Genomic DNA, 576,716 nt, shown 5'->3' with positions numbered 1-576,716 from the left:
AATGGGAAGAACTCAGGCAAGGCAGTAAGGAAAACTATCATTGAAGCCAACACGGAGTGGGCAGACCACCTATTAATATCTACAAGATGCTCCCAGAAGAACTGATTTTCCATTGTCATGATATCATAGCACCAGGCAGAAGGGACAGTGTGGAGACAGAACCAGTTGTTAGCTAACTCAGGGAGAAGAGGAAGAAAACTACTTTTCTCCTCTTTCTAGTGTTGGATAGAATGCATGTCCTTGATAGAGGGTCAAAAGAGTTACCAAGACCACAAATACAGGAAGCAGACGTGGGTGAGATGCAATCACACTCTGAACATGAAGATGACAAGACAGTAAGTCTATTCTTGTCCATTATCATCTAGAAGGTGACTCTATGAGAGGAAAATATCCCTGATAAGTGTCTATGTTAGTTGCCTAATGGGGAATCTCATGACCACCTGAAATAAAAGGAACTGGGAGCAAAAAATAGCAAAGGCTACCTCATAATTCCTCCCTTTCCAACCTTCTTATAAGACTGGCTTTGGCCACAGAAACTAGGCCAGCATTCTAGTTCCCACCCTTGAACACAGAAAACCCAGGTGTTCAGTGAGGACCTACTGGGTGCACAAGTAATCAGACCACGAAGTGTGGCAGGAAGATAGGTGAAAGGGGCCTGGGATCAGAAGGAATGTCAGGAAGTAGAGACTGCGACCACCTGACCAGGGGAAGATGACTGTCATGGGGGTTGGGGAGGAGGCCCTTGAGCAGACTAAAGTTCAGTTCTAAATGGCAAGGGAATGTCGTTTGAAGGCTCAATAACTACAACAATCTCCATCTGCTGGATGTGTGAGTGAAGCAGGCCAAGGGTTCTAACACCTCTAACAACGTGTTTGATGCTGGCAGTCAACAGAATGCTTGGCAGGGACTGGTTAGTGGGTAATCACTTCTTGCCTGAGTTAGCGTATCTCTTGGCTCTCTTGGTCATTCCAACATTCCAAACCTTGGTCTGTTTGGGTTTTGCTTTTTTAAAGGGGTCATATTAGCTACACCGCCAAGGATAAAACCTTCACACTTACTAGGCGGACACATGGAAAAAAAGAAGATGCTTACTCTTCTTCCTGGTAAGGTCTGTAGGAACCCAGCATGTAGGCAAGAGAATTTAGGCGCAGCTTCTTGAAAGGGGTCCTGGTCCCCTAAATGGGTTCAAAGAAAAATATTTTGCTCCCCTTCTTCTTTTAGGAATGATATGTAGGAGAAAGGACTATGTCCATTTTCTAAAGAAACATACTTGAAAAGTGTCTGCTGAGACCATAAAGGTAAACCCTGTGAGGTTCCTGGGGACACTGGGAAAACAGGAGGGAAAAGGGAGGCTGCAGGTGCCTCCAGCACAGGCATGATTCAAAGCACAAAGGTTCTGCCCTGGAACAGGCAGGTGGGGTTCCAGCCACAGAGAGGTGCACAATTAAAGCACCAAATGAAGTCAAAAGAATTTTCCAAGGATGAGAACAGGAGACAGGTCACATCTGGCAGAATTCCAGGGCACAACTCCCAGCAGGAATCGACCGCAGAATCTTCTCATGGATATGGCAGAAGCCCCCAAGGCTGAAAAATGCACTCCAGGCTGCAAGAATGTCTACAACAGGCATCCATCTTATTCTCTGTATTGAAGAGAGGAAATGTGGTCCCAAGTCTTGTATTTATCTTGTAGTTCAGTGAACTTGGGGACTTGACGGGCAAGAGATTACAAGGAGCCTTGTCCCATCCATGTTCCCCAAACCCTGCAGATGCTCAGTGAAGCTAATTAACTTGCTTCTTCAGGTTATCTACAAGATAAGAGCCTCTCCTCTCTCCTGCCTCCAGAAGCTGGTTCCAGAGATTTCTTCATTTCTTTCCCGGATGACCTTCATTTGTTCCTCAGCAGCATTTACAAGAGGAGTCTGTGTCTAGGCTGGAGGCAGACTCTTTCATGCATAGACCTGCATGTTGCTGCGTGGTGGCTCAGACATGTGTGTCCCAGGTCCCCGCTGACCTCCTCCAGCACCCCCAGGAGTGGGGCTGGTGGTCACATCTGACCAGTCAGAAGCAGAGTGGGGTGATGAACTTGACCACTGGTCAGGAGACTCTGGGGACGGTGTCAGGTAGGGGTGCTCACCCTGGAGGTGACCACTGTGACTGGGCGTTCTCTCAGCAGCGGTGGAGGAGGCATAGCTATGCTGTGATGGGGGTGTGGGATACTTGCCCACGGACGCTGGGAAGGCGTGATAGGCTGGGAGAATGGTCTGAGCAACCTGCCCATCCTGCTGGGGCATCATGGCAGTGGGAAAAGCCATACTGGGCAAGCGAGCCATTTCTGGAATCTGATACATGGTGGGCAGGGTGCCTGCAACAGCTGGAGGGCAGTTGGACGGAGGCTGGGCAGCCCCAGTTGGTTGGGCAATGCTGCCTTTGGGGATTAGCTGGAAAGTCACAATGGGGGGCAAGGGCTCTCGTGGGGTGGTTAAATGCTTCCCTTCCGCGGCCTGCTCTGGGGAGCTATGCCAGGGTGGGTGCCCTCAGCTGGAGCCAGGACCATACCGAACATCTCGTTGTACTGGCTCTCATTCATCTCCACGCGGTTCATCCAGTCGGCCGGGACAGTGACTGAATGCAGCCTACCCAAGCTCCCTGCGGTGCTGCTGCCCGGGGGCACAATGTGGCGGTGAGACAGCAGCTGGCTCACTGAGGGAAGCACAGTGTTGGCCCCATGAGCCAAGGGCTGCATCTCATGAAGGTTAGAGAAAGACAGTGCATGCTGTGCATGGACTGGGGCAGTGGGGGCGGCAGTGGCCAGCATGGGGTTGGGGGAGGCCTGTAAGATTCCGGGGGATGTGATCATTGGAGAGGAGGTGGTGTCAGAAACATATGTGTGCGGAGATTCTAGGGAATCGACGGGGGACAGAGTCACTGAGCTCTCAGACAGCTGGCCCTTGTCACTCAGAGACTTCTTCCTCCTGTTCCCCTTGGCATCCTTGGCCTCCTTGGCAAGGTTAGGGAGGCTAGTGGGCACGGTACTCTTGGTGTTAGGCCGTCTAGACTTCTTGCCCATTGGGGTATGCTTCAAACTGAGAAAAGGTCTGTTGGGCCCACAGATGACGGGTGAGAGCGCAGAAGTCAGCACTGTGCCGGGAGGGCTGGGGGTCACGTTGTACTCGTCCAGCAGGCGCACGATGTCATGGTGCATGCGGTCCCGGGCCACGTCCCGGGGAAGGCGATCCATGTGGTCTGTGATGTCCCGATTGGCAAAATGGTCTAACAGGATCTTGGCTGCTTCATAGCTCCCCTCCCGGGCAGCAAGAAACAGGGGTGTCTCCTCCTACAGAAAAAAAGAAAGAAAGAAAAAGCCCATGCAGAGTGCGTTTTAATAACACTCCTGAGAATACAGCCATGTTTCTCAATCTTTTTGTTATCACTCCTTTAGACATTTTTTCCTAACTGCCTTCCCACATGAAATTTTAATACCACAGATAAGAAGTGTGCACCTACCTATGTACTGAATGGCTATCTGTAATTTATACATAAAGAAAAATTATTTTACTTCTCCCCAAGAGCCAGCTTTGCCCTACTGAGGGCTACGTCTTCTTAGTGGGGAAAGTGTGAAATAAAGCATGTGCCTGAGCCATAAATTCACCTGCAAGAGCACTGAGCTTATCAAAATTGGGCTCTAAAAGGAGTATCAGAAATAAAGGTATGAAGGGAAGAACCTCAAGCATGTAGAGAACTGAGAAAAATAAAGGAAAGTGAAAGACAAAACATCTGAGACAAAGAACAAAATAATGGAAAAGAGGAAATGAACAAGAGAAGGTAAGGTGAGCAAGAGAGGGAAGCATGACACAGAAGTCAGAGGAAGCAGGAAAACATCATGGAGCCCAAGAACGGGGCAGGGGTGGAGGACGTGGAGCATCAGGAAAACAAATAAGAACAAACAAGTGAAAAGAAAGGAAGTGTGTGTGTGAATAGAACAAAGACCAGGAGAAAGGGAAACGTCAAAGAAGAGAAAGGCAGAAAAGGTTACCAAAGTTATCAAAGAAGAGCCTGGTGCAGACTGAGCAGGCTAAGGGTCAACCCTGACATCTCACTGGATAAGCCCAGTGCAAGCACTCAGGCACTCTGGACCCATTTCTGGCCAAATCTGCTTCCATCTTTGTCTATCCTTATCACCGAGCAGCTACAGGAGAAAAGGAATGGCCTCACACATAACCCGAGGCACTGCTGTACCTGCCCCCCAGCTCAGAGCCCAGATTGTACCTTGTTGTCCTGCATGTCTCGGTTGGCCCCATTTTTCAACAGCAAAAGGGTTGCCTCCACATTATTCACAGCAGCTGCCCAGTGAAGGGCAGATTTTCCTGCAGGAAAAAACATTTTTATAAGCAGACAGAGTAAGAGGTCATGTCCTACCTCTCCCATCGGGAAGTGTTATGACTTGTACAAGGAAACCTTGAACTTCTCAGACAACAGCTGGAAGCCAGTTTTCTCTGGGGGCCCACAGGAAAAACCAAAGATTATCTTCATTTTCCCCTATTCTAGAAACACTTTGGTACAGGCTGCCTAGCTTTCAGAAGACCTCTAAGTAAAAGGATCATCTGTCTATGGTACCACATCCTTCGTGTGGCAAAATCTAGCCTGTCACATGCTGAAGACAATAACCTGCTTATTTATTACATGCCAGGATATATAGTTAGAATATCTCACCACCCTACCCCTTCCATGAAGTCAGCTCTCATATCCTCATAACAAGAGTGGTATACCCAGGAACCTATGCAGGAAAACTCGCATAGACCTGGTCTTAGATCCAAGAACTCTCACTAAAAATCCATTCCCAACTTCATCTATGGACTTCGCACTGTCTCAGATCTCTGAACTCAATATTGCAAAAGGAAGAAGGAATGAATGAACGAATCTTCAGTGGATTCGGATCTGAGACAGCTCTTTAAGGACCTTGCAATAATTCTTTCCTCAGAGGCCTGCTTTGCAGGTAGGAGTCTGAATCCCTGCTTCTCATCCCTACCATGGTCATCCACTGCATTCACATCTGCTTGGCAGTTGATCAGTTCTGCCACCATTCCCTCCACTGCCAGGCGGGCAGCCAGGATCAGGGGTGTAGTGCCATCATTCATCCTTGCATCTAGATCAGTTACTCGGTTGCGGATCAGTATCTAGAATATGAGAAAGTACAGAAAAGAGAGTCAGCTTCATACAAAAAAATAATGAAGCTAAGACAAGACAGACATAAGAGCATCAGAGTTGAGGCTATACTGTAAGTTCCTGGAGGGCAGGGAATGTTTTGCTATCTTCGTGTCCAGGTTCTCCTAGGGTCAGTCAACTAATATCTGTTGAATGAATGAATAAAGGAATAGGATGAATGAATATACAAACAAACAGGTACCCAAGCTCTACAATGGCTTTGTAAATTAATGTACTTCTGCTTTCTAAAGAAAAAAGAGGGAATGTGGAAAAATACCACAACCTCAATTGTGGTGTACCAGTTAAGATGATATAGAATACTTTCAATTTCCTCTTAAGGCTAAAATAATAGGGCATCAGGTGTGCACTGTGAACTCATGTCAGGAAAACCACCAATGAGCAGCTGGAAGTCCATACAGTCAGATAAATCTAGAGGGAGAGGCTGACAGATACTAGTCGGAGGCAGGTGTCATGCACCTGATCTTTTCATTTGGGAGGTGTTTTGCCTCCTCAAAAACAAAACAAACACACAAAAAACAAAGCACTGATGAACAATCAGAAGACTGGTGTTATCTGCTTTACTATGAGCTGGCTGTATATGGTCAGCTCTGTCTGCCTGCTTCCCTTTCCTGCTTCCTATCCAGCAAGCATGACTTTATCATCTGCCTTATCCTCTCAAAGAATCACTGAACAAATGTAATGGGTTATTACATGTCTTAATGAAGGGAAAATATTCTAGATTCATTAGGTATCAACTCTTTACATGATCTTTACCTGGAAGACACCTTGGGCATCAGCAGCCACTGCAGCATGGAGAGGGCAGCGGCCCATGTTGTCCTGGGCATTGGCATCTGCACCTGCATCCAGGAGACGCTTGGCAGCATCTGCCCTTGAGTACCGGGCTGCGAGATGCAGGGCCATCTCACCCGTCCGGTCTGTCTGTGCTTGGAGGCTGGCACCCTGGTAGACTAGGTCCGTGATGATGTTGGCGGAAGAGTCCTCTGCATCTTCATCTTCATCACTCATGTCTGAGCTGCCTCCTCGGAGAGAAGCCAGCATCAGTGGGGTGCACCCATCTGGAGGAAAGGGAAATTCCAAATAGTATTTAAGGAGGGGAAGGACATTCATGTTCACTTAACCCTATTGCTGGAAGAGCTCAATTTGAAGAAAATTATTCTTTTCGGAAAAAACCCTGTGCTTCTTGTGATAAGTGGCAATTGATTTTTCCTTGATAGTATCCTTTCTGTAAAGAGGAGCTAGTCTCTAAGTTAAACAAGCTTTTCTGTTCAAGTTTCTAAGTGCTATGCTTTTTTTAAATTGGACAACATTTTAAAATATCCAGTATTAATAAACTATATACACTAAGGTACGAATTAAACAAATTCTCTATTCCTCTGCTTTGGGATATTATTTTTTTACCCCACTAAAATCTATCCCAAATAATCAGCCTTTTTGTTGCTGAACATGCATTATGTGATGGCTTCCCTGGTGGTTCAATGGTAAAGAATCTGCCTGCAATGCAGGAGAGGTGGGTTTGATCCCTCGGTCAGGAAGATCCCCTGGAGGAGGGCATGGCAACTTACTCCAGTATTCTTGCCTGGAGAATTCCATGGACAGAGGAGCCTGGCAGCCTACAGACCATGGGGTCGCAAAGAGGCAGACACGACTGAAGCAACTTAGCATGTATGCATGCAGAAGGTGAAACAAAATGAAATCCTGCCTCTTTTCTCATACAAATTCATAATTTCTGCAAGCCTGTTTTCCTTAGACATTCATTTCCTCAAGCTGATTTCCAGTCTGATTTCCTCGATCATTGAGTGGGGCAAACACAGGGGTAAGGTAGAACCAGGGGGTGGGCATAGCGCAGTGCAGAGAGAAGGCTTGCAGGCACTAACCTGGACCGCGGACGTTCACATCCAGCACGTCCACCTCCTGCTCTGCCTGTGGAGGGGTGAGAGCCAGCGATGGTGTCCTACGGATGTCTGCAGCTTCCAGGTGCTGCTGTGTCCACGGACGCCGATCGATGGGGTCATCTTCTTCTGAGAGCAAAGCCTCATCTTCAGCCTGAAAGAAGAGGACAACTCTCCTGATCACTCTGGCACGCCCCCAGGATCTCTCCCAATTCTCTGACTGACTAACTTCTAGCTACCCTTCAAGTAGAGAGCAGACTTTAATTCCTCTTATTGGTCCTAAAGAACACACGCTGCTCACTCTCCTTAACTAAGCATTGTGTTAGGTACTTACACAGCATTGCATGGCAGTTCCCAATGCTACCTGAAAGGCTCCTCAGGACAGGGAGCAAGCCTTGTTCAAGGTTGCCTCCCTGTCCCCTGTATCCACCCCAGTGCCCAGCACAGAGCCAGCATTCAGCAAGTATTTGCTGAATAATTATTATACTTTTAAAAGCAGCTGACCTTTATGGAATATTCAGTATGTGATAGAAAACAGGTAAGGCAATTCACCCGTATTGAAGGAATCATTATTATTTTCCCTATCTTACAAAGTAGGGATAAGTAAATATAAAGAGGTTAAATAATGTGCCAGAGTTTGGGACTTGAATCCAGTCCTGACTGTAGTAATTTTCTTAACCATCATGCCTGTTTTCCTCAAGCATTTATTCAGAATATCCATGGGATACATGCATACCCCAGCCACGTACGTCTATGGGTGAATGGTCTCCTTTTTCATGTCAGACTCAGCCCAATGTACCTCTTACTGCTATATGGCTTTTGTTTCCAGGGATCAAGATTTAAAGCCTCCAAACTCAGTGATCACTGGCTTTCCTCCACTAACTCACTCCACCTTCCCTTGAAGTATCCAGAGAGAACAAGGGAGAGATCTGGCCATGAAAGAAACTGGTGTTTACACACAATAGTCCTTATTCAAATACCATCAACCTGACATTTGAGGAAGGAAGCATGTTTGTTTTATTATTTTTAAAGAGTTCTTTCTGAAAAACTTACATAGTAACCCAAGGCCATCAATGACCTAAATATTCCTGATTTTTGAAACAACCTAGGATAGCCAAGGCCTGGGCAACATGTACAGACTACCACCCTTCTCTCCCATTCATGATACTCTAGATACCGAAGGACAAAAATGTGAAATATGAGCAGACAACGGCTAATAACGGTGCTTCTACCACGGCCAGCTTACCTTGGCTTTCTTAGGCTGCGGCCCTTCATCATCGACCCAGTGTTCACTTGTTCCAGAACCAATTAGGTTCGCCTCTGAGACTTGCACTGAAAGATTTCTGACGTGACAGAATCATGAAGGTATAAAATAAGAGCAGGGTTATATCATAAAAGAACATAGAAATTTTCATAATTTTTCTGCCATCACACACTCTCATGGCTACAGTCAGACTTTCAGGGGCCTTGACCTGGGGGAAAAATGGGCAATATTACATCCCATTGTCTGAGTAAATATCAGTTCCTTTCCCACTAAGCAAGAGCTTAAGACAAAGGCGTGTCTCATCACAGAAGCTGAGCATCCCTGTGATAAAATGTACAGAACTGAAGCATCCAGACTCTTATTTTATAGCCACAAGCAGGCATTCAGTATCACGGTCAAGTATAGTAGCACGGCATGGCCAGAGCTCTGAATTTAAAATCATGATTCAACAAGATCTGATTTTCCACTTATCCGTACTTGTTATTACTGTGAATAGTAGCTTATTGACAAACTCTTACTTGAGTCCCACAGCATCCTGGCCCACTGGCTCACGACGTTTGTGGTTGCTGGAGTCACGGCGAAGGGTGAAACCTTCAGGCAGCCAGAGGGAGCCATGCTTGCGCTTTCGTTTTGCCATGATAACCCCCAGCAGGATAATAAACAAGATAATGACAACGGCAACAGCAAGCAGATAGAGAAGCTGAGTGCGTTTTGGGGTCAGAGATTCACCTGAAAGTGCAGAGAGATAGAGAAAGTGATGAATAAAACATCCACCTCTCAATATTCCCACTAAACTCCTTCAGAGAACAACTTTGAGCTCACTAGCCCTGAGGAACAGAGCGCTGCACGCTGGAAGCTGTGCCCCGTTCTCTCTGCCTGCAAGTGACACTCCTCAGCACACTTTCCCCTTAATTTTAGAGCTACTCACTGACGACAGACACAAGTGGGTACGACAGGGTCCCCTGGATGGCGTGAGAAGCCAGAAGAGCTGCGGCTGCGTCTGTGTTCTTAAAGCACTGGTCTGAGTCTTGAATACACTGGCGGTTGTCAATCTCCAGAAATACCTGAGAGCTGAGGGGAGCCAAGGAGAAATGGCAAGAAAATGTCAACCCAGGAATCTGAGGTAGACCCGCTTCCTCACCCTCAGCCTCGGGCTCTCTACCTCTGGGATGCTGTCTCCAGGAAGATCCCGGAAATTAAGATCTGGTTTACATCCTAAACACTAATTCTCACTTAGGGTGGGCTACAGTCCATGAGGTCACAAAGAGTCGGACACGACTGAGTGACTAACCCTTTCATGTCCTTGGTTTGGCTGCATCTAAGTCTTCTGACTTTTAGGCAACATAAGACAAATTGAGAAAATGGGGTGAAGTTGCCTTTGGTGGGCTGCTTCTACCCCTTCCCCCTTCCGGTGTACTCAACGGTACATACAGCTACTCTAAAAACACACCCCTGCCTTTTGCTTTTTGTTCCTTACTCTCCTTTCTCTCTGCATCTGTACTCGAGCTAGCTAGCCAGCTGAACCTTGTGCGATACCAAAAAATCCTGAGTGTGGATGACATGATATATGCAGAACATCACCCTTGTCAAAGAGACAGAAATGAAGCGCCTTGAAAAGAAGCCCAGGATTAATACAAAGAGGAGTCATCACTAGAAGGATTTACGCCAACTCTGGCAAATGGTTAGAGATTCTAGCACATGAGGAGCCCGTTCTGACACCCTGCCACTTGACTTGCTTCAGCCCACTTTTCAGGATTCCAAGATCAAGGCAAACCTTTAGCACTAACCGTAAAGACTGGGATTACAGGCTTGGGTTACTCGGTTGACTGTTTTGTTTTCTGACCTTTCATCTTTATAGGTCCAGTTGCAGTTATGATATTTGTGTATCAAAGTGCTCAGCCTGATAAAATTAAGCTTTGAGAAGTCCAGAAACTAAACACCTACCCAGCCACTTCCTGTTCTTCATCTCCAGGAAGGGACCTGCGTGTCAGTCTCTGCTTCTTCATGGCAGCTGACTTCCCACCATAATAGGGGTAGACCATGAGTTCCCCCTGGGCATCCCGTTTGATGCGGAGGTTGGTGTGGAGCAGGGTGCCCAGTGCCCGCAAGAATCTGCGGGCATCCTGGAGCAGCTGTTCAGGTGGCATCAGCACCACGATGACCAGGGTGCCCTCTGCCAGGTTTTCTGGCCGGTCAGCAGCACAGTCCAGCCCATCCCAGCCACACTCCTCACTGTTGCAACCCTGGTCACAATGGTTGTCTTCGTAGTGGTCTGCACAGTATTTGTCATATCTAGGCAGAGGGAGGCAGAGAATATGGTAAGATCACAGTGGAACTCTATTTGTTTTCCACTTGGAACTAATGTGGATTTTCCTACCCATCTTCTACGACTCAGATTAGATCCTGAATGTCCTCTGAAGCCTTCTTGGACTCTCTGTGCCTGACTTCTTAGAGTATATACAGTCTACACACCTTAGCATCTCAGTGAGTGCTCTCTGAATGAGAAACGAAACTACTCACTAAACTCATGGGCCCCTAGGCAGCTTGTCATCATGTTAAATCAGATTTGTAAACAAATCTGAAACAAAAATCTACCTGGTTCATGTTTCCTTTATTTTTATATCCATTGCCTCTGGGTTTCCAGCAGTAAAACAAGACTCTAGAGAGTGCTTCCAGAAACTGGAAAGTAACCCCATACCAACAAGAGATGCTGTACAGTTGACCTTTGGCCCACTTGATATGGCCCATTTCTTCTCTAATCAAGACTGAATCTTCACTGTGGAAGGTAGGTGGCAAGAAGGGTGTCCCACACAGGATACCAGATCTAATTTGTACAGCATCTTTCAAACATTGGGAAATGGAAATTGACTCCCAAAGCCTGTTGATGCAAAAATCGTTGGATTTCCACTCTCCCCTTCTCCCTCCTCACTCCCATCCCTTGATGGTTACACCACCCAGTCCAACTTGCCACTCTAGCTCAGTGAGGAGATCAGGAGTCAGGAGGAGCTATACCTGCTCTGGCAAGTTCTTGAACCTCCCAAGTCTCCCTTCCCTGATCTGTTAAAGGCCATTAACAACACCTATGCCTCACAAGGTTGTTGAGAATTAATCAGGGTTGAACCAAATGGGATGACTAAATGGAAAGCTATTATGTAACCCACAAAGCCCCCTATAATTGCAGCAGTGAAGACCAGGAGGGTTAGGCTGACTAATCTAGCAGATGCTTCCCGATGAATCTGGAGGGGAAACCCAGTCTTAGGGAAAGACACGGGATGAACAGAGATGGGTACAGACCTTTGCAACCATGCTGCAGGCAGATTATGTGAGAGGCTGCCTGACAGTGGGTAACACTTCCAAAAGTCACTTCCCCTGGGAACCTGTGGCAGCAGCAGGCGAGGAAGCAGAGACAGGCAGAGAGTGGCTGTGCAGTGAGCGTTTCTGCCCCTCGGTCAGCAAGGGAGAGCACAGGGTAGTGTGTGATGGGGCAGGATGGCACCAGGAAGAAGAGGGCAACTGGTGCCAGTCCAGAAGGCAGAGGCGGCTTGGGCCGAAGCACTGGAGCGGTTAGCAGCAAAAGAACAAGAGACCGAGGTGTGTTAGTGACAGCACTGCCCCTCAGTTCTGGGGACCCTGGGCGCTTACTTGCATGTCTTGCTACTCTTCTGGCATTCAAAGTTGTCAAACAGGCACTCGGCCGTGTTGCACAGCTCGTCGCACTGGTTGTTGATGTACTCCCAGCAGGGCAGCGGGGAGGAGCAATTGGCCCAGGGGTCCTCCATGGTGAGGGAACAGTCCCCCCCATCCCACTGGCAGGCATGGCTGTTGCACACATCATCACAGATGCCGTCCCGAGCTTTGTCAGCACAATACTGGCTCAGGCAGGTGGCAGGAGGGGTGCTGGTGGGGGCGGTGTAGAGTTCACAGTGGCTGCCCCGGAACGGCGGGGCACACTGGCACGAGTAGTAAGGAGGCTGGCGCTGAGGGTAGCAGCTCCCCCCGTGCTGGCAGGGGCTACTGGCGCAGCCCGAGTCGCAGTCCTGGGGGTTGGGGCAGAAGCAGCGGGGGCCCGAGGCCGTGTGCACACACTGCTCCCCTCTCCTGCACTTCACCTGTCCGCAGCTGCTCTGGCACCGTGCCCCAGAGAAGCCCTGTGGGAATCAGTGAACAAATGAGGATGGCAGGTGACTCGTGAGGGCAGGGCCCATTCTCCCTCGGGCCCCCTCACCGCCACACCTCTAGGGAGGTAAAGACTAGACTCTTGGCTAAGATGCCTCCAGGTAGCTTCCTGGACCGAGTTCTAGGAAGAGACTTCTTCAAGTCAACTTTTTTACTCTAAGAGCTTGCTTCTAGAAATGAAGTCCAGAGTTCACATTAGGATAAGGTGACCCCAAACCTATTAGCACCTTTCCAAATCATCAGTAGATCACTCATACAGTGACTTTACAGGGGAAAAAACTCACTTCAGAGGATTAGATGTCTAAAAGACTTTCCTATGTCATCTCGTTCTTGAACGTCTCCCTCAGTCCAGGCCAAGGTTACTGGACAGGTTTCCTTTTGATATCCCTCTGCTCATCTGTTAGGAAGCTTTTAGCCTCTGGCAGGAGCAAAAGTGTTTGCACAGCAAATGGCTAACGTTAAGACTTCCTTCTAGTTGAAGAAGCAGTCTGTTCCCAAATAACTGCTGTCGAGGGATGTGAGCAGAGTAGCATTTCCAAAAACTCTGTCCCAGTCTGGGCAGCAAGACTACCCTCCAGGACAAGACCCAGAAGCCAAATACACTAGCCCTGTTCCCAAGGGAATATCCACTGCCCTTAGTGCCTCTGAGGATTGACAGTCACAGACCAGGGAGCTCACTGTTTCTGGGAGTATTTTAATAGTTCTAAATGGAAAACGGAAGCACTTTCTCCTAAAGAGGCTAACATTAAGAAACGCCCCCACCAAGAAAGCTCCCCACAGAGCTCGGAAATGCCAGGTTTCCTCTCGGCCCTGTCTCAGGCTATATGGAATTCAGTAGGCACTGTGGCACTCACCGGGGGACAACGACAGATGAAACCATCGGGCATGTTGCTGGCCACAGCACAAGTGCCTCCGTTCAGGCAAGGCATCTGGGGACACACGTCGACGAACGTTTCACAGTGACGACCTCAGAGTAGAAAATGAAAGGGGGTTTTAAAAGTGAAAGCAGTAACTCACGTTATTGAACAGGATACTACTGGGATGTGAGCTAGTCAAAGGATTAGAGAGGGAGCAAGAGGTGTGAGAATTGAGTTCTAAGCCTAAGGGGACATGAGAGGATGAGGAAGGCACATGCTAGATCCCAACATCCTTGGCCCATCACTCACTCAGGACAGTTCCCTCATCTGTCTTGTCTACAGTAATAAGTGCAGATGGCACACGACTGAACCGACTCACAAAACAAGATGTGTACAAAAAATGACTAACCCCTCAAAAAAAAAAGAAAAAGAAAATGACACCTAAGCTTTTTTTGAAGGCACTTTAGCTTTCATAAGTCAAAAACATTTAGCAAAAATCCACTGCATTTTGTTAACACTGTCTACTTGATAAGACAGGCTACACCAGGCCAATACATCTAAAACAGTGATTAACATATACACGCTACTATAGATAAAACCGATAACTACTAAGAACCTACTGTATGGCACAAGGAACTTAACTCATAGTCTGCGATGACCTACATGGGGAAATAATCTAAAATAGAGTGGATTGATAAATGTGTATAACTGACTCACTTTGCTGTACAGCAGAAAGTAACACAACATTGTAAACCAACTATACTGTAATAAAAATTAAAAGGAAAAACTTTTGGGACAGGGGGACACATGTACACCCGTGGCTAATTCATGTTAATGAATGGCAAAAACCACCACAATATTGTAAAGTAATTAGCCTCCAATTAAAATAAATTAATTTTTAAAAATGTTGATTTGCAGTTTATATTAATTTTAATCAGTGACATCTGTTTTCAATAATGTCCAGCCTTTCTGTAACCTTATTGGCATTGTTTTAAAACACAGCTTATGTTAGGGTTACCTGCACAGCTGTGTTAGTAGAAACTAACACAACATTACAAAGCAATTATATTCCAATAAAAATTTAAAACAATCATACAAAAAAACCCTCAGCTTAATATTCCCACCATAACTATGATTGAGAGTCAAAGGATTTTTTAATTCACAGGTGTGGAAAATGTAGGAACACCACTTCTGGCTACGGGACCCCAATTCAAGGTGGCCTCCACTCCTTTCGCCTATTTCCCTCTTTCTTCGTAGGGCTCCTCAGCATTTCCAGATAAAGAAGCCTCAGAGGTAATGAAAGGAACAGGAGGCAGTTGTCTGCTAGTTCTCAAGCAGATCATGACCAGCATGAGACGACAGATTGTTCATACTCTTTCTGTCCAGGGTTGCCTCAAACGTGTGATGTTCATATTGGATTGTTTCTCTTTTGATGCTGTACCTAGGTGTTTTCCATATTTCAAAATCCACCTCCCCCCCTTTTTTAAAATAAAATTCCAAAGTTCTTAAAGGTAATATATCTTTAAAATTGGAAGGGGGGGATGTCTGGATATAATAAGCCCAGAATGTAGCAGAGTTCAACTTTCCAGATTGCTAGTAAGTAGACTAATGCAGACTCTCATCTGACTTCCAAAGAATACTTCTACAGCAAAAAATGTGAACTGACCCCAGGAGTGCAAGACAGATTTCCGGGTAACTGATGGTACTGCCAAATTTAGATATAAACAGCTATTTTAGCCCCCCAAAGTCACCAAGTTGCCCTTCTCCAGTAATAATTAGTAACTGTCTATGATAAAACCCCTATTCTGAGGCAGGACTCACTCATCTTTGTAATCTGTGATGAACACAGCCAAGTCTTAGCGTGCAGGCCCTGCTTGTGACCTCTGAAGTTTTCCTGTTCATACCCTCATCAGTTGATTTTTGGTTAAACAGCCCAATTTGGATCTATTCCCTTTAAGTGTCCAAGAAGACCCTAAACTTCTTTGGATCCCAGAAGGTAGAAAGGTCACTATGGCAGCGACAACCCAATCACTCAAGTCGCTACATGCCACAGGAGGCAGGGTGACAAAACCAGAGTTAGATGTAAGGTTCCTGAACGTAAGATGTTATTTTGCTCAGATGAAATGAGTTCCAGAGATGGATGGTGGTGATGGTAGCATAACAATGTGAATATCCTCAATACCATTGAACTGTATACTTAAAAAAGGTAAAGATGGTAAACTTTATCTGTATTTTACCTCAATTTAAAACGTTACTTTGCTCAACTACTCCCAACATTCTATTTCTTTTTTTTCATATTTCTGCTACAATATGATGTAATTAATATATAACAAAAGAGATAGCATCTCTCTCAGGAAACACAAACATCTGTGGAGCGCAGGCCTAGGAAAAAGTTGGGCTCTTGAATTAAGCTGGTCTAGATTTTCACCCTTGCAGCTCTGAGGGCAGCCTGGATTGCATACAGCTCACCAACGACTACCTGTGGCCCTCCCTGGTGGCTCAGATGGTAAAGTCTGCCTGCAATGCAAGAGACCCGGGTTTGATCCCTGGGTCAGGAAGATCCCCCGGAGAAGGAAATGGCAACCCACTCCAGTATTCTTGCCTGGAGAATCCCATAGACAGAGGAGCCAGGCGGGCTATAGTCCATGGGCCAGAAGAGCGTCCCTTGGGGCTGGGATGTGTCATGCAGGGCCTAGTTTCCTCAGTGGAACCCCCACCCCACCTCGAGGCAGAGTGGCTGGAGCAGCTGGAAAGGTGCTCAGCTCACCAGTGAAGGTGCTGCGGCAGACGCACAGGTAGTCGTTGGTGAGCTGTATGCAGTCCAGGCTGCCCTCAGAGCTGCAGGGGTTGGACAGGCACTCGTTGATGTCCCCCTCACAGCGTTCTCCAGCAAAGCCTGGCAAGCAGCGACAACTGTAGCCCCCAATCCTGTCTACACACTGGCCACCATTAAGGCAGTGGGGACCCCTGGCACAGTCGTCAATGTTCTCTTCACAAAGCAGGCCTGGAGGAGAGAGAGGAGGGAGAGAAAATTATGACAGTTCTTGGAACACTGCCTTCCAGGAAGGGAAAACCAGCCCTGGTGGCATTTCCACAATTAGTCAGGCTGGAACCATTCCGGTCAGGCAGGGCCTAACACACGCTTGACCCAGGATTGTGCCCATTCTCTTGGACACCAGTAAGCAAAGGATGTACTCAGGGCTTCTCATGTTCTCCCCACACAACCCAGTGATGAAGCAATCCCTTAGGGCATAGCTAGTATTATTTTTCCACTTGAAAGGTAAGGAAATTGGAACTCAAGAGAGATTTGGTAACTTTTCATTAATTTATTCATTTTGATTTAAAATATAAAAACAGTTAAAAAGAATATAACCATAAATAAATAGACTACAAGTAATCACTGGTAAGAATTGGAAGTAAATTTTGAATCACACAAATGACTTTTTCTGTAAAATAATGTAAGTGCACAAATATCTTTTATCAAAAAAATAGAAGGGAAATATCCTATTGAGAGCTCAAAGGTTATGCCATTTAAAACAGAACTCATTTAATGTGCTATATATGTAAAAGAGCCATCAAGTATGAACATCTGTACATATTTTTGAGGAAGAAATAAAAGAAATCAATGACTATTCTATAAGTGATTTCATGATTAATTCAAAAAATTACAGAAGAAAGAAAAACAGTACTGTATTCTTACCACTTGTAATAGCAAGACTATTTGAAAGAAAAGAAAAATGTTTAAAAAAAAAAGGCCTCAGTTTCAATAGCAATAGCAAAAGATAAAATATCTAAGAATAATCTTAAGAAATGTACTACACCTACATGAAGAATTTAAAGTAGACCTAAAAGACACAAAAGGAAACTTGAATAAACAGAAAGACACAATGGGTTGGTTAGGAAGACTCCTCATTCTAAAGACGTCAGTCTTCTTTATACAAATTCGTAAATTTAATGTGACCTCAATAAAAATATTAACAGGATTTTTAACGGATAATATTACCTCTAGAAGTAATTAAAATTAACCTCTACTTCTCTTTCAAGTACTGAGCAGAAAAAACTCTCCTTTAATGGAACAAATCTTCAAGTATTTAAAGGCTTTCTCCTTAGTTTTGTCTTCCCTGTTAATCTCACTGCTCAATAACGAGCCTACTACTGGGGCACTTTTCCATTCTAATTTAGCCAACTCTGAACTCAAGAAGGAAACCCAAAATTCACTGACCCAAAGCTTTAAGACAGTATAAATATTTCTCTAACATTCTATTCTCTTTGATGAGAATCAATTTTCCACCATTGTGGATGGCTTTTTCTTTTGACGTGCTGCTCAGAACAGGCACCATAGAACTACATCTCTTCTAAAAAATAATACTCCAAGCTCTTTCCAGGAGACTGTTTGCAGGCAGGGGAATGCCCCTGGTGGAATGATGGCTCCACCATCCACCATCTAGGGTTGTATCTCATTAGGTCTTATTGTAATTCTTAGTTCATTCTTGGACCATCAACCTTTTCCCCTTGGGCTTACAAAAATAGGCAAATGTTTTCATTTCATTCATTTTCCCACTTTATGGAGGCAAGACTTGGAAGTTTAGAAAAATACGTGAGCTGGTAAATACAAATAATTTATTCAAGAGGCTACTGGTTGTTTTCCCTTGAAGCACCAAGAGATCTTGCTAGCCAGATTAATTTTGCTGCAACATTATGTCATTTGCACATTCTGTGTTTCATGGGTTTCAACAACAACCAGACAGAATTGAGAACAGGCGTCAGAACACCAGAGCTTGGCAAGAGAGCAATGAAATGGCTTGAATCTCTAAGATTCAGAATACTGCTGAATCTTGTTTTAAAAATCCCTTCACGAGACTAAAAATGCATTTACAACTTAGAGAATGCCCTGGATGGAAGACAGGTAAGGCTGATTTCATACCCCGAGTGCCTGGTGGGCAGGAGCACTTGAAGTGGTTCACAAGGTCGATACAGGTGCCCCCATTCTGGCATGGCTGGTTCTGGCACTCATCCACTTCATACTCGCAGTTGACACCCTGATATCCAGGGACACACTGCCAAGAGCAAAGCAAAAAGAACAAGAAATGTTGGACTATTGTTGGACGCATATCATAGGAGCAAATGAAATAGGGTAAGTTACTGTGACCCTTTTATGCCAAACCCCACCCGGCTCTTGTACGCTCTTCTGGTATCATCACACTCCCTACTCACTGTCTCATGCAGGGTCAACTCACAGCTCACTGGCATTTATCACTTCTAGCCAAAAAAGCCACTTGAAAAGGAAGGCAAGGACTGAATATTCTGAGGGATATCTCAAATGATGTCTGTGCAAAAGCCATCCGTCCCTTCTGTGTGCAGGTTTTCCCATCTTTAAAACATTCATTCCTTTGTACGTGATGGGGATCTGGTGGCTCACAGAAATGGTACATGGGGATGGTAGTAAAGGTAACGCATGTATTTACTGACCCCCATGTTCAGGAAACTACACATTTATGTGTGAGAAACTGGCTGACGCAGGGGTGGGGCACCAAGAGGCGGGCAAGCTAGCTGTGCTAGATGTCGGCGTTCTAGGACTTTCAGGGCTGATTAAGGAAGAAAACACTGACCAGGAAGTGGCTCTATTTGGGCAATGCTTTGAGTCCCTCACAGCAAAATTACTGTAATTGATTGCTGTATGCTTCCCGGTATAGCTATCGAATTTTATAAGTACGAAATGCCACCTTCTGGTTTAAAACTATGCAACATCTCCTTTCTTTTTTTTAATGCCATTTTTGGTGAACCTATAAAGCAACAGCAGCAGTTACAAAATGTTGTCTGAGTACTTTTGAGAGCTCAAAACAAAGATCTGTGTATAGGCTGAACAAAAAGATGTTCAATTAATAGTAAAAACTGCATATGAATAACTTTAACATCTTTCATTGGACTTTTCATGCAAACCTTAATAGAGATGTGACTCAGAGAGAGATAAAAAAGGATAAGAAGAGGAGGGCAGATGAACTCAGAGGGAAGAGGGTAACAGAGGGGGCCCACATGTTGGGTGATAAGACTCAGCAGCCAGGCCAGAGTCTCTGGGTCACAGAGCTCTGAAGGGCAGCACTGGCTTGGTATCTCCACGTCCTGGGCTCATCTGACCTATGGCTAGCAGTGCAGGTGCAGTTTTGCAGAACATATAAAGCAGGTGGGCCCTAAGTGAATAAATTCTACTTCTTAGGGCTATGTTTAAAACAATGGTACCGGTGGCTTTCGAACTAAAAATAAGAAACAGGGACCAATACACTGAAGCCATCTTTGGCTCATGTATGAGAAGAAGAGTTTTTCTCGCTGTTGCTTGGTAGCCTAAACTGGTATCAAATTCATGTCTCTGGTATTTTGTCAACATCTTGATCTATTCATTATCAGCCCAGACATTAAGAAGACAATGATGTTGTTGCTATTGTTGTTCAGTTGCTAAGTCGTGTCTGACTCTGTGACCCCGTGGACTGCAGCATGCAGAAGACAATGATATGTCCCTTAAAAGATACATACACCCTCAAATATATATGTGTAACAGTATGATGCTACACAGAACAGGCTGGGAAACATTTTTTTGAGAGAATTATTAGTCGATTGACCAATGACTGTTTACAAAGATGACATGGGTCAAAGGGCCACTCCTCAAAGTGGCTTCTCCTATCTCAACTGCTTATTCAGGGAAGTACCAGGGGCCACTGGGCTGGGTAGGCTGGGAAATGCACCCTGGCAGAGTATGTTAGCTCTGGATTCTGGAAGCAATCCTGTGGAAGTAAGACAGTTCCAGACTTCTGTGAAAATAGATTACCAGAGCTCTTGTAACTTAATGCACAGGGGACTGAAAGAAACAGTGACTAGAAAACAATGTAATCATGACTGGTAAGAAGAAAAGAAATCTATAAACTGTGAAAACCAGACACATGCAGCTAAACTCAATATGCCCATGTTTGTAAGAGGCGGGCCATCTTCTGGAAGGTCTCTGACTTTGCCTGCTCCGCTCACTCACCTCACATCTGTATCCACCAATGAAGTCCCGGCAGGTGGCGCCGTGCTGGCAGGGATTGGACGAGCACTCATCAAGCTGGTCCTCACAGTAGCTCCCGGTGTAGCCCAGGGGGCACTGGCAGTGATGCGAGTTGCCCGCACTGATACAGACGCCTGAGTGCTGGCACAAGCGGTCAACGGGCACCCCTGGGAAACCCAGTGGACGAAGGAACATCACGGAACAGCACACAACACGTCAGGGTCAGGTGAACTAATCTAAGTTGGTTGACACATCATATTTTATTCTTGTCTAGTTCACAACCCTCAGGATCTGTTTTATGTTAAAAATAAATAAGTGCTGCATGTATGTGGAATTTATAAAGATGGTACTGATGAGCCTATCTGCAGGGCAGCAGTGGAGATGCAGACATAGAGAACAGGCTTATGGACCCAGAGCCAGGGGCACTGGGGAAGGAGAGGGTGGGACAAATGGAGAGAGAGCGTGGAAACACAAACACTACTATGTGTAAACCAGGTAGCCAGTGGGAATTTGCTGTATGACTCGGGAACTCAAAACGGGGCTTTGTGGCAACCTAGAATTGTGGGATGAGGTGGGACGTGGCAGAGAGGTTCAAGAGGGAGGGGGCATATGTATACTTATGGCTGACTCATGTTGCTGTGTGGCAGAAACCAATACAGTACTGTAAAGCAATTATCCTTCAATTAAAAATGAATACGTTAAAAAAATAAGCAAGTGCTGAAAGTGGAACATGCCTTCCTTCCACGTCAAGTACATTCCTTTTTGGAATCTCTAACTTGCTCTCCTGCCCTTCGCCTTCCATTTCAGACCCTTTCTCCAGAGTCTTGCCCATTCATTCCCGTCTGCCCTTCCCTCTCCTCCCACAATAACAACTCTTGCCCTACAGTGCTGCTCGTTAGTCAGCACTTCATGGACTGACCCTTGAGTCTTGGGGGGCAGAGCTCACCTCTGTGGGAGGCCGCCACCTCACAGGAGACACTGGGAACATCGCAGTAAGCACCAGCCCATCCAGACGGACACAGGCACCGCGACTCTGCTTTATCCTGAATGCAAGTACCTTTGTTTTTACATGGAGACCGACTACAGAGGTTCACCAGGGTCTGAAACAGAGGCAGACACATATATCAGCATTCAGACACCAGGAATGAAAAAAAGTTACACTGCACTTGAAGAACTCAAAGGAAAGCACACTAATTAATAAAAAAAAAAGGAGCCCTCACCCAAGCCTTAAACTTAGATTCACTGTCCCCAGATAAGCTAATCATTTTATACAGTCTAATTCTTTTAGCTCTGCTCTTCAAAAATTCTTACCAGATAAGTTTAAGAATTTGAGGCATTTAATTGGTTAAGTTATTCCCTACATCACGCTTATGTCTAGAAACATGGCTACCCGGTAGGGCTAGAAAGAGAGTTAAAGCTGTCAGATAGGTCCACAGCTTCTGTGTGCTACTCCTGAGTGAGAAATCACATGGGCTTGATCAAATCTGTCTGTGGTGAATATAAGTTCAGGATTTAAAGGCTTAAAGCCTGTTAATAAACCTAAAACTGTCCAAAAGCTTACTTTTTTACTGTTAGTAAAAAATAAAAACTTTTTTATTGAAGTACAGTTGATTTATAATGCTGTGCTAATCTCTATTGCACAGCAAAGTTACTCAGTTCTACACATACAGACACTCTTTTTTTAATAATCTTTTCTATTATGGCTTATCACAGGATGCTGACTACAGTCGCCCGTGCTACACAGTAGGACCCTGCTGCTCACCCACCCCTGCATGTTGACAGCACCACTAGCAGCACTATTCACAACAGCCGAGACACAGAGACAACCTAAATGCCCACAGACAGATGAATAAAGAAAATGCGGCACACACATAAAATGGACTCCTACTAGAATGAAACCAGGCCATCTGCAGCAACATGGGTTGAACCCGAAATTATCATAGTAAGTCAAGTCAAGTCAGAGAGGGAAAAACCATGCTATCACATGTGTGGAACCCAAAATACGGCACAAATGAACCTATCCACAAAACAAAGAACTTATTTTGATGGGAGAAACTCAGGCGTCTGAAAAGCAAGAGGCAAAGGGTGCAAGTGGACTAGCACCTTCTCCAAAACTCACATGTGGTGGCCTGGCTCCTGGGGAGAGGAAGGCTGTACTCACAACACTGACCATTTGTGAAAGAGGGGGAAGGGCAGAGGGCCACCACGCTGTGAGAACAGCAGAAGCCCCATGAAGAATAGCCTCCTGATCCAGAGAATCAGCAGTAAGCTGTTTAATATGCAGAGGTGCTTATCTGCATGTCCAATACAGCCAAAGCTTCACTGAAGTGTACTCTGAAAGGCTAGTTACATTTGGGCATTTATTTCTAAATTCTTTGGACTGCTGGTATGATATTCTATCATTCCATCATTGTTTGAGAGGTAAAACTGCATAAAATTAAACACAATGCTGTTTGGGGTGCAACCTTAGAAAAGTTACTTTGACCCTCTCAGGCTCAATTTATTCTTTCATGAAAGGCTAGACTAGCAGGCTCTGAGGGGTCCTTCTATCCTAAGAGTCTATGAAAATGAATATTAAATATTTGAATTTGAAAGACATGTGAATAGTTTGGTTTTGAGACTGCATAATTATCATTATCCCCTTAGATGTTGTATCTGAATTTTAAAAACTTTATTTTGATTGTTCTTTATTTCCCTTTCTGTATTTCCTAAATGATATCAATGTGCTTATTTCCCATATGCACTTTCTGCAGCTCTAGGTTAGCCTGCTGTAACAATTTAATGTGTGTTAACCCATATAATCTTGCCAGTATCACCATTTTGGAATCTACCAGGTTAAGAAGTTGGTAGTTCTTAGAAGTTATCTAAGAACTTAGATTAACTTAGTTATCTTAGAAGTATAATTAAGAAGCTGTCCAGATTTATTTTGGATACATTCCTAAGACCCCGAATTTTCTCTTTTAGGTGGGGCTTATTTTGCCTAGGAAAGGAACAGATGTAACATTCAACAATTCTGCGGGAGCTGAATGAATGGGATGAAATCTAATTACCTGACAGTTTTTTCCAGTGTAGCCCAATGGGCAGATACAGCGGTAGGTACCCAGGCCATCAACACATACTCCTTCATTCAGGCATGGATGAGAGTTGCATTCATTGATCTCATGGAGGCAGAAGGAACCAGTGAAGCCCACAGGGCACAAGCAAGAGAAGGAGTTAATCCCATCGATACACGTGCCACCATTGAAACAGGAGCTGAGGAGCACACAGAAAGAACAACATCAGCTAGATAATCTGGATCCTCTGACCTGCTGTTTTAAAAGTGAGGTTCCTCACATCTAAGATATTACAGAAGGAAATACTCCTGAGCACCCCAAACTCCTATATCCAGTAAACTTTACTTTTTTCCAAACTAAAATGGGCACCAATCAGCATGAGTCTCAGCTTCCTTTCCACAATCAAAAAGATCTGAGGAATATTTAAAAGTCTGAGCTTATTAGAGACTCCAAGAGAAAGTGAAGGCTTCCAGGTTTTATCCAGCCCTTCTGTAGCTCTCCATGTATTACATTTCATTTTATCTCTAAGTCAATTTAATTTATAAGGAACGTATCAAATAAATAGCTCTTGATTCTATATTTCTTTATGGAAGAGAAACAGAACAAATTTGTTGATAATAAAAAAAGAATCAAACCTCCCAGAAATTACTTAAAGAGGGATGACAAATCTGTAAAGAAACAGAATTTTTTTGTCAACTGAAATTAACAAGAGACCAAAAGGAGATGATATAGAATTATAGCTCTTTCTGTTTCCTATGTAAGAAATAAATGATGATTCATCTCACTTTAAAAAAGCAGAGACATTACTTTGCCAACAAAGGTCTGTCTAGTTAAGGCTATGGTTTTTCCAGCGGTCATGTATGGATGTGAGAGTTGGACTATAAAGAAAGCTGAGCACTGAAGAATTGGTGCTTTTGAACTGTCATGTTGGAGAAGACTCTTGAGAGTCCCTTGAACTGCAAGGAGATCCAACCAGTCTATCCTTGGAGATCAGTCCTGGGTGCTCACTGGTAGGACTGTCGTTGAAGCTGAAACTCCAATACTTTGGCCACCTGATGTGAAGAGATGACTCATTTGAAAAGACCCTGATGCTGGGAAAGATTGAGGGCAGGAGGAGAAGGGGACGACAGAGGATGAGATGGTTGGATGGCATCACTGACTCAATGGACATGGGTTTGGGTGGACTCTGGGTGTTGGTGATGGACAGGGAGGCCTGACGTGCTGCAGTTCATGGGGTCGCAAAGAGTCGGACACGACTGAGCGACTGAACTGAACATCTCACTGTTTTTCAACCTCTGCCTTAAACTTGTAACTAGGTGTCCACAAGGAATTAGAAACTATAAAATATGAGATGATTGTGTGGTGGGATCCTAGGCGATGCCTCATGCGGCCCCTCAATCCCAGTATAGTACTCTGTAGGTTCCTCCCCTCTCTCCCTTTTCCCATAAGACACTGTTGCCTGAGGACATGGGCTGCTCACCTCTCAGTGCACTCGTCAATGTTGTTCTCACAGTGGACTCCATCAAATCCCGCCGGGCACTTGCAGGTGTAACTGTTGACATAGTCAGAGCAGGTCCCTCCGTTCTTACAGGGCTCACTCAGACACTCATTCATGTCTGTCTGACATTTATCCCCAGTGAAGCCCGGAAGGCACAGGCAGGAGAAAGTATTCACTCCATCTACACAGGAACCTCCATTCTGGCAAGGATCTAAGCCATTGTACACAAGAATTAGAACTCTGAACAGCAGCATCCATTTAACCTTAGACTCATAAAGGTGAGTACCCTGAACTGAGCCACACTAACAACAGTAACAATTCTGACTTTTCTTTACATCTATTTTTCCCTGACTCCTCCAATTACATAAATTAATATAGTAACACTTGTCTGAGATTCTTAGTAAGAATCTGTTTAATAGCTGGAAAGAACTTTACATGTATCACTGTCTTGCAAAATTAATACTCATAAAACTAGGGATGGGATAGATATTAATTAGTCCCCTTGTGCTGATCAACCTTTTCTTTTCCCTCCCTCTCTTCCTTTCTTCCTTTTCTTGTTTTTGTTTGTTGTTTTTTTAGATTTACATACAACTAGGAAATGAGCATTTTAAAATTTTAAACATCATGTAGTTTGATCTTAGAGAACACTTTACAGTCATAGCAGTTAGTCAAGAAATTTTGAGCTATTATCATAGCACAGTCCTCTGCAACACAGAAGGCACTCGAATCGGAACAAGAAAGGTAAGATGTGGCTCCTGGTCTTAAGGAACTTGAAATATAATTACAAGACAGGTCATAAACATAAAGAGAAAACTAAACACCAGGTGGATAATGCAGCCCTTATTTTATAAGAGAGATATTTATACCTTAGTCATCTATTAGACTAATTTCATTCTAAGGTTCATTGGAGTCTCTACTGGAACAACTCTAGAAGTCATATTATCCCTTCTTATACATAACACTACACAGCTACTGTAATTTCCACAGTACCTTTCAAGCAACTCACAGTAATTCACTGAATAATTTAAAACTAGTTGCAAATATTGTTAGTCCTACTTCAAATAGGAAAAAATGTTTAAATAGTAGAAATTTTATATACTAATTCATGTGGGAAAGGAATCCAAATAGTTTGATCCCACTTCCTTAAATTTCTCCATCAGTTGTACCTTGGATATGTTTTTTTTCACCATTAGTCATATAATGTTGAAATTATTTGTCTATCTGTCTTTATTTCTTAAGAGACTATGAGTTTCATAAATGTAAGGTTTTATTTACATTGGCACTGTCAGCCCCTAGTATAGTGCCATCCATATGATAATCTGAAATGATACATGCTGTGAATAAGATGCCATTACTCTGGATGCACTATGATAAGCTTGTTTGAAGTTTAATGATTTAATCACCACACAAGTAACTGAATACAAGTGGCCCCCCATATTCATGTGTTCCACAATCATGGATTCAACCAACCAAGGACAGAAAAAAAATTTTTTTTTAATCCCAGAAAGTTCCAAAAGCTAAACTTGAATTTGCCATGTACCAGCAAATATTTACATAGCACTTACACTGCATTAGGTATTACAAGTAATTAAGAAATGATTTAAAGTATACAAGAGGATGTGCATAGGTTATATGCAAATACTACACTGTTTTATATAAGGGACTTGAGCATCTGCAGATTTTAGTATCCACAGGGGGTCCTAGAACCAATACCCTCAGATACTGAGAGATGACTGTACTGATAAGTGCATCACATTCGTATGTTGAAACTACTGAAGTTGGGTAAGGAACCACTAGAAAGAAGTAGGCAGAACAATCCCTAAAGTTTACACAAGGCTGAGCACAGTTCACATTCATATCAGTCAGAATGAAAAGATTCCCTTAAGATGTACAATGCCAAGTAGAGCTCTCAGAGAAAAATAAAATTGTAAAAAAATTCACACAAATCTACAGTGACAGAGGTAGATCCCTAGTTGCCTGAGACAGGAAAGTAGAAAGGAGGGTTAAGTTACAGGAGACGAAATACATTCAGGGGGATGAATGTGATCAGTATCTTAAATACTGGTTTGAGTTGTCATATGTCAAAACTTACTGGACTGGTTCATTTAAATACTGGCAGTGTGTTGTATACTTAATTATACTTCAAGAGATCTGCTTTTTATTAGAAGCTTTCATAGCATTGTCCCCACTTTGACAATGTACAAAAATCAGTAAGGCAATGCTTAAAAGTGACTCCCGTGTATTAACTCCTAAAGCCACTAGCTTCAAAATGAAGATTTTTAAAATACGAAGACTAAAGACAGGTGATACACTATTGGATGGCCAGCCTCACCACCGAGAGGCAAGTGCCCCACCAAGTCCTCCTCTGCTCCCTTGGCTCTGCTCTCCCCCAGGGGCTCAGGAGCAGGCTGGCGCACTCACTGGCAAGGCAGTCATCAATGTCCTCCTCACAGTCCATGCCACTGAAGCCTGGAGGACATTCACACATGTAGCTGCCCTGGGTGTTATGGCAGAGACCGTGGTTCATGCAGGGCTTGGAGACACACTCATCAATGTCGATGGTACACCGCTGACCTGGAAACAAAGGGGCAATGAACGGTCCAGTCTTTGGAAATCGATTCCCACACAGAAATTTATGTGGGGGCTGAGTTTTAGCTGGGGTGGGTGGGGCTACTGCAAATATATTCTGTTTGGTCTCCTGCTTTGGAAAGTCCCTTCAGGTTTCTGTGCCCCCAACAAGCTGCCGCCCAGATGCTAAAATTCTACATAGAACATCATAGTTTCAGACTCTGGTTGGAGTCTTCTAGCCACCAGGGGGCGGCAAAGACACGTAAAATGGAAAGTCTTTCTAAAACATTCCAGTTAGCAGCTTCAGCTTTTACACAAGGCCTGTGTTCTTGATAAAAAAGGGCAAGCCTCAAAAGATAGATCCTCCATGTCATCAAATAACCAGATCACTCTGTTAAATGCTCTTAGTTTCTACATTCTGACTCTGTTACCTTGCCAGCCAGGAGCACACAGGCAGGAGTAACTCTCAAAATTTGGTGCCTCTTTGCAAACACCAGCATTCTCACAAGGGTTTGGGGAACAGGGAGCCAATACGGTCTGACAGTTCTTGCCTGTAAATCAAATGACAGAGTTTATTATAGAGAAGAAGTCCAAGGAACTGAGATTTCCCCAAATTCTATACCAAAGGATGCTTTCCAAATTCAGATCTAATGTAATGAATAAGTTTTGTGATCTGAGAGACCTACGGACCTTTGTGTCTTGGATCTGATGGGATAACTCACAGTGTGATCTCAGGCAAGTTACATTCTCTGAGCTTCCACATAAACAAGATGGGAATTAGGATGGTATGTAACTCATAGACGCTTTTTGTGGATTAAATGAAAAAATGTTTACAAAGTTCTTATTAGCATAGGGCTCAGCACATGGAGTAAGTACTCAACAACTGCTGGGCTGCTGTCATCTTCACATTATTATCACAAGTGGTTATGTGGATTTAGAAACTGACATCAATCAGGTGTGAGAGTTTTTGCATCTTCGTAGCTAAGATTCAGCTACTCAGAAGCTTAGCGACATAGATCCACCTTGCAGAGTTAACAACACAGCCTCCTATTCTTAAACCTCTGCAGGCCTGTTCTAGAAGGCAATGGGGTTGATCAGAAGGCCATCAGAGGTGGAAACCAGTGAAGTTATACCAATTGTCTAGTAACATCTCTCTTTATTTCAACATCAAAACATGACATTAATAGTTGCCCACCAACATTTCCTACCTTAGTATACTGAATATAAGATTCCAGAAAAAAATTAAAAGAATATTTTTATTAAAAGGAGATGGGTTTTTTCCAAGATGGTGGAGGAGTAGGAGGACATGGAGTTTCTCTCTCCCCACAAATGTATCAAGAATACATCTACACGTGAAGCAGTTCCCACACAGCACCTGCTGAACACTAGCAGAGGACCTTGGACACCTAAAAGGACAAGAAAGATCCCCACATCATGGGTAGGTTGAAAAAAAGAAGGCAAGGAAGCAGGATGATACCTGCACCCCTCGTGGGGAGTTGAAGGTATGGAGAGGTCCCTGCAAAATAAAAATCTAAAAGAACAACTAAATAAAGAGGATACAGTCAATCCACCTGAAAAACAATCCAGAATAATGATAGTAAAATGACCCAAGATCTCAGAAAAAGAATGGAGGCACAGATCAAGAAGATACAAAAAATGTTCAACAAAGACCTGGGAGAACTAATGAACACACAAATAGAGACAAATACAAGAACTGAGATGAAAAATACACTAGAAGGAATCACCAGCAGAATAGCTGAGGCAGAAGAAGGGATAAGTGACCTGGGAGACAGGATGGTGGAAATCTCTGTGGTGAAACAGAAGAAAGAAAAAAGAATGAAAAGAAATGAGGACAGGGACTTTCCTGGCAGCCCAGTGGTTAAGACTCCACACTTCTACTGCAGGGGGCAAAGATTCAATCTCTGCTTGGGAAACTAAGATCCCGCATGCTGCAGGGTGTGGACCAAAAAAGTCAATATGAAATACATAAATAAGTAATGTTTTGTTTTTTTTTTTAAAAGAAATGAAGACAGTCTCAGAGACCTCTGGGAAAACATTAAATGCACCAATATTTAAATTATGGGGTCTAAAAAGAAGAAAAAGAACCTGAGAAAATATTTGAAGAGATTATAGTTGAAATCTTCCCTAAAATGAGAAAGAAAGTGGTCACCCAAGTTCAGGAAGCACAGATAGTACCATAGAGGATAAACCCAGGGAGAAACATGTCAAGACACACATTAATCAAACTAACAAAAATTAAATACAAAGAAAAAGTATTTAAAGCAACAAGGGAAAAACAACAAATAACATATAAGGGAATCCCCATCCCCAAAAGCTGATTTTTGAGCAAAAATTCTGCAGGCCAGAAGGGAGTGGCATGATATATTTAAAGTGACAAAAGGGGAAAACCTACAATCAAGAATACCCAGCAAGGTTCTCATTCCAATTTGACAGAGACTCAAAAACTTTACAGACAAGCAAAAACTAAGAGAATTCAGCACCACCAAACCAGCTTTACAACAAATACTAAGGGAAATTAATTCTCTAGGCAGGAAACACAAGAGAAGAGAACAAAAGAGGAAAAGAAAAAAAAAGGGACCTAAAAAAACACCCCTCAAATTTAAAAAAATGGCAATAGGAATATACATATCAATACATATGTAAATGGATTAAATGCTTCAACCAAAAGCCACAGACTGGCTGAATGGCAGCAAAAACAAGACCCACATATATGCTGTCTACAAGAGACCCACTTCAGACCTAAGGACACACACACAGAATAAAAGTAATGGGATGAGAAAAGATAATACACGCAAATGGAAATCAAAAGAAAGCTAGGGTAGCAATCTTATATCAGACAAAACAGACTGTAAATAAAGACTGTTACCAAAGACAAGGGAGGACACTACATAATGATCAAGGGATCAATCCAAGACAATATAACAATTGCAAATATATAGGCACCCAACACAGGAGCACTTCAGTATACAAAGCAAATGCTAACAGCCACAAAAGCTGAAATCGACAGCAACACAATAATGGTGGGGACCTTTAACACCCATTATACCAATGGACAGATTATCCAGATAGAAAATTAATACGTAAATATAAGCCTTAAGTGGCACATTGGACCAGACAGACTTAATTGTTATTTATAAGACATTCCATCCAAAAGCAGCAGAACACACTTTCTTCTCAAGTGCACAGGAAACATTCTCCAGGATAGATAGCAACTTCGATCACAAATCAAACCTCAGTATATTTAAGAAAACAGAAATCATATCCAGCATCTTTTCCAAACACAACACAAAGCAACTAGAGAAAGAAGAATAGATAAACTTCCAAGTAAGTAGAAGGAAAGAAATCATAAAGATCAGACAAAAAAACAAATGAAATAGAGACAAAGAAAACAGCAAAAATCAATGAAACTAAAAGTTGGCTCTCTGCGAAGATAAACAAAATTGATAAACCTTTAGTCAGAGTCATCAAGAAAAAAGAGGACTCAAATCAATAAAACAGAAATGAAAAAAAAGAAGCTACAATGAACACCATAGAAATGCAAAGGATCATAAAAGACTACTATAAGAAACTATACACCAATAAAATGAACCACCTAAAACAAAGGCATAAATTCATAAAAAGGTACAAACTTCCAAGAATAAACCAAGGAGAAATATAAACAGACCAATCACAAGAACTGAAATTGAAACTGTGATTAAAAATCTTTCAACAAACAAAACTCCAGGACCAGATGGGCTTTATCCCAGGGATGCAAGGATTTTTCAATATCTGCATATCAATGTGATACTCCACATCAGCAAATTGAAGAAGAAAAGCCATAAGATTATCTCAATAGCTGCAGAAAAAGCTTCTGACAACAAAATTCAACATTCCTTTATGACAAAAACTCTCCAGGAAGTGGGCATAATGGGAATCCACCTCAACATAATAAAAGCCATATACACCAAACTCCTGGCAAAAATCATTCTCAATGGTGAAAAACTGAAAGCATCTCCTCTAAAATCAGGAATAAGACAAGGATGTCCTCTCGCCACTTTTATTCAACATAGTTTTGGAAGTTCTAGCCACAGCAATCAGAGAAGAAATAAAAGGAACCAAAACTGAAAAAAAAGAAGTAAAACTGTCACTGTTTGCAGGTAACATGATATGATACATAAAGAAACCCTAAAGACACTATCAGAAAACTACTATAGCTCATCAATGAATCTGGTAAAGTTACAGGATACAAAATTAATACACAGAAATATGTATTTCTAGACACTAACAAGAAAGCTCAGAAACATTATCAAGGAAACAATCCCATCTACCGTTATATTAGAAAGAATAAAGTACCTAGGAATAAACCTATCTAAGGAGGCAAAACACTTGTATGCAGAAAACTATAAATATTGATGAAAGAAATCAAAGGTGACACAAACAGATGGAGAGATATACCATGTTTTTCAATTGGGAAATTACTATTTTACCCAAGGCAATCTAACAAATTCAATGCAATCCCTATCAAATTACCCATGGCATTTTTCACAGAATTAGAACAAAAAAATTTACAATTTGCATGGAAACACAAAACACCACAAATAGCCAAAGAAATCTTGAGAATGAAAAATGGAGCTGGAGGAATCAGGTTCCCTGACTTCAGACTATACTACAAAACTACAGTTATCAAAACAGTATGGTACTGGCACAAAACCAGAAATATAGATCAATGGAACAGGACAGAAAGCCCAGAAATAAACCCACACACTACTGTCACCAAATCTATGACAAAGGAGGCAAGAATATACAATGGAGAAAAGATAGTCTTGTCAATACGTGGTGCTGAGAAAAAACTGGACAGCTGATTGATGCTTTTGAACTGTGGTGTTGGAGAAGACTCTTGAGAGTCCCTTGGACTGAAAGGAGATCCAAGCAGTCCATTTTGAAGGAGATCAGCCCTGGGATTTCTTTGGAAGGAATGATGCTGAAACTCCAGTACTTTGGCCACCTCATGCGAAGAGTTGACTCATTGGAAAAGACTCTGATGCTGGGAGGGATTGGGGGCAGGAGGAGAAGGGGATGACAGAGGATGAGATGGCTGGATGGCATCACTGACTCGATGAACATGAGTCTGTGTGAACTCTGGGAGTTGGTGATGGACAGGGAGGCCTGGCGTGCTGCGATTCATGGGGTTGCAAAGAGTTGGACACGACTGAGCGACTGAACTGAACTGATATGTAAACAAATGAAATTAGAACACTCTCAGCATTATACATAAAAATAAACTCAACATGGATTAAAGATCTAAGTGTAAGGCCGGATACTATAAAACTCTCAGAGAAAAATATAGGAAAAACACTCTCTGACATAAATCACAGCAAGATTTTTTTGATCCACCTCCTAAAGTAAGACTTCCCTGATAGCTCAGTTGGTAAAGAATCCGCCTGCAATGCAGGAGACCCTGGTTCAATTCCTGGATTAGGAAGATCCGCTGGAGAAGGAATAGGCTACCCACTCCAGTATTCTTGGGTTTCCCTTGTGGCTCAGCTGGTAAAGAATCCACCTGCAATGTGGGAGATCTGGGTTCCATCCCTGGGTTGGGAAGATCCCCTGAAGAAGGGAAAGGCTACCCACTCCAGTATTCTGGCCTGGAGAATTCCATGGACTGTATAGTCCATGGGGTGGCAAAAAATCAGACACGACCGAGTGACTTTCACTTTCACTTTCCCAGAGTAATGAAACTGAAAGCAGAAACAAACAAATGGGACCTAATTAAACCTAAAAGCTTTTGCACAGCAAAGGAAACCAGAAAACAAAATGAAAAGACAACCCTCAGAATGGGAAAAAATATTTGCAAATGAAGCAACTGACAAGGGCAAATTTCCAAAATATACAAACAGCTTATGCATCTCAATCAAAAAAAAAAAAACAAACTACTGCAATCAAAAAATGGGCAGAGGATCTGAAGAGACATTTCTCTAAAGACATACAGATGGCTAAAAAAGCACATGGAAAGATGCTCAACATCACTAATTATTAGAGAAATACAAATCAAAACTATAATGAGGCATCACTTCACACCTGTCAGAAAGGCTATCATCAAAAAATCTACAAACAATAAATGCTGGAGAGGGTATAGAGAAATGGAACACTCCAACACTGTTGGTGAGAATGTAAGATGGTAAAGCCACTATTGAGAACAATAAGGAAGTTCCTTAAAAAAGTAAAAACAGAGCTACCTTATGATCCAGCAATTTCACTCGTGGGCATATAACCATAGAAAATCATAATTCTAAAAGACACATGTACCCCAGTGTTTATCACATCAGTATTTGTAACAGCCAAGACATTGAAGCAGTTTAAATGCCCATCAACAGAGGAATGGATAAAAAAGATGTGGTATATATATGCAGTGGAATATTATTCAGCCTTAAAGATGAACGAAATAATGCCATTTGCAGCAACATAGATGGACCTAGAGATTGTCATACAGAGTGAAATAAGTCAGACAAAGACAAATACCACGATATCACTTACAGCTGGCATCTAAAAAAAGCATACAAATGAACTTGGTTACAAAACAGAAACAGAGTTCCAGATGTAGAAACCAACCCCATGGTTACCAAGGGGAGGGGAGGGATGAAGTAGAGACTGGGATTGATATATACACACTACTGTATATAAAACAGATAACCAATAAGGACCTATTATATAGCACAGGGAATTCTATTCAATAATCTGTAATGATCTATATGGAAAAAGAATCTAAAAAAAGAGTTCAAAAACAAAGAGTTCACTTTGCTGTACACCTCAAACTAACACATTGTCAATCAACTATATTTCAATAAAAACTTTTTTAAAAAGGGAGATTACGTTGTTTTGGAAGTCAAATTACAACTCACAATTGTCAGAATGGCTATCATCAAAAAAGTATACAAGTAAAGTATGCTGGTAAAGATGTGAAGAAAAGGAAACTCTTGATGCTATTGGTTGGAATGTAAACTAGTGCGGCCGTCATAGTGAACAGTATGGATGTTACTCAAGCTAAAAACAGAACTACAATATCATCCAGCAATTGCACTCCTTGGTATACATCTGAAGAAAATGAAAACACTAATTCAAAAAGATATGTGCATCTCAATGTTCAAATCAGCATTAGGTTATTTATAATAGCCAAGCTATGGAAGCAACCTAAGTATCCATCAACAAATGAAGGGATAAAGATGTGATTTGTGACTCTCTCTCTCTCTCTCTCTCTCTCACACACACATACACAAGAATATTACTCAGAAATAAAAAAGAATGAAATTCTGCCATCTGCATCATGGATGGATTTAGAGGGTATTATGATTAGTGAAACAAGTCAGACAGAAAAGACAAATACTGTATGTTATTACTTATCTGTGGAGTCTAAACAACAAGACAAATGAATATAATAAAATAGAAACAGCCTCACAGGTATAGAGAACAAACCGTGGTTACTAGTGGGAGAAGGAAGGGGGAGGGCCAAGGTAGAGGTGGGGGATTAAGAGAGAGAAACTACTAGGCATAAAATAAATAATCCACATGGATACAGAACAGGGAGTACAGCTATTATTTCATAGTAACTCTAAATGGAGTATAATCTTTAAATATTTGAATCACTATAGCATACACCTGAAACTAATACAACGTTGCAACAAAATAAATAAGGTCAAGTTACAACTAACTCAATTTAAAATTTTATCTTAAAACTTTGCATTCAAAAAGAAAAAAATATTACCACAACTTTTCATTGATGTCCCTAACCAGTTTTTCTTTTCTTAAAAGGTTCTTTTTGATGTGGACCATTTTTTGTGCTGCTTCAGTTGTGTCCAACTCTTTGCAACTCCATGGACTGTAGCCCAGCAGGCTCCTCTGTTCATGGGATTCTCCAGGAAAGAATACTGGAATGGGTTGCCTTTCCCTTCTTCAGGGGATCTTCTCCATGCAGGGATCAAACCTGTGTTTCTTATGTCTCCTGCACTGATAGACGAGTTCTTGACCACTGGCCCCACCTGGGAAGTCCCAGGACCATTTTTAGAATTAATTTATTTTCGGCTGCACTGGGTCTTTGTGGCTGCACATGGGCCTTGTGGCAAGTAGGGGCTACTCTCTAGTTGCAGTGGGTAGTAGGCTTGTCACTGCAGGGCTTCTCCTGTTGGGGGCACGGGCTCTAGGCGTATGGGCTTTAGACGTTGCAGAATATGGGCTTAGTTGCCTTGAGGCATGTGAGATTTTCCTGGACCAAGGATCGAACTCGTGTCCCCTGCATTGGCAAATGGATTCTTAACTGCTGGACCACCAGGGACATCCAATGTGGACCATTTTTAAAGTCTTTTTGAATTTGTTACAAAATTGCTTTTGTTTTATGTTTTGGCTTTTTGGCCATGAGGTAGTGGGATCTTAGCTCCCAACCAGGGATCAAGCCTATTTCCACTGCACTGGAATATGAAGTTTTAACCACTGAATCACCAGGGAAGTTCCCCTAACAAGTTCTTAATGTGTCTGGTCAGAACAGTGGTTTACAAGGAAAGGCAACATTGCTTAGCTCCCTTCATGCTGACCTAATTCAATGGCACTCAGAACCCATAGCAACACTCAGCACTGAAATTTTAATCTGTAATATCTAAAATAAAATCCCAGAGGTCACATATAGTAAATTCTTTTAATAAGATCCTAATATGTAGAAAAACCAACAGCCAGAATATAGTCAGATATTCTTACAGTATTGAATAGCAAGAAGGCAAATATTTTCCCAATGAGCTATGTACCTTAGTCACATTCAGATAAGCCTATAATGTGTCAAAGCATAATGACACCTGCTTATATCTCCCTACTACCATCAATTCTCAGTCTTTATGGTTGTAGATGATATGATCTGCTCAGTTTCAACAAACGTGATTGCTATTGCTATGGAATGATGTTATTTAGACTGTCTGGGGATAGCTATGGATCTCCAATAACTTTGATTTTTTCAATCAGGATGGCTAAATGCAGTTTGTCTGCATGAATGTTTCTTCTAAAGAGGTGACAAAGATAGCAATGTAGTATCAAGTCTTTCAGGTAAAACAGTCATGCATCTGGCCACTCTAAACAGCCTAGAGTCACTAGCAACAGCTATTATCAACAGGCAAGACTCCAGGGGAGTAAGAACTCAGCCATGCTCCTGCCTGCATGCAAGGCACTGGAGAAACATGCAAAGCCATTAAATGAATGACATGAGGCAAGTGAGCCACACAAATACAACCAGTCACAAGACGGCAGTAATGAGGCAGGAGAATACAAAGAAATGTCCAAGCACACTCCTGTAACACCACCTGAAACAAAGTCACCTGATACGAAATGAAGTCACATCCATGTCTTCTGTGTGTGATCGCCATCCAAGGGCAGTGCCTCTCTGCAGAGGACGCAGTGGCAATCAATGCGAGGAGAGGAATGACAGTTAAGAGGACAAGCTTTGGATTCAAATACTTAGGGACAAATCCTAGATTTACTACTTACCTCTGTGACCTTCAGCAAGTAACCTCTCTTTGCCTCAGTTTCCTCCTGTATAAAATGGTGATAGGAATAGGAACCTCTACTCTATAGAATTACCGTGAGCACTAGAGCAAATACACCAAAATATATAAAGTGTCTGGCATATAGTAAATGACCGATAAGTGGTAGCTGTTGTGTTGGCAAAACTAAGACCAAGAGCACAGGCCATATAGTCCATTCAGATAATGACTAAACCATCGGCTATGTATCAATTCAAGACATGTATAATTAAACAATTTTTTTCAAACTCTAAAAAATAAAGGCAAACAAGTATCCCCACCACAGTGTTTTCTCAGAGTGGACGACCTAGACAGTGAGGGCAGGAAAGGTGATCAGGGAGCGATTCCTCAGGGCAGCATCACTGCCCCCACAGACCCCATCTCTGAGACTCCGAGGTTGGGAATGACAAGACAAGACCGAGCATCCCTTCTGGCCGCTGGACCCCAGGACTCACCTGTGTATGGCAGCACACAGTGGCAAGTATAACCGCTTACGTCATCAAGGCAGGTTCCTTGGTTCAGACATGGATTTGAAGCACATTCATCAATATTCACCTGGCAGTTATAGCCTGCACACAAAAAGGGGGGGAAATCAAAGACAGTGAAACTTTCTGTTAGCCTCCTCAATATCTCAATTACTAAGCAATGCTCTCAGCAGTAAATATTAAACACCTCAGAAACTGCATTAATTTCTTCAGGCCACCGAAATACCTGCTCATTCATTTCAGTGTAAAGTCCCTGACATACAGTCAGTCAGTAAAACTGCTTAATCAAAAAATGAATGGAAGAACAACATATTCTAATAGCTTGAAAGTTTAATGAATGTCCAAATACAAGTAATTTCTTTATAATGGACCAAGAAGTTCACTAGGGTAAAAAAAAAAGCTACTGCTATATCTAAATGGAGGCTTCTATACAAAGTATCTGGTCAGGGCTTAAAAATAGGCTAGAAATTATCGAGGGATAAAATATTTGAACAGTTAATCAAAGCTTCTTGATTTATGCCCACTTTTTCAAATGCACAGTATCTACCATCAATGTGGTGATGCTTTCTGAAGTCACAAAGCTCTTCTCCCTGATCCAAGACACAAAATCTACTCCCACTATGAAAAAAGAGAAAAGTAAGGAAGCATTCATGGGGATAGGATATTACCAAATGCCACCACCTTTATACCTGCAATAGGGCCTGACACAGAGTCTTAAAACTGAGAAACTATAGCCATGTACAAAAAGAAAATAATGGTCTAAGAGTATAGAGGTCTGAGTTCAAACTGTACTCTGTTAATCACTAGACATATGATTGTGAACTATTTTGATATTTATTTTGTCAATCAGCAAGTCTCAAAGAGACACAGGAATAAAAGTGCTTTTAAATCTCTAAGTTTCTTTACAGATGTTATATATCTGAATGTCAAAAAGTTAATGACTAAAATACGATCTTAGAAAAATGTCAAGTTATCAAATAAAGTGACACCGAAACATACTGACCTATCACAGTAGCCTGGCACAACTTTGAGTTGTGAAACAAATGACCATATGGGTCAAGGAGTACAAATATGCATGATTTACTCACAGGTTTCTCTCTCGAGGGTTAAAGAAAAAAGTGACAGGAGAAATGTAACAGAGACAACTCAAAAAGTGCTTGTACACAATACTCACTACTATGCATTTTTCCAGAAGGCCATAGGTGACTAAGTATCATCTAAGAACATCTCAATGTTTAAGAGAATTTGCTGTAAAGGTTTTAAATACATGGATTCTCCCATGATATTATTGCTACAATTATAGTAAAACAAGATTTTCATTCTTCTACCAATATCTCTTTTGAATTATTACAGAATCAAGCCTACCCTGGAGCTTACAATTAGAATACTCAATTAGAATGTCCAAAGTTGTATGAGTGGAGCTCTAGTTGCTTACCTTAAATGGTACTGTTTCAATAGCTCACCTCTTTGCTAGTCTGAAAACAGAATCCATGTTTAAATTTATTTATGTTTTTATTCTCCAACTGCCCTATAACTAATAAGTGCTCAAATTAAGGTTGCTATATGAATGAGTAGGAAAAGGGGAAAGAAAGAATTGAGTCAAGCTGTATGTACCAACAAAAAGGCATAAAAAGGACATAAAAATATGCACTTCTGCATCACCTTTAAAGCCCTTCTTGCAAGTGCACCTGTATCCATTCACCAGATTGTCACAAGTTCCCCCGTTCTGGCATGGATTAGAAAGACATTCATTTTTGTCCACTTCACAGTTGATGCCAACCCAGCCTGCATCACAGAGGCACTTGTATCTGAAAGAAGACAGAAATAAGTTACAGTTGTGATATGAATGTACAATTAAGTCACAGTTGAAATACAAAATTCTGAAGAAATGAAGGATCAAGGAGCTCCTGGGTGGGCTAATCTCATTTATGTTCCTCTTCAAACCTACACTTGGGTTACCTTGTGAATCATGTGGGCCCATCTGGAGTATTTAGTAAACACAGCTTCCTGGCCTACAAAAATGCTGGAAAAATTAAGTAAGTACAATGGGCTTACATATGTAAAGAGTGGTTGGTACAACAAATTGGGACAATCTGAAAGACGCACTGACATTGATAAATCTGAAGTTTCTCTTCTGCTAAATAAACATAAAGAAACCTTAGATCACTTGTTTCTGGTGTAAAACAGATACTCAGAAAGCAGGGTAGTATCAGAGACTCTAAGTGACCCCAAAGAGCTCCTGGGATGTCTGACTTCTGAGACATGGTTTGTTCTGACCTGAAACCCTGCTCCCAGAAAGCACCAAGTGTACTGAGCAAGAAATGGAACAAAAATGAAGGTATCTGAAATGTATGCATATTGTTCACAATTTGAACACCATTAGCACTTAGCATGTGATATCAGGAGATAACAGCCTCCCTGTCTGGTGATTCTTTTTTAAAGAAAGTAAATGGGTTGGGATGCTTTGAAGTCTGCTATACTCTGAAACAGGAATACTGAGTTAATTCATCTTAGAAATCACTTGATTTCCCATTTACCTCTAAATGTACTCTTCATTTTTCACCTGTTGTAAGCATGGCAAATGCTAAATCTTGGCCAAAGTCCCATCCTCTGGCAAGCATAGCAAGAGCACAGGACTATCTCATGGAACCAAACGTCACACTCTGTGATTCTAGAAAATTACCTGCCAACACATTACACAACTCTCAGGGGCTTGCCAACTGTGAACACTTCATCAGGGCCAAGACTCTAGCTAGCTGAGACCAGCTCTACTTTAGTGGTACCCACTGGTATCATTATGAAACAGAGTTGGGTTTTCTTTAAGCAGGAGGTTAAGAATATCAATAACCTCAGATATGCAGATGAAACCACCCTTATGGGAGAAAGTGAAGAGGAACTAAAAAGCCTCTTGATAAAAGTAAAAGAGGAGAGTGAAAAAGTTGGCTTAAAGCTCAACATTCAGAAAACGAAGATCATGGCATCTGGTCCCATCACCTCATGGGAAATAGATGGGGAAACAGTGGAAACAGTGTCAGACTTTTTTTTGGGGCTCCAAAATCACTGCAGATGGTGACTGCAGCCATGAAATTAAAAGACGCTTACTCCTTGGAAGGAAAGTTATGACCAACCTAGATAGCATATTGAAAAGCAGAGACATTACTTTGCCAACAAAGGTCCGTCTTGTCAAGGCTATGGTTTTTCCAGTGGTCATGTGCGGATGTGAAAGTTGCTGAGTGCTGAAGAATTGATGCTTTTGAACTGTGGTGTTGGAGAAGACTCTTGAGAGTCCCTTGGACTGCAAGGAGATCCAACCAGTCCATTCTAAAGGAGATCAGCCCTGGGATTTCTTTGGAGGGAATGATGCTAAAGCTGAAACTCCAGTACTTTGGCCACCTCATGTGAAGAGTTGACTCATTGGAAAAGACCCTGATTCTGGGAGGGATTGGGGGTGGGAGGAGAAGGGGATGACAGAGGATGAGATGGCTGGATGGCATCACTGACTCGATGGACATGAGTCTGAGTGAACTCTGGGAGTTGGTGATGGACAGGGAGGCCTGGCGTGCTGCGATTCATGAGGTCGCAAAGAGTCGGACACGACTGAGCAACTGAACTGAACTGAAGTCAAACAGAATACCCCCTTAGAACACAATCTTGCAGTTAGTACTAAAAGCACAACAGCTAAAGACTCAGAAAATAACCCTGGACTCCTCGCATGTGCTAACTACCCACATGAGGAATGAAACATTCCTCCTTACTTTCCACCTACTCAGTCATGGGAGGCAGGGTAGAAGTGGTGACTTGGAAGACTATGATGTGGATCACCAACCTCTTCAGCCTAGTCTCAGTTCAAGTACTGACTAACTGCTACAGGGTATGGCCAGTACTAAAACTCAACTGGCTTGACACGGGTCAATAAGAAACGATAAATACACAACAGCTACTCACCCAGTGAGGCCCCCAGTACAGTTTCCATGGACACAGGGATTGCTCAGGCACTCGTTCACCTGTGAGTAGCAGCTGGGATGGTGGGGGCCCTCAGGGCAGATACAGCGGAAACCGTTCACATCATTGATGCACGTTGCACCCTTGCGACAGGGATTGGAGGCACACTCATCAATGTCAATGTTACATCTCTGCCCTGTAGAGAAGGGGGACAGTTTCTGTCAAATCCAAAATGCTTACGGAATAGACCCAGGACCATGAGATCTATTGTGCAGATACCTTTACCTGCCAAGGCTATAAAATGCTGTGGGCACCAAATGTCAAGACTTAAGGAAGAAGACATCTAATAGCACTTAGTGCCATGCAAGAAGGAGCAGAGAGCACTGTACTTTGATAATTTAACAAAGTTAACAAAACACTGGAACGGTGTTGTAGTGTTTCGACATGTGTTTCTTTACTCCAGTTTAGAAATGGGGAAACTTTACATCAAATATTCAAAAAGAGAACATCAAATGCTATCAAAGTTGGCTGCTCCTCTTGCTGCTGTTCGCAGAACTCTCAAGCTTTCCTTATCACTGTTGTCAGCTGGTTTACTGCACTCATTCTTGTAAGATTTAGTCAATCTTTTACATTTCTATATATGGTAAATTTCAATTAACAGGAATGTTCAGTGATTACCATTGAATCCCTATTAATGATTAAGTTGCTTAAAAAGAAAAGCCATTTGTTTTCACTTTTAGAATTGTATTAATCTATTTTCTGGCTCAGGAAGAAGAGAAAACTATAATTTCATTGTTCTCTGATCATTGAGAAAAGCATTCAGGGTCTCTCAATATAGACCAGTGGTTCTCAAATTTGAGTGTGCAAGGATTGCTAAAAGTACTTGTTTTAAAAGAAGATCCTTACAGCTCCAAAGTTACATTTTAAATAATGTAGGTGTTTCAGATACTACATTTTGAGAAATTATGAGGTAGACAATTATTATTTCACAAGTTATAATGTAAATGTTCATAATATATGAAACTGAAATGAATATGTTCTTCCTCTAAAACATACCCAAGATTGCACTTTGAAAAGATGTCTGCTATAAAGTGGAATAAAGTATGCCAGTTACCTATGAGTTTTGCTTTGTTAAGTTTTGAATAAATGAGATTTAACTATATATTCCAAAATGATATAAAATTTTAAAATAACCCATAATTCTGTAAATGAGTGGTGACAAGTAACTGCTATGAAGGAATTACAAATTTCAAAGAATACAATTTTCTGATTCATATAAAACCAGGCATTTTTATTTAAGAAAGAGTAACCCTGCAATTAGAATAGGAAATTCCAAATGAAATAGATACACACCCTTTTAAAGTATGGGTATTAACATTTTTTCACTCTCTACTGCTCTCTAAACCATTATTGGTAGTTCGTGTGGTAAAAAACCCATAATCTGATAGTAGTTGCTATTTTCCCTTTAAGTATTTTATTAATAACCAATTCTACAATACTACTTTCTTAGCTTCAACTTCTGATTTTTTTTTTAGATGTTTGCCACTGGCACCAAGATAAGAGCCACAAGTCTTCCACTACAGCGCTATCCTCTGTCTGAAATCCAGTGGAGAATGAGATGAAAAAGCTTTTTCAATTCTGTCTTTTCTTGGGAAAAATCTTCTCAGAAGTCATACTTCTCACATTTTCTTTATTTGCTTTTAAAGCTCTCAGCAGAATCAATCTTCAAGTCATCTTTAGCTGAGAGGGTTAAGTGCCTCTTTGTGTAGTCCACCTGGTGAACTGCAGCTGCTTCACTAGCAAATTCTCATCCTTTAAGTAGCATCGGAAATCCCAGTATTTCATGAACTCCCAGCACAAGGCTATGTACCTTACTGGGCTCAGTAACTACTGAATGAGGAGAAGGCAATGGCACCCCACTCCAGTACTCTTGCCTGGAAAATCCCATGGACGGAGGAACCTGGTGGGCTGCAGTCCATGGGGTCACTAAGAGTCGGACATGACTGAGCAACTTCACTTTCACTTTTCACTTTTATGCATTGGAAAAGGAGATGGCAACCCACTCCAGTGTTCTTGTCTGGAGAATCCCAGGGACAGAGGAGCCTGGTGGGCTGCCGTCTACGGGGTCGCACGGAGTCGGACATGACTGAAGTGACTTAGCAGCTTAGCAGCAACTACTGAATGAGAAATTAGCCAATGTTTCTTATTGTGTAGATAGATGCCTGACAAATTAGTATTTAATGAATGAAAGCATGGTATAGTCCAGACTCAAGAGTCTAGTGTTGGATGTCAGAGGTTCCATATGTGAGTGCTGGTCATTCATTCAGCAATATTTTCTAAGTGCTCCCTGAGTGCTACACAGTTTTAGAAAATGCTGGCTTAAAAGACAATTAAGGAGGCGCCTGCCTTCTGGGAACTCAGTCCTAATAGTGAGACTCACTAGCTAAGACCATAGATACATTAAGCTCTTTCAGTTGCCTTATTTATTAAATGAGGATAATAAAAATTCCCTAAGTTTTTTTGTTAATTTTAAATTAAGACATGATTGACATGTAACATTGTGTAAGTTTAAGGTATATGATGTGTTGGTTTGATATATTTTATATATTGCAATATGATTATGTCCACAGAGTTAGTTAACACTTCTATCATGTCCCATAACCATCATTTCTTTTTGTGGTAAAAACAATTAAGATCTACTCTCTTAGCAATTTGAAAGTTTATAATGCAGTATTGCTGACTATAATCACTATGCTATGCATTCAATCAGAACTTATTTATCTAGTAGTTGCAAATTTGTACCCTTAAACAATATCTCCCCAATCCCCTACCCTCCTAGCCTAGACCCTGATAGACACCATTCTACTCTCTGCTTTCATGAGTTTGGCTTTTTAATATTCTGCATTAAGTGATACCATACAGTATTTGTCTTTCACTGTCTGATTTATCTCACTTAATGTCCTCAAGTTCCATTCACGGTGTCACAAATGTCAGGATTTCCCTCTCTCTCATGGATGAATAATATTCCATTGTATACATAAAAGGTATCTCCTTTACTCATTCATCCATTTGATGGACACTCTGGTTGTTTTGATATCTTGACTATTGTGAATAATGCTGCTATGAACATGGGTGTGTGCAAATACAAATACCTCTTTGAAATATTGATTTCAATTCCTTTAGATACACAAGTGTAGAATTCCCAGACCTTAGGGTAGTTCAATTTTTAATTTTTTGACAACTGCCATATTGTTTTCCCATAATAACTGTAACATTTTACATTCAGATCAACAGTGCATGAGAGTTCCCCTTTTCCCATACCCTCACAAACACTTGTTATCTCTTATCTTTTTAATAACAACCAATCTTTCAGGTGTGACGTGATATTTCACTGTGGTTTTGATTTCCATTTTCCCAATGATCAGTGATGCTGAGCATCTTTTCCTGTACCTGTTGTCTTCTTTGGAAGACATCTGTATGTCTTCTTTGGAAAAAGAATGTCCTTTGCCCATTTTCCCCCTGATTCTAAACATTTGTTTTCCTTCATCACTTATACTTTTTTGAATGTGTATACCTTGCTTTTACCTACTTCCCTAGTCTTTAGTCATTTTCTGATGTATGCAGTCTGGGTTCCTGATCATACCTTAAATCCTTTTAAAGCCATGACCTCATTGTCTACCACTTTTCCCATAACCCAGTGCTCCTCTGTGCTTAGCAGTATGCCTTCACTAATGGCTGGAGAACCAAAAACAACTGCGTGTTCAACATTTACAAATTTATAATTTATAAATATTTATTCACTTTACTCCTGATTAGAAAATCCTGTAAGAGACTGAAAGAAAGACGAGATTGTAAACCTCAAATCCATTTTTTTAAATTGAATTTGGTGATTTTATACAGCTGCATAATGATACTGTGATGAGGATTAGCTATATTGGTAGCTACTCATCACCATTATAGCCTTTCAAATGCTATTTGAAAGTCACTAGGGTTTGGTAGATTGTAAAGCTTTTAAAACTTTACCTGTTTCAGTCAATACTGGATTTCAAAATATAAATAATGATTTACAGCCTAAAAAATATAATCAGAATGTGGTTAAATCATGTAGCTCTGAGAATTAGAGTGAACATTACCAGTATTTTATATCTGGAAATTATTGGGAATTTTCCAGTAATATTTTCTAAAATTGGGTTTCCCTACTCCTAATGTGTTTTCATTTTTAAAGTGTTAGTCACTCAGTCATGTCCGACTCTTTGTGACCCCATGGACTGTAGCCTGCCAGGCTCCTCTGTCCATGGAATTCTCAAGGCAAGAATACTGGAGTGGGTTGTATAATTGACATATAACATTATTAGTTTCAGGTGTACAACATAATGATGTGATATTTGTATATATTGAAAAATGATCACTACAATAAGTCTAATTAACATCTGTCACTATACTGAATTTTTTTCTTGTTATTTGTCCAATTTTTAATTGAATTATTTGCTTCTTTACTATTGAGTTGTATGATTCTTTATATATTTTGGATATTAACTTTTTGTTAGACACATAGTTTGCATATATTTTTATCCATCTCTGTAGGTTAGCTTTTCAACATATTGTTTTTTGCCCCCCAGAAGTTCATTTTAGTTTTTGTTACTTGTGCTTTTGGTTTCATTTACAACCTATCTACTTTTATGGATCATTCTAAGAAGTTAGCAAAATAATGAACATGAATGTGAAACTGAAAAAGTAGTTTATACAACTGAAAAATGGTCTACTGAAGTGCCACATGATTTCTTACTTCCTATTCAATCAGTAAGTATAAAGTGGTCTGCGGAGAACAGAGAATTTTGTCTGAAAAAAAAATTCCCTTAAATCTGTTCAAGCTGTTATTAAAATTGTAATAAAAAGTTAACAGTATTAAAATAAAGGCAAGACTAAAACACCTTATATTTATGGGTCATGAGTATATAACGCAGTTGCCTCTGATATTTTCAGCAACTGACTTGAAAAAACAAATAGAAAAAATAGACGTAGAAAACAGTTCCAAGAACAGGGTACCACCCAGTAACCAAAACATTCCATTCCTTGGTTATGCAGTTTCATGCTACACCTTAAGTTTATTTTAGAATATTTTTAGCCTATGTCCTCCCTCCATGACCTTCCTGATTTGCTAAATGTTGAAAAGAGAGAGCATATGATTCACTGACATTTCCAAAAAGTTTAAGTCGAGTCTAAGGCTTACATATCTAAAAAGAAACCACAGCAGGCACCTACTTACGCTGTCCAGTCAAGTGGCAGTGAGTATGAACTCTGTAATAGAAACCCCCGGGGTGGAATGCTGGCCCTAGTGCACTGGTACTGTTACTTAAGCTCTCTGAATTCAGGGTTTCTCATCAATACTGTAGAAATAATAATAGTAGTGACAATTAATGAGATTAGGCACTTGATTTAATGCCTACCTCAAAACAGGGCCTGAATAAATGGAAGCTATTCTCTTCTTACTACCTATGTAAACAAGTACATATGCCATTCTGTCTAAAAGAAATTCAGTTGGCTGTCACTGAATGTTGGAGAGACACATTTCAGGATACAGAAGTACATCTGGCTCCACACCAGCAGTGCTGGGTACTAGACACAAGAACTCTCATCATCCTGGTCTTCTGAGTGATATTTCACTGAAAAGAGATCATGGTGACCACGTAGGCCACAAACGTTCCTGTCTCATGTCCACAATCACACCAAGCAGTGCAAAGGATTGTGAAATACAGAGAGAGGTAAGTTCCCAGCAAGAAAGAGGCATCTCTTGGCTTTTTGACATCATAGTTTAAAAAGCTCTGTGGGAAGTTTCTCGCATTGGTTGCAAAGGACCACATGTTATTTATGAAATGGTAACATCATTATGTAAGTGCCTTATTGTGTGTGGCATTGTCTAGAAGGAATGGGATTGGCACATGACACGCCCTCTGATGGTGCCTTTGACAAACAGATGTATCAGAAAGAGGCTCCATATTTCCTCAGTAGCTCCTAGTACTTTTTGATCAGGAAGGTAAAAGGTAAAGGTAATCTTATTAGCAAGAAAAAAGATAAGAGAAAAGACGCATGTGAGTTTGTGTGTGTGCACACATGCTGCGTATATAAATGTTCTAGCTGGGGGGTTTAATTAAGAATTTAAGAAGAATTATAACCAATTTTATTTTAGTCACTTACTTTCTCCCTCCTGGAGAGAAAATAAAACCCACTATGCTAGCCAAAAATAGGTTGCTTTGCTAAGTTTTGACTTTACTTAAGTACTTATAAGAGGAAGGACTCAGAAAAAATCATATAAGGTGTTCATAGAATTTTACCTTGGCCATGCCTTTATAGAAGGCATTCACTACTAAGTATAGAAAAATTTGAAAGCTATATAACTTAAGCACAGTGATGGAAACTCATGGTCTGAAAAGAAACTCTTTTTTAAGTAGCTATAAACACATGGCTTAAAAACCCTAACTAATGAGAAGTTTCATGTTACAGTTCAAGGAAGGCCTGTAAGTAGAAAACTGGGCCAGAGAAGCACAGAAACAACCTTCTAACCTTCCAAGAGACAAATAAGTCAGATATATTTGAAAGTAACTAACCTTTAGATGCCCTTTTCCCAAAGTGAGGGGGCTGAAGAAGGAAGGTCCTTCAACAGTATTAAAATAAAGGCAAGACTAAAACACCTTATATTTATGGGTCATGAGTATATAACACAGTTGCCTCTGATATTTTCAGCAACTGACTTGAAAAAACAAATAGAAAAAAGGTCCCAACAAAAAGGAGCATTACCTGTGAATCCTGGTGAGCAGACACAGTTGTAACGATTAACGCCATCCATACAGACTCCATGGACACACGGGTTACTTGCACAGTCATCAAAATTGATTTCACAATTAACACCTGCAAAGATGAAAGCAAAGAGAAACCGTGCAATATTAGCACAGGAATACCAATGATCTTTGTTTGTGATGCTGGGTGTTAGGAAATCTAATGAGTATCTAGCCAACCTTGAATACAGGAAAGTAGCATTTCTGAAAGTTCAGTCCTCCAGACCTTGTCAAAGGTATCATGAGGTCAAATGATTGTATTAATCACACTAAGCCACTATTTGTCTTTTTTATTGTGTTGGCATTAGCACTATGTTACAAAAGCAATGGATGCAATTAAAATAAATTCACTGATTAAAAAAAAAAAGTCCACCAGACCCTGTGACAGAGTCTTCAGAACCTGGCAACAGTTCTTCATGATGTATGCTCCATCAAGGCAGAGATTTTTATCTCTTTTGCCTCAAGTATCCAGAGCAGCTTGTAGCATATGTTGCCTCATTTTAAGTACAAATTAGGGATCCAAAGTTATTATACAGCTGCAATGACAATTAGTTGAACTGATCCCTTTTACACACTGAACAATTCTCAGTGACAGGCAGCAAGGAGCCTGTCATCACTTCTGCTTTAATTCTGAGGCTGACAGTTTTCTATGACCTTGAATATAAGGTGCTTCCTAACTTCAGAAACATTGAAGATTAAAAAAAAAAAAAAGTGTAGCTCAGCAGTGAAGACATCTGCAAGGCAGCTGACAGCCAGCAGGAGGCACAGTAAGAGCTGTACTTTGATCTGTTTAACCCCAGCGGTGGGACACATGGGCAAATGGTGAGATGAGAATCGTAAATGAAGGACCCACTGAAGGGGCGGTGAGCAAGCCAACGATTTGGAGTGGCATGAAAGGTCAACGGGAAGGGTATGGGATGGATTAATGTGAGAAGAACACTGGGCAGGCCATGACACAGAGTTGGTTTAAAGAAGCGGTGGTGCCCAAGGCCAAGGACATGCCAGTAGGAACGAAAGCAAAAGGATGAATGTGAGAGGTCATAAGAGTTATAGTCTTTATCACTTGGAAACTGAGTCAATGAAGAGAATAAGGGAGAAGTCATGGAAATTCAGAGTTACCACACCTGGATGTCTAGGAAAATATAATGCTCTTGACAGATGTTGTGAATGAGGAAGAGGAGTTGGTTTTGGAAGACCAAAGTCCTGGTTTTGGATCTTTGAATTTAAAACATTAACTGCTTATGTAGGTCTTATTAATTGATCTCCATGGACATGATTGCTTTAGAATATCAGACTGTACCCAACCAAATTATTACCCAGTTCCCATATTTCCATTTTGATGATAAAGCTATGGCTTTAGATTACAATAAATATCTTACTGAAAAAATGAAGAGCAATGGAGGTATGCCTGCTGGCATCTTAGCAGGAATCCAGAAAGTGCCAAACTGTACTGTACTAGTGTTTTTATTCTTCACCTCCATGTACTCAGTTAAAACAATACAAAAAAGATAGTTTCACTTAAGAATGACTTTGATGAAGCTGCCGAAATTATTAACTTTATGATTTGATTATACCTTGACCCTTGAGTATACCTCTATTGTTTTGCGTGATGAAACAGAAAATACACATAAAGCTATTCTGTGGCATGCCAACTTACAGAGCAGTCTCCAGGAAAAGCAGTTGTGTGACTGAGTACTGAACTGAAACTGAAACTTTTTTCACAGAATCCCATTTTAATTGAAAGAGCAACTGACAGATGAACCAGGACTATTCAGACCTAAGCACTTAGCAAACAGTTAAGTGAAAGAAACAAGCCTGCCATTTCAAGGAAAACAACTATGACAATACTGTGCTCCAGAGGTAAAATTTAAGCTTTCATTAGAATTTTGGGACTTGTATCTACCACTATAAGCTTGATACTGACTGTCACTATTAAGGGCTAAAGTTCAGGACAAATCTTACAGAGTCATAGCTTTCTCCTGGGGTATGCTGCCTTCCTCCTGTATTCCCCAGATGAATGGCAGAGTTTCACTAGGAAAGTTACAGGTAACTAAATAGTAGAGATACACCAATCCCTACTGTTACCACTACTCTGTAAAAATACTATTATATTACTTAACATGAATTTAGTGATGAATTTGGATATCATAAAAGAATATCTTGGCAGTTTAAAAAGTCTAAAAATGAAGCCTCATAATTAGGATATAAACTAACAAATGAAATTTCCACAACAAAACGCCTAATATTTATTCACTCAAACTTTATGTGAATATTTATTCATAATTACTATATTGAAAATGTATCAAGTCATTATTGTGAACAAAATACTCTGCTTCCTACTTGATATAACTTTGTTTTCTCACTTCAGTGCCAAACCAATTTGTGTTACACCCATTTTATCACGCACTTGTACAATTACATCAGCACAGCTAGGATGTGAACCCAGCTCTCTGGATTCTATACACTTCACTGCACCACACCGGTCACTGTGATTAATGTAGCTATGCTGCCTTGCTAGCCACAGATGAGGCAAAGGTTTCGATATTCCTTAATTACAAATGGATACCTTTAGGAGATGTGTCTAGCCCTTGATTGACAATCCCAATTAATCCACAACAGACCAAGGCAGGCCCCAGGAAGCCATGCAGTTTAATGGGACTCTGCCCTAAACCCATGTTGCATTCTAGCAGGAACAGACACTCAGCTCGAGCTGGGCCAATGAAATTATCTCACTGGAACACTGGAACATGAACTGGGTGACCTATGGTCTGCATGTGGCCCTACTTCCCACTAATCCCCCCAAAGCCTCATTATTCAATTCTCACTTGGAATCTGTAAGATGCTTCTGTGTGCTTTCACAGAATTCCTTCTGCTTGTCTGTTTTGTATTTGTTGTTTGCCGATGATTCTTTGCAGTTTCTATAACTTGAAACTTCCCCCAAACTTACTTAAGATCACAGGTGAAAAAAGGCATTAGTAGTGATTCTGGGTAGTGTACTGCGCTTTAAGTACTTAGTGAGTGAGAAACCACAATTATAACCTGCAGATTGTAAAGTGTCCCTTCTATCCATATACTCATCCAAACCCCAAGCTACCAACTCAGACTATATTATGAGTGGGTTGTCGATTCTTAGATTGCAACTCAAGAGTCTATACATAATGGTTAATTGAGTGAATCCTTTTGCCCAGGCTCCCTGTACATGCCAAGTCCTTCTGCAAACATTACAGACCAATATCTCTTTATGTGGTCTGCATCTCTTTGTGTGAATTCTCCGAACAGTCACAGGAATGAAACTGGCAGTTTTCTGAGAGAACCTGTGCCTTCCTTCTCTATGCTGCCTGCACACCGCTGATATTTACTGCCTGCCTTTCTCACTGACAGCTACTTCCACCTTGACGTCTCTGTACTCCCCAGGGAACACACCTGATCCATCCTGGAATAATAATATAATCCCAAAGAAAACAAAATGCTTGCCAGCCCACCACTCACCCAGGTTTCCAGTACATTTTTTATAATGGGAACGATAGCAAAGCCTAAAACAGCCCCACCATTCTAAAGGCATCCATTCAATTGCTTGTAAATCTCTCAAATTTCTTTTCGTACTGCAATTTCTCATGTCTGGGGACCAGCCCGGAAGCAAATTGCTTTTGGAAGGTTTCACAAAGATCTATTCAGCTCTTTTAGAGAGTTATCTAAACGTGGGGAGGGGGAAGGCATTTTCAACTGGGAAGGCATGGGATGTTTTTCGTATGCTTGAGCAACTCAAAAAGGACTTTGTTTTCAAACTTGGCATGTACGAGTTCCTGGATGAAGACCAGGGCCTTTGACAAGTTTGAAGAAATGGATTTGGAAATAACAAAATAAAATGAGGGCAGCTAACCGCCTCCCCCACCTTTGCCCCCTACACAGGCCATTTTCCTTAAATGGAGAATGAGTTCTCAATAAATCACTCCGTGTATTGGCAGGTTCCCTTCTAACAAAGGCACACACGAGTTAATCTTCCACTAATACATTTTCCTTTGATCTGAGACACAGAACTTCTCTGTCCATTAACCACAGTTGTGACCATAATTATTCCTCAAATAAGTAAAACAGAATCCACTGAAATCTGTGAAATGCTGCTGCCTGAGAAAACAGCTCAACATTTCCCCAGGAAGGAGTAGCATGCCCTCACGACTAACAAGCCGTCATTCAACTGGAGGCAGGAAACAGCCATGAACTGGATGGGAGACGACAGCTCTGTATTCTAATTGACAATAACCCAGACATGTTGCAGCGTCTCTCCTCTCCCTCTGAGTCCCCCAAATGCCCAAAGCCCAGCAGAGAAAAAAACAGCAGAAGAAAGATGACCCGTTAAAGATAGTGTGTTAGTTGCTCAGTCATGTCCGACTCTTGTGACTCCATGGACTATAGCCTGCCAGGCTGCTCTGTCCATGGAATTCTCCAGGCAAGAATACTGGAATGGGTTGCCATTTCCTTCTCCATTAAAAATACTGGACTCCAAAAGGGAGGAAAAACTACTGGAAGAATGGGAGGGATGGAGAGGGAAGGACCAACTTCATTAACCTGAGTGAGGTGGAAGTTAAAAAAAGACAATCCAATCCAGCCACAAAAGTAAGAAGGGTTTCAATTTTCAATAATAATTTCAATTTTTTGAAGTGGTATGCCTCCTTTTGATGAAAAACACATACACAGAATCATCACCTTTGCGAAGCTATTGTCTCTGACTTCCCTACTGGCTAGAGCTATCTGCCCCTGAGATGTTTCTGGCTGTGCTTCTCAGAATCAAGACTATATTTTTGGTACCAAAGCATGTGCTGAGAAAGTCTGAGAGATCCGTGTAAACTGTTTTAGAGAAACAATGAAAACTCCAAAGGCAGTGAAGAGTGGGCTTACCTGACGTGCCTGGCTGGCAGTTGCACTGGTAACCATTCACCAGGTCGATGCAGCGACCCTCATTCAGGCAAGGGCTGCTGTAGCATTCGTCTATCTGGTCACTGCAGATGGCGCCCATGTAGCCCGGATTGCAAATGCAGGTGTAGGAATCAATGCCATCCTGACACTGGCCGTGGTGGCAAGGATCAGGGTCACAGTTGTCAATGTTCTCCTCACACAACACACCAGTGAATCCTTAGAAGGAATTGTACCCAAGAGACTTAAAACCCAAGGCGCACATTCCACACCTGAGCATACATGCAGCTCCAGCATCCTCTTAATCCTACACATCCCATATCTTAAACAATTCATACTCTGGGCCATAAGCAATTGGAACTGACTATCTGCACTATGTATAAGGCAAGCCTAGAGAGTTTTGTTTACAATGAAGTTGTTCAAGTCAGATCTGTATAATTCAAATAGCTTTTCCTAAACGATCAATAATTTCACTGCAGAGACCTTTTAACTGCATCTTAATTGCATATTGGACTTCAGTGGGGAATAGCTCTTTATAATTTTCCTTAATATATTTATCTCTATATGCCTCTTCTCCCAAACCAGTCTGCATATATAGGTACTAAATTAATGACTTCACATACCTCATCTTTCCAATTCTGACCTGAGAGGACAGAGAACTTTTCCTTATTTCTCCCAACCTCCCAAGAATCTATGCAAATATAGTAAGTTTTTAACCAATACTTGTTAAATAAATGCCCAAGTTAAGACAGTTAAAAGGGGCAAATAAGAGTTCCTTTATCCAACCTTATATCTTTTTAAGAGACTTTGGAAGGACTCTCCTCCCTTTTAAACATGAGTTCAAAGTTTAAAGTCTCTCCAGTGAAGGTTATACTCCATAAGCATAATCTAGCCAGAAGAAGACCAAACCTGAAACTTTTCCAACAGAGACCAGAGTTTGTGAAAAGAAAAGGAAGCTGAGTGGATCATCTGACAGGGTCTACTCTGAGAAGGCCTAATAAGTGGTAATATTCTAATACTATCGAAATAGTAATTCTCTGTTTATTTTTATGACTTAGTTTGCTTTTCTGTGATCACAAAAAAAGTCATGCACATGATGCTTAAAATCTTTTAAGAATCCATTTTTTAAAATAAGAAAAAATGTCCTGAATTATATTTATAACTTCTCTTAAACAGTCAGATAAAAAAGAAACTGGGAAATTATCTTTTCTAATAATTTCTAGTCCTTCTCTACACAATAATGGTCTGTGCAGAAGCAAATGTGTAACAAGAACTGTCTGGCTTATTCAAATCCACTCCCAAATTAGAAATGTCGCCACAGATCAGAAATGCAGAATATTTGTAAACACTCTTTTTGATTCTAGTAGCAGGAGTCAGGAAAGAGGACCCAAACTTTCCCAAATAGAGCTGTCTCCCCTGTGCAGATACACATTTGACTCTCAAAGCATCAATCATATTTATGCAGAAAATCTCTGCACTTGCCCACCACTGCATTTCTGAGCCTTTGCTCGATCCCTTGCCTCAAAAAACAGAGACAGGCCTCTTGCTGAGAAGCCCCAATGACAAATAGTTTTCAGCTGGAATTCTTCCCTTTTCCAGAGGAATAAGGCAAGCCAGCTGGAAATTCACCATTGCCAAAATCTGCCCTAGAAAGACGGAGACACCAAATGGAAATGTCCAGGCCAGGCCATCATTGTGGTGAAGGAAGCAGGCGTTGTAGAAGGAAACAGTGAGAGGAGCAAGAAAGAGGCTGGAAGAAGCCCCTTCTAAACACAGAGCAGCCCATTAGTAGACTGGCCTGGCAGGGCAACGAGAAGAGGACAGTCTCCTATTTAGTGCAGATGGACCTACCAGGGGAATAAGAAGTGCAAAATGCTTACCTGTGGCACACTGGCACTCATAGCCATTCGGGTGATCTATACACTTTGCCCCATTCAGACACGGAGTACTAGAACAGTCGTCAATATCGATCTGGCAAACTGGTCCCGTGAATCCTTCAAAGGGCACATGATGACACAAGTCAAAGGATTATCTTATGTTTTCCTTACTATCAGAATGATGCCCAAGAAGAACTGGGCTGTTACTGGCAGGGTTTATATCCCTGGATCAGCACACGGAGAATTATTCTCCTGAACAGGTACCTGGGATAACGGGTGAGGCTCAGGGCATCAGAGGCACCAGGGTGTCTCTCTCACCTCTTTTTCTTCCCAGTATAGATTTCACTTCAACTTAAAATAGGAACTGAATGCATACAGGCAGAACCCCCTAAGAAGTGAATGTAGCTGCACAGGAACTGGGACCTTCTCTCTGAAGAAACAACAAGAGAGGCTATAGCCTAAGGCAGAAAATTCAGCATGTCTTCCACAGTGGCTGAGGGGGGCAAAAGGAGAGACACAGCATTCTTTGGAAAGAACTGACTTGTGCTATTAATGTACCCATGGGTGAAATGTCTAAAAATAATCATCTCAGAGAAAGGTTTCAAGAATATGACTCACAGGAAAAAATAAAATCCTGAATAATCTAAAACTAAGGGCTTCCGTGAGGTATGAACTTTCTGAAATGTACACACAGACGGCGAGGTCATGGGCCATTCAGAACAGACTTGGACTTCTGGCCACAGAGGATTTGGAAGATATACTAGCTGAAGCAAATCCCCCACTTCTGTACACACACACTCCTATCCCAAAGCGCTCACTTTAATGACTTCCTCATGTAGAGCCCACACACATTCTCTCCCTCCTCTCTTCCCTGCGGTCAGTCGGCTTTGTGCTTTCAAAGAAAACAGGGGCAGGTGGTGGGCACTTACCAGGCGGACACAGACACTGGAAGCGATTGACTTTATCCACACACTGTCCATTGTTCACACAAGGGTTGCTCTGACATTCATTTATCTCCAACTCACAATGCACACCTTTGAAACCTGAACAAAATGGACCACACAAGTGGCTTAGAAAAAGACAAAGGCATATTCTAGCCAAGAAAGCACAAATTCATAAAGATGACTACATCCTCTATGAGTATGAACTTTTCTGCAGAGGGAAAGAGGACTATGCCGTGATTGAAAACAGTCACTGTGAGCATCAGTCAGACACGGGCATATTCTGGGATATCCATGTCACTGTGGAGACGGAGAAGAGGTTACCTCCAAAGACCTTGGTAAGACCTAGCACGCCAACAAAGACTGAACTACATTCTCTGATCAGTCCAGGCACTGCTTTCGGGACAGTGCCAGGCCCACAGGGTCCCCAGTCCTAAGGGCCAACTGAATGAATCAGAGATGCTGTTGTACTCGGGGTGTAAGTCAAAGTTAGGAGGGCCTGCCAAGGCTAGAGCGGTTAGCACCCGTAATCAGGCCAAGCAGCCCCTGACAGCTGTCATTTTAAGCTAAAGTTCAGCTGTGCTCTCTAAGGATTCAAGCAGAGGTCTCTGCAGAAGAGTTCCAAGATATAACACAGCATGTGTATCTCACCATGAGATAAACAGCAAGTTCCTATACAATTATGGTAATATTATTTTCTATAAATGGAATGGTATGCTATTTGTAATATATCAGGGGATAAGGAAAGCTTGCTATTTAAAGAATTTTTATGATAAATACTTTATTAAATCAAAGTATACTTGCATTTTAAAAATCTTCTGAATTTTTCTCTCACAAGTATCTGGATTTTGACACGATGGGATTGTTTTCCATAGTTCTAAGAATTTTAACATGAGCCTTAGTCCTTAAGGGTCCCCTTGCATGTGTGCATGCTAAGTCGCTTCAGTTGTGTTCAACTCTTTGCGACCCAATGGATTATAACCCATCAGGCTTCTCTGTCCATGGGATTCTCCAGGCAAGAATACTGGAGTGGGTTGCCATGCCTGCCTCCAGGGAATCTTTCCAACCCAGGGATCAAACCAATGTCTCCAGCAGATCCTGTACTGCAGGCAGATTCTTTACCACTGAGCCACCAGGGAAGCCCTAAGGGTCCGTGGCTAGGGATTAAATTCCAACAGAGCTTACAGAAATGCCATGCTGTACTCAGTGCTCTGCCTAAGAGAAGCGCAGTGCAAGGTCTCTGGTCTAGACCCCACACACCGACGGCCCATGTACCTGGCATGCACAGACACGTGAAGCCTCCAATCTTATCCAAACAGGTGGCATCATTCTTGCAGGGGTCTGAGTGGCACTCATTGATGTCCATCTCACAACGAGGTCCTGCATAGCCCTTCAGACACTCACAGTGGAAGGCACCATCTGTGTTCACACATTTTCCTGCATGCTCACAAGGATTGCTGTTGGCTGGAAGACACAAGCACCCATAACCAGGATCAAAGCACTCGATGGAGCTTCCACAAATGTGGACTACAGAAGTGGGTCAGATTAGTAGCATTAGGGCCAGTCCTTTAATAATCTGATTCTCAATTTCTTACATCATTCTAATCAATCAATCAATCAGAAATCAATCAATCAGAAAGTAAATAAATAATTAAATGAAGAAAGAAGAAAGGAAATAGGGAAAGAAAGACAAATGAGGGCAATCTCAACTCTCGTGTGTCTCTGCTGTTCTTATGTCCAAACAGTCACTAAGGTAGGGATCCATGTTAAGAGTCAAGCACAAACCTTCTATATATTTGAATTCCCAGGATAGACTATGTGGTTACACTGAAAGGTCAGTTGTAAACAGGGCATGTAACAGGTCTGAGGTTTGGATGAAATATGCACACAGAGTGAAATGTGCTTCAGGTGAAATGTCGGCTGAGCTCGACTGACAGGAATAGGAAAGGTTCTGTGTACTCACCCATGGCACACTCATCCACATCTTCTGTACAGTCACTCCCTTTGTAGCCTTGTGGGCAGGTGCAAATATACTGTCCATTCAGAGGGTTGGTATCACACAGCGCCCCCTTGTGGCAGGGGTTGCTGATGCACGCGTCATCCAGATGACATAAGAGACCTGTCACAGGGGTGGGGAAAGGAGAAGAAAGAGAAAATGTCCCTTACCTGGGGAATGAGTTTCTCTTTCATAGAGGATTGAACACCTTAGGACTGGCACATCAGAATCCAATGTGAAGATTTAGAGGCAATTTCCCCTTTGCGGGATCCTGCCTTAGGGACATGCTACAGCTAACTGCAAAGCAAGAAGCTTCTGTAGACACCTCTCTCTATACTCTGAATCTGAGCCTTCAGCTGGACCCTTCCTCAAGGGTAGATAATGTGAGGGATTTGCGAGATGGTTAGATGCTGGAGTCAGGAAAAGGGAGATATCCTCCCCACTGGGCTGTCATGTCTAGCACATAAAAACGGAGGCTGCCCAGTTCAATCTGAATTCCAGATAAACAATGAATAATTATTTATTCTATGTCCCAAATATTACATACATCCTATATTTTAACTGGCAACCCACTTTCCCAAGATCATGCTACCTGATGATCGTGGGGCCACCTGCATTTCATTAGCCTCAGAAGAAAAAAAAAAAAAACCAGCTGAACATCATCAGCCTATACTTGGGCAGCTTTTTAATAGTGTCAACATTCCTGGCTCAAGTGCCCTCAGGACTCTGAAGACATGACTAGGCCCCATGTTCTGCATAGTTCACATGGGAACTGGATTTTCCAGTCTGCAATTAGCTTAAGAAGAGGTGACTAAGGCTTCTTCTACAAAGCTGGAGGTGGGGCTTTTGAAAAGGCATAGATACAGGAACATTTCAAAACTGCTGGGCACAAAGTTCTATCGCTAAGCAATCTCCTTCTGTAACATTCCTCCTCTCACTGCTCTATTCCTAGACCCAGAACTGTTAAACTCAGAGGCTAGAGCAATGTTAACTTGCAGTTGGTGAAAACCTTCCCCTACAGGGCAATATTGAGAGCTGGAATACATTTCATTGTTTCCTTCTTGCTAATCTTTTCTGAGTAAATGGATTATTTCTTCTTAAAATTAAGTGCCTACCTCCATTTGTGAGTAATTTTGTCTTAATTTCTGAGAAATTTACCTTAATTTCTGAGCTGTCTTTTAGCTTAAAATCTTAAGGAGGTAATAGATGTTTCCAAGGCAAGAGTTACTTTCATTCTGGGGGGATGAAACACTGAGGCACATGGAGTTGAGAGCTAAAAGTCCTAAGGAAGAAGACTGACTTCACAGCACTTTGGCTACCAATTACATTTCCAGAAGCACAGCTTTGGGTGCCACGTTCCAAAAGATGAAACTTAAAAGGACATACCCCAAAAGGGATGAAAGAGACGGAGGCAGAAGTCCTGAATGCTCACCAGCCCTTTCACCCTTTCCAGCTCTGTTCTTCTGCCAGCCTTACCTGCCTTTCCTTCTGGGCACATACAAGAGAAGGAGGCCACACGATCGATGCAGGTAGAGCCCGGGGTGCAGGAGGCGAAGGCACAGTCATCGATATTCTCACTGCAGTCGTCCCCACTCCAGCCATTCACACATACACAGCCATAGCCCCCATTGCGGTTGGTACAGGTGCCCCCGTTCTGACAGGCATTGGGTTGCAGCAGGCACTCATCCACATCCTCTGTGCAGAACTGTCCTTTGGGGGGAAAAGTGTCTTTGTTTAGGGCTCTGAGTCTCAGAGGATTAGTACCATACCAACCCCCACACGTTCTTCACCCTCATGTGACCTGCATGAACTTATGGCAAAATTAACTCACAGAAACCCAGTTCTCACATGACTTTTAAGGCCACCTAGAGACATCCAAATTCTAGGCAAATAATTTAGGGAAGGCAAGTTCTATCCCTAGAAACTCTGACAGCATGAAGTCTAGCCAGCCTACCAGAGAGAAAATTGAGTCTTGTAAGAGCCTTAAATCAGATTTGGTTAAATCCCCGGGACAATGAATGTGAGAAGAGCAAGGAGAGAAGGGTCTAAGAGATGAGTAAGGACAAGAAGCAACCTTAAAAATCAAAATGTTAAGGCTACCATTATGTATCTTGACTATATCAATGTCAATATTCTGATTATGATATTAGATAGTAGTCTTGCAAGGTGATGATGTTACCATTGGGGAAGACTTGGTTAAAGGTAAACAGTATTTCTCTGTTAATACTTATAGCTTTCTGCAAAACTACAATTATCTCAAAATAGAAGGTTTAATTAAAAAATACATGCAAGAGCAAGAAAGGGCAGAGAGAAAAATCAAGCAGTTAAGGACAATAAAAGCCTTGGTAAAATATAAATGAGAAACACAAAGCCAAGATGAAAAGACTGGAGCCAAAGACGGAGCAGTGGAATAAGATGTAGAAAGTTTACCTCACTCAACAGAAGATGGAAAAGGATCAGTCTGTTCTGCCTGAGGAAGCAAACTAAAGGATGATAAACATGAGACCACCAATGGATATACCACAGGCCACCGCAGCAGCAAAGGGCAGGGGCTGTGGCAAACACTCTCAGGCCCCATGACAGGGAACAGGAGTTATTTATAAGCTACTTAAAAGCAAGGGATTTGTAACTGACCAGCAGTCAAGTGCCAGGTTACCTGAGTTGTAAAACAAGTTGATGAATCTTTCTTATAATAAGTTGTCTTTTAATAGGTTTAAGAAGCTACCAAAGGGAATGAATATTCAGATCATATGAATTATCTAAAACAGAACATGACAAAACCCTCATGATATCCTTAATTCTTTCTTTGCAAAAAACTCACTGAATAATTCAAAGAGGCACTCTGATGCAGAAGCCTCTTAACGACAAAGCACAGGGCATTCATACTCAGAAAACGCCAGGGCTATACCTAGTCCCCAGATAAGAAGTCAGCTGGCTCAAGGACTTTCAGAGTCTGCAAAGTGCCCAACTGTGCAGCCAGCATTGCCAGCAGGGGCTTCTGTGTCTGAGCCAACCTAACTGACCACCTATTCTTTACTCCTATTTAACCAATGCGTCCATTTTTACAGAACCAACGTCATTCTATTGCACTTTGATTGTACATCCATCTCCCATCACTGGGCTGCAAGCAAACTCGGTTCAGGAGCATTTTTTGTATTCCCAGCTAAGATCCCACTGCCTAAGATGGCAGTGTGTGGGCAACTCCGGAACTGTGTGCTCAGGGCCCCTCCCTCCGTGCTGCTCTTCTCACTCCACTTTATCCATATAAGACCTGAAGGAGCCACCACGTATTTACATGATCACACCTTCCTGATCCAGGATGGGCATATGATACAAGCTATGTCACTGTGTCTCTCTTCCAAACTTTTGGACTAGGGACCCTTTGCCACATGGACTAAAAGAAAAACGTGACCAGTCTACATATGGTGTGATACTAGTGAATCGGAAGTGCACAGAAAAGAAAAACAGAATCTGGGGACATTCAAGTTACTAGCTCCAGCTGTTCCCAAAGACTGGCTGTTTCTAAGCCTATTTACGAGCACGGCCAGTCTGAGAGATGTCCCTTCCAGCAGGTTTTCCTAATTTGAGATGGGGATCTGTCTGTTGCATCTGACGGCATTAACTAGTACAGAGGGAGGGAGGAAGTGAAGGAGCAATCATTTCCCCCAGGGTAGATGATGTCAGTATAGAAAGCTTTTCTCCCTTACTTTTCTGGCAGAAATGCTACCTCAGAGTAATGGCAGATGTGTTGTTAAGATGCAGGTGGGATATAGAAATGAAAACATAACCAAGAAGCAGGTGAAGAGTTTCTGCAACCTGGGAATTCCTCAGAGTCTTGTCTCTTACACTAATGCTAACTCAAAATGCCTATGCTACCATCAAACTTAACTGACTTGCTGCTTGTGAGAAATTTGGAAGTTGTTTTTCTTATTGGTTCCACGATAATTCTGAGTACAAGACACTGTGTATTTTTTAAATCTCATATATATTTCATATAATTATGTAACACCCAGCCACTTAAATATTATAGTGAGACAGACTAGGTTAACGAAATAATGTTTGGAATAAAAATTTTGTACTCTTGGGAAAGGATATCAAGAGTCACTGATGGCTTACTGTGAACCACGTATTGGGCTTGAGGTGTTGCGATCACTGTCTCATTGAGGAAACGTGTCCAGAGAGGTGACATAACTCACCTATCACGAGGCAGGGGGTACAGGAGGACTGGGATTTGAACTAGAGCTGCTGACTCTAAAATCCTTGACAAAGACTTAAGGTGTGAATCTCACCATATCAAAACAACCTCTCTGCATCTCAGTCTTCCCAAGCACACAGAGGCATTGGGAAGGAGACAGGATGGGGGAGGGGAGGATTAAAATCATGACTCATATGATCGGATTACTGGAAAAACTTATGACTTCAAATTACTATCCAAAAGTCAAATGTATTTTTTGAGTACAGTTGACTATTTTTCCAATGAGATTGATCTTTGAAGGTCAAATAGCTAAGGCATTTTGGGTTTGGTGTCAGATACTGTTAGAGAAATCAAATCTGGAGAGTCAAAAGAATCCTGGCTTATACATAATCTTTCATAGAATGGATCATTTTCCTCTAAGGTTCAGGCATATTTCTCCAGAACAAAACAAAACCCCTCCCAGGCATATTTATGCCAGAATTTTTTCCTCATTCCAATTCCAGCAACCAGTTATTACATTTGGAATGTTAGAACAGTGACCAGGGTGCCACATAATTGCTTGTTCCAAAATTCCCAATGGAAGGTCTACTAACATACTGCACTTCTTTCATGCCACCTCCCTCTTGACAAAGGAGGAAACCAATGCAGAGCCTAAAAATAAGAAACATGAGGCTCAGAAAGGTTAAGTAACCATCAACCCTACCACCCCTGCCCAGAGTCGTAAACTGGTAAGTCAGAGGCACTGTCATTCAAACCCAGATCAGTTTGACTCTAAAACTACTGTTCTTTCCACTATAGCAGAGTTAATTATCCAACTCTGGGTCTGATCAATAAGACCTACAGACTAAGTCCCTGATTCTCGGGCCTTAAAGACACCTAAAAGGGATGGAAGCATGAGTCAAGGAAAGAAGACCGTTGGTAGAAACTGACAAAGACAAAAAGTCACTAAATACTGAAACAGTAAAGTTTCTTGGTGATATTCTAGAGAGGATGGGTGCATTCAGCTTTTCCACTACTCCATGGCAAAAAAGCATCAGCCTGGGCTGGAGGAAGAAGGTTCACTCAGGTTTGTGGGGTTAGATCTTGAACATATCAAAGGGACTGGAGTATATTCTTGAGTTGGGTTTAAAACAAGAAAAGGCTGGAGATCATTTGAGGCTCTGAATTCTTATCTGAATTTTGAACTTGATATGACAAAGGAGAATTATTGCAGGCTCACCGGTGAGGGAAGGCATGATCAAATCTGCATATGAACATTAGTCTGCCAGTAGAATATAGCATGAACTAAAAGCAAATGACTTTGTGTTCGTTGGGAGAAAAGGAGAAAGCACTAAGTTAGGAGCTAGCTACCTAGCATATAAAAGCCCCTGGTGAAAAGACAGAGCTACGTTCTTTCCATGCCCTACCTAGCTACTACACCTTCAATCCAAACAAGTCTCAGCATGTACCATCATCTGTGCCAGCACACAAACCTTGCTGGTGAACTCCCAAAATATGTTGCACAAGGCTCGGTTGGGCAAGTTTGTGAGGGCATCAATTATCCCTCTTACTAACTTCACCTGCCAGTTATTGCAAGTTACTGGTATCTAACATTGGGATTAGGCAGTGGGCTATTAGGTTTTAACCATCTCCTATTAGAAAGGGAATAACTTGTTTCTAGAAACTACTTTCTCTACTGCCATATAAACCTGGACTAACTTGGTATGAAGGCTGACACCTTAAACACTTGGCCTGCTAAGTCACTCAGTCATATCCAACTCTTTGCGACTTCATGGACTGTAGCCCACCAGACTCCTCTGTCCATGGGATTTTTCCAGGCAAGGAATACTGGGGTGGGTTGCTGTTTCCTCCTCCAGGGGATATTCCTGACCCAGATCGAACCTGTGTCCCTTAAACCCACATCTCTTATGTCTCCTGAATTGGTAGGTGGGTTCTTTACTGTTAGCGCCACTAGTATATACTGATAATTCTCTGGGTGATAGCTTTTGCCTCCTAAATGTATCTCAAGTCTCTATCTTTCCTTCATATATTTTATTCTAGCCACATGGCTTACTGTTGGTTCCTTAAACAAGTTCTTTCCTACCTCAGAGCCTCTGCATAGCCTGTCCTCTCCACCTTAAATATTCTTCTTCCTCTTACTTATATGGCCGATTAACATCTCACACCTTGACTTTCAGCCTTCCCTCATAGCTCAGTTGATAAATCATCTGCCTGCAATGCAGGAGACCTGGGTTCGATTCTTGGGTTGGGAATATCCCTTGGAGAAGGAAATGGCAACCCACTCCAGTATCCTTGCCTGGAGAATCCCATGGACAGAGAAGCCTAGCGGGCTACAGTCCATGCGGTTGCAAGAGTCAGACACGACTTCGTGCCTAAACCACCACCACCACCTTGACCTTCTTCATAACTTAGGTAGATCTTCAAGCTCACATTTCCTCTTTTTTATCCTTCACTGCATCTACTCCATTCAGTCCATCTTGTCATTTATCAAATGGTGTAATTTTATATTCATTTACATTTTACAGTCTCTGTTAGACTAAAAGTTCCATGAGAGCATGAATTCTGTTGGTCATTCACCTCAGTTTATATATCAGCCACTGTACCAGACACTTGGCGTCAGTGATGAAACAGACCTTAGATTCAATCTAACGTGCTCATTTTACAAACAAAACTAGGACCAGAGAGGTATAGTGACTTATCCATGTTTACACAGCTAGTTAGAAAAAGAATTAGAAATAGACAAACTTGGGCTTCCCTGATGGCTCAGTGGTAAAGAATCCACCTGCCAATGTAGGAGACACAGGTTCAACCTCTGATCCGGGAGGATCCCACGTGCCGTACAGCAACTAAGCCTGTGCACTGCAACTACTGAACACGTGCTCTAGAGATTGGAAACCGCAACTACTGAGTCCACCGGCCACAACTACTGAAGCCCATGTGCCCTAGAATCTGTGCTCTGGAACAACAGAAGCCATGACAATGAGAAGCCCGCACACGCAACTAGAGCAAAGCCAGCGCGGCAACAAAGACCAAGCACAGTCAAAAATAAATAAATAAATAACTTTTTTAAAAAAGAAAGAAACTTAAAAGTGGAAATCAAGTGCCGAAAAGGAACACTGGGGTGTGTGATCACATTTTAAGTTAGCCTTCAAAACTATCATGAGGGAAGAACAGGATTGAGAAATGCACAGGAAGAGTATAACATCTAAGCAGTACTTCAACTACAGTCAATACTACTAACCCACCATTAGAAAAACAAGCATGCTATTTTGTATATAGGAGTGTGTGTATGTTAATCCCAACCTTCTAATTTATATCTCCCCATCCCCCTTTGGAGAAGGCAATGGCACCCCACTCCAGTACTCTTGTCTGGAAAATCCCATGGGTGGAGGAGCCTGGTAGGCTGCAGTCCATGAGGTCCCAAAGAGTCGGACACGACTGAGTGACTTCACTTTCACTTTTCACTTTCATGCACTGGAGAAGGAAATGGCAACCAACTCCAGTGTTCTTGCCTGGAGAATCCCAGGGATGGGGGAGCCTGGTGGGCTGCCATCTATGGGGTCGCATAGAGTCGGACACAACTGAAGTGACTTAGCAACATCCCCCTTTCCCCTTTGGTAACCATAAGTCTGTTTTCTATGTCTGTTCTACAAATAAGTTCATTCACACTTTTTTAGATTCTACATATAATTGATATATATGATATTTGTCTTTCTCTGGCCACCTGACGTGAAAAGCCAACTTAACCGGAAAAGACCCTGATGCTGGGAAAGATTGAGGGGAGGAGGAGAAGGGGCCAACAGAGGATGAGATAGTTGGATGGCATCACCAACTCAATGGACATGAATTTGAGCAAGCTCCGGGAGACGGTGAGGGATAAGGAAGCCTGGCATGCTGCAGTCCATGGGGTCGTAAAGAGTCAGACACGACTGAGCGACTGAACAACAACTGTCTGACTGACTATGATAATCTCTAGGTCCACCTGTGTTGCTGCAAATGGCATTATTTCTTTCTTTCTTATGGCTGAGTAATAGCCCATTGTAAACATGTGCCACATCTTCTTTATCCATTCCTCTGCTGATGGACATTTAAGCTGTTTCCATGTCTTAGGTACAGTAAATAGTACTGCAATGAGCACTGGGGTGCATGTATCTCTTCAAATTATGGTTTTCTCTGAATATGTGGCCAGGAGTGGGACTGCTGGATCATATGGTAGCTCTAGTTTCAGTTCTTTAAGGAACTCCATACTCTTCTCCACAGCCGCTGTACCAATTTACATTCCTACCAACAGTATAAGAAAGAAGTGAGGTCGCTCAGTCGTGTCTGTTTGCGACCCCATGGACTGTAGCCTACAATGCTCCTCTGTCCATAGGATTTTCCAGGCAAGAGTACTGGAGTGGGTTGCCATTTCCTTCTCCAGAGGATCTTCCCAACCCAGGGATTGAACCTGGGTCTCCTGCATTGTAGGCAGATGCTTTACCATCTGAACCACCAGGAGGAGGTTCCTTTTCCTCCATACCCTCCCAGCATTTATTATTTGTGGACTTTTTATGATGGCTATTCTGACTGGTGTGAAGTGGTACCTCACTATAGTTCTGACTTGCATTTCTCTATAATTAGTGATGTCAAGGACCTACTGTATGGCACAAAGAACTGCACTCAATATTTTGTAATAACCTATACAGGAAGAGAATCTGAAGAAGAATATATACATGTGTGTCTGTGTATGTGTGTGTATATATATGTATATATATACACACACATATATAACTGAATTGCTGTGCTCTACACCTGAAACCAAAATGATATTGTAGGTCAACTACACTTCAATTACAAATAAGACACAAATCAACCTACCTACAAAACAGAAACAGACTCGCAGATACAGAGAACAGACTCGTGATTGGCAAAGGGAAGGCGGGTGGGGGAGGGAGTCTGAGGTTAACAGATGCAAACTATTATACACAGGATGGATAAAAAACAAGGTTCTACTATAATACAGGGCATTGAATATAATATATTGAATTATCCTATGATAAACCATAATGAGAAAGAATTTAGAAAAGAATGTATACATATGTACAACTGTAACACTTTGCTGTACAGCAGAAATTGACACAAAATTGTAAATGTACTATACTTCAATCAAAAAATAAATTTATTTTATAAAAGGAAAACAAGAAAAAAGAGTACACTATATTGATTTTGTAGGAGTGGGGTCACTTTCATAATGATCTTTTCTTACTGCCGCCATCTATGGTTTTAAAAGCAAAGGATGAATGAGTAAGACTATGAGCAGCACGTGTGGCAGAAAATAGAGTGAACCCAACAGGACTGTACTGAAGTGGAAACTGACCTGAGCCTCACTAGCATCAAGTTCTGGCCATGTGAACTGAGGACCACCAGACAAGACACCATTTTATGAGCTGCAACACGTGAGGATACAAACAGCTCACTATGGTTTTCTCAAGACACCACAAACAAAACATCAATCTGACTTGAGTTACAAGTGACTGGGAAACAAGAGGAGGAAGGGCGGAAAGGAAAGAAAAGAAATGATCACTGAGCCTTAGCACTTCTAGAAGAAGCCCTGGCCCTTCCTAGTCATCTCTCAAGTGTGAAGTGTGTGGGAAAAACTTTTACCACATCAGTGGCCCTGTTAAGGGTCAGTTCTCATTTGCAACAGTCACCATATGAACAACATGTAAAAAATGAGCTTGGTTGACCCTTGCCCTGACCCTCTACCTCCTCTTCTTCGGTTAAATCAAGAGAGTCTGGTCTCCAATATATCCTCCCAGCCAGCAGTCGCCCAGGCTCCTGAGGTGTGGAGTTTCATCTCTTCCTATCATAGCAGGGCATTCTTTTAACCTCTGTCCTACAAACCTTCTCCTCTACACACAGCAGATTTTCCATTCCTCTCCTGAAGTGAAAGGGCAGAGGACAAGCTTGGCTGTTCTTCAACGTCCCAGGGCTAAAGATGGGTGAAACATTTTGTACAAACACTGGAGTCTACAGGGTCTGCCTGATGAGAGACTGTGTGCGTGCACTAATGTACAAGCTCACAGATGTGCCTAAGAGGCTGGGGTGACAAGCGTCTAACAAGATCCTGTAGGTATAGTAGGCATAGGAGATACACATGCACATAAATGCAAGAGTCTCAGTGAATGTTCCTGCTAACCCTAGACACCATCATCTTTGGCAGACTCCTCAAAAGCCTGGTTTCCCTGCATCGTGATCAATACGGTATCTAAAGAATCACCAGCTTGACCTCACCATGGATCATGGATTGTGCCATTTGCCTGTTCAAACCCTCTGAGGCAAGCCATTACTCTTAGGATAAAATTCTAAATCTTTTCTACATTTTCTGCCTATCACTCCAGTCTTTCCCCTTGAAATATGACTAGTGTTGGATACTCTGGCTTTTTATTTTCATCATTTCTAAACATGATAACAATCTTTTCCCACTATGGGTCTTTGTCCAGGACCCTGCACCTGGAGCATTTTAGGCTCAATGATGCCCTAATAATTCATACCCACTGTCCACAGCTGAAAGACAGTACATGCTGACTCCAAACTCAGATAGTTCTGCCTGTTAATATGTTCTCCAAATAACCTCTACTTTTCCCACCAGATATTCATTACAGTTCAAAATCTTACAGATAATTACATGCTTTATGCCTGTGTTCCTCACTAAACATATGCTAGACACATGCTCCAAGTTCCATGGAGAAATGGGTGGTACCATTTACTTCAGCAGTGAACCCTTAGCCCTTAGCATAGTGCCTTGCTAATAGTATTTCTTGAGAAGTAATCAAAATATTTGTTTAAACGAATTTTATTTGCTCTTTTCCCCCTCACTCAGATCATTCTAAACTCAATAGTCATCTTTCGACGCCTATTCCTAGAACAGGTGTCTCTATTCTACTTATACTGTCAAAGTTTTCATCATCCCCTTATCTACATCCCCCCATCAATATACATGTCTCTCATTCCACTCTCTTCCTTAGCTGCTAAACTCGTTTATATCACACTAAATTTATCTGACCTTTTGACCTTAATCCTTCAACTATATCTCGAGGTGACTCTACATTGTTGGAGTACCTTACTTCTTCAATTGAAACCTAAGTTTTCCCTAAAGACTACATCCCAGTAGGCAAGCAACCCTCCTCTTCCAGTTGCCTCCATCTGCATGAAGGTAAACAAGCAAAGAGCCACTCTTTTATTTCCTAGTGGTGCTACTGGCTTCAAATAGTAAAAATAGACTTATTCAGCTATTTCTAGGTACTAGACACTGTGATGAGTGCTTACAATGATAGTCAAATGTAATCCTCTCATACAAAATTAGTCCATATTTACAGACGGCACAAACCTGGTCCATGATGAAGAAAGATACTAACGTATCTCAGGGAAGAAGAGACCCTGCCAGGACCCGGTGATAGCCCTGAATTTGGAGACATGATGTTGGGCCAGAACAATGAGAAAATTTAATGCTCCATTCATTCATTCAACAAATATGTATAAATTATGTGCCAGGCCTGACCTATACAAACTGGTAAACAAGCAGTTGTGGATTCTACCCAGAATATACAGACAAAAGAGGGTTTTACAACCAATCAAATAATTATAATAGAGGGTGAGAAGTGCAGTAATACACACATGTTGCCTTAGGACCACAGAGCAAGAGAACACAGAAGACCTATGTCCTGCAGTTCAAGTGGGGGATGATTAAGCCAAGATTACGGCCTAATGGCAGCCTGCATCAAGGCAGTATTTTTGTGTGTGTGTTGAAAATTCATATTCCTACAGATTCCACCTTCAAACCACCTAAAGTTGCATTTACAAGAATTTATCATCCAAATATTAACAGTAATAGCAGCATATGTATTGATATTCTAAGATCACAATGTCCTCCTGCTTCAACTGTTTCTGAAGTTCTTTTTTTATCCATTGGTTCAATGCTATGTCTTCCAAACCCGGATAACTCCCGAGTGCCAGGGACTGCACAAATCTATAAAATGACAGAGATAAATACAAGAGTGACCTCAGGAATCTCTGGAATGGACCCAAAAGTATGCCATGTGATACCACCTTAAAGTCAGAATAAGTACATTACAGCTGAATAAATTGTAAATTACTGTTGAAAGAGAGAGAGAGACAAAGACTCTACATGTTAACCAGTTTGTGTAGGAATGTAGGAGGATGGTGTGGGGGTACTTCAGGCAGAAGGAAGTGTATGTGTACAAGTTTGAATAGAAGGTAAAATATGGCTCACCTGAGGCAATGAAAAAACCCACTGTGGTTTAATTATAAAGCACGTATCAGTGGAGATAAGGTTGGACAGGTAGTTATGTGCAGAGCCTTGGAACTGTATCCAAAGACAAGGGGGACCCACTGAATCATTTCAAGCAAAGAAATAACATGATCCAATTTGTGTCAGAAAGCCCACCTTGCTCCTGTGGGAAGAATGGACTGAACTCCATCCCACCATTCCAGGTCAATAGCAATTTAAATCACTGAGGAGTCCCAGGGCTCCTGTGGTCTCTATAGCATCAAAAAAGTCTGTGGTGCTTTTGGAGCAAATTCCAGATGCAATAGCACCAAAGAGTAACCAGGCTTAGCCACTGTATGGAGAACTGACGCCTGGCACAGAAGCTTCTCTACCCAGAGAAAAAAATGGTACTAGGCTTCTGTATTCCTGCTAGGAGGAAAAATACACACTCTGGCTTTCTCCCACCTCTTTGGGCTGCTGGGCTGTTAACAATTTATACAGAAAGAGCCCCTCACCTCCCTGGAAGTAGAAACTAACTATACCAGGGATTCCAAAGAGAATCGAACTACTCTATTTATGGCAAGGCATTACTAATGAGCAGAATGAGTAAGCCAAACAAACAACCACCTGGTGTTCATTAGAACATGTGCAATATAAAAGATGTAGATACACCACGTGAAATGCAGATGAAAAGCACACAAGTGAAAAATACACACTTCCTGAAATGAGTACATTATAGAAAGGATTGGTTCTATATTCTCAAAAATTTTATACACATGCAGTGTATGTGTACAGTTTCTACAATCTTTCAAAAGAAATTAAGATACTCTGATAAAATGGGGCAGGCTGAGAGAAAGGCAGAAATAGAGAGGACCTAGACAGAATGAGTAAATATTATCAGAAAATAAGAATGCAGTTCAAATACAAATCAGAATTGGCAACTGAAAACAACAGAACTGACAAAGAAGAAAAACAAATCAGTTCTGCCAAAAAAAAAAAGCTTAAGAAGCTCTTATGAAATGCAAAGGAAAAAAGATTAAAATACCGAGAGAAAAGATTTTAGCTCTGGGGAAGAATGAAGACCTACTGTAAAGGTATTCCTAAAGACACAAAAACAAATGAAAAACAATCTTTTCTGAGATGAGACTGAACCTAAGTTTGCAGAGCCAAAGAACTCAAAAAAAGACTAGGAAAAAAATGACAGGAAACATGCCTATACCAATATTGGTTAAAGTGTGGCGGATTCATTTTGATATTTGGCAAAACTAATACAATTATGTAAAGTTTAAAAATAAAATAAAATTAGAAAAAAAAAGAAAATGCAAAAACAAAAAAAAAAAAAAAATAAAATAAAGGAGGAGGAGAGAGAGAGAGGGAGACAGAGAATAAAAGACATTGGACTTCTCTATAATACTCACTACAAGAAGCAAAGGAATAATGTCTAGGAACTTCATAAGAATATAATTTGTGACCCAAGAGTTCAATATCTATACATGATGCCATTTGTGTATGAAGGCAACTAAGTTAAAAAATATTTTTCAAATATTCATGAGCTCTGTAAGAAGGCTGTGATATAAGTGCACTACTAGTTAACACAGAACAAATTACACATATAACTAAGTCTAAAGTCTTATAAATTGAATTTTAAAACAGTATGAATACAGTTATGTTAAAGAACATGAGTAAGACTTTAAGTTTGAGTAATAATAATACTATAAGTTTTAAAATCCCAGATCCTATAACAAAATCTGGAGAGTTAAGAGATTAAAAGAAGTAAAAGTATGCTCATTCCTTACCTTACAAAAGAGGATATAGTTTCATTTTGGATAGAGAAAAGCAGAAAAATAGATTCAAATCCAAATTATTCTAAACATGTATACCTTTTAAAATCTAAAAAGCACTAAACATTATATGGGCTTCCCAGGTAGCTCAGTGGGTAAAGAATCCATCTGCAATGCAAGGGACGCAGAACATGCATTGTGAGTTCAATCCCTGGGTTGGGAAGATCCCCTGGAAGAGGGCATGGCATCCTATTCCAGTATTCTTCCTGGAGAACCCACGGACAGAGAAGCCTGGTAGGCTACAGTCCATAGGGTCACAAGACTGAAGCAACTGAGTAAACATGATATATAATTTAAATCATTTCACCTCTACTGTCTTCATGGACTAATTTGTACTTCCTTGAATTACTTAAACACATGGTTTATCTTCTCATTTTTTGCTCTCCCATCTCCCATGAAATCAACATCTGGGTTGAGGACCAATAAGGTCACCAAAGCCAAGAGTTCTCACTTTCCTCAACTCTACAGACCTACATCTATTCATTATCACAAACAGACTCATGCTCTGGATTTCATTAGAAGATACTCATTGTTCCAACTCCAAGATCCCAAATCGGTACTCCCACTCTCTGACTATAACTTTCAATCACCCTTCTTTCCCATTCCCAACAATCAGTTCACCTAATCTTTCCCACTAAAACTTGAAAGAGTAAAATGAAAAGTGAAAGTGTTAGTTCCTCGGTCATGTCTGACTCTTTGTGACCCCATGGACTGTAGCCCACCAGGCTCCTCTGTCAGTGGGATTCTCCAGGCAGGAATACTGGAGTGGGTAGCCATCCCCTTCTCCAGGGGCTTTTCCTGACCCAGGGATTGAACCCAGGGTCTCCTGCATTGCAAGTGGATTCTTTACTGTCTGAGTCACTAGGAAAGCCCTGGAAAGAGTAAAGCACTCCTAAATAACCCACTTCATTAACCAACCCCTGGCTAGCTGCCTTAATTCTTAGTCTAGCCAAGGTTCTAGGCTTGGTCACATGAATGAAGTTTCTGTCCCCTGAAGCTACTGCCCAGTACTCCTCTCTCTCTTTCTCCCTCCCCCTCCCCTTTTTTACCTCTACAAAACCTTGAATAAATGATCTATTCTACTTCTCCCTTTACTCCTCCCTCAACACCCATGTTTCTAACCTCTTGCAATCTGGCTTTCTTCTCTCCTTTACAGAGAAACTCCATTTTAGAAGACTTCTAAAGACTTCAAAAATTCTGACTAACTCTCTGCAATTAACATTAATATTTGAGTCCCCTGGTTGCCATTCTTTCAATTATCAACATTTGTTAAAATTGGTCTTGGAAATGCCAAAATAAGTAAGACAGGTTCCTAATTCTCTAGAGGCTAAGAGTGTATTATGTGGGGTAAGTATATAAACAAGTAAGATCAGTATAATATTGCAGGTGCTGTAACAGAGGCACATAGAGTTGAGTCAAAGGCACAGTCTTTTTTATTTTATTTTATTTTTAAACTTTACATAATTGTATTAGTTTTGAGTCAAAGGCACAGTCTTAAAATGCACTCCTGACTCAGTGATGCTGTAATGGCAGAGCTTCTTCTGAACTCTCAGTCCTCCCTTCTCTCACCTTCCTTCTTTAGATCCTTTTCCTCACTTCTGAAGTGTAGAATTAAGATCCAAACAGGTCCAAACCCTCTGGCCTTCTCAGCCCACACACCTTCCTTACAGACTTCCCAGGCAACCAAAAATTAGACTCAAAATCTGAATCTCTAACCCCTACCTCTATTTTGATTGCCTAGGTCTTACTGCTGAACATTTTCACTTGGAAAACTCACTTCAAACTCATCATCATCCTAAGAAAATGTAGCCTATTTCCTTATCTCTGTCAAAAGTCTCCATATTCTCCCATTACTCACATTTAAAAATAGATATTAGCTCTTCTCAATCTTCCCCCTAACCCAACCAAGTACTTAGATGGTCCACAAATCCTATCCATGCTTCTTTCAAACTCATGATCACTCCTACTTATTAACTTCTATTGTGGCTATGTGTAGACTTTCTTATTTTTTCCTAGTGAATGTGACCATTTATCAAAGAGAGGAATTGATTTATTTCTTCTTTGTGTCTCTTATGGCATCTGGCATAGTGTATTGGATATAACTGTTAGTTATTCAACAAATATCTGTTATTGAAGCTACCTTACAACCAAGGGCTTGAAAAGTCATGAAGTAAAAACTGGATTTTTTCTGGGATCGAGCAAAAGTCAGACAATGAGTCATGGACATGAAGACAGAAAAGATCCCTCAGTCTCACCCCTTGCATTTTGTGTCGGCTCATAGTAACGACTCAGCCCTGTTCCCACTAACATGACTATTAATCAGCCCTGAGACCTCTGGGATGAAAGTGCTTCAGGTTAGCACTCTTGGCAGTCTGCCCAACTGATAGCACACTGAAATTGGGAGGAGAAGCAGATTCCAAAAACCAGGCTTAATTTCAAGTCCTCACAATCAAGTTGACAGCAGATAAATTGTAATGGGAGATGCATTTTTCCATTCCTCCATGCAGAATATAAATGAAAAAAATGTCTGCAGTCCCCAATATACTTAGTTTCCACTCTCAACCAAAAAGCTCCATTTCTATAGTATTAAAAACACAGAAAACTAGTTTGGAGAAAAGCCTTATTCTGGAGAACAGCTTTGGAGCACTGATTTTTAAATAAAAATATACCATGAAAAGACTCCATTCCCAGACACCATCTCTGGCAGTATGTATACTTTCTGATTCATGCCAAAAAATTTTTCCTGAAGTTGGAGCAACTGACAGCAAAGGGAATCTTAACTAACACTTTGGGCTCATCAAGCCAAGGAGAGCCGAGAGAAAATGTGGTCGGTTTTATTTGACTCGTGTCCACCTAACTTCCATTGTTCACTTCTGCTTAGTGTCCCAAAGCACGATTCCAAGCCCAAGTTGAAATTACATTTCTGGGTTAATAACAAGCACAGGAAAATAAATCACGTCTGCCCTAGGAGTGAACCCAAAACCAAAAGCTGCCAGAGAGGAATTCGTGAGTTGAGTTTAGAGTCAACTTTAATTCTGAAGGAAATGAACCTTTAAAGGAAAATTCAAATAACAACCTATGTAGACAAAACATTAGTCTACACTGCTTCGATTAATTTGGGGGCCTTTTATAACTTTTTTTTTCTTAAATGGATATCTGCCAGAGCAGAATTGCTCTCGTAAGATGGCTTGGAGCCAAATACAGTAACAGTATAGATATTTGTGCTCAGGTTTCATCAAATTCTTAGGTAAACTTCTACTTCCTAAAGAAACATCTAACTACTGACTTACCTCTGTAACAAGATTCCTATTTTAAAAAGTAAACCATTTGCCCAACATCAATTTCTTTCTTCCACCTGGACTTTAGTTTGTCTGGAACAGTAGTAACCTTTGTAGGTAGAAATTAGTACTATTCTAGACAACATGTCAGGTAAAAGGGCTCTGGACAGAGCTTGGACTGTCCACACCTGACTTGGAAACCAACATACTTTCCCCATAGTGCAGCCAATATAAGGGCCCCTTGAGGATAGTTTCATGTCCATCCCTCTGCCACTCAGGATCAAAGAGGATGCTTCTACATAGAACCTCTCTGCATCAAAGGAATGCTGTTAAATAGAACTATCACAAGAGATACAGATGTCATTTAAAATTTTCTGGTAGAACTTAAAGGAAAACAAGGTAAAATTAATTTAAATATTATATCTTATCTAACTCAATGTATTTGAAACATTATCATTTTAGCATCTAGTCAATATTTAAAACATTATTAGCGAGACATTTTACCTTTTTTTTCATACTGAGTCTTCAAAATCAAGTGTTTTACATTTGAGGTACTTCTCAGTCTGGACCAGTCATATTTCAGACACTCAACGGCAAGATGTGGCTAGTGGCTACCATATCAAACAGCATGGACCTGAAATGTCTTATGTGATAACTGTCTGCTAAATAAATGAAAAGCTCGAAAAGCTTTTAACTGCACCATTTATTTTCCCAATACCTCAATAAGAAACTAAGAGATAGCGGTTCTGTGAACAGTAAATAAAAGCTTCTGAAGAAAGGCAACATGACTCATTTATTCCAAATCAAACCATGAGTAGACTTGGAAAAAATTTCTGGTCATCTTGAAGTCTAGAACTTGCTACAAAAGATCAAAGCCTTCTTTGTAGGTGAACTTATGAAAATAACATGGTACCTATCAGGCTCTTCTCATTAAAAATGTGGCCAATTCCCAAATCTCCATTTACTTCAAACTGATACCTAGGTTTTTTTAACTACACAATTCCATCCTTTTTTTTTTTTTTTTCCAGATAGCTGGCAACTAAATTTCCTCTCTTAGCTGGCTCCAACCCTTCCTTCTCAATTTTGTCAAAAGCCAAACAAACAGTTCATACCTCAACTCTGCAGCTGAAAATTGTAAAAGGAATTCTGAACAAAGTTGCAATAAGCCTTTGAAATATAATGAAAAAACCACCAGATTGAATATAAAACATTTACTTAATATTAACTTCTAATCTCTAAGTAACCAGGAACACACACACACAGAAAGAACAAATCAGAATATCCTACGTAGAATAATAAAACTATAAATTAAATGTTTAATCCATTAAAAAAGACTCAAGCCCTTAGTAAAAATATTTTTAAAGATAACTCATAGAGTCAGTCAATCTGTAGTTTAAAAAAAAAAGACCATAGATTTGAGCACAGACTTGGAGTTCAACAAGCCTAGATTCAAACCCTAATCCAACCACTATGACCCATGAGTAAACTGTTTAACCCTTCTGAATATCTATTACCATCTGTAAAAAGAATAGCTAAAACTCTACCCTTCATACAGTTATTGCAAAGATTACACAAAATAAAATATTGTAATCAGCACATTATTTAGGTGCTAATAAGCATCAGTTAACTCTCAGCCCCCAGCCACATTAATTTCTTTAATTTTGACAAAGCAGAAAATACTTATGTGAGTTTATTTATAGCTCTAATACCAATATAAATAGGAACCCTACAATCCCAAATTTTTCTACTCTTAGAATGATGTTGGGGCTGGGATAATGAGGAGCTCAGCTATATGCTACTGACAGCAAAGATTTGTAAAGAGCTCTAGTATCTGCTGTCATCAACAGTTCAATGACCCCATTCCATTACCTCAAGCCTAGAATAATGCCAATATTAATGCAGTGAGCATTATCACAGAGAAATGTAGGGGGTAGTAAGGGAGCCCAGAAGGTAACACTTAGCTTAGTCTAGAGATAGGGCATGGGGGGCTTCCTGAAGAAGTTAACCATTTGATCTGCTCCTGGCAGCCAAAACTGGTGAGGACTATAGGGAAAGGAGTGGAGAAGGGAATCTAGAGACAAGAAATGGTGTGGGGCTTCCCTGGCGGCTCACTGGTAAAGAATCTGTTTGCCAATGCAGGAGACACAGTTCGATCCCTGGTCCAGGAAGATCCCACATGCCACAGAGCAACTAAGCCCTGGTGCCACAACTATTGAGCCAGTGCTCCAGAGCCTGGCATTGCAACTACTGCACCCACACACCCTAGAGTCTGTGCTCCGTAACAAGAGAAACCACTGCAGTGAAAAGCCCGTGCACTGTAACTAAAGAGTATATCCCGCTCGTCACAACTAGAGAAAAGCCCATGCAGCAACAAAGACCCAGCACAGGCAAAAGTGAATAAATAAATAAGTATTAAAAAGGAAATGGTACGAATGAAGACATAGGATGTGGTACAAACAAAAAAACAAGGTTGTCACTGGCAATCAAAATTGACATCAGTGAAAAGAGGAAGGAAACTGGTAGGAAACCAAAGACTAAGGGTACCTTATATGACAGCAGGTCAGAAGAAATAAATACTGACACACCAAACATATTTATCATTTCTGCCATCCCTTCTAGAAAAACAATACAAAAATACATGAAACAAGAAATATCTCTTAAGGACTTTCATATGGACAAAAGGTATCTATTAAACAACCTGGGGGAAGAAATTTTGGCAAACTATAATTTCACTAGGAAACCTTTCCCCAAGATTGAGCTTTCCTCATTAATATCAAAGCAGGAACTCAAAGGGTATTTGTGGTATAAAAGAAAAATCAACAATGAAATCACAATTATCATTTAATCTTCATTGGCATCAGGAGCCTTGGTACCACACAGAGCAACTCTCTCCCACAGGGCAAGGGAGAGACTTAGAATGAGGTCAAGTTCCTAACATGTATCTCATCCTGCCTAATACTTCTGGGAGGATCATTAAAAAGAGAAAAATTAAATATTTCCAGTTACTATTTGTCACATAATTAACTTTACAGTAATCTTTTCTATTTATTTTTAATTAATTTTTATTGGAGTATAGCATATTAGTTTCTGCCCTACAGCAAAGTGAATCAGATATATATATATATATATACCCCTCTCTTTTGGATTTCCCTCCCATTAGGTCATCACAGAGTAATCTTTTTAAGTTGAAAAAAAATGGCCTATGGAAAAAAAAAAAAAAAACACAGAAATGGCAAAATCTGAAGAGAAGAGATAATATGACAGCAAGACCAGAGCGTTGGGAGTGAAGTCCTAGGATCAAGATACCAAGAAGAAATTCTAGGGGAAGTCCAACTTTAGGGAAACCCAGTGGGAAAGTATTTTTTTAAATAGACAGTTTGGGGATTAAAAGCAGAAAAGCCCTTCCAGGAAATCATGTTACTGGAGTTCTAAATCCTTTTAGTCTTTTTCTATTCATAGGCTACAGCTCTAAAGAGTACTCTAAATAATTAGCTGCTGCAGATGAGGGAAGGCAATTTGGAGATGCTGAAGAATATCAGGTAGTAACAACAGCAATACAAGATCTGGACTTCTTTGCTGGGCACAATCCTTTGCTGGTACTATAACTTCTTCCTAATAACATTAGCTTGTTCTTGGGTTTCCATATTAAATCAAACAACTTCTCTCCAAAAGGCCCAGTTCTTAATTGCTTAATCAGTTCTTGTCTCTAGTTTCAGTTAGATAAATACATACAAACAGAAATTGGAACTAAATGTCTATACAGACTCAATTTCAAAAATAAGAAGAGAAGACAACATTATAAACTTCCAGATGGTTGTCAATTTAAGCAAATCTACTCTTCTAATGTCGAAGGCAGAAGAGTCTATGTGCAAAAAAGGATACAAAAAAAGGAAAATATAGAAATGTAGACAAGTGTCATAAAAATAATGTCTTCAAGAGGATGTGCCCAACCCTCTGCATAAGTATGTCATAAGAATAAGATGAGATAGATTTCTGTGTACAGACAATAAGCTCTGAACTCTCCCAGTCTGTACAACTTATTTTCAGGGTTTTTTTAGCTTGATAACAGAAGAGCAGAAGAAAGAGTATTCTAATATCTTTTCATATAATTTAGAATATTCATTGATACTACATTGAAACGTGACAAGTTGTAGTTTCTTTTCCTTTTCCAGCCTTATTGAGCTATATTTAACATATAACATATATGTAAGTTTAAGTAGTATATACATGATGATTTGATAGACATATTTATATGAAATGATTACCAAAATAAGATCAGTTAACACATCTATTATCTCACACAGTTAACCCTGTTTGTTTGTATATGGTAAGAATATTTATATTTTTGCATTTAATGATGTTCTTTTTCTCTCAGATATTTAATGAGCATCTACTATGTTCCAGGCAATGTGTTGCTTTGCCAGATAATAACTTCAGAGTCTTTCAGTAACGCTCCTTCTCCTATTTTCTACAGTAAGGTCCCCAACCTCCGAGATCTAATGTCTGAAAATGTCAGGTGGAGCTGATGTAATAATAATAGAAATAAAGTGCACAATAAATGCAATACGCTTGAATCATCCCCAAACCATCCTTCTCCCACTTCTGGTTCATGGGAAAAACTTCACCAGAGATCTTCCAGTCTCTGGTGCTGGAAAGGTTAGGGACAGCTGTCCTACAGCACTTAGCATGGTACTGAGTTCAGAACATCTGCCCAATAAATGTCCATGAGAATATTTCTTTAAGTGAACATAGGGGGACGTATGCAGTTAGCACTAGACCCAGTGACATAGCACAGACACTCTTGTACAAGGGGCCCACTTCAATAACAACCTGCCTCTGCTTACTGACCCATGCCCCATTCCAAAAGGTTTGTCACACCATACATACCTGTCCACTGAGGGGGACAGCGGCAGTTGTAGGTATTGACCCCATCCACACAAACCCCTCCATTCTGACACTTGTGGTTAGGACAGTCATCTATATTCCGCTCACAGGTGACTCCTTCAAAACCTAGTAAGAGAAGATTAAAGGAAATGATAAATTCTCATAGAGATGATGTGATCTGTTCTTCTCCACAGGATATGGTCATCAGAACAGACTGACTTCATTATTACAGTTCAACAGACAGCAGATGGTCAACCCAAGACTCACCATATAAAAATCCCCCATCTTCTGTCTTTTCTTGCCTCATGCATAGACAGTTAAAACGAATCACTGTGCCAAAGACATGCCTTCATAGTTACCTCACAAGTATTTCAAAGTGTTTTCATGAAATAAAATCCCAGTGAAGACAAATGTCTACTCGGGACAGCTGGTTCTAAAAAAAAGGGCATTAGATTTTCCCCAGCTCCATGCTAGATTAATGGGAAGAACAAATAAAAGATCACCTAATTAAATTTAAATTTCTTTTTGTTTTTTTCTTGGGAAAATCATGGGGGAGAATAGGGAGACATAAAAAAAATACTGAACTGAAAGTCTGAAGATAAGGGTCAAGTTCTAACCTCACTGCTTATAAGCCATTTAATACTTGGTAATTATAAGCTCTAAAGTAGCTTCCTCATCTGTAAAATAAGTCTGGCTGCACCTGCCCAGCCTGTCTTTCAAGGTTGTTATAAGTGCCACATCGTAAGTATAACACAATATAAATATAAAAAGCTATCTGAATATGGAGTGGCATTATTACTAACTAAACTTGACAATTCTTCAAATTGTTCATCCTCCTTTCCACACTTATAGCACTGCTTCCTTCCTCTTGATTTTTCCCTTTTATTAAAAATGAAAATACCACATCAAACTTTACCCTAATTGCCCATAGCATGTTCCCCTATATAATTTATGAGTGAGTGAAGTCATTTAGTCGTGTCTGATTCTTTGTGACCCCATTGACTGTAGCCTCTCTGTCCACGGGATTTTCCAGGCAAGAATACTGGAGTGGGTTGCCATATCCTTCTCCAAGAGATCTTCCCGACTGAGGGATTGAACCTGGGTCTCCCGCATCATAGGCAGATGCTTTACCATCTGAGCCACCAGGGAAGTCCTATATAATTTATACATTGGGCTTTTTTTTTTTTATTTATTTATTTTTTTTTTACTTTACAATATTGTATTGGTTTTGTCATATATCAACATGCATCCGACACGGGTGTACATGTGTTCTCTTTCCTTCCTACCAAATCTCTTAACTATTAAAATGGAAGACTATCAGCTTTAAGACAAGAGAGGAAGTTTACAGAACATTCCCTTATTTGAAATACATATAACTAAGTATTTGGCCTCTTCAGAATGTCCCTTAAGTTTCTCTCTTTTACTACTCAAAACACATATTGGGTCTTATATTGGCACTGGTATAGTTAAATAAAAGAACGAGTTCCTGCTTTCAGGACACTGCAGTCTGGTGAGTGGGCAGACATCAATCACGCCTTGCTTTCTTCATTCCTTTGCACAAGCTACTGTGGCGTTCTACATCTGCTCTGTTACACTGGAACACAGCTGGTTTCTCTGAATACAGTCGCAGTCATGTGCATGAGTATGAACCAAGTAACCAAAAAAATTACCCAGAGACCAAAGGAAATCACTTTGTAGAAGATGGAGATAATTGAACGCTTGACTGAAGAGAATTCTATTTCTCCAGTATTTGGTAAGAAGTCCATGCAAGCAGATGAGTCATTAAGTAAGCTTGAGAAAGACTATGAAAACATTTATAGACTCAGATTTTTAAAAAATTAATCATATTACTCAAATATCTTCTGGGCTTCCCAGGTGCTGTTAGTGGTAAAGTATCCGCCTGCCAGTGCAGGAGACATAAGAGACGAGGGTTTGATCCCTGGGTTGGAAAGATCACCTGGAGAAGGAAATGGCAACCCACTCCAGTGTTCCCGCCCAGAAAGTCCCATGGACAGAGAAGCCTCGCAGGTTACAGTCAACAGGGTCACAAAGAGTCGGACATGAATGAAGTGACTTAGCATGCACTCATATATCTGTTTAATCATATGACAATCTTACAAATGGATGGAGTCAATAAATGCTGAACTGCTTAAGCCCACCCAATATTATGATAAAGTGAGAGCAAATCTATAGATCCACAAAGTACAGTCCCTGAACAACAACTGCAGTCTCTGTTTCTAGTCTAGTGCTCTTAAACGGAAACATTCTTTGGAAAAGTTAGATACTTTCAGAATGTGGGAGAGAAATAAAGGGTCCTGGCCCACCACTGTTAGAAACCCCTGTGGTTTGGTGGTGTCCTAGAACTGATACTGGCCATTCCAACTTGATCTCCCTGGTGACCAAGACTAAATATGGTTGGATAAGGTGTCAAAGAGGTGATGAAGCCTTTGTAGCCAAACTATTTGAATTTATATTAGCCAGTGTTACAATGAACAGAATTCACCAACCACAGACAAATTAAGAAAGCTGAAACATTTCAACATAACATATAAGAAATAAGATGTTTTCTTTTCATCACTATTTTTGAGATAGTTCTTACCTGTCACTATGTAGTTATTTAGGCAGAAAGGCAAATAGGTGAAAGAGTTAACTCATGGTTGAAGCATGGCCTCTGGGTTAAACTGCCTAGATTCAATTCTCACACTTTCCATGCAGTAGAAGAGTGAACATGGGCAAGATATTATATATGCTTAATACTTAAACTTTCTTTCCTCTCTTGACTAATTAACAGGACCTACCTGAAAGGTTGTTTTAATGATTAAATGAGTTAGACAGAAAAAAAAAAAAAAATTTAACAAACTGTGCTGGAACAACTGAATATCTAGATGCAAAAGAATAAAGTTGGATTCCTTCCTCATCCCATAAACAAAAATGAACTCAAAAATGTATGAGTTAAAATGATAAGATTCTTAGGATAAAACATAGGAGGAAATCTTTGAGACCTGGGCTAGATAGAGATGTCTTACACATGACCAAAAGCAAGTCACAAAAGAAAAAACTGACAGTTTGGAATTAATCAAAATTAAAACCACCTGGGTTTCAAAGAAACCCAATCAAGAAAGTAAAAAGACAGTTCACAGAAAGGGAGAAAATATTTGCAAATCATATATCTAGGAGATACAAAGAACTCTTACAACAATATTAAAATACAATATCCATAATAATACAAATAATCCAGTTATAAAATGGGTGAAGGCGCTAAATAGACATTTCTCCAAGGAAGATACACAAAAGGCCAGTAAGCACATGAAATGATGCTCAGCATCAGCCATCAGGAAAATGCAAATCATGACCACAATAAGCTATCACTTCACACCCACTAGAATGGCTATAATTTAAAAGACAGATAGCAACAAGTGCTGGTGAGGTAATGGAGAAATTGGAAATCCTTATACACTGCTGGTTGGAAGGTATTAATAAAATAATGCAGCCACTATGGGCTATAGTCTGGCAGTCCCGAAAAGATTAAATAGGGTTACCATACCACCCAGCAATTCCTCTCATAAGTAAAACCAAAAGAAATGGAAAATATATGCCCATTCAAAGACTTGTACAAGAATGTTCAGAGCAACATTATTCTTAATTGTCAAAAAAAAAAAGCAGAAGCAGCCCAAATGTCTATTTCGTGATGAATAGATAAATACAAAGTGGTAAATCCATATAATGGAATATAATGCATACACAAGAAGCATACTATGTGTTCCCATTTATATGAAATGTCCAGAATAGACAGCTCTATAGAGAGAGTAGATGAGTAATTGCCTAGTGCTGGGAGGGAGTTGGGGCGGGGGGCAGGGGAGGGGAGTGGGGAGGTTAGGGAGTGACTGCTAATGGGAACAAAGTTTCTTTTGAAGTCATATAAAAATGAGCTAAAATTTTTTGTGGTAATGGTTACATATATCTGTAAATATACTCAAAACCACTGAACAGTGTGCTTTAAAAGAAAATTATATGGTATGTAAATTGTATCTCAATAAAACTGTTATATTTGAAGGAAAAGCACTTAAAACAATGCCTGATGGCACTGTGTTTATTATATGTTAGTGGGATCAAAGCATCTCTTAGAGATTATCTACTCTAATCCTTTTATGTTACAGATGAAGAAGGGGCACACGGCTGACTTACTGTACATGGCTAGGAGGCAGGAGCCAGTCCTAAACCAGAAACTTTACCTAGATTTGGTCAGTATGGTCTCTGGGACCCCAAAGTTCTCTTCCAAAAATCTGAAAAACTGACGTTGGGTCAAAAGTTCCCATATCTGAGAAAACTCTAGCCAAATTAGTTCTCCTCGAAAATTAAGACAGGATTTATGCTTTAAAAATAGAGATACAGGGCTCTTTTTGGAAATAACCAGCAAATTCTTATAAAAAGTCTACGCAAAGTAGGGGTAAGGGGGTGCAGAGGATGGATGTGGCTTCAATGAATAAGTTACAGTGCAATCACTTCTTTAAAATGTTTTAAGGTTTTAAGGGAAAGGGAAGCAGACAAGTCTCCAGACCTGTGGGTGGGATGGGTGTAGCCGACTTATGGAAAGGCTCACATGACTGTACTAAAAGGAGTTTGCTGCTCGAAGCCAACTCACATCCTTAAAAGGCCAAAAAGAAAGAAATTAAACTCAGAAGGAACATTTTTAAGACTGTGCTGTAATAAAACCATGGGCCACGTAACTGATAAACGATGACAGGGAGGGTGGGGAGCAGAAAAGTGTCTTTTGAACTTGTCATCCCACACAGATACCAGCATCTCTCAAGAGAGCTTCCATATCTTTTCATTTTTATTCCCTAGGAGGTGTGATGGTGGAAAGACTTGGTGCAGAGGCTCAAAGAGGAGAGCAGAAAGGGGAAGCTGAGATGACACAACTGGGATCCTCCCAGGCCAGGCTGAAGGTCCTCAGGAAGAGCTTCCGTGCACAGGGATAAGAGAGTGAAGAAAACCCAGGGATACCTGGAACTGGACAAAGGCACCAAAGGTAAACAGCTACAGGCTACCTTCTCTCCCTGCCCTCTGGAAAGAAGCCTGTTAAAAGAGCAAATTGGTCCCAATTCCATCCCACTGGTTTCCTTGGCACACTTCATCCATCCTCTGAATGGGCCCCAGTGAGCTCACTGACCCCATGGGTGGCCCATGAATTTTAGCCCCACCACCCACCCAGGCTGCTGTTCCTACCCATCTCCCTCTGTATCTCCCAAATGAGCTCTACTTTCCTAACTTTACCTCCTAAGAAGTCAGAGAAATGAGTAAAGGGATTCAAAAGAAATAACTTCCAAACTTTTTTTAAATTGCAGAATATAGGAATGCTCTTCTGTATCACATCCAATTCATTCATTTGTCAAATATTCACTGAGTCTCAATTTGTGCCAGGCAAGAGGTTGGATACTGGGGGCGGGGGGCGGGGGGCAGGTAATTAAGATGAGAGTGTCTACCGGAAAGGAAGAACAGGTAGTTTAATAAGTGTTGTGCTAGAGGTACATAGGTTGCGAAAGATCTTGAGAGAGTCTCTAGTCCCCCCGGGGGTGGGGAATACAGAAGGCATTTCAGTGAAATAGATGCCTTTGGCACATCACAAGGAATAAATTCTAAACAAAAAGGCAGGGTGGGAGGGGGAAGTAAGTGATAGAAGGCTGAAGAGATAGCAGGGGCAAAACTGTCAAGCATGGGAGGACAGGAAAAACATGAAGGAACATCAAGAAAAACTGGACTCAGGGCCCAAACTAAAGGGGCTAAAAGAATGCGCCCTGCAAAATGGTATGATAATTTCTGCATCTGCTCCAGAGAAATCTGCCAGAATATGATTAGTATAATACCCCAGAGAACGTCACATGCCTTGTGCATATGAGAATGCAAGGGGGAATTATTTCTAAGAGTTTTTAAGCTCAGCAACTGCAGAGCAGACACAAAAGCCACAGAATGTGGCTAAGCTTTATTTTAATGATATAGGGATATTACATATAATCAAGCCTGTAAAGTACAGGGGTGATTTACAAAGGATAAACCTTCTTTGTTTGGAGAGAACAGATTGGGCAGCTTTTTATGAAGTTTAAAAATCATAAAGGAATAAGGAGGTACAGGAGAGAAAGAAAAAGGGAAAGTCCATCAGGGATTGTCCAGTCCAACTGTGAACTCGCAGGCAAAGCCAGGAGATGCAAACAGCACACTGCTACTTCTTAATATATCCACAGGCATACAACCAGCTTAACTTATAAACCCCAAAACATTGGGAGTCAGTGATTCAAGAATGTATCTTCTATTTTGTTCTTTAGCTAAAATTATTCTAGCTGAGTACTCCTCCTTACAGTTTCTGCTAAAATCTTTACCTAACAGTAGTTTATGAAAGATCTGGGTTATTAACAGTTGCTGAATCAAGGAGAAGATGAAATACAGTTCCTTGATTTCATTCTATCAACTCCCTCTTGAATATATTCCTTTTTTCTTCCCTCTATTGAGAAACATTTCTTTCTTTATTACTCAGGATGAGTCATATTTACAGTTTTAATTCCCCCCATCAATCTTAATACTAAAATCATCTCAGTAACTATAGTGCCCTTTGCAGGAAAAGAACTATGTTATAACCATTCAAATATAATCACTAACTTATGTAGGGTTCACTGAGTTTTAGAGTTGAAAAGAACTCCAATTCTTTTTACTCAGTACTAGTGTAAACCAGTACAGAAGGAGAAGCTAGACTAAGTCTAGCAGGTATGTTACCAGGAAGAAAATAAGAAAACCAAAATTGTGCTCTCAGTACTACCATCCTATACTAACCTTGGCCTGTAAAGTCAGAAGGTGTGTGCCTAGTATATACCTGTCACGGTTTCCAGGTGCTTGGGATACATCACCAAACAAAAACAGAGATCCTAGCTTTTACTCTGGAGAGGAGAAGAGGCAGAAAAATTTGGAAAGACAGACAATAAACAATAGACATAATGAGCTAAATTATATAGTGAAAATTATACAGTAAGATGATGACAAGCGTTACCAAAAAAGAAAAGAAAAGGTAGACCAAGGCCAGAGATGAAGGCGGAAGGGAAAGGTTACAATCTGAAATAGGGCGATCAGGGCAAGCTTCAGTTAAAACTGACAAGATTTGAAATGTGGTGGGAAGCAGCCATCTGAGAACTGCAGAACCTGGACAAAAGTGACTTTACCTGTCACTGGCTTGGTTTCCCCATCTTTAGAATGGAAATAATGATTCTCTTCAAATAAGGGTGCTGTTTACATTGAGATAGTGATTGCTATTTTAAGTAACATTTTAGTCTCTTGACTAGTGTTGGGGGCAATGCAGGAGGGACGGGAGAACAGTATTGCATTATAAAAAGGACTCTGTAAAAGAAAATCATCTCCAGGCATTATTTCTCTATGTGGAAATAAAGTTAATACTTTGCAAACTCCACCTGGGACATAAAAACAATGAGCATAAAATCTTACACATTGTATAAATATATATTTATTCACAGTGTTATTGCATCATCTATTGTTTTTAATTCTTTTTTAATTTCCTTCTATATATTGTCCAAGCTGACATCATCTGTTTCAGATCATGAGACCCTGAAAGGCAACAACTAGCCTACTTTACTATTTTTAGATATCTGCATGATGCCATACACAGCCTGTAGGCATGTGCTCAGTCACTCAGTCATATCCGACTCTTTGCAACCCCACAGACTATAGCCCACTAGGCTCCCCTGTCCATGGAATTTTCTAGGCAAGAATGCTGGAGCAGGTTGCCATTTCCTACTCTAGGGGATCAAACCTGCATCTCTTGTGTCTTCTTCATCGGCAGGCAAATTCTATACTACTGGGCTACCTGGGAAGCCCATACACAGGCTGGTGTATAACAAATACTATCGATCATAATTAAAAGTATCTCCTTTTTATTTTAACATGAACCTACTTTTTTTAACCCACACATCCCTAAACATTTAACAAAAAGTCTTAGACATTTCAAAGCACCTTCAGGGGCAGACAAGAAGTTAACATTTGGAAATAACCTGCCTGGATTTCAGGACTCGGCCTAACCACATGTCATCTGTACAACTTTGGGTAAATTGCTTCACATCTCAAAACTTGAGTTGTTTCACCTGGGAAAACTTGAACAATAATACCTGTCTCCAAGGATTTTGTGTAATAGAGCTAATGGCTGCAGAAGTACCTGGCACAGTGCCTGACTTATAAAAGGCATTAAATAAATGTTAGTTTGCTCTTTGCCAAATCTTCTGCCCCCAGCCTTGCACCCTGATCCCAATCCCAAACACACACACATACACACACTTCATCAGTATATTAAAGAAAAAAAAAAAAAAAAGCCTTGCTTTAAACTATAAGTGGAGTGTAAGAGACAGCCAAGACGTCCTTACTCCATCCCACCAGCCCTGGCAGCCTCTAGCTGTGGAATCCCTGGTTATTTCCTTTCTCAAGGAGGAGATACTATTCTGGTTTGACAGATCCTTTCCTGGACACACTCTCAGAATTCCCTAAGGTTCTTATCGTGGCTGATGGATAACAATGCAGAGGCTATGGGAGTGAATAATCACTCGCTCCCAGCTAAAAACTTCCTTTATTGACTTCTCTAACTTCCCGTTAGTACTTTGCTGCCAAATCAACCTCCTGTCCTAGGCAACTATTAAAACTAATTTTCTTGAAACTAAAAGACATGTTTAGTGGTCAGCAATAAATTGCACTAACCTCAATTACTAGCCACTTAGGCTATTAGAATGCCAGACTATTAGAATATTCACAAAATTAAATTGTTTACATTTCTGTTTCCTTCTTTTAACCCTTAAAATGCAAACAAAAGCAGGAATGAAGAAAGACACCTTTTAGTTATTCCTTCTAAAAGATAATGTGGATGACAGTAATATTAGGTAAATAAATACTTAGTGTATAAAATGACAGCAGTATCTATTCTTCACCGAAAGAGAAACTGAAAGCAAGGCAATTAAGCAGCTTGTTTTCACGGCTTCTGGTTAAGTGGTATCTCTTCCTATTATGTGGCAGTGTCTTGTATTGCGTATTCCAAGTACATAGGATGGTGCCTAGAACATAGTGGGCAGCCAAAAAATTTTAACTGAATGAAATGAATAAATTGCCATTTGCTTTTATCCTGAAGACCAACGTATGACCTTTAATCCCCAAAAGAGAAAACACACGATCCCATTACATGTGACCCATATCCACAACACCAGAATCTAAGATTCCTACTTCAAAAGAGTAGCTGGAACAGCTTTTTGAGGCAATTCTGCTTACTCAGCACGTTATTCCCTCCCTACGGTTTTTCCTTCTTTTGTTTTTGCACTAAGGATATTTGTATAAAAACAGAATCTTTGTTGCTTAGTAATTCATCTGTTCCAGCCACTTGTGCTCTGTTCTCAGTCAAAATTCTCAGTTTTCGGCCTCCTCATCAGTTTTATAGGGAGTTTAGTGAACTGGCCAGCCTCGCTCCTTTTTCCATCCTACAGAACAACGGGCCCCAAGTTCCCACACATTACTCCTCTTTTGCTTCTATCTTGGGTTATGTGTCGTTGTGCCAAACATCATCTATCAGCAGTCATCAAAAACTGCTCACTCGTTAACAGAGCACCACCACCACGCCAGCTGCAAAAGTCTCCAGCTTCAAGTCTGGGTAGGGTTACCCCAAAGTTAGAGAGGGTTCTAAAGACCAGAATTTCAAAGAAAATTATAAAAGAGTAGGGGGGTGCAATCAAGTAACTAGTAAAATAATCCATTATTCCATCAGAGGTAAAAGCATATAAGAAAGTTGATTATCTAGTATTACTATCAATTCAGTTTGAAGCATTTTATTAATCACACATTAAATTTTTCAATGTCTAATTCTCCTTATGTTCCTTTCCATTCTATAGACTTATCAATCTTTTCCCAGAGCTCTGTTTCTCTTATTTCTCACTGTTCCTCCAAAAAGGACAATAAACAATTTCCAAGTCACTCATCATCATAAACTCTGACATGTTAAATTACCCCCTGCTCAGTTTATGGACCACACTGGGCCCATAAAACTCCTCTCTCACCAGCAAACCACCCCACACAACATTCTCACTTCCCCTTTTCCCTGCTGGGAAGGATACTTCCTCAAGGAACACTGAACCACACCCCATCCCCTTCCTTCCTGCTGGATGTGCATCCCCCAAGCCAGGACACTAGGGGGACTCCTTACCTGGAAGGCAACTGCACTCAAAGGTAAAGTCACCGGTCTGCCGGCAGGTACCTCCGTTGACACAGGGGGAGGGTGCGCAGGGCACATAGGGACTGTCGCAGTGCTGGCCTGTGAAGCCCTGGGGGCACTGGCACTGATAGGAGCCCGGGAGGTTGAGGCAGGTGCCACCGTGCTGGCACTGTCCTGGAATGTCACACTCATTGACATCAGTCTCACATTTCTGCCCTGTGAAGCCTGCAAGGCATGTGCAGGAGAACTGGTTGGCCATAGTGGTACAGGTACTTCCGTTTGCACAGGGGTGGGACAGGCAGGCATCAGTCCACTGGCACAGTTTACCTACAGGAAAGATAACAGAAGTAAGAAATTGACCACAGAAATGGGTGTCAGCCCATCCCACCCCACATCTCCCACCCAACAGGTGACGTAAGGAAGCCATTGCGTGGAGAATCCCTAAGTTCTCTGAACTGTACAGGAAGCCCGTATCAGAGCCTCCCCAAGTTCATCTGACAGGAGCACTCTCCAGGGCCCTTAGCTGAGACACAAAGACTCAGTGGAGCACAGGAGTGACTGTAGGTAAATCGCAGGAAGCCTACAAGAATCCCTGCAGCACAGAAGGGTCTGGATCCACCTAGTGTCTCACACCTCTTTGTTTCTGCCTAAGATACTCCTCTGTTTGGAAGGCTGTCTTCCATGTTGTTCACCCAGTGGGCTGCACTGTCTTGATAATTCTACTCATAAGTCACCACTGCCATAAAGTCATCCTTAATGCTCCACCCAGGTACCCAAGCCCCCAACCCCTCTCTTTCCCTCACATACACACCTGTACACATGCAAACACATACCCCAAGTTTGCTGTTTTCTTTTATTATGTCACCTGTCACACTAGCAGGGCTCCGATCCCTAGAGTAGGCTCCCAAATCATGTCTTTTGAATGAAAATAAAATGTACTGATATTTTCCACAATACACTGTGACTAAACAGACCTCTTAGATGATAAAAACAAGTCAATATGACTTCTGCTTCCCTTAAACACAACACACATGCACACGTATTCCGGGAAACATCTTGTTAATTGTGGTCTTGACAAAAATAGTGCTGGATGTGTTTGAAGAAGATGAAGAATCTCTGGCTTCTTAAACATGAAAAAAACTAGAAGCTGTCATAAGAATAAAGATCTAGAAAGGCAATTCTTGTGGACTCTCTCAGGTAGGAAAGCGCTAGAAAGAATCAGGAAGACAGTGTTCAATCTCAAGGAATCAAAACAGATTCTCTGAGGTAGAGAGAGAGAGAGGGAAAAAAACTACTTCTATGCTACTAGTAAATTCAGTATTCACGTGGCTTTCTATTTTCATGAGTTCGAGTTTTTTCAAAACTGAAGATCTGAGAATCTCCTGAATGTGTTAATACTCCAATTGGTTGTCTAGGTAAACATTAAAATCTTTGACCCCACCTCCACATAGAAAAGCAAGTAAGAGCCATGACAGATTCTCTAAAAGGGAGAGAGAGGTGACACATGAGTACACAAAAGTACTCTCTGTCTACCAGGAATATCAAATCAAAGGGAAAAGGGGAAAAAAAAATCTAGGTACAGCATGTATACCTCAGGGAAGACAGAGTGAAGGCACCTTCATTTTTCTCCCTATTTTCCTTCATTCTACTGAGAGTACTTACCTACAGTGGAGAACAGATAAAAATGGTTACTTCTGCCAACAGTGTATTTCAGAGTATTTGCCTACAACTGAAACAAGAAGGTTGCTGACCTTGGTTTCCCATATACGTTTTGTACAAGCACTAACCTTCTGCCTCTGTTTTTTTCATCTATGAGTGAGGTGAGCTCATAAGGTCTGATGAGGTAGGGTAGTGAGCTATCCCAAAACTAAAAGGGTGAGCTTGACCTGTGGTGGTTCCTAAAGTGGTAGATGAAAGTGGCAGATGTATAAAGATGATTAGCACCCTGAGGACTACCAAGAAGAGATCTTTTTAATAGCAAGGAATCCACTTTAATTTAAGGGTTATTTCAGAGTAACGTTTTCATTATGAAGAAGGTATCACTGCCGTTTACACTAGTCGGGATTAAAATGTTTTAAGTGGATATGCCCTCCCTTGCCTTGTGGAGCAAAACAACTTGAAACTGACAATCAGGAAAAATTATTCTCTCAACCACCAAATCTCTTCAGTGACTCACAGTATCAATGCTGTCACAGTCATGATGGAGATATAACTGTAACACCTTTTAATCAAAAACCAATAGAACAAGCATTCCAAACTGAATGAATCAGTCTAGTTTTCTAAGTGTGTTTTTCATTTTCTAATTAGATTTACAGAATTGTTGATATACTGGAGGACAAAACAGTGAATAGTTCTCCTTTTCAGAACTAAGTTAATAAACACTTATGGTTCATTTTGAATAAAGCTCAGACCCACCTTTGAAGAGCTCATAATACAGTCAGATGAGAAACATGTCAAAATTGATTACAACAAACTATGACACATAAAATAATAGAACACAGAGACTAACTGTGTAAAGGAATCATGAGAGGGTCACTGAGAGGTTACAATAACATTAGGCAATTTCCAAATGTAGAAAAGGGCATTCCAGCAAAGGAGTATGCAATAGCATGGAGGCACAGGAAGTGTGACATTTTCAGGAAATGATGAGGACGCTGGCGTCACTAAAGCGAGATGCTTGTGGGGAAGTGAGGCTATAAAAAGACGCAAGGCCTAGACTGTGAAGGGCTGTGAAAGCCAAGTAAAAGAGTCTGCAGTTTACTCTGCAGATGACGAAAAGTCACTAGGCATGGTAAGCAGGTGAGTTTGTGAGAAGATTTGCATGTATAACTAAAGATGTGGCGATGTGACAGGTAAACAAGACGGGGAGAAAGTAAAGGTAAGGAAACCAATTAGGAAACGACTGCAGGAGTCCAAGTGAGAAAGGACATGAACGTCAACTACAGAGCAGAAGAGGAAACGGAGGGGAGTAGACAGGTGGGAAGAAACTCAGACTAAAATGCATGCCTGAGTCCAGGTGGGCTACAGACAAATGAGATGGAGTTTCTAGCTTGGGGTATTTGGAGGGCACACTGGTGTCACTATCTATATCAACATGTTGAGTTTCAGGTGCCTGTTGAATTTCCAAGGATAATATGCAATAGATAGTTAGCCTGAATGTCAGTGTCAGTGTGAAGCAAAAAGGATGATCGTGAGAGTCATCAGCAGGGGATGAAGATGATGACAGCTGAAGAAACTGGAGAGAGTGAGACTCCCTGGGGAAAGCTGTCATATGGCTCAAAAGAAGGCTCAAAACAGAGTTCCAAAGAACAAAAATTAAATGCATGAGGACAGGGACAAGGCAATAGAGAAGCAAAAGAAACAATCGGTTTAGAAAACCAGAAAAGCCAGTGCCCTGAATGTCTGGAGAGAGAAGTTTTTAAGGAATAAGTTATCAATAACACTAACAACTTTTCTTCCAGTGACAGGGAATTAATCATAATCCCCAGTCCTGATACATACACTTCAGGCAGTCAACCACTGTGGAGTATCTGACCCTTTTGCTTTCTCTTTCTCCCCTTTCAAAAGGAAGTTAAGGATAGTTGACTGGAACATTCCAGTTCTTTCCATAATGATAAACATGTACGACAGAGGGGGACCCTAAAGAACCAGATGATAGTATCTAAAAGACACCATATAGAAGTACCTGCTGAGAATAGGAAAGTGTGGGCCTGAGTCCCACTTGTTACCTGTAAAACCGACTTGGCAGGTACACTCGTAGGTGTCCCGGCTAAGCACGTGGCAGGTGCCCCCATTCAGGCAGGGGTGAGACACAAAGCAGGGGTGAGTAGTCGAGTGCTGGCAGTCCTCGCCCGTGAAGCCCGGGGCACAGCGGCACGTGGCTTTCCCCAACATAGCCTGGGCCACACACGTCCCACCATTCTGGCAACGGTTCTTCTCACAGGGGTCTCGATGCTGACAATATTCTCCCAAGAAGCCCTCTGGACACCTATATGGAAAAGAGAGGAGTCCATGAAAACATTTGACTTCTTATAAGTCCACAAACTTATAAGATAATGCAATTCATTCAAGAAAATACTAGACTGTGAACTGAGAAACGAAGGCACAACCTATAAGACTGTCTCACTTTAGGCGAAGTGTTTAGAGTACTTAACCACATACTCTCATGTCTTTTTGACCATGATCCTTATTCAGAGGCAAAATACAACCACAGCCTTTTTCGTGTAGGCGCAGGCTGGTAGGCTGTAACAGCACTGTTTTGTGCAGCATCGTGGAGACTTGTCTTCAAATTCAGTAACTTTCTCCTTTTGACTAAGTCAACTGATAGAATTAAGACACATATGATGATGCATGGACTGATCCTCTGACCCTCTCAAATTTAAAATCTATAAAATATCAGGTGGCTTCAGTTAAGCACTGAGGAACAATAAGTCTTTCTTATTCCCACTGAAACATCAGTTGGCCCATATCTAGATTTCTGGATCATGTTCAAGGGGTTGAGACTGTGACAAAGGAAAAGGAGGTATAGGAATGGGGAAGAATTCAAGAGACTTTTCAGAAACTTAAATCTGCAAAGATATTAGTAGCAAGCAGCTTTCCTAACCAAAAAAGCACAGCATAACATTAAAATAACATTAAAAATATGTAAGGTACCATACAAACACCCAAGTGAAGGGAAAACAAGTCAAGAACAACAGTCTACAACATTTCCCACATATTATGTTGAGAAATCTTTTTATATGCCACCACTGATTCGTAAGATGCACAACCATTCCAAAATGTGTGTAATATTTATAAAAATTTTCTCCAAACACCATTAAAAAAGCATAGAAAGTCGCTATTTTCATAATGAAGAGGTTGTTTAGACAGGATCTCTAGGAAGCGTTTAAAAGGAACAAAAAGTCTTTGATTTTAACTATAAATTTTGCCATTTGGCTGTCGCCCCAGATACTTGGTTCAATCTATTTCTCCATTTGACTTTTTGGAGGATAGAAAACTAACTACAAGGCTGTTCCACCATTACCTTGAAGATAATACATTTAAACAAACTAAATTCTCCCCCTCAAAACCAGCTCCTATTGCATCCTCCGAAGCTCAGTCACTGTGTCTTGACTCTCCCAGCCACTCAGACTTTAAGCCCTGGGGTTCTGTTTCATTCCTTCTTGTCTTTGCCAACCTGTCCACGATGTTTAGTAGCCACTGGTTGACCACATAAGGTCTTTAGAGGTCACAGTTTTGAGGAAAGAAGGAGGACCAGATATTTGGGGACTAAGACACAATGGAAGAGGAAACAGAACTAGTAAGTGGCTTCAGTGGCAGTGATGGAGCTAGTCCCAGCCTTCTCAATCTTTTCTCAAAGCTCTGTATAGTAAGCACAGCAGAACCAGGAGCAGCTAGAGCTCTGAGCATCCTTGTGAACAGGTAAAGCTAGAGAATGAGAGGCAGTGAGGAAAGGGCACAGCACTGAAACCAAAGACTGGCTGAAGTTTCCAATGAGGAGTGTCTACCTCATATCATCAGAAGGCCTATCTGGAGTCCTGGTGTTATGACCTTGAATAAATTACTTAACTTCACTATCAGCTCTTTCACATTTTAAATAGTTAATAAAGCTACCTCCATCATGAGGCTCTTGTAAGAATTGAACAAAGTATGTGAAAAACTTTATAAATATTTTTTAAAGTTTTGCAAATGAAAAACATTTTTTTCTCTCTTTGCACTTACTGAGGAAAATATAATGCTTTATTCAAATCACAGCTTGATTTTATAATAGAATAGGTTATTTTCTAATTATTTTTTAAGTAAAGCACCAAAAATTGCCAATGTAGTATAGCTAAAATTAACCATATTATTAAAAGCATTTGCAACTTGTTTGAGAAATCTGTTATAGATGGTGTTAAAACTGCAACACAATTCTCATTCACAGTAACAGTCCTCTGGGCATTACGCTTGGCTGACAACTTCTGATTCTCCCATATGGGAATTATTTGCCTTATAAATAATGACAAACTTTTAAGCCTGGGTGGGCTTTGCCCAGGCTTTGCTACCATCATCACCACCTCTCCAACACTATCATGTGGCATCTGCTCAGAGAACACAAATTCACTTAAACATTAGCTTCATAAACATAATGAAAGTGTAAGGTTCCCAGGAAAACAAAACTGAAGCAGTATGGAAGATTCTAAAGTAAAGTGAAGTCACTCAGTCATGTCCGACTCTTTGCGACTCCATGGACTGTAGCCTGCCAGGCTCCTCCGTTCATGGGATTTTCCAGGCAAGAATACTGGAGTGGGTTGCCATTTCCTCCTCCAGGGGATCTTCCTGACCCAGGAATCGAACCTGGGTCTCCCACACTGCAGGTAGTCTTTTTACCATCTGAGCCACCAGACAAGATTCTGGAGCCAAACAAAAGTATTCCCAAATTATCTATTACTAAAGTTTAATCTACATTGTTTTTTCCTACCACTAAAGGAAAAATGTTTCAACTAAGATATGTTTAAGAAACCAGTAAAAATAGAGGTGACAACTACAGCTTGCGAGTCTGCTTTGATCCATTGCTTGTTCTTTTTTATGGCCTGAGAGCTATAAATGACTTTTACATTTTTTAATAGTTGGGGGAAAAATCAAAAGAAAATAATATTTTATGACATTTGAAAAGTATGCGAAATTCAGATTTCAGTGTCCAGACATGAACTCTTATTGGAACACAATCCTACTCATTCATACAGGGATTGTCTATGGCTACTTTTGCATTATAATAACAGGGTGGAGTAGTTGTGATGAAATCATATGGCTCCAAAAAGTATTTATATCTGATGCTTAACAGAAAAAGTTTGCCAACTTCTGAATAACAGAATATATGAAGCTTAATTCCACATATTGGAGAAGGAAATGGCAACCCACTCCAGTATTCTTGCCTGGAGAATCCCATGGACAGAGGAGCCTGGTGGGCTGCCATCTGTGGGGTCGCACAGAGTCAGACACAACTGTAGCGACTTAGCAGCAGCAGAATTCTATATATAGCATCTAAAATGCTTATTAATAATGATGATGATGAAGAAGAACATTTTCATATCAGTTTCCACAAAGAATATTACACTCGTTCATTCATGCAACAGTTACTAAGTGCCTATTAAGTATCATGCATTGTTCTAGAGCTAGGAAAATTCTTGAACTCACAGAGTTTAAATTCTAGTAAGAGAAGACAAAAAGCAAAATTAATAAATGAAATCTATAATTTGCTACGTGGAGTTAAGTGCTATGAAAAACAATAAAACAAGAAAGAAGCATAGGAAGGGAATGAATTGGGGATAACAGAGGTAGATAAATAAGGTATTTCAGTTAGAAATAGGGAAAGCAGAGAGAGTCTCACTGAAAGGCACATTTGAGTCAAGAGCTAAATGAGGGAAGAGATAGCTATGGAGGTATCTAGGGAAAGCATGTTAAAGGCAGAGAGAACAGCAAATGCAAAGGCCCTTAAAGAGGGAACAGTCCTAGTATGGTTGAGGAATAGCCAGAAGACCTCTGTGGTTCCACCAAAGGGAGTAAGAAAAAGTAGCAGAAAAGAGATTACAGTTACAAGTAGGCGGCAGATCATGGGGAGACTTTAGGCCACTGCAAAGAAGAGTCAGGGTCTTACTCTAAATGAGATAATACTAAGATAGGATGTACAAATAACTTATTCTCCTGAAATCCAACTTATTTTTATGGGAAACTAGACTCACTGCTGATATAATAATAAAGACTTTCTTATTTAAAATGTTCTAGATAGCTAGACATCAGCCTATTCCTTTACCTTAAAACATGTACAAGTCTCTTTTAATCTACATTTTTCACTAAGCCTCATTTCCCTTTCCAAATACTTCCTTCACAAACAAACTTCTATAACTATAGCCTAATTTCACAGCTATTTTCCCTTTCTTTTCCATCTTATTTGTTCCTTTGCAGTAAAACTTGCATTGTTCTTATTGGCCAGAAAACATGTCCCAAGAGCAATGACTTTTCCCTTGTCAAGTTCAGTGGTCTCAACTGAGATTTCTTCATAAGGAAATTCTTAGAGGAGGCATTGCTGGCTATACCTCCACCACTCTAATTGGTTTACATTTGGCTTCTATGACTCCCTCTGTACTTCAAAGCTGTGCAAATTCTTATTTTAGATTCTGGAATCCTCTTCTTCTTCCTCCCCATAAATTTATGGCCACTTGAAGTTTAAGTCTGGGTTGGACTGCTCCTTCCTCCCTTATGCATTTGTTATTTTGGTGGTTGTTCATTTAGTTTAAAGCAACTACCTTCGTGTACCCAGTGCCAGTTCCATATGGTCAGTTTACTAAAAGTCATCTACTTACCTTAACATATCCTGCCAATACCTGAAACTATACATTTCAAAAGTACAGTCATATTTTCATGAAATTTTAATTTCTCCATTTTTCTAAGGCTTCCATTCACCATCTCAAAAGTTACTTTTGGTTAATCCTTTTACATTATACATAACTTATGACTACGTTCTGAAGTCTTGTTAAACTGAATTCCTACAGTACTTATCATAAATACTGTCTCCTTTCTGATAAAAATTCTGATCAATTAAAAAGCCTCAGGTCAAACACGTTGTTGCTAGCTTTTCCCCTCACTTCCATCTATCACTGTATAATAATAAGAGAACCATGGGATTCAAGACATCCTAATGGAGTTTCTACCCAAAGAGATAATTCTTTCTAAAATATCCCTGAAAGATGATCACAGCCTCTATGTGAATAAAAGCAATTAAGTATGATGTCTAAGAAATAGAATTTAATAAATACTTGAAGTTATTTTCTTTCTACTTTAAAAGTGCAGACACTAGAATTAGATCACCTGGATTTCAATCCCATTTACTCTGAGAGTGATCCTGAGCAAGTTATTAAACCTCCTTGTTGTAAAATAAAGTTAATAACAGTGCCTACCTTTCAGGGTTTAAAATAATTGTAAAGCACTTAGAACAGTTATCTAGTGCATAGTAAATGCCATGCATTTGTTAAGTTAGATAAAATACTGGCTCACTACTTCAACAATAGAACTGCCTTCAGTGTGAGTAGATATTGTCTGGCAGCCTTTCTTTCTGATGTCTTCAAATTCTGCCTTCCTTCCTAGCTATGTATATACCAAGAAGGATAAAATGTAAATCAGTGCAAAAATTTGTAAAGAATGTTCATAGTAGCATTATTTATAATAACAAAAAGTGGAAACAACCCAAACATCCACAGCTGATAAATGGGTAAATAAAATGTGGTATATCCATACAATGAAATATTATTTGCCATAAAAAGGAATGAAAATTTGATACATGCTGTGATATGTATCAAACCCTGAAAATATGCTAAGTGAAAGAAGCTAGACACAAAAGGCCACATATTGTATAATTTCATTTTTGTGAAAGATCAGAATAGGCAAATCTATAGAGATAGAAAGCAGATTAGTGTTACCAGGAGCTGGGAAGAGGGGAACTGGAGAGGGACTGCTGAAGAATAGGGACAGTCTCTGGAAGGTAATGAAAATGTTTTGAAATTATATAATGCTGATAGTTACACTTAACTGTGGATATACTAAAAACCACTGAACTGTATATTTCAAAAGGGTCAATTTAATAGTATATGAATTAGTGTTGGTGGGAATGTAAATTGGTGCAACCATTATGGAAAACAGTATGGAGGTTCCTTAAAAAACTAACAGAGCGATATGATGAGCAATATGATCCCACAATCCTACTCCTTGTCATATATCCAGACAAAACTGTAATTCGAAAAGATATATGTACCTCTGTGCTCATAGCAGCACTATTACAATAGCAAGACATCGAAGCAACCTAAATGTCCACCAACAGATGAATGGATAAAGAAGATGTGGTATATATACAAACATGATGGAATGTTACACATAAAAGAGAATGAAATAATGCCATTTGCAGCAACATAAATGGACCTAGAGATTGTCATACTGACTGAAGTTTGAGAAAGACAAATACCATATGATATCACTTATATGTGGAATTTATTATGTGATACAAATGAACTTATTTACAAAACAGAAACAGACTCACAGACGTAGAAAACAAATGAAAAGGGAAAGAGAGTTGGGAAAGGATAAATTAAGAGTATAGAGTTCACAGATACAAACTACTATATATAAAAATAGGTAAATAATAGGTCCTACTGTGTAGCACAAGGAACTGTATTCAATATCCTATAACAAACTACAAGGTAATATATATATATATTAATATATATATATAACTGAATCACTTTGCTGTACACCAGAAACTAACACAACATTGTAAATCAACTATATACTTCAATAAAAATTTTTAATTAAAAAAAATTTTAGTATGTGAGTTATATCTTATTTAAAAAAATAATTCTGCCTCCCTATAATTTCCATTTGCTGGCTATGCCTGTCCTCTAGAACAAAAAGGAACCAGCTTCTCTTACATGTGGCCCTTCAAGAATTTACAGGTAATTATTTGTTTTCTCTTTGTTTTCTTTTTCCAGCATTCAATGCTTTGGGCTATTCCAGACTTCTTCACCATTTTAGTGGCTCTCCTACGCTTCAGATAACAATAATAATAAGAGTGACCAACATTTCTGAAGAACTTACTATGTATTATATATTTGCTAAGCATTTTGTTTTTATTACTCCCTCTAACAGTTATGCTATATCATTATGTTCATTCTGTATGTGAGGACCTTAAAGTTTAGAAAGATGAAGATTTCAGAGCTAGTAGGTATTAGAGGCAGACCTCAAATCCAGGTATGATTTCAGAGCCCACATACTTCCACACTGAGCTATCTGCCTACCCCCAACTAGATGATTCTAGTTCATCAAAAACCTCTTTAAAAGGTAGGACCCAAAATGGGGGGGGGGGGAGGAAACACATAATACATATGTTCTTACCACTATAGCATAGAATTGGACACTATTGCTTCTACTATTGCTGCTTAAAGCTGTGTTCACTTTTATAAAAGTTACAAAATCCAGATTCAGTTAAAAAGTCCGCACTTTTTTTCCCACATGAACTACTTTTATGCCATATCAGCCCATCCTGTATTAGTACACCATGTTTTTTGAAGGCAATTATTGGTCCTGTAATTTCTTTCTTTTCAATTCAACATGCTGAATCTTTACCCCAAGTTTTCTTTATTTAGATAACTTTACACTTTATTCATATAATCACAGAATTTCAACACTGCACCAAATCTCAGAAGTCAATTGGTCTGAACCTCTGTTGTACTGATAAGGACACCAAACTGACCTGCCGCAAGTTTGTCTGTAAATCCAGAAATTTCCCCTAGTTTTGGATCACCTACAACTGTACTTCTATCTTTACCTAGTCTTTATCAAAATATAAAGCATCACTTAACTGAAAGTATTCTACGAAGTCTTACCCCAAGATTGGCTCCTATTTAGTCAGTTCTGTTATCTCAATTACACCAGCATCCTGTCTACACCTCTTCATTAAATTCAGAGAGAAAATTGCTCCCTGAAAGTAAGCACACTACTTAAAGAATGATCCTTCTCAAGTATAATTTCGATCATGTCACTCACTTTTCTGCTCAGAAGCTAGTTTCAGCGCACAGCCCTTCTTACGACCTATTTGTCTGCCCTACTCCTATCATCCAATCTACTCCTTGGTGACCCATAACTTAAGCACTCCAGATTATTTCCACACTCAGGTCTACTGCTCCTTATATAAAAATCTTCTATCTAATCTCCAGTGAGAGGTACCACATTTTACCATCTGATATGTCTCTATTTTCCTTTCTTCTATCCTTGTTTCAAAGACCTGTTCAAAACCTATATCCTTTACTAAGCTTTCTCCAAACCATCCCACCCATCTCTGATCTAACAGCAGTTGTACTCCATGTTATATACTACATTATTTCTACCAATATGGCTCTTCTTCATTAAGCCATAACGAGGTCTTCCCTGTGTCTCTCTCAAACTGATATTTTTGTGGGGAAGAGCAAGTCTTCAGACCCTGGAGCGGTTGGCTTGAACACCATAACCACCTATGTTGCAAAATCCCCTCTCAACCTCATGTGGGGCTCTGCCTGGTAGAACACAAGGCAAGGCAATCAAAAAAATCATCCTGGGGTACAAGGTCATCCCTCACATCCCAGGGATGAATTATGGACACAGGAAGAAATTATGGACATAGGAAGAAAGGGGAGAGATGGGTAAGTGAGATAGCCAGAAATAAAGGACCCCATCTCCTAATACAGGAGACCTTTCAACTTTGCAAATCCATGTTCAACTGTAATAGGAGTACACCATATGCCCTGTTAGTCTCAGTGGGAACTGGGACTCTCTGCTAAAAACAAGAGATTAAATAGCTCTCTTCTTGAGATGGCTCAAGTTGACTTTATCATCCAAGTTCCCTTACAAATCTATAGTTCTATTAAGTTACCACAGTACCATTTTTGGAAGACAGCCTACATCTTAAACTAAAGGTATATGTAAAAAATCTTCTAAAAATATAACAACAACAACAACAACAAAAAAACTCTAAAAACTGCATTTGGTTCCTGAAACTATATGAATGCCCTCCTCTGGAGAAAATTTATAACTTATTTAAGTAGTTTTCTCAGTGACTTCCTCCTAGTCTCTTCCCTTCTCTGGCTTTGGATCTCTGAAAGAACGCAGTTCACAGGGGATGCTTTGAGTACAGGGCAAGTTTTGCGGGAGGGGGCTTTTTCCCTGTAAAACAATTTCATAAACGAATCTGAACACTTTATCAGCTCCATACGGTCACGTATTTTTCTGAAAAAGTCTGCCATTTCTGACACGAAGAGGTCCACTCTTTCATTGTTACTATTCAAACAGACACATGGGGAATGAAGTGAAGGGGAGGAATGAAGGGCGAAAAAGAGAGGGAAAAACAAGGGATTCCTCCTAACGGAACTAGAAAACATTCCAACTGAATGGATGCCCATAAGTCCCCTCTCAATAAAACAGATGAAAACCAGACCCCAACTCTCACACGTCACCAGCAGCCTGGATTCGTTTACATGTAGCCACTTTACAGATTTCAACAAAGCTGGGATTTGAATAGCAATTCCAATCTATCTAGCAATGGCTGTGATTCAGGATCAGTCTCCTTAGTAATACAGGATAGAAAAAATTGTTCTTTCAAGTTTCCTAAGTGAATGGCCACTCGTCTAGAGAAAAGCTTAAAATACTGTAGTAGCTTGTGTCAGCTCCAAGATGACCAAAGTTTGAGCAGGAAATAAGCCCCTTTTTCAAATAAAAGCCAATGTTCTCTCTCCTTGTTTTCTCCACCGACTGTTCTGTATCAGCAGGGTGAGGCCAAGTGGCACCCAGGGCTTCTCTGCAGCTCTGCCTTCAGCTTTTTTTTAGTGAGGATTTGGTCATTAAAAAAATAAAACAACAAAGCAAAACACTACCACATAGGAGAAGAAGAAAAAGAGAGGCGTGCTTTACAAAACAGCTATTTCAAAATCATGATTTTTTAAAAACTACACAGAATGTGGAACGGAGGGGGGAAAAATGTCTCATGTGGGTTGCGTCGGCCCTGCAGCTGCTCCTCATTAAAGCTCCTCTTTACTCCCTCTGGGCTGGTTTCCAGCAGAAAATTCTTTAAACAGAACTCTGCTTTCAACCCACTTTCTTCTTGCTCTAGGCCTCTCGGCCCCCCAATCCGCAGTGGCAGCCTGCCCTAGCTGAGCTAGAGAGGGGGGAGCTGTTGTTAAGGTAAATGAGGTAAGGGCAGAGGGGAAAAAAATTACAAAACCCAGAAACCAAATTAAGCATTGGTCAGTAACAAAGGTCTGCAGTCTGAAAAGGTCCCAAATCAGTCTGTTCTTTCCTGTGACCATAACGCCAGCTTAGTTTCCTGCTCCCTCCCCGCCCCCCAGGCCCCTGTTAAAGTAGATAAAAATGATTGCTAACAGCCAAAGCTAACTGTAACCAGTTAAAGTTCCTATATAATGCTTAATTCCCAAGGCTCTGGCTTACAAACTCCTAGATGCCCAAGAGTCTCCAGAATCAAGTCCAAACTCTCGGATTGGAATTCAAGAGGCCCAACCTACTAGTCCAACCTCACTGTCACCCTCCTCTCAGTACCTCCAGTTGAACATCTCATCAGGCTGTCAACTTATTGATTCTGCAACTCTGTGTAAAGGTAACCACTGGGTTATGCTAATTACTGACTTTAAAAAAAAAGGGTACAGGAAGACGTCCTGCTAACTTCCTGGTAAAGAGGGAAAAAGGGAAGAGTTCTGTGATGTTGACTTCTTCTTGTCATTCCCACTCCCCTTCTCACCTCCCTTCCCCCCAAAAAGAAAGAGAAAATTTAAAAAAAAAAAAAAGGAAATACTATAGCTTACTCAGCAAGAAAGAAAAACAAAAAGAACTAAAAAAAAGTATTCGTGTACAGAGTTAGGGCCCAGTTCTGGGCTGTCTGTGGTAAAACACACTTTCTAGGGCTTTGCTGGTTTGATGTAAAGGAAACAAAGACCAATATACAATCAATTTCTCCCTCCTCTCTTTCATTTTCTTTCTCTCTCTCTCTCTCTCTCTCACACACACACACACTTTTTTTTTTTTTTTTACCACAACTAATAAAGACTACAAAATACTGTAGGACAGCCCATTTTTCTACTATGTAAATTCAGCTTCCTGAGCAGAACATTTCTGCTTTTCTTGTAGTATTTCAGAAAATGTTAATCTTGGTTCCCACATTAGGCTGAATGCTTCCAAATTAAAAGTTTCCCACAGGAAAAGAATTTCACAGGGAATTGTGAGGCTGGGAATTATCTTCTGAAGCTCCACCTCACTTGGTTTCCATGCATTTCGGTTTTTCAACACTACCCCCCATATGAATAAAGCAATAAACACACACTGATTTTAATAAATTCAAACCAGAAAGAAGCTGCCGTGGTATACACTTCAAAACTGTTAATAATTCATAGCACTGTTCATCTTCATCAGAAACTATGAAATCAGTAACCATTGCAATGGGAAACCATGCTTTATTTACACAAGAATTTGCAAACACCCTTATCTTCCAGTTTATAGTCTGGGCTCATTTATCAGAGCTCAAAAGCTGAACTGAGTGCCTAGCCTCTTCAATCATCACTTGAAAGAGTGGACAAGGGCACACAAACAGCATTGGAAGACTTCTGTTGCTGCCATAACAGAAGGTGGTCTTTCCTGTCTTCTAGCATACAATCCGTACCTTTACCAGATTTCACTGAGTGGACCCTGAGAAAGCATCTACTTGTGATTAAAATATGGCAAACGTATTCTAAATACATGAGTTTACAAAAAGCACCCTTCAGAGTAATAGGCAAAAACAAATGAGTTAAACCAGTTGTCCCCAAACATTGTAGAGTTACTGCAAGGAGTTTGCAAATACTTATAAATCACTTTCTAGACTATTAAATAATGTCCTCTCCATATGAAATGGACTGTAAATGCTGTTACTGTTATTAAAATGTGGAGACATTATAAAGGGTTATTGAATTCTCAGTAGATATTGACATCATGCATTGTATACAAACAAGAGACTGAGAACTGGCTTCATCTTAAGACCATCATCCCTTCATTCCTTACACCCTTGCTAGGCTCAGTTTCTTTAGTTCCTAGAACACGTTCTAATGCACCTCCAGAACTTTGTACGTGCTGTTCATTCAGTCCAAACACTTTTCCCCGCCCTCTTCTCATAGTCAAGACCTAAAATTTCTTTAAGCTTCAGCTCAAATTTTATTTCCTTTGAGAAATAGGCTTGATGCCCCCTGCTGTATATTCTCATAATCCTAACATATATCATTCATTATCTTATATTATGATTATTTGTTTCTTCCCCAAGAGACTGAGAATTATTATCACTATGCTCATGGTGCCTAATACAGGAACTGGCGTACAGAAGGCATTCAACTATTCAGTGCTCATATTCTTAACCAAAGCCAAAAGGCAAAATGCAAGGGTCCATAAAATCCTTACACCTTCAAAAAAAAAAAAAAATCCTTACACCTTCAAAAGACTTTAATTATACTCAAAGTTTGGGAACCACTAGGTTGAGCTATTTACCCAAAGGACTAATAGTACTAATTAAGATTCCTGATACATACAGGACTTTTTAACCTTCACTTACCTCTAAAACATTCAAAGTGAGTCAGTCAAACCTATATGGAGTAGACTTTGTAAATCATACTTTCTCCCCAAATAAGAACACTCTCCTCTCTCTCTCTCTCTCTCACACAGTCTGCATTTTCTCTTGTAGTTTTATTAATCTTTAATAAAACACTGACTACATGAACCACCAAGATCCTGAGTGATAGAACACCCTACAAAGTGGCCTCAGTAGCATAAACTGTTAGATTATTCAGACACTAAGCAGTAAAAATTAAACAAAATTTCAGAGAAAAAACTGAGTGTGTTTGCTTTCTGTTTTCTAACATGAGGAAATGACCACCTGTAAAATTCTGAAGTCCAAAAAATATCTGAAGGCAGAAAGTTCCAAAAGCTTATGGTTTGGCCTAAAAGGATTCCTAGTTGAAAAATAACTGTACTCAAATCATATCAAACCAAACGTGAATGCAAGAGTAGGCAGGAGAAAAACCTGCATTTTTCTGAACTTTGAGAGATAAGGTTGAAGAGAAATAAAAAATATTTCTTTGTAGATTCTGAATACATCATTCTCCCCAAAAATGTAATAATCACATGTATAGGTATGCAAGACCATTCAATGAATAATATAATATATTGAAATATATATAATATATAGAAAAATATAATTTCAAAATGCCCTGAAACACTATAAAATCCCATTTAAATGGCCTTACTTAGACTAGAACCACAGGTAATAAAAATAATGGACAGTGTGAAGAAATAAATAACAGTGCCTTGAATCCTTCAAGACCAAAACCACTAGTTCCCATAAAAGACAGGGCTGTGACCCAAAGCATAAAAATAATGGTTCTTGGGGGTAAAAACAAACCTTAGACATTATAATGGTCTTCCAAAGGGCTACGATAGATAAACTGATATACAATATATCTATGGTATTAAAATTGCATGGGGTTGGGGTAGAGAGATTAGGGGAAAAAACTCTAAAAATGCTCCTTTGGGGCAAGAGGGTGATAAAGATAAAAAGGTTGAGAAACACTGAGATAGCATATCCAAATAAAGTAATTTTTAGCTTAGTATCTGGCACACATAACACTCATAAATGTTAGTTGAATTAAACAGGAAAGTTTCCTACAAATGCTGCCTATATTTGTATATATTCAAACTCACATGACTTATAAAAAATTGTTCCTCAGCTTTGGAATCATAAGGGGATCAGTCCTGGGTGTTCTTTGGAAGGACTGATTCTAAAGCTGAAACTCCAATACTTTGGCCACCTCATGCGAAGAGCTGACTCATTGGAAAAGACTCTGATGCTGGGAGGGATTGGGGGCAGGAGGAGAAGGGGAAGACAGAGGATGAGATGGCTGGATGGCATCACTGATTCGATGAACATGAGTTTGAGTGAACTCCGGGAGTTAGTGATGGACAAGGAGGCCTGGTATACTGCAATTCATGGAGTCACAAAGAGTCGGACACGACTGAGCGACTGAACTGAACTGAAGTGATGCTTGATCTGCTATATGAAATCAAAATTTACGCTTCCATAGGGACAAAGTGGAAATCTTGCAAAGCTAAACAGTGGTCTAATGAGATTTATATACCATACATCCAGATACCATAAAGATGATTTCTTTTAAAAATACAATGCTATCATTATTTTATGTACTCTTGCATTCTTTTATCAAAAACAGCAAAACCTTCAATCCCTCACTACATGGCTGATGCTGGTAGTACATGTGAAAGTCTTAGCCTAGTGGTGTCTATACTTGGAAACATGCTCTATCAACAACTACACAGCTGGGACTGGATTTGGTTTATCTGTTTTCCTCTAGATTGTAAGCTTTTGAGAACAAAGGTAATTATTAAAATAATCATGATCACAATAATCACCCCCAAAAGTTTTCCACACAAAAGATAACTTTCATGAAGTTAATGACATCTCACAACACTTATTACTTTTATGACAATAAGAGAACAGTTACTGTCAAAGAAAAAATGTAATTTTTTATTTATTTTTAAAAAACATTCTTTATTTAACAGGATCTTGGCTTTGGTGCAGACCTCCAATACAGATCATCTCAACTAGAAAAGTTGCATCAACTAAAAACTGATATAGGAAGATTCGGATATAATTCTTTGTTCTAATTTCAGCAACAGCTGCTTTAAGAATTCCTTTTGTATATTAAATAAAAAAAAAGCTTAGCACAAAGAATGGTTCTTCCATATCTCATGCCATCCAAGGACATGAAGCATTTCAAATGGCTACTCTAAGATAAAGGTCAGCAAATACTGCCCTGGGCAAAATCTACAGGCCATCTGTTTTTGTACCTCCAGCCCAGGGGCTAAAACTGGCTTTTACATGTTTTAATGGTTATGTTTTAAAGAGATATATAGGTATGTACATCATATCCTTAATTTGCTTCTTGGCCAGCAAAGCTCAAAACCTTTACCATCCGGCACTTTAAGAAAAAAGTTCACTGATGTCTGCTTTAAGGCCAGGACAGCATTAAAGTGTACATAGGAGAGTCCCAGTCCATCCTAAAGGAAATCAGTCCTGAATATTCATTGGAAGAACTCATGCTAAAGCTCCAATACATTGGCTACCTGATGAGAAGAACTGACTCCTTGGAAAAGACCCTGATGCTGGGAAAGATTGAAGGCAGGAGGAGAAGGGGACAACAGAGGATGAGATGGTTGGATGGCATCACCAACTCGATGGACATGAGTTTGAGCAAGCTTTGGGAGTTGGTGATGGACAGGGAAGCCTGGCGTGCTGCAGTCTATGGGGTCGCAGAGTCAGACACGACTAAGGGACTGAACTGAACTGAGGCTAAAAACACCTTCAAAAGATGTGCTCGCAATTTAGGTTAACTTTTTTTTGTTTATTAGAACTCAGCCACTTTAGGAGCACTTGTTAAGAACCATGTTTAGTTTCAGAAAGACAAAATCATCAGAGAATCATCACTGTCAATTGTTATACCTCTGCATAGTTAGAACCAATAATAATAAAAAGGACAGACATTAAGGAAAAGAATTAGAGTGTATAAACTTAATGTGGTGACTCAAGACAAAAACTACTACTTCCCTTAAAAGATGGGATCAGGCCCAAAGGGTCAAAAAAAATTTTTTTAAGCTAAAGATATTACAATGATCTGTGACCTTCCAAACCAAAGAAACTGAATATCAAACAAGAATCCTGAAAGTACGCATTCAAGTTCACACAAAGTGAAGATAAATGCATCCTGAGAGGCACTTCACTTACTAAATGGAAGCAAGGCAAAGTCACAGCTGACGTGGCTACATTCTCCTGCATCATTCTGCTTTAAAAACCCATGTCTACTGGTAGGTGAGACATACTCAGGACATACTTGAAGACAGGTAGGTAGGTAGAGAGAGAGAGATGTAATGAGTCTGTTTCTTATCTGAATGAGAATAAAAATGTAGCTAGTCTATTATTTTACAAAAACTCTCACCAGAGACTTGAGCATGTTCTAAGAGCTTTTGACTGAGTGGCTCCCCACAGACCTTTCCTCTAGATCAAGCCCTGGTTCTTGCACTAGGTGTGAATCTTGAAAAAGCCACTTTACTTCTCTGAGCCTCAGTCTCCTCATGTATTAAAACAAGATGCTAGGCCAAATTACCTCTAATAATACCTTTAAAATTGTATGATTCCATTTAGGTATGTTCTACAGCCCCCGTGGATATTAATATCCTTTAGGAGGATTAAAGACCTACTTTAGGAGGAACTGAAAAGAATTTCCACATTGTTTTGTTTCGTGGAATATTAAAAAATAAAACGTATAGCTAGAGTTAAAATTCTTGGTCTTTCAAACTGCCTCTTAAAGCCCTAAGTTGTTTGTTTTTAATTCTGCTTTTCTCTCTTCCCCTTCTCTGTTTTCACCCTGAACAGCAGTCCCTTGAGAGTTGGTACCAAGAATGGAAAGAAATAGGGCTGAATCTTTAGGTCACCTAATGGGGGCTGAGAAGCAACTTTTAGTCCCACTCTACATTCCAATCAGTTATGTAATACAGGACAAGTCACTTAGCCACGTTAAGCCTTGGGTTCCTCATCTTATAAAACAAAATGAGAGGGAAAGGTGCTTGACAAAATCCCTTCCACCCCCTGAGCTTGATGACTCTACAATTTTGGTTTTTTAATTTCTTCAGCAATACTGCCTGAGAATGCAATGATGTTTGCTGATGGTAATGCTTGGGGTCAGTGGTTGTGTATGTCTTGACCATCAACCCACTCTAAGCAGGGACTCCCTGGGGCAAGAACTGTGCATGTCTCTTCTTTTACATTCTTCATGCTACCTAACTCTCATCCTTCTAAGCACACAGACAATTCAATACACACTTGTATAAAGGAACTGTTGCACAACCCACACTTTCAGCTAACCCCTTGCAGGAAGCATAAGGAAGCAAAGAATAAGCAAAAGAGAAAGAGCGATATATTTAAACAAGATATGGAGAATAAAGAGGAACCGTGAGCCTAAAAGGGAAAGAAAGGCCTCTTCCCCAAGTCATATGGCCAACATGAACGCCTGTTTTCCTCAGCACGGAATAGTGGTAGACACTGCAGTCTCTCCCTTTATGGACTCTGATCCACTGACAAATCACACAAGACTAAAAATGACGTGTGTGTCTGGGAAGAGATGCACCAAATTTAAGCTTTCAGGGAATCAACCACTTAATTAAATTCATGTAGGACCTTTTTCCAGACATAATTTTTATACATCATCTCAACACAGCTTAAGTACCTATCTTACTCATTTCCCCACCTCATAATGCTCTCATTAATTTTTATAAAATTTAAGAAAGAATAGGTGATGTCCCATAATTAGAGAGTATGCTTCTCTAAAAACTAATTATAAACTCTGATTGTCAGTGTCAGCCTTTGCCTAGGAGGAAATGAGTCAACTTTTCATTAGTAATCAAGTTCTGTCCATTTTTTTAAGAGTGACCCAGAAATTCAAGGCCATGAGTTTTAACAATATGAGACAGAGAATGAGACACCACAAATATTACTTACAAATGCAGCTAAGAGGAAAATTAAAGTCAGAAAGGTTCCTGAGGTACTTTTCAGGCTGAGTGTGATTTCAGAAGAGGCAAGTTGCCCAGCAAAATAATTCCTTAAGGAGATGTCTTTGGCTTACACAATAACCACCAGCATTTCAACATTTTAAAGGGACAGGGGGTTAAATGGCCAAGTCACTGCCATGGTCTAGGCAAAGGAATCATAACCACTATTAAATGTTTTCCACACAGAATAGGCATCCCTGGTTTATTCTATATAATTGAGGGTTTGGATGTGTACTATATAATCAGAGGAAACAAGCAGAAAAGGACATGAGCTAATTTGGGGTAACCAGAGATGTGTCTAACAGATGCTTGCTTACTCTGGATCCCTGAAATGAACTGGATCAAGACAATGATATGCTGGACAGAAAAGATCTGAGGTTGGGATGCCTCAGATCAAGAATGCACTATGCCTTATATGAAGACTGATCCTGCTCCTGACATTTCTGTTTTTCCATCACTCCTCCTAACCCTTTTTTTTTTTCTTGTCTCAGAGATTTTGAATTCTGAGTTTCCCTGTAAACAATGTCCACAAGCCTACCTGGCCACTCTGTTCTGGAAGCAGCACAAGACTGAACAGTCAAGGCCAAAAGGCGGAGGGAAGGAGAGATGATTGCTCCCAGCTGCCCCCTCTTCTTTGTCCTTGGCCTCCCCCCTCATCCCTTAATCCAGACAGCCTATCTCAGGCATTCAAGCCAACATGTGCTAAAGGAATGAGTTTTCAAATCAGTTAGCTGTCATTGTGAAACAGATTAAAAATCCACAAGCTAGTTGAGCAAAACCTCACACAAACTGAAGTACAGACAGAGAACACCCACGATGTAAAAAAAAAAAAAAAAGTTTTAAAACTATGTCATTAAGGAAAAAACTGACAATATTGGTAATGATTATTTCAGTTATAGCCTTTTCTAGTCGCCTCAGTCTCACTACTTCCATCCCTCTGCCTATCCATTTCCTAAGACACAGTCAATATTCTCAGATTTATTCTCAGATTATAAGTGAACCACAAGATATTCTCTGATTTTAGTCTTCCATCCCATAGCAGTTGTTCTCTTGTCTCAATCTCCACAGTTCATATACATACATATATTATATGTATGTATGTCTGTGTGTATATATATGTGTATACATATGTATGTGTATGCCTCATCTCCCCAGTAAGATGCCAAGACATCAGAGAACTGCCACCATGTCTTATGCAAGAGAAACACAACACTTATTAGCAGACACTCCTGAGGAGGTCTAGATACTTCTGAATAAGAAAGTCAGACAGCACAGGCCTCCTCAGCCTTTATGTTTGATCACAATACCTTGCACAGTGCTTAATCACAGTAGCCAGTTCAATAAACACCAGTTTGATGAAAATTAAACTTTCCTTTGAAGAGGGATATGGACTGAGTGCACCCCTTCAAAATTCTTATATTGAAACCCTCATCCCCAATGTGATGCTATTTGGAGCTGGGGACTTTGGGAAATAACTCAGCAGATGAAGTCAAGAGGGCGGGGTCCTCATGAGGGGATTAGTGCCACCATGTGAGGATATAGTGAGAAGCTGGCTGGCTACAAAGCAGGAAGAAAGTCCTCAGAGGGAACTGAGGAAGCCAGCACCTTGATCGTGGACTTCCCAGCCTCCAGAACTATGAGAAATAAATGTCTGTTGGTTAGGCCACCTGGTCTCTGGTAGTCTGTTATATAGCAGCCTGAGTTGACTAAGACAAACAGTGATGATCCTAAAGTGTCTTAGAGTCTGACTTTCAGTGTTGAGGATACAGGGCTATACATATAGTACCTGTTGGAAAGTAGCCTGAATCCACATAGACTCTGTGCCCTAAATGCTACTATTCTACTTTCTCATTAATACCTACTTTCTCCTCAAACTTATGTAAAGAAGAAAAAATGGATATAACATTCCAGTTGGATATGTATCCTCAGTAATGCCACCTGTTATTTAAATAACGCCTTTATTAGTCTTTGCTTTCACTTTCTTTCCATAAAGGCCTTTTCATTTGGATCCAAGTAGAAGACCATTTAGGAGAAGAACACTTTAAACAGAAGGTAACTGCATTAATAAGAAAACTGAAGGCATCACTATGAGAGTCAGTTATACATATTCAGACACAGAGGATGAAGTGCTAGTGAAGATTACCGATGATGAGTGAATAAGGTATAGAAAACTTCAGGACGCCCCAGAGAAACTATAAATGACACTGAGATGTAAAACAAAACACAACTAAAAAACTAGGAAAACAAAACACATAATACACACACACACACACACACACACACACACACACACACTCAACACAATGAGGGGATGGGGGTGGAGGAAACACTAAACTCCACTCCTAGCTACAAAATTCCTAGCTCAGGATGCTGAGAAGAAGGCTTAATGAAAAGCTTCATCACGCCCACACATTTAAGCTAGCTTAACAGAGAAAAAAGTACTTGGAAATTTTTAGATAATTACATTTTTATCACATTCTGACTTCCTCAAACCCTTTGTATTCAATCTTGCTAGCCTTGATAAAGACAGATAGCCAAAATTTTAAATGAAGGATTTAATTAAGTTACTCCAGATCATGAAAGAGAAATATTTCTCATTCTGCTTAGTCAAAACAAAAGGGGGATAAAGGAATTACCACATGAAATTAATGGTGCTGACATGCCACAATGGAACAATGAGAAAGAAACTTTACTTAGGATTACGGTTAACCTGTGTTATGGGGACTGTGTTGAAAGAAGCCTAGCTAAACTCCTAACTATTTGTGCCAGGTTTGCAGGCCAAGATTAGTTGGTTTAACTTACTGGCAATGACCCAAGACAGGCAAAAGGATACAAGCAGAGCCTAAGAACCACCTTTTCCTACTTCTCCACCTAACATTGAAGTTTGTAAAGTTTCTAACCTAAAGGATAAAGATCAGTTGAACAGAACATAGGAATTCTGCTGTTTTATATTGATAAGAAGCTATTAATCAATTTTTCATACTTCATGAAAAATTCCTCAGGGACACAACATATTTGTTAAAGGACTTTTTCACGGACAAACATTAATAAGAACAGCTTAGAAATGGTTCTGTTGAAAGGTCCAGACCCCAAGTCCTAAACAAAGAAAGCCACACAGGACACACATCTATATGTCTATAACTCACACTGCAAGTATAAGGCTGTGCGTTTAACAGCTTGTGATTCCTGTGATGGCAGCATCATTTATCAGAAGTGGTAGAATTTAACTTGTCTCAATTTCACAGCTGCATAAAATCTGTCTGGACTTGCTCATCTTCCATTAGGAAAAAAGGGAGAAGTTTCAAGGTTTTAATTTTTTCTACTAAAAAGCATGTTAGCACACAATATCCTCTACCCCCACCTTCACTGCTATCTTCTTATATTTCATCTGCATTAACTGCACTGAGCTCCTATGGTCAAGGCCACTTCTCAGAAATGCAGCATTAGCCAAGCCTGGCCCATGTATTCAGCTGGCAAAAAAACTTTGTATGGGTTTTTCCGTAAGATGGTACAGAAAAACCCTAACAAAATTTTGGCCAACCCAATATTATGAGCTACCCAGGCCTACCTATGTCTCTACTTTAAAGGAAACTATATAGAATTTTAATCATAATCCTGATCCGAAAAGCTACCTTTCATGCACTTTCAAATGTTCCACACTGCCTTTTCAGAAGATCCTGTTTAAACTACCACTTTAAAATAGGTAATTTTGTCCCATTTTACTGATAAGCAAACTGAGACTCAGAGAAACAGTACATTTTCAAACAGCACACCTCAGGTCAGATACTTAAAGAGTTATGTGATATTGGGCAAAATATTTAACCTGAGTTTTCATATACTCACTGGTAAAACAGGGATATTAAAATTATCTACCTTACATGAGGAGGCTTCCCAGGTGACTCAGTGGTAAAGAATCCACCTGCCAATGCAGGACACACAGGAGACACAGATTGGATCCCTGGGCCTGGAAGATTCCCTGGAAGATGAAATGGCAACCCACTCCAGTATTCTTGCCTGGAGAATTCCATGGACAGAGAAGACTGGGGGTCACAGAGTCAGACACAACTGACCGACTGAGCATGCTCAACCTTACCTGAGGACTAGAAAAATACACGTAAACAGCTTAATTGAGCACAGAGGCTAGTAAGTAATAATTGCTCAATAAATGTTAGCTAGTATAATACTCTAACTTGCCAAAGATCTAGTTACTGACAGTATTTGGGGCTCAACTTCACGTCTATCTGACATGAAAACTTGTCCTTTCCATGTCACCAAACAGGGCTCTTTCAAATGTGTTACTTTACTCACCAGTGCCAAACTAACCATACAGGAGCCTAGAGCCAAAAAAAAAAAAGAAATCAACAGTTCTGATTTCATCTTTTTTTTTAATGTACATATTTTAATCATAATTTTTGCATTAATTTTGAACTATTGCCTTCAAATATTATTTATCAAGATTGAAGGAACCTTGCTGGCAAAACCAGTTTCAGCAGGAAAAGAGAAAGCGATTTAATAGTCGATATTTTTCCCAGTGCCTTTCTTTGATCTGATACTGCCCCTGAACAGCACTGAGTGCACCAGCAAGGTGAGTGAAAGTGGAAAATGTTGAGTCAGGCATGACTTTTGAAAGTGCCTTTCTAGGGCAGTGCCACCACAACACACTGGTGATGCATCCTGTAAGTCAGGCTCGGGAATATTTTGAGTATCTCTGTTCCCGGTTATTCAGTCATGTCCGACTCTGCAACACCATGGACTGTAGCCCACCAGGTTCCTCTATCCGTGGGATTATCCTGGCAAGAATACTGCAGTGGGTTGCTATTTCCTTCTCTCAAGAGGATGAAGAAGGCAATGGCTCTGGTTTTCTTGGACAGCTTTTGGAGGCCTGGACCATGAACACTACTTCCTAATCCTGGCAAGGAAAACTGTTAGTTGTTTAAGTTTAATGTTTCTTAGCATTAATAGATAAATTTTAGGTGAAATGTGACAGTTATGTTTTATAACATTTTTTATTTATAATAATCTACTTTAAAATGTTTCTACTTAGATACTTTGGCAAAAAGTAGAGATTCTCAAAAGGAATCAACCATTCACAGAAGCTATATAACTCATGGTGACTTTCTATTGTTTCACAAATACTGTGCTAGTTACCTCTTAAGCAGTATGTAGAAAAGTTTGAAAAACTCTTAAAATTTTATTTTATACTGTTAAAAATAATGGTAGAGTTGTTGTTCAGTGGCTAAGTTGTGTCTGACATTTTGCAACCCCATGGAGTCCAGCAAGCCAGGGTCCCCTGTCCTTCACTATCTCCCAGAGTTTACTCAGATTCATGTCAATTGAGTCAGTAATGCTATGTAACCATCTCATCCTCCGCTGCCCCCTTCAATCTTTCCCAGCATCAGGGTCTTTTCCAGTGAGTAAGTACTGAAGTGGCCAAAGTATTGAAGCTTTAGCTTCAGCATCAGTCCTTCCAATGAAGTAATGGCAGAGTAACTTAGATCAACTCTCTCATTTATAATTATTATAAACTTCAGACAAAATGTTAAAAGGTACCAGAGAGCAATCAAAGCAGGCAGAAACTAGAAGGGATATGAGCCTCAAAGGAAAAAACAAACTACATATATGAAACCTACACGTATATACCTTTTTCCCTGAAGGTATTCCCTAGTTCATGAAGCACAAGTGAATGGAAGTCCGATAAGAGCTAAGGAGTCAAAGGTATCTGGAACTGTCAAAATTCCTCTGAAAACTGAGGAAGAGAAATTCTGGACCAGACAGAACCAGTTTTGTAACCAGACATGTTAAAAAACATGTCATGTAACTCCACAAAATGATATGAGGAACACAACAGAAAGCAAGAGCCGGAAGGCTGAAAAGCTGAGCACGGTTTCAGGGAGTCAGAGGTTTGAATTCAAGTGCTACCAAATTAGAGGGGCTTGAGATATACCCCAGTATGTGGTAAACACCTCATGCTTTCCAATGAATTCACTGAAGTGTCATACCTTGGGAATAAGGACTGTATCCAGACTCCAAGTCTTGACTAAGACACACCATCAGACTAAGAGCAAAACAGACCCACCATACCAGAACCTAAATACAAGCCTCCATAGCATCAAGCTGATCTTCCAGTAACATTCTCTAGAAGATAAATTTTAAAACACATCACTTGCAATGTCCAAAAATCAATAAAAACTACCATAAACATGAAGTAAAGGGAAATTGAAAGAGCTATTGATGGAAACACACCCAAAGACAACCCATATGTTAAAAACTGGCGGACAAGGACTTTAAATAACTATACTGTGTCCTTAAAAATACACATTTTGTGAATTTTGCAAATTGTAACCTCACCCACCCCCAACACTCTAGTGAACTTGAGTTGCCCATGAGTTTTAATCAAAGTGGGATTTGGAATGGTTTATATTTCAAAGCCTGAGAAAACAACTTGAAAGTGATTAATGACAGCCAAACTTAATTATATATTTACACCTCCCAGTAGGACAGGGAGAGAATGAAATGTCTTACTTCTGTGTAGTGAGAGGGCTTTATTAAGAGCTGACAACAACTATTTAGGAGCAATAATTGAGTTTTATGCAAGATTACACAGGTTCTTCTTGTCTAGCTCCCAATCTAATCACAGACTGATAGAATACTTAACAGTTAGAAAAAAACAGTTGAGCTGTATACAAAACTAACCTTTAAAAGTACTTGTCCTCATCTGTCAGTGTGATCTTATCAAGGATTTCTATAATTTCCATAAACAACCATTATAATTTAGCTAAGTCAATAACATTATGCTCTTTAAAGAGATAGTCAGTTGCCTTCTACTTTAAAACATTTTCCATTAACTCCCACCCACCCACTCACCCCAGTAAAAGAAATTTGGCCTCAGCTCTCTTTCCTTAATCCACTAAGCAATCTCATGAATAAAAAGACAGTCATTAAGTCCTGAATATCTGATGATGTGATTTTTGTAAATCTTCTAAGTGTTCTAATATTCATATACCATTTTGTGAAAATAATATTTACTGAGCAAGCTGGAGTAACTTCTTTCCCTAGGGAAAAAAAATAAAGGTGGTAAAGATATACTGAAAGGCCTGCTAAGTAAATGTTATTTTTACTTAAATTTTGCTTGCATTCTGTGGATGTTGGCAGGCGTGCCACTGTAGGATGAGTGACCTGGCATCCCTGATACTGTTCTTGCATTCCTGTGTCCACTTATGTTGATTCTTCTACTCCTGAAGATGCTAATATTACTTTCACTGAAGTAGAGAAACAATCACTTTTTACAAGCTTTGTTATCCACACTGGTCTCCCCAGAAGATGGCCTTGCCCAGTTTTCCCCTTATTCTGCTTTTCACTAGAAGGTTGTTTCCCTCACAACAGGATTGGAAGTCATTTAAGGGATGTCTAGGACTATATCTAGGACTATATCCATAAGCAATCCACTCCATCAATAATTAACAAGTATTCAGCAACAGAATTCTGGCAGCTCCATTTTTGTCCATCACAAAGTGAGTCCCCTGTTTCCTAGCAATGCTTCTTCCGAAAACTGGGGGCAACTTTGTCTCTCTCACCTTGGTTGGAGAGCCTGAGACTCAGATCTATTTTCTCTCCCAAAATGACCCTTAGTGTCCATTCCTGGTATGTGCTCAGAGTTTAGTCTCCTCTAGAATCTTCTCTCCCCATGTCAGACCACAAATATGTAGGCTAACACTTGGAACGTATTTTAAATTCTCCCTACATAAGTCACCAAGTTGAATTATCTCTAAATAGAACTAAATTGCCTCTCTGTATGGTACCGACATCCTGAACGCTACATGAAGCAAACAAAATTCTCAGAGGAAAAGTCCAGTCTCTACTTATTTAAGACAAATAGATTTAAAAACATGTGAGATGTTAACTACCACAAGATAGCTAAATAATAGAATGAAGCAAGTAACTAAGATACCAGATGCCAAAAACAGACTAAACAAGATTTCAGTGGCCAATTCTAACGTATTAAGTTCCTTTCCTTATTATTTCCAGTTGTGTTTCCATTCTTAGAGGAGACTACATCACATGTTTTTGGTTGGATTTTTTTCCCAGCTAGAAAAACTAAGTGAACAGCCTATAATCAGCTACATAAAAAATTTCACTTCCAATGTTATCTTTATTCCAATCCAAATAACCTATTGTTAAGCTTCACTGTCAGCACAGCTTAAAATATTTTCACTTTGGTGAAGAAAATTTTTTCTGACTTGGAAAAATTCTTGTTCATAACATTAAAGAACTTAAATCCCGGTGTCAGAATAGACTTCATTTTAACAAATGTAATTATTACAGTTAAGTTATTCAGCTAAATATCCAGAAAAGAAACAAAACTATGTTGGATAAAATCACTTAAAATGCTTATCAAGCACATACTTCTACCAAAGTAAAGAACAAATACACCCCCAAAAAAGTATTAAAGAAGATCAATGTCATATTACCAAATCTTATTTTCTATTAAAGAAATAGAATGGATACATGTTCCTATCAAAAATTTTCAATTGAGGTAGAAGCGGGGGAAATTATCCATAGGAAATCTAGAGAAGCAATTTAAAAGATTACCTCACAGGCTTCCTCAAACAAAAAGTATGGCTACACTTCATAATCAAACAGGAAGAAAAGAAACACTCTTGAGAACTAGCCTATACTCCCTAGTCCTATTCCTCATCCCAATTCATCTCTAGTGTGGCTAGTGTGTGCATGCTCAGCTATGTCTGACTCTTTGCAACCCCAAGAACTGTAGCCCGCCAGGCTACTCTGTCCATGGAATCTTCCAGGCAAGAAATACTGCAGTGGGCTGCCATTTCCTAACTCTAACCCTTATTCTTTTAAATCCATATAATGACCTTCACCCACAGCCCCTGCTCCCTACTCCATCCCTACAGGCATGTGTGTATTTTCTTCTCTCACAGACTCTCCTTCAGAATTGGATATTTTACATTAGGAAAAAAAAAGTGTTACATGGCTATAATATTTACCTATGGTAGGCAGAATTAAAGTTAACGTGCATTTGGTCTAACTTAAAAACAAGATCAGAGCTAACACATTGAGAATCGATTCTAATCTGAAAACTGAAATTTTTTAACTGAAAGATTTCTTAACGATTAAACTGAAAAATGTTAAAGAATATACTCTCTGGGCTTCCCTGATGGTTCAGTGGGTAAAGAATCTGCCTGCAATGCAAGAGACACAGGAGACGTGGGTTTGGATCCTTGGGTCAGGAAGATCCCCTGGAGGAGGAAAAGGCAACCCACTCCAGTACTCTTGCCTGGAAAATCCCATGGACAGAGGGGCTTGGTGGGCTACAGTCCAAAGGGTCACAAAGAGTCAGACATGACTAAGCGACTAAGCACACATACACACACACAAGCTACTCACTGAAAGCCTTTATCATGATGAAAAAGATAAGGGTAAGACAGTAAGTTCTTATTAACCATTTATCTGACATCCAAATCCTCATCTTCCAAAAAACTACATCAGGAAAGTTAGTGAACCAGTAACATTTCACAGAAGTATTAAGTATAGGATAGTAGAGCCAAATTTTACCCAATTTCCTACTGAGGAAAAATAAGATATATGAAAATGAAAAAAAAAAAGAGAGAGAGAGAAACTTACTTGCAGTATCCTGTACCGTTGTGGTAGGTAACACATATTCCTTCATTTACACAAGGCTCATAGCCATCCCGACATTGCAATGCTAAAAATAAAAACAAATGCACATTAGAAATAAGTCACTAATCATAACCCTTAGACATTAAAGAAACATCCAATTCAGGGCATCTTTTTATCTTTTGGCTTCTGGTGTCATAGAAGTACAAAAGCTCATCCCAAGAGTCTCTTCCCATAGTAACTGCTCTGTGGTCCTGAATGGCATTCCTAATTCTCTGTACTTCTATCTCTCTGGCTGCTACATCCCTTTCCCAACGATACTAAGAGAATTAAAGTTATGCTATCCAATCCATGATATACTACAAGCATCTTGGGATTTGGATACTTCAGATAAACAATGTAAGGATTCATCGATGAAAATTCAGGAAGATCGTAGATACTAGGTCACCATGATATCGATGAATTACTTAAGGCTTCACGTGAAATTTCAAAACAGGCCATTTCAAGAAGTAACCAGAAACATCAATAATATTCATTCAATAAACTATATTTGAGAGCCTAAGGTGCAATGCCAGAGACCTGAGTTCAATTCCTGGGTCAGGAAGATTCCCTGGAGAAGGAAATAGCAATCCACTCCAGGATTCTTGCCTGGAAAATCCCATGGACAGAGGAGCCTGGCAGGCTACAGTCCATGGGGTCGCAAGAGTCGGACACGACTTAGCGACTAAACCACCACCACCAATATGTAGCAGATGCTGTATTAGGATCCAGAAGAAAAGGCAGAAATAGAAAACATAGAGAAATAAATAAAACATAATCTCTAACTAACTTCAAGGGGCTCACACAAAGATGGGAAGCAGACCATGAATAGAGCTTGTAGAGGAGGGAGGATATCAAAGTAAAGAAAATGAAGTTAATTATATATATATATATATCAATAAGATAATAATTCTCAAATTCTTGAATCCTCATTCCCGTAGTAAAAAGGCACTTCGCCATCCTAATTCCCTCCCAAAAGAGACTGCTCAGAAATAAACAGCAATAGTAGAAACTTCAACTGAGTTCAGCTGAAAGAGGAGGAAGTCTACCCAAAGGCTGCCATTTGTTTGCTGGATAGTTACAATATCTTGATCATTTAGCTTTTAGAGTTAGAATTTTCATCACCAAAATGCTTATCAAGAATCCTAGTAACAGAAAGGCAAGACAGAAAGAAACCTTGTCAAACAATAAAAACCAAAATGGAAATCCATGAAACATTTTCTGGAAGATTATGAAGATATTCATCTCCTAGGATGGTTCATGTAAAAATACCTGAAAGCAAAATCGAGAAGGCCCTGGTTTTGAGTTTCCTCTGTGCATATCACTCTATGAATAGAGTGTACAAATCACTCTATGAATAAATTACAACATCAGAGGCTCTAGGTCTGCCCTTCTGGGGGATACTAGCTTCTTCTCACAGCAGGGCCCATGCACAAGCTAGATATCAGAACAACTCCTCTACTAACAATTACTGCATGAGAACCCTTTGCTTGCCCACTACTGTTATCAACATCAAACTGATGAAAGTTTATAAAAATCTCATCTGTTAAGATAATAATATTTTTTAAAACAAGTAACAATAGTTAACACACAACAATACTGTTTAAAGCACTTACACAGACTAATTAAATCTTCCCCACAACTCTATGAAGTAGTTAATTTCATTAAACTCATTTCCACAGAAAGCATAAGTGACCTACCTATTGTCACAACCGTGAGTTAAAGAGCCAGGATTTGAACCTAGGGAGTCTGGATCTCATGAGAGAGTCCGTCCTCTGAACACAGTAATACGCTGCTCCCCACTATGACATTTTTCTTCTCAAGTTGGGCAGAATAGGTATTATTATACCCACATATTGGAAAGTGAAGGCCAAGGAGATTAAGAGACCACCTCATGGGGCATTCCACCCTAGCACTAGCTATGACACTGCAGGGCTTTACTGAATCCAGCCCCATCTCCGTGACAGCTGTTGGGATCACACAAGCAGTCACTAGGTTGTAGTCCGAACAGGCGTATGCAGGAACAGGGTCATCTTGTTGTCCATATCCCACTTCCCTGTAGGGCTCAAATGCTCCCTCTTCCCACACTGATAAGCCCAATGCAACAACTATAATTAAAACAGTTAATGTCAGGTTATTTCCTCCATACCAAAGTTCTCAAACTGATTTTTTTATTCTCTTTAGACACTTTTATTAGTTTCAATGAGAACTTCCTGACTTTTTTTTCTATTTGCTTTTTTTTAAAAAAAAAAAAAAAAGGCAACCTCACAGTAGGAAAGGAATGTCCTGTAGGCACAGAGCAAGCCACAGCTCTGTCCTCCCCCTGCAGGAATCCTGGTGCAGTAGAGGGAGTAAGAAGTCCTGAAACCCTGTCCTGACCACAAATGAACTGCACCCCTGCAAGAAAAGCAGAATCTCATGGGGGATCAATTTCCCAACCTGTAAACCAAATGGGGGTGAACGAAATACTCCTGGAGGGCCCCCTGTGATCCAACAGTGACAGCTCCCTCATTAACAGAACATGAATGCCATGCTTGGTGCCTAGAGAGATTTATCCAAAGGATATAAGAAGCCAGCCACCTGTGACTCAGAAAGCCATGGATGCAAAGAAAGAAGAAAAAAAAAATCAGTCTGTTCCTATTAAGTGTCCTGGCAAATCATTACACTGACAGGTTCAGAGAAATATAAACAACCTAAAGTCAATATGTGGCAATCAATATAGAAAATAACTTTATAGCCTAGTCTCAGTGAACCAATCAAATTCAGTGACCAAAAAGGAGGTGGGCTTACAAGGCTAATAATTAATGCTATGTGACTGATCTGCAGGATCATGCTACCTTGAACTTTTAACATTTACTAAACCACAGTTCTCAAACTTTAGTGTGTATCAGAATCATCTGAAGGGCTTGCTAAAACACAAACTGCCGAACTCCATTCCCACAGTTTGTGAGGGAATCAGTCTAAAGCGGGTCTGGGAATTTGCGTTCCTAACAAATTCCCAGGTGATGCTAATTCTGCTAATTTGAGGAAACACATTTGGAGACAACAGCTGTATTAAAGCATGATAGTCCACTTTAAGGAATTGCCTAAGAATGTATAATACATTGGAAGTCTTGGATGATATATAGTGCCTGAATGAATGAACAACCAATAAAAAAAAGTAAAATTTGGACACTACTTTGTTCAGGGGCTATTTCTAAAAGAATACTGTAATTATTTGTCATAAAAACAGAAGGTAAAACTTTGATAACTCAAAAGCATGATGGTGAGATTGGGAAAGACCTCATTTCAAAATTCTATTTACTTTCTCCCATGTAAAACAATTAAACTTCATAAAATTTAAGTAGCTTTATATCTGTAGAGTAGAAAGTGAAATGTTCAATCATACTAACCAAAGAAATCACGCTTAAAGTGTTCTTTTAAGAGATTCAGAGAAACTAGTCACTCACAAAAGGAGTAACTTTTTCCAGAATTTTCATCTTAAGCTACAGTTCAGTTCAGTCGCTCAGTCGTATCCGACTCTTTGCGACCCCATGAATCACAGCACACCAGACCTCCTTGTCCATCACCAACTCCCGGAGATCACCCAAACCCATGTCCATCGAGTCGGTGATGCCATCCAGCCGTCTCATCCTCTGTCGTCCCTTTCTCCTCCTGCCCCCAATCCCTCCCAGAATCAGGGTCTTTTCCAACGAGTCAACTCTTCACATGAGGTGGCCAAAGTATTGGAGTTTCAACTTTAGCATCAGTCCTCCCAATGAACACCCAGAACTGATCTCCTTCAGAATGGACTGGTTGGATCTCCTTGCAGTCCAAGGGACTCTCAAGAGTCTTCTCCAACACCACAGTTCAAAAGCATCAATTCTTCAGCGCTCAGCTTTCTTCACAGTCCAACTCTCACATCCATACATGACCCCTGGAAAAACCATAGCCTTGACTAGATGGACCTTTGTTGGCAAAGTAACATCTCTGCTTTTCAATATGCTATCTAGGTTGGTCATAACTTTCTTTCCAAGGAGTAAGCGTCTTTTAATTTCATGGCTGCAGTCACCGTCTGCAGTGATTTTGGAGCCCAAAAAAATAAAGTCTGACACTGTTTCCACTGTTTCCCCATCTATTTCCCATGAAGTGATGGGACCGGATGCCATGATCTTCGTTTTCTGAATGTTGAGCTTTAAGCCAACTTTTTCACTCTCCACTTTCACCTTCATCAAGAGGCTTTTGACTTCCTCTTCACTTTCTGCCATAAGGGTGGTGTCATCTGCATATTTGAGGTTATTGATATTTCTCCTGGCAATCTTGATTCCAGCTTGTGCTTCATCCAGCCCAGTGTTTCTCATGATGTACTCTGCATATAAGTTAAATAAGCAGGGTGACAATATACAGCCTTGATGTACTCCTTTTCCTATTTGGAACCAGTCTGTGTTCCATGTCCAGTTCTAACTGTTGCTTCCTGACCTGCATACAAATTTCTCAAGAGGCAGATTAGGTGGTCTGGTATTCCCATCTCTTTCAGAATTTTCCACAGTTTATTGTGATCCACACAGTCAAAGACTTTGGCACAGACAATAAAGCAGAAATAGATGTTTTTCTGGAACTCTCTTGCTTTTTCCATGATCCAGCACATGTTGGCAATTTGATCTCTGGTTCCTCTGCCTTTTCTAAAACCAGCTTGAACATCTGGAAGTTCACAGTTCACATATTGCTGAAGCCTGGCTTGGAGAATTTTGAGCATTACTTTACTAGCGTGTGAGATGAGTGCAGTTGTGAGGTAGTTTGAGCATTCTTTGGCATTGCCTTTCTTTGGGATTGGAATGAAAACTGACCTTTTCCAGTCCTGTGGCCACTGCTGAGTTTTCCAAATTTGCTGGCATATTGAGTGCAGCACTTTCACAGCATCATCTTTCAGGATTTGGAATAGCTCAACTGGAATTCTATCACCTCCACTAGCTTTGTTCGTAGTGATGCTTTCTAAGGCCCACTTGACTTCACATTCCAGGATGTCTGGCTCTAGGTCAGTGATCACACCATCGTGATTATCTGGGTCGTGAAGATCTTTTTTGTACAGTTCTTCTGTGTATTCTTGCCATCTCTTCTTAATATCTTCTGCTTCTCTTAGGTCCATACCATTTCTGTCCTTTATCAAGCCCATCTTTGCATGAAATGTTCCTTTGGTATCTCTGATTTTCTTGAAGAGATCTCTAGTCTTTCCCATTCTATTGTAGGTCTTCATAGAACCGTTCAACTTCAGCTTCTTCAGTGTTACTGGTTGGGGCTGCTTGATAAATATCAGTCTCATATACTGTGTATCTGTATTTGCATGCCCCTGCCGAAATGGCAACCCACTCCAGTGTTCTTGCCTGGAGAGTCCCAGGGGCGGGGGAGCCTGGTGGGCTGCCGTCTATGGGGTCGCATCGAGTCGGACATGACTGAAGTGACTTAGCAGCAGCAGCCCCACAAAAGGGCAAAAACAAAAAGAAGCAGTAGATTCCAATTTCATCACTGCATCACTTGGCAATGTGACACAACATCTAGATGCTGAATTTCACACATTTTCTTTCTTTTTTTTTTTAATTTTGTGGCTCTTGGGCTTTTCTCTAGTTGCAATGCAAGGGCTTAGTCGCCCTGCTGCATGTGGGATCTTAGTACGCTGACCAGGGATCGAACTGACATCCCCCACATTGGAAGGTGGATTCTCAACCAGTGAACCACCAGGGAAGTCCCCACATCTTCTGTGTATTTGGGGACTGCTGCTGCTGCTGCTGCTAAGTGGCTTCAGTCGTGTCTGACTCTGTGCAACCCCATAGACTGCAGCCCACCAGACTCCCCCGTCCCTGGGATTCTCCAGGCAAGAACACTGGAGTGGGTTGCCATTGCCTTCTCCAGTGCGTGAAAGTGAAAGGTGAAAGTGAAGTCGCTCAGTCGTATCAGACTCTTAGCAACCCCATGGACTGCAGCCTACCAGGCTCCTCCCCCCATTTGGGGACTAGTTTTCCAATATTCAGAAACACACAGAGGGAATTTCCTGGAGGTCCAGTGGTTAGGACTCTGCACTTTCACCACCCAGGGCATGGGTTCAATCCCTGGTCAGGGAACTAAGATCCCGAAAGCCACAAAAGCAAAAAGAAAAGGAAAGAAAGGAAGGAAGGAAGGAAGAATGAAGAAACAAACATACTTACAGTGTATCTAATGTGAGATACAGGCCGTGGTGTCAGAAAAATCATGTTTTATTAGTCCCTGTCCACGTGAACCTTATTTCTACTAGGCAAAGACATAATAAATGAATAAATAAAGTTAACTCACAGTAGTAAGTGATAGATTCTACTGGAAGTAGAACCCAGTTCTGGAATACAACATAACCAGGAAGGCCAGAGGTATAGGGACCTACTTTAGATACGGTGACTAGGCAAGGCCTCTCTCAGGTGGTAAGAACAAGTATCATGATGATATGGGGGGAAAGTGATCCCAAAAAGAGGAAACCAAGTATAAAAGCCCAAAGATGGAATGAGACTGGTATTCCATGTTTGCATGGCCAGAAATTATTAAACAAAGGGGAGACTAATAGGAGATAGCAAGGAAGATAGGCAGGGGTTAGACTACAGCTTCTACTTTAGGGGTAAGCACAGACTACTGGGCTGCCCTAAGCAAGGAAAATAATACAGCCAGATCTGTGTTTGAAAAACTCAGGACCATTCAATGCTCCAGAGTAATGAAGGTTTTTTTTTTCCCCCCTTTCTGATATAAGCTTATGCAAGGTACTCCTTTTTAGACTAGGCTGAAGCTACCCATTTTCTCAGCTCCCCCCAGATGGTAAGGATTTTATTTTAATCACCTCTAACCTCCCAGAAGTATCACTTGCAACGTGTCCTTCCACCACTTGCCCATCTACATATAGTGGCTTTCAGTTCTTATTCAATTCTCAGAAGTTATTCTCAGCTTGGCTTCAGAAGAACCAGCTGAAAGGTTGGTGCAGTTCCTTGGGTGGATACAGTGCCAAGCCTGGCACTTTTTCTTCCAGGGACAAGTCACTTCTTCATTCTTCCAGTCTAAGCCTTCACCTGTGCCTTCAAGATCACAGCCCACAGTGGGTCCAACGTTACCAGGAACCGCTTTGAATGCAGACTTTAGCTCAAATAGATTACCACAAACTCAGTTCCTTGCCTCCACTAGTATTTCAGCTTCCTCTGATTGCTACTTCCCCTTTAGTATCTAAATTCTGCTCCTTCCTCCCAGCCCAGCTCGCCTCCTGCCTGGCCCAGAAAGCTTCCCCTGGACAGTTCTGTCCTCTCAGGCCAACCCCTACTCTTGTAACACTAATAACTCACGAATAAATGCTAAAAAGTTTAGCATTTAATTCTGTACTATCTTCTAACTCTCTCAGCTTTCACACTTCTAAGTTCCTAGAGGATAGAAACTACTTCTCTTCTGTATAATTGAGGCAATCCAGTTCAGTGATTGAAGCAAAAATGCTGCAATCAGGATCTCAGCTGGAATTCTAGCTCCCCATTTACTATCTCTTATCCTCTTTGTGTTTTCATTTCTTACCAGAGCCCTGATAAGAATTAACTGAATTAATACATTTAAAGAGCCTAGAACAATGTCTTATACATAGTAAGAACTCAAAAAAGGATTGCTCACATAGTAGGAGTCCTGCAATGCAGGGAGACCCAAGTTTGATTCCTGGGTAGGGAAGATCCCCTGGAGAAGGGATAGGTTACCCACTCCAGTATTGTTGGGCTTTCCTTGTGGCTCAGCTGGTAAAGAATCTGCCTGCAATGTGGGAGACCTGGGTTCAATACCTAGGTTGGGAAGATCCCCTGGAGAAGGGAAAGGCTACCCGCTCCAGTATTCTAGCCTGGAGAATTCCATGGATTGTATAGTCCGTGGGGTGGCAAGGAGCGACTTTCACTTCACTTACTTTCACATAGTAGGTACTTAAATTCTTTATAAATTGATTTCATGATAAATGGTGGCTTTAAAGGAACTTCTTGTATCAATCAGACCCCACTTTAAACAAACTGAGAAATAAGAGTCCTAAGAAATTTAGGTCATACTATAAATAAATGGAATAAATTCTTCCCAGCTGTCACCAACAAAGGTCTAATAAAAGAGATACTAAACTACTATCTAAAAAAAAAAAATCTCATTGCTTTGAAAAAAAAAAAAGTATAGCACTGCAAGCATAAGGAGAAGTGATTCATGAAAGGTAAATTACCACTATATAGGAGCAAAAATGTCATTCAGTTTTAATATGGTGCTTTTAATATTTGTTAAACAACTACTCTTGAGCACGGCCCATTACTAATCATTGCAAGAAAGTCAAATGGAGAAAAAAAAACAATTCCTATCCTCACGGCCCATACAGTCTAGGGAAGTTAGGAGTAGGGACAGACAGAATATGACCTGCCCAAATGACTCTAAGATAAATAGGAATGAAATAAAAATTGCTTTTATTGTATACCTTTGGCAGGCCTTCTCTCAATATCAATTTCAGAATCATTCCAGAAAGAACCTTTAGGAAATACAACACAAACCTTTGTTGTTTAAGTATAACTCAGTCCAGACAAGGTTCTAGTATTTATTCATGTTTATCAGCCTCACTTGTATATAAATACAGCAAACAACAGAATAAACTGTCATTGATTTTAACCAGTTCCAGTGACTCAGGAATTTACCCATTTAGGGATAGACCTCAGGTATCCAACTTACTGGAATCGTCCTTAAAAATTTCTCTAGGCACTTACTTAAGTTTTTCCAAGGCTTTTCAGTATCATGTCAGGTACATCTAAAAGCCTCCCTTTGTTTTCGGAATCTCTAACATGAGTAATTAAGTCTGCACCCCAGCCAGTGTAATCTGAGCAGCCTTCAAATGTGTTTCATTTGTTGCATTAACATGTAATCGCTTTAAATTGGCATTACTTGCTGCTTTGTAGCCTCTTCAAATAAGCCTCTGTCTGTTGTCTGTCTCACATGATTTTTTTTTCTCCATATCCTGCTCCCTCTGTCTGCAGGATGGTATCTATTTGTGCTTTTATATCCACAGATGACTCAAAAGATATTTTAGTGCCTTGAATGGCTGGGGTTCCTAAAATATGTGAAGAGGAGGTATAGAGAGCCCTTTTAATTTTCTTTTCAACATTTATGCAAATTTCAAGTGGCAGCATTTGAGAAAGACGAAGTCTGAGCTTACGCCCTAGGACCTTGGCTGTGGCTGGCTGCTATTGCTTCAGGCACATGTTGTCTGGAAGAGGCTCAGTAAAATGAACAAAGCAAAGTTTTCTAAAATGACTGCTTGCATTATTACCAAAAATAGGAGAATTGAAGGCAGACAGGGAGACATCAGGGATTTGCAGTAAGTCTCACAGCACCCTGCAATTTTAAACAACAAAGCTTTCACTAAATTTTTCATTCCATTTTTTTGGGATCAAGCCAAAAAAAAAAAAAAATCAAAACAAACAGAAGAAGTGCAGAAGCTTCAAATCCCAAGTAGTACATTTAAATAAAAACAAAGTGGAGAAACATCTGTCTTCCTCTTTGAAATCTGCCTTGATAAAAAGGCACGTAAATGCAACAAGAGAGATACTAATTTTATTTCCCTGATAGCATTTTGAGGATTTCTATGCCCCTTACAAGTATTATCTAATGGGACATTTGTTTTCTACTTAAGAGATACTGATACCAGATCCACAGAAATTGACTTAAGATATAAGATTCATAGCAAAATATTTCCACTTTTTAAAAACTGGTATGCCTTGATCCTAAAGGAAATCAACCCTGAATATTCACTAGAAGGACAGATGCTGAAGCTGAAGCTCCAATACTCTGCAAAAGTACTGACTTAGCGATGCAACAGACACCTGATGCAAAGAACTGACTTACTGGGAAAGACCCAGACGTTGGGAAAGACTGAAGGCAGGAAAAGAAGGGGACGACAGAGGATGAAATGGTTGGATGGCATCACCCACTCGATGGACATGAGTTTGAGCCAGCTCTGGGAATTGATGATGGACAGGGAAGCCTGGCATGCTACAGTCCATGGGGTTGCCAAGAGTTGGACACAACTGAGCGACTGAACTGAACTGATGCTTTGATTTGACTTCCTAGGTGGCACAGTGGTAAAGAATCTGCCTGCCAATGCAGGAGACACAAGAGACTACTGGTTCAATTCCTGGGTCAGGAAGATCCCTTGGAGTAGGAAATGGCAACCTGCTCTAGTATTCTTGCCTGGAAAATTCCATGGATAGAGGAGCCCAGTGGTCCATGGGGTCACAAAGAGTGAGACACAACTGAGCACATGCATATACTCACATGTCTTGATTTAAGAAAATATAACCAACAAAAAATTGAATTTATAAATAAGGGTATTTTTAAAATTATTTATAGCATTTTTGTTTTATAAAGATATTCATCCCAGTGAGTTGATGAATCTTGAATAATCTTTGACTTTAAAAATTCCAGTTTTGTTCTATTTTATAATATTGGATTTATTGCAAAAACAAATTCATTAACACTTGCTGTGCTATACTGACATATGCTACACACTATGTTTTTTCCATTTTCTTCTGTTTTGCTATATTTTTTAAGACTGCAGAAAAATTAATTTATGAGTTAAATTTTAATTTCTTAGTTTGCAGGTGAAAATAGACTTACTCTTCCAAATGAAATGCAAGATATGAAAAGTACACATATACTTTTAATTCAGATGTAGCCAATTTGTTAATAATCATCTTTATACACATGCATAGTCTTCCACCTGGAAAACACTTCTCATCCCTTTCTTCCTTCTCCATCCTGCTAACTCATACTTATATTTCAAATCACAAATAAACCATTACCTTCCTTAAGAAGCCCTCAGAGACCCTGCATTCTGATTTACATGTCCATCCAGTCTAATTTATATGTCCCTCCTCTGTACTCCCCTAAACATCTTAGGCAGTTGCATTATAAGTATAGGCTCACCAATCTCTCCCCAACTCTGGGCAAATTCCCTAAAAGGCAGTGACCATGATTGGCTCGTCTTTGTATAACCAGAACCTAGAACAGTGCCTGGACCATAGGAGGTATACGCAACACTCGTAAGATACTCAATGAACTAACTAACTCAGACAAAACCTATTTAAAAACTCAATCATCAGTTTACATGTCTTAAACATTCTAAAGCTCCAACTTTAATAAGTATAGAGATACCGTGCTTACTAATTCTGACTTCATATTATATAAGGAGTAGAAAAGTAAAAGAAGGAGGAAAAAATGGTGCAATTTTCTGACCTTTAACAGGGATGAAAAATTGAGAGAGATCTTCACAAATCTAAAACATCTTTGGAAGTTCCTCTCTTAAAATCTGCATGAATGAAGATACACCCTCACCCATGAATCTTAAGCCATGTGTATTACGGTAAGAATTGATTTAAATTGTTTGAATGGAAGCCAAATAATTTACATCTAAATGGCAAATGAAGAAAAACATAGTTATAAAAAATTCCAAGTGAATGTTAAGCTAAGATAGCATGTACCATTTTCCAGTACCATTTTCCCCATGAGTAGATTCACTGATTTGCACGTGTACTAAGTCCCTTCAGTCATGTGTGACTCTTTGCAACCCTATGGACCATAGTCCACCAGGCTCCTCTGTCCATGGGGGATTTTTCAGGCAAGAAAACTAGAGTGAGTTGCCATGCCCTTCTCCAGGGGATCTTCCCAACTCAGGGATTGAAGCACTGTCCCCTACACTTCCTGCATTGGCAGGTAGGTTCTTTACCACTAACGCCATCTGGGAAGCCCGGATTCACTGATAAACATCCACAAAACAATAAGCACCAATATGGTCCAAAGTAGCTCCAATGTATTTCTTCACTATTCAGTTGCTTAGTCGTGTCCAACTCTTTGCGACCCCGTGAACTATAGCCCACCAGGCTCCTCTGTCCATGGAATTTTCCAGGCAAGAATACTGGAGCAGGTTGCCATTTCCTCCTCCAGAAGATCTTCCCAACCCAGGTATTGAAACCACATCTCTTGTGTCTGGCGCTGGCAGATGGATTCTTTCCCACTAGCACCACCTGGTATCTTTTTGTAAAATGTCACTGACCAAAATAGTTACAAGGTTTTCATGTCCAAAAGGATCAAGATCTTGGTGTAATAAAACCCAACAGAGGGTAAGAAGTTATATCATATTTGGAATAAAATTATTCTCTACACAAAGGACTAAATATTTTTGCATTCCTTAGTGGTAAAAAAGGCCAGTTGAGGTATTACTCCATTGCCTTATATCTTCTATCATCTTTCCTGTCCTATGGTCTCTATCTGTTCTGTTATCAGAGACAAATTCTGCCTGTCACCAATTTCCTGTACTTTCAGTAAACACTCCCATTTTAAAGTTTTTAAAAGACTATTTTGTTAAGCACAGTTCATTTTTCAAAAAGTCCTTAATTTTAAATACATGCTTTTAACTACCCTTGCAGGAAAAGAATTTTATAAATACATATAATGTTCTTGCTACCCACCCAAAAGAAACAAAGCATCCTTTTAGCTTAAATTGTTCAGAATGCTTTTTAAACAGAGTAGACAATTCCTACTGTTTGTTAATTTAGAGATATATCCTAAAAAGAAAGAAATGAGGGACAAAATTATGTCAAAAATGAAAATTAAAAAACCTAAACTGTATGTGTTATTATATAGAATTATGGAAACTTCCCCAAACCAAACAGGGAAAACCCAGGGAACAGCTTCAGATTTCCCCATGACAGGAAGGATTTTTAAAAATCATTGTTTGGCAGCAATAAATGTTACTCCCAAGAATCAAGTCACTGGAACACCATAATCAGTGTATTATGCTAATGCATAATAGGAGGCTGAATCTTATAGAAAGTCCCATGAAACGTTCTTAGGGTTTGCAGAGGCTACATTCCTAACATTTGGGTTATTTCTCTATTATTATCTGGCTCACAGAGGCCCTATATCTACAGCCAAAACTAAATCCTATTCACCTGTGGACAATATTCAACTCAAAATTCCTTCACACATCACTGGGAATTGTCTAAACTCAAGAGTTCAGAAGGTCCGGAACCATAGGTTCATACCCAGAATATTCCAGATAAGCCCACAAACCAGTACCACAAGGAAAATATCTAAGTCTGGAGATGATAAGTGCATATCATTCCTGTTTCCAGAGAACATGCCTGGGGCAACAATCTTGGAACAGGGACAGGTAACAGAGGGAAAATATAAAATCTTTATTAAATGTCAAGGGGAAATGAAAACATGAAACACAGCCCCAAATTTCTACTTTTATTTAGTTTTATTTTCAGTCTCTCCCTTCTTTTGTTTCTTCAAACACAAATCTGTGTCAACTCACAGAAACAAAACTTTGGCCTCACAATCAACAGAAAAGAATAATAGTAACGCATTGATGGACGTGAGTCTAGGTGAACTCTGGGAGTTGGTGATGGACAGGGAGGCCTGGCATGCTGCAATTCACGGGGTCGCAAAGAGTCGGACACAACTGAGCGACTGAACTGAACTGAACTGAATGTTTAAAAATATTTGATGAAGAGCTGCTAATTTCAAAGTTCAATTAATTTTTCTGAAAATTCCTAGTCCTTCAACTCCAAAAAACTTTCATGTACTCATACTTTCTTTACTGTGCATATAAGCAAGAATTTATCTCTAAGATTACTTAGATTTTGTGGAGTCACACCAGGCATCTTAATAAGAACAGCCCAGCATACTAACAGTCACAATTTGGCCTGCAAGTGCTTGTGTCCGTTCTTGCTCATCTAATTGTTTCTGCAAGAGCCAGAAAGACAGCAAACACAAAATTTCATACTCAGGCTTATCTTGTTGTACTGTATTTTCCTTTATGGCACTTTACTGCAATTTTACAAACTGAAAGTATACAGCAACCCTGCATGGAACCAATCTGTCAGTGCCATTTTTCCAAAGGCTACTCCTCACTTCACATCTCTGCGCACCCTGAGATACACATTCTCACAACATTTCAAATTTGTTACTATCATTGTATTTGTTATGCTGATCTGTGATCAGGGATCTGATGTTACTATTTTAATTGTCTTGGAGTGCCATGTATTGTCCCCATATAAGACAGTGAACTTAATAAACATGTGTGGTCTGACCAATTCACTAACCAGCCATTCTCTTATCTTTCTCCCTCTCTTTGGGTTTCTATATTCCCTGACACATAACAAAAGTGACATTAGGTCAGTTAGTTAATAACTCTACAATGACCTTTAAGAGTTCAAGTGAAAGGAAGAGTCACACATCTAGCTGAGATAGGCTGAAAGCTGGGCCTCCTGCACCAAATGCTTAGCCAAACTGAATGCAAAAGAAAAGTTCCTGAAGGACATTAAAAGTGCTTCTCCAGTGAATAAACGAGGAATAAGAAAGTAAAACTGCCTTATTGCTGATATAGAGAAAGTTTCAGTGGTCTGGACAAGAAGAACAAACCAGTCACAATACTCCCTTAAGTCAAAGCTTAATTCAGAACAAGGCCCTAACTCTCTTCATTTCTATGAAGCCTGAGAGAAGTGATGAAGCTGCAGAAACAAAGTCTGAAGCTAGCAGAGGTTGGTTCATGAGGTTTAAGGAAAGAAGTCATCTCCTTAACATAAAAACAGAGTGCTACATAGAAGCTGCAGCAAGTTATCCAGAAAATCTAGCTAAGATAATTAATAAAAGTGCTTTTCAAAGTAGATGAAACATCCCTATATAGAAGATGCCCTCTACGACTTCCACAGTTAGAGAGAAGTCAATATCTGACTTCAGAGCTTCAAAAAACAGATTCTTCTGTTAGAGGCTAAAGTAGCTGCTAACTTTAAGTTGAATCCAATGCTTATTTACCAGTCAAAAAATCCTAGGGCCATTAAGAAATATGCTAAATCTACTCTGCCTATGCCCCATAAATGGACCAAAGCCTAGATAAGAGTACACCTCTTTACAACATGGCTTACTGAATATTCTAAGCTCACCACTGAGACCTACTACTCAGATGAAGAGTCCTTTCAAAATATCACTGCTCATTGACAATTCATCTGAAGTTACCCTAGGGCTCTGATGGACATATACTATGAGATTAATGTTGTTTTCATGGCACTAACACAACATCCTTTCTGCAGCTCATGGATCAATATGTAATTTTGATTTTCAAGTCTTATTATTTAAGAAATACATTTTGTAAGGCTACAGCTGCCTTAGATGGAGATTTCTCTGATGGATCTAGGCAAGGAAATTGAAAACCACCTAGGAAGGATTCACCATTTTTAAATATTATTGAGAACATTTATGATTCGTGGGAAGAGGTCAAAATATCAACATTTAGGAGTTTGGAATAAACTGATTCAAACCCTCTTAGATGACTTTGGGAGGTTCAAAACTTCAATGGAAGCCCTGCCCTCCAGCAAGCCAGTGCCAGCCCCAGAGCCCCCAGGTCGCATGGTCAATTGCATGGGAACCCTAACCTGCCCTCAAGCTGGCCTACATCTACTGCATGAGACATGACCTTGCAGTCAGCCAGGCCAGGGACCAGCCTCACTAATCAGCCTGCACACAAGTTATCCCTGATACAACAGTAGGGTGGACATGGCCTACACAGGTGATATCCCAGGATATATAGCTGCGGTGACCAGAGGGGAGCATGCTGTTGGGCCCAATGGCACATCTCTTAAGGCTACTTTTCTAAGATCAGGAAACATAACTGACCTACCTAACATAGAGAAATAAACATGGAGAATTGGGCAAAATGAGGAGATAGGGGTTATGTTCCAAATGATGGAACAAGACAAAAATCTTATAAGAAAAATTAAACAAAGTGGAGATAAGCAATCTACCCAATAAAGAGCTCAAGGTAATGACCATAAAGATGCTCAACAAGCTCAGGAGAAGAATGGATGAACACAATGAGAATTTCACCAAAAAAGTTACATAATATAAAGAAGAACCAAGCAGAGTTGAATACAACTGAAATAAAAAATACAATAGAAGGAATCAACACTGGATTAGATGATTCAAAGGAACAGATAAGCAATCTGGAAGACAGAGTAGTGGAAATCACTGACGCTAAACAGAAAAAAAGAAAAAACAACTTCTAAAAATGCAGTTTAAGAGACCTCTGAGACAACATCAAGGATATTGATATTCGCATTACAGGCATCCCAGAAGAAAGAGAGAGAAGAGCACAGAACTTATCTGAAGATTGATAGCGGAAAACTTCCCTAAACTGAGGGTGGAAACAGACATCCAAGTATAGGAAGCAGAGAGTCCCCAAACAAAATGAACCCAAAGCGTTCACACCAAGACACATCATAATTAAAATGACAAAAAAAAAAAAAGGCAGAATCTTAAAAGCAGGAAGAAAAAAGCAACTAATTAAGTACAAGGAAACTCCCATAATACGATCAGCTGACTTTTCATCAGAAACTTTGCAGGCCAGAAGGGAGTGGCACAGTATATTCAAAGTGATGAAAGGGGAAAACCTACAACAAAGAACACTCTACCCAAAAAAATTATCATTCAGATTTGAAGGAGAGATAAAAAGTTTTACTTGTAAGCAAAAGCTGAAAGAGTTCAGCACCACTAAACAGGCTTTCTGGAGAAGGAAATGACAACCCACTCCAGTATCCTTGCCTGGAGAATTTCATGGACAGAGGAGCCTGGTGGGCTACAGTCCATGGAGTAGCAAAGAGTCAGACACAACTGAGCAACACACACAAACAGGCTTCACAGTATAAGGTTAAATGGACATCTCCAAGCAGAAAAGGCCACAACTAAAAATATAAAAATTATGTAAGAAAAAATCTCACTGGTAAAGATAAAAATACAGTAACGGTAGTAGATCAACCACTTATAAAGCTAGTATAAAGGTTAAAAGACAAAAGAGGTGAAATATATAGATATCTGTTGTTGTATATGAGCCTCAGAGTAACCACAAATCAAAAATCTGTAATAGATGTACAACAAAAGAGAAAGGAGTCCAAATACAATACCAAAGATAGCGGTCAAATTTTAAGGGAAAAGAACAAAAAAAAGAGAAAAACAACCAGAAAACAATTAACAAATGGCAATAAAAACATATTTATCAATAATTACTTTAAATGTAAATAGACTAAACACTCTAATAAAAAGACACAGAGTAGCTGAAAGGATGGAAGATCAAGACCCATATATATGCTGACTACAAGAGATTCAGATTCAGATCTAAAGACACACAGAGACTGAAAGTGAGACAGTGGAAAAAGATATTCCACACAAATGTAAATGAAAAGAAAGTTGGGGTAGCAATACTTACATGAGATAAAACAGACTTTAAAGACTGTAACAAGAGACAAATTAGAACACTGCATAAAGATAAAGGGAGCAATCTAAGAAGAAGGTATGACAACTGTAAACATGTGTGCATTTAGCAAAGGAGGACCTAAATACTTATGTAGGTATTAGGTCCTTATGTATTAGGTCTTTGAAAGTAAAAGTCACTCAGCCGTGTCCAACTCTGTGACCCCATGGTCTATACACTCCATGGGATTCTCTAGGCCAGAATACTAGAGTGGGTGGCCTTTCCCTTCTCCAGGGAATCTTCCCAACCCAGGGATGGAACCCAGGTCTCTGGCATTGCAGGCAGATTCTTTACCAGCTGAGCCACATTAGGTCCTTATGTATTCAGCAAATATTAACAAACAAAGTGAGAAAAAGACAGTAATACAATAATTGGGGACTTTTAACATTCCACTTACATCAATGCACAGATCACTAGACAGAAATCAGTAATTAAATGCTGGCCTTAAATGACACATTCAAAAACAGCAGAATATAATTCATTCCAAGTGCCCACAGAACATTCTCTAAGAAAGATCACATGCTAGGCCATAAAACAAGTCTCAATAAATTTAAGAAAACTGAAATCATATCAAGCATCTTTTGTAACCATGAGACTAGAAATCGATTACAAAAAAAAACAAAGAGAGTAAGAAAGCATGCAAACACATGGTGTCTAAACAACATGCTGCTGCTGCTAAGTCACTTCAGTCGTGTCCGACTCTGTGCGACCCCATAGAGGGCACCCCACCAGGCTCCCCCGTCCCTGGGATTCTCCAGGCAAGAATACCAGGGTGGGTTGCCATTTCCTTCTCCAGTGCATGAAAGTGAAAAGTGAAAGTGAAGTCGCTCAGTCGTGCCTGACTCTTAGCGACCCCATGGACTGCAGCCCACCAGGCTCCTCCATCTATAGGATTTTCCAGGCAAGAGTATTGGAGTGGGGTGCCATTGCCTAAACAATAAATTGGTTACTGAAAAAAAATCAAAGAGAAAAATAAAAAAATACTGAGAGACAAATGAAAATGGAAACACAATGAGCAAAATCTATGAGATGCAGCAAAAGCAGTTCAAAAAGGGAAGTTTACAGTAATACAACTCTACCTCAGAAAACAAGAAAAATTTCAAATAAATAATCTAACCTTATACTGAAAGGAACTAGAAAAAGAAGTACAAAGTCCACAGTTAGTGGAGGGAAAGAAACAATAAAGATCAGAGTAGAAATAAATGAAATAGAGACTAAAAAACAATAGAAAAGATCAATGACACTAGGAGCTGGTTCTTTGAAAAAATAAAATGGATAAATCTTTAGTCAGACTCATCAAGAAAAATACTGGAATCACTAAAATCAAAAATGAAAAAGAAGTTACAATAAACACCACAGAAACACAAAGAACCATAACATATTTACAAGTAATTATGTCAACAAAATGGACAACCTAGAAAAAATAAATTCCTAAAACTGTACAATTTCCCAAAAATTGAATCAGGAAATACAAAATATAGCCAGACTGATTACCAGAATTTAAACTAAATCAGTAATTTAAAACTTCTCAACAAACAAAATTGAAGAATAGAAATCATATTATCATCTTGATAGGTGTAGAAAAAGTTTTAGACAAAATTCAACATCCATTTATGATAAAAGAAACTCTCAATAAATGAAGACAGAAGGAACCTACCTCAACATACTAAAGGCCGTATATGACAAGCCCTCAGCTTAATGGTGAAAAGGTGAAAGCATTTGCTCCAAGAGTAGGAACAAGACAAAGATGCCCACTCTTGCCATTTTTATTCAATATAAATAGTAATGGATGTTCTAGCTACAGCAATCAGATAAGACAAATGAATAAATAAAAGGAATTAAAATAAGAAAAGAAATAAAACTATCAGTGTTTGCAGATACTGTTACATTATACTATATGTCTATATACTATACTATATATCATTGTTACATTATACTATATGTAGAAAATCCAAAGATGCTACCAAAAACAAAAACTATTAGAATAAATTCAGTAAAGTTGCAGGATGCAAAATACAGAAAACTGTTGTAATTCTATACACTAATAATAATCGGAAAGAGAAATTAAGAAAACCATCTCATTTACAACTATATCAAAAAGAATAAAATACCTAGGAATAATGCTAAAAGATAAAAGACTTGTATGGGGAAAACTGTAAGACATTAATGAAAGGAGCTAAAGATGATATAAACAAATGAAGAGATATACCATGCTCATGGATTAGAAGCAATACTGTTTAAATGTCCTAACTGTAGAAAGAAATCTACAGACTCAAGAAAATCCCTATCAAAATATCAATGGTGTTTTTCACAGAACCAGAATGAATAATCCTAAAAATTTTGTATGGAACCACAAAAGACCCTCAATAGCCAAATAATCTTGAGAAAGAGCACAGATGGGAGATATCATGTTCCCAAACTGAAACTGTATTACAAACTGTAGCAATCAAAACAGTATGATATGGCACAAAAACAGATACACTGATCAATGGAACAAAACAGAAAGCCCAGAAGTAAACCCACGTTTATATAGTCAATTAAAAGGAGATAAGAATATACAATAGGGGAAAGACAGTCTCTTCAATAACTGGTGTTGGGAAAATGAAACAACTACCTGCAAAATAATCAAACTGGACTACTTTCTCACACAATACACAAAAATAAATTCAAACTGAATGAAAGACTTAAATGTAAGACCTGAAACCATAAAATTCCTACAAGAAAACATAGAAAACATAGTTAGTATGGTCTCTGACACTGATCTCAGCAACATTTTTTTGGATTTGTTTATTCAGGCAAGGGAAACAAAACAAAAATAAATGAATAAGACTATATCAAACTAAAAAGCTTTTGCACAGCAAAGGAAACTATCAGCAAAACAAAAAGGTGACAATCTACTGAATGGGAGAAGATATTTGCAAATGATATATCTGATAAGGAGTGAATATCCAAAACGTACAAAGAACTCATATAAATCAACATCAAAAACAAACAAAAAAGAAAACTCTATCAAAATTGAGCTGAGACTCTGAATAGGTATTTTTCTGGAGAAAGACATATAAATTGCCAACAGACACATGAAAAGATGCCAAACAAGACTAATCATTGGAGAAATACAAATCAAAACCACAATGAGATAGCTCCTTACACCTGTGAGAATGACTATCATCAAAAAGACAACAAATAACAAGTGTTAGTGAGCATGTGTAGAAAAGGGAACCCTGATAAACTGCTGGTGGAATATAAATTGGTACAGCCACTATGGAAAATAATATGGTGGCTCCTCAAAAAACTAAAAATAGAATTGCCATATGATCCTATAATTTCACTTCTAGGTATTCACCCAAAGAAAACAAAAACACTAATTTGAAAAGTTACATGCACACTAATGTTCATAGCAACATTTACAATAGCCAGGATAAGGAAGCAATGTAAGTGTCCATCAACAGATGAACAGATAAAGAAGAGGTGGTATATATAAACATATAACAGAAAATGAAAGTGAAAGTCGCTCAGTCGTGTCCAACTCTTTGGGACCCCACAGACTATACAGTCCATGGAATTCTCCAGGCCAGAATACTGGAGTGGGTAGCCTTTCCCTTCTCCGGGGGATCATACCAACCCAGAGATTGAACCCAGGTCTCCCACGTTGCAGGTGGATTCTTTACCAGCTGAGCCAGGAGGGAAGCCCAAGAATATTGGAGTGGGTAGCCTACCCCTTCTCCAGCAGATCTTCCCAATCCAGGAATCAAACTGGGGTCTCCTGCATTGCAGGCGGATTCTTTACCAACTGAGCTATCAGGGAAGCCCAGAATAACAACAGAATAATACTCAGAATAATAATAACAACAGAATAATACTCAGCCATAAAAAAACTTGCCATTTGCAAACAACATAGATGAGTCTGCAGAGTAGTATGCTAAGTGAAATGTTAGAGAAAAATACTGTAAGATCTCACTTTGTATATGGAATCTAAAACACAAAACAAAATGAAAACAGACTCACAGATACAGAGAACGGATGGTTGCCAGAGGAGAGAGTGTGATGAGGTAAAAGCAAAATAAGTGAAGGGGAATAAGAGGTATAAACACCCAGTTATAAAATAAATAAGGCACAGGAATGTAATATAAGGACTATGGTAAATAACACTGCAAAAACTTTGTATGGGACATATGGTTACTAGAGTTATCATGGTGACCATTCTACAATGTATGCAGATGTCAAATCTCTATGTATTATACCTGAAACTAATAAAATATTGTATATTAACTATATTTCAATCTTACAAAAAGACCTCAGTGGACAAAATAACTACATATGTGGTAGATATAACAAGAGAACTTTGATTAGAAGTAGAGCCTGAAGATGTGGTTATATTGATCAATTTCATGATAAAAACTTAACTTAATCATACCATAATTATGATATGCTTCTTACGGATGAACAAAGAAAGCCGTTTCCTGAGATGGAATCTACTCCTAGTGAAGATACTGTGAAGACTGTTGAAATGACAACGTAGGATTTAGAATATTTTATTGAACTTAATTGATAAAGCAACAGCAGACTCTGAGAAGACTGATTTCAATTTTGAAAAAAGTTCTACTGTGGGTCAAACGCTATCAAACAGCATTGAGTGATACAGAGAGATCGTTCACAAAAAGAAAAGTCAATCAACCAAAATTCACTATCTTATTTTAAGAAATTGCTACAGCCATCCCAATCTTCAGCAATCACCACCCTGATCAGTCAGCAGCCACCAACATTGAGACAAGACTCTTCACCAGCAAAAAGATTACAATTTGATGAAGTTCTCAGATGGTGGTCAGCATTTTTAGCAACAAAGTATTTTTTTAATTGTTTCATATTTTTTTATATAATGCTATTACATACATAGTAGACTACAGAATAGTAATAAATGTAACTTTTATATGCCCTGGGAATCCAAAAAATTCATGTAACTTGCTTTATTGGGATGGTCTGGTACTGTACTCACAATATCTCCAAGGTATATCTGTATATCCATAAGTGACCATATCAAAATTTGTTTGTGTCTTCAAACAAGGGAAGGAAATCTAGGTTTCTCTATCTGCAGCAACATCTGATTTGGCAAAGTTACACTGCCTTTAACAAAGGTTTTCTTGGTTCTAAAGAGGCTGAAAGACTCCCCTTGTCCCAGTTTAAGTCCAGAGTTCTCAGAAAAAGCAAAAGCAATGATCTAAACTCCAATGTATTAAATTAAAATTTGAGGGGTAAATCCAGTAAGGGGTGTTGACTTTCTGGAGTTCAGTGCTTCCCCTACTCTCATAAATGAGTCATGAATTCCTAGAAGAATTTTTTTTTAAGCAGATGCCCTGGCCTACCACTCATTTCATCTGCTTTGCTGCACTCCTCCTGCCTGGCAGCCCAAGGGAGTTTCAGCAAAGGAGAGACACTCTGGACTGGGCAACACCTGCACCTTGTCTGCTCCACCTGGCTTCAGCCCAGCTACGATGCCAGGCACAGGGGAAATCTTTGCCAGCCACACTGTTGAAGGAGCAGGCCAGTCGCTTTCTATCTCCCTCGAAGAGAACATAAACAAGTCCTTAATTTCCCACAAAAGAAGACAAAACTAAAATCTGCAAAACGATAGCTTGTTCTGGCTTTCTAAGGTCACAATGACCTGACAGGGGAGATATTTTAATCTCTTTGTTTATCACTCTTAAAATGCTCTCCTCAATAAAAATTCATCCCACTTTGGGAACATGGGAGTGACACTCAGGTTGAACAAGAGAGATTTACAAAGGGAGTTGTACCAGTTATACCACTCCAGGCCTAGTGGAAATGTCCTTCTCACCATCACCTCACCACATTAATAGGATTAAGTCTTTCGGAAAACCAGCATTAAAGCAAGTAACCCTCAATTCAAGCACAGGCACAAAAGATTTAGTGAATGTAGTTATTAGTGTATTAGTGTTTGCTGGTGATTAAATAACATCTCTCCTCCTCCCCACCAAAGCACACATTACCTCATCAAAAACATTAAAACCAAGGCATTGTAATCACTTTGGCAGTAAGCCTAGATATAAGTTATCACACAAAGTCTCAAATATTCTAAGTTTTATACTAAAAACATCAAATGAGTCAAGTATCCTCTCCCCCAACGTAATCTGGCTTTAGAATTGTTAAGTAGAACAAGTTTATAAATTTAAGCACATGAGCTTCCACCTCCCTCCACTGAAAATAACCCCAAATCATCAACCTTCCAAAGATGTAATACCTTACCCCTCAAAGGATAACTCTAAAGAAGTGAATTTCAGAAACTGGCCAGTTGTATCCTCAATAAGTTAGCTGGTCAGTGTCCTCCCCAGTAAAATGAGACTAACAAGCAACTGTTGTGCTACAGTCCACAAGATCACAAAGAGCCGGACAGGACTCAACATCAACAGCAAGCACTTACAAATGGAGCCGGTACTGACTTGCAGCACTGGCTGCCCTAGAGGCTCAGACTGTAAAGAATCTGCCTGCAATTCAGTAGATTCAGGTTTGATCCCTGGGTCAGGAAGATGCCCTGGAGAAGGAAAAGGCAACCCACTCCAGTATTCTTGCCTGGAGAATTCCATGGACAGAGGAGCCTGGCAAGCTATAGTCCATAGGGTCAGAAAGAGTCAGACACAATTGAGGAACTAACACCTTCACACCTTCACCCAGGATTAACATCCCAGCACAGGAATGTTCATCTTATTTCCACCTATGTCCTCCCACCCAAACCTACAAGCACTCTAAGGCCAATGTGAACACTGGCCAAACAAAAAGTCAGCTCCCACCCTCAATTTCTCAGCCCTGAGAAGGCTGAATATACCCAGATCAACTGGCCAAAGATAATATATTAATAAAAGAACCTTCCTACTTTACAAAACATTTTCAAAAAGATGACCTCATTTGATCCCCAAAACAATCTTGTAAGTATGCAAATCATTATTAGCACCATTTTACAGAAGAGGAACGGAGAAGGCAATGGCAACCCACTCCAGTACTCTTGCCTGGAAAATCCCATGGACGGAGGAGCCTGGAAGGCTGCAGTCCATGGGGTCGCTAAGAGTCAGGAACGACTGAGTGACTTTACTTTCACTTTCCACTTTCATGCATTGGAGAAGGAAATGGCAACCCACTCCAGTATTCTTGCCTGGAGAATCCCAGGGACAGAGGAGCCTAGTCGGCTGCTATCTATGGTGTCGCACAGAGTCGGACACGACTGAAGTGACTTAGCAGCAGCAGCAACACAGAAGAGGAAATTGCAACTCAAAGAAACAAGGGACTTATTCAAAGTCATTCAAAGTCATTCAAGACAAGATGGCCAAACCAAGACTGAAATACAATTCTTCTACCTCCTAGTTCAGCATCCTTTCACTCAGTACACCTGTTGCAATGCAGTTAGAAGAACTTGATACCCACAAAAACTTGCAAGCCCCTATCATGCACATGTGTGACTGTAACATTTTCATGTAGATAAGCAACCACATACCAGCTACACATACAAAAAACACTCCTGCCAAAGATCAGCTAATGACCACCGGCTTGTCAAAAACAAAGGTAAGACTGAGTTCCCAGGATAAGAGGGGCCACCAATGCTGCCTTTCAGAACCATTCTTCACGCACATGCCCTAACAAGGACTGACATCTATTCATTAGTATCACTCCTACCTCCACAACTGAAGAACCCCACTTTTGAAAACTTGCCAACTCTTAGGATTCGATATGCTACTATGTACTATTTCTTAGGAAAAAGACAAAAACAAATAAGAGAACAGGTGAAATTGTATAGAGTTCTTCCTTTGTCAAACTGTAACCAGATCCCGCTTCTTAATAACCGTGTAGCATCACAGAAGCAAAGGGAAATTATGGGACCAGATCATAAGAATGATCACACCTTATCTTGATGAGTTTTACTCGTACAAATGATGGCCCAATTAAAAGTAGGCAACCTATCATCATTTGATGAAGCTACCCATAATTCAATTGATCAGAAATAAATTTCTTCAAAGAACACATGCACAGTGAATAAAAACTGAACCACTAAACAGGAAAAGTGTGGCCTGCTACTCAGAGAAGATGGGTAATAACTAATGTGGTAAACCAAGAATCCATAAGAGAGAGAATATTTCCCTCATCTGGTCTGCTTCTCTCTAAAGATATCCAGAGAGGGAAAAAAGACAAAAACTCACCTTCCCAAACCAAGAAACAAACTATTCAGACACATACCCATAGTGATATTGGATCCCACTCAGAAAACTAAGAGAACTGTTTTTCCTTAAGACTGAAAATACAAGACTCTTCTCTTCCAAAGCCAAAAGGATAACTTTCATTACTACAGTTCGATATTTTGTTCCATAAAATAGCACCTTACTTCATATCCATATCACTAAAGAACTGTAGAATATAATGACTTGGTAAAATAGATTACTTTTCTGTTTCTCTTACTATATTTTTTAAAGGATCTCTGACACCATATACCAATACACCCTACCAATCCTGGTCCATAAATTGGTGGAGAAATTAAAGTTTTAAACCAGAATTGGTCTATAATAAATAACATTCTCTGTAAATAAATACTCCATCAAAATTCAGGAAATGACAAAAATCTAAGAAAAGGGATTTTTGAAAAGGATCAGGCAAAAGAGAACTAAACAGCTATAATTGAGAGAGGAAATGGGCAAATTTTTTTTTTTTCATCTAAGCCCTATTTCTGAAACACCAGCTCTTTGCTCAGCTGGAGGAAAACCACAGGACTTGGAATAACTCACTTAATATACTATCCCTCCTTATGTTAAAATGACACTGTTGACTCACCCTCAGTAGGACATGTGCTTGGTTTAACTCGTTTTTCCAGTAACAGTAGTGAACTGAGCTGCTCTAATTTTGAAATGATTTGCATCCTCACAACTGAAATAATATTAGGAAATACCTGCATGTACATAATGTATTCCCCTGAGCTTGTCTGGCTCTGCTGTGTAGCCAGTGACTTTTATCCCTCTCTCTAATTTGCTCTCCAGCATCTCTCCACGAATGACGACCAGTGTTACTTTTTTATTTTACTACAAAAATGGAATTTCTTATTATCAACATTAATTCTCACTGCATTTATTCAAAGTATCTTTGTCTTTGATAATCTTCACAGTCCTGAGCTTCCAAACTCTGAAATGAAATGAATTAATTTATTTTCTTTACTTCTAATTACAAATCTTGCTCAACTGTGGGTAATATTTCAGAAGGCCTAAAACAAATCAACAACCCTTTCATGCAACCAGTAGTGTTCAACAGCATTCCACAGGAAAGTGTGGTATATTCTCCATCCTACTAGTCTGTCATTTCTAACTGGCTTAGGCTGAAAGTATTGTTTAAAACAACCAGCAAACCTTTACGGAGCCTTACTATGAACTGTGTGTGTGTGCTCAGTTGTTTTGGACTCTCTGCAGCCCCACGGACTGGAGCCTGCCAGGCTCCTTTGCCCATTGAATTTTCCAGGCAAGAATACTGGAGTGGAATGCCATTGCCTACTCTAGGGGATCTTCTCGACCCAGGGATCAAACCCACATCTGCTGCGTCTCAAGCGTTGGCCAGTGGATTCTTTACCACTAGCACCCCTGAAGAAGTCTCTAATATGGACTATGAAGCAGGTTAACAGCAATAGCAGTGAGGAGGGAAGGCTTAATTAATGACCTCAAAGAAGGGCTTTGCACCAACACAGACCATAAAAAGGAAAATTCTGCATTCTCCTTAGATCAAAAACAGCAATCTTTCTTAAGGAGAAATTCAACCTAATTCACATATATCCTCCATCCTTATCTCTTCTACTCTGAAAAGACAGCTTTTTAATTCAAAACTTCAAAAACTGTTTTGCAGAGAGACATTCAAATTACCAGGAGTGAAAAATAATCTATCTAATGAAAGAACCGATAGTTTTGACATTGAACTGTTCAGTTTTCAGTCTGGACCAGTGGTCTACAAAATCAGATCTATATATCCCAGAGGTAGAAGAGGTACAAGACCAGCCACTGAGGTACCAGAAGAACTTTTAGAATGTGTACATATTCACAATATAAAGCCATATAACTGAACTCTAAGATTAACATATGCACATATGGTTTAATAGTTGTACAGGCACATAATTTATAAATATTTACTTACATGGAGGAGAGGGTCCTTACTCCAAAAAAAAAAAAAGTTTTTCTTGGGGCATACATTTTTTTTTTAAGTTTGGAGGTTCCTCTGCCCCAGCATTTCACAAACTAGGACACACATAGCCCTGGGGAGAATCACAGCATTTGGGGAAAAATGCAAAGAAACTAAATAAGCCTGGTACATGTTCCTGCTGTCTTTATTTCATTCACACTAGGGTAAGGAGAGTCACTCTTTTCTGTAATCAGGTGCTTCAGAAGACAAATCCAGTAAACATATCTTAGGACGAAAGGGGCCACAGAATGAAGACCTAGGTTCCATGCCTGGCTCTCTACTATCTAAGTTGCCACTCACTTCACTCTTCCAGGCCTTTCAGGCTCCTTCTAGTTCTAATTTTATAATTCATGATTGAAGGTTTTCACCTCATCCTTACTTGCTTCTACATGTCATTCTTCTAACTGGAATGTATTAGCCTCCCCTTCCTACGAGGGTTGGCCTTGACTTTGCATTCCTTCAGCCTCCATGGATTGTTTGCTGGAAGAGTTTGTAAGCATTCTCAAGTGGTTTCCAAGTGTTCCCCAGTACTCCCGGAGAGACTGTAGTAAGCTCCTTCATGCACAGTGTTGGGACAGCATTCTGCATGGGGGACCAATGTCTACCATCACCTGTTCATGCTGAAAATCCACAGCCCTGCCCCTGATGCAAATCAGTGATGCACTAATTTAAGGGGAAAAGTAACAGGAACCTAAATTATCCACCTATTAAAGGTAGGTGATCTGAAGACAAGAAGATAAAGCTGAGATCACACTCAGGTAAGCTCAGCTATGAGAAGAATAGCTCTGAACTCAGCAGGAACAAAATGAGGAACTGGAGCCAGCATAGAGAAGTGTTAACTCATGCTGGTAGGATGCCCCTTCTCACTCAAAACAGCCAAGTTCATGACCCAGCCATGGCCACCCTGTCAAAATAATTACTACTGAAATGAGTTAATATATGAAACATGCTTACAGCCTGGCATTGTTAGTTAATATTATTATCCTCATTTCATTGAGTATATCAGAACTAACAGGAGAAATGGAAAGCTTTATGTGTAGACTTTAGGGGCTCCATGGCAGAATTTTCACCTACCCAGAGCAGGCTGAGATTCAACTTCCCTTTTCAGATTTTGTCAACATCTCGAAAGGTTCCATGGCACATTTCCTATCACGTGGAAAGATAAGCCCCAATTCCCAGGTAACACAGAGCACTTTTAAGGAGGCAGCACGGTGTGAGGGATACAGCAGTAGACAAGGAGCTGAAATGGGCTACCCAGGTGGCTCAGCGGTAAAGAATCTACCTACCAGTGTAGGAGACATGGGTTTGATCCCTGGGTCAGGAAGATACTGTAGGAGTGGAAACCCACTCCAGTATTCTTGCCTGGAAAAGTCCATAAACAGAAAAGCATGATGGGCTACAGTCCATGGGGTCACAAAAGAGTCGGACAAGACTGAACACACACGCACACAGGGACTGAAAAGTCAGACATCTTGTCTTTGTACTGCCACTCATGTTCGTGCTCTTGGAAAATTACTTTTCTAAGGCCTAAATTTTCTACTCTGTTTTTAAAAAATTATTAAATGACATAGAATTCCATAGCCAAGAAGGCAGAAGCATACAAACATTTTTACTGTGAACTACTATAACAAATATATTCTTGAGTCAGAACTCAATACTCACATATGTATATACCCAGCCAAAACAAGAATTTCAGGAAACAATGCTTATCCTACCTTGGGATTTTCTACTCAATTTTTTCCCCAAAAAGTGCAGTTTGAGACCTAACAAACTGATTTCATGACCCACTAGTGGTCACAATCTGTAATTTTAAAAGCCTGGTAGTAAAGAGTATGGATGGCCTCGCAGTCAAACAGACCTAACCCCGCCATTAACTAGCTGCATCATCTTGGGTAAGTTACCAATCTTTTTAAAGTTCTTCATCTTTTAGATCTAGATGGAAAAACCAGGATTGTTCTAAAGATTAAATGGGATAATGAATGAAAAGCACTTAGCTACACAGTATCTGACAAGAACAAATACTCAAAAGTGATGGTGATAATTAATATCAATGTCCTTATTGCTAAATTTGAAAATTCCAAAAGACAGTAAAATAAGCAGAAGGAAACTAGGAGGAGAAACAGGCCCTGCAAGCATTGATAACCAGAAAAACTACTATCAGGTTAATCCCTGCTTACACGCATAAAAGTTTCACAAGCGGAGGCATTTTTGTGTGCTTTCTCCACAGTATCCTCTAACAACTGAAACATTCACGCTTGCTGAATGAATTAATACACCTGGAAGCTCACCTCCACACACTGGAGGAATTACATGAAGATCCCAACTAACTTTGCATAGCTCTCCAAACTCAGACACCTGACGATGCTCTAAGCCAATGGTGGTTCTTAAAGTGTTGTTCCCAAAACAGCAGCAGTATCACCTGGAAACTTGTCAAAAATGTAAATTATCAATTCCCCACGCCAGACCTACACAACCAGAAACTCTGGAGGTGGTCCCAGCAATCTGTGCCCTCCAAAACTTGATGCCCATTCAAGCTGGACAACTACTATTTCAAACAGGGATGACTTGGAACTTACAGCAATCCCATGGAGCTGTATGTACAACCAAAAGGACTCCCGCAAAGTTCACCTGTCCTAGGAACTAGTTACTCAGGTAGTTTAACCAAGACTCTTTAGAGCCAGTTATAACCTCCATGAAGTTCTCAAGAATTGCTTCTCCTCTTCTGCTTCTCTTAGCTCACCAACAGGAGTCTAAACTCAACAAAGAAGCAAAGGCTTCATTCTTAGAAGCAAAGCAAAACCTATTTCTTAATGGTCTCTTACTAAGCACATTCCCCGGGCTCACACTGTCCCATATCAGGACTTCTGTAGCAGAGCTCAGAGTGCTTCCTGAAAATGTGTGCGTGTGTGCTCAGTGGTTCAGTCACGTTTCACTCTTTGTAGCCTGGCAGGCTCCTCTGTCCGTGGGATTCTCCAGGCAAGGATACTGGAGTGGGCTGCCATTTCCTACTGCAAGGGATCTTCTCAACCTAGGGATCGAACCCGCTTCTCCTCCATCAGCTCTGAAATGATAAGCTTGGTCTCACAGCCAGCACGCACACAGAGACCGCGGCACGGAAGGCACACGGCGCTGCTCCACCACACTCACCTTGTGTTGGACCACTTACCAAATTAATGAGAACCCACTAAGCATCCATTTTGTGCACAGATATACATGCTCCGAAAAGAAGTCAATCAAACACTAGAACACCAAAATCAAATCTGTCATCTGTGAATAAGTCAAAGAATACATTTGTGTCACTAGACTGAGTCCACTCCTTCAAAAAGACATGGAAAAGCTCATTAATTTCTATAAAACTTTAATTTCCCAAAAGGCACCTTCAATCAGAAGCTGTGCAGTGCCATAAAACTCTTAGTAACAAAAACATTTAGAGAAAACAGTGATTTTTATCAAAAAGCAGAAAAATATTAACTACTTTCTTTCCGCTCTGGAAAGAAATGCTAACATACCCTCCAAAGGTAAAAGGGTATCTTTTAAAAAAAGAAAGATCCCATATTTCTGTCAATAAAATAATGACCCTGTTACACACCAAAGAATAGACAGAAGACCGGATTTTGGTTCTCCAACTAACCCTGGTACCTACAGTATGACCTTGGACTTGGTCTCACAAGGTCTCTGCCTCAGTCTCCACAAATGAACACATGGCCTTATAAAAGATACAGTGCACATTAAAATGCTTTGCAGTCTATTAGACATTATCTTCTCAACATGCCACTTCACCCCTATGAACGGATTCCTTCCCTCTGACTCACAGAGCCCAAAATGATTTATTTTACAAAGTGCTCATAAGCAGTTTGACAACAGGTGTAACAAAGGTGTAAACTAGAAAAGATAGTGAACACTTTCCTACACATAAAGCAGCATGAACCCACTGACATGAACTGTATCACAAGGAAACGGGTTAGAAAAATGACCCACAGTACACTGTCCTTCCTGGTTCTAGCAAAAATTTGAACTGGAAAGACACAGTATCTAAACAGGAAAATTAATGCCATACAAGAAATAAAGTGAATTATTTCAAAGCCTCACAAAATGGTGGTCTGAGGACAAAGGGTCAGGGAAGACTATGTTTTTGTCAGGTCTGACATGCCCTCAGCTATGAGTACACTGTCCTTTCATGTGGCCCCAAAGACATAGTTGAGCCATTATTGTTGCTGATAATGATGAGCAGATGCTGATGAGATGACTGCACATCAACAGTTCTCAGACTCAGGTCTTGTGTAATTGGGTGTGTCCCTCTATGTCACTGTGCAGATGGTTATTAAACTCATTACAACTTCCCTAAACTTTTCACTAGAACTGAATAGCAGTCTGGATAATTATTCTCTGGTGCCAATTGAGACTAGGCACTATTTTAAAACAGTTTTTTAAAACACAGTTTCAAGGTTTATCTCTCTTCCTCCCAACACACACACACACACTTAAACTTGGGATGTCTGTTTGAGGAAAAAATCCAAGTTATCAAACTTTACCAAAACCATAAATATTTCTTTACTACAGTGAATATAACAAGCTTATTCATTTCAATCTGACATACATTAAAAAATTTAATCAATTCCCAATATCCTACCAACAAATGATATGCATTTTGAATAATCTATGTGCCTCAGGAACTAAAACAGTGCTACCATCAACACTGTCCTGAGGATGATGGAGCATGGGGAATCCCAGCTCTCATGATACACAGCTGCCAGATTCTTCCAGTGAAAGAGATCCATCCTAGTGAAAGAGGTGCATCCCCCATGTGGCTGGATGACAGTGGCTTTTATTGAGGAAGCTCTCAGCTGACTACAGGGCACGGCCAAATGTCCAACCGGACTGCTGGAGGAGACAAAATGGTCCATTTGGCAGTCTGTTGACACTGACATGTCAGAACTTCAACTATCAGGCCACCCTTGGCAGTAAACTCTCCTGCACTGTACACCTGAAAGAGCAATTGTTGAGATGGTTCCCTTGACTGCAAAGTACAACTTGTGAAATGCATTTTTGTGGAAAACCCAGCATACTTTCATATCCAAATATATGTAAACAAGTCACAGACTCATATGTTTTTAGCCTCAGAATTAGTAAGCTAAACTGAAGTGCAATATGTGTTTCATCATTTTGCTTTCTTTCCCCATGACCATTTGGCAGAGTTAAAATTTTAGCTATCATGCATTTTCTTCCCTAAAATGTATCAGTTACAGTTCCCACAGAAGCTGGCTATGCATTTCCTTGTGGGTGTATGCATAAAACTACCATAACAAAACATTTTCTATTTCCTCATTTTGATCAAAAGGAAAAAAGAAATGCTAAAACACACTTACATAAGTGACACTGCAAGACAGACACGCCCATCTGTACACAATTTACATTCTGTTTAAGGTTATGATGATTAAGGAGAGAAATGCCAAGAGCGATAAAATAAAATTACACAAAGGAGTAGCCCATGCTGTAGGAACATCAAGGAAAAGGGCACGGCAACCCACTCCAGTATTCATGCCTGGAGAATCCCATGGACAGAGGAGCCTGGCAGGCTACAGTGACCCTGGCGGGTCACAAAGAGTCGGGACACGATTAAAGCGGCTTAGCATGCAAGGAATAACAAAGACGCTCCAGGCCATTCAAAGAGAACTAAACTAAGGTTTGAGACATTAAAAACAGCTGAGGAAAAAGTACTAAGAAACAGACACCAGAACACATAAAATGCATGTAAAGGAACACAACAATATGTACTCACTGGCAGAATATATTGAAGTTGTGATGGGTTGAGGTGAGTTAGCCATACTCTCCAGCCTGTTTCACTTTGGATCAACATCCTTTCCGGGCAACAGAGACAAATGGTTACTGCAGGCACAGAACAGCTTTAAGAAAAGCTAAATCCACCTGGGGAAAGAATCCTCAACCTCTGCTTCACCGCTGTCAAGCTCTAACTGACACAACTAATCAAACAGAAGTGAAGAGGATCCTTTCAAATCACGGGGGACAGAACTCAGAGTTAGTGACATTACAGAGCAAGCGATGTGATGTAATGAAACAAAAACTGCCCTAGAAATTAGACGTGGGTTCGAATCATGGCTCTGCCATATACTCACCGTGTGATTGAGAGGCGTTCCCTTAAGCTATGAGACTTAATTGTTCTCATCTGTAAAAATCAACAGCCCTTCCTCCTTAGTTGATTTCATTGGTGGCTCAAATAAGATCATGTTTACAAAAGCGATGATAAGCCAGGAAGCACTATTTAATGTAAAATATTACTGTATGTAAATCCAAAATCCTGTGAAACATAAAAGCTTTACCATCTGGCCCCCAAATGATAAACAATTACATGATTAAATTAGATTGCATACACCTATATAATGAGCCCAGCCTAAATGGGGATGGGACATTATTATGTGTGTTCAGCTGGTGTAGCCAATTTCAACAATTTTTAAAAATATTTCCTCACTGCTCTCCTAGTGTCTCAACAATGCTCAGGAATTACAAGCTGAAGCGATAATCTCCTAAACCTCCCCTAGCCTTCTCTGGCACAGAAATCTGACATAGGCCACTTCACATGCCTGATTAGATAAGCTTTCCCAATGCTGAAAGCCAACTGCTTCTAACATTTCAAACCTGATTTCCATGAAGACTCCGGGGTGAAAGATGGAAACAAATAAGCCAACCAAGTAGATCCTCCTGATTCAAAGAGTTCCCTGACTCTGACTTGAAGTATTAAACAATTTTTTTCTATGAACCAATTCCTTCTGAGGTGAAAGGAGCAAGATGCTGTAAACTGGGCAGACACAAGTATTAGAAAGGCTTTTAATTCACACAATTAATCCTGTAAATTTTACATTACTAGATGATAGTGCTTTAGTCTGTTCTTCAGATGGTCCATAATCCTGCCTTGGCAATGAAGCAGTGCAAAGGGAATCATTAAAAGAAATTAAAACAAGAAGACAAGTCTTCCTAGACTATATCTTCCAAATGAGAAACTGAAAAGATGCTAATCAAGTTTAAACTCTAGGGCCACCTGCGCTTGAGCACTGATTTTTGTACCCAGAACCATGCAATTCAGTATGCTGTTTCCAATACATACATACAGTCCTGCAAGTTAGTTATTATTACCGTTCCCGTTACATAAAACTGGGAACTGAGACTTAAGAGAAGCGAAGTGACTCGTATAATACTCTTAGCTGAGACTCAGAGCGAGGCCTAACTGGTGCCAAAACTCAGCAGCTATGCTAAAGTGAACATCAAAATGGAGTTGGAAGGATATCTAAAGTCATAAATAATCAACCTTTACTGTCATTATTCTCTCATTATCCTTCATATCCCAGGGCATTCTCTCCTTTACCTTTCAACAGGCAGCTAAACGCAACTGAATCTGAAGGAGAAAGTCCAGTATGTCTGAAAAGACCCACATGTCTGAGCATGCATGTTTAGTATTGCATTTTAAAACAGAAGACACTATCTGGGATTATCTGTTGATGTCAAACATACTTCTCTCGTCTGTTATTATAGATGACCACCAATTTTCAGTGACAAAGGAGATAACATGGAAAAGATTCACAGAAAAGAAGAAAAGCCAAGGTTATCTCCATGCTTTTTCCGTAATGACATATGTAGAAACACTACACACAGTTAATTTCAACGTTCCCAGGCCAAGACAGGTTAGTCCTGGGCAGTTTTAGTAATTGGTTACGTCCACCTTCATATGCTGAGGCATTCCGATCATTTTATTAATACATGGTCTTTTATATCCCTTTCAGAAAGATACAATAAGAATACAAGTGCCCAGTCAAGAAAAAGCTATCTGCAATTTAAAAGGCTGGCACACATATGGCTCTGAATTGTTATTCTAAGTCTTCCAAAAAAAATTTTTTTTTAAAGCTACACATTCATTCCTTAATCTAAGGAATTAGATTAATTTAGTCTTAATCTACTGAAGAATTTCTTTTAAGATCAAGAAGTAATCAGGAGGGCAATTCGAAACCACTTTCCTTGGTTTACAACAAATATAAATCTATCCTTCCAATTTTCAAAAGATTTAGAAAGAACTGCAACTCCTCAGAATGGAATTTTGACATTTAAATTGTTTCCACATTATGCAATGTCCATTCAGAGGTAGGATGTTAAGAAGAGCAAAACTTAAGTCAATTTAATGCAGAAAATATTACTAAATCCAAAGTTACATTATCTGTAGGGCTACAGGATTCCACCTAAGAGACAATGACATCTCTTACAGTGAGTAAATGTGTGAGCTCTGGAGGCAGACAAAGGGGGTTCCCGATCCTGGTCCACACCACCTACTGGTCTACATCACTAACTAGGCAACCTGGATGACCATGCCTTAATCTTTCTCTAGAAATTATAACACCTACTGTGCAGTCTAAAATCAAACAGGTATAGCACTTTTTCCCCCAAGCATCTGTCACATAATAAACTCTCAGTATATGGAAACTACCATTACTTCTTATAAGCTTCAGGAGGGCAGTTTTTGTTTTGTTCACTCTATTAATGAAGAAGCATGCCCCAGTTTATGGTTTTTCCAGTACTCATGTATGGATGTGAGAGTTGGACTGTGAAGAAAGCTGAGCGCCGAAGAATTGATGCTTTTGAACTGTGGTGTTGGAGAAGACTCTTGAGAGTCCCTTGGACTACAAGGAGTTCCAACCACTCCATCCTAAAGGCGATCAGTCCTGGGTGTTCATTAGAAGGACTGATGTTGAAGCTGAAACTCCAATACTTTGGCCACCTCATGCGAAGAGTGGACTCATTGGAAAAGACTCTGATGCTGGGAGGGATTGGGGGCAGGAGGAGAAGGGGACGACAGAGGATGAGATGGCTAGATGGCATCACCGACTCGATGGACATGAGTTTGGGTGAACTCCGGGAGTTGGTGGTGAACAGGGAGGCCTGGAGTGCTGCGAATCATGGGGTTGCAGAGTCGGACACGACTGAGTGATTGAACTGAACTGATGCCCCAGTCAGCTTTGATGCAAATACTCCAGTTCCTCCAAAGTAACATTCCCATTTATCTACATTAATTACATTCAAATAACTGTTACCCTTAGTATATACCTCCTCTCTTTTAATATAAGTGGCTACAGCTGCCCTTGGGGGGAGAATTAAGTTATTGGAAAATATTTTAAGTGTTTTAAGGGTATTTGAGTTAACATATGCACCACTTAGATTTTCTGTAAACAGTGTGCTGACACAAAATTATAAATATCTCAGGGTACAAAAGAAAACTTTTCATAGTACTTCCACAACTGAAAAACAAAGTTTGAGAAATAATTACAGAGGGAGCAGAAGGAGTGGTAGGTAGAATACAGTTTATTAAATTGGCAAAATAAAATTTGGAGTTTTGTCTTAAAACAAAACAAAACAAAACAAAAAACCTGACAACCATTTGCTCATGGCTGCCAAAACTTAAGAATAAGCAAACTGTCATGGGAAACAAATGTTAAAATATGAAACCCTTTGCTGAGAAAGTAACTCCACCAGTCCTGGCTAATCCGATTCTGAATCACTAACGACTCCAGCCCTGTTGGGTTGTCTTAACCATTACAAAGAAGTCCAAAGAGACAGGCAGGGTCTCACAGGCAAATATTTTCTCTGCTATCACTGACATTTTCAACATAGCCACACTTTTCCCCCACCCCACCCTTCCCACTGCTTCACTGTTCCCTTCTCAGATTTCAAAAACAGAGGGTCAACATACTGATACATCATTTGACTAAGGAGTTTGGAGGCTTTGCTTTCCTCATCTGTAAATCAGGGATGGACTGGATGGGTGGTTCACAGTCTGAGATTCCAAAATCTCCGGGAGCCCATAAAGTTGTGATAACAGACCATGAGGTACTTCTATTATTTCAAAGAGATAGTTCATTTAGTGCTATAAGTCTAATTAAGGCACCGAATGCATGGTGACACCAGATGGCATGGGGTGATGTTTATCATGTCATAGGAAAGGGGGGAACAAGACTGTCCCCCTGACATTCTCCTCAAAGCTATATCTCAGGCAAAAAAAATCATAGTTCCTGTACTAAACTAATCCAACCACAAATGTCTGGTTAATAAATAAGGGGAAATTATTCAGCACCTATCAATACAATTTGGATGGTAGACAAATTCTCCAAGTTGGAAGTATACCCCATTAAAGGAACAGACTCAAATACAATACCCCCAAATATTTACAGGCTCACAGGAAACCAGTGAACAATCTACATGCGGCAAACATGAAGCTCCTATTTCTCACCGAGGATCTGAATCACTCATCCACTTTTGATTAAAAAGAAGTGAAAGCAACAAAAAGCCAGTCTATGCTGCAACACAAAATAACATCACCAACAGCAGCGCTATTTACTGCACTCTCACTACGTGCAGGCACCATACCATGAGTGTAACACGCATTCACTTACTGAACCCTCATAACAACCTAGCAATTACATGCTCCTATTACCTTCACTTTAAAAATAATGAAATCTTGGCACAGAGTGCTTAAGAAACAGGGACACAGCCAGTGAGTTAAGAGCCCGGGGTATCCCCACCCTTTCTCCCCTAAGCTCACAACTCCCTCTCAAAGAGAAGTCTCTCAAACACAAACAAAAACGTCCCCCGGCAGAGCCCTCAGGAGCTGGGCCACTGATCTTGAAAGCAGGCTTCTGAAGAGCTCATAGCTGTGACCCATTCTGGCTTAAAGACCCCCTTAACTGGAACTCCCTTCCTCTCAACCCAAATTCAATCTGCTTGTCCTGATGACAGAAATCAACTGAGAAAAGGCCAGGGCCATTAGTCAACTAAAATCAATCCTTTTATTCAGAACATACCAATGATTTCTAACAGCTGGCTCCTATGTTCAATGAGCTGACAATCTTATCAATATACAAATGATTAAAAACATGTATTTTGAGGGTATACAATGAGTAAGGGTTATGGAGACAAGTAGACTAGATCAATCATTCAATCAGTCCCAACTCTGCCACTTACTAATTCCATTATCCTGAGCACGTTACCGGTCTCAGTTTCTCCTACTCCCCATCTCAAAGGTTGTTGTGAGGCATGATTGTATGAATGGGAATAAAGTGCCATGGTTGACTACAGAGGCCCAAGAGCTAGAGGTCTGAATCCTGGCTCCATCCTTTAACCACCTTATTATTCACCCCAACACCCAAAGCTATGAGTCTATGCTCCTATTTCCTTACCTGTAGTATAGCTAAGTACTGTCTACCCAAAGGACAGCCATGTGAATTAAAGGAGAAAAAAATATATAAAGCCCTAAGAGAATGACACATAGTAAGAATTAAACATTTAAAAAGCAAAAAAGAGCTGAGGTTTTAAAAGTCAAACCACAAGTTTAAGTCCCAGCTCTGTCACTTATTATCTAGGGCTAAACAATGGTATACAAGCCAACTAACCCCTCAGAGGCTCAGTTTCAACCAAGATTTTGTGAGATTAAAGGAGGCAATTGTGTAAAAGTGTTCTGTAAACTCCGCATCGCTATGTAAATGTTAGGGTCGTTTTATGTTTTATGTTAATTGTACTGAGTGGTCCTTTCAAATACTATCTTCATCTTTAAAATGGAAAAACTCAGGCAGAGAAATTTTAAGTCACAGAGAGAAGGCTGATAATTTCAAAAGTAGGAGGGAGAAAAGGATTGGGCCAAAATAAATTCAGATCATGACAAAGCAGAAAAGTAATAAGCCTTCAAGAAGAAAGATGAGAACAAACACCCATTAACCTGTTTTTAAGCAACAACTTCACCTGCTGATTAAGCCTCTCAGTGCAGTCTATGAGTAAGAATTCTCTAATTTCCTCCCAGAAACAGTATTAATAGACTTCAGGGTGAGAAAGAGCTTAACCATCAAACCTCTTTTCCCATGCATAAGTTAATTCTGTGGATGGGGCAGAATATCAAAGCCCGGGGGACACAAACTGGACTCTCATTCTAGCAATTCTCTTAACCTATACCTTAAAAAAAAAAGTTGCAATCCTTCAGAGAGGTTTCCTTCTTTGGTTGGTCAGAAATGTCCTTGTTCTCCAGGTCTCCTCATGCTAAATATGGTAATAGCTGGCAAACAACCAGCCCAGTAAATTCCAATGATACTTAAGAAAGCATTCATATTGCCTGAAATTACTCTGAATCAAACACTTAAGACCCACAGAGCTGCCACATATAGCAGTTCAGCTGGAACTCTTATGTCAAAAGCAGCAGGATGCCTTAAGAACATACAAGTGTGGGGAAATAAAGCAATCTACTCTTCTTTATTGCAACATTCTTCAGCAACAACATGGATCTCCTACCCACTGTGCACACAGCACTGAGCAAGGCCAGTGGGAGGCTGGAGGGAGAAATCTAAGAAACAGGTGGTGTTCGTGGGGTGCCAAAACAACAGGTTGATTCAGTCAGTTCTGTCCCACAACTAATCAATTTGGTGAAGAGAGAAGAGAAAGAATCTTAGTCATCCTGTTGGCTAACCAAATGGATCGGCTAGACCACTGCACAACTATAAATTAGGTCAGAATGCCAGATTTAGTAGTGATATCAGGTCCCCCTTTCAGGGATGGTCCAAGATCCTGGATATCTAAAAAGACAAGACAGAAGCAGGCTACCCTCCACCCACCCAAAAACAGAGCTTGCTTCAGAACAGACTGGTTTTTTTGCTTCCTGCAGTATCTTTTTAAAAGATACTAAATGTGCATTTTCTGGGCACACACAACTGACAGCTTGTTGATTTATAATACAGTCAGATTAGAATTTTAAAGTAATTACAGAAAATACCAATTAACAAATATACAGAAAATTGACCAAGTGCATTAGAAATCAAAGGATTTTTTTAAAGCTATTAAATAATTTTTGACATATCAATACCGGTAGCAATTTGATATTATGTAGTTCAATGTATCCATGTGTGTTTTGACGCATTAAAGATAAAGAGAATACCTTTAATATTTAAAGAAATATTTCAAATCAGTAACCAAAAACAAAATACCTTGATGAATAAAAGACACAATTTACCAAAATAAATAAAAAGAAAAGGTAATAGAAATGGCCACTGATCACATGAAAAACATTCAAGATTACTGTAAGCAGAGATACCAATTAGGATGAGGTAGCATTTACCACTTATCAAATTGTTAAAAGAGTTGTAAAAATAAAACCAGTGTTGATGATGGTTGGAAACATGGACAGTCTCATACTCAACTAATACAGTGTAACTTGGTCAAACTATATGAAAGGAAATTTGGCAATGTGTATCAAAAGCCACACAAAGGTCCATCTTCTTTGATAAAATAATTTGACTTCTTGGAATTTATGTTAAGAAAATACATATTCCTACCATTATTTACATATGAGAATGTTCATCACAACATTATTTATAATCATGAAAGCTGGAAACCAAGACGATCTCAGATTAAATAAAATAGAATCTTCAGATAAAACAGTAGACAGCCTTTAAAACCATGTTCTTAAAAAATATTTATACACAGGAAATATATATATATTCAACATCTTATAATAAACTATAATGGAAAAGAATCTGAGAGTATATGTATTCTTTTTTAATTACTTTGCTGTACACCAAAAGTGTTAGTCGCTCAGTTGTGTCAGATTCTTTGTGACCTCATGGACTGTAGCCCACCAGGCAACTCTGTCCATGGAATTCTTCAGGTAAGAATATGGTGGGTAGCCAATCCCTTCTCAGTGGATCTTCCCGACCCAGGAATCAAACCCCGGTCTCCCGCACTGCAGGCAGCTTCTTTACCAATGAGCCACCAGGGAAGCCCTAACTAATACAATATTGTAAATCAACTATACTTCAATAAAAAGAAAGAAATACGAAGAAAAAAATTATTTACATATATAGGAAAGTGTTCACAATATTTTCAGTGGTACAGAAGTATATTGTAAAACTATAATATGCTAAAATCTTAATTACAGTAAGATTCACAGAAAAACAACTGTATGAAATGTAACAAAATATTAAGTGAGGTTTTGTTTTTGTTTTTTTTTTAAATGAGGTTTTGATTGGAGGTGATGGGATTATTGGAGATTTTAATTTTCTCTTTATGTTTTTCTGCTTATTTCCCAATTTTTAAAAATCACTCTTTGGCACAGTAATTTCTCTTCTGGAAATCTAGCTTAATAGAAATATCCTAAAGAGGGGTATTTCTGTATAAAGATCATTTATACAGAATGGCATTTAAATTCCAGATTTAAAATCTGGCATTTATAAAGTGTCATTTATGCAGGAAAAAAAAAAATGATGGAGACAAATATGTAACCAAAGCAAAGGAGAAATCAAAGAAAGGCAGAACAAGAAATCGCATATACATTATAAAATCTACAATTTTTAAGAGTTGATAAAAAGACCAAATGATGTACACCAGAATATTAACAGTGGCATGACTGTGGATTTTTCTTATACTTTTCAAAGGTCCTTCAGTTTAGTCGCTCAGTCATGTCTGACTCTTTGTGACCCCATGGACTGCAGCACGCCAGGCTTCCCCATCCATCACCAACTCCCAGAGCTTGCTCAAACTCATGTTTATCGAGCTGGTGATGAACTCCTTAACCACCCTTAAATATAATTACTTTAAAAATTGTTGTTTAATTGCTAAGTTGTGTCCGACTCTTTTATGACCCCATGGACTGTATGCAGCCCGCCAGGCTCCTGTGTCCATGGGATTTCCCAGGCAGGAATCCTGGAGTGGGTTGCCATTTCCTTCTCTGGGGGATCTTCCCGACCCAAGGATCTAACCAGTCTCCTGCACTGGCAGGCAGGTTCTTTACCAATAAGCCACCAGGGAAGCCCAAACCTCCCGCCCAAAAAAATTCTTGTAAAGGTGCCAGAGAAAATCAACAAAGCATAAATATGAGTTAATTACATGTAAACATAAGGAATAATTCTATTGCTATGTAAACCTACCTTTAAATGTTACAGTGTTTGTTTTCAGTTACAATCAGATTTTCCTTCGATCTCTTTAAAGTTTATGTCACAGGAACCATGACATATTGTTACTACTTTATATAGTAACATCCCAAATGTGCATGATTTACAGACATGTTTTTTTCTCTAATAATCCTCATAAAGATTAGAAAGTGCTTTAAATGTTCTAACAAAGTAAATGTCCTTCATGTTCCAATTTAAAAAGATCTAGCAAATAAAGGCATATCTCAGCAAAGAAAACAGTAAAAAGTAATAATCAAAATATACACGTCCTTAAACTTCAGTGAGTCTCTACACTTTATAGTCAAAAGCACATGAAAGCAGAGAATTAAACAAAAGTTTCTTTGTAGCATACCACTTTACCGTTTAGAGAAGTTAACAATTTAACACTATCTAGGGTTCTGACTATTCATATTCAGAAACTCAACAAAATGTATTAGTGCTTAAATAGTATCAATTTTTCTCTTATTGGAATGTTGAAGAAGTAAGCCAGCATAGTAACCTCTCCCTGTTAGGTACTAGTTAAAATAGATTATTTAATCTTTGAGGCTTAAAAGCCTCCCAGAATCTCCTCAAAAACAGAGATGAGAGTGAAAAGATGAAAAAGAAGCAAATGCCAATGTTAAAGTGCACCTGTCTCTGAACGAGGTAGTATACTTTAGAATGTAACCACAGCTTCTTGTACACACTTTAGTCAGCAAGCAAAACTGTATTTTAAAGGGATACTATTTGTTAAAAGATACCATATTATTAGGGAGACAATATCTGACTCCAACCAAAATATTATCATCATGATTTCCTTACCTGACAAAATACACCCAGGCTTTCTTCCTGTAAATAAATACAGGAGGTGAGAGCACTACTCTTAACCCAGAAACAGGTTTTCCAGTGCCCATGGATACAACCTGCCTTTGTGAGATGATGAATCCATCTTGGCATGATGTTTGGTTGATACAAAGAACTAGAGTCACTGCCAATATCCTGCAGACGGAACTGACTTGAAGACCAGAAACTGCCCTAGAGGTCTCTGGGGAAGGTCCTTCAGTGCAATGGGAAGAGAGACACAGGCCCCTCACCGCCTGATTGGGAGATCAAGGGCTCCAGAGCTGGACCGTAGTAACTGGCCTACAGTTCAAGACTGGCAAGAGACAGTAAAATGAACCCCTTAAGAGTTCATTCAATCATCCAGTAAAGCCCAAACTCTGAGGAGCCGGTAGGACAGGGTTTTGCCAAGGCAAGCACAAGAGGGTGAGGGAGATGTTAGCATGATTAATCAATGCCACCTGAGGCAGCAACTCAGGGTGTGTCCACACTGCACTGAAGTCACTGCCTGACTGTGACCAGAAGCTCCTTGAGCAACTGCCACTGAGAACCAGATCTTCCAAAGGAGATACTTCCACCTTAACTTGCCCAAGATCAGGCTAGGCATCCAAGTCTCAGAACACAGCCCTCTCTCTTGCCACAAACCCACTAACAGACATAAGAGACACCACAACATGTGCCAAATTTATATTTACACCCCCACCAAACAAAGGGCTCTTTGTCTTTCCCCCAAGTCAAGTTTTGCTACTTCTAAATTCCAACAGAGAAAGAGGAGAACAGCAGACAAGCCCAGCAGGGGTGAGCTGGGGGTCGCTGTTCCCTGGTGCTTCTAGATTTACTCCCCCCAAACCCTACAGCTCTTAGTCACCCCGACTGCAGGAAACTGCTCTCAGCCAGTATAGATAAGTTACTAAGTAACTGTACTTCATGTTTCTAATTGTGTGTGCTCATCTGTCTTGTCTCCATGATGATGTCAGCTCCTTGGGGGCAGGTCTCTATCTTCCATTTGGTCAATGACTCCTACACAGCTAGAAAAGTAGAATACCCTTACTGCCTACCACGGGATGCTAGGGGAAACACACAAGTTAAGGTTGACAACACACCACAGTCCTCCTTAACACACCACTAAGACAGCACAGCTACACAGATAATAAATCGTATAGCTTAGGCCTTAGAGCTAAGAGCTTAGAGCTCCTACTAGAGTATTATATAGAAACTTATATATTCACATATATAAACAAATTAACATAATAATTGCTTTGTTTTGCTCACTCCTAGCTATGGCTTGTATCATTCCTGCTTCTTGGCTTTACTATTCTTTTTAACGTCACAGTGTATTTTCTGCCACACAGCTGGTTCTCCAGGGGAGGAGAAAAGAAAGAACAGACCTACAGCCAACTTCCTACCACTGCCAACGAACACTGCTATTTGTCCCATCTAGAGGCCATGAGCGTATCCTTTCAGATCTGAAGCCACTTCCTTCTTCCTATCACGAACAGCAAGACCAAGTGTCTCTGTTAGAGGCGCACTTCTGAGCCCCTTCTTGCAGACTGCTCAGTTCTGCTCAAGAAGTCCTCCAGAGCCCCTTTATCTTACCTTCCTTATTTTATTTGCTGCAGCAGCGCAGACACCCCAAAAGCAGGACTGCCTGAAAGGAATGACCTTTATATTTTTTTCACTAACATATGTGAGGGAAATCCCTGACACCAGATAAGTGTTCATGGGTTAACAAGAAAGACATCCTCAAAGACACAGCATCATTCACAAGGGCTGAGGACAGAATTCTTTGACAGACACCAAGAAAACTGGAACTTTTATGTATTCTGGCATCTCAGGTAATATCCTGATGGAGAAACAAGGAGGCATCCACCAAAGTCATACATGACACACACATGGCAGTCCTAAGACTTTGGATAGACTGCCAAAAAACCCCACTTTTTTACAACTAAATAATTTTATTAGCCTTTTGAGGATACCAGAGTGGCTTTCTTCTCCCTAGTGAGCTAGGCATTCAATAAGAAGCAGGCACTTTCAAGGGAGAAAAAATTGAACACAGGACCCAAAGTCAAAGCAACCCATCTCTAACACTATCAAAGAATAAATAAACAAAACAAAAAAGCCCTTAGCTTTCCTAGATTCTCTGCAGTGATTCCAAAATTTCCCTAGTATAAAAGTTACCTGGCCGTTTCTTAAATATACAAATTCGCAGACACTATTCCAGACTCACTGAATCGCAATCTCCAGCAGAAGACCCCAGGTGTTCTTATTATAAAACAGGTTGGGGAAACACTGCTTAACCAATGCTTCCCTCCCTTCCCTTCCTACTGCCAACTGGAAAGGGAGGTACAAAACCCATAGGGCTACAACGATTAACTCAAGCAATCGCCCTGATGGGATCATCTTCAAGGTCCTCACGGGGTTTAACTCATTTTATGGAAGGGTGGGTGTCAGTTCAGTAAAAGGTACCTCTGGATCCCTAACACGAAAGGCTCAGGACTCTTTGAGACAAATTCCTGAGAAGATGCCAATGGGTGCAAGTCATAAGGAGGAAGATTACAACTGAATATAAGATCTTTCAAAGAATTACAGCTGTCCAAATCAGAAGAGGTAATCAAGGAGAAAAAAGGTAGGCTACACCTTAACCAGGATGTTCTAAGAGGATTAGAATCACCATGGGACAGATAGAAGGACTAGGTGAATTTTTAAAGTTCCTCCCAACAAATAAGTCAACAAAGAGGAAACTTTCAACTACCCATTAATTAATAAAAAGAGATAGCATAAAAGCGTATAGATGGGGTCCACCTTTAACTGATCTTTTCAAAGCAGAAAGGACTATAAGGACAGACCTCTGACTCACCATCACCTGTCTTCCAGAATGTCCCACAGTTGGGACAGGCAGAGCAGGAGTCACAGGTGCCATGACCAGGAAGGACCTGCTGCCCGGCTGACCACATGCTAGGCACAGGCCAGGGAAGGGATGCGTGTGACATGGTCTCTGCCCTCAAGGAACAAATTTCATTCTGGAGATGGCTCACCCTCTGTGGTTCTCTGAAAAATGTATTTACCACGTGTCACCTTTTGCTTTTTATTGGTGATAGTGATTTTCAATGGAACCCTCTTGGAGCGAAAAAAACAAATATACTAAATGTAAATATCTGCTCGGTCTAGTTCAAGTTTACAATATGCAGCTCACAAGGAAATAAATCTCAAAAAAAAATCATCTAAACAAATTATCCTAAATTTGGGAATAACATATACATACTACTAAAGTAGATAACCAATAAGGACCTACTGTAAAGCATAGGAAAACTTGGATCAATATCCTATAATAACCTAAATGGGAAAGGAATCTGAAAAACAAAAGATATTTGTACGGGTATACCTGAATCACTTTACTGTGTACCTGTAACTAATAGATCCTTTTTTATATAACTTTATTAATTTTCGGCTGTGCTGGGTCTTCACTGCTACACAGACTTTTCTCTAGTTGCAGAGAACAGGGGCTGCTCTCCAGTTGTGATGCACAGGCTTCTCACTGTGATGGCTTCTCCTGTTGTGGAGCACAGGCTCGAGGGCGCCGGCTTCAGTAGTCGTAGCACATGGGCTCAGTAGTCGTGGCTCCCAGGTTCTAGAGCAGAGGCTCAATAGTCGGGGTGCACAGGCTTAGTTGCCTCTGCAGTATGTAGGATCTTCCCGGATCAGGGATCAAACCCGTGTCTCCTGCATTGGCAGGTGAATTCTTTACCACTGAGCCACCAGGGAAGCCTATACATCATTGTTAATCAGCTATACTCCAATATAAAAAAGGGTTTTTTTAATTCTAATTTTAAAACTAATATATTCCAAGAGTCCTCAAAATGTCCAAATTACAATAAGGCGTGGCAACTCTGGACAAAATAACAGAAATTGCTGCCATAGTAATACAGTAATACAGGAAGCAGTACAGGCAACTCAAGTGAGAGGCAGAGGGTGGATGCCAGCATCTGTGAGGTTAAATTCCAAAGTAAAAGTGACCTTTATGAATTGCAGAAGTGATCAGGGAAAAAAAGAGAGAGAAGAAACCACCACACACACACACACAGAAATTCAAAACGGCAAATTTAAATAAAACATCTGGGGAAGGGGAAAATTCGGTTTTCCCCAAATGTAAGGTGAGCAATAACTTTTGCAAGTACTACTTTTTAAAAAAACTGTCTTGAAGTATTGTAGTAGTCCAGAATAAGAAAACTACTAAAAGTAATTGTTCAATGCAACAAATACGTCCTGAGTGCCTATCAGATGCCAAAGCACCGTTCTAGGCACAGGGGCTGTGTGTGCTGTGTGCACTCAGTCTCATCCGACTCTTCGCGACCCCATGGATGGGTGGGGTGTTAGAACAAACACAAATGAAAAGACACAATTCTTCTCCTCAAGAGGCACACTAACAATAAGCACTTGAGGATTTGTGTGTGTGTGCATGAGCTCATTCATACGAAAGATGGAAGAGGTGTGGAGAGTGGACAAGGCACTAGACTGAGGACCACAGGAGAGAGACTCTTGTCTCAACGTGTCCATAATGGGCTCAGTGATTATGAACAAAGTGCCTAAGCAAATGGAGGACCAAAGTAGTGCCCCTCCCACAGGATCACAAGACTAATTAACAGCTGACCTGGAGGAAAAATTTTGGTCTTCTGGCTCCTAGACCAGTGAACCTCCCCAAATACAATGCATATGGCAGACAGATAAAGAAAGAAAAGTAGAGGAGAAGAAAATCCTTTGGCTTCAAGTCATCTTCAGAGAAAGGAAAGATGAAAGAAGGAGAATAAGGAAAGAGTGGGAGTGAAATAAAAGGTTAAGTTGTGGTTCAAGAGATATCAAGAAAGGAAGCACTTAAAAGTGTATGCACAGTATCAGTATAATGTAAAATCTGATTATATTCTCGTTCAAATCATAGCTTAGAATTTTTTGCCCTAAAACCATTAAGGACCAATAGACAAAGTGTCCAAAAATGATACATATGAATGAAACTTGAAGAAAAACAGATAACAGAGAAGAAAGGAAGGGGGCAGTTTATAATAATATCATGTAAATATATATAAGAAGCCCTTCTAAAGAGACAATGTGGACCCACTGTGCTCAGATGAACAAGATGAAACAGTACTTGTTATTTCTTATATAAGATATTATTTACTCTACAGCTTTTATGTCACCAATTTAAAAAATCTTTGGGAGTCAGAAGGGTTAAAAACTGGAATGGCTGATTAAGAACACATTCGTTCTGGAAATTATTAACATTAAAAAGCAAAGACCCCAGGTACACACCTGCTGGAGAATAATGAAATATGACTGGGCTCCAACCAAGTTACTGCACCAGAATCACCTGTAAACCTTGAAAAATACAGAATCTCAAAATACGGAATTTCAGACCTACTGTGCCAGAATCCTTGGATGTTGAGGCCAAGAGGCAGCCCAGATGACGTTGATGCAGCCAGGATGTGGAGCTCTGTTCCATCACAGTGGACCAGGTAAGGAGAGAGACCACTAGGAATGGCATCAGAGAGTGGGAACTAGATCAATGCAAATTTTGTGGGCAAAATAGAATTTCTGTGGGTGTGATATTTTTTAAATGTATTGTAAGGCTGGTCTGAAGCATCCAAGCATATCCCACTGAATTCAAACATTTTCTAAAGGTCCTGAAGTCAGCAACTACAGTTCAGGTGAACCAAAAGCTACTGTTCGAGGCTATAAGCAGCTCACAGAAGAGGCAGCAGAGTGGGAATGGCACAGAGATATCAAGAATGTGGGTAGATAGTTTTAAAAAATCAAAAACATCAGGAAAAAGAGAGACTAAAAAAAAATTCACTCTCATCCTCCCTCCCCAAAAAGAAATAATAATAAAACAGAAAGAATAAGAAGAAACAAGTTCTAGGGTAAATTTTATCTTCATCTGAAAGAATAAACAATTACTCTTTGTGATTTTTTTTAAAAGCAAGAGAAGAATTCAACTGAGAAATCGTGTAGCAGGCACCAAAACCAGGGAGTGACTTCCCATTGCAAAGCAAAAGAAAACAAGGAGCAAGGGGTGGTCTTGGATAGCTGTTTAGACAATCAGACAGATGGGTTGACAGCTCCCTGCTTCAGGAATTCAGTCATGTTTAAATTAACAACTGGCCACTAGCCAAATACAGGAACACTCAAAAGTTTAAAAGGGTGTGTTATAATTGATACCTTGGCAAAACACAATGATAATAAATTGAGAAGATTCAAGAAGCTTTCACTACTAGACTCTGAAAAGTTTCAAGATCTGTACCAAGAAAAGGGCTTTTTAATCTCTTCCATTCCCATGTAGTTTAGCTTCTGAAGAACACCTGTCTAGAAATCAAAATATCTAAATCCTGTCTTTGAGCTAACACTAACACTCAGCTTGTCCATCTGAAAGCTAGCTAGTAAGAGCAGTACCTCATCAGGGCAGAAGTATAGGTCCTAAAATGAGAGAAGCCCTGTGTATCAGTTATCCTATTCCTGACATGTCTTATCATTAAACACTTAATTTAGCAAATCACTTTGGAAACATATTATTCCCTCCAACTCTCTAAATAAGTGATTTCTGGTTCTCTTTCATAGATGAGATGACAGAACATGAAGATAATTTACTAAAACAAGCTAATGGTAGACCAAGGATTATAATGTTCAGACTAGCCCATTGTTTATATTCCTCTATCCTAAATTTACACTTTACTAAAGCTTTCGCTCAAAGAAAAAGGAAAGGCAAAAATACTATCATATGTTTTGGTTCATCATCACACAGCACCTTGGTCCACTTCTGAAATTCTTAGGGACCGGGAGGTGTATGGACTTTGAACTTTCCAAGAAAGGTTTGGTGTTGAACAACCCAGCACTGTGATAAATAACTTTGATGTCTTTTCAACATCTGTGATTGGCATGTCGACTGCCTGTTAACAATGTACAAAGAGCAAATCTTTCTAAAGCCCATCATCTTCATTACTTTCTCTTTGCAAAGAGTCATAGCTCAAGTACTAAGTTTTTTGGTAAAGGTAAAACTTTCTTCAGATTAAGCTAGGAAAAGAAGGGGCCACTTTCAGTTCAACAAACATGCACAAGCCACCATCCCACTGGAAGCAGAGAGTTCACAAAAAAAAAAAAAACACAGTCCTGCCTGCAAAGGACTTTCTGAATACCTTTTGACTGCCACCAGTGTAATATACATTCTCTTAATTAATCCTATTAGTTGAGTAATTTCATTCCCATTTTATTGGTGAGTTCATACAACAGAGCTGGATTTGAACCTAGGATTAAAGCGCAGAGCTCCAAAGCCCAGGTTCTTTCCACGAAACAGTATGGAAAGAAATTTGGATTCTACGATTGTGGGTGGGATGGGTAAGATACGATTGGATTTCCTTTCCACGATCCAACCGTGTTCAGAAAGACTGTTGCAGATATCCAACCAAAAAGAAGCTCTGGAAGGCACCACTTTGAATTAACGTATCCACTCTTCTTCACCCGCCCCTGCCCCACCCCCAACCATGCCAAAAGAACAGCCTTAGCTGCTGCCAGGTTGGAGGAGTTGGTGATCGTCACACCACATTCCTGAGGCTGGACACAGACTCTGAAACTGCGCCCGAGCTCTGCGCCTCGGAAAGAATAACAGCAGTAGAGATTTTTAAATCATGTGGCTCAGCATGCAGCCACACCAGTTTTCCTACTGCTCCTGCTTCCACCTTTCAAAGACTCGAGCCAAACTTTACACATCGGATTCGTGGGGAACCGTGGAACTCAAGAGCGTCAGAACTCGGGCGCGCAGCAAAAGCCTGTCCCCATCCAAACCAAACCCACCCATTCACGCCGTCGGCCTTCCTTCAGCATTGCTGAGTCTGGCTGTGAAGGTGCAAGCCGCTGGGCTGGGACGCCCTGCCCCCGCTCCCTCCACGCCAGAATCTGGCATTCCTGCGCTCAGCCCATCTGCGGTCCGCGGCTGGCGATGGTTGTCCCAGGCAGCCCGCCCCCCGCTCTCCCCCGACCCCAGGAAACACGGAGCCAAATGGGCGAAATTTCCCCAATCCCCGAACTCAAGTGCTCCAAAAAAGGGAGCTGCTGAGGCTTGCTGCCCGGCCTCCCTCCGGCCGAGGAGGCGTGTGTGGGACCCAAAGGCGTGGGGAGCTGCAGGCGGCGAGGGGCGAGGGGGAGGGGGCGCACCCAGGGAGCGGTCCGATGCTGTCCAAACTTTAGGAACTAAGTGGCCTCACTGCACGCCGACGGCCGAGCCCGGCCTTCTCGCCAAGTGGAGGACGGAAGGATGGGAATGGTCGCCCCAGGTGGCCAGCCGGGCCAGAGGGGCGTGAGCCGGGGAGCCGGGGACAGCACCCCTCGGTCGGATACTCACCACGCGCCGGGGCCGCGCGGCACAGCCACAGTGCCAGCAGCGCCCACAGCGGAGCGGGGCGCAGGGCGGGCATCTTCTCGTTCGCCTCCTCCTCCGCCGCCGCCGCCTGGGCAGATCCACATGGGGAGGGGGTCCCGACAGGGGAGCCCCCACTTTTTCCTCCCCTCCTCCTACTTCCGCGGCTCACGGCCTCGCGCGGCGCCCCGAAGCTCAGACTTCAGTGTCTCCACTGCCCGCACCCCAAGTCCGCCGTTCCTGGGCCGCCGCCACAGCCGCCGCCCGAAGTTTGGCTGAAACTTTCTCGGGTGTGCAGCGAAGCAGCCTCGTGTGTCCTTCCGCCTCGGCCGCCTCCTCCCACCTCAAACCCCGCCCCGCTGTCGCCGCGGCCAGGCCCCGCCGCCTTCGGCACCCAGGGGTTTCCCGCAGGAAGAAGCGCCGGCCCGGGCTGCGCGCGGAGGGATCTACTATGAGTCCTCAGACACCCCCCCAGGCTTGCCAACCCGCGTCGAGTCCGGACGCGCCTTAACTCACTCGGCGCTGGAGCGTCTCTCAGGGCCGGGCCTTTGCCAGGGGTTGTGTTAGGACTCTGAACTTGAATCACTAGGGTAGTGAACTTTCCGGGAGAGACAGACATCATCCAGCGAGATGGGTATCGCCCATATACAACCACACATCCACACACTCCCCGGCTAGCTGGAGGAATGGGACAGAGAAGGACCAGTGCTGTCAAAGAAGGCTATGGGAGCCAAGGCGCCAAAGTCCATTTAAAATGAGCAGAGCCATCGAATGGGCTGTATTGCACCCTTCATTCATTCAGTCATTCATTTAGCAAACATTTCTTAAGTACCTTACTTTGTGTAGCAGTGTGCCGCAGTGTGCCTGGTACAATGGGCTGATACTAAAGACACATGATGCACAAGCTAGCTTTGAGGACCGAGACTTTGCTGCTTCTTTCATGGCGGAGCTGGGATGAAAGCAGAATCTTAAAAAGTTAGTAAAATTTGCATAGGACAAGGAGATCAGCTAAGGATATCCCATTGTAAGATGATAATATCTGAAACTTGGAAACAAACTAAATGCCCACCCATGAAGAAATGGATGAATAATGTATGGTATATTTTAAAACTGAAATGTAGTACAATTGAAAAGACTATATTCATAGATAGAGATAAATATGAGATTTATCTAGAGAGATAGAGATAAAGTGATAGTTTTAAAAAGCTAACAAGGAGATACAAAGAAAAACTATATTATTTATGGATGCATACCACACAGTACATAGTAAGAGAATATAACCAAAATAATGCTTACTTTCCTGACAGGAGAGTGGGGGATGTGATCAGGTATGGGTACAAGTGGGCTTGTTATTGTAAGAAAAGAACTGAAATAAACAAAAAGTTTGTGTGAGCATAGCATTCCATTCGAGAGCCATCATGAAAGCAAATAAGAGAATCAGTAGATGAGTCTGGCATTATTAGCAATGACCAGAGTCAAGGAGGGAGAGGAGGTTGGGACCAGATTATGCAGGTCCTTGACTGACAAGCAGGGGATGGAGGGTACGGTTATCTCTCAGGTCATAGAAAACCACTGAAGGTTTTTGAACAGGAGTAAGACTTGAAGGAAAGAAAGGTTGCTTGATAAGCCTGTGCAAAATTGACTGTCAGGAGCAAAAGGTGAATTGGAGTCCAAGGACTAGTCAGGAGCTTGTGAAACAGTCCAGGCATGGTGTGATGAAGGCCTGCAGTAAGGAGGTAAATGCCAGAATGGAAAAGAAGGGAAAAAAAATTGGTGGGGGGAGGCAAACCTCTATTACTAATTGGATGTGGGAGTTTATATCCTGTTGGGAAGGGGAATCTTACCCACAGAGCCTCTCTCTGGCTCCTATAGGGAGCCAAACTTCTAAAAATAGTAAATATAAGGCCCTTACTTGACTGGGCTCCAAATCTTATCCTCCCAGCCCCACTGTGAACTTTACACATTAACAGTATTGAATGACTTGAGATTCCCCCAAACATAACTTCTTGTTTCAATCTCTGTACCTTCTGTCCCCAGATTTGGAATGACTCTTGTAGCCCCCTTCCCTCTTCCTCTTGGTGAACTTCTAATCATTCATCCTTCAGTCCTGAGAAGGATCTACAGACACTGTGATGAATTTGTACCCCGCAGACAGTCCCTCCACTGCACTGCTTCTTTATCTTCCACTGTTATCTATTTTTTCACACAAGATCGTTTGTGTTTCTATCTTCCCAACCAGATCAGAAGTTCTTATGGGCAAGGACCATGGCCTTATTCATTCCCAGTATCTATCACATGCAACCCCATGAACTGTATCCCACCAGGCTCCTCTGCCCATGAAATCCTCTAGGCAAGAATACTGGAGTGAGTAGCCATTCCCTTCTCCAGGAGGTCTTCCCAACCCAGGGATCAAACCCAGGTCTCCTGCACTGCAGGTATATTCTTTACTGTCTGAGCCATCAGGGAAGCCCCACATAAGAACTAGAATGTACAATAAAACAATGCCAAACAAGTGTAATAAAACAAGTATAATCACAGGTCTGTGAAGTTCCAAACTGGATTTTAATAAGCACTTTATAATAGAGAAGTGAGTGCTATTATTGAAAGTAGTCAGCTTGAGATGCTAGAAACTCTTTTCAAAAATAACATAATTAGTCAAAATAGTTTTGGAATTTCCCTTCTACAAATGTGTTCAGAAAGAGTCGATAACATTACTTTTTAGCTGTTGACCTATGGGGTTACCAGCTTGATCATTTGTCTTACTCACTAAATACCATTCTTAATGACTTGGCTGTATACAAATTTTCAAAATCACCTGCAAAGATTAGATTTGTCACTATTAAAATATGCCAGAAGAATGTAAAAAGTAATCACCCCCAAAGAGGAGCTCCAGAAATGACTGTGGCTATGACAACATTATTAAAATAAGTATGTGATTTCTCAAGGTGACTGTTTCAAGAAAAGCAATTATTTTGTTCACATATAAATTTTGTTGGATTTGTTATTGTGTTAAATTTATTGCATAGGACCCCATAAGGACAAAAGTAATACAGAGTAAATATTCTGAATGGAAATAGAAGGCTATGACTGAAGAGGTATTTGAAAGAATGTGTTTTGAAAAAAGCTATGGATATAAATTGCTAAAAATGAAACAAAAAGGGAGCTGAAAAATCAAGGGAAGAAACTGGAATCAGCAAAGACTGGGAGATGAGAGCAAGTAAGTTTAACCCATCAACTGACATTTTGGTGAATATTTACCATGGTCTAAATATTATATGAGGAGTTGAGGGATAAAGAAAGAGAGACAAGTATTAATGACTGACAATATCCAATGTGACAAGTGGAATGTTGTGAGTTCACAGCTGAGGGACTGTGTGTCATGTCCCAGAACAGGGGTGGTCAGGGAAAGATTCCTGGCAGACCGCAATAGCTGGACTAAGAACTGGAGGACCAGAAGATGAATGAGGTAAAGAAGAGACAATTTCTCATGGTTGGAGGTCTAATCTATATCAAGCACAGGGAACAAGCATAGAGGTAGGTGGACAATAGAGATGAGAGATTATTCCCTACAGCAGGTAGATAAGAACTTAGACAGGGGCTCCAGATGTACAGAAAAGACCAGCATTGACTCCTAAGACCAGTAACTGCTTAGGTGAGAGAGGAAGGGTAGACCAAGGAGTCAGCAGTGACCTAAGTGTCTTGAAGTATACTGAGCTATTCCCAGATATAGGAATGACAGGAGAAGGAAAAGGAGGTTTGGTGGAGTAGATAAGTAGGCAAAAGAGCAATGTAGCTGAAGTGAGAAAACTGTTCAGCAGAGTAGCAGCCATGGCTGTTGACTGCTTTAAGGAGAGCTGGGAGGAGCCTGACTGATTACCAGAATGGAACTGCACTGAAATATGCTTTCTGCTATTGGTCTATCCCCAAAGCTAAACCTAAATTCCACTGTGTGCATTTAGATGATCCGTATCAGAAACCAGGGGTCTTGTGGTGGCGTCTCCAAACACCACCATCTTGAGGTACATCTGAGGACATAAGATGCCAGGATCTACCTGGTGATGTCAACCCAAAATGTATTCAGCAGTTTAAATACTCAACTAGATTGGGGAATGGCCTTCCCCCAAGGACAATGCTTCTAGTCAAAGCAAATTCTACTGTATAGGAGGAACTGGCAGGAAAATATTCAGGTGATCCTGTAACTAAACAGAGTTACTGCCATTTCTTAAATTTCTATAATTTGACTGATAGATAGGAAAATGAGATCCCACAAACTTTCATCTAGGGAAAAAACTCAGTCTCCAAGACCAAACTAAAATCTACAGACCATCAGCAGTAGAAAAATGTGAATAAAACCACCACTAGTTTTGGTTTTGCTAAAACTGAAAATATACATATATGTCTTTACTAATTATAACTCACACATAAAATTGCCTCCCAAGATAAATGCAGAATTAGGCACTTGGTTCTCAATTTATTCTCTCAGATCCAATAAGCTGAAAAAAGCCTCAATGGCAGAGATCCTGTGTTATTTGTCTATTTTGCCCCAGTTTGTAGTATAGTAGTTATTACACATAAGTGCTCAACAGTACCTGTCTTAAATAAATGTTTAATGAAAAGTATATGTGTATATATATATATGAATTGGGGAGAGGTACAATGCTGACAGAAAGCTTAGGTGTTTGGACAATCCAATGCTGAATTAGTTAAACACTATACACGTTGAAGAAGAGATTCTGTAGTACGTATCAAGCATAGGTTGATATATCAATCTACTTCATACCTTGATATATCAAGCTACTCTATACATCTCACCATACAACCCAGGAACCCAGGAATGTGTAATGAAATGTTTGTGGAAGCAGGGATTAAAAGGAAGATTTTTTTGGAAAATAATGCCTTGCATTCGTGCAGTGCTTTAGGCTTTCCAAAACACTTTTAAGTGTATTATCTCATTTGATCCTCAAAGCAGTCGTGGGAAATAGCCAAGCCAGTCATTATTATCCATTTTACAGATGAAGAAACTGAGATAGAGCATTTAAGTGTCTTGCCTGAGGTTATAGAAGTAATTGGTGACAGAGCTGAGACAAAAACCCGACTCTTTCTGATTTCTTATTGTCTCATTCCACTATCCCATCTGCAGCCCTGTGAAGCACATCCAAAATAATATTTAGGGTGGGGACCTCTGGGCAGAGGTCTGGACACAGCTTCGTATCACTTCCATTTTGGAACAGAACAAACCGACCTACTTATAACTAGGAAACCTAAGCAAGGGAATGCATTCTTTAAAGGCATTTTTTGAGAGCCTACCCTCTGCAAAACATGTCCTTGACTCCATGGCAGTGCAGACAGGAATCAGCCCCCTGTCCCTGTTCTCCAGAGATCACAGCGCAGTGGGGGAGGCCAACATACAGACAACGTAACGACAGCAGTGATAAAGCGCTATGGGCTATGGGAAAGTAGAGAACACTGGGATGAATTCTGAGGCTGCTTTCAATTCGTCTTGTCTCTATCCAGCACTATGGAAATGACCTGAGGTGGCCTATACAACTGGACTGTAAATGGTATAAACAGAAGAGCCATTTCTTATCCATATTTATAATCCCACAGTAGTCAGTTCTACCTCTTGCATGGAATAAGTGTCCAATAAAGACACATTCTGAGAGGTCCATGAGTTTGGCCAAACAAAGGATAAGTTACAGAAGGCAGGAGTTAATCTCAAGGTTTAAACTAGCTCTGAGAATTAGGAGGCAGTCAGACCTTTCAGCTGCACAAAGATCCAAATGGGTAATATAAGAAATTGTAATGTGAGCTCCTTGACATATTTTTGCCCTTTTAGAAATGTGATTATCTCAATTTAATTGATGTCAAGGAGAGGAAAATTTAAGATTATCCTTTTATAGTTAAATCTTCTACATATGTATGTACTACATACCGTATGAAAATATCACTTATGAAACTTAATTAGCAATCCAAAATTCCCTGCTATCCATGAGATAAGCAGGAAAGTTAGTATGAGAATGCTCACTTTAGAGCATTCCTGACTTAAAATTTTCTTTTAAGTATCAATATTTTATGCTTCAGTGTCAAATGAGTATATACTTTTTATATATAATGATGTAAAAGAGAATTAAACTGTGTGTATCAGCATGTGACCCTAGTTCAAGAACAGCATAAGTCCACAAATGTGCAATTATCAAACCACAATATTATTGGATGAGTTGCAGTGTTTCAGTCACTAAAATGGTTATGCAACTCCGGATATTTGTGAAATGTTAAGGTGTTTGTTCTCATAAACTATGCAGTTGTTTCCACCCAGTATTCTTATTTTCTTCCCTCACAATTAGCCAAGAAATTCTTGAGCAGTGAGGTCCAGGCATACAGAAAGTTTCCACCTTGAAGTCTGGAAAAATGTTTTAAACTATCTGAATGCAGCTCATATCCAAGTCCACTAATGTGGAATTCAAAGTAGTTAATAACTAAGTATGAGGACGGGAGCATGGAGAGTAAGGAAAGTAAGCATAAAAAAAGTTCCTTCTAGAGTAATTCATCAGGAGATAATTAATGGGTGGCAGCAGGTATTTACAATGGAAGTGTACATGGCCTTAACGATGGGGTTTGCTCTGAAAACATTCTAATTAAAAAGAGAAAGAGTAATTTTATAGGAAAGTACAAATCAGTGGTGTGTATGTGTGCTAATGTGTGCAGAGACAGAGGTGGTAATTGCTGGGCTCAGAGTAGGTATCTGTTGCTGAAGATAATGACCTTGTAAATATATACTAATAGAGTTTCCAACAAAGCTGAAAGTACATCATTATTATTTGCCAGTGTGGGGTGGACTGTGAACTTGGAATTCAGTAGGTGGATCTGCTAGATACAAACTTGTTGTTGTTTTTTATTATTCTGATTTCTGTTAAGAACAGTGTAATACGAATACTCTGTTCTCTTGCTCAGACCACAGGCCTAATTGTTTTTCTTTCAAACCACTGACTCTATCCCTTGTATCACACTTACTCAAAGCTTAAGCAAGAAAAGAAGAACAGATGCTAGCGAGACAGAGAATGTTTTCCACATTAGGATCTATATCTGAGTCCAGGAAAGTATACCTCATTGCTGAGAAAAGCTCTGTGGACAGTTTACAACATCCATTGGTTTATTTTGCAAGATATAGTTAGCTCAAAAGAGCCTTCTTTATTTGAACTCCTATGGTCTGGAATATTTGCCTATCTACTGATGACTATAATTTCAGAGTATTTACTCAAGACAATGGTTGGGGGAATAGACATATTGGTAAGTAAGTGAAGGAGTAGATAGGATGAACACAAACTGACTTCTGCAAGCTCCAAGTGCTGGAATTAGTAGGCAGATTTCAAGTTTTGAAAAGGCCAACTTGCAACATGCAAGATTTAATAGAGTTCCTTGGTCGTCCACGACTTGGGGTTTTGAGAAGAAAAGGGAAGTAAGAAGAGTTGAAGAGAAGAAACACAGAACGGAAGAGTGGGAGAGGAAGGTGAAAGAGTGCCCTGGAGTAATATGCACCTGCGTAGAAGTGGGGAAGTAGCACGAACACTAGAAAAAGAAGAACCAGTGTGGAGTTCCTCCTTACACTGCCACCTCTTCCCTCCTAAAGGGCAGGGGTGAAGCCACAGCATCATTCTAGAGGTAAAAGAGACCCTCACTCAGGACACCTCCCAGAAGTCCCTCCCAATAACTCAGAGTGCCCCTACTCTAAATCAGTTTCCTCCATCATAAATATTTATAGATAATAATAACAACAATCATTAGTAATGATAACAGCAGTTCACATTTATGGAGCACTTCCTGAGTGTCCGGCCCTACATCCAGCAATTTACCTGCTTGATTGTTTATAATGCTCCAGCCAGCTTATGAGTAGTCATTATTACTCCTACTTCACAAAGTGGAGTCTGAGAATTTGCCCAGGATCACACCTGCCAAGCAATGGCACAGCCCATGTAGCTGACCACCTCCAGTGGCACACGGTTGACTTCAGCATGGTATATATTCCTGCCCACAAGTCTCTGCCTGAGAGATCCAATCCCATCTATTGTTCAGACCACCAACTTAAGAAGTGAATAAGTTGTCCTCATCTCATTTATTTTAAGCCTGGTCTCCCAAGCTTCTTGTGAGACAGAGCTTAATCGTATACCTCCCTTGTGCTCCCCTATAGCATGATGCCCAATATCTTGCTTGTCAGCCTCAAACCCTAGGGCATCTCAAGGACTTTATTTCCCTGCTTCTGCCTCCCACATAAGAGAAGGTCAGACAATTATGTAGGCTGGTTCCACACGACAACTTTTTATTCTGAAATACTGCCTTCTATGTGTACCTAATAAGAGACAAATCCAGGAGAGAAAGAACCAATTCTATTTATTGCCATATCTTTTTAAAAGTATAAACTATATGAAAGTGAAAGTCACTCAGTCACATCTGACTCCTTGCCACCCCGTGAACTATACAGTCCATGGAATTCTCCAGGCCAGAATACTGGAATAGGTAGCCTTTCCCTTCTCCAGAGGATCTTCCCAACCCAGGGATCGAACCCAGGTCTCACGCATTGCAGGCTGATTCTTTACCAGCTGAGCCACAAGAGAAGCCCAAGAATACTGGAGTGGGTAACCTATCCGTTCTCCAGGGTATCTTCCCAACCCAGGAATTGAACCAGGGTCTCCTGCATTGCAGGCAGATTCTTTATCAACTTAGCTATCAGGGAAGCCCAAAACTATATATATATATCTATCTAAAAATTAAGGGAAAATCACCTGCAATACCACCACTGATAGCATTTTGGTATATTTATTCAGTTGTTCCTTCATATGACATTTCAAATAGTTATAATCAATCCTGCATTCTTGGCTACTTCAGTTCAGTTCAATCCATCAGTCATGTCCAACTCTTTGTGGCTTCATGAATCACAGCACACCAGGCCTCCCTGTCCATCACCAACTCCTGGAGTTCACTCAAACTCATGTCCTTCGAGTTGGTGATGCCATCCAGCCATCTCATTCTCTTTCATCCCCTTCTCCTCCTGCCCCAATCCCTCCCAGAATCAGGGTCTTTTCCAATGAGTCAACTCTTTGCATGAGGTGGCCAAAGTATTGGGAGTTTCAGCTTTAGCATCAGTCCTTCCAAAGAACACCCAGGACTGATCTCCTTTAGGATGGGCTGGTTGGATCTCCTTGCAGTCCAAGGGACTCTCAAGAGTCTTCTCCAACACCACAGTTCAAAAGCATCAATTCTTCGCGCTCAGCTTTCTTCACAGTCCAACTCTCACATCCATACATGACCACTGGAAAAACCATAGCCTTGATGGACCTTTGTTGTCAAAGTAATGTCTCTGCTTTTGAATATGCTATCTAGGTTGGTCATAACTTTCCTTCCAAGGAGTAAGCGTCTTTTAATTTCATGGCTGCAGTCACCATCTGTAGTGATTTTGGAGCCCCAAAAAATAAAGTCTGTCACAGTTTCCACTGTTTCCCCATCTATTTCCCATGAAATGATGGGATCAGATGCCATGATCTTAGTTTTCTGAATGTTGAGCTTTAAGCCAACTTTTTCACTCTCCTCTTTCACTTTCATCAAGAGGCTTTTGAGTTCCTCTTCACTTTCTGCCATAAGGGTGGTGTCATCTGCATATCTGAAGTTATTGATATTTCTCCCAGCAATCTTGATTCCAGCTTGTGCTTCTTCCAGCCCAGCGTTTCTCATGATGTACTCTGCATATAAGTTAAATAAAGCAGGGTGACAATATACAGCCTTGACGTACTCCTTTTCCTATTTGGAACCAGTCTGTTGTTCCATGTCCAGTTCTAACTGTTGCTTCCTGACCTGCATATAGGTTTCTCAAGAGGCAGGTCAGGTGGTCTGGTATTCCCATCTCTTTCAGAATTTTCCACAGTTTATTGTGATCCACACAGTCAAAGGCTTTGGCATAGTCAATAAAGCAGAAATAGATGTTTTTCTGGAACTCTCTTGCTTTTTCCATGATCCAGTGGATGTTGGCAATTTGTTCTCTGGTTCCTGTACCTTTTCTAAAACCAGCTTGAACATCTTGAAGTTCATGGTTCACGTATTGCTGAAGCCTGGCTTGGAGAATTTTGAGCATTACTTTACTAGCGTGTGAGATGAGTGTAATTGTGCTGTAGTTTGAGCATTCTTTGGCATTGCCTTTCTTTGGGATTGGAATGAAAACTGACCTTTTCCAGTCCTGTGGCCACTGCTGAGTTTTCCAAATTTGATGGCATATTGAATGCAACACTTTCACAGCATCATCTTTCAGGATTTGAAATAGCTCAACTGGAATTCCATCACCTCCACTAGCTTTGTTCGTAGTGATGCTTTCTAGGGCCCATTTGACTTCACATTCCAGGATGTCTGGCTCTAGGTGAGTGATCACACCGTTGTGATTATCTGGGTCCTGAAGCTCTTTTTTGTACAGTTCTTCTATGTATTCTTGCCACCTCTTCTTAATATCTTCTGCTTCTGTTAGGTCCATACCATTTCTGTCCTTTATCAAGCCCATCTTTGCATGAAATGTTCCCTTGGTATCTCTAATTTTCTCGGCTACTTCACATACCATAAATCTTTTCCTATGTTGCTACATAGTTGTCATACATCAAGTAACATTGTTATTGTCTGCACAATACTACAGCATTGATGACATATGGAGCTAGAATGCTTTCTATGTTAGTATTGGGACCTGCACCCAGAGTTGTCCATCCTATTGCAGAAACAGCCTCTGCAAACAACCCACCCATACTTCTTCCATTGCCAAACCAGTGGGGTGAATGGGTGGGCCCTTTGACAGCTGAAATGAATCAGCCCCTAAGAATCCCTTACTGCTGCTCTCTAACCTCAGTCCATCTGCCTCTGCACCCCTTACCACACCTCTGTGGTTTTACAAGCCTTTACCACTCTCCTCCAGCCTCTTTCTGTTCCCTGTTTCCTTCCCAGCTAAAGGCCTTACTTCCCATTTCACTAAAGACATCTAGCTCCCCTGTAACTTTTTCTATACTGGCAGGCCATCTGCCAGTATAGAAACATTCCCCAACCTCTCTTCCTTCAACTCTACAACTTATCTCCTATGCTTCTACCTTTGCTTCCTTTTCTTGTATCTCAGAGAAAAGTCATTCCTTCATTCCAATGCTAATCCTTTTACACTGGCCACTGATTTCATCTTCTTCTGCCTTTTCCAAGACCATGTTGCTGTTCATTATCCATCTGCTCTGCTGTCACTCACATCCATCACTCCCTTCCTCCTGGCTTAATCCCTTTAGCCAACAATCTTCCAGCCTTAACTCATGCTTGCACAAGTGTGCAAGGTAAGAAATGGATCTCTTTCCTTTCACCCCCCAATTTCTTCAAGGAGTAGTTTGCCCTTTTCATTCGTTCTTCTTTAACCCACCATAGCTTCCGCTTCCTACATTTACTGAGCATTTACTATGTGAAAACAATGTGGAAATAGAGATGAACAAAGCAGTCCCTACTCCTGAGGGTCTTCCATCTATTGGGGAAGACAGACGGTAAAGCATACAACACAGTGCAATCAGACAAGACAGCTCAGTTATTGGAAGGGTAGCATTCCTAGTAAGGAGTCCTTAAAGAAGAGATGGAGAAAGATTTGTTTAGGCCACTGGTTCTCAAGCTTTAGTGTATTCAGAATCACCCAGAGGGCATATGAAAACAAATTTCTGGACTCCAGTGTTTTGTTTTGGGGGGGGGCAATTTACATATCTAGTAAGTTCCCAGGTGATACTGATGTTGCTGGTCTAAAGACCATACGTTGTGAACAACTGGCTGAGTAACCTGACTTCTGCATGAATTTTTCCAGTGAAATTACTTGTAGATATCACCAGAGACCTATTGTCAAATCCAGAGAACTCCTTTTCAATCTCATTCTCCTTGACCACTTTGCATTCTACACAATTGATTTCTTAATGGGTCTCCTAGTTTCCTATCTCGCCTTCTTGCAGTCCATTCACTGCACTGATGCCCACAGGACTATCCAAAATACAAGTATAATCCAAACTCTACAGGCTGCCACAGAAAACCCTGGCATTCCAGCCATACTTACCTCTTCTGCTGCTGCCCGATATGGTACAGCCCACATTCCAGGTACATCAACCTACCAGCCAGTTCCCAGACGTGCTGTGGCCCACATGCCCCTCACCTCTATGCCTGCACTTTCCTGTGCTTGACATGCCCGTTCTCCCTCCTCTTTTCCAACCAGGCTTCCCCTTGACCTGTGGACTAGCTCCAATGTCGCCTCCTCTGTGAAGCCTTCCTCAGCCTTGTTGCATCTTTCCCTGAGTCCCTCTACAGTTGATTTCTGCACATTACACATGTGTGTGTGTGTGTGTGTGTGTGCAAAGTTGCTTCAGTCATGTCCAACTCTTTGTGACCCCTTGGACTGTAGCCCACCAGACTCTTCTGTCCTTGGGATTCTCCAGGCAAGAATATTGGAGCGGGTTGCCATGCCCTCCTCCAGAGGATCTTTCCAACCCAGGGATTGAACCCTCTTCTCTCACATCTCCTGCATTGGCAGGTAGGTTCTTTACCGCTAGCGCCACCTGGGAAGCCTGTATTACACATACTGCTTATCAATTAGTTGAATGTATGATTACTGTTAATATATTGGGACCTACTTAAGTGCACAGTCTGGGTCTATTTTATTATTTTGTTATTCTCATAGAAGACACTCAGTGTAGGTGTGTGGTGTTGTGTGAATGAATGTTGAGTACATAGTACTTGAATAAATAGTGATCGGGGTAGACACTCACTGCCTACCAGTGGAGCCCGGTAGTAGGCAGGCAAACAGGAGGAGGAGGAGGACATACAGAGAAACTGTGTTAATGGGCAAGAGTTCAAGTGCCACCTCACAGCCACCTGACTCTGTGACTGGGAGGTTGAACCACAGGCTTTTATCTCCCGTGACTCTCTCTTTCTTTGATGACACACTGGTTTGTCAGTTCCATGAACCAGGCAGTTATGCAGCTGCCTCTTTCTTTCAGTCAAATACTCTCCAGGGGACTTATCCAGACTAAGGAACAACATCTGTGGAGACTGAGCAGGAAACAGTTTGGTTGTTTGGCGTGGTGTGATCACACCACGAGCAGTCAGCCATTTGCCTTTCATTCCAGTCCCACTGCTGACGGAATGCTAAAGAGTCTCCGCCTTTGGAGAGCACAGCTCTCCTCCGTGCTTCCCAGTTTCCCTCTCTCTTTCTCTGTCTCTCTCTGTCTCTCCTCCTCCTTACCTCCCTTACTCCTGTAAATTCTGGTTACGAGGTGACCAGATCCTGCAGAAATAAAACAGGCCTGGTTTTCCATGGGACCAGGCTGCATTCTCCTCATTCTCTAATGATGCCATAAGGTTAAGAAACCATTGAGCAGCTAATGAGCTCAGAACACCCATGCTTTTTGTCACCTAGCCTTTCCCCATCTCCACACAGATCTTCCTATGAAAGCAGCCATTTACTTAGTGACTCCTATATGTAGAAGGAGGTGTTTTACATACATGATCTTATTAGATCCTCACAACTTTCCCGCAAGGCAGATGTCGTTATCTCCATTTAACAAATAAAGACACCAAGGCAAAGGAGTTAAAGAACTTCTTATGCAACAAGCTAATATATGGTATGGGTAAGATTGTAATAATTGTTACAATTGTAATAATTACAGTTGCAAGAATTCTAACACCTGTGCGTGTTCCATTACTGTATTCATATTATCTTGGAGAACCAAAAATAACAGAAAGTTACAGAGTTAGCCAGTGTCACATGCTAAGTCACTTCAGTTGTGTCCAACTCTTTGCAGCCCCATGGACTGTAGCCTGCCAGGCTCCTCTGTCCATGGGATCCCCCAGGCAAGAATACTGGAGTGGGTTGCCATTTCCTTCTCCACAGCCAGTGTCACAGTGAGGATTAAATTCAAGGTGTCCTAAATTCTAGATCAGTCTACAAATATCCACTATATTGAAAGGCCTGTTTGGGTATATATGATGTTCCAAGAATTTACAAAACTTAAAAAATATATTTAGGCTACAGTGTAAAAATGATCCAGCATGGGAGAAACTGGTTTTGATTACTCACCAGTGACCCTTGTCTCTCTTCTCCTGTGGCTAATGGCTCCAATCAGTTGGTGCTCCCAAGAAGAGATGATTCCCTATCCCTTAAAGTGATACCTTTATCTGTGGCTCAGACTTGTGCATGCATGCTCAGTCACTCAGGATTTTCTAGGCAAGAATACTGGAGTGGGTTGCCATTTCCTCCTCCAGGGAATCTTCCTGACTCAGGGATCAAGCCCAAGTCTCCTGAAACTCCTGCATTGGCAGGTGGACTCTTTACCACTGTGCCACCTGGGAAACCCATGGCTCAGGCCACCCCCGGCCCAACTCAAAGCAGTGTTTTAAAAATCTTCCCCTCTCCTCTTTTCCATCCTCTGAAGTACAAAATCTGACCAGGAAGAAGAAATAAAACGGTGACTACATGCACAAGTAGTTTGACAAAATATAAATGACTTTTTATTTCTACAACAATGCCAAATGCAGTAAAACAATGATGTTTCTTCTTTTCAAGTCAACTTGACACTTAAAGAGTATGTTTTCCTGAATATTTCCCTGTTCAACTGGTGTTCTTGGCAATGTGAATAAACAGAGCTGATGATAACATCCATCAAAGTTAAGCACACTGAGTGGGTGATAAAGTCAACAAGAAGTTGAAGACAAGATTTACCCCCGATAAGTTGCCAAGAGTTGGCTATGGATTCTCAGTGGACACTGTGGCTCATTCATCTTTACCCTTCAGCCTTCCACCACCACCGTCATCCCAGCTTCAGCACTGAGGACAAAAGCAGGAAAGAAGGAAAACAAGAATGCTCAGGAGTCAAGTACATGGGCTGAATACATAACAGAGATGATCTGACCAGGATAAAAGGCCAAGACTCAGTGGTAAATTCTTAATGAATGCCACGGAGAACAAAGAGGGGCACTTTAAAAGTCAAAACAAACAACCAAATAAAGGTCTAGAAGAGCAAGCAGACACCAGTGACTACTAGGCTTTCTTTAAGAAACGTTCTGTTTTCTTGTCCCAGCCTCCTCAAGCCCAGCCCAGGAGGGTCCAGAGTCTGCCCTTTGTTCAAAGACTTGAAATTGTTTGCCTTGGATTATTCCCACTCCTGTATTTCCCTTGCCTCTCTTTTTCAAAAGTAGGTTAAGGATGTTCAGGTTTCCCTCAAGCATCTTAATGAGTTAGTCATGATTACAATTGCATCTTTTAAATTGCCCAACAGGTTGAAAGACTGCCATGAAAGGAGCTTCTACAAACACAAGCTGGGCTGTGTTTTTCATTTTATTATGTTGCAAAATGTGAATGAGTTACCTCCAAGTGTTTAATTAGCACGAAAGCTACTGAAGCAGAGAGGAGAGAGGTGGGCTACTGTCTCAACAGAAAATGTCGCTATTGTTCTCACAAGGAACATGCCCATTGGGACTAAAATAAAGAGAGGTTTTTTGCTAACAAATGTGAAAGTGTTTCACACAGCTCACCGCACATAATAGTAAATGCTCAAAGTGTGTTTGGCAGACTGAAATCTTCTGCCTAATCTACTTCTCAGTCAAGTAACCACCCATAGCTACCTCCATTTCCTTACTATCCACTCTCCTGTTCTCTAGGCACTTGAATTTAAGCTTTAACACCTTTCACAGTGTTTCTCTACCCTTTTTCTCCTTGTTGCCCTCCTAAGGATCCTTTTTGGATATTTTTAATTGCTCCTCCATAACATCTTAATACGCAGATATATTGTTATATCAGTTTAAGTTCTGTATTTATATCTATGTGCCTGTATGCTCAGTCGCTCAGTTGTGTCCAACTCTTTAGGACTCCATAGACTGTAGCCCACCAGGCTCCACCGTCCATAGAATTTTCCAGGCAAGAATATTGGAGTGGGTTGTCATTTCCTTCCACCTGGGAACCCCAGTATTTATATCTGCACTATACATCTGAGATGGTTGAATGGCATCACGGACTCAATGGACATGAGTTTGAGTAATCTCCAGGAGTTGGCGATGGACAGGGAAGCCTGGCATGTTGCAGTTCATGGGGTAGCAAAGAGTCAGACACAAGTGAAAGACTGAACTGAATTGATACATCAAGAACCTGGAGTAGGGAATGGCAACCCACTCCAATAATCTTGTCTGGAGATTTCCATGGACAGAAGAGCCTGGTGGGCTACAGTTGATGGGGTTGCAAAGAGCTGGACACGACTTAACAACTGACACACACATACACATACTTCAAGAAATTAAATTGCAGGACTTCTGTGGCGATCCAGTTGTTGGGTCTCTATACTTCCACTGCAGAGGGCACAGGATCAATCCCTGGTCAGGTAACTAAGATCCCGCATACTGTGCCGAGCAGCCAAAAAAAAAAAAGAAAATTAAGGCAAAAAAGAGCTGTTTTTCATCCCTAAGAAATATTCATAGTACTGTTGAGATGGTGATTGCAGCCATGAAATTAAAAGATGCTTACTCCTTGGAAGGAAAGTTATGACCAACCTAGATAGCACATTCAAAAGCAGAGACATTACTTTGCCAACAAAGGTTGGTCTAGTCAAGGCTATAGTTTTTCCAGTGGTCATGTATGGATGTGAGAGTTGGACTATAAAGAAAGCTGAGCACCGAAGATTCGATGCTTTTGAACTGTGGTGTTGGAGAAGACTCTTGAGAGTTCCTTGGGCTGCAAGGAGATCCAACCAGCCCATCCTAAAGGAGATCAGTCCTGGGTGTTCATTGGAAGGACTAATGTTGAAGCTGAAACTCCAATACTTTGGCCATCTGATGTGAAGAGTTGACTCATTGGAAAAGACCCCAATGCTGGGAAGGATTGAAGGCAGGAGGAGAAGGGGACAACAGAGGATAAGATGGTTGGATGGCATCACCGGCTCAATGGACATGGTTTGGGTGGACTCCAGGAGTTGGTGATGGACAGGGAGGCCTGGTGTGCTGCGATTCATGGGGTCGCAAAGAGTCAGATACAACTGAGTGCCTGAACCGAACTGTTGAGAATACATGGCCTACCAGGCTAGAGTAGACTGATCTAGGCCATAACAGAAACAGATCATAGAACTATTATGAATGCTGGATGAAATCAATTTGGGGAAAAATCCAAGCAAGTGGCAGGCATAAGATTTTGTCTAAATCAGTTTTGAAATTGGTCAAGATAGACAGCTGGCCATAAAGGTTAGCCAAGCAGGATATATGTTGGAGAAAGTAGCTTTGAGGGAAGACAGAAGAGCAAGGTTCAAGGCAGGCAGAGGCATGGAGAATACTGGTTCATTGGCTCATATGATGCCTCACATAGATAAATTCCAGTATCCAGAAAAGTTCCATGGAAGAGAAATTGCTCCCAGCTCTGAAGCCAGATTGGACATTTGTCTTTCATCTTAAAAAGCCCTGGACTATCAGGCTCATTGTGCCTCACTGATGAAAATCTCTGGTTATTATAGGGAAACACATCAAGCTGACCCCTGCATTCTCTAAGAACCAACTGCTTCCAGTACTTTGAGCCTTCTGTATCAGATGGAAGAACCAAGCCTTTTAACCTGTCTTGGAGCTTTACTGTGGTATTCATGTCCTCAGGCATTCGAACAGGTTGATCAGATACGAAGTCTGGTTTACTATTCCTCGAGTCATTTACCTTCTGGAGAACCTTCTTCTCCTGACCTAAAAACAGAAGTGGACTCAGATCCCTGACTGAGCACTCCAAAACTTGGGCTTCCTAAAGCCATTAGGATCTCTTACAGGTCAAGTACAACAGCCATTCTCATTGATCTTTCAGGTCAGTATCTCTGTGCCATTTGGTACCACTGTTCACACTCTCCTCCTTAATTAAAGGTCAGTCACTCCAACTAAGGTCTTCATCACTCTCTACTTCTGTGATCCTCTGAACACTTGTCTTCACATTCTCCTTCTTTCTCCTTACCCTTCTTAAGGGCATCCTTTACCTTTGGTTCCTTCCCATTGCCCTGGATGCTCATCCCCTCCAAGCTGATCTGTTCGTATGTTCAATTTAATTTGATAAACATCACTGAGCACTGGCTATATGCCCAGGACAGGTAAAAACAGGATATGGTCCTTTCACACTCTTATGGGGAAACAGATATGTATAAAACCAAGAATAACACAATGTGAGATATATAACATACAAAATATCCTAGCATCCCAATGAGGAAGTGATGAATTGTGTCTTAAAGAGACCGTAAAAGACATTCCAGAGGGAAAAGTTTTGATTTGTGCCTTGAAGAATGAATCAAGATTCATAAAATAGAAAAGTTGGAGAGAGAGCATTACAGATAGAGATGAGGATGGAAAAACACACGGCATGATCAAGAAGGGTTAGAAAGCCCATGTGACCATGTGAGGGGGAAGTACAATAGTTGTGAAAGTCAGCAGGGCTTGGGGAGGAGTGATAGGAGATGACGCTGAAGAGTTCGGGACACACTTCAGTCATCATTGAAATTTACATTTGTAGGTGACATAAAAGTGGACGGTCACATTGCCCAGCACATTTTAAAAATTAATGTAGCTCAATTTTACTATATGTCATGCACTGTGTTAGGTGCTGGTGATACAATGATAAATAAGCTGCTCCTCGTAGAAATATACACATGTTTTTTGTTGTTATTTTAGTCATGTCCAACTCTTTTTGACTCAACAGACTGTAGCCTTCCAGGCTCTTCTGTCCATGGGATCTTCTAGGCAAGAAAAGTGGAGTGCGTTGCCATTTCCTTCTCCAGGGGATCTTCTGGACCCAGGGACTGAACCTGTGTCTCCTGCATTTGCAAGCATATTCTTTACCACTGAGCCATCAGGGAAGCCCACACTTGCCTAAAGAATTAATATATGCAATGCAAGGTAATCCATGCAGTGATGGTAGCATGTACATGACACAAAATAGAGAGGGATTGGCTCTGAATGGAAAGATTAGCAGAGAAAAAGTGATATATGAGCTGAGCTTTAAGAGATCAACTGGACAGATCAACTATGGTAGATAGAATGATGGCTCCCAGAAGATATACGTGTCTTAATCCTATGAAGATAAATATCATAGCAATGGGGACTTTGAAGATGTGATTAATTTGGGGAAGATAGAAAAATTATAGATCATCTAGGTGGGCCCATTGTAATCACAAGGATCCTTCTATAAAAGGGAGACAGGAGTGCCAGAGCCAGGGGAGGAGACATGACAATGGAAGCAGAGGTTGGAATGATATGGCCATTAGCCAAAAGAGCATGTTGTTGCTGTGCTCTGCCAGGATCCTCTGTCCATGGGATTCTCCAGGCAAGGATACTGGTGTGGGTTGCCATGCCCTCCTCCAGGGGATCTTCCCAACCCAGGGATTGAATTCCATCTCTTATGCATTGGCAGGTGGGTTCTTTACCACTAGAGCCACCTGGGAAGCCCTGGGCAGTTTCTAGAAGCTGGAAAAGACAAAGAATAGATGATCTCTTATGACCTCCAGAAGGTATGCAGCTCTGCTGACACCTTGGTTTTAGCCCCATAAGATTCACTTCAGACTTCTGATTTGCCAAAACACAAGGTAATAAATTTGTGTCATGCTTAAGTCATTGAGTTTGTGGTAATTTGTCACAGGAGCAAGAGAACACTGATACAGATGGAACAGTAGGCAGGCTGTTGGGGTGGAGAGCCTTCCAGACCAAAAGGGAGAGCATCACCAAAGACAGAGGCATGGTCTAGCATGGCACACCCTGGGGCGGGACTTACGAGGAGCTTAGTGTTGCTGAGCTTCAGGAATTACCAGGTAGGGAGCAGAAGAAAAGGCTGTGTGTGAGGCAAGTGCCAGATGTTAGAAGGCCTTGTAGGGGGCTGTCCTGCCAAGGAGCTTAGGTAGAGTTTAAGCTTAGAAGGAAAATCAGGGGAATTTAATGCTTTTAAGCAAAAAAAAGAAAATACCAGATTTTTAATTTGAAAGGAAGTTTGAATGAGGAAGAGCCTGGGGCAGGGAGGCTATTTAGGAAGCTATTGCAAAAGCCCTGGGGTGCGATGCCCTCAACTACAGCAGGGTAACTAACAGCAGAAGTAAGAGGAAAGAGATATTTAGGACTCAGAGAGTAACAGAATATTGGGAGCAAAAACAAAAGAAAAGCCAAGAATTGGACCTTAGGAGACGGCCATGCTCCCCGCTGAGATGGGAACAACTGGAGGTTACGCCTAATAATTCTTAGGTTGATATTCTCTTTATTGCTGTGTTAAGTCCCATTAACCTATATGTGGACTGTCTTCAAATTCTCCTGCTACCTTTTCCTCAACCTGTTCTCTATGTTGTAGTTAGAACAGCTAATTCCTTATCTTACAGATTCTTATTTAGTCCCTGTGTGTGTGTTGAGTTGCTAGGTCATCTCTGACTCTTTGTGACCCCACGGACTGTAGCCCACCAGGCTCCTCTGTCCATGGGATTCTCCAGGCAAGAATATGCTGGAGTGGGTTGCCATTCCCTTCTCCAGGGGATCTTCCCAACCCAGGGATCAAACCCAGATCTGCATTGCAGGCAGATTCTTTACCATCTGAGCTACCAGGAAAGCCCTTATTTAGTGCCTACCATGTGCTAGATGATGACTCATTGGAAAAGACCCTGATGCTGGGAAAGATTGAGGGCAAGAGGAGAAGGGGGCAACAGAAGATGAAATGGTTGGATGGCATCACCGACTCAAGGAATGTGAGTTTGAGCAAACTCTGGGAGATAGTAAAGGACAGGGAAGCCTGGCATGCTGCAGGGGGTCCATGGGGTCACAAAGAATGGGATGCCAGATACTATTACATAGACCATAGGCATATTGTTATAAACAAAATAACTTAAAAAATAAGCTAACCTACCATATAGCTCAAGGAACTCTACTCAGTGCTCTGTGGTGACCTAAATGGGAAGGAAATCCCCAAAACAGGGGATACATGTATACATATAGCTGACTCTCTTTGCTATACAGCAGAAACTAGCACAGCATTGTAAAGCAACTATAGTCCAATAAAAATTAACTTAAAAAATAAGCTAGCATAAAATTAATCTAGAAGGTTTTATTACAAGGTAATTTTGGACATTTCCATCACAAATTCATATCTTCTACACAGATTTCCAATTTTCCTCGCTTTATAGCCAGATTTTTGGGGGTATGCTCAGGCAGTCTGTCAAGTAGCTTGTCCCAAAGTACTGGAAACCTTAACTTACAAATGGGTTGTGATCTGAATCTATGCTTTTCGAATTAGCTGTGTTTTTTTTAATTAATTAATTTATTTTAATTGGAGGCTAATTACAATATTGTGGTGGTTTTTGCCATACATTGACATGAATCAGCCATGGGTGTACATTTTTGTTTGTTTGTTTTTTAAAAACTTCCAAGCTATTGTGGCTGCTACCTGGTCCTCCTGCATTGGACTAGGGCATAGTTCAGGCCCCACGTGACTCGCTGTGTGAATTCCGCAACCCACAAACTTGTCCATACCCTGCTCAGTGACCCAAGTTAACTGATGACCTGCGTGTATGTCATAGCTTTCTTAATTTGCTCTGAAAGTTTAAAAGTGCTGCCTCTCAGTTTCTGTACCCTCAATTTCAACCCCGCCCGTAGAACACAAGTTGAATTCCCTCACTTAATGAGTCCCTTAGTAAAAGAGTTTTGAGGAATTTGAAACAAATTATATAGTGATTGCATTTTTGCTGGCCCACTGACGCCTATATTGGCCATGCTAGCTTATAGTTTTCCTATAAATAGACCCTAGACTATGTGGAGGCAGGAGAATGAAGATGTATAGGACTATTTGGCAGGTCAGTTTTTTAAATAGTAAATGCTTCTTATTTTCCCCCTTTTTTTCATTTTTTAAAAAGATTTCTTTAGTCAGCTACCTCCTTATCCCAGTCTCAACTCAGGCAAATGAAAATTAATGTTAGAGTCCCTCAATTCTTTATCAAGTTCTTGCCAGAGATAATCCAACCCCCTCAATTTCACTAGCCCTAAATAGATGAAGCTATTTAGCATAAATCATAGCTTAAGCTAACCCGAGGCTTAAGGACTGGATGGGACTAGGAAACAGAAGGAGCCTTTGTCTCTGATTCATTGGCTGAACACTGGACCTGGCTTTTTCTGGACATCCTCCAGCCCCCAATGAGTATGTCTGCAACCTTATATTACAGGGCTTTTTTCCTAGGACTTTTTTTTTTCAATCCTCATCTTTGCCCTTTCTTTGCTTTGACACCATTAACTCTATCTTTTCTGTAAATAAACTTTCTTTTTCAATGGCTTCCATGACTCTACATTGGGTTTGTTCTTACTTCTATATTTTATGCAATTTAGTCATTGTTGTCTCTTCCTCCACTCTCTCCTCCTTTCCCAAGGACCTCATCTTGGACCTTCTTCCCTCACTCTCACATGATGCTCTCATCCTCCCCTATGGACTCAGTTATCATCTCCATGTACTCATGACCTAAGTGCCTTCCTGAGCATGAGATACCTAATTCCAACTGCTTTCTCAGCTTACTCATGTAAGTATCTTACAACCATCACACACTCAGTGTTAGACCTCAGAAACCTCTCCTTCCTGCATTTCATATCAGGACACTGCTATTCACTTAAACATTCAAGATATGTGCTTGGAATCATTCATGATTCCTCCCTTTTCCTCATTCCTCATCTTCAGTCAGTCGCCATCTATCATTCCACCACTGCTGTGTTTTTCCAATAACTCTCTTTTTCTGCATCTCCACTACCTCACTTCAGGCTCTCATCCCTTCTGACCAAGATCAGTCTCAGTTCTCTGGACCCTCAGGTCAGCAATGCCTTCCCAGGGCTCAGCTCCCAGTCTTGTCCATCTCTAGTGCAAGCTGCCGCTCAGTTGCTTCATTGCCCTTTCTTTTGACAGGCAGACCTAATCATTCATACTCTTGAATGCTAACCTTTGCAACTCTTCTTTCTTTAGCTCTTTATAACACAATCAAATGTTTTTCTTTTAATGGATTACCAGGACTTTCGCACACAAGCCTTGACTGACTTTATTTATAGACTCTTCTAGTTAAATGTCAACAAAAACCAAACATTTTTCAAACTTGCCACCATTTCTACCATTTCTCAGACCTCTACATTCTATTCTTGCCACCAGGTATGAGCCAGCCCCTGCCCCTCTACCTAGATGGATTGTCGTTCAGTTGCCTGTCACGTCCGACTCTTTGTGACCCTGTGGACTGCAGCACACCAGGCCTCCCTGTCCCTCACCATCTCCTGAAGTTTGCCAAAGTTCATGTCCATTGCACTGGTGATGCCATCCAGCCATCTCACCCTCTGATGCCTTCTGATGGGTTACTAATCATCTAACACTTGGTGCATGCTGGGGCACTCTCCGAGCACTGGTCCCTGCTCCTTCCATCGTGTTGCCATAGCACTTTGTGGTGGTGATTGTGGTTTAGTCACTAAATTATGTCTGACTCTTGCCAGCCCATGCACCATAACCTGTCAGGCTCCTCTGTCCACAGGATTCTCCAGGCAAGAATACTGGAGTAGGTTGCCATTTTCTTCTCCAGAGGATCTTCCTGACCTAGGAATCGAACCTAGATCATGGCAGGCAGATTCTTTACCGATGGAGCTATGAGGGAAGCCTATAGCACTTTGTAGGGGGCCTCTATGGCAGTTGATTCAATGGAGTCTAATGAGCGAGGTGTTGCGTTATACTCTAAAGATACAAAGAAGATGGCACTGCCATCAAGGAGCCTACCTCTAATTCATAAAGACATGGGTATAAAGAGAAAATACATTTATTTATTTATTTTTAAGAAATCAACATTACAAAGTACTACACGCGCTATAGGAGAAGAATAGGCAGGGCATGGTGAACAATAAACAAAGGAAGGCGTGTCCACCTCTACCTGTGAGACTGGAGACTGGAGGAGAGAAACCTAAGGAAGTGTCTTATAAAAAAGACAACTCTCCTAACAGATGATGAAAGGAGGGGATTCCAGGCATAGTAGAGCATAAACAAAGGCCTGACAGGATGAAGCAGCAGGTCATGTTTTGGGAAGAGCAACTGGTTCTCTATGGCTCCCCCAGGATATCAGCAAAGATACAGTGAGACAAGAGGTCAGAGAACAAAGAGGAAGATTTTCCTTAAAAGCAATGAGGAGCCACTGCAGGGTTTTGTTCACTGTAGAAATATAACTGCAAGTTATATTTTTAGCAAGACCATTCTAACAATAGTGTACAGAATATAACATAAAGCTTTTTGGTAGTGGGATGGTCTGTCAAAAATCTATTTTCCCTATTAGATTTTGAGCTTGTTGATGTCGAGTATATCTCTTTCATTTTCATCTTCCTGATGCCCAACACACTCATTTATCAAGCAATAAGAGATAGGCTACATGATACTGGTGCCAGAGTATGGATCTATTCCTGATGCCCAACACACTCATTCATCAAGCGACAAGACAGAGGCTACATGACACTGGTGCCAGAGTGTGGGTCTCAGAGTCAGGGGAACCGAGCTCTGAGCCAGGCTGTGTCCCATGATGAGACATCAGCAGGTCACTCTCTGCTTTACTTTCTTCATCTATAACATGGTGGTTTATTCAAGATCATCTTTCAGTTCTCTTTTGCTCTAACATTCTGTAATTCTATAAGGGAGGATCCTTTTTTTTTTTTCAAAGCTTGCAGTCAATATTTGGGAATACAAACAACAAATCTGCCTCTGGTTTATAGAGGTGTTAAGAGCTTATTGCACCATGAAGCACAAGTTGACCCAAAGGTTATATAAACCACTCTGAATAGTGAGCCATGATTCTGGTTATGTTGTTCACACAGTAAAAGGATAGGTTCTTTGTGCTGAAGGGGTACAGAGTTGTCTCCTCAAATTCAAAGTCTTTATTGAATTTGTTACAATACTGCACAAATGTTTATTCCTTTTTTAAAGGAAAATACACAGAACTTAGATTATTATTATTAAAAGCCTCTAAGTGATAAGACAAATACATTTGGAAACCATTAGAAGCTTGAGAGACCCAACAGTTTTATCCATCTTAAATTAGTTGTCTATTTATTAGCTCAGCAGGATACACAAAGCTTTATCAGGTTCTTGATGGCCCTTTTATAATTTTAATATACCTTTGACTTGGTAGAATATGCTCTGACATTGCTGCTTCATCAGTGTACTACTAGCCTGATTACCAGAAGTCAAAATTCAGGATCTCTATCACAAAGCCAATTCTATTAACCAAAGTGGGGAAAAAAGACAAGGGCTTTTGTTAGCCTTCACAGTATTTGATTTTTCTTTATAAGACTGTAACCTTCAGGGACTTTCCTTGTCCAGTGGTTAAGACTTTGCCTTCCATTGCAGGAGATGCAGGCTTAATCCTTGGTCAGGGAGCTAAGATCCCACAGGTCTTGTAGCCAAGAAACCAAAACACAAAACAGAAATAGTATTGTAATAAATTCAATAAAGAGTTTACAAATGGTCCACATTAAAAAATAATCTTAAAAAAGAAAGACTATACCTTAAACTCTCTTCAACTCTTTTTTTTTTTTTTTTTTTGGCTGATGATACAATTTTACTATCTTTTACCCAGAGGTTTTTCTTAATTTAAAACAAACTTCCTCAGTTTTCTTCTCTACTGTGGTCTTTCTCCATTGATATTGGGATACAATTATTTAAATTTAATTCATCAGAGATTTTGTTTCTAAATTTTTAAGTTTAATGTCTTATTAGGCTTTTCCTAATAAATGATTCACTCTGTAGTATTGAACTCAAATATAGAAATTATCTAATTTCTTAATGTACTATCTATTCATAAAATAAAATTCTCACTCTGAGCACATTCTCATAATAAGCAATGTGCCTGGGTTTCCTTTTATTGTAAAGCAGCTGATAAATTTGTGCCAGGGCATACTTTTACAGGATGGTTTGTAAACCAGCCACGGTAATTTGAAGATGCTTCAGTTGAGTCATGCCTTCTTTAGAGCAAATCTTTAGACGAGGAAATGAGGCCTGTTTATTAGTGGGTGGACATGAAGAGAAAGACAGTGGTGACACCACCCTTCCCTTATTCTTTCACGGACACTCTTATGTTCCAGGTGGGCGGGCGTAGCCTGTGATGCTAGTGATTCCTTGGGCTTTGACTTAGCTGAGCAAGGGTCCTGTTTTCAGTTGCTTGCCTTGTTCTTAGAGACTAACCCAGCAGAGTGGGTTTGGGGTTCAGAATATATCCAAACAAACAAGGTGCCTGGTGCAGCAGTCCCACCTCCAGAGAGGGGCTCACCCTCTTACAGTGCCCCTTTGGTGGCCTCTCAGCCCTCCTATACGTGGGAAGAAGCGGGACCGTCCCTGACCGGTCCATCTCCCTGACACTGTCATTTAAGCAGGGGCTTATTTTCATTGGCTCATTTACCCCAAACCCATGAAGAGCATCTAATTGTCATTTGTCAAACTACATATGAAATGTATTTGGGGGTATAAGATTAATAATCTTGAGGAACCAAAAAAGTGCCCTGGCCAGGTTACCAAAGTTCTAAAGAAAGTCATAAAATTCACAGCAAGTTTCAAACCAAAGAGCACTGTCTGAAACTTAAACAATTTACAGTGTAACTTTAGCTTCTCTTTTATCTCATGAAGAAAGTCAAAATAATTCTAGAAAAATTCCCAGTATACAGGGTTGTACTTACTGTTCCTTTCCTCATCACCAAAGTGAGATTTTCAAATAGCTTTCTTTTAATATCCTAGGCAAGAAATAATAATGGGAAGGAGAAACATCATGCCAGATGAGTTGCTCCTCCTCATCATAGTCCTAGCAGAAGCTGGAGAAAACAGCATGATAAGGGCTACTAAAATGCTGTGCTCTGTGTCATGCTTAGTCACTCAGTTGTGTCCAACTCTTTGTGACCCCATGGACTGTAGCCCGCTAGGCTCCTCTGTCCATGGGGATTCTCCAGGCAAGAATATTGGAGTGGGTTGCCATACCCTCCTCTGGTGCATCTTCCTGACCCAGGGATCGAATCTGCCTCTCCTGCACTGCAGTTGGATTCTTTATCCCTGAGCACTGGGAAGCCCAAAAAATCAACTATACTTCAATAAAAACAAAAAACATCTGAGATGCTGACCCTCAGCTCATGTAAGAATGGCCTGCTACCATTTTTCCCTCACAAAAGTAATTCTATACTTTTTTTGTTTCTTAAAAGGTTATTATCCAAACAATGATCTCTTGTGGAAAAAAAGACAGCAAAAGATGGTTTAAAAAACTAAGCATGTGGCTTTTAGAAACAAAGTTAATGAATTTTGAAGGGTAGTAGGTAATCATGCAACAAACAGGTGCCAAACATTTAAACATCTAAGAGCTGTCTGGACAAACCATTTACTTGGAGATGTATACTGGGAAAACAAAGTCTGCAGACTAAGGTAGCATACGCTGGCTACCGGTGTGGCTCAGACTGTCTGGGCAGGACTGCGGATTATCACCCACTACCTGTGAGATCTTGGACAAGCTACTTCTCTGTGCCCCTATTCCCTCCTAGGTAAAATAGAAACAATAATGGTACCTACCTCATAGAGTTTGATGGAATTTGAATAAGTTAATACACATTAAATGTGTAGAAAACTGCCTGACATAGAATAGGCACTTAATAAACGTTAAGTTGAAGTATACTGATTGATTCTGCTTTAAAATTCTTTGTAGCAATGGATGGCCTAAATTTTTAAGGGGGTGTAGGACTAAGACTTGGCTTCCCAGGTGGCGCTAGTGGTAAACAAGCAGCCTGCTAAGGCAGGAGATGTAAGGAGATGCAGCTTCTATCTCTGGGTGGGGAAGATCCCTTGGAGAAGTGCATGGCAACCCACTCCAGTATTCTTGCCTGGAGAATCCCATGGACGGAGGAGCTGGGCGGGCTATAGTCCATGGGGTTGCAAAGAGTCAGACACCACTGAAGTGACTTAGCATTCATGCTTACAGGACTGAGACTTAAAATGATACAGACCACAGATCTAGAAACTTTTAAAAGGAGCTCCTAAACATCAGTCTCCTGGAATCTTTGTTGTTTATCTTAAAGCAGGGATTGAAATCTTTTCAGTTAGAACCCATGCCTATAATCATTTTTCCATAATTAAATATGATTTAAAACTGAACTTTCATTTTGGTTCCTCCTCTTGCTTCTTTTACTATTCTTTCCTCTTTTTCTACTGGTATAATTATCTTTTAATTAATATAATTTGAGTTTCAGGTACACAAAAGACACTGGCTACATGCTGTGTAAGAGTCTGTAGCCTGTATAGGAGAGTGATTGAAATACACTATTACATAAGTCTTATGAGTATGTGCTGCTGCTGCTAAGTCACTTCAGTCGTGTCCGACTCTGTGCGACCCCATAGACGGCAGCCTACCAGGCTCCCCCGTCCCTGGGATTCTCCAGGCAAGAACACTGGAGTGGGTTGCCATTTCCTTCTCCAATGCATGAAAGTGAAAAGTGAAAGGGAAGTCGCTCAGTCGTGTCTGACCCTCAGCGACCCCATGGACTGCAGCCTACCAGGCTCCTCCATCCATGGGATTTTCCAGGCAAGAGTACTGGAGTGGGGTGCCACTGCCTTCTCCGTATGAGTATGTACAACACTGTTACTAGGGAACACACATTCCACAATGGCAAATAATTGTTTGAGTATTCATCTCTATTCTATTTAATAAGTCAAGGAACTAGGTTGTTGATTTCACTAGCTCTGTTCCTTCAATTCCCTTCTTGTACCATGGAAAATAGGAGTAAACTTGTAGGCACACTCGCAGGCTGGGTGAAATGGGGTGAACACCCTAACTTGGGAAGTTCATTGCCAGGTTGCCCTTATGAGTCAAGTGGTTACCAAATGTAGAGTCTTAAAGGGTTTGGGTGGGATCATCTCTCCAGATTATCTATGCACTGACCTCTACCCTTACAGTGATTGGAAATCCCTACACTCTACTGTGGCTTCCCCGCTATGACTTCAGTTTGGCCGTATAACAAAGAGGTGATGAATCATGCCCTTTCCCCTATTTGCTGCTGCTCCACTTGTTTTAGACGATTATCAGGCCCAGTAATTTAGGCACATTGCTGCTTTTAAGATTGAAAATTGAAAGTCCCTTCCCTCCACAAGAAAATGCCGTAACTGTATATATAGAAATGACTTACAAGGCACTATAAAGTAGTTAATTTGCTTATCAACCATAAATAAATAATACTAAGTTGAGCATAGAAAATAAACAGAAATTTCCAGGACAATCTAAGAGTTGTATCAGCCAGGCCCTGTCGTCCCCAACCTGACTGCTCTGCTCAAGCCACAGTCTGCCTCTTGCAGATGCAGCCATTGCCCAGTCCTTGTGCCAGTGAGAGCCCGATGTCATTCCAGTTCTTTCTCCAGAAGAGAGGGGAGAAACAAGGAAATAGTTTATTAGGAGCTCGACTCCCAGCACTTAGCCCAGTGCCTGGCACAGAGCCTGGCATATAAAGAGTACTCAGTAAATATTGATTGAGTGAACAAATACATTACCACCCCCAGAGCCAGTATCCAGTGTGATTTGGGATGGATGTTGCCTTCTGACACTTCTTGTATGTATTACTTCCCAGTTTCCCTACCTGCCTCTCACCATGTGTGACTGACCATCCTAGCTGGCCGTTCTGATCCAGTCATCTGCGGTTCTCCTTCCAGAACCCCTGGAAGAATCACAGCATAGTCTGAAATACCAGCTGATGGGTCAGGGATGAGGGGGAAGGTGGAGGTGGCCTGACTTTGTCACCTGGGTCCTATAGTTCTTTTTCCCTAACCGAAGGCCTGTTTCAGGGGTCTTTTACATTGCCCAAGGACTTCTGATTAACAACCCCCTGAAAGTGAAAGTGTTCGTAGTTCAGTTGCGTCCGACTCTTTGTGACCCCATGGACAGTAACCTGCCAGGCTCCTCTGTCCATGGAATTCTCCAGGCAAGGATACTGGAGTGGGAAGCCATTCCCTTCTCCAGGTGATCTTCCTGACCCAGGGATTGAACCCAGGCTCCTGCACTGGAGGCAGATTCTTTATCTTCTGAGTCACCAGGGAACCCCAATAATCCCCGGGTCCTAAAATGTTAGAATCCCCTCTCAGACTTCCCTGGTGGTCCAGTGGTAAAGAATCCAGCTGCCAGTACAAGGGACATGGCTTTTATCCCTGGGCTAAAAGCCCAGAAGATTCCACATGCTGTGGGGCAAATGAACCCTTGAGCCACAACTACTGAAGCCCTCGCACCCTAGAGCCCTCGCTCCACAACAGAAGAAGCCACTGCAATAAGAAGCCCATGCAATGCAATGAAGAGTAGCCCCTGCTCACCACAACTAGAGAAAGCCTGCAAGCAGCAACAAAGGCCCAGTGCAGCTAAGAAATAAATAAGTAATCTTAAAAAAAAAAGAAGAATCCCTTCTCCCCAAGTCTTTGTACTCCTTGACTCGTTCCTTGGACACTATTGCCAGAATCATCTCCATGTAAAGATACAACTTTGACTCCTTCTCCATAAGGTATTTTACTCTCATCTGTTTCCCAATTAAAATCCAAGTATGAAATCCACATTAATATAATTTTATCATGCATGTGTGCTTGCTAAGTTGCTTCAGTTGTATCTGACTCTTTGTGACCTATGGACCGTAGCCCACCAGGCTCCCTCTGTCCATGGGATTCTCCCAGCAAGAATACTAGAGTGGCTTACTATACCCTCGTCCAAGGGATCTTCCCGACCCTGGGATCAAGCCTGCATCTCTTTGTCTCCTAATTTTACTGTAAATATGCTCAAAGCTGCAAAGACTTACATTTACTTGCCTGTTTATTTCTCTTTTTTTCCCTGAAAGGAAATGAAGTTACCTCCCTCTTAGAAGAAATCCCTCTTTTCTCATTTAATTTTTATAGGCTACTTCTAGCAGTGCATTGAATTCTGTGCCCATGTTTCTAATCAGTCTTCACAGCTTCTTTCCTCTCCATCTCTTTTTTCCTGTTCTCATTTCTACCATATCAGTTATGGCTTTTGTTAGCTGTTGCCTCAGCTTTGGCAACACCTTCTACACAGTCTTCTTACTTACTTACTTACTAGACCAGTTTATTCTGACCTTGGCTCTTATCATCTACAAGGCTTGGGGCAAGTTGCTTTTGCTCTAATCCCCTATTTCTTCTGTAAAATAGGCATATTATAGTATGGACTTTATAGGGTTATTATAAATGCAAGCACATATTCTAGGTTCCTCCAGGCTATAAATCCAGATACTAATTAAAAATCTTAATGGTTCTCATCCTTCCCCAGATATGGATGAGCCCAGTGACCACTGAGTGTTCTGTGGCAACCGCTGATCTAGGCTCTGGGTACACAGCAATAGACCCATAGACCTGGATACTACTTTCATGGGCTTACATTCTACAGTAGGAAAAAGACAACTTTTCAAAAAGAGGAAGAAATAAGCAAAATTATGGTACATGAAATCCTGGTAAATGCTGTGGAGAGAAATTTGGGGTGGGTGGTACTAGGGGGTGGGGAGCTTGTTTTTATACAGAGCAGGAAGGTGCTGTTTGTGCAAATACCGTCATTGAAAAATGTGTTGTTGAGTCATTAGTGAGCAACTCTTACCTGTGTTCTTGAATCAGTTATGCCATCATGATTGTTCCAGTTCACTTAGCCTAACACCATGACACAGGCTCTGCTAGCACCAGGGTGAGCTAGAAGCCCACACCCATGCCTCATTCGGAGCCCTGCATTGTTCCCCTAGTCAACGATGCTTTTGAAAAACAGGAAGTAAGAGAGTCCATTTTTCAGCCTTAATGCTCAAGGTAAAGTATTACTGAACTCACTAAAGTCAGCTACTGTTACCTTGCTGTGAATTAAACAAAAACGTTTTCTGCCACTAGAGCTGGCCCCGTGGTGCTGGTTTTGTGGGACATCTAGGGCTGGCTAGCCCCTGTGATGCCTGTCAGCATCCTCTCTCAAAACGAGAAAGGAAAAGCTCTTTTCCTGGATGCTACACCCTTACCCACTGGGTGATAGGCCCCAGGGCATTTCAGAGTTTCATAAAATGGCTCTTTCTATTACACAGAGGCCTCTCTTTGTTTTCTTCTGGAAAGACAGACACACATGAGGAAACTGAGTTGGGCCCTGCTGCATAACAGGCAGACTGGCCATGGCCTTGCAGGACTCAAGGCCAGTCTTAACTATTGCAGACCCCTTCCTCAACAGGCTGTGCTCTCCCTAGGGGCCCCACTGTACCTGCCCACGACTGTCTACCTCTGGGACTATCCCAGACATGTCTATGCACAACCCAAACCCTTCTGAAGCCAGAATTTGAGTTTTCCCCCAGCAAACTCTTAGCCCCTTTGTACACCAATGGATGCCAATTATTTCTCGAGAGGAAAGGATATTGTCTTACTCTATATCACAGATATATCTATCTTAATTCTGGCCTAGCTAGGACTTTATATTACATAGTAAATAGAAATACTGTTAATCAAGTGATTAAAACAATTCTTCTGTTTAGTAGGTGCTCAAAAATGAGTAACTATCATAATTATGTAGGTAGCTGGATTACAGGGAACTATATATTTATTCTTTATAACTTTTATTTTTTCAAAATGTTTTACAAAATTAGGTATTGTTTAATCACAAGCAAACTCTTAAGTTAAAAAAAAAAAGCACAGATCTTGACATGTAGATGATTTCTTCTCCTCCTTTTCATCTCAGAAGAGTAGTCTATTCTTGCTATTTCCACTTCCTCAACTTGCTTTTATCTGGTTTCTACCCCAACCATTCCTCTAAAATTGCTTTCACTGAAGCCACCAACTATTTCTTACTGTCATTCCCTCAGGAATATGTTGGGGGACTGGGAAAGGGAAGCACCCTCAGGCACATGATAACTTGGAGCAGAGGGAATCTGAGTAGAAAGCAGGGGGCAAAGGAATAGGGTGGGGGGCCATTTCATCCAAGTTGAAAGCATGATTCAGAACCAAAGTTGAATCCAAACACTTACCTTGTCCAAGAGTCAAACAGTCTATTCAGAAGCCAACTCACCTAAGTAGAAGAGTCCAAAAAAAGCCAACTCCAAAGAGGTAATAGGTGGCACACCAAGGCAGTCCCAGAAGAAAGAGTGCAAAGAGATTTCAGGCCAAGTGGAATTCCAAACTTAGCAAGTTACCAGCTGCATTTACCTGGTGTTCCTGGGAATGCCTGATGAACAGTTGTAACTTACAAAGTCACTTTTCAGAGATGAGAGATGGGCTCCCAGGAGCACTCCTATACTGGATATGTCAACAAAGTGCCTGCCACACCCAACTTCCTCTTCAAGATGAAACTGCCCCACCCACAGCCCCCCTGCTCTGAGAAGCAGAGTAAGATTGTTCTCTACCCAGGGATGGCTCCTGATTGGACCAGGAACTGGCCCCTGATATTAGGCCTGCCCCTCCAAAAATCAGGGCTTGGATGGAAGAGATGAGTTTGGCCAATCAGCTTCCTTCTGGGATTTAAACTGGGAAATGTGGAGATAAAGGGGCAGGTGCTCTTGGAGACTGGAGTTGAAAGAATGACATATGATGGAGTGATGGCTGTGGAGGGTCACATAAGCCAAATCTATGAGGAAGCAGAACTATATGATAGGAAAGCAGGATTTATGAATAAGCAGCAATCACAAGGTAGAAAAAATACATGAAGGGTAAACAGAATTTATTGGTTGGAATAGGAAAAAAAGAAGCAAACCTGAAGAGTAGCTGGGAGGTAGTGTGCCACTGTTCTGTAGACTCTGTCATCTGGTTCCACTAAAAGCCACTTTCCCACCAGTCAGATTTCCTAGGACTCCTGTGTTCTTCGTTGGACCAACCCCAATTTCCTGAATTCCATGCTATTATTTGTTGAGCATCTACTACTAGGCTTCCCTCCTGGTGGCTCAGATGGTAAAGAACCTGCCTGCAATGCAGGAGACCTGGCTTTGATCCCTGGGTTGGGAATATCCCCTGGAGAAGGGAATGGCAACCCACTCCAATACTCTTGCCTGGAGAAGTCCTTAGACAGAGGAGCCTCGTGGGTTATAGTCCACAGGGTCTCAAAGAGTCAGACATGACTGAGTGACTAACATTTTTATCAGTTAAGCATGGTTCTAGGTGTTTGGGCTCCATCAGTGAATGAAACAGGAAAGTAATTATAACAAATCCCTCATTGCTTTAAGTAGGATCTCTGTTTCAAAGGGCCAAATTAAAACATTCCTTGTGCCCTCACTCTTTCCCATGGTCCAGTTGGTGAAGTCAGTCTTAATGTAATAATTAGTCTACTTCCTCTTGGGAATACCTCTCTTGTTTATTCCCCCTCATCACTGAGGTTGTGGCTGGAGATTTAGGAGTAGGGAAAAGAATAGAAGAAGCTGGGAGACTGGGCATGGAGGAAGTTAGCTGATATATGACAATGACAGCAAGGTGGCTGGATGCCCAGGCTTTAAATTAACATGAAATTTGGCTCTACTACTTACTCATTATGTGATCTTTGGCAAGTCAGTTTTCTCAGCTGTAAATTGGAAGTTAAATAGTATCCTCTTTATCGCATTGTTGTGAGGATTAAGTGAGAAAATATACACAAAGCAATTAGCACAGTACCTGACCCATAGTGAGAATTTAAGAAAGGACAGATCTCATTGCTGGTGGTGTTATTATTACCCTCAATCCTCAGCTTTCACTAGGTAGGTAGAATGAATGTGCTAGGGGAGAATGAGATGGCATCCCATAGTCAACTCTTCATTCTAAAGGCTACTTCCAGACAGAACTGGGTATACTCATTAAGATTCCTTTGAGTTGGTACATACCTTCTCAGATACTCTCTAGCTGCAAGAGTATCGTAATGCAAGGAAGAAGGAGTACAAGAAAAGTGATAAGGATGAAAAATATTGTTGGAGAGAAAAGCAGTTCTGAAAGAGGGAGTCAATAATTTCTGAAAGCAAAATCTGCAGCAATGACGCTAGCCACCGAGCAGTAGAAGAATGCAGGTATTCCGTAAGCACTACTCTTGTCATCCATTTAGGGACAGCAGGCTGGTGGATGTGGACTTGATAGTCCCAAGGGCTCTGGTTAGAAAGCAGTGTTTTAACAGATTGTGCAAATAGAGACTCTCTTTTACCCACCAGGGAGTAAATGGCTGTGTGGAGGGAGGAGCAATGCAGGGATGGAAGCATGCCTTCTTTATAAACCTGTTACTTCCAGGACAGAGTAATGACAGGCCAAGAGGGGCAGACCAGAGATGGAAGGCCCATAGGTGGAGTCCTGGAGGTGTATGAGGATCTGAAGGAGTCATCACTACTTTTTAGGAAGCCCAGGTCATCTTTACTTGAGGTCCAGGTGATCATGGTTGCTGCTGTTCAGCCACTGTCATGTCCGACTCTTTGAAAACCCATGCACTGCAGCACACCAGGCTCCCCTGTCGTTCACCATCTCCTGGAGTTTGCTCAAACTCATATCCATTGAGTCAGTGATACCATCCAACCATCTCATTCTCTGTCACCCTCTTCTCCTCTTGCTGTCAATCTTTGCCAGCATCAGGATCTTTTCCAATGAGTCAGCTCTTCACATCAGGTGGCCAAAGTATTGGAGCTTCAGCTTAAGCATCAGTCCTTCCAATGAAGATTCAGGGTTGATTTCCTTCCGGATTGACTGGCTTGATCTCCTTGCAGTTCAAGGGACTCTCAAGAATCTTCACCAGTACCACAGTTGGAAAGTATCAATTCTTTGGTTCTCAGCCTTCTTTATGGTCCAACTCTCACATCCATACATGACTACTGGAAAAACCATAGCTTTGACTATCCAGACCTTTGTTGGCAAAGTGATTGTGGTAGTGTATCAGAACACATCATGTTGGAGAGGGCCACAGATTTTGTTTTGGTAGAGGAGCAGGTGGGTGGTTGATCTGAGGCTGCATTCAGGTCTTCCCAGCAGGATGTGAACACCCGACTCAGATAGAGGTCTTCCTAGTATTTCATACCTCTCTGAGTTGCACCTAAGAGGCCCTGGATCTGGATTAGGAACACAGGTAGATGTCTGAAAGGTAATTTGGGCTGAATGACTGTGAAATACTCAAGTCAGGCTCTTCCAAGTTTGGATGTCTCTTCTACCCCTTGTATTCAGGCTTACAACATAGACCATTGCCCTGTGGTTCTGTTGCTGAGTGTGCAGCCAATGGAGCACCCAAGGCTCTTAAAATAAGGCAAGCCACTTGGCACAGCATGAGCTAAGCTTCCAGGCTGTTTCAGGCTACTGCAGACTGAGCTCACTATCATGCATTAGACCCCCAAATCCTTGAAGACATCTTCACAGCAAGCCATTCTCCTTGGGGATAATGGAGGACAGAACAGGGCCCTGCTAGATCAGAAGCACCGATGTTAACAGCACCAGTCCAACAGTGTTAGGTTGAACTAAGATGGGTCCAAGCTGGGGGCTGACACACAGGTTAAGAGGATAGAATCTGGAGCTAGAATGCCCACATTCAAATCCCAGCTTTTACCTCTTAGTAATTTTTTAACCTATGTGACTTTAGGGGAATTACCTAGTCTCTCTGCCTCAGTTCCCTCATCTGTAAAACAGGAATAGTAACAGCATATTCCTCATAGGGTTATTATAAACATTAAATGTACTGATACAGTTAAGGTCCTGTATTAATAAATTCAGTGTAGAAGGGTAAGTGCCAGCTAGTGCTATAATGGGACAAAGGTGAAGGGAGTCTTGAGTTGCATGAAAAATTGTCCAGCTCGGCACTCAGGCCAACTTCCTTCTCTTTTTTAGGAGGTCACTACTAGGTCAGTTGCACAGAAAAGGGCAAAATGCTATCAAACCTCATTTGGAATGTCTATGTCAAGTGACCAGGGCCTCTTACTACACAATGATAGATACTTGGCTATAGCAAACTGGAGTTGTCTGGAGGCTGTTTTGGAGGTGCTGATGCTTCAAGTAATCCAGAATTGCTGGATTGCGGATTATATGATGCACAGTTGGGTAGAGTATGTGTGGACGTGTTCAAGGGTTTATTAGGACATTGTCCAGGAAATGCAAAACCATCCCCTGGAAAGTCATGCAGGGTACCGATCACTGGGTGCTGCCACAGATCACGGTCTCTACATGCTGTCTGAAGTGAAGTGTTAGTTGCTCAGTCATGTCTGACTCTGAGACACCATTAACTGTAGCCCACCAGGCTTCTCTGTCCACGGAGTTCTCCAGGCAAGGATACTGGAGTGGGTTGCCAGGTCTAGACACTTCTAAAACCCCATCTTTCACTCTTGATCTTCCAAATACAGATGATGGAAGGCAAACAAGATCATAGGCGTTCAGAAGGTCTAGTTTCATGGGTTTTCAGGCACAGAGCTGCCCCAGGAGCATAAGGGGACCAGATAGGATCAAGACCCCAATAGTTCTAGCACAGACCTAGTTCTCTGCTTCTCTTCTTCACAAAGTGCCCCAGTGCCTTCTTGGGGCAAGTGGAGACCAATGGATCTGAAGGCCTAGGAATTCCTACTGAGTCTCAGGTTATGGGGTTGTGGTGGACACCTTGCTGAATTTGAATTTCAAATAAATGATGAATAATTTCTTAGTATAAGTATATTCTGAATGTCTTATCTGTTGTTTATCTGAAATACAAATTTAACTGGGTGTCCTATATTTTTATTCAATAAATCCAATAACACTCACTGAGGGGTTGTAGTCAGGGAAGGCTGCTGGATACATGCCTACAGCTGAATATAAAGAGCAGAGATACTAGAGGATTCTGGTGCCCTTACCTCAGCTGCTAAGTCGTTTCAGTCGTGTCCGACTCTGTGTGACCTGATAGACGGCGGCCCACCAGGCTTCCCCGTCCCTGGGATTCTCCAGGCAAGAACACTGGAGTGGGTTGCCATTTCCTTCTCCAATGCATGAAAGTGAAAAGGGAAAGTGAAGACGCTCAGTCGTGTCCTACTCTTCATGACCCCATGGACTGCAGCCCACCAGGCTCCTCCGTCCACATGATTTTCCAGGCAAGAGTACTGGAGTGGGGTGCCTTCTCTGCCCTTACCTCAGAGGAGCCCCCTAATACCAGTTCACTCTATACAGGTCCCTGGAAGTGGAGGAGGTCTGGATACTCATCTACACTATGGTTGAAGTTGGCCATTTCATGGACCAGTCATGTCATGGCTGTGAGAAAGTCCCAGTGGTGCCCATACTGGGGCCTTCCTGGCTACAGTTGAACAATTGTTCAGCATCCTGCTTTCTTGGCGGACATGAGAAATCCCATTCACATCAGTGTCCTCTGTCTCCAAGTATAACTCTCGTATCTCCATAAACTATTAGAGCTGGATTTTAAAATCACGGCACCTGGGAGGACTCACCTGAAGACAAACAGCCAACAGGGCATTGTGAGGCTTGGCAAGGTCTGACCTACAACCTGTGATCTCAAAGCTAGCAGCCCTATTGTCAGTAATTAGCCACATCTACAGGGCAGATACGGAGAAGGCAATGGCAAGCACTCTAGTACTCTTGCCTGGAAAATCCCATGGACGGAGGAGCCTGGTGGGCTGCAGTCCATGGGGTCGCGAAGAGTCAGACACGACTGAGCATCTTCACTTTCACTTTTCACTTTCATGCATTGGAGAAGGAAATGGCAACCCACTCCAGTGTTCTTGCCTGGAGAATCCCAGGGACGAGGGAGCCTCATAGGCTGCTGTCTATGGGGTCGCACAGAGTCGGACATGACTGAAGTGATTTAGCAGCAGCAGCAGCAGCAGCAACAGAGCAGATAGGGCTTCTGTGGCTTCAGATGATAAAGAATCTGCCTGCCAATGCAGGAGACGCAGGTTTAATCCCTGGGTCAGGAAGATCACCTGGAGAAGGAAATGGTAACCCACTCTACTGTTCTTGCCTGGAAAATCCTATGGACAGAGGAGCTTGGAGGGCTGCAGTCCATGGGGTCACAAAGAGTCGGACACAATTTAGTGACTAAAGAACAATAACAACAGAGAAGCCACCACAGCCACCACGTGAAACCACATTCCTCATTTCAATTCTGGAAGCCGAGTTGCAGAAAATTAGCAGAAGACACAGCCTTGTGGATTGAGGGACTATGTCCAAACTTATTCGCTCAGGTCAGGAGTTGGGAGCACATAGTAACCACAGTAGGCATGTGGTATAAGGCTGGGTTTCCTAAACTGAGAGAATAGGCCAAAACCTCAGACACATACACACAGGTACAGAGTCCAAGAGCCAGGTCCCCAAGACCCAGAAACACAGCCCTACTCAAATAAGTCAAAAAGTTAAGGCCGTCTCTGGAAGCAGAGCTCAAAGAGAATGAATCAACAATAGGCTGGTGTTTCAAAAAGTCAGCACATGACCAGCCACCTATGGTTCGTGTTTTACTCCTGGGGTTCTCGGTGGGGAATATGGCTGGTTATAGATGCTTCTAGAGAGATATTGTCAGGAACTAGGCCTAATTGTCAACACCCAAGGACCTTTCCCAGCCCTGCTCTTCAAGTATGCTGAAGTCGCTGCCCCTGTTAGACACTCTCTTTTCATTGTCACTCTCTACACACTTGGCTACTCAGACGTACCCTTCTGATTTCCTCCTACTTGTTCCTTCTCTAAGGGATCTTCCCCTGAGCCTTGAATATTCATATTCTTCAGTGTCCTACCCTTGACCCACTGTTCTTATCTTTTCTCTCTTTCTATAGTGCCTGGATGTTCTCATTTGCTGTCGTGGTTCCAACTAAGAGCATAATCGGTTGAAATGTGGGTTATAGAGATAAAGTTCTTGGGTGCTTTCTACAAATTCCTAGCTGTGAGACTACAGCGAAGTTTTGTTTGCTTTTTTAAGCTTCTTTAGATTTCATATCCTTATCCTTATCTACATGGTGAAGACAAGCTACACAGACTAGAGATATGATGAACATTAAGTAAGAAAATGTATGTAAATTACTTCTCACATTGCCTGACACAGTAAATGTTCAATAAGTATCATCATAATAGCTATTACTTATTACTACTTATATGTAATTGAATTTCAAATCTTTGTTTCTAGCTCAGTACTCTTTTGGGAGCACATTCATAGTTAACCTGTCTCCTGCATGTTTCTACATGCATGTTCCAAAGACACCTCATGTTTATTGGGTCAAAAATAAAATTTGCTACTCCCTAAACAAGAGAAGAGTGTGATAGGACCAAAAAAGTGGATTTTCAGGGGACAGCTCCAAGAAGCTATAAGTTCTCTTCTCTATCTAAACAAAGCAGAAACAAACACAAAATAAAACCTGCCCTTTCTTCTTCTAAACCTCCTGTCCTTCTCTGTTCTCTGTCTCAATAGTTGGCACTATCACTTATCACTCCTAGAGTCCTAGAAGCCATTCTTGATTCTTGCCTTTTCCTTGTAATTTGCCACCCACCACAGCTCCTCAACAAATCAGTCATTAGAGTCTGACATTTTGGTCTCTTCGACTCTTTCACTTTATATTCTTCTTCCATTTCTTGCTAAAAATCTCTTGAAAAGGTAGTGATTCAAGGCCAAGTCCCTAACTGTGAGGAAGTTCATGACTTCAGTGGCAAAGACAGAGTCTTGTAGTACATTATGCTATTGTTCAGAATGTTCAGTGCCCCTGCCTCTGGGGCCTATAGGGAAGAATATACATCTCTGCTACCACTGACATCTGGCTTGGCTACTGACTTGCATTGCCCCATGGAATGTTAACATATGGGATATGTGCCAATTCTAAGCAGAAGCTACAAGAATTATCATTTTCTACCATTGCTCTTTCCTCCTGTTATGACATCACCATGTCCCAAATAGGGCCTGTTCCTGCATGAATGATGAATGAAATAATGAATGAAAAAGATGAAACAAGGCAGCAACCAGTACACAATGAACACGCAACATGAACAAGAAATAATTTTTTTCATTGTTAGACTACTGGGATCATTTGTTATTGCATCATAACCTAGCCTAAAGTGATTGATACAACTCCTTTCCAGATTATTTATTGAATATTTGAAGCTAATGCACAATAAGATGGAAATCGAGTCATAGTGATGTGAGGCATAGTGTTCTCCAACAACGCAGGAAAGCTGGATGTGCTGCCGAGTATCACAGGTACTTCACACATGAAGGTTCTTCTTCCGATCAAAGTTCTGTTGGACAAAGCAAATCTTTACTATTTCAAAGATGTTAGTAGTTAATGGGACTTTCCAAAAGAGGCCAGCAAACAAAATCAGACTTTAAAAAATCTGTGTCACAACAAGTGCTGGAGAGGGTGTAGAGAAAACAGAACGCTCTTGCACTGTTGGTGGGAATGTAAATTGATACAGCCACTATGGAAGAGAGTATGGAGAGTCCTTAAAAAACTAGGAATAAAACTGCCTTTTTTTGTTGTTCTTGTTCAGTTGCTCAGTCATGTCCGACTCTGAGACCCCATGGACTGCAGCCAGGCTTCCCTGTCCTTCACCATCTCCTGGAGCTTGCTCAAACTCACGTCCATTGAGTTGGTGATGCCATCCAACCATCTCATCCTCTGTTATCCCCTTCTCCTCCTGCCTTCAATCTTTCCCAGCATTAGGGTCTTTTCTACTGAGTCAGCTCTTCCCATCAGGTGGCCAAAGTATTGGAGTTTCAGCTTCAGCATCAGTCCTTCCAATGAACATTCAGGATTGATTTCCTTTAGAATTGACTGGTTTGATCGCCTTGCAGTCCAGGAGACTCTCAAGAGTCTTCTCCAGTTCAAAAGCATCAATTCTTCAGTGCTCAGCCTTCTTTATGGTCCAACTCTCACATCCATACATGACAACTGGAAAAACCATAGCTATATGGGTCTTTGTTGGCAAAGTAACATCTCTGCTTTTTAAAACACTGTCTAGGTTTGTTATAGCTTTTCTTCCAATGAGCAAGTGTCTTTTAATTTCATGACTGAAGTCATCATCTGCAGTGATTTTGGAGCCCAAGAAAAGAAAGTCTGTGACTGTTTCCATTGTTTCCCCATTTATTTGCCATGAAGTGATGGGATCAGATGCCATGATTTTCATTTTTCGAATGCTGAGTTTTAAGCCAGCTTTTTCACTCTTCTCTTTACATGCATAAGAGGCTCTTTAGTTTCTCTTCATTTTCTGCCATAAACGTGATGTCATCTGCATATCTGAGGTTATTGATATTTCTCCTGGCAATCTTGATTCCAGCTTGTGCTTCATCCAGCCCAGCATTTTGCATGATGTACTTTGCATATAAGTTAAATAAGCAGGGTGACTCCTTTACCAATTTTGAACCAGTCTGTTGATCCATGTCTGACTCTAACTGTTGCTCCTCGATCTGCATACAGGTTTCTCAGGAGGCAGGTAAGGTGGTCTGGTATTCCCATCTCTTGAAGAATTTTCCACAGTTTGTTGTGATCCACACAGTCAAAGGCTTTAGCATAGTCAGTGAAGCAGAAGTAGATGTTTTTCTGGAATTCTCTTGCTTTTTCTATGATCCAATGGATATTGGCAATTTGATCTCTGGTTCCCCTGCCTTTTCTAAATCTAGCTTGAACATCTGGAATTTCTCAGTTCACATGTTATTGAAGCCTAGCTTGGAGAATTTTGAGCATTATTTGCTAGCATGTGAAGTGAGTGCAATCGTGTGGTAGTTTGAACATTCTTTGGCATTGTGCTTCTTTGGGATTGGAATGAAAACTGACTGTTTCCAGCCCTGTGGCCACTGCTGAGTTTTCCAGTTTGCTGGCATATTGAGTACAGAACTTCCATAGGGCCCAGCAACACCACTTCTAGGCATATACCCTGAGGAAACCAAACTTTAAAAAGACACATATACCCCAATATTCATTGTAGCACTATTTATAATAGCTAGGACATGAGCACCAACCCAGATGTCCATTAACAGATAAATGGATAAAGAAGCTGTGGTACATATGTAAAATGGAATACTGCTCAGCCATAAAACAAAACACATTTGAATTAGTTCTAATGAGGTGGATGAACCTAGAGCATATTATACAGAGTGAAGTAAGTCAGAAACAAAAACAAATATCCTATAATAACACATATATATGGAATCTAGAAAGATGGTACTGATAAACCTATTTATAGGGCAGCAATGGAGATGCAGACATAGAGAACAGACTGAGGTACAAGGGCTGGGGAGAGGAAGGAGAGGGTGAGATGAATGGAAAGAGTAGCATGGAATCATATATACTACCATATGTAAAATAGATAGCCAATGGGAATTTCCTGTATGACTCAGGGAACTCAAACCGAGGCTCTGTGACAACCTAGAGGGTAGCATGGGGTGGGAGGTGGAAGGGAGGCTCAAGAGGGAGGGGACAGAGGTATACCTATGGCTGACTAATTTTGCTGTTCGGCAGAAAACAACACAATATTGTAAAGCAATTATCTTTCAATTAAAAATAAATAAATCAAAGTCAGAAAGGAGTTTTTCTTAAAAAAAAAACAACAAACCTGTTTGGTGTATACATAATGGGGAGGGGGACATAAGAGCTGATTGAACTGAGAGCTATTTGGGATTCATACAGCTACATGCTGAAAGGAAGTGGCATGTAGTTTAATGTGAGTTTAACATAAATGTTTTATTTAACGTAAGTTTGTTTATTTAACATAAATGTGAGTTTATTTATGAACTACTTCAACACATTAGAGGAAATGTCAACAATTTGGAGGATGATAACATAATTTGACAGAAAAGCATCTTCCAGTTTTCTAACTCTACCGCAAGCCCCAAATCGACTGATGGTTTCCAGGGCACACATCTTTGCTTGGCAACAATGAAGGAGACAACAACCATAGTAATAACAAATATTGCATACATTGAACTGTGTCAGCATATTTTAAACAGGACATTACTTTGCCCTTCTATGTGACAAATTTGTGCTAATAGTGGTCTTGATACTAAATACTCAATATTAATTTCTAAACCTTAGCATAATAACACTGGGGCCAGATAATTCTTTGATGCAAGGATGCCATGTGTATTGTAGGATGTTTAGCAGCATCCCCGGCCTTAACCATTAGATGCCAGTAGCGACTTCACTTTCACTTTTCACTTTCCTGCATTGGAGAAGGAAATGGCAACCCACTCCAGTGTTCTTGCCTGGAGAATCCCAGGGACGGGGGAGTCTGGTGGGCTGCTGTCTATGGGGTCGCACAGAGTCGGACACGACTGAAGCAACTTAGCAGCAGCAGCAGCAGCACTCCCACAGTTGTGATAAGCAAAAATGTGTCCAGACATTGCCAAATGTCCCTGAAGTGTCTTCCTGCTCTGAAGGAACGACACTGACAGTGAGAAATGAGAAACCATGGCAAATGGAACTGAAGATACTTCTGAGTGGCCCAGCCTTTGGTTTACCTAATTAGTTCAGGTACTTAACTCTTCACTTTGCTTACAAATCAGGCCCTACCCACCCCGGTTCCTCGTAACAGCTACTGGTTACCTATTGTAGGTATTTAACATAATTTGCATAGTGAGTATAATGTGGAGATTAAGGACTTGGCTTTGTTGTCAAACAGCCTGGCTCTGCTATTTGCTGTGTGACCTCGGGTATTTCTCTCCCATTGTTTCCTCATCTGTGAAGTAAAAGAACAGCACATATGAATCAAACTAGGGTTGTTGTAGGGGCTTCCCAGGTGGCATTAGTGATAAAGAATCTACCTGCCAATGCAGGAGACTCAAGAGATGAGGGTTCCATCCCTGTGTTGGGAAGATCCCCTGAGGAGGAAATGTTAACCCACTCGGGTATTCTTGCCTGGGAAATCCCATGGACAGAGGCGTTTGGCAGGCTGTAGTCCATGGGGCTGCAGAGAGTCAGACATGACTGAGTGACTGAGGACTCTTCCACACAGGGTTGTTGTGAGAATTCAATAAATCAGTGCACATGAGGGTTTAGAACTGGGCTGAGGGTATGGAAAATACTCAATAGATGTTTATTGTTATTCTTAACCCTTATCACAGCCCCACAACTTGAGCAACATCACCTCCATTTTAAACACATGGAAGCAAATATTCAGGAAAATCAACTTCAGAATCACACAGCTGCTAAGTTACTTGGCTGACCAGAAGAGGAATCATGACTCAGACTCCAAGCCTGAAGGGTTTTTCATTAAAGCCCAGGCCTGAGTAGAAAACAGGTTAAACCTGGGAGGGAGAAAGAGTTCTCTTTCAGGGATAAAAACTGGAACTTGTCCACTTGGCTTGTTCTGTTTGCATGTAGTAATGGAAAGACCCACCAACTAGGCAGTGCAAAAACAGCTTTCAGCACTGCCTAGCTGTGAGAACTTGGGGCAAATCTATCAAACATCCTGAAGCTGTTTACTCATCTGCAAAATGGACACAAAAACACCTGCTCTGAGATCTTCACGGGTGGTGATCAGAGTGATGTGAGAAAGAGTCTGCAGCAGAGTGCTGTAAAACTGTCAAGTGCTTGACAGCTGTGGGCCGGTGCCTCTAAGGCTTTGTCTTTCCTTGGTCACGTCTGGCAGCTCTGTTAAAGTGAGTTCTGCAGGGAGCCCCCACTGCAGGCACTGGGCCTCAGCTGGAAGCCCTGTGGGTGCCCCACTGGCGGGCAGAGATCGGCCCTTGTCCGCCTGGTTCCAGGGTGGGCAATCTGGGAGGTGACCCCAGTGTGGATGCGGCAGCTGCTGCTTATCTGTAGTCAGTCAGCGACCCGGACAGATGAGGTGTCCGTGGCGACCTTCCTGCCTCAGTGAGTGTGGGAACTCGGGGCTTCCCAGGGCCCAGGGGTGGGAATGTAAACGAAATGGCCCCTGCTGGAGACCAGGCTCGTGTCCTCCCTCCGCTGCCCTAACCCAGGAGGAGGCAGGAGAGCTTGTGGAGTCTCCTCCACGAGGGTGCAGAGGGAAGAAGCTGGGGCTCTGGGGTGCCAGGCTTGCTCTACCTCTTGGCACCATCCTGACACCCCCAGACCCCAGAGGGGGACGCTTCCTGCCAAAAGTCCCACCACCGCCACTGTTTGCTGTCAACAAGGCAGGGTCAGAAATATAGCACCCCAGTGGAAACTCCTTCCCTCCCTCTTCCCCTCTGTGTTCTGTGGTCAGTCATCTGTGGAGAGCAGGCATCCTGATTCTTTCTAGCAAAAGACAACCAACAAGAGGCTGAGAAATGGTTCCTTCTCAGCCCCCTTTCAACTGTCTGTAGAAGCTGTGGCCTAAGATGGGCCGTTCCCTGTGTGTGTTACTCTTGACTTTGCTTCACTTCTCCATGCCTTTCCTGTGTGTTGGAGTCTTCCTTCAATTCCTTCTAGTTGCCTGCTCAACATTTCCTCACGCCTCCAGCAGCACTACCCAGAGCAGATCTGTGGCAAAATGGTAAAACATTTTAAGTTCGTGCTGGCATCTTCTCACTTCTTTCTTAATCTTCTTCCTCACCATCTTTCTATTGGCCAGCAGCTAGTCTGCATTTAACAAATGTGCCAGACACCATAAGAGTGCTGGGGATACGCCAGCCAGAAAGTGGGATAAAGTTGATAATTTCTCATTGCTTCCATTCCAGCTGGTGAGAATATCAGACAAGGATTCTCACAAGGGGCTTCCCCTGTAGCTCAGCAGTAAAGAATCTGCCTGCAATGCAGGAGACACAGGAGGCCTGGGTTCGATCCCTGGGTTGGGAAGATCCCCTGGAGAAGGGAATGGCTACCCACTCCAGTTGCCTGGAGAATCCCATGGACAGAGGAGCCTGGCAGGGTCCATTAGGTTGCAAAGAGTTGGGCACCACTGAAACAGCTTAGCACACAGCACACATACTCGCACATACTCACAGCACACACACTGTGGGGGCCTGTATGAGTAGGTGTGCTGGAAAGCTGCCACAAAGAACTGTTTGTGTTGAGCCTGGAAGCCTAGAGCATGACTCAGGTGAAGGGGCTGGTGAGAAGAAGGAAGCAGGAGGAAAAGAGGACAATATATGTGCAGGCACTGAGGGAAGGCAGCATTTGCCGAGCCAGAACTGAACAGTGCAGCCACTGTGGTACATGGCTGGTCCTCGTCCCCGCCTTGAGCTGTGCTTTATCTCGAAACACTTCTGCCTACTCACACACCATAAAACTGTCCTGCATGCTCTTCCTCTGAGGCTGGGCTTTTTTCCTTCCACGATTGCAGTGTCAACAGATAATTTCCTAAAATGGACTTGGAGTCTGGAGACATTCTTAACTGAATTCCACCACTTAACCAGACAACCTGAACTTAGCATCTCTGAGCTGTGGTTCCTCATCAGTGATATGGGCCAGCATGTGCTACTAGAAATGTTTAATAGAGTTTACTCTGTGCCGGGCCCCAATGCTAAATGGTTTATTGCATTTAATCCTCACAAATTTAATCCTCATGAAGTATGTAGTATTGTCTTTATCCCTTTCTACCTCTCAAAGGGGAGTCTGAATGTGACACTAATCATGGACGTGCTTTGTAACCATTAACCTGTGTCAGTCACTCAGTCATGCCTGGCTCTGCAAACCCATGGACTGTAGCCTGCCAGGTTCCTTTGTCCATGGAATTATCCAGGCAAGAATACTGGAATGGGTTGCCTTTCTCTTCTCCAGGGGATCTTCCTGACCCAGGGATCAAACCCAGGTCTCCTGCATTGCAGGCAGACTTCCTCACTGTCTGAGCCACCAGGGAAGCAATGAAGGGTTAATGCAAAAATGACACAATATTACCATGGTGTTCGCACATGCAATGAATAAATTCATTTGTTAAATGCCACGACAGTTCTGGGCTATACATATTAATAATTAAATGAGGATCAACATCTTTTGTGTCTGCATCCTAAGCAAACCAAACCAAAAGCAGTAGCAGGAACGAAGTGCTGTCATCACCAAAGAGCTAATTGCATGTCGTGCCAAACCACTGAAGGGAGAATTCCACAGATGTGACCCCGAACCTCTGAAGTTCACAGTCTGATGACCACCACTGCCCAGAACAAATCTGTAGACAAGAGAGTGAAAGCTCAGAATTAGTTCATGAAGAGACTGATGTTGTGTCAAACCGACTGCCCACCAAGGGTAGGAGTCTTTCAGGGGGCTGAATGAGCTGGGAGAAATCCATAAGCTTACAGCAGAATTCAAAGTTGGGGCTGAAACCAGAAGAGTCTAAGGTTCGTGGTATTCTCCTTAGTACGCATTCCTCTACTTTCTATCACTTTATCATAGCATTTTTCACTCCAAAGCCCAATTCTGGGAAATTATTTATACATGATATACACAGTCATAATAATGACAGATTCTTAAATTGCCAAGTTCTGAAACCATGGATGGTGCGTGTGCATAACAAACTAATATGCATACACATGAGTTTGCATGCGCATGTGTTGATGAGTGTAGACATTTGTGAACCTGCTTGTGAGTATGTGAGCATGGCTTCCTACACTTAACATTCCCTCACTTGGCAAGACATGGTGCTGGCTCCTCCTGAGAGCAGCCAGTGTGGGAGGAGAACTGACACCAAAAACAAATGAGGTGAAAGAGGATGACTGCGGTTTGATACTCACAGATCCACATGAAAAGCAATGAATGAGAAAGTCAATGAGCTGAAAATGACTTGAGTACAGGCAACTCCTTGGGACTGCAACCCCTTGATTGTAATAAACGTTTGTTTAAACTGCTTTAAACTGCTTTAAAACTCTACCATTCATTTCTCCCCTCAAAATATAGGTAGTCTATCTTGGAGGTTAAGAGTACGTTCTGGGTTCAAGCCTAATCTCTTCTTTTTTTTTTCATGTGGATAGTTTTTAAAGTCCTTTATTGAATTTGTTACAAAGTTGCTTCTGTTTTATGTTTTGGGTTATTTTTTTGGCCATGAGGCATATGGGATCTCAGCTCCCCAGTCAGGGATCAAACCCACACCTCCTGCATTGGATGGCAAAATCTTAACCACTGGACCACCAAGGGAGTTCCCAGGTCCAGTTTCTATCAGATTCTGCCATTTACTCACTGAATGATGTTGGGCAAGTCACAATTCTCCAAGCCTCTTTTTCTTTACCTCTAGTATGGGAAGAATACTGTTTACCTCAGGGAATTCTTGTGAAGATAAAGGGAAATAAAATGTGGTGAGTGTTTCTGGTGGCATTTTATAGGTTACAATACAGATGTGAAGAGAGGTTAACTTCCTCTTCTGGGCACCCCCCCCCACCCCACCCCGCCCCAGCTAGTAGGCAGCAGGGCTGGGAAAACAGTCAGACGTCCCGTCTCTGGCCTAGGGCTCTTTCTACTCAACCACGTGGAGCTCCAGCCGCACGCTGAAATAATTTTCAAGTCACAAGTGATTTTGTATGCATAACCTCTTTAGTTTGCTCTTCTCTGCCAAGTCCACACACTAGCAAACTCAGAATTCTGAAGAAATGGTTCATGTAGGACCTTCTGGAAAACTAGTCTAGGTCCGAGGTGGCCTGAGGAGACCTAAAGAGCTATATGTGAGAGTAGAAAAAAGACACCGTGTCACACCTCCCTCCACTGGGAACATGTGGATTATTTATTTTGTGAATTGATGTCATGCAATCTTTCATCTCATGTTGGCCACGCTCCACCACTTCCCTCCACCATCAGTGGGTATGTGCTCAAGCAACGTAAACTCAGGAAAGTCATGCAAAACCGGGGAAGTAAACCTGCTTTTTACACCTTTCACCCCAATTCAGCCTCCTCCTCTCTCTATTTCACCTCTCAAGCTTTAGAAATCCAGAGATAAATGTGTTTCCAATTATCTTTGTTTCAAGTCCCCTTATGGAAATGATAAAGACAGTTGGACTAGGCATTGGGAAGCCTGGGGCTTTAGTTAACATTGGTTAATCATGGGTCTTCAGGCAAATTAGATAAATTCTTCAGGTTTTGGTTCCTCAGCTGTAAAATATAAAGAAGAAAAGAACATTGACAGAGTGTCTCCTCTTTGCCAAGTGCCTTCAATTATGTTACTTTAGTCCTTTAAAGGGAGAAGGAAATGGCAACCCACTCCAGTATTCTTGCCTAGAAAATCCTGTGGACAGAGGAGCCTGGTGGGTTGCTGTCCATAGGGTCACTCAGAGTCAGACATGACTGAAGTGACTTAGCATGCATGTATGCATTGGAGAAGGAAATGGCAACCCACTCCAGTATTCTTGCCTGGAGAATCCAGGGACAGAGGAGCCTGTTGGGCTGCAGTCTATGGGGTCACACAGAGCCAGACATGACTGAAGTGACTTAGCAGTAGCAGCAACAGCAGTCCTTTAATAAAAAACAAAACCCTGGATAAAAATTCTGATCTGCATTATGCAAATGAGAAGATAAAGGGGCAGAGAAGCTAAGTAAATTGGCCCAGGCCCAGGTGGCAAAGAGACTCTGAGATGAAAATTGAATCTAGGACCATCTAATTGCAAATTTTATGCTTGTGCTGATAATATGATACAATCTGTAATTTGTGTTAGTCCCTCAGTCATGTCCAGCTCTTTGCTCCATGGATGGTAGCTTGCCAGGCTCCTCTGTCCATGGAATTGTCCAGGCAAGAATGCTGGAGTGAGTTGCCATTCTCTTCTCCAGGGGATCTTCCTGACCCATGGACTGAACCCAGGTCTCCTGAATTGCAAGCAGATTCTTTACTATCTCAGCTACCAGAGAAGTCCTCACAATTTGTAATGCTCCTTCCCATTCTAATATGATGCTGTTCTGTGATCACAGTTAATCAATCAATAGTTGTCTGAGTTTGTCACAGTAGGTCATTCCTTCATGCCTTGAGATCTTATCCTGAGTAGGCAGAGGACCTGAGATTTACTACAGCTATTTGGTCAGCTGTGCACTTTAATATTATAAAAAGTAATTTTATTCCTGTCAATGGAAATTTGATACTTACCTTCATCTTAAATGCTTCTACCAACAAGAAAAGCATTTCCTTGGAAGACCTTCCCTTCCTTGTAGCTTAATATTTATATAATAGATTTTACCTTCAATTATTGAAGTGTGTATTAAGAAATTGAAGCTATTTCTTATTTACCTATAATATTTAAAAGATTCTAACACATATAGAATCAGCAAGTAATATGAAGGGTGCTTGATTCCCGAGTATACTGGTGTGGAGCACAGATGCAGAGGTCCCAGCCTCTTGCCACTGCAAGGAGATCTGCCCTTAACTCTCCTTATCTCAAGTGCCTCTGAAGCTGAACTCAAAGAAGAACTTCACATATTTCAGCTGTAACTTCACTGCATGAAGGCTGGGAGAAGAAAGTACACTGGAGTGCACTTCACTCTGCAGGAGGAGAGACACCTGTTTCAACTGCATTTCACTGCATGATGGCTGAGAGAGCAAAGAATAGTGGAGTGCACGTCACTCTACAGGAGGAGAGACAGGTAAATTGTTTCCTATTCCTTTTGTCGTCAGCCAGCTATATCATCAAGCCTAGTTCTTTCACATTTTAGTTATGCTTTTTAAAGCTAAGATGATGTGTATTTGTTGTTGATTCCTAAGGCTAGCCCAGTGCCTGACATACAGTATATACTCAATAACTAGGTGTTTAAAAAATGAACTGGACAAGGCAAGGGAATAGAGAAGACAATTAGGGGGAACAAGGCCATCACTTTCTGAAGTTATTTCTCCACTGATCTCCAGTAGCATATTGGGCACCTACTGACCTGGAGAGCTCCTCTTTCAGTATCCTATCATTTTGCCTTTTCATACTGTTCATGGGGTTCTCAAGCCAAGAATACTGAAGTGGTTTGCCATTCCCTTCTTCAGTGGACCACATTCTGTCAGATCTCTCCACCATGATCCGCCCATCTTGGGTTGCCCCATGGGCATGGCTTAGTTTCATTGAGTTAGACAAGGCTGTGGTCCTAGTGTGATTAGATTGACTAGTTTTCTGTGAGTATGGTTTCAGTGTGTCTGCCCAAGGAGTACGTCAAGGCTGTATATTGTCACCCTGCTTATTTAACTTATATGCAGAGTACATCATGAGAAACGCTGGACTGGAAGAAACACAAGCTGGAATCAAGATTGCTGGGAGAAATATCAATAACTTCAGATATGCAGATGACACCACCCTATATGACACCATCAAAAGGAACTCAAAAGCCTCTTGATGAAAGTGAAAGTGGAGAGTGAAAAATTTAGCTTAAAGCTCAACATTCAGAAAACGAAGATCATGGCATCCAGTCCCATCACTTCATGGGAAATAGATGGGGAAACAGGGGAAACAGTGTCAGACTTTATTTTGGGGGGCTTTAAAATCACTGCAGGTGGTGACTGCAGCCATGAAATTAAAAGACGCTTACTCCTTGGAAGGAAAGTTATATCCAACCTAGATAGCATATTCAAAAGCAGAGACATTACTTTGCCAACAAAGGTCCGTCTAGTCAAGGCTATTATTTTTCCTGTGGTCATGTATGGATGTGAGAGTTGGACTGTGAAGAAGGCTGAGTGCCGAAGAATTGATGCTTTTGAACTGTGGTGTTGGAGAAGACTCTTGAGAGTCCCTTGGACTGCAAGGAGATCCAACCAGTCCATTCTGAAGGAGGTCAGCCCTGGGATTTCTTTGGAAGGAATGATGCAAAAGCTGAAACTCCAGTACTTTGGCCACCTCATGCGAAGAGTTGACTCATTGGAAAAGACTCTGATACTGGGAGGGATTGGGGGCAGGAGGAGAAGGGGACAACAGAGGATGAGATGGCTGGATGGCATCACTGACTCGATGGACATGAGTCTGAGTGAACTCCGGGAGTTGGTGATGGACAGGGAGGCCTGGCGTGCTGCGATTCATGGGGTTGCAAAGAGTCGGACACGACTGAGCGACTGAACTGAAGGCCATCACTGGGGGCTTCCCTGGTAGCTCAGTGGTAAAGAATCTGCCTGCAATGCAGGAGACACAGGTTCAATCCCTGGGTTGGGAAGATCTCCTGGAGAAGGAAATGGCAACCCACTCCAGCATTCTTGCTTAGGGAATTCCATGGACAGAGGAGCCTGGTGGCCTACAGTCCATGGGGTCACAAGGGTTGGACATGACTTAGCAACTAAACCACTACCACCACCACTGCCACAAGGCCATCACTGGATTAGATGTTAACCAGCAATTTAAATCTATCTAAATCATGAGATAGAAGTTCCTTAAGAGCAGTGACTATTTTGCTCATCTTTGTGTTTCCTAGAATTTAATCATAAAATAAGGGCTCAGACATTTCTATGAAATTAAATTGTTTTTAGGGAGTCCTATGACAGTCCAGTAAAGAAACACCCTAGAAGACAATATGGTGGAGGGATGACAAAAGGCGAAGAGATTTGAAGGTGGCAATGATAAGGACAATAACAATGATCACAAAATCAAAACTTGGTTCTGGTGGAAGATTAGGTGCTCCTGAAAAGGAATGATGCTAGTGCTGGTGAGACTGCAACAAACATTATCCAGGGAAGGGTTGTGGTGTCTGTGTCCAGCACTTTCTGCTGCTCAGGGCTGCCAAAGTAGGGTTCATTCACACTGGTACTTTGGGGAAAGTGATCCCTCAATATTCTCCTCCATTATGTCACCCAAATATTGTAACTCTCACTGTTCAGGTTGTTTTTTCTTTTTTCCTGGTCTCCTATGCAGCCACTTCCCAGATATATGATCCAGGATGAGTTCCAATGGCTGCCTTCTGTGACCCAGTACCACATCCCTCTTCCTCTCCAATGACAACTTTTCACCAGAGGGTTGGACAGAGGATTTTATTAAACCCATGAGTCCTTCTCTCCTTGCCCTATCCTTCTAAAGAGAGCCATGCTTAGTGATTCCAAGGTGATTTCCTATTCTACACTGTGACTGACAACTTTTCCTAAAGAGAAGAAAACCATCTTTTTTAATCTTTAGCGGGACACCTCTGGTTAAGAGGGCATCTTGCTATGTAAGATGCCCAGAGAGGGAGAACAGGGGATGGAGTTATGCTTCATAGATTTCTGGTTGTGGAGTCAATATAGGAATTGACCCCAATTCCTACAAAGCTGGCAAGAATAGGAATAAATTTATGGCTTTGGTGAAGGGTGAGTAAGACTGGTTTTAAGTCTGGAGGGAGCAGTATCCCACATAGATGAATAAGACAGGAAAAATTCTTGAATGGAGCAAGAATGTTGGAAACATTTGGATGAGAAAACTGAGAATAAAGAAATGCAGAGAACTTTAAAGTCCACATTGAAGGTTTTGGAAGATAATAATAACTAACATATCTACCCAGCACTCCTCTAAACTCTTCAGGTATACTATTCTATTTAATCTTCGCAGCAAGTCTAGTTGGTAGATACTAGTTTTAGTCTCATTTCATAGAAGGGAAAATAAAGGTATCAACCTATGGAGTAAGTTACCCATGGCTACATACAACTAGATGGTAAAGAAAGCTGGAATTTGAAACTTAAGCAGTACCCAAAACTCACATTTATTCAGTCTACATCTTGGGTTATCCCAGGAGACCTAAAGAACTATGAGTGAGAGGAAAAAAAATATCCTGTCACACCTCAGCGTCTGCCTGCAGTGCGGGAGACCTGGGTTCGATCCCTGGGTCGGGAAGATCCCCTGGAGAAGGAAATGGCAACCCACTCCAGTATTCTTGCCTGGAAAATCCCATGGATGGAGGAGCTTGGTGGGCTACAGTCCACAGCATCACAAAGAGTTGGACACGACTGAGCGACTTCACTTTCACTTTCACACCTCCTGCAGTTGTCAACATGTAGATTATTTACTTTTTGAACTGATGTGACACAGTCCTTAATCCCACATTTTTTATACACATTCTTCCCATACATACTGTAAGTGTGTATACACTGTGGTATTTATATATTCTAATACAATTTGCCAGCAGTCTTCGGGATCACAAGCTGATGCCTCGTTATTACCTCTAGCTTCTGTATGGTTTCCACCAGCTGTTCCTGTGAGGAAATGAGCCAGTCCTTCCATTTCACAGATGGTGAAAGTGGTTTGGAGGAGGTCAATGGCTGGAGCAAGGTCATAGATCAAGTTAGCAGCATTTGGCTTAAATCAGGATCCATAATCTCTGGGTCTCCACCCAGGTCCTCAGAAGGTCTGCCCGTCCCGGGGCCCAAGCCACATTCCAAATTGGGTAATACGGTGCACTCTGCCTGTCTGAAATTCCCCTTGTGGTTTTGCTCACATCTGGTGTTTTTCACTTCTCTTTCTAAACACGTGCTTTGATCCTATTGCTGCTACAGCAGAAAGATGTCCATAGTTCCAAGGAGCATAGTTAATTTAGTGAGGGTGAAAGATACTCCTCTCAACAGGACTTCTAAAAATAAACAGTATCAGCACCTCACATGTCATGCTTGAAGCACTTTCCGGAAACCCCCACATTTAGTCACTTCATAGTGGTTCTATAGCCCCCAACCTCTAATGTGCCTGGACTCCTAGCTTTCAGGCTCTTCTCAATTGCCCAGTAGGTTTGAAATCTTGTGTTTTTCTTCCTCTTGGTCATTCTCAGAGTAGACAAGATGTCTTCCATGAGAGTTCTGTGGTCATATTTCTCCATCGGTTCACACACTCTGAGCTGGGAGCTATGTGTATTTACTTTCAGAGCGCCTTATCTATAACTAGCTTTTCTGTTTTATTTATTTTATCAAACTTTGTTATTCCTTTTGCCTCCTACCTTATCTTCATAAGTCTATTTCTTAATTATAAAAGCATTTTTCCATTACATTAAAAATTTTGGGTAAATAAAGAATAAGAAAAAAATCCACAATCCTCATACCCTAACATAACCACTATTAACTATTTGGTTTTCTTCCAGGCTTATTTTCCTTGTGTGTGTGTGTGTGTCTGTATTTTTTGTTTGTATATTTATTTTTACATTGCCAGATCATAATTAAATGCAATGTTTGTGTTGTCTTTTCACTAATATTATAACTGTTTTCCCATGTTGCTACATAATCTTGCAAATATAAAGTGAAAGAAGATATGTAGGTTTTCACTAGAGGAGCAGACAAAAGCCATCAGTGACCTCCCATAAAGGCATGAATTGTGAACATCATTTGTGGGGAAACAATGTTTCCCTAAACTGCTGGGATTTTGAATCAGAATAGCAAAGACCCAGCTTGAGTACAAAGAAGCAAAAACCCCTCAATTTTTGGAGACCAATGATTAATTTGAATTCATAAATGGCTAAATTGAAGATTGAAGACAACTCACCCTCTGCTCAGATGAGTCAAGTGAAAGAAAGTGAAAGTGTCAGTGGCTCAGTCATGTCAGACTCTTTAGGACCTCATGGACTCTTTGAGAGCTCAGGGACTGTAGCCCACCAGGCTCCTCTGTCCATGGAATTCTCCAGGCAAGAATACTGGAGTGGGTTGCCATGCCCTCCTCCAGGGGATCTTCCCCACTGGAGATTGAACCGTCTGGTCTTCTGCATTGCAGGCAGATTCTTTACCATCTGAGCCACCAGGGAAGCCTTCAGATAATTCAGAGGCAAAGCTAAAGGTTTTAGTAACATCATTCTGAACAGTCTCCAGAAAAGAATGTCTTATCACAGATCTGATAGAAAGGGAACATTTGGAGAACGACCCTCCTTGGGAAAGAACATCTTCCCGTGGGCTGTGGAAAGCTGTAAGTTGCATTGCCCACACCATTCCTGGAGTGTTTTCAGAGAAGAAATGAGGACGCAGAATATTCTTTCTATTGGAGGGAACTGTTTGGTTTCCTGACAATGTTTTCTACTTTATCCTGGTCCCTCTTTCTTTTTCATTGCCCCCTGGGACAGGGATCCCATGGGGATCTGAGACATGTCACCCCGAGTAGACTGTTATCCTCATTTAATCAATCTTACTTCAATCAGCCTTCCACCTTCTCTTGTTTTGTTTTGTTTTAATAGACTGATGTTTTGAAATGTATTTACTTTCGGCTGCACTGGGTCTTCCTTCCTGCATGGGCTTTCTCTGGCTGTGGAGAGCGGGGGCTACTCTCTAGTTGCAGGGCGTGGGCTTCTCACTGTGGTGGCTTCTCTTGCTGCAGAGCATGGACTCTAGGGTGTGCAGGCTCAGTAGTTGTGGTGTATAGGCTTAGTTACCCTGCAGCACATGGAATCTTCCTGGACCAAGGACTGAACCCATGTCCCCTGCGCTGGCAGATGGATTCTTAACCACTGGACCACCAGGGAAGTCCCTTTTCTTGCCTTTCTTTGCTAACCCTCCCAGGCCCAAGGCATCCAGTTAACTCCCCACACCCACCCTTCTCACACTCAGAGACCAGTGCTTAGCAGCATCCATGTGTTCTGCTTAGTAGCCTTGGCAAAGCCTCTTGATAAGAACTGAGCAGTCCCCTAATGATGAACACAAGAACCACAGGCTATCATGCCTGGCTTTACTTCTTTGGAGTTGCTGTCCCTAGTCTAGGGACACCAACGGACCTACTGTGTGTCAGACACTTAATTCTTACAACAATCCTAGAAGATTGATAGGGCTTTTCTCAAATTACAGATGAAGCTATGGAAGCTAGACGATTTGTCTGTGTAATAATACATAGTATTGCAGAGATATACGAGAATTGAGAAAATACCTAAAGGTGCAGGGCAAGTACAAAGCAAAATTACTCATCATCTACCTTCCCAAATAACTGCCATTAGTGCTGGAGAAGACTCCTGAGAGTCCCTTGGACTACAAGGAGATCCAACCAGTCCATTCTAAAGGAGATCAGTCCTGGGTGTTCATTGGAAGGACTGACGTTGAAGCTGAAACTCCAGTACTTTGGCTACCTCATGCAAAGAGTTGACTCATTGGAAAAGGCTCTGATGCTGGGAGGGATTGGGGGCAGGAGGATGAGATGGCTGGATGGCATCACTGACTTGATGGACGTGAGTTTGAGTGAATTCCAGGAGTTGGTGATGGACAGGGAGGCCTGGCGTGCTGCGATTCATGGGGTCACAAAGAGTCGGACACGACTGAGCGACTGAACTGAACTGAACTGAACTTTAGTATATATTTTCTTTTATTTGCATGTGTGCATTTGTGAGAGACAGAGAGAAGGAGAATCCCTAATATATATGAGTTTGCTTTGTTTAACAAAATCGGGATTATACTATCTCTATTAGTTTACTAAGGCTATCACAAATTGAAAGGCTTAAACAACAGAAATGTATTCTCTCGCGGCCCTGGAGGCTAGAAATCTAAGATGAAGGCGTTGGTAGAGTTGGTTCCTGCTGGGATCAGGAGGGAGACTCTGTTCTAGGCCTTTGCCCTGGCGTCTGGTCATTTTCTGCAATCCCTGCTGTTCTTCAGCTTCTGCTGTCAGTCTCCGCCTTCATCTTCACATGGCCTTCTTCCCGAGTCCGTGTTTGTCTCTCCACATTGTGTTGTTTCTATAGTAACAGCGGTTATAGTGGAATAGGGACCCACCCTACCCCAATATGACCTCACTTCAACTCCAATAATTACTTTCATGATGACCATTCTTGCAAATAAGGTCACATTCTGAGGTGCAGGGGTATGACTTCAATATATGCATTGAGGGTTGTATAGTGATTTACCTAAATATCTACCTTTAACTAAAACTCCACCCATAGCAACTACTTATACCATATTTTATCTTACTTTATTATTTTTACTTACCATTATATTAAGAACATTTTCCAGAACAGGTACATTTTTGTCAAGGAAAGGGACTAGAATATGCAGAGGGTACCTGTGGGCAGGGAGAGGGGACCTGAGTGGGACACCTCATGAGGAGGATCCCAAAGCCGTGGGGAGAAGGCAGGAGATGAGAAGAACAGATGGAAAGCAGAGGAGAGCAATCTGAACACTGACCAGCATCATGGTTTGCCTGCCTCTCAGGTTTTCTGAGAGCTTTTCAGAAATATATGTTAGAAAGGGAAAGCTGCCAGGACCGCCCAGTCTCCTCCAAGATCAGTTCCCCACCAGGTACCAGGGTCCAGCTTGGAAGAGATCCTGGGAGGAGGACTCAGAAGGAAGCGAAGACACCACCAAGAAGGTGTAAGTGTGAAGGCAGGTTTGGAAGGTGGGTGTAGGTTTTTCAACTAGGAAGCACTGTAACATGATAGGCTTCCCTGGTGGCTCAGACGGTAAAGAATCTGCCTGCAATGCAGGAGACACGGGTTTAATCCCTGGGTCAGGAAGACCCCCTGGAGAAGTGAATGGCTACCCACATCAGTATTCTTGCCTGGAGAATCCCAAGGACAGAGGAGCCTGGAGGGCTACAGTCCATGGGGTCGCAAGGGGTCAGACACAACTGAGTGCTAAAGCATGATAATTAAGAAGTCCTACATAGAGTCAGATAAATGTATTTTCAAATTCTAGCTCTGACACTTATTTTCCTGTAAGGTCTTGGGTACTATTACTCAGTCTTTCTAAGGTTCAGTTTCCTTGTCTGATAGTAGGGGTTGAATCAGGACTGATGTGACAATAAAAATATGGTGACGTATGTAAAGTACTTCCTATAGTTCACTTCAGTTCAGATCAGTCGCTCAGTCGCGTCCGACTCTTTGCGACCCCATGAATCGCAGCACGCCAGGCCTCCCTGTCCATCACCAACTCCCGGAGTTCACTCAGACTCACGTCCATCGAGTCAGTGATGCCATCCAGCCATCTCATCCTCCGTCATCCCCTTCTCCTCCTGCCCCCAATCCCTCCCAGCGTCAGAGTCTTTTCCAATGAGTCAACTCTTCGCATGAGGTGGCCAAAGTACTGGAGTTTCAGCTTTAGCATCATTCTTTCCAAAGAACACCCAGGACTGATCTCCTTTAGGATGGACTAGTACTTGGCATGAAAAAATTCATTCATTCAACAAATATTTAGTATCTACTGTTCAAGGGACTATGTGGAAATGCTAAATATAAGATGGTAAACAAAACTGACACAGTTCCAGTCCTCATGGAGTTTATACTCTAAGGTGAAAAGTAGACATTAAAGCAAATCAACATATAACATAGGGTTGTGATTATAAACTGCATAAATACTTTGAAGGAAAAAATGATTCTAAGACAGAGAAAATGAGAAAATTGATTTAGTTTTGGAGGGTGGGGTAGGGAGGCAATTCAGGAGGAGTAGTCTGAGGAAGTGATAGTAAGCTGAGACCTAAAAGCTGAGCTGGAAATAGACAGATGGAGGGGTGGGGTGGGTGGGGAAGAGCATCCCAGATAGAGGGAAGAGGCTCTAAGGCAATAAGAGCTGGGTGCTTTAAAGGAACTGAAAGAAACAGCCATGTAACCAGAGTGTAGTGAGCAAGGGTACACATGAGGTGGGACACTGACAAGACCAGATCACGCCAGGGGTCAGTGCATCTCTGGGTTAGCCTGTTCTTCAGAAGATAATGGATGAGAAGATAGCCAAAGAGAGGATAAGAGAGGAGGGAAACCAGGAAGTCTGAGAGTTAAGGGGAGGAGGAAGGGAATCAAGAGAGAGGCTGAGGCAGAGAGACAGAGACAGAGAGCCAGCAGGAGAAGATTTTAAAAGTCAAAGGCTTAGAGAGATAGAAGAGGATGAAGACCAGATAGGACCAAGAGGGTTTAGCAGGTAGGAAGTCTTGAGCCTTCTGAGGCAGCAGGCTCAGCGAGATGGTCAGAGTGAAAGCCAGGTTGCACAGGGTGAAGAAGCAGCATGCGGTGAGGAAATAAAGGAAGTCAGCATGTGTTCTTTTTAGAAGTATTGTGATGAAGGAAAAGAGAAAGTAGGGCTGCTAGCTAAAGTGAGACTTTCTTCCTTCTTAATTTTAGATGGGTAACTTTTGAGCATTTTTCTGGGCTGAGGAGAAGGATCCAATAGAGAGAGACTGAAAACAGGAAAAGAGGATTGAGTCAGCTTTCAAGAGACCCATGGGTGTTTAGCAACTGAAGGCAGCAGACTCTGGTGTCTTAATGGGCCACACACCTAAATAACGTGATTTCAATGATAGAGGTGGTTAATCAAACTCTGTAGAAAGCACTTCCATGTTTTCTTTAAAATTGTAAATCAAAATAGTCATATTTTTAAAATTTTGGATTGTAAGGCAATAGGCATTTAAAGTTTCAAGAAATGTATCTTCAGACACAATTAAGAATTTATTCCACTGACATTTTTAGTGCTATTAATGTCTCCCTTAATGGAATGCTGTTTTTATTTTCTAATTTGGTAGAATTCTTTCTTTGCAACTACCTGGATCATCTCCTTGGGTCAAAACCCTCCTAGGTCAGTCCCAGATTTCAGGTCAGCTGGGCATCAACAGCTCTTTTTAAAATCATTGTCATAATTTCCCAGTTGTTTATAACTTTTTGCCTTTTCATACGGTTCATGGGGTTCTCAAGGCAAGAATACTGAAGTGGTTTTCCATTCCCTTTTCCCTGCCTCAAGGCTTCCCTGATAGCTCAGTTGGTAAAGAATCCACCTGCAATGCAGGTGACCCCTGTTTGATTCCTGGATCGGGAAGATCCACTGGAGAAGGGATAAGGCTACCCACTCCAGTATTCTGGCCTAGAGAATTCCATGATCTGTATAGTCCATGGGGTCACAAAGAGTCAGACACGACTGAGTAGCTTTCACTTTGACTTTTCCATGCCTCAAAAAGAGATGAAAAGGCAATGGCCTTGCTGGGTGGATAGGCTCAAGAAACAAGTTTCACTTTACTTTCCCAGCTTCCTTCTCAGCTGAGAATGATGCCCATTCTTCACCTCAACTCCTCCTTTTTCCATACAGCAGAAGAAAAAAGATGAATTACTGATTTTTATTAATTATGTCAAAATTTAATATGCACATAGTTTAAAGAATCGAATAGTTCTGCATTACTAAATAGCATTTCCCCACTCCATATCCCCCCATTTCTCACCCCACAGAGGAAATAATTTCAAATGCTTTAAATAACACTTTTTTTGTCTCCATATCTCTGAATAGCTACTTCTTAATTTTTTTAATCTAATCACTTTCTACTGTAGGAAATGGGGATTTAGTTTTCACGCCTTCCATAGCATATACATAGTCTTGCCCTGTGGCTCAGTGGTAAAGAAACCACCTGCCCATGCAGGAGATGGGGTTTGATCCTTGAGTCGAAAAGATCCCCTGGAGGATGAAATGGCAACCCAGTCCAGTATTCTTGCCTGGGGAATTCCATGGACAGAGGAGCCTGGCAGGCTACAGTCATGGGGTTGCAAAAGAGTCAGACATGACTTCAGTGACTAAACAACAACATAACACACACACATATATTTCCTGAACTTATATACCTATATCACTATTAGAGTGATACGCATATTTATATTCAGTTCAGTTCAGTTCAGTTGCTCAGTCGTGTCCAACTGTTTGCGACCCCATGAATCGCAGCACACCAGGCCTCCCTGTCCATCACCAACTCCCGGAGTTCACTCAGACTCACATCCGTCGAGTCAGTGATGCCATCCAGCCATCTCATCCTCTGTCATCCCCTTCTCCTCCTGCCCCCAATCCCTCCCAGCATCAGAGTCTTTTCCAATGAGTCAACTCTTCGCATGAGGTGGCCAAAGTACTGGAGTTTCAGCTTTAGCATCATTCCTTCCAAAGAAATCCCAGGGCTGATCTCCTTCAGAATGGACTGGTTGGATCTCCTTGCAGTCCCAGGGACTCTCAAGAGTCTTCTCCAACACCACAGTTCAAAAGCATCAATTCTTCAGCGCTTAGCCTTCTTCACGGTCCAACTCTCACATCCATACATGACCACAGGAAAAACCATAGCCTTGACTAGACGGACCTTTGTTGTCAAAGTAATGTCTCTGCTTTTGAATATGCTATCTAGGTTGGTCATAACTTTCCTTCCAAGGAGTAAGCGTCTTTTAATTTCATGGCTGCAGTCACCATCTGCAGTGATTTTAGAGCCCCAAAAAATAAAGTCAGCCACTGTTTCCACTGTTTCCCCATCTATTTCCCATGAAGTGATGGGACCGGATGCCATGATCTTCGTTTTCTGAATGTTGAGCTTTAAGCCAACTTTTTCACTCTCCACTTTCACTTTCATCAAGAGGCTTTTGAGTTCCTCTTCACTTTCTGCCATAAGGGTGGTGTCATCTGCGTATCTGAGGTTACTGATATTTCTCCCGGCAATCTTGATTCCAGCTTGTACTTCTTCCAGTTCAGCGTTTCTCATGATGTACTCTGCATATAAGTTAAATAAGCAGGGTGACAATATACAGCCTTGACGTACTTCTTTTCCTATTTGGAACCAGTCTGTTGTTCCATGTCCAGTTCTAAGTGTTGCTTCCTGACCTGCATACAAATTTCTTAAGAGGCAGGTCAGGTGGTCTGGTATTCCCATCTCTTTCAGAACTTTCCACAGTTTATTGTGATCCACACAGTCAAAGGCTTTGGCATAGTCAATAAAGCAGAAATAGATGTTTTTCTGGAACTCTCTTGCTTTTTCCATGATCCAGCGGATGTTGGCAATTTGATCTCTGGTTCTTCTGCCTTTTCTAAAACCAGCTTGAACATCTGGAAGTTCATGGTTCACATACTGCTGAAGCCTGGCTTGGAGAATTTTGAGCATTACTTTACTAGTGTGTGAGATGAGTGCAATTGTGCGGTAGTTTGAGCATTCTTTGGCATTGCCTTTCTTCGGGGTTGGAATGAAAACTGACCTTTTCCAGTCCCGTGGCCACTGCTGAGTTTTCCAAATTTGCTGGCATATTGAGTGCAACACTTTCACAGCATCATCTTTCAGGATTTGAAATAGCTCAACTGGAATGCCATCACCTCCACTAGCTTTGTTCGTAGTGATGCTTTCTAAGGCCCACTTGACTTCACATTCCAGTATGTCTGGCTCTAGGTAAGTGATCACACCATTGTGATTATCTGGGTCGTGAAGATCTTTTTTGTACAGTTCTTCTGTGTATTCTTGCCATCTCTTCTTAATATCTTCTGCTTCTGTTAGGTCCATACCATTTCTGTCTTTTATTGAGTCCATCTTTGCATGAAGTATTCCCTTGGTATCTCTATTTTCTTAAAGAGATCTCTAGTCTTTCCCATTCTGTTGTTTTCCTCTATTTCTTTGCATTGATCGCTGAGGAAGGCTTTCTTATCTCTTCTTGCTATTCTTTGGAACTCTGTATTCAGATGCTTATATCTTTCCTTTGCTCCTTTGCTTTTCACTTCTCTTCTTTTCACAGCTATTTGTAAGGCCTTTCCAGACAGCCATTTGGCTTTTTTGCATTTCTTTTCCATGGGGATGGTCTTGATCCCTGTCTCTTGTACAATGTCATGAACCTCAGTCCATAGCTCATCAGGCACTCTATCTATCAGATCTAGGCCCTTAAATCTATTTGTCACTTCCACAGTATAATCATAAGGGATTTGATTTAGGTCATACCTTAATGGACTAGTGTTTTCCCCTACTTTCTTCAATTGAAGTCTGAATTTGGCAATAAGGAGTTCATGATCTGAGCCACAGTCAGCTCTTGGTCTTGTTTTTGCTGACTGTATGGAGCTTCTCCATCTTTGGCTGCAAAGAATATAATCAATCTGATTTCGGTGTTGACCATCTGGTGATGTCCATGTATAGAGTATTCTCTTGTGTTGTTGGAAGAGAGTGTTTGCTATGACCAGTGCATTTTCTTGGCAAAACTCTATTAGTCTTTGCCCTGCTTCATTCCATATTCCAAGGCCAAATTTGCCTGTTACTCCAGGTGTTTCTTGACTTCCTACTTTTGCATTCCAGTCCCCTATAATGAAAAGGACATCTTTTTTTGGGTGTTAGTTCTAAAAGGTCTTGTAGGTCTTCATAGAACCGTTCAACTTCAGCTTCTTCAGCGTTACTGGTTGGGGCATAGACTTGGATTACTGTGATATTGAATGGTTTGCCTTGGAAATGAACAGAGATCATTCTGTCATTTTTGAGATTGTATCCAAGTATTGCATTTTGGACTCTTGTTGACCATGATGGCCACTCCATTTCTTCTGAGGGATTCCTGCCCGCAGTAGTAGATATAATGGTCATCTGAGTTAAATTCACCCATTCCAGTCCATTTTAGTTCGCTGTTTCCTAGAATGTCGACATTCACTCTTGCCATCTCTTGTTTGACCACTTCCAATTTGCCTTGATTCATGGACCTGACATTCCAGGTTCCTATGCAATATTGCTCTTTACAGCATCAGACCTTGCTTCTATCACTAGTCACATCCACAGCTGGGTATTCTTTTTGCTTTGGCTCCATCCCTTCATTCTTTCTGGAGTGATTTCTCCACTGATCTCCAGTAGCATATTGGGCACCTACTGACCTAGGGAGTTCCTCTTTCAGTATCCTATCATTTTGCCTTTTCATACTGTTCATGGGATTCTCAAGGCAAGAATAGTGAAGTGGTTTGCCATTCTCTTCTCCAGTGGACCACATTCTGTCAGACCTCTCCACCATGATCCGCCCATCTTGGGTTGCCCCATGGGCATGGCTTAGTTTCATTGAGTTAGACAAGGCTGTGGTCCTAGTGTGATTAGATTGACTAGTTTTCTGTGAGTATGGTTTCAGTGTGTCTGCCCTCTGATACCCTCTTGCAACACCTACTGTCTTACTTGGGTTTCTCTTACCTTGGGCGTGACGTATCTCTTCACGGCTGCTCCAGCAAAGCACAGCCACTGCTCCTTACCTTGGACGAGGGATATCTCCTCACCACCGCCCTTCCTGACCTTCAACGTGGGATAGCTCCTCTAGGCCCTCCTGCGCCCACGCAGCCACGGATCCTTGGATGTGGGGTTGGTCTTCTCAGCCGCCACCCCTGGCCTTGGGCGTGGGGTGGCTCCTCCATTACTTTTGACCAAATAAATTCTATTCACACCTGTGTTATGTAATAAGTTATGATCATTTTCCTGAAAAACATTTTGCTTCCTCTGGAGTTAATAATTGCCTAGATTTCCTACGTGTGTCACTAATTTAATCCCTACTTTTCTCTAGGTGTTTAAGTCTCCTCACAATGTTTTCAAACAAATTGATATCCAATGAATTTCATCTTAAAGAGAGTTTTTCTGGAGCCTCCTGATCTGCTTCTATCTGGGCTGATCCATCTCTAGACTTGCTGGACATCTGGGATCTCCTGTCACCACATAGTAGAGATTCCCTTCACCTCTCATTTTGGAAGCTCTAGTTCTTGGATTCCATCTCTTCTATTTTGGCTGGCTCCATTGTTTGGCTGGAGCACATCCTCTAGTAGTCTCCTAAGAAAGAGTGCAGAAAAGATTGAACAACTTCCATCAATGTCCTTCCCGTGTTCTCTCGGTACCTACCATATCCATGTATTCTAAATCACCAGCATAATGGCTCTTTTCCTGAGGACTTTTTCTGGCCAGCGAAAGTTTGCCCAGGAAAGAAAGAAAGAAAGTGAAGTCGCTCAGTCATGTCCAACTAACTCTTTGCAACCCCGTGGACTGTAGCCTACCAGGCTCCTCCATGGGGTTTTGCAGGCAAGAATACTGGAGTGGGTTACCATTTCCTTCTTCAGGAGATCTTCCCAACCCAGGGTTTGATCCCAGGTCTCCTGCATTGTAGGCAGACGCTTTACTGTCTTGAGCCACCAAGGAAGTCTCATGGAAGTGTTGGTAAAATAACCCCCTTCTCCGTAGGAGCAGCCCTTAACCAATGACTGGTAAGAATTGACAGATAAATATCCCAGTCTCCTGAGCCCTGAGTTGGGGTAAATTTGAGGTAAAATTTCTACACTGGTCTCCCCGAGTTCCCCAAAAGAATCAAGTTCCAGCTATTCACAGTAACTTGCTGGATATATTGGTTTCCTTGTTTCACTTCCCTACTGCCCTTCAGGTGTTTGCTGGGATCATCTCCCAGTTAAACTACTTTTGCTCTTTATCTTTTATTTCCCATATCTTATCTGTTTGCTTTATTTTTTACTTTCCAAATCTCCTATTGAGCTTTTTTTTTTTATTTCTGCAATCATATTTCAATTTCTCAGATCTGGCTTTTGTTTTCTAAATGTTCCTTTACATGAAATAGCCTTCCATTCTTATTTCATATGTGCACTCTCCCCTCTTATCTCTCTGAGGATATTGATAATTTTGTGTTTTCTTGCTCTCTTAGAGATGCTGCTGTTTCCCAGTGATCTTTAGGGCATTTCTCTCCAGCACGTCAGGCTCCCAGATAACACTTTCCTGTCTCTTGACTCTACACCGGCATTGTACAACCTATGTAAGGGAAGAAGGCAAGGGGTCTCTAGGTAATCATTTTTTTCAGTACATTGTCCTTTCACACACCTGTGTCTGGTCCTCCCTCCGTCTTGCTCTCCCACGGGAGGCAGGAGGCAAGTGTCCCCATCTCCAAGCCCTGCAGGGTAAAGCAATTGGAGATTCATTCTCTATTGACTGAAACTCCAAGACAAAATGTGTGTTAGTCACTCAGTTGTGCCCAACTCTTTGTGACATGATTGATTGTAGCCCAACAGGTTCCTCTGTCCAAGAAATTCTCCAGGCAAGAATACTGGAGTGGGTTGCCATTCCCTTCTCCAGGGGATCTTCCCAACTCAGGGACTGAACCTGGGTCTCTTACATTGTTGTCTGAGCCACCAGGGAAGCCCATTTAGAATAGAAGACAAGAATAGGAGAGCAATTAAGGGAGGAGGTTGGACCCTGCATAGACCACATATTACTTGTTCCTGAAATCAGGAGACCTCCCTGATCCAACATGCACAGAAAAGGTTCCTTGGAGGCCAAAGGGGAGTTATGTCAAGAGATGTTCTACCCATAGGCCTTTGTGGTAGAATCCATCTTGGCTAAGACATGCATGCACACACATGGGAGGATCCTGAGATATACCAAATGTGGACTGTGAACCAGGCAAATCAGAATGATTGACCAAAGGAAACCCAGAAGAAATATCCCATAAAAGTAATTCAAACTAGCTCAAGGTGCAACTCAACAACTCAGGGACTCTCCCTCTAAGTCTGTCCATGTGTCTATCCAAAGATACTATACCCTTTTTCCTCATAATAAATACTTTACTTGCTTCAATACTTTCCATATTTGTGGAATTCTTTTCTGCAAAGCTGAAGGGCCAGGGCCTTGTCACTGACCACTGGTCTAGTGGCTAGGATCTGGTGCTCTCACCGCTGTGACCCAGCCTCAATTTCTGGTTGAGAAGCCAAGCCCTGCTCCAAGCTGTTGCAGGCTGAAGCCACCAGAGATCACCACCAGAAGAAGAAAACCTCTGTTCTTTGGTCATTGTGGGGAAAGGGAAAAAGGGGTCCAGGGACCTCGCTGCTTCTTGAATTGAATTTCAACTCAGCCTACTGTTTAAACCACAACTTTATTCACTGTTCAGTTCAGTTGCTCAGTCGTGTCTGACTCTTTGTGACCCCATGGACTGCAGCATGTCAGGCCTCCCTGTACATCACCAACTCCTGGAGTTTACTTAAACTTATGTCCATTGAGTCGGTGATGCCATCCAATCATCTCATCCTCTGTTGTCCCCTTCTCCTCCTGCCTTTCCCAGCGTCAGAGTCTTTTCAAATGAGTCAGTTCTTCGCATCAGGTGGCCAAAGTATTAGAGTTTCAGCTTCAACATCAGTCCTTCCAATGAATAAAGGACTGATTTCCTTCAGAATGGACTGGTTGGATCTCCTTGCAGTCCAAGGGACTCTCAAGAGTCTTCTCCAACACCACAGTTCAAAAGCATCTGTTCTTCGGCATTCAGCTTTCTTTATAGTCCAACTCCCACATCCATACATGACCAGTGGAAAAACCATAGTCTTGACTAGAAGGACCTTTGTTGGCAAAGTAATGTCTCTGCTTTTTAATATGATTTCTAGGTTGGTCATAACTTTTCTTCCAAGGAGTGAGCGTCTTTTAATTTCATGGCTGCAATCACCATCTGCAGTGACTTTGGAGCCCCCAAAAATAAAGTCAGCCACTGTTTCCCCATCTATTTTCCATGAAGTGATGGGACCAGATGCCATGATCTTAGTTTTCTGAATGTTGATCTTTAAGCCAAATTTTTTACTCTCCTCTTTTACTTTCATCATGAGGCTCTTTAGTTCTTCTTCACTTTCTTCCATAAGGGTGGTGGTATCTGCATATCTGGTTATTGATATTTCTCCCAGCAATCTTGATTCCAGCTTGTGCTTCATCCAGCCCAGCATTCACATGATGTACTCTGCATATAAGTTAAATAAACAGGGTGACAATATACAGCCTTGACGTACTCCCTTTCCTATTTGGAACCAAAGTACTCACAAAAGTACCTGGTGTCAGACTTCCCTGGTGGCACAATAGATAAGAGTCTGTGTGCCAATGCAGGGGACACAGGTTCGATCCCTAGTCAGGGAAGATTCCACATGTTGCAGGGCAACTAAGCCTGTGCACCACAACTACTGAATCTGTCTGTGCTCTAGGGCCCCTGAGACACAACTGCTGAGCCTGTGCACTGCAACTGCTGAAGGCCCTGCGCCTAGAACCTATACTCCTTAACAAGAGAGGACACAGAAATGAGAAGCCCACATACCACAATGAAGAGTAGCCTCCGCTCCTTGCAACTATAGAAAGCCTGCACGAAGCAATGAAGACCCAGTGCAGCCAAAATTTTTTTACAAATTAAAATTAAAACAGTTACCTAGTGCCTCCAGTTCCTGAATACATGGAGGCTTCTGAAATGTAAAGTGAGTTTCTGTAGCTTTCACTTCTGCTGGCTTAGAATTCATCTTTCTCTTGAATCATGTGTGTGTGTGTGTGTGTGTGTGTGTGTGTGTTCAGTTGCTCAGTCAGGTCCAATTCTTTGCAACCCTATGGACTGTAGCCCTCCAGGCTTCTCTGTCCATGGGATTTTCCAGGCAAGAATACTGGAGTGGATTGCTATTTCCTTCTCTAGGGGATCTTCCTGACCTAGAGATCAGACCTGTGTCTCCTACATCTCCTGCATTGGCAGGCAGATTCTTCACCACTGAGCCACCTGGGAAGCATCACTCATTTATCTACGTTCCAGCTATAAGTCATCCAGCTGTTGTCCTTTTCACATTCTCTTTGCATTTCTAGGTTTATCCCTTCACCAAAGTCTTTATTTCCTTACGCATGCAAAAAGAAACTCTGGAAACACACATGAGAAGCTAGTAGGAGTGCTTCCTTGTGAAGGAGGTAGGACCCAGTCCAATGGGAGGTATGGATGAGGGAACGTTTTGCTCTGTGCTTTTTTACATTTTTTAGCTTTAGAACCATGTGAATGTATTCCTTATCAAATGTTAACTTTTGGTTAAGGTCTAGGAGGGAGCAGAACACAATGCATGTACTTAATCTACTGTCTTTAACAAGAAATCCCCGGTTGTTTTTCTAAATAAGCAGCTTCAATGTTGAGACCATAAGCTTTCCAATCAAAAGCGCTTCTAAGCAAAACTATGGACAAATTTGACTCCATGAAAATTAAAAATTTCTAGGAGCTCCTTGGAAGTCCAGTAGTTAGGACTCCAAGCTCTCACTGCTGAGGGCTCAGGTTCAATCCCTGGTTGGAGAACTAAGATCCCACAAGCCGTGTGGAACTTGAGTGTTATACGCATGCTCAGTCATGGCTGATTCTTTGTGACCCTATCGACTGTAGCCCGCCAGTCTGGATTCATGGGATTCTCCAGGCAAGAATACTGGAGCAGGTTGCCATTTCCTCCTCCTGGGAATCTTCATGACCTGGGGGTCAAACCTGTGTCTCTTGCTTCTCCTGAATTGGCAGGCAGATTCTTTACTACTGCACGACCTAGGAAGCCCATGGTGTGCCCCCTACCTAAAAATAAATAAATAAATATTTCTGTGAGAAAAAAAAAATCAAGTAAAGTAAACAAGGTCAGAAAACCAAAAACAATCAGGAAAAAAAAAATTTGTAACAAATATGAAAAAAGGACTAGGTCCCTTAAAATATGGAGTTCTTACAAACTAAAACAGATCAAAATCCAATTTATAAAAACAGGCAAAGGGCATGAAGAGAATACATAGGTAAATAAAATAGTATGTATAAATATGCTTTTTTTCTTTACTTATAAGAAAAATACTCAACCTCACTTATGGTTTAAAGAATAAATGTTAAAACAATGAGAAATCATTTTTCACCTATCAGAATGGTAACACTATAAATATCTAATAATACACATTCATGAGGTAAAAATACAGGGAGACATGGAGTCTAAAGCATTTTAGCAAGATCAAAAATTGATGCAGTCTCCCTGTAGTACAGATCGGTACTATCTGTAAAAATTAAAACGTTACACTCTGATCCAACAAATTCACTGTCAGAAATCTGTCCTACGAATATGCTTGCACTGGGCACTGTCTCTCTTAAAGAGACATATTTAAGAACTACTTACAAGGATACTCCTTACAGCCTTATTTGTAGTCATAAAAACTGTAAGCAACCCAACTGTTCACAGTAGGCTACTGGCTACATTGATAATAGCATATTCATTCTATATACTGTATGGAATTCTAAGCAGCCATTAAAAAGAATGAGGCACTTTTATATTTATGGGATTATCTCCAACATGCATTGTTATGATTAAAAGCAAGATATGTAACAATGTATATGGAATGACCCCATTATACTGGTGGTTTTAAACTTTTTTCCTAGATACATTACATACACACAGAATGTCTCTCAGAAAATGTTCAGGTACCAGCTACCTCAAGAGAGGGGAACTTGGAAAATAAGAGATCAAGAAAGGAAAGGAGAGAAAGGAGACTTGCTTTTTTCTCTTAAAGCATTCTTTTCACTTACTCTTTTTTAACCAAGTGTATTTTTAAAAAGTAGTGATTGCATTATTCATGGATTTTGGTTGCAAGCAAAAGAAACAAACTGATTAATTTAAGCAGAAAAATAATGTATTAAAGGATATTGGGTAGTTCACAAGCCTTCCAGAATGACTGGAGACCCAGGTTTAGAGGTTGCATATCAAGAAATGACTCCCAGAATTATGCTGCAGAACAACCCCATGAAAACGCCAACGCCTCCACACATGGACACTACTGCTGGGACAGTGGATATCCCACATCTGGATGCTGATCCCTGCTGCGAGAATCACCATTACTGAAGCACCTAGACACAGAAAGGTGTTATTGCAACTAATGCTACCCCCTTGCAGAGCAGACTTCAAGTCACTAGTCCCAGGGTTGAAATCTAGTGCAGATCAATGTACCTGTGCTTAGCTGCAAGGAAGGCTGGGAGATAAGTATCTGATATTTTCCAGCTTGTATAAAGGAGGGTAGTCTCTGTAACATATCAGGGCTCATGAAGTGGAGGCTGTCCCCAGTATAGAAAATTTAGACCATGGGATGTAGCAAGGAAAAGAGGGGCAAGGGAGGAAGAGAGAGTTTCCCATCAATTTTCATACAGATTTGGAAGAAAGTAAGAAATTCTTTCCTAAATCCTATCTGTCATACTTTCCTAGCTGGATCTTTGCATGCACTGTAACTCAGAACCATAGATCTTCAGAGTAGAAAGGTCCCTTATGGGTCATTTGGTTTAACAGCCTTGTTTTACCATGGAGAAATGCAAACTCAAGTTAAGTTTGGACAAATTTATGTTGCCCAAGATTACTAAATGAGACTTTTGATGATGTGATTAGGGCCTCTCAGTCTGTGCCTCTATCCTCCAAAGAATCTTTGTGCATGGTCAGTGCTTTAGTAAAGGCTCTATTGAAGTTGTTCTTGTTCAGGCACTCAGTCATGTCTGACTCTATATGACCCCATAGACTGAAGCACTCCAGGCTTCCCTGTCCTTCACCATCTCCCAGAGTTTGATCAGACTCATCTGCATTGAGATGGCGATTCTCATCTTCTGAAGTCCCCTTCTCCTCCTGTCTTCAATCTTTCCTAGCATGAAGGTCTTTTCTAATGAGTTAGCTCTTCACATAAGGGCCAAAGCATTGGAGCTTCAGCATCAGTCCTTACAATGAATATTCAGGATTGATTTCCTTTAGAATTGACTGGTTTGATCTCTTTGCAGTCCAAGTGACTCTCAAGAGTCTTCTCCAATACCACATTTCAAAAGCATCAGTTCTTCAGTGCTCAGCCTTCTTTATGGTCCAACTCTCATATCCATACATGACTATTGGAAAAACCATAGCTTTGACTATGCAGACTTTTGTTGGCAAAGTAATGTCTCTGCTTTTTAATATGTTGTCCAGGTTTGTCATAGCTTTTTTTCTAAGGAACAGTTCAGTTCAGTTGCAGCACGCCAGGCCTCCTTGTCCATCACCAACTCCCAGAGTTCACTCAAACTCATGTCCATCGAGTTGGTGATGCCATCAGCCATCTCATCCTCTGCCGTCCCCTTCTCCGCCTGCCCCTAGTCCCTCCCAGCATCAGGGTCTTTTCCAATGAGTCAACTCCTCGAATGAGGAGGCCAAAGTATTGGAGTTTCAACTTTAGCATCAGTCCTTCCAATGAACACCCAGGACTGATCTCCTTTAGGATGGACTGGTTGGACCTCCTTGCAGTCCCAGGGACTCTCAAGAGTCTCCTCCAACACCACAGTTTAAAAGCACCAATTCTTCGGTGCTCAGCTTTCTTCACAGTCCAACTCTCACATCCATACATGATCACTGGAAAAACCATAGCCTTGACTAGATGGACCTTTGTTGCCAAAGTAATATCTCTGCTTTTTAATATGCTATCTAGGTTGGTCATAACTTTCCTTCCAAGGAGTAAGCATCTTTTAATTTCATGGCTGCAATCACCATCTAAGGAACAAGCGTCTTTTAATTTCATGGCTGCAGTCACCATCTGCAGTGATTTTGGAGCCCAAGAAAATAGCCTGTCACAGTTTCCATTGTTTCCCCATCTATTTACCATGAAATGATGGGACTGGGTGCCATGATCTTTATTTTTTGAATGTTGAGTTTTAAGCCAGTTTTTTCACTCTCCTCTTTTACTTTTATCAAGAGGCTCTTTAGTTACTCTTTACTTTCTGCCATAAGGATGGTGTCATCTGCATATCTGAGGTTATTGATGTTTCTCTTGGCAATCTTGATTCCAGCTTGTACTTCATCCAGCCCAGCATTTCTCATGATGTACTCTGCATATAAGTTAAATAAGCAAGCTGAAAATATACTGCTTTGATGTACTCCTTTCCCAATTTGGAACCAATCTGTTGTTCCATGTTCAGTTCTAACTGTTGCTTCTTGACCTGCATACAGGTTTCTCAGGAGGCAGGTAAGGTGGTCTGGTATTCCCATTTCTTGGAGAATTTCCCACAGTTTGTTGTGATCCACACAGTCAAAGGCTTTGGCATAGTCAATAAAGCAGAAGTAGATGTTTTTCTGGAATTCTCTTGCCTTTTCTATGATCCAGTGGATGTTGGCAATTTGATCTCTGGTTCCTCTGCCTTTTCTAAATCCACCTTCAACATCTGGAAGTTCTTGGTTCATGTACTGTTGAAGCCTAGCTTAGAGGATTTTGAGCATTACTTTGTTAGCATATGAAATGAGTGCAATTATGCAGTAGTTTGAACATTTTTTGCCATTGCCTTTCTTTGGGATTGGAATGAAAACTGACCTTTTCCGGTCCTGTGGCCACTGCTGAGTTTTCCAAATTTGCTGGTATATTGAGTGCAGCACTTTCACAGCGTCATCTTTTAGGATTTGAAATAGCTCAACTGGAATTCCATCACCTCCACTAGCTTTATTCATAGTGATGCTTCCTAAAGCCCACTTTACTTTGCACTCCAGATGTCTGGTTCTAAGCGAGTGATCATGTCATGGTTGTTATCTGGGTCATGAAGACCTTTTTTGTATAGTTCTTCTGTGTATTCTTGCTAATTCTTCTGAATATCTTCTGCTTCTGTTAGGTCCATACCATTTCTCTCCTTTATTGTGCTCATCCTTGCATGAAATGTTCCCTTGGTATCTCTTATTTTCTTGAAGAGATCTCTAGCCTTTCCCATTCTATTGTTTCCTCTATTTCTTTGCATTGATCACTTAGGAAGACATTCTTATCTCTCCTTGTTATTCCTTGGAACTCTCCATTCAGATGGGTTTATCTTTCCTTTTCTCCTTTGCCTTTGGCTTCTCTCTTTTCTCAGCTATTTGTAAGGCCTCCTCAAACAACCATTTTGCCTTTTTGAATTTCTTTCTCTTGGGGATGATTCTGAAAACTGCCTCCTGTTATGAACCTCTATCCATAGTTCTTCAGGCACTCTGTCTATCAGATCTAGTCCCTTAAATTTATTTGTCACTTACACTTTATAATCACAAAGGATTTGATTTAGGTCATACGTGAATAGTCTAGTGGTTTTCCCTACCTTCTTCAATTTAAATCTGAATTTTGCAATAAGGAGTTGATGATGTAAGCCACAGTCAGCTCCCAGTCTTGTTTTTGCTGGCTTTATAGAACTTCTCCACCATTCTTTGCAAAGAATATAATCAATCTGATTTCAGTATTGACCATCTGGTGATGTCCAAGTGTAGAGTCATCTTTTGTATTGCTGAAAGAGGGTGTTTGCTATGACCAGTACATTCTCTTAGCAAAGCTCTGTTAGCCTTTGCCTCACTTCTTTTTGTACTCCAAGACCAAACTTCCTCATTATTCCAGTTATCTCTTGACTTCCTACTTTTGCATTCCGGTCCCCTGTGGTGAAAAGGACATCTTTTTGATGTTAGTTCTCGAAGGTCATGTAGGTCTTCGTAGAACTGTTCGACCTCAGCTCCTTCAGCATTAGTGGTTGGGGCATAGACTTGGCTTGCTGTGACATCACATAGTTTGCCTTGGAAATGACCGGAGAACATTCTGTTGTTTTGAGTTTGCACCCAAGTACTGTGTTTCAGACTCTTTTGTTGACTATGAGGGCTACTCCATTTCTTCTAAGGGATTCTTGCCCACAGTACTGGATATAATGGTCATCTGAATTAAATTCACCCATTCTGGTCCATTTTGGTTCACCGACTTCTAAAATGTCAATGTTTATCAAAAGAATTTAATTCATTTGACTTCCAATTTACCTTGATTCATGGACCTAACACTCCAGGTTCCTGGGCAATATTGTTCTTTACAGCATCGGACTTCACTTTCACCACCAGACATATCCACAGCTGGGTGTTATTTCTGCTTTAGCTCAGCCTCTTCATTACTTTTGGAGCTATTTCTCCACTCTTCTCCGGTAGCATATTGGGCACCTGCTGATCTGGGAAATTCATCTTTCAGTGTCATATCTTTTTGCCTTTTCATACTGTTCATGGGGTTCTCAAGGCAAGAATGAAGCAGCAAGTTCAGATTTGTTTCTAGCAGAGACTCTGCCACTAAATGTGGCCATTTAGTACCACAATTGTTGAAATATTTGTATAGGACTTCTCAGACTTACTTTTTAAATAATTTTATCTTTAAGTATTAAAATAATTTATTAAGGACTTCCCTGGTGGTCCAGTGGCTAAGACTCCACACTCCCAATGCAGGGAGCTCAGGTTCCATCCCTGGTCAGGGAACCAGATCCTACATGCTGCAACTAAGACCTGGCACAGACAAATAAATAAATAAATAAAAATATATATATATATATTTATTTAAATAGCTTTTTAAAAACAAGCTAACAAAATCGAAGAATTTAGAGTAAATGATAAAATTTCTACCCTCATCTTCACTCTCTTACACCCTAGGAATTATCAATATTAAAAGATGGTGCATATCCTTCAGTTCTTTTTCTGTATGTGTGCTTAGTCGCTCAGTCGTGTCTGACTCTTTGTGACCCCATGGACAGTAGCTCACCAGGATCCTCTCCATGGAATTTTCCAGGCAAGAACACTGGAGTGGGTTGCCATTTCCTTCTTTTTTCTGTCAGTTCGGTTCAGTTCAGTTCAGTCGCTCAGTTGTGTCCGACTCTTTGCGACCCCATGAATCGCAGCACACCAGGCCTCCCTGTCCATCACCAACTCCCGGAGTTCACTCAGACTCATGTCCATCGAGTCAGTGATGCCATCCAGCCATCTTATCCTCTGTCGTACCCCTTCTCCTCCTGCCCCCGATCCCTCCCAGCATCAGAGTCTTTTCCAATGAGTCAACTCTTTGCATGAGGTGGCCAAAGTACTGGAGTTTCAGCTTTAGCATCATTCCTTCCAAAGAAATCCCAGGGCTGATCTTCAGAATGGACTGGTTGGATCTCCTTGCAGTCCCAGGGACTCTCAAGAGTCTTCTCCAACACCACAGTTCAAAAGCATCAATTCTTCGGTGCTCAGCTTTCTTCACAGTCCAACTCTCACATCCATACATGACCACTGGAAAAACCATAGCCTGACTAGACGGACCTTTGTTGGCAAAATAATGTCTCTGCTTTTGAATATGCTATCTAGGATGGTCATAACTTCCTCCCAAGGAGTAAGCGTCTTTTAATTTCATGGCTGCAGTCACCATCTGCAGTGATTTTGGAGCCCCCCAAAATAAAGTCTGTCACTGTTTCCCCTATTTCCCCATCTATTTCCCATGAAGTGATGGGACCGGATGCCATGATCTTCATTTTCTGAATGTTGAGTTTTAATATATATATGTATATATTTATATTTATTTATATGCAACCCAAGTCTTTTATAACTTGCTGTCTCACTCTACATGTTTAATGGACATTGCTGAGACTCGAAGTGGTAGCATGTCTGTAGTCACTGGCGGTGTGGTAAGCCCTGCATAGAAGCACAGCATCTAAGTGGGGGATGTCACACACCACAGCAGGCCATGCTTTTGGTTCAGTGGGCCTCAATGGTGCCCCTCAAAGTGCAGTTGTCTCATGTAGAAAACCACCAACTTCATCTATATTCAGGGCTGCTTCAGAGCATGAAGGTACCTCCATAATCGTCTAGTCCAAACTCACCTGTAAGTAAAGAGCTATTTTCCCAGGAGGAGAAGGGGGAGAAGTGGTTAGGGGCCTTACCCAATAGCACCTAGGCAGGGAGAGTGACAGAGCTGAGACTCCTCCAGGATCCCTGCTCTTTGTGTTGTGTTGCATTGTTTCCTGAAGCTTTAGGAAAGAGGATGGTGTTCAGTTTGAAAACATGCAGATGCTCAGACCACACTTGATTTCTCAGACAGCAGAGCTAGTGCTCCATGTCTGTCTTTGTGCCCATGGTTCTTCTATGATGTTTTGCTCTCTCTTGTCAGCTGTGTACCTTGAACTACCATCAACTATCTTCTTTGGGACTTTCAGCCTTGAACTTTTATTTATCAACTTATTTATTACTTTTAATTGAAGTATAGTTGATTTACAATGTTGTGTTAGTTTCTGGTGTATGGCAAAGTGATTCAGAATTACATATATAACTAAATATGTATATATGTATATGCTACCGCTACTGCTAAGTTGCTTCAGTCGTGTCTGACTCTGTGCGACCCCAGAGATGGCAGCCCACCAGGCTCCCCCGTCCCTGGGATTCTCCAGGCAAGAACACTGGAGTGGGTTGCCATTTCCTTCTCCAATGCATGAAAGTGAAAGTGAAGTCGCTCAGTCGTGTCCGACTCCTAGTGACCCCATGGACTGCAGCCTACCAGGCTCCTCCATCCATGGGATTTTCCAGGCAAGAGTACTGGAGTGGGGTGCCATTGCCTTCTCCGATATATGTATATATTGTTCTTCAAATTATTTTCCATTATATTTTATTACAAGATATTAAATACAGAGCTCCATGTGCTATAGAGCAGAACCTTGTGGTTTACTTATTTCTTATATAGTATTTTGTATCTCCTTATCCCAAACTCCTAATTTATTCCCCTCCCCCTTTCCCCTTTGGTAACCGTAGCTTGTTTTTTATGTCCATGAGTATGTTTCTGTTTTGTAAATAAGTTCACTTGTATCATTTTTTTAGATTCCACAAGTGATATATGATATTTGTCTTTTTGTGACTGACAACATCACTTACTGTGATAATCTCTAGGTCAATCTATGTTGCTGCAAATGGTATTATTTAATTCTCTTTTATGGTTGAGTAATGTTCCATTATATATACATACCACATATTCTTTATCCATTCATCTGTTGATGGACATTTAAGTTGCTTCCATGTCTTGGCTATTTAAATAATGCTGTTATGAACATTGGGGTGCACATATCATTTTGAATTAGAGTTTTCATCTTTTCTGGCTATAAACCCAGGAGTGGGATTGCAGGATTATATGGTAGTTCTATTTTTAGTTTTTTAAGGAACATCCATACTGTCTTCCATAGTGGCTACACCAATTCCCACCAACAGTGTAGGCCTGGAAATTCCCATGGACGGAGGACCCTGGAAGGCTGCAGTCCATGGGGTCTCTGAGAGTCAGAAACGACTGAGCAACTTCACTTTCACTTTCATGCATTGGAGAATGAAATGGCAACCCACTCCAGTGTTCTTGCCTCGAGAATCCCAGGGACGGGGGAGCCTGGTGGGCTGCCATCTCTGGGGTCGCACAGAGTCGGACACAACTGAAGCGAGTAAGAAATAAGAAACAGTGTAGGAGGGTTCTTTTTTTACACACCCTCTCCAACATTTATTATTTGTAGACTTTTTAATCTGTAGAGTTTACCAGTTTTGATTTTCATTTCTTTAATAATTAGTGATGTTGACCATCTATATGCCTTCTTTGGAGAAATGTCTATTTAGATCTTCTGCTCATTTTTTGATTGGATCTTTGTTTCTTTGTTGTTGAGTTATGTGAGCTGTTTGTATATTTTGGAATTCAACCCCTTGTCAGTCACATCATTTGCAAATATTTTCTTCCATTCTTTAGACTGTCTTTTTGTTTTGTTTATGGCTTCTTTTGTAAAAGCTTATAAGTTTGATTAGGTTCCACTTGTTTAATTTTGCTTTTATTTCTATTTCAGTCTTGTACTTTTCAATCTTCTCATGACACTTTTACTCTTTACTTCTCAAACACAACTTTATCATTTTTATTTCAAGTCTTGGCAGAATATTGAACAAGACGTGGGATTATATTAGATGGATGACAAAAGGAGGGGTGGGGAAGAAAGACAACCAAGTTCATGCAGGTGCCAAATATTTCTTTGGGGAATGATTTAGTGCTAGATACTGAGGATGAAGGTTTGATACAAATCAGAACTAGGCACATCTCCTGCCCTTGAGAAGCTTATCTCTAGAACCTCTATGTCCAAATTCTTTTCATCATCCCACTCCACCAAAAATATTGAGCATGAACTCCCAATAATTGCATATTTATTGTAAATCATATATGTTCTCCTATACTAATTTTTAAATATTGGTAAAGTCTGATTTTGTTAGTATTTGGATTGAAGAATAAATAGAAGCAAGTGTTCACATATTTCCTTCCCATGTCTCAGCGTGTCATCTTAAGCACCCTCCTTTGGAGCTCACTGTTCCAACAGGAAATGAGATGGATACTCCAAAATACTGTAACATGAGAGTGTTTGAAGAAGGCTCTAATATCAGGGTAAACAAAATATCCTTAGAGCATCAAGGAGGCATTGCCGAAGGAAAGGACAGTTGAGGATAATCAAGGACTTGCGATGTAGCCCCCGAGCTCAGCTCCCCTGGGCTTGAGCCAGGATTAGTGCTAGGTCTCTTTCCCTAGCTGGTGTCTGTGTAAAGACTGATTTAAAAAATAAGCTGCACATGAAAGCTTACCTTACCCCCCGAAGCATCCATTTCCCAGTCCCCTGAGCATGTGAGGGGTTAATAAATACCATGTCATTCCAATAGTCCCAGGACAGACACTTCTGACCTATGGCCTGGAGCCACCTTTGACCATCTACACTCAGCAGTGTGGGGGTGAGTGCCCTGGATGTGTGTCATCAGGAGGCTGAGCTGAACCCAGGCTCTCTTACTAACCAGTTGTAAGACTGCAGCCCTGTAGCCTCTTTGAGCCTTAATTTCCTCAGGTGTGAAAAGGGTACAATACATGCCTTAGGGTATTAACGATTTCTACCATCTGTTGGTTTTCTCATTGCACATAACATGTACCATCCCGTCATGACTATATTACCAAGTAAATGCTACGATCGTCCCCATTTGGCAGGTGTGGAAATTGAGTTGTGGAGAGAGTAGATAATTTGTTTATACGAGTTCACACAGCTAAAACGTGCAGTGCCAGAGTTCTAGGCTTATGGGATTCCTGAGCCTGTAGGGGCGGGTAGGTACTGTGAACTCTGAAGTGCCCCCAAGGTACTATTATACATATAGGGTAAGGTTTAACTCTTGTCCTCAAGTCTACACTCAAAATATGTTTTCCTGCACAGCCCTGAAGGTCAACAAGGTAGGATTCGGTGAGAAAGAAAAAGTGGAGAAAGAGAACTTTAATCAACTTCCCTATTTCAGTGCCTTTTGCAGCAACGGTGGGTGATAATCTGCAATGAGCCCTCGGTCAGGAATGAAGAGACCAGTTCTGCCCCCACTCCCACCCCCACCCCCACCCCCCGTGTTTATTCTCTGCCTTCCGGCACATCATTTAAGCCGAGTTTTCTCATTGGTTAGGGGTTCTGATAAATAAGCTCTACAGGGTGTTCTTGTTCAGTGATCCCCAAACTCCAGTCGAAAAACACTCCGCAAACTGAACTCTCCTTGCTCTCTGCGGAGAGCTCTGGAGAGAGGCCTGAGGACCGGAGGCGCAGCCGGGTCAGCCAGGGCTTACTCAAACAAGGTCATGGGGGCAACAGAGAGGGTGGGTGGGGACTCTAGCCAGAGCTCTGGTGGGCCGGGCCGGTAATTATAAGGAAACATTGCAGAGAAAGTTTCTGTTGTGGTTGTTCCCTCTGTTTACTTTGGGCAGTTCTGTCATTTTTTAACTGACCCTTCCCAGATGAGATCGTCAGTTTTCAGCTGAGTAAAGTCGGAGCCTTGCAACTGGTAGGGTATTTGAATTCTCTGTGGCTCTGTTGTTAGAGGGAGGCCAGGGCAGCTGACCCTCACCCCCCACCCCTCTAACCCTCCCTGCACCCCCCAACCCCCCACCCCCAGCTCAGGGAAGTGAAGCCAGGGCTGCAAACTTGCTGACAGTGGCTGGTGGCCTGCAAACCCAAACATCCTCCTCTCCTCCGCCTTGGTGAAGCAATGCGAAGAAAACAAAGCCACAAGCTTTCCAAAGCAGGAGAAGGCTCCAGTCACTCTCTTCCAGCCTTTCTCTCCTGGCTCCGGCTCACAGCCATGCGGGTACAAGGTTATAGTTACAATTGAAAACTGCTGACATCTACTTTTTGGTTGCTGCTAAAAAAATAAAATAAAACCACATACATACACTTTCCTTCATGGCTTCAAACTTCACATAGTTGATTCAAACCCAAAGGTGAATATTTGTTTTGCTTTGCTTTTCATATTTTCTAAGTTTCTAAGTTTGAACAATCTGAATGCGGCTGTTTAAGAACCAGAGAGAAGGAAAGTTCATCTGCTTAGCAGTTTTCCTAAACTTTCCAGTTTCTTTTGGCTTCTGAAAACCAAAGAATAGAGTCCTTTATGCCTAAGATTAGAAACATCTGGCCATCACATGTGAGTAAGGCTGGGCTGAAGTGGGGCAAAGCCAGGTGGAATGACTTGCCTATTTGAAGTATGAAATTGTAAGTACTGATGGCACTAAAAGTTACTCAATTCAACCTTTTCGTTTTATAGTTAAGGGAACAGGCCCAGAGTGATTAGATTTACTTAATGTCACACATCTAGTACGTGTCAGAGGTGAAAACCAGACCCAGGAGATACCTGGGAGAACCTCCCCACTGCCCCCAGTCTATCCCCCTGTTCACATGCCCATGCGTAGGGAGGACTTGATTATATCAAATTAATAAAATCAAATATTCTCAATCCCTCTATTTGACACACCCAACTATTTCTACTTTTGTATCCTTCCACCCAGTTCTTCTCCACTGGATATTCAGCCTTCCTTAGAAGATGGGCATTTAAGGTTCATAGAGCACCTACTATGTGCCACGTGTTCACTTATATTTTCTCATTGAATTTTCACATCGCCATCAGGGAGTCATTATCATACCTGTTTCACAGAGTGTGAAACTAAGGGATTAGGCCCGCTTGCCCAAAGTCACATAGCTGGGAAGTGGTGGAGGCAGGATTTGAGTCCAGGTCTCTGCAATCCCCTAGCTCCCAGATGGCCCCTCCCGTACCACACTGCCACAGACACTGTGCAGCTCACAGTTTATATCTTTGTATTTTCCCACTTGCAAAATCACAGCCTAGTTTTCATAGTTACTACTTTTATGGATGCATTCATTCATTCAGTAAATATTTATTAAACAGCCACTCCATGCCAGGCAGTCAAGGACTATAGTGAGCAACCTACATAAATCCCTGCTCCCATAGCACACAGATCCTATGGGGAGAATCAGGTAGTAACCCAAGTAAATAAATCAGATAAGGTGATAAGTACAATGGAGATGAATAAAGCATGGAAGGGAAATGAGAAGTACTGGGAGCTGGTGGGTGGGGACAGGAAGCAATTTAAAAATTTTTCCCTATTTTATTAATTTTTTTAACTTTTTATTTTGTATTGGCGTATAGCTGATTAACAGTGTTGTGACAATTTCAGGTGGACAGCTAAGGGACTCAGTCATACATATACATATATCCACTTTTCCCCAAACTCCCCTCCCATCCGGGCTGTCACATAACATTGAGCAGTGTTGCCTGTGCTATAGAGCAGGTCCTGGTTGGTTATCCATTTTAAATATGGCAGTATGTACATGTCAATTCCAAACTATATGATGGTTCAGGGAAAGAATGTCTCATATGCAACATTTGGGCAGAGAGCTGAAGGTGGTGAGGGAACAAGCCAAATGGATATCTGGGAGAAGAGGGAAGAGGGGTTTCAAAGTCACAGAGGTGGGAGAAGGGCTGGTGTGTTCAGGAAGCAGTAAGGAGGTCTATATGGCCAGAGTGGAGTGTGAAAGAAGAAAAGTGGCATCAGATGAGGTCAGAGAACAATGGGGGACACAGGCGGGGTCTGGGACCAGCAGAAGGCTTCAGCTTTATACTACATGAGGGGGAGGTGTGAAAGATTTTACATAGAGGATCAGTCAGTCAGTTCAGTCGTTCAGTCGTGTCTGACTCTTTGAGACCCCATGAATCGCAGGACGCCAGGACTCCCTGTCCATCACCAACTCCTGGAGTTTACTCAAACTCATGTCCATTGAGTTGGTGATGCCATCCAGCCATCTCATCCTCTGTCATCCCCTTCTCCTCCTGCCCCCAATCCCTCTCAGCATCAGGGTCTTTTCCAATGAGTCAACTCTTTGCATGAGGTGGCCAAAGTATTGGAGTTTCAGCCTCAGCATCAGTCCTTCCAAAGAACACCCATTCTCCTTTAGAATGGACTGGTTGGATCTCCTTGCAGTCCAAGGGACTCTCAAGAGTCTTCTCCAACACCACAGTTCAAAAGCGTCAATTCTTCGGCACTCAGCTTTCTTCACAGTCCAACTCTCACATCCATACATGACCACAGGAAAAACCATAGCCTTGACTAGATGGACCTTTGTTGACAAAGTAATGTCTCTGCTTTTGAATATGCTATCTATGTTGGTCATAACTTTCCTTCCAAGGAGTAAGTGTCTTTTAATTTCATGACTGCAATCACCATCTGCAGTGATTTTGGAGCCCCCCAAAATAAAGTCAGCCACTGTTTCCATTGTTTCCCCATCTATTTTCCATGAAGTGATGGGACCAGATGCCATGATCTTAGTTTTCTGAATGTTGAGCTTTAAACCAACTTTTTCACTCTCCTCTTTCACTTTCATCAAGAGACTTTTTACTTCCTCTTCACTTTCTGCCATAAGGGTGGTGTCATCTGCATATCTGAGGTTATTGATATTTCTCCCAACCATCTTGATTCCAGCTTGTGCTTCTTCCAGCCCAGCGTTTCTCATGATGTACTCTGCATATAAGTTAAATAAGCAGCGTGACAATATACAGCCCTGACATACTCCTTTGCCTATTTGGAACCAGTCTATAGTTCCATGTCCAGTTCTAACTGTTGCTTCCTGATCTGCATAGAGGATAGTCATGTTAAAGTTTTCTAAATGGTTCCGATGACTACTGTGTTAAGAGTACACGAGGGGTTGGGTGAAAGCGTAAAAATGAGTTGGGAGGCCCCTGGAATAATTCAGGTGAGAGATTATGTGACTTGAGCCCGGGGTGGTAGAGAATGCGGTGGGATGTGATGCCCTTCAGGTGATATTTTGATCACGGAGCTGGAATGATTATCTACCATCTTTACAATACTATGGTGTCATAAAACAATTATTTTAGAGATTTAGGTTGTCTCAGCTGGTGCTATTATAAATAACATCCTCATTAACATTGCCACTCCCAATTTTTTCATGTTTTATTTCCTCAGGATAAGCTATCAGGAGTTGGGTTCCTGAGTCAAAGAATGTGCTCATCCCACGGCTCTTGTTCTATTTTGTCACGTTCCATAGTGGGCTCTGTTAGCAGCTCCTTGCTGTTGTTGTGTTAGTCACTCAGCCCTGTCCGACCCTTGGCGACACCATGGACTGTAGCCCACCAGGCTCCTCTGTCCATGGGACTCTCCAGGCTAGAATACTCTAGTGGGTAGCCATGCGCTTCTCCAGGGAATCTTCCTGACCCAGGGATTGAACCCAGCTCTCCTGCATTGCGGGTGGATTCTTTACCACCTGAGCGACTGGGGAAGCCCAGCAGGACCTTAAAGGTCTTTCATTTTCAGTGCTCCAGGATTCCTCACCTACCCCAGCATCTCTAGCCCTCTCTCCTTGTATGGTTGTCTTCTTTTTCTCCCTCCCCTCCCTCTCTTTTCAGGGAAGTTATAAAGGGGAAGGGGAACAATAATGGATAAAGGTTAGGCCTGGCCACAGAGAGAGGTAAGAAAAGACAGGGAGGAATTTCTTCTTTTTTTTTCTTGTCTTACATCTCTAAGAAAGGGCCAGCTGCTCCACCTAGTTTGATGAGAATCTTCTTCTGTAAGAATCAACAAACTAACAATACCGCTTATTTGGAGATCTTTTATTCTTCTGGGGAGATCAATGGACTTAACAGTTTCAATTATCTTTTACAATGTCCCCTGGTGCTAGATCAAACTGCCTCCTCTGAACAAACATTCCTCTCACTAGGGTGGGAAGTTCACCAAACTTTTTGGCTCCCGTATTCCCCTCCTCCATCAGTTTGGTCTCCCTTTCAAAGGACCACCCTGCTTTTCACAACTCCAAAGTGAACCTGCTTGGTCCTTCTTATCCAATTTCATCTTAAATATGTAAGAAAATGTTTTAATAATTTATTAAAAATGGGGACTAAATTTTAGGGTCAGTTTGTCAATTTCAACTGATCCTAAAATTCACCAAGGAAACAATAAACAAGATTAAAAGACAACCCTCAGAGTGGGAAAAGATAATTGCAAATGAAGCAACTGACAAATGATTAATCTTCAAAATATATAAGCAACTCATACAACTCAATGTCAGAAAAACAAATAGCCCAATAAAAAATGGGCAGAAGACCTAGACAGACATTTCTCCAAAGAAGACATACAGATGGCCAATAAACATGAAAATATGCTCAATATCGCTTGTTATTAGAGAAATGAAAATCAAAACTACAGTGAGGTATCACCTCACACCAATCAGAATGGCGATCATCAAAAAAAAACTACAAACAATAAATGCTGGAGACAATGTGGAGAAAAGCAAACTCTTTTGCACAGTTGGTGGGAATGTAAACTGATACAACCACTATGGAGAACAGTATGGAGATTCCTTAACAATCTAGGAGTAAAACTACCATATGACCCTGCATCCCACTACAGAGCGTATACCCTGAGAAAACCACAATTCAAAAAGACACATGTATCCCAATGTTTATTGAAGCAATATTTATAATGGTCAGGACATGGAAGAAACCAAGATGTCCATTGATAGATGAAAGGATAAAGAAGTTGTGATACATATATACAATGGAATATTAGCCATAAAAAGGAATGAATTCTGAGTCATTCTAAAGAGGTGGATGAATGTAGAGCCTATTATACAGAGTGAAGTCAGGGAGAGAAAAACAAATATCATATATTAACTCATACATATGGAATCTAGAAAAATGGTACTGATGAACCTGTTTGCAGGGAAAGAATGGAGACATGGACTCCCCAGATAGTGCAGTGGTGAAGAATCTGCTTGCCAGTGCAGGAGGAGTAAGAGATGCCAGTTCAATCCCTGAGTTGGAAAGATCCCCTGGAGTAGGAAATAGCAACCCATTCCAATATTCTTGACTGGAAAATTCCATGGACAGAGGAGCTTGGCAGGCTACAGTCCATGGGGTCGCAAAGAATCAACACAACTGAGCAACTGAGCACACACACAATGGAGACACAGATGTAGAGAAAGAATGTGTGGACACAACGGGGGAAGGAGAGGGTAGGACAAATTGAGAAAGTAGCATTGACATATATACTCTATTGTGTGTACAATAGATAACTAGTGGGAAACTACTAAATAACACAGCCTAACCTGGCGTCTTGTGACAACCTGAAAGGGTGGGATGAATGAGACAGGGGGATGGAGGCTCAAAAGGGAGGGAGGGCAGATATATATATATATCTGTATATGTGTGTATATATATATACACACACACACAATTATGACTCGTTTGCATTGTTGTGTGGCAGAAACCAGCACATTGTAAGGCAATTATCCTCTAATTAAAAAACAAATTAAAAAGTGAATCAACAACAAAAGAATAGCCAGATGATTTTGAAAAACAAAAGTTGGCAGATTCACAGTTCCTGATTTCAGAGCTTACTGAAAAACCACAGTAATCAAGACGGTGTGGGGCTTCGCTGGTAGCAAAGTGGATGATAATCTACCTGCCAATGCAGGGGGCCCAGGTTCAATCCCTGGTCCAGGAAGATCCTACAAGCCATGGAGCAACTAAGCCCATGTGCCATAACTACTGAGCTCACGTGCTGCAACTATTAAAGTCCACATGCCCTAGGACCTGTTCTCTGCAACAAGCGAAGCCACTGCAACGAGAAGCCCACACACCACAACAAAGAGTAGCCCACCACTCACCACAACTAGAGAAAGCCTGAGCACAGCGACAAAGACCCAACACAGACAAAAATAAATAAATAAATTGCAAAAAGATACCCTGTAATCATTTTTAAAACGTGTGGTACTAGAATAAGGACAGACATATTTTCTTCGGCTCCAAAATCACTGTGATGGTGACTGCAGCCATGAAATTAAAAGACGCTTGTTCCTTGGAAGAAAAGCTATGACAAACCTAGACAGTGTGTTAAAAAGCAGAGACATTCTTTTGCTGACATAGGTCCATCTAGTCAAAGCTATGGTTTTTCCAGTAGTCATGTATGGATGTGAGAGTTGGACCATAAAGAAGGCTGAGTGATGAAGAACTGATGCTTTAAAACTGGTGTTGAAGACTCTTGAGAGTCTCTTGGATTGCAAGGAGATCAAACCAGTCAATCCTAGAGGAAATCAATCCTGAATATTCACTGGAAGAACTGATGCTGCAGCTCAAGCTCTAATACTTTGCCACCTGCTGCAAAGAGCTAACTCACTGGTAAAGACCCTGATGCTGGGAAAGATAGGAGGCAGGAGGAGAAGGGGATGACAGAGGACAAGATGGTTGGATGGCATCACCAACTCAATGGACATGAGTTTGATCAAGCTCCAGGAGATGGTGAAGGACATGGTTGCCTGGCATGCTGCAGTCCGTGGGGTTGCAAAGAATCAGACATGAAGGAGTGACTGAACAACAATAACATGTAAGTCAATGAAACAGAATTAGTAATCTATAAAGTGATACAACTGATTTTTGACAAAAAGTCAGGACAATAGGGAAAGAATAGTCCTTTCAACAAATAGTGTTGGGGCAAATGAATGTCCACATGCAAAAGAATTCATTTGGACCTCTACCAAATATCATACATAAAAATTAACTCAAAAGGGATCTTTAGGCTTAAATGTAGGTGCTAAAATTATTAACCTTATAGAAGAAAACATGGGAAGAAATCTTTGTGACCTTGAGTTAGGTGCTGTTCTTAGAGACAACACCAAAAGCACAAGTGATAAAAGAGATTGATAAATTGAACTTGATCAAAATTAAAAACTTCTGTGTTTCACAGGACTCTATGAAGAAAGTGAAAAGGCAGCCCATAGAATGGTAGAAAATATTTGTGAATCATAAATTGGATAAGGGACTTGTATCTAGAACTCTTACAATTCAATAATAAAAAGACCAATAATCCAATTAAAAATAAGTACAATAGATATTTTTCCAAAGAAAATGTTTATACAAATAGCTAATAAGCACATGAAAAGTCATTCAGGAAATGAAAATGAAAATCACAATGAAATACCACTTCTCACTCACTAGACTAGATTTAATGAACAAGGCAGATGTTAACAAATTTTGGTTAGGATATGAAGAAATTGGAACCTCATATACTGCTTATGAGAAAATAAGAAGTGTGGTGCAGCCACTTTGGAAAACAATTTGGCAGTCCCTCTAAATGCTAAAAGTAGAGTTACCTTGTATCTATCCCCCCCCCAAAAAACTACTTATGTCCATACAAAAAGTTGCACATAAATGTTCATAGTAGTTTTATTCATATAATAGCCTCCAAAGGAAAACAACCTAAATGTCCACCAACAGATGAATGGATAAGTGAAAATATTCAGTACCATGGAAAATTGTTTGGCAATAAAAAGAAATGAAGTACAGATACCACATGCTACAATATGGTTGAACCTGAAAAACATCATGTAGGTAAAAGAAGCCAGTCACAAAAGACCACTAATGTATGGATCTCATTTATGTAAAATGTTTAGAAGAGGCAGATCTATAAAAAGAAAGAGTATGTTATTGGTTATCTAGAATTAGGGGGCACAAAAGGGTGAAATGGTGAGGGAAAATATTGAGTGACTATTAACTGGTATAAGATTTCTTTGGGGGATAATGAAAATGTTCTAAAATTAATTAAGGTAACAGACGTAAAACTCTACAAACATACTATAAGCAATTGAATTGTTGTTCAGGTGCTATGTCTTGTCCAACTCCTTGTGACCCCACGGACTTTAGCCCACTAGGCTCCTCTGTTCATGAGATTTCCCAGGCAAGGATACTGGAGTGGATTGCCATTTCCTTTTCCAGGGGATCTTCCCGACCCAAGGATTGAACACGTGTCTCCTGCATTGGCAAGCAGATTCTTTACCACTGAGCCACGAGGGAAGCCCAAACCATTGAATTGTACACCCTAAACATGTGAAGTTTACAGTACATAAATTATATGTGAATACAGCTATTTTTATTCATTATTGGAAATAGACACCAGGTTGTTCTGTTCAGTACCCTCAAAACATTTGTTTGTGTAATACATGAAGGAGCATGCTATGGACTGGCCTGAGGGGTTGGTAGTAATAAATGCTGGAGGTGCAGAGGGGCCAGGGGAAGAGGAATACGGACTAAGGAGTGGAGGAGGGATGATAAGGGATAGGTAAAGAGCTGCACCAAGAAATGAAGGCATAAATCACCTCAATTTAGGAAGCCACATGGGAAGAGGTGGGTGGAAATGTGGGAGTGGAATTTGCAGGATAGTTTTACTGCAAATTGTATAGGAATGGGGGTGAGATGGCTCAAAGAAAGGGGCAAAGCAAATGATAATGAGGATAAAGACTGCTTCGCTGAGTGTATAATCCTGGGTAGAGTTGATGGGAAGTGTTTGCTAAAGGACTCATGATTACTGTGGCCAATTTTGCTTCAAAGCAAAATTATAATGCAATCCTGCAAATAGCCAGAAAAGATAAGAGGTTAACCCTTCCTGCAAAAGCTGTGGATTGACAGCAGGTAACTTCTAGGAAAATGCTCCTTTGTCTAAGCAAAAATTCATATCTAAATATTATTTGTATATTCCCTTGCATTTCAAGAAGGGTAGTTTTAATTTCTAAAAATGTTTTCTCTAAATTAGAGCCTTTTGGAGAGATCTAAAACATATGTTTTTAAAATAAGAATTAAAAGTAATATATGTTAATTAAAATAAGAATACAGTTAAAGGTGAAGAATAGGCTACATTTAGTAGTATTTGGTAGCAAAGTATCGTGTAAGACACATACACGCACGTGCACACACACAGACACCATCCAAGGTTCAAAGGACACCATCAAAGGTCCAAAGCATGGCAAGAAACATATCACACCACTATTAATTAGCCTCTTCCTTGTGTGTCTTGGCCCAGCCTACTCAAGAGCTCATCTCTTCCTCACAGCTCTGTCATACAGGGTATAAGAGACAGAGATGAAACAGCTGTGACCAGGGCTTACTCATCTGTATAGTCACTAGATGATAATAGTTACAATAATTAACATATTTAAAAGGGCTTTGCAGCGCACAAGCTGTTACTGTGGGTTTGATTTTAATTGTAATCTTCATAGAAACTTCTCCTGTTTTCCCCAGATGAAAGAATCAATGTTTAGGAATGAAGTAACTTGCTCAAGATCTCTTACTACACTCTTTGTGTACATCCCTAAACCTCTCTTCATTAAAAAAAAAAAAAAAGAAGAAATCCATTCTTTACTCCACATGCCCTCTAACTAACCTCTCTCTCTTCTTTTCATAAGTAAATTTTTTTTCAGAAATTAGCTCACACTCCTTGTCTCCCCTTCTTTGTAGTCATATTAGAATTTCGTTAAGGAATGGAATGTATTAAGGCAAGTCACCAGCTGAAAGATGGCACCAGGGAGCAAAGTCACTCTGCCCCTGCAGCTTGGATCACAGATAATTATTAAACACAACTTGAGGGTTTAGCAGGAAGCCTTGATTGCTGAAAAAAGTGGGCAGCCCCTGGGCAGGGCACTCAGGCTTGGGAAGCTGGCCCCATTCCTCTGAGCCTCAAGGAGCATTCCATTCTATGGCTATCTTCCCCTCTCCTCCTTTCTGGGAGGAAAGGAAGGAAGGAGGAGGGAGGAGAGTTTCAAAACAAAGTCATCTGACTACAGCCCCGTTCCCTTTTTCCCTTGATTAGGATCCCTTCCAACTCACTGCTTTTGGGGTTACTAAAACAGAGGTCACATTTTTACCACTTGTGGCTCTGGCCTTCTGAGAGAGATGGTCCATCCACTCTAGAATTCTTTCCCTCACCTCCTATCAAGGTGCCCATATTCCTCCATTGAAATTTCATTGATGATCTAGATCTTGGAAGGTTTTCTGGGTTGAAGAGAATAAGCTGAACATGACAAGAAGGGTAAGAATGCTGCCAGAGAAAGAGATGTACCTCCAGGACACATTTCACCTGCTTCCCAGAGCTCCCCATAGTCAGTCCCCGCTGCTTAAGGGACAGCAAAGTGTGATGCAGAGAGGCCCCTGGGTAGCTTAATAGTCTTGGGTACACAGTAAGTTCTTTCTCCCCTCCCTGCTGCACTAACCGTATTTCCTGTTCTGTTATCTGAAGTGTGAGTCTGGCACTCTGTGAAGACACAAGTGCCCACTTCCAGCCAAGCAAAACAGCTTTTCCTGCAGACCAAGATGGCAACCCCTGGTTTCTGTCCTCCGCCTCTCCAGCTGCAAAAGCGGGGCCCATCTCACTTCCCCAGATTCTGAGGTAATAAGGACTGAGTCACTGTGAGACTCTGCAATTTCAAGGAGTTCCCAACCTCACAAATGTTTAAAATCTAGATCTAGTTACTACACGTTTCTCCACACTTTTCATCTCCTTCCCTAGAATTCTGGCTGCTGAAGAATTAGTGTTTCCTTTTTTTTAGAAAACAATAGACATTTATTTTCTTATAGTTTCAGTGGGTTTAGCCAGGGTTTTGGGGGGCTCAGGAGTTTGTTTTTTTATTTTGATGAGTTTTATTCAGATATTGACTGCAATCATTTGAAAGCTTGATTGGGGATGGAGAATTACATTAAAGGTAGCCCAATCACATGGCTAGCAAGTCACATGGTGCTGGCCGCTGGTGGGAGGCCTCCCTTACTCCCGCATGGTCCTCTTGGCAGAGCTTCTTGAATGTCCTCATGGCATGACAGCTAACTTCCCCAGAAAGGTGAGCCCAGAGAACAAGGCAAATGCCACAGTGACTTTTAACGACCTATCCTCAGAAGTTGTATATAGTTGTCTTCATTAACTGGCTACACAATTCAGCTCTGACTCAGTGTGGGGAGACTACCTGGGGGTATAAACAGAGGCAAGGATCACTGAGGGCTTCCCTGGAGGCTGGCTACCACAGGGTTGCTGTTGTGGGATAGTCACTAAGCCATATGTGACTCTTTTGTGACCCCATGGACTGTAGCCTGCCAGGCTCCTCTGTCCATGGGATCTCCCAGGCAAGAGTACTGGAGTGGGCTGCCATTTCCCTCTCCATAGCATTTCCTTTGATAGCAAAGGCAACAAACATAAATAACCAGGGCAGGCATGGGCTAATTCATAAAGTAGGGGGAATACATCTGTGATGCTCTCTCCTCCTTCCCTTCTCTTTCTCCCTCCATCGAAGTCAGGAGAGAATCTGAAAATAGTCATTTATATCTTGACATGAATTTAAAGCTTTCTGATTGCATCTCACAAGGGCCTTATCTTCAGCTATAAAATAAAATAGTACTGGCCAGTACTTAAGCAGCTTTTAAGGCAGGTAGGAAAGATATTTCAGAGAACATGGGAACCTACATCTGGGAATCACTCAAGTAGACAGCTCCTTTGAAACACTCATATACCAGGGCTCTTTCTGTTTACAGAGCTGGACCCTATGGACAGTTTGAGATAAATGGTCCACAGTCATTCATCTGAGGGGCTTTCCCCTACCCCTTACTTCTCTCGTGGCTATTCTGCCATCACCCACTTTCCTAGGCCAGAATTTGGTGACATTCATGTAACCCAGGAAGGCTGGATCACGGGAAGTGGAGAACAGGCTGTGCTGATGATTTATTAAACTCTGTGGCTTCTTACTCCTCCACAAGACTCCTCATCAGAGGGTGCGGCTTGGGTCATGCTGGGCACTCAGCAGCTTTGTGGTGGGTATCGGTTTGTGCTTCCTCTCCCTTGCTTTCGATTCAGTGCTTTCCTGTTGCAGTCTGAGCAGTTCTATTTAACCGCAGCCCCACAGCAGCTACCACTGCATGCAAACTGGATCCAATGAGGGGCAAGTGTAGGGTAACCAGAGGGGAAGGGCTGAGAGGGAAGACAGGAGAGCAGTAGAAGCCCACTGGAAATGAACAAAAAATTCCAAAGACAGAATGTCATGATGAATAATAATCAAGGAAACATCCCAGTAATTTAAAAAATATGTTCCAGTTTATATTCAGCTATGGTAAAAGTCAATCCTGATCTAAGTTAATTAGTTCAAATACATTTTTCATTAGAACATATCCTTGGATGGTATTTTTTCAGAGAAATAAGAAATACATCAGCTGGGATAAGATTAATTTGGGTTTTAATTCAAGAGTTAATTTAGAATTAAGTGTCCAAATTCAATTATGATTGAGGAATCAGAGAAATGACAATTTGGGGGTAGTATTTAGACTAGGTATATTTGAAGTTCTGATACAGCATTCCAGACAAAGGAAAGAGTATTTGTGAAGGTCAAGAAGCAAGAGGAAGCGGTACGTATTTGAAACACTGGAATCCGGTGGGAGTGGAGCACAGACTGATGGCAGGTAGGCAGGTTGCCGATCATGAAGAGCTTATAAGCCACACTAAGGAGTTTGAGCTCTAGCCTAAGGACAGTGGGAAGCAAGTAAATGATTTTAAACAAAGGAGGCGAATTTATCAGAATTACATTTATTAAAAACTTTCTGGTGACTGGTAGAAAATGATCCAAGGGGAGAAAAACTAGAGGCAAGAAACTAGCAAGAACTGTAGAAATCCAGAGGTGATCACTTAGGCCAGATAGGGATAAAGGGAGTGGGTAAATCCAAAGGATTAGATTTTACTGGACTTGGTTATTGATGGAAGGTGGAGGGTGAGCAAAAGAGTAATCAAGGATGTACCCTAGGTTTCTGGCTAGAGCTTCTGGGTGGATATTGTGACATATTTAGATGAGGAACATTAGAGGAGGAATAGTTTGAAGGGAGTGTGCTAATATGGTTTCAGAAATTTCCAGGTGGAGAGATTCTAGAAGGCAGTTGAGTCTGGAGTTAGGAGAAGTAGAGATTTGGAAGTTATTGGCATAGAAATCTCAACAAAAGCCATGAAAGGGGATGTGACTTCTCAGAGAAAGTATAAAAGAAAGAGGCTGACATAGGATGGGTCTTAAGGAACACTAACACTAGAAAAGAGGAACTTGCAAAGGATATTGAAGAGCCACGATTACAGCAGGAAAATAATAACTCTGTGGAGACCAAAGGAAGATGGCGAGTCTGTCAAGGAGGTCAATAGCATCAGAAGCTGTGCAGAGTCAAGTAAGATAAGAGACGGATGTATCCATTGGTTTGGTAATATTGGGGGGTGGGGGGAGATTACTGTGTTTAGTGAAAGCCCTTTCAACTCTTCAGCACTGTGGGAGCCAATGCTGACTAGACTGGGTTGAAAGTGAGGGTGAAGTGAAGAATTAGGAACAATAAGGTAGCTCCTTCATTGAGGCACACATATGCCCTACTTCAAAAGGTCTTCAACATGGCTTCCACTTAGGCAAATCTTGCTCATTCCAAGGATATGGCCAAAGTAAAGGGGAATTATAAACAAACAAAAGTCTGAGAAGTATGTATTTTTTTCCAAGAGACAAATTCAACCAGGGCTGGAAGTCAGGAAGTGAGTGACATATTGTGTGCTCACCAGACAAGAACTTTCAACCAATAAAGAAGGCCCATACACTCCCTGGTGCCAATGTGGGGGTGCTGGTCTACAGTAAGCCAAGAATGTGATGCAATTCTTAAGAACAGCAAGAGGTTTAGCCGGAATGGAAAGAAGACTCTGACTTGGAGGTGGCAAAATGGGGGTAGAGCGAGAAACAGATCATTTTTTTCAAAAGTACAGAGCCAGAAATAAACCAACAAAAGCAGAAGAAAATGAAAAACTGTAACTGAAAGTCTTTCTACCCCATCTGATTGTAGTAGAGCAGACCAAAAAAGCATCAGATTCTGAATCAGCTCTTCTATCATTTATTAGGAAAGGGAAAATACCCTCCCCTCGGGACTCTCTTGTCATCTGAGGCACCTCCCTGCACTTTTCTAAGCAAAGAGCAGCTATTCTGCTTACAGATGAGAAAATTTATCTGTAAAACGGTGGCTGTGGCTATCAACCTCACGTGAAACAAGTATGAGAGTACCATATACGCTATTAAGAACAATTCAAAAACAACAACAAAAAAGATGAGTTTAAACGTTAGCTGCTGAGTCCTTAGAAGGTCTAAAAGCACAAGGATATTTTAAAACAAACTGAAATAATAAAAAAATAAAGATCAGACACAGATGATACAGATAACATTTGCTCCAAATGGCACGAACTCCACGACAGACATTTGGACACCTTCGGAAATCATTCTTTGGACTTAGCCAGACATCTTGAAAGAATCAGGCCTGAACATCTTACTTTTCTATTAAAACTATTTTTATTTAAAAACCAGTGCAGTGTGAGATGTGAAAATCTGGGGTTAAATGGGCTGGGGATGAGGGGATGGGTTCTGGTTACACAGGTCAAATCGTTAAAATGAGATTAAAGAAACAGCCCCAATTATTTTCTTCAGAGATTACGGAGAAGGAAAACATTATTTGAAATGAGTGACTGCTTGTTATGGCATTTATAGTATCGGGATTTCCCTCATCTGTCACCTAAAAGATCATTCATTTTTAAGGGCTGTTGTTCTCTTTACAGTGCAGTTGTTTTCCTCTCAAGGAAATACTGCTTTACTTTGAGGAAGTGGTGAAGACTCCTCAGATTAGAATTTTGCTGCCCTCTTCTGGAAACAGCAAGTCACTGCCTGAGAAGTGGACTGTGCAAACACATCTTAAATACTGCAGTATAGCCCCACTGTGTGTGCATGCATTCTCAGTTGCTCAGTCATGTCCCATTCTTTGGGACCCCACGGACTGTAGCCCACCAGGCTCCTCCGTTTATGGGATTCTCTAGGCAAGAATTCTTCCTCCAGGGGATCTTCCTGATCCAGGGATCGAACCTGCATCTCCTGGGGCTCCTGCAATGGCAGGAGGATTCTTTACCACTGAGCCACCTTAGACTGTAGATCAAACTTCATTGCCTACCTACACTATTTGTGCGGGAATCCCTGAGAGAAGTCTGGCGGGTGCAAACCACTATCGGTTGGGCAAAACTAACCCTTTAGCCAGTTTATTTCTTGCATGGTAAATAACGTCTTACTTTACATGGCATCTGGGTCAAGGTAATTATCACTAGAGTCACTTTGATGACAAATTGGTAAGAACTTAAGTGACATGAAAAGCTCATTTAATATTATGCATTATACATAAAAGCAACCATAGGCTCTGAGGTCAACAGGAAACATTTCCAGACCAAGTCTGCCCTGACTTTTGTGCTTTCACTTCAAGTCTAATTTGATTCCACGTCCCACTCTTCACTCTTTTATCTTTAAATTGTTTCTGCCTAGAACCAATTTCATTTGCTATCTTATCTTTCTTCCTTATCTTCCTGTTGGTCTCTTTCGTTCTGACTTTTTAATGTGCCTCTTTCCTTCCGATCCCCTTATTAGGCCTATACCATTTTACCCCACGTTGTTTTCCACTTCTATTAAAATTATGTGTATAGCCATGACTTGAAAAACAGTCTAGTTCTAGAAAACGTGCGTTAAGTTTTTCATAATTCAATGGCACTCATTCTACAATTATTTGTGAGTCCCTCCAACAGGTCTCTGTACCGAGTGCCAAGGATTCAAAGACATGACTACCAATAGGTCTTCACCTTAGAGGACTCACATGGTATACAGCCAAGGAGACAAGTACACACAAACTGCTATTTTTAATTGGTAGGTTCTATGCTGGAAATACAAGCACGTTGCTATGGGAGGTCTGAAACCACAACTTCTCTCAGGTTGGTAGTAAGGAGGATGTGAGAATGTTAGGCTTTACAAAAGAGGTGTTAGAGCTGGGTCTTTGAGATGAGCAGAACTTTAGTAGTTTGGAAATGAAAAGGAATAAGGTACACACACAAAAAGTTCTGGAGAGAAGGTACCAATGAGCCAAGGTAAAGGGGTAACTTGACTGATTAGAGAAAGCTAGAGAATTAGGTGTGGATGAGACAGAGGTGGTGGGGAGTGGCAGATGGGTCTGAAAGGATATGAGGTCACACTGTGGAAGGCAGACTGGGGTATGCAATCTTTTATTCTATAGGAAATGGGGCATGATTGGCTCTTTATGAACATCTTTGGTATTAATAACTTAGTAATATTGGGATGAAAGAGGGACATGTGGAAGGAGGCTGCTGCAGGAGACCAACTTAAAGAGCTTGAACGAGAACTTGAATCTTAGGCTGAAAAGAAAGGAAGTGATAAATGATGCCTATTTTGGAGGTTAAAAAAACCAAGTTTGAATAGTTGAGAGGTAGTAGGAGAAAACTGAGGAGTCATATGCAATTCCTGACTTGTAGCTGAGGTAAAGGAGTGGCAGGTGATGTCTAAAAGTTAGAAATGCCTTAGGAAGCACAGGATAGGTTTTAACTTTGAAGGCAGTAAGATGTTTTAAGTGCACTAAAGTTTTACGGAATACTCGAAACACAGATATCCAACAAGCAGCAAAATAACTGGATCTAGATCTCAGTGTGAGCACAGACAGGTACATTTGGAGCCATCGGTAACACAAGTGAGAGCTGAAGCCCCAAATACTGAAGACAAACTAGAGGAGCTTGTTCTTGAAGAATTCTTGCAGTGTTTGTAATGCTGTGTAAAGGGATTCCTTAAACCAGGGGCATATCTGCATTGACTGATAAGAGAACACAGTATGTTATGAAATCAAGAAGGTAAGATAAATTAAGATATAAGATATAAAAATAATGAGTAAGTCTAACAGTTCATTTTAAAGCTCTCACTTACAGAAGTAAAGCTGTAGCATAACAGTAACTCCTAAGTAAAAGCAGCATCTAGGGAAATGAAGTAAAATGGAAAGGAATAGAAAATGTAGGGGGGCGGGGGAAGAGAATGAGCAAAAGGACATAAGAAAAAGAGGGAGATTTTAAAAAATCATTTTGCTAAATCTTAAGTAAATCAGATGTAGAAAAATGCTGAGTTAACATTAAAATCAAATGTAAAAGGAGCAAATAAAAAGTGTTACAAACCAAGAATGAGAAAAGGCCAACAAGAACCCAAGAGTAAAAATTACTAAAAAGGAATAAAGGGAAAAATGACAGATAAGGAAATGAAAAAGATAGAAATAATAAAATGAAATTGTATATATATACAAACAAAAACCTTTTCCAAAAAATAAAAATAACCCTACAGGACAAAGTGAGATAGTGCTTAGAACAAACACGTCTACATCATAAGTTAGGAACAAACAGTATATGTAGTGGTTGGAGGCCTATCAGAGCTGGTACTTCAACTTGCTATGTGACCTTGGGCAACCTGGGAAAATGGTTATGAGGGGACTGTAATAAGACATGTAAAATGCCTAATAATGTGCTCAGTTAATGAAGGTTATGGAAGAAAAAAAGAATTAGTCCAGTTTTGATGAGGATATGGAACTCAAATTTCCAACAACTTTTCTAATCTAAAACATGGATTCAATCACAGCATTTGAAATAAACTTTATTAAACAGAGTGATTAAATTGCTCAAGACAGTTGACTGTTGGGTCAACCCTACCTGTAATGATTAAAAGGATGTGGGACTCAATTTGCTCCTTCTACCTCAAACTATGTCACACATGCTACAAACTCTTCTTTGGGGACTTTTTAAAAGTACAAGCTATTTGGTTCAATTAGTTAATGTGCAATTATAGTAGTAACATCTGTACGACCTCTGTCTTTGCCTTTTGCTGAGCTAAAAAGACAACCATGTATGGCTCAGTCACTTCTGCTAAATACACTAACCAAAAGCCTTAATTGTGTGGCCACCACCATTCAGGCTTACCTAGTGGCTCAGATGGCAAAGAATCTTCCTGCAATGCGGGAGACCCAGGTTCAATCCCTGGGTCTGGATGATCCTGAGAAGGGCCCGGCAACCCACTCCAGTATTCTTGCCAGAGAATTCCATGGACAGAGGAGCCTGGTGGGCTACAGTCTATGGGTCATAAAGAGTCAGACGTAATTGACATCCCCTTCTCCAGGGGATGTTCCTGACCCAACAATCGAACTCCCTCACTGCAGGCAGATTCTTTACCATATGAGCCACCAGTGAAACCCAAACCAAGGAATACGATCCCCCAAATCTCATTCTTTTAACTCATGACTTTGCACAAGTCACTGACTCTGTAAGGGAAGTCACACTCTCCTTCTCTTACCATCCTCCTTGCCACAGTAAATTAGGTGTCCTTTCTTAATGTGCCCTCGACAACCCTGAACAGCATTTATCACGTTCTATTTTAGATGTCTGTCTGGTTGCTGGTTGATTCCACCTAATTAGATCTTCGCACTTCCTCCAATAAAGAACACAAGTAGGAGCCATGACAGTCCTGCTCTCTCATTTTCTGCCATCATAATCATTAACTACTTTATCTCTTTGTTTCTCATCCCCTACCCCATATCATTTTTTAATTAACCCTCTGAATTTAGGTAGGAATGTATCTAGAAGAATATGTGCATGTAAATTAACTATAGTAGATAACAAAGCTTCACACTGAAGGGAACATTCTAGAAGTATTTATTTCATTGCTGACCACTTGGTTGCAGCATGCAACTCTCAACAACGAGCTGCCACTCACTCTCCACTCCTACAGAAGTACCAAATGCTATGGTACTACTATTCAGGTTTTCAGCCTTTCAAAGGCTTTTATTACCAACATCATTACTTAGGGACAAGACTTTTAGGGACTTCAAGCACTTATTCTCTATAAAAAGTAACTTCTTATTTCATGCACAAAACTCCAATTGGCAGAGAGAGGTCCAAAGTGGGAAGAAAAAATTTTTATTCTAGTTCTATAAATTATCAGGAATAAAATAAGCATTTCTCCTTGCCTTGTTTTAAAGAAAAAAAAATTTTTTTTCTCTATCAGGAATCAGAACAGTAGGTTTGATGATCCTGAGTTATAAAATTGCTTACTGGTTAAAGTTCTTTCCAAAGATCTTAAGAAGTAAGAAGTTGGTTCATTTTCCTGTACAATTTAAAGAAATATTTGCAGTATGTGTAGGAATTAGAGGTTATATTGTAGACTCTTGTGACAATATTTAAAAGGCCTATTCTCCCTATTTAAAAAATTCTACCTCAGAAAGTAAAAGGAAATTCTCATCATCCCTGAGCAAAAAAGGGAAAATTCAGGTACTTTTATTTGTTAACAGAATGTACTGTAAATGAGTTGCCTATCTCTAGAACATTCCTAGAGAATTACATAACTGAAGCAGATATGAGGTGCTCTCAGATTTTCTTAGATAAGTATGTTTAGTAGTTTGAGTAGTTGTTCTGAAAATTTTCAATTTAATTAACTATGCAACTGATTATCTTCCATTTTGAAGTTTGAGAATATACTGAGAGGATACTTATGGGAGATGAAACTATAGGGCTCAGAGCAATTTAAAAAACCTTAGCAAGCTGTGGCAGGAGGAAGAGTGGGGAAAATCGTAGTGAAGAAGTGAGGAAAGAGGACAAAGCTGTAGTGATGAGCTGGCCTGTCTTCCCTCTAAGTCAGGGGCCTCTGGCTATATGCTATACTCACTCTTATATTAATATAAACCAGATGCAGAAAAATAAAATCAAGAATGTCCCAAACTAATTTTAAGTCTTTTAAGAGTAAATGACAGAAAACATTTTTGCTTCTTAATCAAGGAGTGCTATAATATAATTTCAAGGCATCTTAATATAATTCATTTAACCCTAAAGCAATTGTGCAATAAGCAAATTATCATAAATGAAAAACAAGGTTAACTTTCTACAGGGGCCAATAGACAGGGTATCTTGCAGCACAGCAATTAACCTTCACATACTGGAGTCTTGTTTAAAAGGCCATCAAACAACTCAGATTCCTGAAAATCACAAATGTCACCAACGAAAGGAATGTTGATTAAACAGAGTCAAAAAACTTCCTGAAGGACTGCCTTCTCTGAAGGGTTTCAGACTTGCTAGCATAAGTTGGTTAAGCCAAATCTCACTGACGGCTCCATTAGAGAATGAGAATGCCCCAGTCAGTGCTGTTTGAAAAATGTAAAACACTGGGAGGGGAAAAAAACAAATAAAATAATCTACTGTTCCCTAATGTATATGGCTTAGCACCCAGAGAAAGCCTCTGCCCCGGAAAGACACTTTCTACATAGGGCTAAGCTTCACTAAATGAGGTGTAATCTTTCATTTTCAGGACATGTTTTTTCTTGCAAGGTCTTTAGAGGCAGAAGTTCCACTTGGATTCTAATACACATCTCTGTGCGCTCAGCTTCCTGAAAACATACACCTGCCGGGTTCTAGGTTCTCCCTTGCCAGTGACTGGATTCACTACTTCACAGCCACCAGAAGCGCACATACACTATTAACATGATGAAAAATACAGCTACTGCTGCAAGTTTGGCGTAAGTGGAACGCATGTTCAAGTACTTCGCATCCTGGCGGTATTTCTTGGACAGACTGGACAAATTGTTAGCCTTCGAATCCAATGCTGTCAAAAGGGAAAAAAAGGATAACATTAATTAGTCCCTTAAAGTATTTTATCAACTGTATTAAGAACAAAAATAACCCAAATGAGTAGCACTACTTCAAATCATGAAGTTTAAATTATCTTTTTTTTTTTGAAGTGTAAGGTTGTATACACTGATTAACTCATGATCCCAAAGCACTGTAAAATCTAAAATGCATTTTCAAATAATCAGTTAAACTTATGTTCAAATTCTTGAGGCTGTAGAGTGAGTCCAGGGTCTGGCCTCAGACCCTAGTTCAAATCTCAGCTGTACCAATCATATGATACTGGGCAATTCAGCCTAAGATCCAACTTCTTTGTCTATAAAAATAGGGAATATATAATAATAGTAACCATACCATAGGATATCTGTAAAGTGAGCACAATGCCTACATGATGGTAAACACTTGATAAATGTTAGCTGATAGCAACTATCTTCATAATCTCTTAATGGTTTAAATCATATTCTCTCATATTTTGACAAATGATAATCCAGGTAAGATGAAAAATTCAGGTAAGCAGAAGATTCAATGAACCAGACACTGAGTATTAACCTGTATCTCAACAGTGACTACTACCAAATTTCTAAAACTTTTCACGTGGTAAAGACTATTATTATGAAGATAACACTATCAGAAATTGTATTTTAGCAGACATAGGAAAGCTGTATTACAACGAAAATACAATCACATGTGCTAGAAAACCACCAATATCTACTAAATTAAGCTTTTTAGAATCTTCTGCAAAGTTTTTTTTCCTATACGAACATTTGTAATGTCATTATCTTCTTTTAATTGTTAACTAAGCACTTAGAGAAATAACCAGATACACATAAGCTAAACCTGGCTTAAAATATATGACATATTTTTAATAATAAAAACAAACTCTGAGTTTGGCATAAATTCTAATCAAACTTTTCACTTCTTTAAATTTTTGAGAAACTATTTTGCAATCTGAATCTATTTGGTCTTCCTTGGAGAATGCTTTTGGGCTATTTGGAGTTGCTTAATAGGGGCTGGTTTTGATTGAGAAATGTGGCATTACTTAATAACACAGGCATGTCAGCCATTTCGAAATTAGTAACTTGTCCTGTAAGAAAAGCACCTTGTCATGCAAAAAAACAGTTAAGGGATGAGAAATAGCCATGACAATACTGCAAGGAATTTTTCCAGTCAGTTTGACAGACTGGACAGAGGTTTTTAACTACTACAGTGTTTCTTACTATATTCCTAGCGCCTAGAACGGGATCTGGCATATAGTCAGTGCTCAATAAATAAGTATTTGCTAAATGAATCTAAATCTGCTGAGAAAAACTGGGAAGAGAAATAAATATTAGGTCATATAAAGTAAGCAACAGTTATGAGAATTTCTTTACATATGAACATTGGAAACAGATGGTATCATAAAAACAAAGCTATTGCTTGGAGAAGTCTTATTTAGCGAATATTTATGTTGTGGGCACCATGAGGAGTGCTAGAGGGTACAGTTATGATCAAAACGTACATGATCCCTGTATTTGTGCAATCTACACTGCAGTAGAGTGACACACCTTTGAATAAAAAAATAAAACCTATGCCTTAAAAGAAACAGGTATATTTAGGTAGTAAAAAAGGCACAATTTGATCTTACACAGGAACTATTCTTGGGTCTTAAATGCAAAGCTGACTAGCTCTAAAACAAAAAGAGAAAAAAGTATAAAAGATAGATTCTTATTATGGAGAAGCCTAAAGAGGAAGAAGTCTAGTGAACTCCGGGAGTTGGTGATGGACAGGGAGGCCTGGCGTGCTGCGATTCATGGGGTCGCAAAGAGTCAGACACGACTGAGCGATTGAACTGAACTGAATCTTCCCACTGTCTTCATTTATGCCCTGTTCAGATATGCTTTTTCTTCCTCTTAAAATATCACTCTTCACTCCTTCCTAATCTATCAAAATTCAAGAAATCTTTCCTGTTCACTTATCTATTTCCTTCTACATTCTTTTAGCTCTTATTGTCTATATATCTATGTCCTCAGTCGCTCAGTTGTGTCTCATTCTTTGTGATCCCATGGACTATAGCCTGTCAGGCTCCTGTCCATGGGACTTCCCAGGCAAGAATACTGGAGTGGGTTGCCATTTCCACCTCCATCGGATCTTCCTAACCCAGGGAATGAACTCACGTCTCCTGCATTGGGCAGGCAGATTCTTTACCACTGTGCCACCTGGGCAGCCAGTATAAATCTACATAATGATTTACAACTATCATTCTCTGAAGATGAACAAGGACTCCATGGACCAACAAATTCTGCCAAGTACTAGCAGTATAAAAAGCTAGTAAGCTACTTTTTGTAAGCTATTTTTTAGCTTTGAGTAAGCTACTTTTCTGAGTCTTTGCTTCTTTATCTGTAAAACTGGTTTGATACCATCGACTTCACATGGGATTACTCTAAAGAATAAATAAAATATATGTAAAGTCCCCTTACCATATTGCCTAGCACAATGTAAATGTTCAATTGATGTCTGTTACTCTGTGACAATGTTTCTTATCTTCCCAATCACATGGAGTTTCTTAAGGGTAAAAATGTACTTCATTTTTAATCAGCATATCAACACTACAGCAATTAGCAAAGCACTAGAAGGAAATCCCATACACTTTTGATTAATTGAACAGTTTATAAATTTTGGCTTTAAAAAAGTTTCCTATACTGGTTTACTTTGTCCTGAGTAGAACCTGTGAGTCTGCTACGATGAAAATTTATATATAGACTCACTTATCCAAAAACTGATGTTTAAAGAGTATGAAGCTATACACTGGGACAATTGCTGACTATAAACATGAAGGTTAAAATCATAATAAAGGAAAACCCATTTATTCACTGGAGAAGGGAATGGCTGGAGAAGGGAATGGCAACCCACTCCAGCATTCTTGCCTGGAGAATCCCAAGGACAGAGGAGCCTGGCGGGCTACAGTCCATGGGGTCACAAAGAGTAGGACATGACTGAAGTGATTTCACATGCATGCATTTAATCATGAATATGTAACAAGCCTGAATGTTAAAAATATACATTAAGGCAACTACCTGTGATGATTACTGTGAAAGAAATAAAATAAGTATATAAAATAGATATAAAACAGCGTATATGCTCACATTAAACACTTAGGTAACATCTAAACATTAGTTATATATTTTAGGTAAATTAGTACACACACATACACATACCCCATGTGCTAAAAAACATTACATGCTTTTTTACATTACGTAAAATATGTAAGTGTTTAAGAATTTGAAGGAGTAAGGAGATTAATGTGTCAGGGGCTGTAAGGATCAGGGAAGGCTTCTTTGAAGAGGCAGTTCTTATCTAGAGTTTAAGGAAGGTCCAGGATGATGAAGACACTGAACAGGCTGAGGCAGAATGTTTGTGAACCAGGGAGAATGAAACACTTCTGCGATCTCCTTATCTTCCACAATAGAGAACACAGTGCCTTGCACACTGGCTGCTAAATGGCTTCAGTTGGTTCAACTCTGTGCGACCCTATGGAATGTAGCCCACCAGGCTCCTCTGTCCATGGGATTCTCAAGGAAAGAAAACTGGAGTGGGTTGCCATTTCCTCCTCCAGGGGATCTTTCTGACCCAGGGAACCTGTGTCTCCTGTGGCTTCTGTACCGCAGGCACATTTTTTAATGCTGAGCCACTGGGGAAGCCTGCCTTGAACATTATAAGTATTCAATTAATAGTAACTGGATGAATGAAAAGTAAGTTGAGACCAGACTAGATCTTGTAGTCACAGGTCTTAGAAGTTTTTCTGCAGAGGAACGCCTTGATGAAATGGTATTTTATAACAGTTGATCTGGCAGCAGTAAAGTCTCCTGAAGCAGCTACTTATGAAACCATTGCCATAAACCACTGACAATGTCCTCTCACTCCTCTTTTCATTTTCCTTAACTTATGTGTTTCTATAAATACTAATCAAATTTGGTAAATACCTGGGAAACAGTAATTGTTTCTTACATGGAATGAGACTTTACACTGTTCCAACTCAATAGAAACTAACCACACTAGGAAGAAACATATCATATTGGAAGCTTGTCAAATAATCCACTTTGGAGAAATGAATTCTTAATAGTACTAGGTAGAATCTGACAGCATAAACAGTAACCCCAAATAAGCTATCCTTGCCTGTGGAATAAGAGCCACTTGCTCATAAGACTCGTACTGCTTTTAGATACCTGAGAGCGCTTCTCCCCGCTGTAACACTTCTTCAATATTCGCCACCATGATTCTCTGCACATCTTGCAGTTCAGTGTTGATGGAGCCTAGGTTTCTCCGAGCACGACTGTCAATGTAAAGCTTCTTGGTTTTCTGAATGTAGGTATCTATAATGATGAAGAAAAGTGACTGTTAACAATTTTTTTCATGTCCATCAAAGAAGTAGGTAAGAGTATATTCTGAGTTTAGTCCTGGTTTTGCAACTGTCCATGATTAACCAGACTCTTGAATGAGTATCAAGTGTGACAGGGAATTTCCCGAAATATTACTACAAAACTGCACGCTCATTCATGTTTGCCAATGTCTGCATATCATAAAACTATGAAAAGAATAATTAATAAAGATTATATTTTCAACTTTTAGCTAAAATCTTAAAGATAATGTATTGGCTACCCTTTATTTGCCCCTTTAAACTGCCTCCCACCCTTCTGCACCCTGCCTTCTGCTTTGGGAAGCTAACCTGCATGAATTACATCAGTGGGTTTCATGCTGTCTAGCTTCCAATTAGGTTCAGCCAAAGCGGACACCCCAAGAGCAGGGAATGAGAGTGGACAGTGACAGTGGTTCATTCCTCTCTCTCCTCCCTGAGAAGTCATCTTGGGCTGGTAGTATTTCTCCACCAAAAGTTACTGCTCCTTTGAAATTGCCCTCTTCTATAAATTTTCTCCTTCCCAGTTCCAGAAACTGCTCTTATCCATTCAAGCCTAGGGTTGATAACAATTACCATGCTACTGGTCTCAGGTTACTGTACCTTACAGTTCATCTATAACCCTTTCATATCTCTGTGTACAATCTTTTAAGCTAATTTGAGGGTACCAACTATTTCCTGTGTGACTTTGGTACAGCAGTCTTATTTTTTTCTTGGTTTTACTGAACTTCTATCGCCTACAAAAATAAAAACTGCAAAACCAGACATGATAAAATTAGCACTTGGAGAGTTTAGTTTTGAAACACTGTAATGCTTTGCTATAATACATTTTCTTTAATTCTACAAAGCAAGAGGACTCATTTATCTAGCAAACTTGAAACACTTCAGAAATCCAGAGGTAGTATTCAAAACCAGTTTATTTTTTAACTAAAAATGTCAATGATGTAATCTAATCATACTTGTTCTCCTTTCTTTTACTTACAGGACATTTCCTTTGATATGTCGCCATCCTATATTTTACCAGCTCTGAGCAATGAGTCTTTCTATAATTCTTGTACAAATATGGACACCCATGCTCAATGCTTCTGCCTATAGGAACTGTTGTGCCCCAATACCACGTATCTTTTAGTACTTAAATTAGAGGATCTTGTTCTATTAAAAGAAACAAAACACCACTCTTTCTGATTTCCAAATTCTGATCTCCATAAAATGGGTCTCACTGTGAGTGTATGTGTGTGTGGGGGTGAAGACACTGAATTGGGAAAAAGAAGAACTCAGCAATTACATGTCAATCTGGATCTTCAGGCAGTTTTTTACCCTAATGAAGAATCAAAACAAATTACAAAAAAGAGCAAAGGGCAACAAGCTCTATGGGGAAAATATCGAAAGGCCAGAGAAAATTATTAATACTTATGTGAAGGAAGCCTCATTCACTCAAAAGGAAAAAAGACATGGAATAGGAGAAGAGGCAGAATCCAAAACATTAGATAAGCTTTAAAAAAAAAAAGTCAAATTATATCACTAGCTTCTCTACACTGTCTACTCCCCTGACAGAGAAGTAAGGCACAAAAACTTACCAAACTCAATAAAGGAGTAGGGTCTAGACACAGTTGGCACCTTCTTCCCATGCTGTTCATCAAATTCTGAGTGTAAATCTTCTAGGTAGGCAAAAGCCAGCTTCTTAGGGAAGGCAGCTTCACACAGAACCAAATAACATACTCCTTGTTCAATAATGTAACTGAAGAGACAAAAATGAAAAAAGCAAGGAAAAATTGTTGTAGATTAATAACACTCCCAACAGTCTGAAACAGACTCTCAGTGCCATACAAACTTTGTTTTTGGTTATTCTACCCGGCTTGCAGGATCTTAGTTCCCCGACTAGGGATCAAACCCAGGTCCTTGGCAAGGGAAGGGCAGAGTCCTAACCACTGGACCACCAGGAAATTCCTTATACAAACTTGAAAATATTCAAGCCGAAATCAGAAAGTCAATTACAAACCATAAATCACTAGAATTAGAAAACAAACATCTTCCCATTATTAGAAGCATATTCCAAAAGGAGTATTTAGACATACTTATTCATCACATAATTCTTCAACTAAAATATCTTAATACTTAAGACTTTTTCTTGAAAACTTAGGGGTGTGACTCCATCTGCCCTTTGATCATGTATAGTAAACAAGTAATAATATACACACATTTAAACTTCTTCCATCTGTAAGAACTGTGGAACTAGAAATTTTTGTGAACACTAAAAAGTTAGAAGTTAATGTCACAATGATTACTGGGTACAGAAAATACCAATCTCAGGACTAATAATAGTTCCTAATTTCTAGGGTAGAAGAACTCTGTATTAATTGCAAATTATTCAATAACAGAACTGACTCCTCTTGTGAGAGTGAGCTCCCTGGCAGCCTTCAGTTCAGTTCAGTCGCTCAGTCATGTCTGACTCTTTGCAACCCCATGGACTGCAGCATGCCAGGCTCCCCTGTCCATCACCAACTGCCGAAGCTTGCCCAAACTCATGTCCATCATATCATCCCTGGCAGTCTGGAGGAGGCTATATTACTGCATGTCTGAGATATTTTTGGAAAGAGGCTGGCTACTCAGTGGTTTTCAAATGAGTTTGTAGCCACAGCACTCTTTATTTGAGCCAAAATTATATCCAGAAGACCAATATGTATAGCAAATAAAGTCAGAAGTTTTTTAGTTTAAGTAGGAGTTTAAGGGTCCAAAGCATTACACACATCCCCCATCCCTTTCCCTTCTATGTGGCTTCTAAGGCACCCCAGAACTCCACAGAATGGAGTCCCCTTTCCTGAAAACTTGCTTCCTTTTTTCTGCTCTATAGCACTTCTTGTCCTAGGTATTATAGTACAGTATGCATATGTGTCTCTCTCTGCTATAATAAGAGGACAAGCTAAGAATATTAAAGGCAAGACTTAATACACGGTCTGGCAAAGAATACATCTTTAGCAAACAGCTCTTAGATGCAAATAAGGGAAGAGATAAGATTATAAAGAAGGAGGCAGAAGAAAATCTCTTTTCAATTCCATGAGATCTTTCCTAGGTCATTTGTTCCTAACCCATAGTAAAGATAAAAAATACTATATTATAATTGAGCATCTCTAACATTATTTATGGAGAAGGCAATGGCACCCCACTCCAGTACTCTTGCCTGGCAAATCCCATGGACGGAGGAGCCTGGTAGGCTGCAGTCCATGGGGTGGCTGAGGGTTGGACACCCACTGAGCGACTTCACTTTCACTTTTCACTTTCATGCATTGGAGAAGGAAATGGCAACCCACTCCAATATTCTTGCCTGGAGAATCCCAGGGACAGGGGAGCCTGGTAGGCTGCCGTCTATGGGGTCGCACAGAGTTGGACACGACTGAAGTGACTTAGCAGCAGCAGCAACATTATTTAGAAAGGAAATAATGTGAAAGGAAAGTTATGACCAACCTAGACATCATATTAAAAAGCAGAGACATTACTTTGCCAACAAAGGTCCATCTAGTCAAGACTATGGTTTTTCCAGTAGTTATGTATGGATGTGAGAGATGGACTATAAAGAAAGCTGAGCGCCAAAGAATTAATGCTTTTGAACTGTGGTGTTGGAGAAGACTCTTAAGAGTCTCTTGGACTGCAAGGAGATCCAACCAGTCCATCCTAAAGGAGATCAGTCCTGGGTGTTCACTGGAAGGACTGATGTTGAAGCTGAAACTCCAATACTTTGGCCACCTGATACTAAGAGCTGACTCATTTGAAAAGACCTTGATGCTGGGAAATATTGAAGGCAGGAGGAGAAGGGGATGACAGAGGATGAGATGGTTGGATGGCATCACTGACTCAGTGGCCATGAGTTTGGGTAAACTCTGGGAGTTGGTGATGGACAGGGAGGCCATCAGGACTACAGGCGTGCTGTAGTCCATGGGGTTGCAAAGAGTCGGACACGACTGAGCAACTGAACTGAACTGAACGTTATTTAATGTTGAAATAACTTACAAAACCTAATGTTCACTATTTTCTTAACCAATAGGCCAGAGTCTTGTTTTGGTTTTGATTCTGTATACTTGTTTGCTTATTCTTGATGAGTAGAAGGTTGGTTGGTTGAGTTAAACACAATGGGTTCTTCCTAGGTCTATATTATCTCAGTATCTGAGCTCCGAACATACTAAGGATTATTTAGCTTATCCTTTCTTATTTTCCTCTGATCTTCTTGTCCTCTTTTTTCTTTTTTAATCCTGCCTGTTTTAGCACCTTCAAACTTGACATATAATTAAACACTTAATACCAATTATTTGTAGGTAATTTGAGACCCAATAAAATCCCTTTGATCCCTCTCTCAGCTGTATGCATTGTCTACAACCACTGATTTGTTGTCGTTGTTGTTGTTGTTTAGATGCTGTCATGTCTGACTCTTTGCGACCCCATGGACTGTATCCTGCCAGGCCCCTCTGTCCACGGCATTTCCCAGGCAAGCATATTGGAGTGGGTTGCCATGCCCTTCTCCAACCACTGATTAGATGCTCTTAAATTATCTTTTATAATTTTCTATTCTCTAAATAATAAATAATACCTATTGACTATTCTCTATGTGCCAGACAAAATGTTAAGTGATATACAGGGATTTTCTCATAAACCTATGATTCCCTATTTTATAGAGGTAACCGAGGCCTAGTAAAATATATGTGGGTTGCTCAAAGTTACAGTGTCAGTAAATGTTTAAGCAAGTGTACTAATCTATGTGTGTCTGGCTCTAAGAAGCTCCCAAAGCAAAAGTTATCTATTACTGCATGATACATACAGCATTACTGGACACAAGATAACAGGGTGAATTACTGTACACAAACTGAATACAGCAACCAAGATTTCAGTTTTGCAAAATTAGAGCCAGGAAAGTTGCCTCCACAGAGTGACTCTATTTTCAAAATTACCTTTGCATTTGAAAAAAGTTACCATTCTTCTCAGGTGTAATTACTGTATTTCATACTTAAATGATCACAAAGAAATCAAGATTATACTCACTGAAAAGTCATGGCACCAGCTTCCAAGGTGCATCTGGTAGGGGACTGTTCATTCAACTTTCGAAAGAGCTGCTTAGCCTGACTCTGGTACTGTTGAAGGTCCCGGCCAGACTGAAAGAAGACACCTTCATTTAAGAATGTTCCACAAAAAAAACAGTAGCAATTGGTAAGAAGTATCATGTTTTGAAGACGCTATGTAAATAAGGTCTTTCATTTATAGGTTAATAACATTAATAAGATTTAACAAAATAAAAGTGGCCTACTTTCAGAGAAAAAAGGGAGCCCAAACCCTGAGTTTTTCAACAAAGTCACATTAGTTATTTTCTAAAAAGCAAAAATACAATCCTCAACTGCATTTAAGGTACTTGCTGAATCCATTTCCACTGTGAGGTCAGTGCCCTCCTCCTAACCCACTTCACTTGCATGGTTACTGCCACAGAATCACACATGTTCTGTACTCAGTGGAAAGTCCTGGGAAAGACAGAATGAATGAATCTCATTTTTATGCTGAAATATCATGCAAAATCTTCCATAAAGTGTTACAGTATTTGATGTATAAGCAAAACTACGTGTGTGCACCCATCACTGTAAATTACTATGAACACTGTAACTGCAACTAGGTAAAAACAAGGAAGAGTCAGGATGAAGACTGGAAAGTCAAAATATCCTTTACTAAATAAATCTATTTGGTTTCCAAGTTTGGAATGCAAACGTCTGGATAGCAAGGGATATGTTCATTAAAAAATGAAAATAGTAACATTTGGATGACAGAATTACAGGCAATATTTTCCCAAACAATTTCTAAATGATTTCACAATTTTTTTTTTTTTTTAAAGAGAGGAAAAAGTCTACTGGGGGAAAGAGCAGAGTCATTTCAAAAGGAGAAAATCATATCTCAATAACCTATTAGACAAAAATGGAAAAGAAGTGCATGAAGAGTAAGAAGCAAATATACTTTATTGATCCACATACTGGGGGAAATAAACAATTGCTGCTATGTGATGGGAAGGAATTATTTTATTTTACATTATTTATTCTAAATTGAAAGATATAACACAGTCTCTCCTTGGTAGATGCTTAATAACTAAACGTTTAAATAGAAAAGTATACTGGGTTCTCCCAGGGATTGGACCTAAGGTCTAACTATGAGAGAGTACAAAGTAGAACTTAGTGGATCACAGCGATCCACTGAACTGAGAATAAAACCAAGGAAGCAAAAATAAAATCATGTAACTGGCAGATAAACAAACATATAAGTATAGGATTTTAACCTATATTTAAAATAGTGAACTAGAAATGCGCACTAAGATATCACCTCACTCCTGTTAAAATGACTATTATCAAAAGGACAAGATATAACAAGCATTGGTGAGGGTGTGGAGAAAAGGGAACCCTTGTGCACTGTTGGAAGGAATGCAAATTGGTGCAGCCAAAATGGAAAAAATATGGGGGGTTCCCTCAAAAAAATTAAAAACAGAACTACTGCATGATTCAGCAATTCAACTTCTAGGTATTTATCTAAAGAAAATTAAACACTAAATTAAAAAGATATATGCATCCTAAGCTATGCTCACTGCAGCATTATTTACAATAGCCAAGATATGAAAATAACCTATAATAAGTGTTCAATAGATGAATGGATAAAAAAGATGCAGTATATATACACAACGGAATAGTATTCAGCCATTAAAAAAGAGTGGAATCTTGCTCAAAAAACAAGCTCACAGATAGAGAATGGACTGGTGACTGCCAGAGGGGAGGTGGGTGGGGGAGTAGGCCAAATGAGTAAAGGGAATCAAAAAGCACAAACTTCCAATTATAAAACAGGTCATGGGGATACAGTGTTCAGCATGGTGACTGTAGTTAATAATACAGTATTATGTATTTGAAAGTTGCTAAGACAGTAAAACTTATATGTCTGCATCACAAGAAAAAAAAAGAATAAACATTTTCATAACTATTTTTTCATGATGGAGAGTAACTCTCTCATAGACTTACTGTGGTGATTTCACAGTGTCTACAAATACTGAATCATATTGTACATTTGAAACTAATATAATGGTATATGTCAATCATAACTCAAAATAAAATAAAAAATGGTGAGCTGGAAATTTCAATATAAATAAGGAAGTAAATAAGTATGAAGTGAACCAGGCAGAGACCATTAGAAGTATCAATTTGTAGTTTAACACTGTTTTTATGGCAATGACTTATAAGGCTGTTTGCCTGAGAAATACTCCTACATTACCATATATACTGTTATATATTAATAACACTTTGTAATAATTAACAGTATAATATATAGTGACATTATTGTATTAAACAGTAATGCCAATATATATATTGCTTTTCTCACGACTGGCCAGCCAGTTAGGGAGAGTGAATACCATCACATGCTTTGAACTAATGCCAATATCTTATGTTCCTAAATTTGAGTGGTAGAGTCAATCTGTTTGCTTAAGCAATGTTGTTATGTGGCATTCCAAAGATATCTGACCCCACAACAATAGACACCAGAAAGAAAGAAAGAAAGAAAGTGAAGTCGCTCAGTCATGTCCGACTCTTTGTGACACAATGGACTGTAGCCTACCAGGCTCCTCTGTCCAAGGGATTCTCCAGGCAAGAATACTGGAGTGGGTTGCCATTTCCTTCTCTAGGGGATCTTCCCGACCCAGGGATCGAACCCAGGTCTCCCACATTGCAGGCAGATGCTTTAACCTCTGAGCCACCAGGGAAGATAATAGATACAAGGGATGCAAGTAAAGTTGCTGCTGCTGCTGCTGCTAAGTCGCTTCAGTCGTGTCGGACTCTGTGCGACCCCATAGACAGCACCCCACCAGGCTCCCCCGTCCCTGGGATTCTCCAGGCAAGAACACTGGAGTGGGTTGCCATTTCCTTCTCCAATGCGTGAAAGTGAAAAGTGAAAGTGAAGACGCTCAGTCGTCTCCGACTCTTCTCGACCCCATGGACTGCAGCCTATCAGGCTCCTCCGTCCATGGGATTTTCCAGGCATGAGTACTGGAGTGGGGTGCCATCGCCTTCTCCGAAATAAAGTTGCAGAGGCTACTAAAAATGTATTAGTTGCTCAGTCATGTCCAACTCTTTGTGACCCCATGGACTGTAGCACACCAGGCTCCTCTGTCCATGGGATTCTCCAGGCAAGAATACTGGAGTGGGTTGCCATGCCCTTCTCCAAGGGATCTTACTGACCCAGGGATAAAACCTTGGCTACTAAAGTGCCAAGAAATAATATCAACATAGATCAATGATTTTCAACTCTGGCTTCACACTAGAATCTCCTAGGGATCTTAAAAACACTATTCCTGCTCAGTCTGCACCCCAAAACCAATTAAATCAGTGTTTTGGAGGCAGGACTCAGACATTAGTATCAGTAAAATAAATACAAACATAAAAGTTAAATGTAAGTTTTCTGACAGCTAAAGGCAGGGGAGACCTTTAAAGGAAATAGTTAAATAAATAAATGGCAAATGAAATTCCACCATTGTAACAACGTGGATGGACGGAGAGGGTATTATGCTCAGTGAAATAAGTCAGAGAGAGAAAGACAAATACTGTCTTATCCCTTATATGCGGAATCTAAAAAATAAAACGAATATAACAAATCAGAAACAGACTCACAGATAGAGAATAGACTAGTGGCTACCATTAGGCAGAAGGAAAGGAAGAAGGGCAAGACAGTGGTAGGGGCGATTAAGATGTACAAACTATTATGTATAAAATAAACAAGCTACATGGATATATTGTGCAGCACAGGGAATAATGGTATTTTATAACAAATTGAAGTATAATCTATAAAGATACTGAAGCACTATATTCTAAGTGTGAAACTAACATAATATAAACCAACTACACTTGAATTTAAAAAAATGGCAAAAAACTGTTGGTCAAATGAAGATTGGTACAAATCCTTTGACTTTATAAGAGGCATCGTAAACATTACTGCAATCTGAGAGAAACACAGAGACAATGGCCAAAAGCATGCTACGATTTCAGGAATTTACAACGAACAAACCAACGATGCCAATGTACAGTACTGGGGACATACCTACATAGGAATTATGACACGCCAACCAACATTTTACACTGCTGGTTCAGTTAGCATCACCATTCCTGGGAACACGATGCTGGTACAGTCTTTCTGGTAGTCATTCTGACAATATGTATTGGAAATTATAAAATTTTGCACAGTGTTTTATTAACAATTCTACATCTTTGAAAGTATACATACACATCATATATGTGTTAAGCAAACAACTACAAAAACATAAAAACAAAAAAATATGTTCAATAATAGGGTAGGGGATGGGTGACATAACATATAGTATATATTTATATAATGGAACCATTATATACAGAACCATCAAAATGATGTGTAATATTTAATGATATGAGCAGACATTCATTATACACTGTGAAAAAATTAGGTTATTACCTAATTATTATTAGTTATTACCCATTATTTAATTTTAAACATATACACAAAGATTAAAGTTAGATACCAAGTGGGTATAATTTAAGTAGGGATTACTTAATTTTACCACTACTTTAGTTAAAAAAAACAAAAATCACCATTAACTTCTTGGTCCTTTTGTATTTACTGAATTTTCTACAACAGTCACAAATTAACTTTATGTTGAGAAAATTATTCATTCATCAATGTCTACTTGTTGCCTATCTGCACTTGGGGCCAGGAAGGGAGGGGCCAGGATTTGTGCCCAGGCAGTCTACCCCTGAAGCTCCTACTCCTGTGCGTGCTATACAACCTCTACAATTAAAATTGCTTCTGTGATGGTCAAGCCACATTCCAAGTGATATCTTACTATTTAATATTAAATCTAATTCATGGGAAATGCTCAAGACTACATGGCAACTCTGAACTATTGATAGATCTCACATAACAACATAATCATGGCTTTAGAGATAAACCCTTGGTTTGCTTTTAAGATTACAGTCACAAAGGGCCCACAGTCAGCCAGCCTATCTAAAAATAGTTAATTAGATGTCCTAATTCTGTTTTCTACTTCGTCTAAAACAGACTTGATGAAACTTGTACACAGTATAAAGGAAAGACAGCTGTTAGCAATCCAATAATAAAGTGGATGTGAAAGTATTCACAAATTCTGAAACTTGAGATCATCAGTATATTTAGGATGCGGTTCTGTACATAAAATATAGGAGGTACAGGGTAGTAAACTGCCACACAACCACAATCCGTTTTATTGCTGTTACCTATGACTGCTGGTGGGCTTCCCTGATGGCTCAGATGGTAAAGAATCTGCCTGCAATGCAAGGTTCAATTCCTGGGTCAGGAAGATCCCCTGGAGAAGGTAATGGCAACCAACTCCAACTATTCTTGCCTGGAGAATCCCATGGAGAGAAGAACCTGATGGGCTACAGACCATGGGGTCGCAAACAGTCACACACAACTGAGTGACTTTCACTTTATGACTGTTGTAGTTGTATCAAATGCCATCTTTCGTCTTTACAATAATGTTTAGCTAAGCCCTTATCATTTTTAAATCCCTGTTAAGCTCTACTGATCAAAGGGCAGCAGCACCAAGAACCAACCATCTTTCTCTAACAGCCATAACAGTAAGATGATTAATCAACCCTCAATGACTGAGGGAGTGTGGCAGTTTAACAGTACAACAGACCATCTGCTTCTTGGAGTTCCCTGCTCTGTACTCAGTTACGTCTACACCTTCTTTAAGTCCACAGAGCTGAGACACAATGAGAGAAGACAACAGGGTATATTTTGAGGTAGAACAGAAAGGTAAAGAAATTGCAAACAACTGAAAAGGAGAAATACATCAGAAAGGGAGAAATAGAGTATCACTTAGTGTAGTTTGGAAAAGTTCATCTCTCTACCTTAGGCTTGTATTTCTAGCTAAAGCATAGAGAAAATAGTGCATAAGGTACTCTTATCTTTAAAAAAAAAATGCTCTATTGTATTACTTGAATAACTGTTCATCTACAGTAACAAGACAGTTTGTATAGGGACTAGCATGGAGTAACTACCTAAAATATAGAATCTATTATTAATGTAAATAACTGAAAGAATATATGTATTTGGCCTGGACAATTAAGATACTTAACTATAAAACTATTTGATCAAGATATCCATTTCTTAAAAAGTAATTTCCAGACTCCCAAGAAGTAAATACATTATTAAAATATCTTAGAACAAAGCAGTAAAGTGTAACAGTTAGGTACTAAGGCTCCAGTGTAGAATCAGACAGATTTGGATTAAAAGGAACAAACCAGTGGTTACCAGTGGGGAGAGGGAAGGAAGGAAAGGCACACTAGGGGTAGAGGATTAAGAGGTACAAACTACTTATGTATAAAGTAAATAAGCAGCTACAAGAGTATACTGTACAGCTCAGAGAATATAGCCAATATTTTATAATAACTACTAATGGAGTCTAACCTTTAAAAACTGTGAATCACTATGCTTCACACCTGAAACTTATACACTGTGAATCAACTATGCCTCAATTAAAATTTTCTTTTAAAAACCAAAACAGTGGTTCTCAACCAAGGGTGACTTTGCCTATCCTCCCCAAAGATGACATGCAAAATGTAAGAAATATTTTTGGTTGTCAAACTGGAGGGAGGGTGGTGGTAGTGCTATTGGTATGTAAGGTGCAGAGGCCAAGGATACGGCTAGACATCCAGCAACTCACAGGACAGTTTTCCCGCAACAAACAATTATCCATTCCAAAATGTCAAAAGTGCCAAAGTTAAAAACCCTGATGACAGAAGTATCAAACCACTATGTTATGCATCTGGAACTAACACAGCGGTTGTAGGTTAATAAGGAAGAAAGGAAGGGGAGAAAAGGAGGGAGGGACAAGGGAGGGGAAGGGGAAGGAAGGAATCCCAGTGAAAAATTCCGTTGTACTACTTATGCTGTGTGACTTAAAGAGACTTTTCTTCTCTTAGCCTCAGAGCTTCCCTATCTGTAATTGTAGAAAATAACAGTACCCATCCTAGCAGTTGATATAAGGGCTTCCCTGGTGGCTCAGCAATAAAGAATCCGCCTGTCAATGCAGGGGACATGGATTCGATCCCTGGGTCAGGAAGACTCTCTGGAGGAGGAAATGGCAATCCACTGCAGTACTCTTGCTTGGGAAATCCCATGGACAGAGGAACCTGGCAGGCTACAGTCCATGAGGTCACAAACAATCAGACACGACTTAGCAACGAAACAACAATAGCTGGTATGAAGACTAAATGAAACCATGCATTTAACAGACTTAGCGGAATGGTTGGTATATAGCAGGCACTCTATGGGCTTCCCAGGTGGTGTTAGTGGTAAGGAACCCACCCACCAATGCAGGAGACCTAAGAGACACAGGTTCAATCCCTAGGTCAAAAAGATTTCCCTGGAATAGGGCATAGCACTCCAGTATTCTTGCCTAGAGAATCCCATGGACAGAGGAGAGTGGAGGGCTACAGTCCATAGGGTCACAAAGAGTTGGACATGACTGAAGCTACTTAGCACGCATGCATAGGCACTCTCTCTAAATGTAAGGTGCTCCATTTTAATAGTAAAAAATAAGTCAAAGATATATATTTTTGCAGATGTTAAAAGTTTAGAAAGGACGTTATCATTCAAAGCCAAAACTGCTAAAGGAAATCACTACAGAATTACCATCATAAAAATATTTTTGTGTAAAATATCTTTCCTTTTCAATTAAAGCAACCCATCTTGGTAGACTGATACCTAATTTGGAATTATGAAACACACAGTATAACCAACTAATTTTTTCAATTAAGTGTCAAGGCAAAGAATAAGGGCCTACTGATATTCAGACCTTCAGATCTACTTTATATTCTTTGCCCACACTGGAATTCAAAGCAATAGTTGGAAAACTGACCAGATTTCTGTTCCCTTGTAAAAACTATTTCTTAGTCAAATTTCATATCCTTCAAGGAACATTTCCTCACACCATCTCCTTTGTTTCAAATCATGTTCTGCATTCATTTTAATAATTTCACTCCTTCTGCATAGTCCAAGAAAATGTTTAATGCTGGAGAAGAGAAAAATACTTCACAATTCAAAGTTCAGGGCATGCTATATTTTTCAGATTTTATATTAGCTTAGACTTTTTTTTGTGTAGTGAATAGAAAATATTTCACTCAGCATAACCTACTAAGCAACACAACGACTTCACAATCTGTATCGCTGTTCTCATAAAAGTTAAAGTAAATGTATTTGCAAATCAAACCTAAAAGGGCATATAACCAAATAGAAGCTTTCTCAATTAGGAGACACTAATATTGGCTTGGATGTCATTCCTTTTGGGAAGACTTTCCTGATGTCCAAAAATCAATTTAGATACCTTTTTCATGTTCAATCACAGAAACTTCTTTCTCCTCTACAGCAATTATCTACATTACAGTTATCTGTTAGTGATCTGGCTTCTCCACTAAACTGTAAGCTCCATGAAAGTAGGGACTATGTTCCCTAAGCCCCTGCATGAACACCATGCTTGGCACACCTGAAGTGCTTAATGAGAGTTGGTTTTTTTCATGAATATATGAATGAAAGGTTAAAAAATACGCCAAAATATTTTTTTCTAGAACTCAACTTTTTTTAGGCCTTGAAAGTTTTTTTTAATTACTTGTATAAGAAAGTAAAATAAAGTTGATCACTTTAAACAAATTTAAATAAATTATATAAATTTCATTCTCAGCCTCCTTTCTTCCAGAATTCCCCAACCTTATTTCCAGGAACTGGTCTCACACCAGAAACTTGCCTTGTGATTTTAAGGCACAAAGCCTTTTCCTGTGAAGCTATCTAGGGGTTTTTTCTGGGACTTTTTGTTTGTTTGTTTTAATCAATGCAACATATTTTTGACCACCTATTATACTAAAACTGCTATTGTAAAAGCTATGGGAAATACAAAAATAACCAAGATTTGTCATCTGCCTACTAGGAAATTTAATTTATTGAAAGACAAAGGCAAAAGTACAAGGCATTATAGAAATATAACACAGGGGTCACAATTCCAACAATAAGAATTTAGTAAGGCTTACTGAAGGAGGTGGGAATTGGACATAACTTTGAAAGAAAGTACTGTACTGAACTTCAAACAGGTGCATATATGTGGCAATATTACCACATCTGCTTTCAATAGATGTCAGCAAGCTAGGTCAAGGATCAGGTGCTACAGAAAGGAGTTAAAGAACTAGGAGCTGATTTTCCCCAGGACGTGTCAGCCTTATTAACAGCAAAAAATCAGAAACCCTTAATTTTAGCAGAGTCCATAAGAATTACAGAACACTGGATGATCACAATTAGCCAAACCTACCCCTTCTCCGGAGTGTTTTTCTAATAAGAAATAGGTAAGATAAAAATCTATCCCCGCCTTCAGCAAAGGTTAGTTTTCTCCAGGTAGTTTTCTCCACTGTTAAAAGAGAAAACGCACTTCAGAGGACTCAGAAATGCCTGGGAAGACTCAGGGGTCTCCCGCGTCCTAACAAGGAATCCGGGGCGGACAGCATAGCGCTCTGGCAGGAACTTGGGGTCCTGAGGATCTAGCAGCTCACCTGTTCGTCCTCCTGCATCGAGGCGGCCAACGGGAGCCCGTCCGCCACTCGGGCGATCATCGTGAGCAACACCATCTTTACAGGCTACGGAGACCCAACACTGGCCCAGACGGCCGTAGATGTGTCTTGACTTGCTCCGCCGGGACAACAGTTAAACCTCTACCTCAGTTGCCGGAGACACAGCTGCTCGCGTCTCCGCTTCCCGCTGAGGTGGCCGGAAACAAGCTCTAGAGCTCTCCACTACCGGTCCCCAGAATTGGCTTCCCATCGGGAACCACAACTACAGGCACACTAGTTCCGTGATCTCTCCTTACACCTTCAGAAACTGCTAAGGCCCCGGCCACTTTTCTGAATTTCCAGCTTTGAATAAGCCTTGACCCGTGAGAGGGCGTGGCACACAAACTGAAATAGAATTTTCTAGTTTCTGATAGTTTAAGTTGGGGGAGAGGGCTGGGAAGGAGGGCAGGAGTTAATGGGTACTTAGATGAAGGGTATATGAAAAAACTGACAATCAGATGATATATTTTCATATTTATTTTTTTGTTTTTATATATATTTTATATCCAGTACAAATTATTTTCTGTATTTTTATATTTTTAGGCAGAGTTCTTTGTGTGTGTGTGTGTGTGTGTATTGTATGGGTTTTTTTTTTTTTTTGCTTGTGTATGCTGTATGCCCAGGTCCTTAAACAGATTCTGGTAAAAAATATTAATTGCATATGTGAGTAAGTGATATTACAGGATCTCAGAAATTACCTAGATCAGTCACCCTGCTGAAAGCTGTGATCAGGACAGTCTTGCAAAACTTCCAGTAACTCTTCATTTACTCGGTATTGGAGAAACCTCTAGACAACTCGACCTGAAGAAGTGTTACCATCTCTTTTTTCTTTGGTGCCCCCATCTCTAATATGAGAATATTATCTGCCTCTCAGGATATTTGTGATTATATAGTGAGAAAGTGTAGGTCCCCACTTTGTAGTTAAAGAAAAAACTTCAGAGAGTAATTTTTCCACAGTGACACAGCTAGTAGTAATGGGACTAGGATTTGAGCTGTTGAACTCCAAAACCTATCCTCCTAATCCTGATACGATTCCATCTTAGCATTTAACCATAGGTTAAAGAGCTCACGTTTTGTTACCTTTTCTACAACTCTACAGCTACTAGGAGAAAACTGTTATTTCTTGAGAGGATTTTGGGAGGATTGACTCCACACAAAAGATGGACAGGCATACAGACAAGACAAACTGATGGTGCTATTTAACACAGTGAGAAAGTGAAATGGAAGGCAATCCTTGTGTATATGGGAGCCTAGGTTGACAAAATCATAATATTTTACATTTAAAATAGCTCAAAGATGTAACCTGACCTAACTTCCCTTCCTCCCACTCAACAAGGATGCTGCTTCTACCATGGTGTCAAATGGTCATTGTCATTCAGCCTCCAGTAATAGGAAATTGATAAAACCAATATTTTAATTAAGGGTAAGGCTATGTTGATGAGAGAAGCAAAGAGAGAAGAATGCATAGAGAAGCAAATTTGGAGCAGGAATTCCAGCCTCTTTGTAGTTCCTGGATCTAGGCTCTCCCCAAGGCCCGATGTCTGCTTGAAACCTGACAACACTATTCCCGTGTGCTTAGTTACTCAGTCGTGTTCGACTCTTACGACTCTATAGACTGTAGCCTGCCAGGCTCCTCTGTCCATGGGATTGTCCAGGCAAGAATACCGGCGTGGGTTGCAATTTCCTTCTCCAGGGGATCCTCCCAACCCAGGGATCGAATGCAGGTCTCCTGTATTGCAGTCGCACTCTTTACTGACTGATCTACGCCGGAAGCCCGACAACACTATGAAATGGGTCAAATTCAAGAATCTTGGAATTTGTAAAGGTTGTACTGAGGGGTGGGGGGAGGTAAACAGAAATTTGAATATCAGAACAGCACTTCGTATCCAAATAAACGAAATAAAGCACCTATCTAAATTAAGCTGCTAAAACAGAATGGGGCTTTCCATTAAGGCAGAGTCAGAAGGTTAGAGACTTTACACGTGAGATCAAAGAAAGCAACAGTTCAAGGCTTGTGTCCACTTATTTTTAAACAATTCCTGAGTGCCTAATTGTATGCCAGACACTGAGCTAGGTTATGAAGATGAATAATAACATTCCCAGAAACCTGTGGCCCGTATCAACCCCCAGACCAAACACTGTCTGTAAGTAAACAGCAGCTCCTGTATGAATTACATAATTCCAAAAATGAAAAAAAATTTTTTTTTCCTCAGGAGGAAGTGATGCTCTTGGCAGACAAAAAAAAAGGCGCTATTTCTGGGCTGCTATCAGGCATATGTGGTAGTATGGCTGAACTAGTTGTTTAAAAACTGAAACCTTTTCTTACAGATTAGCAAATAGCAGCTTATCTGAGCTATCGCTCTTCAACCCGCACCTCCTATCAAACTGCGCCAAAACTCTGCTGGTACCACTTCTGCAGTTTATCCAGATTAGCTTCTGATTGGTCAGTTTCCATGCCAGTCGGTTTCAAAAGCTCCGTCTCCCAGGTGGCCATTGGCTACCTCCAGGGACACCCAGAACGAGCCCCGCCTTCCATCGTGGCGCCCGCCCGTCGGCCCCACCTCGAGCCTGGTTCTCTTGGCTGCACTGGTGATTGGGAAGCGGTGATCAGGCTGCGAATATGTTGATGCCCTCAGAGCTGGTGGTTATTTTGAATTATCAGTTCACTGACTAAACTGTCCTACAATGTGAGCTCCAATAAAGCAGAACTTTCATTTTGTTCAACCTTAAGTTCGTTCACAATCTTTACCTATGTTGTCCACACACAGTTAGTTGGTCCAGACATTAAAGTGAAAGTTAGGATTTGGGTGAGGAAGGAGGAAAAATGAACAAGGTGCACACTGTAAGTAATGTGAAAGCCACTATTTAAAATAATTACCACCTTAGATACCCTGCTTCAAATATCCAGCCTAAGCAAACTACTCCCTGCCTTTAGACGCTACCTCATGAAACTTTCTTTATTTTTGTCCGATTTCCCTGCTTTGTTGGGAAAGCTAGGCAGAGACCACCAGACCCATCCCTTGGATTTTGAGATAGTGGGGTTGTGAGGATAATTGGAATAGTTTTGATAGGATCTAAAATATTTTATTGAACTTAAAAGTTTTAACAGATTTCTTTTTTACCCTCATAGCCTCTAAAATCTTTTACAGCAGTAACAGTAGTCATTTGTTATCCCCCAGAGTCTAGTGCCCTGTTCCCCCAGGAACCTAGCAAATGCTCAGTTAATGTTTGATGAATAGATGACTGAATGAATGGCATACTCATGGATTGAGACAATTCTTCATCGGTTGTATACAATATTCCAGGACTTTTCAGATGGCACCAGTGGTAAAGAATCCAACTGTCAATGCAGGAGTCCCCAGAGACATGGGTTCCATCCCTGGGCTGGGAAGATCCCCTGGGGTAGGAAATGGCAACCCACTCCAGTATTCCTGCCTGGACAATTCCATAGACAGAGGAGCTTGGCGGGTACAGTCCATGTGTTTGCAAAGAGTCAGACTGGAATGAGCACGTACAGCGTAATTCACAATTGGCAAAGCCAAAAGCTTAGCCTCTTTGCACCAGTGCTGGATCGAATTTCAGAGACAGAATTTGGGCTTATCCTTCAAAAACTGTGTTTCCCCATTTGGGAGAATTTGGTGCAGTTTTATAGCAATGGTTCAAGGGCAGGGATGCTGATAAAGATCACGGTGTATAAGCAGAGTCTAGACCTGGTAGTCTCTTGATGAGCTTCTCTGGTTCTTTTAATCTAATCTCAGGTGGTCTTCTCTGGAATGAAGAATGCTAACATCTTCTTCCTTTTGTTGGAGGTTTTAGTTCTGTAAAGAGCTCAAAGATTCTGTTACGTGTGTCCCCTGTGGTGGAACCAGGACCCTGGCCCAAGGCTACGCTCTTGTTCCCAGTGTTGTTTGGCTTCCTCCTCTTATACCTCTTCACCTCCTGCTTCTTTACTCTCTTCTATCCATACTTGCGGAGAAGGCAATGGCACCCCACTCCAGTACTCTTGCCTGGAAAATCCCATGGACGGAGGAGCCTGGTAGGCTGAAGTCCATGGGGTCGCTGAGGGTTGGACACCCACTGAGTGACTTCACTTTCACTTTTCACTTTCATGCATTGGAGAAGGAAATGGCAACCCACTCCAGTGTTCTTGCATGGAGAATCCCAGGGACAGGGAGCCTGGTGGGCTTCCGTCTATGGGGTCGCACAGAGTCGGACACGACTGAAGCGACTTAGCAGCAGCAGCATCCATACTTGTGTGTCGGAAATGAGCAAACAACTTTCTTTCTGAGTGATTTTCTTTACAACCTTAGGGGTCAGAGCTTTCAGTTATTACTAGTCTTTGTTATCCTCCCTTCTTTAAACAAATTAAAATACATGGGTCAAATTACAAATGAAAGAGGGCATATTAGTATTGCCCATGGAAATAAAAAGGATTATAAGGGAATGCTATATATAATTGTATGCCAACAAATTAGATACACTAGATGAAAAGGACACATTCCAAGAAAAACACAAGCTACTTAAACTGATTCAAAGAGAAACAGAAAACCTGAATAGACCTATAACAAGCAATTTAATGAGTAGTAATAGTAATAGTTGGAGAAGGCAATGGCAACCCACTCCAGTACTCTTGCTTAGAGAATCCCAGGGACGGCGGGGTCTGGTGGGCTGCCGTCTATGAGGTCGCACAGAGTCGGACACGACTGAAGCGACTTAGCAGCAGCAGCAGTAACAGTAGTAGCAGCAGCAGCAGCAACAGTAGTAGCAGCAGCAGCAGTAGTAAAACTTCACACAAGGAAGAGTTATGGTCCAACTGGCTTAACTTGTGAATTTTAGCAATTGTTTAAAGAATGCTAATACCTTGCAAACTCTTCCCCCTACCAAAAAAAAAAAAAAAAAGGAGAGTGTGAACGTGTCCTAGCTCATTTTATGAGGCCACTATTACTCAAAGACTTCACAAAAAATGAAAATGACAGACCAATATACCTTATATAAAGATAAGTAGCAAAATAGTAGTGAACTTTTCCCAGAAGCAAGTAATGGATTATACAATAATGATGATATGAGATTTATCCTGGGAACACAAGGTTGGCTTAACATATGAAAATCAATATATGTAATGTACCTATTAGTGGAATAATGGACAAAACTCAACTGTTCATCTCAAAAAAATGAAAAAAGCATTTGAGAAAATATAACTTTTTTCTCTTAAAAACAACCAACAAACTAGGACTAGAAGAGGTATTCCTCAACCTGATTAATTGACATTTATAAAAAAATGCAAAACTAATATGATACTTAAAAGTGAAAGACTGAACGCTTTTTCTCTAAAATTGGGAACAAGACAAAAATGTCCACTTCCCTACTTCTCCTCAACATTACATGTGAAGTTCTTACTGGGGCAATTAGACAAGAAAAAGAAATAAAGCCAACAACATTTGAAAGGAAAAAGTAACTCCAAATCTATTTGCAGATGGCTTGATCTTGTACATAGAAAATTCTAAAGAGCGCACACAAAAAATTGTAATTAATAAGTGAATTTGTCAGAATTGTAGGGTACAAAATCAGTTGTAATTGCACTAGAAATTAATAATTCCAAAATAAAATTAAGAATGTAATTTCACTTATAACAGCACCAAAATAAATGAAATATGTAGGTAAATCTAACAAAAGAAATAAGCTTGTTTTTCCTTTTGAATCAATACTTTATTTTCTCAACATATACAGTAATATTCTTTTCTTAAAAATTTTTATTGGTGTAGGCATATGTGCATGCTAAGTCGCTTCAGTTGTGTCCAACTCTTTGCGAGCTTATGACTGTAGCCCGCCAGGCTCCTCTGTCCGTGGGATCCTCTGGGGAAGAATACTGGACTGGGTTGTCATGACCTCCTCCAGAGGATCTTTCCTATCCAGGGATCAAACTGCATCTCTTATGTCTCCTGCATTGGCAGGCGGGTTCTTTACCACTAGTGCCACCTGGGAAACCCTGATTATTCTCTAGCACTTGATTTGGAAAGAAATCCCAGGATGAATATGGAGCTCATTTCATGTGCTTCTCTCTCCTTAAGAATCATAGATTCAAATCCTGCCTGCTTAGGTTACTCATCAGTTCCTTCCAAGAGTTGTTTCTGTATTTTTCTATATTTATATCTTTTTGTCCTGGCGTGCTGCAGTCCATAGGGTCTCAAAGAGTTGGATATGACTGGGTGACTGAACAACAACATATTTATATGTATGTATGTGTATATATATATATGTAATACTTACATATTTATAAGTATTTATATATTCTATTGTATCCTACTCCCCCACCCAAGGTGGAAAAAGTCACTCTGATACATGCTCCTCCATCCTAGCTAAAACTGGATGTTTCAATACTTCTTAGCTTTTGAGTTTGCTGTGACTTCACTGAACTTTTTATCTGACTCAACTAATGAAAATGGCATATACATTTTAAATTTGGGAACACCACTCCTTTTAATTTGTATATTAGATAAAATCTACCTCTAGTCTATGGGCAAAGCCAAAGTGCGGGTCTGCTAGGAAAGCAACTTCTACTAAATAATAGTATTGTTGTTCAGTTGCTCAGTCGAGTGAACTCTTTGCAACCCCATGGACTGCAGCACCCCAGGCTTCCCTGTCCTTCACCATCTCCCACAGTCCACTCAAACTCATGTCCATTGAGTTGGTGATGCCATCCAACCACCTCATCCTCTGTCATCCCTGTCTCCTGCCTTTGATCTTTCCCAGCATCAGGGTCTTTTCCAGTGAGTCAGCTCTTTGCATCAGATGCCCAAAGTATTGGAGCTTCAGCTTCAGCATCAGTCCTTTCAGTGAATATTCAGGGTTGATTTCTTTTAGGATTGACTGGTTTGTTCTCCTTGCTGTCCAAGTGACTCTCAAGAGTCTTCTCCAGCACCACAGTTTGAAGGCATCAATTCTTCGGTGCTCAGCCTAATAGGATTAGAAGCCAGATTTCAGAGAATTAAGTGGTAAACAATGTATGTAAGTCAAGAGGCATAGACATCAAATGTATACAGTGTATGTAAGCAAACTGGTTATGAAGGGAAATGAGAGATATGGTGGTGGTTAGAGGGGGAAGGGAAATGGAAGATATGATAGAGTTTAGAGGAAGAAGTCTCTGTTTTAGGGATGAAGAAATGTGAACATGTTTATAGGCTCAGTATGGAGCTAACAGAAAAAGGGTGGCCAAAAAATATTAAGCCAACAAAAGATAATTAAGAATTTTCTAGTAGAGATAAGGATCTTCCAAGGTGGCTCAGTGTAAAGAATCCGCCTGCCAAGCAGAAGACACAGGTTCAATCCCTGGGTCAAGAAGACCCCTGGGAGAAGGAAATGTCAACCCACTCCAGTATTCCTGCCTGGGAAATTCCATGGACAGAGGAGCCTGGCAGACTCCAGTCCAAAGAGTCAGAAAGGAGTTGCACATGACTAAGCAACTAAACAAGAACAAAAAGTAGAGATGAGAGTCATAAATGGCTTCAGTAAGATAGATTAGGGGGAAAATAAAGATATGTAAAGATACAGATTAAGTTAGGTTTGAAAGAAAGAACGATGAGATACCTGATAGTGTCATTTTCTGGAAGCAGCTGGAATCACGATGGGAGAGACCACTTAAAGAAATAGTCAAGAAGTGGAATTAAAGACCGGATGAGTTGCATGAGGAAGATACATCTCTGATGATACCTAGTTTGGGGGCTCAAGCAACTTTGTGGATGGTAGTGTTGGAGTTAATAAACCAGAAGAATGAATAGCAGATTTTGGAGGAAAAAAATGACTTAAGAAGTGTTCAGATTGATTCTCACTGAGTTAATGATAATGACTATTGCCTATGAACCTTGGGATCCATACTACCCACTAAAAGATAAACCTTGTCCCTTTCAGGCCTTGCAAATTATAATGGGATTTTGTTTCTTGTTGTTTAGTCACTAAGTTATGTCCGACTTTTTGTGACCCCATGGACTGTAGCCCGATAGGCTCCTGTGTTTATGGGATTCTCCAGGCAAGAATACTGGAGTGTGTTGCCATTTCCTTCTCCAGGGGATCTTCCCGACTCAGGGATAGAACCAACATCTCCTGCATTGGCAGGTAGATTCTTTACCACTGAGCCATCAAGGAAGCGCTACAATGGGATTGCTGCTGCTGCTAAGTAGCTTCAGTCGTGTCCGACTCTATGTGACCCCATAGACGGCAGCCCAGCAGGCTCCCCCGTCCCTGGGATTCTCCAGGCAAGAACACTGGAGTGGGTGGCCACTTCCTTCTCCAATGTGTGAAAGTGAAAAGTGAAAGTGAAGTCGTTCAGTCGTCTCCGACGACTCTTCGTGACTCATGGACTGCAGCCTACCAGGATCCTGTGCCCATGGGATTTTCCAGGCAAGAGTACTGGAGTGGGGTGCCATTGCCATGGGGTTACCTCCCTATAAACCCATCATAAAGCAAAAATATCTTGTCAAAAGGCATTTTGTATACCTAACTGACCAAACATCACAGCTTAGCCTAGACTGCCTTAAACATGCTCAGAACACCTAATCAGCCTACAGCTGGGCAAAATCATCTAACACAAAGCCTATTTTATAATAGTGTTGAATATCTCATGTAATAATTTATTGGCTGTTATACTGAAAGTGAAAAACAGAATGGTTGTATGGGTACAGAGTGGTTATAAATGTACCTGACTGGGAGCCCAGCATCACCAGAGAGTATTACCCCATATCTCTAGTCCAGGAAAAGATCAAAATTCAAAATTCTAGATCTGGTTTCCACTGAACGCATCTCATGTTCACACCATGGTAAAGTCCAAAACTCATTAAGTGGAACCAGTAAGCTGAGACTGCTGATATAGAATGGTACAGTAGAAGCATTCTGCTTTGCTGGAGACTCAGTTTCCATTCTTAGAAAAGACTGGAATATAAGAAAACGGGTTTTCCGAACAAACATTGAGTGGAAGATTTATTTGATCAATGAACTTTTTTTTTAAACCATGAAAACACGCTTTTGATTTGATACCAGATACCAAGTTATATATATTTTACTATGAGCTCTTCATGGAAAATAGCAATCAGAAAGTCTCAATTTAAAGAAAAATTGAGGTTGTTTATGAGAAAGGTTTTTATAATAACTAAAGGGAAAATTGAAAAGAAAGATTTTAAAAGAGAGAAAGAAGGCTAGACAACAAACCTAGAGAAGTAATGATTCTGAGGAGAGAATAATGTAAAATATAAGAGGGTGATGGATTTGGAGGGTGGAGGACAAAACCCAGGAAAATATGGAGAGGAGTGAGAGGAGAAACTTTTTGAGGTTGGAAATTGAGGACAGTGACAATGGAGCAGATAGGAAGAACACAGAAAGGAGGTCTGGAAATGAAAAGCTCTCCAGGTTGAGGTAATGGGTGGGAGAGAAGGGGGAGATGACAGAGGGTGCAGAGGCAGCGGCGAGTGTTTGTGGGAGAGGGACCGAGGCAATCTGGGCGGAGCAGGTGGCGGAGGCAGCGCGGAGGAGGCCTGGTCTTCCCAGGTCTGCACCGCGCCGGGGGCAGCTGGAGTGGATAGCATCCTCGCCGAGATGATGCGTCCTGGCAGTGCGGGAAGACCTTAGGAAAACCAAGCAGGGACGGTAACTAGGACTGGGCTGGTTAGGACCGGGAAATTCATGAAGAGGACTGACTGCGGGTCCTGCTGCCGCCGCCGCTGCGACTGCGGCTGCTGCTGCCGCGCGGTCCGCCGGGCGCACCACGCGCCCTACTGGTCCAGGGACGCGGCGCGAATCCCGCCGTCCTCGCGGCAGTCTCCCGGCCGGGAACGACGGCATCCCGAGCCGGCCGGGAGCTGGGCAGCAGCCGCCGAAGAGGAAGAGGAAGAGGCAGCCGCGGCAGCCGCACCCTGGATGAGGTGAGAGCACCGCGGGAGCCCCGGAGGCTGCAGACTGCGCCGGGAGTGGCGGCGCCCGAAGCGCTGGTGTAGGGGAACCTTCGCCTTTGGGGCTGGGAATCAGGGCTGGAGACTCGGGCGCTTCGGAGGGTTGACACAGAGTGACATTAGTTTGGAGAAGGTTGAAGGGCATGGCTAGGGACTGGGGGATGATGGGGCTGGTGGCGGGGGCGGAGGGGGAGAGACAGTAGGGAGTTGCCTGGAAATACAGGTGTGGCGCTGGATTGGCGCTGGACTAAAGCATAGGAAACTCAGTCTCTACCCCTAAGGTCTTTGCTTAACGTGTAGTCTAGGGCTCCGTTGGCAGAGATGAGATTGAAGGCCGTGCCTGCTGGGTCAAGTCAAACAAGAGATGAACGCAGGATTCAGAAGGCCATGCCAGGTTGAAAGCACTAGGGAAGCTAAAAGAAGATAAAGGACCGGGAAATGCATGTGGGGGTACAGGTGAAAGCACTGCCTTATCTTATTTCTGCCCCGTCCTCCTCCCCGCCCCATCTTAGATACAGGCAGCAGGGTGGGGTAGTGATGGTTCCTTCTTCCTAGGCTCTCTTTTCCTGAAGAGCTGAGGCCCTGCCTGTTGGCTGGATGGATGATGCCTACCAGGACGAGCCCCACCTAAACCCAGTCACTTCCACTGGTCTGGCGTGGAAGACCCCACCCATTAGGCCCAAATTTTCTTAGCAGCAGCAGGATGAAAATCTGCCATATTTTTTTTTTTTTTTTTTTGGACAAGAGACAGATTGTGCTGCTGACTTCTTGAAATAAATCTCTCCCTGTTGGAGCATCTTTAGCTTATCCTTTAATGGGAAGCTAGTACTCATAAATCAAACTACAGGGCAATATTGATTTCAGCATGGAGGCTGCCATTAACTAACGGGGGGATCTGAAAAAAATTCATTTCTGTAGGCCTGTTTCCTATGCATAATATCAGAATTTGGGTCTTTTGAGTATTAATTACAGATCTGCATATTAATAGGATCTGTATTTTGTATTCAAGACTATGTGAATGAGGAAACAATTTATTCAGACACTTAATTGTGTTTATTCATTACACTGTTCATTGTTTATTTGGGAAAACTGAGTCAGGCTACTCAGTTAACAGTGCTTAAAGGAATCACAATTATGAAGAAATCCAGGATAAATTACTGCCTTGAAAGATGGAAAGAGGCAAGAAGTAGTCATTATTTGATTTTTTATAAAGTGGAATTTTAGCCCAAACATAATTACTTTTTAAACATGCTCTACTGATGGTGTGTTGAATATTTTTCAACAATACTTTGGAAATTTGTTTAAAGCTTGAAACAAAAAATTAATCTGAATATATTTAAATTTTAAATTCTTCTTTACTATTTTATATATGCTAGGGTGAACACTTTTCATGAAAAGAAGCATTGTCATTACAAAATTTTAAATGAGTCATGACTCTGTATCATAAACATGTGATTTTTCTGTCCTTCGTAACAAAAAATTTGTTGGGTTAGAATTAGGTTCTCTAAATTGTGGCTTAGAATTAGGTTCTCTAAATTGTGGCTTAATTGTTAAAATAGATGGATACGCTTTTGTTATTCCCTTAATAATTATTCATCTGACAGATCTCTACATTCATCTTAGTTGATGTGATGATGAACCTTGAAATGTTTTTAAACATTTCAGGAATGCCCTGAAGTCAGAAACTTCACTGAGGTTGATGCTACTGTGACCTCATTTAAAAATCAGATCTCCAGGAATGTGCAACATACTTTTAAAAACATACCTATCTTAGCTCTAGTACTAGAAGTTTATGAGTATTAGAGGCTTGCACTTAGGAGAAAGTATCTTTGGTATCCAGTTTTCTAACTCCCGATCAACTAAAAATGTAAGAAAGCAGCTCATTTTTTTAATATTTAAATTTATTTTTAATTGGAGGATAATTGCTTTACAATTTTTTGTTGGTTTTTGCCATACATCAACATGAATCAGCCATAGATATATGTATGTTCCCTCCCTCTGGAACACCCTCCCACCCCCCAGCCCCCACCCCACTCCACCCCTCTAGGTTGTCACAGAGCCAGTGATTTGAGCTCTGCTGTACAGCAAATTTCCACTGGCTATCTAATTTTACGTATGGGAATGTATGTGTTTCAATGCTACTGTCTCAATTCACCCCACGCTCTCCTTCCCTCACTGTGACCCCAAGTCTGTTCTCTATGTCTGCGTCTCCATTGCTGCCCTACAAATAGGTGCATCAGTAGCATCTTTCTAGATTCCATATATAAGCATTAGTATACGATATTTGTTTTTCTCTTTCTGTCTTACTTCACACTGTATAATAGGCTCTAGGTTCAGCCCCCTCATTAGAACTAACTCAAATGCACTCCTTTTTATGGCTGAGTAATAGTCCATTGTATATATGAAAGCAGCTCATTTTAATTCAGTATTTTTAAATCAAGCAATGATGGTAGACGTCAGTACAAAATTGGATGCAAACTACCCTGAGGTAGTTGAGAACCTATCATTCTAAACTCCGCTTACCTATGTAACTACAGTGTGGAATAAGTTTTATAATAGTAAGATGGACTATGGAAAATAAATAAATAAATGCAAAGATCTCTCCAAGGAAAGCTGACTCTGTCCCGAGAGATCATGCAAGGTGGTATTATTGTGCAAACTGTGCTTTAGTTGTTGAGTCTGTTTCTCAGACTGATTATTACATTCATATGGCTACTATATAAAGCCAGGATGGCAAGTTACTAATTTACAATGAGGAGTCATCTTAGGGAACTAGGTCCTCTTTTTTTATGTCAGTGAGTTCTTTTGGCATGCTTGCCACATTTGGAAGCCAAATTGTAATTAAAAGGTTGTTTGTGAAACTTGGATTTAGAATTGCTGTTTTGTGTGTGTGCTCAGTCGTGCCCGACTCTTTGCAACCCTATGGACTATAGCCCTCCAGGCTCCTCTATCCCTGGGACTTTTTAGGCAAGAATACTGGAGTGGGTTGCCATTTCCTGCTCCAAGCGATCCTCCTGGCCCAGAAATCAAACCTGCTTCTCCTGTTTCTCCTGCATTGACAGGTGGATTCTTTACCTCTGAGCCACCTGGGAAACCCAAATTTAGAATCAGGAGAATTAATCAGTAAATTCTAAATTAAGGAAAAATAGCTTTGAACAGAGTATCAGAGGATACAAACGGGTTCTTTCTTCCCTGGATGGTGTCATTAAGGATCAACCTCTCTTCTTATGTGGACCTTCTTTTTTTATCTGACATGCTAATATTTTCAGGTAATAGTTTGTTTGGTTTGGGAATCTTTATGTCTGTTTCAAGTGCCTGCACATTTCTGCTCTGAACCAGTTTGTCTTCACTGTCAAGTTTAAACTCCAAATGGCAAGGTGACTTTGCTTAGGTAAAAGTCATCATGGGGAAAGGGAAATGGGGTTGGGAGACATTGCCAAAGCCCCTATAAGCTGGTAATATGAACCACGTGGTTAATGGCGACTGGATACAGTGCTAAGAGGCAGAGAATTAGAGAGGGCTTCTCACACACACACACACACACACACACACACACACACACACACACACACGAGATGAACTTTTTCTAGCCTAGCAAGATAAGGAAGCCAGAGTTGGGTGGGAAGTACATTTTAGCAGAGGGATATAAGTGGATGTATGGCCTTGGGAAAAAGGCCTTATTCAGGTGAGACCCATGCTGTGCTAGAACTTTTCTATGATGATTTAATTCAGATGTGACCCTCTTGCAATTGTATAACTATTTAAAAAAGAATTAAGTGAGTTGCCAGTGCAGGTAATGCGCTTTAATGTGCACTTGTTTTTGCCCCCTTTTAAAAAATTTTATTGAAGTGTAGTTGATTTACAATCTTGTGTTAATTTCTGCTGTACAGCGAAGGAACTATGTTTAATATTCTATAATGTGCACTTTTGAAGCCTAGCAGATTGCACATTCTAGGTGGATAGCCTGGAACCAGCAGACAACTGTCAGAGTTAAGGGTGAAGGATGGTGTCAGAGAAGGATCAGTGCATTTCTAACATCAAATGTCAGCCATTATGTCTCTTTAGCCATCTCTCTTTTTTTTTTTTTTTTTTACTGCTTTATTGAGATATAATTGACATAGAATAAACCGGGCAAATTTAAAATGTACAATTTGAAAAGTTTATATATATTTATGCAGGTATATATTTGTGAAATATATATGTATGTATATATTTGTGAAAGCATTACATGTCCATCATCCTAAAGTTTTCTTCTGCCCTCTCATAATCCCTACCTTCCATCGCCTCCTGCCCCACTAACAGACAGGGAACCACTGATCCTTTTGTCACTACATGATAGCTTGCATTTTCTATAATTTTATATAAGTGGGATCATACAGTATGTATTCTTTGTTTTTGCCTGGCTTCTTTCACACACTTATTACTTAGTTATTTTAAGATTTATCCATGCTGTTGTAGGTAGTAATCATTCATTTTCTTTCATTGCTGAGAAGTATTCCATTGTATGGCTATGCCACAGTTTATTGATTCACTAACTGTTGGGTTGTTTCTGTAATGTGGCTATTGTGAATGAAGCTGCTATGAACATTTGAGTGCTAGTCTTTGTGTGTGCATATGCTTATTTTCTCTTGGATGAATTTCTAGGAGTAGAACAATAGGTAGATAGATGTTTAACTTTTTAAGAAATTGCAAAATTCTGTGTCAAAGGTATTTTACCTTTTACATTCCCAGTAGAGATGTATGAAGGTCCCTGTTTCTCCACATCCTTGTCAACATTTGTTACTGTCTTACTTATGGCCATTCTAGTAAATGTGAAATAGTATCTTAGATCTGCATTTCCCATTGACTACCGATGTTGAACATCTTTTCATGTGCTTTATTTTTATCTGTATATTTTTATGAAGTGTTTGTTGAAATTTTTTCCCATTTTAATGGAGTTGTTTGCTTTTTTATTGTAAAATTTGAGTTTTCTATTCCAAATACAAGTTTTATTATATATGTACATTGTGAATATTTTCTCCCCATCTACAATTTGTTTTTTCATTTTAGTAACAGTGTCTTTTGAAGGCCAGAAGTTTTAAAAAATTTGCTAAAGTAAGTCCAAAGTGTCACATTTTTCTTTAAAGATTTTGCTTTTAATGTTATTAATATAACTAAGAAACCATTACTTAACCCAAGGTCACAAAATATTCTCCTATGTTTTCTTCTAGAAGTTGCATAGTTTTATGTTTTACGTTTAGGTCTATGATCCATTTTGAGTTAACTTTTGTATATAGAACAAGGTTTTGATCAAGGTTCATTTTTTGCATATAGTGTTCTTTCAGCACTGTTTGTTAAGAAATCTATCCTTTCTCCATGAAATCGCCTTGATACTTTTACTGAAATCAATTGACCATGTATTTGTTGTTCAGTCATTAAGTCTTTCCGACTCTGTGACCCCATGAACTGTAGCACACCAGGCTTCCCTGTCCTTCAGCATCTCCTGGAGTTTGCTCAAATTCATGTCCATTGAGTCAGTGATGGCACCAACCATCTCATCCTCTGTCGTCCCCTTCTCCTCCTGCCCTCAATCTTTCCCAGCATCAGGGTCTTTTCCAGTGAGTCAGCTCTTTGCATCAGGTGGCCAAAGTATTGGAGCTTCAGCTTCAGCATCAGTCCTTCCAATGAATACTCAGGGTTGGTTTCCCTTATGATTGACTGGTTTGATCTCCTTGCTGTTCAAGGGACTCTCAAGAGTCTTCTTCAGCACCACAGTTCAAAAGCATCAATTCTTCAGTGCTCAACCTTATTTATGGTCCAACTCTTACACCTGTACATGACTACTGGAAAAAACCCGGTTTTGACTAGATGGACCTTTGTTGGCAAAGGGATGTCTCTGCTTTTCAACATGCTGTCTAGGTTTGTCATAGCTTTACTTCCAAGAAGCAAGTGTCTTTTAATTTCATGGCCATAGTCATTGTCCATAGTGATTTTGGAGCCCAAGAAAATAGTCTGTCACTGTTTCCACTTTTTCCATGGATATGTGACTGTATATCTGATTTTTCTATTCTATTCCATTGATCTTTGTGTCTGTCTTTGAGCCAATACTCTACTATTAATATCTTGATTACTATAGTTTTGTAAGTCTTGAGATAACGTAGTACAAATTCTCCAATTTCATTCTTCTTATTCAAAATTATTTGGCTGTTCTAGGTTCTTTGCATTTCCATATACATTTTAGATTCCAATTGTCAATACAGATAAAAAGTCTGCTGGGATTTGAATGGGATTGTACTGAAGTTTATATATTAATTTGGGGAGAATTGATATTTTTAACAATATTGAGTCTTCTGATCCATAACATGGTATATCTCTTCATTTATTTAGGTCCATGGTTCTCAAACAGGGACAGTTATGCCTCATAAAGGACATTTGACAGTGTCTGGGCACATTTTTGATTATCCTAACTGCAGCAAAGGTGATTCTGGCATTTAGTAAATAGAAGTCAGGAATACTGGTTAACATCCTACATTGCACAGAGCAGTTCTAACAGTAAAGAACTATATGGCCTAAAACATCAATAATTAGTGAGGCTGTGAAATCCTCATTAAGTTCTTCTTTAATTTCTCTCAGCAATGTTTTATGTTTTTACTATATAGAATTTACACATCTTATGAGACATTTATCCTTGAATTCTTCATATTTGTAATTCTTTTATAAATGATAATGTCTTTAAAATTTCAATTTATGATTGTTTTTGCTAGTTTATATTGATTTTTAATAATTTTATTCGTTTATTCATTTTTGCCTGTGCTGAGTCTTCATTGCTGCATGGGCTTTTTCTCTAGTTGTGGGAGCAGTGGTTGCTCTCTAGTTGCGGTACATAGGCTTCTCATTGAGTTGGCTTCTCTTGTTGCAGAGCACAGGCTCTAGGGCTCTCGGGCTTCAGTAGCTGTGGCATGTGGGCTCAGTGGTTGCAGCTCCTGGGCTCAGTAATTCCAGCTCCTGAGCTCTAGAGCACCGGCTCAATTGCTGTGGCGCTTGGGCTTATTTGCTCCACGGCATATGGAATCTTCCTGGACCAGGGATCAAACCCGTGTCTCCTGCATTGGCAGGCAGAGGCAGATTCTTACCACTGAGCCATCAGGGAAGCCCTATATTGATTTTTGTATACTGATCTTAAATCCTGTAGCTTTGCTAAATTCATTGTTTAGTTATAGTAGATTTTTTTTGGTAGATTCTGTAGAATTTTATACATAAAACTTATGTCATCCACACAAAGAGAGGAAGAGGAAAGGAGGGAGAGAAAGAGTTTTATTTCTTTCTTTCCAATTTATGTCTTTTATATATTTATTTATTTTGCCTTATTGCACCAGCTAGCACCTCTAGCTGAATTGAAATAGTAAAAGCAAACATACTTTGCCTTGTTCCTGATCTTAAGAAGAAGTGTAATGTCACCTATAAGTTTTTCATAGGCACTTTTCATCAGATTGAGGAAGTCCCCTTCCATTCATAATTTTCTGAGAGTTTTCACTAGGAATGGATGTTTGATTTACATATGAATGAGATGCTATGTAATGTTTCTTTTTTATTTTTGATTAATATGATAAATTACATTGATTCTTTTAAGAATGTTAAAATTAACATTGAGATCCTGGAATAAATGCCATTATGTCATGATATATTATCCTTTCTATATTGTTGGATTAGAGCTGCTAAAATTTTGTTAAGAATTTTTGCATCTATATTCAGGGGGGATGTTGGTTTGTATTCTTCACGTTGTCTGGATTTCATATAAGAATAATTTTTTCCTCATAAAATGAGTTTGGAAGTAGTCCTTCTTCTTCAATTTTTGGGGGAGAGTTTGTGTAGAGCTGGCATTATTTCTTCCTTAAATGTTTGATGAACTTCTAAGGAAAATTATTAGCATAATGTCTTCAAGCTTCATCTGTGTGGTAGCAGCATGTGTCAGAACTCTGTTCTTTTTTAAGGCTGAACAATATACCATTATATGCATGTATCATATTCTGTTTATCCATTGATTTGCTGATGGACATCTGGGTTGTTCCACATTTGGCCATTTTGGCTATTCCACATTTGCTATGTTGGCCTTCCCAAATTCCTAGTTTTACTTCAACTTAGGGAGATAACTAGGCTCTGCCTTGATTCCCTCTCTTATCATTGCCAACTATAAACTTTCTCTAAGAAGTAAACTAGGGCACTTGTGTGCTTCACTTCTTTGGTTTATCTTTTCTGGGATCACTATCTGTGTTGCCTAATATCCAGTGTCTGAAAATCTTTCTTTCATATATTTTGTCCAGGTTTTCAGTTATTCCCATCAGACTTGTGTGGTAATAAATATGTGCACTGTTACTTCATGCTGTTTGGAAGTAAAATTGTCTTTCTAGTTATCTTTTAAATTGCATTTTTCAGCCCTGGCTACACATTGGAATTATCTAGGGAGGTTTAAAAAAAACTGAGGTACAGGCTCCACTCTAGACCAATTAAATCAGACTCCTTCGGACTGAGGTCCTAACCTCATGTACAAAAGCACTCATGTACAGCAAGTTTAGAGAACCACTGAATTAAGCAAATAAAAAATAAATTGTGTTCTGTCACTCCAACCAAGACAAAAGGTGGTTGGGTTTTTGTTTTTGTTAAGCAGTGTGGAGCTGTAGAGTGTTTTAAAGCAGGACATTGATGTTTGTAGATCTTTGTTTTCGAACTGTAAGTGTGGTGGCTGTATGGGAGGGGAGGTGAAGTGGGCTGACTGAAAAGACGGGATAACGAAGAAGCTGTTACGAATGGTTTGGGGTCTGAGGTTATGAGCTCTGAACTTAGTGGTAGTAGGAACAGTGAAGAAGGGATAAATTTGAGAATTTCTGAGGTAGGATTGATGGCACTTGTTAATCAATGAAGTACGGGAAATGAAGAAGAGAAAGGAAACAAAGAATTACTCTTAAATTTCTAGGTCAACTATGGAATGATTACTAATGTCAGGTACTGAGGGATAATGTGGTATGAAAAGTAGATATCAGGGAAATGAATTGCTTTCATGTGGGACATCCAGAAGGAGATGCCTTACAGAACTGTCTCCTGACCACTAAATTTTTCTGAAGCATAAAAAGAAAAAAACATTTAAGAGTATATCTTTTGAGTGTGTTGTATGGTTTTGAACAGATGTTCAAACAGATGTATCTTTCTGCTTTTATCTGATTTAGGTTAATATTAAAATCTATTTGCGTTTCTTAAGCATATATTAGTTTACATGAGAGTAAAGTTGATATCTCCTAGGTGACAAGATATCACATCAAGGATTGTTGCAGACATTTGTTTCTCTTTTTCTTTCTTTTTTTTTTTTTTGGCTCTTTTATTTTTTGGTGGGGAGATGTTTATTCACTCCTCCTTTACTTGGACAGTAACCCTCCATTTCCTTTGGAGAATTACCTCTTCTTTGCTATTGCTTTATTAAAGTTTTGATGGAACATTCTGCCCCCTTCTAGATAGATGAGGGTAATGATACCCACAGTACAGTAGTACAACCTAACTCTCTACATTAACATCGTGTCTTCATGGAGCAAGACAAGAGTGGAAAAAATGGTTGGGACCAATGGGTTCTTACTGCTTCCCCTACTTCTGTCCCTTCTGAACCTGTTTTTTTTTTTTTTTCAGTTTCAACTGTTCTGTTGATTCTCTAGGTCTCCCCTTTCAGTATTGTCTTTTTAGAAACTGAATTTAGCCAAATTTAGTTCATTCATCTTTTAAAAAATTATATTCAATGTCAGGCATAATTCTAGATGCTAGAATAGAATGAAGAATAAGATTATCTGATAAAGGCTCTACCCTCACAAGCTTAAGTTTAATGAAGCTGTATCAGGACTGGTGAGGAGATAGATAGTAAACAAGTAAATAAATATACAAATAAAGTGATTTAAAAGATAAATAAAATTAAGCCATTGGCTAGAAAGGAACTGAGGCAGATGTTGTTGTTTAGTTGCTAAGTTGTGTCCAACTCTTTGTGATCCCTGGACCGTAACCCACCAGGCTCCTCTGTCCCTGGGATTTTGCAGGCAAGAACACTGGAGTCACTATTTCCTTCTCTAGAGGATCTCTCTAACTCAGGGATCAAACTTGGCAGGCAGATTCTTTACCACTGAGCCACCAGAGAAGCTCCAAGAAGCTCCAAGAAGCAGACAATGGGAGAACTGCAATTGTAAAACTCCTAAGGTAGAAATAACTTGTTATGCTTGAGCAACACAAAGAAGACCAGGGCAGCTGGAACATGTTAAACAAAAAGGAAAATGGCAAGAAGATAAGGGAGAAGAAGTGGGCTGGGTTAGGTACATGAGACCTTGTAGGCCATAATAAGAAGTTGATTTTATTCTAAGGACATTGGGAAACCAGGAAGCAGGAGCATTATATGATCTGGAAAATGTTTTAAAATATCACTCTGCTATTGCAATACAGACTTTAGGAGTGAAAGAGTGCTCCTAACAGTAGAAGCAGGAAGGGAGCTCTGAAAACTATTCTAGTAAATGGTATAGATATAAGAAAATGGTGATTTAAATCACGGTAGCAGCAGTGGAGCTGATAAGAAGTGAACAGACAGGGTTCTTCAGGAGTCTCCTGAAAGTGGCAGCCTTCCTCATGATGAAACTTGAAGGAGAATGTAGGTCTGGGACTTCTGGCAGACACCTTGCTAAACTTTTCAGACACTGAGAAGAAAGCTAGCACAGAAAGCAGTTGAGAGGAGGGGAGGGAAAACCCCTTATTGGAGTCTCTGTATTAAGCTGTATTTGAAACCTCTGGTCGAGGTTTTTGCCAAACCTCAGTTGAAGTTTTCCCCATCAGCATGAGGGTGGTGGTGGTTAGGTGAGGGGACAAAAGGATGGTGGTCATGCCCTCGGAGGAGACGCTTTGTTGTTGTTCAGTTGCTCAGTCGTATCCGACTCTTTGCTACCGCGTGGACTGCGGCACCCCAGGCTCCCCCATCCATCACCATCTCCTGGAGCTTGCTCAAACTCATGTCCATTGAGTTGGTGATGCCATCCAACTATCTCATCCTCTGTTGTCCCTTTCTCCTCCTGTCTTCAATCTTTCCCAGCATCAGGGTCTTTTCTAATGAGTCAGCTCTTTGCAGCAGGTGGCCAGAGTATTGGAGCTTCAGCTTCAGCATCAGTTCTTCATGATGCTTCATAAATATTCTGGATTGACTTCCATTAGGATTGACTGGTTTGATCTCCTTGCATTCCAAGGGACTCTCAAGCGTCTTCTCCAACACCACAGTTCAAAAGCATCAATTCTTTGGTGCTCAGCTTTCTTTAAAGTCAACTCTCACATCCATACAAGACTACTGGGAAAACCATAGTTTTGACTATACAGACCTTTGTCAACAAAGTAATGTCTCTGCTTTTTAATATGTTGTCTAGGTTTGTCATAGCTTTTCTTCCAAGGAGTAAGAGTCTTTTAATTTCATGGCTGCAGTCACCATCTGCAGTGATTTTGGAGCCAAAGAAAATACCTTGTATAATATTAAAAAATCCCTTCCCAGAAGGTTGCATATGTTAACCAGTTCTTGGTGGAAGGGTGTAGCAGGCAGGGAAATAGTTGCCTCAGGATACTACAACCTCTTCTAGTTACTTGCTCTCTCAGTCTTGTTTGCCAGAGCAACCTCATAAGTATAGGGTTTGTACTTGATCTCAAATGAGTTCCAAACAGCATCCTGTGATTTAGATGTTTGATCACTGATGTCTATGGCAGCAGCATTATCATTGTTTCATTACTACATGTGTAATTTTGTTATTAATAATATTTGTTGAGTACTGGCTACGTACCAGTATTATACATATCTTAAGCAACATATAATCATAATCTCATTTAATCCTCACTACAATTCTGTGAGAAAGATGCTATTATTATCCCTGCTCTTTTTAGAAAGGTTAAATATTTTGACAAGATCACACAGTTAAAAAATGGTAGTGGTGGTGCTCAATTGGCAGGTGCTAAATTTTTTTTTGTTCATCTTGTATGCTTTAAAATCTCCTTCCTTTTAATGATCCTTGATCTGCTTTTCCTTAAAAAAAAAAATCAACGCAAACAAAAGCAACAGAAAGCCTTTGGTAGAGCTTAGACAAACATGGTTCCGTCTCCAAATTAGCCTAACATGTCATCTGTTTTAAAATAATAACCTGCATTACTAAAATCTGACCTTGCAAGGATTTGCTTTCAGTTCAAATGGCAAAATGCTTGCAGGTCAACACAGAGAAACGAATGACCTGTTTACAACAAAACACCATACCTAGACATGAGCTAGAGTCTATCAAAAAGCATCAGATAGCTTCATATTCAGGTTAATAAAATTGGGTGAATTGCACATTTCAAAAGAGAATCTGGGACACTGGGCAAATAACAAAGACTTCGAGCAAACTGGGCTCACTGCCCAGAGCAGTGGGCACATGTGTTCACATAATGGGGGGCTTTTGTCCACCGTGTGTGTGCTCATGCACACCCACATTCAATCATGCAACATTTGCTCAGAGAAAGTAGAGCCAATAACAGAAATGCTAACATGAACAAGTGACCTCAGTGTACAGACAGAAGCAGTGCCATATTTTGGCATCCTTTTAGTCTCCACAGTATTCCAATCCACACCTTTTTGCCTCATTGCTGTGTAAATCTTGACTTTGAAATCACTAACTAAATATTGAATATAAAATGTACAGATTTATTGTTGTCTCAATAAGAAGAGTTGTCATGAGTTTCACATATTTTCTAAAAGAAGAAAAGAGTCTGCTTAGACAGTGTATTCTATAGAATACACAAAATATATGATCCTACAAAAGAACTACTTACCATTTCCTTCATTTTCGCCATAAATCTCCTTTCCAGTTGTATAGCCTTAAATAAGGGCTCTGAATTCTTTGTCCTTCCTTACTGTAAGAAGAATAATAGCTTCTTTGTGAATGAAAGGGCTGGATCTCTAACTCTGCAGCATGACCTAGGATTGAGGGAAGGTTCAGGACTATGTGTATCAGTTACGTATTGATGCATAGACAACCACTCCAAAACTTAGGATCTGTGATGGTTAATTTTATGTGTCAACTTGACTGGATCACAAGGTGCCCAGATGTTGGGCTAAACATTATTTCTGGGTGAGTCTGTGAGGGTGTTTTTGGATATAATCGGTATTTGAAATCAGTAGACTGAGTAAAGCAGATTGCCTCCCCGACAATGTGGGTGGGCACCATCCCATCCACTGAGAACCTAAACAGAACAAAAAGATGGAGGAAGGGGGATTTTTCTCTCTCTCTCTCTCTCTCTGCCTGACTACTGAGCAGAGTCCCTAGGCCTGGGACTTACACAGTGGGCCCTCTAACTCTCAGAACACCACTATCAGATTTCTTGGGTTTCCAGCTTCCAGACAGCAGATACTGGGATTTCTCAGCCTCTGTAATAATGTGAGCCAAACATTTATAAGAAATCTCTTTATAATACCAAGAGTGTGATTACCAAGGATTATTGGGGGCCCTCTTGGAGATTGCCTACCACAGTCTGCATCTCTTACCTGAACTTCTGGAAAGTGGAGGAACAACAGGGTTTATACCTTCCATTCCTTCTTTCTGGAATGAGACTGTTACAAATGAAGCACAAAAAAGTCAAGGAGAAGTGTAGCCAGAGTTGAGGCTGAAGACTATACCAAGCTATGTATGTCATGTTAAAGATTTTTGACTGTATCCTCAGAACAAGAAAAACCTCGGACTTGGCTCACACAGTCAGCTCTCCCAGCACCCCTGGCAGATATTGCTGGCAATGACTGGTTCTGTCTCTGCCTTCCCTAAAAGAAAACCAGACACAGAGTCTGGCCCTAGGTGAAGGGACTGTTGAGAACCTGATAAATGGTTCACTTCTCCAGGCTAAGTTTCAGAGCTAGGCAAGCTGTATGAAGGACATGCACATGCCTGGTGCCGACAGAAGGCCTAGAAGGAAACATAAATTTTGAAGCAGGTCAGGTGTAAGATCACTCATAGGGGAATGTTGGTGACTGTGAAAACCTGGACCTTTTATGTCCCAGCTAATGGCCCACAAGGGATTAATACATTGTAAGGCTGATTCTGTAAGATAGGTTCTGCCAGCAGGGGGCGCCTGTAGGTGCTTTACACTGTTGCTCCATCAGGTCTGGTACTCATGGGTGAGCAGCTCTTGCCAAAGGAGTTGTTGAATCACAAAGTTGTGTCCGAGTCTTTGTAATTGAATGGATTGCAGAACGCCGGTCTTCCCTGTCCTTCACTATCCTCCAGAGTTTGATGAAGTGTCCTAAAGCAGCTGGAATTCACTGTAGCCTTTATGAGGATGTCACATGGCTACTTTGATTTCCGGAGCCAACAGCACTTCATGTGACAGGAAGACTAAAGGTGAGGCAGGTTTGGCTTCTGAGTTGAGTGGACAGGTACCTCAAACTGAGGCCTGGCGCTCAAGGTTTTCTAAAAGCATAGGTTCTTGAAAATTCCATTCTGGTTAAATTAGCAGCAACTAATGAGGTAAACTGTTCTTTTTTTCCCCTCTTCCAACAGCTCCCTTTCTCATCTGTTCTGCCATTTCCCTGATGCCCTATAAAACAGAAAAGTTCCATTGAGCCTTGAAATTATTTGGCAAGGTGGTTGCAAGAGCTGGCCTTGGCTCATATAATCGCTTTTGCCCTGTGGTGTCTTAGAGGTCCCACCTGATGTCTGGCAGTTCATTAATGCACAGAGAGATACTGCCAACAGGGTCAGCAGAACACAGCACTAGAGAGTATAAGTTTAGCTCTTGTCACACCATCTGGGATGAACCACAGGGAAGCAAGTGAAGCACTCACTCCCAGGATCATGCAAATGTGGGAGTAGATCCTGTCTTTATTTAAGATTTTGACATCTTATTCATTATGGATTTTTTGTGATAATTTGGTTTTTTAAAATATTGTCCTTAAATATTGCATTTGTTGTGATTGCTGAGCTCTGGTCATCTTTTAAAATTTGCACCACAGGTGAGTACCCCTCCCCTCACCTTAAGTCCAGCCCTGAATACCTTCACAGTTTTAAATCAAAAGCTTGAACCAGTTAATCAGTCCATCAGCACCAGGACCTTCTGGCCTTGATTTCTCCCTTCCCCTAAGTCTTGAGAACACAATGAAGCCAACAAATAGAGAATACAATAATTCTTTTCTTTGTATCACAACTTTTGATTTAGAGTCAGCTAGCAATTTAGGTCACTGGTTCATTTCCAGCTAGAAGGACTTGGTGTGATCTTTGCTTCCCTCGTGGCTCAGATAGTAAAGAATATGCCTGCAATGGAGACCCAGCTTCAATCCCTGGGTTGGGGAGATCCTCTGGTGAAAAGAATGGCTGCCTACTCCAGTATTCTTGCCTGGAGAATTCCATGGACAGGAGTGGGCTACAGTCCATGGGGTCACAAAGACTCAGACACAACTGAGTGACTAACACACAGTATTTCTATACCTAATGGTATATCACAGACCTAGCCTAAAAAATGGGAAATACTTTTGTTATTTAAAGATTATTTTCATTGAAAGGAATAATAGTGGTTAGTATTGAGTGTGCTTCTTGTTTTACTAAACTGATATGATCTAGAATGCAATTAACTTAAAAAATTTTTTGTATTGGGGTACAGCCATTTAACAAACAATGTTGTGATAGTTTCGAGTGAACAGCGAAGGGACTCAGCTATATATATACGTGTATCCATTCCCCCTCAGGCTCCCTCCCATCCAGGCTGCCACAGAGCATTAACCAAAGTTCCATGTGCTGTACAGTACGTCCTTGTTGGTCATCCATTTACAATATAGCAGTGTGTGCATGTCCATTCCAAACTCCCAAACTGTCTCCTTCCCTAGTCCTCACACCCCCAACCATAAGTTCCTTCTGTACGTCTGTGCATCTGTTTCTGTTTTGTTAAGTAAGTTCATTTGTGTTATTTCTTTTTAGAGTCCACATACGAAGGATGTCATACGATATTTCTTCTTGTCTCTGACATACTTCACTCAGTAAGACACTGTCTCGGTCCATCCGTGTGGCAGAGAGTGGTTTTATTTCATTCTTTCTAAGGACTGAATAATATTCCACTGTCTGTATGTAACACATCTTCTTTATGCATTCTTCTGTCAATGGACATTTAGGTTGCTTCTCAGTTATTGTAAACAACACTGCAATGAACATTGGGGTACATGGATCCTTTCAGATTATGCTTTTCTCTGGATATATGCCCAGGAATGGGATTGCAGGGTCATATGATAGCTCTATTTTTAGTTTTTAAGAAACCTTCATACTGTTCTCCATAGTGGCCATACCAATTTACATTCCCACCAACAGGGTAGGAGGGTTCCCTTCTTTCCACACTCTCTCCAGCATTTATTATTTGTGAATTTTTTGGATGATAGCCATTTGGCAGGTGTGATATCTCATTGTAGTTTTGATTTACATTTCTCTAATAATTTGTGGTGTTGAGCATCTTTTCATGTGCCTAATGGTCATCTGTATGTCTTCCTTGGAGCAATGTCTATTTTGATCTTCTGCCCATTTTTTGATTGGGTTGTTTGTTTCGATGCTGTTAAGTGTCATGAGCTGTTTGAAAATTGTGGAGACTAATCCCTTGTTGGTCACATCGTTTGCAAATATTTTTTCCCAGTCTGTGGGTTGTCTTTTCATTTTTATTGTTTCCTTTGCTATGCAAAAGCTTATGGGTTTAAGTGGGTCCCAGTTGTTTAGTTTTGCTTTTATTTCCTAGAATGGGATTAACTTTTACAGCCACTCTACTTATTTGAACTTTGTAAGGATGAAGGACTGTGGAGGTATGCTCATTTTATGTCTAGGATTGCCAGATATTTGATGTTGAACTTCACAGCTCAGTATCTTGGTTCTTAAATGCTAAGATGAAAATTAAAACAAAAGTGCATACACAAATGAGGGATTTTTCTCATTAAAATTTTTTTCTTGATTGTATGAGGCTTTCTGAGGCTTTATCTCAATATTTTTGAACCCTTGCCAGCTGGAAGAAAGGACAAACAGCTGGTCTAAATTGCCAAGAAATTGACTTCCGTAGTTCTAAGTGTAGAAGAGGGAATTTGTCTTTGTTGTATATTTCGCCTTTGTCCTGGGAGTGATGTTTTGATGCGTCCTCTTGGTTGTGCAAATTTGAACCAAATAGCTATCAGGGAGAGCTCCTGATTTTAATTAAGTAACTCAAGGCAAATATGTCAATCAGATTCTGTTTAATGGTGACAAAAGTTGACCTGGGAGAGGTGGAATATTCTTTTACATAGTAACAGCGATAATAAGTTTAGTTATTCTTAGGATATGCATGCAGAGAAGGCAACGGCGTCCCACTCCAGTACTCTTGCCTGGCAAATCCCATGGACGAAGGAGCCTGGTGGGCTGCAGTCCATGGGGTCGCTAAGATTCCGACACAACTAAGCGACTTCACTTTCACTTTTCACTTTCATGCATTGGAGAAGGAAATGGCAACCCACTCCAGTGTTCTTGGCTGGAGAATCCCAGGGACGGGGGAGCCTGCTGGGCTGCCGTCTATGGGGTCGCACAGAGTCGGACACGACTGAAGCGACTTAGCAGCAGCAGCAGCAGCAGCAGGATATACATGACTTCCCAGGTGGCTCAGTGGCAAAAGAATCCACCTGCCAAGCAGGAGACACAGGTTCAATGCCTGCGTCAAGAAGATCCCCTGGAAATGGAAATGGCAACCTACTCCAATATTCTTGCCTGGGAAATCCCATGGACAGAGGGGCCTGGTGGGCCACAGCCCATGGGGTTGCAGAGGTGGAATGGGACTGAGCAACTAAACAGCAGCAATATGAGATACACACTGAAATATTAGGGATGAAGAGTCTGCATCTTTCATATGTCTCATCAGTAACTGTGTTGCAGGGGAGAGAGAGAAAAACAAATGTGGTAAATGTTAACAATTGGTGAATCTGGTGAAGGATTTATATCACTTCATTGTACTATTTTTGCAACTTTGCCATATGTTCAAGTTTTTAAAAAATTTTCTCAAAATGGAAAGTTTTAAAAACTGATTCATGTTGTAGATAAATGTTTATACACATATATGAAAATGTATATATACATATATATGAAACATAACAGGGCTTCCTTGGTGGTTCAGATGGTAAAGAATTTGTCCCCTGGAAAAGGGAATGGCTATCCACTCCAGTATTCTTGCCTGGAGAATTCCATGGATAGAGGAGCCTGGCAGGCTATAGTTCATAGGGTCGCAAAGAGTTGGACACGACTGAGCTACTAACACTAATACTTAGCTGTAGTAGCAACATGAAACATAGGCTTCCCAAGTGGCTCAGTGGGTAAAGAATCCGCCTGCAATCTGGGAGACCCAGGAGACACGGGTTTGATTCCTGAGTTGTCAAAATCCCTTGGAGGAGGCATGGCAACATACTCCAGTGTTCTTGCCTGAAGAATCCCATGGATGAGGAGCAGGCTACAGTCCATAGGGTTGCAAAGAGTTGGACACGATTGAAATGCCATATGTTTAAAATTTTTAAAAATTTTCTCAAAATAGAAAGTTTTAAAAGCTGATTCATGTTGTAGATAAATATGTATACACATATATGAAAATATATATATATGTGTGTGTGAAACATAACATATATGTTTGTTATATATGTTATGGGATTGTTAGTGTCTGCCAGAATTTTAAAGCCAGAGAAATCCACCTTGGTCACTTGGGGGACAAGCTAGTAGATGGCGTGATATGAGAAACAAGAACAGGGACCATAGCTGTTTGGCGGCCTTGTCCTTAGCAATATGCTTTCTAATTCAGAATCCAATCTGAGCTCTAAACCAGAATCATCACTGCCTTTAGTTATAACCTCCATGGATTTTTTAAGCAGCCTAGGTTGCCTGATACATGCTCCTTGGCCTTGGACTGGAGCTCCTTGTCCCATCCTGGTAAATGATCAGGTTTTAGTGATGGTGCAGTTGTCATGAATGCCTTGAAAACTATTTGATTAATTTATTCCTCTATTGTTTCTGGTTCCAGAAATTTATTAACTCTCACATCAGTCCCTTCCATTTTTAAGGCCCAATATCTACGTTCAAAGCAAAGCAAAGTACCCAGTTAATTCCTACAAGTCTTTCTTCAGTGTTCCAACCCCCTTTTTCCTAGAAATTTATGTACCACATTTCTTGTATGATTCCCCTTCCTCCAACATGGGATACACATAAATAGTGGGTGTTGAAAGGATAAGGGGGATTGTATAATTAAATTACCACCAGCTGTCTGAAGGCTTGGTCATACTTTCTTTCCTTGAGGTTTTTGTTACAGCTGACAGACAAAGCTAACTAGTGAAGTGTGAATAAAACACACACACACACACACACACACACACACGGAGTCCTCAAGACAAGGGAAGAAGGTCTGAGATAAAGGGAGGAATGTAAGACAGAGGAAATAACCACTTTTGTCCTTAGAACTCCAACCAGGAAGTGAGGGAACCAGGTCTTTCAACTTCCTTGCCAGTGTCTTGGTCTCCTATGATGAATCAGAGAGCTGAGAAGTGGAAAATCTGGGTCACTGGCCTAGCCCTAGAGACCAATTTGGAGTAAGAACTGAAACTAAAATTCACAACTTTATACAGGGTTGGAATCCTGCCCAGTATGCAAACATTAATAAAAGAATAGCTATGATTTATTGAATGCTTAAAATGTGCTGTACAATGAATTATACACTTCTCATGTGTTATTTCATTTTGTTCTCACCATTACCCTACTAGGTAGTCATATTATCATTAACCTTAGTCTACAAATGAGGAAATCAAAGCACACAGTTTAAGTAACTTGTCAGCATCACAAAGCTGGAAATCGATGGGGCTGATAAGAGCCCAAGTCTGCCTTAGCCAGTGATGTCAGCACCACTGCACAGCTCTTCCAAATGAGTGGGACCCTAGGCAGTCATTCTTGGGCTTCCCTTATGGCTCAGCTGGTAAAGAATCTGCCTGCAATGTGGGAGACCTGGGTTCGATCCCTGAGTTGGGAAGAGCCCCTGGAGAAGGGAAAGGCTACTCACTCCAGTATTCTGGCCTGGAGAATTCCATGGACTGTATAGTCCATGGGGTTGCAAAGAGTCAGACACAACTAAGCGACTTTCACTTTCACTAGGCAGTCATTCAGAGGAGACTGGGGACGTTTCTCCTTCTACTAGTGAAACTTTGAATTTTTTAAGTAAATAAAAAGGCATTTTAAAGTAATGCCTTTTGTAATATATGACAAAGCTTTTTATTACTAGCATCCTTCAGGACCCTACTCAGGCACTACCTTTTTCATGAAACTTTCTCTAATCAGATTTAATTAATCAGTCACTCATTTGTGTTCTTCTTTGTACCTTTATCATAGCACTTACACAGTTTGATTTGTATTGTGATATGATGAATGCCTGCCTCACTTTCCACACTGCTGCTGCTGCTAAGTCGCTTCAGTTGTGTCCGACTCTGTGCGACCCCATAGATGGCAGCCCACCAGGCTCCACCGTCCCTGAGATTCTCCAGGCAAGAACACTGGAGTGGGTTGCCATTTCCTTCTCCAATGCACTAAAGTGAAAAGTGAAAGTGAAGCCGCTCAGTCGTGTTCGACTCTTAGTGACCCCATGGACTGTAGCCTAGCAGGCTCCTCCGTCCATGGAATTTTCCAGGCAAGAGTACTGGAGTGGGGTGCCATCGCCTTCTCCGCACTAGATTTTTAAAATTAATTTTTATTGGACTATAGTTACTTTACAATGTTGTCTTGGTTTATACTGTAAAGCAAAGTGAATCAGCTATGTGTGTATACATATTTCCCCTCCCTTTTAAGCTTCCTTCCCATTCAGGTCACCACAGGGCATTAAGTAGAGTTCCCTGTACTTTACAGTATGTTTGCATTGGTTATCTATTTTATACATATTATCAATAATGTACATGTGTCAACCCTAGTCTCCCAATTTCTCCCACCACCACCCCCCGCTTCCCGCCTTGGTATCCATACATTTGTTCTCTATGTCTGTGTCTATATTTTTGCTTTGCAAATAGGATCATCTATACCAATGGCTCAGTGGGTAAAGAATCTGTGCTAATGCAGGAGATCAGGGTTCGATCCCTGGGTTGGGAAGATCCCTTGGAGTAAGAAATGGCAACCCACTCCAGTATTCTTGCCTGGAAAATTCCATGGACAGAGGAGCCTGGTGGGTTATAGTTCATGAGGTTGCAGAGTCAGACATGACTGAGCACACATACCATTTTTCTAAATTCCACGTATATGCATTAATATATGATATTTGTTTTTCTCTTTCTGACTTACTTCACTCTGTATAACACTCTTTAGGTCCATCCACATCTTTACAAATGACCCAGTTTTTCTTTTTTGTGGTTGAGTAATATTCCATTGTATAGATGTATCCGATCTTCTTTATCCATTCATCTGCTGATGGACTTTTAGGTTGCTTCCATGTCATGCCTATTGTAAATAGTGCTGCTATGAACATTGGGATGCACATGTCTTTTGTTCTGGGAATATGCCCAGTAGTCCTACACTAGATCTTAAACATGAAGTACACAGCCTAGCACATGCTCCTGTAGGCACTGAACTAATGTTGAACTGCATGAACTAAGGCAGCCAAATTGTCCTTGAGTTTTATTAACCAAATACATTTATTTGGTGTCATGAGCTTAGCTACCTTTGAACTCCCACTTTTTCATCTAGGAAATGAAATATTTTTTAAAGGCCCCTTCCTCATCACAAATATTTCTACTTATCTCAAGGGGTATCTCCCAATCTCTCATAAACTGCTCCTGGTTTTGCCCTCTTGCTCTGAGGCACAGCTGCCACTTTGCTTCCTATGTATGGTCCTAGGTCACACATCTCCTCCAGCCTCTGCCCCATTCCAGCTACTGGAGGGCAGATCTTTCAATTCGTGTACGCATAACCTTTTCTCTCCAGGTTACTTGCATGGCCCGGGGAAGCAGGCACATCCATCCAAGTCTCAATTCTGCCAATTAGTTTCCCCTGCTGCACTAATAATACAGAACAGATTTGCATTTATGAACTCTGTTGGACAGTTTTCACCACATAAAGCTCCAGTTTTATTATATCTGGGAACCTGTTTTTCTTACTAGCCCATCATTCAGTTTCTTTAAGGCTTCATTTCCTCACTTATAAAAGAAGGTTGCTTTACTGGGACGTCAATACTGCTTGGTTTCTTTTCCTTGCACTTGTCACCATCTGGCATGTTGTAGTTATTTCTTGTTTATTGTCTGCCTATCCCATAGACTGTAAACTCCATGAAAACAGGGTCTTTGCTGGTTATTTTTTTTAACTGCTCTGTCTCTAATATATATTAATATAGTAATTTTGCCTGACATGTAACAGCCCTCAGTATTTTTGAGTGAATGAATGAGATAATGTATCAGAATTTTTGTGTACATTTTAAGGGACTCTTCCAGTTGTCTACTTCTACATAATGATGTGCTTCAAGACAGTGGCTCAACGCTATTTTATTATATCTTGTCATTTTGTGGGTCAGGAATTTGGACAGGTCTCAGCTGAGCAATTTGTCTGCATCATGTGATATTCACTGGGTCACTCAGTAGTATTAAGCTGAAGGCTGCTCTGGAATTCCCAAAGCAACGACACTCACATCTGGCACAGAATCCACATGAGACCTAGTGCCTGCATGCAGACTGATGGGTAATATTTCACAAGGGTCTCAGGGCCTGTCCTCAGTGTCTCTCCAGAAAAGTAATCACACTTCTTTCATGGCAACTCAGAATATCAAGGGCTTCCCAGGTGGCGCTAGTGCCAAGGCAGGAGATGTAAGAGAGCAAGATTTGATCCCTGGGTTGGGAAGACCACCTACAGAAGGAAATGGCACCCCACTCCAGTATTCTTGCCTGGAGAATCCATGGACCGAGGAACCTAGTGGACCACAGGGTCAAAAAGAGTCGGATACAACTGAAGCGACTTAGCACGCAGGTAGAAGCTGATGCAACCTCAGAATTTATGACCTCACACCACATTCTATGGGTCAAGAAAGTCACTAAACCCAAATCTCCCAAAGGAATTAGTGAAGAATTTTCAACCATCTTTAATTGACCATATTCTTTCACCTTTTGACCATAAGCATTACTACACGCATTGCTCACTTCATCCCAAAGTCCTACAAGTTTCATAACTTTTCCTGTGGTGATTCGGAAGTCCAGAATCTCTCCATCGAAGTCAAGTTCAGGTGAAGAAGAGGCTTCTGGGTTACAGCTCCTTGAAGTCTGATTCCTCTTGATCTGAAGATTTCTTGGTGTCCTCTGGGCTTTTCATTCTGCTCTTTGAGTCATTCTTCCTTTTTCATAAGAAACAGTCCTTTTTTTGCAATTGAGTAACTTTTTTTTTCTAATTTTTTTTAAAACTTTTTATTTTGTATTGGAGTACAGTTGATTAACAATGTTGCATTAGTTTTAGGTGTTCCACAAGGTGATTCAGTTATATGTATTCCTGTATCTATTCATTTTCAAATTCTTTTCCCATTTTTATACAACTGCTCCAGAAAGTAAGCATAGAGGGAACATGCTGCTGCTGCTGCTAAGTTGCTTCAGTCGTGTCCGATGCTGTGCGACCCTGTAGATGGCAGCCCACCAGGCTCCTCTGTAGCTGGGATTCTCCAGGCAAGAATACTGGAGTGGGTTGCCATTTCCTTCTCCAATGCATGCATGCATGCTAAGTCACTTCAGTCGTGTCCAACTCTGGCGACCCTATGGACAGCAGCCCTCTAGGCTCCTCTGTCCACAGGATTCTCCAGGCAAGAATACTGGAGTGGGTTGCCATTTCCTTCTCCCTACAGGGAACATACCTCAACATGATAAAGGCCATGTATGACACACTTAGAGCTAACATCATACTCAGTGGTGAAAAGCTAAAAGCATTTCCTCTGAGATCAGGAACAAGACAAGGATGTCCACTCTGGCCCATTTTATACAGTTGGGTAACTTAGCCTGCTTCCTCTCAGCAGCCAGTTGAAGGTCCAGAGGTATCTTTTCCTGCTGTATTGTCTTAATCCCTTTCAGTACATGCTGATACAATTGGCTTAAAAACTTTGAGGTCATCTTTTCTACTAATTTAAAATTAACTATTCTAGACAAAAGACACACTGCTTTTTATTCTGAAACAGTCTTCTCTTCCTTGGGCTGCCTGAGAGGCTGCTATAGGATCAGTATCAGTATCAGTTCAGTCGCTCAGTTGGGTCTGACTCTTTGAGACCACATGAACTGCCGCACGGCAGGCTTTCCTGTCCATCACTAACTCCCGGAGCTTGCTCAAACTCATGTCCTCTGAGTCTGTGATGCCATCCAGCCATCACATTCTCTGTTGTCCCCTTCTCCTGCCTTCAATCTTTCTCAGCATCAGGGTCTTTTCTAATGAGCCACTTCTTCATGTCAGGTGGCCAAAGAATTGGAGTTTCAGCTTCAGCATCAGTCCTGCCAATGAATATTCAGGAATGATTTCCTTTAGGATGACTGGTATGATCTCCTTGCAGTCCAGGGGACTCTCAAGAGTCCTCTCCAACACCACAGTTCAAAAGCATTAATTCTTCGGCACTCAGCTTTCTTTATGGTCCAACTCTCACATCCATACATGACTACTGGAAAAACCATAGCTTTGACTAGACAGACTTTTGTTGGCAGAGTAATGTCTCTACTTTTTAATATGCTATCTAGGTTTGTCATAGCTTTTCTTCCAAGAAACAAGCATCTTTTAATTTCATGGCTGCAGTCACCATCTGCAGTGATTTTGGAGCCTAAGAAAATAAAGTCTCTCACTGTTTTCATTATTTCCCCATCTATTTACCATGAAGTGATGGGACGGGATGCCATGATCTTCGTTTTTCGAATGTTGAGTTTTAAGCCAGCTTTTTCACTCTCTTCTTTCACTTTTATCAAGAGACTCTTTAGTTTCTTTTCACTTTCTGCCATAAGAGTGGTATCATCTGCATATCTGAGATTATTGATATTTCTCCCAGCAGTCTTGATTCCAGCTTGTGGTTCATCCAGCCTGGCATTTCACATGATGCATATAAGTTAAATAAGCAGGGTGACAATTTATAGTCTTGACGTACTCCTTTCCCAATTTGGGACATGGTCCATTGTTCCATGTCTGGTTCTAACTGTTGCTTTTTGACCTGCATACAAATTTCTCAGGAGGCAAGTAAAGTGGTTTGGCATTTCCATCTCTTGAAGAATTTTCCAGTTTGTTGTGATCCACACAGTCAAAGGCTTTGGCATAGTCAATAAAGCAGAAGTAAATGTTTTTCTGGAATTCTCTTGCTTTTTCTGTGATCCAGCACATGTTGGCAATTTGATCTCTGGTTCCTCTGCCTTTTCTAAATCTAGCTTGAACATCTGGAGGTTCTCGGTTCACATACTGTTGAAATCTTGCTTGGAGAATTCTGAGCATTACTTTGCTAGCATGTGAGATGAATGCAATTGTGCAGTAGTTTAAACATTCTTTGGCATTGCCTTTCTTTGGAATTGGAGTGAAAACTGACCTTTTCCAGTCCTGTGGCCACTGCTGAGTTTTCCAGATCTGCTGGCATACTGAGTGTAGCACTTTAAAGCATCTACTTTTAGGATTTGAAATAGCTCAACTAGAATTCCCATCACCTCCACTAGCTTGGTTTGCAGTGATGCTTCCTAAGGCGCATTTGACTTCACATTCCAGGATGTCTGGCTCTAGGTGAGTGATCACACCATGGTGGTTACCTTGATCACTAAAATCTTTTTGTATAATTCTTCTGTGTATTCTTGCCACTCTTCTTAATATCTTCTGCTTCTATGGTTAGTTCCATACCATTTCTGTCCTTTATTGTTCCCATCTTTGCATGAAATGTTCCCTTGGTATCTCTAGTTTTCTTGAAGAGATCTCTAGTCTTTCCCATTCTATTGTTTTCCTCTATTTCTTTGCACTGATCACTGAAAAAGGCTTTCTTATCTCTCCTTGCTATTCTTTGGAACCCTGCATTCAGATGGGTATATCTTTCCTTTCCTCCTTTGCCTTTCACTTCTCTTCTTTTCTCAGTTACTTGGAAGGCCTCCTCAGACAATCGTTTTGCCTTTTTGCATTTCTTTTTCTTGGGGATGGTCTTGATCACTGCCTCCTGTACAATATCACTATAGGATAATGTGCTATAGGATAATGGGCCCTAAACATTTTAGAAGCTCTTTTGTTTAGTGGAAAGACACATGCTTAAGCTTCATATAGGTCTTTTTGTTTGACTGAAATGGTGTATGAGGCACTATCTTAAATCTTCTTGAGGTCTTAACTATGTCGTGTGTCTTATTAAATCCTGGATTTGATTTTTTGTTTGTTCTTTTGCCCTGAAACTGCTTCCTGTTTTGAAAGCTTTTGCTGTCTGGAGAAAATGAAGAGGAGAGCAGTTTGACTTTTGACTAGCAAACCCTGACTATATTTCTTCTAAATTCTGCTTAAAAACTGAATGGTTCTTCTTTTTTTTTAGCCCATCTTTTCTATCCATATTTTATCATATGTGATTAAAAGCAACCAGTTAGTATGTTTTCAATTCTGCCTAAAAATTTCCTCTGCCAGATCTTCCCATTCATTAGGTAACATTTTCTGTTTTCCACATTCCCATGGGTAATGGTGTTGCTAAATTTCTGCCAGTACATAACATAGGTTATTTTTTTTTCAGTCTCCAATAGTATTTTCTTCACTGTCCTTCACAGACTCTTCAGCAGTCTCCTCAGTGTCCTTCCAGCTTCATTAATAGGTCTTTACAGCTTCTGTGGCATCCAAGTCCCAAATATACTGCCACTGGTTTTAAGTTTTTGTTACAGTTATACCTGGGAGAAGGAAATGGCACCCCACTCCAGTGTTCTTGCCTGGAGAATCCCAGGGACAGAGGAGCATGGTGGGCTGCCATCTGTGGGGTCACACAGAGTTGGACACGACTAAAGCGACTTAGCAGCAGCAGGAGCATAGCTATGCCCCACTTAAAGGTACCAAATATGGTACCACTATCTAATGCTACTTAGGAAACTATTCCAAAACCTATGGCTCAACAAAAAACACTTTATTATGTCTCAGGGTTTTGCGTGTGTGCATGTTGAGTCGCTTCAATTATGTCCAGCTCTGTGACTCTATGGACTGTAGCCCGCCAGGCTCCTCTGTCCATGAGATTCTCCAGGCAAGAATATTAGAGTGGGTTGCCTTTTCCTACTCCAGGGGATCTTCCTGACCCAGGAATCGAGCCCTCTTTCCTATGTCTCTTGCACTGGCAGTTGAGTTCTTTACCACTAGTGCCACCAGGGAAGCCCCATCTCATGGTTTTAGGGATCATTAATTCTAGCATGACTCAGCAGGGTAAATCTATTCTGTATAACCACAGCTGGAGTTGCTTGATTATTCCAGCTGGTGGCTGAACTGATCTGGAAGGTCCCATACTGCTTTGCTCACATGCCAGATACCTTGATGGTTCTAGATGGTGGGCTCAACTAGGCCCCTCTCTTTGTCTCTTCACATAGTCTTGGGCCTTCTCCACATGGTTTCTCTAGCATGGGAGTTTCTTATCTGGCAGCTCAGGGCTTCAAAAGTAAGTGCCTTCAAAGTCTAGTATGAAACTGCAAGGCTTTTTTTGAATTAGCCCCAGAAGGCCTAGAACATCTTTTATATTATATTCTATAGTCAGTTAGATCTAAGATTAAAAAAAAAAGGCAAGAAGAATTAGATTCCATCTCTCAATGGAAGAAGAAGGAAAGAATTTGTGGTGGTCTTTGCCACAGACACTCTATCCTTGCCTGCAGAATGATTGCTTTCTGAGAAGGACTTTTTTTTTTAATTAATTTTATTGGAGTATAGTTGCTTTGGAGAAGGAAATGGCAACCCACTCCAGTATTCTTGCCTGGAGAATCCCGTGGACAGAGGAGGCTGGTGGGCTGCTGTCCTTGGGGTCACACAGAGTCAGACATGACTGAAGCGACTTAGCCTGCATGCATGCATTGGAGAAGGAAATGGCAACCCACTCCAGTATTCTTGCCTGGAGAATCCTGTGGACAGAGGAACCTGGTGGGCTGCTGTCTATGGGGTCACACAGAGTTGGACACGACTGAAGCAACTTAGCAGCAGCAGCATAATTTCTTTATAACTATAGTTGTGTGAGTTTCTACTGTACAGCAAAATGAATCAGCCATATACATACATATATCCCTTCCCTTTTGGACATTTTAAATCCAAGGTTAGAGAGGTGGACATGGAGCTGTGAGGGACAAAGGAGACGTCTATTTATTAACTACATCAGCTGAGTCAACTGCAGTGGTCAGTGAAGTGACAGGTGTGGCAGACGTATCGTCCTCCTATCTAAGTCTCAGTGAATGTTAGGGGTCAAAATTAGGGAAACAGCGTACATGGTGAGAGGCTAAGCATGATGCTTTGGAGCTAAACTGGTTTCAAATCTTAGCTTTATATACTGAGACAATATTTACCTCCCTGTGTCCTATATTAATTACTTACAAAACAAATAACTAGAGCTTACCTCATTACATTATTGTGGGAATGAAAGGAGTCAGTACATATTATACCTTTAGAAGAGAATATGGCAAAAAACATATTAGACATGGTTATTTTATTGCCTTATAGTTCATGAAGCAATCCATCAAGGTGGGGAGAAGGAAGGGAAAGGAAATAAAAAAACTAAATAAATGGAAGGTAAACATACCATTGGAGTATTTGGAACTGATGATGAAGACAGGCTCAGTGGGTAAAGAATCCGCCTGCAGTGCAGAAACCACAGGAGACTTGGTTTTGATCCCTGGGTTTGGAACATCCCCTGAAGTAGGAAATAGCAACCCAATCCAGTATTCCTGCCTGGAAAATTCCATGGACAGAGGAGCCTGGTAGGTTACAGTCCATGGGGTCGCAAAGAGTCAGACATAGCTGAGTACACACACGTGAAGACAGACACTTTCCTATTTTTTGTCCCTTATCATCAATTTAAATATTTCCTGAAGCACCATCAGTTGACCAGTTCAGAAGCAGTGTACTCAGGAAAGAATAATGTAACTGGTTTAATTTATCAACATTATCTATCCAGATTGAGTTCTAATCTAGAAAAATGAGAGAGATATGCAGGGAGGAAGATATGTGACTTTCTACCATAATGATCCATGGAATCTATAGTCTTCTGCCTATCTTATAATGAATTAAAAAATAAAATGAAATTCTTAAAAAAAGCTGTCAGGATAGGCCATGTTATTCTGTAGTAATAAATAACCCCTAGAATGTCCTTAGAGATCTGGTGGTTAAGAATCTTCCTTGCAATACAGGGGATGCAGGTTCCATTCTTGGTCAGGGAACTAAAATTCCACATCCTGGGGAGCAACTAAGCCCGTGCTGCAACTGCTGAAGCCCATGAAGCCTAGGGAGCCCACGTGCTGCAACTAAGACCTGGGGCAACCAAATAAATAAATAATTGATTAAAAAAACAATCTCAAAATCTCAGTAACTTAATACAGCAAAAGTGTATCTCTTGCTCATTCCACATGTTCAGTTTGGCCCAGCAGGAACACTGGACATTAGAGTCATTCAGAGACCCCAGCTGATAAAAGTTTCATCTTGATGAGCATTGTTCTCCAAAGATCAGTACAACAGTGGAAATTGACAGTAACTGGTAGATTGTATTCTTGTTTCAGAATACTCACCCCTTCTGTACTCTGTGGGCAGAGTGCAATTTCCTGCGTCATGACTCTGGACTTGGCCATGTGACTTACCTTGGAGAATTAAATATGGCAGAAGGGACAATGTATTTGTTCTGAGCAGAGACTTTAAGAGACATCACAGTCTCTGCCAACTCTCTTAACCCTCCTGTATGCTGCCATTAGAAGAATATTCCCCAGGTAGCCACTGCTTCTTCAGTAGGCATCCTGGAATGAGAGCTACATGGAGCAGAGTTGAATCCATGCCCAACCAGCCCATACCTGAACCACAGATCCTTGAGTGAAATTGGATGTCTGTTGTACAATGCTGAGATTTGGGAGCTCTTTGTTAAGCAGCATTGTTTCAGCACAAAGATGACTAATACAGTGATCAACACAGCAGGATTTCATGACTAGCTACTACAGATAATGGTTTGCAAGTAAACATATGAAATAGGAACTTGCTAGTATTCTAAGAAATATAAGGTAAAATGAGATGATATTAGTTATATACTATATAAATACAGATAGATATCTAAAAGGTCTTATAACTATTAAGTTATTACTTGAAAGTGAAAGTCGCTCTGTCAAGTCCAACTCTTTGTGACCCCATGGACTATACAGTGGACTATAATTCTCCAGGCCAGAATACTGGAGTGGGTAGTCTTTCCCTTCTCCAGGGGATCTTCCCAACCCAGGGATTGAACACAGGTCTCCTGCATTGCAGGTGGATTCTTTACCAGCTGAGCCACAAGGGAAGCCCAATAATACTGGAGTGGGTAGCCTATCCCTTCTCTAGCAGATCTTCCAGTCCCAGGAATTGAACCAGGATCTCCTGCAATGCAGGCGGATTCTTTACCGAGCTATCAGGGAAGCTCCTAGTTATTACTTATCTATTAGATAAGGAAAAAAATTAAAATGATAAATCCTAGTGCTCTTTAAACTGTGCAATATGATAAAATTAGAAGGTTCTTTTACTATACAATTTCTTTACCTTAAAAAGTTATACTAAGGAAGTAATTCAAAAGAATAAAATAATGAAGTAGGAAAAGTTCATTAAGGCATTGTTAATAAGAGTCTAATATTAGAAATAACATAACTATGCAGTAATAGAATATTATTAAGTAAACTATAGTTATATTGATATTATATAATCATTAGAATAATAAATATGAATATTCTGTAACAATATGGACAAATATCTAATAAATGAGAAAAGGGGGATATAGCTAAGCTGTACATAATTGTAACTATACAAATGGTTATGTAATATTGAGTATATGGATAATAATTATAGGAAATATGGAGAAATTTAAACAGTTGTGCTGGAGAAGTGGATATATGGTTGAATATTTTCTTTTAAAACTTATGACAATACTTATGGCTGATTCATGTTGTAGTATGACAGAAATCAATGCAACATTGTAAAGCAATTATCATTCAATTAAAATAAAAATAAATAAAGTGAGAGGAAAAAATAAAATAAAAAGTTAGTTCTTTTAACAGTAAATTTAATTAAAAAAAAGAAATTTCTTTTTTCAACAATATACTCTTGTAAGTGTAGGAGAGTCAACATTTGCATTAGATGACATATTTTTAAAAGATTGGAAAAAAGTTAAACAAACTTTAACATTGATTATCTCTTGGTATGATAGATGATTTAATTTCTATATACTTTACTGTATTTTTCAATTCTTTTACAATGAATGTTTTATGACCTTTGTAAAAGTTATTTTAAAAATGAGCATATATACCTATGACTGATTCATGTTGACATATGGCAGAAATCAACATAATATTGTAAAGCAATTATCCTCCAATTGTTTAGTCACTCAGTTGTGTCCGACTCTTTGTGATCCCATAGACTGTAACCCGCCAGGCTCCTCTGTCCATGGGGATTCTCCAGGCAAGAATATTGCCCTCCTCCAGAGGATCTTCCCAACCCAGGGATTGAACCCAGGTCTCCCCCATTGCAGGCAGATTCTTTACCACCTGAGCTTCTAGGGAAGCCCATCCTCTAATGAAAAATAAATAAATTTAAAAAAATAAAAATTTTAAAATGACTGAGCATATTTTCTAGCCTTGCGTCTGTGACACCCACAGTTTATCTAGCTAATGCTATAATTTCTTGAATATAGCACATGTCTGGGTGTAGACACAATTCCTCTCCAAACTCAGTAGCCCATAATTTGGTTTGAGACAAAACTAAATAAAGCACCAACTTCGGTATGGAAGATGGAACTCTAGCTCTCCCTGCCCACCTTTTTTTCTTTTTTTCTTCTTTGCCTTCAGAAGCATCAGGGGATTCTTTTTGAGAGAGGTGACCTGGTGAGCCTTGTCTCAGGTCAAACTGGACCTTAAAACATTTCCTGGAAACACTCTAAGCTCAGGAGCAGCATGGTCTTCAGTTCAGTTCAGTCACTCAGTCGTGTCTGACTCTTTGCGACCCCATGAATCGTAGCACGCCAGGCCTCCCTGTCCATCACCAACTCCCGGAGTTCACTCAAACTCACGTCCATCGAGTCGGTGATGCCATCCAGCCATCTCATCCTCTGTCGTCCCCTTCTCCTCCTGTCCCCAATCCCTCCCAGCATCAGAGTCTTTTCCAATGAGTCAACTCTTCGCATGAGGTGGCCAAAGTACTGGAGTTTCAGCTTTAGCATCATTCCTTCCAAAGAAATCCCAGCATGGTCTGAGGTACAAGCTATGTTGAGGTTGGTGGGCAGGTCTTTCAGATATTTCTTCTGAAATCTCAGATGTTACCCTGCCCTCCCAACCCTTAGTCTGTACTGATAATTAGGAGAATTAACTGATGAGGTGGGAGCAGGAATGATGGTTTGCCCCAAGAACACAGGCTCCCCAGAATCTCCCCAGTACTCAGTCTCACCAATACTCATGCTTCCTAAGTTAAACTCTTAGGATACCTGAGAGGATTAATTTGTTCTAGAGAAGGTTTGTTGGTCTTTTCTTCAGTGGACATGTCTCAGGGGCCGCACCATATAGAAGACAGCCTGTATCAGAGCCTTACCAGAGACCTTGAGCTTCTTTGGTCTCAAATTTATCATCTGTGAAATGAATATAACTAAGTCAGCCTTGCCACATGTGGGCACTATAAAGCTTTCTGCAAATTAAAAAAAGGTCAGTGGTAATGCTAATCACAGTGATTATGTCGCTTAATAAAAAGGTTTTATTTTAGAGCTAAAAAGGAGCTTCGGGGCTGTACGCACTTTAATTATAGTATGTCTGATATGTCGAAACTCTGTTACTTAAATAGATGATACAGGGTCTCAGGCATCGGGATCACCAAAGAGCCTTTTTCTATGATTTTAAAACAGTTAGAGGGAAAGTTTGGGTTCTGATGGCCACTGTCTTGGGCTTCCCTGGTGGCTCAGACAGCAAGGAATCCGTCTGCAATGCGGGATACCTGGGTTTGATCCCTGGCTTGGGAAGATCCCCTGGAGGAGGGCATGGCAACCCACTCCAGTATTCTTGCCTGGAGAATCCCGTTGACAGAGGAGCCCGGCAGGCTGCAGTCCATGGGGTCGCAAAAAGTCAGACACGTTTGAGTGACTAAGCACGCATGAACGGCCACTGTCTTGAAGCTTTTCCGGGAAGTTCAGGGACCCACTGCCCTCTTGAAGCTAACAAAGCCCAGTAGCCTTTGTGCTTGGGAAATTGAAACCCAGGGAGATAGAATACCATAATATCAAGATGTCTGAGATGGAGGCAGCTAATAAGGCTGTAAGGTTTTGTAAGAATGCCTCCTTTCCCGAGTAAAGTTCCTGGTCCCCACATTAATGGTGACACTGACATATGAGATCTCTGGGAAAATAGCATCATGTCTTATAACCCTGTAAGGGCTGCATTTGCTTTCAGATTGCACCTAAAACGTTCCTAGACTCCGGCTCTGGCTGGGGGGTTACCTGTGGGTGGGGTAATGCAGGCACCCAAGAGGACTTCCTCTCCAGATTTTCCCATCAGTTGGTTGTTTTTTTCCAGAGCCCCTCGGTGGTTCAGGGAAGGGACAGAGGGCTTGGTGCGGAGTCCTCTAAGCCCTCTGCTCTTCTGCCAGCATCATCCAGGCAGGGAAGACGGAAGGGTGTGTTCAGGCCGCGGCGTGTAACCTGGGGCCGACTGGGCCCCAGCACACTGGCTGCGGGGAGCCCCGCCTCCCCTCGCGGTTGACAGCTCAGCTGGTGTCGAGCAACTCGTGCCAGCCAGTGGTGTCTCAGCCTGGAGTGTGTGCGCGCACCGCCGCGCTGCCCCTGGCCCCAGCTCCCCCAAACAGCTCTGGGCGCCACTCGGCTCCTGTCGGCTTCCTACTGAGAACAGTCCCCTCCCTTGTGCCCTAGCACGGTTAGCTAGAGGTTTGGCCACGTCAAATCGGGTTTTCTGAAGAAGCACGGAGCAGAGCTCTCTCTTCGCCGACACAGAAAGAGGGAGCTGGGGAAGACAAGGTTCTTTGCGCTGGAGATTCGAGGGCCAGGCTTCTCATTTTCCCAGGCTGCTTCCACTCCCGGGTGAGGAGCGCCCCGCGAGTAAGGACAGCGCCTGGAAAATGGAGCAGGCGTGGACACGGTAGGTGAGCTGCGTCTTTCCCGCCGCTCTCTGGCTTTGGTGTCTTTCCACCCCCGCCCCCCCGCCCCCTACCCCGGCCCCATTACCCTTTTGGAGAGGTCGCCCCTCACCACTAGGGGCCTTTGAAGGCTTCTCTTTTCATCGCCTCCTCCTCCCTAATTCCCAACCCACTTCTTCTAGTCTCCTGCACATCTGTCCATCTGTTCTCTGGTGTCTCGCTGCTTAAGGAATCTCCCTTCCACTTAGTTTCAATGTTAAAAATAACCAGTGAGGCTGCTGGAAGTTTTTGTGGAAGGGTTTCTCTGTCTTTTAATTGATCCACAGATCAGAGGGAATTCCCTCAGGTCTGTTTTTAGAGATACCTTTGATTTCAGATACCTTGAAAAATATCAGATTGCTTCTCAGCCTGCCACGTTTTCCTTCTCAACTTCACCCTCTACTAGTCTCACACCAGAGCTCATTTCCAGAGTCTCCAGTTGAAGCTGACTCTGTGGGAGAAAAGGAGGAGACCAGGGTGCCGGTTATTGCTTAGGCTTTGTCGAGGTCAGGGTGACAGTTGCTTTTAGGTCAGAAATTGGAGATACACTGTGGAATTGTGTTTCCCCCATGCCCCACTGCTTCCCCCCAATATACTTTCAAATGCAGCTCACTCTTGAGACAAAGAGTTCATTTTTGTTTTTCAGGGGAAGAGTGATGGAAAGGCTGTATTCAGAGATGTTTCCATAACTGATAGGTTGTCATCTCCAAGATTTAGCTTTGGAGAATTGGAGTGGAACTCAGATGTGTGTTATTGAGTTCTAATAGAGGGCAAATTGTACTAACACAGAAGGTAAATATGGTGCTTAACAGTACTTGTGAAATAGACCTGGGAGATTTTAGCCGGTTGTTCAACATGGGAGAACTGTATAACGTGAGCTTTGAAGAAAGGACACATTGAAGGTGAGAGTGTGTTGAGAAGTACACTATCCAGATTTACTTTTTTCTCTTTTCTGCTCTTCACAGGCCTCTCCTAGAGGCCAGAGTTCCATTTTGAGCATCACTGGATAACGGCAGTGCAATCAGGAGTCTTCAGGGGGCTGAGAACCACACTTAAGGGGTGACCAAAGACCTGGGGCTCTTTAGTCTGGGGGAGTAAAGACTTGGGGTGAGAGCTTCAGGGCTGCTGGCTATATTTAAAATTTTCCATATACTTTCAAATGGGGCTCATTCAAGGATCAGAGATGAGGTCTGGAGACAAAGACTTCATTTTTGTTTTTCTGTGGAAGGATGGTGGAAACGCTGTATTGCTCCCTTAAAATATTTGAGGAGCAATTGGTGGTAGAGGGATTAGGCCGATTTGGAATCTCTTAGAACAGAACAACCAATGGGAGCAAGTTGTGAGGATGCAAGTTATAGCTTGGTGCAAAGGAAAGGTTTTTTAACAAGTGACCTTCCTGGACATAAATAGGTTTCTAACCCTGGAATTATTCAAGCACAGACTTGGTGACCACTTGATGATAATGAGGGTGAATGTATTAGGGATTCTTGCCTCTATCAGTATTTTTCTCACTTAAAAAAAAAGTATTATTTATTATTTTTTTTGAACTTTTTCCATGTAGTCATTTCAGACAAATTCAGAAATGTCAGAAAAATCACAAATCATATGTTTATGATTTTTATGAGTCAATTTAATGAACTGAGTATACCCATGTAACAAGCACTAAGATCAAGAAAGGGAATATAACCAGCACCCCTGAAGCCCTTGTGACCCCCAGGATAACCATTATCCTAACTTTTAACACCATAGATAAGTTTTGCCTGCTTTTGAACTTCAGGTAAGTGAAATTATCCACTGTGTACCCTTTTGTATCTGGCTTCTTTGACTCAATCTTATGTTGTACAGTTCTTCTGCATTGTGTGTAGTTGTAGTTCATTCACTTTTGCTTCTATGTAGGATTCTATTATGTGTTGATATATCAAATGTATTTGTCCATTCTGTTATTAATGAGCATTTGGGGCTATTATGAATATAGTGTTCCTACAAAGATTCCTGTATCTGTCTTTTGGTGAACATAAGTACACATTTCTGTTGAGTAAATATATGGAATTGCTAGGTAATAGGAAATGCATGTTCAGCTTTTGTAGATACTTCTGAACAATTTTCTAAAGTGATTATAAAGAGGATATTCAAAGATATGAGATACAGTGTAAAGGAGCTCCACGCCACTAGTCGTTAGAGAAATGCATATTGGAACCACAATGCCATACCACTATGCGCCTATCACAATCGCTGAAATGAAAGAGAAAACACCAAGCGTTGGTGAAGTAGAAGAGTCATTATGTTCACACTTCTTTTCTATTTCTACCCTCAATAAGAAATGTATTTACTCTGCAACCAAATACACACAATATATAACTGAATCAAATGTTTCATGTAACAATCCTTATCCTTACTGTGTGGTCTGTACTCCGATCTTTCCCAACCTATTCCTTTACTTTAAAAAAAATGCTTGTGTGACTCAGTTTATTTCACCACCTAATGGGTCACAGATGGAAAAATCCTGTAATCATATATCGTAAGTGATGTCTCAGATACTTCCTAACTGGCAGCTAAGATCAGTTCATAAACATTTTAAATGTGAGCCAATACAGGCAAGGCACACTGTGCTGAATGCTGAGAGTAAACAAACGGATTAAAGACGGTTTCTGCCTTTGAGGTTTTGACTTTGTTGTCTATAATTCTAGAAGAGGCTAAAGCAGACATATGCATTGGCTGCTCTTGGAGCACAGTGATGGTGGTGGTGGTGGTAGTTTCGTTGCTAAGTCTTGCCTGACTCTTGTGACCCCCATGGACTGTAACCCACCAGGCTTCTCTGTCGATGGGATTCTCCAGGCAAGAGTACTGGAGTAGGTTGCCATTTCCTCCTCCAGGGGATCTTCCCAAGCCAGGGATCTGACCTGGGTCTCCTGTATTGACAGGTGTATTCTTTACTACCTGAGGGGTTCTACTTGGGGGTTCAAAGAATAAAAATTAACTATAAAGCTACCATTTGTATCAAGCTTGCATTTGTTAGCTTCTGTGTTAATCCCTTTGTGAACTTTATTTCACCTAATCGCTGTACCCCTGTGAGGTCTAAAGTAAATGTTATTTTTTATTTATTATTTAAAATTTAGGTTGCACTGGGTCTTTGTTGTGGCACGCCAGCTCTCTTGTTGTGGTGTGGGGGCTCCAGAGCACATGGGCTTAGTTGCCACATGGCATGTGGGATCTTAGTTCCCCACCCAGAGATTGAACCCACATCCCCTGCACTGGAGGGTGGATTCTTAACCACTGGACCACCAGGGAAGTCCCTTAAGTAAATGTTAATATAGTCATTTTCAAGACAAGAAAATTGAACTTTAGATTAAAATCTTGGCCACACACAGCTGAGGAAGAAATATTGCCTTAGTTCAGTCACTCAGTCGTGTCCGAGTCTTTGCGACCCCATGAATCGCAGCACGCCAGGCCTCCCTGTCCATCACCAACTCCGGGAGTTCATCCAGACTCACATCCATCGAGTCAGTGATGCCATCCAGCCATCTCATCCTCTGTCGTCCCCTTCTCCTCCTGTCCCTAATCCCTCCCAGCATCAGAGTCTTTTCCAATGAGTCAACTCTTCGCATGAGGTGGCCAAAGTACTGGAGTTTCAGTTTTAGCATCATTCCTTCCAAAGAAATCCCAGGGCTGATCTCCTTCAGAATGGACTGGTTGGATCTCCTTGCAGTCCAAGGGACTCTCAAGAGTCTTCTCCAACACCACAGTTCAAAAGCATCAATTCTTCAGTGCTCAGCCTTCTTCACAGTCCAACTCTCACATCCATACGTGACCACAGGAAAAACCATAGCCTTAACTAGACCAACCTTTGTTGGCAAAGTAATGTCTCTGCTTTTGAATATGCTATCTAGGTTGGTCATAACTTTCCTTCCAAGGAGTAAGCGTCTTTTAATTTCATGGCTGCAGTCACCATCTGCAGTGATTTTGGAGCCCCAAAAAATAAAGTCTGACACTGTTTCCACTGTTTCCCCATCTATTTCCCATGAAGTGGTGGGACCGAATGCCATGATCTTCATTTTCTGAATGTTGAGCTTTAAGCCAACTTTTTCACTCTCCACTTTCACTTTCATCAAGAGGCTTTTGAGTTCCTCTTCACTTTCTGCCATAAGGGTGGTGTCATCTGCATATCTGAGGTTATTGATATTTCTCCCGGCAATCTTGATTCCAGCTTGTGTTTCTTCCAGTCCAGCGTTTCTCATGATGTACTCTGCATATAAGTTAAATAAGCAGGGTGACAATATACAGCCTTGATGTACTCCTTTTCCTATTTGGAACCAGTCTGTTGTTCCATGTCCAGTTCTAACTGTTGGCTTCCTGACTTGCATACAAATTTCTCAAGAGGCAGGCCAGGTGGTCTGGTATTCCCATCTCTTTCAGAATTTTCCGCAGTTTATTGTGATCCACACAGTCAAAGGCTTTGGCATAGTCAATAAAGCAGAAATAGATGTTTTTCTGGAACTGTCTTGCTTTTTCCATGATCCAGCGGATGTTGGCAATTTGATCTCTGGTTCCTCTGCCTTTTCTAAAACCAGCTTGAACATCAGGAAGTTCACGGTTCACATATTGCTGAAGCCTGGCTTGGAGAATTTTGAGCATTACTTTACTAGCGTGTGAGATGAGTGCAATTGTGCAGTAGTTTGAGCATTCTTTGGCATTGCCTTTCTTTGGGATTGGAATGAAAACTGACCTTTTCCAGTCCTGTGGCCACTGCTGAGTTTTCCAAATTTGCTGGCATATTGAGTGCAGCACTTTCACAGCATCATCTTTCAGGATTTGAAGTAGCTCAACTGGAATTCCATCACCTCCGCTAGCTTTGTTCGTAGTGATGCTTTCTAAGGCCCACTTGACTTCACATTCCAGGATGTCTGGCTCTAGGTGAGTGATCACACCATCATGATTATCTGGGTCGTGAAGATCTATTTTGTATAATTCTTCTGTGTATTCTTGCCATCTCTTCTTAATATCTTCTGCTTCTGTTAGGTCCATACCATTTCTGTCCTTTATCAAGCCCATCTTTGCATGAAATGTTCCCTTGGTATCTCTAATTTTCTTAAAGAGATCTCTAGTCTTTCCCATTCTGTTGTTTTCCTCTATTTCTTTGCATTGATCGCTGAAGGCTTTCTTATCTCTTCTTGCTATTCTTTGGAACTCTGCAGTCAGATGCTTATATCTTTCCTTTTCTCCTTTGCTTTTCACTTCTCTTCTTTTCACAGCTATTTGTAAGGCCTCCCCAGACAGCCATTTTGCTTCCCTGCATTTCTTTTCCACGGGGATGGTCTTGATCCCTGTCTGCTGTACAATGTCAGGAACCTCATTCCATAGTTCATCAGGCACTCTGTCTATCAGATCTAGGCCCTTAAATCTATTTCTCACTTCCACTGTATAATCATAAGGGATTTGATTTAGGTCATACCTGAATGGTCTAGTGGTTTTCCCTACTTTCTTCAATTTAAGTCTGAATTTGGCAATAAGGAGTTCATGATCTGAGCCACAGTCAGCTCTTGGTCTTGTTTTTGCTGACTGTATGGAGCTTCTCCATCTTTGGCTGCAAAGAATATAATCAATCTGATTTCAGTGTTGACCATCAGCCTGGAACTATCTAATTCCAAAGTCTGTTCTCTTAGTTGCTTCATTTGATTGAGTCTTGTAGGTGACTTGGTTTCTGAGTTGCTTCTGAAGCTGCTTACTTACCCTGACTATGATTAAGCTTATGTATAAGTTTAAGACTATGATTCTGTTCCCAAATTTCATTCTTGAAATTTCTGGAAATTCTCCTCACAGAGGGATTCTTCACATAAGCCTCCATATTCTTTATCTTGCTCAGTCTACCCATAAAGAACAGGGTGCTGAGTATTTGAGTTCTTAAATATCCCCTACTCCCAGCTGTATGTCATCTACCCTGTGCAAGTCAGTGGGAGTAATTTTTCCCCCAGGAATGTTGCCTGACTGCTGCCAGACTCTTTGGTTAAATCACTGGGAGAGAGCATGTTTGGTTCTGAAACAGCAAATTTCCAGTGAATACACTGGCTTTACAAAATGCTGGTTTGGGTCTTCCCTGGTGGTCCAGTGGATAAGACTCCATGTCTCCACTGAAGGGGGTGTGCGTTTAATTCCTTGGTCAGGGAAGATCCCCCAGACTGTGGCCAAAAACAAAAAAAAAATGGTTTGGTCCCTAACCAAATTAATATCCATGAATCAGGAAAGGGTTGTCAGAGCCATACACTCATGGGGATGATGAGGAGGTGATGATAAAGGTAGTTTTGCTCACTTCATTCATCTAGAATCCATCAGGCAAACCACTTCTACTGCTCTAAATGTTTGTGCGTGCATGCTCAGTCATTCAGTCGTGTCTGACTCTTTTCAACCCTAAGAACTGTCGCCCACCAGGTTCTTCTGTCCATGAGATTCTCCAGGCAAGAATACTGGAGTAGGTTGCCATTTCCTCCTCCAGGGGATCTTCCCAATCCAGGGATCAAACCCTAACCCAGGGATCAAGCCCACATCTCCTGCTTGGCAGAAGGATTCTTTACTACATGACCACCTAGGAAACCTGTCTAAATGTTTAGCATTCACCTGTCTGGACTAGCAGGCTTCCCTGGTGGCTCAGGGGTTAAGAATCTGCCTGCCATACAGGTGGTGTGGGTTTGATCCCTGAGTTGGGAAGATCTCCTAAAAGAGGAAATGGCAACCCACTCTGGGATTCTTGCCTGGGAAATCTCATGGACAGAGGAGCCTGGTGGACTACAGTTCATGGGGTCACAAAAGAGGAGGGCACGACTTAGCAACTAAACAACAGTCTGGAATAGCGTCTCCCTAGAGCAGTGGGGTGTGAATCCCTGTTTATAGTAGTTTCCTTTTGCTGCAGTGACAAATTACCGAAAATTTAGTGGCTTAGAACAGCACCAATTTATTATTTTGCAGTTCTGGAGGTCAGAAGTCTGAAAATTGGTCTTCTGGGCTAAAATCAAGGGGTCAGCAGGTCTGTGTTTCTCCTTGAAGCTCTTGGGAAGAATCCATTCCTTGCCTTTTTCCAGCCTAAAGAGGCTGTCCACATGGCTTGGTTCATGGTCCCTTCCCAGCAAAGGCATCACTCCAGTCTTTCTTCATCCCACCTCCTTTCATTATGACTCTCCTATATGTCTCTCACAAGGACCCTTGTGATTACATTAGATGCAGTGGGGGTACTCTGGGATAGTCTTATCATCTCAAAATCGTTAATCACATCTGAAAGTGCCCTTTGCCATGAAAGTGGTATATTCACAGGTTCCAGAGATTAGGAATGCAGACTTCCTTGAGTCATTATTCAGCCTGCCACACTGTTAAATTCTGGAAAGAGCATTACTAATTTTCCTCCCCCTTTACATGGAAATGTTCTTGTTTCTAACATATGGGAAAGCTAAATAAAAGGCAAATCATATATGAACCTTATACAACTTCCCTGAACAAATAACTCAAGAAAAAGAGAACTTGAACTATTTAGGGGCCACCTTTAAGATTTCCCAGGTGGCGCTAGTGGTAAAGAACCCGCCTGCCAGTGCAGGAGATGCAAAAGATATAGGTTTCATCCCTGGGTCAGGAAGATCCCCTGGAGGAGGACATGGCAATCCACTCCAGTATTCTTGTCTGGAGAATCCCATGGACAGAGGAGCCTGGTAAGCTATAGTCCATGGGGTCGCAAAGAGTAGGACACGGCTGAGCAATTTTCTCTTCACTTAAGATTGAAGGTTAAGAAAGGAAATTAGCAAAGTAATTCATCTGTTTTGGTTTGTTTTCTATTACCCTGTAATTTAATTTAATAAAATGCAAGCATTAATTGTTTTTGCCCGTTGTGGCTGTGAACATTTAAAGAAGGGAAGTAATATCCAAGAAATTCAGTAGGAATTCAGTCTCAAAATTTTTTAAGTTTTTTATTTTACTTCTCCCCTCCCACACGATTAAAGTGTAGCCTTCAAGTAAGATAACATGCCCATTTATTATAGTTATATTGCATTTAAAAGCTACCCATTGAAAGCTTATTTGCAATTATTCTTATCAGTATTTACTCTCAGCCTAAAGGAAACAGGAACATTTATTTATCTTGAATTTGTGGTGAGTTAACAGAGAGTCCTATTTGCTAATGCAGTTATAACCAGAGATGGCATTCGCCCCATTTTATGGATGTGGCAGCTGAAGCTAGAAAGGTTAAGTAAGCCCTGGAGCATGAAGCTCTGGTTGGTTCTGGTACCTTCGCTTGTAGTGGTGCTGCTGCTTTGCATGTAACACTTTTTATTAGGAAAATACTCCTTTCCATAATTCTATAATTGAAACATTTTTGGATGTTGGATTTCCTAATTAACATACTGTACTTCTAGCAATTAATTTTCTGCATTTGGGGAAGGAAAATCTCTGCCTTTGCAACTCTGATCTGCTTTTAAATAGACCATATTTGGATTTGGGCTTGAGAAATTTATCAGTGCTTTCATCCCCACTTTCTTATTTCCTGCATATTAGACTCCCTCCTTCTTCTTGTAGCTTATAGGCTAAGGCTGGATTTAAAATACCAGAAGAAGATCTTCCCTGCTGATCCAGTGGCTAAGGCTCTGCACTCCCAGTGCAGGTGGCCTGGGTTCAATCCCTGGTTGGTGAACTAGATCCCACATGCTGCAACTGAGTTTTCAAGAGCTACAACTAAAAATCCTGTACGCCACAATGAAGATCAAAGGTGCTGCAACTAAAACCCGGCGTGGCCAAATTAAGAAATTAAAAAAATATATCAGAAAACTGGGAAGTGATTGTTTCTGCATCTGAAAGGAAAAGTTGGCTGACCCTCATCACAGTGCCCTCTCCACTCTGGGCAGCTCAGGGGTGGTTCATCCAAGGCTATATGGAGTATCTGTCCATTCAGTGGTTACACTGGGACCCTGCTCTTATTGAAATGGGCAGTGAAATTGAAGTTTTATTCTATAAATAAAATTCCAAACTGGGCTCAGAACATTCCACAAGTTGTCTCTGGCAAAAATTCAAATGGTGTTTAAAGTTAGAAGAAAGTCCAGAATAAAAGGAGATGTCATGGTGACCCAAGGTAGCTCTATCCAATTCTATTTTAAAACATTCAGAAGCACTGAGCACTTGTTTTCTTCTGTCTCAGGACATCTTCTGAGTTCTGTGATCATCAAGACAAGCATGATCTGAATTTTCCTTTTTTTCTCATAGCTGAGGCATTTTACTAGTCACAGACTATTTTAACAATAAGAACAACTTGTATTTTCATAGCAATTTAATAGTGTCTAATAAACTTTCTCTTAATTTGTGTCATTATCTCTAGTCCTTTTCTGCTTATTCTATTCTGCAAAAACTTATTTCTTCCTTTGCTTCTCTAGGGTCAGTTAGAGAAAAGGTAACCTGCTCCTGGCCAAGAGTATTTATTTATCCTGGCCAAAGTAGAAGGGGTGTAAAGAAGAAATAACTGCTGACATAGAGAATGCATTGACTGACAAAGAAAATTAAATTGAGTAATCTCTAGCACTTCATTCAAGAATATATTTATTTTCCATTTCATAATATGGAATACTATTATTCATAATGTGGAATAGCCTGTCATGTTGTATTATATTAATAATATTTTATTTAATCATTACCCTATACTGAGTCCTTTAGATGTCCAGTTTTTAACTATTATAAATAATACTTGATAAACAACTAGGTGCTTAAAGCATTTCCTTCCATCAGATTATTTTTGAATGACAGATGCTTAGAAGTAGAATAATCAAATGTTATTAGACTAGAATATGTCAAACACTTCTAGTTCTTGGAAATACATTGCAAACTTCTTGGGGTTTAAGCTCATATTACTCATGTTAATATGAAGATTATTTCATTCAGTTTAAATATCTTTTTCAAGATCTGAGTTTCTGTATTCAGAAGGGAAAGTGGAGACACACTGACATAAAGTGGCATACTCTAGGATAATCCCAGGTGAATCAGTAGCAGTGTTCCCAACTCGTATCCCTCTCTAGAGTAAACTGTTTCCCTGTCACTATTAATCTCTGTTACCATCTTGAAGTGTTTCCTGAAATGGTAATAAACAAAATTTTAGTATAATAAAGTAAAAGTGGGTATAAATTACATCAAAATTATGCATACGTATTAGGATGTCTGTTGCAAGGAGAGAAAAAATAGATACTGTATTTGGTTATGGGATTATTGTTAATACCTCTTATGTGCTGCTTTAAAGCTAAGTCAATATAAGTTTTTATAGCAGGAAGAAATTTACATTTATTCTACCAAGTGACAACATGTAAAGTTTGAAACTGAGTTAGTTTTAGAAAAGGTTCTTCTGTGCGTTACTTATAGATTTCCAGATGATTGGTGCCTTGGGGCAGCATCATTGCCAGCAGACCTAGGGAGCTGGTGTCTCTCTACTCATCCTGAGCTAAAATTATTATGAGTGGGCCTTAATATACCACTTGTTCCCACCCACAAACCTGGCCTTGCCTTTGCTAGGATATCTTTATTTATCCCTTGAGGTTATCTTCAGCATTACCTCCTTTGGGGATTATTTTTGGAACCTAGTTCTGGGTGTTCTCTGTAGCCAGAGCACACTATGCCTTCTTTATTATTGCATGTGGCTAATTGGTTTACATACTCTATGAGTTTATTGGAAGAAAGGACTGTCTTTTGTCTCTAAATCTTCAGTATCTTACAATACTTCTAACACATAGCAGATCCTCAGTTAAGAACTTTCTAGAGAACATTCCCTGCAAGGCTCATGTGAGTATCTTTTTGGTAGGTGTCTGCTGCTGCTGCTGCTAAGTCGCTTCAGTCGTGTCCGACTCTGTGCGACCCCAGAGACGGCAGCCCACCAGGCTCCCCCGTCCCTGGGATTCTCCAGGCAAGAATACTGGAGTAGGTTGCCATTTCCTTCTCCAAGGTGTCTACTAACCATTAATGTAGAATGAATACAGCAGGTTATCAAGTCTGGATGCCATTATTCGTTCAAATGCTATTTATTCATTGTTTAAGAAATATATGCATCTGATTCCTGTTATGATCTAGACTTCTTAAATGCTGGATACATGATAGTGAATGATATAAAAACCCTGCCTTCAAGGTGCTGGCACTCTAGACAGGTCACGAAGCAGGCATATATATTACTGTTGTAACTTGATCTCCTAGTTTCTTAACTCTAATTCACTTCAGGACACTATGAGCACATATGAGTACACACTGTAGCTCATCCTCACTCCAAATTCTCTATCCTTAGGGTCCTGAACTCTGAAAGTGTATTCCCTGACCACAGGGTCAAGTCCTCCATCTCCTCATCCTTTCTGAATATTCAGTTTACCTTATCACTTACTCCAGGTCCTTCGCTCCTTCTGCTCTTCATCTGCTTTTCATTCATCTCCCTACTGAGCCAAGACCTCAGAGTCAGCTATTTGAATCATTTGAATCATTCTCAGCACTGCTTTAGAATCTCATACCTCAGTTAATTTTATTATCCTCTGGGATTCTGTCAGCTTTGTTTTAGTACTTTAGAAAGCCATACTGAGAAGGAAGACTCTAGATTCATTCTTTCTAATTTTGGGCAGGTTAATGTGACATTCTTCTCCTCCTCTCACCAGCCTCCTCCCCTGATGCTTCCTTTTCCCCTAAAAATGCAGTCCTCAAAACCTCTGATTTCAATGTGTGTTAGTTGCTCAGTTGTGTCTGACTCTTTGCTACCCATGGACTGTAGCTCACCAGGCTCCTCTGTCTTGGGAATTCTCCAGGCAAGAATACTGGAGTGGGTAGCCATTTCCAGATCCAGGAGATCTTCCCAACTCAAGGATTGGACCCAGGTCTCTCACATGGTAGGCAGATTCTTTATCATCTGAGCCACCAGGGAAGCTTAATGAAACAAATAAAATCAAGGTGCAAAATTACATGTTCAGTATTATTTCTATTTTGTGAAATTCACACAGGCATATAAACTGAAGAACAGCTAAAAACAAATACATAAAAATCTTTATCAATGTTGCCTTTAAGTGGTAGCATTTTTAAATTTTTTCCTATGCATTTTTGTCCTTTCCAAAATTTCTGGAAAGAACACCTAATTCTTTAAAAATCACTAAAAACAGACATTATCAAGGAAGGAAAAGGTAAAAGGTTATGTGAATAAAAAGGTAGGTGAAAACAGAAAAAAAAAATCTATCTCTTCATGTTTGGTGAGGGCCTCAGGCTCCGCATTCCCCAGTGTCCTGTGAATAGAGGTTGTTAATGAAAACTGCTTTGCCAGGACCAAGGATAAAAAGCCAAGCTAAGTTTTAGAAGAGGGTAGAGAGACCATATGCTATCCCTGAGTGATATGGCTGAACTCAGAATAGATCATTTTCACATCTCTTTTGAAAGAGTGATATCAGTGTCTTGGCTGATTCAGGGAGGAGAATTTATTAGACATCTGCATGTCTAATAACTTCATAAGGCAAAGTGAGATAATTATTTGAACTACCCTTTATTCATACCTTTTCACAGTATTAAGAGGTTTCTCTGAACCTTGAGGAATAGCAGCATGAAAAATGTAAGTTCCTTTTAGAATAAAGATTCAGTGCAGAAGCAAAATAGCTCATAATACTCAAAGTTGTTGCTGGTGCATAGTGATGCTTGTAGCTCCTGATAGTGACTGAGGACTTAGCACTTCAGAAAACGGTCTCCCAGAGTTCCCTTGGGCCACAGCCACTCTCAGTGAATAGATTCTGTTGAGTGAAGGGTGTAATTGCAGCCTGTACTGGAGAAAAGTGGATGTTACTGTGTCAATGCCAAGTCAGCTCACACTTAGTCAGCATGCAGAGGGAGATTCACAAGTGATGCTCTCTGTGTTCTGAGGGGCTTTGCCAATTAAGCTTTCCAGCTTGCCGAGGTTATAATGATAGGCCTTGAGATGAGAAAAAAATGATAATCTCACTGTATTTATTACACAGTGCTCCTGTGCTCTGCATCTGTGACTGCTACCCCATTTGCATTTGAATGTGTGTTTTTGCAATTCTGATGCCAAAGAGGGGATATTGGCAATATTTGGGGCAGAGAAGATATACTCAGTGTCTCTCTTGGCAAGAGGAAAAAAGATCTGAGACATCTCAGAGCTTGTTCCCTAATGGCCTTCCCAGTTTCGACTGTATCTGTTTCCATCACATCTTCTGCCTGTCAGTTTATTCCCTTTGTCTTTTAGGGACAATGCCAACTGTTGTCACAGAAAAGGATTCAGGGGAGTCATGACCATTTGGAGGACTGTGGGTAGAGATAGGGAAGTATAAAATAGTGGATGACTCACTTTTCAGGATAGAGCCTATGTAAAAAGTCACACTTGCCACTTCCTTTTTAGGATTTTAATCACTTGTCACATGGCATCTGATATACCAGGACGCAAACACTCCATTGTGAACCATGTGCGTATTGGGAATGAGTTGGTGTCCCAAAAAACAAATATGTGTCAGGATTTGAGTCTAACTCACTTCTCCTTCCCACAGCAGCACTGCCCACCCTTCCTCACATCTCACTGTCTCAGGGGTCATTTGTCTGGAATCAGGGCAGGTACAAAGGAGACTCCTGGTAAATGTGTGAGTAGAAACAGGATATATTGGACATGTGAAGGTTGGAGTCAGATATAGATTTTAAGTTCAGTGTTACCATCAACTAGCTGGATGATCTTGGGCAAATTACATCCTCCTTCCAGGCCTCTTGTTTCCTTACCTGTAAAATAGGGGTAGCAGGACCTACTGGATTATGGGAGAATTGAATGAGATAATTCCTGGAAAGAATCAGTCAATCAATAAATGGCGGTGGCTTCATTGGTGGTGGGTGGTGGTGGTTGCTCACAATAAAAATAATGATCATTTAATTCAAGATTAGTGTTGAAGAAAATTCCAGTGTAAGAAAACATGTTGAACTATAAAGTTACACACAGGCAGTCTGGAGACTATTACCTATGGATGTCTTTGTTTCCAAGTTGGCACCACTTGTGAAGCCCTACCATTTAAAAATCCTCAGGGCTAGGGTCTTCCCTGGCTGTCCAGTGATTGACTCCACACTGCAATTCAGGGGCCTCTGATGAGATCCCTGGTCAGGGAACTAAGATTCCACATGCCAAGAAAGCAAGCCACAGTTCTCCTTGTCCTTCTGGACATTTTATATCTGCAAGGGTTGAATGTGGATATAAGTTTAAAATATGAAAAAGAGATGTTTAAACATTAGAAACATTTATTTGAATCAGAATCTCTAAGTTCATGACAGATGAACTTTAAAAAATGTGGAATTAGAACAGGATATGTGTTTGGACCCCAATAAACAGTGAACTCTGGGAGTTGGTGATGGACAGGGAGGCCTGGCGGGCTGCGGTTCACGGGGTTGCAAAGAGTCGGACACGACTGAGCGACTGAACTGAGCTTAAACAGCAAACTTGCACAGTCTTCCTGTCATACGATATACCCTCCACTGTTTGAGATGATCACACTGAGCCCAATTCCTTACATAGTTCATCTTTTATCAAGGGCCTTAGTAGAAGAGCAGTGTAAATAAATCAGAATATGTTTATTAATATTTTAAAGAAGAATTAACATTCTAGGATAAAAATAGTAAAGAAAAAAAAAAGGAAGATATTCACTCATATTTTCTACCATCTTAAACCTTCAGCCTCTTCACTCTTCCAGATTCTCTGGTAGTCTGTAACTGTAGGCATTTTGACTACAATGTAAAAGTTAGTCCTAGTCCTTTCTTGCTGACCTATTTTATATGATCTTTGGGGAGTCTAAGTAGTTAGATGAAGCTATGGTGTTGGAGGAGGGGAGCACAAATGAAACAGTTTTTCCTTAGACAACCCTAATACTCCCTCCTGAAGGTTACAGTTTGAGAGGGGAAGGCTTGAGGAGGGGAAAGTTAAAAGGAACTTGGAAGGGGCCTAAGGAGCAGTTGATGTTGACTCAGGTTGAGGGGAGCAGAATTAAAGCCCTGCACACCCTCTTCAGTTTCCTACCTTGCGGTCTTTGTCATGTTGCCTTACATATTCATACCCATCCTTCAAGGCCCAAATTCAGTCTTCTTGGCTTTCTGTACATTTCCTAGACCCCCTCTCCCCATCAGAACAAAATTAATTACTATTTCATTTACGTTCTGAAATCTCTGTTATAAATCTCATTGTTGTAATAAGTATCTCTTTGAATCCTGTCTGCCACCCCTAGTAGACAGCTCTGAGCACCTTGATTTCAGGGCATTTCATTTTCATCGTGATATTTTTGGTGCTTGTTATACAAGTAACTTCTCAGTAAATGTTTATGAAAAGGAATGAAAAACTCTAAAAATAGCAAGCAAGGCCCAGTTTTTTGCTCTAAATACTAGTATGGCTGATTGCCTTTCCTCCTCCTGAATTTTCCATTATGATAAGAAAGCCATGTAAGAAGAAGTTTGAAAGACAGGAAATGCCTTTGGGAGAAGGTCTTTGTCCCTCAGCTTAGAGATTTTAAGGAAGGGTGGTGATGCGTGACAAAGCAAGGGGACCAGACCATGTGGCTGAGTGTATGTGATAGCCTTGGGGAAGAAGCCTGAAAAAATAACCACCTCTGTGGCAGTTTGGACACTCTTATGGGAAGAAATGGGCTACCCTGGTGGCTCAGATGGTAAACAATCTGCCTGCAGTGTGGGAGACCCCGGTTTGATACCTGGGTCAGGAAGATCCCCTGGAGAATGAAACGACAAACCACTTCTGTATTCTTGCCTAGAGAATTCCATAGACAGAGGAGCCTGGCAGGCTACAGTCCATAGGGTCACAAAGAGCAACTAACACTTTCACTTTTCATGGGAAGAAATAGCCCTAGGTTAATTGTCTTAATAGAAGAAGAAAGCAGTGAGGTCTAGACAGACAACAGATATAGTTGGGGTGGTTTTGGTTTGGGATATTAATATTTCACACTGTTCAAAGACTTGTTGGAAACTTACTTTTAATGGTGAAGTTACATGATTACCACCTTGCCATTGCTTGTGAATAATATGGTCCATTAACACAGTTTACTGCTTTCCTCAGTCCATAAATTAAACAGACCAAAATACAAGGCATTAACACCAAATATATATGCAATTTGCAAAGGATGGTCTGTGGCTGCCTTATAGAGAATATTTCTCTGAAGACTCTGCCATGGTGTTACCCTTTGCTGAGGAAGAATCCAAGTTTGTACCCCTCCCCACAGTGTTACAAGAGACCAGACTAGTGGACCAGTGGCTCACATCTTGGAATAGCCATTTTTAAGGAACACAAAATTGAGTGTTGTGGATATTCCTGATATGATTGAGACTAGCACACTTAGAAAACTATTGGAAGAAGTCACCAGAGCGCAGTCTGACAGCATCGGAGTGTCAGCATGTAGCAGATGTCTGTGACAGCCTAGAAGGGTGGGACGGGGTGGGAAGGAGGTTCAGGAGGGAGGGGACATGTGTACACCCATGGCTGACTCATGTGGAAATATGGCAGAAACCAACACAATATAATAAAGCAATTCAGTTCAGTTCAGTTCAGTCGCTCAGTCGTGTCCGACTCTTGCAACCCCATGAACCGCAGTACGCCAGGCCTCCCTGTCCATCACCAACTCCCAGAGTGTACCGAAACTCATGTCTATTAAGCGGGTGATGCCATCCAACCATCTCATCCTCTGTTGTCCCCTTCTCCTCCTGCCTTCAGTCTTTCCCAGCATCAGGGTCCTTTCAAATGAGTCAGTTCTTCACATCAGGTGGCCAAAGTATTGGAGTTTCAGCTTCAACATCAGTCCTTCCAATGAACACCTGGGACTGATCTCCTTTAGTATGGACTGGTTGGATCTCCTTGCAGCCCAAGGGACTCTCAAGAGTCTTATCCAACACCATAGTTCAAAAGCATCAATTCTTTGGCACTCAGCTTTCTTTAGAGTCCAACTCTCACATCCATATGACTACTTGAAAAACCATAGTATTGACTAGATGGACCTTTGTTGGCAAAGTAATGTCTCTGCTTTTTAATATGCTGTCTAGGTTGATCATAACTTTCCTTCCAAGGACTGAGCATCTTTTAATTTCATGGCTGCAGTCACCATCTCGGAGTGATTTTGGAGCCCCCAAAAATAAAGTCAGCCATTGTTTCCACTATCCTCTAATTAAAAATAATTTAATTATAAAAAAAGAGGGAGGGAACAAGTGTATACCTATGGCTGATTCATGTTGATCTATGGCAGAAACCTAAATAGATCTTTTTAAAAAAGAATGTTGTAGGTGGCTCTGAGTAGACCAGTTATGTCCTGATCATCTTCAACCTAATCACTCTGGAAAACTGTAGGAAAGGCTGTTCCTGTGGGATATTGAATGTTGATGTATTGCTTGAGTCCAGTATTTTCATAGCTACTTACCAGCAAGTCAAGAAAATGTGAATAATACATCATGCAGAAATTAAGTGGGTGAGCAGCTGGTAGGTGGGTTATACTTGGAAAATGTTTGGTTCTTCATATTGAGCAGGATGGTATCTTGGCAAAAATTAGTAAGTGTGATTTTAGTGAAATTTTAGTGAAATACCAATTTCAGTTCAGTTCAGTTGCTCAGTCATGTCTGACTCTTTGTGACCCCATGAATCGCAGCATGCCTGGCCTCCCTGTCCATCACCAACTCTTAGAGTTCACCCAAACTCATGTCCATTGAGCAGGTGATGCCATCCAACCATCTCATCCTCTGTCATCCCCTTCTCCTTCTGTCTTCAATCTTTCCCAGCATCAGGGTCTTTTCTAATGAGTCCGCTCTTTGCATCAGGTAGCCAAAGTATTCGAGTTTCAGCTTCAGCATCAGTCCTTCCAATGAATATTCAGGACTTATTTCCTTTAGGATGGACTGGTTGGATTTCTTTGCAGTCCAAGGGACTCTCAAGAGTCTTCTCCAACACCACAGTTTGAAAGCATCAATTCTTCAGCACTCAGCTTTCTTTATAGTCCATCTAAACTATACTATCCTCTCATATCCATACATGACTACTGGAAAAAGCATAGCCTTGACTAGATGGACCTTTTTAGCAAAGTAATGTCTCTGCTTTTTAATATGCTGTCTGGGTTGGTCATAACTTTCCTTCTAAGGAGTAAGCGTCTTTTAATTTCGTGGCTGCAGTCACCATCTGCAGTGATTTTGGAGCCAAAAAAATAAAGTCTGCCACTGTTTCCACTGTTTCCCCATCTATTTGCCATGAAGTGATGGGACCAGATGCCATGATCTTAGTTTTCTGAAATTGGTATCACTGATTAACAAATTGGCAAGGTAGTGGGCAAAAAGATAAGGCTAACTGAGGGAAAGTTTGGTTCATTTATACATGAAAAGCATATAAGGTAGAACATGCAGGTAACATGTAAGATAAAAATATCTTTGGACAAAGATTATATATGTACATCTATGCAGGAGAGCTATATGTGCCCTCATGAAATACATGCTTGCTGACCATGAGTCATTCATGGACTGATGTTTAAAAAAAAAGAAACTAGAAGTACTTGAATGTGAGAAACTAGGACAAGGGCATACAATTTTTTTCTGGACTTAAGTAATATAGAGAAAAATTTACCAACATATGTTAGTGCTTTGTGGGTGGGTGGTGGGGCCTGGCTTGGAGTTTGTCTCTACTATACCCCACCTCTCTTTGCACTTTGGTTTATCAGCTATTTTCACAAATTGCAATCCCCTCGACACATACCTTGTGTTTCTTAACCATGTGCCCCTTCTCTGGGGGAGCATCAAATTCCTTCCCAAGCTTTTGGAGCAGCTGAGTGAGCCCCACTCTGTGGCAATGAGAGGGAACTTGAGCTGTTAATAGAGTTGAAGTGATTTTTTTTTTTAATCTCCAGAGGCTACAGAAAGCCCATTAACTCAGTACTCATCCAGAGTGACCTCTCTACCCTTCTGGTTATTGCTTCATATTAGACAGGCAGTCAGCTCAGGGGTGAGTGTGGGATGGGGGAGAAAGTGAAGTAGCTTGTGGCATCCATATGCATCACCTTGTTGTCGCTTGCTCCTGATCTATAATGTGGAATCTTCAGAGCAAGGAGAATTGAATGAGATCATATCTGGAAAGTTTCCCCATCCTTAGAAAGTGTTAAAATGAGTTTTAATGCTACTAGTGTCTATTAGAATAGAATTGTGTAATTACTGAAGGAACCTTAGAAGTTCGTGTGTTTCTTTTACAAATATTTAAGGAAGCCCAGAGGTAAAAGCGACCTGTAAGCCCCTTAGTAGCTTTTTGTTGTTCTGTCGTTAAGTCGTGTCCCATCTCTTTGCAACACAACTTAGCGATGGAAGACAACAACAAAAAGCTACACAGGTAACTCAAGACAGTGTCTTAAAGCAGAAGTGAAAGTTTTGTCTGCATGGAGAAGGCAATGGCACCCCACTCCAGTACTCTTGCCTGGAAAATCCCATGGACAGAGGAGCCTGGTAGGCTGCAGACCATGGAGGGTCGTGAAGAGTCGGACACAACTGAGCGACTTCACTTTCGCTTTTCCCTTTTATGCATTGGAGAAGGAAATGGCAACCCACTCCAGTGTTCTTGCCTGGAGAATCCCAGGGACGGGGGAGCCTGGTGGGCCGCCGTCTATGGGGTTGCACAGAGTCGAACACGACTGAAGCGACTTAGCAGCAGCAGCAGGGTGACAGCCTCAGAGATCTATAAGGAGCCAGGCCAGTATCATAAATGAGCACATGAGCTGGGATTACAAGAACAGGGAGTGACAGGGACTGTGGCAAACCGGAGAACATGTCTCCTCTGTTTAAAGGCGGCAGGTTATCCCTCTATGTGGAAAGGCAGGCCCAGTATTGCCAGACCCATTCATTTCGCAAGAGATGTTAGGAATGGGTCAACCTTGTGTTGACCAGATGAAGCATGTTGGATGGGCTGAATTTGGCCTGAGGAATGATCTTGCTCCTGATGGCAGAAGTGGTTACCCAGGTCTGTGGGCTGAACATAAAGGAATCCATTCATGCATGAGTAGCAGCGACTAAGTATTTTTTTTCTCCACAAATTTTTCAAGACATTATTCTGGCTGATAGTTTCAGAATCCTTCCCTTACTTTTTCTCAACAGAGGGAAACCACAAGTAGTAGTTCATCTCTTTCATTTTTCACTCTCAGGGAAAATTTTTAATGAGAAGTGGAGAAGGGAAAGGGGCAGAGGGCCTGGAAGAACCACAAACTGGTGACCTGCTTTTGAATAATAAAGAATTGCCAGGTGGTGTGTGTAATCTGGTGTGCTCTGCCTGGTACTTTTATGTCCATCTGGAACTTAGCAAAGTGGAGATTTATGCCAAGATCCAGCCCTGAGGCAGAGAAGGAAGAACACCAACAGTTTCTAAATAAATGACTGGCTCTCTTCCACCTCCCTGTGAATGTCTCCTGATTTTTAAAAAGAGAAGCTTTCTAAATCTCCAGCTATAGAATTATTTTTAGGACATCTAACTGGGAGTACCCGAGGGTTTAAGGAGTAAGCTAAATGTTGAAAGCATCTCTTTGTAGGATTATTTCAACTGCCTCTCTGTTTCTTGCCTTTCCCAACCAGTCTGTTGTCAAAACAGTAGCCAGCCCTTTTAAAACATCCATCACTCAGTTCACCTCTTTTTTTGATGCACTAGACTCCAGGGGCTGAATTCCTCTCAGGGTCCAGAAGGGCATTATGTAATTATCTGTCCCCTGCCCAGCCTTCCTATTACTTCCCTGACCTCACCTCCTGCTACTCACTCAGCCCAGCCACACCAGCCTCCTTGTTCCAGAAATGCTGTCATGCTTCCTCTGAAGAGCCTTTGCACTTGATGTTCTCTGCTTGGAAGACTCTTTGCCCAAATACCCACATCATTGCTTCTCAGAGACACTTAGCCTGCTGAAAATTGCAACCCCCTTCTCTTCCCCATCCCTCCAGCATTCCCTACTTCTACTCCCTACCTTTTTTATGGTACCTGTCCTCAATTTTTTATAGTACCTATCCCCAATTGTTACTATACATTTTGCTTTTTTGTTTCCTTTTTTATATAAGTTCCATGAGTGCAGGTGTTTTGGTCTGTTTTGTTCACTGCTACATTCGTAGAGCTTAAAACCAGTGCCTAAAATCATAGTAAGTGCTTGACAAGCATTTGTTGAATACATTTTGAGGTTTTTTTTCCTTCTCTTCTAGGGATAGTGGTCTTCACTGTGCTGGACAGATATAGATCTTGCTACTGCATTGTAGTGTTTTTAACATTTCCATTAGTAGACTTTTGTTTGTTTCTCAAGTTTTCTGAATCAATTCTACTTCCTAAGCGTATCAATTTTTTTGCTTCTCTGCATTTCTACCATCTTTCCCTTTAGTTAAAACTATCACAGCTTCTTGTTTTCTCCATCTACTTTTGTTCCTTCTATACAGTGCCACTCAGCAGTCAGAATGATCTAAAGTCTAAATCTGATCAATTACCACTCATTTCCTCATTTAAACTCCTTCAGTGGTTTTCCATTGCGCTGCACATAAATCTCACATGCTTACGCCATCCCTCAAGGCCCTGCATGGTCTGGTTGCAGCCCTGGCTTTCTCTGTCCCTCCAACAGGTCAAGTTCCTCCCTGACTCAGGGTCCTTGCTTTTCCCTCATGATGGAATACTCTTCTGTTTCCATTTTTCATCTGGCTGACATTCTCTTCATCTCAGTTTAAATGTTCTTTTCTCTGAATCTCTCTAGTAGTTAAGTTACTCTGCATATCCCTTCAGAGCACTTGCCACAATAGTAATTCAGTGCCTGTGGAATTGCTTGTCCAGTGGCTGTCTCTGCACATATAGGGTGGGGCATGTCTTTGTATTTCCAGCACTTAACCCTGACCCTGATACATAGTACAATAACAGCTTAGTGATTGCTTGTGGAGAAATAAATAAAAACAGATGTCTTGACACCAAGGAATCGAACACTGTGTGGGATGTTACTTCATTAATGAATGATGTGCTTCTCTTCACAGAGATTATTTTGCAGAAGATGATGGGGAGATGGTACCCAGAACAAGTCATGCAGCAGGTAAGGAGGTCATGGATCTTTCTTTGCTGTACTCTTGGTCTCCTGCTGATCATAAATCTCTTAAATTTTAGATCCCATCATCATGGCTATATCTTCAGACTTTTTTTGAATTTCAAAATTTGCACATACCACGGTAGTATATAATACCCCACCTTCGCAGCACAGTGCAGAACTCATAACTGAAATATTTTGAACTCTTCATACTGTTAGCAATTCTGTAATTGCAAGTTAAAGTCACTTGTAAAATGATTAAAATAGATTCTTCCACTAGAATGAAATCTCGAATATACCATTAAAATGGGTATAATAATGGTGTCAACCTCATAAGTGAGATTAGAAAAGCTCTTCGAGGACTTCTCTGGTGGTGCAATGGCTAAGAATCCTCCCTGCAAAATATTGTATGACATCCCTTATATGCAGAATCTGAAAAGAAAATGAATTTACTTTCAAAACTGAAAGAGATTCACAGACTTAGAGAAGAAACTTACAGTTGCTGGAGGGGAAAGAATGGGAGGAAGGGACAGTTAGGGAATTCGGGATGGACAGGTGCACACTGCTGTATTTAAAATGGATAACCAACAAGGACCTACTGTATAGTATGGGGAACTCTGCTCAATATTATGTGGCAACTTGGATTGGAGGGGAGTTTGAGGGAGCATGGATATACGTGTATATGTATGGCTGAATCCTTTTGCTGTTCACCTTAAAGTATCACAACACTTAATTGGCAATACCCCAATACAGAATAAAAAGTTTAAATTAAAAAATTTTTTTTAAAATCCTCTTTGCAATGTAAGGGATGTGGGTTTGACCCCGGTTGGGGAACTAAGATCCCATGTGCCTCAGAGCAGCTAAGCCCAGGAGAGTCCGAGTCTGTGCCCCCCGGTGAAAGATCCCAGATGACACAAAGAAGAATCTGCATGCCGCAACTAAGACCTGCTGCTGCTGCTGCTGCTAAGTCGATTCAGTTGTGTCCGACTCTGTGCAACCCCATAGACGGCAGCCCACCAGGCTCCCCCGTCCCTAGGATTCTCCAGGCAAGAACACTGGAGTGGGTTGCCATTTCCGTCTCCAATGCATGAAAGTGAAAAGTGAAAGTGAAGTCGCTCAGTCGTGTCCGACTCCTAGCGACCCCATGGACTGCAGCCCACCAGGCTCCCCTGTCCATGGGATTTTCCAGGCAAGAGTACTGGAGTGGGGTGCCATTGCCTTCGAACTAAGACCTGACTTGCAGCCAAATAAATAAATAAACATTAAAAAAAGAAAAGCTCTTAGTACAGAGCTTGTCAAGCAATAAACACCTGTAAATATTGTTATTAATGTGTAATAATAATATATTATTCCTGCATTAAAATTAGCTAGAGGTCTACCTAAATTACAAAACCAAAGTGAAAATAATTCTCTTTTGGGGGCTATTCACACAAAAACTTTCAGTCACTTGGCGTTTTACCTACTTTGCTAAGTGATTTGCCTTTTCATACCAGCCTTGAAGCACAGATGGTTCATATGCACAGTGCAGAAAAAACTTCTTAATTTGAATGTGTTAAGGACTTGGAGTCATTTAAAATTAGCATTTGTAATTGTGTATGTAAAATCCATAAATTCTAAAGGTCTACCGTACTCATTTTGAGCATGAAGATCCTCTGTTTTGAGGTAAAAATTGAAAGACTAGGGCAAGAGTGGAAGGGTAAAGAAGAAATTGCCTATTATAAGCAAGTTGACTACTTTTATTGTTTCATTTAATCCATATGAAAGTTCTAAGAGGTAAACATTATTATTCCTATTTTTACAGAGGCAATGGCACTCAGCAAAATTAAAAGATTTGCCTAAATTCCTATAATTAGCAGGTGGTCAGGATTCATATCCAGTCTTTTTTTTTTAAAAACATTTTTGTTGTGTCCAGATCTAGTCTTTGAAGTCTCTTCTCTTTCTATCATATTCTATGAGTCAACTGTAATACATTGCTCTGCTTTATCAAATTTTCTTTCATTTAATCACCTTATTTAATTTCATGTAAATGTGTAAGAAGTAATTTTTTCTAATTTATTTTAATTAAACATTTGGATTTACTTAGAAATATCAAGTTTTCAACAAAACAGGTACACCATTATCATTATTACTATTATTATTAATTTGCAATCAGTGTGATAGACAATTAACATTACAACAATTACTTTGTACAAACTGAATCAAACACGATTTAAGGTGGGAAAAAACCCAACTCTTATCTGTAACTAATCTGTGCTATGTACCAATAAAACCTGCTTTAAATTTCTGTGCTAGTTTAAACCCTGCTACTCTACCAGGCAAGGTTATAGGCTATTGAAAGATACCATTAAGAACAGGGCCACCTAAAGACACACTTGATAATATATTATTTTTACAGAAATGAAAAGATACTGTACAATGTCCAGTTTAAAACCAAACCATATAGCCTTATATTTCATTTTTTAAAAAATCAGTGATGTAATGAGTAGTTATGAGTAGTTGAATACTTCTAAACCAGAAAATAAAACTGCACTGGAACCACCCTATTTATCATCTTTATTTCTTCTTCATTTTTCCCTTCATTGTCATCTTCCTTTAAAAAAATACTTTTTGTATTCTTTTTACTTCTTTTTTAGAAACAGGGAATTCCCTTTTCTTAAATTAAAAAAAAAATTCTGAGAAGTTGATTGAAGTATCTGGGGACATTTTCTTGCATTTCTTCTAGCAAGTTTGCAGAAAGAGAAAGTGGGAAGAAGGGAGGGAAGCGTGTACTCTCCCATCCCAGAGGTTGCCTTTTCTTTCTATTGATGGTTTCTTTTGCTGAACAGAAGCCTTTTAGTTTACTGTAGTCCTACTTGGTTTTTTTGTTTTGTTTTTGGTGCCCATGCATACATGGTCCATTAATTTTCAACAAGAGAGACAAGCATGTACAAGGGAGGAAGGAAGGAAGAAGAAAAGGAAAAGGGGGAAAAAGAAAGGAAAGAAAAAGAGCATATGGTGGCATTATTGCCTCTTGGCCCCTTCAGATGGGGCCGCATGTCTGTGTGTAGCTAACTCTCTCTCAGTGGGCCTGGAGTCACCCAGAGCCCATTTCACTGTCGCTCGAACTGACAGTCTCTGTAGAGCTCAGTGTGTTGTGACGTCTGCCATTCTTTCTGATTAAATAAGTTCAGTAATAAAGGCTCACTGCTTCTTACTGTCAGTCAAGAAAAGATGTGTTTTTCTGTCTTCAATCTGAGTCTACAACCCCAAGCCTGCCTTAGTCGGAGGTCATCTGTGTACTGTGCTTGAAGGAAGCCCCGATTTCTTATTCTCCACAGTGTTACTTCTTCAAGGCAGGCATAGGGTTGGTAGCAGCCTAGCCTTCATGAACTTCTCCCAGGCGAGTGCTTACACTGGTTAATGGAAAGATTGTGTCTCTGTCCCTTTGCCTGTTTTTCCCTTTCAGGCCTGTTACAGTCCCCTTTGCTGCTAAAATAACATGATGTTAACATGCTGTTAGAAAGGTTGAACGGAAGGGACGTGATATTGGTTCTGCCTCTTTTTAGCAGTGTGCATGCATTCTTGAGTGCTAAGTTGCTTCAGTCATGTCCAACTCTGTGCAACTCTATGGACTGTAGCCTGCCAGGACCCAATGTCCATGGGATTCTCCAGCCAAGAATACTGGAGTGGGTTGCCATGCCCTCCTCCAGGGGATCTTTCCTACCCAGGGATCGAACCTGCATGTCTTATGTCTCCTGCATTGGCAGGAAGGTTCTTTACCACTTAGTGCCACCCTGGTCGTATTGGGGAAATTTTCTGAACCTTTATTTACTTATTAGTAAAATGGATGTAATAGTCACATCAGTCTATTTCAGTCTGTTTCACTGGTTGCAATAACTTTTTATTTATTATTTATTTTTGGCTGTGAGGTGTGTGGGATCTTAGTTCCCAGACCAGGGATCAAACTTGGGCCCCCTGCAGAGAAAGCAGAGTCCTAACCACTGGACCACCAGGGAATTCTCAGCAGTAATTTATAAATGAAATAATTCATATGAAACTATTTTGTAACACCTGTTACAGTGTTGGTTGTTACATTTGTTATTACTCCTATACTATAACCTGAAAGATTCTCTGTAAAGAGATTTGTAGAGATACTTCTTAGCTAGTAGCTTGATTTTTTTTTTTCAAATAAAGCTATTTCAGTTGTGTTTGGTTTCATGTGATGCACCACTCTGTTAGTGGCTTCAAACAGGGGTCAGCAAACTGCCACCCATGGGTCCAATTGCCGGTATTTGTAAATAAAGTTTTATCACAACACGGTCATGCTCATTCTCTATCATATTCTCTGCATCTGCTTTGAGCTACCAGGGCAGAGTTGAGTAGTTGTGACAGAGATCATGCCCGTGAGCCTACAGTATTTGCTGTCTGGCCCTGTAAGAAAAAGTTTGCCCACTCATGGCTTGAAACAACAATGATATATTATTTCTCACAATCCTGGATGTTGGGAAACTGGGCATTTCTTCTGTTGGTCTCACTTGAATTACTCAAACAGCTGCCATCCTCTGACAGCTTGACTGGGACTGAAGGTCTGAGACAGCTTTTCTCAGGTGCCTGGCAGTGGTGATTGGCATCCTATTCTCCCGGGACTTGGCCTTTATCCCCCAGGGAGGTAATCTGGGATTCTTCCCAGCATTGTGGTCATGGGGTTCTAAGAAGGCAAGAACAGAAATGCAAAGCCTCTCAAGGCCCAATCTGTGGAATTCATCCCAAAGTGGCATTTTCATCACCCGTCTCTAGGTCAAAGCAAGTTACTCAGCCAACTCAGATTCATGTGCTAGGGAAGTAGACTCCACTTTCTGATGGCAGGAGCAGGAACATCACCTTATAAAGGTGCATGGACATAAACCAGTGGGCTGCGCTCAGGACCACTGTTAATAAGATCTACTGTAGGCTACTTCACATGAACTGCTTCTGTGTGGCCTAGAATTGGTTCGTATTTTGCAGAAACCAAGTTCTGCTGGAACATGAAGGTTGGAATGATCATAATGCCACTATTAGATACAATTTTCTGTTCTGTTTCACTGGCAGCTTTTCTTAGTGACACCAAAGATCGAGGCCCTCCTCTGCAGTCACAGACCTGGAGAAGTGGTGACAAGATGCCCTTGGGGCATTCCTTGAGAGCATTTGAAAGACCTCTTCAGGTGCAAACCCAGGCCCTTCGAGACTTTGAGAAGGTAAGTCACATGGGTAGGAATCATTATTCCAGTTAGAAGGCATATGGGGATAGTGATGTCTTATGATAATATGACCAATAGTTTAGCTTGGATTATGAGTACTCTTTCCTCTTCATGGATCACAGCTTTGTCATTGGCAAAAGGGCTTGCATAACTCAAAGACGCTATGAGCCGTGCTATACAGGGCCACCTAAGACAGAAGGTCATAGCGAAGAAGTCTGACAAAATGTGATGCCCTGGAGGAGGGAATGGCAAGCCACTCCGGTATTCTTGCTTGGGGAACCCCACGGACAGTATGAAAAGGCAGAAAGATATAACACTGGAAGTTGAGTCCCCCAGTTCAGAGGGTGTCCAATATACTACTGGGGAAGAGTGGAGGGCAATTACTAACAGCTCCAGAAAGAAGGAAGTGGCTGGGCCAAAACAGAAAAGACGCCCAGTTGTGGATGTGTCTGGTGGTGAAAGTAAAGTCCGATGCTATAAAGAACATCTGAACGTGGATTACATAGGAACCTGGAATGTTAGGTCCATGAATCAAGGTAAATTGGACGTGTTTAAGTGAGATGGCAAGAGGGAACATTGACATCTTAGCAATCAGTGAACTAAAATGGATGGGAATGGGTGAATTTAATTCAGGTGACCATTTTATCTGTTACTGTGGGCAAGAATCTCTTAGAAGAAATGGAATAGCCCTCATAATCGACAAAGGAGTCTGATATGCAGTACTTGGGGTGGAGTCTCAAAAATGACAGGATGATCTCGATTTGTTTCTAAGGCAAACCATTCAAGATCACAGTAGTCCAAGTCTCTGTCGCATCCACTAATGATAAAGTCGAACAGTTCTATGAAGACCAACAAGACCCTATGGAACTAACACTAAAAAAAAAAAAAAACCAGTCCTTTTCATTACAGGGGATTGGAATGCAAAAGTAGGACGTCAAATGACACCTGGAGTAACTGGCAAGTTTAGCCTTGGAGTACAAAATGAAGCAGGGCAAAGGCTAACAGAGTTTTGCCAAGAGAACACACTGGTCATAGAAAATACCCCCTTCCAACAACAAAAGGGACAACTGTATACATGGACATCACCAGATAGTCAATACTGAAATCAGATCGATTATGTTCTTTGCAGTTGAAGATGGTGATGCTCTAAACAGTCAGCAAAAACAAGACTAGGAGATGACTGCGGCTCAGATCATGAGCTCCTTATTGCAAAATTCAGGCTTAAATTGAAGAAACTAGGGAAACCACTAGGCCATAAGGTATGACCTAAATCAAATCCCTTATGATTATACAGTGGAGGTAACAAATAGATTTAAGGGATTAGATCTGGCAGAGTGCTGAAAGAACTATGGATGGAGGTTTGTGACATTGTATAGAAGGCAGTGATCAAAACCATCTCAAAGAAAAAGTAATGCAAGAAGGCAAAGTGGTTGTCTGAGGAGGCCTTACAAATAGCTAAGGAAAGAAGAGAAGCAAAAGGCAAAGGAGAAAAGCAAAGATATACCCAACTGAATGCACAGTTCCAGAGAATAGCAAGGAGAGATACGAAAGCCTTTTATAATGAACAATTAAAGAAATAGAGGAAAACAATAGAGTGGGAAAGACTATAAATCTTTTCAAGAAAACTAGAGATATCAAGGGAATATTTCATGCAAGGATGGGCATAGTAAAGGACAGAAACAGTAAGAACCTAACAGAAGCAGAAGAGATTAAGAAGAGGTAGCAAGAATACACAGAAGAACTGTACCAGAAAGGTCTTAATGACTCAGATAACCACAATGGTGTGATCACTCACCTAGAGCTGGACATCCTACAGTGTGAAGTCAAGTGGGCCTTAGGAAGCATTACTGTGAACAAAGCTAGTAGAGGTGACGGAATTCCAGCTGAGCTATTTAAAATCCTAAGAGTTGATGCTGTGTAAATGCTGCACCCAATTATGTTAGCAAATTGGGAAAACTCAGCAGTGGCCACAGGACTGGAAAAGGTCAGTTTTCTTTCCAATCCCAAAGAAGGACAATGTCAAAGATTATTCAAACTACTATACAACTGCACTGATTCACATGCGAGCAAGGTTATACTCAAAGTCCTTCAAGCTAGGCTTCAACAGTATGTGAACCAAGAACTTCCAGATGTACAAGCTGGGTTTTGAAAAGGCAGAGGAACCAGAGATCAAATTGCCAACATTCCTTGGATCATAGGGAAAGCAACAGAATTCCAGAAAAACATCTACTTCTGCTTCGTTGACTATGCTAAAGACTTTGACTTTTGTGTTGAACACAACTAAACTGTGGAAAGTTCTTAAAGAGGTGGGAATACCAGAACACTTTACTCACCATGGACTGGTTCAAAATTGGGAGAGGAGTATGTCAACACTGTATATTGTCATTCTGCTTTTTCAACTTATATGCAGAGTACATACATCATGAGAAATGCTGGGCTGGATGAATCACAAGCTGGAATCAAGATTGCTGGGAGAAATATAAATAACCTCAGATATGCAGATGATACCACTTTAATGGCAGAAAGTGAAGAGAAACTAATGAGCCTATTGATGAGGGTGAAAGAGGATACTGAAAAAGCTGGCTTGAAACTCAACATTTAAAAAACTAAGATCATGGCATCTGGTCCCATCATTTCATAACAAATAGATGAGGAAAAAGTGGAAGCAGTGACAGATTTTATTTTCTTGGGCTCCAGAATCACTGTGGATGGTGACTGCAGCCATGAAATTCAAAGATGCTTGCTCCTTGGAAGAAAATCTATGACAAACCTAGACAGCATATTAAAAAAGCAGAGACATCACTTTGCCAACAAACGTGCGTGTAGCCAAAACTATGGTTTCTCCAGTAGTCACGTACGGATGTGAATGTTGGAACATAAAGAAGTCTGAGACCTGAAGAATTGATGCATTTGAATTGTGGTGCTGGAGAAGACTCTTGAGAGTCCCTTGGATGGCAAGGATGTAAAACCAATCTTAAAGGAAACCAACCCTGAATATTGGAAGGACTGATGCTGAAACTAAAGCTCCAATAATTTGGTTTCTGATTCGAAGAGCTGACTCATTGGAAAAGACCCTGATGTTGAGAAGGATTGAAGGCAGAAAGAGAAGGGGACAGAGGATGAGATGGTTAAATAGCATCACCAATTCAATGGTCAGGAATTTGAGCAAATTCCAGGAGATAGTGGACAGTGGATCCTAGAATGCTTCAGTCCATGGGCTGGCAAAGAATTGGACATGACTTAGTGACTGAACAACGACAGCATGAGTATTCTTATCATAATGGTGTCTCTTTTAAGAGCATTTATCCCAATAAGCTTATGCACTGTTAACTATGTACTGAGCACTGTGGTTCATGAGCTATCACCCGTACCACTGATTCTGTCTTATCATTTTTATCCCTGGATTACTTCTCAGATAAATTTAGGGAGTTTAAATGGCACCCTGAGAATCTGTAGCTTGGCTGTACTGAGCCCAAGAGATCTAGTCAATTGGTTAGCATTACATTCTCTGTTGCTGGCTTGGAGCACTCTGGGTATCTGGATACTGTTTGCACCACGAGTTGGCTCAACCACAGCTGTTTGCTTCTCAACAAGAATCTGGCATTGTTGCTTGAAACTCCTGATTTAACTCTTGAAGTGCTCTGCATCTTGATAGGGTTATCCTTAGTGTTGTGTTAGTTGCTCAGTCATCTCTGACTCTTTGCGACCCCATGGACTATGGCCTGCCAGGCTCCTCTGTCCATGGAATTCTCCAGGCAGGAATACTGGAGTGGGTTGCCATTCCCTTCTCCAGGGGATCTTCCTGACCTAGGGTTCGAAGCCAGGTCTCCTGCATTGCAGGCAGATTCTTTACAATCTGAGTCACCAAGGAAGCATGGCCAAAAACAAAATTACTGACAATGTAACACACGCCGCCAGCTTCCTGTACCCTGGCTTGATCCAAGGAAGTCTGCACAAGAGAACCTATCTATTGGAATTTGCAGGTGGCTCAGTGGTAAAGAACCTGCCTGCCAGTGCTAGGGACCTGAGATGCAGGTTGGATCCTTGGGTTGGGAAAATCCCCTGGAGAAGGAAATGGCAACCTACTCCAGTGTTCTTGTCTGGAGAATCCCATGGACAGAGGAGCTTGGAGGGCTACAGTCCATAGGTTTGAAAAGAGTAGGACAGGACTTATCGACTGAGCACAGCACTGGAATTTGTATGACCTGGAAAGAGCACCCAGGATTTCTCACATCCCTGTGAGCTAAAAAAGGAAAAAGCTCTCTGATGCCCCCTGGGGGTTACCCAGGAATTGGGACACACAGGAATATTGTGTAAAAATTGCCCCGAGATATGTGGGTTTCTTTCATTCTTGAGTGGATAGCTTTTGATATAAAATAATAAACATTCCATTTCAAAAAAGGGTTGCTAAAGCAGTATTGACATGAATTTACCCCCCTCTTTTCTCAATGTGTAAATAGAAATGTTTCACTAGGACCTAATATACGAGACATTCCTGTGAATAAAGAATATGTTCCTTATAATGTGTGCCTGAGAATTGAAACAGCCTACCCTTGGTTTTTTTTCTTTCCCTTTTTGCTCAGAGTTGTTATGGTTACTGTTCTTTTTTTTTTTTAAAAAAAGACAGAGTTTGCAGGAATATTAAATGGCTTTTGAGGACCAAACCTCTGAACAGCTGTGGTGCTCTGGTGGTGGGAGTGGGAGTGGTACCATCCAACCCCTTCCTCTTTGTTCGCCTTTTGCATCTGCTGCAGTGCAGAAAGGGTGAGCAGAGCTGTGTGTGTGTGTTCTGTGCATGTTAAATTGCTTCAGTCGTGTCTGACTCTTTGCGACCATATGGACTATAGCCCCCCAGGCTCCTCTGTCCAAGGGATTCTCCAGGCAAGAATACTGGAGTGGGTTGCCATGCCCTCCTCCAGGGGATCGAACCAGCGTCTCTTACGTCTCCTGCATTGGCAGGTGGGTTCTTTACCACTAGCGCAACCTGCAGCACCTCTCAAAGCTGTGTGGGTGCTCTCTGAAAGGCAGTCTGCCTGCATGTGCCTTGGGGTTGAGTGGTGATTTGGCCTGTAGAAATGAAGGATGTCACTTCCACTGATAGGATGGATGGCCGGATGCTGTGAGAGAGGACAAAATAATAGGCTGAGCTGGTTGATGAGCAGGGGTCAACTGACTTTCAGCTGTGGAGTCCTAAGTCTTTTTCTCTTAGCATTCAGGTCTAATATTGCTGATTAGTCTTTACTGCTCAATGCTGGGAACCACTGACAGAAGTCAAGCTAGGATATAGTTGTTGTTTTTCAGTCACTAAGTCATGTCTGACTCCTTGTGACCCCATGGACTGTAGTTCGCCAGGCTCCTCTGTCCTCCACTATCTCTTGGAGTTTGTTCAGATTCATGTCCATTGAGTCAGTGATGCTATCTAACCATCTCATGCTCTGCTGCCCTCTTCTCCTTTTGCATTCAGTCTTTCCCAGCATTAGAGTCTTTTCCAATAAGTCAGCTCTTTACATCAGGTGGCCAAAGTGTTGGAGCACTTGATGCAAAGATGAAGAGAAAAGGCCAGTAAGAGATATATCTTAAATATCTCTCCTCTACGTATCAAGCACTAAGTAAATAACAGAAAGGCTACAACATACATACTTGTCAGAAAGGTCATTGTCAGTAAACCAAGCTGTGTCCTGCTCACAGGTCTGTTCATTCTTACATCCATTCATCCATCCATCCATTCTGTAGACTTTGAATGATAGCACCTGCTGTATGAAGAATCTCCATGTAAGGATTTGAAATTTAGAGGAGAAATTAGTTAGAAAAGAAGTGTAGGAGGGAGAGGGACACATTCCAGTGTTCTACCCTAAAACTCTAAATAACATGATATTTCTCTAAAGTTTAAATCATGCATTCAGTAGCCTTGGGATAAAAATTGAGAGCTATACTTGGAAAGGGGAGAGGGGAAAGGGAAATACTAATGTTGAATGTTTTGTGCCAGAGAAGGGTCGGCTCCTTCAGAGCATGAAGCAAACATCCAGGGGATACAGGCCTGGGCTGAGCTGTCAGGAATCCATCTGTCTTAGTCCACTCAGGCTGCTATAACTGAGACTGGGCAGCTTACAAATAACAAAACTTTATTTCTCACAGTCTTGAAGGCTGAAAGTCCAAGAATGGGGCACCAGCATGGTGGCTCAGATGATAAAGAATTCACCTGCCATGCAGGAGACTCAGGTTCGATCCCCAGATTGGGAAGATCCCCTGGAGAAGGGAATGGCAGCCCACTCCAGTACTCTTGCCTGGGGAATTCCATGGACAGAAGAGTCTGGTGGGCTACAGTCCATGAGGTTGCAAAGAATCTGACACGACTGAGCCACTAACACTTTCACTGTCATGGTTACCTTCTGGTGAGGTCCCTTTATTGGTTCATAGCTGATGCCTTCTCACTATTTTCTTACCTGGCAGAAGGCGTTAGAGATCTCTCTGAAGTTTCTTTTATAAGATACTAATCCCAAAGGCCTATTTCCTAATACAGTACTATTGTCCACAAGGAGTAGGATTTCAGCATATGAATTAGGGGGCTTGTGCATTCAGACCATGACACCATCCTGACTTCAGTTATCCTGCAACAAACACTTGACCATTGTAAATAAAATGCCATTTATATCCTTAGTTATAATCTACTAGGAAGTACAGACATGGCATTAAGTATAATACAAGGTGTCCTTATCATAAGATAAGGACAGTGTACTCTGAGATCTTGAGAGAGAATGTTTAATTTTATTAAAGGACAGAGAAGGGTGGCCAGTCAGAGGACACATCTCCTGGGGGCTGCACATTGAGTGAGGTCTTAAAATCCAAATTAGATTTTTACCAATCAGAGGAGATGATAATATTCCAGATGGAGGGGAAATTTGGGTGAAAGGAAGAGAAGTAGATTCATAAATAGACTGGGCTAGATGGATGCTATGGTCTGAATGTTTGTGTTCCCTCAAATTCATATGTTGAGATCCAGACCCCTAGAGATGATGGCACTGGGAGGTGGGGCCTTTGGAAGGTGCTTAAGTCATGACGGGGGAGCACTCATGGATGAGATTAGTCCCTATAAAAGAGGCTCCAATTATACTGAATTATAATTATCAGAAATATAAAAGATACAAATGTATGATACAGTAATATATGTGCTTCTTTGTTAATCTTTAAATAACAATGTCTACCAGCATACCTAATAATTAAACTTAAGTAATGGTGGGTATTAAATGTCATTTTGAGATCTACAACAATAGTAATGCATCATGAAAATATCTTCAATTTCTGTAGAAACAGTCTCTGCCACTGCTGTCCACATTCATAATGGAAGAAAACATGTAAATAAAGATCTCACTTTTCGCACTAAAAAAAAAAAAATGCTCCAGAGAGATCCCTAGCCCCTTCCACCATGGAGAATACAAGGAGACATCTGTGACCCAGAAGAGAACCCTCCCCTGGCCAGGCTGTAACCATGATCTTAGACAGCTAGGCTCCAGAACTGTGAGAAATAAACTTCAGTTGTTTACAAGCTGCCTAGTCTGTGGGATTTCCCTAAAGCAGCCTGAACAGACTTAGTCAAGGGAGGTAAAGAAGGAGACTTGGAGCAAGGAAAGAAGTAATAGTAAAGGTACTTAATCAGTAAAAAATAATTGATCAGTAATATGATGGCTTCTGAAATATTTGTTGATGTAGGAAATTCTAGGGGAAAGAGGCTTTGATTCCAGAGTAAGCAATAATAAACTAAAAATGTAAATACTGGTACATTATGGAAAATACATCATTGGTCAATTAATGAGTGGAAGTGACAGCATCTTTCTTCAATATGTTGATGCAGGAAGAAGGGGCAAAGGGAACAGAGCTTCCAAGATACCATTTCTTCCCTTTTCTTGCATTCTCTGTCCCCGACCAACAGTATGAGTGGGTAGAGAAGGATGGTCAGGGCGAGGGGGTCAGAAACAGTGACACAGGTAAGCCTATTCAACTTTACTTTGGTAGGTGTAAATTAACAGGTGTTGTTTCCTATGGTAAAAAGAGTTTTGCTTAGTATATATGCTTCATTTGTACTTTTTGAATGAGTGAGTTAATTTTAAACCTTGTCAACTTTGTTTTATTATTTTTTTAATATTTATTTATTCATTTATTTGACTGTGCCAGGACTTGGTTGCAGCACAAGGGATCTAGTTCCCTGACAGAGTCTTAGCCACTGGACCACCAGGAAGTCCCCATCAGATTTGTTGTAAAGACACTCCCCTCTCTGCCCCATTGCCAGAGGATACATTGATGGACTGGTTTCTGTTCTTTCCAGAACTGTAGATTTGAGAAGTGGGCTAAGTGCCCCTCAAAATAAATTGCCTTATTTTGTCTTTAAGCACCTACATGAAACAAGCATCATTGTCCCTATTTTTAAATGAGGGACCCAAAAAGCCCAGGACCAGATGGCTTCACAGCAGAATTCTACCAAAAATTTAGAGAAGAGCTAACACCTATCCTACTCAAACTCTTCCATAAAATTGCAGAGGAAGGTAAACTTCCAAACTCACTCTATGAGACCACCATCACCCTAATACCAAAACCAGACAAAGATGCCACAAAAAAGAAAACTACAGGCCAATATCACTGATGAACAAGATGCAAAAATCCTTAACAAAATCCTAGCAAACAGAATCCAACAACCTATTAAAAAGATCATACATCATGACCAAGTGGGCTTTATCCCAGGGATGCAAGGATTCTTCAATATTCACAAATCAATCAATGTGACACACCATATTAACAAATTGAAAGATTAAAAACCATATGATTATCTCAACAGATGCAGAGAAAGCCTTTGACAAAAGTGAACATCCATTTATGATAAAAACCCTCCAGAAAGTAGGCATAGAAAGAACATACCTCAACATAATAAAAGCCATATATGATAAACCCACAGCAAACATTATCCTCAAGGGTGAAAAATTGAAAGCATTTCTCCCAAAGTCAGGAAGAAGGCAAGGATGCCCACTCTCACCACTACTATTCAACATAGTTTTGGAAGTTTTAGCCACAGCAGTCAGAAAAGAAAAAGAAATAAAAGCAATCCAGATTGGAAAAGAAGAAGTAAAACTCTCACTGTTTGCAGATGACATGATCCTCTACATAGAAAACCCTAAAGATTCCACCAGAAAATTACTAGAGCTAATCAGTGAATATAGTAAAGTTGCAGGATATAAAATTAACACACAGAAATCCCTTGCATTCCTATACACTAACAATGAGCGAAGAGAAAGAGAAATTAAGGAAACAATTCCATTCACCATTGCAACGAAAAGAATAAAATACTTAGGAATAAATCTACCTAAAGAAACAAAAGATCTATATATGGAATATAAAACACTGATGAAAGAAATCAAAGAGGACACAAATAGATGGAGAAATATACCATGTTCATGGATCAGAAGAATCAATGTAGTGAAAATGAGTATACTACCCAAAGCAATCTATAGCTTCAGTGCAATCCCTATCAAGCTACCAACGGTATTTTTCATAGAACTAGAATAAATAATTTCACAATTTGTATGGAAAAAAAAAAAAAAAACCAAATAGCCAAAGCAATCTTGAGAAAGAAGAATGGAACTAGAGGAATCAACCTGCCTGACTTCAGGCTCTACTACAAAGCAACAGTCATCAAGACAGTGTGGTGCTGGCACAAAGACAGAAACATAGATCAGTGGAACAAAATAGAAAGCCCAGAGATAAATCCACGCACCTATGGACACCTTATCTTTGACAAAGGAGGCAAGAATATACAATGGAGAAAAGACAATCTCTTAACAAGTGGTGCTTGGAAAACTGGTCAATCACTTGAAAAAGAATGAAACTAGAACACTTTCTAACACTGTACACAAAAATAAACTCAAAATGGATTAAAGATCTAAATGTAAGACCAGAAACTGTAAAACTCCTAGAGGAAAACATAGGCAAAACACTCTCTGATGTAAATCATAGCAGGATCCTCTATGACCCACCTCCCAGAGTAATAGAAATAAAAGCAAAAATAAACAAATGGGACCTAATTAAACTTAAAAGCTTTTGCACAATAAAGGAAACTATAAGCAAGGTGAAAAGACAGCCTTCCGAATGGGAGAAAATAATAGCAAACAAAGCAACTGACAAAGAATTAATCCCCAAAATATACAAGCAACTCCTGCAGCTTAATTTCAGAAAAATAAGCGACCTAAACAAAAATGGCTCAAAGAACTAAACAGACATTTCTTCAAAGACAACATACAGATGGCTAACAAATACATGAAAAGATGCTCAACATCACTCATGATCAGAGAAATGCAAATCAAAACCACAATGAGGTACCATCTCAGGCCAGTCAAAATGGCTGCTATCAAAAAGTCTATAAACAATAAATGTTGGAGAAGGTGCAGAGAAAAAGGAACCCTCATACACTGTTGGTGGGAATGCAAACTAGTACAGCCACTATGGAGAACAGTGTGGAGATTCCTTTAAAAACTGGAAATAGAACTGCCAGCAATCCCACCGCTGGGCATACACACCAAGGAAACCAGAATTGAAAGAGGCACATGTACCCCAGTGTTCATCGTAGCACTGTTTACAATACCCAGGACATGGAAGCAACCTAGATGTCCGTTGGCAGACGAATGGATAAGAAAGCCGTGGTACATATACACAATGGAATATTACTCAGCTATTAAAAAGAATGCATTTGAATCAGTTCTAATGAGGTGGATGAAACTGGAGCCTATTATATAGAGCGAAGTAAGTCAGAAAGAAAAATACCAATACAGTATATTAATGCATATATATGGAATTTAGAAAGATGGTAATGATAACCCTATATGCGAGACAGCAAAAGAGACACAGATGTAAAGAACAGACTTTTGGACTTTGTGGGAGAAGGCGAGGGTGGTATGATTTGAGAGAATAGCATTGAAACATGTATATTATCATATGTGAAATAGATCACCACTCCAGGTTTGATGCATGAGACAGGGTGCTCAGGGCTGGTGCACTGGGATGACCCTGAGTGATGGGATGGGGAGGGAGGTGGGGGGGAGGTTCAGGATGGGGAACACATGTACACCCATGTCTGATTCATGTGAATGTATGGCAAAAACCACCACAATATTGTAAAGTAATTAGCCTCCAATTAAAATGAAAAAAAAATAATTGAGGTACCCAGGACGCATAGAAATTGTGACTTTCAGAATCATAGAGTTTATATACCACATCCTGACAGGGGATTGGGTTATTTTACATAGTCATAAGTCAAATGGCCATAGTCATGTGTTGAGAAAAATTCATTCCTGTATGCTTTCTCACTGATCACAGCACCCAGCCCATCCCCAGCATCTCTGGAATGAGTGAGACTGGAGCAGCACATAGATAATACTAGCTAACCTGTGTTGATCACTTCCTGTGTGTGAAGTAGGGTTCTAAGTATCAATGTGTACAATATCATCTCATTTAATGCTCATGGCAACCCTCTGAAGAAAGCATGATCATCACCACAATTTATAGCTAAGGAAATAAAGGCACAGAGTAACAAAGGAACTTACCCAGTGTCTCATAATACACTGAGAATACTTGTCATTTGTTGTGACCTAAAACAGTAAGTACTTTCTGGTTGGTGATAATGAAAGTACTGGCTCATATGGGACTAGAGTCATGAACTCCTGCTATTTAGATGGGCACAGAGTGCAGTTTCGTCTTTCCCAGGTACATTGTAAATCCATTTTATCTCCCAATATTCTCCATCAGTTCAGTTCAGTTCAGTCACTCAGTCATGTCCAACTCTTTGCAACCCCATGAACCACAGCACGCCAGGCCTCCCTGTCCATCACCAACTCCTGGAATCTACCTAAATTCATGTCCATTGAGTCAGTGATGCATCCAACCATCTCATCCTCTGTTGTCCCCTTCTCCTCCTGCCTTCAATCTTTCCCAACATCAGGGTCTTTTCAAAAGAGTCAGCTCTTTGCATCAGGTGGCCAAAATATTGGAGTTTCAGCTTCAACATCAGTCCTTCCAATGAACACCCAGGACTGATTTCTCTATCATATGCTTTCTATTCCGTAATTTTGAACTGCTTGCAATTAAAAGCTGTTTCATACTTCCCAGTCTTTGTTCCAGCTATTTCCTCTGCCTAGAATACCTTTTCTCTCCTATTCTTTACCTGGTTAAAGCCTGCTTATCCTTCAAGTTTTAGTTCAGGGCCTGTTTTTTCTTTGTTTGTCTTTAGGATGCCTACCCTAATTCTCCAATCTCGAAGTATATACCTAGATTCTAGGCAGTTCAAGGGCAGAGAAACCTCTTGTTCATCTTTTTATAGTCTCTAGAACTTAGCATAATCAGAGTACACAGTTAGGGCTCAGTAGATGTTCATCAACTAAGCTAAACTTGTTGAAAAGTGTTGACATTGTATTTGTATTCCCCTGGCCTCTGCTTCAGTATTCACTGAGTAATAAAAGAATTCTGAGGAGGGTATAGGCAAAAGAGTCGGACACAACTTAGCAACTAAACAATAACAAGACACTTTTTAGACACTTAACGTATTTTATTTCAGCTCTTCTTCAGTTCCTTTTCCTAACTTATGAGATAGATATTATAGTACATTCATTATATGAGTGAGGAGACCAAGACTCAAAGAACTCCATGAAAGGTATATAGGTATAAAGTGGCAGAGCCAAGGTAATGCCAAGAGTCAAGGTTCTTGGGGAAATGAAAGGACTATTCAGAAGGAGAGGTTACATTAGTGAAATGTGTGCAGTTTGGTTTTATGCAGAGAATTAAATGTCAAATGCTACAGGAAAGCCATGGAGGTAGTGGATATCTGTGGTTTTAAGGTCTAGAGGAGGTCTCCACTGCCCTCCCCTGTTTACACATTCTCTAATAACGTTGTCTTTAACATGAAAATGCCAGCTAGACCAGCTGCAATGTTTGCTTAATTATAGTCTGAAGCTAGCTTTTCCAGGCAGTCTGAATCCAACCACAGTGAGTCAGCCTGTTGAGGCCCCACCCATCCTGGCAGATTTTTCCATTTGGGTCTTGAAGTCTGGTGTGAAGGTGGGGATGAGTCCTAAAAGGAACTTTTCTACCTTCATGGAGATCTGAGTTACCACATCCTGGGTTTCGTGTTCTAGTTTAAGTGAATCTGGGTCATGTCACTTCTGCCTTTAGGTCAAGCCATTTCAAGTGCTTCTTGAGTTTCTCTGTAATTATACCCTTGGAAAATGAATGCTACTGGTTAAGTGCATTTTCTTTTTTTCTTGTTTAAATTTTTAAATGGCATTTATCTTCCTCAAACTACAGTGCCCCAGGCATACTGGTATTCATTTGACTACTGTCTTGAGACTTTCACAGAGTTATTAGATGAGACGGGAAGGAGAGTAAATCCTAACGTTTTGGCAGTCATAAGCACAGAATATTTTTCTTCTTGTTAAACATGACTTTTCAGAGGGATTCCACACAGTCATCCCACAAAACTTGGGCAACTTTCATTCCTAAGCAACATTGCCAAAAATAGGCATCAAATGAATCATTTTTTTCTTAGGAACTATAAATAAAAAGAATGACTCTTAGTGCTGTAGATGATGCAGACATGTATATGAGTTACCATTCTCAGAGAGTATACACTCTAATTAGGGACATAAGAAATTTAAATTACACGAAATTTAACTTAAATAACATCTAAGGGAACAGAATTTCCTGGTGGCTCAGATGGTAAAGAATCTGCCTACACTGCAGGAAACCTGGGTTCAATCCCTGAGTTGGGAAGATCCCTTGGAGAAGGGAATGAGAACCCACTTCAGTATTCTTGCCTGGAGAATTCCATGGACAGAGGAGCCTGGTGGGGTCCATAGTCTGTGGGGTCACAAAGAGTCAGACACAACTAAGCGACTAATGCTAACACACACATACGCATGTAACAGAGCATCATAGAGCAATATACTGGCTTGGAAGGATGTCTGTAATAACAATTACAAATTTAAGAATAAACAACAACAACAATTTGAGTATTACATAAAATAAGATCTCATTTAAATTTTTTTCATTTTTATACAATTTTTAAATTTCCATTATTCCCATTATTAAAAATATTGGCTATTTTCTCTATTTTGTACAATACATCCTTGAGCCTATCTTACACCCAACAGTTTGTATCTCTCACTCCCTCACCCCCATATTGTCCTTCTCTCCCCACTGATAACTACTAGTTTGTTCTCTATATCTGTGAGTCTCCTTGTGTTGTTTTATATTTACTAGTTTGTTGTATTTTTTAGATTCCACATAGAAGTGATATCATAGTATTTATAAGATCTCATTTTTGAGGGAGAAAAAAATAGAAATGTCCGAAAGGACATATACCAAAATATTTAAAGTGATTAGGTCTGAGTGAGAGGATTAGCCATGCTTTTTGTCTTCTTTAGTACTTTTTGTATTATCTAAATTTTGTGTGTTCACTTTATTTGTCTAATTATTCAACAAATATTTCTAAAATGCTTACTATATACAGCATAGTGTCTTAAGCACTGCAGATACAGTAATGGATATGCTGACATGGTTCCTGCTCTTACAGAGCTTACAGATTAGTCAATTACAACAAAATTTAATCATCACAATGCTGTGGAAACACTCAGGAGGGGCCGTTACCCAGACTTTAGGATCAGATAGGCTTTCTTTGGGCTTCCCTGGTGGCTCGATGGTAAAGAATCCACCCTCAAAGCAGGAGATGCAGTTTTAATCCCTGGGTCAGTAAGATCCCCTGGAGGAAGGCATGGCAACTCACTCCAGTATTCTTGCCTGGAGAATCCCCATGGACAAAGGAGCCTGGAGGGCTACAGTCTATAGGGTGGCAAAGAGTCGGGCATGACTAAAGTGATTGAACATGCATGCATGCAGGCTTCCTTTAGTAGTGCTTTCCAGGTGGCACCAGTGGTAAAGAACCTACCTGCCAATGCAGGAGACGTAAGAGACGCAGGTTCAAACCCTGGGTCGGGAAGATCTCCTGGAGGAGAGCATGGCAACCCACTCCAGTATCCTTGCCTGGAGAATTCCATGGACAGGGGCCTGGCGGGCCATAGTCCATGGGGTCGCACAGAGTCAGACATGACTGAATCAACTTAGCATCACGCAGGCTTCCTTTAGTAGGTAATATCTAAATCAAGTCCTTAGGGGCTAGTTGGAGATAGTGAAGTCAAAGCTGAGTGGAAATTGAAGAGGAATGACTTTGCAGGCTTACATTGCTACCCATGAAAAGTTCTGGAGGCAGCAGAGAGCAAGTTCAGAAACAGAAGGCTTTTTGTCGTAGCGGAAGCACTAGAGTGTTGACTGGAGTTCAAGTTGGTTTTATCTCCCCCTCTTTACTCTGAACTTAAGGTCAAAGCCTTATTGTTACAGCCATGGTTGTTCATGGTATCACTTTGAACTCAATTCTTATGCCTAGAGAAAGTCTTAACTGTGTGTTTAAAATCACCTTCTTTGCTAGGGAAGAATGGAGAAAGAATTAATGAAAATTTAGAAAAGTAAATGGGGCTATAAATTTACACATTCCCCCTGACCTGAATATGAAAAGCTCAGCAAACAATCTTTCTGAGTCCAACCAGTTGTAAACAAGCAAAAGTAATTCCTGCTGGTGTTGGTCAGGCCAAACTGCAGGAGAATCTAGTTTGGAGTCTAGTTCTTGGAGCTCCCAGCATCAGTGCAGCACAACTGTTGTTTTGGCATGGAGCTCATTTAACTGTCTCTGACAGCACTATTTCTGGCTGGGCCATTTATTTTTGGTGACCAGGGAAGTTGTTATTTGTTTTGTTTTGTTTTTATATAGTTGGTAGTGCTGTAATGTGATGATGACGACACTGTGTTATTCCAGGATTGGAGGTGATATGGGTATGTATCCATGGTGGGGGAAAACAGCAGAGACTTCACTGGAACCCCTGTCCTAACTACACAATGACATTGCCTAAGACAGGGTTTATTTATCGACCTGATGTAACAGCTCTGTTGTTAGCTGTCCTACCATCAGGCCAGTTATTTCAAGAAAAGGTTGTGTAGAGGATGGGTATTTGTATGCTTCTGGGTTTAAGGGGGAAAAAAAATACAATGATATTGTTAATATTTTGGCATTTAAAAAACTCTGAACTTCAGGAATTATGTTGAAATATCAGAAACAGAGTTTCAAAAGAACGATTTATTTTGCAACCCAAAATAAAAAAAGCCACATGTTTGTAGAGTTCTCAGTCTGCTTTCTGAGGTAGGCATCAACAGCTGACTTCTGGAACACTGGACAGAAACCTTGTGTGGAGGTGAAAGACCAAGTTAATCAACTTTGATTGACATTTTCCTTATTAGAATGTTCTGCAGAAGTTATACATATTCTTCAGAGCAGCCTAATGAGTATGTTTCTCCTGTGTCAAAATATAAAGTGGACTGTGTGTTCTTTCTCTTTTAATGTAAGGATATAACAAAACTTTAATTTTTGATTGTTGACGTTATTCAGTCACTGAGTCATGTCCAAGTCTTGGCGACCCCATGGACTGCAGCACACCAGTCTTCCCTGTCCTTCACCGTCTCCCGAAGCCTGCTCAAACTCAAGTCCATTGAGTTGGTGATGCATCCAACCATCCCATCCTCTGTTGTCCCCTTCTCCTCTTGCCTTCAATATTTCCAGGCCTCGGGGTTTTTACTAATGAGTCAGCTCTTCGCATCAGGTGGCCAAAGTGTTGGAGCTTCAGCTTCAGCATCAGTCCTTCCAATGAATATTCAGGAGTGATTTCCTTTAGGATGGACTGGTTGGGTCTCCTTGCAGTCCAAGGGACTCTCAAGAGTCTTCTCTAACACCACAGTTCAAAAGCATCAATTCTTTGGTGCTCAGCCTTCTTTTGGTCCCACTCTCACATCTATACATGACCACTGGAAAAACATAGCCTTGACTATATGGACCTTTGTTGGCAAGGTAATGTCTCTGCTTTTTAATATGCTGTCTAGCTTTTCTTCCAAGGAGCAGGTATCTTTTAATTTCATGGCTGCAGTCACCATCGGCAGTGATTTTGGAGCCCAAGAAAATACACTGCTTTTGAATACCCTATCTAGGTGTATTGTAGCTTTTTTTCCAAGGAGCAAGTGTCTTTTAATTTCATGGCTGCAGTCACTGTCCACAGTGACTTTTGGAGGCCAAGTCTGTCACTGTTTCCATTGTTTCCTCATCTATTTGCCATGAAGTGATGAGACCGGATGCCATGATCTTAGTTTTTTGAATTCTGAGTTTTAAGGCAGCTTTTTCACTCTCCTCTTTCACTTTCATCAAGAGGCTCTTTAGTTCCTCTTAGTCTTCTGCCATAAGGGTGGTGTCATCTGCATATCTGAGATTATTGGTATTTCTCCTGGAAGTCTTGGTTCCTGTTTGTGCTTCATCCAGCCCGGCATTTCACATAATGTACTCTGCATATAAGTTAAATAAGCAAAGTGACAATATACAGCCTTGACGTACTTCTTTCCTGATATGCAACCAGTCTGTTGGTCCATGTCCAGTTCTAACTGTTGCTTCTTGACCTGCATACAGATTTCTCAGGAGGCAGGTAAGGTGGTCTGATATTCCCATCTCTTTCAGAATTTTCCACAGTTTATTGTGATCCACACAAAGGCTTTGGCATGCATAGTCAATGAAGCAGAAGTAGATGTTTTTCTGGAATTCTCTTGCCTTTTCTATGATCCAGTCAATGTTGACAATTTAATCTCTGGTTCCTCTGGATTTTCTAAATCCAGCTTGAACATCTGGAAGTTCTCAGTTCACATACTCTCGAAGCCTTGCTTGGAGAATTTGAGCATAACCTTGCTAGTGTGTGAAATGAGTGCAATTCTAACTTTTGATAGAACATAGTAACCCATGAGTATTTAATAGTGAGGGCCACTTAGAGTATACTTTATTTAGTCTTTATGTTAGGACCCCATAATCTAAGTAGGATTGATATACATTTAGAAATGGTCAGTTCTAAATCATTTGCTTTGAACTGAATTGAACTTGAATTGGATCTTTATCATAAAAGAATACTTTGTAAAGGTAAAGGACTGTACATGTTATTTCTCCCAGCTTTGGTTTTTTTTCTTCTTTTTTAAAATAACAGCTTTATTGATATATAATTTACATACCATAGGATTCACCCTTTTAAAGTGTACAGTTCCATGTCTTTTGTGTATTCAGTGAGCTGTGCAACAGTTCCCTCTATCTAGTTTCAGGATGTTTTCATCACTCCCCCTAAACCATCATACCCATTACTAGTCACTCCCTGTTCCCTATTTCCCCAGGCCCTGGAAACCACTCATCTAATTTCTCTATGTATTTGTCTAGTCTGAAAATTTTGTATAAATAGAATCATACAATATATGACTCTGTGCCTGGCTCATTTCACATTAGAATAATGTTTTCAAGGTTCATTCATGTTGTAGTCTCATGTCAGTAGTGTTCTATTATATGAATATACTAAACTGTGTATATTCAGTCTTCTCTTTTTGTATATTTGGGATGTTTCTGCTTTTTTTCACTATTGTGAATGATGCTTCTATGAACATTCATATACAAGATTTTACGTGGACATATGTGTCACTTCTCTTGGGTGTATACCTAGAAGTGGAATTTCTCGGTCACGTAGTTGCTGCTGCTGCTAAGTCGCTTCAGTTGTGTCTGACTCTGTGCGACCCCATAGACAGCAGCCCACCAGGATCCCCTGTCCCTGGGATTCTCCAGGCAAGAACACTGGAGCGGGTTGCCATTTCCTTCTCCAATGCATGAAAGTGAAAAGAGAAAGTGAAGTCGCTTAGTCGTGTCCGACTCTTAGTGACCCCATGGACTGCAGCCTACCAGGCTCCTCCTTCCATGGGATTTTCCAGGCAATAGTACTGGAGTGGGGTGCCATTGCCTTCTCTGGGTCATGTAGTTACCCCATATTTAATCCTTTGAGGACTAGCTTTGGTTTATTCATCTTGAAAAATGGAGAAAACTATGTTTCATAGAGGGTCAGGTAGTCAGATCCTCTGGGGTCACAGGAATATTCTTTATAAGGAAGGATACATTTTGAAAAGATGAAGGGACCTGGTGTAGAAGTAGACAGACCTTATTAGTCACATGGGGAGTCCTAGAGTCACAGGGGTCTCTAGTGTCATGATGAAGACCCTGAGTATGAAATACGGGTCAGCCTATGGGAAGTTGCAGTCTGTGCTCTTCCACTTTCTAGATAAGCTTACTTTCCTAGAGTGCAAAATGGATATAATAGATAACCCACTTACTTCACAGTGTTGTGGTGAAGGTAAATGAAATAATACATGTAATGGAAGTGTTTTGTGTATTGTCAAATCCCATACAAGTGATTGTTGTGAAGATAGTATAATTATATCGACTTAATTTTGGAATACAAGTCAAAGTCATTCAGAACAGCCCGAAATTAAACTTTTGTATTTCTTCAACTTAGATTTTATCCAAAAAGCATAGGGACTCACAGACACACAGATGTATTATAAATAAAATATTTATATGTGATACAAACCATCCTCCTTCTCCCTGCCACATCCCTGCTATCCCTACCCTCCAGTTCAAAACAAGTAGGGTTCTATTACTCTCCAGCCATTGGTGTGCCTTTCCCATAGGGCTGTTTTGAAAATATGATAGTTAGCAAAGTCTACTGAGGGTCATCCTTAGGTCCTAGTCGTCGTTGCTGATTTTATCTTGGAAGTATGTCTTTTATGCTCACTAATCTCCTCTTTCTCTTCCTGCACACAAGGCAACCAGAGCATTTAATCTGAACAGTTAGACTCCTGCTGCCTTTTAGGGCTCTGCCATGAGAGAGCTGGTGGGATGCTCTGAGATTCTTCAAAAAGTGACAGCTCTCTCATTGGTGCTGCCTTTGATAATATTGTTTCTATGAGAAAATAGGTTTCAGACTAGACCCTCAGGATAGCTAAGGACCTTAAAAGCTCTCCAGAACTAACTCCAAGCTAATGTGTGAAGATGATAGACAGGGAGGCCTGGAGTGCTGCAGTCCATGGGGTCGCAAAGAGTCGGACACAACTGAGCGACTGAACTGAATTGAACTGAATGTGTGAAGATTTTAACAATATCCCCAACAAGTGGTTCTTAAGTTTCAGTTGACTCCTTTTTGTGGCAGGAAATTTACTATCTCTCATAATGTTATACTAAGTAAATATTTGATGTATGAATGTATGGATGGAGGGTGGCAATAAGTTCATTACATCCAACTCCACTAGAGAATTTATCCTTATATCTAATTGAAAGCTGCCTTCAATTCCTAGTTTCTTTCCATCTAAAATAGTTTTTTAAAAAATAATGACTTTTCACAAAGAACAATAAAACATTTGAACATACAATAGAACAATAAAACAATAGAACATGCAAAAAACAAGAAAACATTTGCCCATGTATCCAATATCTAAATTTTAACATATATTATTTTTGCTAATATGGTACAGATATAATTGCAACACTCTTAATAACCTATGTGGATCCCATCTCCTGAATTTTTCCTACAGTTAATTACTGTTAAGTATTTTTCTTGAAGTCACACAAGTAGAAAATTGCAGAACTGAGATGTGAACCCAGATGTCCTTGGTTCAAAAGGCATTGCTTTTTCCACAATTCTGTGTTACCCCACCTAGATAAATATATATAATAGTGATAACATTTATCGCCAGTTTGTAAGTGGACAGCATTGATAAAATATCAAGGGTTACTTAAAAATGATTCTCCTGTTCCTCTGCTTACCATATTAACTTATTTAAGAATTTTTTTGTTTTCATGAAATGTAAAGATATGAATTATCACAGGTATCAAATTAGTGGAGTTTAAGTTGCAGAAGTTTTATTATATTTGAAAAGAATGTGCCAATTAAGATGATTAATCATTTTTAGTGAAGTGGAACTATATTTTTAGGAGAGGGATTGCTAAGACATTAATATGTCTTCAAGCATTTCCATTATAAGAACTGTCTGGGGGGTCTGAATATGATTAAGCAAATGTGAGGCTGAGTTTTTTTTTTAAAGGCTGACTTGACAGTTGGTTATGTTAATGGGGCATGACATACAACAGCTGGGTTGTAATCTCCTACTATTGTTGGCATTGACCGAGTTCTTAGTAAAGTCTTGTTTCCAGTCTGGTCTAATACATTAAGAAGCAGTGGGAAGGAGAAATTAAGAAAAGAGCGGGGGAGAGCCATTAAGGTTTGGAAAACATATTTTGAGGGAAGAGTACAGATTTTTGATGCACTATGTACAAAAGGAAGAACAAAGACAGAGGCATTGCCCCGTGTTCAAGAACCTGCATGTGCTTGTTTCCTTAGCAGTGCAAAGCTTATCCAAAGGTCTGAGAGACCTGAGTGAGAAAGTCTAGTGTGCAGCCCAGGTGTGTTTTTTGTTTGTTAAAGCCACAAAACACAAACAAGTAAAATAAAATATAAACAGTAAGCAAATAAACAGTCTTCCTAGTAAGAGGTTCCTGGCCCTCTGGCAACTGCCTCCCTCCTCACCCTTTGTTCAAACTGTTGCTGCTAAGTCGCTTCAGTTTTGCCCGACTCTGTGTGACCCCATAGACGGCAGCCCACCAGGCTCCCCCGTCCCTGGGATTCTCCAGGCAAGAACACTGGAGTGGGTTGCCATTTCCTTCTCCAATGCATGAAAGTGAAAAGTGAAGGTGAAGTCGCTCAGTCGTGTCTGACTCTTAGCAACCCCACAGACTGCAGCCTACCATGCTCCTCCGTCCATGGGATTTTCCAGGCAAGAGTACTGGAGTGGGGTGCCATTGCCTACTCCGAACTGAGAGCCAGGATCTGCCTAAAGGAACAAAGTTGGACTCCTCATCCTGACTTTCGATATCTTTCTGAAATGGTTCTTTACTTCCTATCTTCTCTGTCCCCCACACAGGATGGCCTGTGCCCTTTGTTTCAGTCCAGTTGGTCATCTGCACCACTGCTTATGTTCTACCCACCTAGCTTGCCTTGTATTCTCCCTCTAGTCTATACAAACTTGATTCATCCTTTAAGGTGAGCTAAAATGTCATTCCTCTCTGGAACCTTCTCCGGTAGCCTCTTTTTCCTAATTTCTGTAGTTTTTGCTATTTGTATAGTTTATACTATCCTTTGCGGAGAAGGCAATGGCACCCCACTCCAGTACTCTCCTTTGATTATTATTTGTCATATGTAATATTATTCCCCATTTCTTCAGAACACTTGTTCACACTTCAGATTCTGTCTTGTGTATTAAAATTAGCCTGTTAGAATAATTTATTTTACTTATAAAATTACCTTTAGCTATGTTCTTCATCCTACAAGAACTGTGGAATCTTGTATACACGTTACGTTCTATTAAGATTAAATCCAGTGAGGTCAAAGTCAGCATTAGTTATTCATCCATTCTTTTATTCAACAAGTATTTTTGAGCACCTACTATGTGCCAGGCACTATTCTGGATACAGACAACATAGAAGTGAACAAAACAGGCCCAAATCCTGGCTTTCTCATGGAGTTTGCATGCTAGTGGGAGAGACAGACAAGAAAGAAAATAAGTAAATACAGTATGTTAGAAGATGATAATGCTATGGGATTAAAGAAACAGTGAAGGAAATAATGGAGGACTGGGGTGAGGCATAGGGTGAGCTACAATTTTAAATAGGGTGGTCACCTCATTGAGGAAGTGACATTTGATCCAAGACTTGAAGAGAGTGAGGAAGAGAATCATGCAGATAACTAAAGAAACCATGCCATTCAGAAGGATCAATTAGCTGAAAGGCCCTGAGAGGGAGGGGGTATTTTGGTATTTTTGAGAAACAGCAGATAAACCATGTGGCTGGAGGAGGGTATGTAGAGGGAGAGTAGCAGGGAAAAAAAGTAAAAGAGAGGGCAGGAGAGGGGCTCCATATTACTCAGGGCCTTGAGCCTTATGGGCTAATGAACAGACTTAGCCTTTCAGCCTTAGTTAGATAGGAAGCCACTGGTGGTTTCCAGCAGAGGAGTAATCTGATATCTTAAAAGGCTCACTGTGGCTGCTCTGCTAAGTATCACTGCTATTAGGGGAGCAAGGGTGGGAGCAGGGAGACCAGTTAAAGGACTATTCAAATAGCTTAGGGGAGGGACTTCCCTGGTGTCCAGTGGCTAAGACTCTGGGCTCCCAGTGCAGGGAACCTGCATTCAATCCCTGTTCAGGGAACTAGATACCACATGCCACAATTAATGATTCTGCATGCCACGACTAAGACCCAGCACAGCCAAATAAATATTAAATAAATAAAAGCACTTTAAAAAAATTAGCTTAAGGGAAAGATCACAGTATCTTGGGCCAGAGTGGCAAAGGTACCATCGGCAGTGGTGGCAGATAGATTCTCTGTATGTATTGAAAGTAGAATTAGGCAGATTTATAGACAGATGATGGAGAAGGCAATGGCATCCCACTCCAGTACTCTTGCCTGGAAAATCCCATGGATGGAGGAGCCTAGTAGGCTGCAGTCCATGGGGTCGCTAAGAGTCGGACACGACTGAGTGACTTCACTTTCACTTTTAACTTTCACACATTGGAGAAGGAAATGGCAACCCACTCCAGTGTTCTTGTCTGGAGAATCCCAGGGACGGGGAACCTGGTGGGCTGCGGTCTATAGGGTCACACAGAGTTGGACACGACTGAAATGACTTAGCAGCAGCAGCAGCATAGACAGATGAGACGATGTGTGTGAAAAAGAAGGGTTAAGAATAATTCAAAGTTTGGGGCCCAAACAACTCCAAATATTGGTGATTACAAACTGAAATGCAATCCAAAGAGGAAGAAACATGTGCTGGGAAAAATCAGGAATTCAGCTTTATATATCATGAGTGTGAGATATCTGTATTCAACTGGAGATTTCTACTAGGAAGTTAGATATAGACTGGAATTCAGGAGAAAGATCAAGATGGGCATATAAACTTAGAAATTTAAGTAAATAAAACATCACTTTTCTAGTCATCACTCTAGAAGATGTAGTTTCTTTGGAACCATTAAAACCAACTTTTTTATATTATTGGAAAACTATGAAAATAATATAAGCAAGCTAGCCCATATTAAACAGATCAAATCAGCAAAAAAGAAATATATATACAATACTTACCTGTTCATTGAAGTGAACTGAAAGTCGCTCAGTCATGTCCAACTCACTGTGACCCGATGGACTATACAGTCCGTGGAATTCTCTAGGCCAGAATACTGAAGTGGGTAGCCTTTCCCTTCTCCAGGGGATCTTCCCAACCCAGGTCTCCAGCATTGCAGGCAGATTCTTTACCAGCTGAGCCACAAGGGAAGCCCAAGAATACTGGAGTGGGCAGCCTGTCTCTTCTCCAGCGGATCTTCCTGACCCAGGAATTGAACCAGGGTCTCCTGCATTGCAGGTGGATTCTTTACCAACTGAGCTACCAGGGAAGCCCTACTTAACAAATATTTAGGGAGTACTTCCTAAATATTCTGCAATGAGAATATGAAGACACAAAGTATGTCTTGCCAGCCCTCAAGACACTCTAGTCTGATTGAGCTGATTGTATACTGTACAGTGGGATGAATGAACTGGAGAGGTCTTCTTGGCAATTGTGGGAGCTGAAAGAATGTAGAAAGACATTTCAGTCATTGACCCTTGAGCAGCTTACAGACTATTGGGTTGGTCAAAAGTTCATTGGGGTTTTTCTATAAGATGTTATGAAAAATCCTGAATGAATTTTTTGGCTAACTCAATAGTTAGACACATGAACAGTTAAAAGCTCTAAAATGTGTAAATAAACCTGCAGGACAGTAGAAGAGCTATACCATGAGGTATTGCCAAATGTTAATATTTGCCTTAAGTGCTCAAGAGGAAAATTTTTCCAGTCTGGCTAGCAGGGAAGCCTTTGAGTGAAATATGAACTTGAAAAAAGGACTTAAGTGAGAGGCAAGCTGTCTTGAGAGGCTGTGATGGTTTTTCTTTTATGCTAGTAGTGGCGAGATGCCTGTGAAGGGGTTTTAAGTAAGACTTAAGTTTTGGCAATAATGTTTTCAAAATAATGGAGTTTTTTCTAGCTGTAATAAGAAGAGATGGCTGGATGAATTCTGTCGGAGAGGATAGATAACTGTTGCAAAAGTTTTTGCTTTTGTGGATTATTGTGGGAATGTTGTAGGAATGGCATATTCAAGTTGAACTAACTAGCAAAGAGTTGGTTGCCTATATAGGGCTAGATCTTGGGTGAGACAGCTTGGTTTGGGATTTGGGGACTGTTTGGGAGGCAAAAATGATACCCCTAAAAGTGGACAAAATCTCTAAGGGAGAAAATGTGGAAAGAAAAAAATCAGAAGGCTAAGGACTACTTGTCATTTAAGCAGTAGCATTAAAGAGCCAGGAAATTAAAAAACAATAACAACACAGAAAAGGCTAGAGGGATAGGAAAAGAACAAGGGATTACAGAGTTCAAGAGGAAATAGGGTTAATGTGAAGAAAGAGATACCTAGGTTGGATAAGAACACCTGTATTCATATTCAATTTTACTTTCCATAAAGTTTCTATTTAATTATCTTACATGATGAAAGAATCCAAGTAGACATCAAAAGCATGATTAAACACTAATCTAGAATCTGGTATCTGGTTCCCCTGTGCAAAATGGGGTCTTCCCTCATGGCTCAGGCAGTAAAGTATCCTCCTGCAATGCAGGAGATGTGGGTTCAATCCCTGGATCAGGAAGATCCTCTGAAGAAGGGAATGGCAACCCACTCCAGTATTCTTGCCTGGAGAATCCCATGGACAGAGGAGCCTGGCAAGTTACAGTCCATGGGGTCACAAAGAGTCAGACATGACTGAGCGACTAAGCATGCATGCACATTCAAAATGGAGGTAATAATAACTAGGTTATTCCTCTAGAAGCTTAGACCAGGAAAAGGCCTTAAAAATCACCTGGTTTCAACTACTTCATTTTATAAAGGAGGACAGTTAGGCCTCTGGAGAAGTGTACTCCCAAGGTCATATAGTTATTTAGTAACAGAGCTGGAACCAGAAAAAGGATCTTTTTGAATTTTAGACCTTTCTCTTCCTCACTGTCTCTACCTAAGCCTAGATGACATTCATTTATTCTAAAAGCACCAATTTAATGGAAACAGCTAAATGCATTTTAAATGTGCATTTAAAAAAAATGAAGACTATATTGTCTTAAGTTACTAGTGGTCTAGGTAAGAAATGTGTTGCTGCTTATCATTCATATCCGTTCAAGAGAAAATGCTCAGTCATGTCTATCTCTCTGTGGCCCCCATGGACTGCAGCCTGCCAGCCACCTCTGTCCATGGGATTTCCCAGGCAAGAATACTGGAGTGGTTGCCATTTCCTCCTCCAGGATTTGAGAGAATGCTCAGTTCTAATTGTGCCTCCTGAATCCAGTTTATTTTCTCAAACTTTTTTTATCTTTCAAAGCAAATTGCAAATACAACTTCTAGTGGAAGCTTTCTTTCTCTCACCATCCCAATTAAAATGAATCACTCTTTCTTCTGGGTTCCCATAGATTCAGTATTTTTCAAAGCTTCAGGACAAAATTTATTAGTAGGTCTTGAAATCAATTCCACCTGACCTGCCTCTTGAGAAATCTGTATGCAGGTCAGGAAGCAACAGTTAGAACTGGACATGGAACAACAGACTGGTTCCAAATAGGAAAAGGAGTACGTCAAGGCTTTATATTGTCACCCTGCTTATTTAACTTATATGCAGAGTACATCATGAGAAACGCTGGACTGGAAGAAATACAAGCTGGAATCAAGATTGCCGGGAGAAATATCAATAACCTCAGATATGCAGATGACACCACCCTTATGGCAGAAAGTGAAGAGAAACTAAAAAGCCTCTTGATGAAAGTAAAAGAGGAGAGTGAAAAAGTTGGCTTTAGCTCAACATTCAGAAAACGAAGATTGTGGCATCCGGTCCCATCACTTCATGGGAAATAGATGGGGAAACAGTGGAAACAGTGTCAGACTTTATATTTTCGGGCTCTAAAATCACTGCAGATGGTGACTGCAGCCATGAAATTAAAATACGCTTACTCCTTGGAAGGAAAGTTATGACCAACCTAGACAGCATATTCAAAAGCAGAGACATTACTTTGCCAACAAAGGTTGGTCTAGTCAAGGCTATGGTTTTTCCTGTGGTCATGTATGGATGTGAGAGTTGGACTGTGAAGAAGGCTGAGCGCTGAAGAATTGATGCTTTTGAACTGTGGTGTTGGAGAAGACTCTTGAGAGTCCCTTGGACTGCAAGGAGATCCAACCAGTCCATTCTGAAGGAGATCAGCCCTGGGATTTCTTTGGAGGGAATGATGCTGAAGCTGAAACTCCAGTACTTTGGCCACCTGATGCGAAGAGTTGACTCATTGGAAAAGACTCTGATGCTGGGAGGGATTGGGGGCAGGAGGAGAAGGGGAAGACAGAGGATGAGATGGCTGGATGGCATCACTGACTCGATGGATGTGAGTCCGAGTGAACTCCGGGAGTTGGTGATGGACAGGGAGGCCTGGCGTGCTGTGATTCATGGGGTTGCAAAGAGTCAGACACGACTGAGCGACTGAACTGAACTGAACTGAAATCAGTTCAGTGGGTCACTCCCAAAAAGAGAAATGGAATAGAAAATATCAAAGTGCATCCATCCCACAAAGTGCTGGTTAACATTACTTTGGGGAATTTGTACTTCAGTTGTGTGTGTGTGTGTGCATGTACTGGATTTCAGTATGAAGTGTAAAAAGTTTAAATAACACAGGCCATAGCGTAAAACACATGCATACGTGCATGCTAAGCCACTTAAGTCATGTTAGACTCTTTGTAACTCTATGAACTGTAGCACCCCAGGCTCCTCTGTCCATGGGATTCTCCAGGCAAGAATACTGGAGTAGGTTGCCATGCCATCTTCCAGGGGATTAACCCACGTCTTTTACATCTGCTGCATTGGCAGTTGGATTCTTTATCACTCATGCCACCTGGGAAGCTCAAAACATATGCATCTGTATCTATATGGGCACCTATCTCTTGGAAGGTTGGGACTGTCTTCATCTTTGTATCCCTCTTGTTCAGCGTATCACCTGCTGTGTACAAAGGGGATGTTTATTGGAATTATCATGTATAAAGAATTAGATGAATGAAGAGCAGGTAGTGTGGAGAGGAAATGACTACTTGAATTAAGTATAAACTTTTTGTTTTCTTTACTTTGAATGTTAATATTATTTTTTTTTTTTTTTTTCACGCTAGTATTATTGCAACCGAGAACCTGCGTTTGGTATCTGTGCTGTGGAGTTGTCTCCCAGTCACCTTCAATGTCCTGTGTGGTGTGGTATAAATAATACTTCCTGCTAATGTTGCAGCTGTCATTCAAGGATCTTAAATTGCTTTAGGAGCAGGATCTGGTGATGAGTGCCTGGCTCCACTTGGCAGGTGCTGGAGTTAAGAACTAGTGACTGGGTGAAATCTCTGGGCTCCAGTCTGACGCCTCCCTTTATCACCTCCCACCCTCTTTTTCTCCCTCATCCCTTAGAGGGAGTAGCCTTTGACCCTGCCTCTTTGAGCTGGTGTAGCTGGTAGAGAGTGCAAAGATTTCACTGAACTGGAAGATTGCCTCTTTCTTTGGAGGTAGCTCAGGTGTGTGGACTTCCCAGTGGTAGTTCAGTGGTAAAGAATCTGCCTGCCAGTACAGGAAACACAGGTTTGATCCCTGGGTTGGAAAGATCTCCTGGAGAAGGAAATAGCAACCTATTCCAGTATCCTTGCCTAGGAAATCCCATGGACAGAGGAGCCATGGGGTCGCAGACAGTCAGACATGACTGAGCACGCATAGGCACGTACACACACATGCACACACGCAGGTGTAGGGGGAGGTGAGCAGGATAAGAAAGGTCATTTCTCTAACTGCCTCAAGGCTTGAAAGGTCCAGGGAGAAAACCTGGGAAGGAACTGATTAGAGATGAGCCTCTGGATATCAAAGGAAATTAGAAACCCCTCTGATGAGTCCTTCTTGAAGATTTGCACCTGATAGGAAGCGGGGGATATTCCATACATGGTCACCATTCTGTGGGCCATTTTGTAAACTTGCAATCCCACCATCACCTTGAATTACTCCCCTTCCCCATTTCCTGGGAGCTTCTGGGGGGTCAGCCCCCCTCTCTTTTAGGAGAAACTGTTAACTGCTTACAGTTGGGCCTGGGAGACTCTGCAAGAGTGAGAGCCGAGTCCTAGCTAGGAGTCAGGTTACACCACTTGTGTTTGAGTTCACGCAGCATGTTCCTCTGTCAGGGATTCCGCAAATATCTCCCGAGGTAAAAAAGGAAAGCGGGCGCGCTCCAGCACCCAGAGCAGCGAGCCCAGGCCCAAGTGCGGGAGGCAGCCAGCCGCCAGGGCCATGTCGCCGTAGCCCCGCAGTGTGGCCGCGGGCTCGCTTCATGCCGCGGTGCAGCTGCACCACGTTCCTGGGCTGAGGGGGGCAACCGGGCACGTGCTCCTCCCCATGGGTTGCCCACCATGTCTAATGGATATCGCACTCTGTCCCAGCACCTCAATGACCTGAAGAAGGAGAACTTCAGCCTCAAGCTGCGCATCTACTTCCTGGAGGAGCGCATGCAGCAGAAGTATGAGGCCAGCCGGGAGGACATCTACAAGCGGGTGAGTGCTGGGGGAGCTGCCACTCCGCTGGGGTGGCGAGGGGCCAGTGTGGACACATCAAGATGCTGGGGGTTGTTCCTATGTTCCTCCTCATGCTGTGCGAACGAGCGAGGGAGGCGGTTCCGGGCCGGCTGTGGTCACCTTCACGCCTTCTGACCTTGGACAACCCATTTCGCCTCTTTTATTTCCTGCTCTCCTACTCTGTAAAAATAGGGAGTGGGATTAAATCAGAGGCTCCCAAAGTCTGATGTGGAACTGTGGAGAGCAGTCACCTTGGGAGCTGCCTTATAAGTATAGCTACATTCCTGACTCACCCCCAGGGATTCTGATTTAGTAAGGGAAGGGGAACTCAGAAACCAGCATTTTTAAACAACCCCTGGAGAAGACTGAAGCTGTAGTTTTTAAGTCCCATTCTCTGCTTAGAGCAGGGAGCCTTCTAGCTCTGGCTGGCGCATGGGGGCAGGAAATGATGCCATGGAGGAAAGGGCAGAGATGGAGGACATTTCTATTCCTTAAATCCATGATTTGTTTTTGAAGATGATTATTCAGATGAATTTCTAGGATAGAATGTTAGGCATTTTCATCTTTCGGAATAGTTCACCTTAGAGTGAAGAAAGGGTATTGATGGAATGAACAGCCTGTTGGCCTTGGGTGGGGTGTGAGAGGGAATGTCAGCTTCCCTGGAAGGGAGGGCCATCTTAGTTGATGGGTGAGTGGGGTGGGGAAGGAAGACTGGGGGGATTGGCTGAGTTGAGGGTGAGGCAGCACCTTGGTAAGAGGACGTTAGGCTATGGTTTACAAGGATTAAGCTTCCACGCCACAATGTTAGTTTCCTTAGCTTCCTTAGTGTCTGGGCAAGCAGGAACTGAAGCGGCCTGAGTGACCTGGAGCTGATGGCCTCTGACTTTATCAGAGATCCTGAATCTCCAGCTGTTCACACCAGAAGACTGTATGAATATTATCATTATCTATGTGTGCCCTGTCCTGTTGAGAAGAAGGTTGGGATGCATTACAGGCTGCTAGATAATTCTTTGGATCAGAGGAATAACTGGTATCCATGAGACCCAAACCACTCTTTGGTAAATTCAACTATTATGAGCAGCTAAATCTGAGGCATTTAGCCCTATTTTATGTCTTTCCTGGATTGCTGTGTTTTAACCTGAATTTTCCTGAAATTGATCAGACTCATCTTTCATCTTTTATGTGGCTATATAGTGAGGTGGGCTTCCCTGGTTGCTCAGCTGGTAAAGAATCTGCCCTCAGTGCAGGAGACCTGGGTTTGGAAGATCCTCTGGAGAAGGGAAAGGCTACCCTTCTCCAGTAATCTGGCCTGGAGAATTCCATGGACTATAGTCGCAAAAAGTCAGATACAACTAAGCGACTTTCACTTTTGTGAGTGTGCCTCAGTGGAACTGCCAGTAGTCAAGGAGGATATTGCCAAGTGAGGGTTGGTAACAGAGGGAGGAAGAAGGGGAGCATGAGTAGCAGTGTTTGCCTTGGAGTAGGAATAGTGAGTAAATTTGCTCACTGTGCAGAGAAAGGAAAATTTTCCTACTAACTGTCTCTAAAGCAAGGCAGAAGGAAGGGACAATTTCTTAGATAATTTTTCTTAGAGAAATCCTTTCTTAGAATTTTTTTTAGCTTGAATCAAGTGACTGCTTGAGTCATTTCATCTCATTTAGTCTCACCCTCTGCTCTGCAATAGCTAAGGAGACAGTCTTCAGGGAAACTTTGGGTCTGTGTGAGAGGGCACCATTGCTTTCCTGGAGAAGTGTGATTAAGATTATAGTGACTTGTTAGGCAGTCCAATGGTTAGGACTCTGTGCTTCCCATCCCTGGTTGGGGAACTAATATCCCACAAACCATGTGGTGCAACCAAAAACAAAAAAAAATGATTATAGAAGCTGCATGGGAGCATGGTCCGGGGGTAAGAGAACATGGTCACATGCAGAAGTGACAACCCTTTTGTTAGACTCGAGTATTGCCATGAGGTTTCTCAGGTGGTGCTAGTGGTAAAGAATCTGCCTGCCAGTTAAGGAAATGTAAGAGACGTGGGTTTGATCCCTGGATGGGGAAGATCCCCTGGAAGAGGGCATGGCAACCCACTTCATTATTCTTGCCTGGAGAATCCCATGGACACAGGAGCCTCGGGGGCTACAGTCCATGGGGTCGCAAAGAGTTGGACACGACTGAAGCAACTTAGCACACGCACACAATACCATGAGTCCCACTCAGGTGGTAAAAATGGCCCTATCTCTTTTTGGTCATAAAAACAGAGTAATCAGGCAGCTGCTGGCCTCATATAATTTGGGGAATCTTAAACCTTGTGGGGTCACAAAGGGACTAACACAGTTAAATGTGAAACACATGCATGGGAATATCGGAGGGTGAGATTAAAAGAACCAAACTGCTCCGTTTTCAAATATCATAATAACTATTACTGCTACTGCTGCTAAGTCACTTCAATCATGTCCGACTCTGTGCGACCCCATAGATGGCAGCCCACCAGGCTCCCCCATCCCTGGGATTCTCCAGGCAAGAACACTGGAGTGGGTTGCCATTTCCTTCCCCAATGCATGAAAGTGAAAAGTAACAGTGAAGTCGCTCAGTCATGTCCGACCCTCAGCGACCCCATGGACTGCAGCCTTCCAGGCTCCTCCATCCATGGGATTTTCCAGGCAAGAGTACTGGAGTGGAGTGCCATTGCCTTCTCCGAGTAACTATTACTACTAGTAGGCATACAACTACTGCCTACTTGAGTATTCTGTACTCCCTCCTTTCACTTCTCATCATACCTCTTATTCCTTTCACCTGTCAGATCACTCATCCCATTTTGCTGTGATTATTTGGGAAGCACCAACAGCTTAGGTTAACATGCCCTCATTTGGGAAGCAGAACACATAAAGCCTTTATCATCATTAATATCATAGTTGAAATTAGCTTATCACACTTTGTTGTGATGAGGGATTGATAGAAATCAGGAGAGTTCCACTTTGACAGAAGGATAAAGGATTAGAAAACCAGAAATCAGGAGCCCTGGACAACCAGAGGCCTGGGTGAGTTACTTAGCCCTTCTGAGCCTCTTCCAGTTCCTGCAGAACTGGCATTAAGAGTAATACACAGCACCATAGGCACTGAAGGTTATCTGTTGAGAGTATGAATAAATAGCCACCATAATGATTAAATAAGATATATCAAAGCACTTTGTGAACTTTATCGCATTATGCATAATGAGAGGGCAGTAGTTGTATGCCTACTAGTAGTAATAGTTACTATGATATTTAAAAATGAAGCAGTTTGGTTCTTTTAATCTCACCCTCACATATTCCCATGCGAATGTTTCCCATTTAACCGTGTTAGTCCCTGTGTGACCCCACAAGGTTAGGACCATGAATTAGCAGCCATGTTGGCAGAGACAAGGAGAGTGATATGTGATGCATCACATGGTAAGTCAGGTAGTTCAGATAAGAATTTAGAACCCTGTTCTGTGGCTAAACTTAGCTTGATTTTTCTTTAGTGTTGAAAGGACTCTTCTTTGAATATAGTAAAAGCATTAAATCATACTCAACTAAGTTAATCTGAATTAACTTGGGTGTTGTATGCATGGTTCACTTAAAGAAAACTAGTATTTGTGAAACATGTAAGAAAATTCTATTGTGAATAGGAATTATTTTATCATTTTACATATAGTTTACTATGGCAAACTTTTAAGTTAGTTGTACTGAAGAGTAAAAAATACTGTCTTAGAGACAAGCAAGCATTTCACCATGGTGACTATAGGGAACGGAAGTATGAGAAACTTTAGGAGAAAAGGACTAGAGAGAGGGTTCTGTCTTTCTCTTTCCAAGTAGCAAGTCCTCCTTTATGTAGCTAATTGAGGGAGAGACTGAAGTAGATATACACAATTCTTAATTGTAAAGGAAGCTACAAGGCTGTTTAATTTTAAGAGAAGTTGTAAGAGTTAGTTATATAAAAACCTAAAAGTATCAACTTCAAGGCAAGTAAATGTAAAAGGAGTTAAGGGTTTCTCTCTTTCAAGCTGTTCAGAGAATTAAGAAATAAAATAGTATTAAATTATACATAAGAATTGGTTCTGTGAGACTGGCTACTGTTTGTTGAGTGTTTAAGTTAAACTACCTTTAAGCTTCAACTTTTGTAAATGACTAGACACACAGGAGGAGGCTGTGTACCCTCAGCACAGAACAACTGAGGCATGTACCTACATGATTAGATGCCACCGCCCCCTCATGGTTGCATTTATTAATTGTAGGTTTAGAGTGTGGGGTAGACAATATCTAAAGCACCGAAGGGAGAGATCATTGCAGTACACAGAGCTCCTGATTCTGAAGCAAAGTCAAGTCAGAAAACTGTAAGTGGTCTACAGCTGAGCATGGCCCACTCCCAGGGAGACTGGCGTGTTAGCATTTCTGAACTGCAGCTGCTCTGGTAAATAATTTCTGGGCGGCATCTTGGCGAACTTCCTCGTTGCTGTTGATTATCTAATCCTGCACCTTCTCATGATAGCCAAGTGTTCTGCCACTAGAAATATGCCCAACCCTGGAATTTATGAAATCCACTGCTGTGTGGTAAACACCCAATCCCCAAACAGCACACTAAAACCTCCATCCACTGTGTTTTGCCACATGATGACTGCTTACTTGTTAAGCTTGTTTGAATTTATTATTATTCAAGGTCATTTTTAAAAAGACTTAAGGTTTCCATTCTAAGAATGGAATTTAAAATCTGACAAGGTCAGATCCTGTTGCTTAGAAATTGAATGTTATCATCCTGGACCAAATAGAGTCTGTGTTGAATGTGACATAATTCATGTTGGAAGTTAAAGTGGTTTTGGCCTTTAGGATAGGAGTTGAAAGAGTTGTGTTCTCTTGTTTTGTGGGCTTTAAACTGCCTGACTTCTTTGAGCTGTGGTTTCTCTTCTTTTGAGACTGGATATTTTTCCTGAGAATACTTTGATGTTTATACATAGCTTATTTCTGCAGCCAGGTTTTTAAAACAGCCCACTGACTTTACTTGCCTACCAAATTTTTATCATCCCTGTTCTTCTGCCGTCACTGAGTGCAGTCGCTAAGAGTCAGGAACAAGACAGACTTGAGATGAAATCTTGGTTCTACCACTGGCTATATAAATACTAGAATTTATCTTTGCTGAAGGGGGTGTTGTAATACTTTCTATCTTACAGGGTCTGAAGGAGGATCCTATGAGCCTATTAGTTGAAATCAGCACAATGCCTATCACATGGTAGTAAGCCGTCATGTAATTTTTGCTGCTGCTGTGACAAACTGAGAGATGGCAAAGTTATCCACATCAGTCCAGTTACTGAACATGTTCAATTTGGACCATTTTTTATTCCAAATCAGTTTCTTCATCCTCAGTAGTAGACTCGGGACCATTTGTCTCAATTCTTCATTTTAGTTTGCCCAAGTATAAATAACACTATGTAATCCAAGTGTCTTTGTAGCAGCAAAGTTACTGGCACCCTCAAATATGAATGTTTCTTTAAAAAAACCCAGGAAACAAGAAAGGCTGAGTTTGTTAAGTTTTTAAATAAAATATTTTAGTCATAATACAAAGTCCTTTGCTTTCACAGAAACTATTATTATAACTATGATTGGTTATAATTAAAAATTTTTTATCATCTTTGTAGTTTGGCCTGGTTCTAAATTCAGCTTATTTAGTTTATTTTTTAAGACCTATGTTTCTTTTTAATGGAGATATAATTAACATTGCATTTGTTTCAGGTGTACAACATAACAATCCTATATATATATATAGATATATATACACACACATATATATCATGAGATGATCACCACAGTAAATCTAGTTCACATCCATCACCCCACATTTGTTGTTACTGTTCAGTCCTCAGTCGTTTCCGACTCTTTGTGACCTCATGGACTGCAATACACCAGACTTCCCTGTCCTTCCCCATCTCCCGAAGTTTGCTCAAACTCATGTCCATTGAGTCGGTGATGCCATCCAACCATCTCATCCTCTGTCGTCTCCTTCTCCTCCTGCCCTCAATCTTTCCCAGCATCAGGGTCTTTTCCAGTGAGTTGGCTCTTTGCACCAGGTGGCCAAAGTATTGGAGCCTCAGCTTCAGCAACAATCCTTCCAATAAATATTCAGGGTTGACTTCCTTTAGGATTGACTGGTTTGGTCTCCAGTCAATCAGCCCACATAGTGATACTTTTTTTCCTTATATGAGAATCTCAAGATTTACTGTCTTTATTGGATTTCTTTTTGGCTCAATGACTAATTTTCTTTGGTCCTAACATGATGTCTTTAGGTTTTGGGAAATGTGATGAGTAATAGTGTACGTACAGACTAGGCCCCCAAAAGTTCAGTGAAGTCCCAAGGAGCTCCATCAGGCCATATAATTTAGGAACCTTGACTTGAACCAATGGAAGGTGATTACAGAAAGACAAGTATCTTTGAGGGATATAAAAATGTAGGGACAGAAGTTTTAGACTCAGAATACTTGAATTCTGACTCCACCTTTCTCCCACTACATCTCCTTGGCCTGGTTCTTAACTTCATTGAAACTTGTTTCCTAAGAGGGAGGCATGAATTCCTGTCCTGCCCTGCTCCCTATATGTGGACTTGTTTAATGTGTTAGATGTTCGAACACTGTAAAGCATTATTGCTACCCTGCATACCTGGAGAGTGTATACCTTCTCGGATTACTGTCTAAAGTGACTGTTGCAGCTGCTGTTGCAGAGTGAGTGGTTTTCTTATATTTAACAGAGCTGACTCTGTCTTCTTTTTATAGTTGGATACCTTGTTTAGTCAGCTGCTAAGTTTTTTCCCCCTGTATTTTACTTATGTGAACTTTAAGAAATACGTATAGTAAGGAAGGGGGAAAGGTGAATAAAGAGAGAGAAATAAGGGCTACTTTGGCCAAACTATTTTTAAACACTTCTGTAGAAGTCTGGTATGAACACAGTCTGTGTGTGCTGACTCCTCACTCTCTGCTTTCTGAGGTTCTTGAAGCCTTGCTTGTGATTTCCTCTTTGAGGGAGTAGAAGTCGGAAGAAATTAGGGAGACTTCATTCATTAAATAGTTGTAACCAGTATTTTTGTTTTTGGTTAAAATTTTTAAAACTTCACCCCCTTTAAAATGGCTTTGGTAAAAACCAAACAGAGACAGAAAATAGCATGTGTTGGTCAGGATGTGGAGAAAGTGGGAACCCTGTGTATAGCTGCTTGGGAATGGGAAATGGTGTCACTACTGTGGAAAACAGTGTGACAGTTTTTCAAAAAATTGAACATAGAATTATTATATGATGCAGCGATTCCAATTCTAGGTATATACCCAAAGTAAGTGAAAGTAGGGACTTGAACAGATCTTTGTACATCCACATTCATAGCAGCACCTTTCACATTAGCCAAAAGGTAAAAGCAACCTAAATATCCATTGACAGATAAATGGATAAACAAAATGTTGTGTATACATACCATGGAATATTGCCTAGCCAAGGAAGGAAGCTCTGACACATGAATGAACTTAAAGGATGTTATACCAAGTAAAATAAACTAGTCACAAAAGGATAAATATATGATTTTACTTATTGTAGGACCCAGAGCAGTCAGATTCATAGAGACAGAGAATGGTGGTTGCCAGGGACTGTGGGGAGGTAGGGAATTGGGGGTTTATTGTTTAATGGATATAAACCCAGGGGAAAAGTTCTGGAGATGGTTGGTTATACAGTATTAATGTATTTAATGTCACTGAACTGTATGCTTAAAAATGGTTAAAATAGCAAGTTTTATATTAAGTATATTTTCCACTTAATTTTTTAAAAGCAACTCTCCCATAATTGTCACAGTCCCTTTAAAATTTTGTGAAATCCCTAACAAAAATAACTTTTTCCCCTGGTTTTTGCATAACACAACTCTTCTCATTTTTAAGAGCTCTTAATTAGATGTCATAATACTTTGAAGAGTTTTGGGAAGAGAAATTTTGTTCCTTTGAATATTTAAGACTTATTCTTTCAACCACTAGGAAACAAATCTAAAACTAAATCTGAAGCCTCATTTAATTTTAAACCACTTTCAACTAGCTTCTTAACTATGTCCGTATAATTTATACTTCTACATGATCTTATCACGAAGCCACTTCTTCTTAGCTATGTGTATTCATGTTTACACACTGATAAAAGCAGCATGATATAGTTGAAAAAATAGGCATTTTAAATTCCCATCTCAAATGTTTACTTTGTTTATATTATCACCTTAGCCATTCATTTACTCATGTCTGTACACATTCGTTCAGGATTTCAAACATCTACTGACTACTGTATGCCAGTGCTACTATGCTAAGTGCTGGTGGAGAAAGTTATCAATAAATACATAAAAATGGTATAATAAGGGCTACCATAGAGGTATGTACCAATTGTTCTATAATACTAAGGATGATAATTAATTTCTCCAAGAAAGTCCTTGCCAAGCATGTGAAGTTTGCATTGAATCGTAAGAAATAATAGAACAAGGAATGGGATAAAGCATTTCAGGCAGAAGAAACAGTATTTACAAGGGCATAGAAGTTTAAAAAGGGGATTGGTGGCTCAGACAGTAAAGAGTCTGCCTGCAATTTGGGAGAACTGGGTTTGATCCCTGGATTGGGAAGATCCCCTGAAGAAGGAAATGGCAACCCACTCCAGTATTCTTGCCTGGAAAATCCCATACTCAGGGGAGCCTGGTGGGCTATAGCCTGGCAGAGTTGCAAAGAGTCAGACATGACTGAGCGACTAACACTCTGGAAGCATGAAAAAGCATTGCATACTTAGCACACTTCAGATCTTTCAATATGAATAGAACTTGTGGTGGTTTAAGATGAGACTGGAAAGGTAAGCAGGAGACAGATAATGGGAGCTTTGGATTCATCCATTCATGCATTAATAAACATTATTTTGGCACCTACTATATTCCAAGTACTGTGCTAGAAGTTGGGGCTTCAAACATGCATAAGACACAAGTGATAACAGTCTGATAGGAGGCAGTGATAGAGATCGTATGAGTATAAAGAACTCAAATGAGGCCTCTCTAACCCAGCTGAATAGAATAGACTGAAGGAAAATCTACAAAGGATTCATTGAGGACCCCTGAGCTTTGTCTTCAAAGGAGAGTAAGCATTGGTTAGTCAGTGGGAGAGAGGAGGTGGTAAAAGCAAAGAAGCAAAAGCTTAAAGACAAGAAACCACATAGTATGTGTGTGTATGGAGAATTCTAAGTGGTCTTTTGTTGCTAAATTCGAGTTCTCAACGTACAATGAGGCTGAAGGGTATGATGGACATAATCCTTTGTGCTGCTTTAAAGACTGTAGACTTCATCCTGAGGAGAGCAGGTAGGAAGTCATTTATGGGCCTTAATGTTGAGACAGTCCAAAAGTGGGTTGGAAAAGAATTTCCAGACACAGAGCAGTTCAGAAGGGAGTGAGTTTATTAAGAACAAAGAGCAGAGATAATGTGGGCACTGCGATCACAGCGGGCCAACCTCCTGACAGATCAGGGAAAGTCGATGCTTTTCATAGGTTAGTAGGCAGTTTTTGTAGCCTCTGGACAAAATTCCTGCTGGAAGGTTGGCATTAGGTGATTGGTTAGGGCACTACTGGATGACTACTGGAGTGGGCATTTTTGCCTAATTTGGAGTCAGGAAGCCTGCTGATCACCAGGGCTTTTGGCAACAGTTACAGAGGGCTCAGTCAGCTTCAGAGGTGACCTTGGTTCTGGGCTCTGGTTCTGTGGCCTTGGTACAAGGCCTCGCACCTGTGGCCTTGGGGCAGGACTCCATACTTAAGCAGGAAACATGCTAGATCCTTCTGGTGGGAGAGGAAGATGGATTCAAGGATGATAAGGCAGGAAGTCAGGAGAACAGAGAGACCAACCAAGAGATGATGTGGGCCTAGATGAAGGCCGTGGCAGTAGGAATGGAGGGGAGGGAGCTGGTCTGTGAAATGTTTGGGAGGTAAAATATCTGTAGGACTTGGTAATGGAAGAGGGTGGAGGGAAAGGAACCAAGAAGACAGCCAGGTTTCTGGCTTTGACAAGTTGCTTTTTCTGGGTCTCTGGTTCTTAATGTATAAAATGTGTGGGCCAGACTGGGATTGACACTGACATCTCTCCCAGCTCTGCAGTTCTGTGATTTTGAGCAGCCAAATCTTTGGATACTCTCACCCTAGCTAAGATAGCCACTTCCCTTCTCCCAGTCCCCCTGATGCTGACTCGGGAAGTAAGGTGCCAGTAGAACTGAGACGGCTTTAAGACTGCCAGCCAATGTCAGGAAAACCTAGTGCTGTTACCAGGTAGCTGCAGTTATAATTAGCCCAGCTGCTAGGGAAAAATTGAGATTCAGTAATCATGGACTGCCAGAAACAGCTTTTCCCAACTGGATGAATTTGTTTGCAAGAACAAAGAGGATATGGATGGAATGTTTTTAATATGCTTTTGGAGAATTCAGTTTTTGCCCAGAATATGTTAAAAGCAGAAAATAGGTTTGTGCTTGGGTTACTTAACATCTTGTCTGTGGTAGTGAGTGGATCTGAAAATTCTGCTTTGGTATATATTTGGAAAGCTGGAAAATTACTTTCACTTGAAGGGAGATAAATAAGAACATAGAATCACAGTTTAGAGTTGTAAAAGATCCTAGAGATAACCCCCTTCACATTTTAGGAAGGCTTTTTATTTTAAAATAACTTTAGACATACAGAATAGTTGCAAAAATATAGAGTTCCTATATACTGTATTTACTTTGAGGGCAGGAGGAGAAGGGGGTGACACAGGATGAGATGGTTGGATGGCATCTCTGACTCAGTGGACTTGAGTTTGAACAAACTCCAGGAGATAGTAAAGGACAGGGAAGCCTGGCATGTTCTAGTCATGGGGTTGCAAAGAGTTGGACATGACTTAGCAACTGGACAACAACAACAGCTTTCCCAAATGAATAAATCTTTTATTTTAAATGTAATGAGGCTGAGGCCCAGAATGGTAAAGTAACTTGCCTAAGATCACACAGCAACTTAACCATCAGGTTGAACCTAGAATCCATGAGGCCTTGCTTCCTGTTCAGGCACTTGCAATGACTTTCTTGGCCTTCAGCAAAAGCTCAAGGAATCTATATGCTTATCAGAAGTTTAGACTTTCTTTCCTTTTATATTACTGGCCTAAAACAGAGTATATACAGCAGAAGCAAGAGTTCTTCACTGATAATTGATTCTGTATCCTGTGCCTGCTATCAAAAGAAAATATTTAGTTATTCAGCCTACATACCCCTTCTGGAGGCATTTCATTATTATATGTTTCCAAAAGCCATTGGGAACTTTGACGGCAGGAGGCAGTGGGTTATGCTTCCTCCTCTGGCCCCTGCCATCTCACCTAAGCAAATTCAGCCTCCCAGAGAAATGAGGCTCTGTTGACCATGGAGAAGGTACTGAGCAGGGGGCTGGTGCAAACTGGAAAGAGGCCTACCCTATCATGTTAGGTAGCAGCTAATCCACCCACACACTGAAAGACAGCAATCTGGCTTGGTACATGCTGTTCTGTAGAGAGCTAAGTAATAGTCAGTTGGCTCTTCGCCAGGCAACTTTAGAAAAGACTTTGGGCTGCACTGGGCAGTTATCATCCCTGTTATTTGGAAACTTGGCTCCAAGAGGTTGGGAGTGAATGAAAGGCACCGGCTGCCTTGTCACGCCAGCTTTTCATCTCTCACCCTCATATAAGGTCCCACTGGCATGCAGGGCAGGATTCTACCTCTTTCTGTACACAGAGCCTTAGCCACATGGATGGAGGCTTGAGGAGGAAGCCCTCCTCTGAGGCCCTGGGGTGGGTGGAGCGAGGCTGTCAGCATAAACACCATGACCTGGAGCTACCAAAAGAGGTTCTGGGCACTGTCTGAATGCCTGAAGTAGGCTAGTCCTTCTGGGTCACTTTTCTTTGATAGATTTCAGAGCTTCTTCCTGAGGTCTCATAGGTGACATGCCACTCCGAGACATACTCCATCAGACTCCTCTATCCCGATTCTCTCTAGTCAAGCTCCGTACAAACATAACCCTTGTCCTTCCCACCCAGCACAACTCAATTGATGTCATGATGTGTTGCCATCACTCTGTTTTACAGTCAGGAGCAGCAGAGTCCAGAGCTGGATCCTAGAGTCTTCCTGGCACAGAACTCAAACAACGGTGCTGGACCTCTGGGGCTTGGAGGAGGAGAACCCTTAGAGGCAGGAAGCAGTCTCCATTGAAGTCTTAATTTTCTCTCCCATCCCTTCCAAGCTATGAGATTATGGAGAAACTCAGGTTGCTGCCAAACCATTTGAAGACTCAGAGAACTCGGAGTCAGAATAGTAGTACTGTTCCCTGTCAGTCTCTCTAAAGCTGGGGGTGAGAGTAGAGAGGTTCCTTAAGCTATGGAAAGCTTGGTTTGTAGGAGTCACTTGGGGGCTTGCCTGAACTGCTGCCGGTGGAGGGTGATGATCAGTTAGAACACCACTTCATGCCTTCTCTACCTTCCTTTGACGCTCAGGGCTCACTTCCTAATTCTCTCTTCCCTCGTTCCTCTCCTGTTCTCCCTACTTCTTCAAGGTGTCCAAGTATGTCACCAGTGTCTAAGGGTCTTGATAGGCTGTGCTTAGTTGCTCAGTCATGTCCGACTCTTTGTGACCTCATGGATTGTAGCCTGCCAGGCTCGTTTGTCCATAGGGATTCTCCAGGCAAGAATACTAGAGTGGGTTGCTGTGTCCTCCTCCAGGGGATCTTCTCAACCAGGGACCCAACTCTTACGTCTACCTGCATACACATAGAAAATAAATGCTAAATGCTTTGCTTTAAACCCTATGGAGGAGGGAGTCTATTTAGTATTTACTATGCATCAGCCACTATGCTATGCACTTTACATATATTTAATCCCAACTGCATAATAGCCGTATGAAGTTAGTGTCTTGTCCTGTTTTCACAGGACCAAATTTGCCATTAATAACCTCAGGGGAGTATACCTGATATCCTAGCAGCTGCATGGCCTAAATTCAGTTAATAAGCAAGGTCTTGGCACATCCTTTAGAATCTAAAGTTAGTTACTCATTCAAATGCAAATGATTTTTTTTTTTTTTTTTTGGTGAATAACTCTACATTGTATTAAGGTCTAACTAAAGAGAAAAGAAAGATCTCTGGTGAAATGCTATCCATTTTCATGGTGCTTTTCACTAGGATTGTGGCAGGAAGTGGTGGCATTGTCTCATTGATGTATCTGCCCTAAAAGGTGGCATTGACCTTGTTTTACTTGCTAAACAGGTACCAATTGCCATGTGGAACATAATAGAAACTGGGCTGTCCTTATCCCCGCACACTGCCCTATCAGACTTGAGCTGCCTGGTATAGACCTCCAGAAATTCAGAGGAAATTGGGAAATAGTCAAACTTAAAAAATAAAAAATTAGGCTTATGATAATAGGGCAGTGGAATTGGGATTTTTAATTTGAAGAAGATCAGACTCAGAGGTCACCTAAGAGTAAATTTTAGAAGCCTCAGTATGTGACAGTGATTAGCTATGCTATGTCTCTGCAAGAATAAGAATACTTGGTCCTAGTTGAAATCTAAGCATTAGTCCTCATTCATTTGAAAATATTTAGGAATACCTGCTATGTTCCAGGCGCTACGGGAGGTGATTGGAATATATTTATATTAATATATACAGTTTGTGTGTATATATGTATATGTATATATTTACATGTAAATGAACAAAACAGATTAGCATTTCTGCCCTCATGGAATTTATATTCTACTGTGAGGAAACAGACAATAAATAATAAATCTTAAATAACATACATAGAATGCTAGAAAGTGAGAAGTTCTCATGGTGGGGTAAAAGTAGAATACGGGAGTTAAAAAGCATAAGAGTAGAGGGCAGATTACAGCATTAAAGTGTGGTCAGGAGAGGCCACATTTAGAAATTGATTTTTAAAACATATACATATTTATTATTTCACAGTTTACATGAGTCAGTAGTTCAGGCACAGCTTTTTTTTTTTTTTTTAATATTTATTTGGCTGCACTGGGTCTTAGTTATAGCGGCATGCAGGATCTTGTTCCGTGACCAGGGATGGAACTTGGGTCCCCTGCATTGGGAGCATGGAGTCTTAGCCACTGGGCCACCAGGGAAGTCCTCACGCACAGTTTAGCCAACTTGCCTGCTTAGGGCTTCACTAGGCTACAATCAAAGAACTGGCCAGTCTGAATTCTCATCTGGAGGCTTGACTAGGGAAGAATCTGCCTCTGAGCTCACTCGAGTTGTTGGCAGAATTTATTTCCTTGTAGGACTAAGGGCTCAGACTTCTTGCTGGATCTTGGCTAGAGCTGCCCACAGTTCTTTGAAGCCTTGTATTGTTCCTTGCCATGTGGACTTTCCCCACATGTTTGCTTACTTCATCAAGTCAGCAAGGAGAAGCTCTAGGGGAATTCAGTCACCTTTGCCGTATGCTATTGGTTGAAAGCAAGTTATACACCCTGCCAAACTTCAAGGGGTGGGGATTACACAAAAGCATGAACATGAAGGCAGGGATCATGGGGAGCCCTGTTAGAGTCTGTCCACCACGTGATCCTTCCATACCTTTTTGTGACTTTGTTTTACAGATATGAGATGGGATGGGGAGTCAATAAACACAAGAATGACCAATGGAGGAAGATTTATGCCTGTGTTTTACAGTTGAAGCATTTACAGCCCTTAAGGCTGACCTGAGGCAGTGCCTCCACCTCACTGGTGGTCCTGGTGCTGAGCTCCTTACTCACCCTTTGTATTTGGCTATTTGCATGGCCATTTCCTTTATCAGTTCTGTTTCTGTTTTCCTTTCCTTTTTGTTTAAATCAACTTAATAAAGTGTACAGTTTGAATTTTAACAAATATATACACCCATGTAACAATTACCCCAGAACTGAAACATCTCCATCCCCCTCTAAAGTTGCCATGTGTCCCACTGGTGCTAGTTGTTTTACATCTTGGATTGCTGAAAACCATTGATCTGCTTTCTGTCTACAGCTTAGTTTTTCTCTATTCTAGAATTTTGTAGGAGTAGAATCATAGAGTCTAGAGTTGGGCTTCTTGCACTGAGCATAATGATTCTGATGTTCATCCATGTTATTTGTGTCAGTGGTTTACTCCTTTTTAACTGTACAGATTGCTAAGGGAGTTAGATCTACCAATGCAGAAGATAAAAGGATCAAAGACTAAGCCCCAGATTATGTTGATAGTTTGAGGAGAGGAGGAAGCATCAGCAAAGGAAATGGAGAATATGTAACTGGTGAAGTGGGAAGAAAACCCACAGAGTGTAGATCCCAGAAGCCAAGTAAAGAGAACATACAGTGGAAGAGAGAGGGATCAACCTTTTGAAGTGCTGCTCATTGCTCAAGTGCATGATGACTAAGAATTGACCTTTGGATTTTGCAACATGAATGTTTCCGTAGAGTGGTAGAGGCAAAAGCCTGACTGCAGTCAGTTTAACAAAAAAATGGCAGGAGAGGAATTGGAGTCAATGAGTATGACTGATTGTGTTCAGTTTTGTTGCAAAGGAGAGCAAAGAGATGGAACAGTGACAAGGGTGAAGAGTCCATAGAAGACTTTTTAAAAGATAGATGAATAATAATAGCATGTTGTATACCAATAGAATTTTCCTATACAAAGTAAAATATTGATGGAGAAGACTTTCTGGATATTGTTTTTGAGAAGTAGAGAGAATGGGACCTAATGCTTAAGTGGAAGGTTTGGCTTTAGATAGGAGCTTGGCTAGCTGACCTGTGGCCACAAGCAGAAAGTTTGTGAGAACAGATGCTGGTAGATGGATAGATATGATGGTAGGAGACTGTCAAGGGTTTTCTTCTAGTAACTTCAATATTCTCAGTGAAGTAGGAAGCAAGCATTATTCTCTCACTAGGTATTTTAAGACATGTTCCTAGAGTGATTCAGTCTCCCTCACGTGTGTCAATTCCTGCTGATACATCCTTGTTCACACCTGGAATACCTGTATCCTTTTTCTCTGCTTATTCAAACCCTACTCAGGTTTCAGAGTCCAACTTAGATTCCACTTTCCCAGGTGGACCTTTCCTCATCACCACTGCCTGAAACCATCTTTTACTCTTTGCACTCTTTTAGACATTGGAGTTTAGATACATAATTTGGCACATGTGTTTAACCCCTGGCTGGCAATTATCTTTCTGTGTATACATTTTTTATCTCTCCTTCTAGATTATAAACACTTTATGGGTTGGATTGATCTCCAACTTACTGTATTGCGTTCAACATTCTCTTCAACATTGTTGAGCCCATAATCGAGACTCAGGAAGTTTGTGTTGATTGATTGCAAACACCCTGGAAGCTGCAAAAAGGCTCATCTTCACAGGTGAAAGAGGAGACCTTCTTTCCATCCTTGGCTGTCTCCTCCACCAGAGAGCCCATAGACTGGCTTTGGAGTACTCCAGGTGAATCTCCAACTCTTCCTGGAACTCAGAAATCTCTCCGGGAGAACGGTTAGCAGAAGTAGGAAGTGAACAAATAGAGAAAAGAAACAGTTCAGAGAAAATTCTTTACAGTGAGAATTGTTTGAAGACTGAGTTATGTTTCTATTTTTAACAGTACCCATTCATTTGATAAATATATAATTATCTTCCATGTTTGGGCACTTCTGTGTGTGGGCATCATGCTAGTAATGGGGATAAAGTGGTGAGAAGATAGAGGGAGTCCCTGCCCCCCGACACTGGCAGTTTAGTGTCTGAGCATAATTTGAGTAGTGTGATCTCAGTCCTTCAGTGTGGTGCTTGTTATCACCCTCTAAATAATTTTGGTCCATTTATAATTAGTTAGAGTCACTTCTGTATTTTGTTGATTGATGAATATCATGTTGTTGGTGTTTAGTCACTAAGTCATGTCTGACTCTCTTGTGACCCCATAGACCATAACCTGCCCAGCTGCTCTGTCCATGGGATTTTTCCAGGTAAGAATACTGAAGTGGGTTGCCATTTCATCCTTCAGGGGATCTTCCTCACCCAGGGACTGAACCCACAATTCCTGCATTGGCAGGTGGATTCTTTACCACTGAGCCACCTGGGAAGCCCTGATTGATGAATACCACAAGCGCAAAAAATTCATACAGGTACTCTTAGACCATGGGATTAATTGTGGTCATCCACGCTAGTAGGACATGTCCTCATTTACTCTTAGACCATGGGATTAATTGTGGTCATCCATGCTAGTAGGACATGGCCTCATTTACTCTTAGACCATGGGATTAATTGTGGTCATCCACGCTAGTAGGACATGTCCTCATTTACTCTTAGACCATGGGATTAATTGTGGTCATCCACGCTAGTAGGACATGTCCTGCATATAATGCACTAGTGCCTCTTTTTTTCCTAACATTTTTAGAGCTGCACTGTCCAAGAGAAATTTAATGTAAGCCACAGATGTGATTTAAAATTTTCTAGTGGCCACATTAAAAGTCAGTTAATGTTAAGAACATAGTCAAAATATCATTTCAACATGAAATCAGCATTAAAAATTATTAAGATTCTGTATTCTTTTGTTGCAGTTAGTCTTTGCAATCCAGTGTTGTATTAAGTCTTTGAAATCCTTATGGCACATCTCATTTTAGAGTAGGCACACCTGAAGTGTTCAATAACTGCCATCATGGATGACACAGCTTAGCATCTTCAGCCTAAATTTCTCTCTGGTCTCAGACACAGATATAACTTTGGAGGAGTTGCCTGATACTAGGACTTCAGAACACAGCTAGGCTTCCAAGGGAGCAGTGACTGCCAAGTGTTAGAACTTAGATCCCATTTTGTAGTGTAAGTTTCAGTGTAAGAAAAACTGTCCTGGATTTTGCAGAACACCAATGAGTGGTATTATTTTTTTGGAAAGTAGATCAAAGCAAGTGTCAATCTAGAACTGAGAGCTGAATTTTGGGATAAATGTCAGATCATGTTAGGTGCCACAGAGAATTTTAAAATATTTAGGAGGCCTAAGTTTATACACCAACTTATCTGCAGAAGAATTAATATATTTTTTATGCTTTATAACTTCAAAGTAAATTTCCACTTATCCCACTTCTATACCTGCTGCCCAAAGGGAAATTAAAGCACAAGATGGCTCCTCTGAACTCCAGTTTCTAAACAGCTGATGGAAACTAGTCATTCTGAGCACCCCTTTCAGCACCTTCTGTGAGGCTGGGTTCCTGTCTCCACACAAGGTGTCCTGGGATTGCAGGGGCTCCAGCCTCACCCCTGACTTTCATAAGAGGCCTGCACTTTTCTAAATTAGGCCCAGCCAGTCCTATTTGTGAACAGAAAGGCTCCGGTCGAGAGGGAGAGGTTCGTCCTGCTAAGGAATGTGCTGGGGACGGGGAGAGACTTACTGAGATCACTGGTATTTATATAGATGTTTTCTCACTTGCTAGCTCAGTTGGGCCAGATCAACAGAGGCTTCTGGGACTCGACCAAGATTTTAACAGAGGGACTAAGAAGAGTTTTAAGTTGGAGATCATTGTGAACACCAAGGCAGTGTGTATATTGGGACCTCTGAGTTCAGAGTCTAAATAAAGCATGCCCAGGACACTTCATATCTTTCCCCATATTTTAAGATTAATTTTATTTTTTTTTAGGGCAGTTTTAGGTTCACAGCAAAACTGAACAGAAGGCACAGAGAATTCTCATATGTCCCCTGCCCCTCTCCCAACACACAACCTCCCCCACATCAAAATCCAAAATTTTAATCTATCATTTTATCATTTAGCCTAATTTTAATCTTTCTTTCTTGAGTTTCTAAATTCAGGGTTCACCAGAAATCTCCTTATGATTCATACATTTTACTACCTTTGGGGAAACTAATATTTATTGAACACCTATTATATGAAGTATTTTTATTTACATCTTTTCATTTAATTTTCACTGTATCCCTGAAAGTTGGTGATTATAAGAACCTGAAGAAACTACAGCTTAGGTTAAATAATTTGCTTAGAATATAGAGGATGAACTCTGTGGAACTATGTGAAATCATAGAAAAAAAAAAAAGGTTGAATATCTGCACTTTCGTATAATTCAACCTAGTGCAATGTGACAGAGTAAGTATTTGAACCCAGGCCGATTTAGTTCGAAAGTCTGTACTCTTCGCCAAACCACTGCACTAAGTATAGGATTCTTTATTTTCCCTTGGCAGCTCAGTAGTTTTGGGTTTATATTCCTCCTCCCTAAAAGATTAGAACTGGGTAACTGGGAAGGGCAACTCAAGGTACGACACATCTTGAGTTAAGTCTAGGGACATTTCTTTGGAGGCTGAAGCTAGGAGTTATAGGATGGATTTGCATTGATTTATGTGTCTGCTACTATTTATATCTGCCACCTGTGTGTGTTACCATACATCTATTTGATTCTGGGTCTCTCTTGTTTATCACAGTCTACTATAATTGTCTGTTTGATTGCCCCATAGGCTGTAAATTCCCTGAGGACTGATTGTGTCTGCCTTGCTCTTTTTAGTACTTATTAGAGTGCCTTACATATACAAAGGAGAAGCTCAGTAAATTTTTGATTTAAAAAAAGTGAATAAACAAATGTTACCATCTCACAAATTAGCTACCTGTCTCTGTCCAAGCAGCACCCTTTCTGTCTCCCTTTCTCACATGTATGCACACACGCACATATACACACGTGCACTCTGGCTGAGTCCAAATAACCTGGCCACTTAGAAGTAAGCCTCAGTGCTTACTCACAGGTGGATGTCTGTGTTTGTCTCATCAAGGTAAATTGGGCTGGGAGGGATTGGTATCATTTTCGGGCCTCTACAATGGACTGATGTGGGTTGGGCTTGAAAGAGTGACCTGAAAGGGTTCTGCCATCTGGATGTAGGTCCTTGTATTTTGTATTGTATAAATTGAAACTTTCCACTTGTTTTTTTTCCATTTCTTTGGGGAACTGGACACTAAAGCAGTCTCTGGCAGGAGAGTGCCTGGCCTTGTAGTCTTCTGATTACTGAGTCCGGGGACACAGCACCCTACTGTCTTTCCCTGGCGGTGAGCTCTTCTTGTCGTATGCTGGGACAGCCTACGTGTCTAATGTGGGGCTTAACTGCACTCGTGAATGGCAGTGAACCTGGAATCTGTACAAAGGCAGGAATTGCATCTCTGAATAAAGTCTTTCCTCCATCTGAGGGTCTGAGAACTTCCATGATTTGCATTTGAACACCTTCTGGCTAAACATCTCACATCAACAGAGAAGATGAGCAATGCAAGTGGTATTATCATTCTTATGGGCAAGAGGGAGATTCAAATTAATTGATTGGATAAAAATATAAAGCTCTGGAGGTGGCTAGTCTAAGGTCACACAGTTAATGAAAGAGCCACATATTTAGACCTTCTAGGGTTCTATTTTTGTTTTAAAATTAGGTGAGTGAAAAGAAATCTCATCTACAAAACAACTCACTTGGAAGCTACTAAAATGTTGTTTCTAGGGATTGTGTAGGGACCAACCCTTTGTCCCTTGTTGGAGACAGATTGAAGAACCCCTTATGAAAATATTCAGTACTTCATCCTGTGTTATAGAGCTAATGCTTTGCCCCAGGGGTATCAGAGAAGTCTGGAAAAGAAATACACTGGGAACAAAAAATATTTCTGAACCACATTTTTCCTAGAAGGGATATCATTCTAAAAAGAGAAGAAATCATTTTAAAATAAAACCCATCCACCAGAGTCACTTTTCCATTTGGGTTAATAATCAAATTATAAGAGGATCTGCTGTCAAGAGTTTGAGACTCTTCCTCCTATTAAACTACTATAATTTTTGAATTCCTATTTTTTTTTTGGAATTCCTATAGTTCACAGAATTGATTTAGAGTAAGATCTGGCCATATTTACTTTTGTTCCAAATAAAGGCTCTTCTATGGAAGGCCTGCTTCTCCCTGGCTTGTTTCCTACTGATGTAATACTCATTTCCTTCATTCATTGACCCTAATTCACTTCTTAGCACACCGAAAAGCACTTTGTTTCTTGCAAGTGTTAATCTCTGATACATAGCTTACTTGCTGATGTTGTCAATGAATGTATACTGGTATGCTGTCAAACTTTCTTTTTCATTTTTTGAATTCTTGCTCTTCCCCTGACTAAGCAAACTATGAAATATAAGATAAGACATAATCTCTTCCCCCAAAGTGCTTGAGGATTAGTTGATACACACAACACACACAACACACACTCACACACTCACACACACACACCAATCTGAGGATAAACACTGTAACGAACATGTAAGTTAGCAATTTAAGACAGATGATAAAGGGTTTATTCCATAAACATATACTGAGAGCTACTGAGGGCTTCCCAGGTGGAACTAGTAGTAAAGAACCCACCTGCCAATGCAGGAGACAAAAGAGATGTGGGTTTGAGCCCTGGGTTGGGAAGATTCCCTGGAGGAAGGCTGGGCAACCAAGAACACCCTCCAGTATTCTTGCCTAGAGAATCCCATGGATAGAGGAGCCTGACAGGCTGCAGTCCATGGGGCTGGACAGAGTCAGACACGACTGAGGTGACTTAGCATGCACGCTGGCATGCACTGAGGGCAAAGTACTTCTCCAGATATTAAAATCTAGACAGGGAGCCAGACATTTTATATACCTAATCAAAGCAGAGTGAGGTGAGTGCTGTGCTAGAGATAGGTGTCAGATGACAGAGTCCTGGTTTACTCAGAACAGTCCTGATTTTGCTGGTTGTTCTGGTATATTTGTGACAGCACCTCTTTTCACTTTCAGAAGAGTCTTAGTATGGATACAAAATTATAGTTGTTTTAGTGACAAAGTTCAGTGAGAGTGAAGAGAAATGAGTTGTTAAGTTCTGACTTGGGGATTGGGCAGTTTCCTGGAGGGGGTGGGGTGGGGATGTTTAAACAGAGCAATTGCGCATGCACAAGCATGCATGTAATTAAGAACAGTTTTAGAAAGAAGACAGAAGACATCACAGGCTAAGAGCAGCTCAGACAAAGCCTTGGTGGTGTCCAAGGGCACTTGTATGATTGATTCCTCAATCAGCAGACGCCCTTTTTTTAGAGTTGAAGAAGGTGGCCCCACCGAAGGTCAGCAGAGTCTTGGAAACTCTTGCCATAAACTATTATCACTCAGAACTCTGGTTTTCAGGAGATAGCCACTGGGTAATGACCGATGACATCACTGTGTCAGACCAGAAGGGTCTGTTCCAGCTGGGTGAGGTGAGTGGGGGAGGGGGAGGGAAAAGGAGAGAGTGTGAGGCAGGGTGAGAGTTGAAGGAGACTGGAAAGAGGGTAGGCGGCAAGTGAGAGAACTGTGCTTTTATTAGTTTGGTCTGCCCAGTTGAAGAAATTGCAGGTTCTTCTCTGAAGAACCTTGCTTCTCATTTATTTCTGCAGATCTTTTCTCCCCGTGACCAAGTTGTATTCTGAGTCCCCCAGGTTTAAGAGGCAGGTGTATTTTCTTTATCCCTCAGTACTGGGAAATAGACTCAGCACCACTGTTTTATGTAAGTCCGTGGCTGAAAGGGGCTGCTACAGGTATAGGGAGCCAGGTGTTCTTTGCTATCTGTGACCATAATTTAGAGAATTCCAGAGGTAAAAGTAATAAAGAATATGGACATCTACATTTTCATGATGAAAATACGCTTCCTGATTTTTCATTAGGAAAATTTTCAAAAGCAGATAATGATAAAATGAACAGCGCTCCCATGTACCTATCCTGAGTATGGGGACCCATGTACCTGTCACCAACTTCAACAGTTACCAGCATCCTGTTGACTCTGTCCTCTTGGTTCCTCACAGCAACTGTCAGACATCACAGAACTGCATCTGGAAAGATGTCAGAATGTACATCTAACCAATAAGGGCTTTGTTTTAACCATAACATAATTTATTTTTTTAATGTAATAATTGTCTTTATTTTTAAATTTTGCATTGGAGTATAGTTGATTTACAATGTTTTAGTGTCACATATACAGCAGAGATTTCGTTATACATATACATATATCTGTTCTATTTCAGATTATTTTCCCATATAGGTCATTACAGAGTATTGAGTAGAGTTCTCTGTGCTATACAGTCGGTGCTTGTTTATTATTTATAGAAGTGTGGAAATGTTAATCCCAACCTCCTAATTTATCCCTGCCTCCACCTTTCTTTCCCTTTTGGTAATCATAAGTTTGTGTTTTAGGTCTGTGAGTCTATTTCTGTTTTGTAAATAAGTTCATTTATATCATTTTTTAGATTCCACATATAAGTGATAATGTATGATATTTCTCTTTGTCTGACTTAATTTTGCTTAATATGAAAATCTCTAGGCCCATCCTTGTTGCTGTAAATGACATTATTTCATTCTGTTTAATGGCTGAGTAATAGTCCATTGTGTATAGATATTGCATCTTCTTTATCCATTCTTCTGTCAGTGGACATTCAGGCTGTTTCCATGTCTTGGCTATTGTAAATAGTGCTGCAATGAACATTGACATCTGCTCACTACACGACAGGCCAATAGATTGGAGACAAGATGTTGAGGCAAGGAATATGAGTGACCAAGAAGATGGCAAATCAATGTCTCAAAATAACCATCTTGTCAGGGTCTGTATGCCAGATTCTTTCATAGAACAGAGATGGAGAGGAGTTGAGGAAGTAAAGTAAGAAGACCGTTTTCTTGCAAATCTCTCCTAGAATGGCCAACCTTATGGTGGGAATATGTTAATCTCTTTGTTGCAACCATTCACAGGTGAAAATGTCAGTTGTCCAGCTGTGTACTCTTGTTTGACTCTCTGCAACCCCATGGAATACTCTGTTCAAAGAATACTGGAGTGGGTAGCCATTATCTTCTCTAGGGATCTTTCCAACCCAGGGACTGAACTCAGGTCTTCTGAACTTCTTTACCATCTGAGCCGCCAGGGAAGCCTATTCACAGGTGAAGTGAAGTCGCTCAGTCGTGTCTGACTCTTTGCGATCCCACGGACAGTAGCCTACCAGGCTCTGCTGTCCATGGGATTTTCCAGGCAAGAATACTGGAGTGGACTGCCATTTCCTTCTCCAGGGGATCTTCCCAACCCAGGGATCGAACCCCCGTCTCCTGTATTACAGACAGGCGCTTTACCCTCTGAGCCACCAGAATTAGATTATCTCCCTGTGAGCTGAACAAAGGCACTCTAGTTTAACAGTCAGTCAGAGGGGCAGAGTTCCCTGAGGCAAGCAATTATGTACAGTTATAATAACAAAAGCAATGACAAGCAAAGGTTAAAGTCAAAGAAACAAATCCAACGTGGAGTCAGAATTGGCTCTTCCCTGCAACAGCTCTTTTGTTATTGCTGTTTAGTCGCTAAATTGTGCCTGACTCTTTGCAAACCCATGAACTGTAGCCTATGATGCCCCTCTGTCCATGGGATTTTCCAGGCAAGAATACTGGAGTGGGTTGCCATTTCCTTCTCCAGGGGATCTTCCTGACCCAGGGATCAAACTCAAGTCTCCTGCATTGGCTGGAGGATTCTTTACCACTGAACCACTAGGGAAGCCCACAGGAACTCTGTGTTTCATTTTTAAAGGAAACTCCCTAGTGTTCTCCATAGTGGCTGGACCAATTTAAGATCATTTTCTAATACCATCTAATCTTTGGTCCATGCTCACCTTTCTCTCTAAACTGCCCATTTTAAGGTCTGGAAATCTTAATTAGTGCTTCTGAGTCTTGGAGAAGACTAGGCACAGGACTAGAATGCTTCTCCCTTTTATGGGAGAGGATGAAAGGTAGAAGAGGAGGCTGGAATTCTAAGCTGTGTTTGGTAATTCCACTAGTGACTTGAGTTGAGCTGGGGCAAGTTATTTTTCCATTTCATGTCTCAGTTTTAGCAACCTGTTATCTTCAGTGAGTTAATAATATACCTCTTAGGGAATATTCACAGTTTAAAACAGAGGTCTTTTAAAGACTTCAGATAAAAAGTGTTTTAAATACTTACACAAAAAAAGTGTACAAAACACTGTTTATTTGAAGCCTTCAAAGTCCTTCTCTGTTTTAAACTTTAAATATTCTCTAAGAGATGCATGCTTCCCTGGTGGCTCAGTAGTAGAGAATTCACCTGCCAGTGCAGGAGACATGGGTTTGATCCCTGCTTTGAAAGTATTCCCTGGAGGAAGAAATGGCAACCCAGTCCAGTATTCTTGCCTGGAAAATCCCATGGACAAAGGAGCCCTGAGGGCTACGGTTCATAGGGTAGCGAAGAGTCAGACATAACTGAGCACACCACAGCACACTCAGACAGCATTATCCAATCTCCTTTTTCTCCAACAAACATATTATCATCCTTCTGCCTGTGTGCATGTGTTCCTGTTGCTTGGTTGGATGGTTGGCTGGTTAGCTCACTCATCCAGCGTACTTACTACACATACAGCTGCAAAGCACTGAAGGCGTCACTTAGTCACAGCCTCCAGCTGTTTGAATCAGGCACTGTGCTGGGTACTTGGGTTATCTCATTTACCCCTCACTAGACCCCTCAAGGTAATGTTTATAATCCCATTTTATTGATGACAAAATTAGGTTCTAAGAGGTCAAGTAACTTACACAAAAAAGGTCACCAGTTGGTAAGTGGCAGAAAGGGATTTCTGCCTCCTGAGGTCTCCTGTCCTAAAACCCATGTTCCAGCATCACAGAGCTGAAAGGCATTAAGATGACATGCTTGTCATCACATCTGGCTGGTTCCACCACACCATCGTTTTTCTCTATCCCAAGGGAATCTGTCATTCAGAAGTGTAAAAGGGCAGGTAGAAAGACAAAGCATTATATGGTGTGTCAATATTGAAATATAAAAAGAATGATAATTGTGAAAAATTAGAGGCAAAAGAAATGATTTTTAAGGGGGAGGTGAAGTAAGGCCTCACGGGACATGGCATTGAATGATGAAGCTGAAGGGAGAATAGTGACGTGTTAGTTGGAAAGCATAGGACGTGTGGGAGAACACCAGCTGGGCTAGTCGAGTGTGATGGCAGATAAAGCCGGATAGGTAAGTTGAGGTCCAGTTTTGAGTAGATTCCATTCTCAAGCTGAGTTGTGTAAAATTTAATTGCTATTCAATTAAAAACCTTGAAAAGATTTCTGAGTAAAGGCAGTAAACTAATTAGAGATGTACTTTAGGGAAATTTAAATGGTGGAGATGAAATCATTTACCTCAGATTCGGACTTGAACCTACGTGACCAGTACTCAAACCCAGCCAAAACTCAGGACCTAATGAAGCTCCCAGGTGGCGCTAGTGGTAAAGAACCTGCCTGCCAAAGCACGAGACACGAGATGCAGGTTTGATTCCTGAGTCAGGAAGATCCCCTGGAGAAGGGCATGGAAAACCACTCCAGTATTCATGCCTGGAGAATCCCATGGACAGAGGAGCCTGGCGGGCTACAGTACATGGGGTTGCAAGAGTCGGACATGACTGAAAGGACTTAGCATGGAAATGAAGCTCAGGTTCTTGATGTCTCATCACAGAAAGAATTCAGTGAGAGACAAAGTATAGGTAAGAAGTGGATTTATTCAGATTCAGAGAGAAGCACACTCCACATACAGAGTGTGGGCCATTGCAGAGGCCAAGTGTGGCTACAAAATATGACGTGGTTAGTTTTTATAGGCTGGGTAATTTCATATGCTAATGAGTGGGACATCCTGAAACGCAAAGTCAAGTAGGCCTTAGGAAGCATCACTGCGAACAAAGCTAGAGGAGGTGATGGAATTCCAGTTGAGCTATTTCAAATACTAAAAGATGATGCTGTTAAAGTGCTGCACTCAATATCAGCAAATTTGGAAAACTCAACAGTGGCCACAGGACTGGAAATGTCAGTTTTCATTCCAATTCCAAAGAAGGGCAATGCCAAAGAATGTCCACAATTGCACTCATCTCACATGCTAGTAAAGTACTGCTGAAAATTCTCCAAGCCAGGCTTCAACCATATGTGAACTGTGAACTTCCAGATGTTTAAGCTGGATTTAGAAAAGCCAGAGGAACCAGAGATCAAATTGCCAACATCCATTGAAAAAGCAAGAGAATTCCAGAAAAACATCTACTTCTGCTTTATTGATTGCGCCAAAGCCTTTGACTGTGTGGATCACAACAAACTGTGGAAAATTCTGAAAGAGATGGGAATACCAGACCACCTGACCTGCCTTCTGAGAAATCTGTATGCAGGTCAGGAAGCAACAGTTAGAACCGGACATGGAACAACAGCCTGGTTCCAAATTGGGAAAAGAGTGCATTAAGGCTGTATATTGTCACCCTGCTTTATTTAACTTTTATGCAGAGTGAGTGAAGTGAAGCCGCTCAATCGTGTCCGACTCTTTGCGACCCCATGGACTGTAGCCTACCAGGCTCCTCTGTCCATGGGATTTTCCAGGCAATAGTACTGGAGTGAATTGCCATTTCCTTCTCCAGGGACCTTCCCAACCCAGGGATCGAACCCAGGTCTCCTGCATTGTAGACAGATGCTTTACTGTCTGAGCCACCATCATGCAGAATGCCAAGCTGGATGAAGCACAAGCTGGAATCAAGATTGCCAGGAGAAATATCAATAACCTCAGATATGCCGATGACATTACCCTTATGGCAGAAAGTGAAGAGCCACTAAAGGGCCTCTTGATGAAAGTGAAAGAGGAGAGTGAAAAAATTGGCTTAAAATTCAACATTCAGAAAACTAAGATCATGGCATCCAGTCCCATCACTTCATGGCAAATAGATGGGGAAACAATGGAATCAGTGAGAGACTTTATTTTCTTGGGCTCCAAAATGACTGCAGATGATGACTGAAGCCATGAAATTAAAGGACGCTTGCTGCTTGGAATCAAAGCTATGACCAACCTAGACAGCATATTAAAAAGCAGAGATGTTACCTTGCCAGCTAAAGGTCCATCTAGTCAAAGCTATGGTTTTTCCAGTAGTCATGTATGGATGTGAGAGTTGGACCATAAAGAAAACTGAGCGTCCAAGAATTGATGCTTTTGAACTGTGGTGTTGAAGAAGACTCTTGAGAGTCCCTTGGAATGCAAGGCGATCCAGCCAGTCAGTCCTAAAGGAAATCAGTCCTGAATATTCATTGGAAGGACTGATGCTGAAGCTGAAACACCAATACTTTGGCCACTTGATGCAAAGAACTGACTCATTTGAAAAGACCCTGATGCTGGGAAAGATTGAAGGCAGGAGAAGGGGACGACAAAGGGTGAGATGGTTGGATGGCATACCAACTCAGTGGACATAAGTTTGAGCAAGCTCTGGGAGTTGGTGATGGACAGGGAAGCCTGGCGTGCTGATGTCCATGGGGTAGCAAAGAGTCAGATACGACTGAGCAACTGAACTGAACTGAACTGAATGAGTGGGAGGATTATTCCAACTATTTTGGGGAAAGGGTGGAAATTTCCAGGAATTGGGCCACTGCCCACTCCTTGGTCTTTTGACAGTGCCTTGGGACTGTCATGGTGCCTCTGGGTGTGTCATTTAGCTTGCTAATTGAGGATCAAGGTCTAGTTAAAGTCGACATGTCTGTCATCTTGAACCCATTTGATTCTTGTGATTTATGTTGTGTCCTTGGGCTGTGTCATTCTGTGAAAAGTTGTGCCCTGTCCCTTTCCCTCCTGTTACAGAGAGACTGAGGTTGGAGAGATCAGTTTTGAGACTATTCATTCTTATCCCAGGGATAAGGAAGGGGTACCTCATAGGGTGGTAACTGTGGGGGCTGGAGAGGAGGGCCAGGATTGGAAAGAGATTTTGAAATACCCAGTGCCAACCTCCACTAGAAATGCTTGAAGGCAAGGTATAGTTTTGCTCTTTAGTTCAGATACAATAATGATGTTCTAAGAGCATGTATGATATACAATATATAATCATTGTTACCATTTAATTATAACCACTGTAACTTCCTGGGGGTTTTGAAAATATTTTATAGCAATTTAATTGAAATAAAATTCACATACCACATCAATTCACTCATTTAAAGTGTATAATTAATGTATACATCAGTGTTTCTAGAATATCCAGTGTTGTGCAAATATCAAGGCAGTAAATTTTAGAACATTTTTATCACTCCACAAGGAAACCCCCTCCCCATTAAACATCACTCCCCAATTCCCCCAGCCTGAGTCAATCACCAATGGACTTTATTTTTCTGGATTTGTCTACTCTGGACATTTCATATAAATGGAATCATACAATGTGTGGCTTTGTGACTGCTTTTGCTTGGCATAATGTATTCAAGGATCAGCCATGTTGTAGCATATAGCATTCCTTTTTATGGCCAAATAGCATTCCATTGTATGGATATACCACATTTTGTTTATTTATTAAATCATGGATAAAATTTTTTCAATTATTCTAGAATGTTGCTATGTAAAATATTTGTGCTTGAAATAAGTGACCTATTGAATGGATTGTATAGCAATTTCTATCTTAATACCATATTTACTCATCTACAGTGACTTTCTTTATCCAGACATTAAACCTTCTTTGGGTTAGGCTATATCCTGTACTTCCTCATCAGTCATTGCCTTTAGCATTTTAAATCCATACCTTGGAACTTTGCTTTTCTCAGCTGGACTACAAGCATATACCAAGTGTAAGAAATATATGTTACACATCTTCATGACTCCCCACATGACCTGTTTCCCCACTGAGTGTTGTTAACAATGGAAGAGAGGGGGGCCTGCAAGAGTCAAAGCAGACTATTTTAACACTCTCAGGCTGTGACCACACTTTTTCAATTTAAACTTCTCCCTCCCCCACTCCTAAAAGTGTCTTGTGGAATATTGGTGGGACAGTGTGCAAACTATTGACTTAGAAAACATAACAGGCAATCTTCTAATCTAATGATGAAATGATTAATACATTTTTACATTAAGTACATTTTTTTAGGGCTTCCCTGGTGGCTCAGTGGTAAAGAATCTGCCTGCCAATGCAGGAGACATGGGTTCAATCCTGGATCTGGGAAGATCCCACATGCTGTGGAACAACTGAGCCTGTATGCCATGGCTACTGAGCCAGTGCTCTAGAACCAAGGAGCCTCAACTATTGAGCCCCTGTGTGCATCTGCTAAAGCCCAAATTTCCTAGGACTCTGCAACGAGAGGCCACTGCAAGGAAAAGCCCACACACTGTAACTAGAGAGCAGCCCCTGCTCTCTGCAACTAGAGAAAAGCCCCTGCAGCAATGAAGAACAAGCACAGCCAAAAATAAGTAAATAAAAAAATTTTTAAGTTCTCTTTTTTAAAGAACTGATCAGGTAAAACCATTTCTCTTTGGATATGTTTAAATTTTTATTTTATGTTGGAGTGTAGTTGATTTACAGTATTGTGTTATTTTCAGGTGTATAGCAAAGTGATTCAGTTTTCCATATATATGTATATCCTTTTACAAATTGTTTTCCTATATAGATTACTACAGAGTATCGAGTAGAGTTCCCTGTGCTAATCAGTAGGTCATTGTTGATTATCTAATTTTGTATATAGTGGTGTGTATCTGTTAATCCCAAACTTCTAATTTATCCCTCCCCCAATCTTTCCCCTTTGGTAACCAAAATTTATTTTCTAAATCTGTGAGTCTGTTTCAGTTCAGTTCAGTGGCTCAGTCGTGTCTGACTCTGTGACTCCATGGACTGCACCACGCCAAGCCTCCCTGTCCATTACCAACTCCCGGAGTTTATTCAAACTCAAGTCCATTGAGTCAGTGATGCCATCCAACCATCTCATCCTCTGTCATCCCTTCTCCTCCTGCCTTCATTCTTTCCCAGCATCAGGGTCTTTTCAAATGAGTCAGCCAAAGTATTGGAGTTTCAGCTTCAGCATCAGTCCTTCCAATGCATATTCAAGACTGATTTCCTTTAGGATGGACTGGTTTGATCTCCTTGCTGTCCAAGGGACTCTCAAGAGTCTTCTCCAACACCAGAGTTCAAAAGCATCATTTCTTTGGCACTCAGTTTTCTTTATAGTCCAGCTCTCACATCCATACATGACTACTGGAAAAACCATAGCTTTGAGTAGTCGGACCTTTAATGGCAAAGTAATGTCTCTGCTTTTTAATATGCTGTTTAGGTTGGTCATTCCTGGAGAAGGGAAAGGCTATCCTACTCCTGTATTCTGGCCTGGAGAATTCCATGGGGTCGCAAAGAGTCAGACATGACTGAGTGCTTTTCACTTTCACTTTTCACTAGCTTGGTCATAGCTTTTCTTCCAAGCAGTAAGCGTCTTTTAATTTCATGACTACAGTCACCATCTGCAGTGATTTTGGAGCCCAAGAAAATAAAGTCTGTCACTGTTTCCATTGTCTTCCCATCTTTTTGCCATGAAGTGATGGGACTGGATACCAAGATCTTAGTTTTCTGAACGTTGATTTTGTTTGTTCTTCTTTCTCTAGTTGTTGTAGGTAGAATATTGTTTATTTGTGGAACATAGTGTGAAAACTATTGCTAATTAATATGCTGCTGCTGCTGCTGCTGCTGCTAAGTCGCTTCAGTAGTGTCCAACTCTATGCAACCCCGTAAATGGCAGCCCACCAGGCTCCTCTGTCCCTGGGATTCTCCAGGCAAGAATACTGGAGTGGGTTGCCATTTCCTTCTCCAATGCATGCATACATGCTAAGTCGCTTCAGTCATGTCCAACTCTGTGCCACCCCATAGATGGCAGCCCACCAGGCTCCTCTGTCCCTGGGATTCTCCAGGCAAGAATACTGGAGTGGGTTGCCATTTCCTTCTCCACCTAATTAATATAGTGAGTAATAATGAATCTATTCTGATGCTGAAAGGATTGATACATTTTGCATTAAAATTCTTTTTTTTAAACTGGTCAGGCAAAAAATTTTCTCTTGATTTTTAAGAAAGGTGGTTTGTTTGTTTTTTAGGGATTCACTGTGTCACAGCTTCTACTGGAGAAGAATTTTTTAAACCTCTATTTTTAAAAGGAATAGCCACATTGTAGATTATATGAGTAGTGGATCAATTTATAGAGTTAAAATTGTAGACTTGGAAAAAAATTTCTGTTCTTTAATTTTATATCTATATGGGCTTCCCTGGTGGCTCAGAGGTTAAAGCATCTGCCTGCAATGTGGGAGACCCGGGTTCGATCCCTGGATCGGGAAGATCCCCTGGAGAAGGAAATGGCAACCCGCTCCAGTATTCTTGCCTGGAGAATCCCATGGGCGGAGGAGCCTGGTAGGCTACAGTCCATGGGGTTGCAAAGAGCTTGACACAACTGAGCGACTTCATTTCACTTTTTCACTTTTCATGGGATGATGAATGTTTACTAAGCTCATTTCATTATTTATGTAAGTCATTATGCTCTACCCTTTAAACTTACACAGTGGTGTATGTCAAATATATCTCAATAGAACTGGAAGGGGAGGGGGAAAAAAGGTATGGTATGTCAAATAAAACGATAATCTTTTTTAAAAAAATTCTTGGAAAGGAGTCAGGTAATTGGTTACTCTCTCTCTTTTTTTTTTTTTTTAACCTAATTGTATATTGAACTTTGTAGTAAGCACCAATAATGGAAATCAGTTCAGGAGAATTTTGTGTTTAATATGGATTGGTGTTAAGATTCCAGTCAAGTGATGTTTCCTGAAACAAAACAAGCTACCAACAAAGAGAAAATCTAACTAAACACAGTTAATCTGTAAACACTGTTAGCCCAGTACTCTAGTTCTAGATACTAATTCTCCAGGCCAGAATACCGGAGTGGGTTTCCTTTCCCTTCTCCAGGGGATCTTTCTGACCCAGGGATTGAACCCAGGTCTCCAGCATTATAGGCAGATTCTTTACCAGCGGAACCACAAGGGAAGCCCCATACTCCTCTGGGGACATGTAGAAAGAGAGGGAGTCTCTCCTCCCCAGCCACTCTTTCTTGAGTACATACATTTGCATAGGTATCTTGACAAAAAGCTGACAAAATTTGGTGATAAGATAAGCAAATACAGTTAAATTCAGATTCTCTTCAGCTGTATATAGAATTTAACAGTTTACATTTGAATATTTACTAATGGAGAATGGAGAAATGTGATTAACTATGCAGGAATTTTTCTGAAGAGAATGGTTACAGAGGGTTAAAATTTAATGTTGTAAATTGGAATGTACTTACATTTCCATGTGTTAGATTTTGAAATTACCATGAAATTACCTTGATCCACCAGAATAATTGATTGTTATCCACCAGAATAAAAGATTTACAATCTAATCTTGTAAGACGAGACTGTTTTAGCAGTTCTGTATGAGGCTCATAAACTTTATTGTCTGTTTGCTTGGATAGATAAAATGATAAAACCTAGAGAAGTAACTGTATTTATTTTTTTCCCCCTCCTTTTCATTCCTCTTTTCTACTTACTTAGAAGAAGAATGTTTAGATTGAATATCTGTTTGTGTGCAGGTGCCCAGGATATTCCACCTTTGGTGTCATTATTTTCTTTCCTTTGTATGGCATATTATTAATTTAATATGTGATTATGGCTGAGAACTTCAGCTATCCCAGTCAGGAAGGGAAAACTATTGTTTTTGTAAGTAATAATAGCAAATTTAAAAAAATTACTTAGTTATTTACAATATTATGTTAGTTTCAGATGTATAGCAAAGTGATTCAGATATGTGTGTGTATAGTGGTATGTATTTGTTAATCCCTTACTCTAATCCCTACTTCCCACCTCCACTTTGGTAATCATAAGTTTGTTTTCTATGTCTGTGAGTCTGTTTCTGTTTTGTAAATAAGTTCATTTGTGTCATATTTTATACTCCACATATGTGTGTGTTAGTCGCTCAAGTTGTGTCCGACTCTTTGCGACCCCATGGACTGGAGCCCACCCGGCTCTTGTCCATGGGATTCTCCACGCAAGGATACTGGAGTGGGTTGCCATTTCCTTCTCCACATATAAGTGGTATCGTATAATATTTGTCTTTCTCTGTCTAACCAGGTGTCTGTGGCAGTTAATGATAATTAATGCCTGTTTGCTTTTCAGAACATCGAGTTGAAGGTTGAAGTAGAGAGCCTGAAACGAGAACTCCAGGACAAGAGACAGCATCCGGATAAAACATGGTGAGTTGCAGTCTGAACTAGTTGAACTCTTGGTTCTTTCCAGAGTCTGGCTCATTTAGCTGTAACCAAATTCTTTAACCTTAATTCTGGCATTTGAGTGCTGTATCCAATTCAGGAGTTGAAACAAGGGGCCTTCTTTTCCGGGCTCTCTGCAAGTCTGAGTGACATTGAAGTAGATTGTAATGTCATCAAAGCTAAGCCTATAAACTACCTAGTCAGTAATCTACAAAGAGCATCCAGGGTTGACACAGAATTCGGGGGAAATGGGTACTGTCATATACTGCTGGTGAGAATGCAAATTGTGGTAACATTTTTGGAATGTAGTACTACTTATGAAAGTAAAAAATTAATACTTTATTTGATCAAATAATTCCTAAAAGGAATCTATTCATTATAAATAAAAGTATGAGCATAAAAGGATAAATAAATAAGGATATTAACCACATCATTTTTTCGTAATGGCAAAAAAAAATGAAAACAACTATCCATCAATAGGACAATGGTTGAAAACATTTCAAGGTGGGAAGTCCCTGATACACTAAGTAAGGGGTGAAGTGCTGAGTGATACTTAGAATATAAGCCCCTTTGGGTAAAGAAAAACACCCTATGTGTACATGTGCTTGGTTGAGTATGCATAGAAAAAACTGCAGGGTTACATACCAAACACTTTAACATTGCTGTCTTCAAGAGAGAGAGACTGGAATTTGTGATAGGGAGAAGACTTGATTATTTTTATATACCAATATTATTAGCATGGTTACTTTTATAATTAAAAACCCCTTAGTTTTAAATGACAAATGTTACTGAAATTTTTACTAAAAATTTTCAGATTATGTCCTAGAATCAGTATATATTCAATCTGATCTGGCATTCCTTCTATCTCTACAGTATTTCTTGATACTTAATTAATAGAGTGATAGTCCAGTAATATTAGAATACTCAAACTAGACTCAGCTGTACACAGTATGCTGATATTACTCAATTACTAAGGCATTAAATGAGCTTATAGATTTTAGGAAAATGTGAAATACCAATTGAGTTATAAATTTTGAGATTTGTATAGTGTACTTTTAATTACCATTTCAGCCTTTTATTAGGTGGCACTATCCTATTTTTAGAAATGAGAAAGCTAAGGTACAGAGTGTTAAAGTCTTTGCAGATGAGTGGCAGAACCCACAACGTCTGGCATCAAGTTCAAGGCACTTCTGCCTTCACAACAGCTGTAGCCTATTAAATCAGGCATTCCTGGCTAACTGAGTTACTCAGAAAATGTGTAACTTCAATCTTACGATATTGTACTTTGCTGTTGTCTATTACATTTATCAAGGAATATGGAGTCAAAGTAAAAGTTGATTATTCCTGAGGTCTGCCTATTTAGGGGGGTTCTTAGGTTATTCTCTTGACTGGTATCACTTGTACAACAAAGACCCTTCTATTCCCAAAAGGCTGTATAATGACATGAACTCAAGATAAATATAGTTTCCAGGACAGTGCTGAGTAGTGTCCACTTCGACCAAGGAATTCTATAATCTTTAAGGAAGCTCCATTTAGTCGCCATGGACACAACCTCTTGGGCCTAATATTAAAATACTCCTGGGCTTGGACAGAGCACCTTTGATTTATCATGAGCCTGTGAAGGTTCAGTATTGTTCTCTCTATTCTGAAAACAAGAAGATGGTCAGTGGTTCTCAACAAATGGCTTAAAACAGGAATAAAATCAAACCGGAATTAAGATCATTCAGCACCTGATACTGCCTTCACTAATCCTCAGACATCTAAGGGCAGCTGTTGTCAGCTATAAATAAGCTGGTGACACCTTACCCGCTTCGTGCTAGTGCCTGGACATTCATTCCTGAGGACATCAGAGAAGCAAAGCTGGCCCAGAACCCTGATCTTCCATAGATTAAATGTCCACTTTCTGCATGGGACCATGGGGAAACTGGATAGAACTCTGGGTAGGTAGCCCAGACTCAGGACAGTCTACAGGTTACTGGCTAGAAAGGACAAGAGCCTTTCTATGGCTGTCCAAATGGATATTCTGTTCCAGCAACCTAAATGGAAGGAACACTCTAAATTCAAATAGCAAGAAATCAAGGAATGAGCAAAGGACTCTGGGAGAGCAGTCCAAATGGAAAAGTCCAGGGACAGGTGGCAGTGAACATGGATGCTGAGTTCTAAGCCATTTGATGACTGCCTGCCTTTCAACTGAAAGCTTTTCCTCTTAAAGCTGTAGCAGTAGTGAAGCTTCTTGGGTGTCAAGTATTATATTCTGATTGACAAGCAATACAAATTAGAGTTCCTAAAAGATTATCTGAAAAGTTGGAATGAGCAGTTCCACGAATAATTGCTGTTCCACAAATAATTTCTTCTCACCAGTGTGATTCAGAATTACTGAAACAGCCTGAGTGGGTCCACTTGCTAAGTTATATAGCTGGCTGTGACTGGCTGATGTTCTGTGGTTTTAGCGCTGATGCAGAGAATATCAACAGCCATAATGAAGCTGAGCTCCGGCGCCAGTTTGAGGAGAGACAGCAGGAGACGGAGCATGTTTACGAGCTCCTGGAGAATAAGATCCAGCTTCTGCAAGAGGTGAGTATCCCCAGCTACGGGTCCCCTTTTACCTCTTTCCTGACTGCTCTGCCTCCTGGCCTTCACCTTTTCCCTCTCTACTTTCCTTCCTAAGGTCCTTAAGTGTCCCTGTGTTTCAGGGCTCCTAACCTAGGTGGGGGCTCTGCAGCTGCTTGGTTTTCATTCTTTTTTGTGCCTCCTTGCAGGAGTCCAGACTAGCAAAAAATGAAGCCGCACGGATGGCGGCTCTGGTGGAAGCAGAGAAAGAGTGTAACCTGGAGCTCTCAGAGAAACTGAAGGGAGTCACCAAGGAGAGGGAAGATGTACCAGGAGACCGGGTCAAATCTGACCAGTACACTGAGGCCCTGGCCCAGAGGGACAAGTAGGTACCTTTGGTACTGTATTTGCTACTTCTCTTTTGTCTGTTTTCAAGCCTGTGAGAGTATATGGCAGCTACACTGTTGCCTTTTAAGGACTTACGGTGGGCCTTCACCATTTCCAAGACTTTATGGCTCCCCTAAGTAAAGAATCTCTCTTTAGGGTTGAGTCTTTAATGGTATCCATTAACAGAACTGACTTGCTGGCAATCAGGAGATTTAAGTAGGTGTAAGTAGAACAATGGTCAAATGATAGTGAACAAGAGAAATGATCACTTATTCACATGGATTGAGCACCTGCTGTATGCCAGACAAAGGACTAAGCACTCAGGTTACAGAGATGAAAGACCCATTTCCTGTCATCAAGACACATGTTATACATTATTAATAAGTTCTCTGGTAGGAGTAACATGGGATACTCTGGGGTGTATAGGATTGTCATCTACTCAAGAGCAGGGTGCCACTGGAATACAAGCAAATCCTACAGCTCAATTGCAGAAAAATAAATGACCCAATAAAAAAATGGGCCAAAGAACTAAATAGACATTTCTCCAAAGAAGACATACAGATGGCTAACAAACACATGAAAAGATGCTCAACATCACTCATTATCAGAGAAATGCAAATCAAAACCACTATGAGGTACCATTTCATGCCAGTCAGAATGGCTGCGATACAAAAGTCTACAAGCAATAAATGCTGGAGAGGTGTGGAGAAAAGGGAACCCTCTTATACTGTTGGTGGGAATGCAAACTAATACAGCCACTATGGAGAACAGTGTGGAGATTCCTTAAAAAACTGGAACTACAACTGCCTTATGACCCAGCAATCCCACTGCTGGGCATACACACTGAGGAAACCAGAATTGAAAGAGACACATGTACCCCAATGTTCATTGCAGCACTGTTTATAATAGCCAGGACATGGAAGCAACCTAGATGTCCATCAGCAGATGAATGGATAAGAAAGCTGTGGTACATATACACAATGGAGTATTACTCAGCCATTAAAAAGAATACATTTGAATCAGTTCTAATGAGGTGGATGAAACTGGAGCCTATTATACAGAGTGAAGTAAGCCAGAAAGAAAAACACCAATACAGTATACTAACACATATATATGGAATTTAGAAAGATGGTAACAATAACCCTGTATACGAGACAGCAAAAGAGACACTGATGTATAGAACAGTCTTTTGGACTCTGTGAGAGAGGGAGAGGGTGGGATGATTTGGGAGAATGGCATTGAAACATGTATAATATCATATATGAAACGAGTCGCCAGTCCAGGTTCGATGCATGATACTGGATGCTTGGGGCTGGTGCACTGGAACGACCCAGAGGGATGGTATGGGGAGGGAGGAGGGAGGAGGGTTCATGATGGGGAACATGTGTATACCTGTGGCGGATTCATGTTGATATATGGCAAAACCAATACAATATTGTAAAGTTAAAAAATTAAATTAAATTAAAAATAAAACAGATGGAACCCTAGAACATTTCCAGGATACATTAAAAAAAAAAAAAAAAAAACGAAAGAAAAAGTTTCCTGGAGGAGGTGAAATCTGAGGTGGATTTTGAAGAGTGAATAGGAGTTGAAAGAAACAATGTAAGAAGTGGTTAGGGAGGGGAAAGGTCCTGTGCAGGAGGAAACACCACTGAGGGGAGACTCAGGGACAGGCATATTTCAGGACAAAGAATTAGTTCTACAGGACCAGAGTGGAGGGTCTGGGAAAGACCAGTGAGAGGTAAGCTGTATTTGGAAAAGGGCATCTGACTGTGCTGGCTTTGTATTTAAAAGGAACTTGAATTTTCTCATAAATGTAAGTGGGCAATTGTTGAGGGCAGGGCTGTGTCTTGGTTATTGGAGCAACTTCTTAAATGTTCTCTTCTGGTCCTGCCCTTCTCCGTTTCATCCCAATCTAACAATTCAGAGCAGTTTTGAAATGAAATTGACAAATATTTAGCCTCTTCAATGCATGATACTACGGTGGCATAAAAAGCTGTAAGTGGTTTTTAACTGGATAGGTGAAAAACACACAGTGTACACACAGTGACCGATGACCAGTGTGATCTTTTTGAGACACAAATCTGATCATATTATTGCAGAGCCGTTTGGAAAATTCCCAACATCTTTAGGAAGTAAGATCTGTTCTTAGTGTGGCCATCAAAGCCTGTTATGTTCTGACCCCTGATTTCCCCCAGACTCATCCCCTACCATGACTCCTTCACATTTCACTGATTCTAGACTAGTAGGCAATGGCACCCCACTCCAGTACTCTTGCCTGGAAAATCCCATGGACGGAGGGCCTGGTGGGCTGCAGTCCATGGGGTCACTAAGAGTCGGACACGACTGAATGACTTCACTTTCACTTTTCACTTTCATGCATTGGAGAAGGAAATGGCAACCCACTCCAGTGTTCTTGCCTGGAGAATCCCAGGGACGGGGGAGCCTGGTGAGCTGCCGTCTATGGGGTCGCACAGAGTCAGACATGACTGAAGTGACTTAGCAGCAGCAGACTAGTAATAATAATGATGACTAAGGTTTGCTGGGCTCTTACTGTATAACTGAGCTGAGTCCTTTATATTCTTGTTTAATTCTCCCATAAAGTTTAGTTCTCTCATAAAGTTAACAATCCCATAAGATAGGGATTATTATATTTTATAAAGGAAGAAATTGTCATTTAGAGAGTTATGTAACATGGCTTCAGGCTTTGCTGGAATCCAGACCCTGAAGGCACACCACCTCCAGAAGCATACAGTGCTATGTCAGGTACCCAGAATTTCGTTCATGCTCTTCCTTTGTGGGGAAACATCTGTGTTTTCCCCTCCTGGTGAACTCTTGTTCATTCTTCAAAACTCTTGAAGGCATCAATGCTTACTTCTGTGAAGGCTTTTGTGACAGAATTAAGTATTTATATTCTTGTTTTGTATGCGTACATGCTCAGTCACTAATTCATGTCCTACTCTTTGTGACTCCATAGACAGTAACCCTCCAGGCTGCTCTGTCCATGGAATTTTCCAGGCAAGAATACTGGAGTGGGTTGTTATTTCCTACTCCAGGGCATCTTCCTGACCCGGGGGTCAAACCTGCATCTCCTGTGTCTCCTGCATTGGCAAGTGGATTCTTCAGCACTGCGCCGCCTGGGAAGTCCTTGTTTTGTATACACAGCCATCAGTGCACAGTCTTCTGTGCATTGTCGTATTTTCCTTCAGATCTTCTCCGCTAGATTACCTGAGACTCTGTCCCATCTCTGTATTCCAGTGAACACTTGTCAAACCAAAAGGAAAAAAAAAAGACAGACGTACCTAACAAATTGAGGGAGTTCGTGTCACATGGCCTTGAATAGCTTTGTAAAGTAGGAAAGTAGATCATCTGTAGAGACTGAGGGTCAAAGGGAATAGTGAGGTCTGAGGCTTGAGAAAAGTAGAGATGTTCTAGCACAGATACCATGGGGAAGTTAATAGGAAGTCCACATTCGTCATCATAACTATCATTGCAACTTGCATTCATATACATTTTTAAATTTTAAAAGTCCTTTCTCATCCCCAAGTCTAAGCTGATGCTCATACCTTAAATTAATTTATAATTTGTCTATGAGATTCCTACTTGACTTTCTGGTGCCCGTAACCTTTTGGCCATACCATTTTCCTGCCAAGGTGCTGTCACTGTCTTAACATATGCTGTGTTGCATGCGTGCTCAGTTGTGACCCCTGGGACTGTAGCCCGCCAGGCTCCTCTGTCCATGGGATTCTCCAGGCAAGAATACTGGGGTGGGTTGCCATTCCCTTTTCCAGAGGATCTTCCTGACCCAGGGATCACACCTGCATCTCCTGCATGTCCTGCATTGGCAGGCAGATTCTTTACCACTGAGCCACCTGGGAAGCCACACACACAGGAATAATAATCACAATCGGAAATTTTACATCTATTACCAGCATGTTTTCCAAGGACAGGTATCTCTAGTACTCAGACTTACACACAGAGAAACAGCAAGATACGCCTTGCACAAAACTGTTGATTTGAACCTGGGTTTATATACATCAGCCCAGCATGCAGTCTTTGACAACTGAATTCTGGTCTGAATTTCCAGCCTCTTCTCTAGCCATTGTCTCTTCCCACCAGCCTTTTCCCTGCCAGTAACTCTTCCCCATATATCTTGTATCTTCATACCTTCATTCCTTTATTTAAACTTCTTCCTCTGAGCCTATAAAACAATCCAGTCTTCAAAATCTCTTCTCCTGAGCTTCCCTCAGGCTCCTCCAAGTCAAATGAATGACTTCTTTATCTTTCTTCCTGTAGCTGCATGACAATACTCACTGTACTATTTGGTTCATACCTCTGGTAGGGTAGCACTTACTGTGTAGTCTATCTGTTGATATATCTGTGACTCCCTATTCCCAAGACTCTTGGCACACACACCAAAAAAAGTTTAACTTTCTGTAGAGATTGTGTGTTTTCCAACTTTATATCACCAGTACATTGGGGATGCATTGAATTATATACATAATGTGTATATGTGTGCCTAGTCATGTCTGACTCTTTTTCAACCCCATCGACTGTAGCCCACCAGGCTCCTCTTCAGGGATTCTTCAGGCAAGAATACTGGAGTGGGTTGCCGTTTCCTCCTCCAGGGGATCTTCCTTACCCAGGGATCGAACCCACATCTCTTGTCTCCTGCATTGGCAGGTGGATTCTTTACCACCTTGCTACCTGGGAAGCCCATATGCATAATGGTTACTTGAGAATTGTTTTTTAACTGCAACAACAATAACAAATAAAAAGACCCACAACTTCTAAGAGTTTTATACTTATGGTCTATAGATCCATGAATTGGCTTCAGGAGGTCTATGAACCTTACTTACATTATGACAATGTAAGCAAAAAACTCATTTGTGTGTATGTTGGGGGGCTGGGGCAGAGAATGCATGGCTTACTGAAGAAAAGTATCAAAGAGTTCAATGATTTTAAAAAGGTAAAAACTGACTGTACCAGACCATGCTATCTTTGGAGTGGGCTGAAAAATAAAGTTAGTAATGTATCATGACCGTAATTGTTGTTCTTACTTTTCCTTTGCTCCAGAAAAATTGAAGAACTGAGTCAAAGCCTGACTGCACAGGAGAAACTTGTAGAGCAGCTGTCTCAAGAGAAACAACAACTGCTACGTCTGTTGGAGGAGCCAGCTGACATGGAAGTGCAGGTGAGGTTTGGGCTGTACTTCCTGAGGCACCTGCTTCATGCTTTTGGGAGCCCAGCTTTACATATAAATGTGTTAGTGTTTATTGCTATGTAAGCAATTACTGCACTCAGTGGTTCAAAACAACATGTATTTATTACTCCAGAGTTTCTGTGGGTCAAGAGTCCAGGCATGACTTAGCTGACTTTTCTGCTCAGGGTCTCACAAGTCTGAAATCAAGGTGTCAGCTGGGCTGCTTTCTCAGCCAGAGGCTCACTTAGGGAAGGATCCACTTCTAAGCTCCCTCAAGTTGTTGGAAGAATATGGTTGTGCGACTGTAGAAGTTATGGCAGCTAGTTTCTTCACAGCAGCAGTGGAGAGAGACAGTCTCTTACTTCTCGACACTCTTTTAAGGGGTTCACCTGATTAAGTCCAGCCATCAGTGTACTATCCCTTTTGGTTAACTTAAAGTCAACTGAGTAGGGATCTTAATTACATCTGCCACACCTCTTCACTTTTGCCATATAACATTGCATAACTATGTAGCGATATCCCTCACCTTTGCCATTTTCTGTTGGTTAGAAGCAAGTTACAGGTCTCCCCACATTCAAGGAGTGGGGATTATACAAAGGTGTGGATACAAGGAGGTGATGATCACAGGGGCCGTCTCAGGATTCTGCCTGCCACGCTGAGTGATGTATAGCAATAGAGAATGCATCGTGGTTTTAATATTGAGCAAAGAACCCTCACCGCTGTGAAAGTAATTGCATTCATCTGTATGGTGGTTCTTGGAGGTTACCTCAGAAGGAGCTCCTCTTCTTCATTCAACTTTTAATTTACTAAAAATATACTTTATGAAGGAACCCTAGGATCCATCTCTGCTCAAGCAACATAAATAATTACTAGGTATTCTTACAAATCTTAGATCAATGATGAAGCAAAATGTGCAATTTAATTTATTGGTCACATATACAAAGGTTGGAATCAGGTTAAAAAGAGTAGGGCTAACAATGTGTATAAAGCAGTGTTTTCCACCTTTCCCATATCATGACAAAAAATAGCTAATAATAATAAACATGTAGAAAATGAAATGATTTACAACATAATCAAGTTGCTTAAGTGACTTTTTCTCATTTTTCTCGTTATCAACTGTTCTTTTTTATTACTCAAGTCATAAATAGCAATTACATAAAATAAAATCTGAAAATTCAAATAAGCAAAAAAATGTTTTCAATAGCTATGACCAGTATAAAAGAAATACAGTTTTTAAACTTGAGACCCTGCAATAAATTTATTCATTAATTATAGTTTTAAATAGTAGCAAATGATAATATTTATAAGAGGCGGCAGAAATGGATGGAACCTCTCACTTGAAAGTGGCCAGCCTGGGTGTTTAGACCACAATGAGGGCAGAAGAAATCACTATCTTGACTGCACTATCAACCCCTTGGACTCTAAATCCATTTTGGTTGGAAAGCTCTGGTTAACAAACTCAGAAAATGATGTGCATACATGTAATTTCATAGATATGAGTAAAAATTAAAGTTCATAGGCTTTTTGCAGCATATATATTGAAATATATGGAAGATCCCACAACATTTTTTTTTAATTTTATTTTATTTTTAAACTTTACATAATTGTATTAGTTTTGCCAAATATCAAAATGAATCCATCACAGGTATACATGTGCTCCCCATCCTGAACCCTCCTCCCTCCTCCCTCCCCATACCATCCCTCTGGGTCGTCCCAGTGCACTAGCCCCAAGCATCCAGTATCGTGCATTGAACCTGGACTGGCATCTCGTTTCATACGTGATATTTTACATGTTTCAATGCCATTCTCCCAAATCTTCCCACCCTCTCCCTCTCCCACAGAGTCCATAAGACTGTTCCATACTCACAACATTTTAAAATTTGAAATAACTTGGTTGGAAATTAGAAGAATTGTATTTCTGTCCCGATTCTTTCTTTATTAACTATGGATAGTCACTTCTATGGATACATCACTTCTCAGCCTCCATATGTGTAAAATGGGAAAAATTAGCCCAAATAATCTCCAAAGGATCCTTATAATTTTGACATTCTGAGTTCAGCATCACTGGGGAAAGTGTGTAGTCCCCAAGATAAGCACTTTCAAAGAAAAATACTCATGTAAATTCTGTAATAAAATCACTCTCATTGTTCTAGTTTTATATTTACAGACACATTGATGTGATATATTTATGTACACATATTTATATAAGCACTGAAATGAGTATATGTAGTTCAGTATTTGAATGCTAATAAGGGGAATTGAGTTGGTATCAGTTTTTAAAACAGACTTGAACAGAAAAATTATAATTTCAAAGAGACTAAATTATTTACCAATCTATCCTAAAGGAATGCTTAGAATAAGTTAAGTACAGTGTCTAGAGGATAATAACATTGGGTGAGCAGAGAAAAGAAATACATCAAGTCACATAAATTGTACTAACTTGATATGCTTCTTTAATGTTGCTGGGACCAGTTGATTGAGGGTCTCTGTTACTCTGAAGTAAGTGACTGAGGCTGGTCATGGTTAGAGGTGATTACCTGTGTCTACCTTCTGACCTACCCACCACCTGAGACCTGACGGCATGACATCTCAGCACAGGGGTGGGCCACTTTTTTAGGTGTTGTCCAGAATACCCAAGATGGAAAGCTCTGCCATAGAGGGCCTCTGACAGTAGGTCCTCTCAAATGTGGAGGAGAGAAAGCCTCCCATAGTTCACTTTCTAGTTACTCCCTTTGGGTGTGTGCCTTATGAAGGAAAAAATAAATTGGCACCAAGTGCTGCTCAGTATACATAGAATTATTTTATATTATCATTTCCTTCTCCAAGGGGTCTTCCCGACCCAGAAGTTGAACCCGAGTCTCCTGCATTCGCAGGCGGATGGGTTCTTTACCACTGAACCACCTGGGAAGCCGAATCATCATCTCTAAACAGCCCAAAGAAGACTGGCCAGAGAGTCAGCTTTATAGTGAGCATTCAGATAATCCTCTGAAAACTTCTCTCAGTGTGTGTCCAGGTTCCAAAAGAAAACAATGTTTTGGTCACAGTGTTTCTGTCTTACATTCTATGGCCTAAACAGAAAGAAATTTGAAATTTGGGACTATATTTGGGACTATTTAGCCATGCTCAAGTGGTTCAGATTGTCATAATGAAAGGATACAGTCAAGTCCTTTTTAGAGAAATAATCTTGGTCCTTCAAGACCAATTCTAATATGAAGTCTCTTGAGTTTTAATTAGGGAAGCAGAGTGGTATGAAAGAATGAGCTCAGGTTTTGGCATTTGATTCCAACATAAACACTTTTTAGATGAATGGCCCTGAATAAGTTACATAGCCCTTCCAAGTACAGTTTCCTTCTCTGTAATGATTACAGGTCTTTGTAAGGATTAGAAATAATATGTTTATAGTGCCTCAGTTCAGTTCAGTTGTTCAGTCGCTCAGTCGTGTCCGACTCTGCAACCCCGTGAATCGCAGCACGCCACAGTGCTCAAAACATGGTAACTACTGTTATCATTACGCATGTCAACAACCTGGACGAAAGTAAGGCTATTCTTAAAATGAGTAGCAGCTAAAAAAGACATAGTCATCGAGTCGGATATTGCAGACTTGACTCACATTGCACCTATCTTTGTCTGACTAAAGACAAATATAAAATTATTAAATATAGCATATTTGTGAGATTAACGGTCACAGTTATCCCTTTGGACCTGTTACCCTTGCACATAGTAAAACTGGTTCATAGGCAAAGACCAAACTCAAAGTTACCAGTTTGTGTTATTGCTCCCCAGGAAGACCACAGCAGAGTGTGAATCCTTCAGGGTAAATTGGTCACAAAGAGAATCATAATCTCATTTTAGTCTCCTAGACACACAAAAAAATATTGAAGCACTTTCTATAACATCTTGGGATCATGTAGTTATATTCTAATGGTTCAGATTATTATAATATTGAGACCTAAAAGTAGTCACAGGATTTCTTAATACCTATTCCAAGTATAATTTAAAATATTTATCAATGAATATTCAACAACTTTTCTATAGTAATAACATCAGTATATATGGTAGCATTTTCTGTGTGCCAGGTGCTACTCCTCTAAATACCTCATATTTTAACTCAATTTAAGTCTCATAGCAACCCAGTAAATTAGACACTGAACTACATGAAACATAAAAAGAGATTAATTTATAATAAACCAGTGGTCATATTAATATGTAAATTTTAAGGCACAGATCTATTAAAGGATATAAAGAAATAAGCAGATGCTTGTATGTGGAGTCACAGCTTCAAATACAGTCTAATGCAGGTATATTACATTGGCAATTCAAAAACAGCAAGTGGCAATGTCAAGGTGAAAAGCTCTTGGTAAAATTTCCAATAAAGAACTAACATGCTGCTGCTGCCGCTAAGTCTCTTCAGTCGTGTCCGACTCTGTGCGACCCCATAGATGGCAGCCCACCAGGCTCCCCCATCCCTGGGATTCTCCAGGCAAGAACACTGGAGTGGGTTGCCGTTTCCTTCTCCAAAAGAACTAACATAATCCTCCTTTAATTTACATATCAGTTTAATTCATAGAAGATTCAGAGTATATTAATGTTGGGTTCCTATATACAACAGAACTAAGTCCTAGATTCAGATGATTATATAAACAATTTGATTATTTCCATTAGTGCCCAGTGGAACATTTGAAAGTCACTCAGATTTGGGGACAAGGCTCTGTCCTGCCTATTGCCAGTTATGTTGTACCTCTAGCCCCACTCATCATTGAAACAAGAAATGCCCCACAAATTTTCAGTGCATTCTAGGATATGGCTTCTTGATAAGAACCACTGGTCTGGGCATCCTGGCCTTCAAAGGGTTTAAAATCCAATAAGTGATTGGCATATAAACAAAGTATTAAAATGCAGCATAACAAATGGAGAGAAATATAAGAAATATACTCATAGTACTAAGAGGACCCAGAGAGGAAAGGGATTATCTCTATCTTTGGAAGTCAGAGAAAGCCTCACTTGGAAGTCAGCCTGAAGCTGGGGCCTTAAAGACTGAGTCCCTAGATAGACAGTAAGAGAAAGGCATTCTAGGCACGGGAACAATATGTACAATGGTATGAAACACACTCAAGGAATTGGGAGTCATTGGTATTACCAAATATACGAAAAGTGTTGAAGAATGATGGAATATATAGCTGGAAAGTCCCATAAATGTCAAGCAAAGGACTTCATGTTCTAGGTGCGGGGTTCCCAATCTCTGGGCTGCAGAATGATACCTCCTACCAGATCAGTGGCAGAATTAGATTAGAAATTAAGTGTGCAATAAATGTAATGAGGTTGAATCATTATGAAACCATCCCCCCACCCCTAGTCCATGGAAAAATTGTCTTCCATGAAGTTATCTCCAGGTGTCAGAAAGGTTGGGGACTGCTGTTCTAGGTAATGAAGAACTAAAAATTAAAAAAAAAAAAAAAAAAGCAAAGGAAATAAAAGCCTTTGAAGTGGCATTATAGAAAGGCAATCCTGGTGGTTGTTGAGATGCAGGATTGACTGAGCAGATCACTGATGTCATTTCCCAGGTGCCTCAGTGGTAAAGAATCTGCCTGCCAAGGCAGGAGTCAAAAGAGATGCTGGTTCAGTCCCTGGATTGGAAAGATTCCCTGGAGGAGGAAACAGCAATCCACTCCAGTATTTTTGCCTAGAGAATTCCATGGACAGAGGAGCCTGGCAGGCTGCAGTCCATAGAGTCACACAAAGTTGGACATGCATGCACTTGGGATAGCAAATCATAGTTCAGTGCAGCTATTAACTGCTTCAACCTAGCCCATTCTGTGGATTAGATAAAAGTAAAGAATATTATAAAACCAGTTATAGAGCACTTTGCCTATATAGTGAAGTGTGACAACTCTTTATTTGTGACACCCCAAGCCCTGATGCTGGAAAGATTGAAGGCGGGAGGAGAAGGGGACAACAGAGGATGAGATGGTTGGATGGCATCACCGACCCAATGGGCATGAGTTTGGGTAAACTCCAGGAGTTGGTGATGGACAGGGAGGCCTGGCGTGCTGCAGTTCATGGGATTACAGTCAGACATGACTGAGCGACTGAACTGAACTGAACTGAAGCCCTGGATGCAGGTGTTATCCTTGTTTGCTAACAATAACAGCATCTTAGTTCTACTGTATTATACTCAAACTGTAATCTGCCATGCCTCCTGTCACCACAGGAGCCACACCTCCACTATGTGAAAGGCACAAGTTAAACTTCTAAGCTCTGGGCCTGCTCCACAGAGACTGAAGAATTTTTTCATCTCCAGCAAAGCCATCCCCAAAACCCCTTACAGATGTTAGGGAACAAAGGAGCTTGAGTTCTGAGGAGTGATTCACTTCCTCCACCTCCTCCCTGCTGCTGCTAAGTTGCTTCAGTCGTGTCCGACTCTGTGCGACCCCATAGACGGCAGCCCACCAGGCTCCACCATCCCTGGGATTCTCCAGGCAAGAACACTGGAGGGGTTGCCATTTCCTTCTCCAATGCATGAAAGTGAAAAATGAAAGTGAAGTCGCTCAGTCGTGTCTGACTCTTTGCAACCCCATGGACTGCAGCCTACCAGGCTCCCCCGTCCATGGGAATTTCCAGGCAAGAGTACTGGAGTGGGGTGCCATCGCCTTCTCCGCCACCTCCTCCCAGCCCTCCCAATTGGGAACTCCACACCTTGGCTTCAGAAGAAAGACAGCTCACAACTCATACACTTCTAGGTTTGAGTTGTTCAAATGTAAGACACTCATCTTACCCCTCCTCCCATAGATAAATATTTTACTTCTCATGTAATCCCAGTACGAAAGTCTGGACTGAGAAATAATCTCTGAGCTTCAGAGAAAAAATCTCTGAAGTTTACTTCAGAGTCTTCCTCAAATAAGAAAGACAGTTTTGATAAAAATTATTTGATTTAATTTGTTTTACTATCCCTCTAGCTGTTTGCCTTTTTCATTCCACCAGAACATTGTGCGTTGTTGTTGCCTCTAAGTTGTGTCCAACTCTTTGCAACCCTACCAACTGTAGCCCCCCACGCTCCTCTGTCCATGGGATTTTCCAGGCAAGAATACTGGAGCGGGTCGCCATTTCCTTCTTTCCAACCCAGGGATTGAACCCGCATCTCCAGTTTGGTAGGCGGATTCTTTATTAGCATCCATTTTAGCTGGAGTGTACCTGGAGAATTGTTATGAACGTCTTTTATATAATTAACTCCATAGAACAACAACAACGACAATGCCACAACCTCGACATGCCATGGATTGGCAACACTCCACGTTTGCTTTCAATGCTCCATGTCCATTCAGATCAACAGCATGTTGTGACCACCCTGCTCAGGAGCTTCGTGATGGAGCTGTCAGGCCACGGCAACTGCTCTACATCTTTCTTACTAGGGACTCAGAAAACCTAATAAAGTGCAGTTTACAAAGTGTTTTTCTCTTCCTTAGTGAAGGTATCCACAAAGTTGCAGGCAAAAGCCGTCAGTTGTTCTAGTTATTTATATTATTCTCTTCTTCAGAATCCAATGTGCCTGCTCAGTTGCATCCGACTCTTTGTGACTCTTCGGACTATAGCCTGCCAGACTCCTGTGTCCATGGGATTTTTCAGGCAAGGATACTAGAATGGGTTGCCATTTACTCTTCCAGGGGATCTTCCATGACCTAGCATTGAATCCACGTCTCCTGCATTGCAGGTGGATTCTTTACCTGCTGAGCCATCAGGGTAGCCGCTTTCTACGGAATGGTAGAAGCTTTATTTAAAAGAACTTTTTAAATGAAATCAGACCCGAAGGGTATGAAGGCAGGAGACGAGATAATATCCTTGCAAAGGAATATCTGGAGAAATTCTTGCTTTGTTTCTTTTTTTCTCCTCTGCATTCCCCCCCACCAGTATTATATAAACACCATTTTTATTGTGTGATTACACTGTGGTTGGCCTAAAAAATGACACAGGACAACAGACGTAGGGGAGTCATCCATTAAGCCATCAGGACCTTCCTCCTCACACAAAGCAGCAGCCACTCGAGCCATCGCATTTATGCCTTGTTTCGAACCTAATGTAAATATCACTGCATGCAGTGAGGCAGATTTCCTAAAATAGCTAACATTCCAGTGTTACCATGGAGACATCTGGTGTAGAAGGTTAAGGCAAGAATGCACTCTAAATGCTCAAGGCAGAGACTAAAAACCTTTCAAGGATTAGCAGCTCAGGCAGCTCCAGCCAACTTCATGTAAAGAGATTTTTTTTTTTTACAGCAGTTTTTCAGTATCCCCTTCTTAAGCTGATGAAATTGAAGCTAGAGACTCATTTATAAATCATCATTCAATGTCGGTGTCTTCCAGACAAGCCTTCATCGGTAACGTGTCTCAGAAACAAGCTTTATCACCCAAGGCAATCATAGTTCTGTTAGAGCAGGAGAGGAGGTGGAAAAATGAGGGGTTTCTTTGCAACTTTATTTCCTGAGCACTTACAATGCACAAGGTACTGTAAGGTGAAGGAAGAGAAGACAAAAACATACAGTTAGTCTCTGACTTCTAGGGATTACAATCTAATTGGAAGATAAGAAAACCTCTGATGGAAACAAAATACAAGGCAGAGGAGAAAGGAAAAAAAAATCAAAGAAAGGGGCTGGGTGGGCAGTGAAGATTCTGGTCTGTGAGAAATAAACAGGATTTTAATAAGAGATTAAAAAAATAATAGACATCAATTTATTTATTCATCCAATGGAGTACCTCAGAAGATAACACGATGAGTAAAGTGTGGTTCCTCTTCTTAAGGAGCTTATCTGCCTAAGGGGAGAAGGCAAAATGACACACATATTACTATGGGTATAAAAAGTACTTTGGAAGTTCAGAGAAAAGAAAGATAGGAAGGGATTAAGAAAGGCAGCTTAAAGGAAATACTTGAGGCTGGATAGGGCTTTGACAAGTGGAGGTGGTAACAGTGGGAAAGAGTGTTACAAGTAGCTAAGAGAGAGGTAGGAAATCTCAGGGTAAGGAAGCAGCAGGTGGAATAGTGAGGATGTGAGGGAGACAGTGAGTTTAGGCTGGAAACATAGGATAATGCTGGAGTCAGAAGACCTTAGACGGCAGGTCAAGAGGTTTATAATTGTGAGTTAAGTCCTTAGGTCTCCAGGTTACTATGCAGGAAAACGATATATTGAGATGTCTTAGAAAGATTAATCTGGAAGGAGGAATGAGTAGAGGAGAAAGAAGGTGAGAGGACTAACTATTATGGAACTCTATTACTTAAGATATGAGGCTGCTAGAGGGCAACCAAGAATGAAAGATTTGTGCTAAGGCAAAAGAACGAAGGCTCCAATACTTTGGCCACCTGATGCAAAGCACCAACTCATTGGAAAAGACCCTGATGAAGGGGAAGATTGAAGGCCAGAGGAGATGGGGGCAGCAGAGGAAGAGATGGTTGAATGGCATCACTGACTGAATAGACATGAATTTGAGCAAACTCTGGGAGACAGTGGAGGACAGAGCAGCCTGGCAGCAGCAGTTGATGGGGTTGCAAAGAATCAGAAACAATTTAGTGACTGAACAACAGCAACAAAAGAATGAAATAAAATTTTAAGATATAATAGCCTGACAATGCAGGAGAAATAAGAGACACAGGTTTGATCCCTGGGATCACCTGGGGAAGATCACCTGGAGAAGGAAATGGCAACCCCAATCCACTCCAGTATTCTTGCCTGGAGAATCCCATGGACAGAGGAGTCTGGCAGGCTACAATGGGATCACAGAGTCAGACATGACTGAAGCAACTTGGCATGCACGCAAGTGATTCATTTATTTATTCATTCACTCATGTAATCCAGTCAGTGACTATTTATTGAGTCCCTACCATAGCCAGACACTGGTGCAATTAAGTGCTGGAGAAACCATAAGAATAAGCATGGTAGAGTCCTTCCCCTCAGGGAGCTTATATTCTAATAAGGGAGCTAAATAACCACATAATCAAGCAAATAATTGCAAACTGTGATAAATACATTGAGAAAAGAAAAAAGAGCAAGGATTGGCAAACTATCTGGCAAAGACCAGATAGAAATAATTTAGACTTTACAGGCCATAATATTTCTGCCATTGTAGCACAAGACCAGCCATACACAATACATGAAGGACTTGGCATAGCAGTGTTCCAGTTAAACTTTATTTACAAAAACAGGTGGGGGTTGGGTTTAGCTCCCAATTCATAGTTCCCATGACCCTTAATAGATAATTAGGAGGAAAGAGGGGGAGGCACTATAGGTTAAGGGAAGATGGCAAAAAAGAATTCCGTCTTTCCTGGGATAATTTTGAGATTCCCTCATGGCTCAGACAGTAAAGCGTCTGCCCGCAATGCGGAAGACCTGGGTTCGATCCCTGGGTCGGGAAGATCCCCTGGAGAAGGAAATGGCAACCCACTCCAGTACCATTGCCTGGAAAATCCCATGGACAGAGGAGCCTGGTAGGCTACAGTCCATGGGGTCGCAAGGAGTCAGACACGACTGAGCGACTTCACTTCACTGACACATATAATGCAGGTACAAATAGTAGTTGGCCACTTGAGAGTTGAACTCAGAGGAGCATTCTGGGATAAAGATATTCTTTTAGTGGTTCTGGGTACCAACTGCAATATGTGTGTTCCGAGCAGGAGCACTTCCCACACAACACTGAGCCATTATTAGACATAGCAGAGTGTCCGAGAATTCAACTCAATTCTGATACTATCTACCTGGAGACAGCATCAGAGCCCACAGTTAAGGATTCAGTCTCACCTTAAGCACTGCCTCCACACCCTTCTCAGTGACCCCTCCGTCCATCTCCTTCCCACCCCTGGGGCTTCAGACAATGGTTACAAATCCCACTTTATCACCTGTGCCTCTGTCCAGCAATAGATTAGAAGTTTCAACGGCCTCCTCCTTGGACTTCAGACACCAGTCACAAGTACAGACTGTTACATGTATGACCAACTTGCTAGAAATTAGAGGTTCACATGATACAATCTCCTCCTTGGGTTAGATTAATTTGCTAGAGCTGCTCACAGAAGAGAAACAGTTTACTTACTAGATCACTGGTTTATTGTATAAGGATATAACCCAGCAACAGCAAGATGAGAGAGATGCACTGGGCAAGGTATACGAGAAGTGGTGAGGAGCTCCCAAGCCTTCCTTTACCAAGCACAGTACTCTCCCTGAATTTCCGGGCATTCACCAACCCAAAAGCTGTCTGAACCCAGTCCTCTTGGGTTTTTATGGAGGCTTCATTACAAAAGCATGGTTGATTGGGTCATTGGCCATTGGTGACTGACAGCCTTCAGGTCTTTTTCCCTTCCCCAGAGATTGGGGATAGGACTGAAAATTCCACCAGATCACCTTACCTGTCTCCTGAGAAACCTGTATGCAGGTCAAAAAGCAACAGTTAGAACCTTACATAGAACACTGGACTGGTTAAAATTGAGAAGGGAGTATGTCAAGGCTGTATATTGTCACCCTGCTTATTTAACTTATATGCAGAGTACACCATGCAAAATGCCAGGTTGGATGAATCTCAAGCTGGAATGAAGATTGTCAGGAGAAATACCAACAACCTCAGATATGTAGATGATACCACTCTAATGGCAGAATGTAAAGAGGAACTAAAGAGCCTTTGCTGCTGCTGCTGCTAAGTCGCTTCAGTCGTGTCCGACTCTGTGCGACCCCATGGACGGCAGCCCACCAGGCTCCTCTGTCCATGGGATTTTCCAGGCAAGAGTACTGGAGTGGGTTGCCATTGCTTTCTCCAAAATGACAAACCTAGACAGTGTATTAAAAAGCAGAGACATCACTTTGCCAACAAAGGTCCATATAGTCAAAGTTACAGTTTATTCAGTAGTCATATACAGATGTGAGAGTTGGACCATAAAGAAAACTGAGCACTGAAGAATTGGTGATTTTGAATTGTGGTGCTGGAGAAGATTCTTGAGAGTATGTTGGACAGCAAGGAGATCAAACCTGTTAATCCTAAAGGAAATCAACCCTGAATATTCATTGGTAAGACTGATGCTGAAAGTGAAGCTCCAATACTTTGGCCACTAGATGCTAAGAACCAACTCATTGGAAAAGACCCTGATGCTGGGAAAGATTGAGGGCAGAATGAGAGGGGGACCACAGAGGGTGAAATGGCTGAATGGCATCACCGACACAATGGACATAAGTTTGAGCAAATGGGAAGATAATGAAGGACAGGGAAGTCCGGCATGCTACAGTCCACGGGGTTGCAAAGAGTAGGACAGGATTTAGTGACTGAACAACAATAACAATTATGTTCCTCTGGTGACTACCCCACGCTTTGAGTCACCTCATTAACATAATAAAAGACAGCTTTATCACTTTCATCTTTTAGGAAATGCCAAAGATTTTGGATTCTGTGCCAGAAAGAGGGACAAATCAAATATATATTATTATTAATCACAGTATCATAAATATAAGTTGGAAGTTATTAATACAAAGATGGAAAAGGCTGTGTGTGCTTAGTCACTCAGTCGTATCTGACTCTCTGAGACCCCATGGACTGTAGCCTGCCAGGCTCCTCTGTCCATGGGGATTCTTGAGGCAAGAATACTGGAGTGGGTTACCATGCCCTCCTCTAGGGGGATCTTCCCAACCCAGGGAAGATCCCAGGGATTGAACCCAGGTCTCCTGTACTGCAGGCGGATTCTTTACCATCTGAGCCACCAGGGAAGCCCATCACAGTATCAAAAATATAAATTGGTGGAAAAGGCTGAGATGATATTGAAAGAGAATGAAAAGACAAGTGAAAGTGGCCTAGGACTGACTCACTCTCATTGAACACCTACAAAAGGTTCATAGTGGGTGTGACTCTGAATTTACAAATTCAGTTGTATAGGAAATACCACATTACTTTCCTTAAATCAATTTAGTGTTACCCTGAGTCCTTATCCTAGTCAGGCTGGTGGGAAATTAAACTCCATTCGTTTGGTACTTCCTCCTCCCCACTCTCTGTTGTGTGACGGACCATAGGCTTTATCAGATGTCAAAGCATCAAGGAGACTACTCTGATCATTGGTCCACCGATAAAGCACCCCTGCCATAGCAGACACAGTTCTACCAATCCTAAGTGGACTCTTTGATGGAGCCTAGACTAGAGTTTATCCTCTCCAAGTCACCCAGGCCTTCTCCTCTCAGGTCCGGCTGCTTCTGCAGGACACTAATAATGGAGGTGGGTCCCTGTTTCTCTTTGACCTCCCACCTCCACCCCATTCTCTTCCTGATCTGGGTGAAAACTCACCCTTTCCTCTTTTGTTGACCTCAAAGATATTTCTCTCTTTTCTCTTCCACACTGGGACACCTGGCTTAATCTTTTCAGTGGGTTTAAAATTTTATCCAAGTCAGGAAATGCATTTGGCTTTAGTCCACCTCTGTTCTTTGCTCTGCAAAAAACTAGTCAAAGGAATGCTAAGGGCTTTAATTATCAGATTTAGGAAAGAGGTGGGTGGGGGTATACAGGTAATACCTCTATATTAAAAAATGTACCTTGTCATCATTTGATCAGGGAAGAAATGTGAGATGAGCTGAAAGGGAAATAGGTTAGGATATTTTCGTATAGATATTGAAATGCCAGGCTAAGGGTTTTGGATGCTGTAGCTAGTGGGGCTTCCCTGGTAGCTCAGCTGGTAAAGAATTTGCCTGCAGTGCAGGAGACCCTGGTTCGATCCCTGGAGAAGGGAAAGGTAGGTAGTGGACATGCTATAGGTTGTGGACAGTATGGATCTTTGCCATAAACGCTCTAGAAATAGTATGCAGGATGATTAGAGACTTAAGCATCTAAGGCTGTGTAACATGATGCAGGTTTCAGGTTTTAAGAACCCTAAAAGGACAGTGTAAAATCACTGCAGATGGTGACTGCAGCCATGAAGTTAAAAGACGCTTACTCCTTGGAAGGAAGGTTATGACCAACCTAGATAGCATATTCAAAAGCAGAGACATTACTTTGCCAACAAAGGTCCGTCTAGTCAAGGCTATGGTTTTTCCAGTGGTCATGTATGGATGTGAGAATTGGACTGTGAAGAAAGCTGAGCGCAGAAGAATTGATGCTTTTGAACTGTGGTGTTCAAAAGGATATCCAACCAGTCCATTCTAAAGGAGATCAGTCCTGGGTGTTCTTTGGAAGGAATGATGCTAAAGCTGAACCTCCAGTACTTTGGCCACCTCATGTGAAGAGTTGACTCACTGGAAAAGACTCTGATGCTGGGAGGGATTGGGGGCAGGAGGAGAAGGGGACAACAGAGGATGAGATGGCTGGATGGCATCACCAACTCAATGGACGTGAGTTTGAGTGAACTCTGGGAGTTGGTGATGGACAGGGAGGCCTGGCGTGCTGTGATTCATGGGGTTGCAAAGAGTCGGACATGACTGACAGACTGAACTGAAAAGGACAGTGTAGGGAAGATGTGAAACAACATTTCTGAACACACTAGAGATGCTCAGAAATAGGGTCAAAAAGAATTTAGCATTTGGCTTAATAGGGAAGGATTCTGAGAGGTTAAGGTGACACCTCTTTAGTTTACAAGTCTAACCTGTTGTGGATAATAGTTTATGCTTGACCTCATTCCTCCTGATGTTTGTCCAGATAGTGACAATGTTAACTAACCCTCTCATTCTTGAAACTCCATTCCCCTCTCACCTGTGTTTGTTTTTTTTTTTTTCTAAGATTTATTTTTATTTCTTTGGTTCCAGTTTTCATCTTTATCTATTTGTTTCTTGTTTATTTTTGGTAAAATTGTGCAGCATGTGGGATCTTAGTTCCCAGGCCAGGGAGACCCCAGGCCTCCTAGTAGAGTCCAGTAGAGTCCGAATCACCAGACCGTTCAGGAAGTCGCCAATTGTTTTTTGTTTGCTTGCTTTTGTTTTTTGGCTGTATCCCATAACCTGTGGAATCCTAGCTCCCTGACCAGGGATTGAACCCAGGCCCCTGCAGTGAAGGTGGTGAATCTTAGTCACCGGACTGCTGGGGAATTCCCTCACCTGTGTTTTGATTGTGGAAGAGCTCTGCTTAGTTTTTCCACTTAGTTTTTCCCTCGGTCCCTAAATACTGCATGTCCCAAATAAAACTTTGTATAATCTTTTTGCATATGGCCTCAACTCCCACATTTCTGTTTAGACAATTTTTCTACCAGTCTTCTAGACCAAAACCGTTATCACCATTTTTAACCTTTCATCCTCTCTGCATCAAGTCCTGCTGTTCACGCCTTCAAAATGACTCATATTTACCACTTTTTTTCCCGTTTTTATACTGTACCACATTATCCCACATATGAATCATGGCAATGGTTTTTTTTAGCAAGTCTTCCCTGTAACCATCCCAAAATCTTCAAGCCATTCTGTTATCTGATTTCCCTAAAATAAACTTTTCATCATGTCATTCTTTGCTCAAATTCATAACACCAAGTCCAAATTCTTTTGCCTTTCTCAAACATTAACCAAATTATAGTTGCTAAGGCCCACCATAGCATAGGGTCTGGTTTTCAGGTGGCCTTTCATATATGTTCTTTGAATGAGCAATTTTTGAGAGGTACAAAGTGTAAATATAGATACATGGATTAGGATCAGATGTCCCACAAAATCCTCTTTACTGACAGGCTAGCCCAGATTTAACCTAACTCCCAAGACTTTTCATGATGCTACTTTCTTCTTCTTCTTCTTTTTTTTTTTTTTACTTTTGCTTTCTTTCTCTTTTTTTCCTTTCCTTTGTTTCCTCCATCCTAAAACCCATTTCAGGTCCCACTCTTGTCCACTTCACCTGAATTAGCTCACACTTATCTCAGCTTTTTCTGCACTTACATTGAAGTTGTCAGTACCATTTAGTTTCCCAATCAGTTATTCTAATTGTAGCATGCACATTCTCACCCCTTCAACTAAACTGAAAACTCCCTGAAGACAGAGAAAAAAAAAACACTGAGTTTGCATAAATTCTTGCTCATCAGTTATTAACAAGTATTTTGAAATTCATTTAAACAGCTGTGGATATTTAATAACATGAAAGCCTGCAGTGTTTACTGTATTAAGATAAGTTCTGCTGATAACCATATTACTACAGTTTGTAGTTGAACTGGAAGTCTCCTGGTATTAAATCAACTGTTTTGAAATGCTGTGTGTTTAATTAATGCAAAGTATGATTGCTTCTGTCTTCTTCAGGATTTCTAACCAGCAGAGGGAAATCATTCACATGCTTGTGGTGCTACCATAAAGTCTAACTGGCTTGACTTTGATATTCTCACATTTCCTCATCTGCTTTTGTTTCTCTGCCAGAATGACTTTTTTGAGGGGGAGGGGGGCATAGTTTTTAGTAATTAGGACAGCTATTTTCAATGTCATAAACTAGGGTGATGAAATCTAATACAACTGGTTTGGACATAGGGATTTTCCACCTCTTGGAAACTCCCTCTCAGCCCAGAATGAGGTCTTAGAAACACTACAACAGAGGGAGTACAAAAGTAGCTACGGTTCTAAGAGCATCTCCCCAGGGCCCCAGATTTGGAGATCAAAATAGAGAGAGTGCAAAAGATCCCGATCATAGTAATACTTAGGAATCTTGTTCCAAAGGAGCATACAGTTCTCTACATTCAACAATTTTGTATGTAGTTCTTCCTTAATGAGTTTTCCCATTTATCTGTAGAACTGATCTTTTAGCTGAGATGTGTCGGAATACACTTTAAGAGAGTTCTGTTTGGTTCTCAGCAGCATCTGTATGATCTGAGAATCTGTTGGGAATACACATTATTGGGCCCTTCTTAGACCAAATGAATTAGAAATGTGTTAAATCTACCTTTTAACAGGCCCTCCAAGTGATTCTGATACATGCCAAAGGTGGAAAAACCACTGTTTAATTTCAATATGTTTATTTTGTAGATTAGGAAATTAAGGGCCAGATATAAGTGATTTGACTTAGGATAGACAGCAAATAGGAGAAGGCAATGGCACCCCACTCCACTACTCTTGCCTGGAAAATCCCATGGGCGAAGGAGCCTGGTAGGCTGCAGTCCATGGGGTCGCTGAGGGTCAGACACGACTAAGTGACTTCACTTTCACTTTCCACTTTCATGCATTGGAGAAGGAAATGGCAACCAACTCCATTGTTCTTGCCTGGAGAATCCAGGGATGGGGGAGCCTGGTGGGCTACCGTCTATGGGGTCGCACAGAGTTGGACACAACTGAAGTGATTTAGCAGCAGCAGACAGCAAATATGTTCTTGTGAATGCATTTGTCAATTCATTTTGAGGGCAAACTGCTGATATATAAAATTAATCATTTGCTTAATTCGTTACATTCATTAATAGCTTATCATAATATGAAAATTTTTCTCAGTAGAATTTTCCTTTATTATGTACTTTTGATAAGTTTTAGAAGCAATCAGTTCAGTTCAGTCGCTCAGTCGTGTCTGACTCTCTGCCACCCCATGAACCACAGCAAGCCAGGCCTCCCTGTCCATCACCAACTCCCAGAGTCCACCCAAGCCCATGTCCATTGTGTCAGTGATGCCATCCAACCATCTCATCCTCTTTTGTCCCCTTCTCCTCCTGCCCTCAGTCTTTCCCAGCATCAGGGTCTTTTCCAATCAGTCAGCTCTTCACATCAGGTGGCCAAAGTATTGGAGTTTCAGCTTCAACATCAGTCCCTCCAATGAACACCAGGACTAATCTCCTTTAGGATGGACTGGTTGGATCTCCTTGCAGTCCAAGGGACTCTCAAGAGTCTTCTCCAACACCACAGTTCAAAAGCATCAATTCTTCAGCACTCAGCTTTCTTTATAGTCCAACTCTCACATCCATACATGACCACTGGAAAAACCATAGCCTTGACTAGATGGACCTTTGTTGGCAAAGTAATGTCTCTGCTTTTTATTATACTGTCTAGGTTGGTCAGTAAAGAAGGTCACTTTCCTTCCAAGGAGCAAGTGTCTTTTAATTTCATGGCTGCAATCACCATCTGCAGTGATTTTGGAGCCGCAAAAAATAAAGTCAGCCACTGTTTCCACTATTTCCCCATCTATTTGCCATGAAGTAATGGGACTGGATGCCATGATCTTAGTTTTCTTCTGAATGTTGAGCTTTAAGCCAACTTTTTCACTCTCTTCTTTCACTTTCGTCAAGAGGCTCTTTAGTTCTTCTTCACTTTCTGCCATAAGGGTGTTGTCATCTGCATATCTGAGGTTATTGCTAGGTCTTACCTTAACAAATGCTTCACTTCAATTATAAATGTATGTGTGTATGTGCGCATGCTCAGTTGTTCAGTTGTTCCCAACTCTTTGAGACCCTGTGGAGTGTAACCTACCATGTTCCTCTGTCTATGAGATTTCCCAGGCAATAATACTGGATTGGGTTGCCATTTCCTTCTCCAGGGGATCTTCCTGACCCAGGGATCGAATCTGTCTTTTGCATCTCCTGCATTGACAGGCAGATTCTTTTACCACTGTGCCATCTATATGGTGTGTACATGTATATAAAATAATATTTTCCAAAGCTCATATGGCTAGGAACTATGAAGTTTCAACTGAGCCTTTTACAGAATTTCTTCTGGGCTACATTTTATTTTCCCAGTCTTCAAAGCTATTCTTACGATAAAGTAGAGGTTGTTTGTTAAGTCGCGAAGTCATGTCTGACTCTTTTGTGACCCTGTGGATTCTAGCCAGTCAGGCTCCTCTGGCCATGAGATTTCCAAGGCAAGAATACTGGAGTGGGTTGCCATTTCCTTCTCCAGGGGATCTTCCCAACCCAGGGACCTGTGTCTCTTGCTTGGCAGGCAGATTCTTTACCACTGAGCCACCAGGGAAGCCCAAAGTAGAAGTTACTTTTCACCAAAGAAATCCCTCAGATTAAAATTTTATGGGTACTTACACATTTATTTACTCCTTTAATCTTTTAAAAATTGAACTAATAATAACATTTAAAATCTACAGATAAAACCATTTAGTTCTGTGAGCTTCAAAATTGTACACATCCATGTAACCATCACCCAAAACAAGATATAGAATATTTTCATCATTCCAGAAAATTCTGTTGTTCCCCCTTTCAATCAGTTGTTACCCTATCTCCCCCCACCCCAGCCAATAACCACTTTCTGAATTTCTATTATTATATAAACAGACTTTAAGTTGTTAGACTTAAATGAAATCACACAGGGTATACTGATATGCTTGTTTCACTTAAGATGCTTTTGTGATTCACTCATGTTGTGGGTATCAGACTTCATTCTTTTTTATTGATGGTTAATATTGGGTTCACTAGTGGAAAAGAATCTGCCTGGCAATGCAGCAAATGCAGGATACATGGGTTCTATCCCTGGGTTGGGAAAATTCCCTGCAGAAGGAAATGGCCACCCACTCCAGTATTCTTGCCTGGAAAATTTCATGGACAGAGAAGCCTGACAGGCTACAGTCCATAGTGTCACAAAGAGTTAGACATGACTGAGCACACACACACTTCTAATATTACATTATATGAACATATCAAAATGTGTTTATCCTGCCTCTTAGTAACACTTTTTTTTCTTATCACAAAATCAATATATGCTTATTACACAAAATTACAGAATACAAATGAGGAAAGGAGAAAGGAAGTCTCCATAATTATACTCTCCAGACGTAATCACTAAATAATAACTTGCATATCCCCTTGAACTTTTGTTTATATAAACTGTCCACAGATATTTATTTTATATATTATAAAAGTTCTCATTGTAGGTTCAAGTTTTACCACTTAGACTCTATGTGTCTTGCTGCTGCTGCTGCTAAGTCACTTCAGTCGTGTCCAACTCTGTGCGACCCCATAGATGGCAGCCCACCAGGCTCCCCCATCCCTGGGATTCTCCAGGCAAGAACACTGGAGTGGGTTGCCATTTCCTTCTCCAACGCGTGAAAGTGAAAGTGAAGTCACTCAGTTGTGTCCGACTCTTGGCGACCCCAGGGACTGCAGCCCACCAGGCTCCTCCATCCATGGGATTTTCTTAAATTGGCACAATTCTTAGTTGTTTTGTCGTTTTTTTTTTTTTTTTTTTTTTTTTTGCCTCAAGGCTTGTGGGAATGTCAGTTCCCTGACCAGAGATTGAACCCAGGCCACAGCAGTAAAAGCCAGTGGAAATCAGTAGGCTGCCAGGGAACTCCTCTTAGTTTTAACTATAGGATATTTCCAAATTTTAAAACTTTTAAAAACTAATATATGAATATATACTTACCACCCCAGATTCAAATCATCCATGGTTTACAGAATAAAAGTAAATGTTCTGTTCAGCTCCCCACTTTGCTTGCCTCCCCAGAGGTAGACAGTATTCAGTTCAGTTCAGTTCAGTCACTCAGTCGTGTCTGACTCTTTGCGACCCCATGAATCACAGCACGCCAGGCCTCCCTGTCCATCACCAACTCCCGGAGTTCACTCAGACTCATGTCCATCAAGTCAGTGATGCCCTCCAGCCATCTCATCCTCTGTCGTCCCCTTCTCCTCCTGCCCCCAATCCCTCCCAGCATCAGAGTCTTTTCCAATGAGTCAACTCTTCGCATGATGTGGCCAAAGTACTGGAGTTTCAGCTTTAGCATCATTCCTTCCAAAGAAATCCCAGGACTGATCTCCTTCAGAATGGACTGATGGGATCTCCTTGCAGTCCAAGGGACTCTCAGGAGTCTTCTCCAACACTCAGTTAGATACAAAAAATCTTGACTAAGATGATATTGGTAAGAACCACAAAGTGCTGAATTTACTATCCATAACTTTTGTTTCTTTTCTTCTCTCTCTTTTAAAAAAATTTTACTTATTTATTTATGGCTGGGCTGGATCTTCATTGCTGTGGGCAGGCTTTTCTCTGATTTCTCTAGTGGGGGCTACTCTTTCTTGTGGAGCGCCGGCTTCTCATTGTGGTGCCTTCTCTTGTGGAGCGTGGGCTCTAGAGTACAGGTCCGGTAGTTGTGGTTCATAGCCTTAGTTGCTCCAAGGCATGGAAGATCTTCCTGGACTTAGGGATCAAACCCATGTCCTCTGAATTGGCAGGACCATCAAGGATGTCCCACATAACTTTTCTCCCGAGTTTGACTTTAAAATTTTTATTTTCAGTTGATCTATACAAAAGTGATCTTTTTAGCTGTACAAAAAAGATCTTCATGACCCAGTTAATTACGATGGTGTGATTACTCACCTAGAGCCAGACATCCTGGAATGTGAAGTCAAGTGGGCCTTAGGAAGCATCACTACAAACTAAGCTAGTGGAGGTGATGGAATTCCAGTGGAGCTATTTCAAATCCTGAAAGATGATGCTGTGAAAGTGCTGCACTCAATATGCCAGCAAATTTGGAAAACTCAGCAGTGGCCACAGGACTGGAAAAGGTCAGTTTTCATTCCAATCCCAAAGAAAGGCAATGCCAAAGAATGCTCAAACTACCGCACAATTGCACTCATCTCACACGCTAGTAAAGTAATGCTCAAAATTCTCCAAGCTAGGCTTCAGTAATATATGAACCATGAACTTCCCAATGTTCAAGCTGGTTTTAGAAAAGGCAGAGGAACCAGAGATCAAATTGCCAACATCCATTGGATCATGGAAACAGCAAGAGAGTTCCAGAAAAACATCTATTTCTGCTTTATTGACTATGCCAAAGCCTTTGACTGTGTGGATCACAATAAACTGTGGAAAATTCTGAAAGAGATGGGAATACCAGACCACCTTACCTGCCTCTTGAGAAGCCTGTATGCAGGTCAGGAAGCAACAGTTAGAACTGGACATGGAACAACAGACTGGTTCCAAATAGGAAAAGGAGTACGTCAAGGCTGTATATTGTCACCCTGCTTATTTAACTTATATGCAGAGTATATCATGAGAAACACTGTGCTGGATGAAGCACAAGGTGGAATCAAGATTGCTGGGAGAAATATCAGTAACCTCAGATATGCAGATGACAACACCCTTATGGCAGAAAGTGAAGAAGAACTAAAGAGCCTGTTGATGAAAGTGAAAGAGGAGAGTTAAAAAGTTGGCTTAAAGCTCAACATTCAGAAAACTAAGATCATGGCATCTGGTATATTGATCTTTGTTATAGCAAACATATTATTCAATGCTAAGTTGCTTTTTCTCTGTTTGTACTGACTTGCTTGTCTATGTCAACTATCTGTGTGATGTCATTAAAGTTTAGAGACTGCAGGTCAGGTGCAAATAGATGGGGAAACAATGGAAACAGTGTCAGACTTTGTTTGGACTCCAAAATCACTGCAGATGGTGATTGCAGCCATGAAATTAAAAGACGCTTACTCCTTGGAAGGAAAGTTATGACCAACCTAGACAGTATATTAAAAGCAGAGACATTACTTTGCCAACAAAGGTCCGTCTAGTCAAGGCTATGATTTTTCCAGTGGTCATGTATGGATGTGAGAGTTGGACTATAAAGAAAGCTGAGTGCCGAAGAATTGGTGTTGGAGAAGACTCTTGAGAGTCACTTGGACTGCAAGGAGATCCAACCAGTACATCCTAAAGGAGATTAGTCCTGGGTGTTCATTGGAAGGTCTGATGTTGAATCTGAAACTCCAGTACTTTGGCCACCTGATGTGAAGAACTGACTCATTTGAAAAGACCCTGATGCTGGGAAAGATTGAAGGCAGGAAGAGAAGGGCATGACAGAGGATGAGATGGTTGGATGGCATCACCAACTCAATGGACATAAGTTTGGGCAGGCTCTAGGAGTTGGTGTTGGACAGGGAGGCCTGGCATGCTGTGGTTCATGGGGTCGCAAAGAGTTGGACGCAACTGAGTGACTGAACTGAACAGAAAAATATCAAATGATCATGTTAGGAGAAGTTCTAGTACTCTAGCTTATTATCCATTTTGAGATACGGTCTTTAAGTATTTCCTCCGGGAGTAAAGAGTTGAGTGCTTTATTTATCTTGTTGGAAGCCAAGAAATGTATAGCTCTCTTTTCTAGTATGTTGATCTTTGTTATAGCAAACATATTCTTCAATGCTAAGTTGCTTTTTCTCTGTTTGTACTGACTTGAATGTCTATGTCAACTATCTGTATGATGTCATTAAAGTTTAGAGACTGCAGGTCAGGTGCAAAATCTTATTAAAGAATACACAATAATACTAAGTATTATTTAGTTTCCTCCCAAAGAGCACTTTTGTTTCATTAATTACTTTGTTTCATTTTGCATTTTCTTTAGTAAGAGAATGGGGCTTGCATCCACAGCCAAAGATGAGGCCTTAATTAATACCTTAGTTTGTACTTTTTGGACTTTTGAGTCCTTGCTTTTCTTGAAGACAATACTTAAGACAGGGTATAGCAGGGTAGTGTTCTGGCAGGCCAGAAACTCCTTGCCTCTGTATATATTCCAAAGATTGTTACTTAATTTCTTCTGACTCTGAAGTTCATATAGCTACTGCTACTGCTAAGTCGCTTCAGTCATGTCCGACTCTGTGCGACCCCATAGACGGCAGCCCACCAGGCTCCCCCGTCCCTGGGATTCTCCAGGCAAGAACACTGGAGTGGGTTGCCATTTCCTTCTCCAATGCGTGAGAGTGAAAAGTGAAAGGGAAGTCGCTCAGTCCTGTCCGACTCTTAGCGACCCAATGGACTGCAGCCTACCAGGCTCCTCCGTCCATGGGATTTTCCAGGCAAGAGTACTGGAGTGGGGTGCCATTGCCTTCTCCATGCAAAAACGCACCTATGGTGAGTTTTACTTGGAAATCTCTTTTACATACTTGGTTTGGGGGTCAGAATGTGCATATTTAGGTGAAATCACAGATGCAAAGTTCTGTAGCCTACTAAAGCCAAAGCTCTAAGGACTGTCCTTATCGTTCATGATGGAGCTACTAAGATTTTGTTTCAATGATTAAATAAAAGAGTGATACAATCTTGTGTGTGCAGAGTCCCATTTGTTTAATGAGCCAAATTCTGTTCAAGTACTTACCCCAAATCCTCTCATTTAATCCTCCATAAGAACTTTGGGTGTTTATTGAGTTTTCATTGAAGGCATCTGCATGTCTCCAGGTTTAGGAGTATAGGCTCTGACCTGGAGATGAGGTTCAGAAATACTTTGACTGTTGTTGGCCTTATTAATTTCATATCTCACAAGGTCAAGTTAGTGAAATCTAGCATTACTGTAACTGGGAAATGTCCTGCTCTGGGAAAACTCCAGATGATTGCCTGGGACTGTTTTTCCTCCTATTTGGAGTTTGCCAGGGAGAAAATTATAAAAGAAGGATGACACCTCAATTCCACCTAGAGAGAGCCCCAGCTTCCCTCCACTCTTTGTGTGCAATTCAAGTTCTATACCCAAGGGTGGGGTGACTTACTACTGGATAATGTTGAATAAGACAGGATACTAACTGAAGTCAGTTAAATTCCCAGCCCCACTTCTGCAGAGAGCAGCACTCCCTGATACTTTGGACTCTTGCTTAAATAAACAAGGTCTTTTGTTCTAGTGTTTGTCTCCCCTTCCCACCCAGAAAATAAGGCCTGCAGTCCACGTGAAACTTGAAAGAGGATTTGCTGACGGCAGTCTCCTCTCAGGTGTCTACATTCTTGAAAAAGCTCATTTTGTCCATTTTCTTCAAAATCTTGGTAAACCAGCTGCACTCGTGTGGTTTTTGTTGGACTCTTTCTCAGGTGACTACTTTGTGCCGCCTCTCAATTTACGCTCTTAAAAAAAAAGGCAAATCATCCTGGCAAACTCAACCCCAGCATGGCGAGGGAAGAAACACTTGTCCTCTTTTCTGAGTGCTCCCAACAGTCCAGAGGGAGGTTGCACTGAGCCTCCTAAAATTCCTGCCTCCCCGGGCGCGGGTGAAGCCGCAGGGCCTTTTAATCTAGGAACAGGAGTGAGAAGGGAGAGGAGGTGGGGCCGGAGCGAGGCAGCGCGCAGCGGTACCCAGTGGTGCTGCAAGACTGCTCCCTCCAGAGTACGTGGCAGTCCCCGTGGACAGAAGGGGAGGGGATTCGGCTTTCTCCTCCCCGAGCAGAGCCTCGGGACAGTCCTCCCGGGCGGGAGGGAGGAACCGCAAGGGTTCTGGTGCGCTTTTGGAGTGAAATTTTAGCAGATAAAAGTGGCCTGGCAGCGGTGGGCATCCGTCCCGCTCTTCCACCCGGGTAACCCCAGCAGGTCGAGTCTGCGCTGTACCGCGAGGAGCACTGACTTGTTTGGGAGCGAGGGGACGCGCTGGCCACCCCGCATGCGCAGAGCGAGGAGCCGGCCTCCTGGACTACAGCTCCCAGAGCAGTTTGACGGCGGCCGCAGGCGGCGAGCCGCTGGCGCCATCTTGAAATCTGATCCTCAATCTCTGAGTCTTTGCGTCAGCCGCGGGCGGCCGCCGGAGGACCGCGAACTCAGCCCGCTGAAAAGGGAGGACATTGAGGACACAGCGGCTGGAGAGAGAGACAGCTGGAGGACACATGGCAGGTTCTGAGCGCGGCCTGCGCTGCTGTCACTCAGCATCCTCCTGAGGCATTTCCTCGCCCGCCGCCTCCCCGAGGGGCGGGGCTGACCACTCTGGTACCCAGAACCCGCGCGCGGGTGTCAGCGGAGCGCCCCTGCGGAGTGGGCACCCCACCGAGCTGTGCCATGCTAGCCGGAGGCCACCGAGGCGGGAGACGGAACGCAACCAAGAGCCAGTGAGCGATCACCGAGCAGCAGCCGCCTCAGGGAAGCTCGGCAACCGCAGGAGGGAAGATGAAGGAGATTTGCAGGATCTGTGCCCGGGAGCTGTGCGGAAACCAGCGGCGCTGGATCTTCCACACGGCGTCCAAGCTCAACCTCCAGGTTCTGTTGTCGCATGTCCTGGGCAAGGATGTCTCCCGCGATGGCAAAGCTGAGTTTGCTTGCAGCAAGTGCGCGTTCATGCTCGATCGGATCTATAGATTCGACACCGTCATTGCCCGGATCGAAGCCCTTTCTATTGAGCGCTTGCAGAAGCTGCTGCTGGAGAAGGACCGCCTCAAGTTCTGCATTGCTAGCATGTATCGGAAGAATAACGATGACCCTGGCGCGGAGACCAAGGCGGGGAATGGAACGGTTGACATTTCCGGCTTACCCGATGTCAGATACTCTGCACTGCTCCAGGAAGACTTTGCCTATTCAGGGTTCGAGTGTTGGGTAGAAAATGAGGATCAGATTCAGGAGCACAGCTGTCATGCTTCGGAAGGCCCCGGAAATCGACCCAGGAGATGCCGAGGCTGTGCAGCTTTGCGGGTGGCTGATTCTGACTATGAAGCCATTTGTAAGGTACCTCGAAAGGTGGCGAAAAGTATCTCGTGTGGCCCCTCTACCAGATGGTCCACCAGCATTTGCACTGAAGAACCAGCGTTGTCCGAGGTTGGGCCACCGGATTTACCAAATGCGAAGGTACCGCCAGATGGAGAAAGCATGGAGGAAGGGACCCCGGGATCCTCTGTGGAATCTTTGGATGCAAGCATCCAGGCTAGTCCTCCACAACCAAAGGATGAGGAACCTGAGAGAAGTGCAAAGGAACTTGCAAAGTGTGACTGCTGTTCAGATGAGCAGGCTCCCCAGCATACGTGTAACCATAAGCTGGAGCTAGCTCTTAGCATGATTAAAGGTCTTGATTATAAGCCCATCCAGAGCCCCCGAGGGAGCAAGCTTCCTATTCCAGTGAAATCCAATCCATCTGGAACCAGGCCTGGCCATATCATGACAGATGGAGTTAGTTCTGGTTTCCTTAACAGGTCTTTGAAACCCCTTTACAAGACACCTGTGAGTTATCCCTTGGAGATTTCAGACCTGCAGGAGCTGTGGGATGATCTCTGTGAAGATTATTTGCCACTTCGGGTCCAGGTATACAAAATGGCTGCATAGTGCCTTTCTGATTAAAGTTAGCTGGCTTCACATGATTTCTTTCTAGGGGAAAGTTAATGGTCTAGACTTGAGAAAAGTAATCATTGAACCCATTTTTGCTTTACCTTTTGCTTCTGTCCATTTTAATAAATGTGATTCACGCAAGTAATTTACTTTCCACAATACCCTCTTTATAAGATTATCTGTTGGCTTTCCCACTAATTATCAAAATTGTACATGTTTAAGACGAAGATTCATAATTCATTTTTACCCTAGAAAAATTTAATCTTCTTTCTGGCACTAGAACTCTTTCCTCTCACTTGTCCTACTGCCTTTCTACTTTTGTCTGTTTGTTTTGTTTTCACTTTTAGATTTATGAATATTTTCTCCTGTGAGGGAGTTAGTTCTCAAGTTAGTCCTCCCTAGAGCATTAAGCCTTTCATCCCCACTTGTGCCTTGAACTGATTAGAGCATAGGGTAAAGGTTTGGGGAGAACCTATTAATCCACCAAAATATTGTAATATGTGGACAACATTTATAATAAATTAAGAGGTCATTTGAGGACTACTGATGACTTTTTCATAAAAGAGACTTGGGAATTCAAAATTTAAAATGTTAAGGCAAAAAGTGTCTACAGCCAGTTTGTGTAATGAGCTCTATGTAAAGATATTTGGTGTTGAGCAGGACTTCATCCATTATTGGGTGATAGAGTTTTGTCTGTTTTACTCATGAATTTCGTAATGACTGGAAGATGGCAGTTGATCTTACTCTGAGCTGTTCATGCAGCCTTTTAAATTCAGTTGTGTACAGGGACCTACCTGACAGATGCTGTCTTGTTTATACAGCAGCGTTAGTTTCAGTTAACGTTGTGAAACATCTGGCATGTTCTACTTGATACAGATTCTTTAGTGATACCCTTACAGAGGTGGACAGTCTAGAAGGTGTTTTTGGAAAGCTTGCTAACCAGTCAACATCATCCCAGAATCTTAGAGCTTCTAAATGAAATTGTTGATTGTCACTTGATAGCTTTGAAAAACAGTTCTATTATGTATAAAATTTGCATCACAATAAGAATATGGGGGAAATATTTTTGAATTTGCACTAACTTGTCAGAAACAGCATTGTTAGGGAAAAGTATGAATATCCAAAAGTTTAAACTGTGTTTTCATTTATGTAAAATGTTTAGGATGCCCAACACTTGTGTACTTTCCTTTCACTTCCTTTTCTTTCATTGAGTTTCACAGCTAAATTTGAGCTTTCCAGTACAGTATTTCTGTGAGCCAACATAGATGTCACAGATTCATCGTAGTGTTTCCGTATTAGGATCTAAAAGTAGTTGGACAGAGTGGATGGGAAATATGACCAATATTGTAGAAATATAGCCCCCTTCGAATATGGCCAATATTGAAGAAAGGTGAAGACTTAGAAAACTGCAGTAAAGCAAGAGTTTTTTCCTCCATATTAAATTTAAAATACTCTCTTGGTGCCTAGGCTCAACAAATTTTGGAATTGAGAAGGATTCTAAAGATCATCTCATGCAGTCTCTCAGTTTAGAGATATGGAAAGCTCATGGTTAAATGACTTAGCTCCGGTGGTGTCAAAGGTTCCTAGCCATTCTCATCCAAGACCTTTTTATTCTGTGTATTAAATCACACTGCCTGATGGCATTGAATTAAATAACTACTTATTTTAAGTGCAGGGCTTTCATTCTGTAACCTGAGGATGTCAAGCAGATTCTTTAGGGATAGATACTGTGAAGAAATTTGGCATCCTAATGAGCACAGTTAAAATATGGTAATTGTACCTTTAGGTCAAATCCCTTTACTTCACTAAATGTAGACATTAGAAAAAAAAATAGCCCTTTAATACAGCAGTATAAGACTTCTGCTGTCATCAGGCTTTACCATCTTTACTGTTTGTTGAATATTAAAACATAGAAGAGAGAAAACATTCAGCTTGAAGAATTATGGCATTTGATTGCTAAGCTATTTTCTCCAGTAATTAAGAATGTGGAGGGAAATAGATTAATTAGACTTAAAGTGTTTGTAGATAAAATGTGTATTTTGGATTCCAGATCTACTGTCTAAGTCTGGTTGACTTTTATAAGCGTTTTAAGGCCTAGCGTGCTTTATGGCGAAAGCAGAGCTAAGTGGGACAAAGGCAGACAGATTTTTGTCTTTCTCTGAACAAGTGTGTATAGAATAGAAGTAAGTGCAAATTATTTTCCTTTAGTTAAATTGTACTCGAAATATGAAGAAAAGCTCTTCTCTCCTAAAGAGGGAGATTGTTCTGTAAGGGCGTTTTGATTCCTTTGTTTAATCTGGTTACTGTTAAATGTCACCATCAGAATTCCTCCTGGTTGCCTTTCTCCTTTTTCTTTCTTTCTTATTTTAAAGCTAACGAGCAACAATGTAGTTCTGCTTACTAATTTTCTCATATTGTGCAAACTGATTTATTGCCTCCTACAGAATTTATGTCTGAAGACCCAAGGTTTTTCTTTTTGAAGCCTTCTTCTATCTTGTTATTTCCTTCTTTATGGTCTGGCCCAGAACTAGAAAAGCTATGATAGGAGGGCCATGTCCCTTAGTGAACATTATTTCAGTTTTGGCTCATGTGCAGATTCCTTTTCTATCTAAATTCAAAGAGTGAGAGATCTTTGCTTCAAACCTTGCAATGCCAAAACCTGCTCTTGGATGACTATGATGAATTTATCCCTCTCATAGCTTAGCTACATAACCCAGATCAGGCCCTTTGCAAGATGTAAGCATTAGATGCTGCTGTATCTTCTATTACTAACAATAGGATAGAAAATTATAGCAGTTTGAGCTCTATGACTTGCTGTTATGACTAGGAAAGTGTCAAGAAAAATGTTAATCCAGATCAAAATAACCGCCTTTTAGCCTAAAGGTCTTATATTATGCACCATTAGACTTGGAAGGAATTCTCTTTTCTGTTGCTGAAAAGCATTTGTCCTGCTGCTGCTGCTGCTAAGTCACTTCAGTCGTGTCGGACTCTCTGTGACCCCATAGACGGCAGCCCACCAGGTTCCCCCGTCCCTGGGATTCTCCAGGCAAGAACACTGGAGTGGGTTGCCATTTCCTTCTCCAAAGCATGAAAGTGAAAAGTGAAAGTGAAGTCGCTCAGTCGTGTCCAACTCCTAGCGACCCCATGGACTGCAGCCTACCAGGCCCCTCCATCCATGGGGTTTTCCAGGCAAAAGTACTGGAGTGGGGTGCCATTGCCTTCTCCGATTTGTCCTGAGTCAAAAGCAACTTAAAATTATGATTACAACATGATTTTAGTAACTGATACCCTGGAGATTAACACGCATTCAACCAGATCAAGTATTACTGATGTCATGCTCTACAAAATCTTCATAGGAGTGATTGGTTTATGTACTTGATACTCACAAGAATTAATTGTCAGCTGTTTACTCAGTGGGCCTTTGCTAAGCACTCTTTTGGCAGACTTACCTGCAAGGACTTTTTTTTTTTTTCTTGAGATTTAAAGTAACAAAGTACTAAGAATAAAGAAGACACAAGCGTCTTCCAGCCTTTTGGTCCATACATGACATTCCTAGAAGGAGAGGTTTCCTATGAATACGCATGCCAAGATGGGTTCAGATGAGGTCCAGACTCATTATGTGCTTTTCTGTGGCATTCTTCAGATTTAAAGTTGATGTTGAAATATTTAAATTAAACATCTCCCTTTCTATCTAGCCAGTCTTTTTCCTAAGAGAGCCACTGAGGGATTATAACATTGGGCTGGAAATTAGAAGACAGACCTGTTGCTTATTTGCTTTTGTTTCTGTTGTTCACTGTAAGCAAAAATTTTTGGTTTGAGTAGTATTCCAGGCGGCTTCCCTTGTGGCTCAGCTGGTAAAGAATCTACCTGCAATGCGGGAGACCTGGGTTTGATCCCTGGGTTGGGAAGATCCCCTGGAGAAGGAAATGGCAACCCACTCCAGTAGCCTTGCCTGGAAAGTATCATGGACAGAGGAGCCTGGTGGGCTGCAGTCCATGGGGTCGCAAAGAGTTGGGCACGACTGAGCGAAAAACACTTACTTACTTAATATTCCAGGCATTATGGTAGGCAGTCGATTTTATAAATATGAAAGAGAAGTTACCGCTTTAAGTGCATTCAGTTTAATTGGATTCTATTTCCGATGTAACTTTGGACAATTTATTTACCTGTTATAAGTCTCCATTTTCTCACACGTGAGTTGAGAGTGGATCAGATGGTTAGTTTATAAAGTGTCCTTCACTGGTCTAAGATTCTTTGGTTTGAAGTGACTAAATATGGCTACCTTCCCTGGCATTTAAAACTTGAAGCTATTTTACTTAATTCTGCTTGTTACAGTTTAAATTTGGAAAATACTTTAAAATAGATGTTGTTGAAAAGTTGTTTTACACCGAGGAAGTAAGAAGCCAAGTTTTGTAGAGAAGGTTTTATCGTTAAGTGATAAAGTTATTTATCAGTAGAACTGTTGTAAATATCTATGAAAAGAGTTGCTTCTCCTGTGGTGTGACATAATTCACATTGCTTCAGGGCAAGGCTCCCCATTATACCCACAACAACAAATATCTCAATTTTTTCTAGGAGTCCTTATCCTTGCTACTTGTCTCTTTCTCCCTCTCCCACTATCCAGGCCTGTTGCCTCTATTTTCAAAGCATGTCCGAATCTATCCATTTCTCTTTCCCTCCTTTATTACCACTATAATCCAAAGCAGTATTTTCATTCCCATGCAGCAGCCTCCTAGCTGGTCTTCTCATTTTTCCTGATGCTCTCCAACAGTTCAGTTATCACATAGCAAGTAGAGTGATCTTTTAAAAATTTAAATATAATTGATTACTTTTCTGTTAAAAACACTGCAGTCCATTCCCATGTCAATGAGAATGAAATACAGCTTCATTACCTGTGGTGCACAGAAGCTACATCTGATCTGACCCCTGCCTGCCTTCCCACTTCATCATGTGTCAGCACCCCCTTTGCCCATCGTGCTCTGGCCCTGTGTGCTCCAGCAAGGCAACCGTTAGCCTTGTGTGGCTGTTGACTGCATGAAATGTGGCTAGTCCAAATTGAGATATGCTATGAGTGTACAGTATACCTTTAATTTTAAAGGAACAATGTAAAGAATTAGTATCTTGTTAATTTTCATATTGCATGCATACTTGTGACAATATTTTAAATATATTTGGTCAAAATGTTTCATTGAAAGGTTTCCCTGATAACTCAGTTGGTAAAGAATCCGTCTGCAATGCAGGAGACCCCAGTTCGATTCCTGGATTAGGAAGATCCCCTGGAGAAGGGATAGGCTATACTCCAGATAGCTCACTCCAGTATTCTTGGGCTTCTCTTGTGGCTCATCAAGACCTAAAGAGCCTCTTGATGAAAGTGAAAGAGGAGAGTGAAAAAGTTGGCTTAAAACTCAACATTCAGAAAACTAAGGTCATGGCATCTGGTCCCATCACTTCATGGCAAATAGATGGGGAAACAGTGGAAACAGTGACAAACTTTATTTTTTTGAGTTCTAAAATCACTGCAGATGGCGACTGCAGCCATGAAATTAAAAGATGCTTGCTCCTTGGAAGAAAAGCTATGACCAACCTAGACAGCATATTCAAAAGCAGAGACATTACCTTGCCAGCCAAAGGTCCATCTAGTCAAAGCTATGGTTTTTCCAATAGTCATGTATGGATGTGAGAGCTGGACTATAAAGAAAGCTGAGCGCCAAAGAATTGATGCTTTTGGACTGTGGTGTTGGAGAAGACTCTTGAGAGTCCCTTGGACTCCAAGGAGATCCAACCAGTCCATCCTTAAGGAAATCAGTCCTGAATATTCATTGGAAGGACTGATGCTGAAGCTGAAACTCCAATACTTTGGCCACCTGATGTCAAGATCTGACTCATTTAAAAAGATCCTGATGCTGGGAAAGATTGAAGGCGAGAGGAGAAGGGGACGACAGAGGATGAGATGGTTGGATGGCATCACCGACTCAATGGACATGAGCATGCAGCCTAGCATGCTGCAGTCCATGGGGTCACAAAGAGTCGGGCACGACTGAGCGACTGAACTGCACTGAACTGTGGCTTAGCTTGTAAAGAATCCATTTGCCATGTGGGAGACCTGGATTTCGATCCCTGGCTTGGGAAGATCCCCTGGAGAAGGGAAAGGCTACCCACGCCAGTATTCTGGCCTGAAGAGTCAGACACGACTGAGTGGCAAAATGTTTTATTAAAATTAAGTTTATTTATGTTTTACTTTAGTCAATGAAGATAACTAGAAAATTTTAAATTACACATGTAGCTCACATTATATTTCTGTTGAAAAGTACTTCTCCATCCACAAAGGCATTTTTCTTTCCCAGGGTTGTATCTACCCTAGGTCTTTTCCATGAGTTCTTGCTCTGCCTAGATCTTTGCATTGCTGGTTCCTTATCAGGTAGATCTTCATTTAAATGCTGTCTGAAAGAGACCTCCCACTGATCAGCCAATTTAGAGTAACTTAATGACTTTGTCCGGCTTACCTGTTTCCTTGTCACTATCTTTTATTTTGTGTGTTTTCTTGTTCTTTTATTCTGTAGTTCCCCACTCCCCCTCCCATAGTGCTTTGCATATTAGGGTACTTCGTAGATATTTTTTAAAATGATGAACAGCGCTGGGAGAATAGAAAAGATTTTTCTTCTGAAATCTTTATTAAGAAACTGAAAGGCACTCAGTTGTGTCTGACTGTGCGACCCCATGGACTGTAGCCTGCCAGGCTCCTCTGTCCTTGAAATTCTCCAGGCCAGAATACTGGAGTGGGTAGCCGTTGCCTTCCCAACCCAGGGATTGAACCCAGGTCTCCCTCATTGCAGGCAGATTCTTTACCATCTGAGCCAGGAGGGAGGCCCATACTTCCAGTCAATTGCTATCAGGAAGTGGTTTAAGGTCAGCTGTAACCCCACAGCCTGGAAGGTGGTAGTCAGAACTTGAACATGTGAGGTAAAGAAAAAATGAAGAGCAGTTGCCTTTTTTTCTCTTCCTAATGGATTTGTATTTTCCCTAATTGGGAGTGGGAGAGAAGAGGGGAGGAAGCAGGGAGAGAAAAGGTGGAATTTAATGCCACAGTGAATTGCTAAAGTTTTAATTCTGTATCTTAGCTCATAATGGAGAAGGCAATGGCACCCCACTCCAGTACCCTTGCCTGGAAAATCCCATGGACGGAGGAGCCTGGTAGGCTGCAGTCCATGGGGTCGCTAAGAGTCAGACACGACTGAGTGACTTCACTGTCACTTTTCACTTTCATGCATTGGAAAAGGAAATGGCAACCCACTCCAGTGTTCTTGCCTGGAGAATCCCAGGGACGGGGGAGCCTGGTGGGCTGCCGTCCATTGGGACGAACAGAGTCGGACACGACTGAAGCAACTTAGCAGCAGCAGTAGCAGCAGCTCATAATAAATATTAGGTCAAGTTCAATGAGTTATCTTAGTCTGATTGATTGTCCCAAATATAAATAGATGTTTTTTACTCCAAAGTCTTTTTGATGAACTAATATTCCTATAAAACATACGTCCTTCCCAGACCTTATGGATTTGAAGTTTTAATTTTTATTTTTTACTTTGAAATAATTTCAAACTTAGAGAAGTCTTAAGAGAAGTACAAAGAACTTCCAAGTTCACCAGTTGCTAAGATTTACTCAGATTTACCAGTTGCTAATATGTTGCTACAATTGCTTTATCACTCCAACTATCTGTAGACACATTTTTTATTTCTGAATTATTTGAGAATTAATTGCAGATATATCTTTATGCTCAATAAGCATGTAATTCCTAAAGATAGCATAACAACAATTCAGTTACCAAAGTTAGGAAATTTAGTATTGATTAAATACTGTTATCTAATGTATGCTTCATATTTGAAATCTACTCATTTTTCTAATAATGTGAAATAGGCATACTATAAGGAGGGTAGTTGAATTATAACTTTTTCTCCCCTAGGAATGGTAGAAATTTGATATTTTGAATTCCCTGATTGAAAATAGAATATAGCAAATATTTGGCCATCATGAGTGTTTTTTAAAATCCTCCCTTTTTAATTTCTGAATTACTTGCTTTGAGTAGTGTTTGTATAGGTTCGTACAGAAAGGTATGAATGGTAGCTTGGGAGTAAGTGACTTGATAAGTCGTAATAAGGAACAGAACTTTTCCTTGTCTTCATCAATTCATACTGATGATCCATTCAGCAGCTGTAATTTTCTAAGTCTCTGGCAAAAGAGGCCAAAAACATTTGAAGATAAAATTTATTGTCGGATACACTTAACTTGTCTTGTGCTTCTTCCTAGCCCATGACTGAAGACTTACTCAAACAACAGAAGTTGAATTCAAATGAGACCGGTACAACTCAGCAGTCTGTATCTGATTCCCATCTGGCAGAACTCCAGGAAAAAATCCAGCAAACAGAGACCACCAACAAGGTATGATCAAAACCACGCCCTTGGGGATCACAGGGTTTCTTTATGTCCTTAGAAGTGTAGCTCTTTCCTTCCGGTCTCAAGTGTTTTAGTCTGTTCTGCACAGATCAGAATTTCTGCTTTTAGGTCTGAAATTAAAACTTGAATATGGTTTTTAACTGTATAAGGTACTGAGACAAGAAGTTTATGCTTTTGATTTAATGTTTGACCTTTATACAGCCCATGGGCTTTAACATCTGCTTAGAATAAGATTCCCACAGTTTGGGACGCAGCACTCCTTGCTTGTACTACCCTTGTGTCCTGTCATGTAGTAGACAGCAAAAGCTCCTTGGTCTTTGTATAAAAGCTCCATAGTGACTCATGTGGACAAGTACCCCCAGTATGGCTGCTGTCATACAGAAAGCACAGCTCATGAGAGTTGAAGCAATTGAGTATTGAAGGAAGTATTTCATGTCTCCTCCTACTTTGTCTTGCTGATTGACTTAAGACTTTAATGGTTACACTGTGTGGGGGAAAATAGCAACGTAACATCCCCTAAAGAAATCCTTTAAACCTAGATTTGAGGACAGATTTCATGGTTGCATTTGAGAGTAAAAGAAATCATTGACCTACCAAACTGTTTTTCTTTACTGAATTCAGATGCTTCAAGAAAAACTGAATGAAATGAGCTATGAACTGAAGTCTGCTCAGGAGTCATCTCAGAAGCAAGATGATACAATTCAAAACCTCAAGGAAACTCTGAAAAGCAGGGAAAGTGAGGTAAAATGTTTGGCAATCATGGACCTATGAGGAAATGTTTTTCCCATCAAAGTAGACAAGTATCCTATAATTTGTAGAAATGGATATTTTCAGCCTAACAGATCTTAGAGAAATTGTCGTGTCATCTAGATTGGTATTTTGGAATAGTCCTGCTACTAAAATCTGTATCGGTGAGATAATAAGATAATGGAGTTTATACTTAGTTTGCTAATATGTTTGGTACCCCCTCTCTCGTTTGCAGACCGAGGAGTTGTACCAGGTGATTGAAGGTCAAAACGACACAATGGCTAAGCTTCGAGAAATGCTGCACCAGAGTCAGCTTAAACAGCTTCATGTATGTGAGGATCACCCAGGGCAGGAGGCATCACTTGAGGATGTGCCACTCTCAGCCACGGTCTTGGTCTTGGTGGTCTTCTTGGCTGCTCAGTGCCGGGCCTTCTTGTGACGATGCTTTTCTCTCTCTTTTCAGAACTCAGAGGGTACTTCCGCAGCTCAGCAACAGGTGGCTCTGCTTGATCTTCAAAGTGCTTTATTCTGCAGCCAGCTTGAAATACAGAAGCTCCAGAGGGCAGTACGCCAAAAAGAAAGGCAGCTGGCTGATGCTAGACGATGTGTGCGGTTTGTAGAGGCTGCAGCACAGGAGAGAGAACAGCAGAAAGAGGCTTCTTGGAAACATAACCAAGTAAATCATTAATCGTTGTGTGGCAGTGTGTAAAGGTGAACTTTGCCCTGGTCATAACTTTTTATAGGGATAGCTTGTGTTGAACTTACTTAATCTAAGTAATTCAGTTCAACATTTGCTAACCCTTATTCTGTATGCCAGGTATTGGGCTGTGTTGTGGAAATACAAGAGTGAGTATCACAGGCACTTTCCTGCTAAGATACTTGTAATATAGTATGAGAGACAGTCTTGTAAACAGTATTTCAGTGTGGCAAATATTATAGAGGAGGCATAAGGATCCTATAGGAATATATAGGGAGAGCTGAGGGAGCCAGAGAAAGCTTCACAAAGGAGCATATTGTCTAAGATTATTCTTGAAGGGTGGGTAAAAGTCAGTGAGACAGAAAAGCAGGAAGACCAACTGAGTGAGAGGAATGGCCTGCATAGTTAGCCATGTGTGCTTTTTTAAAAAATTAAAACACATAATTCTTAAATAGTTTCTTGTTAGCTTGGAAAAAATGCTCCCAGTTCTTCTTTAAGATTTAAAAGCATGGGTAGTAATCGTGTATCCTTGAGCTTATTGATAAAGGATCCATGTTTACACTGGAACCAAATCCCACTTAGTGCTTATATAGATATATCACTTTTAAGCCAAAAAGTAAGTATTGAATCAGAGTATTAATACTCCCATCCACAGTTCCCATAGTTTCCCTCATCCTATTTGACCCTTGTAGTATTTCTTTCGTAATTTTAAGAATGGCACTTTTTGCTACTTTATTTTTTTGGTCTCTATGCCTTGAAAGTTTTAAGGCCTCCGTATCTAATGACCATGTGAAAATTTTAGATTGTTTGAAAAAGGGAATCTGTTTAATTCAGGAATTGCAAAAAGCCCTACAGCAGCTACAAGGAGAACTTCAGAGTAAGAGCCAACAGCTTCATACCCTGGAGGCTGAAAAATATAATGAGATTCGCACCCAAGAGCAGCACATTCAGCACCTCCACTACAGTCTGAGTCACAAAGAGCAGCTGCTTCAGGTGAGTCCACAGAATGACTCAGCTAAAACTGGGTTCACAGGACACGGGCATTTATGTTCATATCATCTGTCCACTTGTGTTGAGTACCTCCTACATGTAGATCATTGAGATGTGGGAACCAGGAGGATTCAAAAGAAATAGAAAGTACAATCTGTGAACCAAGATGATAACCAGCAAGTGTAGGAAGTAAGAACAAAGACCGGAAAGACTTCAGCGGTAAATATTTAGCCAATAGTTATTAAGCATCTCTGTGAGTCAGATACCAGGCCAGGAAGAGGAAGATGAAGAGAAGATATGTCTTCTGCTCCCGCTGAAGACCTCTATATATCCAGCTATTTAGGTGATAAAATGTAAGTTATAGGGAAAAAATGGAAGACTAAGGGAGAGAGTGGTCAGTTCTACCACCTACTCTAAGATTTAGTCACATTGAATACCTTATACTTCACTGACCATATGATTTTTTTCATAATACGCATACATATATTATACCTACATTTTTTCTCTGACAGAAATACCTCACACAGCCTCTTGGGAAACTCCTAGTGCTTGCTTTAAGAGCAATGTAACCTCCTTCCTGCGAACTTTAGTGACACCTTCAGGCAGAGTTAGACAGTGCGTCCTGTGTTCCCCCAGGAGACGTGTTTCTGTATACTCACATATATATGATGCAGAATTGTTAGCGCTTTGTGTGTCTGCTATCTCTGCTAAACTGTGTTCCCCTTGAGAGTGATCACATTGTGTTTTTTATCCTGAAACACTAACAGATTGCTTGACACAGTGTAGGAATTCAGTTAATACTAAGTAAAATGAATAAAGGGAATTATTTCTTGGTCCTGATAGGAATTTCGGGAGCTCCTGCAGTACCGAAATAACTCAGACAAAACCCTTGAAGCAAATGAAATGTTGCTTGAGAAACTTAGGCAAAGAATACAAGATAGAGATGTTGCCCTAGAGGTATGTACCATAATTCTGCTCATGATGCTATGGGTTATTCTGTCCCCAGAGGGACTATAGAAATGTGTGTTAACTGAATTTGCTGCTTTTTGGAGTTGATTTTCTATTCTTTTATATTTGGAATCTTATTGAATAAGCGTAATCAGAATAGTGGCTCTTACGGAGCTTTGGGATGCTTATTTTGCTTGCAGCGGGCTATAGATGAAAAGTTCTCCAGCCTAGAAGAAAAGGAAAAAGAACTGCGTCAGCTTCACCTTGCCATGAGAGAGCGAGATCACGACTTAGAGAGGCTGCGCGGTATCCTCTCCGCCAATGAAGCTACCATGCAGGTTAGAGCAAACGCCGTCATGACTCAGCATCCCTCTCCCACTTGGATTCCAAGCCTGAAGCATCACCCCTTCCATCATTTGCTGAAAATCAGGATATGTGTTTTATATATTAAAAAATACAAAACCAAACAAAAATAGCAGTCATTAGTTCTGTTATCATAGACTATGGAGTGAGAAGTTTTAGCACTTCTAGTATGAACTTTGTAGGACAGGGCAGTGAATATGGATTCATAGCTCTAATTTATTTCTAATCCCTGCCAGTGTTTATATGCTTTTATAGAACCATTGCTCAGATACAACTGTTATATTGTATTTTTCTCATTAATATTATGTACATGTCTGTGTATAACCACAGTCAAGAGTCCTTGTTTCTCTTATTAATATTTACTCTGGGCTATTTTTGTATATTTCTTTTAGATCTTTAATATCTAACCATCTGGAACTTCTTAAAGAAGTTCTTCACTTCCTCCAAAATACTTTATTTAGGACATACATTATATCTATCTCTCTACAAACTAGATAAGAGTTTCTAATAACAAAAAATAGACTAATATGGCATTGTTAGATTAGATACACAGTTTTTCCTTTTGCAAAATAAATAGATAAGATAATGGAGGAGATAATGTAAAGGTGAGTCAGGTCTCCTGTTCATGCTGAGGAGTGTGGGGTGGCTCTTTGACTTAGCAACTGCTGTCTCTGTGACTGTAGAGTATGGAGAGTCTCCTGAGGTCCAAAGGCCTGGAAGTGGAACAGTTGTCTGCCACCTGTCAGAACCTCCAGTGGCTGAAAGAAGAAATGGAAACCAAATTTAGCCGTTGGCAGAAGGAGCAAGAAAGCATCATTCAGCAGCTACAGACATCTCTGCATGACAGGAACAAAGAAGTGGAGGCAAGGATTTAGTTAACTTATGGGCTGTCGGTTTAGTGATGACATAATCTCAGTCTTGGATTAGGACTCTTGAGGTCTGAGAGACTGGTGACCCAAGTGTTTAATTCCATCCTGTGCCTGAGCAGGTCATTGGCTTTCACGGGAATTTTTCCCCTACGCCTATAAACTCAAGGGAACAATTATCTTTCTCAAAGAAGTTATGTGAGAATGAGATCTAAAAAATATACCCACAGTATGGTAACTAACCTTTGTTATGGTGCATATGCTGCGTCAGGCGCTGTTTTAAGAGCTTACTGCTACTGCTTAGTCGCCTCACTCATGTCTGACTGTGCAACCTTATGGACTGTAGCCCACCAGGCTCCTCTGTCCATGGGATTCTCCAGGCAAGAATACTAGAGTGGGTTGCCATGCCCTCCTGCAGGGGATCTTTCCCACCCGGGGATCAAACCCTGATCTCCTGCACTGCAGGCAGATTCTTTACCACTGAGCCACCAGGGAAGCCCCGTTTAAGATGGATACTAATTCACTGAATCCTTGCAAACCTATGAGGTACATACTGTTATTCCTCTTTTACAGTCAAGGGAACAGACTTCTGAGGTGAATTAACTTATCCAAAGTGACATAGCTAATAAGTGGTATAACCAGTGTGCAACCCAGATGGTGTGGCTCCGCAGTTTTAACCACCATGTATTACCTCCTAGTGTAGACCTAGGAGCTACATCACCATGCTTATAAAAACAGTGCTTGTTGTTTTTTGCAGTTTATCATTGTGTGTTCCCCTATAAAGTTAAACTGGGGAGAAAATAAATGAATTGAGTGCCCCTTTATCCCCAATATTATGTGCCCTGAGCATATAAGGAAAGGACTTATTTTAGAAAACAACATGTAAGTTGTCATTCTAAGTTTTTTTTTTTCTGTATTATTAGTGTTCATTCACTGTGTACTGACAGTCTTTTATGTGCAAGGCCTGTGCTAGATCTGGGGCAACAAAAATGAGTAAAACATCATACTTGCTGTCTCTTCTATGAAAGATTCTTTTAAGCCCTTTGATGTGTATTAGAGGGAATTCTTTCCTCCAGAACTTATACTCTCTCTCCTGTATTAGGATCTTACCGCAACATTGCTCTGCAAACTTGGACCAGGGCAGACTGAGATAGTTGAGGAGCTGTGCCAGCGTCTACAGCGGAAGGAAAGGATGCTGCAGGACCTTCTGAGTGATCGGAACAAGCAAGCGGTGGAATATGAAATGGAGATTCAGGGCCTGCTTCAGTCCATGAGCACCAGAGAGCAGGAGAGCCACGTAAGGACTAATGCACAGGCTGGGAGAGCATCGCCCTGTACATTTATAGTCCACACTACAGAAAGCATCAGACCCTTGTAACTTGTAAAATTTATGTTGTCTTAAGTCCATTCTATTAGCTTTTTTTCCTTCAGCCTATTGACTAGACTATAGTTTTACATGAATCATCAAGTGAAAGTCACTCAGTCGTATCCAACTCTGTGACCCATGGCCATACAGTCCTTGGAGTTCTTCAGCCAGAATAATGGAGTGGGTAGCCATTCCCTTTTTCAGGGGATCTTCCCAACTCAGGGATCAAAACCATGTCTCTCGCATTGCAGGCAGATTTTTTACCAGCTGAGCCACCAGGGATGCCCATATGAACTATTTCTAGAACACTTTGCTTTTGGAGGGTGCCTAAATAATACATATTCCCACTCATTAAGTTCATTATGTATTGATAACATTTTCCTTTCCTTAATGTTCTGATCATTTTGACCATAAGAAATATGGGGTTCTGGAGTGTTTTGATTTCAATTCTAAATTATCAAGACTTGAGTGATATTTTGTTTCTACCCAAGATATGGGGAAGCTTATTCTTTGTACATTTTCTCTTAATTCATGTAAAGTCTGAGTTATCTTAAGAGGGAAGAAAAGATTTTTTTCAAAGCCATGATGAGAATAAACAATCTCATAGTAATATGGGATATAGTAATTTCAAAATAACAATGCACAAATATTTCTTTTTTTAATACAAATTTATTTGTTTTAATTGGAGGCTAATTACAATATTGTATTGGTTTTGCCATACATCAACATGAATCTGCCACAGGTATACACGTGTTCCCCATCCTGAACCCTCCTCCCACCTCCCTCGCCGTACCATCCCTCTGGGTCATCCCAGTGCACCAGCCCCAAGCATCCTGTATCCTGCATTGAACCTGGACTGGTGATTCGTTTCTTATATGATATTATACATGTTTCAATGCCATTCTCCCAAATCATCCCACCCTCTCCCTCTCTCACAGAGTCCAAAAGACTGTTCTATACATCTGTGTCTCTTTTGCTGTCTCGCATATAGGGTTATCGTTACTATCTTTCTAAATTCCATATATATGCATTAGTATACTGTATTGGTGTTTTTCTTTCTGGCTTACTTCACTCTGTATAATAGGCTCCAGTTTCATCCACCTCATTAGAACTGATTCAAATGTATTCTTTTTAATGGCTGAGTAATACTCCATTGTATATATGTACCACAGATATTTCAAAAGCAAATTCTTAATTTAATCCTCATTTCCATATATCTTTCTCCTAAAGGCTAGAGTCTGATATAGTTGGCTTGTGCTACATTTCAGGGACCTGTCACTCAGAATTCCCCCTAGTCAGTTTTCAGAGGGAAATAGATTCTTACCATTGCCTATGTTATTTGACTGTAATAGTCTCTAATGCTTCCTTTTAGTATGGGATGGTTATATTCCACTCATCCAATTCTTAGGCCCACTGAAGTAAATACACATTTTGTTAGAAACATGCTGCTTTGTGCTGCAGAAACTGCTTTTAGAATGACCTAACAAAATCATTGTAAATTATTTAAAAATTTAGCAGGAGACTAATGAGTCTTTGAGTTTTCTTTTTCACCCTTTTGTCATGTGAAAGAATTAGTCTTATTACACTTAATATATACATATATGTTGTGTATGCGTTTGTAGTAAAATAATGGAATCTAAGAGATGCCTGAAATTACAAAAGATCTTCAGCTCAAGGAAGAGTAGTGATTGTATTCTTCTAGATGTGGTTCTTGAATTTTATATGCAGAACAATCCCTCAAATAGCTTTTAAAAAACATGGCCTCAAAAATCTGCATTTCTTACAAGCTTCCAGATGATGGTGATGCTGCTGGTCCAAGAACCACATTTGGGGGAGTGGTGCTAAAAGCAGCATTACTAGAAAGAGTCAAGCCAGTTAGATCATATGTATGACACAAGATATCTTGTGTATTATTTACTTTGTTTCTTCCCATAGTCTAACAGATTTTTATTAAGGCAAATTAATAACGTACTGTTACATCTAAGATGGTTATGTCCAAATCCCTAAAGAGTCTGAATTTTCCATGTTAAAGCTAGAAGGTTATTCTTTCATTTCTCTTAGAAGTTATGGCGAGGGCTCAGATTCTTATTTAAAACAGTAGTAATTCTCCCCAGAGATAGTTGATGCTATATCTGACATATCCATCATCTTACATTCTTAGTAATTTTAGTCTTAGTTTATTATTTCTGGATTTTCTGATTAAATGCAGACTTTCTATGTGGTGTGCATGCTAAGTTGCTTCAGTTGTGTCTGACTCTTTGTGACCCTGTTGACTATAGCCCACCAGGCTCCTCTGTCCATATGGATTCTCCAGGCTGGAACACCGGAGTGGGTTGCCATGCCCTCCTCCAGGGCATCTTCCCAACCCAGAGATTGAACCCATGTCTCTTATGTCTCCTGCATTGGCGGGCAGGTTCTTTATCAATTTTTTCCTTATTGTGCCATCATGTGTCTTAGTAAACTATGGGATTAGAAATGAAATAAACTGGTGTGATTTTGAGGTCCAGATTCTCCTGGTCATGTGGTCTGATAAAATGTTCCTGTGTGATTCATTCAATATCTAGGTCTTGAGTGCCTATGTATTGAGTGCCTTCTATGGGCCAGACTCTGTTCTGGGAGCTTGGGATTCAGCACTGAATAAAACATCACAGTGCTTGCTCTTAGAAAACTTTCATCCAGTTGCAGGTGTTGGGGGAGAGAGAGACAATAATAGATATATTGATTACTGGTAAGTGCAATGTAAAAAAAAATGTAGCAGGTCAGCAGAAATTGGGAGTAGATGAGCTTGCTGCATTTAGATAGGAAATGCAGAAAAGGCCAATCTGAAAAGTTGAAATTTGGCAAAGACCTTGAAGAAGGAAATGGCAACCCATTCCAGTATTCTTTCCTGGAGAATTCCATGAACAGAAGAGCTTGACAGGCTACAGTTCATGGGGTCACAAAGAGTCAGACACAACTGAGTGACTGACACTCTCCTAGACATTTTAAGGGAGCAAACCATGCAAATGACAAATGTTTGAGCAAGACCATCCATGCCAAAGGCACATGTATCCCCAAGTAAAGAAAGATATCAGTTACCCAGTTCAATATGTTATTAGCCTGGCATTTCTAGCAGAACCAATTTCAGATGAGTTTATCTATGATAGACATGTTGTGTTCTGTTTTTCCAGTATTCTGTCTATGACAGACTTTCTTTCCACTCCTTGACTGTTTTTTCCTGTAAAATGAAAGCAAGGAAACCATTTCTTAGAGCCCCACTAACTTTTTTTTAAATGGTTGGCTTTTAACAAATGACATCAGAACACAAATTTTGTTTTAGTAGAGTCTCTGTCTCATGTTGCTTGTGATTTCCTTACTAGGCTGCTGCAGAAAAGATGGTACAAGCTCTAATGGAAAGAAATTCAGAATTACAGGCCCTGCGCCAATATTTAGGAGGGAAAGATTTCATCATGTCCCAAGCACCCCTCTCTAACCGACCAGCTGAAGTTACCTCCATCAGCCCCCATCTCGGAGAGCAAACTGATCAAGTAAGAACTATAGACTTGTATAGATGTTTATGCCAGCTGCATTTTCTTTTTATATCTGAGGCATAAGTATGATAATTTTAATTCCAAGTTGTGTGAGGATGTTCCAAGTCCTGTCATTGTGATCATGATTCCTGTATCTTCCTAAATCCCCCAACTCTTCCAATTTTTAGGGTTCAGTGCATATACCCTCCAGAGATGATAGCACTTCATTGACTGCCAAAGGGGATGCTAGCGTACCCAGGTCCTCGTTAGGTAAGTATCAAATTTGATTTCATTAAGGAATCTCCGTCTTTCCTTCTTGTAACACTCTGTTAACAGATTTGGCCAAGACTCTTTCCTTTCCTACCTTAATGGAAAAAATAAGCTTGGATTCCACTGAAAGACTGAAGATATATCTATTCTTGGGAGAACTGACTTTACCTTACATTGAATTAAAGCTATTGTTCTGGCTATACAATTTGGCCCAAAGAAGCTGCATCCTAATTTTCCTTTTCAGATAGCTTTGCAGGGACTCAAGAATGCAGGAGGCAGTGTTTTCAAACCTACACGGCAGGACCATGGGGCTGATACCTTCTCCTGAGTATCTTTGAAGCAAGCTGAGGCTACTTACTACATCTAGACATAAGCTACATTACAGTATTGGGAAGAGTAGGCAGTGTACATTGAGTCATTTGCCAAGCTCTGCCCCATCCAAGAGGTGGTTGTAGGCCTTGAACTCCATAAAAGTAACTGAATTATATGTGAGGTGTGAGCAAAACTCAAAACGAATGCCTTAGATTAGTCTCAGAGACCAAAATATCAGGATCTGGAGAAGTGTTACAGAAACAGGGGCTCACCATGATTAGTGACTTGGTGATTATAGCGCTGATAGAAGTGTTGTGGACTTGAAGAATTAACTTACAGTTTTTTAAATGATTTTCAGAATGTAAAAACTTTGTGTCTGTTTTATAGTATAGGGCATTGTGGAATTCATAGGTAAGCTGTGCAGGTAATCATTTTTTAGTGGGAAACTTTATTCTAGTCGAAGGGTAAAGATGCTGGATTTGTTTAATTTACTCCCTATTTGCCTTTTTAAAAAAGCATCTTTCCCCAATTTATTTTGTAAATTTCAAACCTATATAAAAGTGGGAAAAATAGTACAGTGAATACCCATGTACATTTTTATTAAGATTCACCAACTGTTAACATTTTGCCACTTTTGCATCATTTCTTGCATGTATGTGCGTGTACACACAGATGTAATGTTTTTTCTGAACCATTTAAAAATTGCAGAGATCATGACACTTCATCCCTAAATACTTCATTAAACAAGAGCAATCTCCTGGGTAACTACAATTACCAAGTTCAGTCAATGTAGCTTTAACATAGTCCTAGCATCTACTGGGCAGTCTATTTTCAGGATTTCCATTGTCCCTGTAATACTCTTGATAGCTGGTTGTTTTCTTCCCTCCCTACCATCATGGTTCTTTAGTCTCCTTTAATCTAGAACCATTTTCTAGCCTTTTTTGTCTTTTTTTGGCATTAGCAGTTTTTTCAATTTCAAGTGTAGTTGATTTATAGTGTTGTTTGTTCCCAGTGTACAGCAAAGTGATTCTGTTGTATATATCTTTATCAGATTCTTTTGCATTATGGTTTATTACAGGTTATTGAATATAGCTCCCTTTGCCATTCAGTCGGACCTTGTTGTTTATCCATTCTGTATATAATAGTTTGCATCTGCCAGCCCCCAGTTTCCAATCCAGCCCTCCGCCATCCCCGCTCGGCAGCCACAAGTCTGTTCCCTGACACTGGCATTTTTTAAAGCTCTGGGCCAGCTAATGGCCCTCAGTTTGGCTCTGATTGTCTCCTCGTGGTTAGATTCAAGTTAAACATCTTTGGCAAGAATGCTGCTTGGGTGATATCTTTCTTGGTGCAATGCCTCAGGAGCCCATGTTACTACTTGTGTTATGTTCAGTGATGTTAAGTTTAGTCATTCGGTTAAGGTTGTATCCACCAGATGTCTCCATTGTAAAGGTTCATTTTCGCCTTTGTAATTAATAAGAGATAAGTGATCTGCCCAAATACCTTAAGGTGTTGATGGTTCTGTTTCCCACAGCCATTCACCCAGTGGTTTAGCATCTTCAAGCTTGCTTGTACCCACTGTTACTTTGGTAGTTTAGAAGACTGATTTTCTGTTTCTAAAATTCCTTCTTTCTTTAGTAATGTGTCTTCTTGTATAAAGAAGAGGTGCCCTTTCCCTATCCTTTCTGTTCCTTTTGTTTGTTTATATCAGTATGAAGTAATGGCTTGTTTTTTTTTTTTTAATATTTTATTACCCATTTCTGTCATTCTTCCACGTGATGACCAAATTATTTGGGATTTGGCTAATTGGAGCCCCTTCAAACTGTTTCTCTGTCCTTTCAATAATTCTTCATCAGTTTTTGATTACTTCCATACTTTCTGGCACAAGATGTTATATAATTACCTTTTTCTTTGCCTGCCTCAACCCTGAAATTATCCATTACTTCAAGGAGCTCTCTAGTTCCTTTTAATGGGTAATAGCATTTATATACTAATACCTGGGCATAAGATAAGTTCATAACTTCAGGTATGTCCTTTGCTTCTAGGCCCTTTTAAGTGAAAAGAGCTAAGGATGTGTATGTGTGTGTGTAACACCTTTTGATACTGGTTCCTCTAATTCCAGTTTAACAGTAAAAGTTCTTTCTCTCCCTTATTTTATATCTCCCTTCTCCCAACATTGAGAAACCTGGTTACCTATAACATCACTATATTTATATATTTGCATAATATAGAAAAATAGTTTCAGAATGGCTATATGAATACCACTATCAAAAGTAAATCTATTAAATAATGTTTAAAATTTCTTTGTAATTCTTATTATCCTTAGAATATTTCCAACTGAGGATGTACAGTTGAATATTGGATTCAAAAATTATTTGGATTAATTTTTTAAGTTGTATTCTGGGTGATTATCTTATCTATTTGCCGTTTAGTTTCATTCATTTTTGTTAGTATTCAGTTTTGGATTTTTCTTCCTCATTATTGTTGAACTAACTTTACCCATTGATAATAAAACATTAAAATGGTTCCAAGCTCAAAAATAGAGAAAAGTGTACTCAGAAGTCCCATCTACTTCTCTGTCCTTTCTCTCCTGTTTTCACTCATCCTCTGAAGGCAACTGGTTTCATTTCTGAGGTATCCTTCCTGTGTTTCTTTTTACAGAAGTAAGCAGATTAATCCTATGTGTATATGTAACATGCATGCGTCCCCTTTTCCTAACATAAAACATACTCCATAGATGTATTCTTTTCTAAACAGCTTGTTGTACTTAATATCTTAGAAATCACTCCATATCAGTTCATAAAGATATTCCTCATTCTTTTTTACAGCTATATATAGAACTTCATCGTGTGGATATACTATATGTATTCAATCTTCTTTTTATAGGCTTATAGATGGATTGCAGTGTTTTGTTATTACAAATAATGCTGCAAAGAACATCCTGTGTATGTATGTTTTGTTGTTATTGGGTTGCATCTTAGAATAAATTCCTCAGAAACAAGGCAGCACAGATCGTATTATGTTGATACTGATTGTAACTAGCACTATGTATTCATCTTTAGGGGACTTGGATACAGTTGCGGGGCTGGAAAAAGAACTGAGTAATGCCAAAGAGGAACTTGAGCTCATGGCTAAAAAAGAGAGAGAAAGTCGGGTGAGTTTTCTAGTTAAGTCTAATTTCTAAGTTCCTATTTTTTTTTCAAAAGAGTTTTAAGTATTCAAGAGGGAGAGAACATATGTGTACCTATGGCTGATTCATTGATGTATTATAGAAACCAACACAACATTGTAAAGCAATCATCCTCCAATTAAAGGTAAATAAATTTTTTAAAAAAACTTTTTTAAAAATGAAAGAGTAAAATTCTCCAAGTATAATATCTGGGTCCAAATGCAAGTTGAGCCTTTTTTCTTTCTAGAGAAAAGTAGAAATTGCTTAAAACTTTTTAAGTGCTGAAAGAACACAGTTTTCTTTACCCATATCTAACTGGAATAAAATAATTATAGCAGACTTGTGAAAAAAATGAAGTGCTATATAATTGCTGCTTATAATTATGACAGATCCATGAAATTAGTTTTAGAAACATAGAACAAGAGACATTCAAGAAAGATCCATAATGTTTATTGAGAACTTGCTGTATGTTATGCACTGCACTGGGCATTTAAATTAGCACTAATATTTACAACTCTGCAAAGTAGGTTAATGTTGGCCTTATTTTACAGAAGAAGAAGCTGAAACACTGTTTTAAAAGATGGAGAGGAATTGTTATGTGGCTAGAAAATACTAAAGCTGTGATTTAAGCTCAGGTCTTCTGTGACTCAGCATGCTTCCTCAGAAGTCCTTTCCCGGAGCAGATAATTTTTCCCATCCATATGCTCTATTTCTAGTGACAGTTTTCATCATTTTCTTAGAAGAGGCCTCTCAGCCTTACAGAATCCCTTCCCCTTCTGCCTCCCTATACAACTAATTGTTTGTCCAACTTGGATGAAGAGAGAGGAAGCTTTAGGGCCACAATATAGGGTTACAGGCTAAAACTAAAAAACCTTTATGTCACCATCGCCTCTACTGTAGAAGATCAGACAGTGTCATGGGTCCCTAAACTAAGTCTGGTTGGCCAGTCTATATAGCTCCTCAGTTTTTGTTCCACCTCTTTCCCATAGTTAGATCTATAATATAAAACCTGTGTTCATATTTGTGATGAAATTATCTTATTGTATTTCTTTTCATTACCACATCTCTCCTTACAAACAGAATCATGTTATATGACTCAAGTTTTGAGGATGTGAAATTGTGTGGTATTTTAAAAATACGAGTTTAAAAAAAAATCCCCTAGTTTCCCTCCTTTTCTAAAATTTCGGTTCTACCCTAGCCAGTATGTTGTTCCTGTTTCTCTCACATACACTCAATTAAGACTAATGTTTCTGGACTTCCCTGAGATCCCACATGCCATGCAGTACAGCCAAAAAAAAAAAAAAAAATTAAAAAAAAACCAATTTGGTATGTTTTGTAGTGCTAACAAAAAGTAGAGGACATCATTAAAACCACATTACAACTTCCTATGAAACATCCTTTGATATCACACGGTGTGGTTTATGGATCTGATCCAGTAGCTCACTATTCATGTTCTAGTTTTTATTTGCACTACTGGTTGATAATAATATGATATGGAAAAGCATCTGCTTCAGTGTCAAAATGTAACCATGACACCCACTGTTTGCTCTGCCCACTGACTTCAGGATTTCTTTCTCCACAGATGGAACTCTCTGCACTCCAGTCCATGGTGGCTGTGCAGGAGCAAGAGCTGCAGGTTCAGGCTGCTGACATGGAGTCCCTGACCAGGACCATACAGATTAAGGAAGACCTCATAAAGGTCGTTCAAAGCTTTTGAAAGACTCTTGGAAATGATTACAGCTCAGAATACCTTCACCTTCAGACAGCACTTGGATTCATTGAGTCCCTGTGCCGGTGCTTGTCTTCTGGATGCGGTGCTTGTTTGAGCCTCTTGGTGTTACCATATTCTCTCTGACTGATATCAGAGTGGCTCAGATTTCATGAAGAAGCTATTGTTACTATCACGGCTTATTAATATCCCACTTAATGCGTAGTAGATTATTTCAAGAGCATTTGTTCCTCTGCTGAATAGCATTTTTTTTATTACTATTTTTATTACTAGTTTTTTTTACTTTTAGGACCTGCAGATGCAGCTGGTTGATCCTGAAGACATCCCAGCTATGGAACGCCTGACCCAGGAAGTCTTGCTTCTTCGGGAAAAAGTGGCTTCAGTAGAATCACAAGGACAGGAAACGTCCGGAAACCGAAGACAACAAGTAAGCTATTGGAGTACAGGCCTTATTTTTACTGCAAAATCAGCAGTGAACAAGATGTCAGTTACTTATGATGGTGGCTGTTGCTGGAATTTCATCGAGAATCTGTGCTCCCAAGTTCCCCACCGTGGCCAGTAGCAGCCACAGGTGCTGTTTTCTACCACGTGTGGTTCCATTGTAACCGCTGCCCCAGATCTGACCTTTCTTGAGTGCCAATCTTGTTATTAATCGAAAGACCGGTTTACCTGTACTCCTCCGTGTCTCTGTTACCATGTCTCTAGACACTAACTACTCATCTCACTCCAAACTGGCTTTAATGCTACCAGTTCCCTTAAACAGGTTGCCGGTCATGCATTATCACAGGTCGTCTTCTTTAGAGCACTTTACTGTAGCTCACAGTGACACCTGTCTGTGACTGATGGATGTCTTTTCCCCAGCTGGATAGTAAGTTTGTCCTTAGAACCTGGCACAGAGAAGGGGCCCAGTTAATGTTTACTCAGTGGATGAAGAGCACTTGTGAGTCCTGCTGTCTGTGTCCCTCTTGCCCTATCCTGGCTTTGTCTCCCACTCCTCCCTCTTAGCCTGTCTCCTGTGTTTCTGGCTTTGTTTTCTTCTTTCTTCTTCTTCCTCCCATAGTTGAATTCTGCCTTACAGAGTTTAAAAGATAAAAACTTTATGACAAATATGACATTGACTTGAAAACTGTAGCATACTATATAGAAAGGTTAAGTCAGTAATGAGATAGTGAGCTGTTTGAGTCATTGTCTGTGCTAATACGTTCTTTTGATCTCTTTCTCAGAATTAACTGTGGCTTCATGTTTCTGCTTGCATGTTGCTTCACTTCTTTTTCCCCTCAGTTGCTGCTGATGCTCGAAGGACTGGTAGATGAGCGGAGTCGGCTCAATGAGGCCTTACAGGCAGAGAGACAGCTCTATAGCAGTCTGGTGAAGTTCCATGCCCATCCAGAGAGGTGAGAGAGTGACTTCATTTTTTCCTTTTATTCCTCATTACGTGAAGATGCCTACAGCTTACAAAGTGGGAAGAAAAAGAAAGTGGACCATTACTGGGGTCCAATTTGTCATTCGTTTTATGGATTCCTCTGAGCCTCAGCGTCTAAATTAAGTCAGGAATACTTCCTGTTTCATGTAGTTATTGCAAAGATCAAATGAGAATACATGTCAGGTGTCTCAATTAGTACCTTGCATGTAGTAAGAACTTGTATACTTCTTTCATTTGTCTGCTCCTTGTCCTATTAAAGGCTGCTTCGTTATATTCTAATAATAAGAGTAAGACTATAAAGGGCCCTGATATTCACTGAATGTCACTGAAGAAAATGTATTTGTTGTTATGGCTACTATTACTGCAAGATTACCAATAGCCATCATGATGAATATGTTTTCCTGTACCTCTTAATTTTTGGTCATATATATTATTATCTTTCTGGTACATTTTCTGTTCTCTTTATTTTTTTTCTTGTTTTGTCTTCCCTCCTAGCCCCTTTCTTTGTTTCCTAATTTTTATTTTTGTCACTCTTCAGCTTTCTCTAATGTATTGCTGAGTCAAATTTGTTTTCTTTCTCTTTCAAGAAAATGAAGGCAGAGGAAGGGTATGATAGGACCACTTGTGTTACTTGTTAAAGAATCTGACTCTGTGAACTGGATTCCTTCTCAAAGTACTGTAAAGTTTGGTTAACAAATGACAAAACATATACCTTCAGTAGCAACCAACCCTACTTGGCTCAACATGAATTCAGTTTACAGTTAGTTTTTCCTGGGTTTTGGTTTTTCAGAGAAGGCAATGGCACCCCACTCCAGTACTCTTGCCTGGAAAATCCCATGGACGGAGGGCCTGGTGGGCTGTAGTCCATGGGGTCACTAAGAGTCGGACACAACTGAGGGACTTCACTTTCACTTTTCACTTTCATGCATTGGAGAAGGAAATGGCAACCCACTCCAGTGTTCTTGCCTGGAGAATCCCAGGGACGGGGGAGCCTGGTGGGCTGCCCTCTATGGGGTCGCACAGAGTCAGACATGACTGAAGCGACTTAGCAGCAGCAACGCATTCAGTTAGAAAATGAAATTTCTCCTAGTAACCTTATAGTGGTGTTAGCTAAATATTAGGAACTATAATTTTATGTCAGATTGGCCCAGAATCTCGGATAAAAGGACAAACTTTACAGAAAGCAGACCTTGCTAGTCTACCAGCAATGAACACAGGTGCCACAACAAAGACCACATTCATTGATTGTATTCTAGAGACACAGTAAAATGTGTCTCCTAGAGTCTCATGGCTCAGAGTGGCACTGTTGGCTCTTTGGAAGCATCTATGGACTCATTATGGGCTTCCCTGGTAGCTCAGTGGCAAAGAATCTGCCTACAATGCAGGGGACACAGGTTCGATCCCTGGGTCCAAAAGATCCCCTGGAGGAGGAAATGGCAACCCACTCCAGTATTCTTGCCTGGAAAATCCCATGGACAGAAGAGCCTGGGGGGCTACAGCTATGCGGTTGCAAAAGAGTCGGACATGACTTAGCGACTAAACAACAACAATGGACTCATTACATTGATGGCTAATTCATTTTCCTTCCATGTGTGGCATGTTTAATCAGCTCTGAGAGAGACCGAACTCTGCAGGTGGAACTAGAAGGGGCCCAGGTGATACGCAATCGGCTAGAAGAAGTTCTCGGAAGAAGCCTGGAGCGCTTAAGCAGGCTGGAGACCCTGGCCGCCATTGGAGGTGGGGAACTGGAAAGTGTGCGAGTTCATCACGAGCATGGCTTCTGAGCACTGGCGGGTCAGACTGCAGCCCGGGATGGAGACCCTTGCGTGCACTAACCAGAGAGCCCTGTCTGAACTAAACGGTGACTTACTAATGCTAGAACTGGTACAAGTAGCATCACCTACGGAGTGAGACTCACTTTAGTCTACCTGAATTTCACTGTTCGTAACTGTCTCTAAGTTGAATGGTGGAGGTTACAAGGTATATTTGCACACTCTAAATCATTCCATTTTAGTTTCCTCACCCCTCCTTCCTTCTTTTCCCTTATCCTTTCTATGGGCCAATAAAGTTTATTCCCCCCACTTCCACAATCCATTTCATATATTCCATATCATGTCATAAATGCATGTGTGTGTATTTTTTTTGCCATTCGATCAACTCCTGCTCTTTGAGTGAGCAATTTTTTAATCAAAGGTTCAAGATGAGAGAGATAGAGAATGAGAGTCTGTAAGAATGACTCTGCAGAAATGGTATAATCCTTAGAAGGTAATCAAAGCTAAGACTTGCAGTAGTAGACTGAAAGTATTGGGAAGGCCAAGTTAAAGAGCAGAGGCAAAGACTGTTAAAACATTTATAGTAAACCTTTACCTCTAATATTGTTTCAGAGTTGATTATTGAATGACAGTGAAAAGAGATTAGATGCAGGTTAAATTACATTAATTTTTTTTTTTTTAAATCAAGCGTATAATATTTAGTCAGAACATAACTTTAAGGAGGTTCCCAGGTCTTTCAGGGTCAGAATTCTCCACATAAAAGGATAATTTCAAATGTAATGTCCCCTTTCAAGTTCAGTATTTCACCAAATAACTCATTATGGTCAGAATAGCCTACTTCTTGTAATTTTTTCATTGGTAGTGGCACTAGTTGGAGTACTATATTTTTGACTTTTTAGTGCTTTTGCATTTCTCCATATTAAAACAACTAAGGCTTCTGGCTTTGATGTGTTTGAATAGTTTAGAAAGAAATGTCACACATCTTTCTAGGTTTTGGTCATTGTCCAGTGTTTTGTTATTGCAACATGATGGAAGTAAGAAAGGAGGCCCTTTAGATTATACTTCTGGTATCTTAAATATCAATGTAATTGATATCTTAAATATCAATAAAAAATAACAGTAACCAAAGTTACTCTGGAGCTTTGCAAGCTCCTGAAATTTGTTATTTCTGCTGGGTATAATTTTCCTAGCTTAGAAGCTGAGGTTTCAGATTTTAAACATGGAATTTGGAACTAGGGATTGGGGCTCTTTAGCACCATAAATGGAACTGAGTACCCTTTCTAAACTACGTGGAGCACAATGGTTTTTCTTTTTTCCCTCCCATTTTTTTACATGACATTTTACTTCTTTCACATTCATGTGCTTACATGGCTTGTTTGCATTCTAAATTCTGTCCAAGTTTCTGTAACCTCAGCAACACCTGTAACAGAGCATCACTCTAACGTGGACAGGGAAGAAAATATTTTCCTGGAGAAACACCCTGGAATTCTCTGAATTTGCAAAAGATTGTTAGCCATAAGCTTCCTCTTAAATGGAAATGCTTTACAGTTTTAATGGGCTTGTTTTGAGGGGAAAAGGCATCATTCAATAAAGGAGATAGGAAGTATAAGTTGAATCATCCATTTTTTTCTTAGTCTTCCAATTTTTAGTGACCCGTTCCTGCACAAAGCTTTTTGTAACATTCTAGAAGTAAAGAAACAGATAATCAAGCTGTAGAAATATCAACCCACCAACTAGCCTCTCATATGATTACAAGGCATTTAGGAAATGTCTTTTCTTATTTTTACTAATAGACCAGTGGTGCTAAGTTTCCTGTTAAGATTCAGCCATGGGTGATATTTGGCTTCTAATGGCTCATAGAGATTACAGTAATTTAGGTAAGCTACTACTTCTGTTTCTGTCATCCTACAAGAGTAGGCATTTCCCTTGTTATCTTGAACAGTTGCTAAATGTTAGAAAAGGTAGTGGAATGAATAATGAGAAACCCAACTTCCTACCAAAAAATTAACAAAATACATAGATTGGGGGAGAAAGTAAGTGAACTCTAGTCCTGATTCGGATCCTGAAAAGATGGAGTAACTTGTTCTTTAGTTTCTTACCTTTGATATTGGTCCTTAGGAAACATTTTAGAAAGTTAAGGGATTTAGTGGCACAGAAATTAGAAGTTTGATCTTGATATCATAGATGTGACTAAAATCTGGTTCTGACTTTCTGGTCTATAGAGTTGGAATAAGGCTTGTGAACAGTGCTAACTGGAGAGAGTTTGCCAGTCTAACAATTTTGTGTGATAATTTGGCATCTTCTTAGAGAATATGGTTCTAATGAATTTTGCTCTGTATCCCGCAGATGATGCTTTGGCCCCTTCATTCATATACTTGTATTTAGCATGCTATAAAATAAGATTCCACTCCCTCCTTAGGAGCGCAGACCTTTTCTTTTACTGAATTGTTCTACCTTTGCCAGGAGTTTTTCAATATTACAATAACTTTAGATAAAGCCTTGTGTGCTTATAGAACCTTATGTTTGAGGGGGGGGAAAGGTGAAATAAAATGGAGTTAAATTCTCACTCAGACTATGCTTAATTGGAAACAGAACTTAAATTCAGAAGAATCTGAATTTGATCGATTTGGTAGATTTGATAGTATTGATAGATTTGGTCTTTCACATATTTCCTTTCTGGTTGTAATGGTTGTAAGAGGTCAAGGTAATTGAAGTCTATATAGTTTTTAGAAACTAAAGAGTTGAAAAGGACCTCCAAGAAGATTTATATAATGAGTGAAATGGAAGTCCTTTTGATAGATGTTTCCTTTAAACTCTTTTCTATTACAGGATTAAACTGTATCATTGAAGTCTGATCATTGATAATACCTAGTATAAATCAGCATTTTCTGGTGTTCTCTTTTTAACTATTTAGTCAAGTTACAGTAACTTTTTTGAAAAGGCCTGATGGGACTGTTCTAATATTATCAGCCTTTAACTCTTATCCTTACCCCCCCTTCCACCCCCTCCCACACCCACTTCTCTTCATTCATTTCTGGACAGCAGCAGTATTTTCATTTCTTCTGCTTCCTCATTTGTATTTTTAAAAGATTTGTCTTTGTCATTATGTATAGTCAGAGATCTGTGAAAGAGCAAGAAAATCTTGACCTGAATAGGATAGTAGGTCCAAGCCGTAAGTTTCCTGAGGAGGTTCTTTAGTTTATTCCACTTGCACCATTTATGCCTAAATGACCCCAGTGGCAGATTTCTGTAAAAGGCCTATCACTGTTATGCTTGCTTACGCTTCTAATCCAGTGTCTGGTTCAGAAGTTTGGCTCACAGCTTCAAAACAGTCCAAGAAAATTGATTTCAGTTCTCTCTGCTTCAGTCATCTTCTTCCTCTCTCTGCTTCAGTTGGATCTAGAATCCTCTGATTAAGACAAGGAGAAACAGAACAGATTACACCCCAAATTGCTCCTGTCATTGAGGAATAAGTGACCTACCTAAAATCACTTCCCTTTGGAGTGTAAGCCCTAGAGCAAACAGTTGTTTAATACCTTTGCTTTCTTTGAGCTAGTATTAGAAAATTCTGGTTCCTGTTGATATGATCAAGTTATCGTTTTCTGACTTATTGGTCATTTTCTTTCTTTTCTTTATATTTTGAAGTCACAGAATCTTCACGTCCCTGAAAAACTCAAGTTGCTCCTTCAACTAGGGTCTCACTAGTAACTCTGCAGTTTGCAGCCAATGTGCAGGGATATGTGACAAACTTCTTAGAGAGTAGGGAAGGAATATAGTGACTCACACGCTTTTCAAGTCCGTTTTCCATCCTGCCTTGTAGAAATGGTACTAGAGGTGTGATAAGTGAAATTAGCTTTGTTTTTCAGATACTAATATCCTGTGAGACACAAACATTTAGAGAATTTTCTCTCATTTCTTTTTGTGGTGAAGCTCAGAGAGCTTTTATTCTTCTGCCTTTGGTACTGCAGAATCATTTGTACTGCAGAAAAAATAGCTGGGGATATGGAGTTTATATAAGGCAACCCAATAAGAAAAACAAGGAATGAGTCCACAGGCCAGGACAGCAGAATAATTTCTGTGGGGTGATAGTTTCTATTGTCTTAAAGCATTTTAGAATATGGATTTAAGCCACCTTGTCACTAGGCATTTGGAGCAATTAACTTTAAGTCATTTTTATGACAATTAAAAGACAATCATATAGATTGTAAGTAGTGTGAGTATTAACAGAAGGTAAGTCCTCAACTTCTTCCCATATTATCACTGAGCCAGGATAAATTTCCCAAATAAAAAATCAGTGTTTGTAATTTGCTTCCAACAAAGGATGGGAAGTGGAAGAGAGACATTGAACTGTAGCGCTAACAATACTAATTTTATCAGATTTCAAATAAGAGTAATTAAACTTATAAAATGATATACTAATTCTTTTTGCATCACTTTCCCTTTTTGTTATTTAAAGTCAAATTCCAGAAATAAAAATCTTTATCATACTGTTTTCTTCTTGCTAAAGCTGGAAGGATAAAATAAAAAATTCAGCAACATCAGAAAATGTTTGATCTAAAATAATAATGAAGAGTATGGTTGTTAAGTACATGAACCAAATCGACTTCCTTGTTCCCTTTGAGAACTCATGATTGTCTAGCAAATGCATGTAGATTTGTTTTTAGTGTATAACATGAATAGACAGTGCTTCCTTTTGCAATTTCAAAATAATTGCTTTGAAATACCCCTCTCAGTCTGTAAACTTTAGAGGCATGTGTATATACAAGTATGTTTTATAAACCATGAATTTGTGTGTTTCCACTAAGTATGATCAATTTGATAATAAAAGCAGGTTTACTTCTTACCACTTAAAGTTTTGATCTTAGGGCTGTTGAGGAAAAAGTGATTCCTAACAATTTAGATGAAGAAGGAAGTAACATGTTACATCCAGTAACTGGGCACTAGATCCTCTTAGGCCTATTTACCCACCAAAACAAGCTGTAAGTTTTCATTTCTTCATGGCACTGTGTTGTGTTAAACTGTGTTAACATTTGTGCTAGCATGGAGCATGTACTTTTCTATATATAAGTGTTAGAATTTCAGCTATTTTAGTTGAAACACAAAATTGTTACTTATCCAATAAAAGTATCAAAGGCCAAACAGTAATTATTTGGTTTCATTCTTAAAAGATCAATGAGAAAAGTAGAGAAAGCTCTTTATCTTTTTTTTCCCCTTATAGGAGAACCAGTCTATTGATGATTGTACTAAAACTCCAAGTTAAATAAGGCTCTGAAATAAGTGAATGCCTTTGTATTTATTTAACTAAAGGAAGGAAGCAGAAGAAACCTGAATTTTTCTACTCTCAAGGAAATGAAGCTAAAGAAACGGCATTAAACTTCCCCTAGAAATGTGAAATGGATTGCTTTACCTTAAAAAACCCTTCCTGCTCTGCTTGCTGAAGGAGAGTAGTGGAAAGTGGGATGAAAGTTTGAGGAGCCTATTGTTATGAGCTATCCGGGAGATAGTGAAAGACAGGGAAGCCTGGCACGCTACAGCTCATGGGTCTCAAAGAGTCGGACACAGCTGAGCAACTGAACAATTGTTATGATGGGTGGTGCTGTCCCTGTGTATGTTCTGGAAAGGCCTGTTTCTTGTGTTCTTTGAGGAACAAAGAGATCATAGAAGGAAGAATTCCTTGACATTACAGAATTTTAAGTCACTGAAAACAGTTGCCTTCTGAATTATAAGCTTGTAAGCTGGAAGGGTACCTAAGAGATACTGTGATTTAAAGACAAGGATACACCATAAAGGAACTTGACTGCAGACATGTGTCCCCACCCCGCCCCCCAGCTACTTTGGTTCCAATATTAGAATGTCTAGTTAAAGAATTTTATTTCTCAGGAGAAGCTTATGGAAGACTCTATGAAATCTTAGTTTTCTTATGGTTCTAGAAGGGAATGGATGCAGGTAAAATTGCAGTTTGATAGGAAACCTTTTTTCTTTGATACTCTCATGTAGGATCTTAATATTTAAGTCATCAATAGTTGGTTCATGAGGTGAACAGGTGAAAGTTCTTATAATTTCATGGTAGAGTGCCTAAGAGTGAGAGGGAGGTGGGCCCGGAGGACATAAAGAGCCTGGCACTGAGGGAAAAACAGCCAGGCACTTGTTACTGCAAACTTTTTCATCTATAAAGTTTAGCTCTTTAAATCACGTTTCAAAATTAGTCAGCTATGACTCCTGTGTTCTGAGTAACTTTATGGGAAAATATTATTCCTTTTCTGTTGGTTGCATATAAATGGCTTAAAAAGAAAACAAGAATGACTGTAGAGTAGAATTTGGAGAAAATGGTCTTGTTGCAGCCCAGTTGGGGCTCATTACTGAAGAATTAAAATAATACTTCATGACTTTCCCTCAAGGCTTATTTGTGCATGATGGAGTTTTAAGGAGTTATTATTTAATGATGATTAATCCTATTTGTTAAAACACCTATTCAAGAGTTCATCTTAATCTACTGATCTGTGTTTTTTTCAACTGTCCTGCAAAGTAGGAAGAACTTAGAAGAGTGTTACTTCAGACCTCCATAGTGAGCAGCGAAGAGGTAGACTTAAGATCAAATAGACTTAAGATCATCCCCTGAAAACACTGTTGTTTAGTCACTCAGTTCTGTCTGACTTTTGTGACCCCCATGGACTGTAGTCCACCAGACTCCTCTGTCCGTGGGATTTCCCAGGCAAGAATACTGGAGTGGGTTGCCATTTCCTCCTCCAGATCTTCCCGACCCAGGGATCAAACCTGTGTCTCCTGCATTGGCAGGCGGATTCTTTACCACTGAGTGTTCTGTTGAGTACATTTAGGTTCTATGCCCTTTTTCAACTCTCTACTTTCTAGCACATAAACCAGTTTGCCAATAATATTGTAAAATAGTAATAATAAGGAATATACTGAGTGTATGCCAAGCACTGTTTCAAGCACTTCAAAGGCACCAAACCCTTTATAGCTGAAAAATGTATGGAGTGGATATTACTATTAACCCTAAGAAGTGAGAGAACTAAGTTATGAAAAGGATTTGTCTAAAGGCACATAACTAATGATGCAAGCAGAAATCTAACCTAGACAAACTGGCTCTAGAGTCCATGTTCTCAATAATTATGCCATCCTCAACTTAAAAAGCACAAAAGTATGACTTTTTGCCTCTGTGATAAAAAAGACCTTATATTTTCATACCACTTAAATTTTGCCCAAAGATTTTAAAGTATTGTATTTAGAAGTTTATTTCTATGTACTTTATAGAGCCAGATAGTTGATAGAAAGTAATGCTTCAAGAGAGGGAAGTTTTGGTAGCACCTCCTTCTCTGTGATTCAGGGCCTTGAAACTTGGGAGAACCACAACTTGATAACTATTATTGAAGCCTCAAATAAAAGTTTTTAATACAGTTTCCAGTCTAACATGTAAAACTTACCCTGGAGATCGAGAGACAAGGTAAATTTGAAAGAACAGATTCTTAGCTTTCAGTAGTTCTAAAGGTGGCAGAACATTTTAGTTCATATTTATCAAACATTAGCAATAACTTCATCAGTATAAAATATAGTACCTTTAAATTAGAAATTTATAGTTCTGAGAAGTGTTTTGTTGCTTGGAAAAGCTTAGAAAAGGGTATTCTCCACAAAAGGGAAGTTCTTACTGTCATTTTTAAAACCAGGAATGGTAACAGCAGAGGCTTGTCTACTGTAAACTTACAGGTAGGACTTTGTGCAGGATAACTTATTTCAATATTTTTTATATATATATATACATGTATATATATATATATTTTTTTAATTTACCCCTCAAACAAACACATTCAAAAAAGCCTTTTGCATTCAAATTGGTAAATGCTGAGGTACCCGTCAAGCTGCCCTGAAGGAAGTACCACAGACTGCTGCTGCTGAGAAAATGAATAAGGAAAACAAAACCCCTATGCAGTAGAGTGTCAGGATGAAATGGGCATTTTTGCTTTGTCTTCGTTTAACTCTTGATGAAGTCAAAATCATGGTATCCTGCCCCAGAGTGAATTAAAGAGAGAACATTATTAATAGAAAGGCAGATGTGGCATCAGAAAGGTCGACAAAGGAAAGTCGAGGGCAGAAAGGGTTAGAAGCCTTCAAGGCCAGTGACAATCACCCTTTCTAATCTCCACTTACCTTACTTCTGGAATCCTGTACAGGAATCATCGTAGGATGTGAGCCCAGTGTGGTATGGTGGGGGTGAGAATCCTGACCTCATAGAGCTGAACTTTCTTCAACCACAGGATTATTCTTTTCAACACTCAGAAGGGAAACAATATGAAAAGTGTGTTTTTTAAGTCTGTCACTGAGTGGAACAATTCATTTTCTTTGTAGAGAAAGAAAAAAAGGTTCTGATCTCTATTGTTCAGGGAACAGTGAACAATAGTGTTCAAAGTGAGCATAATACACCATAGTTGTCCTCAAGTGAATTAGCATCCTGGGTTCAATGAATTCCCAAAGCCCCCACAGCTTAGGAAGTGTGTTCATTCACCTCTAGAAAACCAGTGTCCTGAATGAGATGGTTCTGGGGCTGGTTTAAAAAAGTAAGTATTGGAAATCTCTATTGTACAACAGTCTGCCACAGAGCTCCAAAGGTGTCTCCTTGTGAGCAGGGCTTTACTGAATAGGGTACTGCCTTGGTCCGAAGTGAACACAGCATTCATGGTAAAGATCAGCAAATGAGTCATAAAATTAAGCTGTTAGGACAACATGCTTTTAGTACTTTTTCATGAGATTGGCCGGGGCCATTGCAAGTACCCTGGCATAACCTTGCAGATGCCGAGAGATGGAGTGTAGGTGTGAGCTGGCCTGCTCATCTCACTTGTAGAGGGTAGTGAATGCTCATTATTTATGCAGAGCCTTTCATTCATGGTGTGCGAGCTCAGGAGCAGGTTCTCTGCTCTTGGAGGAGGAGACAAAAATCTGATTTGTCACCAGAAGGAACAGTGAGTGGTCTCTGCCTGAAAATCCAGAGACTTGCCATCTTGGCATGGCTCTTATACAGGGCTAGCTACAGCTGTGTAACTGTGGTCAAGCCACCTAATCTCTGAGGCTCAGGTTACTCAGTGGCCAGAAGAGGAGTTGTAACAGGTTGGTTTCCGAGGCCAAGGTCAGAACTGGATCTCAGCGTTGTTTAACTTGTGCAGGTTCTGTAAGACCCAAGGAGTATCAACGATACATTTTCTTTGAATTAATTATAATTATAATTAATTATAAAATCCTACATTTTCAGAAGAAATCAGTAATGTGAGCGATAGGTCTTAATCTAAAATTTGATGAACAGTCTTATTTTTACAGATGTGGAGAAGAAGGAACACCCTATATTTGTGCTGTCTGAAATGGCAGCCACCAGCCAAGTGTATGACTATTTGAATTACATTTAAAAAGATAGACAGACATAACATTGGGACTCTTATAAGAAAAAAGCCTCATGAAAATTCTTTTAAGCAGTATCCACAGTTTCAGATACAAAATTATGAAAGTGATTCTTTGTATTGCTACTAATTCTCTCAGTGCCATCCAGAATTTCTTCAAAAGGATTAGACATAACAGGATAATATTTTTAAAAAGAATATTTTACTTTTAGATGTTTGAAAAAAATCATTTCCTTGGGCTCAGTAGCCACATGTGAATAGTGTCTACTGAACTGAACAGCAAAGGCATAAAATTGCAAAAACTTGTGTTGGTCAGCACTGCCCTAGACATATATCTAGATCATGAACTGCAGCTACTTGTCCCTTGGTGTGGGGCATAGATGTTTGTGTCCCAGGGTGACTGTGTTCATTTTTGGTGAGTCAGTGAATGGATTAAATTCCTTTTAGACAAAATGGTGCGAGAAACCCTTCAGGCACAGGATGTTGGCATTGGACAAGGGTTTAGGGGCGATGGGAGGAGGGGAGGTAAGAGGAAGGGGTTAGGAAACAGCTGAACCATTCTCGGCCCTGGAGCTGGACTAGACCTCAGCTGCTGTAGGACACGAGACCCTCGCAGGAAGGTTCCTCATAGAGGTAATCACCCCACGCACGACTGATCCCAACAATGGAAACGTGGGAGGAGCAGGGCTGCCCCATCCCAAGGAAATCGGGGATCCTCTCCGCACTCAGTGGTGGGAAAAAGTTGTCGCATTGGGTCCATGTCACAGTAGGGAAAATTATTACATAGTGGCAGGAAGGAAATAATTCAGGCTTTCTGGAAAGAAGTGAGAGGGGTAACCACTTAGTCCTGCAGTCTAACAGCTGTGCAGTTGAAGCCAGCTTACCTTTTGAGGTTTAAGCTGGAGTGTTAGTAACAAAGTATCAGTGATGACTTTTCTACAGTGTTGGTGCTGCCTTCCCTGTCTGCCCTTCTGGCAAGGGGACCACTCTGGGGGGAAAGGAAGAAATCAGAGGCGGATGGCAAAATGAGTGTAATCTAAGCTGCTGTCTGGAAGGCACCTGCGAAGGGAGTCACCTTTCTTTTCTGGACCCACTCCTAGGTACAGCTGCAGGGGACGACACGGAGGATGCGAGCACGGAGTTTACCGACAGTATCGAGGAGGAGGCTGCACACAACAGCCACCAGCAAGTAAGTCCAAGCTGAGTCCTGGGGTCCCGGGGTGGAGGGCTCAGAGCCCTTCGGGGACTGGTGGTCTCCTGCAGCCATCGTGGGCCTGGCATGAGAAGCTCTCTTTGTGCATAAACCACTTCCCTGTCTTCTTCCTGCTCTCCCCAAGCTTCCCAGCCACCTTTCCAACCCCCATTCTCACTCCATTTTTCTTTCCAATCCACCCTTTTTGCTCCTTGTATCTTGTGCTCCTGCTCCCTGCCCCTTCCTGCCCTCCTTTGCCCCTACGTACCATCTATAGCTATAGCTTCAGAAGAATTTTTACTCACAACAAAACCATGGACACTTACCATCTTGGGCTTTTGTAACCGAAACACATCCCAGAAGACAGTCACCAAAGGGCCACTTGGGGAGGTGGCAGGCCTGGCCCCTGCTTCAGGAGAGTGCTCTCTGAGGAACTACAGAGGACTGGAATGCCTCCAAAACCAGGCTTATTCTTGGGGAAGTCTCACTATATAAAAGAGAACTTTCTTGGGCACTTGACTGCTCAAGTGGTGATGAATCAGTGACCAGCAGATGACACATCAAGAGCAAGCCCTGGTCGGACCTCAGAACGTGGTACCCAAGGCTGAAACATTGTTCTCATTGACCAGCAGTGAAGGTGTAACCAGCATTTTCTCGAGTTCAAGGGTAGAATGTCCTGGACTTAGTCACCGAGAGTGATCCCATAGCATCCACTGGAACGCCTCTGTGTCTTCACCTTGCCCAGGGACATTTGGCAATCTCATGTCCTAAAGGGACCGGTCGTGTAGATTTTTTCAGGAGCAAGTGGATCATTGGTATCTGTCGTTCTGCAGAAGCAGCTGGGCATTTCCAGAGATAGCTTCCTTGGAGCAGTTGGAAAACTATGGGGGAAATGAGTCTGCCTCTTCATCTCCTGCACAAGAAAAAGATGAGGCATGTCTAATAATCCTACGGAAAGACCCACTTGAGCAGGACCCAAACCTCACAGGATTGGGCCCAATCTTTGACTCTTGAGGACATAAGCAGTTGTCTGAAACACCTCCCGTTCTCAACACAGTTTCTCTACCTTCTACCAAGACCCCCTTTGTGTTGCTCTAAACACACCTGGCCCTAACTTATCCCTTGAGTTCCTGCACGAGCTCCACTTCTCTTTTTGCTTGGACAGCTTGTGAGTCCTTCTAACCAATGCTTGTAACTTTAATTATGTGCTCGGTTGCCCCTCTGGGCCGATCCCTCGCCTCACCTCTCACTCCCTGATTGCATTGAGGATTTTGGGTGGGAGAGAAGGGTCTGCAGGAAGTGAAAATATCTACTCTCACACAGAGCTTGACTGGGATGTCAGCTGTTAAGCTGACACTGATGGTTATTAACTTCAGAGTATATGAGCAGGAGCCACAGATACGGAAAGAGTCAGATGTGGTCCAAACTATGCGTGATAGTAGGGGTTCTCCACTCTGATTCTCAGTTATAGGCAGACTGGTTTGTAAAGTCACTTCTTCCTCAACCTTCTTTTTCCTATAGCTGAGAGTGGAGAAATGATCAGACTACATTTTGAGGTCAGTCCAACCCTGGAATAAATTGTTACATTGGGGCATTTGTACTTGCCTTGCAGTGTCTTCCCTATCCCTTGGCATGTGTTCAGTTGCTTCAGTCGTGTCCGACTCTTTGCAACCCCATGGACTGTAGCCTTCCAGGTTCCTCTGTCTATGGGATTCCCCAGGCAAGAATACTGGAGTGGGTTGCCATTTCCTTCTGCAATCACTTGGCATAGGAGATACTTAATAAATTAGACAAGTATTTATCTGTTGGATGAAAGAATATCTTGGGTAAGCACTGTTTTTCTTTGCATCTCCTTTCCTTGAGAGTCAATCTTCAGTTCTGGGAAGGAGGTATGTGAAATCATTGTAAACTTACAGCAAGTTTTCTGAGGGTTGTGGGCGTGGATCTTCTGCTACCAATTAAATAAAGCTTGTTTTGTCATAACTGTCTTGTGTCCAGATTCTCAAAAATGTATCTGCTTGTTTCCAGGGAACTGGTCCCTTAAGGTTGTGCTCTGAGCTTCTCCTAGTTATGTCCTTGGGAGTAGACCTTATTCTCAACACCAAGCTCCCTTCCTGCCTCAGGCATACACACACTTCCCCTTATACACATATCCATCCAACTTTATGTTCCTTTTAAGGCAAGAACCAACTTTTGGCCAAAGCATATTGCTCCATCTTTGTTTTTGGACTCACCCTCCTCAGGAAGTTTCAGGTCTGGCCATAATGGTAATTTCCCCCAGGTATCTCTCACACAATTCCATTCTCAATCAAATGTAAAGTCTATAATACCTAGGAAATTCCTGTGAAAGAAACTAATCATCATTGTCTTTCTTCATTTGAACTTTTGCAATAGAGAAAACTAATCAACAGTCACAAATGCAAAGGAAAGAAAGGCAGTGATGAACTTGAAAAAGGGTCACTTTTAATACCTTAATGCTGTCTGAGAACTGAATACGTTGTGGGAGGTATGGAGCAATAGGGCTAAAACAAAGCCATTCTATTCAAATAAGAGATCAGGTTTGCACATTGACTTCTGTGGGGCAAATGGAAAAACCAGCACACCAAAAAGCTGAAATATAAAATGGAAGCAATAGAACAGAAAAATTAGGAAATGAGAAAAACAACAGCAACAATAATTTATGTGATGTAATTAACAATAGAACCACAGGATTCATACCACTATTGCATACACTGCAAAACCCTGGGGTTTTGCTTGAGGAAAAACAATAGAAATATTAGCTTCCCATAGATGATAAAGAAAAAAATAATTAAAATGCTAGATCCAGAATCACTTTTCATGCGTTTGCATTTAAAATTTAAAGACAAAGCAGTCAAAATAAACTCCCTTGGACATTGAAATATGAAAAGTCAGATTAGCCTGGGAACAAATCAGATCTCTGTTTTCTCATTTAAAAGTAAGAAATCAGACCAGATAAACCATATGGTCCATTCTAGTGTTGACATTCCATGGGTCTTATTTTCCCTTTTTAAAGAAAGCCACTGTATTTAAATCAATAAAAGATAACATACATCCAGAAGGCACTGAAAAAATAGATGGCATCATTAAAATTAGACATTATTTTTAAGCAGAAGGAACCCTTAAGGTTTCCCTGGAGTAGGAAATGGCAACCTGCTCCAGTATTCTTGCTTGGAAAATTCCATCAAGAGAGGACCCCTGTCTTTGGGGCCCCAAAGAGTCAAACACAACTGAGCAACTGAGCACCCTTTATTAACAGCAAAGAATAACTGTGTCCATATGCAAGGCTGATGGCAGTGTTTATTTTAGGTAACTTAGTTGCAAAGAGCTTATGTATAAAGATAACGTCACATAATTTAAATGAAAGGTTAGGTCATAAGCTTTCAAAAGTGGTTTTATCCAGTCCTCCTCCATTTTGTCCCAAGTGCATCGTGGCACATGCGGGGATGGCCACCAGTCTAAGCCTGGCAGCAGAGCCATAGAGACATTCTCAGGAGCCTCCCAGATCTCAGGCTTACAGCTGCAGGTGGGATTGGTGCTGGGAAATGAGCACACGTGGGCAGCTTCTCCTTTCTTCCTGGAGAGGGCAGAACTTGCACATCTCTTCACAACCTCCAGTGCTGTGCTACTAAACGCTTTACACATACACGCCATGAATCAACCCCAGCACGCACCTGAAGCCTAGATTTTAGCATGCTGTTACGAGGTCCAAAGCAACAGTCAGTGGCTTTGAGCCGAGCCAAGCAGATCTATTAATCACTGATTCATTTAAGCTCCTCTGAGCCCTGTTTTCTTCAATATATTCCTGATCTAATTGAAGGAATCAAGAATATAATTAATTCTACAAGTCATTCCTAATCAAGTGGCCACTACATGATTTATGGAGATGCACATAAATATTTTGATAATGTTGATGATTGTAAGTGGTTCTTCATAGCCAGAAAGAATTTGTGACAGGTACAAGTCAGTATATTTATAGAGAGAAAACATGACCCAGAAATAGCTGTGTGGAGAGGTGGAAAATTGGGAGGTCAAAATCAATTTGAAGTTAAGCAAAACCCCAAAATGCTGCCGCTGAAAGGAAAAAGAAGCCATTATAACATTGGGATATAAGATTAATATTTGACAGGCAAGAAATTCATGTACTAAAATAATTGGTCATACACTAAGTAGATTATCATACTTGGGTTTTGGTTTCTTTAAAGAGCATGATGAAAAAGCTGGAGAGGCCCCTAAGACAAACAGTAAAAAAGTTTAAAAGTTAAAAAATTGTTATTTGAGGAAAAAACCATACAGTCTGCTTTTGTTAAAATCTTAAGGAGTAACTTCAAGAGTATCTTCAAAAACCAAATTGCTTGGAAATTGTTTCTGCTTGTTTTCTTCTCACTTGCTTAGATCTGTAGACAGAGTTTGGCTGGCAGCACCAGCACAGAGTGTTAGCCAACAGGGAAGGTGGTTGCTAGACAGGTGGCCTCATTTTATTTTATTTTTAAAATATTTTATTCAACTTTCTGTTTTATATTGGGGTATAGCCAATTAACAAGGTTGTAATAGTTTCAGGTGGACAGTGGAAGGACTCAGCCCATACATGTACATGTATCCATTCTCCCCCAAACCCTCCTCCTATCCCATCCCATCCCATCTAGGTGGTCTCAACTTTAACTTCTCGCCAACTATAGATTGTGATTCTCCTGCTGCCAATGAAATTAGTTTCTTTGTCTTACCTGTAACTCCACCCATACCCTATTTCTCTGGTTATGACTCCTGAGTGCCCAGATCCTTCCTCATAATCATCCTTGTCAGAGTCTGAGTTACAGGCCCAGCCTCAGGCTCTAAGCTGTGGTATCTTAGCCATGCTATTTGCAATCAAGGGCTTGAGTGCTGTGGAACTGATGAAGTTTTTGTCTTGTGAGAAGGCTCCCAGGGAACTCTGTCCCCCAAGAAAGAGAAGAATCAAGAGCATCCACACTCTCCAGTTCTCTTTAAACCTCGTCTGTTCACATTTGTTTTAAGTTTGTTGTGTGCTTGTGGTTTTTCCTCACCCACCTGCTCAATTTCTTCCTGCTGCCCACGGCAAAAATTCTCCCTGCTTGTGTGGTGCGTCCTCTCACCCAACCCAGTCTCCAGGGATCCCATGGTTGGGAAAGTCCTAGGAGGGAGGTCTACCTTTTTAGGTCCCTTTAAAGGCTGCCTTTGTGCTCTGATGTTCCTCATAGATCCTCTTAGTGAACTAACTTCTTTAAACCGTGGTTTTCTTTCAGCTCATCAAGGTGGCGTTGGAGAAAAGCCGGGCAGCTGTGGAGACCCAGAATGTGTCTCCTGCTCCTCCCACCCTGACAGGAGGGGACGGTAACAGGGGTCTTCAGGAGGAAATGCTCCACCTGAGGGCTGAAATTCACCGGCACTTAGAGGAGAAGAGGAAAGCTGAGGGGGAACTGAAGGAGCTAAAGGCTCAAATTGAGGAAGCAGGATTCTCCTCTGTGGCCCACATCAGGTAGGACGTGCCCCAGAGAAGAGGAGCCTGCTGATTGAGAGGCTGCTGTAGCCAAGGGACCACATTGCTGCAGCCAAGGAATTCATGCCACCATGGGGCTTCTTGGTCCACATCCCAGGCTCCATGCATGCATGGTTCTACAGGTTCTTAGAAAAGCTAATAATACTAGATAATGCATATGTGTGTGTGTGTGTGTGTGTACGTGCTCCATGTCTAACTCTTTGTGATGCTATGGACTATAGCCCACCAGGCTCCCCTGCCCATGGGATTTCCCAGGCAAGAATACTGGAGTGAGGGCCATTTCCTCCTCCAGGGGATCTTCCCGACCCAGGGATCAAACCCGTGTCTCTTGCATCTCCTGCATTGGCAGGTGGATTCTTTACCACTGAGCCACCTGGGAAGCCCTGAATAATGGTGATTATCAATAATTACCATTTGAACTATTCAAATAAAGTAAAAGTGAAGCCGCTCAGTTGTGTCCGACTCTTTGTGACCCCATGGATTGTAGCCTACCAGGCTTCTCAGTCCATGGGATTTTCCAGGCAAGAGTACTGGAGTGGGTTGCCATTTCCTTCTCCAGGGGATCTTCCTGACCCAGGGATTGAACTCCGGTCTCCACATTGTAGGCAGACGCTTTACCCTCTGAGTCACCAGGGAAGCCCTATTCAAATAAATCTGTTCTTAATTTAATATAAAAATGCCCATTTTCTGCTATATGTATGACTGTCACAAGTGGAAATCTCCCAGTTGTATGACAGGTATTGCTCTTTTGAATTGACTGGAATGTGTAAGGAATCTCCTGCTACCCAAGATGCTTCACTGCTGTATGCAGAACCAGAACAGTCCATGAGGAGGAGGGTTTACACAGAGCCTCCACTCATCTTTCTCTCAGCAGCACAAATCCTTAAATTGTGGAATAACAATTTTAATAATCTCTGTTTTATTTACTTTGCAAAAGTGGGAAGTAACTTATTCATTGGCTAGAATGGCTCTGCCTTTAATCTTTCCCCTCGCCCCCCAAAGAAGCTTGGAAAACATGCTAATAGCATAGGGATAATCCACTCACTCATTTGTCCATAAGGGTCACAATCCTCATGGCCTGCTGTTTGAACACAGCTGTGCAGATGAACAGCTCCTAATCCATACCCTATAGTTTCCCTGTCTATTGTACGCCACTTAAATGTCCCTGAGTCATAGAATAATATTAATATTAGTACTTTGACATCTAGCACAATGTACCTTTTACTGTTAAGGAACCTCAGGCCCAAAAAGTTCTAGCAAACTTGCTGAAGTTTGCATAATAGTCCATGGCAAGATCCCTGGCTCCCAAATATTAATTTCTAAGCCTTTTCTCCTATATACTTTATCGAACGTTTTTTGAAATTTTCTTGCAATCATCCTTTGTTCTGGTTCTTTTACTCTGAATCATCATGATATTTCTCATCTTAAATTCTACTTAAGCTAAAGCTTAAGTTTGATTTAAACTTCATTATGTGTAAACTTTGTTGTGCTATCATGGGTGAGAACAGTACATCTCTTTCAATCCCACAGCTGAATATAGAAGGACCACTGATACTGTACAAGATTGACTATGTAATTCGTAATTCTATGTAATTCTCTTTTGGGAAGATTTCGTTGAGCATTGCTTTTGTTAGTTTGTATTGTGAAAACAGCAGGGTTTTCCCCCAAATACAAAGTTATGACATAACATTAAATATTCTTTATACCACACATGTGCCCCTTTCGCCCCTTTCTTTCCCTGTTACACCTCCGTTTTAGTAAAATACCTGTTCCCCTTTTCTCCGTTGAGGAAACTCTCACAGTCTCTCTGATTCCTGTGTCCTAAACCACGCTCACCCTTAATTCACTCTAGACAAGCTCTGCTCTATTCCAAAACTTTAGGATTCTGAGAAACGCAGTGTAGAGGCACAGCCAACTGCTGGTCCTTCAGGCTGTGAATCAGCTACTTCCTTTGTCTCTCTGGTCAGCAGTTCTCAACGTGCTTAAGAATCACCTGTGGAACTTAAATAAAATGTGGATTCTTAGGCCTTAGCCCTAAAGCTTTTTAAGCAAGCACCTCCTAGGATTCTGCTGTTAGTATTCCTCAGGTCTGCAGTTGACAAGAGCAGAATTCTGTAACTTCTCAGTTGCAGACACTGAACTAACCATAGCACTTAAGAATTTCATGTAAGCATCCAGTGGCTCCACTAAGTCAATGAAGTGAATTGCCTTTTTAAGTAAATTGCCTTATTAAAGCCATACTTTTTATTGCTTTCATCCAATCCTAGTAAAGGATTTGGTGGGAGGAAAAGCTGCAACCAGAATATCTTGGTGAAAATTAGTTGTTTAGCCCATTATATCTTCTCAGCAAATATGAATATTCTATGTGCAGCTGGCACTGTGGAGGCTCTGGGGACACTGGGTGAACAGGACAGACAGAATCCCTGCTCTCATGAAGACGATCTCCTACAAAGGAGCCAGACAGAAAGCAACTAATTAGCATAAGTACATTTGACTACAGTTCTGGTTAGTGTTGTTTGTTTCTTCTGTGTTCCTGGGTCCCAGTTTCTCATCCAGTAGTTGAAAAATGACTGATGATAATTAATAGAACTGTAGTCTACATAATAATAAATTTATCCCAGGCAATGTCCTTTTTAATTTTTTATTAACAGTTTAAGTATCCTTGTTTATTCTACAGGCCACTGAAAATTAGAACATGAGGTTGCAAACATGGGTAAAGACAAGTAGACTGTGTGTCTTGAGTCCCAGATTTTTAGTGATAATGCTGCCAAGTATTTATGGGAGTGTGGGGAATCTCCTGCTCTTCCTGAGCCTTGATTTCTTTGTATATAAAATAAGGGATGTTTTAATAGGTCTCTGAAGTCACTTCATGTACTGGGGTGTCTCTGAGTCTCTGATGGACTGAGTTGTGGGTTAACCGGGCTCTTAGGAAATGAGGCCAAGACCAGACCCGGCCCCTGACTGTGTATGTTTCTTGCAGGAACACCATGCTGAGCCTTTGCCTTGAGAATGCAGAGCTGAAAGAGCAGATGGGAGAAGCAATGTCTGATGGATGGGAGATTGAGGAAGACAAGGAGAAGGGCGAGGCGATGGTGGAGACTGTGGTTGCCAAAGGGGTTCTGAATGAGAATAGCCTTCAGGCTGAATTCAGAAAGGTCCAGGGAAAACTGAAGAATGCCCGCAATATCATCAGCCTCCTCAAAGAACAGCTGGTGTTGAGCAGCAAGGAAGGGACTAGTAAGCTTAATCCTGAGCTCCTTGTGCACCTGGCCAAGGAGATCAACAGAATGAACACAGAGCTGGTTTACTCTCCTGGAAAGCACCAATGCCTAGAAGAGGAGGGTGTGACCACAAGGCCGTGCCCCAGACCCCGGAGCCTTGACCTTGGGGCTGCCCTCACAGTGGATGCTCACCAAGTAAGTATGGGGTTAGATGAAAAGCCCTTGGAGAAAGGCTGGAAATGTCCGTTTTTGCCTTAAACAGGTCTGCCCTGTGGGTCAGGAGGTACCACGGGAAGGGCACCTTTGCACCACAAGTAGTGGTGATAATGTTCCTCTAACATCCAGCCTTTAGAAAGGTTTCTTTTATGATATTATCTCATGAATATTACATGAGTAATTAATTTTCATAAATATTTGGGTGCTTAATTTTCCAGGCAAGACACTAGGCACTGGAAACAGGCAATAAGACTTCATCTCTGCCCTTCAGATATTCAACATGGCGGGGAAAGATGGCACAAAACCAGATCATTTCCATAGGATGCAATATAGAGCCACACGGGGCTTTAAGGCAGCCAGTCAGTGGTGTGTAATGACATCTCTTACTTATCACTGCTGTGTACTTCACAGCTCAGCACAGGGGTCTGCTCCTGAGCCTCAGAGGAACTGTCAGGATTCTCTAAGGGGAGGGGGTTGAGCTGCTGCTGCTACTAAGTCGCTTCAGTTGTGTCCGACTCTGTGCGACCCCAAGACAGCAGCCCACCAGGCTCCCCTGTCCCTGGGATTCTCCAGGCAAGAACACTGGAGTGGGCTGCCATTTCCTTCTCCAGTGCATGAAAGTGAAAAGTGAAAGTGAAGTCGCTCAGTCGTGTCCGACTCTTTGTGACCCCATGAACTGCAGCCCAGCAGGCTCCTCCGCCCGTGGGATTTTCAGGCAAGAGTACTGGAGTGGGGTGCCATTGCCTGCTGAGGATTAGGTAAAATGGATTGCAGAGGACTGAGAGAACAACTGGGTAGGAATGCAGGGAGAGATGAGTGGAGGTTTCCACCCCTTCTCTTTTCAACCATTGAACAAACATTTGCTGAGGGTTCCTCACAGACTCAGGTGGCACTGTGCTGTGTGCTGTAGCAACAGAGATAAATAAAACATCACCCCAGCTCTCCAGGTGCTCAGTCTGGAAAGCAAGTAGCTGCCAAGTGGAATGAGGAATGTTACGACAGACACATGGATGAAGTACACAGGGTTCGCAAGGCGAAGTGGCCACCACTGCCTGGGGAGGCGCTCAGATGGCCCTGACTCTGTGCTGGCTCTTTTCACAGCTGGATAACCAGCCCCAGACCCATGATCCTGGGCCGCAGTCAGAATTTAGCCTCTCAGGATCCACGAAGCACCTGCGCTCCCAGTTGGCGCAATGCAAACAACGCTATCAGGATCTCCAGGAGAAGCTGCTGATATCAGAAGCCACTGTCTTTGCCCAGGCCAACCAGCTGGAGAAATACAGAGTCATGTTTAGTAAGTCTTAAGTTCACCACCACCTGTCTTCTTCCTGAGAAGCTCATGCTTTGCAGACTTCACTCTTCTTTCCCAGTCTCATGGCCAATTTAATCCTGACTATGACCTTAGCACTGTGGAAGTGGATTGTTTTTGTTAGTCACTAAATCATGTCCAACTCTTTTACAACCCCATGGATTGTAGCCTGCCAGGCTTTTCTGTCCTTGGGATTTTCCAGGCAAGAATACTGGAGTGTGTTGCCATTTCCTTCTCCAGGGGATCTCCCTGACCCAGGGCTCGAATCCACATCTCCTGCTTTGGCAGGTGGATTCTTCACTGAGCCACCAGGGAAGCCCATGGAAGTGGATACTTAACTTCAGTTTGCAGATGGCAGAAACAAATAAATGAATAAAGCAAGTTTGCAGTGACAGCATAGGGAGGAAATGAGCTAACATCTAGCTTCACTGATTTCTGGTACAGTCAACAGACTGCCTTACCACTCTCAACATATGTTGATTCTTTCTCTTCTGCTCCTCTTTGCACCACAGTAGACTCTTCAAAAATGTACCATGTTGTTGGTCTAGAATCAGTGCTTTCTCGTAGAACTTCTGCAGTGACATAAATGTTCTGTATCTACATCACATGTGGTTATGGAGAACATGAAATGTAGCTAATTCAATTTGAGGATTTAAAGTTTTATTTAACTTTTATCAGTTTAACATAAAACAGTCACGTTTATAACACTTACAGAACAGTGCAGATCTTGGTGTCTTTGAACCTGAGTTAGTTCTGCTCCATCCAAACATTCCCTGAGCCCCATGAACAAAGCATTTGCTAGTTTCCCTGGGGCTTGTAGAGCTGATAGTATACAGTGTCTGACTTAAACATGTCTGGTCCCAGGGAAGCCCAGGTTATCTGTAGGTAAGCTCACCAATGGGGAACAAGCTCACCTGGTGGGGAGGGCCTGGTGCCTGGAGCAGGTGTTTCTTCTCCCACCTCAGTCCAGAGAAGCATCTATCCCACTCGGGGTCTGACCTCCCCAAGGGCCAGGGTGCATGCTGCTGAGGATGAGTGTATGTGGGAAATTTCGATCCTCTGTAGCACCCCCGGTCTGTCCCCAAGCAGGTGGATCGTCGGTGAAGCAGGACAGCAAGCAGGTGCAGGTGGACCTCCAGGACCTGGGCTATGAGACCTGTGGCCGAAGCGAGAACGAGGCTGAGCGGGAGGAGAGCACCAGCCCTGGTGAGAGCTTGGGTGTGGGACTCGCCCTCCCCCACTAAGGGCAGCCTTCACATTTGGGTGCTGCTGGCCAACCCCACATCTGATGAGGAGCAGGGCTGAGGGGTGCAGTAGACTGAAGGGGACACAGGACAGAGGGGGACAGAAAGTTTGGAGAACTCATGCCCAAAATGAAGCTGAGAGTGAGTTTGAATTTCTACAATTAGTTTTCAACATGCTGCCTGTTTAAAAAAAAAATTCAGCGTGAACTTTAAAAAAAGATGTTCCATCCAGCTGATTATTTCAGAAAAAATACTGTGTATGTGTTAGTCGCTCAGTTGTATCTGACTCTGTGACCTCATGGACTGCAGCCCACCAGGCTCCTCTGTCCATGTAATTCTCCAGGCAAAAGTACTGGAGTGGGTTGCCATTCCCTTCTCAAGAGGATCTTCCCAACCCAGGGATCAAACCCAGTCTCTTGCATTGCAGGCAGATTCTTTACTATCTGAACCACCAGAAAAAAAAAAATACTAAAGTCTATTTATTAATGAGAAGATCAAATGAGCTTTGAGTGAGTCAGTGAAAGTTGCTCAGTCATGTCCAACTCTTTGGGACCCCATGGATGATACAGTCCATGGAATTCTCTAGGCCAGATCACTGGAATGGGTAGCCTTTCCCTTCTCCAGGAGATCTTCCCTTCCCAGGGATAGAACCCAGGTCTCCCATGTTGCAGGAGGATTCTTTACCAGCTGAGCTACTAGGAAAGCCAAGAATACAGTACTGAGTAGCCTATCCCTTCTCCAGCGGATCTTCCTGACCCAGGAATTGAACCAGGGTCTCCTGCATTGCAGGCAGATACCAACTGAACTATCAGGGGGATATGCAAACTGAACATCTAAAAAAAGTGTTTTTCTGTACTTTAGCTATAGGGACATTCACCAAATTGAAATTGAGGAGAAAAACACTGAGTAAAATAGAAGGTGACCACACCTGACTTGCAGGGCTCTTGGAGGACAAGAAATACAGCATATGGAGGCCTGCATAGTGCCAGCACTGAATAAAGTACTGCTTTAACTTTTGTTCTAGTAATTATTGTCCTCAAGACCTTGAAGGGCATGGCCTCAGCAGCATGCCCAGCTTTACTCAGGAGGATGTCTTATCTTTTCTCAGAGTGTGAGGAGCACGACAGCCTCAGGGAAACAGTCTTGATGGAGGGGCTGTGCTCCAAGCAGGGACACCTGGACTCCACAATGACCAGCCCCCCTGGGAAGAAGCCCCTGGAGAGCCAACCAGGGAAGCAGGAGGAGCTCCGGGCGTATGGAAAGTCAGAAGACATCTCTGTCCTACGTAAGGACATCAAAGATCTGAAGGCCCAGCTGCAGAACGCCAACAAGGTCATTCATAACCTGAAGAGCCGGGTTCGGTCCCTCTCAGTTACAAGCGATTATTCATCTAGTCTGGAGAGACCCCGAAAGCTGAAGGCCGTTGGTGCCCTAGAAGGAACTTCACCGCACAGTGTCACTGATGAGGACGAGGGGTGGCTGTCTGATGGCACTGGGGCTTTCTACCCTCCAGGGCTTCAGGCTAAAAAGGATCTGGAGAGTCTGATCCAGAGGGTGTCCCAGCTAGAAGCCCAGCTCCCAAAAACTGGAACGGAAGGGAAGCTGGCCGAGGAGCTGAGATCTGCTTCGTGGCCTGGGTAAGGAGGGTGCTCTGTGGATCACTGCTTGATTGAAGATGTCTAAGTTTATGTGTGAAATAGGGAAGCCCAGGCAGGTAGAAGAGAGAACCCATTGGGGCAGTCAGAGAGGACCTATTTCAATGGTAGCCCTGGGTGTTAAGAAAGGACACATGACCCCTGCTGGGAGATACCAGGTCCCTGGGATTTCCTCTTAGGAATGCCTTCATACAGCGACCAGACATACAAGTAGTAAAACTGGAGGCAGACTTCCTGGGTTTGAATCCTAGGTCCAGTACTTACAGGCTCCTTAGTCTTCCTGAGCCTGTTTCTTTATCTATTAAATGAGGATAATAAGAAAACCTATCTCAAAGGGTGGTTATTAGGTTTAAATGAATTAATCTATGTGCTTATAACAATGCCTAGAACATATTAAAGCTCTCAACCCTATTTGCCATAATTATTATTGTTATTAATACTTCGTGTTGAAAAACACTGGACTAGATGTCCATCTCAGTATCCAGGTTATCTATGCTGAGTAACAAACCACCCCAAAGTAGGGGATTCAAACAGTAATTTATGTGGATTGGCTGGGCTTAGTAGAGGTAGCTCTCACTTGGGGTCTCTCATGCTGTCAGATGATGGCTGGGGCTGGAGTCACTGAGATGTCTGGCTAGACATGGCTTCTTCATCCACGTGTCTGGTGACACAGTGCTCCCTGGCTTCTCTCTTTCTGCACGTGGCTTCCTGTCTTCTGGGGCCTTTCTTCCTGGCCTGGGCCTCTCATAGTGGTTGTCTCACTTCAGCATGGTAGCTGGCTTCCAAGAGTCAGGAAGTAAAAGTTGCCCAGTGAATTAAGAGTGATTCCTGGACTTGGCACAGTGTCACAGAGCCCACACGGATTTGAGGAGGTAGAGAATGACTTCTACCTAATGATGAAAGAGGGGCACAGCCACATTGTAGCCAAGCATGTGGAACGGGAGCTTGAGTAACGGCCATCTTTGCAAAATACAGTCTGCCGTAATATAGATGGTCTTTGAAGTAGAGGACATGAAAGGACTTTTTTGGATTTTTAGTATTTATTGAGTGCCTACTCAATAAATATATTTAGCATTTATTATCAACTAGAAGTCTACACTATATTGGTGCTGTAAGGGAAGTAAAATACAGCACGGTATTTACCCCCACAGAACTTAGTTTTCCCTTTTGGCACATGACTAATGCATATTAAACAGTGGAGGAATGGTGGTGTACCATGGTGTTTGATGCAAGCTTGTCAGAACAGAATTTACTCTTAAATACATCCTTTGGTTTTGGTGCCAGAACTCAGCATAAACTGAGGAATTCTTAGAGATGCTCTTACAGAAATCTCTACAGAAGCCCCCATAGCTTAATTTTCCATTCTTACTCTTTCCTCTTCTTTCATTCATTAGGAAATATGATTCCCTGATTCAGGACCAGGCCCGAGAACTGTCCTACCTACGTCAGAAAATACGGGAAGGGAGAGGTATCTGTTATCTTCTCACCCAGCACTCGAAAGACACAGTAAAGTCTTTCGAGGACCTCCTAAGGAGCAATGACATTGACTACTACCTGGGACAGAGCTTCCGGGAGCACCTCGCCCAGGGCAGCCAGCTGACAGAAAGGCTCACCAGCAAACTCAGCACCAGTAAGTTGGCCTCATGGCTTTGGTACCCTTTCGGTGACTCCCAGAGCCTAGCCCCAGATGGCCGCCTCACCTGCCACAGCTGTTAACCCAAGTCCTGCTTCTGCTTCATTCCCGGGGGCTGTTATTGGATCAGGACTGGCCAGTAGGCCGCACAGAGGAGGAACCACAGGGTCAGAGAGGCCGTGATTACAACTGTAGAAACGTCATCATTTATGGAATGTGCCCTTTGGGAAAGGAGGCTGAGTTCATCCAGTGTTGGGGGAGAAAGGGAGGAGGGATGGGAGGACTTTATGGCAATAAAAAGAGCCCTGAATTGAGAACTGCAAGACACAAGCTCTAGCCTGATGCTACCATTCAGTCTCTGGGCAAATGACTTACCTTTTGACATCTCTTGTTTCTTCGCCTATTGCCCGGCATCACACATGAATATAATTCAAATAGAGATAAAGGACAGCACCATGCCCACTTGAACATGGGCACTGAACATCACAGTACACAGGCCAGGAATATTGGTCACGGTTAGAGTCTTTTACTTAGAATTTCCTGAGAGCACCCGAGGGGGCACAGCAGGATCAGTTTTGGGGGACAACCAACCCACATCCCAGTGGTAGGTGCAGAGGTGGGGCAGGGCTGTTGGTCACTTCCTCAAAGCAAGAGTAGGTTCTACGTGAAAGCTATGCGGGGACACAGAGCTCTCACCTGGGAGTCATTCTGTGGCAGGCTTGGAGCCTGGTATGTTACAGAGGGAATCTGGCCAAGTGCCTTTTAAACTTTTTTTTGCATTGATTTGGGGCAGAGGCAGTCATGATGGTGATCGCCAGGTCAGGGAAGTTCTGCCTGGCGAGCGCTGGAGATCCCGCAGGTCTGTTCTCTAAAGATGCTGCCTGAGGTCTCCCAGATTAATTCTTCCACATGTCCTGACCACACATAGAGTGGTCACTATTTTGCACTCGAATAGGCTCTTGCAGTTGTAATGTGTAAAGTGAGACCTGTTTAATTTCTTACTGTTTCTTTCTGAATTTGGTTTGCAGAGGATCATAAAAGTGAGAAAGATCAAGCTGGACTCGAGCCACTGGCTCTGAGGTAATTCAAATAGAATCTGGTAAAGTAATTGGGAACAAGGCCTAAGGGATCAAGGAGGGCTGCAACTTCACAAGTCAGAAGTGGGGAGGTGGGTATGGAAAACACTGATTGTAATGAATTAATTTGTTCATGAAACACCTTCCTGTTCTTTTTAGCCCAATTCTTTACACTCTTTTGATAGAATTCTGTTGATTTCTATTTGTATAATGATTCTCCAGGCTTAGTAACCTGGAGTCAGTCTGACCTAAAAGTAAACTTACCAAATTTCAAGGGTCCTTGGCACCCCAAGGATCTCCTCTGCTCCCTGACTCTGTGTGTTTAAATACACAGTGTGCTTTTTGCCAAGTTGGCTTACCCCCAAGTTGAGTTAGCAGCTAGTTTAGTGGCCATACAGTTTCCCTGGGAAAAAAAGAATTGGATTACAGTTCCTAATAAAATCCCTCAATGTTGCAGATCTTGGGAGGCTACAGTGCCTTGGAAACCAGTTTTCAATGAGTCACTGCATCGTTTCTTATGTGCAATAAAGTTCAGGCTCAGAGTTCTTTGTAGTTACTAGATCAAATCCCTTTGTGTCATGAGTATGCTTTTGACCACTCAGTGCTCCTCAAAATATCTGTGGTGAAGGACAAAGGATTTTGTTTTTATCTCTAATCTATCATAGACCCACACATGGTCTGAACCTTAATCAGCCAGATGATTCTACTTACGTACTCTTGGATGTAGTGAGAATGCCACACTGCTGTGTTTCTCAGTGCTCACCGTCCATTTCTGTACTTATGTTGTTGGAGACCGGGAACCAGCAGTTCTCAGCCTCCAGCTGTCCTGGGGACCACGCTTGGAGCAGCAGTGCCTTAGAGGGCTGGCTGAGCCCCTGGGAGTCCTCAGTGTATCGTGTGGCCAGTGCACTGGGCACCTCTTGCTTCCCCTCCCTCTGCACCCAGCCTACTTCTCACTCCTAAACCAGACATGGGTAATTTCATTTATTCTTTGCAGGCATGGTCCCCTTGACTTATGTAGTTTTCCTCATAAGAACTAGCTCATCCAGTGATTCTGGCTTCCCCTCTGTCCTCCTTCACCCCACTAGGCTTAGCAGGGAGCTGCAGGAGAAGGAGAAAGTGATCGAAGTCCTGCAGGCCAAGCTGGACGCCCGCTCCCTCACACCGTGCAGCAGCCATGCCTTGTCAGACTCTCAGCGCTGTCCCAGCAGCTCCTCCTTCTTGTCTGACGAGCTGGAAGCCTGCTCTGACATGGACATCGCCAGCGAGTACACACACTATGAAGAGAAGAAGGCTTCACCTGGTCACTCAGGTAGCCTCCACTTTCTGAGTGGAACCACCTTGTTCTAGGCTGAGAGGAGACGTCTACATCCAGGCTTTATAGATACACTTTGGCATGTGTCAGGCTGAACCAGGCAAACCACAGTGGGAAGAGTGAGAAGAGGATGGAGACTTCTGTTTCCCCACTGCCTCACGGGCACACAATCTGTCTGATTGATCTCCTCCTTTAAGATGGGATGTCTTATCCCTCCACCCGCTGCAGCTCCTGAACCCCTGAGTTTCCTTGGGTGTCCACATCTGCTGCTGCCCTTGCCTGGTATTTTTGGAGGTGCCTTTGTCTTGGTTCCCGGCTCTGAGCCCCACTATTACCTCTCAGGTGGCTTTTCTCACTGAAGGAGCAATCTGCAAGTAAGGAATGAAAGCTGCTCACAGTGCTTGTGCTTGGTGCTCTCTCTGAAAACAAGGCTCTGCCCTGGTTAAATTGTAAGATCAGATTCCAGTTCTTTGTAGAATACCAAACATGTTCTTTCATTCATGGGTTTTGTAGATTCCATCCATCATTCGAGTCATTCTGCTGTACTGTCTTCCAAACCATCAGCAACCAGTTCATCTCAGGAGGTTAAGGCCGAACCCAGCAGCAACCCCGTCAGCTTCCCAGCTCCCCAGAATCCCCCCAAGGAGGCCAGCCAGGCCCATCCAGGTATGCACTAGCCAATGGGGCAGGGGCTTCATCTCCTCTCACTCAGCTCTGACTTTTCTTCAGAGACAAGAAAAGCATCATTAGGAGCTTAGATACATTGAATCCTAGACAAAAATCAAAAGACCATTCAAATTCACTAAGAGGGTCTGATTAGTCTTTAACTACTGTAGAAAAATAAATAATCCACATCAGACTTTGATCTGCATACCAGATCAAATTTTGACCAGTCGTTGGCTAATCATTTTAAAAGAATCATCTTCATTTCTTTCTCTCATCTCACCCTGGGAATCAAAGAGGCAAAATGTTTCTCTCAGGATTATTGTAGCCAGAGAGCATAAAGAAATTTCCATCTGCTGTTCCCTTGTATGTTTTCCCCATTTTATCTGCAGAGGAGCCTCTGTAGTTGGTGGGGCTATTTCCTTCATAGCTGAGGATGCTTCCGTATCCTTAAAAGGGATTCTGTTCACATTACATTATCTTTCATGGTTTTATGAATGAGTCGGTGGTCCTTGATATATACATGGTGTATATCTTGGACTGAAAGAGTTGTATATTTCATTTACCTGCCTCAGGTTAGTTACCAGGGGTTGTATTATCCAATCACAGCTCCACACTAGCAATGGCATAGAACGGGCAAACCTTATTCTCACCTGCTGCCCCCCAACAAGACGGGCTGGCTGCCTGCCTTCAGTGTGGTTGTGGTGAGGCTGCATTCAGTAGAGATGCCTACAGAAGAACAACACTTTTCTTCTGCCGTCCTTGTCTCTCTTGAGAGCAAGTCAACCAAATCTTAAGGAAAAGAATGTTTCCAACTCTTTTTGGGCTCAAAGTTTCTGGGCCAAAATTTCCAGCTAAACCAGGAAATCATGGGGAAAAACCATTCATCAAGCACTGTAGACATCTCTGTGAATGCTTTGGGGTTAAAAAGAGCAGAAGGTCGAAGGTTTTAGAATCAGAATGAAGGAGGCCTGGACTGTGTCACTTGGTAATTCAGGGGTCTTGTACTGCTCTGATACTATGTCAGCATCCTGGGATAAGGGATGTTTTTCAGAATGTGATCACTGTCTTCTGTGTGAAGCAGTCTCCACAAGTCTAGACGTCTTGGTTTCTGCTCCCTCCATGGGCTACATGCCCTTCAACTGTTTTTGGGAAAAGGAGATTCAACCATCAGAACTTCCCAGGCTTCCTGAAGTCTATAGATGGGCTGCATAATGATCACCTGCGAAGTTTTTTCTTTTAAAAAACTTTCTGCCAGAGTTTACAATTCAGTAGGTTTGCATCGATGGAAGAATCCACATATGTTAAGCATTTTTCTTAAACTATTTGAATGTCCAGACAGATTTGCATGCCACTGTGTCTCAGTTTGCCAAGGCTTTTATTTTTCCTTTGGTGAATGAGCACAGTGATTTGGGATTCTCAAGTTTGTTTCCGTCAGCCTTGAATTTCATGCATTAGTCATGCCAGCGTCCCCACTCTCCTAGTCTACTCAGTCCTCCTCAGGGCGAGTCCTGCTGCTTTCAGGAGTTCTAGGTGTAGGGGAGTCTTGACTGGCCCATGCTGGCAGCAGCACCCCAGGGCTCCTGAGAGCATTCAGGCAGAGCCATCCTGACCTGCCACGCCCAGATGGCTAGGATGGGGCTCTCATGGCTGCCTGAGCTATGGTAATGCTACCTTGCCTTTTATAACCAGTTGTTTACAAGATGAGCATAGAATGTGAAAGCAGGATAGCCCTGGCAGGGGAGAAGAAGGAGGGGGTGAGAAAAGTCAGCCTCTTGGGTAGCTCTGCTCCCCCTTGGCCATCTTAGTCATCACCAAGTTGAATGACAGACACTCCCCAAGGAGACACCTGGTCAGGAAATAGTTTCACCTTCTCAGTCTTTCACCCGTTCTTTTCTCTCCCTTTCGGTCTAATGACTTATGTCCTTTCTCCCTAACTTTCTGTTTCTAGGCCTTCATTTCCAATCCATACCCACGCTGGTTAGCCTTCCCCAGGCACCACTGCCCTCAGCTCCACCCAGCTTCCTGCCTTTCAGCTCTGCTGGCCCTCCCCTCCCTGGCTGCTGTGAGACACCCATGGTCTCCTTGGCAGAGGCTCAGCAGGAGCTGCAGATGCTGCGGAAGCAGTTAGGAGAAAGTGAGCACTTCCTGCTGCGTTTGTGTGCTTGCGAATGGTGGACCCACACTGTGTGTCTCTGCATGGCTTTGGCTGGATGGCAGAGTTTTAAAAATAACACAGGGGTACACGCTATCAGTGGACGATTGAGGCAGAGCTGCGCTTGCTGTTTTGGGAAATATATTCGCTGTTATCTTTCTCATATGTGTGTTTCATCAGTTAGTAGGCAACTAACTATCCTCCTATGTGAAATAAGAAAAGAACTTCACATGATGAATTTTCCCTCTAGTAGTGCTTTAAAAAATACTAGAAAGCAATCTGAAATTACCTTGTAACCATGGTCTGTGCCTGTAAAGAAGAGCTTGGATGGGCCAGAGATTGATGGTCACCATATAGAGAGTGTCCAATGACCTAAGACCACAGCTGAGAATGTGTACACCTTGAGCCCCATTTAGACCACATTAGTATCCCTGAAATTGGATACACTGTCTACTCTAACATTAGTTTGATTTCCAGCGAGACTGAGATTATTTTTAAGGAGAGTCTGCACATGTTCCTTCCAGCAGGCAGTGAGGTCTAAGAGGCTACCTTCTGCTACCAGTGTTACACGGGTATAGCAATCTAAGTACCTACCAACATGAACATGGTCTTACCTTGTGTGACAGAGCCAGGGCAGAGAACTAAAACTCAGAGAGTGAGGTTACTTGATCAAGGTCACTAGTAAGGGGGAGAAATGGGCTTGAATTTGGATCTGCTGCTCCTGGTTCCATGTTTCCATTATACCTTCTCCATCTAGAATGGTTTTGTTACAGTTCTGCTGAGAGCACAGGCTGAGCTCAGCTGAACCATCTGGAGGCCCCTTGCAAAAGTCTTTTCTCTCTTTAGAGATGACAGAAAGGTGCTATTCTCTCTGAACTAGAACTTGCTACCATGCTACCATAGCAGATCTGGAACCAACAACTGATGGATAACAAATCTGTTCCATGCCGAAAGGCAAAGAGTGTTCACTAGACTACTTTTCTTTTCTTCGTTTCCTTTTCCTTCATCTTTCCACATTGTCACATTGTCTTTGCCCAAAGGGAAAGACAGGAAGAAGAGCACTGTGCCTGAAGTGGTCCGCTGATGTGGGTTGAACTGGAGTCACAACCAGTCTGTTCCATGGGCCAGATTTTGGATGGTCCAGCCTTGGCGAGAAAGGCTGTAGCCCTTTCTTTGCCTTGTTAAGCACAGTCCTCTCCAAACAGCTCATCAGCTCTCCTCCTTTGCTTTAAAGCAAGCTTCCGAGTGGATAGTGGTGCATGGCAGCTTCTCAGGTCTCTATGGAGCTAAAATCTTCTTGTGCAAGTGTCTATCTGGTGTTTTTGCATGGTTTAGGGCATGTGCTCTGTATTGTGTGGCCGGGGAGACTGGAACATGAGACTACTGATCCCTGTTACTGATAAGATTTGAAGCCTCCTACAACCTTGGTGAGAAAGTAAGCTGAGTGTCAGCAACCACTGATTTCCCCCTTTGCCTTGTGTGGCGTTGGGTTGAAAGAGGTGTGGACAAGGTAGGGAGTCACCTCTCTTTTAAATCCTGGACTGTAATTTGGATGCTTACACTTTTTATCCTCCTCCTTAATTTCCAGTGATCCCAATGAATATCTAGTATTTTTCAAATTGGGGAAGGGGAGATACTTGACAATACTTCTCAAACTTTCCTGCTTATTAGAGTCAGCTAGGACGATTTTAAAACATTCAGTACCCAAGCTGTACCACATACCAATTAAGGTCAAATCTCTGGGGAACCAGGCACTGGTACTTGTTTTTACATTGTCTTAGATGATTCCAGAATGTAGCCAAATTTGAGAACAGTTATAAACAAGGATCAAAATTGGCAACTGCCAACTACATTAATCCCTCAAAGGGGGTTGGCTTGGTTGGAAGAAACCAGGACCTCACTCCTCACTCCTGTTTCTTAGGCAGAGCTACCTGTTTACTCTGCTGCTCATGTCGATAATCCCTGGAAGAAAGCAGTCTTCTGAATGTGAATATCCTGAACTATAGCCAGTTCACTTCTTTCCCTCTCTCACCCAGCTGGGATTATTTTTAAATAGAAGCGGAGATGATGGGAAGGCCCATGATTTCACAGGGTCTATGAAGGCATCAGCCTATGAAATGAAAGGTCCTACCTCTCCCATGGGAGAGTGTTCGTGACTCTTCAGATGCAAGTGATGACATTTCGGTTCCCTGAATCATGTTGAGTAAGATTCAGATCACCTCTTACCTTATACAGAACCTCCCCCAACCTCAGCAAAGAGTTCAGTCTGGAGTGACTGGGGCCACCATTCTAGCTGGATTTATGCCCCCTTCCTCTTTTGACAACCCCAAAGGAAAACTGGGAAAACGGGCACTTTAGCTTCTGGAACAGCAAGTACTCACAGGAACACAGACATTCCTGTTCACAGGTGTGCTCAGTGCTACGGCCCATCACACTCTTGACCCCTGACTTTCCCAGTGAGTTCTGCCCAGGAACTTCCCTGGACTCTATCATGAGGCATTATCATAGGAGCCAGGATTAGGGCCACAGGACTTTCCTTTCGTGCACATGGCTGACTTTATGATGCTTTATTCACCCCCTAACTCTTGCGCTCATGCTAGCAAATACAAGGGGTTAGAGTTGTAGCTTCTGGGGTGTCAGTCTTCATGTCACTGCTTTTCCACAGCTGACTGGGACCTCAGCCTGTGTGTCCCCTCCAGTGTCTGCTCTTCTCAGTCACACGTTTCCTGGCTGATCCTTGTGCTCTGCTACTGCTTCTCACTCATGTTTCCTTCTGCCCAGGTGTCACCAGTGTTCATCCTGCTTCCCCAGCCACACTGCCAACCAACCACACAGAAGCCAGATCTTCCCACTACCTCAACCCTCCCCAGCCCCTCTGTCCTCCAAGGGGCACCACGGACCTGGGCAGAATCCTGGAGCCTGGGTACCTGGGCAGCAGTGGCCAGTGGGACATGATGAGGCCTCAGAAAGGGAGCATATCCGGGGACCTATCCTCAGGCTCCTCCATGTACCAGCTTAACTCCAAGCCCACAGGTAAATACAAAGCCGAGCAGGTCAATTGTTTCTCTAAACCCTATGAAACCCTGTACATGTACACTTACAACTCCCTTACATGCACCCCTATATGGGAGGAGGCCCATGGGGCTTGCTTAGCACTAGCTGTCCTGTGTTTGAAATCAAATTACTCTTTTTTAGGGTAAAAGTGATAGGTTATTTAATTTTAAACCTTTTTTTTGTATTGAGGTATAGCCAGTTAACAATGTTGTGATAGTTTTAGGTGAATAACAAAGGGACTCAGTGATACATATACACGTACCCATTCTCCCGCATACTCGCCTCCCATCCAGGCAACATGAACAGAGGTCTGTGTGCTATATAGTAGGTCCTTGTTGGTTATCCATTTAAAATATAGCAGTGTGTGCGTGTTCATCCCAAATGCCCTAACTATCTCTTTCCCCCAACCTTCTCCCTGGCAACCATAAGTTTGTTGTCTAAGTTTGTGAGTCTCTTTCTGTTTTGTAAGTAAATTCATTTGTATCATTTCTTTTTAAAATCCACATATAAGGGATGTCATATGATATTTCTCCTTCTCTGACTTCACTCAGTATGACGATCTCTAAGTCCATTCATGTTGCTGCAATGGCATTATTTTGTTATTTTTTACGGCTGAGTAATATTCCATTGTGTGTGTGTGTGTGTGTGTGTCTGTGTGTGTGTGTCTGTGTGTATACATCTTGGTGGAGCCAATTTACTCTTTAAACAAAGTCACCTGAGCTCCCATATGCCCATGAGAGAGGACAGTGATGTTTAGGGATCTTGCTGAGAGACCACTAGCAGAGCCCCCCTAGTGGGTCCCACTAATAGACAGGATGCTCCATCTCTACCTCTTCCTGTCCTGGGTGGCTGCAGGGGCTGACCTGCTAGAGGAGCATCTTGGTGAAATCCGGAACCTACGCCAGCGCCTGGAGGAGTCCATCTGCATTAATGACCGCCTGCGGGAGCAACTGGAAAACAGGCTCAGCTCCACTGCCCGCGAAAGTGGTAGGAGAGGCCCAGGGCCTCCTATTTCCAGTCTAATTAGGGAGATTCTGAAGGTTTCCCTAGAGAAGAGAGTCACAGATTTCAAAGCACTGTAGTCTGCTTTCCTCCACTTGCTCCTTACAGTCAGCAAGGCAGGAGCAAGGACCATTCCCTTCCCTTTGTTGCTGTATCTGAGCTCAGAGAGTAACTCTCCTCACTGCAGATCTAACCAGATCTGGTCCCCAGAATCTTCTGGCTTCTTGTTCACCCTAAAGCTGCTCATCTGCTGCCTGCTGACTTCTGTGCCCTGGTTCTGTGATTGGCATGTGGTGGAGCCAGGTCTGCAAGGCCTCCCGCAGCCACTCACCAAGGTAGCCTCCTGCCCACACTCTCCCCCAGGCTGCTGACACTGGGAGGCCAGCCTTTCCAAACACCCTTGACCTGTCCACACTGCAGCAGGAGCAGCTATTTAGGGAACAGAGCCTCCTGAACAGCTCACCCAGGGCACATGAAATGCATGCAAAGAACCCATGCAGAGGAGCCACAGGAAAGCCAGGCATTCAGCCCAGCAGACTTTGTCCCACCAGGACACGAGTCCTCGGGGTTTTCTGCTGGGTTGGGACAGTGTCTGGAGACAGAGAATGAGCAAACAGAGATCCTCTATTACACAAATGTGTAACTTACCTGCTTGCACTTCCCCGGACAGGCTCAACCTCTAACTTCTACAGTCCAGGCCTGGAGTCCACACCTCAGCTCTCCAATGAGAACAGAGTCCTTAGGGAAGAAAACCACAGGCTTCAGGCTCAGCTCAGTCATGTTTCCAGAGGTGAGTGCCAAAAGCCACAAACTGTGGTCAGTGTTGTATCCATTTCTTCCCTGGCCACACCCATCACCAATTGGAGAAGCAAAGAGAGAAGGTGGAGAGAACAGAGCTACTCAGACCCACCAACATCAAACTCCCATAGCTTTTCTCACTCTAGAAAGGGCTATTTCCTGACAATGCCCAAGCATGGGCCTTCAGACGCCTAGGCTCCAGGAGGAGGAGCTTTAGGAAATCCACTTCTGTGCAACCCACTTGCAGTAATTCAGTCATTAGCTATCAAACTGGACACCAGTTAGTGCCTGTCCTACCTCCCCACAACTCACAGCTAGTTTGGACCCAGGAAAGGGAGGAGCAGGAGGCCTAAACACCCTCTCAGGTTCTTCCAAGACCTCACTGAAGCTCCCTGTGTCCCTCTCGTGCTGATGTGCTATCCCCATGTCTCCTCTCCATCTCCCTCCTTACACACTCAGGGCTCCTCTTTGGTCCCTGGTCCTCTGCTAGAAAAACATCTTGCAGAGCTTTCTCAACACTATTGAGCGGGCATCCATGTGTGGGCATCATTTCCTGTGGGGCCTGGGTGGGGGCATGGGGGGTGGGCGGTGACCTTAGTTTTAATTGAGTTAATGAAATCAATGTATTTTCAATCACAAATTATTTTTATTTACAAATATTTATTGAATAGCCAAATAGACAAAGAATGGTGGCTAAGAGGATTAAGCCCAGAATGAAATAATGCTTGCAGGAAAGGAAAAAGACATTAAGAGAGGTTTCTACATAAGCCTCTTGATCCTTGGCAAAACTCACGAGTGGATTATTGCATAGAGCGTATGTGAGTACTTAGAAAATAGAGTTAGGAAGCAGAGTGTGTTCCCTAAAACCAAGGCGGGCCATACTGAATCACAGCTGCAACCTCTTTCTGCAGAGAAAGAGGCCCCCACTCCTTGGAGCATGTGGATGTAACAGCAGACACTGGCTTTGCCTCCCTGGCAGCATAAGCTGGCCTTCCTTTCACCTTAGTTCTGTTTGTCGGGATGGATGTGTTTGGGCTTATCTTCCTGCTGACCTTTGACCCTACAATATATGCACTCCTGTGTCCTGCTTTCCAGAGCACTCCCAGGAAACAGAATGCCTGAGGGAGGCTCTGCTGACCTCTCGATCCCGGCTTCAAGAGCTGGAAATGGAGCTGGAGCACCAAAAGGTAGACCGGCAGCAGTTACTGGAAGACCTGAAGGAGAAGCAGCAGGAGATCTTGCATTTCCAGGAGGAACGACTGTCTCTCCAGGAGAAAGACTCCAGGTTAGAGGGAGCCCGTTGAAGATGGCCGCATTTTCAGATTTAGAAAAAGGGATATTGGCAAGTCAGTGAATGGTCCTTTTCAGAAACCTCGATATCCCTTCTGCTATTTCAGATTTATGGGTAACTTTGAACAGAAGGAAGGACTTCTCTAAGAATGACTTTTTCACTCCAAAGTTGAGAGAGTAAAACTCTCTTATGTAAGTAAGGCTTTAGCATATCAGATTCTGGAGAAAGTACTTCTAGTGAGTTTTGGGATATTAGTCCCATCATCACCTAGGAGGTCTACACCAGCCTTGGTGCTGCTTCCCAGCATAAGCCCTGTAACTGCTGGACAACATGACAAGACACGGTGGGGCAGTAAGAACACCGGGTAGTGTGTCCCAGGTGTGATAGCTAACAGCACAGTTCTAAGCAAAGGGGCTTTACCCTCTGAGCCTCCCTTGCCACATCTGTAAAATAAAGGCAGTGGTCTTCATGACACCTCAGTTGACATCTAGGGCTAAAATTCTATGATGTAAAAGTTGGCTCAGAGCCTCTTGCCCTGATAGGAATCCACCTGCTCAGTGGACCCTTGCTTCTCCCTTGCCAGGCTGCAGCGTAAGCTGGCCCTCCTGCAGCAACAGTGCGAAGAGAAACAGCAGCTCTTCCAGTCCCTCCAGTCAGAGCTACAGATCTATGAGGCACTTTATGGTGACTCCAAGAAGACGCTGAAAGGTATGTTTTCCCTTCTTCCCCACCCTAGGAGCTTCTTGTTCTTGCTAGAGCTTCCGATGAAGTCTTTACCTTGGGAGTTCCAGAGATCTTGGAAACTTACTTTGTTCTATCTGAGAAAAAGCCTCAGTCATTGAGGATCCCAATAAAAAGGGGGGAGCCCTCACACACAAAGCCCAGATGCTGGTGACAAGAGCAAGATTCAGCCTACAGATCCTTAAAAATAGGCTACAAGAGTCAAACTTCACCTACCTGGATGGTCTGAGACAAGTTAATCAAAATCCAGATTATACAGTGATTTTTAAAAAATGCAAAGAACCATGCTGGTGGTGTCATCATTTGAAAAAGTCTCAGATGTTGTGAATTCTGATCACCCACGCAGCGATTGTTGCAGACAACCAGCTCCCACACTGACCTTCCCAAAGTGAGAAAAAAGTTTTCTTTAAAGACATTTTTATTCTGGGCATAATTAATTTGTCAGAAAAATAATTTGCAGATATTTCTCTAAGTCCTTTTAGTGTCTTTGAAAGACAGCACTTTTTAGATTTTATTGAACATCAAATTTTTTTTTTATTATTTACTCTTTTCTTTATGTCCTAGCGAAGAAAGCTTTGTCTATCTCAAGATCATAAAGATTTCCTTGTATTTTTCTTCTTGAAGTTTTATAGTTTTTGCTCTTATGTTTAAGAGCAAAACTGTGTTTTGCTGTGTTTCATTTTGAGTTAATTTTGTATATGATGTGAGAAAAAGGTTAAAGTTCTTTTTTCCCTATATTGATATCCAGTTTTTCCAGCACCATTTATTACAAAGAATGTCCTTTTCCCATTTAATTACCTTGGTAGCTTTGTTGACAATCAACTGACCATAACTTCTGTTAGTAATATTTTGTAATTTTTTGTATATTCATCTTTCATATTTTAATTTTTACATAAATATTTCTCATGTGTGGGATAACATTTTCATTTCAACTGCCAAGTAATTTTTTTGCTAGGATATAGAAACACAATTGATTTTTCATCACCACAACCATCCTCAAATTGCTTGGCATCTCCATTGAAAAACAACGGCCAAGGCAAAAAAAAATCACTTGCCAATATATGTGTGAGTCTATTTCTGAATTCTTCACTCTGTTCCATTAATAAATATGTCCATTCTTCCACCAATAACAAGCTGTTAGAGTTTTTATAGTAAAATCTGAATTTGTTTGGCTAAGTCTTCACACTTTGTTTTTTTTTTTCTCTTTTAAAATTAAAAAAAAATATTGGAGTACATTTCATACACAATGTGTTAGTTTCAGGTGTACAGAAAAGTGATATAGTTATACATAGACATATATCCATTCATTTTCAGAATCTTTTCCCATATAGGTTTTACAGAGGATGTTTATGTTAATACCAACCTCCTCATTTATCCCTCCCCCCACCTTTCCCTTTTGGTAACCAGAAGTTTGTTTTCTAAGTCCGCGAGTCAGTTTCTGCTTTGTAAATAAGTTCACTTGTATCATTTTCTAAGATTCCATATATAAGTGATATTATATTTGTGTTTTTCTGTATGATTGACCTCACTTAGTGTGATAATCTCTAGGTCCACCCATGTTGTTGTACATGGCATTATTTCATTCTTTTTTATGGCTAAGCAATAGCCCATTGTATACATGCACCATATCTTCTTTAATCATTCATTTGTCAATGGACATTTAGGTTGCTTCCATGTCTTGGCTATTTTTTTCTTTGTCTTTTATTTTTCCATGTCTTGGCTATATTTTCTCTTTGTCTTTTATTTTTCCCAATTTGACTAATATGTGTCTGAGAGTGTTCCTCCTTGGGTTTATCCTGTATAGGACTGTCTTCACTTTCTTGACTTGAGCAACTGTTTCCTATCACACGTTAAGAGTGTTTTCAGCTGTTATCTCTTCCAATATTATCTCAGGCTCTTTCTCTCTCTTTTCTCCTTCTGGAACTCCTATAATACAAATGTTGATACATTTAATGTTGTCCCAGAAGTCTCTTAAAACTGTCCTAATTTTTTAATTTACTTTTTTCAATTGAATGTATTTTATTAAGACTAATTCTGAATGGAAAAACATAGCCAAAATAGTGCCTTTGGCATCTTATTTGAAGCTTTCTATTCCATTCTATTCCCTCATCTCCCTCCTTCATTTTATGTCAAGTTACAAACTTGGTTTCATGATAATAAAATCAGTCTTAGGCCTCTGGCATGCTTTCATGGAGAGTTTTGTTGAAATGGCTCCAGTAAAAAACAGGGAGACCACCTTGTACTGTGTGCCCACTAATGGCACCGGCTTTGTACTTGGATGCCAGGTAGACATCTGCCACCTTGTGTCAGAGCCACCTCCAGAATTTGGTCTCTATGAGTTTATATCCTCACAGCACCAGGTGGTGTTCCAGGGATCACCCTTCCTGTAAGGATCCTCCTTGTAATGTGGATTCTTTATCCATGGGGAAGAAAAGGACTTTTGAAGAATGATTCTTGAGAAATGTGCTACATACTACTGTATTGCATGATATATTTCATAGATTCCATGTCAGTCACTTTTCCTTGGTCACGCCAGAAGATTTTAGTTCATGAAGCCAGATGGTAAGAGTAGTCCAAACCCAGCTTCTTAACCAGCATTGGATAGTCACTCCAGCTGTAGACTTTTTCATGGAAAGCAATGTTGTAGGAAGGCCAATATCCTCTCCGCAGAGCATTAGTTTTAAACTGTCCTTATTTTGTTTTCATTCTTTTGTTCCATGGCAGTGATTTCTACCATTCTGTCTTCCAACTCACTTATCTGTTCTTCTACCTCATTTATTCTGATACTGATTCCTTCTAGTGCCTTTTTCATTTTAGTTACTGTATTGTAAAACTCTGTTCTTTATACCTTCTAGCTCTTTGTTAAACATTTCTTGTATCTTCTTGATCTGTGCCTCCATTCTTTTCTGAGATTTTGAATCATCTTTACCCAACATTACTCTGAATTTTTTTTGGTAGATTGCCTACCTGCACGTCACTTAGTTGTTCTCCTGGGGTTTTATCTTGTTCCTTTGTTTGGAACATATTTCCCTGCTGTCTCATGTTGTCTAAGTTTCCGTGTTTGTGGTCTCCTTTCCATAGGCAACAGGATTATAGTTATTTTTGCTTCTGATATCTGCCACCTAGTGGGTGAGGTTGGTCCAGGAGATTGTTCAGGCATCCTGGTGGGAGAGACTGGTGCCTGCCTAGTGGTGGGTGGACCTGGATCTTGCCCCTCTGGTGGGCAGAGCTAGGTCAACGGGTATGTTTAGAGGCATCAGTGGACTCCTGATTACTTTATTCAGCCTGTCTGCTAATGAGTAGTGTTGTGTTCCCATCCTCCTGTTGGTTGTTTATCCTGAGGCATCCCAGCACTGGAGCCTATAGGCTGTTGGGTGGGGCCAGGTCTTGGTGCCAAAGTGGCAACCTCCTGGAGAGCCTCCTGCTGCTGCTGCTAAGTTGCTTCAGTCGTGGCCAACTCTGTGCAACCCCATAGACGGCAGCCCACCAGGATCCCCCATCCCTGGGATTCTCCAGGCAAGAACACTGGAGTGGGAGCTCACATTGTTGAATATTCCCTGGAGCTTCTACCACCAGTGTTCATATCCCTACAGAGAGCCAGGATACCCTCCAAGACCTGCAGGTAGGTCTGGCTCCGGTTTCTATGGTGTCATTGCTTTGGCCTAGGTCCCAGTGCTCATGAAACTTTGTGTGCACCCTCTAAAACTGGAGTCTGTTTCTCCTAGCCCTGTGGAACTCCTACACTCAAACCCTGCTGGCCTTCAGAGCCAAATGCTCCAGTAGCTCCTCCTTCCTATTACAGATCCCCAGGCTGGGAAGCCTGGTGTGGGACTCAGAATTCTCCTGTGGGAGAACTGCTGCAATATATTTTCCTGTTTGTGGGTAGCCCACCCAGCAGGTATGGGATTTGATTATATCATGAAAGCACCCCTCCTACTCTCTCACTGTGTCTTCTTTGTCTTTGGATGCAGAATATCTGTTTTGGTAGGTGCCAGCGTTTTCTGTTGATGGTTGTTTAGCAGTTAGTTGTGATTTTAGTGTTTTCACAAGAAGAGGTGAGCTCGTCCTTCTACTCTGCCATCTTGTCCTGCACTCTTCATTTATTCCATTTCGTGAGAATATTCACATAGCTCACTGCAGAAATAATGTGTTTGGTTAAGGCCCATGGCTCTGATGCAACTGGATGCATGTATAATATGGTATATGCATCCTATTACCTTGATAAAAACTGAAACAAATACTATCTTTTTAAACACATTTGACTTCAATGTTTTTAGATGAGCAATTATAGTCTTATAGAACATTTCTTAGATTTCTTCTTCCCCCAGTACATAGAGAAAGGCTATGGGTGATGAGTGCAGGTAAAAAGGCAAGTAGAACTTGAGAAATCCAATTAGTTATGATCTCTCCCTCTCATTTTTTTTTTAATTTTTAAAATTCATTTATTTTTGACTGTACTGGGTCTTCACTGTTGCACAGGCTTTTCTCTAGTTGGGATGGATGGGCTTCTCATTGTGGTGGCTTCTTTTGCTGAAAAGCATAGGCTCTAGGCATACGGGCCCCATAATTGTAGTTCCCAGACTCCAGAGCACAGGCTCAGTAGTTGTGACCTATGGGCTTAGTTGCTTCATGGCATGTGGGATCTTCCTGGGCCAGGGATTGAACTCACGACTTCTGTGTTAGCAGGCAGATTCTTTACCACTGAGCCACCAGGGAAGCCCTATCCCTCCCATTCTTAAGTGCTGCCCAAAGGCCTGATGCCTTCTTCTTCCTGTCCTCTTTGATTCCTGAATGTAGAGGTCATCACATCTTCTCTCTCAGTCTGTGTACTTCTCCAGCTTAGTATTGATCTTCTGCCTTGAAAGACCCTGCTCTCTAGCCTGAAGGACTAAGGTTAATAAGGAGGAGAAATATTAGGTTTGACTTCATCTGCCAATCATGTGCCCTCTAAATGGACAAGGGTCATTTGAGTCTCAAGGAAACTCCAGGCTGGAGTGTGTACCATCTTAATATGTGCCAGTCCTCGCCCAGGAAAAGTGACATCCCCATCACAGCAGGGGATGTAATGGTTCTAAACAGATTCTAAGCCACATTAGTCCTGGGATTCTGAGATTACAGTGGGGTCCTTGGCAGAAAGGAACGTCACAGAAGAGTGTTCTGACAGATGCTTGGAAACACTTGGTTCAGTGCCACCAGACCTCTCTCTCTCCTTTCAGCTTATACCTGGGATGCCTGTCACCAAGTCCCTTTGAGCAGTGACTTGAGCCACCTGGTGGCAGAGATCCGAGCTTTGCGAGGGCAGCTGGAGCAGAGCATTCAGGTGAACAACTGTCTGCGACTGCAGCTCGAACAGCAGTTGGATGGTGGTGCCAGCAAAGCCGGCCTCAGCTCCTCCTCCGTTAACCAGAAATTCCCCACCAACACTGACCCTGGAAACAAGCAGCCATTCTTCCAAGGTAGGAAGGAAAAGGGAATCATGAAGCCCTCGGCCAGTGGGAAGGTCCCCAGGATGTGTGTGGTGGAAGGGACAATATTGCCTCTTCCACACTCCTTAGGGTCAGGGTGAAGTCAAAGATGCTTCAGTACAGTGCCTTGAGGGCATGGAGTTTGGGGTCAGATCTGGCTCCAGATTCTGAGTTTGCCACTTACATGTTGTTTGCCTTAGGAAAAGTGCTAAAACTCCTCAAGTATTTAAGCCTTAGCTTCCTCATCTTTAACATGAGGATAATAATAATATAAACTATTATGTGGAGCATTAAATGAAATAATTTACAAGTACCTGACACCATGAGAAGTACTCAAAACAATTAACAGCTGTATATGTTAATGCCTATTCCTTATGTTTGTGGAGTGTTTTAAAATTTACCATGTTTTCAAATAATTTTTCAAATAATTTCATCAGAGCTAGTGCAGGATTTACTATCTCTGTATTTCACATGAGAAAATATAGGCACTGAGACAATTAATTGATACGCTGAGGTCTGCGGGAGTTAACGGGCCAACCCAGGATTTAAAGCAGAAGTTTTGATTTGCTGTGTTTCTTCTCCTTCATTATGTTCTGTCTCGGTATTGCTTCTCTTCCCTCTCAGGCTTTGCCCTCTCAGTGCCTCCCCACAGCACCAGCCAGGACTCATCCCTGCTGGCTCAGTCACTCCTCCTCATCATCATATAGCAGAGAGGCCTGAGCTAGAAATCTGGTTCTAAGCCACATTTGCCTGAGTGGGATCATATCAGTCTCTTCGTGATATTTTCCAGATTGTGGTCTGGTCTCCACTAGGGCATCTCAAACTTACCAAGGCTTATGTCTCCTATTCTTCTTATACTAGTACATATTTTCCAGTACTGACTCATCAGAACAGTGATTAGAGAGCAGAGTTAAATCCCCATAAATCCATTCACTTCTTGATCAAATATTTTAACATATGTACTGCATATCAGTTCAGTTCAGTCGCTCAGTCGTGTCCGACTCTTTGCGACCCCATGAATCGCAGCACGCCAGGCCTCCCTGTCCATCACCAACTCCCGGAGTTCACCCAAACTCATGTCCATCGAGTCGGTGATGCCATCCAGCCATCTCATCCTCTGTCATCCCCTTCTCCTCCTACCCCCAATCCCTTCCAGCATCAGAGTCTTTTCCAATAAGTCAATTCTTCACATGAGGTGGCCAAAGTATTGGAGTTTCAGCTTTAGCATCAGTCCTTCCAAAGAACACTCAGGACTGATCTCCTTTAGAATGGACTGTTTGGATTTCTTTGCAGTCCAAGGGACGAGAAAGAGTCTTCTCCAACACCACAGTTCAAAAGCATCAATTCTTCGCATATATTTATGCATATTTATATTTAGTTACAAAGCATTGTATTAGACATACTGCATACAATATTGTATTCATATTTGGGATTAGAAAAATACACCTAATAATTTTTTCAAATTACAAGCTTTTTTCTCATGGAACAGCCTTCACATCTTATTTCAAAATAAGTGATTAGTTTGCTGTTGATTTTGATTGTGGAACATGGGTGATGACTGTATGAGAGGAGAGTCATGGTGCCTTAGATCTCCAGTGGAGTGGTGTGTTCCAGGGTTCCTAAAGCTGTGGCTGTCTTTACTCCCTAGATTCGGTTGCCTCCCCTCCAGTTCGGGATGTGGGCATGAATTCTCCAGTTCTGGTCTTCCCCAGCTCTTCTTCTGCAGCTCCTGGCCCAGAGACCACAACCTTCAGTAGGATGAACGGTAAAGAGGGCAACCACAGGACTCAGGGTCTAATGATGGAAAATTATTAATACAAGTAACTTTTGGTTCTCTGTATATACATTATCTGAATTTAGAGATTTTTCTCTGCATGTTCCAAGGCCTTTAGCCCTATCATTCCACCTCCTGTGGCTGCCTTTTTTGTTACTACTCTTCCTCATATGGTTTTCCTGTTGCTCTGGTATTGCTTCATTGTACTGTAACCTCTTCCTTCTTGAAAGTGCTCTCTGTATCCAGCTTAATTTCCTTGTCTGTGTCTTCTCAACCCCCAAATTAAAAAAAAAAAACACATTAATGTCTTTCCTGAATGTTTGTCAATAAGGATAAAATTTACCTCCTGGCAATTTTATGATTCTGAGATGGTGAGAGAAAGACTATAATAATATAGAACCCAGAATATGTATGGACTTCACAGGTGTGCTTTCCAAAACTGTCAATCTTGTTTCTGGCCTCTTTTACTATTTGATGTCCCTTTTGGATTGAACTGAGGATGACTATGAATAACAGTGGGTTCTTTGTTGTTGTGGTTTTATTCCTCAGAGCTGGGTTTGGATGCTTCTCCAGTAATGAAGAACCCTCCCAAGCTGGAGGGCGACGCTACTGATGGCTCCTTTGCCAATAAGCATGGCCGCCACGTCATTGGCCACATTGATGACTATAGTGCCCTAAGAGAGCAGATTGGGGAGGGCAGACTGCTGGTCAAGAAGATAGCATCACTGGTGAGACCAACCTGCAGCTTCTCTGGTCTTGAGGCTCCAGGCATAGAGGTAATCACATTTTAGCTCTTAGGTGCACCTTTTCCTTAAGCCCTTTCTTCTTTTGATTTTAACTCCTTCTCCCACTATCATTTTTCCTGCCTGCTCCACATCTCTCACCAGCTGAGGATGTATCTTCCATTTACATCCACCTAGGCCTTCTGTCTTCACCAGCTAGTTTCACTACTAGCTTTGTTCTGTTCCAGATGTAGCTGACTCTCCATTTCCCCTGAGAACCACAGAAAAGCATGTGCAGCATTGCCATCCTCATCAGTAGAGCATATTAAGCATCAGCATACTTGGAATGCTGTTTGGTTCTTTATTATCTGCTAAAGTCACACTGGGATATGATCATTTGTGGGCAGGATAAAATCACTTCATCAGTTGCCTGGGAATTGAGAATATTCATCCATATGGGCCAGATGTGTGGAAGGGGTGAGGAGGGTGGCAGCCTTGGACTTCTCTGCTCAAATTGAGCAGGAGAGGGGAGCAGGCCACAAGGCTTCTCAGAGTCTTTCCCCAGGGAGAGACCTAGGTACCAGCCACTGTGCTGTCTTAGCTCCAGGAGCCCCAACACGTGAGAGGGAGACCCACACCTGAGTCAACAAATACAACAAGGGGCTCCAGGCACAGTGCTGGAAGTGCTGACGGAGTGAACCCAGAAGTGGCGATTATCCCAGAAGGAAGGCGACAGGTTCATGGGGGTTAGGGCGCCACTAGCGGCTGTGCAGTTCTCTGGGGAGGAGAATGCCAGGTAAAGGGAGCAGCACTCAGTCCTTTGAGCTACAAATGGTGCAGCCCATTTGAAGCATAAGGCCTGATTTAGGGAAGGGCAGTGGGGGTGGGGGTACAGTACAAAAATAGGAACCTTAGACTCCAGAGCACAAAGCAGGACTAAAAGCTAAAAGGTGTGGAATCAAATGAATTCTTACAAAGTGGGAGGTCCTTGCTGAGGTCAGAGAACCTTGGCTTCCAGGTTAGAAAAAAGTCTCACAGGTTCAAGCAAGCCTGTGGCCGTACCTCGCTCACAAAGGAAGCTGAGGCCTGTGCTCTCTCAGCCACAGGGATGCCCATGGCTACTGCCCCTTTCCCAGGTGATGGGCAGCGAAGGCATCCAGGAGCTGAGGAGCAGCGCCACCGCCCTGCACCACCGGCTGGAGGAGTCAGCCTCCCTCCTCACCATGTTCTGGCGAGCAGCCTTGCCAAGCTCCCCCGGCCCTGTGCTTGTGGACAAAGTGGTAAGAAGCCAGCATCCTCTACCGGTTCTGCCCCCCAACTAGCCTTCTACCTCCTCGGCCTGCAGAGCCTGAAGATCAGGAGCCGAATGGGCAGTTGGGACAAAGGTGACATGAGGCATGTGTCCCTGGTGGGAGACCTCTCCTCCGTGGTGAGCGCTCTCTGTACAGGTCTGAAAACATTCCTCTCCTCCCAGCCTGACCCCCAGGATAAGGAGCCAAACAGGAGAAGAAAAGAACATAGAGGAGGCAGAGACATGAGAGCCCTGGTAACCCACAATTGTTCCATCCCTTTAACTTTCTAAAGTTCAGCTGAGCTGAAGTTCAGGGCCATTTAAAACATCAACACCTCCTTTTCCATCCTAAGCCCACTCCCACTCACCCCCAAGTCCACATAGGCAGACAGGATCACAGAATGTCACCAGGAGTGGACCAGCCCTTTTTACCCACCCACTGAAATCCCAGAAAAATTTCCACTTAAACCTGTGTCTCTGGGTCAAGCCTGGTGAGAGTCAGCCTCCCCCAGGTGCTCTCAGATCTTAGGCCACTCTGGTTGATGATCTTGGATTAGGTAGATTTCAAAATCCCTCCTAGGGTTCTCATTCTAGACTAGTATCAGTGATAACTTTATGGGATCCAACTTTGCTAATTGCAAGGAGGAAGTATTTTGCCATCCTGAGGTTGGCAGATATATTTACAGACTTGTAGACTGTCTCAGGCCAGCCCTGTCTCCCCAGGCATAATATTCCTAATGACCAAGTTTTGATGCCCAAGTAATAGAACTATGTCAGCACTAAATCAGAGCTCTTACTCACAGCTGGGAGCTTCAGTGTGGCCTGGACTCAGGTTCTCTGCAGCAGCTGGAGTGTGGCCTGTGCTCGTTTGCACAGGGGCTTCCAGGTCCTCAGTGTTCCCACCTCATGGCCCATCCTGAGCCATCACCTGCTGGAGGGTTTTAGAGGCTTTCATGAGGGAAATCTGGTCCAGAAATACTTGAGAAGATTGTAGAATCCTATTTGGGGTGTAAAGAGCCACAAATCACAGGGTGCTTTAGGCCTTCTGACCACTGACAGAGCACCTATTTTTCTTCCCAGGGAGAGTCTATGAAAAAGGAGCTTCTGGAACTGAGAACCAAACTATCCAAACAGGAAAGTCTCCTTCAGAGTACATCTGAGCGTCTGAAGACCGCCAACCAGCAGAAGGAGAGCATGGAGCAGTTCATCTTCAGCCAGTGTGGGTGCCTGAGCCAGAGAATGGGACAGGAAACTGGGGGGCCTTCCAGGCTCCCCACCTGGGCTGTGAATGGACAGTGACCATAGAGGCTAGGGGATGGGGAAGACTGATGTGATATCCCTGAACCTCCTGTGCCATCAGTAATCATAGAGGCAGAGGAGGAGATGTGAGGGTGGAGGGGAGCAGGAGACCCCAAGCTTAGTGGCCAGAAAGACAAGCTTTAGAACACACACACCCAAGACAGATATGGACCCCGCTGGTAATTTCTGCCTTTGGGAACTGTTTTTTTGTTTGTTTGTTTGTTTGTTTGTTTCAGTGACCAGGACACACGACGTTTTGAAGAAGGCAAGGACTAATTTGGAGGTAAGGAAAACACTGCACTGATCAGAGCAAACTATCACCATCTGTATCAGAATGCACAGGTGACTCCTGACCTGCACTGACCTTCCAAGAGGAAATTTCTGGTCCACCTGTGAGAGCACAGGTTCTCAATGAACATCCCTCTGGATTCCATCCCCATCAGTCCTCCCACCCTCATCAGAAACCTTCCCTGACTTCTCAGTTCACTCTCACTTTATCATCATCTTCTCTCTTGACCCCAATTCTCTCTCCTTTATGCCATGTCAGGACTGGGGAGAAATGCAGTTCAGTTGATTCTCAAGGTCAGAGGACATGTGGGGTCTGCCTCTGAATGAGCTTTCCAGTAAAGGAATCCTGAGGCCAGTCACGGGTTCCGGGGTTCCTATGTCACTGTATGAAAAACCGATGGAAAGATGCCACCTAACAAGTTGATTTCACTGCATAATATTGGGCTGAAAGCAGCAATTTGATTTTGACAAGTTTTTCTTTAGGAAACAACATAAAATCATTGGGTCTTATTGATCTAAAAGAGAACTTGGTAATAAGGAAAAACTGAAACTTAAAGGGAAAGATTATTTATAAGGCAGGCATTCTCTATGTTTATTGAAAATACCAATGCATTCTCTAGCAGCCACTTTGAAGAAAAACTTGAGGTGTTAGAAATGGCTTCAAAGTCAAAAACTAAGCCTTTTACCTTGGACTTTAAAGCTTTGCCATAATCAGTTGAGTTCATTCCTAGGAATGTTCCTAAATTGTAACCTAAAAAGATGTTGACCCCACAGTGTGAAAATGGGTTGGGCCATAATTTAACCCTGATATTTTTTCCTGCTAATTTCTTCTGATTCCTTTCTTTCCTGAGCCTTTTTAGAAGACCTCTTACAAGACTGCTTCTGTAAAGCCTTATTCCTGTCCCAGCAAAGGTAACCCAACAGCCTCTCATACTCGCTGGCTTGGGAGTCTCCTTCCCACTTCTGCTAGGCCACTGGAAATGGGCCAGGGCCCCAGTTCTAATCCCAGGCTTGTCACTAACTGGCTGTGTGGCTTTGGCTGGCCCCAGTCTCTGTGAGACCACTGACCCTCATCTGGAAAGGAGGCACTAGATTTAGATGATTTCTGAGGGCCCTGCTGACCTGCCCCCACCGCCCTCCACCCCCATCTCCTCATCAAGTAAACAGAACATAAACTTAACAAGGGCCTGCCTCTCAAAATGCCCTCTCCTTCTTAAAACAGGCCACTTCTATATGTGCCTGTTTCATGCTAAGCATATCTCTTCCTGGGAAATGACAAAAGTCATCCTCGTTCTCCCAAGCAAACTGGAGAGTGAGCTGTCCCCTGAAGAGGGAGCCGTAGGGTCTGGCCACCTGGTGTGCAGTGGCTGTGAGCAGAGATCTGACCACAGGTGGTGTGGGAAGGTTTCACTCTAATCTGGTGGCACCCGCTGCTCCTCCAGACCTCAGTGCCTCCCTTCAGCTCATCCTCTTGATAGGCTCTCACCACGATCCTGGATTCTATCACCACTCAGCCCTCTCCAGCCTGTTAGCCACCAGCAGGGCCTGATAATGGACTCTGTGTTACTTTGGTCTCCAGGTGAAATCCCTAAGGGCCCTGCCATGCACTCCAGTCCTGTGACCCTTGCCTTCCAGGAGACATGCAAGAAGCGAAGCCACCAGAGGTCCTTAAAACAGCAGGAAGGATGGGCCTGTGCCCCTTCTTCACAGCTCCCTGTCTGCTGAGGAGGATCTGGGCCCTCCTCCACACCTACTGGAGGGTCTGGAAGGAGTCAGAGAGATGGCCTCGTGGGCAGGGTGAAAGGCAGAGGGCCTTTCCTGCAGTTGAGGAATAACAAGGCAGGGTGCCCGTGGCTCAGCACTAAGGAAAACATGCCTAGTTCGTAGAGGACCTTGTGACACTGCTTCTGAACACGCTGGGGGCATGGGAGCCAGCAACAGACATTTCTTGCCTCATCACCTGTCCTCAGAGGGTCAGCTCAGGGGAAGCACGACCTGCTTCTCCACAATGCAGCATGTGGTCCCCACATTGGCACTCCTCGGCAGATCTGAAAGCACAGGACTGAGCAGCGGTGCCCTGCAGGACAGTGTGGGCAGGGGGGCCCGACTGCCTGACCCAGGGCCCATGCAGCTGGGTCACTGTCAGGCTGGGCATCAGTCGACACTGCAGCACCTGACTACTTTGAATCCATGTGGTGGGAGTGGTGACTCCCATATGCCATCTCATGCATAGCCTAGACTTCCTACTTATATTCTATTGTGATCTCCAAAAGCTGTACTGACTTTACATATACTGTCCCCTTTTGTCATCCCAACTTATCTCTGGGAACGAGGGACTAATGGCCACAGCAAGCCCACTGAAAGTCTTGTGTAAAGCAAAGCAGTGATCATTTTTAAGTGACATGCAAGAGGCCCCCAGTTGTGCTTGTGCTGAAGCCTAGTCTGTGTCTTCACAAAAGTGCTTTAGAAAGTGTGTATGTGTGTATAAATGTATGATATATATTTATATATGTTGCTATAGTGATATGTGGAAAGCTAACATAACTGGTGGACAGGGTCAGTGAAAGGAAATGACACAGTCTTTTTGGTGGCTATTAAAGCAAACTATGTATAAAAAAAAAGTTTTCTTTGCCTGCTTAGTTTCCAATTTCTATACCAGCCTGCAGGGTGAGTGTGTAAGAATAGGAAAGACAAACTGTCACTAAAAAGCTCAGCATCTGAAGCAGAATCAAGATGCTGTAGTAGCTGGTATGGAGATCCCCTCCCCCACAAACACATCAAAAATACATTCACATGTGGGACACTTATTAATGGAAACTAACTGGAAACTAGCATAACTCCTGAAAACCAAAGCTGCAAGAAGGATCTACACATAACTCGGTAGGATGGGAAAGAAAAGAATCTGTCCGGGTTCTGGGCCCCTGGGAGGGATCTGCAAAGAGAAGGTCCACAAGGGTAGACCCGGCCCTGGAGTTAGCAGGTCAAGTCACAATTTGGGCATCCCAGTCCTGGGGTCCTGCAAGGAGTGGCCCGGCCCCCTTGCCTCCTGGGAAATCTGAGACAGAAGGTTTGGAGAAGTCTAGACTCATCAGGAGCACATGCTGGGTTGCTGACAATCAGGGTGGAGAGTCGTGCACTGTGAGCAGCCTCCTTGCTGTATTTCCCAATCCAAAGGGGCCAATGCCCTGGCCCCACTCACTCCATACCACGGTCTGGCACAGGATCTTGGCAGATACTTGATCTAGCTTTGCAGAGACAGACCAGGACAGCTGGGGTGTAATCCCAGAATAGCCTCAGAGGCCATAGTCAGTGAGGGCTCAGAGCAACAGGTGTAGATGCAGCAAACGTTAGTGTGTGCACAGGGCGGCACAACAGGGCCGTGCAAGGGCCAAGGGGTGAATCTTGAGCAGACAGGCCCTGAGAGAGGACAGAGACAACCCAGAGGCCCTGGGGTGTGGTCCAGCTGGGGCTTTGATGGCCATCACGAACACACCACACTGAGGAGTATGTAGTGGTTTGTCTTCCAGTTTAGTACCAGATCTAGGCAGACAGGTCCTGGGTGAGGTCTGCCACAGAGGCAACCCAGATCTCAGGCAGCAGTGCAGCCACCTCAATCCTTGCAGCCACAACCCCCCAACCTCCAGCCCCAGCCCACTCCACACCACAGCCTTATACTAGATCTGAGACAAACAATAGGGACATAACCTTGGACTGACCCTGAGTAGAGCTGTAGATGTATATCCTCTGTGAATATATGGCCCTCACTTGCTTCACCACTCACTTCCTTTGGGGCAGAGCATGCACTCAAGGGCAACAGCCTGATTAAACCCAACCCTCAAGGCTTCTACTCCAACAACTGGGGAACACACCCTGCCCCTGAGACAGCCATGATACAGAGCAGAGAGGAAGCCCCACCTCACATCTAGCACAGGCTTTCGATACTACACCACCAATCACACCCCACTATCAAGGGGATAATGACCAGCACAAACTGAGGAAAGACTTGACTGGCATCCATCTGAAACCAGCCCTCACACCAAAAATATGAGACTCATGGAGGCTACACAGGGATACTCCCACATAAAATCAGCCATTCAAGACCATAATAGATAACTGTTTCTCCTAAAATCATACAAAGTTAAGTAAAATGAAAAGGAAGATCTACTCCCAATTAGAAGAACAAAAGAAATTCCCTGAAAGAACAAATAATGAAACAGATCTCACCAGTCTACTAGACCAGGAGTGCACAAAGAGGTAATAACTCAAGATAATAAAAGTTATTTATGACAGAATTGCAGCCAATATACAACTCAATGGTGAAACACTGAAAGCCTTCTCACTAAAATCTGGAACAAGACAAGGAAGCTCATTCTCACCACTTGTATTCAACATAGTATTAGAAGTCTTAGCCATAGCAATCACACATGAAAGAAATAAAAGGTATTCAAATGAAGGGGAAGATTTAACATTGTCATTATATGCAGATATGACACTGTATATAGAAAACCCTATGGACTCCACACAAAAACTACTAGAACTGATACACAAATTCAGTAAGTTAGCAGGATACAAGGTTAACATACAGAAATTGGTTGCATTTCTTTACTCCAACAATGAAATATCAGAAAGGGAATGTAAATAAACTATACCTTTAAAAATTGCAATCCCCAAAATAAACTGCTTAGGAATAAACCTCACCAAGGAAGTCAAAGGTTTCTATGCTGAGAACTATACATTAATAAAGGACATTGAAGATGATTCAAAGACATAGAAGGATATCCCAGCTCTGAATTGGAAGAATTAATATAGTTAAAATGGCCATACTACTCAAAACAATCTATGGATTTAACACAATCCTTTTAAAATCATCCATGACATGTTTCACATAACTAGAACAAATAATCCTAAAATTCATTCGAAACCATGAAAGATTTAGAATTGCAAAAGCAATCGTGAGGAAAAATAACAAAGCTGGAAACATAATCCTCCAAGACTTCAGACAATACTACAAAATGATAATAATCAAAATTATGTGGTATTAGGACAAAAATGGACATGTGGATTAATGGAACAAAATAGAGAGCCCAGAAATAAACCCACACATCTATGGTCAATTTACCTTTGACAAAGGAGGCAAGAACATACAACAGGAAAAAGTCTCTTCAGCAAGTGGTGTTGGGAAAGTTGGAGAGCCGCATGTAAACCAATGAAGTTAGAACACATCCTCTCACCATACACAAAAATAAACTCAAAATGGCTTAACTACTTAAACATAAGACATGACACCATAAAACTAGAAGAGGCAGAACATTCTCTGACATGACCGTGCCAACATTTTCTTAGGTCAGTCTCCCAACAGAAATAAAAACAAAAATCAACAAATGGAACCTAATCAAATTTACAGACTTTTGCATAGCAAAGTAAACCATATAGAAAATGAAAAGACAACCTCTAGAATAGGAGAAAATATTTTCAAATAATGCCATCAGTAAGGGCTTAATTTTCAAAATACACAAACACCTCATACAACTCAACAAGAAAGAAACAAAAACAACCCAACCCAAAAATGGGCAGAAAATCTAAATAGACATTTCTCCAAAGAAATACAGATGGCCAATATGCACATGAAAAAATGCTCAACATGGCTAATTATTAGAGAAATGCAAATCAAAACTAAAATAAGGTTACCACCTCACACCACTCAGAATGGCCATCACTAAAATATCTACCAGTAAAAAAGGTTGGAGAGGGTGTGGAGAAAAGGGAACTCTTCTGCACTCTTGGCAGAAATATAAGTTGGTGCAGCCACTGTGGAAAATAGCATGGAAGTTCCTCAGAAACTAAAAATAGAATTACCATATGATCCAGCAATCCACTCCTGGGTATATATCTGGACAAAACTATAATTCAAAAAGATAAATGTACCCCTATGTTCATAGCAGCACTAGTCACAATAGCCAAGACATGGAAAGAACCTAAATGTCCATTGACAGATGAATGGATAAAGAAGATATGATACACACACACACACACACACACAGGAATACTACTCAACCATAAAAAAGAACAAAATCAAGCCATTTGCAGCAACTTGGATGTGACTAGAGATGATCATACTAAGTGGAGTAAGTCAGAAAGAGAAAGACAAATTCCATATGATATCACTTATATGTGGAATCTAAAATATAACACAAATGAACCTAACCATGGAACAGATTCATGGACATAGAGAACAGACTAGTGTTGCCAAGGGGGAGAGGGCTGAGGGAGGTATGGAATGGAAGGCTGGGGTTAGGAGATGTAAGCTTTTATATGCAGAATGGATAAACAACAAAGTCCTACTATATAGTCCAGAGAACTATACTCAGTATCCTATAATAAATCATAATGGAAAAAGAATATACATATATGTATGTATAACTAACTGACTTTGTTATACAGCAGTAATTTACACAACATTGTAAATCAACTATACTTCAATAAAAGAGGAGGTAATAAAATGCTAACTGAATTAAGAAAAAGTATCAACAGAAATGTAGGTCACTGTAACAAGGACCTAGAAACCATAACTATGAACCAATAAAAAATAGATAACTCAACTGCCAAGACAGAAATATAATCTAGAAGCAATGACTAGCAGACTAAATGACACAGAAGAATGAATAAGTGATCTTGAAGATAGCATAATGGGAATCAAATCCAAAGAGGAGATAGAAAGACAAATTAAAAAAAAAGAAAAGCACAACTTACAAGACTTATGAGACAACAGAAATCATGCCAGCTTTCACGTAATAGGGAGTCCAGAAGGAAAATAAAGAGAAAGGGGGATTGAAAATATATGTGAAGAAATTATGGCTTAAAACTTTTCAAATCTAAGAAGGAAATAGAAATCCAGATACAGGAAGCACTGAGGGTCCCAAACAAGATGAACATAAAGAGATTTATACCAAGACATATCATACTTCAAATGGCAAAAATTAAAGGTAACAAGAGGATTCTAAATGCAGCAAGAGAAAAACAAAGAATCAATTAAAATATAATTTCTATAAAGCTATCAGCTGATTTCTCTGAAGAAATTTTGCAGGCCAGAAGGAGTGACATAATATATCTGAAGTCCAGGAAGGGAAAAAAACCTTCAACCATGGATCCTATACCCAGCAAAATGATCATTTAGTATAGATGAGAGAGAAAGAGTTTCTCAGCCAAGTAAAAACTAAAAGCATTCAGCGAGATTAAACCTACCCCCAAAAGAAATATTAAAGGGTCTTCTCTAAAGAGAAAAGAAACAAGAATCTATAGAAAAGGAACATCACAGTTGGAAAGGTATACATACAAGGACTGAAGATCACTTAAATAAGCCAGTAGAGATTTTAAAAAACAATGAAAAAAATTGTCAAAGCAATTGTAAATACAAATAGCAGTAAGAAGATAAGCATGAAGATGTAAAACAGGACGAAGTCACAAAACGTGGGGAAGGGGATTATAAAAATGTAGATCTTTTAGAAAGTGTTTGCACTAGTATGACTTCCAATTTAAAGCAAGTAGATATAAATTGTGAGTCAACATACTTGAAAATAAGGGTCAGTGCTTGTTAATGCATATATATGGAATCTAGAAAAATGGTACTGATGAACCTATTTTCAGGGCAGGAATAGAGATGCAGATGTAAAGAAAGGACTTGTGGACACAGTGGGAGAAGGAGAGGGTGGGACAAATTGAGAAAGTAGTATTGACATATATACACTACTATATGGAAAACAGCTAGTGGGAAGCTGCTATATAACACAGGGAGCCCAGCTTGGTCATCTGTGACAACCTAGATGGATAGGATGAGTGGGGTGGGAGGGAGGTCAAGAGGGAGAGTATATGTGTACAGTTATAGCTGCTTCACGTTGCTGTATGACAGAAACTAACACAACATTCTAAAGCAATTATTGTCTAATTAAAAATAAATTTTTAAAATAAAATAAAATAAAATAAATGATGAAAACCCTATTTTAAAAAGATAGCTGTACCACAATGTTTACCTGAATCTTCATAGAAGCACTATTTACAATAGACAAGACATGAAAACAACCTAAGTGTCCATGGACAGATGAGCGGATGAGGGAGATGTGAACTATGTACATATACAATGGGATATTAGTTGGCTGTGAAAAAGAATGAAATATTGCCATTTGCAGCAACACAGATGAACCTAGAGATTATCATACTGAATGAAGCAGAGAAAGACAATTTTATATCATGTATATGTGCAATCTGAAAAATAATACAATGAATTTATTCACAAAATAGAAACAGACTTCCATAGAAACAAATTTATGGTTACCAAAGGAAAAATAAGGACAGAGGTATAAATTAGGAGCTTGGGATTAACAGGTACACACTACTATATATAAAATAGATACACAACAAGGATTTACTGTATAGTACAGGGAACTATATTCAATACTTTGTGATAATCTATAATGGAAAAGAATCTGAAATATATATATATGTATGTATATATATATATGTATATATATATATATGTGTATATATATATATATTACTGAATAACTTTGATGTATACCTGAAACACAATATTGTTTAAAAAACCTTAAAATTTAAAAATAAATTTTTTTCAAAATTTATCATCATTAAATTTATCATTTACCTATAAAGAGGTCAGGTGACAAAGAGGTCCTATCCAAACATGGCAGCACAAAGGCAGCTCCTAAAGGAAGAGTCGGCCCTAGGGAATGATTCAGATAATTGCTTTCTTGGTCATCTGGGCCTGGAACCATCTGTGGGTGGGAGGACAAGAAGAGATAACAGCCATGAGGAGGAAATGAAGGACCTGGAAGTGTGAGAGAAGAGAAACAAGCAACAGTGAGTGACTCTAAGGAAAACAAAGGTGCTTTGAATTATGCTGGAGACAAGAAGGCTGTGATTCTTATCTTCTGGTTTAAATGCAGTCCCTGGATACACTGTGTAAGCCAGGAAGCCTTATCAGACACCCACATCACATTAGAGTGCTAGCCACAGAAAACAGGCTCAATAAGTCAGAGTAAAGGCCATTTAGTTCCACTCTGAAGGTCTCTGAAGGAGACCATCTTTCCCAACAGCCCCTTGCAATTTCAGGCTTCTTTTCTTTGATCCTGCAAACGCTGTTTCTCAAATCTGAGAATTTCTGCTTATTCAGTGTTGTGTATACAGGGAAAAACATCAAGGCGGCAATATTTCCCAGTAACTTTCATTTATGCAGGACTCTATTGAGGTCATTCATCAATCTGTTTCTCTTTGAACTGTCCTTGGTGCTTTTCCTCAAAGAAAAATGTAAAATGTTACACATTGTTCTTTTAGACTTTACCAATCTTTCACATGAAGACAATTTGATAATAATACTTTACTTAGCTTAAACTCACTTCCCTGGTGGCTCAGAAAGTAAAGAATCTGCCTGCAATGCAGGAGACCCAGGTTTGATCCCTGGGTTGGGAAGATCCCCTGGAGAAGGGAAAGGCAACCCACTCCAGTATTCTTGCCTGAAGAATTTCATGGACAGAGGAGCCTGGTGGGTTACAGTCCATGGGGTCTCGAAGAGTCGGATACGGCTGAGTGACTAACACTTTCACTTTTCTTCAGCTTAAACTTATGACTAGTCAATTCAGCAAAGGCATATTTTCCCCAACTTTATTATTCCTGATATATCCCATTATAATGTTGACTCAAATTCCCCCCATGGCAACATACTGGGTTTTATGTAACCTGAAGTCAGTTTGGACATGCCTATTTCCCTATTTCATCCTCTGTTGGCTGTAGTTTTAAGTTTCTATGAGAATTAGACTCTGTATGTGTAACTAATGAATTTTATTACAATTCCACAGGATCTCTTTCCTACTTGTCAGAGTGTTTGACTCTTTGTGATCCCATGGACTGTAGCCCACCAGGCTTCTCCATCCATGGAATTTTCTAGGCAAGAGTACTGGAGTGGGTTGCCATTTCCTTATCCAGGGGATCTTCCCGACCCATGGATCAAACCAGGGTCTCCCACATTGTGGGTAGACGCTTTACCGTCTGAGCCACCAGGGAATCAACTAATATTTCATATATATTTCCTTAAATACAAGTAGTAAACCTGACGTTACTTTTATCTAACTTGGGAAAATCAGTATATTCAATGGAAAGGATGCAAGGGCAGTTTCTATGCAACAGTTGCTGAATCTACCTGGGTTGGCACATACCAGGAACCTGTGGCTGTGTTTCTCAGATGTACATGGGGAAATATAAGCCAGGATCAGAGGTGAAAAGGATATATACCATGCAGGCACAAGAATGTTTAGAGGCACAGCAGCTTGAGTCAGGAAGAGAGATGTGGGCAAAAAAAAAAAAAACAAAACAGAGTCATCTTCTAACCTACATTATCCCACAGTTTGTGAGTCCAAAATATGGGAAGTTCTCCTGATATATGTGTGTCACTATAACTCTGCTGGGACTGGCTAGGCTGGTGGGTTCACAAGGGTGACAATGGCCACAATATCCAAGTGTTCCACTAAGTACTTATGACTAGTGAAGTGAAGGAAGGAGTGAGCAGATTGCTTCCCAATGCTGGGGCCCCACCTCTCATTACAGTTCAATTCAGTTCAGTTCAGTAGTTCAGTCGTGTCTGGACTGCAGCACACCAGGCCTCCCTGTCTATCACCAACTCCTGGAGTTTACTCAAACTCAAGTCCATTGAGTTGGTGATGCCATCCAACCATCTCATCCTCTGTCGTCCACTTCTCCTCCCACCTTCAATCCTTCCCAGCATCAGAGTATCTTCAAATGAGTCAGCTCTTCGGGTGGCCAAAGTATTGGAGTTTCAGCTTTAACATCAGTCCTTCCAATGAATATTCAGGACTGATTTCCTTTAGGATGGACTGATTGGATCTCCTTGCAGTCCAAGGGACTCTTAAGAGTCTTCTCCAACACCACAGTTCGAAAGTATCAATTCTTCAGCACTCAGCTTTATTTATGGTCCAACTTTCACATGACTACTGGAAAAACCATAGCCTTGACTAGACGGACCTTTGTTGGCCAAGTAATATCTCTGCTTTTTAATATACTGTCTAGGTTGGTCATAACTTTCCTTCCAAGGAGTAAGCATCTTTTAATTTCATGGCTGCAGTCACCATCTGCAGCGATTTGGGAGCCCAAAAAACATAAAGTCACTGTTTCCACTGTTTCCCCATCTATTTTCCATGAAGTGATGGAACCAGATGCCATGATCTTAGTTTTCTGAATGTTGAGCTTTAAGCCAACTTTTCCATTCTCCTCTTTCACTTTTATCAAGAGGCTCTTTAGTTCTTCTTCACTTTCTGCCATAAGGGTGGTGTCATCTGCATATCTGAGGTTATCGATATTTCTCCCAGCAAAGGAATGATATTGCTGGGTTAGAAAGCTCAAAAGTGTATTTGTGGCAGAAAAAAATAGTTATCCAAATTCTTTCTAAAACGAGGATTGAAATATAAAGAATATTAAGTGACTTGCCTAAAGTCACATTGCACTGATTTATCTGAAGTGCTATTAAAAATAATCCCATGTACTACATATTAAGCAATTATTACAGGTTATTAAAAACTTCTGAAGTCCTGGCCAGTACTTGCTCACTAAGGAAAAGCTAGTTAAGAGTTATGATTTATCTTATGGTTACTTGTACAATGGGAACCATTTTCAGTAGGACTTAAGATAGTATGTGTTCTTTAAAAATGTTACCAGGAAAAAAAATGTTACCATGAATAGAAAAATCATCATTGAAGGAATGATGATTTCTTGACTCAGATTCTAGAATTTGGTCTGGAATAATGATTTGTTGACTGAAGATGATGACAAGGACCACCAAGTAACAGAGAAATATGGCTTTGGGCCTTTGGAGTTGCAAATGAGCAATGCATGCTTGTGTGCTCAGTCACTTCAGTCATTTCCAGCTCTTTTCGACCCCATGAACTGTAGCCCACCAGGCTCCTCTGTCCACAGAATTCTCCAGGCAAGAATACTGGAGTGGGTTGTCGTTTCCTTCTCCAGAGCAAATGCATAAGAACATACTATCTTGGAAGAAACTTTAGCAGCATATTTGGTGATAAAGACCACTGCATATTTAATCCATGAAGACACAATAATTTAAATTCACCTGACACTGCCAATTTTGTCTCATAACCTGATTTGAATACTAGGTGTTTCACCTGCCCCTTCCCATTTTCAGTGAAACCATTACAGTAAGAGGTGATAAGGAAGGTAGCATATACATGTAGGATGCTTCTTTGTCTAGTTCTGTAGTCAGCATAAATACTTTTGTCTGCTAAAGTACCTGTGACTACACCCAGGAAATCCAACAAATCTGGAAAGTGTAGGGTCTCTGGGTTGAGCTCAGGAAATGTCAGCCAGTCTTTAGGATACTATCAGAGTTCAGAATGGCTCTTGATTTGGCAGGACCCTAGCTAGTTTCCCTACTCTTACCTTGGTGGTGGTGGTGTAGTTGCTAAGTCATGTCTGACTCTTGCGACCCCATAGACGGTAGCCCACCAGGCTCCTCTGTCCGTGGGATTTTCCCAGCAAGAATACTGGAGTGGATTGCCATTCTCTTCTCCAGGGGATCTTCCCAACCCAGGAAAGTAACTCCATATTCTTGAACAACACATCTCATGATATCCAAGACAGAACATACACACCACTATTGTCATGTTGGCAAAAATGTTTACAAAACTGTGATATGCCTTCAAACATGCACTGATCGAAGGTGAGCCAGAGATTGATGGTAAGAACACCATACAAAAGATGTCCAGTGACCTAAGACCACGCTGAGAATGTGTAGACCTGGACCCCAAATATCATTTGGACCACTTTAGTATTGAAAATGGTTACACAGTCTACTCTGACACCAGTGTGGTTTCCAGAACCAGCTAGACTGAGTCTATTATTTAGGTGAGTCTGCACATCTTCCTTCCAGCAGGCAGTGAGGTCTAAGAGGCTACCTTCTGCTATCAGTGCTACATGGGTACAGTAATCTAAGCTTATCTACCAACATGAACATGGTCTTACCAGGGCAGAGAACTATAACTCAGGAAGTGAGGTTACTTTTTCAAGGTCACTAGTAAGGGGGTGAAATGGGCTTGGACCCAGGTCTTTGACTACTGATTCCATGTTTCCATTATACCTTCTCTGTCTAGAATGGTAACCTGCTGAATAGTGCTGCAGGCCCCTTGCAACAATCTTTTCTCTCTTTCGAGATGACAGGAAGGCGCTATTCTCTCTGGCCTAGAACGTGCTACCATAGCACACCTGGAACCAACAATTGATGGATAACAAATCTGTCCCATGCCAAAAGGCAAGACTGTTCACTAGATTGCCCTTCTTTTCCTTGCCTCCATTTCCTTCATCTTTCCACACTGTCACATTGTCTTTGCCCAGGGAAATACGGAGGAAGGAGAGCATGGTGCATGAAAGGGTCTGCTGATGTGGGTTGAACTGGAGTCACATCCAGTCTGTTCCATCAGCCCAGAGTTTGGATGGCCCAGCCTTGGTGAGAAAGGCTATAGCCCTTCTTTTACCTGGTGAAGGACAGTCCTCTCAAAGGAACCATCACTCATCAGTACTCCTCCTTTGCTTTGAAACAATCTGGACAGTGATGCATGGCAGATTCTCAGGTCACTACGGAGCTAAAATTTCCTTGCATAAGTGTCTTTCTGGCATCGGCATGGTTTAGGGCATGTGGTCTGTACTGATCACTATTACTGATAGAGGTGGAACGTCCTTTGGCCTTAGTGAGAAAATAAGCCGATTGGAGACAACCACGAATTTCCCTCCTGCCTTGTGTGGTGTTGGGATCGAAAGGGGTGTGAAAGTGATAGGAAGTCACGTCTCTTATCCTGACTATAACTTAGATGCTTAATATTTTTCAGCCCTCTCTTTAATTTCTAGTGATCCTAATAACAAAATTATAAAATTGGGGAGGGAGAGACCCAGGACAATACTCATCAAACTTTCCTGCACAATAGAATCAGCTGGGATAGTTTTAAATATCCACTGCCCAAGCTATACCCTATACCAATTAAAGCAAATTCTCTGGAGGTCCAGTTATGTTTTCACATTGTCTAAGATGACTCCAGTATGTAGCCACATTTGAGAAACAGTTATAAATGAGGATCAAAACTGGCAGCAGCCAACTGCATTCACCCATCAAAGGGTTGGCTTGGTTGGAGAAAACCATGCTCTCACTCCTATTTCTTAGGTGCAGCTGGTTTTTACTCTGCTGCCTATGTTGATAATCCCTGGAAAAAAGCAGTCTTCTGAATGTAAATATCCTAAACTATAGCCGGTTCACCTCTTTCCCTCTCTCCACCAAGCTGGGCTTCTTTTTACATAGAAGCAGAGATGATGTGAAGGCCCATGATTGCACAGGATCTATGAAAGCATCAGCCTATGAAATGAAGGGTCCTCCCTCCCCCATGGAGGGCTTCCGGGGTAGTTCAGCTGGTAAAGAATCCACCTGCAATGCGGGAGACCTGGGTTCGATCCCTGGGTTGGGAAGATCCCTGGGTGGAGGGCATGGCAACCCATTCCATTATTCCTGCCTGGAGACTCCCCAGGAGGAGCCCAGCAGACTGCAGTGCGTGTGGTCACAAAGACAGTGACCACAAGTGCAGTAAGTCACTTACACGAGTAAGTGACTAAGCATGGCACTAAGTGACTAAGCATGGGAGAGTGTTCACAACTCTTCAGACACGAGTGGTGACATTTGAGTTCCTTCAATTGTGTTAAGATTCAAATCACCCCTTACCTCACACAGAACCTCCCCCAACCTCAGCAAAACATTCACTCTGGAGTGACTGGGGCCACCATTCTAGCTGGATTTATGCCCCCTTCCTCTTTTGACAACCCCAAAGGAAAACTGGGACCTTAGCTTCCAGAACAGCAAGTACTCACAGGAACACAAACATTCCTGTTCACAGGTGTGCTCAGTGCTACGGCCCATCACACTCTTAACCCCTGACTTTCCCAGTGAGTTCTGCCCAGGAACTTCCCTGGACTCTATCAGGAGGCATTATCATAGGAGCCAGGATTAGGGCCACAGGTGCACATGGCTTTTGTGCACATGTGCACATCCTTTTGTGCACATGGCTGACTTTATGATGCTTTATTCACCCCCTAACTCTTGCGCTCATGCTAGCAAATACAAGGGGTTAGAGTTGTAGCTTCTGGAGTGTCAGTCTTCATGTCACTGCTTTTCCACAGCTGACTGGGACCTCAGCCTGTGTGTCCCCTCCAGTGTCTGCTCTTCTCAGTCACGCGTTTCCTGGCTGATCCTTGTGCTCTGCTACTGCTTCTCACTCATGTTTCCTTCTGCCCAGGTGTCACCAGTGTTCATCCTGCTTCCCCAGCCACACTGCCAACCAACCACACAGAAGCCAGATCTTCCCACTACCTCAACCCTCCCCAGCCCCTCTGTCCTCCAAGGGGCACCACGGACCTGGGCAGAATCCTGGAGCCTGGGTACCTGGGCAGCAGTGGCCAGTGGGACATGATGAGGCCTCAGAAAGGGAGCATATCCGGGGACCTATCCTCAGGCTCCTCCATGTACCAGCTTAACTCCAAGCCCACAGGTAAATACAAACCCAAGTAGGTCAGCCTGTGAAATGAAGTCTCATTTAGGGTCCACCCCTTTCCTACCAGGGCAGCATTTTCCATGTCTCCTCTAGTCCCTGCTCACAGAGTGGGAATAAAGGAAATGGCCCTGGCAGTGCTGAATCATTCCAAGCACATCCTTCATTCTCCCCACCCTGGGCCTCGGCATAATTGAGGTTATGCAATCTTGATTCCAGCTTGTTCTTCTTCCAGTCCAGTGCTTCTCATGATGTACTCTGCATATAAGTTAAATAAGCAGGGTGACAATATACAGCCTTGATGTACTCCTTTTCCTATTTGGAACCAGTCTGTTGTTCCATGTCCAGTTCTAACTGTTGCTTCCTGACCTGCATACAGATTTCTCAAGAGGCAGGTCAGGTGGTATCGTACTCCCTCTCTTTCAGAATTTTCCACAGTTTATTGTGATCCACACAGTCAAAGGCTTTGGCATAGTCAATAAAGCAGAAATAGATGTTTTTCTGGAACTCTCTTGCTTTTTCCATGATCCAGCACATGTTGGCAATTTGATCTCTGGTTCCTCTGCCTTTTCTAAAACCAGCTTGAACATCAGGAAGTTCACGGTTCACATATTGCTGAAGCGTGGCTTGGAGAATTTTGAGCATTACTTTACTAGCATGTGAGATGAGTGCAATTGTGCGGTAGTTTGACCATTCTTTGGCATTGCCTTTCTTTGGGATTGGAATGAAAACTGACTTTTTCCAGTCCTGTGGCCACTGCTGAGTTTTCCAAATTTGCTGGCATATTGAGTGCAGCACTTTCACAGCATCATCTTTCAGGATTTGAAATAGCTCCACTGGAATTCCATCACCTCCACTAGCTTTGTTCGTAGTGATGCTTTCTAAGGCCCACTTGACTTCACATTCCAGGATGTCTGGCTCTAGGTGAGTGATCACACTATTGTGATTATCTGGGTCGTGAAGCTCTTTTTTGTACAGTTCTTCTTGTATTCTTGCCACCTCTTCTTAATATCTTCTGCTTCTGTTAGGGCCATACCTTTTCTGTCCTTTATCAAGCCCATCTTTGCATGAAATGTTCCCTTGGTATCTCTAATTTTCTTGAAGAGATCTCTAGTCTTTCCCATTCTGTTGTTTTCCTCAGTTTCTTTGCATTGATCGCTGAGGAAGGCTTTCTTATCTCTTCTTGCTATTCTTTGGAATTCTCCATTCAGACGCTTATATATATAGAATCTTACAAATCCTAAACAAAGTGTCCTGGAGTGATACGCCACAATGTTCAGCAAATGGCAGGAACAACAAGGCAAGGATCTTCACTACTAGAGGCGGTGGAGGGGACAGACTTGAGGGAAGACTACAACTTATAGGGACCATTGATGTCTGATTGGCTCACCCATCACCAGAGAAACCAGAGGCCGGGGTCAGGGCAACCACATAGTTGGTTATTGATTAAGCCCTATAATTAAAGTGCTTCAAATCGGGAAAGGAGTACCTCAAGTCTGTATATTGTCACCCTGCTTCTTTAACTTATATGCAGTGTATATCATGAGAAACACTGGACTTGATGAAGCACAGCTGGAATCAAGATTGCCAGGAGAAATATCAATAACCTCAGATATGCAGATGACACCACCCTTATGGCAGAAAGTGAAGAAAAACTAAAGAGCCTCTTGATGAAAGTGAAAGAGGAGAGTGGAAAAGTTGGCTTAAAACTCAACATTCAGAAAACTAAGATCATGGCATCTGGTCCCATAACTTCATGGCAAATAGATGGGGGAACAATGGAAACAGTGACAGACTTTATTTTTTGGGTTCCAAAATCACTGCAGATGATGACTGCAGCCATGAAATTCAAAGACACTTCCTCCTAGGAAGAAAAGTCATGACAAACCTAGACAGCAAATTAAAAAGCAGGGACATTACTTTGCCAACAAAGATCCATCTAGTCAAAGCTATGGTTTTTCCAGTAGTCATGTATGGATGTGAGAGTTGAACTATAAAGAGAGCTGAGCACTGAAGAATTGATGTTTGTGAACTGTGGTGTTGGAGGAGACTCTTGAGTGTCCCTTGGACTGCAAGGAGATCCAACCAGTCCATCCTAAAGGAAAGCAGTTCTGAACATTCACTGGAAGGACTGATGCTAAAGCTTAAACCCCAATACTCTGGCCACCTGATTCGAAGAACTGACTCATTTGAAAAGATTCTGATGCTGGGAAATATTGAAGGTGGGAGGAGAAGGGGATGACAGAGGATGAGATGGTTGGATGGCATCACTAACTCAATGCACATGAGTCTGAGTAAACTCTGGGAGTTCATAATGGACAGGGAGGCCTCACATGCTGCAGTCCATGGGGTCGCAAGACACAACTGAGCAACTGATTGAACTGGTAATTAAGGGGATTGGATAGTCATGTGGGTGAAGGAGTGGCTGGTGAAGGAGAATGATAGCAAGAGAACAGTCATTTTGAATGACTTGACCATACAATTTCATCTGGAGGTGCCAGCAAAACTTCCTTCAGAGCTTCCCCAACACTGTTCAATGGGCATCCACAGCTGGGCCTCATTTCCTGTGTGGATGGCATGGGGTTGGGGAGCCAACCTAAGTGTTGATTGGTTGCATCAATATATCAAAATTAACAATTTTATTTACAAATATTTACTGAATAATCAAAAAGGCTCAGAATATTGTTCAAAAAGATTAAGTCCAGAATGAAAGAATGCTTATGGAAAAAACGGAATATCAAAGAGATATTTCTAAATTAGCCTCCTCAAGCAAGAAATGTGAGAGGAAAGGTCACTGCTTGGGAAGATAACAAAACCCAAAGAAAAGGGAAAAGGCAGAATTACTAAACTACCAGGGCTTCCCTGGTGGCTCAGCAGTAAAGATCCAGGAAAGGGAGGAACAGGAGGCCTACACACCTTCTCAGGTTTCTGCCAATGCAGGGTATGAGGCACAGGTTCAATACCTGGGTTGGGAAGATCCCCTGGAGGAAGAAATAGCAAACCAATCCTATATTCTTGCCTGGAGAGTCCCATGGACAAAGGAGCCTGGTAGGGTACAGTCCATGAGGTTGAAAAGAGTCAGACACAAACACGTACCTATGCACCCTTACGTGAACAAAGCCAGGAGGGTACAATGTAGTCCTTCCCTTGGAACTTGCCTTATAAAGAAGGTGGCACCAAGATTTTAAGTTGTCTGGGATCTTGTGAACCAGATGTCCTCCATCCATGTCCAGAGTTCCTGACTTTTGGTCAAATATCCCCAGGGTTGGCCTTAAGGCCTGTGCTGCTTTAGCTGTCTGTGGAGGTGGAGCCATCTTACTCTGTCCCCTCCAAACAAGAATCTAACCAGAAAGAAATGTATCTGTGCTTCTTAGGCTGGTGGAAAATATTCCCTCATCTTCCTCCCAGATTGCTCAGCCCTCTTCTTTGCTGGCCTGCTTTGTGTTGGGAGTGGGGTATGGTAGTGGGAATGATCCAAGAGAGGAAGGAGGAGTGGGAAAAATAAAACACTGGTGAGACACTAGTGAGGACAGAGAGGAGAAAGGGAAACAAAGGCAGAAGAAGGAGGAGGATGAGCAGAGCTTGAGTGCCAAGGTGCTCTAGTCTCTGGTCCCAGAATGGCAGCTGCCCTCTCTTGAACTTCCCTTGAATTTATCCTGGACACACACAATGGGCACACACACACACACACACACACACCCCAGCTCCTCTCACACCCTCCAACCTCCTTTATTCACAGAAGAGCAGCCTCTCAGCCCCCGCACCCTCCCATGCCCAGATTCTGGGAGTTCTTTCCTTTTTCTCTGAGCCTCCCCAGAATTAGGCACAGATTCTTCACCAGCACCCAAACCCTTGTCTATGGTTGTGGAGAGTCCAAAGCATAGAAATCATCCAGTAGAAGAGGAAATGCAGGCCACACGGGGTATTGGGTCACCCTGAAGAATGATCAGCTGTCCCAGGCCATTCTGGGTTGTTTTTGAAGATGTAAAACTCATTCAAAAGAAACTCTGAGATCCTTGTTGCAGGCCATTGCTGCACGTAGCAAATTATGCTGTGCTGTGTGCTGTGCTCAGTTGCTCAGTCATGTCCAACTATGCTATGAAATCTTAAACCAGGTGATGACTTCTCATTCAAAAGTCATGGGTAAGTCTTTAAAAGCAAAGCAGGTGGTCAGTGCTAATTACTGGTAATCAACAAGACTGGTGCAGGTCCCCAAAAGGGCCAAGTAGGAGAAGCTGCCTAGGTCAATGACTAAGTGACCTCCTGTATTAGTTAGCTTGGGCTTCCAGAAAAAAAAAAAATGCTATGGACTGGGTGGCTTAACCAGAAATCTGTTTTCTCACAATTTTGAGAAGTCCTAGATCATGGTTGGAACTTCCCAGCAATTCAGTTTCTGGTGCAAGCTCTCTTCCTGGCTTGCAGATAGTCCTTGCCTGGCTGGATCCTCACAAGGTCTTTTCTTGTTACTTAAGCTGGGATAGGGCAGGAGCCCAAGCTCTCTGGTATCTCTTCATTTAGGGACATGTACCCCTTTTCCTACTTGGAACCAGTCTGTTGTTCCACGTCCATTTCTAACTGTGGCTTCCTGACCTGCATACAGATTTCTCAAGAGGTACGTCAGGTGGTCTGGTATTCCCATCTCTTTCAGAATTTTCCATAGTTTATTGTGATCCACACAGTCAAAGGCTTTGGCATAGTCAATAAAGCAGAAATAGATGTTTTTCTGGAACTCTGTTGCTTTTTTGATGATCCAGAGGATGATGGCAATTTGATCTCTGTTTCCTCTGCCTTTTCTAAAACCATGACTGCAGCCATGAAATTAAAAGATACTTACTGCTTGGAAGGAAAATTATGACCAACCTAGACAGTATGTTGAAAAGCAGAGACATTACTTTGTCAACAAAGGTCCATCTAGTCAAGGCTATGGTTTTTCCAGTGGTCATGTATGGATGTGAGAGTTGGACTATAAAGAAAGCTGAGCGCCAAAGAATTGATGGCTTTTGAACTGTGGTGTTGAAGACTCGTGAGAGTCCCTTGGACTGCAAGGAGATCCAACCAATCCATCGTAAAGAGATCAGTCCTGGGTGTTCATTGGAAGGACTGATGCTGAAGCTGAAACTCCAATACTTTGGCCACCTGATGCAAACAGCTGACTCATTTGAAAAGACCCGGATGCTGGGAAAGACTGAGGGCAGGCGTAGAAGGGGATGACAGAGGATGAGATGGTTGGATGGCATAATGACTCAACGGACATGAGTTTGGATAGACTCCGGCAGTTGGTGATGGACAGGGAGGCCTGGCGTGCTGCACTCCATGGGGTCGCAAAGAGTCGGACATGACTGAGTGACTAAACTGAAACTGAAACATCCTATCAGTGCCCCAAGGCTATGATCTCATTTAATTACATCCTTCAAAGTTCCTTCCCCAAATACAGCTTCACTGGGGATTAGCGTCCAAGATATGAATTTGTGGTGGGGGGCTGGGGGAGGGTGGGAAACACATATACTCAGCTCCTAACACCACCCCAGCCTCCTTCCCCCATGAAGGCATTTGCAGCTCTCAACTCTGATCCCTGGGAACTGCCCAGGCTGGGTCCTCAGATTCGTCTCCCCACAGGCATTTTCCTTTTCTCTCTCCGACTCAGATGCCTCAATATGGGGCCCAGCTGTTGACTGGCTGACCCTCAGAAGCAGTAGACTGACTTGCTTTCACCTGGATCACTTTCAGAATGGAGCAGCCACCACTGACTGATATGCCTGCGGAAATGTGTTCACTGGGGAGACTGGCTGTGATAGACTAATGCTTCCTCAAAGATGCCCACATCTGGGTCCCTGGAATTTGTGATTATGTTACTTGACATGGAAAAAGAGAATTTGTGGGTGTGATTAAATTAAGGAGAAGTCAGGTGGGCCTTAGGAAGCATCACTATGAGCAAAGTTAGTGGAGGTGATGGAATTCCAGTTGAGCTGTTTCAAAGTGTAAAAGATGATGCTGTGAAAGTGCTGCACTCAGTATGCCAGCACATTTGGAAAACTCAGCAGTGGCCACAGGACTAGAAAAGGTCAGTTTTCATTCCAATCCCAAAGAAAGGTAATGCCAAAGAATGCTCAAACTACTGCATCAGTTCAGTTCAGTTCAGTCACTCAGTCGTGTCCGACTCTTTGCGACCCCATGAATCACACCACTCCAGGCCTCCCTGTCCATCACCAACTCCTGGAGTTCACTCAGACTCACGTCCATCGAGTCAGTGATGCCATCCAGCCATCTCATCCTCTGTCTTCCCCTTCTCCTCCTGCCCCCAATCCCTCTCAGCATCAGAGTCTTTTCCAATGAGTCAACTCTTCGCATGAGGTGGCCAAAGTACTGGAGTTTCAGCTTTAGCATCATTCCTTCCAAAGAAATCCCAGGGCTGATCTCCTTCAGAATGGACTGGTTGGATCTCCTTGCAGTCCAAGGGACTCCCAAGAGTCTTCTCCAACACCACAGTTCAAAGGCATCAATTCTTCGGTGCTCAGCCTTCTTCACAGTCCAACTCTCACATCCATACATGACCACAGGAAAAACCATAGCCTTGACTAGACAAACCTTTGTTGGCAAAGTAATGTCTCTGCTTTTCAATATGCTATCTAGGTTGGTCATAACTTTCCTTCCAAGGAGTAAGCGTCTTTTAATTTCATGGCTGAAGTCACCAACTGCAGTGATTTTGGAGCCCAGAAAAATAAAGTCTGACACTGTTTCCACTGTTTCCCCATCTATTTCCCATGAAGTGGTGGGACCAGATGCCATGATCTTCGTTTTCTGAATGTTGAGCTTTAAGCCAACTTTTTCACTCTCCACTTTCACTTTCATCAAGAGGCTTTTGAGTTCCTCTTCACTTTCTGCCATAAGGGTGGCGTCATCTGCATATCTGAGGTTATTGACATTTCTCCCGGCAATCTTGATTCCAACTTGTGTTTCACACGCTAGTAAAGTAATGCTCAAAATTCTCCAAGCCAGGCTTCAGCAATACGTGAACCATGAACTTCCAGATGTTCAAGATGGTTTTAGAAAAGGCAGGGGGACCAGAGATTAAATTGCCAACATCCGTGGATCATCGAAAAAGCAAGAGAGTTCCAGAAAAACATCAATTTCTGCTTTATTGACTATGCCAAAGCCTTTGACTGTGTGGATCACAATAAACTGTGGAAAATTCTGAAAGAGATGGGAATACCAGACCACCTGACCTGCCTCTTGAGAAATCTGTATGCAGGTCAGGAAGCAACAGTTAGAACTGGACATGGAACAACAGACTGGTTCCAAATAGGAAAAGGAGTACGTCAAGGCTGTATATTGTCATCCTGCATATTTAACTTATATGCAGAATACATCAGAGAAACGCTGGGCTCGAGGAAGCAGAAACTGGAATCAAGCTTGCCAGGAGAAATATCAATAACCTCAGATATGCAGATGACACCACCCTTATGGCAGAAAGTGAAGAAGAACTAAAGAGCCTCTTGATGAAAGTGAAAGAGGAGAGAAAGTTGGCTTAAAGCTCAACATTCAGAAAACTAAGATCATGGCATCCAGTCCTATCACTTCATGGCAAATTGATGGGGAAACAGTGGCTGACTTTATTTTTCTGGGCTCCAAAATCACTGCGGATGGTGATTGCAGCCATGAAATTAAAGATGCTTGCTCCTTGGAAGGAAAGTTATGAGCAACCTAGACAGCATATTAAAAAGCACAGACATTACTTTATCAACAAAGGTCCGTCTAGTCAAGGCTATGGTTTTTCCAGTGGTCATGTATGGATGTGAGAGGTGGACTATAAAGAAAGCTAAGTACCGAAGAATTGATGCTTTTGAACTGTGGTGTTTGAGAAGACTCTTGAGAGTCCCTTGGACTGTAAGGAGATCCAACCAGTCCATCCTAAAGGAGATCAGTCCTGGGTGTTCACTGGAGGGACTGATGTTGAAGCTGAAACTCCAGTACTTTGGGCACCTGATGCAGAGAGCTGACTCATTTGAAAATACTCTGATGCTGGGAAAGATTGAGGGCCAGAGGAGAAGGGGATGGCAGAGGATAAGATGGCTGGATGGCATCACCAACACAATTGACATGAGTTTGGGTGGACTCCGGGAGTTGGTGATGCACAGGGAGGCCTGGTGTGCTGCGATTCATGGGGTCACAAAGAGTCGGACAGGACTGAGCGACTGAACTGAACTGAGATGGGGCCCCCATGGAATCGCAAAGGTTCATACAGACGGAAGGAGAATTGGTGTCAGAATAATGTGTTGTGAGAATAACTTGATCAGCTGTAATTATCTTTGAAGATGACAGGGGCCTATGAGAGTAGAATGTGGGCATCTTCTAGAGGCTGGACAAGGCAAAGAAAGAGATTTTCTCTTAGCATCTCCATGAAGAATCACCACAACCCAACTGTCACTTTGATTTTTGCCCAGGGAGTTGCATCTTGGACTTCTGATCTCCAGAGTCATAAAATAATAAATGTTTGTTGTTTTAAGCCACAAAGTGTGTAGTAACAGGTTATAGGAGCAACAGGAAACTCCTACAGTGGACAGCAGTGGATAAAGAATATTTAAAGTCAGTGTGCAGGACGAGTAGTGTCAGCTGTTCCAAGAAAGGACAGGTTTGCCTGGAAGTTAACTGGGTGCTGAGTTCAAGATTCTCCCTCCAGGCTAATCACCTTCCCTCTTAAGCCAAATGCACTTCAAGAATCAAGTTCCTCCACTCCTTGGTCTCTGGTCTGAAAAGCAAGCTGGTTGCTTCTCTAGCCTCCGCACTCCCTGCCCTCAGGTCTAACCCAGTCTTATCCAGTAAGAGAAAACATACAAACCTCATTCTTCAGGCAAACACATTATCTTTCTATCCCTTATTTTGGTCATCAGCTTCTTCAGAATCTTCAACTTTTGTATTCTGTATGGTAAGAAAAGGAAAAACATGGTACCTGGGAGACCATGAGGATGAAGTAAGAAGGTGCACAGAAAATACACCACATAGAACTTTGAGATATAACTTTTGTCAACTACAAACTGGCACTTGCCATCCACCTTTACAAGGATTAAATGCTGCAGCCACTGATTTTCAACACCCCCTGAAAGGAGTTCAGGGTGGAGAGCAGAAATGAGCCCACTCTGTGCTCTGGGAAAAACTGGCAGAACAAGTCTTCAGATAGTGATGTATTTTCAGGCGCCGATTTTATGACCTGAATATCTCCTAGTACCTAGAAAAGCACTAAAATCCTTCCTGGTGACATGTGATCCTCACGACTAGCAGTAACCTTCTGCAAAGAATCTGCACTGGAATGCATGTACTCTCCCTTCACCAAGACTACACATACACTGACCTTCACCCGTACCTTTGTGGAGCAAGTTCTCAGAGCTATCTGAAATGCTGCCTCCTGAGCTCCTCATTTTGCCCCAAATAATCCTTGAACTCACAACTCTGATGCTGTGCATTTTTTAAAGTTAGCACCCTGAATCTATATGTCTACACATATAACACATACTTATGGTTTATTTTGTTCCTACAAATATATATTTACATTCATTGTTTTACAACTTATTACTTCTTAAAACAAAATTGGATCAGCAACACAGAGACATTACTTTGCCAACAAAGGTCCATCTAGTCAAGGCTATGGTTCTTCCAGTGGTCATGTATGGATGTGAGAGTTGGACTGTGAAGAAAGCTGAGCGCCGAAGAATTGATGCTTTTGAGCTGTGGTGTTGGAGAAGACTCTTGAGAGTCCCTTGGACTGCAAGGAGATCCAACCAGTCCATTCTAAAGGAGATCAGTCCTGGGTGTTCTTTGGAAGGAATGATGCTAAAGCTGAAACTCCAGTACTTTGGCCACCTCATGCGAAGAGTTGACTCATTGGAAAAGATTCTGATGCTGGGAGGGATTGGGGGTAGGAGGAGAAGGGGACGACAGAGGATGAGATGGCTGGATGGCATCACCGACTCTATGGACGTGAGTTTGGGTGAACTCCTGAGTTTGGGTGAACTCCAGGAGTTGGTGATGGACAGGGAGGCCTGGAGTGGTGTGATTCATGGGGTCGCAAAGAGTCAGACATGACTGAGCGACTGAACTGAACTGAACAGAGGACCACAGAATTACTATTCTTAGCATGTAACCCAGAACAAAGGTTAAGAATGCAAGGAAGCTGGCTAAAGTCCCCTACATCTCAACTAAAGAATAAAGGATCTGCTTCCACTGATTCCTGGGCTCCCTAAGCTGTTGGGAATCATGACATCACTTCTCCTTCAGCATCTGGCCTGCCCATTGGTCGTCTAGGCTGGGGTGGGAGGGGAGATGAGGGGCATGGGACAGGGCGTGGGTTGGAGAAGAGGAACCGCCTTACAGGTCCTGAATGGGGCTGGGCTTATGTAAATTTTGCAGCAGAAGTGGTACAGTAGCGGGCCTGCCACTTTGCCGGCTGTGGAAGTTTTTCCCAGATACTGCTTGGATTTTATTAGAAGAGTTGTTAGGAGTGCCCGAGAGGCGCGGGAAACGATGGGGTGCGGTCGGTGGTGGAAGAGATGGTGGCAATAGCACAGTGAGCCTGTGCGGACAGTGAACGTGTCTAAGGCTGTGCGGGCGTCGGGCAGAATTACTTCATATTTACCTGGGTCGCAAAGAATCGGACACGACTGAGCTGACTGAACAGAACTGAACTACCTGGCAGGGGAGATACTGTGATCACGAAGGTGGTTCTCCCACGGCGAGGCTCACCCATTGCACTGCGGATGTGTTGACCTCTGCGATTTCCCCAAACGCGGGAAACTCAACTGCATATTTTGTGGTAGTGGGGGACTGCGTGAGCGCTTTCCCCTGGTAACTATAGTTTCAACGATAAAACTACCTTCTACCATAATGTGGGATTTCTCTGCCGGCTCAGGCAATTTGAAACATCTCCCTGCAATGCAGGAAGCCCTCGGAAAGATTTCCTAGAGAAGGAAATAGCAACCCACTCCAGTAGTCTTGCTTGGGAAACCCCATGGATGGAAGAACTTGGTAGGCTATAGTCCATGAGATCACAAAAAGTAAACACGACTAGTCAAACAAGTTCAGCTCAGTAGTGAATACAGGAAGAAGTAGTGGAGAAGGAAATGGCAACCCACTCCAGTGTTCTTGCCTGGAGAATCCCAGCAGAGCCTGGTGGGCTGCTGTCTCGGGTCACAGAGTCAGACACGACTGAAGCAACTTCGCAGCAGCAGCAGTGAATACACTGCTCCCTCAAGCTATTAACTTTTTATGTTTTGTATTATACATAGAGGTTATGCATTGTTTTTTATATATATACTACAGTAGCTACTTCAGTTCAGTCTTGTCGACTCTGTAGACCCCATGGACTGCATGCAGCACTCCAGGCTTCTCTGTACATCGCCAACTCCCAGCGTTTACTCAGACTTAAGTCTGTTGAATTGGTGATGCCTTCCAGCCATCTTGGAGAAGGAAATGGTAACCCACTCCAGTATTCTTGCTTGGAGAATCCCATGGACGGAGAAGCCTGGTAGGCTACAGTCCACGGGGTCGAAAAGAGTCGGACACGACTGAGGGACTTCACGTTCACGTTCCAGCCATCTCATCCTCTGTCGTCCCCTTCTCCTCCCACCTTCAGTCTTTCCCAGCATCAGGGTCATTTCAGATGAGTCTAGGGGGTACATCAAAGGTTGTATCTTGTCAGCCTGCTTATTTACACGCAGAGTACATCATGTACAAAACTGGGTATGCAGATGACACCATCCGTATTATGCCAGAAAGCAGAAAAAGTGAGAGTGAAAAAAGTTGGCTTAAAACTCAACATGCAAAAGACAAAAATCATGGTATCCGGTCCCATCACTTCATGACAAATAGATGGAGGAAACAAGGGAAACAGTGACAGACTTTCTCTACTTGGCGCCAAAGTCACTGCAGATGGTGACTGCAGCCATGAAATTACAAGACACTCGCCCCTTGGAAGAAAAGCTACTATAAACCTAGAAAGCATATTAGAAAGCAGAGACATTAATTTGCCAACAAACGTCTGTCTAGTCAAAGCTATAGTTTTTCCGTGGTCGTGTATGGATGTGAGTTGAATCATAAAGAAGAAGAAAAGTTGCTCAGTCCTATGCGACTCTGTGATCCCATGGACTGTGACCTACCAGGTTCCTCTGAGGCAAGAGTACTGGAGTGGGTTGTTATTTCCTTCTCCAGAGGATCTTCTGGAGTTGGGGATTAAACCCAGGTATCCAGCATTGCAGGCAGACACTTTAACCTCTGAGCCACAAGGGAAGCCCAAAGAAAGCTGAGAGCCAAAGACTTGATGCTTTTGAACTGTAGTGTTGGAGAAGACTCTTGAGAGACTCTTAGACTGCAAGACTAAACCAGTCAATCCTAAAGGGAATCAGTCCTGAATATTCATTGGAAGGACTGACACTGAAGCTGAATCTCCAATACTTTGGCCACATTATGCGAAGAGCCAACTCACTAGAAAAGACCCTGATGCTGGGAAAGTTGAAGGCAAGAGGGGAAGACGACGACAGAGGACGAGATGGTTGGATGGCATTACCAATTCAGCGGACATAAGTTTGAGTAAGGTCTCGGAGATGGTGAAGGGCGGGGAAGCCTGGCGTTCTGCAGTCCATGGGGTCGAAAAGAGTTGGGCACGACAGAGCGGCTGAACAACAAAACAAACGCATACTTTGCACCGCTCAACGCTTACAGAATTTGGCACATTTGAACAGTCCTGTTACTGCTGTAAATCCTTCTTTGTGCCTAACTTATTTGGGCTCGCAGATCCTCCACCGTCATGGTGCAACGGGTGGGAAGGCGGATCTTTGGCTTCTGGTCGAATTCCGACCAGAGCAAACGCCGTGTCGTCGCCCCGCCCCTCCCGCGCCACACGAAGCCGGCGGTGGCCCGCAATTCTACCTTTGGACCTGGGGTACCAGACATGGGACAGCCCACGAAGTCCCAAGGGCTCTTCTGAGGACGTTCAGAGTTCCCACGGCAGCAGGAAGAGGACAACTGCAAAGAGCAAAGGGACTTTTTAAAATTTTTCCTGGCGGGAATTTCACCTCAGGGCAGAAAACTCTAGAAATACCAGCAGAGCAGGCGCATTTGAAGGAGGCCTAAAAGCCCCTCCCCGTCGCTCACCCGGAATGGGTTTCCTCTCATTGCACTGCGCCCAAAGCTGTAGAGACGGCCGCTGGCTGGCGAGTCAGGCGCCCGCTGGCGTCGCGGAGGAAGCCTCTCGCGGCGGAGTGACAAGCGCGCCGGGGTGACAAGCGCGCCGGGAGGAAGGGAAGTCCTGGGACCGCGCGGTTGCGAGCCACACGGCTCAGCTGGTGGAGAGCGAGACGGCCGTGTTTCCACGGTGTGATGGCAGCACTTTGGACTGAATCCAGCGATCCGAGTTAGAGTCTCCATGGGACCTTTCCCTTTAGGCCGCACGCAGGGTCTTCTACTGGCGCAGCCGGAACTCAGTCTCCTCCTGAAAGCGAACTGCGCCTCAGGTGCGCGCTGAGTGGGCCTACTCTCCCGCCCCAGCGCCCAACTCGTCCTGCTCTCGGGACCAGAACGTCTGGGTCCCGCGGAGGAGGCCCTGGGCCCCCGTGCTCTGCCGCCTCCTCCTCAGCAGTCGAGGTCCGAAACCTGCTGCTTTGAGAAGCACAGGTCCGTGGACCACGGGGAGGTGGGGGACGAGCCCGTGGCGTCCCCGCAGGACCCTGTGGCTCTGCCGGTCAATGGTCATCGGAGGCCCGGCCCCGCCGCCAAAGGGCGCAGCGACCGAAGCACTGCCACCCCCTGTCGGGTCACCCTGGGTCTCGAGGTAAAAGGCAGAAGCTGCGCCCACTGAGTCCTGCCCCACGATGGGGCTTCGGACCGCACGTCTTGTCCCTGTGAATAGTGGTCCCGGGGCTGTGATGTCATTGACCAGCCAGGGTGACAGCTTTCCGGGCGGGGTTCCAGACCTGAATGGGAAGCACTATATTTTATTCAGGTGCCCTATTATTCGCAGTTTTGATTGATCCTATTTCAGTTTATTTCAGAACTTCTCGCTCCTAAGTCTCCTTTGGACACGAAAAACTGCTGTTAGGCTAAGACTTGAACCTTGACTCCAGGAAATCTTGTCCTTTCATCCCAAACTCAGCCAGAAAGAGGAGTCTGGCCGGTGTATTCCAGCGTCTGAGATCAGGGGTTGGCCACCCACGCCTTTGAGACACTTGCAGATCTTATAGTTGGGGCCAGAATAGTGAATATATTCTAGTTAGATTTGAGTTGGAAACAGCATTCACTTTTTTATCATTATATAATTAACTTTTTAAATGTCACTTCTAGACATTGGAAACACGATGTAACTTTGGTGGAACAACCATATAGATGAGAACTATAAAAGAGAATAATTTATATGTACCCTGGAACAGTGACAAAATTTTTTAAAAAGCTGCTTTCCTTAATTGTGTTATTATTGACATTGTTGGTATTTATTCTTATTCCAAATGATGTGGGGAAAAGCAAAGGAGATTGTATGAAATCTTGTATTTCTGTTACTCCCCGTGTCCTTAAAAACAAAAATCCTGGTATACAGAAAAGAGGCAGATGAAAGATAAACATTCAATAAAGCCTGACATTCTGAATTTGAATATATACATTCATACAAAGATGAGTATGCATTTCTTAGCTCTGTCCACTGGAAATGCCTAGAAACAAACCAAATCCAGGAAGCATCTTAAGGTTATAATTTGATTTGGGAATAACATTTTGCACAAAAGGAAACCAGAGATTCTTAGACAAATGACTGAGTCCAGGTCAGGGGCAGAAAATATTCAGAATCAAAGAGATGCACCTTATAGTGTTATCAAGAAAGGTCTCAAATACTATTAGAAACTTCAAAAGAGTTGAGGAGCCAGCTTAAAGTCACTTTCACTGTCAAAAGAGAGAGAATTTAAGTATTGATAAGAGCTATATTGCAATGAATTGAAATACTTCACTGTGTTTGAATTTTTGAATTCATATTAGCACATAGAGTAAAAAGGAAATAAATGAACTGGTGACCACAGAGGATGCTTGGAGTATTGCTCATTAAGCTGCAGTTTTCTTTACAGAGGGTACCACTGAGTAACTAAACAGTATTTAGTATTTAGGAGAGGTTTCTTTTTATGCAAGTATTCCAGTTAAATACTACATGATGATGGAATATCACCATTTAGTGCCACAGAATCAGTAAATGGATTGAGAGGTCTTGAACTAAAAGGGCTGGTAATACTATTTGAAGAAACACACAGGACTTGATGTGCCTCCTCACAAGAGCGCACACCACTTCTGAAGTAGTCTTGGCAGGCTTGCAAGTGTGAATCTCATCAGTCTCTGTATCAACAGGTCCAAAGTAGGGACCACTAGACATATGGCTGTTGAATAGTTACAAAGTAGTAGGACTGAGGACCTGGATTTTCATTTATAATTCGTGTGACTGTAACCTTAAAAGTTGGAGACATGCACAATATTTTTCTAACAAACACAACTTTAAAACATTGGTAGAATTATATTTCCTTTGTGTGTGTGCTCAGTCACTCAGTTTTATCCAACTCTTTTGGGTCCATGGATCATATCCCACCAGGCACCTCTATCCATGGGATTTCCCAGGCTAGAATACTGGAGTGGGTTGCCATTTCCTATTCCAGAGGATCTTCTTGACCCAGGGATCGAATCTGCATTTCTTGTGTCTCCTGCATTGACGGGCGAGTTCTTGGGAAGCCCCATATTTCCTTTAAGGTATATATAGCATTATCAGCTATGTAGAAGATTATATTTGCATTATTGTGCTCTTATACTTTTTAATTGTCAATGTGGTTACTAGAAAATTTTAAACTACGTGTGTGTGTGACTTGCATTTTCATTACATTACAACACTGCTGTCTATTCTACCACCAAGAAGGAAGTATGAAGGACAGAAACACTTATTAAGGTACACCCTAGTATACAGTTTTGGAGAAGGCAATAGCACCCCATTCCAGTACTCTTGCCTGGAAAATCCCATGGACGGAGGAGCCTGGTAGGCTGCAGTCCTTGGGGTCTCTGAGAGTCAGACACGACTGAGCGACTTCACTTTCACATTCATGCATTGGAGAAGGAAATGACAACCCACTCCAGTGTCCTTGCCTGGAGAATCCCAGGGACAGGAGAGCCTGGTGGGCTGCCGTCTATGGGGTCGCACAGAGTCGGACACAACTGAAGTGATTCAGCAGCAGTATACAGTTTAGACTGTGGGAATGCTACAGAAAAACCAACTCAGTTTCTTCAACAAATGAATGATTTAAAGGGAAAAAAAAGGACAGCAATAGACCAAGAGAGATGGAGAGTGAGTGAGAGAGAGAGAAAGTAAGGAAGGAAGGAAAGAAGAAATTGAAGGTAAGCATACATGTAAGAGACTTAAATGCATTATCTTAGTGATTCCAGTTTGTGGACTCTATTTGGATCCAAAAAAGAATACTAACTTAGAAACAATAATGGAGGAGGGGGAGGGGGGCTTCCCTGGTTAAGAATTTGCCTAGCAATGCAGAGGACACAGGTTTGATCCCTGGTCCAGGAAGATCCCACATGCTGTGGGGCTCCTAAGCCCACAAGCCGCAACAACTGAGCGCATGGGCAGCAACTACTGAAGCCCAAGAAACCAGCAAACGGCAAGAGAGGAGCTCCCCCTCTCCACAGCTGGAGAAGCCCTGCACCAAGCCATAAAGACCCAGGGCAGCCATAAACAAATAAATTAATTTTAAAAGCCTATGTGATCAAATAAGCTGAAAAAAATGCTGCATTTTAAAAAATGGAAATTTTGAATAGTCTTTTATGATATTAAAGATTTTGAATTAATTTATGATTATAATGCCGTGATGATAATACTTTTAAAAAGAGTTCTCATCGAGAAGAAACATGCTGATATAGATGAAACATGATGTCTGAGATTTCCTTTAAAAAAAATAGGAAAAGGTAAGTGCATGGATATAGTAAGACAAGTTCAACCATAAGCTGGTAATTGTAGACCATGCCTGACAAAGCTGGGAGTGTTCTGTTATGTCTACTTTTGTGTACTACCGAAATTTTGGATTTGAAAAAGAATGATAGGAGAACACAGGTCCACCTGAATAATAGCAGCAGAATCTCTCAACATACAATTCTGAGGGCTAGGGACTAACAGAGAGAGTCAAGGACACCATTCAAAACCCTGCCCCAAACAACCAGGGACCAGAGAACACTGTGGGCGTGACTTGGTTTGTATTCAGCTAGGTCTGGGAGCCACACAGCAGCAGAGGGATCAACAAAGACCCTGCATATAGAGGAGAGCGCAGCAGGGAGGGAGTACTCCAGACAGAACTCAGGTAAAGTAACTCACAGAAAGAGTAACTCAGAGGGTGTCTGAGACATGATTGGCTCTAGCTCTGGTGACTAGGGAATTGATAGGAAGGGGTTCGACAGTGCAGAGGACCGAGGGTGGCAATCTTGAGGAGGCACAATTACTGGGATCGGGTGTGAGACCGAGCTGAAGGGAGCATCCTTTGGACACTTGTGGTGATGAAAAAAGAATGGTGCAACTGGCAGAAATTAAAGGTCCTACCGGAAGAAATAGAATCCCCAAATCAAGAGACACACCAAGCCTTTCCCCCAAGCCTTAGCTCTGCTAGAATAACTGGACAAGACAGAACTAAAACAAAGAAATCAACTAGGCCACTCAAAGCACTAATCCCTTCTGACCTGGAACAACTGTTTCTCATTCAGGTAAACCTAGTCATATGAAAATGAAAACTGTATAGCAGACATTTCTTCCAAGGTGACAGAAGAAAAAAGTGTAAAACGAGAGTCAAAAATTTCAGCAAATGAAAAGATTGCCTCAAAATTAATCAAAAAACATTGGGAAATGTAACATGGCATCCATATTTTGAATTGTTCTGAACAAAGCATTTGTAGATACATGCACATGGAAAAAACTTCAATATTTTACGTAAACGAGACAGAAGTAGACAGGAAAGAAGAAATGAGAAACTGGAACTGGCAGAGATTTTAAAAAATTGAAGGTATAGAAAATTCTTTGAAAAAAGAAGGCTGAATGACAAGGTACATAGAGAACATATTTATCCCAACTTATAAGGGACACTGCATTACAAATGAAAGCATCAAACAGAATAGAAATGAACAAAAGGTAGTGAGAAAGGATCAGAGAGAAAATCATAGAGACCTAGGGGAAGTAGACCTGAAATGGTCAGTTCTAAGACCTATCCTAGTAGAGCTGAAAGACTTTTTTAAAAAGAAAAAATGTCCTGAAGCTCCAGACCACCCTTTGCCCTCAGTGAAGAAAAATCAATTTACATTCTACATCTCAGCAGAACATACAAAGTAAGATATTATTTTTTAAAAAAATCAATAAACTCATTGTGGACAAGTTCTTTATATTTAGCCAAGGTGTCTGTCCTATATCAAAGCAACAGAAAACAAGTATTAAATATATCAAACTTAAGGAGTCCTCACTCCATCAAGAGAAATCTTTAAAGATGAACTCTGCTCATCAAGAATTGACTGGAAACTATGAGTTTCATACATCTGGTCATCACTGTATATATGTGATTGTAGATTTTAGCCACTGTGTCGTGGGCCCTGCTCTGGGGGCAGCCTAGGTACACCCTCAAACTTCTGCAGGGAGGCTGCTGGTACTCCCAGAGTGGGACAGCCATCCTGTGCCACCAGGGGGTCGAAAGGACCCAGTGGGGCCCTCCTCCAGCTCCTACCTCTACTCTACCAGTTAGCACATTAACAAAAAAAGGTAGGAAAACTATAGTATATAAAGGGTATACATTTGATTGGGTTGAAATAATACAATAAGGTAATACTACTATAAGGTAGGTAAAGACAGAAGGAAAAAGCAGAATAATGTCCTCGAGCATCACAGTAGTAAAAAGTTGAAGTTGACAGATAACATTTAAAACATATACTTCAAATATTAGAAATGTGACGAAATACTAAAGGACTAACGTGTCAAAAATTTTAGTGCAGTAACTAGCTACCCAGGCCTTCCAAAATACCAAGCAAAAGAAACACACCCACAAATATGCATACACAAAGAAAATAAAATAACAGAGAAAGAAACACAGAAGATACAATCTACTACAAATGGTAAACACAGATGAAAAGATGTGAGAGGAGTTTAAGATCAAAACTGAACAGGAGATACAAAGGGGCTTCCCTGGTAGCTCAGCTGGCAAAAAATCTGCCTGCGATTCAGGAGAGCCCGGATCAAGTCCTGGTTTTGTAGGATTCCCTGGAGAAGGGATAGGATACCCACTCCAGTATTCTTGGGCTTCCCTGGTGGAATCCGCCTGCAATGGTGGACACCTGGATTCGATCCCTGGGTTGGAAAAATCCCCTGAAGTAGACCATGGCAACCCATTCCAGTATTCTTGCCTGGAGAATCCCCATGGACACAGGAGCCTGGCGGGCTACAGTCCATGGGGTTGCAAAGAGTCAGACACAACTGAGCAACTAAGCACAGCACGGCACATGAGACAAGAGTATTGATATTAATAAAATCAGTCATGTTAATAATGGATTGTGGATGGGGGAGGGCTGGGAAGGAGGTTCAAGAAGGAGGGGACATATTTATTCTTACGTTTGATTCCCACTGCTGTATGGCAGAAACCAACACTACATTGTAAAGCAGTTAGCCTCCAATTAAAAATAAATGTAAGAAAATAATGGATTATAACACTGAATTTTGAAAAAGCATGAGTCCACAGTGAAACTCAAAAATATTTTTAATAATATGTTAGGGGTAGGGATTGTCTTTTCCACAGCACAAAGCTGGCAATACCACAGATATGATATCTGACACACATCAGGGATCAATAAAGGACAGTAAAATTTTTACAGAAAGAGCATCATATAATACAATATTCATACACTCTCAAAATACCACTAATCAAATTACTCATTACAGACACAAAAACCTGTCTTTTCAGTGAACGGATCTTACAAGCCTCTGCATAACAGTGTTCAATGCTGGAATAATAATCGTGGTGACAGGTGAAGTGGACGCTCAGCCTCCAACAGGCTGCACTAGGAAGCTCACAGCAGGCACTAGACGGTGTTCTTGGCAGAAAGGGTTCACCCGAATTAATCATGAGGAAGTGATCAGACAACTGCGAAATGTAGACCTTTGAGTAGACAACTGACCTATCCTCTGCAAAGAAGTCAATGTCACGACCATCAAAGACAACTACAAGAAGGAGAGGAGATGTTTGAGGTTCCGAAGGACTAAAAAATAAAGTAACACAATCTTCTTAGTCCTTTGGGACCTAAAACATCTCTTCTCCTTTTTGTTGTCTTTGTTGCAAACATTGACTGTTTGAAGAAAGAAAGGCCAGTTGTCTGGTTCAAAGGTCTAAATTCTGCAGTTATCTGATATCTACCTCAACATTAAACACAGGATGAACACTTTCAGCGAGAACAATGCATAGTAAATGCTGTCTGCTTTGAGCACAGTCCATCTGGTGGCAAAGAGTGACCGGGTTGATATGTTGTCTTCTTGCAGTTGTTCCCATGCTGGTGTGTGGAGGATGGATATTTAGAGGAGCAAGAGTTAAGGTCTTTCCAAACTGTGTGTCCATCAAAGCATTGATCACCTTACTGAGGATTACATTCCGAGGCTGATGCTGGGATTATTCCCATCAATTCTGTCCCTTGGGGTGTGGAGAGTGGTTGTTGGTTGGGATGTTCATTCTCAGGAAAGGATCCCTCCAGTGTTGCTGAGGTTTAAATTGAGTTGCTGTTGTAGATTTTGTTTTTCATCAAATGGAAAAGGGAATTTTATAGTGTGGTTTCTCAACTTG

The 576,716-nt window shown here is 41.4% G+C and overlaps 3 protein-coding genes, 1 non-coding gene and 1 pseudogene across 25 annotated transcripts in view; 3 read left to right on the top strand and 2 right to left on the bottom strand.

The window, feature by feature from the left end:
- NOTCH2 (notch receptor 2) overlaps nucleotides 1–173,734 on the bottom strand; it is a 175,016-nt gene extending 1,282 nt beyond the window's left edge. Inside the window, 35 exon segments of the mRNA XM_005895272.2 lie at nucleotides 1–2,497; nucleotides 2,500–3,334; nucleotides 4,267–4,364; nucleotides 5,027–5,174; nucleotides 5,977–6,278; nucleotides 7,098–7,266; nucleotides 8,359–8,455; nucleotides 8,895–9,105; nucleotides 9,305–9,447; nucleotides 10,321–10,668; nucleotides 12,019–12,524; nucleotides 13,407–13,519; nucleotides 16,177–16,413; nucleotides 18,334–18,466; nucleotides 20,428–20,612; nucleotides 21,392–21,545; nucleotides 23,496–23,697; nucleotides 24,979–25,207; nucleotides 27,418–27,570; nucleotides 27,996–28,115; nucleotides 37,574–37,687; nucleotides 39,266–39,411; nucleotides 41,549–41,741; nucleotides 48,341–48,451; nucleotides 53,275–53,508; nucleotides 55,170–55,283; nucleotides 56,096–56,209; nucleotides 57,383–57,571; nucleotides 58,071–58,226; nucleotides 59,580–59,813; nucleotides 80,574–80,696; nucleotides 90,799–91,134; nucleotides 94,536–94,795; nucleotides 121,651–121,732; nucleotides 173,414–173,734. The exon segment at nucleotides 1–2,497 is cut by the window's left edge and continues 1,282 nt beyond it. Of these exon segments, the coding sequence (XP_005895334.2) occupies nucleotides 1,947–2,497; nucleotides 2,500–3,334; nucleotides 4,267–4,364; nucleotides 5,027–5,174; nucleotides 5,977–6,278; nucleotides 7,098–7,266; nucleotides 8,359–8,455; nucleotides 8,895–9,105; nucleotides 9,305–9,447; nucleotides 10,321–10,668; nucleotides 12,019–12,524; nucleotides 13,407–13,519; nucleotides 16,177–16,413; nucleotides 18,334–18,466; nucleotides 20,428–20,612; nucleotides 21,392–21,545; nucleotides 23,496–23,697; nucleotides 24,979–25,207; nucleotides 27,418–27,570; nucleotides 27,996–28,115; nucleotides 37,574–37,687; nucleotides 39,266–39,411; nucleotides 41,549–41,741; nucleotides 48,341–48,451; nucleotides 53,275–53,508; nucleotides 55,170–55,283; nucleotides 56,096–56,209; nucleotides 57,383–57,571; nucleotides 58,071–58,226; nucleotides 59,580–59,813; nucleotides 80,574–80,696; nucleotides 90,799–91,134; nucleotides 94,536–94,795; nucleotides 121,651–121,732; nucleotides 173,414–173,486 (7,413 nt within the window). The 5' untranslated portion in view covers nucleotides 173,487–173,734 and the 3' untranslated portion in view covers nucleotides 1–1,946.
- On the top strand, nucleotides 69,667–70,380 carry LOC102276364 (ubiquitin-conjugating enzyme E2 D3 pseudogene; annotated as a pseudogene).
- A 99,210-nt stretch (nucleotides 173,735–272,944) lies between the features above and the next one.
- SEC22B (SEC22 homolog B, vesicle trafficking protein) lies at nucleotides 272,945–295,194 on the bottom strand. The gene is made up of 5 exons (XM_005895271.3): nucleotides 294,970–295,194; nucleotides 285,395–285,504; nucleotides 281,944–282,104; nucleotides 280,179–280,325; nucleotides 272,945–275,953 (listed from the first exon to the last, which is right to left on the bottom strand). The coding sequence occupies exons 1-5, from the start codon at nucleotides 295,042–295,044 to the stop codon at nucleotides 275,799–275,801; spliced, it is 648 nt and encodes a 215-aa protein (XP_005895333.1). The 5' UTR covers nucleotides 295,045–295,194; the 3' UTR covers nucleotides 272,945–275,798.
- A 9,486-nt stretch (nucleotides 295,195–304,680) lies between these two features.
- PDE4DIPP2 (PDE4DIP) lies at nucleotides 304,681–542,862 on the top strand. 22 transcript variants are annotated; one of them, XM_070367387.1, is made up of 48 exons: nucleotides 304,681–304,934; nucleotides 361,292–361,347; nucleotides 366,406–366,551; nucleotides 396,129–396,239; nucleotides 430,225–430,301; nucleotides 432,767–432,890; nucleotides 433,076–433,251; nucleotides 438,330–438,447; nucleotides 473,599–473,730; nucleotides 474,367–474,486; nucleotides 474,728–474,820; nucleotides 474,956–475,168; nucleotides 476,024–476,182; nucleotides 477,023–477,136; nucleotides 477,328–477,465; nucleotides 478,174–478,353; nucleotides 479,459–479,653; nucleotides 483,082–483,249; nucleotides 483,420–483,501; nucleotides 486,873–486,964; nucleotides 488,562–488,678; nucleotides 488,998–489,135; nucleotides 489,990–490,102; nucleotides 491,741–491,868; nucleotides 502,405–502,493; nucleotides 507,776–508,008; nucleotides 511,010–511,445; nucleotides 512,568–512,760; nucleotides 513,865–513,981; nucleotides 515,128–515,656; nucleotides 517,069–517,304; nucleotides 518,336–518,387; nucleotides 519,472–519,695; nucleotides 520,212–520,364; nucleotides 522,313–522,498; nucleotides 525,298–525,549; nucleotides 526,426–526,557; nucleotides 527,243–527,362; nucleotides 528,466–528,655; nucleotides 529,245–529,369; nucleotides 534,619–534,858; nucleotides 536,516–536,632; nucleotides 537,191–537,417; nucleotides 538,464–538,643; nucleotides 539,735–539,873; nucleotides 540,190–540,236; nucleotides 541,102–541,153; nucleotides 541,821–542,862. In XM_070367387.1, exons 1-48 carry the CDS (start codon nucleotides 304,696–304,698, stop codon nucleotides 541,964–541,966), a joined length of 7,644 nt encoding a protein of 2,547 aa, XP_070223488.1. In that variant the 5' UTR covers nucleotides 304,681–304,695; the 3' UTR covers nucleotides 541,967–542,862. The 22 variants fall into 22 exon arrangements, 21 of the variants coding, with proteins under 21 accessions (XP_070223488.1, XP_070223502.1, XP_070223487.1 ...); XM_070367401.1 differs by having other exon boundaries at nucleotides 513,862–513,981; nucleotides 538,500–538,643; XM_070367386.1 differs by having other exon boundaries at nucleotides 513,862–513,981.
- Nucleotides 542,863–566,530: 23,668 nt separating this feature from the next.
- Nucleotides 566,531–566,694, top strand: LOC138987360 (U1 spliceosomal RNA). The gene has a single exon (XR_011463843.1). It is a non-coding gene; the product is annotated as a U1 spliceosomal RNA (small nuclear RNA).
- The last annotated feature ends 10,022 nt before the right edge of the window (nucleotides 566,695–576,716 follow it).

Source organism: Bos mutus, chromosome 3, assembly GCF_027580195.1.
Source record: "Bos mutus isolate GX-2022 chromosome 3, NWIPB_WYAK_1.1, whole genome shotgun sequence".
Taxonomy (NCBI): Eukaryota; Metazoa; Chordata; class Mammalia; order Artiodactyla; family Bovidae; genus Bos; species Bos mutus.
This window is presented reverse-complemented; position numbering and strand designations above follow the sequence as displayed.

Coding starts and splice junctions, on each gene's coding strand:
- SEC22B (XM_005895271.3), bottom strand. CDS start 295,044: ATGGTGTTGCTCACGATGATCGCCCGAGTGGCGGACGGGCTCCCGTTG. Junction 282,105..285,394: donor GCTGGTGCCATGACTTTTCA/GTGAGTATAATC, acceptor TTGTCTCTTCAG/TTACATTATTGAACAAGGAG. Junction 280,326..281,943: donor CTACTCCTTTATTGAGTTTG/GTAAGTTTTTGT, acceptor TCATCATTATAG/ATACCTACATTCAGAAAACC.
- PDE4DIPP2 (XM_070367381.1), top strand. CDS start 464,154: ATGAAGGAGATTTGCAGGATCTGTGCCCGGGAGCTGTGCGGAAACCAG. Junction 474,487..474,727: donor TGAAAAGCAGGGAAAGTGAG/GTAAAATGTTTG, acceptor TCTCGTTTGCAG/ACCGAGGAGTTGTACCAGGT. Junction 539,874..540,189: donor GCAGTTCATCTTCAGCCAGT/GTGGGTGCCTGA, acceptor TGTTTGTTTCAG/TGACCAGGACACACGACGTT.